This window comes from Lissotriton vulgaris, chromosome 5, assembly GCF_964263255.1.
Source record: "Lissotriton vulgaris chromosome 5, aLisVul1.2, whole genome shotgun sequence".
In the NCBI taxonomy this organism is placed as follows: Eukaryota; Metazoa; Chordata; class Amphibia; order Caudata; family Salamandridae; genus Lissotriton; species Lissotriton vulgaris.
Window position 1 is genome coordinate 1,767,786,567 of NC_141693.1, and position 576,716 is coordinate 1,768,363,282.

The 576,716-nt window shown below is 46.1% G+C and overlaps 1 protein-coding gene and 1 non-coding gene across 2 annotated transcripts; both read right to left on the reverse strand.

Annotated features, from left to right (window-relative positions):
- Positions 1–19,867: 19,867 nt before the first annotated feature.
- On the reverse strand, positions 19,868–259,225 carry RND2 (Rho family GTPase 2). The gene is made up of 5 exons (XM_086924049.1): positions 258,921–259,225; positions 257,475–257,562; positions 152,276–152,385; positions 53,288–53,422; positions 19,868–24,428 (listed from the first exon to the last, which is right to left on the reverse strand). Exons 1-5 carry the CDS (start codon positions 259,059–259,061, stop codon positions 24,180–24,182), a joined length of 723 nt encoding a protein of 240 aa, XP_086780175.1. The 5' UTR covers positions 259,062–259,225; the 3' UTR covers positions 19,868–24,179.
- A 300,637-nt stretch (positions 259,226–559,862) lies between these two features.
- On the reverse strand, positions 559,863–559,934 carry TRNAA-CGC (transfer RNA alanine (anticodon CGC)). The gene has a single exon. It is a non-coding gene; the product is annotated as a tRNA-Ala (tRNA).
- Positions 559,935–576,716: the final 16,782 nt, after the last annotated feature.

The window sequence follows — 576,716 nt, forward strand, 5'->3', positions numbered from 1 at the left end:
ATAAGGAAAAAGAGAGGGCAAAATTTTTTACATTTTAAACTCTAGATTTAGGCCTGATTTTTGTATTCTTGTACTTTTGTATCTTAATATGCATTAAGTGGTTTGACTCAATCTAATTCAAGCAGAATAATGTTCCCAAAAATGTATTATAATGTTTTAATGAATTATTTTAGCATGAATTTTTAATAATTGCGTATTCGCGGGTATGGTAAATTGAGCATGCACTTGCACTTTAGAAGTACTTTATAAATATTATAAACGGATAAATAATTTTTAGAACTAAGATAAATTAAGAGCCTCAATTTGAATCAATATATTCCATTATATACATTGATGAGGATAGTTCTTAACCGCATAGTTCTTAACCGCATCGCTGCGGCGGCTTTTCCCACTGTGTGCGGCAATTTACGAAAAGCCGCGTTACATGACGAGCTCAGCTCGTCATCCGCACACGACTACCGTGGCTGATGACGAGCTGAGCTCGTCATCAGCAGCGAAGCAGTTAATGTACATATGAGTGGAAATCATGTGTTATGTTATGTTATTTAAGAAATACTTTGATGATTCTTTGAATCGAATAAAAATTTTGAATGAATGAATGAATGAATTCACTGAAAAAAACACAAGTTAAAGGGACGTTCTAATTAGTCTCAGATTTCACTCATACAAAACCATAGAAATTGAGCATTTATAGTTATCTGAGCTATCTATAACTTACACCCTCACAATGCACTGCTTATGACCTCATATATTACATCACTCATGACATGGTCAGTGACATTATTGATGACATCATTCCATAGGTGTTTCGTAAACGTTTCTGAAACTTAAAGATATATACTAAGCAACATCATGAGTTAATGTAATATTCTTTCTGCACTAGTAAGTAGACATACTATTTCTAACATATCTTATCTGAGTGGCTGTTGACTCTCTGTATTAGTGTATGAGTGGATGTCTGAATGGCTGTATGGGTGTGTGAGTGGATGTGTGAGTGGCTGTATGAATGTGTTACTGGTTATGTGAGGAGTTGTATATGTGAGTGAGTGGCTGTGTGAGTGGGTGTATGTTGGACAGGCCACATGAAGGGCTCGCTCCCTCCCCGCATGACAGGGCCCGGACACCGGCTCTCCCGGTGCTACCCACAAAAGCAACCCGCAAACCGTCCCCTACGGGACTCCTGCTCCCGGACATCTCTGTATCACGGGCCCGGGCCACCGTCAGCACCATTGCCCGGCCCAGCCGCCATCTTAGACACTGCACCACGAGGCCGCATGGCCTCAGCTCGACCCCAACCCTGGGCCTGGCCAGGCCCCGACATCCCGGCACCACCATCCACCCAGGAGGTGAACGGACCACTTGGCAGGTCAATGGGAGGAAGAAGTGTCGATGGCTCTCCCCCGCCAGGTGCCGATCGCCCCCAGCCTCCCCGGGCGCTGGCTCCACCCCCCTGCTGGGTGTCTGGACTCCCTCATCCCGGACCTCCCGACCTCCAAGTGCGAGGGTCCGGACATCAAAGGGGGGCCAGACCTATAACTGAGGCAGCCCCAGAGCAGGAAGGCAGTTGTATCCTGGAGTCGAGAGACACCTAGAAGAACTCATCCTTGACGGACTGCTGGCGCTGCCGCAGACCTGCCTTGTGAACTGTCGTCCTGCCCGCCGGCGCTGCCGCGGCCCTCTGCAAACTTCATCCTCGCCGGGACCTGCTGGCGCTGCCGCGGCCCGTTGTAACTACCATCTTCGTCGGGACCTGCTGGCGCTGCCGCGGACCGTTGCCACCTTCGATCTCCTCGGGACCTGCTGGCGCTGCCGCGGCCCGTCCTCCTAGAACGCCGAGCTCGAGGATTGTGAGCTACCCATCATCTCATCGCAACTGCCAGATTGGTAACAAGACTGTCCCGCTACCCCCTTTTTCCCATCCAAGAGACTAGAATCGAGGGGACCCCTGAGTCCAGACCTCCTTGTACCATTTTACCGTACTTCAAGATTGCTTATAAAGAACGTTAAACTTTATCTTTGTGTGGTGTCCATCTGTGGGGGGGGAAGTTACTTGTCTGTACGATCGCTGGAGACGGCTCTCCCCGGAGACCTCTCCCCTTGTCCTCGGCCGACCCTCCAGGTCCCGTCTAACAGTGTACTGGAGAGTGAATAGGTTTGTGAGTTACTGTACCGGTGACTTAGTGGCTAAGTGAGTGGCTGCATAGGTCTGTGAGTGGCTGTATGGGTGAAGGACTGGGTGTGTGAGTGAATAGCTGTTTGAGTGTGTATAGGTAAGGGATGGGTATGAATGGCTGTACTGGAGAGTAAATGTCTGTGTGAGTGGCTATAAGGGTGAGTGGGTGTGTGAGTGGTTGTATGTGTGAGTGGTTGTGTCAGTGGCTATATGGGTAAGTGCCTGGGTGTGTGAATAGGTGTATTGGTGAGTGAGTGGCAGTATGGGTGGCTTTATGAGAAACTGTGTGGGTGTGTGAGTACCTGTATGGGCAAGTGAGTTGTGTGAATTTCTGTATGGGTGATTGATTGGGTGTGTGAGAGGCTAAGAGGGTGTATGAGTGGGTGTATGTGTCTATGACTGGTTGTGTGAGTGGGTGCATGAGTGGCTGTAACAGTTAGTTAGTGGGTGTTAGTGGCAGTAAGAGTGAGTGGATGTATGAGTAGCTCTATGGACGAGTGATTGGTTGTGTGAGTACTGGTATGGGACTGCGAATGGTTATGTGAGGTGTTGTATGGGAGTGGATGTATGAGAGGTTCGAAGGGGGTGTGAGTAGTTCTGTGGATGATGTAATCAGTGATGTCACTGGCCACGTCATGACTGATGTAATATGTGAGGTCATTTAACAGCTCATTTAACTATAATTGCTGAATTTCGATTGTTTTGTACAAGTGAAATCTGGGCCTAACTATAGCATCCCTGTAACCTTCATTTTTTTCAGGGAATTTCAACTCGTTTCTATATTCTATTTCCTAACTATAACTTCCCTGCAACCGTTGGTTTTTCAGTGAATTTCTGAGGTTTTTTAATTGTATTACCTAACTGTAACCTGTAACCTTTGAGAGTGAGTGTGTAAGTGAGTGCATGAGTGTCAGTGGGTATTTGAGTGTATCACTGTCTCACTTGGTATGTGAGAGGGTGTGTGTGTCTAGGTCTGTGAGTGAGTGTGAGAGTGAGTGAGTTTGTGAATGCCTCCTTGTGTGTCAGTCTGTAAGTGAGTGTAGGAGTGTCTGAGTGGGTCTGTAAGTGGGTGTGTGAGTTTTTAGGTGCCTGAAAGTGTGTCTGTAAGTGGGTGTCTAAGTGAGCACATGAGTTTTTGAGTGGATCTGTGAGTGTGTGAGTCTCTGAGCAGGTCTGTGAGTGGGTGTGGGAGTCTCTGAGTGGAACTGTGAGTGGTTGTGAGTGTCTGTAAGTGGGTGTGTGAATGTTTAAGTGGGTCTGTGAGTGGGTGCGTGTGTCTAAGTGGGTGCATGAATGTCTCATTGGGTCTGTGGTTGACTGCATGCCTTTCTCAGTGGATCTTTGAGCGCATGAGTTTCTGACTAGTTATGTGAGTAGTTGCAACTCCACTTCAGCTACCCCACGCAACTCCTCTGGACTGACCACCACTGCATGCACTTCTCCTTCGATAAAACCACCGCTCATAAACCTACACCACGCCCTCTGCAAAGGAATTGGAACAGGGTCACAGAGGAGCATCTCAACTCCACCCGGAACCATGATTCCCCTCCCACAATGACCAACACCAACTCTGCAGCCAACAAACTACACAGATGGATCACCAACTGTGCAGACAAGCTCGCCCCCCCTTCATCATTCCGACAGACAGTGCCCCAGGATAGCCACATGGTTCACCACAGACCTTCAAGAATCTAAACGCACCTGTAGACATCTCGAGAAAGTATGGAGAAACAGCAAAACCCCGGAAGCTTGAACAACCTACAGAAACGCTGTGACAGAATATTTATTTATTTATTTATTGAATTTGTACAGCGCAACAGCTACCCGTAGGTTTCCCGGCGCTAGGGACCGCTAAAAATACTGGGGGACAAAACAAATAAATGTTAACAGAATTATTGATTAAATAACCATGTTTTAACTTCCTTCCGGAATTTGAGGATGTATTGCTCAGTGCGCAGATGACATGGGAGCGAGTTCAAAATCAAAGGAGCCAGACAGGAGAAGGAATGTCCGCCCATTCTTACACGTCTAACCCTGGGAACTTCAAAAAGATGCTGATTAGATGACCGAAGCATGCAAGATGGGCGGTATTGATGGACCAAAGCCTTTAAGTACTGAGGTGCATTGCCCGACTTGATCTTGTGCATATAGCACAGAGCTTTAAACTTCGCACGATTTTCAATCCGACGCCAGTGAAGATCACGTAGCGAGGCTGAGATCGGAGTTCTGTATGGAAGTTTATGGAGTAGACGGGCAGCAGAATTTTGTACAACCTGTAGCCTATGAAATACTTCCTTACGTGCCCCGGGAAATAATATATTACCATAGTCCAGCCTAGATGATATAAGGGCGTCAACTACAGTTTTCTGGCTGGGCAGAGGAAGCATCCATAGGATTTTTCGTAGCCACTTAAGAATCACAAAACAAGTGGAAGCTACTTTAACAGCTTGTTGCTTCATAGTCAGCTGGTCGTCAACAATGACACCCAGTTGCGGGCCGAATGCACGGGAATAGGAGGTAATCCCATTTTAGAGGGCCAATGTTGAGGGCCCCAGAGGGATTTGTCATTGCCAAAAAGAAGTAGTTCGTTTTACCCCCATTAAGCTTAAGTTTATTAGCATACATCCAATCGGCAATGCTCGTCAGTCCAGCACAGAGTCCAGAAATACCATGATTGGTTTTGGCCGAGAGTGAAAAAATAATCTGGGTGTCATTGGCGTAAGAATGCACCGTGAGCCCAGCTTGCTCGGCTATTCTAGCCAATGGACTCACATAAATGTTAAAAAGTAAAGGGCTGAGTATGGAGCCCTGAGGGTGTGTTACTGCTACAACGCATCTTTTACAACGTAATGCTGTTACAACGCAGCTATTACATCGCAAATGCCATTACAATGCATGCCATTACAACGCATGGCATTACATAGCAGATGCTATTACAACGCATACCATTACATCGTAAGTATTGGTAAGTATTTAATTTTTTTTTTAATTTTATTTAATATTTTATAATTGATTTAATTATTATTAATTATAAAAAAATATTTATTTCGTTTTTAAATATTATAAATTAAATATATTAATTTAAGTATTTTTTAAAATAAGTAAGAGTATAGGAGTATATGTTTTGGGGTACTGATGTATATGTTTTGGGGTTTTGGGGTATTTTTAGGTTTTAGGGCAGTGTTTGGCTTTTGGGCTACAGGGGTGTTTTTAGGTTTTAGGGCAGTGTTTGAGTTTTGGGGTACAGGGGTGTTTTTAGGTTTTAGGGCAGTGTTTGGGTTTTGGGGTACAGGGGTGTTTTTAGGTTTTAGGGCAGGGTTTGGGTTTTGGGGTACAGGGGTGTTTTTAGGTTTTAGGGCAGGGTTTGGGTTTTGGGGTACAGGGGTGTTTTTAGGTTTTAGGGCAGGGTTTGGGTTTTGGGGTACAGGGGTGTTTTTAGGTTTTAGGGCAGGGTTTGAGTTTTGGGGTACAGGGGTGTTTTTAGGTTTTAGGGCAGGGTTTGGGTTTTGGGGTACAGGGGTGTTTTTAGAGCAGGGTTTGGGTTTTGGGGTACAGGGGTGTTTTTAGGTTTTAGGGCAGGGTTTGAGTTTTGGGGTACAGGGGTGTTTTTTGGTTTTAGGGCAGGGTTTGAGTTTTGGGGTACAGGGGTGTTTTTAGGTTTTAGGGCAGGGTTTGGGTTTTGGGGTACAGGGGTGTTTTTAGGTTTTAGGGCAGGGTTTGGGTTTTGGGGTACAGGGGTGTTTTTAGGTTTTAGGGCAGGGTTTGGGTTTTGGGGTACAGGGGTGTTTTTAGGTTTTAGGGCAGGGTTTGGGTTTTGGGGTACAGGGGTGTTTTTAGGTTTTAGGGCAGGGTTTGAGTTTTGGGGTACAGGGGTGTTTTTAGGTTTTAGGGCAGGGTTTGAGTTTTGGGGTACAGGTGTGTTTTTAGGTTTTAGGGTAGTGTTTGGGTTTGGGGTACAGGGGTGTTTTTAGGTTTTAGGGTAGTGTTTGGGTTTTGGGGTACAGGGGTGTTTTTAGGTTTTAGAGCAGGGTTTGGGTTTTGGGGTACAGGGTTTTTTTTTAGGTTTTAGGGCAGGGTTTGGGTTTTGGGGTACAGGGGTGTTTTTAGGTTTTAGGGCAGGGGTTGGGTTTTGGGGTACAGGGGTGTTTTTATGTTTTAGGGTAGTGTTTGGTTTTGGGGTACAGGGGTATTACGACTTTATATAAATTAAATTAATTAAATTAATTTTATTTAATTTAATTACATTTATAACTATATTTACAATTATTAATTTAATTGTATTAATAAACGATTATAATTAAATTATATTATTTAAAAATGTTTAATTGATTAAATTCTTTTAATTATATTAAATATAATTATATTATGTATTATTTATAATTTAATTAAATTATAATTATCTTTATTGTAATTAATTACATTATATTATTTACTATTTATAATTTTTTTATATTTCATTAATTATATTATTTTAAATATATTAAATTAATATCAATTTTAATATTAATTAAATTACTATAATTAAATTAATTACTGTTTTAAAAATGTTATATTATTTTTATTTTTTTTAATTAATTTAATTAACTTTATTACATTTTTTTTTAAAAAAGATATACTTACCTATACTTACGATGTAATGCCATGCGTTGTGAAAGTATCTGCTATGTAATGCCATGCGTTGTAATGGCATGCATTGTAATGGTATTTGCGATGTAAAAATCGCGTTGTAACGGAACGCGTTGTAATACATCGCGTTGTACTGACACCAATCCAGCCCTGAGGGACTCCATACCGAGAAACATGGATTTTGGAGCTGGAGAATACCACCAACACATCTGATCCACCAAAAGGACCTTCATCCAGGACAAAATCCTCACCAGCAACTCGAAGGAGCTCTTCAGCATCATACAGGAATTCACCAAACACCCCAGTGAAGCCTCAGATGACACTCCTTCCAAGGAGCTCTGCAACAAAATTGGCTTTGACTTCCATCTCAAGATCAAATCCCTCTGCGAGAACTCAATGAACAGACTCCAGACACCAAAACCACACCTTCTTCCAGCAACGCCAATGAGCCTACTATCTCCACCTTGACCCCGGTCACCACTGAAGACACCGCCACGACCATGAAGAGCATTCACTTAAGTACCGCACATCTTCCATAGAGAAGCCATCTCCGCCATAGCACCCGAACATTGACACACCATCAACACTACCTTCAAATCCAGCACATTCCCTGATGATTGAAAACGCGCAGAAGTCATAACCCTCCTCAAGAACCCTTCGCAGAACCAATGGACCTCAAAAACGACAGACCCATACATCTCCTACCCTTCACGGCTAAAGTCACTGAGAAGATCATCAACATCCAGCTCATGAACTTCCTCAAAGCCAACTCCATCCTCAATGCTTCCCAATCTGGCTTCCGCAGCAATCACAGCACCGAGACCGCCCTCATCACCACCACAGATGACCTCCGCACCCTCCTAGACCAGGCCACGTGGCGGCCCTCATTTTACTAGAACTCTCTACAGCCTTCGACACCATCTCTCACCGAACTGTCACCACCAGATTCCATGATGCTGACATACAGGGAACTGCCCTCAACTGGAACCGCTCCTTCCTCACCAGCCGAACCGAAAGAATCAGGGCCGGACTGGAAACAAAAACCGGCCCTGACAAAGTGCTCAGTTGGCCCCCTCCCCCCGGGAGTTGGGGGTGCGGTCGAGCTCTTTGTCAGGGCTGGTTTTCGTACGAGTTTGTTACAGGGCAGATTATGCTGCAAAAACGGCCCTGTAACAAAAAAACGGCAGTCAGGGGCCCAAAACTGGCCCCCACCCGTGCGGCGCACCGGGGGATTGCCTGGTGCCCGCTACGGCCAGTCCGGCCCTGGAAAGAATCAGACTCCCACCTTTCCTATCCGAGCCCACCGAGATCAGCTGCGGAGTACCCAAGGATCATCGCTCAGCCCCATGCTCTTCAACATCTAAATGGCCCCTTTCGCCGCCATCGTCTGACAGCATGGACTCAGCATAGTATCCTACGCCAACGACACCCAGCTCATCCTCTCTCTCACAAAGGAACCCGACACCATCTAACTCAGCTTCCTGGAAAGAATGAAAGACATGGAGCCCTCTCTGCATGGGACAACACCTGGCACCTTTAGCAGGCACATTTTTGGGTAAAACAGACTGAAGAAGCTTGTCATTTTATTATATGGGCATTATTAGTGTAGATGGTAATATACATGAATTTGTTTGTTTTTTTAGAGGCCCCTGAAGAAGGGATGTATCCCGAAATGCATTGGTCTTTTTAATAAAGAAAACGTGACATGTGGCAACCATCGCTCCTGTGTTTTTGTGAACGTTTCAGCAAGGAAGTTGAATGAATAAAATGGATTGAAATAAGTGAAAAAAGGTGTAAAAAGAAAATTGAACGAAAAATGGAAAAAGAAAAGTAAAAGATTCATGGCATTTGATTGATTGGATTCATTCAGTCACATGGCTGTGCTGCCTGGATCATAAACTTGGTTCCTTTGTGTTTGGTTTTATTGCAGCGCAATTGGGCGGACCGCTTTACAGGCATGCACGCCCATACAGTTCTAAACAATGTTAAACTTTGGTGAAGTTTTGATGTAAACAGCGAATACATTGGTGTGCATCTTACAACCCTTTACTGTTCTTCACAACACCTGGTGGGCCATCATACTCAGCAACCTTCCCACACCCACAGACCACGCCCGCAACCTCAACATCATACTCAATTCCTCCCTCACCATGACCCAACAGATCAACGCTATCTCCTCCAAGTGCTTCAATACCCTCCGCACCCTCTGCAAGACATTCAAATGGATCCCCCCCTGAAGCCAGGAAGACCATCGCCCACGCACTCACCACCAGCCGACTGGACTACAGAAACTCCCTCTATGCCAGGATCAACAAATCCCTGCTCCAAAAACTCCAGACCATCCAGAACACTGCTGCCTTTCTCATCCTCTGCATCCCACGACATGACCACATCATCCAGCACCTACAAGACCTCCACTGGCTCCCTGTCAAGAAGAGAGTAACCTTCAAGCTACTCACTCACGCCTACAATTCCCTCCACAACACCTGACCCCAATACCTCAATGAAAGAATCTCCTTCCATGTACCCAAGAGAAGGCTCTGCTCCATCGCCCTCGCCCTCACCAAAACCCCTCGCATCCGCAGAGCCAGAGCGGGTGGAAGCGCCTACTCCTACATCACGGCAAGGACCTGTAACGAGCTCCCACTCAACATCAGACGTTCCCCCACTCTGCACACCTTCAAGAAGAGCCTCTAGACCAGGCTTTTTGGCTGAATCGGAGCTGCACGACCTCCCCCCAGCGCCTTGAGACCCTCACTTGTGAGTAGTGTGCTTCACAAATCCCTGATTGATAGCATGAGTCTAAGTGGGACTATGAGTTGGTGTGTGAGTCTCGGAGTGTGTGGGTGTCTGAATGCTCTGTTTTTTGCCCTCTTCTGCTCTGTTTTGTCTATCCTTCTCATTTTTCTACCCTCTATTTTGCCTTTTCTGGTTGGTTTTCTGCACAGTTTTGCCTTTTCTGCTAGTTTTTCTGCCTTTTGTTTTGCCTTGTCTGCTTGATTTTCTGCCCTCTGTTTTACATTTTCTGCTAGTTTTTCTGTGCTTTTTTTCCCCTTTTCCCCCTCTAAAATATGGGAGGGGGCTGCCCTAATTTCAATGGGGAAGGGAGGCCGTGTGGCCCCCTCCCTCGGCCTTAGGACCCCATCCCCAGGTAATGTTTTCCTAGATGCCTTTGAGCCTACCCAGGCCACACAGTGTGCATCTTGGTACTGTGGAGGAGCCTCAAGGTAACTGTGGTCCCTGCCAGCTGCCCACATCCTACAGGAGCCAGTATTGCTATTGCACACAGGGAGTTGCTTGAATTGCTGCTCCCTCTGTGCAACAGCAATAGTTCCATCTCTTTCCCTGTCTGCATGACTGCAGGCAGGAAAAGAGGTGAAACCACCACTTACAATAGCGGTAGCACTTTGACACCTGCCTGCTGAAAGAAGAAGGTCTGCTTTTGCTTGGCAGGAGCTGTCTGCTCCCGAAAAGCAGAAGCAAACAGCTGTCCAGGAGTGTGGGCACTCCGGGACACAGCAGGAGCCAGACCAGTGGTGGGTGGCAGTTCCCAGGGTCATTAATGACACTCAGAGGGGGTCACGCAGCCCCCCTCCTTTACTTTTCACCGGCCTGGGTAGGTGGTGGTCCACCCGCCCGGTCTATTTTTTTTTCTATAGATCCGGGGAGGTGGTGGTCCCCAGGCCTTGGCGGTCCAAGAGGCCCACCCATTATAGTTTTCATAAGGCCTGGGGAGGTCGTGGTCCCTGGGGCAAAGTAAGCCCTTGGAGAGGGGTCCCTTGTGCCCCACTCTCCATTTTTTATTAAATCGCTGTATACCCCCGGGCCTGGCCTGCTTGAATCCCTTTTCCAAAAAGCGCAGGAGCCCGAGCTTTTTTTGCTTCAAACTTTGCAAATTCACTGCAAAAATAATTTGTTTTAATGCTTTTTTGCCATAACCCCTTCTTTTTTTAATTTTTTTTGTTGGGGGGTGCTCGGCTGAAATCGAGTCTCAAGATGTCTTAACTTGTTGAAGTGTTGTCAAACAATCGAGTGCTGCAGATCTCTGCACAAGCGTGTTAATATTCGCGAAGGCTTTGCCATCATATATGTGCAAATATGGATTTCCTTTAATATCTAAAAATCTACTGAATGGATTTACACCAAATAAAAAAATACCACAATCTGCGTACCAAAAGCTAGCTTTCAGCCAAATGTAGTGCTCCCCTCCACATTCTAAAATTGCCTGGGCCTCAGGAAATGGAGTCTGTGGGCCTGCCCTTTGTTTTTTTTTTCATCTATAAAACAAGGGAGGGGTCCATGATTTTGAACCTGTGGACCCCATCCACTAGGGTCTGACCACAATTCTGGGTGTCCTGGTTCCACCCAGAGCACTTACTTTTTCCTGTTGGGAGCCCGAGGGGAACCTCAAAGGCCCCGTGGTCCCTGCTTGCTCTGCGTGGCCTGCGTTAGCCGGCATTGCCTTTGGAAAGAGAGAGCTGCTAACATGTAGCTCCCTCTGACCAAAAGCAATTCTGCTCAGCTTCTTACAAGCAAAAGCATTTTACATACTCTCGCTTGAAGAAGCGAAGCATATTACATGCTCTCAGTTGCATGGAGCAGTGTTTGCTATGGCTTGGTAAGATCGGTGCTCCCCAGCATTTTTTTAAATTAAAGACCCCGGGGCTGGTTGCATTTAATTGGAGGAGGTGGCAGTCCCTGGGGCTGCGGGGGGTCCATTGTCTTTCTCAATATTTAAAGCATCGGGGAAGTGGCGGTCCAAGGAACAGAGATGGATACACTGATTATCCTCAAGGATTGAATGACGATATACCTTGGAGTGGGCTGAGGGTATGACTTATCACTGCAAAATCCATTCCTCTGTTCACTTATGGGATATTGTGTAAACTCACTATCTACTTATTGAGACGAGGGAACATGACGTTATTCAAACCAGGCTGTCATGCCCTGCCCTCCATTAGTATACATCCTTTTGATATGATACACAAAGTGGGCAGCACTTTACAGGTAGAATCCAATGTTGCCTTGGAACGCTGAAATCACACATAATCAGACTCTCGATGCAGTAACCACCATGACTGCCTTATTGTTTAGAACCACTATTTGTGGCCTTTCATACAACCTCCCGAGAAGTATACCCTACGGGTAACGGGTAACATACACTTAGGTGCTTACGCATTGACCCTCCCATTTCTCAAAGTGATGTCACAAAACGCCACTCCATTAGGGCAGCCGAATCTCAGACACACCGAACAACCACTTTCTAAGATGGCCGCAAAATCTGTGAAACATTGAACAACCTCCTTCCAATATGGCCGTCTGATTGGTTAGCACTACACGCAGCAACCTTTCCAACACACACTCCCTGCCTCCTGGAAGCATGCGGTGGGACTAAATACGCTGCAGACTCACACCACTCTACCACCCTGGCCTGGTAGGAGTGGGTAGGTCTACAGACTTTGTGCTACTAGCACAAAAGTGAGTACTGCGATGTGATTTGAATGGCTGTGTGTTGAGTGCCTGCCTATCTGGATGAATGCAAATTTCTGCCACAGATTTACTTATTGGTCCCTCGACCACTGTGGGCTAATGAGGTATAGACATAGCTGGTATTTGACATTAGTGGTATTTATGGTACACTCCATCTGCTGTTATTCCCGATACCCTGCATTTGAATACACATGCTTTAGGCGATTATAATTATTGTGTCCAACTGGGTTCACGGCCGACACTTGTGGTACGCTGGCACCAATTTCTCCACGGCAGATCCAATCCTCTGCCAAACGCCCATTATTGCAATGCACATTTATTAAGCACAAGCCACTCAGGGCAACACTATCATTGCTAAAACAAGCCAGCACGCTGGATTCCATAAAACATGCCAACTCGATGTCATACTATTCTTGTAAGCAGTACTCTCCTGACCTACAGTAGAATCCTTTTGTGGTCAACTATTGTTAGCACTGTTTGTTTCGAACATTACACATACCTGATCCCCTACGACTCTGTATTCAGTACTTCCCACGGTAAGTTGACCCTCATTTTTATCCAGGCTATGGGTGGCGATTGATGAAGTCTGTATTCACATGATAGGTTAATTGACCTTACATGACAGGGAATTGGGAGGTCTCTACTAAATATGTGGTTACTAATTCCAAATGCATTTAATGCTACTTGTCCATTGGCTTCTCCCTCCCCCCTCCCTTGTTTATCCCAGTACATGAGGAATCCCTGGTGTTTATTACCTACCAGGTACTGTGATGCCTGTTTAGTCAATAGCTCTGGGTAAATCCGTCTGTTCTCTGTTACGTTTATGTGTGCCACAAGGGCTGAAGTTCACGTTAGTTCACCCTGTGCACTCACCGTGTGGCACCTTGGTTTTTACTGGTTTTTAACTGTTTGATGTTCACCACGATATTTTGAGAGTCAGCTTTTCACAGGTGATATATGAGAGAATTCACCTATTACAATTGAACTACATTTACCTATGTGTAGCATTCTCTCTCCGCAGGTAGTTCCAGTACTACCAGGTATCCAACTAGTTAGTCTTATGGTTGATGTGAGTGTGCAGCCACAACACCATCTTAGTTTTAGATGTAGATAGTATACCCCCTTTTTTTGGTCCTGACAAATCGCCCGCAGATTACGCATTTGGCGAGAAACATGTTGACCTACCACTTATAAGAGTGCTACAACCTGAGACATTACCTCAGCCTAGTGACTTATATCTTTTGTTTTTACTTAGGGTAGGAGACCCCTTGATTAAAGTTGTTGTTGCAGGTACTCCCAAACCTATTTTACATGCACTCCAAATACACATTCATCTACACACACGAGGCCCATCACCCCACTTCACCAAACAGCTGTTGGAAAAAGATCTCCGTTAAAGTGCCCCTACTATAGGGAGCCCATCAGGTATTGCACCGCTGACCCGATGAAGAGCAGCCCGAAGATGAAGCATGAAAACACGACTGGGTGTGTGAGGGTATTACAATCCAATAAAATGGATTCCCAACTTTGAACCACTCGGGTCAGGTTGGTTCATATTCCCTGTCTATGACTCATTTCAGAGGAACAGCATAATTCTTTTGTTTAATACTTTCCTTGGGCCTTTATGCTGGACCTGCCCAAAAGCCATTTGTCCCCCCTTTGAGTACTGGTCCAAGAGGAAGCCCATTTATAAAAAATATATGCCCCAGGGAGGTGGTGGTCCCTGGAGCAGCAGGGGGGCCGTACTGGCCTCCCCCGCATTCATTCTTAAAAGGAGGAGGTGATGGTCCCCCGGGCAGTGTTAAGCTCTAGAAGGGTGGGTCCTGAATCCCCTCCCCCCCCCCCCCCTCCTTATTAAAAATAATGTTCCCGGGACCTTGCCCACCCAAGGGCTGATAATGAATGATGCACTGGAGCCCGTGCTTCATTTTTTAGGGAGGGAAGGGTGGCCATATCCGCCCCACTTTTTTTAATGCTTTTTTTGGCCCTGGGAGTCCCTGTGGGACTTTCCAGAAGGCCTAGGGGGTCAGTGTTTCTACCCCGCCCCCTTTTCTGTTCAACTGAGTCCCAAGATGGTTGCAAACACTTCCTAGTTGAAGTGTTGGCAACCAATCAAATTTCAGTAGGGTTTCAGTAGGCTGTTGATCTTCCAGGTCATCCATATTTTTTCAACTTAAATATCTTTGAAACTACTTTACGGATTTACACCAAATCACAAAAACTACGCTAGCTGGATCAACATCTAGCCCTCTGCCAAATTTGGTGTAATTCCTTTCAGCGGTTCAGGCTGTAGTCGTGGCCTAAAAATGAAAAATCCCCATAGCGGAAACACGATTTGTGACCCCCTCCATGTACAGTATTACAGCTTTGAACTCATAAAATACCAACAAAGCCAACCTGAAGTGAACAAATGCAACCCCTGACATGTGTTTCTCTCTCATTATAGCTCTTCAGAGACCTCAGTTGCTGTTTTCCCAATTCAAAGCGGTAATACTTTCCCTGGAATGGCAATAGGTTTTTGTCATTTTACACCTCAGCATAGATGGCATTGTGCTAACCCTATGCTTCAAAACTTTGCTGTAGAAATGGGAAAATACGTTATCCCTTTCTATCTCTGTGTGGATGGCACTGTGCCAATCATATGCTTAAAGACTTATATAAGGTTGTCCTCAGTAAACGCTTAGGAGGACAAGTTCCTCAAGCACAAATCACCAATCCCTGAAGTGAAGTCCCTGGCTATGGAAAAATAGCAAAGTAGCAACTTGATTGCCTAGGAAGGACATATTGAAATACCAGGAGAGTTTTAACCAGTAACCGGGAACTTTTCATTCACAGATGAGACGGCATTGTGGTGTCCACTCCACAATCTCAAACCCATCTGCGAGGCAGCACTGATACTTTGCATTCATCGTCAGCCTTTCCTTACCAGAAGTAACCAAGTTGCAGTTTTGATTCGAGTACCTTGTCTGCATGTCTACTAGGACAAGAACAGCAAGTTCTGATCTGATTCCTGACATTTGTCAAAACTGACCATAACAAGAATGTCATTAACTCTGGTACAAACTATCCTCCCACTCCGACTATCCTTAACACTCCAAATGCCTCACTCTTTCATGAATAAACATGTCCATAATAACATACAACAACTTCGGCCTATTTTTGGAAAACTAGTCATTACAGTTGTTACAGCTCCTTGAATACCAGCATTGCATGGTTGGCGTGCCATCACCTTAATAGAGTTAACTTGGATCTTGAACAAATCCATTGAAGCTTTGAGATTTAATTGCATGCACTAATGTAGAATTTTCTAAACCCACAAGCTCTGTGCTGAACTGTGCATCACATTCAGCACCAAATATACCAATCTTAACACCAACACTTTCAGCAGGATCCCAATCCTTTTGTCACCCTCTGATGGCTGGATAATCTTTAGACCCATTCCACCATTGACCATTTTCCAAGCAGAGTGCCAAACATTGGCTTTACAGGCTCCTTTTAGAGAGGAGTATATCCTTCTCGTACAGCCAGGTAGACGGACAGTGATAAAGGTACCACACGTCATATTTGGTTCAGAGACAGCCTTGCAGTAATCATACTGCAAATGGACAATAGAACATACAACAATATCCAGTACATCATGCTCTGTCCTGTTCATAGCCTTAAGTCCATCCACATGTACATTGAAATATCCTTGCACACCATCAGGACCAGCTGTGGGGGCTCTAGAGAGTGTGGCTGGATGCCCACATGTCTTGGCTTTTCAAAACCTAATCTGCATGAATCTCACTATTCAAAGAATTGACTGCCCATTAAAATGAGCCTCTGGGGAGTCCCTTTTGTGAAAGCCTGCTTACTGTAATACTATGAAGCGGGACAAGCCAGACAGACAGCTGTACCAAGAACAGAAATGCAACAAGAACACTTAAGGCACTTTTAACCATTCAGGTAGCTGCTTGGTGCTGTCCAGGACAGATCCACCAAAATGACCATTGGCATGCTTTGTGAGCGTATACCTGCTGGGAGTTCTGACAGTGCAAGCCACTGCTGGGGAGTTCTTACAGTGCAAGCCACTGCTGGGGAGAGCCACCAACTTTGATACACTTACACTTTGGAAAGTGGACCTACAAAACAACAAAAAGGCACCAAACCCTATGTTTTCACAAACCAAAGTATTTTGATCGTTCTGTGTGCTGATTCCAAAATGCCCTCTGTCCAGAGGCACCACCCTTCACATAGGGTGAATAAAAAAATTGCCTTAAGTTCAGAATAGCACCGCTTATCAAATCAGTCCGAACAGTGAACAAAATCCCTTAATTATTTTCCTTATTGATGCGCTGAGTCCCGATATATACTTCAAAATATGTTTAATGTTCCTTTCAAAAAGTTTATGCAGATAGCCAGCCAACGCGTTTCGTTCTAAAAGTAGAACTTCCTCAGGGCAAAACGATTTGTATCAAGCGCAGTCAAATCCAAACGATTACTTCATATATATGTATCAAACTTCCATGATAAGGGTAATATACCGTTGTCGTAATTTCTCCATCTTGTGGTAGAAATATATTCCAAAATAAAGACTCCCTATTTATTATATTTACTTATTGCGACACAAGATATCTCACTCACTCTTAAAACATGAAAGAAGTGTTGCAAAATGCATACCTTGGTTCCTCTTTTTGTATTCCTGAAAGGAACCACAAGACCATAATTTTCCTTATTTAGTTCGAAGCACATGTATTCAAGTCCAAACGCAATAATTTCCAAGGTATTAGCCCTATCTGTTGGCGACGTATGCCGACACCACGAGATTCCACCAAATTCAAGGGAGCCTGCCACCGAAATGACCATCGGCATGCTTTGTGAGCGTATACCTGCTGGGAGTTCTGACAGTGCAAGCCACTGCTGGGGAGAGCACACCAGGGGACCCCCAATAACAGGCACATGGATATGGGCCTGTGATTCTCTTAGCTGTGACCTGTACCACCAGATTAACTTATCAAAACCTCTGCACTGACATCCCATCCAGGGTCGAGTACTAGAATCACATGCCTGGATCCTTGTTCATTCATCCCGCCACACCGATTAGCACAACTATGCAGCAGTTCATCCTCCTTTTCTACTGTATCAAGGTCATTAGCGGGTGTGAGAGTCTTCGGCTTACCCATCCGAAGCCCACATACCCTGCCTTAGAGCCACCAACTTTAGGCACACCATCCTGGAGCCCAGTTGGTCCGGTAACAACAGTCCTGATGAACAGATCTCATCACCAGCAGCACATGGGATATTTGCGATTTCATCAAGATGTTATGCCTTCTTTTACTAACTGTGAGCCTCTCCCATTTATAGCCGTGGAAGATTTATTTACTCCAGATTCAGGGATCTGTACCTGGCTCTCAGGAACCATCATGTTATTCTTTTTTCCTTCACTGAAATCAAAAAGCAACTTTTGTGTAGGGTGACCTTGCAAGGCGGATGAAGGGCCATCAATAGCTCTGGCAGTGGCCTATGAAACAACACCAGCTTATTGATTAGACATTGAGTCATTCCTGAGCATGATCACTCTGACAAACATTAACAGTCATAGGATAACATTAGCCCCAGAGCTTTGCGTGGGTGTCGGAAACCAGCTATTGAATAAAGACTGTATGGGTTCATAACTTAGGTTCAGTAGGAGCTGGAACCTTCCTGGTCTGGGCGCTAAATTTTAACTTTAGTACATTTCAAGTGCGGATTTAAAGACAAAAATTTCATTAGGTTTCACCTCTAACTGGAACATCTCTTATTAACTTTGGGCATACTTTGTACAATCCAATGTTTGGTGCCAACAACTGCACATTCTCCTTTAGTGGTAGGTCTTGAATCTGCAACATACAGCTACCACTGAAGGGTATTGGCATCTTAGAATCCAGCATGGGGCAAGCAGCAGGGGCAGCTGCTGCACAGCTAAAGTGAGGGAGCGGGGGGAATATATCATTTTTAAAAAGTACCTGTCGACTCAGGCTGACTCTGTGATCTTCTCTCAGCAGTCAGTGCGGCACAAGCTCCCCACCCAATCCTGGGGCTGCTCTCAATAGCATGAGAGCAACACCAGGATTGGTCTGAGCGGCCTAGTTTGCCGCTCAGACAATGCCTGGGAGTCTGGCCGGTTCCTCCAACCCGGGTGTGTAACACAGCCGGGTTGGAGAAACCTAAGTGCGCATGCCAGTTTGTCTAGAATAAGACGGCCGCCCACATAGAAATGCGCACTTTACAGTGGCACTACTCCCCCTGCCATGGTCCGGCCCCGCCCCGCCCTACACTGACATCAGGTTAGTAAATCAGCAGAAAATAAAATTATATTGTTTTATCATTTTATTTTTTGCTTACTGACTGACAAGTGGAGTGACGCTCTTTTGCCATTACAGAGGAGCCGCCCCTGGCGAGCATGGAACACGTGCTTTAGCACCTTTACAATGGTTGCGCACCAGGATTAGAGGGAAACACCGAATCCATCCATGCTGCATTATTGATGCTTATACATGAATGCATTGCACCAGGGCTTGTTGGGAACCTTTGAATCCAAGATCAAAGGCAGAATGGCAAATCGAGCACTCTGATGGAGAAGGCAAGCAACCACAGAGCTGACTCTTCACAAACAGAATCACTTTCGACTACCGGACCACATGACTCACTTAAAGAGCCGAAACTGAAAAGGGGGAGCTTTTTCCCAAACGAAAAAGATAACAATTGATCAACTTAATCGATAAAAATAAGATGTAATATAAAAAAGTTATCAAAAAGGTTACAAAGTTTACATTAAGCATCTACGCTGCAACGCTGGGATGCACCTTTTTACGTACCCATGGGCAGCAAAATGAAGAAAAAACTCCACATTTGCCAATAAAATGAATCCTTTTATTGCACCAGAGAATCAAGTCTTTTCTGTTGTGCAGCCTAACACAGCGGGAATATTTATATCAAGGCCACTGGTGCAGTGAGGAGGACTTGAGCCTGTGAATTTCCTGTTACTCTTCCTCATTGTTTTTAACAACGAGAAAAAGAGCCGACGGCCCTACCTTTTCCCCGCGCCACGCTCCGGTGTCGTTTACCTTTACTGACTAACGCCAAGGCTCATGAAGTCTTAACCAACTGGAAATTACTGGGCAGAGAACTCCTCACTCCATTACGGTTTCCATCATTACCGCGTACATACGTTCCAGACACTGTAATAAGAAAGTGGGAGCTGTTTTCACGTCTCATTTGCGAAGAGTGATACCAAGGCTGTTGCAAGGGCTCGAGATGACTCGGTGGGCTGGAGCTGTGCCTAGCATCCGAAAGAGGTGCTGGGAGATGCGGGGGGCGGGGGCAAAGGGGAGGCTGTTGATGGACGTGCACAGCATTCACAGAGCAGGCTCGCTGCATTATGATGCTCAGCGATTGATTTATGTACAGAACGAGGCTCAGATGGAAAGACGCAAAGCAGCACAATTAGCAGTGACATTGTTTTCTGTTACAACAAAACACAGATGCAGAACATATAGAAAATAATAACATTGGGAGAGGGTGGTTTCGTAGAAACATTAATGAAGCTCGCATCAGACATTTTTCATTAACATTATTTTATTTGGTTCCTGTAAACTCAGTCCAACAGGATTAGTGTATAGGAAACAGTTGACATTTCTCCCTTTAAGTGTAAATGTGACATAAGTCAAAGTTAAGATTGCAGTCAAAGGCATTAGAGATAGCATTAGAAGCAATGAACGGTTGCAGGTTTTCTTCCGAGTTGACCAAGCCCTGCTGGATGGATATGAAGAAAGCGATCAGACGATCCTGTGCATTCTGTCATAGATTTACTATGTAGACACATTTGGGGTTTTCTCTTTTCCAGACAGGAACCATGCAACACTGTTTGCAGCTTGAAAAAGTCTATAGTGTGGTGAAGGGAATGCTGGAAACATAGGCTGTCAGAGAAGGGGGCTCTTACAACAAGCATGGTGGGCTGTGCAGTAGGAAGGTTTCTGTTCTTCACAGCTATCGGACTGCTCAAGGATTAAAACGAAATTACAGAGCCAATTGATGTCATACAGCACCTGTTAATTAGAACGTTTCGGAACATTGAAGTGGAATGACCAGCCTTACTCAGGGCTCCAGTAGCAAGTTTCATGCTACGCAACGATGAGAAGATCATTTGCGTCCCGGAAGAGCCCCGGCGAAAATTATTAAGTGATAGTGATGTTTAAAGAAGAGCTCCTTTAAATGAACACCATACTATTCCAGCTCTGCGCCCTACAGCTGAGAAAGGATGTTGGAGTTGCGAACATTTTCAAAACATAAATGTGCAAAAGGTAATTAATTTGTCATTCTGTGGTAAAAAAAAACCTTTAAAGAAATTTGTGCATTGCAACATGGGCATCAGCTCACTTGCCACTTTTTAGCTTTCCAAACGTTGCTCGAGAAACATGTAACTTATTTTGCAATAAAAAGACGCAACAAAAAGAGAACAACCTTGGTAAAGTGCCAGATTAAAATAAAACAGGAAGATGCTTAACTTCTCACAAATTATAATCAATTACTTTTTCAACCAGGTCTGGTGTGGGGCCTTGTAGATAGGTTGTTAGCATGTGATGCTTTTTGCACGTAATTTATTATTTAACTCTCATTATGGAAGCCCTTTTGCCTGAGAGTACCGCAGCACTGACCAGAGTATGCAGAATGGAAACACTAGTGAAGGCAACAGTTAAAAATAACCAATAGATTTTAAGAGTCCAGATTTTGAGTGCTGAATGCATGCCTAAAATTGTACCCATTCGCTTCAAGGCAGATCCATGTGTAGAAACTTAATTCAATTAGACCCAGCATGTAAACTTTTAGGGCTAACTTTTATAGGGTTTGCAGAGAAGCAGTCTCTTATCTTTTGCTTGTTTTGCCAAGGTATTTTGAGTTTCTATTTTCTTCAGAAAGACTTTTCATGCTGTTATACTCCCACATTTGCAAATGAGTACAAATGAGGGTGTCACTGTGCGGTTTTCCATTAGAATGTATCCACCTTCCCCTCACCCTCATAGTACACCCAGAGCATGAAAAAAGAGGCACTTGAAGAGTGACCCAGAGATGAGCGTTATGAAGGCAAGCATTACATTTTGCTCCACTTTTAGTGCAAGTAAAAAATGTTAACAGCGAATGAGAAAACGGAAAATATGAAGACATTTCAGAGATAGGTAGAGCTGTCCTAGGTGGTTTTAGTGTTGCTGAGTAAGGCTGTATGCTTGCAAGAAATGAAAGTCAAACCAGAGGAAATTGATGCTGAACTAGACGTTTGGTATTAATGACACTATTGATGTTCTTGTTTTATTCTTGTGCAGTATCAAAACACCATTAAACACGAGTATCTATGCACCACTAGCATTAATTTTCACCAACCCTTTATCAAGAGATGTCACTTAAGATACAAGCATGGGTTATAGATATGTATATATTCAGAGTGACACTCTATTTCTACCTTTTTCAGTTCCAAGCAAAATGTCAAGATTATACAATGAGGCTTCTTCGAAACATTGAAGTTACAAGTTGGGTGCAAGAGGGGCAGAGATTATGCAGATAGTTTCCTTTATACTGCACACTTTAGTGATGATTTTGCATAATTTCTTTTTACCTGCAATCACACTGATATGATTTGTTTTATTCTCTAAATAAGGAGAGAGTGCCTAGGAGCTTTAAAGCATTGCATTACTGAGCACTAACCCAAGGTACAGACTTACCCAAAATCACAGTGTTTGTTGGGAGCCTAGCTAGGCCAGGGGTGTTGTTTCGCCCTTCTTAAAGGTCAGTGTGCGACATAAAATTATTAACAACAAGTAGAGTGATTTAGAAAGGGATGTACACGCTAAATTCAGCAATACGGGTATGCGAATAAAAGCGGTGTTTGGGCTATAGAGTGCTCTATCAAATAGCAGAAGAGGCTGAGATTACTCCTAATGCATTTTGCACTGAGAAACTGGTCTCTACTGATGGCTACTTTTTCCTGATTTATAAAATGCTGTGCGAAAGAGGCACTGGAATGAAACGGTGCATTTCAATTCAAGCATTGCTGCTAATCTAAGGACACTGAGTCTTCTCTACATCCCAGTCTTTCAAGCAACACTTGTCGGTTAAAACAATTGTTAACACCTACAGAGTCTAGTGTAGTCAGTGGATTGGATATTGCATTAGTAACTTCCCCCGTTTCCACACGTATCCTTTATCGCCTCAGCCCTGCTTGTTCAGTGCCAAATATCAAAGCATCCCTGCTCAAGGCACTAATCCTAAATCATCCATTCCGCGTCCAATGACACTCCATAACTAGGATATTTTGCTTTCAATCACACTTTCAGAGTTTTCACTGAATTGGTGTTTTGGTTTTAAACAAGTATGCATTTGTTGCGGACACACGCTTTTTAGCCTGCCAGTGTTCATATATGTGCCATGAGGAAGACCTCGAGTAATGATCCAGGTCTGTTCATTTAATCCACACACTAGGGAAGGCCCAGAGGTGAACAGTGATTTTCTGCTGTCAGTGGTGGGTTCTTTAGAAGTCCCTAATTCCACATAAGTCTGCTGTCGACTTTATAAAAGGTGGAATGGTCAGGAGGCCTCAAAACATGTCCCCTACTGTGATTACAGCAGTTTTCACTAGCAGCTGGGCGAGTGCATGAAACACTCTATCAGCCTTGGGGGTAATGTGTTCCTTGCTAAAATGTTAGTACCGGGCCATGTCCTCACAGACCCACGCTTGAGGGTTCCACATTGTGCTATAGGAGACCCAAACAGGTCTCACCAACATGACAATAGGGCTCCATCACGTCACATAGGGCTGTTTTGCTATTACAATGGTACTTTCAGACATCACACTATGGCGTGTGCGGCTCCGACAGCACAGTAGGGTTCTGTAATCAATTGTATTCTTTAGACTATTCTGGAAAGTGTAACTTTGTCACATTTACCAGCGCTTCTACAGTAGGATCTTTCACAAAACGTTGTGCTCCACTGAACATGATAAGAAACAGGAAATAGTCAGGTGTAGTGAAGCAGCTTTTAGGGGGGGGGGGGGGCTCAAACTCCAAATAGGAGTCCTTTTTTCCACCAACACAGGCATACAAGATAAACAGCACCCAGTCTAAAGCTTAGTTTACATTTCTGTTTAAAACACCATTTTCTCTGTGCAATAACATTTCTAATGTCGGAATTCTAGTCTAATGTTACATTTTTTTAATGTTGTGCATTGCAAATAGTTGCCTTTTCCGAATGTGTTAAGTGCCTGCTGTCAGCAAGTCCCTACCGAGGGGTGATTATTGGTGGGCGAGAGCCGACTGTATTAGGGTAGAGAATTTTTTTTAACTGTTACGTCACAATAGGGGCATGTGTTGCTGTCAAATTGGTCAGTTCCTAACATGACCCAATATTCAGACTCTGCGGGGGAGGAGGGTTGGATCACCAATTCTTGTCGCGGCTTTGTACTGATCGACCTTAACACCCTGGCTAGGTCGTGGATGTATGGCTGGATGAACAAGTAGATTAAAAGAGGCAAAGAAGCATCAGAGAACGTATATTTTAACAGAAAACACACACTCTTATTCTTGGAATCACCTATGCGCAGGCTTTCCAACACCAAAAAGCAATCTTCTGCTGAGCGACTCTTCTCCAAGAATTCCGCATAGCAAAAACCAGCCCCCGAACCCTCCGCAGGAAGGGGGTGGCATGCACCCCTACTTGCAGGCGGGGCGTTTTAAGGGTTTCCCCATCCCCGGCTTGAAAACAAAGCTTCGGGTACCACACACGGGCTCCAGCAACTATCAGCGTTGCCACCGCGTCATGGGGCCGGCTACTGTACAAAATGAACAATACAACACACATCGTTTCACAGTCGTTGGCCGCAGTTTCACATGATGGCGCAGCTCTTCGCCCGATCTTTTCTCATCTCTGTGTCATTCAACAAGTCCGTCCTCCCGGGCATCTGAGACACACGCTTAAGTCCTCTCTTTGAATTGCTGCGCTTTAGATTTTTATGTATCCGGTTCACGGAGGCCAACGTTGTCACGTGGAACACGTCGCGCACGCTGTTCTCTGACACCTTGGACGAACACTCTACGTAAGCCACCGCTCCCATCTGTCGAGCCAATGTGCTGCCCTGTGATGGTGGGAGAGAAAAGAGAAATTGTCAGTCATTTATTTTCAAAATTAAATTCGACAATAAACTAGCGCATACGAGGTGCAAGTTTGTTGCAATTATGCTACTATTTTAATGCTTTATGTGTTTCAAAATATTTTGGGAATGGAATTAATATACCTTTTCTAGAGTAAGGCTGTGCCCATGCCTCAAAGAGTGGGCAATCACCTTCCCCTGAGAAAAATACGGCAATTTGTTGTGTTAACAGTTTGAAAAGGCCTGGAGGTGATATTAAATTGGACTGCAAACAAAATCATATGAATGGATTTGTAACATGACTTTTCAGTCTTAGTTTAATTATAATTTATGGTCACGGTAACTGGAATTATACGATGTGAGGCGATTTACGCATAATTCTAGATTTGCCGCATTTGCCACATAATCCATCATCTGCAACGTTATCTGCAGTTTTAGCAACAAAACAAATTTGTTTCCAGCTCAAACGGTTCAAAAGTAAAAAATGTGACGACACGTATTGCACATAGTGGAAGCCTCTTTGCAAAGTTGGACTGGTCACATGTCTATTGCTTATTGCTATATATATGTTAAAGCTGGTGCTAATGAGTAGCCCACAGAGTGGTACCATGTTTAACAAGCATTGGTAAATGCATATGGGATAAATAATAAATTGAGGTGTGGGAGCAGTGTATGAGTGCAAGGAGAATTCTGGGCAAATCACTTAGCCTCCCCGTGCCTAACAAAAACGTTGTGTCCGTATTCAATGCAACTTGTGCTCATGTAAAGCACTCTCAAACCTTCGGGTTGAGTTTGCACAATATAATACAAAAACAAAACGTTGATAAGTGTCTGAGTGCAAGGTGAAGGTGTCTCAATGCATGGTGATTTTTGTGTGTGTCAGTGCAGAATGAGAACTGTGCAAGTGTACAGGGTCAGAGACGTTACCCTGTACAAGGTAAGAGGTTTGCGAGTATTGGGTGACCGGTATGTCAATAGTATAAATGCAGGATGAGTGGTTGGAGTTCAGGGTGAGAGGTGTGGGTGTGGGTGGTGGGTGAGAGGAATGTGAGTGATGGGTGAAAGGTATGCCAATGGTGAGTGTGTGCAGAGTCAGCACAGTGCGAGTGGTGGATGAGCAGTATTCGACTGCCTGGTCAATGTCAGGGTAACAGTGCAGAGTAAATGGTGGGTGAGTGTGCAGGGTGTGAAAGGTATTTAAGTGTTTTGCAAAGTTACAAAAAGAGGCAAAGCCATGTTGTGTCCTAATATACCAGAGACAGCTCCCTGGGCACAGCTCACTGACTGACTGACTGACTGAATTATTTATTAAGCGCACTATTGCCGAGGCGCCTTGGCGCTGGGGTGTGTGCAGATAGTGTAGATTGGCAGACCTAGATCTTTGCATAGAGCCAGGTTTTTAACGTTTTCCTGAATAGAGTCCTGTTTGGTTGTTGTCGCATATGTGTGGGGAGGGAGTTCCAAAGCTTAGCCGCTTGAAATGAAAAGCCTTTTCCTCCTCATCTAACTCCTCTTGTTTTTGGGAGACATAACAATCCTAAATTTGCAGACCTACAGGAGCGTGCTGGTACGTACCGAGGGTAGAGGGGGCTAAGATCTGCCGCTCCTCCTCCATACAGAGCTTTATGCAACAAGCTGTGGGCCTTGAAGAACACTCATCGTCGAACTGGGAGCCAATGTAGCTGCTTGATACCGCTGGACGTTGGATGATGTCTACGTAAGTCCAGCAATAGTCTAGCGGCCGCATTCTGTAGTGTCTGAAGCTTTAACAACTGTCTCACTCCCACTCCCAGATACAATGCATTGCAATAATCGACTCTTGACATATCCAAGGTTCCTACTACGGTTTTCCTCAGCGGGAAAGGAATGAAAGGAAGTATTTTTCGTAGGACTTTCATCATGTAGAAGCAAGCCGAGGTGACCTGATTGATTTGTGGGCCAAGCGTTAAGTCTTTATAAACCAGGAAACCCAAATTCCTGGCCTTGGACACTGGGACAGGGCAAGCACCAGCTTCGGGGGGCCACCATAGTTGGCTCCATACTGAGGATTTTTTACCAAACTCAACAACCCCAGTTGTTTCGGTGTTGAGTTTTAGAAAATTAGACTTCATCCAAGTCATCAGTACCGTGAGACAGTTGTGGAATCGTGCAGCTGTTATGTCCACATTTTGTGTGACCGACGCCACAAGCTGGGTGTCATCCGCGTACGACACTAGCATCAGACCATGGTCTTTTACTAATCTAGCTAGTGGTGTCACGTTCAGGTTGAACATAGTCGGGGACTAGGCTTATCCTTGAGGGACTCCACATGGGAGGTAGAACTCTTCTGACTGAAGACCCTCCCAGTGCATTAGTTGTACCCTGGAGGCCAGAAAGGCCGTAAGTAGAGTTAGAGATGTGTCCTTAATACCCACTGATTCCATCCGCCGCAGCAACACCGCATGGTTTACGGGGTCTAATGCAGCCGTTAAATCAAGTAGGACAAGAGCCGCCCTGCCTCCTCCGTCCACCACCTTACGGATCACTTCTGTTGCCATAATCAATGCTGACTCCGTTGAATGCAGAGATCTCATTAGGTTCATGGCACAGCTGGTATGTTCTACCACATGTGGCATCTGAGCAGGGACCGCCAGGCAGATCTGAAAGCAAGCCTTGATCACAAACTAGTTTGCGTTTTTACTGCACACATCTAGGATGCTGCAAAAACTGATGGCACATGCGCACACAAGATGCACGTCCCGTGGAACAGTTACAAAAGAACAATTCATGTGCACACAGGTAGCACGGCTCATGGCACCAGTAGCAAATGACTACGCATGCCCACACAAGAAGAATAGTTCATGGCACAGGTACCCGAGGAATGTAGCTGCTGCGTCGGTAGTATGCATACGTGCATGGAAGACACTTCTTGCTGCAATGCAGCAAAATTAGAAAGGCTTCGAACCAGTATGCACTCAAGCACAACTAATAATCACTCCTAGTGCAGTGTAGTCTCCCGATTTCTTATTAGTGTGACTGCTGCCTGACCCCAAGATGGCAGCAGTCTCACAATGGCCGAGATGGGGCTGTGTTGAGATGGTCGATGGTTGTCATTAAAGTGGTGAATGGGAGGAGGTTGAATTGGGAGCAACATGTGGGACAGAGAGAGAGAGCCATGCACTCAGCAGAAAGGAAAAAAACAAGCACAGAACAAGCGCTGTGCTGGCAAAAGCTTTACAAAACAACAGAAAATAGTATGCTACGGCCAATGGAAAGAGAGGAATAGTAAGTGACAAGAACCAATGAAAAGCAAGGGGGCAGGATGTTTGCCCCTTTTAAGATTTATATTGAATACAATAGATTTCACATGCACAGCGCAAGAGCTGTGCAGGCAAAACCTAAAAATGACTAAATAATAAAGTAATACTATCACAAAGTGTGCTGTATTATGCTGCATAATTTTCCTTTTATTGCTGCATAATTTAGTCAACCCTATTGCATAATTTTGTCCTCTTCTCTCGCATAATTCCAGTGACCCTAAATAAAGCTAACCAATGGAAAGCAATGGGTCGTTTCCAAGTCCCTGTATGTCTGGGTATGCCCACAATACGTCTCTCAACAGATATCGTATGCAAGGTCTGGTGGATGAGACCTAAAAAGGGCAGGGCTGGGTGAGATAAGAGAATGCAAAGAGTGTAGGACAGCTGTAAAGTGGGAAAGGAGAAGAGCCGTAGGAAGCGTGGTTCCCAAGTGGCCCCGTGCTATGTGTAACAGAGCCTGTAAACAACATATGGTAAGTTGCTTTGCACTACTTCTTTTAATAATGGCAGTATAAGCTCAGAAACCACAACATACAACATCTTGTTATATAAAAAGACCTGAAGTGACTGAAAGTGTCACACGTGCCAATGGTCCACTTAGCAGATAGGAGGCTTTTACATTAATGGAGAAGAGTGCAAGAAAGAGAGATAAAGAAAATAAAAATGACAAGAACAGATGTGTAGAAATGTGCAGGAAGTGGGGGGACAGTAATGTATGTCAAATTGTCCGGGAGCTGATGTATTGCAATGAGAAAGGATGCAATGGGAGGGTTGGGGGATGATTTGCTGGTCTCACAGTTGAATGTGTAAAAGGGAATGCAGTAGGAGCAGGCTAGTGTGGCAGCGTAGGGCGAGGCAGTCACACAATGATAAACATTTAGTGAGAGAAAAGAAAACCAGTAACTGAAAGTGAAATCACTAGTGTGAGGAGGCTGTAGACGTGGATAAAGTAGATGGGCTGCTAACACAGAATAGCCCTGGATGGTCCAAGAAAGGAGCCCTAGTGGGGGAGGAGGGATGGGGGTAGTGCAGTGAAGAAGGTGCCAGAGAGCGAGAAAGGTGCGGGACAGGGCGGAGTGACAAAGGTGCAGGGGAGCGAGAAGAACCCCGAAGTGGGAGGGGAAAAATTCATGGTGAGAAGGACGCAGGATTGGGAGGTGAATCCTCCACATGGGAGGAGCAGGAGGTCAGGCTAATCTTGGGGAGGAGTTAGCGCCTCAGTGGCAGACAGTGCAGGTCTGTACTACAGGTGGGGAAGGCAGAACCATGAAGGTTTTGAGGGCAGTATACAGGATGTCAGGTGCAGGGGTGGAGCCGGGCAGATGAACCCCAACTGGCTGAGCGGCTCTGAACTTGAATTGTCAGCTTCAGCCAGGACAGGGGTGCCAGCCAGGACTGTGCCACCTCGACTGAGGTCGGGGAGGAGCACGTCACCTTGGGCTGAGCCGCCGGCGGAAACACACGATTTTGGCTGCTAAGTAGAGGATAAACATCTGTTTACAAGTACCTGTGCGCTGCACGGAGTGCAGCTGTTTATATTAACCAGGAGGGCCCTGTCTGTCTGAGTAAAATTGTCTGGACTCATCCTGTGCATTAAATTGGTGCATGGGAGGAGGGAAAAGGGAGGAGCAACATGAGGGACAGAGAGAGCCATGCACTCAGCAGAAAGAAGAAAACAAGCACAGGGCAAATGTTGTGGAGGCAAACGTTTTTTTTTAAGCCACACAAAGCAGATGAATACTTTAATTGGGCCTTGGGACACTGTTAGGAGAAACACACAAGAAGAACAACTGGAAATAGTATGCTACAGCCAGAGAACAAGTAAATGTAAAGTACAGTAACCAATGAAAAGCAAGGGTTCTGGATGTAAGCCCCTTTCAAGATTTATATTAAATACAATAGATTTGATAAGCACAGGGGAAGCGCTGTGCAGGCGAAACTTAAAAATGTGAAAAACATGTTTTCTGTTGCTGTGAATTGGGGGGTGGAGAGGGTGTGTTCAATGATAGTTTAACAGTGGAAAACAGCAACCTGCGGGAGGGAGACATCTAACATACACTAAATGTGTGCAACCATGGGGAGATTAGGTAAAGTGAGGAGGACAGTAATTTTGTAAAATGCAGAGCCATAATTAGTAAGCAACGGAGAGAGGGTGCAATCAGGAAGGGACACAATTGCAAACTGTAAGAAGGCGGGGAGGCTGTCTTACAGTGACAAGTCAAGTGGCCACAACTGATGCAAGATTGCAACGAAAGGTCTCTTAACTAACTGAAACAGAGCACCAAACATCAAAATACCATTTTGCCTTAGGAGCCAAAAGTCCTTGTGCTGCCTAAACTAGAAGTAGAACTGAGAAAGTGACAGAAAACGAGACGGAGAATATAAGAGGAACCGAACAGAGCGGACAAACCAAAAAATTTGAAAGAGAAATAAAACTGTGTGAGCAGCTGCAAGGCTACAAGTGCTAGCATGCATGCAGCATGCAGTTATGTGTCTGTGGCCCAGTCACAAGTATGTTCCTCTGTTCCCAAACATCAAATGCCAACAAATATTTGTCGCATGATAATGTTCCTCATCAAAGAACTAGCTGTGTCAGGAAAGGGCCGTGGATGATACAGGACAGTAAATGACATTCAAAATCCTTCTCTAGTCAGCCTCTACCGTGTGTTGAAAACATTGCCTGACAGTTAGATATGCGCAAAAAGCTACAATTCGCAAAGGTGTGCCAGTGTTTTTGTTCTTTCCTGGGCTTCTGTTCCCACTTTGACCCTGTGTGTTTACCTTGAGGACTTGCTCAATAAAAATGTTTGAAGAGCGTCCGCTTTATTACCACAGAACATTGTGAAAGGTTTTGGGTAAAATATTGCATGAGTGGGCAGAGGTCGGAAACTGAAGTAATTCACCTGTGTATTAAGGAAACTGGGGTGGGTGGGAAGAATGGGATCTGTGCTACAGAAGATGGCCACAGGAGTAAGAAGAAGAGGGTTTACAGCTGCTTTGCAGAATATCTCTTACGGGAAAAGTCCAAGCAATGTCTGTGCTTCAGAAAAATGATTTTGCCGCTGGAGCACTCCCTGTTTTATTAACAGCTTATTTGGCGCGTTGCCTGTAATTTGGCACTCCCTAAGGATGCACCAGCCCTACACTCGCACAAATACTCGGACCTATCCCTTCCCACTGACAGCTACATGCACAATATGCACAGATGAATGAATACATTGCTTGGGAGAGGAGGCCGGGTCTCCTTTAGTAGGATACCAGCACGCCAGCATGGCCACATGATGAGTGACAACAACATACCATGGCATCTGCTTCTCTTTTCAAGAGGAGAGGTGCGTGTGTGTTCAGGTCTCTAGATTATTACTCAGTGATGGGAGTGCTACTTCTTGACAGATAAGTGTTTTAAAGCAACGATGTGGGAAGAGCACCCGGGAGGAGAAGAGATGGCACGCAGAGGAACTAATATGTAGTGCGAGATAAAAATCCCTTAATTCTCCCATGCTTGTAAAAATAAATGTGTCTAGGGTAATGTGACTCACGTTCAGGTAAAACGCTCCAAGCCCTTCCCGCTATATAAAACAAACTATGATGGAGGTCGGCAACTAGCGAGAGACAAGACATGTCGAAGGGTCTGCGTTTAAAATACATTATGGGATTAAGCAAATTTACATTTCCTTTAAATTCAGTTAATTTTGCTGGTTTCTATTTTAGCAAGTTTACATTGCACTGTTCTCAGACTATGATCCTCAAAATACTAGAAATGAAATAAATAATGGAACCATGCATCATCGCTGACACCCTTTCACCAGCCCTTAGACGTACTTATTTCTGGTCCACCGTGGCTGTTTCTCGCATTTACTTGAGCGCATCCCTGCAGGTCTCTGAGGCCAAACCACTGCTGGCAAAACACTCAATTCAGAGAGAAAATGTGCTGTATCAGCTGGAAAAACAAGCACAGCCCAATATGAATTTTCTTGGTAACGCGTAGGCGAAACCTATTGGCTTTGCCAATGCAAAAACAAACGTCCTAAAAAACGAAACCAGCGGACAGTCTGGAAAGGCAGACGTTCAGGAAAATTACACTAACTTTCTTTCAGTCCTGTTAAAAATGACACTAAATTGTTACATGCGCTGCAAGCCTTTCCCCCCTGTTCATTTCGCCTAGATCCAAGTGAAGGCTGTGAAGAAAGAGGGACCTTCTGTGTGCTGTGTTTACACACATTGTGAAACAATACGATGTTATATTATGCTACCAGAATTTGTGTAGGGACTAGTCCCATTTGTGTGGACTTGTAGTTCTTACGATGTCTGGACATCTTTCCTGCTCGGCTCTGAATACTGTATGTAAGAGATTTGACTGAAGTTTTAGGTTTAAATCTGTTTTATTGAAGCAGTATTAAATCAAGTCAAGAGCATACAGACTGAGAGAACATCTCTCTAAATACGTTATAAAGATACAACTTTTAAGATCTAGATACAAAATCCAAAATCAAAACAAACAACCAACACCCCTCCCATCCAACCATGCCCCCCTACACCTCCCCAACTTGTCCCAGTACCATCAGCTGTGTAAACTATAATGTCAGGGAAGCGGAATGTTCCTTTTTGAGTGATCTATGAACTAGGGTGTATCGTGTTCAGTCAAGATAAGTAGCCGCAGGTATTGGGGACAAGTCAACTCTCTAAATTCCTTGGTCAACAAGGCTATGAAGGGCTGCAGGATTGTTCAGAAAGTGTCCTCTTGTGATGTAAGTGATAGGGTGAGCTTCTCCATCCCCAATGTGTCTTACAAGCGTCTAAGCCATGTGAGATGGATCGGAGCAGGGAGAGAACCCCATGTGGTCAAGACGGTCTGGTGCGTAAGCCCCAGGGCAATACTGATCTGGCGGCCTCTACGGTAAGTGAGCGAGAAAGTGATTGGGTTAGGTAATCCAAGTATTGTGTACGAGGGGAATCTAGGGCGCTGGGTGGGTAATCTAGGGCACTGGGTAGAGAATGGGTATCGATGTCGTCTTAGACTGTAGACCAAAATGCTGCTAATACCGGGCACTCCCAAAGAAGGTGTTTTACCGTGCCTTTAGCCCCGCACTGTCACCAGCAGGTATCACTGCGGGCCTGGTTACCCTTGTTTAATTGTACCAGGGTTAAGTACCAATAGGTGGTGATTTGACCGCCTTTCGGTACTAGCCATGTTGTGAGTGGTTTGCCGTGCCCTGTGATAGATGTCGTGCCATGCCTTGAGGGTGAGCGAATGACCGAGCTCAGACTCCCAGCGTATTTGAGAGAGCGGTTTGTCACCGGTCTGAGGAGGCTGCAGGAGAATTTATTACTCTGAGATGAGGCACTTATCTGAATTTTTCCCCAAGAGCCATATCTCATATGGCGTCAGCGGCCTCTCCGCCCTCGGGCGAGTTGACTGATGTGTCACCCAATGCCTAATCTGGAGATATCTGAACCACTCTGCCTCGGGGATGGAATAGTCTGCTCTCAGGGTGGCAAAGGACACCGGCCCCTCATGATCAATGGCCTATCGGCCTACAGGGTGACTCCCGCCATACCTAAAAGGTGAATGCTGGGTTATCTGCGATTGGAGTCAGGGGAAGCGCAAGGAGGTCAATCTTCCCTTGTGGATACACCCGCCTCAGACTCAAAGCAAGGAACCTGTGATGGGAGAGATGTATAAGGTTGGGGCTCTGTGTGTTGGGGGCAGAAACTGGACTTTCTCCAATGACGTACTGGCCAGAGCTCTGTCCATGAACAGCCACCTCTTCTCGAATTCGGATCAGGCCCATTACACAAGGCAACGGACCTTGGCCGCCAGATAATATCTGATTAGGCAGGGGACCCCCAGTCCTCCTTCTGCTGGGGGAGCCAGCTACGCTCTTTGCTCATTCTTGGCCTACTACCCACCCAAACAAAGTGGCTCAGTGCCCCCCGGAGGGCCGCTATCGTACCAACTGGGGGAGACAGCAGTAATGCCTGAAAGAAGAGGACCCTGGGTAGGATAGTAATTTTAGTTGCTGCTACGCAGCCCAAGAGGGAGAGTGGATAGTGTTGCCATCTGTTGAGCTCAGATCGGACACGGGTCAGTAGCGCCCCATGGTTTAATGTATTGTTTGCTCCATTGTCCTACCAAGTTGGATGCCCAGATAGGGGACAGAGTCATCCCCCCATCAAAAAGGATACATACGCTTTAGCTCTTCAAGCCTAGAGGGGGAACTTTGAGTCCAAGAGCACAGGACTTGTGGAGATTCATACGAAACCCAGCTACAGCCCCAAACTTTTTCAGCTCAACCAGGAAGGGAGGAAGGGTCCTGACCGGGTCGTCCGGCATCACCATGACATTACCTGCATACAGACTGATGTGATGTTCTTCTCCCTCTAAGGGGATCCCTTTGATGAGGTTGTGGTTGCAAACCCGCTGTGCCAAGAGCTCAATGTAAAGAGCAAATAGAAGGGGGGAGAGCGGGCAGCGCTGCCTTGTACCCCTGAAAATAGATAAGTACTCTGAGCCCACCCCATTGGCCATCACGGACGCTCGAGGGGTCCGGTATCCGCTGAAGACCAAGGATCAAAATCGCTCTCCAAAACCAAAGTGTTCCATTATCGCTTTAAGAAAAGGCCAATGAACTCGATTAAAGGCCTTTTCTGCATTGACCGAAAATAGCATACTGGACACTTGCCATCGATGGGCCTTATCTATAATGTGTAGTAGCCTCTTAGTAATATCAGCACAAAGCCGCTGCAGGACGAATCCCAATTGATCAGGGTGAATAAGCCCCTGCATCAAGTGGTTCAGGCGCACCACAAGAATGCCCGTAAAAAGTTTTGAGTTTGCGTTGAGGAGTGATAAGGGGCGATAGCTAGCACAGCGTTTTGTATTTTTGACTGTCTTGGGGATAGCTGTGATAATTGCCTCTAACATGCAAGCCGGGAGAGAACCCAAGTCTGCTATTGAGTTGAAGAGTTGGGTGAGAATCGGAGCACATTCAACACAAAAAGCCTTGTAAAATCCGGCAAAGAAGCCATCTGGTCCCGGGGACTTCAAAGGTTTCTGCCTCGAGATGGCCGAGATAACCTGGTCCAGTCTGATAGGTTCGTCAAGAGAGGATGCCTGATAATCGTTTAGTTTGGTAATGGGGGCATACCAAAGGTATTCTGCTAGGTCCTCGGGAGGGGCAGATTGCCTCAAGTACAGCGTCACAAAGAACTCCCTAAACTGGTCCGCTTTAGAGGAGTCATCCGTCAGGTCTATCCCACTCTCGTTTTGAAGAGAGCAAACATTATAAGCCTGTTGTTGGGCTCGTAGTCACTCGGCCAAAAGTCTGCCGCTTTTATTGCCATTGAGATAATACAGGTGCTTAAGACGTACTAAGCCAAATTCTGCCCTGTCTTGATCCCATCCTGTTTTTGGCCTCCCTCAAAATGGTGCCACACCATGGGGGCCCGAGTTTGGTGATGAATTCCCACCAGCTCCCTGACCCTCTCCTGGAGCTCGGCCCTTTTGAGGTTCCTCTGTTTTTTGTTGCAGCCGAGACGATTATAAGCTCCCCCTGACCACAGCCCTTAATGGATCCCAGACCATCTGGAGGGGTACCTCCACGATGTAGTTGGCTTCTGAGTATTCAGTGATAACTTTCTTAATCATAGCCTTCACATCTGGTTACAGCAACAGGGTCTCTCTTAAGTGCCATTGCCGCCGGACCTGTTGCTGTAAGGGGGAGTGAATTGACTGAAGTTTTCAAAGTAAAACGCATCGATGTATTGAGCCAGGTAAAAAAGAAATAAACAAAAACACCCAGAATAAAAGCACAATCGATCAAAACTTTGATATTCTGGAAAGTGCTGACAGCTGAAACTATGCGAAGGATTACAAATATATATTTTTTCTCTGAGGAAGTGAATCTGCATGCCTAATTGCCCAAACTACATCCAAAACTCACGGCCTGGCAAAAAGTGTACATTTCCTATTCTTAATGCCATAGTGGTGTATTCGGTGAAGTTAGTTTTTATTCATGAAATATAGATTCCCTCAACATTAAAGTCATAGTTAGCATTCAACAAGAAGCTAAAAAAATTTATGAGCATATCACCTTGACTTTTGTAAAAATATGAGACTATCGACTGTAGCCAGTTTAACAAGAGATATATCGGCAAGCACCTCACTCAACACCCGGAAGAAACATTTCACTCACCAATCACAAATGTTTTGAGTACAGGCCTTAAGCCAACCTGGAATGATAAAGGATGGTATTGCTTTGACAGTGATCACCAAGATTTCAACAAAGTCTTATTTTGAAAAATACCTGACGCAATACAGTAAGTCACGAACACTGACTCACAAAGGAGAGAAGTTGCGACAGGGTTACAAAATCTGTTTCAGTTTACAGAATAGTTTGTTTAAGTGACAGCGCGAATGGGAATAATAACTCAGAAACTGCAGTTTTTAGTGTGAAAAACAAACTGGAAGTTACAGTGGAAAAACAGCAGGATATGGCAACAGTTAAAAAAATGGAGAGCGGATGCCTTATCTCACTTGAAAGGATGAAGTATTCACGATGGGAAAAATGGGAGAACAGGCGCACGATAAGGGAAGGTAGACTCTAGCCGGATGCCTCTGCCCACGAAAAATATATGTTTAACTGTAATAAGTCCGACCCCCGGCAGTTGTTGGTGCCGCCCCATCCCAGCCATGCCCTAAAAGAATGCTCCATTGCAAAGAGAAGAAGGGTGGAATTCAAAATGAGGCAAATGGACCCTTATACCAAATACGCTAACAATCAGTAATATGTAAGCGATGTCCCTTTTCCAACAAATGGGTATGATCCCACCAAACCCCGTCCAGGTGTCACAGCAACACTTTCAGTCGCTGCGTGCCACATTAAGATGAAAACACACCTGCCTTTGCCCAGTACCTTGCCTAAATGAGTGGCCCAGTGGATCGGGGTCCAGCCGTAGTAAGAGTTTGACGGCCAGGACGGCGGCGCCCTCGGGGAGGACAAATTGCACATGTGAATCCTGCCTTAACCTGCAAAGTTGAATCTGTGCAGGGTCTGTTTGTCACTGTCCTCAGAGGCCCAGCCACATTTGAGTAAAAACTGTGCGGTGACCCTTCGGCCTTGTGCAGCACTCTGCAAGCCTGGTCTTGTACCACTTTAGCCGTGTCCCTTATCTTACGTAGATAGGCATCCTGGAGTCACAATGTGGGTAACTATCTCCTGTAGCAACATAAACATCAGGCAAAGCCATAGAGATCCCTGTCCGACTGGGAAGCTGTAGGGGCTGAAGCACAGGATGGGCTGACGGTGAGCGCTGGCAATACAAGTGTCAGCCGTCCAAGATGATTAGAATCTGTGGAAAGAGCAGCACGAGAGGTCAAGCTGCTGCCCCTGGGGAAGAGGTCAGTGAGGAGTGGACAAGCAGGAGAGCCGACTTGGTTGCTCACAACTAAAAAAGAAGTTTGACAGAGAGTACTTGGTCCATGGGAAACTGATAAGAAGAACACATCGAGAAGAAGAGGAAATGATATGCTACAACCAATAGAAATGGACGAAAAGTAAGTGGCAAGCACAGGAATGAATGGAAAGCAAAGGCAGGACGTTAGCCCCTTTTCAGATTTATATTAAATACAATAGATTTCAGCAGGCTAAACCGAAAAATGATTAAATAATTAAGTAATATGATTTTAAAAGTACTGCATTAGAATGCATAACTTGTCATTTCTTGCCGCATAATTGACTCATCCCTGATGCTAATTTGGTCCTCTCCTGCCTCATAATTCTAGTGGCCCTGTTTATAGATCATTAACGCAACTATAGAACACATTTAATAGTTCTTCCTATTTAAATTTTCCAGTTCAAGTATGTACAGATAAATGCAAAAAAAAAACGGCTTTATACAATGTTGCTTATTTTTTACCGGCCAGGACATCAAAATACCAGTGTTGCCCGTACAAAACCGGTCAGCTAGCAACATATTGGAAATTAGAAAAAAGATATTAAAAGTATTTTCATTTCGAAAGTGTGTCGTATTAAATAATAATGTATTGTTAATATCCTTTTAGCCAATTTAGTGCCCACTCTCTCCCGTGTTTTTTACCGGCATGACCAGTATTTTTATGTCCTGGCCAGTACTAAAATTAGGAAAATCACCTAAAGCCGATATTCTTTCCTCTGATCAGTGCTTAAAGAGGTAAATATTAGAAAAAGTGAATTTAAAATGTTTTTACAGCTGGCTTAACCACATCGCTGCGATGGCTATTCCGCCGCAGCGCTAAGAGGGCGGGGCGGCCGCGCGGCGGCCTCTTGCTGGTGACAGAACCGCTCCGTCACCAGCCGCGGTTGGGCTGTGCTTGTGACGGAGCGGTTCCGTCATGGCCCCGCCCGCTCAATAGAACGCGCCGCGCAGGCACAGCGGCAGGGCCATGACAGAACCGCTCCGTCATCAGCACAGCCCAACTGCAGCTGATGACGGAGCGGTTCCGTCATCAGCATCGAACGGGTTAATAATCCCAGACTGATAATTACAGTAAACATAGACAGAAAGTCCATGTTAAAAATCATAATTACAAAAATGTTATATAATATTCTATTGAAGTACCTTTCCACACCTTTGTTTACTCATGAAAAGTGAACAAATATCTGGCATTCCCAATATTACTCCCCATTATGATATTTTATAGAATGCCATTTGCGATGTGGTGTTTCCACAAGATCCTGCTTGTTTTCGCCCAGTGTCTGACCCAGAGGTTGCAACTGCTTGATGGTGTAACACCACATCTTTTACTCCTATTAGAGCTGGTAACACCTGTCAAGGACTCCATTTGGACTACCAAGGGCACACAAAATGAGACCTCCAGCCCTTTTACCCGGCACCTCCCATCCAGGGATACAGTCAATATTTTTACCCTTTTCTGTCACTGTCCATTCTTTGTGGGACTTAAAAGCAAGTGTGAATTATTGAGAATTTGGAAGTTATATTTCCTTTTCATTTTCTCCTTTCATCTCCATTTTTTACTCTGGTGCATTTTCTATAAGTAGCGACTGCTACTTATAGAAAATGAGCCAATCCAGTTTTTTTTTTGCTGCTTTCTAGAATTCTACTGCCAAATCAGAAGACTGCATCAGAGCCAGTCCAGTTTTGCACCAACCCTTCCACATTATATTAAAATAACACTATCACCAGTTTTCAGTGGCATTTGTTCTACCTGGCCGGGCACAAAAATGAGTTTTGCACTTACTGACCATTACAATCCAATGGCTTGTAGGTAAAATGCCTGTGTTCATGTGTACTGGCATAATATATGCAATGCTTAAATGCATGTGTAAAAACTCCACTAGCATCAGGTATTGTTAAAGCCTTTCCGCGCGACCGTTCTCGAAGCTGGACACCCAATTACAGGCTTCTCAAAATCATAGCTTTCTCAGCATACCTGCGTCACCTTTGGCCGCCATTAAGAGCTCTGCAGCGAGGCTTAAAAACCACTCTTGCTTATCTGACAGTTGAACGCGCATTAAAACCAATACATTTCCCCTACGTTTGTGGACAAAGTGTAGCGCCGCCTGCTTGGACGAGCTTTCAGTGTTTTTGATTTTTACAGTTTTCTGGCCGCCCTATCCTGACCTTATTAATTTAAAAAGCTTATTGCTCCGCGGCAGAATATATTCAGCCGTCAACTGTGTGAACCCGAAGTATTTTACTGGCCTGTCAGGGCTACGAGAACCGCCACGGAGCTGGCGTGGGCGAGGGGAAAAACACCTTGTAGCGGGAGCTTATCGAAGACCGGGGGCGAAGGGTCAGGAAAACTGCAGAGGCAAGAAAAGCCGCCGAGAATTTGCATAGCTGTCTCAGAATAATTGCATCTGTTTCCTTTCTGCGTGCTTTTTAAATATTTGCAAAGAAACATAATATTCTACAACAGTGAGCAATACTAGGGACAAGTGCCTGGGACACACTATCTCCTATAAGAAGGGATTTTCTCTTCTTCTTTGAAGACAATACATTAAGATAGGTCCTTATCCAAGGGAGAGGGCCCAGTTGTGAACTGTCTTCCCGTCAACATCTGGCCAAAGTGCCATCTTTCTGACGCCGATTCTACTCCAAAAGGCACATGCGGGCTTTTGGTACAGTAAAGCAGAGAGCTACATATATTAACTAGGTTCGGAAGGACAGCACCATTCGAAGTTCTGCTACTCAAAAATGACGAATTTCAAAGACTAGCCTCTCAAATCCTGTATGTGGTCAAAAAGACCCACCTAGAAGCACTCTCGTCCTCCCAAATTAGATTACAAAAAACAAAGAGGCCATATGGCCAAGTGAAGCTCCAGAGAGGGCCCCGTCGTATGTGGTAGGTAACTTGAATAGTTCCTTTTTTGTTCACATGTAGGAACAGCCAAAAAACTGAGGACTCCCATCAACCACTACAAAAAAATCCTGACAGATTAAAGGGTATTGCGGACATTCTGGAGTTTACGTTTAGAGTATCACAGGGGCACAGTACAGTTGGAACTACTCCACCCAGTTATTTTTTTTAAAAACAAAAAAAATGCATAGCCCTAGCAACTTCACCACTAGCTCTAATAAAAACTGCACGAATCCAGCATCCTCCACAACCTCGACTTGCGCGAAAAAAGGAGGGCAAAGGGCAAAAGATTGAAATCAGTGGTGGTCATGATTTCCTGGTTACTTTAGAGGTACTTCTAAATGGAGGGCATCTATAGGTATTCTTGGTATTCTTCAGGAGGAGTCCTGGCTAGCAAGACTCAGTGTCAGGGTCATTTTATACGCAGGGGCATAAAGCAGGGCCCCGCCGAGCAAGAGGGCCGCCAGACCTTCCGGGTACCTCCATGTAGTCCAAGTGTTTTGAATATCTGTGAGCTATTCTGTGTGTGCGGGCGGGCAGGGGGTATCATCATTTTGTTTTATGCCACTGTGTTCAGGCTGAAATGCCCCAAGTCTGTTGCGTACGCACAGATGTGTGTCCTGTGCTTTCTGTAACAAAAGATCCACATTGCACCTTACTGCTAAAGTGCAAGAAATGGGGAAACTGGTCAAGGACTGCTTGTGTCCAAATTCAGAGGGAACAGTTCAGACTGTATGGTTCCTATTGGAGCAGGACCAACACCAATTTGCCTATAGCTGCTCCATATCTGGAGTGGCCTAGTGTGGAAAAAACACTGACTAGAATGTCTCTACAACGTTTGTTTTCTAGATACCCTAAGAGAGATGGGAATGGGGAGGTTTGGTTCACATTCTTGAATCCTGCTGGCACCAAGACTGGAACTGTGCCCCAAAGTCAGGGATTGGCCCCCTGTTTACCTGCTTCAGGTCCTCAAAAAGCAGAATGACTTCTGACTCAAAGAGGGAACTGTTGTTTAAAGATGACTAGACCCTGCACAACACCCAACTGGAGAAAGACCTGATGCCAAGACCTGATGTTAGGGGCTGCTGAACTGACCAGAAGAAGACTTCCTAGCAGTTGGAGAAATAGATTACCTGCTTGGTGTATCCAGTCTCTGTTTCATCACAGTTGGTTTCAAATTGCTCATAGATCCCAGTTCACAATGAACTGTTGTTTTTACAAGTAGCTGTATGTCCCTGTTTGCTCATAGACTGCATCCTTGGCAATGAACTACCAGAGACATGAAGGGAACTAGTGGGTCAGAGCATCCTGCTTGTCCCACCTCCGGTTTCTGAGAGTACTGGCTCTAAGGTTAGGGTGCAGGCCCAACATCTAAGTAAGGGGTAGGAGGCAGTTGCCACGTGCAATTGGAGGACCTAAGGGCCAGCGGATACCTGCTCTGATGTGGGAAGTGCTTCCCCACTGGAAGACCTGGACTGTCACCCCTGAGATGTTGGAGATGTGAGAGTGGAAGAACGGGTGTCTGCAACCTAAGGTTGAACCTCACCATCCCTTCCCCACTCTGACAGCCCTAGGAGGTTTCAGCCTCAAGGAAGCTCATTTGCCAGTGGCTTCGGAACAGGAGAATTTGTCCAAGGGAAGGGATGTCAGGTGTCTTCTGCAGCGCCTTCCCAGTCAACTTTCAGGTTCACTTGTGTGAGCCCTGAGGTGACAAGCGAGTAGGGAGTCTTTAGCCCTGTGCATAGGACACGTGCTTCGTCAGAGCTGGCTGAGCTGAGACACCAGTGACCTGTAGGTACACAGGATAGAAGAGAGGCCTTAACAAGACACTGAATGCGAGCATACACTTGTGAGAGGATGACCTATTACCTGCTGCAGTGAATTGACAGCTGTCAGCTCTTTCTGCATGTTAGTTACCTTGAGGGGGAAACTGACCCTAGGTTGGGGGCAGAGATCTGACATGGAAGGTAGAATGGGCACTTTACCATGTTGGCTGTGTTGGTACTGTTAACATACTGGTTGCATCCATGAGCAGACTAGGGTTTGCAGTCTCCTCGGTGGCGGTCTGCATGTGAGGAGAAGAGTTCCCCAAGGGCAGGGTTAGTTCTTAGGGCAGATGTTGACAGAGGGCTGTTAGTAGTACCAAGTTTAGAGGGGGTCTGACGGACATGTGCCACTGCAGAGGCAGCAAACTGGCTTTGTCCTTTTGCCAGAGCAGTTTACGAACCCCGACGAGGAGCATGGGCCTCAGCATCAAGGGCCTCATTGCATCTCAGCTCAATGCCCGGTGACTCGAGTGCTTCGGATGGCACTTGAATCTGCAAGCTTCAGCGACTGATGTTTCCATCAAGAATTAATCTGTTGGTAAAATAGGCTTTTCTTTCCTTTGTGATAATCTCAAGAGCAATATGCCAAGTCAGGCCTTCTGGAGCATCCCTGTTGTTGATTCCAACTCCTTCAACAAGTTGTTGTGAAGTCCAGCTATGCTAGAACTTTCTTGGGATGTGTTATTGGACTCTTTTTACCAACAGTCCATTTCTCCTCCCATGGGCAACCCTCATCTGCGGATAGTTGCAGGTTCCATCTTGTTGTTACCTTGGAGAATGTTTAGGCTAGATTGCCATCCTGTGCTTAGCATCAGCTGCACAATTCATCAGGGAGTCCTGGGCCCCTGGGAGCACAAAGCATCTTACATCAAAATGGAAGAATGGGGTTACCTGACTTTGAATAGAGCTTGCGAGCATTGCACCAGATATTTGTACCCTATATTTATTTCTCAGCATGCACAGTCAGCCAAAGCTTAATGATGAGGGAACACTCTTAGGGTCAATATTATACTTAACAACAACATGGAGGTGAGTATCCCCCATACTTATATGGGTGCAACTTTTATTTCAAGAGTTAGGTATTTGCTGAGTGACGTAACATGGCGTTTCAGCGCTGGGATGCTGTACACGACCATTTCTGCCACCTACATCAGACACGCTTATGATATAAAAGGAGGGGAGTGGGCTTTCATTAATGCAAACTTGCACAGCTACCTACTTCATAGCAGGAAGTCCCGCCTCCAGACCCGAATATTTTGCCGTAACTTACACAGTGACTTCCTGGTCTGTGTTGGGAGCATTGTTTAAGTTAAATAGATCTTCAGAAACCTAAAGCAAACCCAATAGGTAGAGTTTTGGTTGCATATTTGAAGTTTTCAATGAAACAAAATTGCAGATTTTTTACCACCGTTCATGGATTTTGTATTTGGAGTGGGCGAAAAATACCCCTGAAAGAAAGCTGAACAACTGGTGTTTAATTAGTCACAGAGCACATTTCAGTTATATGATTTGGCAAGGAAAGCCAAACGGAAGCAATGAATATTCTACCCGCGTTCAATGAGGTTTATCGTTTGACGGGACCATTATTATTTTAATAATCGTTTTAATACGCTCCGGAGACAGTCTCCAATACCGACTACCGCCGTAATAGTTCCATGATGGAGAAGCAGCAATTAAAACAGAAATCTACTTGCTAATTAGATGCAATCGAGCACAACGTGCCGAAATATTAAAATAGCTCCTCGCTGGTGAACGCGGCACCAGACGGTCGCGAGGTATACCGAGGCCAGCCGCGCGCCAGCAAACTTTATTTCTCCAGGGGGCGGTGTAACTTTTGACGGCTGGCTGTGCCTCGTGTCCGCTGATTTATGCTGCGTCTTTTAAGACTCCGAAATGCTGGAATTCTTCCGCTTTCAAACTGTAGATAGAGATTTAATAACGCAGCAGGTCAGAGAAAGTTCAGGATGTTCTGGTTTCAACTTCCTGCGCGGCAGACTAAACAGAACCACTCGTTGGGAGTCAGCAGACATGGCCGACCATATGGCCCTACATATTTGTATTGTAGAGCAGCATAAAACGGTGCGGCCTACAGAAGATCCTCAAAACAGGCAATAATCGTTCTCCAATTTAAATGCGTTTATTTCCAAGTTGCCCCTCTCCAATATTTTGCCCCACCACAGTCAACAGGCATATTCCAAACCTCTTCATATAAACACATTTGTGCATTGAGGGCCTGTGTTTGATACAGTTTTGTAAAATGCATGGGGTCCTTAAGGAACAAAGGCGAAAGTCTAAAAAGAAAATGTGCGCCGTTATCAAACGCAATCCGGTTTGTGCTCGCTCTGGATGAATCCCTTCTTGACTTTGCGTTGGCACAACCTCCATATACTTTGGAACTGGCCCTGATTTTAGGTTGTATGATGTTACAACGCATTCCGTTGCAACGCATGCCTTTTCCACGCATGCGTTACAACGCGAATGCCACTACCACAAATATGCTTTACCACGAAAATGCCTTTACCACGCATACCTTTACAACGTTTTTCGTTGTATAGCCATGCATGATAATGGGATTTTCATTGTAAATGCTTTTTTCGATCCCTGCCCCAATTCCTCATATGTTCCCTAAAATCATTAAAAGTTAGTATATTAAACAAAAAAACTCAGTTTTTCATGGACGGATTTCTCCTTCTTCAAAGTTAAGAGGTCCTTTTTCTATTTTTGTGAAAAGGCAGTACGTAGACTCACGTACATTATTACGTCGTTAGGGAGGCTTATTTCAGGAAGGACAAGAGGCACAGATGAGTGTCTTTAAAGTAAGAGTTTTCTTTCTTTTTTTAAACTCACATTTTTTTGGGTGGGTGGAAATCCCCCCCAACCCCCCCAGCCCCCTTTTTTAATTCTACCTTTACCGCACATTCCTTTACTACGTATTTCGAAGTAAAGGAATGTGTGGTAAAAGCTTTACGTGGTAACCACGCATGCGTTGTAAAGCATGCGTGGTTAAGTATAGCGTGGAAACGGCCGCATTGTAGTGGCTGTTTCCCCTGATTTTACCTTATCAGATACTGAGCACAAGCAAGAAAGTGGAAAACACAAAGTGAAAAGAAGGAGGAAGAAAAACAATGGAAAACCCAGCACCACAGGAGAAAATAGGGACGGGTAAAAGTGAGATTAAGGGCAGCACTGTCTGGTAGTGAATTCAAGGGGCCTGAATCACTGCTATGCATCCCTACTATTTGGTGTGCCCCTTTTTAATAGCACCAGTGGAGCTGAGCTTTGGGCACCAACACTCATTCTTTTACAAATTAAGCACTGTAATCTATACCAGAGGTGTAAAACCCAGATCTATGACTTTTGGCTCGATTTCAGGATCACCACATGAGATACATTTGTATTCAGTAAATCTAAGTGGAAAATATTATGCATGCAGTGGTTAACCAGACAATCTCTCATTGGTACATATTGGACCTCTCAGCTCATAAGTGGTCCTGTGAACCCCTGTAGATTCCTTTGCAACTCTGATTGCAGTCAGAATGCTTTAACTTTTGTTCTTTAGCAGTATTCCAGGTTATTAGCAAGCTAGATACTCTAGTTTTCAACAGAGCGAATAAAAAAAACCAATACTTTTCACCAGTGTCAAAGGACACGTAATGTTATGTGATGTCATCAGCGCCTATGGGCATTTGAGGTCACTTCTGCTGCTGGTGTTCGCGAGTGCGGCCTACGAGACTTGTTGTCCCCCATTCCTCTGTACTTACAGCAAGATCTAGGTCTTGATGGTCTTTCACTGACATTTTTTACTCTATGTGTAGGTATTTATATTGATGAACATTGATGAGAACAACAAACACTGCATTACATCAAAAAACTGTTTTCTTGAGAATTTGGATTATAACCAGGGCCGCTGGAATTATGCAGTAGGAGAGGACCAAATTAGAGAACAGAGGTGACTAAATTGTGTCTCGAGAAAAGGCAAATTATGTGGCATAATGCAGCATATTTGGTTATACTATCACTTCGTTATTTTGTAATTTTTACCCATTTTAACACTGTCTGGGCAAAGGTTTTACCTCAGGAAGCCTTTAAGACCCAGCAATAAATCACAAACAGGTAAACAGTCAACCAATACAAAGGACATTCTTCTGAACAACTAGTGTTGGCACATGTTTGGTAACGTTTGATCCATTTAAGCTAGAATCAGCACACTGTCTATTACCTTTTTAGCAACACCTCTGAGGGTCCAGCTCCACTGGAGTCATTTACATATCCACTCCTGTGCGGACACCAACCCTGATTAGAGACAGCCACAAACACTTCTTACTCCTAGACTTCCTGTGGCATTTGGCGCCACTCATTTTGAGTCCATTAAACATCCCTCCTCACAGGGACTCACTTTTAATTAGTTAACCTCCCCACATAGCCTCAGATATGCTAAGACTTTATCAGGCCACGGTATTTCGTTTTTTAACATTGCTACTCCTAAGCGTATGTCTTCGCAGAGGGACTCACTTTTAATTAGTCAGTCGACTGCTACGAGCATGGCATATCATTATAGCAAACGACAAATGCACAACAGGAAATAATCTTCTAATAATATTAGATCACTAGCTTACATTCCACATCCTGGACAACCAGTGCCGTTCTCAACACTAACCGAGATCTCATCCCTGTCATGCATCCTTACTAGGTGTGCTAGCATACTTCTTAAATATCACTCTAAGATGGCGCCCCCTTCTACAAGCTTCCTCCCCCCTCATCATGGCCGCCACTCACACTCCTACTGAAGCCAGTTGGCTAGCACTCCAGCTCCCGCGCCTCAACGCTGACACTCTTCGCTGCGCACCATTTCCAGGAATAACACCAGCAGGAACCGGGCTGGCTAGTTACCTTCCCGGAACCGGCAATACAGGTTAGGTCCTCCGCCGAGTGGGTGCGAGTTACTGTGAGTACTGACCACTTCATTGCAGCTACCAAGGTAAAAGACCCACCAACGCTTCAGATATTTAGCAGCAGACATCGCGCTGACTACGTTAATGTTCCCTAAGTTTTAGCGAACTAGCAACGTACCACTGGAGGGTGTGGGCTCCGGCCGTCCTACTTACTGAAAGACATGGCGCCGGGTTGTTGGGCTTTAGCGGATTGCTAGATCCCCTTTTTGGATCCCGTACCGCCCGGAACACGTCTGTGCGCCGACCTACAAACATCTAGACCGGGGTGTGCTGCCTTGGGACAGTATACAGTACGATCCACGGTTCACAGGTGTATTGCACCGCTAATGCTATTACTTATTTATTTATTTCTTTATTTAGTGTGTCTTGTATAGCGCACAGCTACCCCAACGGGGTGTCCCAGCGCTCCTGTGCGATCTTAAGCTGATTTAAATGTTTTTATAGATAGGGGGTTAGTAGAACAGGAAGGTTTTTAAGGCTTTCTGAAAGGGGAGTTCTTCCTGGATCATTCGGATGGAGATTGGGAGCTTATTCCAAAGGGCAGAGGCACATACTTGAAAGATTTTTCCGCCTGAGCGGGTTTTTTTGAACCTGGGAGTGGTGAGCAGGATTTTTGAAGAGGAGCGAATGGGCCTGGAAGTACTGTAGGGGGAGAGGCAGGCAGAGAGGTAGGCAGAGCCCTTGCCCCTAATTGCACGATGTGCCAGTACTAATGCTTTGAATTCTGCCCTTTGTTGTATTGACAGCCAATGTAGTCTACGGCGGTGGGGCGTGATGTGCTCACGTAGGGGAATGCCACTAACCAGCCGTACTGCAGCATTTTGGACTGTCTGGAGTCAGTGGCATAGTCCTGCAGACAGTCCAGTGTATAGGCCATTGTGTAGTCCAGGTGCGAGGTGATCAATGCCTGGACTATGGTCTTCCTCGTGTTGTTGGGTAGGAAATTTATGAATTTTCTCACCATCCTTATTTTGGCAAAGCATGCTGCAGAGACCGTATGGATTTGCTGTTGGAAAGATAGGTTGGAATCCCATCTAACCCCTAGATTTTTCACCGATTCTTTGGGCTGGGGAGGGGCACTCAAATCAAAAGGCCACCAGATGTTGGGATCCATAGGGGATGGCTGGTGAAAGAATAGTACCTCCGTTTTCCCGGCGTTAAGCCAGAGGAAATTATTGTCCATCCATTGGGCGATGGTACGCAGGCAGTTTTTTAGTGCGACAAAGGTGGAATCGGTGGTGCTATTGAACGTGAATAAGAGTTGAATATCATCTGCGTAGGAAGTGGCCTTTATTCCAGTTTGGGCGATGATTTCAGCAAGGTGTGAAAAATAAATGTTAAATAGGAGGGGACTCAATGAGGAGCCCTGGGTCCACCGCATCTCAGTCTGTTATTTGAATGCATTCATTAACTTGTGGTCCTTTTGCACTACCCTCCCAACGGAACCCCCCCACCCCCCACTCCCCACACCCCTCTCCTCTTTTTAGGACACATGCTGGATGAACGTGTCTACTTGATGCTGCCACCCGATGGGGCTAGTCTTGTATAAAACATAGGTGAGTGGCTGCATCTTAAACGTATTGTGACAAGCGTCCACCTGCCTGTTTTTCTGATGCTCTTCTGCCACATTACTGTTTTGGTTTTTAATGTGCCACATGCTCTGTAATTATACGCCATCACTGCACTGCATTGCTTGAACTATTCCATATCAAATTAGCATTACATTGTTTGGCAACATTTATGGATACTGCTGACATACTTGGCGATGAGACAATCCTATTAGGATTAGTCATGTTTTAAGTGACTGTTTTGTTTTTATTTTTGTGCTCTTCTATTCTTAGATTGACTACCGCACCTACGGACACCACACACCACTGGTGCCACCACACTGGTAATATCTAGGTTATTACACCTCATTATCAGCCATGCAGTGTAGATTTTAACTTTTATTTGTACGTCCTGAAGAATTGCCGCCTGATCCTCTAGGGGACAAGCTAGGCAAGAAACATGTTGACCTCATGACACACTGACCAGCTGCCTATAACATTACTATAGGCAGTCGCCATCACTCCTTTTAATCAGGGTGGGAGACAGGATTATTAAATTAGTTGCCCTTATCCTCCCTCTCCCTGTTTTAACTCACTTTTTAGACACCATTACAATACACTTCTACACTTTAGGGCCCCTTACACGCACTCACAATACAGCAAGAATAAAAGATCTCCACCAAAGAGCCCCCACTGAGGGTGCCCGTCCGGTATTGCAGCGTCGACCTGACAAGGAGCATGCCCAATGATGAAGCATGACACCCAGCGGGCTGGGTGTGTGAGGGCCCTAAATCCGAAAGGAGGAATTCCCCATCCTCCATCTTGGTAGCCAGTCACTTGCACTTATTTCCAAAGTCACTTGTAGCCTCTTTAGGAACTACATACTCCATTTTTTGTAACTTTTTTTTGTTGCAAATATGTCATACCCACAATTATGAGAAAATGCCACAGTTCCAAAATCTCATCATTCCTGTGGCTATGACTATACAACTGCATTGAATTTTTTATCCCATTTTCACAAGCCCTCAGGTGAAGCCTTCTTATTTTAACCCCTTCCGTGCTCCCGTTGGCTAACGGCAGACGGGAGCACTCCCTCCCTGGTGCTGCAAATGACCGTTGGCCGCCACAGGCCCACCCACCTTTTAGAACGCCTGCACCGCGGCGGAAGCGCCGCCGCGGTTAAGACGTTAGGAGAAAAAAAAAGTTAAACCAAAGCAGAGACAGCGAACACAATTTTGCCACTTGCAGATGACATTTAAACACCTTCTTCCGGTCTGGTGTGTTGGACACATTCAGACCTGAAGAGCGAAAGCCATTGACTTTGACTCAGTTGTCTTTTCCACCCGCCTCATCGGCCATTTTCTCAATTTAGACGCAAGATCAATCAAGTTCAAGCAATCATCTCTTGCAGGGAGAAGAAAGTAATTTTAACTCCTCGCTGCTTATCGCAGTCTTAGCCATGATTGGAATCGCTGCTCGGCCAGCGCTGAATATTCAACAGAGGATGCTGAATATATGAAGCACTTGCGCTAAGTGCAGCAGGTGGGTAATAAGCGGACAGGTATCAGATGCATTGGCCAGACAATCCAGTAGAATTGGCTCTTTAACTTGCTAGAGGAGCATGCTGGTGCGAACACACTGAACCTTCTTGCAAGCATGTAATAGTGCAAAGCGCATAATCATTCCGCTAGGCTTCCGGTAGCGGACAGAAAATTCAATTTTTCTTTTCTTTCTCCTTTTTTTCATGTGACAAAAATATATCAGACCAGAAAGCGACATCTCGCTGCCTTGACATTTCATCACCACTATTTCCGACAGTACAGGGCCTTCGGCTTTATAAGGTAAATGTAAAATTTTCCACATGACCTTTAAGAATATTCAACGTGTATGGGGCAGGGTTTGACTTTTATTGTGAAGGGATTAGGTGTCCCACATTTGGTGGTATGCATTCCTGCCTGCTGGGATTTAGTTTGTGTGCATAGACACGGGTTTACATTTTTTTAGCACACCAATGTTTCCATGTGAAACCTGTACTATCCTCGCCCTCCCTCAACACAGAGCATTTGGTTTCCTTCAGTCTTTTGTACCTTTTTTTATTTTTTATTAACTCATGGTGGAGATCATCTTTAATCAGTGGTTGATTGGTGTAGAAATGTGATATTCCAGTAGGGTTGGGAGAGAGTCTGTTACATCACTGGATCGCCTGGGGTTGTGGCTTGCTATGAGGAAGACCTGATATTTCTGAGGATCAGTCAGGGAATTCTACAACTTTCCCTACATACTATTTGCAGTAAACATAAATCTGCTCTGCCACCAGCTAAGAAGTCACTCAAAGGTGAAATTTCATCCAAAATATTCAGTTTTGTTACTTTATGTATGTGCCCAACGGAGTAACATAGGCAAATGAAATATGTTAGAGAACACAAAAGACAGGGAAAGAAGGGGAGGCGGTGGTTAAATGTATGCAGTTAAAATTGAAAAAAAGGATAGAAGTTACATTGGAAAAAAAGACTGGATAATTCTGGGTTTTGTGAAAAAAAAATGTTTTGTGGAACTTCTCTTGAAATCTAATAAGTTATCTCCATTTAAACGAGGAGGAATTATTGCATATTTTACATAGTGTGTCTTTAAATTAAACAAAGTTTTTAACACTCAAGTGTAAAAATACCTTGTGTTTCTTGTTTTTCCTCTTTCGTAGCTTTATATTGCGGATAGGATACTAAATTCCCTTAGAAACTTTAATTTCGATAAGAGAGGGACCAGAGTTCCAGAAAGTGCCCAGCACAACTTTCTGATGCATGGGATCAATGGTTCTGCATATGCAATGGTCCAGCGTTGCGAGGTCTTCGTGGCTGCCAACACTTCTGGTCAGAGCCTGTATTTTCTCGTTCTGCAGTAGCTTGACTCCAAAGAATCCCCTCAAGGACATTGAACAGCCGGAAAAAACAGGTTGACTTTGCTCTCAGTAAACAGGACTTCTGCTAAACTGCAATACTGTGCCAACTTCCTCCGTATTATTGTGCTACAGAAACATATTCCAATACCCGCTTGGAGGCTGTGGGGGGTTGAGTAGGCACTGTAGGAAGGTTTTAACAAATGGTGAATTATAAAGAAATGCAATGCAGCACAAATCTAAATTCCTAGGCGGTTCCAAACACACCGCTTTAAGCTGGGCCTGTACAGTAAGACTTTTGAGGACTACCCTTTGGTGCATCTGAGAGAATTTTGAAATACAGTGCCCAGTCTGGCGGAACTGTGAAACCAGAATCCTGGAACAGCGTCCCCAAATTTACCAAATGGCGTGATCTGGAGAAAAGTCACTTTACCTCCCTGTTACTCAGTTCATTTATTAGGAAAAATTAGGAAGAATCAAAAACGCTCTATAATAAACTAGAAGGGCTGTTTGACTATGTCATACACAGAGCTTACACTCAAGTGCAGATGCGTTTATATTGACCTTTCTACCTACTCTGACCAAAAAGTGAATTTGTGGACACTTAGCAGCCTACTCTGTGTAAGTGCTTAGGTCTGTCAAGTCGCCCACAACAGAAGTGTTTTCCTCTCATGTGTAAGGGCTAGGGTGGACAGAATAGTGATTTTTGTTTGTGAAACCCACTTAATTTTTGCAAAAGTTACACAAAATGGCATGCATTTTTTTAAATGTACTTGGCCAGTATCTCCATTAAAATCGAACGAGAGAGTATATATTGCATGCAAAAGCCAAACAAGATGTCTTCAGGATATTGGCTTGAGTAGAAAATGTCTCTCGATACATCATGTACTTGAACCAGCAAGTAAATACTATCCCCTAGATTCATCAAAGTCCCGTTTTGCGAGTCCTTAATAGCGTTTATTAAGGAATCGCTATTAAGGACTTGCAAAACGGGATTCATGTAGGAATCGCTAAATAAATTGCGATTCCTACACATTTCTTATTTGCAATTAGCAAATTGCTAATCGCAAATAAGGAATAACTCCCCATTCATTCCTATGGGCCTAATGCCCATAGGATTGATTGGGGAGTTATTCCTTATTTGCGATTAGCAATTTGCTAATCGCAAATAAGGATGCGATTTCAAGGGTGCTAGGGGTGTCCTGAAATGTAATCTACATTGGTGTTGCGCACACACATGTCCAAAGGACATGTGTGTGTGCAACATGCAACTTAGAAAAATGCATTTAAAAGCATTTTTCTGAGTTTGCTATTTACCACGAGGTTTAACCTCGTGGTAAATAGCGGCCCGAAATTGCGATTTCTCAATTTAAAAATGGTTAATGAATTGCATTTAAGGAATCTCAAATAGAGATTCCTTAAATGTAATTCCTCGCAATTTAGCGAATTCGCAATTACCGATTTTTGCATTTGGGATGATGAATCCCAAATTCAAAAATTGTGCTCGCAAAGGGCCAGATTCTCAGAAACTGGCCCTTTGCCAGCCGATTTTTCAATGATGAATCTACCTATAAGTGATATAGTACATACACATAATGGCAAAAATAATTGCAAAATCTATGTAACGCGAAATATAAGAAAATAGCCTTCATAATAAAAATGTTGACATGTCCTGAATCAAAGACATGAGAGACAACCATGATTCTTTGATGAACAAATGACGAGAACTTGATCATCACCACAATTAGTTTTAAACACAATACTAAACACTGAACGCTTGTAACCAAGAAGAGGGGTGTTTGATGACACAAACCACTAAAGAAAGACTTAAAGCCTCTTCAGGATGCTATTCTGCGCATCATTTCGTATGGAATATTCCAATAGCATGCCAGATCACACCGCATTGAACTTGAAGTCAACAGCACCAAACCACAGAGGGGATGTGTGGCAAGAGAAGAAGTCCCACCTGTTCGTGCGTGACTGGTATAAGTCTCTGTTTGGAGAGCTCCCGGAGAGTGCTGACGTCTGTCCTCATGTCTAGTTTACATCCAACCAGCACCACCTTTGCGTTGGGGCAGAACTCCTGCGTCTCGCCTTGCCACTGAAAGAAATAGAAGACAGACTGGTTAGTTTCATTTGGTCCTGCATCCTAAAGGTGCATGTAAACCACAGTCATGGTGGCAGCCACTGAATAGAATAGGAACGGACATTCTCCTAAAAGGAGTCTCAACATGGTCACTTTATGTTTACTAACTACCACATAGGAAAATTAACCTAACTTCAGCTCTATCTCTTGCATGTTAAATTCACTCCTACCACCAAGGCTGTAGCACTTCCTGTCACCAGGCATCTAGACAATGGGACACTCTCCCTCCAGCCAGAGTTTCAGTCCCTAGTTTGTAAATGAATAAGAGCTAGGGATCAAAGTTTTGTTTAAAAGCCTGTAGCCGGGGCTATCGAAGATCAAATGCCAACCCTGCATAGCCTTGATTCCACCTTTTACATCCACCTCCAGACACTCTCTGGCCCTTTATGTCACTCTTGGAGGCTGCTGATGTCTCCCTTTCGTATAATATACCATCTTTCTCCTCCTATCCTTGTGTGTGTTTTCACTCACTTGCCCTGGGTCAAAATCTGATGAGGAAAAATAAGTGCAGGTCTCTAAAATTCCATGAAAGAAAATTTGGGGAACTTGTCTCACCCTTAATTAGGAGTAGTCTTCAGCATATTTGTGTTCACTCTGCATCATCTCATATAAATAACAATTATTCGGTTTAGTGTGTTTTACGTAATATTTGTTTTTCTTAAACTTTACCTGGAAACTGTTATGCAAGATCTGTGAAACTGGATGTGTTGCATGTTTGTATGGGCTGCATAAGCAACTTTCATCGTGTGAAAAAAGCACTCAATAATAAATTCATGGAGGGAGGCTTTTGCGTGGCTTTTATGCAAGGGATAACCTGCATACATGTTTCACACAGTTGACTGCCCAAATGTAGATCACTTAATACCAAGTAATTTTAATGAAAATTATGAACATCACACCTGTAGATTAGTTCAACACCCTGTAACATTTCCAAAATGCAGCTAGAAGTCAATAATTCTTCTTGTTTAACAGACCAAGGGGGAGATTTACAAAATCTCCACGCAACGCAGCGCAGGCCGCAAAAGGCTGCGCTGCTTTGCATGACAGGGAGGAAGCAGGAGAGCGCCATCTTTTTAAATGTATGGCTCTCTCCTCCCCTTTCCCTTATGCTGGCGCTGATTTCAGCTGCCTAGCGCCATTCACACACCTTAGCGCCAGGGTGTGTGCATAAGTCTAGCATAGGTTTTATAAAGGAAGGATACCCTTTCTGTACAAAATATTATGCAAAGTCTTAAAAGGAAGGAGAAATGAAAGCATTTCTCCTTCCATCCTAGATGAAAACGGCGCAGATTTCTCACGCTAAATCCTACTGTTTTTAGTAAATTGGGTTTAGCGTGGGAAACCTTGGGGGCTTGAATGGGAACACACATGCACCACCCTTGATACGCCCGCATGGCGCTAAGTAATGCGAAGCAGCGTAATGCACTTCTTTAGCGCTGGAAAGTTAATTAAGCAAAGAACATTTTGCGTTGTTTTGGGTCACTTCTGTGACACAATCACAGTGCAAAATCTTATTAAATCTCCCCCTTAGTTTCCCTCTCCTTCCTCGAAACACTAAAGCTGCCAATGGTATGAAGAAATGCGCTGTAGGTTTACATTTATCGAGTTATGTCATCCTGTTTCACATCATTTCCCCCCTAGGAGAGCAGAACCTCTCAGGACTTGATGCCGGTTTAGCTACTTTTATCCATGATGTTTTTGTCAGAGCACTGTTTACACCACTCAGCACTGTAGTATCCCTAAACAGAGGTGCTGGAGCACAACGGTGGGTAAAGGCTTTGGGTGTACCAGTACCAGTAGGAGAGCCTCCCAAGGGAAGAGAGGCAGACACATGGACTTTGGAAGAGTTGCGGGGTTGAAAAGCAGAAAGGAGAGAGATGCATGGATTAAGAGAAAATATTCCACCATAGCAAAATGAAGAGAAAGTGCCCTGGGATTTAATCTCACACCATTGCATTATGGAAGTTGCAGTCTTCGTTTGCTTCAAATGAACCCCGAATAAAGTACCATATTAAACGTTTTTTACAAGGAACCCTCGTCTTGCAAGGATCCACGAGGTAAACCTTTTTGAAGGTGATGCCAAGGTCACCAATGGAAGCAGATGGAGAAAAGAGGGAAGAAGCACACAAATGGGAGACTGGATTAGGAGAAAAGTCGAGTTGATAGCTAGATGATCGTCTCAAGTGTATGTCCAGGAGGACTGGAACCGTGCTAGATGTTCAGGCTTTCCACAAACGATAACACAATATGTACAATGAATCTAAATGAAAATCGTTTACGTTGTTAGTGGTCATCCCGAAAATCTGGCATTGATGTGACCCTCCTGGATCTATGCTGGGCAGCCTTGAGACAGGATAACACAGTAGCCTCGTCTCTGAGTTCTGTCTCATTTGATCTGCAGTTTAAGACCCATCCGCAATCATTCATGCCGACTTCACTGTCACCATTCCAATTGCTTTATCCACAAGACAGATGAGAAGGAACTTTGCAAGCAGGTAGGTCGGGCAATGCAATGGATGTTGTATCTCAGAGGCACATTTCCGCACTGTAATCAGACGAGGGCATCTCCTGGGGACTACTGTACATTTTCTAGAATGGTGCTCGACTTGAATCCATGCAGCTTTTGCAAGCGCGATTACTGATAACGGACAGTTATTAGGAGAACAGCCCCAGGCCTGACCTGTCCTGCAGAATACCCCTCGTTCAAGTCTTACTTCATTTCCCTCTCTCCTTGCTTCTCAACTGCTGAAGGATCCCTTAACAAACAACCGCTTATAAGTCTGCGGTCTGCCATCATCAGTGGGCATGGTGTTGGGTAATTTTTATACCCACTGACTTTGAGACGTGGGATATAGAGCCGGAGAGAAAAAAAGTGTTGCACTCTTCATTTGCATGATCTTCAAAGTTACCCAAAAGTTTTGATATTGATGCATGAGCTAATGGGGCCTACGCAAATTACCACTCTAAAAAAAAAAACAGGCTTGAATGTCAGAATTTTGTTGGAAGTGGTGTCTATGTGCATGGTCAGAATCTTACAAAAGATAAACGTTTGTAGACTTATATAGTGCTGCTTATCACTCATGAGGGTATCCAGGTGCTGTTCAGGGGCATGGGGAGAATACGTGATTTGCCCAGAATCACAGGATGGTGCACCAATGCCGATACTCAAACCCTGATCCCGGGAACCTGAGTCGACAGGTCTGGTCGCTGCACCACATCCTGTCACCTTAGATATATTGGATGTGGTCTTTGGCTGATATGTCAGAGATTCAAGTTGTAATACTTTCCCACCCACTGCATTACATCATGCAATCCTCTCCAAAACAATCTATATCCTTGTGCACCAGGAAACATAAATAACATTGAAGTGCTTCGAAGCAGACTAACCTCTTCCACCGTAATTCCTATTTGCAAGAAATACTTTTATAAATAAGTATTTCCCAATCATTTTATTCTTCTCCCACTGCCTCATGGAGAGATGGATATTTTTTTACTGTCGTGTTCTTGCTTCGTGTAACAACCAGTGATCACTCTGCAGACATGCAGTGGTGCTGTGCTACAGAGGACTGATGGACTTACACCTCCTGCCCAATCCTGAGGAAGCGGGTACACAGAAATGAGTTTCATTTCAAAGTGCCACACAGGGCTTTGTTGTAAAACTATTTGCAGTTTACATCGACCACAAAGAAGCCTATATTTGAAGGCATTGTGCTTGAAATGCGTTTCTGAGCATTTGTTTAAGATCTGGATCAACTTGATCCCATTTCCTCTGTGTCCGTTCCAGGTCATGTTGTGTTTTCTAACAGTGGGGATCCACTTGGTAAACATGTGCATTAATTCCAAATTGGTCCTAGCTTTACTCTGCTGCCCCATCTGTGACTCCCAGGGCTGCCAGTGGAGACAGGTCACCTAACTGCTAGGGTCATGCTGAGTCCAAGTCACCCGATTCTTAGGTGACCTAATGGAAGCCTAAGGCCCACATGCATCATTGTAGGAATTTGCGATTCCTAAATTGCGAAAATTAAGGAATCGCAATTTAGGAATCGCAAATTGCTATGCATCAAAAAATCGCAAAAGTTTTTGCGATTTCCTAATTTTCCTTATTTGCGATTCCGTAATTGCGAATCGCAAATAAGGAATCGCTTTACATTGATTCCTATGGGCCTAGAGGCCCATAGGAATCAATGGGAAGGCATTCTCATTTTGCGAATTCGCAATTAAGGAATCGCAAAATGAGAATGCAATTTCAAGGGTGCAGGGGGGGGTCCAAAGGTCCAGAGGACCCCCCCTGCACCCCTGGAATGTCATGTAAGTACATTTTACTCACACACATGTCCCAAGGGCATGTGTGTGTGTAACATGTAAGTTTTAAAAATGCATTTTTTTGCATTTTTGAAACTTTTCGCAATTTTTTTCCCTTAAAAATTGCGAATTCGCAAAATAAAATTAATCATGCATAGCATTTGAGAAATCGCAAAAAATTGCGATTTCTTAAATTGCGAAACATGAAAAAAATAATAATAAAAAACACAGCAAAAGAATTCATCATCAAGTTAGTCCATCCAAATACACAATAATTTATCTAAAAACAGAATAAAAGCTATAAAAAGTGTAGAAAAAGGATCCAGGGCCAACGTACAATGAGCATCACAGAATTAATTTACCTATATATATATATATATATATATATATATATATATATATATATATATATATATATATATATATATATGTTACAAACACTTTTAGTTCTGGCTTAACTTGCGCGCACGAATTGCCCACATCCAGTGTAAGAATTTTGCGACAGCAATTACAGTGGGTTCAGAACAATCTGTTTTGAGTATCCTTAGTGCCTCTGCACCAGGGGTAATGCCCTTCAACAGGCAAATAGGCTTCAGCCAGGTGTGCCTAGGATATTTGTACACTGGACAGATAATCAAAATATGTGCTATACTTTCCAGCTGAGATGGGCAAAATGGACAACTTGTGCTGGTTTTGGCATGCCATTTGCCGGTGAATGAATTGACAGGAAGCATTCCCACCCAGAATTGGTGATACCGTTTCCTATTGCAGGGAAGTGTGATAAAATCCCAGTACCCTTCGTAAGCAATATCATGTTTTAGCTCCAGGAAGTCTCTTGTAAGGGATGGACTGGTACAGATCCTAAAGCTTTTCATAGAAACCATGGTCCAATATAACTCCTTGAAAACCTTTCTAGGCGGGAAAACATTAGCAGGGGGATTCTCCCACAGAGGGCTCAAGCCCATAGCGGTGTAGACTGCCTTGGCCTCTTTCATCCATGGAATTCTACTAGCGCTATCAGCATTTCTAACTTCGAGAAAAGCCTGAGCATACTGGGAGAGATCAGGGGTGACCCACAGTCTCCTCCAGTAAGCCACAGGTCTAAATCGTGCTACGTCCTCTATTCGTTGACATCCCAAATCGTAAAAGAGGGGCAATAGTGGCGTGGATGTTGAAATGCCAGTTATTCCCCTCACAAAACTTATTTTGGGAGCTCGTTAAGGCTGCTAAGTTACTGAACCCCAATAGTTCAGCCCCGTAAAGGACGGACGCGCTGATTTTAGTACTGTAAATTTTAAGCACTGGCGCGATCAGTTTTGAAGCTGAAAGGCGGAGTTCCTTTTTTAGGGCACCAGCTAGTTGTGCATGTTTAATAGCCAGCTGATTAGAGTGAGGTTTCCAGTCTAATTTAGAACCCAGTATTATACCAAGGTAGGAGAAGACTTGGGTCTGCTCCAGCGTAACACCATTCATAACCACCCTCCCTCTTACAGACTTATTCTTGTGCAGCAGCATAAACTTTATCTTATTCACAATTACTGATAAGACCATGATGCTTGCAGAACACCTCGAAACGCACAATAGCCTTCTGTAGGCCTTGCTGCATTTTAGAGATTAACAGGGTGTCATCTGCAAACATTAGCAGAGGGATCATCTTGCCATCGAGTTTGGGGGCATCAGTGGGATGGTTCTTAAAATACTGAATCACCCTGTTAATGTACAAGGAGAAGAGTGTTGGTGCTAGCACCCACCCTTGTCGAACCCCCTGGAGATGGGAAACCTATCTGTTACTTTCCCTTGCTGTCCCCACCGTCCTTGGGCAAAATTTGCGTCATGAAGTTTGATTAAAAAAGCCAGTGCGTCGAGTGGCATACCCTGTCCAGCAAAGGCGCTCCACATCTTGGCACTCGGCACTAAATCAAATGCCGACTTAAGGTCGACAAATGCACCATATAACGTGCCTCCTCTAAGGAATACCACCCACCAATAAATTAAAACAAATCTGAAAACCTGATTGATAATGCTCGTATCTGAGTGGAACCCAGCCTGAAGAGGAGACAAAATGTCCTGCTCCCCGATCCAGCCTTGGATTCTGCTCAGGACCAGCCTGATGATCACCTTCTGGATGCAGTTTATTAGGCTTAAGGGCCTGTAATTTCCCAGGTCTGTGCGATCCCCCTTCTTATAGATCGGGATGATCTCAGCACCCTTCGATGTGTCTGGTATGGGGGAGCCTTTTGCAATTGCGTTGGTGAGGGACTGAATATAAGTTACCCACACTCCCCTATCATGAACAGGTCAGAAGGTACACAGTCCAACCTGGGTGCTCTACCCTTTGGGACTGTGTTAAGCGCTATTACGACCTCCAACTTGGTGACATGTAGGGGTAGGATGTATTTGGGGATATTAGGGAGATCAGGACAAAGCTCTAAATCCTGAGCTGGGGGCGAACTGGATCGTAAATGCGATACCCACAGCTCTGGTGGTACATGATTAGATGGTTGTTCCCTAGGATTCCCCTTCCCCCCATTTGACCAAATCCCAAAATGCTACGATATTCCTGTTACTCCATCCAGTGCTGCTCATCCCATGCCCGTTTTGTGTCATGTTGCACTTTCTTATACGCCACCCTAGCGTTTTTAATCCTATCCCTGTTTTTGGTTCTTATAGCCCTAGCCAAGGCTTTGTAAGCATTCCTGCATGATTTCCCATACCATGTTTCCGCCCTGGAATTAGACCTATTCTTCAAATTTTGTACATTTATTATAAAAAAAAGCCCTTGAGCTTGTTAAAAAATTCAGTGTGGATGGGAATAACTTTAGACACCATATCCTGCAGCGTGACATATTTTTGAAGGTCAGCTGTAGCCTCAATGGCCAACTCACTCATCACAGCTAAATTATCCTCTTTAAGAAGGCAGTTCGACCATTTTACTCTCCTTGTGTCGTTGTTGAGGAAAGTGTCAATACCCGCTGGGCAAGCTTCTGAAGAATAACTTCCTAACAACTGAAAAGACAATACAAGCAGATTTTTGTCACTTTCCACACTTTCCAATACGACCATGTCCTTAATAGAGAACCAGTTTTCCTTGTTAAAAAGGATGTAGTCTTTGCGGCTACTACGCAATCCATTATTGAAAGTGGGAGCTCCCTGCTTATCGGACTCCGTTCGTCCATTCACAGCCCTTAGCCCCTGTTCCAGGATTAATACTTTAAGCTGCAATGCAGCTTCTGTCCACTTCTTAATTGGAGGTAGGGACAGTTGCGGAATGTCCCAAGAACAGTTTTCCTCCAGAGTGAGGTCTATGTCATTGCTATCAAGCGGTTCAAAGCAACAATTGAAATCTCCCGCTACTAAAATGTTCCCCTTCCCATTATAAAGGTCGAGATACGAGTCTAATAAGTCAATGGTATCCGAGGCTTTGCCCCCAGGCTTCCCCCTTGAGTAGATATTAAAGATGAAGAGGTCCTTACACTCCGGAGTTTGGATTTTAATTATTAACATGTCACCACTCTCTTAACCCAGGTGGTGAAACCCCCCATCGGTCTACCCCACAAACTGGGGGCAGCAGGCTTAAAGAAATTTAAGTAACCTTGTCTGTACTCTGGTTCGACTAGCCACGTTTCCTGAAATAGTATAACATAGTTTTTATCTATAAATGTGAGCCAGTCATGTGATATTAATTTAATTTAACCCTGTGATGTTCCATGAGACCAAAGACAATTGTGTACAGCCAACGCTTAGATTACTGCGTTGGTTATGCCTGCTTGCACCAGGGATTACACTGGGGACAACTTTGCCTAGCCCTGGACATACAACAGTCTTTGAGTCCTTATTTGTACTATTATCCACCCCTATGTGATCGATAGTTGATAACATTGTGCCCCTTGGCTCTGGTTATTCCTTATAACTTTTATTCTCACTAGGGCCCTGGGTTGTACTCACACCATATATTTTGCGGTCTGTTTTGGGAGGCAGTCAATCGTTTTCATCCAGTGTGCTAAGCACCTCAAATCTATTGGCCATCGAGACTGCACAATTGGTGGATCCTGGCCAGTTCCAGGTTGGCCTCGCCCTTGCTGCCCTGGGATGTGTATCAGATCAGTAGAAGTATCCCAGCGGGAGAACACTGATAGCCTCAGTACTAATCCGAAGGGGGGCTACCCGATCCAGGATACACCGAACCATGTTCGAGTACCTGAAGCTTAAGACTATACAGTCCCCATCTAAACCTTTTTGAGAATGGCCTACCCAAGCTACCCTCCTCACCATCTTAAACTCACTAAAGAGATGGTTCCCAAGCCCTGTCTTGATATTCAAAAAGCGGAGGGCCTTATTCTTAAGTGAGGACCAATGCTCCTCTTCTTGATGTTGTAGTTTCGGAACATTTGCTAAAATAATGGTGTGTGGGGTCGCCTCGGGTGGAAGATGTAAGGATGCTCCTACCAACGAAGCGCTTCCCAAGCCCTGGGGTCTCCCTACTGGGCCCTTTGGCACTTCCCTACCTGTTGATTCGTATAATGTAGGGGAATTCAGAGGGGTTACCATGGAAGATGAGGGGCAGGCCATGTTGGAACGTGGTGGTCTAGATAAAGTTCTCTTCTCTCTAACGGCTGAGTCTTCAACATGTCTGTTCCCAGGGTTAGCAGGTTGATCCTTAAATATGTGCTGCTCAATCTTTGGTCAATTGCTCCTAGTTTCACCATTACGGGGTTAATCAGGGCTAAAAGTTTTTTTTCCAACTTTTTTTGAGGTCAGACTGAAGCCTTGGGGAGTCATGATGACCTGTCACCAGTGCGGATGGATTTTATTTATTTATTAAGTTTTATATAGCGCAAACAAGATCTTCACAGGTATCAGAGCGCTTTACATAGACGGATACATGAGGGAGCAAAGTCAAACAGGTAAATCAGGCTTTACATAGAAGGGTGCATGGGGGAGCATATTCAAACAAGTAAATCAATAAATCACAGTATAAATAGTACAACTAAGTGACAAAGCCAATCATGTGAATGATAAAACAACTCATACAAATAAGTCAAGGGTCAAACATGTAATACAGATCAGTGCAGGGTGTTAATAGGGTTCGAGATAGTAGCTCAAGTGTATTTAGCCATGAGGATAGCTTTTACTTCTTTTTTTAAAGAGTGTAGTGGAGGAGATAATGCCCTTCAACAGGCAAATAGGCTTCAGCCAGGTGTGCCTAGGATATTTGTACACTGGACAGATAATCAAAATATGTGCTATACTTTCCAGCTGAGATGGGCAAAATGGACAACTTGTGCTGGTTTTGGCATGCCATTTGCCGGTGAATGAATTGACAGGAAGCATTCCCACCCAGAATTGGTGATACCGTTTCCTATTGCAGGGAAGTGTGATAAAATCCCAGTACCCTTCGTAAGCAATATCATGTTTTAGCTCCAGGAAGTCTCTTGTAAGGGATGGACTGGTACAGATCCTAAAGCTTTTCATAGAAACCATGGTCCAATATAACTCCTTGAAAACCTTTCTAGGCGGGAAAACATTAGCAGGGGGATTCTCCCACAGAGGGCTCAAGCCCATAGCGGTGTAGACTGCCTTGGCCTCTTTCATCCATGGAATTCTACTAGCGCTATCAGCATTTCTAACTTCGAGAAAAGCCTGAGCATACTGGGAGAGATCAGGGGTGACCCACAGTCTCCTCCAGTAAGCCACAGGTCTAAATCGTGCTACGTCCTCTATTCGTTGACATCCCAAATCGTAAAAGAGGGGCAATAGTGGCGTGGATGTTGAAATGCCAGTTATTCCCCTCACAAAACTTATTTTGGGAGCTCGTTAAGGCTGCTAAGTTACTGAACCCCAATAGTTCAGCCCCGTAAAGGACGGACGCGCTGATTTTAGTACTGTAAATTTTAAGCACTGGCGCGATCAGTTTTGAAGCTGAAAGGCGGAGTTCCTTTTTTAGGGCACCAGCTAGTTGTGCATGTTTAATAGCCAGCTGATTAGAGTGAGGTTTCCAGTCTAATTTAGAACCCAGTATTATACCAAGGTAGGAGAAGACTTGGGTCTGCTCCAGCGTAACACCATTCATAACCACCCTCCCTCTTACAGACTTATTCTTGTGCAGCAGCATAAACTTTATCTTATTCACAATTACTGATAAGACCATGATGCTTGCAGAACACCTCGAAACGCACAATAGCCTTCTGTAGGCCTTGCTGCATTTTAGAGATTAACAGGGTGTCATCTGCAAACATTAGCAGAGGGATCATCTTGCCATCGAGTTTGGGGGCATCAGTGGGATGGTTCTTAAAATACTGAATCACCCTGTTAATGTACAAGGAGAAGAGTGTTGGTGCTAGCACCCACCCTTGTCGAACCCCCTGGAGATGGGAAACCTATCTGTTACTTTCCCTTGCTGTCCCCACCGTCCTTGGGCAAAATTTGCGTCATGAAGTTTGATTAAAAAAGCCAGTGCGTCGAGTGGCATACCCTGTCCAGCAAAGGCGCTCCACATCTTGGCACTCGGCACTAAATCAAATGCCGACTTAAGGTCGACAAATGCACCATATAACGTGCCTCCTCTAAGGAATACCACCCACCAATAAATTAAAACAAATCTGAAAACCTGATTGATAATGCTCGTATCTGAGTGGAACCCAGCCTGAAGAGGAGACAAAATGTCCTGCTCCCCGATCCAGCCTTGGATTCTGCTCAGGACGAGCCTGATGATCACCTTCTGGATGCAGTTTATTAGGCTTAAGGGCCTGTAATTTCCCAGGTCTGTGCGATCCCCCTTCTTATAGATCGGGATGATCTCAGCACCCTTCGATGTGTCTGGTATGGGGGAGCCTTTTGCAATTGCGTTGGTGAGGGACTGAATATAAGTTACCCACACTCCCCTATCATGAACAGGTCAGAAGGTACACAGTCCAACCTGGGTGCTCTACCCTTTGGGACTGTGTTAAGCGCTATTACGACCTCCAACTTGGTGACATGTAGGGGTAGGATGTATTTGGGGATATTAGGGAGATCAGGACAAAGCTCTAAATCCTGAGCTGGGGGCGAACTGGATCGTAAATGCGATACCCACAGCTCTGGTGGTACATGATTAGATGGTTGTTCCCTAGGATTCCCCTTCCCCCCATTTGACCAAATCCCAGAATGCTACGATATTCCTGTTACTCCATCCAGTGCTGCTCATCCCATGCCCGTTTTGTGTCATGTTGCACTTTCTTATACGCCACCCTAGCGTTTTTAATCCTATCCCTGTTTTTGGTTCTTATAGCCCTAGCCAAGGCTTTGTAAGCATTCCTGCATGATTTCCCATACCATGTTTCCGCCCTGGAATTAGACCTATTCTTCAAATTTTGTACATTTATTATAAAAAAAAGCCCTTGAGCTTGTTAAAAAATTCAGTGTGGATGGGAATAACTTTAGACACCATATCCTGCAGCGTGACATATTTTTGAAGGTCAGCTGTAGCCTCAATGGCCAACTCACTCATCACAGCTAAATTATCCTCTTTAAGAAGGCAGTTCGACCATTTTACTCTCCTTGTGTCGTTGTTGAGGAAAGTGTCAATACCCGCTGGGCAAGCTTCTGAAGAATAACTTCCTAACAACTGAAAAGACAATACAAGCAGATTTTTGTCACTTTCCACACTTTCCAATACGACCATGTCCTTAATAGAGAACCAGTTTTCCTTGTTAAAAAGGATGTAGTCTATGCGGCTACTACGCAATCCATTATTGAAAGTGGAAGCTTCCTGCTTATCGGACTCCGTTCGTCCATTCACAGCCCTTAGCCCCTGTTCCAGGATTAATACTTTAAGCTGCAATGCAGCTTCTGTCCACTTCTTAATTGGAGGTAGGGACAGTTGCGGAATGTCCCAAGAACAGTTTTCCTCCAGAGTGAGGTCTATGTCATTGCTATCAAGCGGTTCAAAGCAACAATTGAAATCTCCCGCTACTAAAATGTTCCCCTTCCCATTATAAAGGTCGAGATACGAGTCTAATAAGTCAATGGTATCCGAGGCTTTGCCCCCAGGCTTCCCCCTTGAGTAGATATTAAAGATGAAGAGGTCCTTACACTCCGGAGTTTGGATTTTAATTATTAACATGTCACCACTCTCTTAACCCAGGTGGTGAAACCCCCCATCGGTCTACCCCACAAACTGGGGGCAGCAGGCTTAAAGAAATTTAAGTAACCTTGTCTGTACTCTGGTTCGACTAGCCACGTTTCCTGAAATAGTATAACATAGTTTTTATCTATAAATGTGAGCCAGTCATGTGATATTAATTTAATTTAACCCTGTGATGTTCCATGAGACCAAAGACAATTGTGTACAGCCAACGCTTAGATTACTGCGTTGGTTATGCCTGCTTGCACCAGGGATTACACTGGGGACAACTTTGCCTAGCCCTGGACATACAACAGCCTTTGAGTCCTTATTTGTACTATTATCCACCCCTATGTGATCGATAGTTGATAACATTGTGCCCCTTGGCTCTGGTTATTCCTTATAACTTTTATTCTCACTAGGGCCCTGGGTTGTACTCACACCATATATTTTGCGGTCTGTTTTGGGAGGCAGTCAATCGTTTTCATCCAGTGTGCTAAGCACCTCAAATCTATTGGCCATCGAGACTGCACAATTGGTGGATCCTGGCCAGTTCCAGGTTGGCCTCGCCCTTGCTGCCCTGGGATGTGTATCAGATCAGTAGAAGTATCCCAGCGGGAGAACACTGATAGCCTCAGTACTAATCCGAAGGGGGGCTACCCGATCCAGGATACACCGAACCATGTTCGAGTACCTGAAGCTTAAGACTATACAGTCCCCATCTAAACCTTTTTGAGAATGGCCTACCCAAGCTACCCTCCTCACCATCTTAAACTCACTAAAGAGATGGTTCCCAAGCCCTGTCTTGATATTCAAAAAGCGGAGGGCCTTATTCTTAAGTGAGGACCAATGCTCCTCTTCTTGATGTTGTAGTTTCGGAACATTTGCTAAAATAATGGTGTGTGGGGTCGCCTCGGGTGGAAGATGTAAGGATGCTCCTACCAACGAAGCGCTTCCCAAGCCCTGGGGTCTCCCTACTGGGCCCTTTGGCACTTCCCTACCTGTTGATTCGTATAATGTAGGGGAATTCAGAGGGGTTACCATGGAAGATGAGGGGCAGGCCATGTTGGAACGTGGTGGTCTAGATAAAGTTCTCTTCTCTCTAACGGCTGAGTCTTCAACATGTCTGTTCCCAGGGTTAGCAGGTTGATCCTTAAATATGTGCTGCTCAATCTTTGGTCAATTGCTCCTAGTTTCACCATTACGGGGTTAATCAGGGCTAAAAGTTTTTTTTCCAACTTTTTTTGAGGTCAGACTGAAGCCTTGGGGAGTCATGATGACCTGTCACCAGTGCGGATGGATTTTATTTATTTATTAAGTTTTATATAGCGCAAACAAGATCTTCACAGGTATCAGAGCGCTTTACATAGACGGGTACATGAGGGAGCAAAGTCAAACAGGTAAATCAGGCTTTACATAGAAGGGTGCATGGGGGAGCATATTCAAACAAGTAAATCAATAAATCACAGTATAAATAGTACAACTAAGTGACAAAGCCAATCATGTGAATGATAAAACAACTCATACAAATAAGTCAAGGGTCAAACATGTAATACAGATCAGTGCAGGGTGTTAATAGGGTTCGAGATAGTAGCTCAAGTGTATTTAGCCATGAGGATAGCTTTTACTTCTTTTTTTAAAGAGTGTAGTGGAGGAGATAAGCCTGGTTTCGGGAGGGAGTGAGTTCCAGATCCTAGGCGCCATTCCTGAGAAGGAGCGCTTGTATGTTTTTTCCTTCCGGAATCTTCGAGGTTTCAGCAGGAGATTGTTTGTATCGCTTACCTCGTCCCCCTTGGTGCTATCAAAATCAGTGGGTATAGCCGTAGGCCCTCTAGGCCCATGAGCTGCAATCCTATTCTTTGCCTGCTTTGAGATCTGGTGACTAGCCTTGGAGGCACTACGCACTTTCCTTTTCTTAGACTGATCGTTACCTTTAGGAGCTTGTGATGACCTTAGATACCTAGTGCGGATATTTGGAGGGGAAAATGGGGTTCGGCAAGACGAATTGTCCATTTGTGAAGATTGGGGGGTACCCTGCTGTGAGCTAGATATAATCCTTAGAGAGATTTGGGGGCTCCCAATTGGGTTCTGGCACTGGAACTTGCTTTGCAAGTGTATTGAGTGGGTCTAAGGAGAGACTCCGTACGGTGAGCTCAATCTCATGTATTAACACGGATTTGGCCCGCGTGAGGAAGGCATCTAGGATCTCCACCACTCCTACGCCCAGCCCCCCCTACATGTAGTTTTACTCATGGCCTCGGGTGAAAACTTGACCGAGATACAATTTAGGAAATTAACGGAGATAACACAACTAAATAACACAACTTGATCCTTCAACTTGGACTCTCCTTTCAGCACGAAGGAATGTAAGAAATACCCCCTTAAGTCCAAAGTCAGAGTCAATTGCACAGGCTTACTTCAAATCCAGGGAAGATGTTGAAGGGGTGGCCCAGCCCAGCCTCTTCCTGCCGCTGATGGGCGCGGATGGGCCCGCCCTTGGCCCGGGCATTCTGTGCGTGTCCCGTGCCGCGGGAGCTTGTAAGTGGTTTTAAAGTGCCGCCTGTCGCTTCAACTTTGAAGCGTTGGCGGGCGTCAGGCGACGGGAGAGGGACGATGGGAGTTGTAGTCCCCTCCCCTCCACCATATGGCTGCAAGGTCCAGGAGTTGTTGCAGCCCCCACCGGGACTGTTTGAAGACTGGGTGGCGGCAGAAGCTGCGATTGTAGCAGACCACCCCCCCCCCCGGGGTCTGTATAAGCAGGGCAAGTAAGTCCAAAATCACCTGGGATTTGCAGGCAATTTAGTCACTGCTGTAGACATTGCCTTATTGTTAAAAGAGTAAGAGTAGGGCCCCAATCTTGTGCTCACCAACTTCGGACGATGCTACTTAATGTCAGTGTAGACATGTGCCAAAGATGCATTGTCTTGATTCCACCTCCTGCCTCTGTAATCCACCACAAGACACTCCCTAACTATTTTAACTCATTCTTCCAAGTTCTTCTTCTTTCCTGCTTTCTCTCTTTGTTTCTGTTATTCTCTTCCTTCTTCTTTACATCTTATGTTTTTCTCTCTTTGCTCTGAAGGAAAGTCTGACGTGGACAAATAAGTGCCAGTCCCCAAAAATGAATGTTGGTAGGCCCCACTTGCAACCACCAGCTCAGATTCAGCACTGGCTCTAGATTTGCATTATTTTGTACAAATATTTGATCAATTGATGGTCTTCTTGGAGGGTTCTCCAGACTCCTCGCTTTATTATGAAATGCAGTGGAATGCTCTCCTTCTGTACTCCCTGTCTTTAAAACAAAAACTCTATGGGAGACCAAGCCCATTTCCTAAACTGGGACTTTGACAACACTGTGAAAGATTTAGCCAATATCAGAAACTGAACATGGAAAGTTCCTGGCCACTTTGATGTTCTATCCCTCCCTGCCCATATGTAAATAGGTTTAGGATAGGCAGAAACAAAGGAAAATTAAACACGGTCATCTCAAGGAGTTGGTCCAGCAGTGATGCCAGTTACAAACTTGACAGGTTTCCAGTTGTTCTATCTAGTTCCAAGGCCTTGGGCGAAGGATGGGCAGGCTGTTTAGCCATTAAACAACTTCTGCTGGATCTCTATCTTCTCATTAGAAATCATAAACGAACTATATTGTAATTTATAACTTCCTGTGGGTGGGCTCCAATCATGAGAACAGGTGGTTGGGAAAATTCCCACATTTTCTATAGTCACCTACTTTTCTTGTAGCAAGCACTGCGGTATTTATTTCATTTAAATTGGATGTGTTGTTTTTTGTATAGTGCTAGTATTGTTTGGCGATTACTTTCAAGGACTTGTTAAACAGGAAGTGGAGGAAGAAAATGGAGAAGAAATAATAATATTGCTGAAAAAAGTCAATTTGCAACATAGAAGTGCTGGTTCTTAAAAACTGTATGGTGCTTTCTGAAATCTGCCATGACATGAATAAAAGAATGAATGAATGACGTTTGTATAACACAAACAAACACCAGAAAGCGTCATGGGCCGCAGGGCCGTTTCTAGGTGTTTTGCCGCCCTAGGCGAGAAATGAAAAATGCCGCCCCCTCCCTTTTTCTACCATCACTCTCTCCCCCGTCATCCAGGCTAGAAGAATAAATGCATTAGATATAAAAGAACTTGTATGAAACATTAAACAATAAAGCACAGCAAACATGAAATAAGTAAATAAGCACTGTTCATGATATTTGAAGTGGTGTGGGATGTAATAAAATATCTACATGTCATGATAGCCTGCCCAGGCCTGAGCCTGCCTGGCCTGCTGCTGCTGCAACAAACAGACCTGCCCCACCCGCACCACCATCCAAACCTCACTCAGACACAGGCACCCGTCACCGTCACCTCACCGTCCCTCACAGTTCTGCTACCCACCCAGCTTTCAGTGTTTTGCGCGTTGCGCCAGTCCGGCCGTCACTGAGACCCCGAGGACGAGCTCGGAGTCGGAGATAATGATTATCACTCACTCACAGGCCGCCGCCTCATTATTTCAACATTTGCAAATAGCAGGCCTGAGTGAACAACATTATTATATGTTACATGTACAGTCAGTATTGCATGCAATGCATTATGCATCCGATCCATTCCATATTCCGAAATATATATTTATATTTATTTTCACAGACAGCGGCCTTCCCTGACTGCACTGACTCACCGCTGGTGTGGTGCACTGCTCAAGACTCAAGTCAGTCACGTACGTCTACTCCCCACGACCCACCACGGCAGGGCTGTGTTGATTGCAGGCTCGTGGTTCTGCCGGAGTCGGAGTGGAGACAGTAAATAAAGAGGGCCGGGAGACGGAGTCGGGACCGGACAACAAGACTGTCTGGCACTGGTATATTCACGGCCATCACACAGGGCATCAGCCAGGCAGCCACCAGAGCAGCCCTGCCGCCCACCAGGCCAGCTGACACAGTCCGTCCCCCGCGCGCGCCGAGATGGTAGCACCGTGGCACTGGTGCACCGGCGCGCCGTGCGTCACCGTCACTGGGCTGCCCTCCCTGGCTGAAGCACTGCTCCCGGATTGGCCACAAATGTTTCCCAGGGCCGTCATTGGTAGCGCTATCCAGCGCTACAAGATTGACGGCCCTGGGGACCCACGCTTACACTAGTGTTGCTCCACACGCAACTATTCTAGGGTTCTCGCCGCCCCCGCCACTACTCTAGGGTGTGCCGCGCTCGGCTCTAAACTGCGCTACATGATGTCACGACAAGACAACAACAAGCAATTACTAGCAAACAGCAGGTGCGCTTCGCAGAGCTTGCACAGTGCACACTCCACTGCATGATTTCCTGTTTCCTGTTGCCACATGATTTATTTATTTGCCAACACAATGCCGCCCTCACCATTTTGCCGCCCTAGGCGGCCGCCTAGTCCTGCCTAATGGCAGAAACGGCCCTGATGGGCCGAGAATTTAAATGTATAGTGAGCAAGACTTAGTAGCAAAGATGGGTCGTAAGTACTTTGAAAATGTTCATAGCTTTCAACTCAATGCATTTGTGTAGACAAAGCATCTTAAGGGAGGGCTGCTGCCAAAAAGGAACAGCCACCTTGCTGAGATTTTCTAAAGAGTGGTACATTAAAGAGAAACAGAGATCCTGAGATCTCTTATTGAGGGAAGAAGTGTATGAACAGCAGAGCGGCCAATCCCGTAAACAGCTATATGCACAAAGCAAAGTTCCTTGTATTGAATTGGACTTGAAAGAGACAACTAATAAAGAGGGCAATGGGTTTGAGTGTCCTAATTGAACTTTCTCGACACGATGAAAAGCCAGACTGCCAATTCTGTACACTTTGTAGTTCAATGATTGATAAAGCTGAGAGGCCTAGATAGCAGGCATTGGCAAAAACTATCTGAATTCAATGAGAGAATCTGCAGTGCAGGTTTCAGGATGGTCAGGGTATAAAAGGGAGGATTTTCTTTAAAATCAGCACCGGATGATAAAATGAAATGCAGCATGTCCCTGGGATAACAGGTTAAGTTCTTCACCTATTCAGAAGCCCGGGTTTTTAATCTTGTTGACTTGTGTTGGACCGTGGGTGGCCTGTACAAGTTACAGAACCGAGTCTTGGCGACACTGAGCTTGGGGAAGGTGAAATTCATCCACAAAGGGATGACAGACAGACATTCATGCGTTCCTGAGTTTCCCCTGCTGGTTTGTTGAATTCAACGACCTGGGAGCCATCCACATATAAAATCACGTGAAACCCAAAGGCTTTAAGGATTTTGACGAAAGGAAGGAGAAAGGTATTGATGAGGATAAGGGAGAAAGTAGAACCCTGAGGGGCTCTACCCCTGAGTGGGAGTGGCTCTGAATGGAAAGGAGGGAAAGTAAACGTTTTGAGTTCTCTCATAAAGAATGAACCACTGGCTTGCCACTTCCTACCGACACCTCTGCAGGTCGCTGTATCGGGATGAAGAGATCAACGGTATCAAATTCAGAGGAAAGATGCCAGCAAAATGAAGCAGACGTGAGTGTTTTTGTTGGGTCCCCTTATAAGTGCATTCAATACAGTCAACATATCCATCACCATCCCCAGGCCACTTCTAAAACCTATTTGACTACGAAAAGTCCAAGGTAAGGGTTCCTTGTTGGTCAAGTTGTGAAAGTGTAGATTCTGTCCTCTGAACCACTGTACACTAACAGAAGCAAAGAACTGCTTGGGAATCTGAAATTGAAGGCTACTATGGTGGTAAAGGAGAGGATATGTGGTTGGGTTCTCCGGTCCACTGTGCAAAACCTTGCGGACAAGTTTTTGCGATTTTGAAGTTGACCCTCTACTTCGCAATCCACAGCGAGCGGTATCTGTTGAGGCAAGGTGCAGCTGTTCTTAAGCCAAGTCACTCAACTCCAGGCATCCATTGTTTTTAGACCAAAGTGGTGCCCCCTTCAGTCACATCAGCTTGCCCAGAATGATATTTCAGCATAAATATTTTTTTTTAAAAAAGGAGTGAGGGGTGCACTTCTAAGGTTTTAGTTTATAATCTTTATTCATCATATCTCTAGTACAAAAAAAAATAGCCAATCCGTGTTTCGCGGAAATGTTCACTTCCTCCGGGCTGGACGGTTTTATATGAAAAGGGCACTTGTGTTATTACGAGGGGCGTCCTACTATCCTGTAGCATTATTAACCCCTTCACTGCGGCGGCTATTCCGCCGCAGTGCTAAGGGGGCGGGGCGGAAATGCGGCGGGTGCATGCTGGTGACGGAACCGCTCCGTCACCAGCGTCGGTTGCGCTGTGCTTATGACGGAGCGGTTCCGTCATGGCCCCGCCCGCTGAATATAATGCTCAGCGCAGGCGCGGATTTCGCCATGACGGAACCGCTACGTCATCAGCACAGCGCAACCGCGGCTGATGACGGAGCGGTTCCGTCATCAGCAGGGGAGAGGTTAAATTCCCTTTAAATTCGGAGCACTGTGCATTATCGGCTCGACTCATAACTGGCTCAGTGCAGACTTCCGAATCGAATGGATGTTTGACATAACACCGTGAGACCCTAAAGAAGTGAATACTTTTACGAAACACGTGTTGGCCAAGACATTTTAATACAAGTGAAAGGAATAATAAACATTATGAACTAAATCTGAGATGTGTGACCCTCAAGCAATCTGTTACTATATGCTCTTAAACCATATAGTATAGTTAAGGATGAGTAGTGAGCAAAGTTTTGAACTCTGAAGCTTTCGCATCTTCTTGGCAGATAGGCCCCATAGCTGTCATCCATGGGTGAAGGGTCACAGAAGTGAGGGCCGTTCCCTTATTAAACAGTGTATGTGGGTAAACATCTACTAATAATAGTTGTTGCAAAGAGGAGATGCCTGGGGAGTAATGCCCCTCTGATCCCTCTTCGTAACTCAAAGCTAGAAGGCGGGAAGGAAAGGGGAGGCAAAGCCTGGTTTAACAAATGTTGCATTTTCACAGCCTCTCCTCCCACAGACACACTACTCGACCACCTCAAGCACACCCCCAGCTTCCTTTCCCAGAAACGCCCACTTTCTCCGTGCCTTGGCGTCTCCCCAGTTCACAGTGAATAAAACTCCGATTTGGGCCCTCTAGAAGCAATGCGCAACTTGGCAGGAGGCAGACTCTGAAGGCGAGGTCTGCCGCGCGCGCGCTCGTGCACACTGCTTAAAGCGGCGAAGCCCACGGCTCCGGTGGTGTCTGGAACAGATGCGCGCCCGCCTTCCCGGGCGACCTGACAAGCGAACTGCTCATTTTATCTGAATAAAAAGTGTTTTACTTCAAGAAATAAAGCAGACAACGCGCAGTATTAGAAGGACTCTTTATCAGTCCGTGGGCGTCAACCAAGAGAAAATGGACACCTTTGTTTTCATACTTGGAATGTTCCTTTGGGGGATGTGGGGAGGAACAACGCGCCTCGCTCTGAATCAGCAGCTAAGTAGCTTCTGTCAGTCGCGTGCCAGGACGCGTCAGTCCGTAGTTTTTCACTGAATGTGGATATATGTCTCTGCACAAATAAATATAAGCCCAAATCAAAGCGCCTTGGATTTGTGAGCCAGCAACCAACCTCAAACAAAGCTTTATGCAAGTGTAAAATCTGCCTTTTATGGTTATTTAATCTGTAAAGAAAAGCAAAAAGAAACAACTAACAACCTTTTAGGTCTTAACCAAATATCATCTGTAAAAAATGGCGCGTTTGAGAATTTTTTTAGACCTCATTTATGCACTTAGTTCAACTATTTGAAGCACTGTAAGAGCTGCGATGCCCATGGATACTCTCTGCGTTACTAACAAGCCTTTTTATGCAGAGTAACAAAACGAAAGGAATTCCCACAACTGTCCAAAGAAGCTGCTTCTCCAGAAAATGCTGTTAACTCTTCTCCGGGACTATCCTTCCTGGCAGATGTAAAAGCCTCTACCAACTCTGCAAACCCCAAAGGCCCTTCTTAAAGACCTCAGTGGCTTCAACTTGAAGTGTGCAATCTACATCAAGCATAGCCCAAAACTGTTGGCCAACAGCAGCCGCCAAAACTTGCGCCCTTTGCTGGTTTGAAGTCACCACTGCTTACACTGGGCTCAATTCCCTAATGCATAAAGGGTGCAACCATCTGCTTGGACTCCACGCTTCTCAACTGAATGACACTCTTTCGCTAGCTAGACCTGAAGGTATTAGAGCACTCTACAACAGTAAATGTTCACAACAAAGATGACAAGTCTAGACAGAGCATCGGAGTCTGAGCGCTTTGAAACAGTGCATGTTCACAACATAGATAACAAGTATTGTAGACATTTATGCTGCACAATGTGAAAATAGCTGCCTCCAGATGCACAGTGTTACTGGCCGGAACTGCGACAGCTTGCTGCGGCTACCTCCAGGAGGGTGCCCAGTGAGAAGGAGAGCACACAAAAAATGACCCATGCACTTTTGGAAGTGTGAAATCAACTTTTTATGGTGTGTAGGTCCCACAGGTGTTATTGGAGGTGAAAACGTTTTTGATAAGCAAGGTAAGTTCTGTGCTCAATCTGTGCCATTGGTCATCATCAGCAGTCATTTTCAGCGATCAGGACTTCTTTTTCATCAAACTTTGAGCTCTTAGCAAGAAAGAAAAGGCAGAAAAAAATAGGAAGAGGAAGGGAACTAGACAGAGAAAGACCAAGCAAAAAAGAAAGGGAAAAGAGAAGGAAAAGGAGACAGAGAAAGGAAAGAAGTGACGATTGGAGAAAATATGAAAAAGACGCAGTGCTTAATTTGTGTTGGTGGTTTTCGGGGCTCGGCACTGGTACTTAATTGTTAACACCAGCACTTATGACAGTCTGCCACATGGTGGTGCTGTTTGAGTAATTTAGTGATGAGTGAAACAACAATTGTTCATTAATTCAATATACATTAAAAATGACTAATTCCTGCCTCCGAAGCCATTCTTGTAGCTTTGGGGTTTGGAATAGTCTGAATTGTCCCACTTGTAGGCATGAGATGGTTGGTAGTTGTCCCACTTGTAGGAATGTGATGGTTAATAGTTGTGTACATACTGTGACTGGCAGCGTTGGCAGGGGCAATGGGTGGTGAAATCTGCAGATGCCTCCTGACAAGGGACCTGGTACTTATTGTTTTTTTCAAATTAAGCACTGTACCAGAGTGAGATGAACAGACAGGAAGTGAAGAGAGGTGGAAGAAATTCATGAGGTGGAATCAAACCTTGGTATTCACCAACCCTGGCATTCGGCTCCGAAGAATACTTAGGGGCTCTACAGTTATATATTTTATGAAATGTTTACAAGCCAGTTGAGCCCACTGAATTCTGTGAAGCACTTTGGCTTGTCAGTGGGGCCAAAAGTATTCGCAGGTCGGGTGTCTCTTCCTAAAATGTATCTGATTTGTGAGTATCTGACAATTGTGCAATTAAAATAGACACATTTCCACATTACACCAGGTTACGTCCTTTTGCTGCTATACACTGGAGGCCCCTCCTTACATTAAGTAAGTGGCGGTTCCTCCTTGGGAGCACAGGAACACCGCCCACCACACCTCAACACTGTGGCGCAGAAAGCTGGAAAATAAAATGGTAATAAAACAATTTTATGGCCATTTTATTTACCAGCTTTCTGCGGAATGGAGAGGGGAGGACTGGGTCAGTGTGACATTGCTGCTGATAGGCAGCAGTGATGAGTGACCCCTTCAGTATAAATTGCGCATGCCGGTTTGGCCAGATACCTTGCTATGGCCAAACCGACATGCACAATTAAGCCTGCTGGCACAGCCTTTCAGTGCACTTCAGAGCGCTGAGGCAGCCAATCCAGACACTTCTCTCATACAGCATGAGAGCAGAGTGGATTGGATAAGGACCTGTGGGACGTTGCACTCGGAGGAGTCTGGAGCCGTGGACTGGAGAACATGAGGACGTGCTGCAGGCTAAGGTAACTGAAACTTATTTTTTCCATATTTAAATGTTTGTTTATTTGTATGTATGTTTTTGAATTCTATTTATATGAATTCTATTTATGTCGACCCACATTTTTTGTGGGCCATCAACTGCCACAGCACTACATCCGGACGTAAAGCAGTATGGGTGGTGGGAAGAGGGTTGCGACAATGCAACTCAGCTGGAAGTTAAACCCAGGAGGTTTTTCTACACTTTTCTCTGCATAAGTAACCAGCTGCGCTTGTCATCTCACTTTTGTGCAGCTCCCAGGCAAATCCTCTGTACATTCCACCACGAATATCAAGACAAGCACGCAATGGGCGTGAACCCAGAGCCGACGTGTACAGTTTGCACTTGGAATTTAAAAAGTCATGTAGCACCGCTGCCTCAGGTGGAGCTGAAAAAAGGCGAACATGAAACCCTCATGCTCAGGCTCGTAGGTGCCATTGGTGCAGCAAGTGCAGTAGCACCAGGGCACACTGAACTCTGATAATTGCTCTATTTTACTACCCAAACAGCAGTCGCGGGGGGGTCATTTTCATTGCTTGCATCAGGGCCCATGGAATCATTCCTACGCTCTGCGCTCACATTCCAGGGGTTCTAGCTTCGCTGAAATTCAAGGTTGCACGACTGATGGCGAATGCTGTAGTCCCACAGCGAATGTCATGCAGTCACAATTGTTTACATAACGCGTCCTCGCCTTCTACTAGTCAATTACCTTTTCACAGAATATACAAAAATATGTAGGTGTAGTTGTAAGTAAATCAAATGCAGGATTATGCGCAGATGTCATAATATACTTAAAGGTGCAGATGAAAGTACAAGCGGGTATATCTGCAGATATAAGAACATTTAGGTATAGGCCTAGCTGTAAGTACATGCAGCTATATGGCCAGGTGTATAACGGAATACCTTAGGCCTACGTCTCGAATGACCTTTCAGGAGCAGCATCCACTGACCTCAGCACCACTCTGTCCTCTGACCACCGAACAGAACCATAGTTAACAAGGGTGCAGCTGGTGCAGTGTCACCGGGGCAAGGGCTGTGAGGGGCGCTATGCACTCCAATAATGGATTTACTTTTTTACTTCCCAATAGTGGTTTGGGGACCCATGTTTGCATGCTTGCATCGGGGAGCCTGGCTTCACCCTGCATCTGACTGCATCTCACTTGTGGCACGGGCAATAACCAGAGCCACTGGAATTATGCGATTGTGCGGCTGCTGCGATTTTCACATAATGAGAGATGTGTCGCACTAGCCACATAATCCTTTATCTGATGCATATTCTGCAGATTTTAAACAAAAGAAAGTTTCTTTCTAGCTCAAACGGTTCAAAAGTTACAAAAAACGTGACAACACAAGTTGCCTCTTAGCGAAAGGAACTTTCCAAAGCTGGCCTGGTAAACTTTACGTTGCTTATTGATATATTTGGGTGCTAAACTGGTACCAATGAGGTGCAACCAATGCCCAGAGAATGTTACCAGGTATCAACATGCAAAATTATTAAGTAAAACTATTACAAAATGTGCCGCATTATGCAAAATAATTTGCTTTTTCTTGCTGCATAATTTACTCAAGCCTGTTACATAATTTGACCTTCTGTCGCATAATTCCAGTGGCCCTGCAAATAACCAACAAACCATTGTTACACTTGCTGAGCAGGGGAGACATGGACTCCATAGCAAGAGAAAACCAATATTTCTTCCTGTTTTAGAACCACAAAGATAACGAAACAGGAGCCATGAACAAACACCTCGCCTACCAGAGCGTACTGTAAGAAGCAAAGGTACCAAACTACACATTAACACAAGGACAATTAAACGCAAAACAGTATACTCAACTCATTAGAACTCTTCAATCAGAAGTTACTTTCCAATCAGGATACAGCACCATTAACAAGGTTCAAATCAGGTATTCACAGAGCTGGGCACATAGGTAAGGTAATTAGCATTAGTAATTCTACAGGCTCAGTGTTTTCCCCATAACTATGGATTTGCCGCATTTGCCATATAATCCAGCATCACCTTCATCATTTGCAGATTTCAAGCTCAATCAGATCAAAGTGTACTTAATAAAAGCACCGCACATGCAGCCATAGACTCCTTTCAAAAGGAACTGGTTACCTTTTAGTTGCAGTTTGCTGCATTGAGGTGTGAAACGGATACTAATGCGGTAAAACCTTTGCCATGACAGTATTGACACGGGTTAAAATACCAGGTTCAGACTGGGTAGAAATAGACCCAGGCAACAAAATAAAAGTGCCCCCACTAGTGAATCAAATGGCTAAAAATGTGGTCCATATTTCCAAATAGGGGCAGTTTTGTACTTGTAAAGACACACTCTTTAGGTGTTTTGCAAAAGAGCAGTGTCTGGGTGCATTTATGCTTGGTGTAGGCAATGTTTGTGGCAATAGATGGCAAATCAAGAGTAACAAAAAACGTCCCACCACAGCATAAAACAGGCCCACACACTGACCTAGAAGACAAGCCCATCAGGCACTGCCCGACTGCATTGTAGGCCAGTCCGAGACTGGGTAAAACGATGGACTAGTGAAATAATACTGCAAAAGAATGTGCGCCATTATTTTGATAACACGCCTTTGCTTCCAGAACAATTTAGTGAACCCTTCGACATATTTTGGCCCTCCATTTATTTATTTATTATTTTATTTTATTTTATTTTTTACACTTATATGGCGCGCAGCTACCCAAAAAGGGTTTCCTGGCGCCGACATCATCTCCTACGCGGATGACACTCAACTGATCCTATCACTCACCAAAAACCCTAACACCGCCAAAACCAACCTACATGAAGGAATGAAAGAAGTAGCCGAGTGGATGAAGCACAGCCGTCTGAAACTGAACTCAGACAAAACAGAAGTCCTTATCTTAGGTACCTCCCCCTCCGCATGGGACGACTCTTGGTGGCCAGAGGCCCCTGGAAAAGCACCCACCCCGACGGACCACGCACGGAACCTGGGCGTCATCCTGAACTCCTCACTCTCTATGAACAGACAAGTCAACGCCGTTTCATCATCTTGCTTCAACATTCTTCGCATGCTCAAAAAAACATTTCGCTGGATCCCCACCGACACCAGAAAAACGGTCACCCATGCTCTGGTTACCAGCCGCCTGGACTACGGAAACACCCTATACGCCGGTATCACCGCAAAACTCCAGAAAAAACTCCAACGCATCCAGAACCCATCAGCTAGACTCATACTAGACATCCCGCGTAAAGACCACATCTCTAGTCACCTGAAAAACCTCCACTGGCTCCCCGTCAATAAGAGGATTACTTTCCGCCTCCTAACCCACGCACACAAAGCACTCTACGAACTTGGACCCGAATGCCTCAACACACGACTTTCCTTCTACACCCCCTCCCGCCAGCTACGATCCTCCAACCAAGCCTTTGCTACCGTACCTCGCATCAATAAAACCACCATGGGGGGTAGATCCTTCTCCTACCTCGCAGCTAAAACCTGGAACTCACTCCCCACTCACCTTCGTCTCACTCAGAACCACCTAGCATTCAGAAAGCAACTTAAAACTTGGATATTCGACAAGTAACTCCCCACCCTTCTTCAAGCGCCTTGAGACCCTCCGGGTATGTAGCGCGCTATATAAATTCTTTGACTTGACTTGACTGAACAGGGGTATGGGATGAGCTTAGTCAGTAGGGTTATTTCTGGAAAAGCCAGGACTTTATGTTCTTCCTAAACCTGGCATAGTTTTCTTCTTTGCGAATGTGAGGGGGGAGTGTATTCCAGAGAGTGGGCCCTAGGACAGAGAAGGATCTCCCTCCCATTCTCGCCAGTCTGAACCTGGGAGCCACAAAATTTGCTGCTCCATTGTTGTATAATTCTAGTGTCCCTGCACACAGTCATTTAAACATCAAGGTAACAAGTGATCTCGTCATGTCCAAGCGACCTTCAGTCCAGACAGTCCAGCTAGCCCTCAAATTGTGAATTTCCGGAACGAAAATATCTTTCATCTCTGCTCGCCCAATTAAGTGAATGCTGCATTCCCAATTTCAATAAGATTCTTTGAACCCTGCTGCCCTAACAAATTGAATCGTTCAAGCAATGGGTATCTTTCAACCCTGCTCACCCAAAAAATAAGCAATCTTGCAAGAAAAATGATAATTTGAGTTAGAGTTTCAGTCCACCTATGTAAATAATGTCAAACAGGATGTTCTACATTACAACATGCTAGTCACACCTTACAACATGGCAGTCGCGCCTTACAACATGGCAGTCGTGCCTTACAACATGGTAGTTCCATATATCATGGGTGAATTTCAAACATACGCTTCTCTCCACAGCTTCAACGATATAAGAAAAAATCATAGGTAAAGGGTGAAATAGGAGAGTAGGGGTTGTAGGAAGTGTAGAGCCTACACCCAACAACCTAATGAGAAGGGATTCTTACAACGGTCAACTGAGATGGGCAGAATCCTACTTTGCTGTGTTGGTGTAGTGTTTGCAAAATGCAATAGCTCCAAATTGGACCGGTCAGCAGAGGCTGTCCCCCACCAGAGCCCTCAAAAGTGCTAACAATACAGAAAGAGCAAGCATTTGATGCATTTTCCAGGAGAGATTCATGGCTGTTCAAAGGAGGGGCTGCTCTTAGTGGAGCAACTTCATAGAGCCTTCCTGACAAGGAAAAGGTGATCTCTGCATCCCAGAGACTGGTTACCCTCTGCTCACTGCTGTCCTGGTATCCCTTCACAACCATTCCCACAAGACCGCGGGGCTCGTCTTTATTAAAGGAACACACACTGTTCAATGAAATTTGAGGCCATCAGAGGTGAACAGGGTTCAGAGGTCAGGACAACCGTTTTCAAGATGGTGGCCCAAGAGCTGTTGCTTGCTCAAACACAGCAGTTAACAAACCAACCAGCCAGTAAAACTATTATTATAGCCCCACTGGAATAAGAAGTGGAATTACATGCAGAGACAGTTTTGAGTGACAGGTGCCAGCTGCTTCCTACACAAGCGGGATTCAAAATCCTTCCAAGCGTATAAGGACTTTGATAATTTGTACGTCAGCCAGTGAAGCTGTTTCCGCTGCAGCGTCCGCTAATTCCTTTCAGAACGAGATGCACCTTACACTGCGCCATCGCTGACGAGGCACGCGCATTGACGACGCAGTTGAGTAGTGATGCATGCCGGCGTATTTTTTGCATTATTCAATGGATTTTAAATTGGAAGCAGCCTAGGGGTCTGCAGCTATTATCGTGTGCCCCAGACTAATCAAAAGAGACCTGCAAGGAAGCAGATTGAGGGCGCATCTATGCTGTTTCCGACCGCTCGGAGCTAAAGGTGGGAACCGACAAAGTGGATCAGCACACATTCCTTATCTGTGTAATTAGTAGTCAGCCCCTACTCACAGGTGACAGCATATTTATTGCTGATTATTTGTCTGCTTCGATGGGAAGTCCCTACCCCATCACCACCGCTGTTGAACATTCAACGCAGCTTGCAACATTGGCCTAAAACCATCTTGAATTTGGAACCATGTCTGATTATTGATGCCTAAGGGAGGGAAATTCAATCTACCTCCACATACAACCTTCTATAGCTCAGCAAATCCTGCCCAGTCTCCAGCTAAGTCTTTGCGGACACTTTTTGATTATTCCCTTCTGTCCCACGCCTTTGTAGGACTGGGATTTTGACAGCAAATCTCTCAAAAAGACTTATTGCTAACAAACATATAGTGGGCTTTAGATCCTCGCTTTTCAACCACTGACTTACTTCAAACTGGTGGGGTATTCATCTCTCACCAAATACTGTTTGCTGTTTAGATGTACCGTTTTGCCTCCCCTCATTTGTTTGAACTTTAATGCAAGAGTAATGATTGTACCACCATCGCATTCTCTGTCTTCTCCTGCTGGACCTCTCCTAGGTGTCTTGGTCTAATATGCCACTGCTGCATGCAATACCACATTAAACCCAGGCCTAAAGGCTTCGCTAATGCTTGTTCAATTCCGCTGTAGATTTTGCCCATCATGCATGCTGGAGGTGAAGTGCGTGGTAAATAATAATTACTTTTGATTCTTCCGGAGTTGTACCATCAAGTTCCAAGACAAATCAAATCCCAGTTTCCATCTTCAAGATACACATACATCCATTTTGCCGTCCCTCTATCATGACTTTCCAACACTAGTCAAGCATATGTCCTTCTGTCTCTTAAGATTGTGGATGCTGGCCATGGAACTCATCTGGAACTGCACCAGACAAATCAAATCCCATTTTTCACCCAAAGACGACATGAATCCATCCTGTCTATTTTTGGTGACTCTTCTACCCAAACCAAACATATGCCGTTCTGTCTCTTAAGATTGTTTTTGTAAACAGATTTTATTTATTACCTTCAGATGTAGGTAGATCTACAATCAGATTGTACAATGCACATAGGATTACATTTTTTAACACCTTGGCCATATGCTGTCTCTTAAGATTATTGATGCTTGCCATGGAACATCTTGGTATAGCTCACTCCTGGGTGGTATCTCACCTATTTTATACTGGTGGTGGCTCCTTATGTTTCTCTTCGGATTAAACTTCTTCATTGGCATCCCAATATTCCCTTGTGTCTCTGTACTGCCTAACTCAGACTGTTGTGACATTTTCTGCTAGTGTATGGCTTAGCCAAAAGACCCATCTCCTGTTTGATGGTCGCATTGCCCTTTCACCCGCCCTCCAAGCAGAAGATCCTTTCCGTCCCATCTTTTACTGTTCCCTGTGGTTTCTTCATCATAAACGATGTAGCGGCCATGCATAAGACGACAAACACCAGCACAAACGTTAGATGGTTTCAGAGTTGCTTATGTAGCATATCTTGAGGAGACACTTCTTAGTCATTTTGGATAACTGTCAGACCTCGAGATCCGAACCTGGACACTTGTATACCATTTGGTCCATGTTCCTTGGGGGCAGGAGATAACCTGTGGGTGTACTTGGGACCTCTAGGGAGCGTGTATGTCACAATATCATTGACAAACATATTGTCTGACATAAATAGCATGTCCTAATTAGCATTTACAAAAATATCTCGATGGGTGTAGATTTGCTATTATTAACCCCAATGGGGCGATAATATTCTAAACAATATTTTAGGACAGATTATTTCTGCCAGGCCACATTTTTGATATTCTGGCACCATAACCCAGGGGGAATATATATGTCTCTAGAGCTATCAAAAATTACCAGCTTTGGTCATTTTAAATGAAACTTTAAGACTGTTCTAATTTAATTTATCCAAAGGTCCATGGGTCAGCTAGCCAGTCTAACACTAGAGACAACCTTAGTTGTAATAAGTGCTAAATAAACATCAAGTCATGTAATTTAGAGCAAACTATCCAAAAAGCCAGAAGCAAGTAGAAAGAAACAAAAATTACAGAAATCAAGCTTACTTTCTCAGTCAACAGCTGTTTTCATCTCCATACCAACCACCCTTCCCTCAAGCACATTTCTTAAAACCTTTGCCAATATAGTGACAACGCTGAAACAGATCTAATCTCCCCAGAATGCTTTATGAGTCTTGGGAAGAATGTAGCATTTCAGGTTTGTGAATGCCTCCAACTCCAGCTTCTACTGGTTTTGAAATAGGTCTTGAAGTCAAACACAGCCACAGGACCATTTCAGAAGAGCACATTGGGCCTTAATCATGCTGCTGCGTGCTGGACACCTTGCGGCAAATAATTGAGCTCAACGGGCTATGGGAGCCAATCAATCCTGAGAAATGAAAGGGCCTCAAATAGTAAAAATACCATTTTCCAGTCAAAAGAGCAGAGTGAGAATGCCAAGATTCTACAAGGAAAGCCAATAGAGCAAATAGGCAGTGAAGATCAAAGAGGCCTAGCCTGTATCACGATGAGCGGGTTCAAAGGTACCAGATGTGGTCAGGCACCAAAGCCAATCAGTCAACATAACCAACAAGCGGATAGGCACAGTACCAGGGCACAGAGTCTGCCCTGTCGACATTTCATTTTGTTAATTAGTCGCATGCAGCAGCGTCATACACAAGCGGGTCTCATCCAGTGGTCTGCAGAACCTTATGGGTCGGTGAGGCTTATTCAGGGAAATCTGCAACCATTTATAAAATATCAGCAGATTAATAGATTGTATACCCTAAAAAGGAAAATAGAAAACTGAAACATTTAAAATGCTCTGTAAACGTGGAAAAATGTGAAATTGGAAGTTAAATATCAGTTTGTATCCTTAGCTTAGTTTGTTGCAGCAACGGAAGGACAGCAAACAAAATTTAGTATGGTGGTCTCAATTGAAGCACTGGGGAGCATTGAAAAAACAGAATGTATGTACTCGGCGCAAGAAACAGGCAATACAACAACTTAGGTTGTAGAATATTGCTTAATCTTTTTCAAATAGTGGCAAATTTTGAAAAAAATGCAAACTCATTTAATAATATGTTTATCAACTAAATAAAATACTTCAAAAATGTATATTTGTTTGCTGTGTGCTTGCTTCTTTATTTTTGTTCATTAATATGAACTTCAAATCATAGAAAGGCCTGAAGTGATTAAGTGGGGGGTCCACTGAAGTCAAATAGCTAAGAGCTGCTGCCATGCACCATATGCTTCTATGAATGAAGCCGCTAACACCACACAACAACAAAATAACGGGGACAAAACACTTTAGGAGTACAAATAAACTCCAACTAAAATACAGCAACCCCCTTAATCGACCCTGACATGGTCTGGGAAGAAAACCGATGCTATTGGAGGAAGCAAGGAGATGTGCATAGGGAGGGGCGTAACTGGACCCAAATTTCGGAGGGGGCTGACACTTCAAACTCTGGAGGCGAATCCAAATTCAGTTTCAGGTTTTAAATAGTTTGTGGGCGATCCCTTCATTTATTTTGCAGTTTTATATAGTGCAAACTCGTCCTGAATCCAGTTACATTACACAAGCGAACATTCATTTATGTATATATCTACATATATATATATATATATATATATATATATATATATATATATATATATATATATATATATATATATATATATATATATATATAACACCAATACCCACCAAAGATGGGTCTGACACATGCTTAGAGGCTTCAGTTAAAATGTATTGCTCTACAGGCTAAGATGACAAAGTCCTGTGAAATAAGGTGAAACGCTGGGCCGACGCGTTTCAGCCTGACGGCTTTCCTCAGTGCCCGCTTCACAATTACTGTTATTTCATACTGGGGCTTGTTTTTAAAAACTCAGGTGGTGTTTGCTCATTGGAACAAACACTCTGGCCCGCCCTCCACAACTTCCAGCCATGTCAGTTCTGCTTGTATCCATATTTTTTTTTCTTGAGGCAGGGAGAGATTAAGGGCCACATTTACCATTAATTCACGCAACACACCAAGCAACCTTGCCGTGTTGCGTGAAAAGGAGGGCAGGAATAGGAATGTGCCATATTTAACATTATACGGCACATTCCCACCCTTTTCTAGCACACTCTTGGCTGCCTAGAAACAATGCAGGCACCCTTGGGTGTCTGCGTTGCAGGCAGAATAGTTTTTCCTGCACAAAAACAATCCTTAGAGGCATTTTGCTCTGTGTGCTACAGAATGCTGCACATGTAGAAAGAGGAAAAAAATCAAGGAGATATCAACATATAATTCCTCGTCCTGATTTTGCCTCATTCCCAGGTCTACCACTAAAGCTAAATCTAGGAATGCATCAAAATACATGGGTGGATGCGTGGGAACACCCACTTTCCTCCCATGTATTCCCTTCCTGGGGCTGAGTAACGCTAGGCAGTGAATTGCCCTGCATTGCATTGCTCCATATTTACTGAGCCACGCAGGGCCATGCAATGTAGCCTTACGTGGGTTGGTAAATATTATTCAGGGTTTTGCGTTGCCCTTGCACACCCCTGCACGGCGCAAGGGTGACAAAACACATGATAAATGTGGGCCTAAGTGATTTGTCCAGAATCACAGGATGTCGAGCTGATGCGGAAACTCAAACCTGGTTCCTCATTTCCTAAGCTGGCAGCTCTGCCCTTAATGCCACATCCTCTCCTTACACACCCCTGCATGGTGCAAGGGTGACAAAACACATGATAAATGTGGGCCTAAGTGATTTGTCCAGAATCACAGGATGTCGAGCTGATGCGGAAACTCAAACCTGGTTCCTCATTTCCTAAGCTGGCAGCTCTGCCCTTAATGCCACATCCTCTCCTTAATATAGTTATTGTGCTAATGTCCATAGGGGTAAGGTTGTGGCCAATACATGGCAGATAGTGCAGTTTAAAGCACACTGGGCCCCAAACAAATATTACTAGAAAATTATGACTATCGTCGAAAAAATGTTGGCTGATCAAATGGTAAATGTTGTATTTTCCTACATTTTAAACAGGTTTAGCTAGTATAATGTGCTATTTCTGGTTCTAATTCTAGTTTCATCAGCAATTAGTGACAAATGATAACACTTAACACTTCCTAATCGGTCAACACATGCCCTGATTTCTCTTACTTTTCTGTATAGTAGTCCACTTTTGGCTCACTGTCCCCCGAAAACCTGCATTTTGCAGCTCTGCCGCCTTCAGTTTTCATGTGGGAATGCTCATGAGCAACATACCACAGATGGAGTAGCGAGGAGCAGGCAATGGCCCGATATTGTTCGGCAGACGGACTCAGCTACAGCCACTAGTCTCATCTGCAGGGGCTGGTGGCTCAGTGGACTAATGCATCCACTGCAGGGGCCTTTGTTCGAGCTCATGGTTACAGGTTCAAACCCCGGCGGGTCCACTCAGCCTTTTATCCATTTGAGGTCGATAAAATGTGTACCATTGAGTTGGGAACAATATACATCTGTTATTTCAGCGCAAAGATGCCCCGTTGCTGGGGCGAATGTGCGTTTTACAAACACACCTGTTATGTTATGTCTGTGTCCCCAATTACCAGTGAGGTGAATCCTGAATCACTGGTGCCAGTCAAGCCCAAGGATCCATGCAGTTCGACCACTGCCTCAGCTTGTGCAGAGTAGAGGATGGTCTGCCTTGCAACTGCAGTTTTCTCCTTCATTGTGATCACAATCTTGGCCTGTAAAGGGATTAGTGCATAGGTCTTCCACAGTTTGTCAGTGCTTCATCCCATGTCCACTCACTCTACTGATGCATCAGTGAAGAAGTGAGATGTCCTATTGTGCAGGATACTGGAGGTTTGATTAAGAGTAATTCTTAACTTCTAAATGTGATAGCCATGCAGAGTCATAAATGTGCAACGTGCAATGACGAAAAACGGTTTCAATCCCAGCTTCGCAGCTTGACCAAAACATGTTACCCTAGGCAATTCATTTTCTTCTCTACGTCTCTTTTTTCATAAGCATACCATCTGAGAGAACCTTGAAATAAATCAGTTCAGGATGCACACTGTACACATATTCCAATTGTATATTGCTTGGTAGGCAATAATTGTGTGCAATCTAGAACAGTAAAGCTGACTTTGCACTAGAGTAAATAATAAAATCATAGAAGGGGTGTTGTTGACTATCAAATCCAACGAAGGCCACTGAGTGGATTGAAGTAATCTAGTGTGGTTAAACGAAACAATCCATATGTCAACATTGTGTACCTCCGTTATAAATGTATGTATGTATTTGAGCTTATATAGCGCACAGCTACCCACAAAGGGTTTCCCGGCGCTTGCTTAGGGAACCCGTCCTGGTATTCCCCTGTGAGATAACCCCGGCAGGGTATCCACAAGGTGAAAGCCAGGCATCCCGCCACGAGGGGCCGTTGTGGAGATTAAGCAAGCTATTGCCCAGAGTCGCAGAGTGTGAACCCGTGAGTCGAGAAGGCACCGGAGCGAGAATTATCGAGTCCGTGGAATTTTTGAGCCCAAGACCCGCCGAGGCGGGGAATTGAACCCTGGTCCAGGGCCGATCTCAGCTTCCGGGTCTGCCGCCTCTAACCCCTGAGCCACACTTCTCCACTTAAACATAAACAGAGCTGATGATAGCAACACTAAAAGGCAGGGAGGGAGTAGTCAGGGTGAGGCGTAGATCAGCGCTGTTCTCCTGTCTGGCGCTACTCTGATGTGGAGGTTCATGGGACCTGTCATGGCCTCACTATCACACCCTTCTGGTGCTGGCTGCTAGTGAGGTGGGAGATTTTGGGTGTTGGCTGTAAGGCCTAGGCGTGGATGCCTCACACATTTTCGAAGGATGACGTTTCTTGTGCCGTAGTTTAGCAATTATAGGTGTGATTGGTGCTTCGGGTGGCAATGGTACCAGGATTCTGTGTATCAATTTAACTGACAACTTGGTAGGATATTGGTTACAACTGTTGTGCAATGCTACCCTTCCATAAACAGCTCAGTGCTTGAGTGCCCAGCCCATTCAGGGAGGCCACAATCTGATTGTTGCCCCTCATATTTCTTCTTTCTGGCTCTTTGGTACTGTATTTAAGGAAATGTGATTTGTTTTCTCAAAGTGATTTCTCAGGGCTCAAAAGTAAGGTTTCATCATTATCAGTTTTGTTTCAGCTACTAATTCTAAACTTGCCAGTTTCCTTTTATCCGCTCCAAGTTAACCCTATATCAAGCACTAGAGTGTCAATCTTTGCTTCTAGTGCTGCACAAGTATCCCTTGTTGCAGCAATATAGGGGTCAATCTATCAGCAGTGTCCACAGCTGCAGGACTCTGTAGCATTAATCTTCAATGTTACTGTGGTATGTGACTGGCTGTAATAATCTCCAGTAGAGAAGGCACTGGGTGGCTAGATCTGGGATTTTCCATCTTTTTTGAATCGCACTCTCAGGTTTCTGCTATTTAGCATTCATGGGGCCACGCCAATGCCCACTGTTCCTGTTTGTTAGGCTACCCAAACTCAAATACTGCTATGTCACTGTGTCCACCTGCTGCAGTAACATATGTGGCTATCATTTAGAAGCCTCAGAGTGTACTAGGTTTCACTACCATGCATCAGTGTAGTGATACAGCAGTCATGGGTACAATCTCAGAAATTCTCTTTGCAAGGTGATGACCAATCTACTCATAGTTGCAGGAAGAACGCCCCTTGCTCCTTTCCGAATCAGAGTCTCACAACAGATGAGGAGGTGTCTCAGTCAAGAGTCTAAAGTTTTCCTGTGGCCTCTCTCCACCGAGCCTCGTTCCTCCTCATGCTGGTTCTTCCATCTTATGTCCATCTCTTGTTTACCTTCTTCCTCGTCTACCTGTCTTCTCCCGCAGCTTTTCTTCTATAGGTGGTTCTGCTGCCTCTCACTTCTTTTCTTGTTTCAGGCTTGTTAGAAACTCTTCTATATCCACCTCATCCAGTCCCTTCGATGCTCCACTCTTTAACTGTCACCTCTCGTCTTCTGTCGCTGGTTCAGCCCATCGAACACTAGAGTTTGGCGAGCCACTGAAAGCTCGAGACAGACTCAAGCCTGGCTCTGGCTTAGTTCGCGGTTATGTCGGAACCTCAAGCCCATAGTTAGCCGAGCTTTCATGTGGCTTCTGCCAGTCTTCCTCTACCCAAGATGTGACTTCACAGTAGTCTCGTTGTTGGTTCAACATCCTGTAATTGTGGGTAAATCACTTAATCTCTTGGTGCCTATAATCAATGCATGGGCCCTTGTGTAATGTAACTGGTGCTTATGTAACGCAGTTCAAGACCTAAGGGTTGACTTTGCACTCTTTTTTTTAAACTGCAGAAAAATGCACTAAGGGGTGAAAACAAAACTTAAACATAAGGAAAGGCAAATAGATAGATAATTATTTACTGGCTGATTTGAGCCGTGAAACCAGATACCATGGATAAGTAGCGGTTTCCATACTCTCAGTGCAGTGCTATAATGTGCCCTATAATGCCAACGTTTCCACATGTTAAAGAAATGCACCTTTTCTGAACTTTGTTGATACTTTATCATATTTTACGTGGTGTTAGTTGTACGATTAGCAAATATTTTCAGGGCTCAGTGACAGGCTCCAAGATTTGAGCCAGACCCTTGTCTCAGCCCTGGCTTGGCCCTCCCGCTTATTTTTGTGGCTTCCTCACCTCTGTCATACACCCATCTCTCTCCTCTCGCTGTCCCTCTTTTGCTTGTTATAGCTGGTTCTTCTCCTCATGCACTTGTCTCTACCCTTGACTCTGTTCTCTCTCTCCCCAGCTTCTGCCTTTGTTTCAATGGTTCTGCTCCACAAACACCCAGTTTTTCCCCCATGATGTATTGTTCCATAGAAGAGCCACCGGGCCTATAGGTTGGTAAAGAAAAGGCCGACCAAAGAAACCCTTGCACCTCAAAGGCTGGTATTTTTTCCGACTTTGATTAAAAGGTTTCCACAGTAAATGCAAGCATAAATTGTGCTAAATTATTACCAAGCAATGTACATAATCCCTCAATGATTATTAAAGCTAACAGAGGCAGGATTAGGAAATAAAGATTTTTCCATAAATTCAAATACAAGCTCAGTGCATACTTTTATATGAAATTGGTGTTAACTGTATACATCTATTATCTCTCCACTTTAAATTCACCTGCCCCACCTTCAGTCTGCGCCAAGGAAGCAATGCCACCTTTAGATTAAACTTATTCTCTTTCTCTTTTTTTAGGTTTTGCCTCGCCGAAGATGCGCTCTGCGCATCTTTTCGGCGCAGGCGAAATCCTGTTGAGAACTGTAGGGTGGCTTTGTTCGGCCCTCGTCCTTGATTGGCTGGCTCCGTAAACGGAGCCTTGCCATTGGACGAGGGGCCTGTCCGTCAATGCCGGACCAGACACGGGGGCGTTCCCGACATTCTTTGGCTTTTGCCGACGTCACGGGACGCCGGGAACGCCCCCGTGTCTGGTCCGGCATTGCCGGCACTACTGCATCCTACCACTTTGCCCTCTTGCGCACTAATGAGGATTTATGGCGAGTCCACTAGTCCTTAGTATTGGGAAACCCTTTCCCCATTCTTTCAATCGCTGAAACCGCCGCCGTGGCTTCGACAGCGCGACCAGAGCCAGTGGGCTCGTCAGGAGGGCCGCGCTGCCATTGGGTGGCCCAGGGAGAGTTGCCGCGCAGCCATTGGCTGTTCCCCGGAAGCAGAGGTCCGGCCCGCCGCCTGGTTGTGGGCGGGGCCGGGAGGACGTGTTGTTCCGCTTCCCCCTGCCTGGGGGAAGCCTTTGCGGGAGTTGCCGGTCTCCCGTGCCCAGAGGGAGACCGGGGAAGAGGAGAGGTCGCGTCGCCGCTGCTGGGGGCTCCCGGCGCCCCGGAGGAGAAGTGGATCGGGAGCCTGGCGGCTCCACTCGGGAGGACGACGGCGGAAGGAGAAGGCGGTGCTTCATTATGAGGAGGAGACCCGCCGCCGAGCCGCCGCCCAGCAGAGAGGCCGCCGCCCGGAGGAGCCCGCCCAAGAGAGCCCGGTGAGTCTGAAGGGCTGGGGAGGGCTCCGTGCGGCTGCTGTTGGTCATGCCAGCGTGCATTGCGGATTTCCTGTTCTCGTGAAATAGGATACATCAAGATGGGGCTTAAGGTAAATGTAGGAAGTTATCCATTATTTAGCAGATATCATGAATTCCCTCAGTGACGCCTGCTCACCTGCGGCTCACGCGCTCCAGGAAGCGGTTGACGAGCTGCTCGTGCCGGCTGCAGATGTTGCGCTGGAAGGCGCTCTTCATGCAGTCCTCCACGTTGCACACCTTGACCCGGCTCGAGTGCCAGCGGATGTTCAGGTGCCTCAGAGCCGGCCCCAGCACGAAATTGTTCCTCTGCAGCTCCGCCGGGGAGTTGAAATTCAGCAGCGGCCACAGGGCAGGGTTCGAGAAGACGTCCAGGAGGTCCCGGCAGGTGCGCGCCAGGCTCCGCCGGCTGTCCTTGTCCAGGAAGGAGAACACGTGCAGGAGGCACTCCCGGTTCAGCTGAGTGACAAGCATGGCCCGGGAGAAGGGCCCGGAGCGGGGCCGGGCCGGGCCGAGAGAAGATGCCGGGACGAGGATGGGGCCGAGTCTCTCTCTCGAGACGGACCAGGCCTGGGTGTGAGGCGGGAATTATGAGGAGACCCGGCCTGTGGAGAACCCCCACGATGGGGAAGACCTATAATGAGATGGTTGTTGCATGATTCACATGCCACATACTCCGCCTGCTGGGCTCGTGCCCGGGAGCTCGGAGCGGGCTCGTGCCTCGGCTCTCCTGGTTCATATGTCGGCTCGTCCACCTCCTTGATGCGTCACTAGTTTGTGGCAAGCACTAGCTGGACTACAAATGGGGCGAGCCAAAACCGGGCCCACCCAGGCGCTACATTTCCACTTTTCTATTTTAGGCAGCCGGAAGGGATTACAGTTTTAATATCAAAAGTACTAGACGTATAAAGTTAAGCGCATAACATCTATAAAACATTTTGTCTGCAGCAGAGCTGAGCTTCAATGCATAATTTATGGCTGTCCTACTGATTGCAATTGCCGCTGATTGGGGTGCTGATCCGCTCACCCCATACTGCTTAGGTCGGAGTTCGGCAGTCTTATTAACATACGTGTAGTTCATGCCTTAACGTCCAAGGAAGGTTTCACATGTTATGCATCGATGGGCTCTGACTGAATACAAATGCAGTACTTAAACTGAGTAAACATAATGCACAAATGAAGGACATGAAATATGAACTCCAAGCAATGTCCTTTCACAATATGGGATGGAAGAGAAATGAATCTAGTCGCTGAAAAACAGTGTAACCCGAAACGCATTTGAAATCCCCACTTTAACACTTGACCGCGTTGTGTGATCCTAGGCAAATCGCTTCACTTTAATAAACTGAGACCACCTTAAATTCAATTATATGTAAAAACATTCTTTGTTAATTTTTTTTAAAATTATGGGCAAGAATATTGGCCACTCAGGTACTTTTGTCAGGACATTTAAAGGCAGGGAATTGAAACTGTTTTAAACCATTCCTATTGGATCATGGCCACACCAGGTACCCAGGATGGCCGAAGAGCACCTGACTATCGAGCGCTAACCGACCCAGCGCTAACGGGCTCAAGATCATGCCCACCCAGCACAGCTAGCCGGCCGGCCATGCCAGGTAAGAGCGCTACCAGGGGTCTGCATCATGTTGCTGATTTGTGTGTCTAGTGTGCATCTCGTTGTGTTGTGTCTGTATATGCTACCTCTAAATCGGATGGGTTGTCTGTGTGTGTTTTGTGCTGTTTTTTGTCTATGTCCTGTTTCCTACGTGTCACCAGGTGGTGTAATATATTGATGGTCCTGTATGTGGGTCTGTGGGGTGTGCTGTTTTTTGTGGTGTCTGTCTATGTTCTGCGAGTGTTGCACTGTCTGTGTGTTTGAGAGTCGTGTGGCCCTGTAAGTGTTGTGTATGCCTGTGCCCTGCTTGTGCTGTACGTGGGTTGTCTGAGAGACTCGTCTGTTCACGTGAGTTGTGGGTGTTTTACTCTTTAAAATATGATGCCTTTTTTATTTTATGTTGGTAGCTACTACTTTATACAGTATATTATTAAGCTATATGCCCGTGTGTGCTTGGGGATCTGCTAATTTGAGGAAAGTCTCTGTGTTGTAGGTGTATTTTGTGGTGAGAAGCTTTCAAATAGTCACTTGTTCACTGTGTATGCTGGACGTCATTGCGGGCTTTGTGGGTGTCCAGTCTTCCAGAACATGAATAAAACTACTGTGGCTTACACGCTTCCTTTTGCCTTGAGCTTTAAGCCGAGCGCGTCGAAATACATTATGTATTCGCTTTCCGTGGCCCTCAAAAGGTATGCTAGTCAAATTTAGACTGTAAGCACCACCCTCGTGCATCTTAATTTGTGTTTACTTGCTGGCTTTTTTTGGGCTTTAAAGGTTTTCTTTTTCAAACTGCTGGTGTTTTACCTGTATTTTTTTCAAACCTTTGTACCAGGCAAATTAAAAAAAAAAAATTACCCATACCCAAGTCATTCCATAGTGCGCTTCAAAGCGCTATGTGCACTCCAGTCTCATGGAAGTTGGCCCGTGGCACTTTCCGTTGCCCGAGCATTCTGGCAGTTACTTCTATTCTGACTTAATCGGTGTAGAAGTGCGCACACATGCATTTTGTTTTGCAGCAAATGCTACAAAAATCCCCAGCAACGTTCAGTTCTTCTGGGCTTCTGGGATCCTGAGCTGTGTGGCGGTTGTAAAGTAGACTGGGCCTCGCATCCAGGAGGCTGTAGTGATGAGGATAATGATTCCAGGGACTTGATGGTTGGGTAGGAGAGTGGAGAAGAGGAGGGAGGGAGAGAGACAGAGGATTGGAGAAGGAGAGAGCAGCGAGGTGGTAGGTGTTGTAGTCTGTGAGCTGTCGCAGATAATGGCTTGTAGTTGGTGGTTTCAAGCTGTATACAGACATCTCTCACAAAGCTCTTTCAAGGTTAAGTTTATATCAGGGAGGAGACGGAGCAGAGGCTGCTATAGAGAGAGGAGTTGAGTCTGGACTTGTCAGGGCGGACGTGTGTTACAAGACCATTTTTCTGGCATGGGAGATGGTGTGCCAAATGTGTGTCGGTCCGCTGCCCACACTGTGAAATACCCGCAAGCTCTTCTATATACAATGGCAAGTACCTGGAAACTGCGGCACAGATGGACAAAGGCTAGTAGCTCCTCTGTACACATGGCAAAATAACCGCAAACTCCGCTATATAGACTTATGCATACAAGCTAAGTTAGACATACAAACCTCTCCAAGCTCTGCTGCACATAACTGACCAATAACTAGAAGTTCCAGAAATCACTTGCCTCTGTTGCATATGGGGCCAAATTCACACAACCTTTGCTACATGAATGGGTAAATACCGGGGCCCCCACTATGTACAAACAAAAGTATGCTATAATGCACACGACAAATAACCACAAGCTATACTACAGACCCCAGAAACTGCTGCACTGACGGACAAATACATGCATCTCTACACGTACGGAAATGCTAAACATACAGTCAATACTTGCAAGGTCGCTGTGCACACAGATTTTCTGCCCTTCACCCCCACCCTGTGACTCCTAAGACTTTTTCCTTTATACGTGATTGTTTTTCCACCAACACAATGGATACATTGAACAACTCCTAGTGTCCTTGATTTAGGGGTGAATGAGCTTTGTCAAGAGAAGGTTAACTGCTTCTGCAGTACATGAATAACAAGCATTGGAAATGCAATAGGTCTCGGATTTATTTGAGTAAGAGCTAATGGCATTGTAAATTGCAATGTCTTTTAGCATTGTGTTATGGAGTGTATGCATGTGGTGTGTACTGGAATTATGTGGGTTGGATTGGAATTGTAGCAATCTGCGCTTTGATGAATATGTTTAAAAAGTTTTTTTTTTTTTTTGGTCCTTGTCTCTGACCCTGCCTCTACAGCGCTCTGAAGCGTAGTAACCGTACTCGTGGTCGCTTTGACTGCATATACAACAACAGTTTGGTTGTGTTTGTAGTAAAATTATATATTTCTGTCAAATGGCTTCAGATTTATTAGCAAAACAAAATTTTTCGGCCAATAAATAGCGATCATAAATATAGACGCACTTTCCCCGGTTTTGTAAAGCAAGTCCAAAATCAAACTCTCGAGCAGTAAAACTGATCAGGCGTTTACTTATTTCATCTACATTAAAAATAATGAGTGAGTCAGGCCTTGGGCCTGGAATTTTTCGCATGCCGGTTGCGCCAACCTCTTTTAAGTCGGCGCATTGACCCGCTGAGCTGCCTCGCTAGCCTGCAAGCCAGGAGGTTATTATGGGTCACCAGAGCTGCAATGCTGCATTGTTTTACGCCACATCAGCCTCTTGCGGAGGCTAGCGCAGCGTACGAAGGGGGTGTTGAACGGCTCCTGTCAGGATTGGGAGGTGGGGGCTGCGTCATGCGCGCGCAGTTTATTTTTCCGGGTATCTCGCGCTCTCCAGTGACGCCGAGATTGATGGATTGAATACAGACTGCGCAGAATGATAACTAATGCACACCAGAAGGGTCTGGTATCCTCTGTGGATGAGATCTAAAGCCCTGTGACTCGCATTAAATGTAGCATACTTCTGCTCTGTGTGGGGGGGGCTCTGTGTGGGTGTATGTGTGGAGGGCGCTGTGTGGTTGTGTGGGGGGGCGCTGTGTGTGTTTGTGGGGGGGCTCTCTGTGGGTGTTTGTGTGTGGCATTTGCGAGAGATTAAGCTATTGGCATTGTAAATGACAATGCCATTTATTTATGTTAAAAAAAACATAAATAAAAATAATGTCAAGAGCAATGCCAATAGCTCTAACTTTAACAAAGGCAAAACCATTGCATTGTAAATGCTTGTTCCTATTGTTCATTCCTGGACGGGAAGATCTGTCTTAAACCCACACCCACTGCCCATCTTCGAGCCCATCTCATCGCTGTTGTCATGCTGAGATGCAGCCATTAAGCCATGAAAGGGCTCTGAGGGGAAGCTTATACAAGAAAGAGAAAAACATACATGCAGAGGCTTGTTTTCTGTGTTTGTGAATGCCAGGGTTTTAGGACGGCCAGTGCAGTACCCTGGGTTACCGGCAGCCAGCCCCGGACCAGTCCCCGGCACATGACGGGGTGGGGTGAGCGGAAGTTAGGGGCTGAACCCCTCTCAGCCCAATGGCCGTTGTGCCGCTATACAAAGCAGCCTGATCTAAGGGAACAATATTTTCTGCTGCATTGAAAATTGTGGAACTGGGGTTCCTCCTTATCAAAAAAAATACCGCTAAGCAGAGAGAATCACTACACCGCCTCTCTATGGGTGGTTACGAGGGATTGAAAGGTGCTCCTTAGTAGATAGATAGATAGATAGATAGATAGATAGATAGATAGATAGATAGATAGATAGATAGATAGATAGATAGATAGATAGATAGATAGATAGATAGATAGATAGATGGATGGATGCCAGGCATTGAGATGACTAATAGATAGAAGACGGGCAAATAGATACCAGACAGATAGATAGATGACAGACAGACAGACAGACAGACAGACAGACAGACAGATGACAGGCAGATAAATAACAGACAGATAGATAGATAACAGATAGATAGAAGACCGGCAGATAGATAGACAGAAGACACAGATGACTAATAGATAAATAGAAGACAGATGACTAATAGATAAATAGATAGAAAGAAGACAGACACAGACAGACTAATAGATAGATAGACAGACAGAAGACAGGCCGACAGGTGGCTAATAGATAAATAGATAGACAGACGATAGGCCGACAGGTGACTAATAGATAAATAGATAGACAGACCGATGACAGTCCAACAGATGGACTAATAGATAGATAGATAGATAGATAGATAGATAGATAGATAGATCGATAGATAGATAGATCTTTCCAGGGGATGCCAGCGTACACATCACAAGAACTGGGGTGCATGGTTAGACTTTCGTATCGCAGTGAGATTGGCACTCTCCTGTGCAAATGTTCGTCTTTGCCTGGAATATTCTGTTTCATGAACATGATGTGTCTGTGTAATTATACGATCGCTAATGTAGTAATATCAGTCCTTGTCATGTCTCAAGGTATGAGCTTCAGATGTCTTTTGTTAAATATCAATAACATTTTATATCATCTGAATTTAGGTAGAGAATTTCACAGCTGTGCCCGTACCACTTTTAATGATCACCTTGAGATCAGCAATTTAGTGCAGACAGCCGAGTATAACAACCTGACACCAAGGGGTGTGTGAGGTTGTGAAGTCTGCAGAATTGCAATTTCACATCATTTTTTTTAATTCACAAGCTTCATGAAGTGTAAAGCCTCCAGCGGTTGTTTGATAGAAAGAGTTACTTTCCTCTTCAATGCTTGTTGCTTCCCCACTTGCGTCCTCTGTGTTGATTACCCCTTCCCCCTGTTGCTTCCGCCCCCTTCCAACCCCCTAGGTTGCTTCCAAGTACACCCACCTTGTGTTTCCTCAGTGTCCCCCTGCCACCTCCCATGGACCTCCCCCCTCCTACCTCCCATGGACCTCCCCCCTCCTGTTGCTTCCCACGGCTGGCCGGCCGTACTTTTTTTTTTCTATCGCCCTCGTGTGTTTACGCCTTCACTAATTGAGTCAATGGGCTCTGTTTACAGCAGCGCTGACGTCAGCTCAGAGGGGTTCAGCTGTAATCCCCTCGCCTTCTGAAGGCCCGCCCTCCTTTGCCCATCATTCCATCCGTGAGCAGGACTTCTTTGTATATGTATTTAAATTCCATACGTGTCACACCTATACATCTAATTACACTTCCTTATTGCCTCTTCTGTTTATCTACACCCCTCCCAGAGGCCGGACATTGTAAATAGTCTTTTTTTCTGACAAACGTTTACGTTTTTTGCAGCATGTTATTTTATTGACAGTTATTTCTTTTGCATAGCTCTGTCTTGTGAGTTACGTTACGCAATAGTAACCTACCTACTAATGACGGGATTTAGTTTCTGGGCATGCCTCCTTCCCATATCCCGCCCCTTCTCTTATGCTCCTTTCTGTGTTTCTTTGTGACACCTTTTATTTTCATTGCCACTTCAAATCTGCCACTGTGATTTGCCCCGCAAAAATTATGGAAATATAACCTCACTGTATGAGCTATGACTTTTTTGTGTAGATACGATTTCATCAAAAGAGGAAGAGAGTCTTATTGATTCTTGCTTCAAGGGTGCGTTTTAATTGTTTCTTTTATCTTATTTGAATTTGAATATAGCACATATATCTCTTTTAAATAGGTGTATGGGGTTGCTGGCCAATATGTCCCTGCTGTCTTTCAGTTTTAGGGGCTTGTGATCGGTACATTTTGCATAGGATGTTAGCTGAAAAACGAAAGAAGGATATTTGTTTACCATGGGCTAAGCATTTCGTAACCAGAGAACAAACCTTGCATCTGATGCATAATTTGCACGATAACTGTACATTAAGCTCGGGTGCTGGACACATTTTTTCAGCACCACCACAGCATCACTCAGCACCACCACATTAGCACTCAGCACCGCCACATTATCACTCAGCACTACCACAGCATCACTCAGCACCACCACAGCACCACTCAGCACCATAACAGCACCACTCAGCACCACCACAGCATCACTCAGCACCACAACAGCATCACTCAGCACCACAACAGCATCACTCAGCACCACAACAGCATCACTCAGCACCACCCAGCACCACCACAGCACCACTCAGAACCACCACAGCATCACTCAGCACCACCACAGCACCACTCAGCACGACCACAGCACCACTCAGCGCCACCACATAACCACCACAGCACCACTCAGCAGCACCACAGCACCACTCAGCACCACCACAGCATCACTCAGCAACACCACAGCATCACTCAGCAACACCACAGCATCACTCAGCACCACCCCAGCATCACTCAGTACCACTCAGCATCACCCCAGCATCACTCAGCACCACCACAGCATCACTCAGCACCACCACAGCATCACTCAGCGGAACCACAGCATCCCTCAGCGCAACAACAGCATCCCTCAGCGCAACAACAGCATCACTCAGCGCAACAACAGCATCACTCAGCACTACCAGAGCATCACTGGTTCAAATATGTTCTTTCAATGTTTCAAGCTGTTTTCAAGCTTTCAAGCTTTATTACAAATCACAAAAAGATGTTAATATTTCCCTTCTGTTCTTGGATTTTCGTCACAATAAAAAACACTGAACATAATCTTCACAAAAGTTATTTAAAAAATGTTTAAGCTATTGCCATTACTAATTAAATAAATTATTTAAGTATTAATTATTTAAAAAAATTAAAAGCCATTGTTATTTGTAATATCAATACATCTAAGTCACGTAAATACAAAACATGTTGCATTACAAATGCTATAGGTGTCACATTTGCAAAAGTTATAACTATTGGCATTGTAAATGACAAAGCTATTAATTTTGCTATTTTAAAAAACAACACATAAATAAAAAAAATGTCATTTATAAGACCAATAGCTCAAACTTTCCTAATGCGAGACCTATTGCATTTCCAAAGCTTGTTTCATAAGCATACCATTTGAGAGAACCTTGAAATAAATCAGTTCAGGATGCACACTGTACAAATATTCCAATTGTATATTGCTTGGTAGACAATTATTTTGTGCAATCTAGAACAGGAAAGGTTTATACGGAAGGCCCAAGACAGCTGAATTGCACTTGAGTCATTAATAAAATCATAGAAGGGGTGTTGTTGACTATCAAATCCAATGAAGGCCACTGAGAGGATTGAAGTAATCTAGTGTGGTTAAACGAAACAATCCATATGTCAAAATTGTGTACCTCCGTTATAAACAAAGCTGATGATAGCAACACTAAAAGGCAGGGAGGGAGTAGTCAGGATGAGGCGCAGATCAGAGCTGTTCTCCTGTCTGGCGCTACTCTGATGTGGAGATTCATGGGAACTGTCATGGCCTCACTATCACACCCTTCTGGTGCTGGCTGTTAGTGAGGTGGGAGATTCTTGGGTGTTGGTTGTAAGGCCTAGGCGTGGATGCCTAACACATTTTCGAAGGGTGACGTTTCTTGTGCCGTGGTTTAGCAATTATAGGTGTGATTGGTGCTTCGGGTGGCAATGGTACCAGGATTCTGTGTATCAATTCAACTGACAACTTGGTAGGATATTGGTTATAACTGTTGTGCAATGCTACCCTTCCAAAAACAGCTCAGTGCTTGGGTGCCCAACCCATCCAGGGAGGCCCACAATCTGATTGTTGCCCCTCATATTTCTTCTTTCTGGCTCTTTGGTACTGTATTTAAGGAAATGTGATTTTTTTTTTTCTCAAAGTGATTTCTCAGGGTTCAAAAGTAAGGTTTTATCATTATCAGTTTTGTTTCAGCTACTAATTCTAAACTTGCCAGTTTCCTCTTATCCGCTCCAAGTTAACCCTACATCAAGCACTAACGTGTCAATCTTATCTTCTAGTGCTGCACAAGTATCCCTTGTTGCAGCAATATAGGGGTCAATCTATCAGCAGTGTCCACAGCTGCAGGACTCTGTAGCATTAATCTTCAATGTTACTGTGGTATGGGACTGGCTGTAATAATCTCCAGTAGAGAAGGCACTGGGTGGCTAGATCTGGGATTTTCCTTCTTTTTCGAATCGCCATGTGTCTGATCTATGCAGATGTTCAGGAGTGATTTACCTCCTCCGGCCTCCTTTGGTGTCTGAATCGTGCTCTCAGGTTTCTGCTATTTAGCATTCATGGGGCCACGCCAATGCCCACTGTTCCTGTTTGTTAGGCTACCCAAACTCAAATACTGCTATGTCACTGTATCCACCTGCTGCAGTAACGTATGAGGCTATCATTTAGAAGCTTCATAATCAACAGGTAGGGAGGAGGATTTCTGGTCCATTCAGTTCCCCGTCTCAGTAATCAAATAATCATGTGAGAGAATGGACAAATGTGTCCAAATTCGTGCTATATGCCAGCCTCAACCCGAGGCAATCTCTGGTTTAGATAGTAGTGTCCAGAGACAAAGAGGCACCCCCAAAAAAAGAGGTAAAGAGAGTTGTGTCTAAAAACAAAATTCCACCACAATTTTTTTTTAATATAAAACGGTGAGATTTTGTGATTAAAAAGATGGTGGGCATAACTAAGGATCGAGTTAATGGATCTCTTTATGCCACATGGTTGATAAGGTCGACATGTTTCTGCTCCATTCCGCCCAGCCGGGTCTACGGAGCATTCGTCCGGACAGACAAGACAAACAACAAGTTAATTAATTACACAACTTGTGAAGTATTCATTAGTGTTAATTTTAACACTTAATTTCTAGCTTGGTCCGGGGGCAGAGCCAGCACAAGACGCGGAGACCGTTCCATATGCGGCTCGGACCAGAGAGTCCCAACGCCCCTGTTGAAGCGGGAAGTTTTCTATAACCAGGAAATCTGACCGGCCAAGAAGTTAATTTTGGGGGTGCCTCTCTGTCTCTTGACACTACTATCTAAACCAGAGGTTGCCTCGGGTTGAGGCTGGCATACAGCACGAATTTGGACACCCAATGATAATGCCTTAACGTGAATGTGGGGCAGAAGAAAGATATACACCGCACAATTAACATGGCGTTTATGAGGGCGATTCAATCTAACCTATGGTTATATAGTTACCAGTGTCCATTCTCTCACATGATTTATTTGATATCATTTAGAAGCCTCAGAGTGTACTAGGTTTCACTACCATGCACCAGTGTAGTGATACAGCAGTCATGGGTACAATTTCAGAACCTCACTTTCTTTGCAGCGATCTCTTTGCAAGGTGATGACCAATCTACTCATAGTTGCAGGAAGAACGACCCTTGCTACTTTCCAAATCAGAGTCTCACAACAGATGAGGAGGTGTCTCAGTCAAGAGTCTAAAGTTTTCCTGTGGCCTCTCTCCACCGAGCCTCGTTCCTCCTCATGCTGGTTCTTCCATCTTATGTCCATCTCTTGTTTACCTTCTTCCTCGTCTACCTGTCTTCTCCCGCAGCTTTTCTTCTATTGGTGGTTCTGCTGCCTCTCACTTCTTTTCTTGTTTCAGGCTTGTTAGAAACTCTTCTATATCCACCTCATCCAGTCCCTTCGATGCTCCACTCTTTAACTGTCACCTCTCGTCTTCTGTCGCTGGTTCAGCCCATCGAACACTAGAGTTTGGCGAGCCACTGAAAGCTCGAGACAGACTCAAGCCTGGCTCTGGCTTAGTTCGCGGTTATGTCGGAACCACAAGCCAATAGATAGCCGAGCTTTCATGTGGCTTCTGCCAGTCTTCCTCTACCCAAGATGTGACTTTACAGTAGTCTCGTTGTTGGTTCAACATCCTGTAATTGTGAGTAAATCACTTATTCTCTCTGTGCCTATAATCAATGCATGTGCACTTGTGTAATGTAACTGGCGCTTATGTAACGCAGCTCAAGACCTAAGGGTTGACTTTGCACTATTTTTTAAAAACTGCAGAAAAATGCACTAAGGGGTGAAAACAAAACTTAAACATAAGGAAAGGCAAATAGATAGATAATTATTTACTGGCTGATTTGAACCAAGTGAAACCAGAAACCATGGATAAGTGGCGGTTTCCATACTCTCAGTGCAGTGCTATAATGTGCCCTATAATGACAACGTTTCCACATGTTAAAGAAATGCACTTTTTCTGAACTTTGTGGATACTTTATCATATTTTACACTGTGTTAGTTGTACGATTAGCAAATATTTTCAGGGCTCAGTGACAGGCTCCAAGATTTGAGCCAGACCCTCGTCTCAGCTCTGGCTTGGCCCTCCCGCTTTTTTTTTTGGCTTCCTCGCCTCTGTCATACACCCATCTCTCTTCTCTCTCTGTCCCTCTATTGCTTGTTATAGCTGGTTCTTCTCCTCATACACGTGTCTCTACCCTTGACTCTTTTCTCTCTCTCCCCAGCTTCTGCCTTTGTTTCAATGGTTGTGCTCCACAAACATCCAGTTTTCCCCCCATGATGTTGTTCCATAGAAGAGCCACCGGGCCTGTAGGTTGGTAAAGAAAAGGCCGACCAAAGAAACCCTCGCACCTCAAAGGCTGGTATTTTTCCCGACTTTAAATAAAAGGTTTCCACAGTAAATGCAAGCATAAATTGTGCTAAATTATTACCAAGTAATGTACATAATCCCTCAATGATTATTAAAGCTAAAAGAGGCAGGATTAGGAAATAAAGATTTTTCCATAAATTCAAATTCAAATACAAGCTCAGTGCATATTTTTATATGAAATTGGTGTTAACTGTATACATCTATTATCTCTCCACTTTAAATTCACCTGCCCCACCTTCAGTCTGCGCCAAGGAAGCAATGCCACCTTTAGATTAAATTTATTCCCTTTCTCTTTTTTTCCTATTGTTCATTCCTGGACGGGGAGATCGGTCTTAAACTCACACCCACTGCCCATCTTCGAGCCCATCTCATCGCTGTTGTCATGCAGAGATGCAGCCATTAAGCCATGAAAGGGCTCTGGGGGAAGCTTCTACAAGAAAGAGAAAAACATAAATGCAGAGGCTTGTTTTCTGTGTTTGTGAATGCCAGGGCTTTAGGACGGCCAGTGCAGTACCCTGGGTTACCGGCAGCCAGCCCCGGACCAGTCCCCGGCACATGACGGGGTGGGGTGAGCGGAAGTTAGGGGCTGAACCCCTCTCAGCCCAATGGCCGTTGTGCCGCTATACAAAGCAGCCTGATCTAAGGGAACAATATTTTCTGCTGCATTGAAAATTGTGGAACTGGGGTTCCTCCTTATCAAAAAAAATACCGCTAAGCAGAGAGAATCACTACACCGCCTCTCTATGGGTGGTTACGAGGGATTGAAAGGTGCTCCTTAGTAGATAGATAGATAGATAGATAGATAGATAGATAGATAGATAGATAGATAGATAGATGACTTATAGATAAATAGATAGAAGACAGGCATTGAGATGACTAATAGATAGATAGAAGAAGGGCAAATAGATACCAGACAGATAGATAGATGACAGACAGACAGACAGACAGACAGATAAATAACAGACAGATAGATAGATAACAGATAGATAGAAGACCGGCAGATAGATAACAGACAGATAGATAGACAGAAGACACAGATGACTAATAGATAAATAGAAGACAGATGACTAATAGATAAATAGATAGAAAGAAGACAGACACAGACAGACTAATAGATAGTTAGATAGATAGAAGACAGACAGATGGCTAATAGATAGACAGACAGAAGACAGGCCGACAGATGACTAATAGATAAATAGATAGACAGACGATAGGCCGACAGGTGACTAATAGATAAATAGATAGACAGACGATAGGCCGACAGATGACTAATAGATAAATAGATAGACAGACGATAGGCCGACAGATGACTAATAGATGGACAGACAGATGACAGTCCAACAGATGGACTAATAGACAAATAGATAGATAGATAGATAGATAGATAGATAGATAGATAGATAGATAGATAGATAGATAGATAGATAGATAGATAGATAGATAGATAGATAGATAGATAGATAGATGCCAGCGTACACATCACAAGAACTGGGGTGCATGGTTAGACTTTCGTATCGCAGTGAGATTGGCAGCATGCTCTCCTGTGCAAATGTTCGTCTTTGCCTGGAATATTCTGTTTCATGAACATGATGTGTCTGTGTAATTATACGATCGCTAATGTAGTAATATCAGTCCTTGTCATGTCTCGAGGTATGAGCTTCAGATGTCTTTTGTTAAATATCAATAAAATTTTATATCATCTGAATTTAGGTAGAGAATTTCACAGCTGTGCCCTTACCACTTTTAATGATCACCTTGAGATCAGCAATTTAGTGCAGACAGCCGAGTATAACAACCTGACACCAAGGGGTGTGTGAAGTTGTGAAGTCTGCAGAATTGCAATTTCACATCATTTTTTTTAATTCACAAGCTTCATGAAGTGTAAAGCCTCCAGCAGTTGTTTGATAGAAAGAGCTGCTTTAGCGGCCCTTCGTGGCAACGGGGAACTGTTCACACTGCTCCTCCGGGCCGCCAGCAGCATCACGTGGGCTTCCGCTGCCGCGATCAGGGATTCAGGGTGGGGCTTTGGGCGATGGGGGTGGTTGTAGAACACGCCTGCAGTGAGGAGTCTGCTTAACCAGTCACAGCCCGTAAGAACGGTGGGGCCCGGTTGGGAGGAAGAGGTGGATCCAACAGACTACCACGAGGGAAAATTAAATACATAATTAATTTTCCCTCGTCGTCGTCTGTCGAAATCCCCCCCACCCAGCCCCACCTCTCTTACCTGCACGGGCCGTGGCTGTGGGCACCCCACGCCCCAAGACCTCTTCCACATATTCCCTCGCTACCACTCTCCAGCAGTGCCCCTCATCTCTCCATAGCCTCTCTCTAACATACATTTCATTTTTTATAGCCATACTCAGGGCTTTGAGTGAGATATAAAAACTGGGAGGGGTGAGGGGGGAGTCGTTCAAAGGGGCGTGGCCAGTGTCAATAAGGGTGTGGCTTAAAACACAAGTGGAAAATCTGTGTTTAGCATAATGTGTTTCTGCTTCTATCACTGCATCCAGATCTATAATACAATGAGTAACATTACACCTACAAGAAGCCAGGATTAATGGCTTTGTCAATGGCCTTGGTTAGTTGCTTAAGATAAGTAACAACTATGGCTTCCTTGTTTATAATATTGAAAATGCTTCAGTTCTGAAATAAATGATGAGACTGGGAAATAACTATAACGAGCCTCTTTGAAGTTACATCAAAGGCAGTGAAGGGTGGTACTGCTGCAGAGTTCAAATGCACTTTTTTCACCCTGAGAGTTAGGGAAAAGACGGAAAGCCCGATAGGGACCCATCTCAGCACCAACTTTTTAGCTGAGCACCTGCAGGACCCGGCACACTTATTGCCCTGGCTCAGAGTTCACTCACACTCAGTTCAGTGGTCTGCATTGCGCATGTTCTTTGCAGCAGGCCCATTAACCATCCACGCCTCTTTATGATAAGTCAAAACTGCCACTAAATAAAATACGATCTATGGCCAGTAGAAACATTAATCACCAGAGTTATCCTGGCATTTTAATTGTTGCCTAAAACTTCTGAAGGCACAAGGAAGATCATGTGCTTTTTAAACACAGCGCTCCCACCAAAGTAAACGCCAGGAGCGGGTCCACCGGTCGCACCACCCTAAAGCCAGCCTGCTCTGCAATTCGGGGCAAAGAGCACTCTGAACTGTAGTGGGGGAATAGAATTTAGCCTGCGCGCCAAAAGCCTCCACTCACCAGGCTGAGCCAGTGCTTAATTTGAGCCAGTGGTTACAGGTGGGCCTCACCGGCACTTAGTTATTGTTCATCATCAGATTTTGGATGAGAGCAAGAGAAAGAAAATCAGAAAAGGGTGGAAGAAAGAAGAGTAGAAAGACAGAAAAACAGTAACAGAGAGAACATAGGAATGAAAAACAATGTGCAAGAGTGAGATAAAGGAGCAGGGGGTGTTTGGTGGAGGATGAAAGAGCCATGAGGTGGAATCAAGACTAGGCAGACTTGGTATATTTGAGACATTTGGCAGCCCCAGTGGCAGGCTTCTGTTAAAAACTTCAGCCCAGCACTTATTCTGTTACAATTTAAACAATGCAGCAGGTTCCCTCCCATTAATGACCTGTGTTGATTTCATGCTGTGAGCTATTAGACTATGTTTTCTGTCAATTATTCCTGGAAACCGGGGTTCCCCCCACTGAGTTATTATTGGAACCCTAGGACTATGTAATTTCGATGATTTGAACCACAAGCCTAAACACAAAAATAAAGACTTAAGCATTCATCAAATAGACAAATGGATTATTTAATTTAATTAACAAACAAATATTAAAAACATATCATTTTAATGGGAAGGTTGGAGATTTTCTAAATTCAATTCTTGCTAGCCATCCTCCATACTGTAGTCTGTTTATTGCACTTGTACTGTTCCCATAAATCAATCTGAGGATACCAACTTAGTATTTAGCTTCCAAATTGAAATTCCTTTACATTTTACTTCCTTATTATTATACACGTTATTAATCTGTTAATATTATTTCATTGTCTAAGCAGTCACAGATCCCCTGAGTAGGCATCGCAGACCTCTCATGGGTCCCCAGACCACACATTAAGAATCGTTGTTCTAACCTACAGATAAATCATTAAAATACATTGGAAAATCCAACATTGCCACATTGATTCTGAAGCAGGCAAGCACCAGCTTGATCAGGTGTATTATACATTTTCCATTTGCAACTTAATAACATATGTGGTTCCACTGCGAGGGCTGAGTAAGCGGGTTGTTCTGCTGCCAGGAGTGAAGGCAGTGGGTGGTGGAGTAGGGGAGTGAGGGTGGATGAACCTTCTGTGTCAAAACATTCTTTGATTTTCTCTTCAGTACCAACAAACAAGGTATGTTGGGAAACAGTTGTGGGTGTAGCTGACAGATTTCATCATTAGCAGAGTAACAAAATATGGGTTTGTGATTTTTTTTATAGTACCTAAACCCTGGGAAATCCAGAAGAGACTGGAAGGCCAAGTCCACTGATACATCCAACAAGAAAACAAGAAAATCATGCTTAACAACAAAATGCACCATATCAGCACAGTTCAGGCCGCAGATGACCTGCTGATAAGCTTAGGCACTCCTAAAAGATGAGGCTTATCGCTTACAAGCTCATAATATCGCCTAATAGCTCTGAATCAAACATACTATCTAATTGTTAAACTTGGGTGGAAAAAAAAAATATATATATAAAAACATATATATATTCACATGTATATAAAATAAATAAATAAAAACAAATAAAAAAAAAAAAGGGGGGAAGAAAGGAGAAAAAAAAGGAAAATAAATAAATAAATAAATAAATAAATAAACTTAATTACCCCATTTCTCGTAAGTCAATCTTGACTTACGAGAAATGGGGTAATTAAGTTTATTTATTTATTTATTTATTTCCAGCAAATCGATGTAGCCTTCTAAACTCTAATTGAACACCTCTGGCGAGTTCTTATTTTCCAGAATAAATACAGCTCCGTAGAGCTAGGATTGGGTTAGGGGTACCAAACCCGGACGTGTTCCGGTGGATAATCAAGGGTTCCTCAAGGGAGGGTGGGTGAGATGGGTGAGGGGCACGGGGGGGGTGGGGTGGGGTAAAAGGACACAAAATGTTTCTCATCTCTGAGTTCTTAATCATCTCTATCATTGTTAAAAGATGGACGGCATGTAAATCTCGGACCTATATCACTGGCAGTAAGTTTGTAAGATTCTGCCTCAATAGATACACTAAATATGAGCGCAGTTAGGATACTCTCCTGGAATGTTAATGGCCTGCGCACCAAACCTAGATCTAATACAATACAACAATATCTTCGAGATTTTGATGCGCAGGTCATTATACTTCAGGAGACTCATTTGGTTGAGGCTGAGGTTCATGATTTGGTTAAGATAAACAACTGGATAGATTTAGCCGTTACTACAACGCAGACACTTAACATCAGAGGGGTTACTATTCTTTTTAAAAAAACAATAAACACTAGACTTTTAGAGCAGAAAACAGATCCTGCAGGCAGGTGGGCTATTGCAACAGTAGTGATAGGAGGCTCACGCCTTACGATAGTGGGATACTATGGGCCTAATAGAGATGACCCATCTGCCCTAGAATCACTATTTTATGAACTCCTACACTTTACAGAACCAGTTATAATAGCAGGAGATTTTAATATTGTACTCGATCCTTTACTAGATAAGACCAGTTCTAGTCGACAATATATTTTGTCGAAATCCAGAGACTTTTTACTTAAAACCATGTCACAATATGGCATTATAGACATATGGAGGGTCAGGTCTGGGCAGAAAAAAAGTTTTTCTTTTCGGAATTATAAATATCGTCATAGATCAAGGATAGACTTTTTCCTTATGAGTAGAGAGCTACTAAACTCAACAAAGAATGTTAGCTACTTGCCATCTCATCTTTCGGATCACTCGGCGGTACTTTTAGATCTTGAAGTACTTACTCATCCTCCAACCAGGTTATGGTCTATTGATAAGTCTTTTCTTACATCACCTGAAGATCTAGAGTATATAAGGGCAGAATCAAAAGAATTCTTCGTAAGAAATATAGGTTCTGCTAGCCCAAGTACTGTATGGGACACCTTTAAATGTTTCCTAAGGGGGATCATTAAAAATAAGACTACGTTCCGTAGGAGGCAATATACCAAGGAAGTAGCATCTATAGAGGCGAATTTATTAATGGCCCAAAATGAGCTAGATACTTCTGAATCGGAATCTGTAACATCAGTAAAACTAGAAGAAGTGTTGAAACTTAAGGGGCAATTAGCCTCAACACTCAATCAACGTGTACTACAAAAGGTGGGAAGCAAGTAAACTTGCCCACTTTGAATTTGGAGAAGGGGCAAGTAAATTGCTTGCGTGGAAGTCCAGGACCGACCGAACCCGTAATAATATAGGGGAGATAAAAACTAGTTCGGGTATTAAAACATCAGACGTAGAAATAAGGTCTGCCTTCAAAAACTTCTTTCAAAACATATATCAGGAAGATAATAATATCACTTCCGATAGTATAAAGGAGTGGCTGAGTAAGATCTCCTTGCCATCCTTCTCCTTAGAGCAAACGGCCTTTTTAGATCAGCCTATAACAGAAGAAGAAGTAGTGATGGCTATACATAACAGCAAAAATGGCAAGGGGGCCGGGCCAGATGGCTTGCCCGCAGAGATTTATAAACGTATTACGGAAGATATTTCTCCTTTCCTAACAATATTATTTAATCAAATTTTGTTGGAAGGAGATTTACCACCCATATCTTGGAATAATGCAGCTATCACACTTATCCTGAAACCAGGCAAGCCCTCCACCGATTGCGGCTCTTATCGCCCCATTTCAATACTTAATACTGATTACAAGGTTTTTACTTCCCTCTTGGCTAAGAGGTTAGGTCAGGTTGCTCCTTCAGTTCTGCATTCAAATCAAAAAGGCTTTGTCAGGGGTCGCCAGCTCTATGAGCTGACATACGATTTGATTGGAGTAATAGATATGGCTTCTAGCTCTTCATTACCCCTGGCAGTTCTCACGTTGGACGCGACCAAGGCCTTCGACAGGGTCAACTGGTTGTACTTGTCGGAGGCCTTGGGAAAGTTTGGAGTGGGTTGGTCCTTTCGCAGAGCAGTAGAGCTGTTATACCATAGACCATCAGCTTCTGTTATGGTAAATGGTGGTTTATCAGAACCTATTATAATAACCAGGGGAACTAGACAGGGTTGCCCCCTGTCACCCCTCCTTTTCGATCTCTACATTGAGCCGTTTGCTCAAAAATTCGAGATGAGAGTAGCATTATACCATTTAAATATAGAGATTGGGAAAATAAGGTGTCCCTATATGCGGACGATATCATGATAATTACAAAAGACATCAGCTCTGCATTTCCATCTGCCATAAAACTAGCACTGGAATTTGGTAAGATCTCCGGGTATGAAGTAAATGCCTCCAAGACCGAGGTCATGGAATGGAACAGTATAACAACAGGGCTTCCAGTGCAACTCTGTAGCAGTATGAGGTACTTGGGTATAAGAATTGTTAAAGACATAAACCTAATTGGTTCTACAAACTTTAACTTAGTTGCCAAGGAATGTAGGAAGTTAATGGGCTCTTGGAGTCATCTCCCTTTAACGCTTTTGGGTCGCTCAAATCTAGTGAAAATGACTATTTTACCTAAGTTAACTTTTATTTTTAATAGTATCCCCCTATTTTTTGAAACCTCACTAATAGCGAAGATGCAATCTGATATATCTTCTTTTATATGGAAGAAGAAAAGTGTAAGAATACCATGGAAGAAATTAAGGCGGCGCAGGGAGAAGGGGGGATTGGCAGGCCCGGACCTTCAGATCTATGTCTGGGCTTTTCAGATGTCGCATGCCCGAATGCTCTTAAACACTCTATCAGATCATGGCATAGGATTAATGTTTAAAGCATTACTACAGTACGAAGGGATAGGGCAGAAGGGGTTTCTTTTTAAGTTTGGAGACCCCAAATTTTTCAAAAAAATCAAATTGAAGGTGTTGTCAGGCCTAGCAAAAACCTGGTATAATCTCAGAGTTGCTACCAAAATAGGATATTACTCAAACCGTTCTCCCATATGGGACCTTCCTGCTTCTCTTGGTTGGGCTAACGATGTATTAACATATCCACTAAAAGATGCTAACATCTCAACCTGGGGTGACCTGTTTGTAGAAGGGGTTATGCTATCCTGGGAACATTTAGTAAGTAAAGTGGGCCCCAATCTTTCTAGACTGAAGTACTTACAAATTTCAAGCTGGGCACAAGCACTATCCTCTCGGACATCTCGCCGCATCCATTTGCCCATAGGTGGCAGCAGTCATTTGGAATCTTCTCTGTTAGATAAGACATCAGGACCAAAGGAGGTTTCTTTCTTCTATAATTTAATCTTGGAGGAAATAGACGGTGAATTCCATCTCCCGGATCAACTTTGGGGTTCCCTGTTGCCATCTGTTAATTTACATGAACTATGGATAACATCTTGCAATGTTCTCTGGGACTTAGTGAAACCGGCTTGGCTTCGTAGAAATCATCTTTTCACTATGCATAGGGCATATTATTCCCCACAAAGATTGTCTAAATTTACAAGAGCGGAGCCGGTTGCGTGTGCTCGATGTGGCCTAGTGGGGGCTTCAGACACACATATGTTCTATGAATGCCCACAGTTAACATCATATTGGCAATCAATAGGTAACAAATTAACATCTCTTACAGGCTCCACCGTTGTAATAGATCTCCGGTTGGTAATATTTGGAGTTATGGAGCAGAAACGCAGCCCTAATAATAACCTATTGTTTTATTCCATGTTGTTGGCCCGACGAGAAATATGCAAGCGGTGGAAAGAGGCTTCTCCCCCAACTTTCTATGACTGGTGCTCCTCAATGTTGCAAACATCAAAGATGGACATGTCCAGGTCTGGAATAACAAATAAAAGAGCATTTTGGCAGATATTAGTCCTATGAGTTTGAGCTGGGTTTTTTGTTGTTGTTTTTTTTCCCCCAGTTCCAATGATTACGAAGCCATGATACACTTCTTCTGCTAACACATCTTCGCTCTTTATTTAGCGATCAGGTGGCAAAAGCAATGGTGGTAACTGGCTATTGGTAAATATCTGTCTAACGCAAACATAATGGGGTTTTAAGGTGAATAGTTCAAATGACATTGCTGAGGGGTGCAGACGGAATTGCACATCGAACATGGCCCCTTCCAGCCTTTGGCTGAGGCAGCGTGTCAGTCATACTATGAGCCAGATTACCCTGTCCGAATATCTTGACAGATTAGTACCATGGTGGAGATGAGGAACAAAAAAAAAAAAAAAAGAAAGAAAATAAAAAAAAAAAGAAAGAAAATCATGCGCGTAGAAATGGTAAGATGTTCTTACGCAAATGCTCCTAATGCTGGAACATGCAATATCTTGGTTTTCATATGTTGAGTGAGTTTTAGACTCATTCCAAGTGTGAAGTTCATTCAGACCAAGGGGAGTCACAGGGCGAGCACTGGGTCACATGACAGGAAGTTTGCAAGTTGCTAGTCACACTATCGATGGCTAGACCGTGACCGTGCTGGGTACGATACTGTAAGTGATCCCGGAGAACACATCAAGAAAAGTCAAATATGACATTAGGCATAAATGTAAAAGTTGTAGAAGCAGCAGCAGGATCAGAGGGTAGGCAAATCAGTGTTATAAACATCTAAAAAAACATCTAACTGCTTGTTCGATTACTGAGTATTTGAAGTGAATTGAATACGTTTAATTGACCTTAACCTTGAGTGGATCACTTGCTCTGAGGTCAAGAAGAAAATACGTCCTCAACAACAAAAGACAAGAGTAAGTGACATCAAGAAATCTGTGAGCACACACACCACAACCAAAAAGGTCTAATAAACTCAGCATGTAGACACCGCCTGTACCAGCCATCTTTCTCATGGTTGTACCGCTAATGTCCAAGTGCAACGGATGGTCCTAATGCACATTCAGAAGGGTGTGAGATCAAGAACACTCAACGCTGTGAAGAGAGAGAAGCCAATAAGGCCCTAGAGGCTACAGGGAGGAAAGCTATTATGCAGAAATTAGAAGAACAAAAGACTCAAGGGTAGGTTTGTTTTTTTAGTGACTAAGGCAGTTTTAAAGCCCTATAGAACCTTACCTGTCGAAACAAAATAGTTAATCGCCCTTAAAATGACTCAATAGAGTTAAATGCTCACTAACTTCAGCTAGTGCTACATCCTTTTTTTTTTTACTTTTTTTCAAATAAAGGAGAAAATTCACATTGCAGTGCATATAGTCTCTTCGCAACCAAAACAAATCGTGCATGACAGTTTGTGGTACAATAGTGGACATGATTATCAACCAGTACAATGGCAACACTCAGCAGACACTGGTTCCCAACCCTACCCACCACCCCCTCCCGCGATCCCATTCCAAGCTGTACTGCTTAGGGCTGTCCATGTATTGCAATCGCTCTGAGCAGCTGTCTCACACCATGGTCAGCCCTGCTGTGCCACTGTGTGACCAGAACCTCCCCCTCAGCCCACTCCCTCCGGCACTATGCCGTTGTTTGTCTGTGCGTTGGAAGCCTACTTAGCTGCTTCTAGATGTGCCCTCAGCGGTCCCCATATGTCTTTGGGGTGTGATGTCGGTGGCATAAGACTGGCATATATCTCTCCGTTGGTGTTGCAATATGCCAGGCTGCCCAGCCAATCTTGTAGTTTGGGGGCCGACTTCCTGCCCCAGTGGATGGCCACTGGGCAGTAGCCCCAGGGATGCCAATCTCCTTACTTTCTTGGGAATCTGAACTGTATAACCCAAAAGGGCAATTTCGGGAAGGGGGACAAGTTAAATCCCAATTATTTTCCCTAGTGTGTTATGCACCGCTGCCCAGTAGGTCTGCAAACGAGGACAGGACCAAGCCAGATGCAGAAAGTCAGCATATGGGGAAGACCATTTTAAATAATTGTATGACTTAGTAGCATCAATCTTGTGGGCCATGGCGGGTGTAAAGTAGACACGGCGGAGAAATTTGAAATGTAGTAACTTATGGCGGCTGTTAAGCGAAATGTCCCTGATGGCCACACAACACTTCTCCCATTGCTCGTCTGAAATCGCCCCTCCTGTATCTGCTTCCCAGTCCCGTATAATCTTGGAGTAATCTACAGGGAGCACCTGGGCGCAGGTCTTGTACATTTTGGAAATTAGGCGTGCACCCCTTGTGCTCTCCAGGACCAAAGTACGTGGGGGGAATGAGTCCGGTTCAACCGGGTATGTGGGGAACACCGCACATAATGCGGATTTCATTCTGCTCATGATGAAGCGGGTCATACAGCTGCAGTCAGAGAACCTGTCGTCTTCGTCTATGGAGAAAATGTGACCCCAAGGCAACAGATCGCCCATCTTCACTATGTCTGGTGCTGCCAATGTACGCTGTACTATTCCTTCTCCAGTGAGTGGGAACCATCTTGTGTTGGGTAATGGTAGGGCGGAGGAGTATAGAAATGTGGCACCCGTACGCTTTCTCAGCTTGTCCCATGCCCAAGCAGTCATGGATACTGTCTGAATGTCACGCCTGTCCCGTGGGAAACCACCAGGCAGCACCTCACTCAATTTGTCCGGGCGAACAAATTGAGCCTCCGGCCTTAAAAACGGGAAACAGGCATCAGGGTAAAACCAAGCGTGCGCGTAGCAGCATTGCGCCACCAAGTAGTACTTGTAACACTTTTTATTTAAAGGACTTAGAAACTGAAGAATTGTATTATGATAAGCTTTTAAAACATCAAGTTATTATTAGTTAAAAATTGAAGTTAAGGCTAGCAACAAAGTGTCAATGATTTAAAATTAAGGGCAAGAAAGGTATCATTAGGAAGACTGGATGAAAGAATCACGCATACCTAAACCACACATGCCTTAGCAAAGCAGTCTAAACATAGACTGCGTCATTATCACACGTTCCTTCAGCACGCAAGCCATTACAACGACTTGCCTCTAGAAAGCGTTGGACTTTGGATTCGCATTATTTACTATTCTAACTTCAGTTTGTGTGTCAGTAGGGAAGGTGTTGGGCTTAAAATCCACCACCAGAACAACACTGCGTTCCCTAAAGCAAGTCGTTGTAGCGACTTGCATGCTAACGAAACGAGTGGCAATGACACAGTCGTTGTTCAGACTGCATTATAAAGGCACTGCGTGGTAAATGTTTCCCCATTAGGAAACCTCATTTTTTGTTTAAGAGGGGAGACTACCTAGTAAACCCCAGGGTTTATAAGGGGTTTTAGAGAGAATTGAGTATGTTTGGGCAGATGACAGACATTAACTCTGAAGCAGCCCTGGCTCCTACACATATTCTATGACTTTTCTTTGCTCTCAGTGCCACTACTTATATTTTCTCTTTCACACTTCGACCCCTTGATGGGTATGGTCATGGAAATATTTTAACAACCAAGAAAAGACAAGGTTTCAATGGGTATTGACAGTTCATTTTCTACTTTACCCTGAATTGTATCTCCTTAAAATTAGATTTAGCAGAAAAACCTATCATCTATCAGTACGTTCATCTGCTTTTTCCGTGTGTGCAGTCTGGCTGCATAACATAACTATCACAACCAGTGCAATGCAGCAGCTACAGGTAAGAGCGGTGGAGCATTTCGAGAGACGACCGCAAAGGAAAATTGAATAAATAATTAATTTTCCTTCGTGGTCATCTCTACAAATCCCACCCATCCAGCCTCACCGCCCTTATCTGCAGTGGCCGCGGCTGGTGCAATTGATGATCTTGCAAACAAGCTCACCTTCTCTCGTGGCTTTTGGTACACCCCTAGCCAGGACACCGTCAAACTGCAGACTGAGAAGTGTAAAAAGAAAAATCAAGATAGCAGGCCTTTTCCATCGCTGCACCTGAACACCATCCCTGTATCAATAAGGAGCATCCTAAAGATTCTCAAGTTTAGAAGAGTTTAAGGCACACCTCTTTAAGAAACACTACACCACAATACAGTAAAAATCCACTAACCAGCCACAGCTCCTATTACTCATTTACGTTATGCTTGCCTTTAGCCCTGCACCATGCTCAACTTTGGTCCCAGCTAGGTGTGTGCTATATAAATGGTACATAAGTATGGAACAAGCATAAATATAATGTTTAGAAGTAAAATGCATGTTTGCCCTTGGATTGGATGCCACTGAAGAACAGTTGATTATTGTTACCCAACGCAATGTTCTCAGTTTAAAGACCGCTGAGCTATTTTAATTGCATTTATATGGCACTTACTACCACTGATGAGGTGTCAAAGTACTTTTTGGGTGAGTAGCAGACTGCTCCGGAACCCAAAAAGCATTAGTGGTTACAAAGTGTAGAGAAATATGAAATTAATTTGAGTGGTGGACATGTCAGTCTGGTTTTTGGTTTTAAAAGGACAGTGGAGGGATAGTAGAGGAAAGGGTTTGCATTGATATAGCGCTTGCTACGCCTGATAAGATATTGAAGAGTAAACTCATACGAATTCAGACCTTTGACCCTGGGGTCAGAGAAGGATCCTTCTAGTGGAGTCCTTTAGTCCAGTGAACCATTAGACCTGGAACATGAATGTGTTGTGTTTGCTTGTATGTGTGCCTATTGTAGTACATGCAAGTTACATGCAGTTCTCATTCTAGTCTTTCTTAGTAGTGCTTACACTCTCTGTTCTATATTCTATGTTCCACTCTGCCTTCTCCTTGTAAGTTCCACTCTCTGGCAGTTGACCGGTTGTTGCTGCTGTGGGTGGTCTGCTCTTACGCTGTCTCTTCATCTAAATAAAGAAACCTACAAGAACCACCTACTGTCTCCGCATCGTATTTACCACAGCATTTTGGCGACGCTACTTTGGACCCTGAGTTCTTCCGCCACCTTCTGGACTCTCGATATGTGACAGTTATTAAAGAGCAGACCGTGTCGAGCTGAATCCCGCTCACGTCTCTACATACTGCTGGAGGGGACCTGACTTCGGACTTTCTACGGAACTGGCAAGTCTTTACCTGCTTCCGCCTCTGTTTTCCGTCATTTGTCCTCCTACCGTCTCTCTCCCAGTGGTCTCCTGCTCCTGCGGCGTCCCCCTTGACTCTGATGACGTCTTAGAACTCTCCGTGGGAGTCAGCGATTTCCTCTGTGACGCTTGCATGCGTCTCTCTCACTCTGCGTGACTCGTTCAACGCGCCGTCTCTTCCAGACAGCCAGCGCGTTTGTACGTCCACGTCATCACGCCGAGCGGCCATTTTGGATTGTCATGGCAACGGATTCAACTCCAGCAACGACGATGCGCTCGTCTTTTGCGCATTTGTAAAGCGAAGCTTCTTGACAAGTAAAACTTCGTTTTTATTCTTGTTTGTAGCGTTTCTCCTTGGGATAGCTTGCCTAATTTAACTATTTGTCTACATTTCCTGACATCTCCGTGTTCAGTTTTTGTGGTGTTTGACGATTTACAATCTTAACCTCACTCTGTGCTTTTCACCACAATTTTCAATATGTCTGAGCAAACACCGTTTCCATCTGGCTCTGTAGTTTTACCTCCCAGTTTTCTATCTTCACCTGGCCAGCCCAGCATATCGTGGGAAGACTGGTTTCCCATGTTTGAGAATTACCTTGATGCACTGGATGCTCAGGAATTCCCTGCCAAACGCAAAAAAGCACTTCTGCTGGGTTCTCTTGGTAAAGAAGGACAACGTGTGTTCAGGTTCTTGCCGCAAGTTCTTTTGGCTGGTGCACAAGCCCCGTTGGATGAGTATAAGGAGGCTGTGTCTCGCCTTGAAGTCAGGTATGCCAAGGAGGAAAACCTTGTCATGAACAGGTATAAATTTTACACCAAAAGTCAAAAAACTGGTGAGAGCATAGATGACTTTGTTTCTAGACTGCGCGAAATGTCAGTGAAATGCAAATTTGGCAACATGACTGATGAGCTGATCAGGGATCAGCTTATAGTACAGTGCAATAACAAAAAAAATTCAGGAACGTCTTTGGGCAGCGAAGAATCCCAATCTGCAAACAGCAATTGACTTGGCGAAGGTTGTTGAACAGTCCCAAGGGTGTATGAAAGAGTTAGAAAAAAGGGCAACTTCAAGTGACGTTGGTGAGGTGTCTTGTCATTCGTATATGTCCTCAAGTCAAGAGGATGATGACCGAGACGAAGTTGCACTTCTCAAACAGAGAAAGTTCTTCAACAAAAAGTCTGTTAATGTTAAGCCTAATAACACTGTTAAACCTTTCTCTTCTAGGCAATGTCTTAGATGTGGTAGTCTTGCACATGCTTCTGATTCGAAGTTTTGCTTCGCAGCCAAACAGGAATGCATGAAATGTGGTAAATTGGGACATTATGCTCGTGTTTGCAGAGGCAAAGCACGTCCTTCTGTTTCATATGTTAGTGATATTACAGTAGTTGAAGATGACACTGACAAAATTTTGGTAGTTGGTGATAACAGTGATCTTCAACATGAAGACCACAAACGTAGGAATAGGCCTAAGGCTCTCTTCATTATTGATGAAAAGGAAGTTTACTTGATGGTGGACACTGGTTCGCGATACACAATTATTCCCAATTCACTTTTTGTTGATTTGTGGGGTATGGGTCCTCTTTTTCCTACGGATATTTCCCCTGGTGGGTATCAGGGGGAACCTCTGAGCATTCTTGGGTATTTTGAGGCCGACATTGTGTTCTCTACCAGACAAATTTTTGGTAAGGTATATGTCTCAGAGTCTGGCCCCGCCATACTTGGATGGATACACCAATATGACCTTTGCATTGTCGTGAATCCCCGAGCTGATCCACAGGTCATGGTTGTGGAAGACTCTGATCTATCTTCTTTACTCTCTAGATTTAAAAATGTCTTTGGTGAGAGTTTGGGTCGGCTCAAGGGCTATTCACATAAAATTATAATCAAACCCAACTCTGTTCCCGTACAACACAAGGTAAGACGCATTCCTATCATCATTAGGGATGAAGTCAAGCGTCTCCTTGATGACATGTTGAGTTCTGGGGTTATTGAGCCTGTTGAGGCCTCCCCTTGGGTTTCGCCCATTGTCGTCACCAAGAAGTCTGACGGCAAGCTCCGTTTCTGTGTCGACCTCAGGTCTCTCAACCACTGTGTTGTTGCCGACACCTTCCCACTACCTAATATAGCTGAATTAGTTACCACTCTTAATGGCGCAAAGTTCTTCTCAAAGTTGGACCTCAGGAGTGCATACCATCAAATTGACCTTCACAAAGACTCCAAGTCCCTGACAGCCTTCATCACTCCCTGGGGTACCTTCCAATTTACTCGTCTGCCATTTGGTCTCAAGTCAGCAGCCAGCGTTTTTCAGCGCATGGTCTCGGGCATCTTCGAAGGTGTGCCCAAGGTAGTCTACTTTCAGGATGACATCCTGATTTATGGTCAAACTGAATCCCAGCACAATTTCACCCTTAGTGTTGTTCTTGAGAAGTTGTCTGATGCTGGTCTGACTTTACGGAAGGACAAATGTTTGTTTGGTGTGTGTGAAGTAGACTATCTGGGCTACACCATCACTTCCTCTGGTATTAAACCCAAAAGAAATCTATGTGAAGCTATTCGCTCTGCACCCTCACCCTCTGACAAAGACCAGCTTCGTTCCTTCTTAGGATTGATAGAGTATTACTCTAAGTTTGTACAAAATTTTTCTGACAAGACTGTGTCTATTAGATCTTTGCTTAAACGGGGTGTAAGTTTCATTTGGGGGTCTGAGCAAGAGAAATGTTTTGTGAACATCAAAAATGAAATTTGCAATGCTAAAATGTTATTCCCCTTTGATGTACGCAACAGATCTATCGTAACTGTTGATGCTAGTGCACATGGTCTGGGGGCTATGTTATCTCAATTGTGTGGGGGATCAGAAGTCACCATCGCCTTTGCCTCCAGGACCCTCACTGATACGGAAAAGAACTATTCCGTTATCGAAAGGGAGGCGTTGGCGGCCTCTTGGGCGGTTGAATATTTTCGTACTTATTTGTGGGGCATGAAGTTCACTCTGCGATCTGACCATAAGCCCCTGATCAAAGTTCTTTCACCTGGTGGGGCAGGTAAGGGTTCTGCCCGCCTTATGAAGCTTGCGGCCAGACTACAAGAGTTTCAGTATTCGGTAGAATACATCCCAGGTTGGAGGAATGTCCAAGCCGATTGTCTCTCGAGACTATCTATGGATTGGCGTTCTCCTCACAATTCAGTTGTTTCACTTGACTCAGATGACATAGCTGTGGCCTCGGTGGAGGATGCTGTTTTTGTAGGCGAGGGTATTTTCTCTCCCAGTGACTGGTCTAGAGAAATGTCTGCTGATGCCACTCTTCAGGAGGTCATAAAACTTATAAGATTGGGGCCTAGACGAGAGAGTGCTGTCCCTGTCGCTGTTCGGCCTTACGTTAAGGTTCTAGATGATCTTTCTATTGTTGGGGACATTATTTTTAAAGGTGAGAAATTTGTACCCCCCTTTGGGATAAGAACTAAGTTACAAAAAGGTTTGTCCAAGTTTAAGGGCCCATTTAAGGTCAAGAAGGTGCTTGACCATTGTGTCATTTTAAATAATGGCGAGTGCTGGAACTTCAGGAGAGTTGCCCTCTACAAGAGAGAAAAGGGTTCTTCCTCTGTGTTTCCTGTGCACTCTGATGTTTCTGCTTCTCCCACTTCTTGTTCTGATGATTCTGCCACTAGTGGATTTTTGTTGGCCAATGAATCTGATGTCTCCTTACCCTCTAATGGTGCGCCTCTTGCTTCTCATGTACAAGATGATGTCATTGTTTCTGGTGGGGGTGATGCACCTGCTCTGTTGCTTGGTCCTACCCTTGTTCCAAGTTCTTCTCTTTCTGCACGTCCTCTTAGGCCTCGGCGGCCTCCTACTTACCTACAGGATTTTGTTCGTTAAGTTTCATTTGTTTTTTTTTTTTTTTTTTTTTTGTTCTCAAACAACAGAAAGGAAGAAGATGTGTAGTACATGCAAGTTACATGCAGTTCTCATTCTAGTCTTTCTTAGTAGTGCTTACACTCTCTGTTCTATATTCTATGTTCCACTCTGCCTTCTCCTTGTAAGTTCCACTCTCTGGCAGTTGACCGGTTGTTGCTGCTGTGGGTGGTCTGCTCTTACGCTGTCTCTTCATCTAAATAAAGAAACCTACAAGAACCACCTACTGTCTCCGCATCGTATTTACCACACCTATGAGATGTGTGTGCACACACAAGTGAGCTTTTGAGTACTGTATGTGTGCAGTTGTGAATGCAATGGGTGGTGTTCTGTATACATGGGGGATGTAGGTGTTTGTGCATAGTTCCTGTCTTTCTGGTGGCCTGTGTACACAGCTCTCTTCAAGTATAATATTGTGGGTGGGCACTGGTAGCTGTATGTCTGTTACTCTGTCGTCAATCGGGGTGTGCAAAATGGAATAATTTGCTTTTGCATAATTACCTGAAATGTCTGAGATATTATGTGATATTATTCAAAAATCCAAACTGGCATTTGGCGTCCTATTTTAGCATGAAATGTTTCCATTTTGGACCTGAAGATTATTTTACACTACAAGAAAATAGAGGAAGATCCACAAGTACTACAAACAGTAGCCGACTGATTTCTGGTTAGTGATGTTCCTGGGTGCACACGCTATATTGTGCCACAAATAGCAAGTCATTATGTGATATGGCATAACAGCATAATTTGCAGAACGTACGTAAGGAATAATGAAAAATAACCGCATTTACACCAACATAATAGAAATGTCCCCCGTCTACTCATCATATATGCATGTATGTGTGATCTATATAAGTATCTAATACTCAAACCTACTGACTTTTTCCTTATTTGTTTTTCTTTTTTTAATAGGCTACGGTAGATGTCCTTGCAAAAGGAAGTATGAGGCCTACAATCTAAAAATTAAACAATTCAATTGGTCTGGCCTTGGGAAGTTTGGCATTTTTTGTAGATTTGTTTAACAAGTGGATGCAATAGAAATCAAAAGTGCTTTCCTTTTCAGGAGGCTGTGCATACACCAGGAAAAATGTAATCACTCACAGTGTAAGATAACCAATGAATGAAGTGGGGTGACCCACTGTTGTTTGCTGTAATAGGTTAAAGCAAAATGTGAATGACAGTTGAATAGACCAATAAATGAACATGGGCTGATCCAAAGCCTCTCTCTGTAGGTGTATATAAATGTAGTTTTATTAAGCATTTTTTGAAAACATGAGGCTGGCAAAGACCTAGAGCTTCTTTAGACCAGGCCTAATTGCCTTTTGGGAGCTCAAGGACACCCTGTTGTCCTTCCAGCAGGAGCAGGACAGCTGATGGAGGGAAGTGGTCCTTTCCATCAGAACAGCTGCTGGCAGGATTGATCATCCGCGGATATACACTACCCGGGGAGAGGGGAGGAGGTTCGGAGTTAATCTGATTTTTATAAAAATTAATGAAGCTGTGTACTTCATTACCGACTGCACTTAGCAAATGTGGATGAGAGCGTGCTGCTCCCCACGGCTGCTTCATCATAGATGCTCTAATAACAAAACACCACTTCAAACGCCAAAAGGAAGTTTTCCCAGATTACATTAATATGTCCTGCTGCCTGTGTATAGTTATAATTCATGGATTGCTGCACGTGCCCCACGGGCTGTGCTCCATCCTAGTAGGGAGGGAACACGGGTTCACCTTTCGGGCATGGAGTCAACTGTGGGGAGTCTTCCTGGGTAGGGCTGGCTGGAAGAAACTCTGTAAAATCCGATCAAAATATGTCACAGGAATCAACAGAATGTTAAATATCTGCTAATTCAAAAAACCATTATATTTAACAAAGCAGAATGCGTAAGAATCTGTGAACATCACCATTCCAGGAATCCTCAAACTGGTTCCATTGGGTAGTTGGGTTGCCATGGGTCCCTGTGCAAGCAAGGAAAATTGGTAGTTCCCTATTGGGGAGTGAAAGCACCCAAAAGCGGGGTACAGAGGGCGCCTCAAATCCCTGGCTTCAGTAACACTGCACCTGTTGCACCTACGCCACTGACTGGTCCCACTCATGTTGAATTGTGAAAAGGTTAACAATTGTTGTTTAGCAATACAGTACTGGGAGACGGAGGCAGGTATGGAGGAACTGCGAATGGAGGAAACCGCGGGTTCTAATATCAGCAGCTTCACTCGATCAAACTGTTTGAGGTAGGGACTGTCACTACATCTCATTGTACTGTTTCCCCATCTTCAAACACTTATGGTCGGTGGGGACGACATGTAGTCAGTTGAGTGGTCAAATTGTTGACCTTGGAATTGGGAGACCTTAGTTCTGATCTCATCCTCCGCATTTGATCAAAGACTTTGAGTGACTCTTGGCAGCTCATTTTATCTCCCTCATATAGCATATACATGTAGTGTAATAATGGTGATAAAAATAGGTATGGTGTGATGTCTAGTACTGTCCCGATAGATGCCTATTCCTCCACTCATCAAATAACATCCTTGTTTCTGTAATATTTTCTCAGCCCTATTTCACCCACTGTATCACGTCTACCACTGCATTCTATGTGCATCACATCAAATCTGAGAAGCTCATGGGACAGCAAAGCTATGCATTCTTAAGAGCTCCCCTGCTCCATGGAGCTAGATCTGTACAATGTCAATGTACCATAGAGCTGAGCCCTAAATCAGCATCGCAGGCATGAGCAAGATCGAAGTTTGCAACAAACTAGACATGTAAGAGCAGCAAAGTACAAAGGCTGTACCCTCCCAAGTAACACCACCAAGGGGCATATTTAAAAAGCCCCATTTGCCACCAGAGCGCCACTTTTTTAACAAGGAGAGATGGTGCCTGCGCTGGCACTAGGCAATTTTTTTTGCGCCAGAGCTAGAGGGAACACAGCGGTGCACCGTATTCTTCTGAATATGGAGCATCCGTGCCTGTAAAAAATGTCAGAGCAAAGTGTTGTCAAATTTGGCGTAGCTCTGCGCTCCCAAATTATTTGGTAAATATGCCCATAGATCTCCCCGGCAAGGATGAGAAACACATTCATAAGCACAACTGTTTTTCATTCCGTTTGATTATGCTCTATGCACAGGAGAATTTACACAGTTGTAGTAACAACAAAACACTTCATGCACAGGCCGCATCTTCAATCCATTCCTTTTGAACCAGGCACTACAATAATACAAAGCATGAGTACTCTATAATACACTTCTCTTTGCTCCACTACATTGCTAAAGGGCAGCAACATGTTACCTGAAAACAGCACAACTTTGTTTATGCCGATCAAGACCAAAACACTTCCTGCGCACACCACACTATAAACCCAGAGCCTTCTGACCAAGCACAAATTACGGTATAGTGAGCTATCTGCATGCCAATGTGCTTCAGTGCCTTATTATTAAGATGAGGCACTAGATAAATTCAAGTACAACATAACTGCCTCCTAATTAGTGAACCCCAGTACATGTTCCTTCCAGCTGGGGCTGGTGGCTCAGTGGACTACTTCCATGGTCACAGGTTCAAATCCCAGCGGGTCCACTCTGCCTTTCATCCATCTGAGGTTGATAAAATGAGTACCATTGAGTTGGGTAACAATAAACATCTGTTATTCAGCGCCAAGAAGCCTCTGGGTAAACGTGCGCAATACAAATGCACATGTTATGTTATACGTGAACTATCCAACACCCCATACTAAAATGCAATGTCGTGTAAGAGTTGTGAAATGTCATTATCCAAAATCCATTTGAAGTATCTTGAGTGACGATTGACCCCCCAGGACATGCCTCACGTTCACAAGCCATGCAGGATACCAGCGGGAGACTGGTTCAAGGAGAAATGGCCAATGGGAGGAAACTGTGCCACTGGGGCACGGGTTTCAGTAGAAAATACCTCGTGGGTGAGGATTATACACAATTTCAATCTGCATAATCCCTTGAAATGTTTTCAAAATTTGCATAGTGAAAAATATGTAAATTTCACAGGCTTTTGGTGGCCAAACAAAAATGTCGAACATGCCTAGAAATAACACCAGGAGTACTGGCCGTCTGCCAAGTACATGGCCCTGCCCAAATAACTAACACTGGTCTTTAAAGCCATCTGTTGAATTGCTCCAATGTATATTGCACAAAGCCTTGCCCCACCCCACCTGTCAATCAAAGCCTCCATAGCCCCGTCTGGCCATTTTGTGCTGTGTACAGAATCGGTGCTTGCAGACTGCTAGCCCGGTGCACTGGGACTCATTATCGGTGGATTGAAGAGCCTCCACTTTTAGATTTTTTTTCTTAGATTGTACATTTACCTAAAACTAGACAGTGCGATTAAACTCAGCGCGGCCCACGGCGCAGGCGCGGGGGCGCAGCTGGGCCTAACCCGAAGGCTCGGTAGCAGCCCATTGTCCTCGCGCCCTTCTGTGCTTTTCCACAGGACAAGCAATTTCCCGGGAGCCGATAGTAAAATATTTCGGGCTATTAAATAGCCATCTGCTGACTGGTAGCTATCCATCAGGAGGACCGAGAAAATATTAGCTGGAACGAGAAGTATTTTCGCCCCAGAGAACAAGCTGCAGCGTCCTGTTGCAATGGCGGAGGTCACGACGGCTGCACGGACTCACAAGGCCCGAGGAGTGATGGAGAAACGCTTTATATATATATAAAGATGGTGATTCATCGCTCGCCGCAGCGACTCGTGATGGATTGTTTATCCCTTCAAAAGGGGACATTGGGTGGATGCTTTCGCAGGCACGGCCAGGCAAAAAGGGCAGATTAACGCTGCTTGAAATGAGGGAGTGAGTGTGTGTGTCATTCGGTGACCAGGCTTGTAGCATCGTGTTCCAATGGCAGAGTTTCAATTAGAGGGGCCTTTTCAAAAAGACGCTTTGGACTTTGTACAAGAGCACTATTTTATCTAGGCGTCCCTGGCAGGGGCGTAATGCAGACCCTCCCTACAGTGCAAGGAGGGGGGAGCCCTTTAGGGGCCCATAAACCACTCTCAGGAGCCCAATTCTACCCAAGGCCAATTCATATTTGTGCAGTATTTGATACAAATGGGCCCCTCTTCCACATTCTGTAGTGGGCGTCATTTTACGTTCCGCCACTGGCCCACAGCCTTATGAATTGACCCCAAAGCATCAAAAATTGGAGTCAAATGGGAATATTCATATACATTTAGCACAAAATATACAAAAAAATGCACATTTACTAATGGGAATTGAGGTTTCAGGGCTGATTTACAAAGGTATGTAACAGTCCTCCTGCAGTACTACTTCCGGTACCCCAATGCTTTTGTAAATGTTCCCCATGGTGTTTGGTTCACACAGAGAGGCTTAGTTTTAGAAACAATTCTACTGTCGTTTTTTTTCTTTTTGCTAAATCTCCATAGATCCTTTTTTGGAATAAATTACTGAAGTACCCATCCTCCGTGAAGAGCTTCTCACATGTTGTAAAATGTGTTCATCTTTCCCGCTGAACGTACATTTAGGCGAGCCAGGGCAGGCCCAGGCATAGCTTGGTGCCCAATTGAAGAATGAATGAGCTGTGTCTCCCCGCTGTCCCTCATCCTTGTGAAGTTTCGGAACATGAAAATTAAAAAAAGAATAACCATACTTCAAAATTCACTGCTGTAACAGTAAAACTGCGAATGAAATCCGAAAAGGGCATTTTTATCCATCACTGACTTTGCATGCCTAAAAACTGTATTATATTGTATTATAATGTTTCAGACAGTGGCAGAAATCAACAAACCATACCAGAAAATCCATTTTAAAATTATGAAAAACGTAATAAAAAGCAACAACACTTTTAAAAAGCGTACAAAATGTAAAATTTACATTCTGAATCTGTTGGACCTAAAAACTGTCTGTGTTGTGATCTTTGTGCAGAACTGACAAAAATAAAATGATTAACATCCAGGATTCCATTAAAACAAAGAACAAGTACGTTCACTGTAAATAAATCCAACCCGCATCCCAGTTCTCACTTCTGTAAGCGAATGCTATAACGAAGGCACCTGCAAACCCAAATTTATCATGTCTCAAGGTTTGAACCCAGGTGGGAGAATTCAATGCACAAAGCGTTTCCACAAAATTGCCCCTTCATTTTATTTTTTATTAAAAAACAGGAAAATATTGTATTTTTATAACTTGAAATGACATTAGGAAACAAGCCCCTCCACGGGCAAAGGCCTTACCAACTTTCAGTGATATGTGATGCTTATCACTTAATTGGCACAAAAAGATGCCTTCAGAAACTATCAGGCTCACTGAAACTTTTTTTGTATTGATGTGGTACATTTTATTAAACGAAGTGAAGAATATTTCGAGCAGGCTGCAGTCAATGGAGCTTCCCAATGCCAGGCTGTAATCTTAGAGCACTAGCCAAGCTACCTCCCTACACCTTGTCTTCCGAAATAGTTAGGGAAGACCAATTATTTTAACTTGTATGTGGAGAACTTTCCTTTTTTTCCCTTTATGTTTGTGCTATGGAGAGCAATATATGCAAGTTAGGCTCTGTACTTCACTGGAGTGCTTCTCACCAATTCTTAAGAGTTTCTTTCCTAACTGAACCACACTGGGTTCACACAATCTTTTCCTGCAAAGGTGTATTGTGGAGTGTCTGATAGAGATATTATGTGATTTGTATACTTTAATATCAATGAAATGTTACTTACTCTGAACACAGTGTACCAGTGGCTGCCCATAATGTGCAGCAGTGGTATGTTGGGCACACACACACTCTCACACACTTACACCTTACACATACACACGCAGACACACCCCCATTCACAGCATGCGTGCACACACACACAAACATTCATACATACACACATGCATGTCTGCACCCAACATAAAAAAATAAAAGAATGTATCAGGCTGCAGCGGTGACGTTGGGTGGCAGGAGGGAAGCATCTATTGTTTCCTGGAGGCTTTGGGTAAGGAAGGGATGGAAGGAAAATCCAGCTGCCTCCTCTCGTCAATGAGAGGAGGACCTTCCTTACTTCGTCACAGAGTGGGATGGGGCCAGTGCGAGGTGCCAACCCCACTCCGACAGACACTCAGCCATGGGCACTTCAGGGCTTAAAACGGAACTACCTATGGCAGAGTCTATATGTGACACTCCCCTCCCCCCTGGTCATGAGGGGAAGGCTCACAGTAGACTGTGCCTGGCTGAGGAGGTCACACCTACCGGGATGTGAAATCTTATTAACCTCATCCCTTCTGATGACATCCTTCTCCTGTGCTGGGCCCTTATACAAATGGGTGTGGTCGTGACGGAACCATTCCGTCATCAGCACAGCCCAACCGTGACTGACGACGGAATGGTTCCGTCACAAGCATCGAAGGGGTTAAGCCTGGGAAATTTGGGCTCAGGCAGTCAGGTGCCTGAACATTTAGCACATATACAGGGCCCGACTACCTGATCCAGACATGAAGAATATCTGTCGGACTGATCTTTCCTCAGCCTGATAGACACTTTTCCTGCATCGAAAAAAGGTGGATGGGTGGGGCCCCACGCCCTTATCGACTGGCCGTGGTGTACTGATTCAACTTTCCAGAGATAGCTGGACTCAAAGCTCTGAAAACTAGACACAAGGGCATCTCTCCTGCAGCTGAATTTTAGACTCTGGAACTAGAAAACCTGAGCTGACTCCCAGCTTCAGCAGTCGGCCAAAATGTGTGATCACAGGCAAACAAAATTAAATCACTGCTCCGCATTTTGCTGAGCTGCAAAATAGGGAGCACACCAAGAGCAGTTTATGTATATGCTTCAACAAGGCAACGCACTAAACTGAAGCATAAGCGCCAAATCATTCACTGCTCTATTTAAAGTTAAACCTCATGCTCAGCTCCGGCCTGGCTCTCCATGATTTTGGTGACTTGCCCACCTCAATTAGGCACCGCCATGTTTTTAAGATGTGTCTTCTGGTTATAACGCGGAAGAGCAGTGTGGCCAATCGGTCTTCTGCAGTGCTGCCCTAGAAAGCCCTAACAAAATGATTGTCCAAAGTGGCCATGCGCCGAATGGGTCTGCAGGATTATTAACAAAAAAGTATCTAATCTTCAGAGGAAAAAAATCTAGGATTTTCAAGATCACAAATATACAGAACTTGAATATGATGACATAAAGTCTACATACCTGTTTCAAGAAGGGTAAATTAAAAACATTCAAATCTTCACATATCTAGCCCCTCCCTTACGTGCCAGTGTCTATCACATGGTCTGCTTGCTTTCATTTTCCAAAGCAGCCATTCCACATACTGACAGACGAACACATTTAGATTCAGTTATTTACCATGAATCATTCTCCGCTTCCCTGATCCGAAGCAATAACCTACCATTTCGCGGCCATAAAAGCACAGATGGTCGCGTTATGCATTTATGCCAGTTGCTCGCCTAAGTGGTCACATTCCACAATCGCAGATTGCCTCTGTATAAACTGCTTACCACCACTGCGCCTGTTGTGTTGATCCTGTTACTTGTTGTGTTATTGGCATTTGTATCGCACATTCTGTCTCTGGTATGGCCGTTCAGCGCTTCTGCCAGTGGGCGTTTGAACAGTTCGTCAACGAGCAAAAGGGCTATCAAGAATCGTTTATGCATCTTCAAGGATGGGAGACCTGCTGGCCTAAGGCAACTGGTTTTAGCATCTAGGCCCTGTAATTGTAGAGTTGTAGAGCGGGAGTAAGTCGGGAACACGCCCTCGATGTTGATTACACGATGCACAACTCTATGGTACTCCTATGTTGCACAGATGAGGTACCTGGGTATGAAACAGAAATAAGTTGTTGAAGTACCAGGTTGGAAGGGTCACCAGGGTAAATGTCCCAGCTGATGTGAAAGAAAAAAAAACCAAGCACGCTTAACCCATTTCCAGACAGATCAGGGCCTGCATAAGTCCTGGAGGCGCGGCGGCCCAACCAAGCCAGTCATAAGAGTGACTTTAAGTGCGCCCTACCAGCATTTCAAAGCCAAGGGCTGCTGGGAAACCACAATGTATCCATAGGAATTAAGTCGGATTCGAATATTGACCCCCCAGTGAACCCGGCGTGACTTGGATATCTATACAACTGACAGAGCTCAGACGACCAATAAAAAGTTACAAAGTTTAAGCGGATACTGTGCACAACCGCAACTGCTTTGGGATAAAACCCAGAAGAATTATAGGACAGCTCTTTCAAAGCCCCGCTCAATTGAAGACATTGTTTAAAACAGGGTTCATGGGCACTCCCAGAGAGCTCTCCGGAGAGGATCACTTTAGCAGAAGCACGTGACTCTGCAGGAATAGAATATATCTGTGGTTTTCAGCTGCTTGTGGTGGAATTGTTGCCCAACGCGACGTATGATTCATTCGTTGGCTATACAAAAGGATGGCGTGGCAGTAAATCCTCGCGCGCAGCACGTACAGTAGTCGGACACCCTTCTATCCGGCCTGCCATGCTTTATAGGGCCTACTTTGTCCAACCCAACACTGCACCATTGACTGGGTGGTCAAAGGGTCCTTTGTCCACTCAGCCAGGACCCTGCAATCTGGGCCCAAGTTTCAGGCTTGTCGTTGGCGACCAAGGCACAGAACAAGGGAGCTCTGACTGCAGTGCAGCAGTTGGCAAAGTCATTCAGGTCAAAAAGTCAGCTGGAACTGCAGTTGTGATTTTTGCTCAGGACACTGCTGTGCTGCTGTGGCTGCTCCACACTGTTTTTCTCCCTGCATAACTTTTTAAGAAAGTGTACATAGTCCTGTTTGCAAACTGCGACGTGCCCTGCCAGCAGCTAAAGGAAGGGCTATTGCAGGATGCGTGTAGTAGATTCATTTTTGACACTGGGTAATACTGCAGGAAACCTGAATCAACTTTGAATGTTATTGCACACAAAGCTATGATGTACTTGTGTAACCCTAAGTGGACTAGCCAAGTGAGGGCCCTGACAGTCCCTTGCATGATGGGGAGCTGCTGCTATTGGTGGATATGGTAATGGAGCACTGTCATTACTTGCCCTGCTTGCAGCAGCCCAGTAAGCCCACCAACATGCTCCTTTAACCTCGAAACCAGCCGGGTATTCCCACCGCCAAGCCCTGCATCCCCCCATCATGATAACTGCACCTAAGTGGTCATCACACATGACATGGAAACCTTTCCTACACTGGTTCAAATACAATATACTTCTAAGTACACAGGCCATACAATGTAGTGTCATATCCATCTGGATAATCAGTTCCACTTCCTACATAAAGTTAGCAACAGCTATCAAAATGCTACAGCACAATGCAATAGTTCAAGTAGAGGGAACAAATGCGGCCTCAGCACAGCTCTCTAGACTTAGAGGGATGGCTGAGGCAAGAGAGTCAAAATGATATAACCAGAACATTGCATGCATACAAGAGATGGGCATTCCAACAGATTAACAGGGAGAGCCAAGACAGGAACTGCTCACAAGATGCAAGCAAGAGAGCATGGACACCATCATTATGAACAGAACATGCAAATGGCTATCACACACCATTGGAAAAGAACAAAACTCCATCACAAAAACAGCTCTCCAGTGGAGTTCAGAAGGCAAGCAGGAGAGGCAGGCCAATGAACACCGGAAATGAACTGTGGAATCAGAAATGAAGGCTCTAAACCACAGCTGGGGCACCGTACAGAAACTTGACCAAGACAAACTGAAGTGGAGGTGCTTTGCTACTGCCATACGTCAGTCGCCGTAACGGGCACTAGTAGTAAGCCAGGGTTGAGTCAAGGATCTTACTTTGTTATAAGGGCCATAACACCAGTCGAGCCATAAACATATTTGGTGTATAAATTGGGCATTATACATCCTGTAAAAAAGTGATTGTGACTCTTCTGAAATCATAAAAATGTATTTAATTCGGAAGCTTTTCCCTTCAATAGATTAGATTATATAACCGCATTACATGAATGTAATACAAAGTTAAAGTTTCTAAATATGAATTTACGAACACTCATTCCCCCCTTTCCAAACACCACCCTTTCAACTATGCCATGAGAGACCTAAGAGGCAATTATGTTGCCATGAGTCCCATATATGTGGCCTACGTTGCTTTTATAGATGGAGTAAAATTACAGTCTATGAACCCGTATACAAAAGAAGTTTTTGTAGAGCGCGCATCCTGAACCAGTGTTTTTTGAGTTGCTCTCAAATGGGGTTATGAAAGTCAAGTATATACAGGGAAATAAGGTAACTGCCTAGGTTCGCACAGTTTTGCCAAGCGAGGAAGCCGAGATTGATCCTAGTTTTCAAGTAACGCCCTTTAGCCAATATATGAACAACTCCTCTCTAAAGTTTTACAAGAAAGGTTACTGCTTTTTGTTAATAATTTTGAGGAGCTGCATCAGTATATTATGGTAATTAAACACAAACATTACATTTTAAATCAGTTTGACACAATCCTTCTTTCTAGAAAAAATTACAAATTCAACTTAAGGGAAGTCAGGGTGTTCTACTTTAATGCTATGACCAACTTAACTAAGTGTCAGATTTGAGAACCTTTCAGAAAAGGTTCAATATCGGTTTGCACCTTTTGCACCAATTGCATGCATTACCAAAACAAATGGAGAGTAAACTGAGTTACAGGTATTCACAGCCACACAACGGAATTGAAGAGTTCGGTTGCAGAGACACTTTCACATGGGCTTTCTGCTTTTTTCCTTGCCCCCTTGAGGGCAGAAGTTCAGATGGGCTTATAGTTAAGACCCTGAGGAGTGCTGTGAAAGTGGTCAGAGAGGGACATACTTATAATTATATTTCAGATTGTCTACCCTAACAACAAACTGTCTGACAAACCATTGTGATAACATTCTCTCCAAGCACTTTCATGTCCCTCTACAGAATCTTCACCATCAGCCCATCTGCAATAGAACATCAGACATTGAAGGAAATACAATTCCACCTCAAAGAGAGACAATTATTACAACAAACCCTGAAGAAAAATACATGATTGGTTGAGTGCAGAGCAGAACTGAGTCACAGTCTGACTAATACAAATGTGCCCTAAGACCCATTTCCCAGCTCAATTAAAAATATACAATAATGAACAGGACCTCTCTCTTCAGAGGACTTGGAGATCACACAGGCAGGTCACGAACGACGTGTAGACATTCGCTGCAAAGGACACGACAAGCGCCAGCCAGCATCCACCCTCAGCGGAGGACGGGAATTAGTCCAAAGTGGAATTGAATGTTGAGGAACAATCTTAGCTAAATAATGTTCCACCTCGGCCATAAAAATTTGGAGACTAAAGAATCCAGCCTACATGTAATGTGCCGTGAAGGTTAAGGAGAAAGGATCGTCTTTGTGATTGAAGCCCATGAAGATACCTCAATCCTGACAGCCAATCAGCCTTACTTATTGGGTAATATAATACCTGGCTCGCTTCTGTAGCAGCCCAGCACGAAGGGACTTTTATTCCAATGGAGTAATTAAGGCTAGGCCTCATAATTCATGGGGTGATATCATTTCAGGAAGGTTTTGTGGCTCCTTCTACAGATTTCAGGCTCATGCTGTCGTGAACCTCTGCCTTTAGCGAAATTGAAACCTGCAAACTTCAGAAATGGGTTTCAATCCTGTCAAACCCTACACTCCCGAGTGACACTAAAGCTCCGTCTTTACAATCCAATGGCATTATTCCGACATTTTCACGTTTCCCGTTAAGGGTAGCTTGTGGTTCATAATTGTCATCAAGGTGTAAGTGTGTGCACCTCAAGTGGAAGCAATGTGTCCTTCTTTAAAAATTCTGTTCATAATATCAAATCAGTGAGTTAGTTTCCTGATTCTTTGACAATTGCTTTGTGTAGTAAGGCACTTTGAAAACCTAGTTTAAATGTCGTGTATAGTTGTCGTGTAGATGCGATTCCACTATTGTGAAAGTTGATCTGCACTTGATAGCTTATTCATCAATCTTATAAGGTTTTTACAAAGAGCGCAAATGGCTATAAAGTGTCCCTGCACTCCCTTACTGACAAAAGAGAGAAGTTAAGATCCAGTTTCGCGGGGTATAGCGACAAGCCAAGTTTTAAAGCCAACACTGTGCATAAGCACAGTTTCTTTATAAACAGCCACCTTTAGCCTCTGGTGCATACAAATGTGTTAAATGAATGTACGTGGTAAGGTTGAGAAAGTTCATTTACCAACGCCACATTTTGCATGGTATTATAAATGTGTGACACCTTTTGGGCACTGCGAGAGCTGCAGCTCATGTAAGATATGCTTCCAAATAACAAGAAGTTTGGAACAATGTGTACGGTTTGTGGTTTAGCAGACAGTCGTAGGCCTTTCCCCTAGAACTTTCCCCGAATGACTGTTTACCAAAAGCTGGTAGTGTTCATTTGACAAAATACAGTCTAAATATTAGTTTGGGAGCAATCTTAGTATTTGCGGATAAGAGGTCTGTAATCTACAAATTTTGAGATTTACCAAGGATCAGACAATTTGTTTAAGTAAGGATACCAGAGTTGCAGCTCTGGTCTTCTATTTGTAGATTTGTCATCTTTACCACTTCACCTCAGTTCCTCTCTGATGGTTGCTAAGTCTCACCTCCCAGTCTCTTCATGATGCACCTGAGGTCATCAGTGAATTACGGCAGGCAACGTGTCTTCTGTCGCCCTAGCCTGCGAAGGCTACCACTTCTAGAGATACATTTAAGAATTCGGTTTGAACTTGCTCTGAGTCTGCTCACTGTCAGCATCAATGCTAAATTCAACCCTAGCACACAATTCACACAAAGATGAGTTACTCAAGGTTGCATTCAATTTACTCATACATAATAACGTTGACTTTGTAATTTTTACACAGAAGCTATAATGGTTCCTTGCTAATTCTTGGAAGTGAGTTTCACAGGGAGGACTCCATGGTTGCCAGGACCAAGCCATCTTTAATGCTCCTCTTCCTGCTTGGCTCTGCTAGAGAAGTAGGTGGTGGTCCCAAATTGGCTAGAAGGACCCTGCAGACTGTACTTCGAGCATAAACCTGCTTATCACAATGATTCGCCAATGTGCGGTTTCATGCCATGCACCATCTTGCCAATGTGCTGTTCCATGCCACTTTCGATATCCTACAAGACCAGACACATAACAATAGGCAGGAGCTAGGTCATGAATTCACGAGCACTTGTGCTTATCATTCAGTACATTATATCTGTTGGACTCCCAAAAAAACCCAAAGAGAAACAAAATTAGGTGATGCCGTCTAAGTTGGAAAAGCAATGCATCAATGGAGGGATAGCTACCACTAGCAAGAGGGGCTTTGAGATATTTGCATCTATACATCGAAGGCTTTTATCACCACTACTCCATGCAGTGTCCTTAAATTGAACAAAAAGTCCCTTCTGATCCATAATAGTCTGCTATGCAGAATCAGGTCTTCATTGAGGGAGAGCGCCCTGGAGCAGTCATAGTTCTGAGAATAAGAGATCGCCTTCTTACCTAAAGTAATCACCGGATATAATAAAAGTGCTCCTCACCCTTCCCTCTCACCACCATCCCTACTCCCTGATATTATGTCAGGCCTCCATTTCTCCGTTCCTCGATGTGAACTATATGAATTCAAACAGCATTGATATCAGCATCTTTAGACGTCTAATATCTATGACAAATATCACACGAATTGCGGAAACTGCTCAACACTGATTTCGTCTATAGAGCTCTTTTCGTCCCTCGTGATTGGCCCATATAAATCCCACGTACATCGAGCCACCCGGATTTACTGGAATACCAGAAGTCCCAGGAAATGTGGAGGGCAGAAATAGCAGGGTTTAAGAGTTCTGTTATAGAAAGTTTTAAGAGCTATGGAAATTGAATTCACTCTGCCAATCTCTGCGTGTTTTGCCCAGCATTCCAGGCGAGCGTCCGCCATTTTCAGCAGGTGAAATTCCACGTAAATTAACACTGAGCAGTAGTGTTCCTGCTGAATCCATAAGGCTGATGCACTTGGTAGCTCTGGTTACCGGACTCACAGGAATTATCTGGTCAGTCAAAATAAGGGGCTAAGTAGGTTAGCCCACTAACCTCTATTTGTGAACCTATACATTATTATGATATAGTCTGGTTAATCAGCATCTGCATATACCAGGGTATGTGTTTCAGTAACTCAAGGGTGGCATGTAGCAGCTACAATGTGGAGTAGATCTGTGTCCTACCACCTTCCTACTGCTGTCGAGCAGAAGGACCTATGAATGCAGGAGAATCGACCCCTATGTGCCGCTTAAGGGAGACCCACCTGGCTGAGCCGCTAAGCCGCCAACTGCTCTGCACACAGACATGTATCAAGTGTAAGATGTCTTACAGACCCACAGGGAGCAGGTAACTCCATGCAGCCACTTTATTTGCTGGGAGTGTGTGCCAAGAAAGTGTGTGTGCTGAATTGCAGCCGTTCCAGAACACTAGCTTCTAATTAAGCACTATGTTTACACAGGGTGTGTACACAGCAGAGGTGCAATCCTTCCTGTGACAGAACGGAAGCCCTGCACCTGCTGCTAATCACTTTTTCCATAAAGAGATGAGATACTATTTTATTTCATGTTGTGCCTGAGGAGCTGCTGCAGCCTACAAACCTGAGAAGGAGAAGCGAGAGGCTTCCTGACCTCCCTCTCATCTGTTTATTGGGGAGTCTACAGTGTAAATTGAATCAGGCGGTGCTGCTAATCACAAAATTATTCTTTCTAATGATCATTGGAGGTTTGGCTTTCCAGGAAAAGCCTGCTGGAGCTTGAAGCGGTACAAATGATGTACGCGCCCCACATCCCAATCAACACCTTCCAATCTTTCTTTAGAACGCTACGCTCCACCAAAACTGCACTTCATCGCGTGTCAAGCTTCTTCATATCTATGCACAATAAATAAATACCATTCATTTACACTTATTCTTCTACCCACATTCGATGCTGTAAACCATGCTGATCACTATTCTAGGAGTAAATTACAAACAACTCACATGTGTTTCATCCAGGGCCGGACTGGCCGTAGCGGGCACCGGGCGTTTCCCCCGTGGGTCCGTTTTGGACCAGTGGGGGCTGTTTTATGTTCGTGGAGGCCGGTTTTGCAGCAATGATGAAGAAATCGTCACCCACTAACAAAAGCGCACACAGCAGCGTTGTTCCCGCCAGCATCCTCCAACATCCCCCCCACCCACCCCCAGGGCTAGCTGGACCCAATTGCCAGGGTCGGTTTACGATCCCAGTCCGGCCCTGGTTTCATCCCTTCTCTCTTACCAATGCTGGCCACCTTGATTTTTTGGCTTTCGGCTCCCCACCTGCCCCAGCGGGAGGTTGCAGGTGTATGGTGGTAGGAGGCGGGGGCAACTGAGAGGGGAGTGGGGCCGCCTAGAGTTTGCGTGTCTCTCCAAGCCCACGTACCCCTCTTGCAAGGCGGCAAAAGAAGAAAATGCAGCAAAGCAACCCTGCAAAGGTCCCACGCAAAAGCCATCCCTAGTGCAATAGGCACCTGCAGATCCCTGTAGTGCACAGAGCTAGCTTGTGCCCCGGGGCAGGTAGTTTTTCTGTCAATAAGGTCATCAATGAAGGAAGCAGGTGGGTATAAACGAGGATCAAATCTCAGGATCATAAACAAGGCACCCCACCAGCACTTTGAGGGTCTTCAGGGCACCAGATTAGGGAGTGGGCATTGCCACTCCCCACTATAAACACTCTACGCATACTGTCTGACCTGCAATCTCAACGAAGTCACCAAGGATATTACACACACCTTCTGCAAAAGACCATAACACGCCTATACAGCCTGTAAAAGGCCGTAAGTGCCACCAAAAGGGCAACATGTGATCTGGGTAGGTCAGGCGCAGGAACCTCTGGTACGGAAAAAGAAGTTGCCAGCTCTACTTACAGTAATAAGCAGCATGTCTAATGCTGCTCAGGAGTGCCAAGGTTTAATCTCTCCAATGGCTCGTATGTTTGAAAAATCCATAAAAGTGCCATTAAAACGTTACTTTTTAAAGATCCAGTCGGAGCAATTCTCTCAGCAACAATAGATATAGAGGCCCTTTCAACACCAATTTCCCCGACTATACGTCTTAACAGTCTGTCCCACAAGGCAACCCAGGAGATGGGGGCTCCCAAGGTGGGTGAGGGTGCTGAAGCCATACTCGAGAATGACAACAATAAAGAAATGTCCCGGGGCCTGGTAATCGACAAGGAGTTGCTCTCCTTCAGATCATGATCACCCCGCACGCCCCCGACTATTACTAACAAATGGAGCTCCATTACCAATTGAGGTTACTTAGGACCCCAGTGGTAACAGGCCTGAATGGATCAAAAAGTCAACCAGGAATTGATGTAAAAGATGAATCACAGCAAGAGCTTGTGGGTCACTGGAAGGACAACCTTCAAGCCTAAGCTCCATACAGGGCTGCCCTCAACCTGACCAAAACCCCGACTTGGATCAAAAACAACAAGAACAAACCATGGGGGAGTCACGGTTGTGCAGCCCAACAATATTAATATAATGGTCTGATAATACGGCCAGTGTCTGTGGAAGAACTCAAACAAGTGCCAAGCACCCACTAGTGGTGGTGGTGGGGAGGGACAAACCGAACTCTCACAACAGCCCAAATGGAACACCAGATCCCACCTGGAGCTTGGCAGAAATAGGGGCACAAACAAAGTCAGCTACAGAGAGTGAGATATCTGTAAATAAATAGTCTAAGGCTTCCAAACATAAGGGGTTCAATGCACCAACTGGGTCATGTGATGTATGGGACCTGCTTTTTAGGAACTTCACAGCTAACATTAGACGCTTTGTCCTATCAGTCAAACAAAATGGGCATGCAAGTAGACTTGTCAAACACCCTAGCAGTATTTATCTCTGGCATTGATTATAAACTGATAGATTTAAATAAGCTAATAGCTCGGACCCAACATTAAGCAGTTGCAACACACACAGCATGTTCTTGTGCCCAGTGATCAACAAACTTGCCACAATCTGAGTCATCCTGTGCACTTTAATCAAGATTTAAAAGATAATCTAGCCACCTCATGCTCTAAAAGGAACACAATACCCCTTGAGCAACTTAGCCGGCACTATTATGTTTACAATGCTAATACCAAGGCAGTAAGAGAACGGGAAAATTATTCTTCTACAATATTAAAGAAGGAGTCTTGAGGGTCGAATAAAACAGGAACAGCCCAAGGGTGAATCCCCACACTGACAGTCTGTAATCAGGCCAACATACCCTTCTGCGATGCAGAATGTAAACTTTGCACCAGTACACCCTGTAAATAGTTCAAATTCTACAGTCCACGAGGAGACATATAAATTGGCTGCCCAAATTCCACAGGAGAACATAATAACAAATAGAGGAAAAAAGCAACCTAAGGCCAGAAACAAAATAAAAAACAGTCCATAAGTCCTACCCTTCACAAGTACAAATCAATCTGTAATACAGACAATGGTGTTAGACCAATGCTCCGACAACATCTAATCTGGCCCTCGCAGAGATAATAACACCAAATGCACACCAGTTTCTTCAATAATAGCCTCAAGTGAGGCACCTCTACTTCACAGTGCACCTACAATCAGTGAACACAAAATATTGAAAACTACAGCAACAACCACGCTAGAAAAGATCCCCTTCAGCCTACCTCCCTAAAAAGAGAGACAGACCTCACACTGATAATACATGATGAACCCACCCCTCTGCACATGCAAGTAGTTTCCTGTCCCAAGAACACGAATGATGATGTATTCCTGGCCTACGACCAAAGCGCCTAGGATCCTTGGAACTATTAAATGTCAGTGCACCAAATACCAAGGCAGTGTAGTCCTAAATCTACCTCATGCCTCTTTAATCCACTACCAGATCCTCTCTGCCCCTTTCACTAACTCTAGAAGGTTCCTACTTTCTACCTTTCTGATGCTTTTCCCGTCTTTCTCGTCCTTCGTCTGTCCGATTTGTGAGTTTTTCCTTTTGCTCTCTGTCATGGTTGACTGGCCTACAGGGCAATCAGGCAGTGCCCAATGGGCTGGTCTGACAGATCAGTGTGTGGTCAATTTTTATAGCAGCTGTGAGCCAGTTTTATGGCCAGGTGGGCCGGTTTTTACTGTTGATTTCCCCGAAATTACCACTTTTTTTCAGCTATCTGCTTCGCTAATGAAGGCTACTTTTATTTCAGCGACTGTGCCTATTTTTTTGTCCCAGTCCGACCCTACTAAATGTCTGATAAGTGCCAGTCCCAAAAAAATGGGTTCTGGGGGCCCCCACTAGCAATCACAAGTTCAAATTAAACACTGCCCACTCCTCTGCCAGTAGGTGGTTCTCAAGGCTCAGTTCTGGGCCCTCTGCTTTTCCCCTTTTACACTACACCCAAAGTTGAGACCATCTCATCAATGAGATTATTTACTTAGCTGCGTGCCAATGACACGTTGCTTTCTCTATCCCAACATTCACCCCTGAGCTCCAATGCTATGTTTGCCACTGCCTTTTAGCCATTTATCCCTGGATGGATATCCATTCCGTATGCTGAACGCCTATAGGACATAAGTTATATACTTCCCTATATCTTCTGTCAGAAACCTTGATGAGTTATGTAACTTATCTATAATCCACATCCTCTTTCATACAGTCAAGACACAAGTTTGTGCATTTGTTCTGAGCAAGTTAGATTGCTGCAATGGCCACTAAATGGTCTTGCTCAATACTTATGTCTTCCATTGCAGAAGGTACTAGACTGTCTTGTAAGAACTCTTTTAAACCTTCATAAGCAGGCACTTATATCCTAATTTTTCTACATAAAGGCTGGCTATCTCCAAAAGAAAAAAATACAGGTCAACTTAGAACATTTATACTTTTAAAACTAGAATTAATTGCTTCCAACAGCAAGCTACCCATCTTGAGTGCTAACAGAATATATTATTATTGAGTCGTGCCAGAGTCCTGCCCGTCTGCGCTCGTCCGCGTCTCGGAGGCGGACGAGGCTGGACTCTGGCTGTCGGCGCTTGTCGCTTGCTTGCCTACAGGTTGCCTTTCGGTAGTTTGAGGATGTTGGTGTACAGTGCTGCTACCTTGTATGCCTTGCGCCCCTCTTACTCGGCCTGTCCGGTTCTTTTCCCTGGCGGCCGACGCTTAGGCAAAGGTTGCCCTGTGTGCAACTGGCACTCCACTGGAACATCTACCTGTGTTCTTCCTACCCCTCCCCAACATTGCCACTGCGCACTGCTTAACACCAGGTCCCTTCCTCGTCACACCTTAGATATTTGGGATCATCTTACGCAGTCCAAGATCTCTTGCTTATTTTTAACTGAGACTTGGTTGGGAGTGGGTTCGGAACCTGACATCGCCTGTGCCGTTCCGCCGAACTATACCATCTTAAGGAGGGATAGAACGGAGGGCAGAGGTGGCGGGGTGGCTCTGATAGTGGACAAGGCTTTTGTCTGTTCCTCCTTTGCGGTGGACAACATTGCCGGCTGTGAAGCCTTAGGTTTTACGCTCCACTTATCAGCGTCTCAGACCTGTACTGGCATTCTCCTCTACAGACCTCCTGGTCCTATTGGGTCCTTTTTTGAGGATCTGCAGTCGGCCCTTTCTGTACCATGCATGCGCTCTGCGCATTGCATGTTACTAGGCGACCTAAACCTTCATATGGATTGCCTTACTGACGCGGATGCCGACAAGCTTCGTGATATCACGGCGATGTTAGGGCTAGCCCCTTTTATCCACAGCCCCACTCATGTGAAAGGCCACACGTTGGATGTTATATTTTCTTCTAGGCCTATTGAGGCGTCCCCTCCACTTCCGGTCCTTTGGTCAGATCACTATTTGCTAAACTTTGCTCTTATTCTGGATTCTAAATCTAGCCAAAGGACTCTTAAGGCAGGGTCCCGGCAGTCCAGAGCTTTCCATCTTGTAACACCTGAAATGCTCTCTGATGCTCTTGGCCAATACCCGTGTCAATTGTCTGGGGTTTTGGAAGCCGATCTAATCTTGGTCCAGAATTGGATGCAGGCAAGATTTGAGGAGCTGGCCCCTTTGAGGGCTGCTAAAACAGCCCCCGATCTTAACTCTGCCCCTTGGTTTTCCTCCACCCTACGCATAATGCGGCAAGAATGTAAGAAGCTGGAAAGGAGCTGGCGGCGCAATTATGAGCCGGTGGAGAAAAAGAAATATAGAGACGCGATTAAGGCGTACTATAAACAGATTGCCTCAGCAAAAAAGACCTATCTTGAACACAGAATCGACAAAGCTGATAATATCAGCCGTGAACTCTTTATGATTGTTAAGGAGTTTGTGAGCCCAGCTGTAGCCACCTCTGTTCACTCGCATACAGAGGAATGGATCAAACAGTTGGCCGACTTTTTTGTGACTAAAATCCTTAAGATTCAGGCCACTTTTCCATCTGTGGATTCCCGTATGGCTGATGCTCTTTCAGACCCCGGTCGGGATGACTCTGGGCCCACATTAGCTGTTTTTCCTCAGCTGTCCTGCGAAACTTCGCTGGAGCTGCTATCCCGGCTGAAATCTGGCTCGCCACTGGACGCCTGTCCGGCGAAATGCCTGGGCAGGGTGGCCTCAGCGTTGAACAGCTTGCTGAACCCCCTGTTGAATCTCTCACTGAGCTCGGGGGTGGTCCCACGACAGTGGAAACATGCACTCATTCTGCCGTTGATTAAGAAGCCTCTATTAGACCCCCTGCAATGGGCTAACTATCGTCCGATCTCCCTCCTCCCTGCTTTGGCGAAGGTGTTGGAAAAACATGTGCAGCTTACTCTTTCCACCTTTATTGAAAACAACAATCTGCTGCATGACTCCCAGTCCGGCTTTCGTGCAAACTATAGCACGGAGACCGCTCTGGTAGAAGTCACGGACACCATCAGGGAGACACTCGATCATGGGGGACGGGCGATGTTGGTCATGTTGGACCTTTCGGCGGCGTTCGACACCGTCCCACACGCAGGCCTTCTCTCAAGACTCAGGGAGATTGGTCTGCGAGGGACGGTGCTGGACTGGTTTAAATCCTTTCTTGCCGACCGCCGACAGGTGATCTGGGTTCCGCCGTTCTCGGCCGAAATGCCTGCGCTGGAGGTGGGGGTGCCTCAAGGATCTATCTTGAGCCCCACCATTTTCAACATTTACATGGCCCCTCTAGCGGAGGTAGCGGAGGCGTTCGGGGCCCGGGTCATCTCATACGCTGATGACACCCAGCTTTTGTTCACCTGCAGGAAGGGAGAGGTCTTCAACGGCGGCAGAATTAAGGACTGTCTAAGCGCAGTCTTTGCGTGGTTTCAGCAGCACAGCCTGAAATGCAACTCAGACAAGTCTGAGCTGCTCTTCTTTGGCTGTGCACCAGACCCGGACTGGAAGTCGTGGTGGCCCCAGGACATGTTCCCCCCTGAGACTCCATCAGCTCAGGTAAAAAATCTCGGAGTGGTGTTTGACGACGATCTGTCTTTTCGTCCCCACATCCTGGGACTTGCAGGGAAATGCTTCAGCATCCTCAAGATGCTTAGAAAATTTCTACCCCTGCTTTCCTTGCAGTATCGCAGGAACATAGTTCAGGCGTTGGTGGGTTCACGCCTGGACTATGCAAATGCGCTTTTTGCAGGCCTACCTAAATATTTGCTATCTAGGTTGCAGGTCATTCAGAATTCGGCGGCCAGAGCCATCTATGGCCTGCCGAGGAGAGCAAGAGCCTCAGTGCTTTTAGCCAGGCTTCACTGGCTACCAATCGCGGAGAGAATTAAATTTAAACTCCTCACATTGGCGTTTAAAGCTCTCCATGCGATTGGTCCTCTCTACCTGAGGAAGCGAACTGCTTTCTACGTGCCACGGAGGTCTCTGCGGTCGGCGGACCTGGCCAAAATGGAGGTGCCTGTGGCCAAACGTGTGCGGATGGGAGGTCGCTCCTTCCAACACGTAACAGCTTGCCTGTGGAACGCACTCCCTCTTTCCCTCCGGAAAGCAAATAATCTTTTGACCTTCAGGAAGGAGCTGAAGACTCTGCTCTTCATTTAGTAACCTGCGTTCACTGCAGTCTGCGTACCTTTTGGTTTTTCTGTTTCTAGGGGCCTCTTTGCTAAAGCGCCGGGACACCCTTCGGGGTAGCCGTGCGCTCTAAAAGTGTGGCTAACATTAACATTAACATTATTTCTTGCATCCTTTGCTCAACTATTTTAAATCGTTGTTTCCTTCCGAAACGTGTTGATTCGTGATTCCACACATTGCAGCCACTCTGACAATACCTCTAAAATCGACTTCCAGTTCATACGCTCTATTCCTACTTACACAAGTGCAGTGCCTTGAAGACTCTCCTACGTATGCTTAATATGGGCACAACTAATGTTTACCAATTTGTACACTCTTATGCCATGTCTTTACCCACAACGCAAACATCTAGAGAATCGTGCATAATAAGGAGTGTAGGCCCTCAATTGTGAGTTGATTGATGGACAAAAGGCAAGCAAGACAATCGACACATATGCATTTTACGAATAAAAATAAATCTTATAACATATACAGTATATGGCCTTTTGTACTGCATAGCCTCTACTAATGATCACATCTAACCCAAAATGTAATCTACTGCAAGGAAAGGGGAGTAAATGCATGGAAAGGTTTCCTTGAGAACAAAGGACTAATACCAATAGCCAAATAACCAATGGAATAACCACTAGCCTTGGGTTCTGGATAGCAGATAGCATGCTACTCGAAGTGGAGCGCTGCAATGTCTCTTCAGAGGAAGTAAGCACTATATGTGTAATTAGAATACCAGTGTTCTGTCGCTAAATATTTTTTACAAAATGTTTCTTTCTTGTTTATTAAATAAAAATATGTATGTGGCCCTTATAGTGTTTATACAGGAATCGCTAGCCATGCTCTATTACTTACCGGTAATCTTCATTACTCCTGGTCCCGTTGTCCTCGGCCCATTCAGAAACTTATGGAGATAATCATCTTCCAGACAGAAAATAAAAACAAGAGGAATGCTGGGATATCCCTACTGCCCCTCCCCCCGGGAGTATAAAGGTAGGATCTACCCAGCAGCCCTCCTGTACAAACAAGCCCAGACAGGAAGGCCGGCCGCCCGGGAGGGAGGGAGGGGCGTATGAATGGGCCGAGGACAACGGGACCAGGAGTAATGAAGATTACCGGTAAGTAATAGAGCATTACCCCCAGGTCCCTTATGTCCTCGGCCCATTCAGAAACTTATGGAGAAATACCAAAGCAGAAAAACCCGGCCTTCCCAACCCAACAGAAGCCAACCCAGGAAACCACACCAAGGCAGCAACCGCAGAAGGAAAAAGGAAGAACCGGGGAAACCCCAGGCAGAGCCCCCGACAAGAGGGACCCCCACCAGACCAGCAGACACCCAACAAGAGCAAGGGTGCACAGCCAGACGACCAGACCGGCCACCACAGAGGCCAACCAGCCCACCGCAGGAACACCCGACAGTCAACCAGCGACAGGGAGAGCGCAGACACCCAAGCCACCACAGGCAAGGGGACAACAGCAGAAGAGAGGCCAAACAAAGAGAAAGGCCAAGAGCCACCAGGCCAAAAAGCCAGAAACGGGTAGAAGAAGACAACCCACGCCAGAACAGGCAGGAGACAAGCGGACCAGAGGAACCAAAGGCCCAACAAAGAAGAACAGCGGAAGCCCACCAGAACCCGACCCGGAAGGCAAGACCGAGCCCAAGGCCAGGGAAAGAGAGAAACCCCAGACACCAGGGAACGAAGAGCAAACCCCAGGAAGCCAAGCCACCAGGTCCCGCAAGACGAGGACACAAGGCAAAGGGAACCAGCACCTCCAGGAAACCCGAGCAGGAAGAACCAACAAGGGCAACCAACCAGGACAAAGAGACCCGGAAAAAGAGGAAAGGGAACCGAAGGAACCCCAGGAATCCCAAAACAGAACTCCAGCCAAAGCGGAGGAAACGGGAGCAGGAATCAACAGCCCGAAGAAGGCAAACCTGAACACCAAAGCAGGAGTGCAAACGGACGGGCCAAGGACCCGGAGGACCCAAGACAACAGCAAGGGAACCACGAAGGACACAACAACCACAGCCAAGCCAAGCCAAACCAGAAAAAGGCCAGGCAGAAAGACCCCAAACAGCCCAAGCAAAGGAACGGGGCAGGAACCCAGAGGCCAGAGAGACAGAGTCAAAACCACCCCAGAGGACCTCACAGGAGCAACCGCAGCCAGGGAGGAAAGCACAAGCAAACCACACCCCACAGCCCGGCAAGACCCAAGGCAGGGCAAGCACAGGGGACGAACCCCGCACGGCGAAAAACCGCAACCAAGGATACAGACAGGAAGCCAAAGTCGAAGCCAAAGCAACCCGCAGAACCAACCCAAAACACGGGAAGGACAAAGAGGTCAAAACCCCCACAGAGCACAGGCCCGAGAGCCAACAGCCCCGCCGAAGCCCCAACGAACCCCAGAAGAGGCAAGAAGGGAAAACAAGAAGGCAACAGCGTGACGGCCAGAAACAAGAACCAGACCGGAACACACCACACCCACAAGCAACCGGAACCCCACGACACAGGGACCAGACACCCCACAGGCAGACAGGGCACCCGCAAAGAAGTGCCAAGCCACCCACGAAACGCCCAGAAGAGACTCCACCAGGCAGCCCAGGACCGCAGAAAGAGCACAACCAGGCAACCCAGAGCAGGACGCACAAACAGAAGGCAGACCAGCCCAGAACAGGAGCCAACAGGGAGGAAGCCCAAGGCAACAGGCCACTACAGAAAGCCACGGCCGAAAGCCAAGCAGAAGCAAACGCAGGCCACAGCAACCAGCGCAGCGCGCCTCCCACACGGCCAAGCAACGGGGAGACGCGCAGAGCGACCCGGAAGAAACGGGGCGGCGGCGCCCCCGCCCCAAAGGGCCCAGAAACCGGAACACCGGCCAGGAGGAAGCCATGCCGCCCAGCAAGCCCGGCAGGCCGGGAGGCAGACCCAGCAGACATCCTGCGAGACAAAAAGCCACAGGCCCAGGAGAGGCAACAACAATGGCCACCCCGCACTACCACCAAAAGTAGAAGAGGCAGGGCAGAAAACCCAAGGAAGAAGCCAATCGCACCCCGCAGCTCCAGGCGGCCAGGCATAAAACAACCAGGCCAGACCAAGCTACCGAGCAGACAGCGGAGCGTGGGAACAACACACCAACCCCGAGAACAGGAGGCATGACAGGACCCGGCAGCCGCCAGGAGTCCCCAGGCAGTCAACACAGCAGACACAGGAGGGGATGCCAGGAAACAGCAGAACCCAGCAAAGGGAAGGCCACAGCACCCAAAGGACCAAGCAGACCCCCACCACGCACCATGCCCGACAACAGGCGCAGGCCGGGAGGAACAGAACAGCCGGACCCAAGGCAGCATAAGCCACCCAAGCAGAGGCAGAGGGAAGAGAGCACCCCAAAGAACCAACGGCACCCACGAGAGGAACCAGGCGCAGCCAAAGCAAAGGAGGGGTAGGACCAGGAACCCGGAAGGGAAGAACCAGGAACCCCAAGCAGGGCAGAGGCCACAACAGCCAGCCCGCAGAGGAGGCAAGACCACCGAGGAAGAACAGGACGGCAGGCCAACCTGAACGAGGGGAGCCCACAGGACCCACCGCGCAGAGGCCCAAGAAGCAGGAACAACGACCCACTACCAGACGGGGCAGAGAGCCGGAGCAGAAGGCAACCCAAACAGGCCGCCGAAGCAGAAAAAGAAGAGACACCGGCACCAGAGCACCAGAGGGCAAGGCGCAAACCAGCAGGCAGGGAAACCCCAACCACACAGGGAACCCACGAGCAAGCAAAGGCAGGAGCAGGAAAAAGAACCAGCCACCACAGAGGCGACCGGAACCCAAGCCAGAAACAGAAAGGGCGAAGAAGAGAACCAATGGAACAGACCCACGGAACGTCCACCACCGGAGAACCGGGGCCAGCCGAAGGCAGCGCGGACCCCCGAAACAGCAGCAGCAGGAAACCCCAAAAGGGAAGGCAGCACAGAGCCAACAAGCAAGCCCCGACACAAAACAGAGGCGCAAAACCGCCAGAGCGGAGGCCCACCAAACGCCGCACAGGGGACCCGAGGACCGACAGAGGGAAAAGTGTCCACCAACACAGCAAAAGGAAGCGCCAGCCAAGGCAATCCAGGAGGCGGACGAGCAGCAACCCGGCCGTGAGGAGCCCACAACAAGAAGAAAGGCACCAACACCCAGCCGCAGCGGAATAGCAACAAAGAGAACAAGGAAAGCACCCCGCACAGCTACTCACACAGACCCCCGCACAACAAGTGCACAGGAAGGCCAAAGGAAACCGCACACCCCGAAGGGAAGAGGACCACAGAGCCACCAGACCCAGAACAAAACAGGGGCCAAGGAACAGCCCAACCAGCCACCACGGCATGCAGCAGCGCACACACCCCTCCAGACCCGGTCCCAGGAAAGCACCCCAGAAACCGAGCCCCAAAGCCCAGCGCCGCACTCGGAAGCGCGGCGAGACAATAGGAGGCAAGAACCAAGGGGGGCAGCACCAAAGACTGCAGAGGCAGCCCACCGCCCAGAAACATAGGAGGAAGAGCGCCCCCGCCGAGACTAGAAACTGGACCACCCACCGCCATGTCGACCGTCCAAGCCGAAAGAGCAAGATAGGCAGAGTGACAGGGACAGAGCAGCCCCACCACTGCGGCAGGCAGCACACCCCCCCCCTCCCAGACCCAGGCCCAGGAGAGCAAGGGACAGAGCAGCGGCCCAGCCGACATCCAACATCAACAGCAGAGGCCAAAAACAAGCCTCCGTCGCACACCCCCTCCAAGAACAACCAAGAGGAGGCGAGCAGAAGGGGCGCAGGGCAGCAAGCAGTGAAGCGCCCACACACACAGGCAGCTCCGGGACCAGGGCCTGCAGCGAAGAGGACAGAACAAGAAGGCAATGAGACCAGCATAGGAAGTGGAACCAATGCCGAGGACCGAACTCGGGACACCAGCCCCAAAGACGGCAGCCATAGCAGTCACGCCACACGCTCCCGCACCCCATGGAACACTCCGGAAGAAGACATGCCGCAGCCGAGCACCCTCCGGGGGAGCAAGAGAAACGCAGCCCGACACCGAGCACCACGCTCCCAGGCATGCGACAGCAGCAGCAGCAGCCTCGAGATGCTGCAAGGAGGCAGAAGGGGCGGTCCGCGCCGGGAATCGACCTGCAACAAACAGAGATACACAGAACTCTGGCGTGGGTGCCCAACCTGTCGAGCAACCAAACATGCAAACAAAGCCACTGACAGAGGGAGAAATTCACCGCAAAGCGGGACTCACCCGGAGCGGGGGCCCGATCAGCATCAGCAAGGCCCCCACACACCAACAGCCGGATCCGGGATCTACCAGCAAGCGCAGCGCGTCTCCCACCCGGCCAGGCTCGGGGAGACGCGCACAGCGACCCGGAAGGAACCGGGAGGCGGCGCACCAGCCGCAAAGGGCCGGAAAACCGGAACCACGGCCGCGAAGAAGTAATACCCCCCAGCAAGCCCGGCAGGCCGGGGGGCAAACACATCAGGAAACACCACCCCTGCCCGCGAAGCCAGGCAGCCGGGCAGGAGGAGCCAGAAGAGCCTGCACGCCACCCAAGCCCAGCAGGAGCAGGTGCAGCCCAACATCACCAACAGCATCCAGCAACTCATTCTGTCGAAGACAGAAAAAAAGAACAGGAGGGCTGCTGGGTAGATCCTACCTTTATACTCCCGGGGGGAGGGGCAGTAGGGATATCCCAGCATTCCTCTTGTTTTTATTTTCTGTCTGGAAGATGATTATCTCCATAAGTTTCTGAATGGGCCGAGGACATAAGGGACCTGGGGGTAATATCTTCACTGTAATCACTATATAACTTAACTAGATTAAGGTTGTTGTCTCGTGGCTGCCTGTGTATACAGCTGGTGGTTTCTGGTGGGACCCACTGGCACTCATTTTTTGGAGACCAGCACTTATTTAACCTCAAACTTTTCCCGTGAGCCAGAGTGGTAAGTAAATTTAGTTTATTAGAGTTTATTAGTCAATTAAAACCATAAACAAAATCACACGGTTAAAAGTACATAACGAATAAAAAGTTAAATAGATAAAAAGCGGGTATGTTATACAATGAATACAACCTCAACTCTTCACGCTACATACCCTTTGCTTTCTTAACTTTCCTTCCTACAGTTTTTAATGGGGATACCAAACATTAATCTATGTTAGATAAAAAGTGACTAAACAGGAATCGTCTGTTACCTTGATGTCTAAAAAAGCAAGCTTTCCACACAGATAACTAAAAAGTCCCTTAAGTAAATAAATATATATAGTTAAAAATGCCTATAAGCGGTACTAAGAGAAGAATGAATACGGTGCCAAATAAACTGTGAGACCCACTATTAAAAACAATTTTGCAAGAATTCACATCATTAAAAATACAGAAATAGGTAAAGTAGTTATCTGAGTCTAACGGGAGACAGAACTACTAGTAAGCAGCCCTACCTTCACAGTTACTGGGCATGCTCGGTTAAGAAGATTGAAGGTTTCCAAGTTATTAAAATGACTTTCAGGAACCGCCTTCAGATTACACATCACATATCCTGCTAACTGATCATTTTCTTAAAACAGATCAATAACTGAGTCAGTCTAATGTTCAGCTTGGTGTTGATTGGGTCCATGGACTCCACCAGTGCATGCCTGCATGACCTAATTCCCCGTTCAAGGAACTCCTGCCTTAATAAAGCTCTTCTTCGAACCATTGAAAAAAAGAGTGAGAAATGCACACAAAGTGGAAAGACGGAGGCAGCGAAAAGTGTCAAAAAATTGCACAAAAGTAGAAATTGGGAACCTGAAAGAGTGCGATAAATGGGCAAGGAGTGTCTGGCAGTGGTTTTAAAAGGCTTGAGGTGGACGCAGACCTGCACACCGACATTTAATAGCACAGGCCAGAGCTTTGGGCACCGGCACTTATTCTCTTACAAATTAAGCACTGTAAAAACCCTTCAAGAATGCTCGACTCTGCACTGGTGATCACCCACCTCACAAGACCCAATGAGGACTAACCCACCTCTTACCTTTTTAAGCACGCTGTCGAGGGTCTCCGGACGGCTGACGTCAAAACAGATGAGCACGGCGTCGGAGTCGGGATAGGCCAGCGGGCGCACGTTGTCGTAGTACGCAGAGCCTGCAAGTGAACAGGAAGAGGAGAAAGACTCGTTAATGGACTGGTGGTAACAGCTGTTTCCCGCCACACTGCAAATTTATTGATTGCTTCATATCAGAGGGAAATGATGTCTGGGTCGTCAATTATTCATGGATCACATTTGGAAGCTGTCAGGTCAGGAAGACAAACCTTGTTGACTCAAACAGATAGCAGCTGTTTAATGAAGGGTGAATGTCAGACTTGGTGGCAGGGTTCGATGAAATGGTTTCATATGTTCGCATCTGCAGGCGCAGAAAAGGACATTGCGGCTTTTACTGCAGGGTCGGTTCTCTAAATATTTTTAGCAAGTGGTCTATAGCGTACAAATCCTGATACATAGAATGATTCTATTTGGTAGATGGCTTTTTAAAAAAAGGTCACAAAATGTGAAAATACAATATTTATAGTTGGTGGTTGAGCCGGTGAATTAATTGGGAGAGCCTAGCTATAGACAAGGCTTGGGTCTAAAGCTACAAAATATTTTTCATGCAATACTCCTCAAATTAAATAAATATATATATATATATATATATATATATATATATTTTCATTCAACATGCGGAAGCGTTTCAGTTTAGTACATTGGAATGTAATCCCTGCATTGAGAACATCCAGTGGCTGTTATTGTATGGTCACATGTAATACCCAGAGAATTTTGAAAATTGTGTCATCATCCACAGGATAGAATAAGATCGGCTAGGCACCACAATAGCCATTTGAAGGGGTTGCATAACAGGTCCTCACTCAGGACATATTAAGCAATGTACTTTGTGGCTGTTTGGGTGAGGACCTATACTTTCATAGTGATGGTGTGTACATTTGTCACCTCAGGCTAATAAGGTATTTGTACATGCATACATTGCTGGCCTTTGCATTGACCACATGATATGGGGAGGGGGGCGTGGGGATTTCATGGGCGGGTGGTCAACCATCCAAACCTGTGGTGGATAGGCCACAAAAATTGTTAGACACCTTAGCTTCACTTACCCAAAATCCAGCTGAACTCCGGATTCGGTTTTATATTTATCCAAAGTAGGAGCTGTGGTACTGCTGTGAATGAAGGTTTGGGTTGGGCGCTGCAGCGACTGTCCCTCCCCTCGTTGGTACATTTTGGCACTGCCCTGGAGAATTAGGAGGATGAAGCTTGCACCAGGCGGCCAAGGAATGTCCCAAGTTTCTTAGGCCCATCTCCCAAAGGGTGCTACAGAGAGATCCCTTTAATAGGGTTACCTCTGGCTTGGCGCTATTCTACAGGACTCAATTTGTAAGTGAGCCTGAGGCTCCCTCTGTACTAAGGGAGCTAGAGAGTTCGCCTTGTGGGAAAGTCTACTAGGAGTCCCAAGGATGACTTCAAAGAGCAGTAAGTCAATTGTCAAATTTGCTGGTGTTGGAATGGCCAGTTAAATGGTCAACTTGCGACTCTTGGAGTATGTGGTTTAGGTGGTCACTTGTCTAGATCCATGCAATACTTTTTGTAAATAAGTGTATAAACGTTTCTGTTGGCGCCACTGATTGAATATTTCTTGTTCTCTTTCTAATAAATATGGCCTCGTAAGTTACTCTCAAAACCAACATACGTTTTCAAGCTGACATGGGTGGGCTTGGGTCCCCTGCACACCTCAGAGGACCCACACCTAAGAATGTACTATTGTGCAGAAATGCCAGTATGTCTGTTTCTCTGAAGGTGCATTGATTCAGGGCTGGCACTTCCATATGGTGAGTAAGGCAAGAAAAGGGGCAAAAAATTGTCCTTTATTAGTGAGTGAGGACCGCTTTAGGAGCAAAATGACGTTTAACCAAGAGCACTATACATTGTTCTTCAGCCCCTTTAATACAGAAGTCATGCCATAGATAGGTGATAAGTTTAAAATCCGTAGGCATTATGTTGCATGCGAAATTACTACAGTTTGTTCTGAACACATTCAAATCATTTCAAATCTTTAGTCATGCATTTAAAGAACTTTTCTGACTTTCTTACCATCCGATCCAGAGAAAATAGCTTACGCGTGGAATTGAGGAGCCATGCAGTAAGCCCGTTCTCAACCACTGCTTAATGGGTATCATTTTCATATCCATAATTCTGAAGATTAAGACCTATTTTTTCATGTCACTAATGTTCAGAATGACAGATTTTGCCATACATACACAGGCATTTGGTCGGACATTTGCTTGCACTGCTATCGTCGCTTCCCAGAGTTTTCAACTTTGCATACATCCACCACTCTTGCAAACATTCCCTTCCTAGATAGATGTACATTGAAGGCAGAGAAGGATGACCAGGCCCATCCAGTTTTAAACGATCTCTGTGTGACATTATACATTTTCCTAGTTTCCAACTCTTTCTTGGAATACCGCCCGTGTTTGCAGTGTGTCTACAAAGTTTCATAAACAGAAAGACTCCACACACAAATGTTTCTAAAATGGTCCCCACGGTGGTGGAGAGCACTCAGTGTTCTTTTAATACCCCTCACACACCAAAAAGACCCTTGGTGTCATGCTTCATCATCGGGGTCTTCGCACCCCTCTTCGGCGTGCTACTAACCGACGGAATACGTGGGAGCACTTAGTTGATGACTATGTGTGCTGTGTGGAGGGGTTATGTCATTAAGTGAGTGGTGGGTTTGAAAGTGAGGATAATGAAAAAATGTAAAAGGGCCGGCTGGTGAAGTCTAATAAATTTTAATGGGCCTCCGTGCTGGCACTGTTAAAAGGGTGGTGTCAAGGTGTATATGTATGATAATGTACAACACCTCATAAGTGCGTCAACATGTTTCGATGCAGAGCATCTTCTTCAGGACGGGGTTGCACAATCCCCACCTTACTCACTTCTGGATGTCAAAAGACATGATTTATTAAACATAATTTGTTTAATTCGGCTTTCCGAGGCTAATGTGTGCCTAATATTTAATTTGTAGATATCTGCAATGTATACTTGCTACAAAACAAATTGTTAGCACCATGAGCCTCCGGAACGGTAGGGGTGTTATGCTACATAGCAACAAAAAGGAGGAGAATCCCTGTCGATATCGACGGAGCCACGGTCAGGGGCAGACAAGGACAGGGATTCTCCTCCTTTTTGTTGCTATTTAGCATGATCTAAATTGAATTTGACAAGAATGTTAAAGAAGTCTAACTAAATATATGTAATAACTTGGTATCAGTCTAAAACATAAATGACAATATTTCAAGATGGGCGCCAGATGTAAAATAACATGTAGTCCTACTTTTATGTTAATGGTGAAAGTCATTAGTATGTACGTATAGAATGTGCAAACGTAACTGACCCGTGACCAAGAGCTACGAGCTCCAAAACACGTTGTGGGTTTTTTGCTGCTTGAATAAAACAAACACGCTGGAAGGAATTGAGACGCTGCCCAGCCCGTCCCTTCTTTTATGCGACTCTTGTATTGTATGCAATAATAAAAATGGAAGATGCACTGGAGTCTTATGGTTGGCAGACGCTCAGTAAGCATAGAAGCCTCAGAAGAAGGGAAGAGTCCCGAAACGCGTCAGGCTCTGCTGACGTTGGGTGCTGTGTGCTTCTTGCCCAATTTGGAATGTGCTGATTTGGAGTGTGCCCCGCTCTTGTGGGTAACTGTGGACTTTGATGTAATTCCGGCCGACCCGGTCGGAGGGGCTGCACCGCCGCGGACTTTTAGCGGTTCCACTGCTGGTATGGTTATCGGCATGAGGATTAATCTGGCACAAATTTGAACTGGTGAGAACTCAAGCTACACACCCGTGAATTTTGGAATATTTTACTGTTTGTCTGCTTCCAGCCCACTGGGGTATAATGTTAAAGACTACCAGTCCAAGGATGCAATTGGCGTATATTAAGACTCACCTGAGCATGATTGTATGCAATAATAAAAATGGAAGATGCACTGGAGTCTTATGGTTGGCAGACGCTCAGTATGCAGAGTAGCCTCAGAAGAAGGGAAGAGTCCCGAAACGCGTCAGGCTCTGCTGACGTTGGGTGCTGTGTGCTTCTTGCCCAATTTGGAATGTGCTGATTTGGAGTGTGCCCCGCTCTTGTGGGTAACTGTGGACTTTGATATATATATATATACATATATAGTATTTTTTGTGGAGTTAGGTATAGAAAATGTATAGAAACACACTCTTCAATTGTAGATAGATAGATAGATAGATAGATAGATAGATAGATAGATAGATAGATAGATAGATAGATAGATAGATAGATAGATATTCAGTGCCTTTCTTGCTATTTATGTTTGCGCTCTGTTCAGCCATTGACCCACCAATTAACTATTTCTGAAAGGAGGATTTTAAATTATTCTTATGGGATTTTCTTCTATTGGTTTATGTTACGAATTAATCGATGAGTGCAGTAAGTTTCATGTGAATATATTGTCGGATACACCTTAAACCACGTGAGCCACGGTATACGGCGCATTTATCCTTTCACCAGATCCGCCTTTTAGACTGGCTACACTCGGATATTTCCAGCTCAAATAACCAAGATCTCAAACGCTGCCGCAAAAATGGGCGCTGCCAACTTCCAGTGACATCAACAAATGATCCACCAGACAAGAGCCAACAATATGTTTTTCCTCGGCTGCTATCTGGCAGCAGCAGCAGCTCTTGAGAGCAAGGAGAAAAGCCACCCATTAGCAATGTTTTTAACAAATCTGGTATACACAAGGGCAGACAGAAACGCTGAACATGTTCTGAACGGTTCTTGCACACAGCCTTTCATACTGGCAGATGGCCTGTGTCTGAGTGTTTCCAATGTTTGCAGCTAATGGAACTTAGGCATTGGGAGTAATGTCATCTGCCAAGATCACAGAATCTGATCAAGTAAAGAAGCCAGGATTAGAACGAAGTATTCCTAGTTCATCAGCGTTTAGCCTCACATCTACTGAACACCTCTTCCCAAGCAAATCCCAATGCAGGTCTCCCATGCCCAGCAGTGGTTAAAGGTAAAAGCAAGATTAGACAATTTCCTTCTGCACCAACCCCCCTCCCACTCCCCCCCAGCCCTATCAGGAAATGTTGGATTCCCGCTACAAGCATAAGAAGCTGTCCCTGTACCGCAGGGAACGGTATACAACCCTTACAACAAATCTTTTACCACGCACTACCAATACAACGCAGTCATTACAACGCATACCATTACAACGCATTGCGCCTGGGGGGCGCTCTAGGATAGGGAATAAGTTTAATTTACTATCCAACACCTTCCCTAGTGTCCACGGGGACTGGAGTTGGAATAGTAAATTAAACTATTCACTATCCAGCACCCCAAAGCGCTATGCGTTGTAATGGTATGCGTTGTAAAAACAGAGTTGTAATGGTATGCATGGTAAAAGTATGCGTTGTAACGTCATACATCCGCAGGGAACAAGATGACACTTTGCCTAAGGTAGAAACAACTTTGCATTGGCTCTACACAGAGTCTCATGTCATTTGCCGGTCCCTGGCATTGTGGTATGAGACACCGGTGAGGCAGCCAATGAAAAATCGAATTGAGTTCTTTCAGGGGCAACTCCTCCGGTGAGGCGGAGGAACGTCACCCCACTGCCTTTCAGCACTGATAAAAAGGAAAAATAAAAATGATAACTACGCAAGGTTATTATCATTTTATTTTTCCGTGCTGAGGCTGTTTTGCGAGGCAGGGCTGCTCGATGACCGGAGCCGGGGCACGCTTTGTAAGTGTCATGGATGTTTGGCCGGGCAAACATTCATGCAGGTTTTGCATGATTTCCACCCAGGCTACATTACAGCCTGGGTGGACAACATGCCCAGGCTCCCATTCCTTGTCTGAGCGCCAAGCCACAGCACTCAGACTGCTCACAACGCTGCATTGCAGCGTTGTGATTGGTTAAGGAGAGCCTGGATGTGCTTCCTGCTTCCTGGTAACAGAGAAGCCAGGAAAAGAGTATGGAGAGGAAGGAGGCAGCTGGCCAGTCGGCCGGCCGGCAGGCAAGTGATCTTATCTTTTTTTTTTTTACACCCTCCTCTCGCCCCACTACCGATATGCGGGAGTTGCTGCCACTGATTCATTTCTGGATAACTAAAGATAGACCTGTCATTTGCCAGAGGCATTTACTTTTCCCTAAAATATATAACTGCTCCTTTTAAGACTCACATCATTAAGGTAAAAGTCTTGGTTGAATTATTAGCGATGCTTATTCTGTGAAATAAATAAATATTTCTTTTTTTTATATTTTAAAAGGGCTGCAGCACAAAGTTTTCTTAGGACCCGATCACTAGTGCTGCCGAATAGCAGAGTTGCCGAATATCAAAACTGCCTGGCCCTTATTCCACGTCATACCTCTTTCTTCAACCACCCTACACTAGTGACTTTATCTCTTGCAGTTGTTTTTTATCCTGGCCTTCTCCCTTTGTTACTGTGTTCCTATTCTTCTCTTTTTTTCTTCTCATTTTCTGTCTCTTGCTCTATATCAAAGACTAATTACGTAAATTAAGTCCTCGCCCTCAAAATTAAATGCCGGTGCCCACCATCAGTGACCACTGGCTCAAATTAAGCACTAGGTATTTCCCCGAGTTACTGATGAATGCACCCTCCCCCCCCACACCCTCAGTTGAGTAACACCAGACACTCAGGATCTCGTATTAAAGCCTGGAAATCGTTACCAATGAAGCATAAGGAATTCTGAACAGCAGTCGACACCGACATATACAGCCATTAGAGAAATACACCCCCGCCTTATGGCTGAAAGAGGTCAGTCTGAAGCGTACATGCAAGGGGTCAACTGTAGCTGATTCAAGTTAGATGGAGGACTGCAAGACCATTCAATTCGGGTATAGGCAAATCAGATGTCTGAAGAATGAGATGTCAATCAAATGATGCCATGTGTAGGCTTATGAAGTAACTTTCTGGACCATCAAGGAAGCTCCTATCTCACAATCTCAATGTTATTCCCTCGACCAACCACATGATGTCTGGTACAATACAATGTTGTTATTTGCTGTACCAGCATTGTCGGTCACATGGTTCCAATTGAATTTTGGTCTTGATCAAAATGGCCTCCTTCAGGGTTGCGACATAAATGCACCTATAGAAGGTCATGTTGACCGGCAACATCTTTCAGGTATGTTTTAGGATCTCATGGATGCCTTTCAGGTTTTTAGTGTAACTAGGACCTTTTCAGACCTTTCCTTATGAGCAATATTGAAAGCAATATATATATTTTTTTTTTAGGATAAGGTTAGTGCAGCATAGTAACTAATAGTGGCATGAGGGGGGCTAACGCAGAGTTAAAATAGTACATGGGTGAATTTATTTTGTTTTAGAAAATGTGTGGACTTTAAAGAGCATATTGATGCTGAGAACCATTGACAAGGCAAGAGAGACACCAAAACAAAATTACAACGTGGTCCAACTTAGATCAACACAGCTGGATTCTGAGGTCTGCCAGAAGGAGGGATTATTCGGAAGGCAACAAATGTGTATTGGGGGCTCATTCCAGATAGTTGGCCCAATCCTCTGTGGTAACAGCCAGCTATGTAGGTCTAACGGGTTCTAGCATCTGAGAAAACCGGAGTTGGAACACAGCGTTCTAGCCATAAGGGGTCTGTAGAATCTGTCCTTGCTTCAAGATTGTTGGGGCCCGTAGTGGTTCCTATGTATTGTGCACTTGATGATGGAGCAAGCCCTAGAAGGGAGCTAAGGTAGCCATCGCCTAGCCTCAGAGACATGGATAAACCTCTTCGGTAATGATACTTTCCTGAAGTCATTTTCAATTTGCTAAAGTATGGAGGATAGTCTATGCATGATAGCATGCAAGCGGAAACACTGTGCATGTAGCTCTTTAGGCGAAAAAGGAAGAGCATTTGCAATCAAGTACAATGTATCAAAACAGACTGATGAAACAGATGATTTAAGACTAGTAGATTCTTGTCAAACACACTCAAAAACTTGACCTTGTTAATCGGTAGAGTTGGTGGCCAAAAGTGAGAAGACCCAAGAGCATCTGCCAGCACCCCTTGTTCTTACTCATCAGTAACAATTCTTTTTGGGTTGCCATTCCTCTGTAGGAAGTCCTTGCTCATACATTCTTGAATACTCAGACGGCACACCTAAAGGTCGTTGAGCGATCCTGCGGTGCCTTCTTCCAAATAAACAATAACTGGGTGTCCTCAGCATATGTCAAACCCGAACAGATTAACAGTTGGACATAAATGTTAAAGAGCAAGAGTGAGACAGCTGAGCCCTGAGGGACTCCACAATGCACCTTACAGCTTGAAGGAGTCCCCAATGCACCTTACAGCTCTGTGACCTTAACCGTTGAAGGAGTCCGCCAATGCACCTTACAGCTCTGTGACCTTAACCGTTGAAGGAGTCTGCCAATGCACCTTACAGCTCTGTGACCTTAACCATTGAAGGAGTCCGCCAATGCACCTTACAGCTCTGTGACCTTAACCGTTGAAGGAGTCCGCCAATGCACCTTACAGCTCTGTGACGTTAACCATTGAAGGAGTCCGCCAATGCACCTTACAGCTCTGTGACCTTAACCATTGAAGGAGTCCGCCAATGCACCTTACAGCTCTGTGACCTTAACCGTTGAAGGAGTCCGCCAATGCACCTTACAGCTCTGTGACCATAACCATTGAAGGAGTCCCCCAATGCACCTTACAGCTCTGTGACCTTAACCGTTGAAGGAGTCCGCCAATGCACCTTACAGCTCTGTAACCTTAACCATTGAAGGAGTCCCCCAATGCACCTTACAGCTCTGTGACCTTAACCGTTGAAGGAGTCCCCAATGCACCTTACAGCTCTGTGACCTTAACCGTTGAAGGAGTCTGCCACTGCACCTAACAGCTCTGTAACCTTAACCATTGAAGGAGTCCGCCAATGCACCTTACAGCTCTGTAACCTTAACCATTGAAGGAGTCCCCCAATGCACCTTACAGCTCTGTGACCTTAACCACAGAAGGAGTCCGCCAATGCACCTTACAGCTCTGTAACCTTAACCGTTGAAGGAGTCCGCCAAAGTATTGTATTGTATTGTATGTCGATTTGCAGAGCGCGGTTGATGCCCAGGGGCGTCCAAGCACTAAGAACCATCATCATATCGGGAGGGGTGGCTGGGGGGGTTTACTGAGGGTAGTTGAAGAGGAATGTTTTAAGCTGTTTCCTAAATAAGGAGAGGTTTGGGTTAGCTCTCAGATGGAGGGGAAGAGCGTTCCATAGCTTGGAGGAGTTATGAGCGAAGGTCCTACCGCCGGTTCTTGATTTCATTATTCTTGGTGTTGTAGCCATATACGTCTGGGTTGATCTGAGGTTCCTAGTAGGTTGGTAGTGCGAAACTAGGTTGAGGGTGATGAGGGGGCCCGTTTTCCAGAAGGACTGGTGGGCGATGCATAAGGCTTTGAATTGTATTCTTTGGCGGATAGGTAGCCAGTGCAGTTTAGTCAGCCCAGTTTTGGCTGATTGACGTCGAGGGATCTGAAGTAGTGTGCGGGCGGTGCAGTTCTGCACTATTTGTAGTCTTCGTAGCGTATATTCTGGGGCAGCGAGGTAAAGGGCGTTGTTAAAATCCAGTCGAGACTGGATAAGGCCCTGGATGGCAACCTGTTTTGCCTCCATCGGTAGGAGATGGAGGGCCTTCCTCAACAACCTAAGGAGGCCAAAACAGGTGGCTGCAAGCTTGGTGGCTTGGGTGCCAAAAGACAAAGATCTGTCCAGCCATACCCCAAGGCTCTTGATGTTGTCCTTGGGGGCTGGGGGGAGGCCCAGACAGGGCGGCCATAGAGTACTGAAGGAGGTAGGGTCAGCAGGGCCCAGGAGCATTAGCTCTGTTTTATCCCCGTTCATTTTGAGTGAGGAGGCGGACATCCAGCTCTTGACCTCCTCTAGGCATTTCTTGAGCCCTGCCCTAGTAGTCAGGTTGGCTTCCTGCGCTAATGAGACCACCAGCTGAGTGTCGTCAGCGTAGGATATGATTTTAACTCCAAACTGACGAACAACCTCAGCCAGGGGCCTCAAATAGATGTTAAAGAGCGCTGGGCTTAATGAGGAGCCCTGTGGAACTCCGCATCTTAATGGTCTGCTGGTCGATGATGATTCTCCATCAAAAACCCGGAAGGATCTGTCCTTCAAAAAGGAATCAAACCAGGACCATGCTTTGTTTTTTATGCCGATGTCCGACATACGGTTCAGCAGTATGTCGTGGCTAACTGTGTCGAAAGCCGCGCTTAAATCAAGGAGGATCACTGCCACTGATCCTCCTTGATCCAGGATGGTTCTGGATTCCTCGGTGACCATGAGGAGCGCGGTTTCGGTGCCATGTTTTGGTCTGAAGCCTGTTTGAGTGGGATCCAGTAGGTGGTGGTTTTCTAGATAGTTGACCAGCTGGCTGTTGATATGTTTCTCCAGGATTTTGCTCAGCCAGGGTAGTAGGGAGATTGGCCGATAGTTACTGAGGTCTGAGGGATCTAGGCTTGGCTTCTTTATTAAAGCTCGGACCATGGCTTGTTTCCATTTCGGCGGGACTAAGCCGGTAGTGATGGAAGAATTAAGGAGGTTCATTATGATGGGGAGGGTGATTTCGGAAGCTGACATAATGATGTCTGGCGGGGCTGGGTCGTCAGGAGACCCTGATTTGACTTTCCGTGCCATGGACTCCAGAGTCGTGAGATTGAAGGGGGTGAAACGGTCCAGTGTGGGAGGAGGCTGAGAGGAGGGTGGTGTCGGGTCCGAGTTGCTCAGGGTGGGGGGGGGGGGGTACTGGGCACGGGAGCTCCTTAACCATGACCTTAACCATTGAAGGAGTCCGCCAATGCACCTTACAGCTCTGTGACCTTAACCGTTGAAGGAGTCCCCCAATGCACCTTACAGCTCTGTGACCTTAACCATTGAAGGAGTCCCCCTATGCACCTTACAACTCTGTGGCCTTAACCGTTGAAGGAGTCCCTCAATGCACCTTACAGCTCTGTGACCTTAACCATTGAAGGAGTCCCCCAATGCACCTTACAGCTCTGTGACCTTAACCGTTGAAGGAGTCCCCAATGCACCTTACAGCTCTGTGACCTTAACCGTTGAAGGAGTCTGCCAATCCACCTTACAGCTCTGTGACCTTAACCGTTGAAGGAGTCCCCCAATGCACCTTACAGCTCTGTGACGTTAACCATTGAAGGAGTCCCCCAATGCACCTTACAGCTCTGTGGCATTAACCGTTGAAGGAGTCCCCCAATGCACCTTACAGCTCTGTGACCTTAACCATTGAAGGAGTCCCCCAATGCACCTTACAGCTCTGTGACCTTAACCGTTGAAGGAGTCCGCCAATGCACCTTACAGCTCTGTGACCTTAACCATTGAAGGAGTCCCTCAATGCACCTTACAGCTCTGTGGCCTTAACCCTTGAAGGAGTCCCCCAATGCACCTTACAGCTCTGTGACCTTAACCGTTGAAGGAGTCCGCCAATGCACCTTACAGCTCTGTGACCTTAACCATTGAAGGAGTCCCCCAATGCACCTTACAGCTCTGTGGTCTTAACCATTGAAGGAGTCCCCCAATGCACCTTACAGCTCTCTGACCTTAACCGTTGAAGGAGTCCCCCAATGCACCTTACAGCTCTGAGGCCTTAACCATTGAAGGAGTCCCCCAATGCACCTTACAGCTCTGTCCCCTTAACCATTGAAGGAGTCCCCCAATGCACCTTACAGCTCTGTGCCCTTAACCATTGAAGGAGTCCTCCAATGCACCTTACAGCGCTGTGGACTTAACCATTGAAGGAGTCCCTCAATGCACCTTACAGCTCTGTGGCCTTAACCCTTGAAGGAGTCCCCCAATGCACCTTACAGCTCTGTGACCTTAACCATTGAAGGAGTCCCCCCAATGCACCGTACAGCTCTGTGACCTTAACCATTGAAGGAGTCTGCCAATGCACCTTACAGCTCTGTGACCCTAACTATTAAAGGAGTCCCCCAATGCACCTTACAGCTCTGTGACCTTAACCATTGAAGGAGTCCCCCAATGCACCTTACAGCTCTGTGACCTTAACCGTTGAAGGAGTCCGCCAATGCACCTTACAGCTCTGTGACCTTAACCGTTGAAGGAGTCCGCCAATGCACCTTACAGCTCTATGACCTTAACCATTGAAGGAGATGGGACCCGAGTACGATCTGCTGATAACGAGACCAGCTAAGCAACCATGCCAGATTTTTTTATCTCCTCGAGCTAGTATTTGAGGATGGAACAGTTTACTTCATCCAATGTGGGGATAGGTCTTGCCCTCGTCAACAATGCTCTTTAGTGTATCCAGTGCCTCTTCCAGAGTGAAAGCCTGGGTGCCCAGGGTCGAAGGTGTTGGAGTCTTCAAGGTAAATGTATAGTTTAGGGAAAAATGTTATCCAGTATTTCTCTAGACGTTCATAAGAAGGATAGACCTACAACACTCTACGCTATAGAAGCTTTTTCGAACAAAGGAGTAGTTACTCCAGGTTTCCATAGGGCTTGTAAAGTGCCAGTAGTTACTGAGAGGAGTCGAAACGGTTACCCTCTCAGGAGTTGTGGGGGGAGTGAGATGTCCAGCGAGTAGTAACAGGTGAGGAGCAGTTTGCAACATTAAGTAGGCCAGAGAGTTTTTTGTGTTTTTTACAAATGTTCTCAATTTTATAAATGAAAAACGGCTGGTAATAATAATAATAATAATAATAATGTGATTTATAGAGCGCGAACAGCTACCTCACAAGGAGGTGTCCCGGCGCTGTAAGAACGTACCACAGAGGTCCAGGGGCAGGAGTGGGAGACCTAGCGAGGCTGGGAGAAGAGCCACGTCTTTAGCAGCTTCTTAAAGCAGGGTTCAGAAGGGGCCTGCTGGATTGCTTGAGGTAGGGAGTTCCATAGCGCAGAAACATTTGCTGAAAAGGTGCGACCACCAAGGCGTGCCTTTTTTGCTCGTGGTACAGCCAGCAGGATACGGTCATTAGACCGTAGTACACGATGTTGTGTATACCTAAGAAGGCGTTTTTTTAGGTAGAGTGGGCAGGAACCATGCAAAGATCTGAACGCGAGTGTCAGGGCTTTGAATTTTATCCGGTTGGCGACAGGGAGCCAATGCAGGGTTCGAAGATGCGGAGAGACCGACTGTTTGAATGGAATTTGCAGTAACAGCCTCGCAGCCGCATTTTGAACCACCTGCAGTTTATGGGTTAAGAATTTAGGGAGGCCCAGGTAAAGACCATTGGCGTAGTCCAGCCGTGAAGTGACAGTTGCATGGACTACCATTTTTCTGCAGCTCTCGGGAAGGAGTTTGAGAAATTTACGGAGGTTTCTTAATTTACTTAGGCAGCAGCCGGCCACTTGTTGGATATGGGAAGAGAAAGACATCTTATCATCCCATCTCACTCCAAGATTTTTTGCCGAATGACTGGGCAAGGGTGAGGGACCCATTTCCACCGGCCACCATAGCTCTGGGGCGGGGACAGGGCCTTTACCAAAGAAGATGACCTCGGTTTTGTTGGCGTTTAATTTTAGTTTGTTGGTATTCATCCAGTGTGCAATGTCCTGGAGACAGCCTTTAAAATTTGCAAAAGATTCCTGAGTCATTTCCGTGTAAGGGAATACCAACTGGGTGTCGTCGGCATATGAAATTGCCTTAACACCCCAGTTGGCAATGAGCGTGAAGAGGGGGGCCAAGTAGATATTGAATAAGAGGGGGCTGAGTGCCGAGCCCTGCGGGACTCCACAGTTGAGGATTTTTGGTGTGGAAGAGATCGTCCCGACGGCCACCTTCTGCGTTCTCTGAGATAGATAGGAATTAATCCAGCTCAGCGCGTGGTCTTGAATGCCTGTCTCTGCCAGTCGACTAAGTAATCTGGCATGGTCCACCGTGTCGAAGGCGGCCGATAGATCCAGGAGTACCAGCATAGCTGAACTTCCTGCATCCATCGACCACCTCACTGACTCGGCTACCTCTAAGAGCGCTGTTTCAGTGCTGAAACCGGGCCGGAAGCCAGACTGAGTTTCATGGAGAATGTTGCTGGTTTCCACAAATTTACTCAGTTGGCGTTGTATTACTTTTTCCAGCATTTTTCCCGGAGCGGCTAGGAGGGATATTGGGCGGAGGTTCGTCAGATCATCTGGATCCCCATTTGGTTTTTTTTTTAGGGGGAGGAGCGTGGCATGCTTCCAGGCGTCCGGGAAAATTCCCGATGTAATGGAAGAGTTCCAGATACTTTGGAGTATGGGCGCTACAGAGTCCGCTATGGTGCTCCAAAGTTTAGCCGGACAGGGGTCATCGGGTGAGCCGGATTTACAGCGGTTTAGCTCTTGCCTCACCTCGTTCAGAGGGACATGCGTGAACTGTGTGAGGATTTCTTTTGGCTCGCAATTGTACGCTGTGTCTTGTTTCTCAGTGTCTATAGCTGGACCAAAGCCCTCACAAAACTCTTAAAGAGGAAACTGTATTGTTACAACAGGACAGTTGTGTGAAAAACATGAGGGCCTTACAAAACAGCTCTTTTGTAGGCCTGCAACTGTTTCTTGTCGGTCTGAGCGCCTTCTCCAAATAGGATTTAAGCCATCTGCACTGAATACAATGTGTAGAGAGCGGCTCATTTTTAAGCTGAATTAAACTAGGGTTTGCCAGGCCGTTTATCGATGGATTCTTTCCACCTCAGAGTCCCCAGTGACGTTATTGACAACTCCATCTTCACTCTTTATCTATGATGTCACTCAGAACCTCACGATGGAAAACCGCCACATTGCTGACCCATGACCTTGTACAATTTTATATACTGTATTGCGTCTCCAACCATGTAGGAGAGTAGGGTCTGCAATCCTATGATCACCCAGATTTTTTGCTTTTGTTTCACTGGTTTACGACTTTCTCTGGCTGTGGGCCTGCCAATCAGACCCACAGCCTGGCTGTTCTCTTTCTAAATTACAGCATGTACCCTAGGTGCATCTACCAATTGGTACTGGGCCACCTTATCAGACCCTGTAACTCAGGGCATAGGTGTACCCAGGGCTGCCAGGGGCTGCAGCATGTATTATGCCACCCCTGGCTGGCCTCCTAAATTTGACACAACTGGCTGCATGACAGCTGGGGCAAAGTCGTGTAATCACCCTTTGCTGTAGGTGTAGTATACCTATACCTAACCCTAAAATGGACACACAGATTCCTATCAGTCACTCCTATGGCAGGCCTTGACAATCCTGAAGGCAGAGTGCTTGGAATCGTGTGAGATGGTGCTCTGGCATGAGCTGAGCCTGTCTGCAGCTTGCGGAACCAAGTCCTAATAGCTGTTCCGTGATATCGCATACCATATACTCTTAAGTGCATTATAATCCTCGCGGTTAAATGCTAACTTTGGTATTGCTTTATCAAAACATGTCGAGTAAGGTGTCATACGAATTGGAATACTAACCCCTCGCCAATTCTGGCGACGGGGTTAGCATTCCACCCTTCTAGAGGGACACGACATGTATGTAACTGTGAACCCCGGTTAAAGTTAACTGAAGCCTCAGCTCCACAAAATGGATGCTGCCACCACAGACACGAGTCTGACCCCCTGCAGCTGGGAGTCCTTCCAGCGAGGGGAGCCTGGACAAAGGGTTTCCTGTCAGGGGCGGTGCTAGCACCGTCCCAGACATGGTTTTGTGTATCCTGGGTAGGCAGGGCTTTACAGGAAGGTGACTGCTGAGTGGCACCCCGGTGCTCACTACGCATAGGCCAGTCTGAACCAGTTCCAGGGGCACACCAGCCCCTGGCCTGGGGAAGTCCGGCATGGGAGAGGGGTGTAACCACCCCCCTCCTAGTCCCACCCATAGGCAGGACCTAGTCACCGGGTCAGCCCCCTTTTTTAGTATAAAGATAGGAGCGGGCCCCCTGTTCAAATTAGATCATCTTTGGAATCAAGACACGACTTTCTTCGAAAGGACTTCAAGATTTCTTCACCAAGATTCTCCCTTGTGGCTAAGGAGTAGTCACCCTGCATCAAGCGGGCACCATCCTAAAGAACACTGCGGTCTGCTGCAAGTCCTTCTTCACGAATCCGACGACCCAGCTCGACGAGACCCGGCTTCCCTGGCACCTCTGACCTCTACTCACCTCTACAGCACAGCTGAGAACCGTGAGTGCGACGAGACCTCGAGGGACCGACGATCGCCAAGACTGCACGACATCTTTACTGCAAGCCCACCGTGTCCTCCACTGGTGAGTGCTTTGGGGTCCGAGAAGCCCCGACCCTGCGCAGCTCCAGCACCCAAGGTCAGCCTCCCTGCATCTCCACGATCTGCGTGGGGCCCTTCTGCTGTTTGCTGTGCACCGCGTTGTTTGGCTACTAGCCGGCTGGCTTGTGGCCTTCTGAACGACGCCCGACGACATCACTGCTGCTGGTCTGGTTGCTCCAGACTGGCCCTTGCTTCCTTCTTCAAGAGAGGCACCCCGGACCCTCCTGGTCCACTCCAGACGCCATTTTAGGTCCACCGCGTGGGCTTGAATTTGCCAAGGATTTGTTGCCCAATCCTGGGTCCAGCGACGCCGACAGCTTCTATCTTCGTGGGACAGCTCGATCCTCCATCCTGGTCGCCGACAACGCCTCCTGGTCCGTGAGATCTTCGAGTACAGCGTCACCCACTCACCTTGTCGAGGTGGCTACCATCCGGTGCCCTCCTGGTGCCCACTGACTACTGGCTAGTAGTCTCGAACTTGGTCCCCTCTGCTTTCAGGTGTCATCTATCTTCAAGATCCAGGCTTGGATCCAACTGAACTTTCTTCACTGGTCACCGGCCAGCATCTTTTCTTCCGGCTCCTGGTCCGTCTACGAGGATTCCCGACGTCTTTTCAGACCTATGCAGCTGCAGCCCCTGGGCTAGGTAACTTCGGCATTTCGGTGCCCCAGCATAGCCTCACTATCCAAGGGTCAGAATCTACTTTCGTTTTCTCCCTACCAGGTCGGGTTCGCCCGAGAACACTAACTTTGCAATTTCTAGCTACCATAGACTTTTGTCCGCATCTCGCGTGAGAGTGCACACACTGCACCCGAGTCCCCTAGGCCTCCTAGAAGTAATCTAACGATTCCCTAGTCAAGTCCTAGCGATTCCAAAAGCTATTAGTACTGTACTTACCTGCTAGTAATTTCACATTCCACTTTCAGAGTATATGGTTTTCCGTGCCCCTCGGGCATTTGTATATACTGTGCTAACTTAAGTATTTTTGTAAGAGTTTTGGTTTGTGCTTAGTACCCTGTCCTCATAAAGAGTACAGGGCTGTTGTGATACTTAATAAATAACTGTTTATTTTCATAACACTTGTGTGGTGTCCTTCCACTGGGTATTCAAGGGGTATATGTGTGGTAAACAGCTGGCTTAACACGCCCTCTCGAGTCTTTAGCCTTAGACTGCTCGTATCCACGCTACTAGGATAGCTGGTCTATAAGGTTGACTTACAACCAATCATCAATAAGGGTTGCTGGACTGATACATAGTGTTCACTAGAATAGTGAGCACTGCATATCAGGCCACCTTCTCACAAACCTCTCCGAAGAACTCCGTGTAGAACGTAACAAATGTATACATGTATGTAGTAATTTAGGGTAGTTCATACCATGGTCACAAAAGGGAATCCGAAAAACTGACAATTATTTTATATATGCTGCCTGCAGACACACTTCCGTCTTTAAAGTGCATTCGTTCCACGGCCCTGGTGTTTAAGAGCGAACAGTAATAATGACATTCAGACGCTCACGTCCAGCACATGCATTTTCTTACTATTCTCAGAACCAATTAATGCACTTACACGGGACACTGGAGCAGGTGGACTGCCTCTAGGCGCAGACTATCAAATTGCTCACATTATTATGAAGACACAGGTCTATAATAAGTTCAAGATACTCCTGGGAGTCAAACACATTTTTTAGAGAGTCGTTGACCTTCAGTCTATTTGATTAAAAAAATAAAGCAGGAGGAAAGCCAGCAATCAGAGGAATGCCATACACTGTTGGTCTGCTTCTGTGCTAGGATTTTTGGAGCTGCAGGGAAATGGTTATTTTGCTGTTTGGGTACCCGCTCTTCTCTAACACTAATACTAATTATTTAAGGGCCTTTGTTGCAACTGTTCTGTTGTCACTGTCTCTTTTGTGGTCATTTGTAGTGGCGAGGTAAGGTGCCTGTGTGGCCATTATGTAATATCAGCCGGGTTGTGGTGCAGTCACATATCGGCACAAAAATGTCTGGAGTTTTGCAGATGTACTGCCATATTAAGGACCTAATTTGCTCCTGGAAAGGGAAATGCACCTGGTTACTGTCGTAGACCCTGAAAAGCACATGCGGAGTTTAGAGTACTACTGCACACACTATTCCTTGAAAATTGTATTACAAACATCTGTAAAACAGCATTTGGTTCCCAGTGTGGTACTGCGTGCCTGGTCACATAGTGATAGATTAAAAATGCTAAGCAGTCACTTCACACTCAGTGTAACATCAGTCACTTCTGATAGCCTCTTGCTGGCTCATGTGCAAGCACAAACGTGGCACGAGCATTGGAGATGTAAAAAAAGAGGTGAAAAATGAGGTGATACTGACGGCTGCATCTGCTAGTGCCAAGCCCCCTCCTGGGCGGTAGAACCGCGGTGTGCTCTGGGAAGAGCTTCTGCTTTTCTTATCCGATGGTGTCAGCCAGGAGCAAGCAAAAGATTCAGTTCCCACGTTCCACTTCCACCCAGGACAAAGCCTAAATAGGAGAATTGTGTGACCCCTCATAGCAGGGTGCCCCTCCAGAAGACAGTCTTGTGATCCAGTCGAAGTGCCTTTCTTTCGAGTGGTGACCTTGCCACAAAGAAGGTCCCTCAGACTGCAGGGAGATGCTCCTCAGGCCTGCACAGAAGGTCTCCTTTTAGGATGCTTATACCAGCAGAAAGCTGGTAACCCAACAGAAGAACCCTGCCACCTAGTGAGAATCTGGATATCTGGATATGAAAGATCGCGGTAGTCCAGCACAGACCAGTGTAAATCCTTATGCCAGCAGAGACCTTGTATTCTGCAAAGAGATCCCTCATATCTTGTGTGCAGAAATGTTCTCTACATTTCAGAAGTGACGTAATTGTCTCTTAGGCAATCTCTGTACTCAGCGGGCGAACCCATGGCCTCATGGCTGGCATAGACCAGCAGAGCGCGAGAGACGGTACTCCCCATTATGAGACTCCTTATTCCAGCAGAAACCTTGGCGTGCAGAGGGGATCTCTATCCGCAAGAAGTGAAGCAGTGGTCTCCGGTAGGGATCTCTATAATCCAGAATAGCAACAATGACCTCCATCGATATGATCCCCAAATATAGGAAGCGTATCAGTGGTCTCTGGCAGCGTTTACTATAGGGAAGCAAAGTACCAGGTCTCCATAGTCCAGAATAGCAACAATGAACTCCGTGACATCTCCAAAGGCTTTCACTGAAATGACCTCCTGGCATAAGAAGGGATTCAATGGCCTTCGTTAGGGCTCTCCATAGTCTAACAGAGTGAACACGACCTACATAAAGGGGATTTACTTATATAATAATTGAATCAGTAGTCTCGGGTAGGGATTTCCTTAGTTCAGCCGAGCACCAATGGCTTTACATTAATATGATCTCCGTAGCGCAGAAGAGAATCACTGGTTTCTGGTCGGGATCTCCATTGCCCAGCAGAGCACCAATGTCCTCCATTGAGACAATCTACATAGATCAGAAGTGGACCAGTGTTCTTAGGCAGGGATCACCCAAGTGAAGCAAAGGTCCTGGATCTCCAGAGTCTAGAACAGCAACAATGTACTCCCTCACGTCTCCAATGGCTGCCTCTGAAACGATCTCCATACATAACAAGCGATTCAGTGGTCTACGCTGGGGATCTCCATGGTCCAACAGAGTGAAAATGACCTCCATTCTGGTGATCTCATTATAAAGGGAATCACTGGTCTGTGATAGGATCTCTATAGACCAGCAGAGGTACAATGACGGCCATTGAGATGACCTCTATATATCAGAAGAGAATCCGTGGTCTCCGGCAGTGATGTCCACAGGCCAGAGAGTAACAGAAATACATCCGTCTGAATATTTCTCAGCAAAAATGTTGAACTGCTTTACATTTTTATATCTCTGCACACTCACTTTCCAATCACTTAGGGCTAGGTTATCCTATTTGTAATTATTAATTCGTTACTGTGCAGACAATGTCAGAAAATATCCTGCTTCAAGGTGCCAGATTACAAACAATAATAACTACAACGTAAGATACATGAAATAACTTATAAAACAACATCCTATAAAATGAAATACAGTGCAAAGTACCAACAGTCAGATAATACAATACGGAACACCAGATGAGTGCAAAAAAAATTACTTTCCGGATTAACTTTGAAGTCTGAAAATATATTCAGATGGGGTAAATCAAAATGGAGTGGATTCTATAGCTGTGTGCTAGCCACACTGAGTCATTTTCCCCCTTCACTCTCTGTGAGCCATTTTGGAATCACAAACTTAGGGTGTAAGGATGAGCAGAATGTCCTGGGGTCCATCTAATTTACATACCAAAGAGAGCCTGCGGTTCAAGTTCCAGTTCACATTAAATTAGAGACAAAGCGCCTGATAGTTAGTGGGTTTAGATGCATGCCAGAACTTTTGTAGGAAAATATATTTTGTAGATATTTTGGGAGCAGTTCTTCCCACAGTACAATGCAAAATAACCCACGATTTTGTTATTCCAATCGCTTCTTTTTTTATACACATGCAGACTGCACCTCAAGGATTGCGCAATTACGTTTTCCAAACCCACTGTGGAAAGCATCTTTGAGATGCACCACATGACAAACTGCCTTCACTTAGAAGCCTGAAAAGTGGACCTTTTTCACAATATGCAGCTAAAATTACACAAAGTGGAAACATTCACTGGCCTGTATCCATCAAGAAAAGGAAATATGAGGTGTAAATTTGCATAACACAAATTTGCCATGAATATGAAAACAAAATCGTACCAGTCTAACTTCTCAGCACCCATATGGATCTCAAAAAAATGATTGTGTGGTCCATCATAAACTCCAGACCAGATTAGACATGTGCCATAAATCACGGGGGAATGACTCCAGAAAAGCCAAAACACAGGAACTACTTGGTATAGCACTGAAGCGGGCTGGTAATGTCTGTTACTTTGCTGCAACTCTAAAGTTCAGGCAAAAGACCAAAACACTTCCCACATAGCCCACACGAGGAAACACGCGCTCCACCGCCCTTGCACAAAAAAGGAGTAGCCGTTTACCCATCCATTTTAGGAAGCGCCTTGAAACCTAGTTCGGGGCCAGAAAGTGTTACATATGGGCTACATTATGGTACAACGCAACGACAAAGAAAAGCGAACTCCAAGAGTTGATTGTGAGTGTTTTTGGCATGAGACAAACTACCAGCTTAGTGATTTCATTCATACAAAGCTTCTGTTTTTACAGCGCTTGAAAGGTGTTCCTGAATTTCAAAGGCTTGGTTTAATTTCCTTCCTACCGAGATAACTTTTCGAGTGTATTTTTTTACGCAGGCGCACCCTGCTATTCTCCGCTCTGGCACAGTTTCAAATGCAAATTAAAAGAAGAGATTTAAAGTGTGGTTTCTTTGAGATCGAATCAGACAGCCTGGCCTGGGAGGCGCTGAGAGCCCCAGCTGCCAGCTTTCTTAGACTGTTTGCAACCCGGCGTGAACTTCCTGCCACTTTTGGCACTGAAATAATTAGCGGCAGCTGATTTTGGGGGTTTCGCCTGAAAATGCTGAGAACAGCACAAATCATCGGGCCTTTCCTAGTTCTCAGTTCTATCCACCAGCTTACAAATGAGGTTTGTGTTTGTGTGGGGGGGAGGGGCGCAAAGGGGAGCTTTGTGACCGACGTTCGCAGCAGAGACAGTGGTAGGGGGCATTTCAAATTAATTCAGACATGCAGAAGACGTGCAGAAACGTTATGTTTATGATTAATTGCACCTGCTGTCTCCTCGCAGCTTTTGCCAAGACTTGCAAGGTCTCTGAATGCACATGAATTGGATTAAACAAGTATTTTCAGAAGAAAATAACTATTGCTGATGCTAGCTTTCTACCTATAGAAAAAAAAATCAAGTGAGTTTTAAGATTTCTTTGAATTCTACAGTCTGTTATTTTTTTCGCTGGCCTTGGTCTAACCTTCTCCTGCTCTGCTAATAATTGCCATATTTCTGAAACAGATCCTTCGAAGTGAAGCACAGTTTGTGAAATGCAGTAAGTAGCCTCGAGACACCTCTCCCATGTTGGTTCATAGAGTCGAAAATTGGTTTTAAAACGATCTAGTCACTTAGTGACCCGTCCCCTAGATATTTAAGGCAGATCTTCACTTTTGAGTATTAGTACAGGAAGAAACTGAATGAGATCGCAATCAATCCATGTCCCATATTATATATGTGACCTATGGAATTATGCGGCAGCAGAGGACCAAATTATACTATGCAGCAGCGCCGATTAAATTATGCGGCAAGATAAGGCTAATTAGGTAAAGTTATGCAGGATATTCTGGTGCAGTATAACTTCACTATTGGTGGCTTCAATGCACAATAAGAGCCTCTAAAAGGTTTCACTGCAAGAGTGCCAGCCCAAATCAAGCATGCAGTGGCCAGCAACTAAAATATGCCAATTAATATTTGTAAAGGGCTTGTCACCGTGCGGCACCAAGTATGGCCATTTTTCCATAACTTTTGAAAAGTCTGAATTAGACCCAGCCATATGCAAATCGGTCTTGGGCCTGTGCCTTATGGGTACAGTCCAGCCCGAATTGCCAGGCCAGGTCCTCCCTGGACCGGAAACAAGCATCCTAGGACCTGTTTCAGGGTTTTACCCCTCTTCAGCCAGGCTAGCTTGAATCCAGTGGCACAGTGAGCCCGGGACCCACGTCTGGGCCTACCCGGCGCACTTAGGGCGAGAAAGCAAAAGACACACAAATGGTGGAAGGAATGCAGAACAAATCAAAACATTCACCACCAGGCAAGTAATCTTTGTTAAATCCATCATTCTTTTGCACAACATACCATCCCAATGTGATTGCCTATCCGGTAGGCAGACACATGGAAAACCAGCTGGTTTGTGGTTTGATGGAGGATCATATTGGATGATTCACCCAAGTTTCCGCCCATGCAGATCTTCTAAAAGGGCAGATATGCATGATCGTCCATCTCTTTGTGGAGCAGAGCCATGTCATTTTTCCATTCCTTTCCAAGGAGCCTGTTTTCTTCATATTTGAAATGCTCCAAACACCTGAGTTGCATCAAAAGTTGCTGCCATGGGAATGGTCAACTGGTGTAGGGGGCATCTTGTAAGGGAATATCAGCTGCGGTTCCAGGTCCCTTTGGTGGCTCAAATGGGAAACTCACTGATCAATCACAGCTTATTATAAGGCAAGCTGTACAAGTATTGGATGTCACTTTCTTACTTCCTCACTTGGAGCAAGTGAAAGCTCTCTGGGCTTGCCGTCAGTAAGCCAGGACTGTCCAACATTAGCCAACGAGGGGTTGATACACGGCTAACCTTCAAGATATCTATAGGAGATAGGTTCAAATACAATTCATCTAAATCTGAATCATATGCAAAGTCAGGGGTTACATTCAGGGCCACTGGAATTATGGGATTCTGCAGCCACAGCTTCTTGCCACACAATCCATTATCTGCTGCATAATCTGCAGATTTTAACAAAAAAGGTTTGCTCAAAACGATTAAAAATAAGGCGACACATGTTTGTGCACAGTGGAAGGCCCTTCATTTGTTAAACTGGGACTAATGAGGTGAAAGCTCCACCCAGACAGTATTAAAATGTGTAAAAATAACACAAAATAATAAATTAATACTATAAAAGAAAACAGTGCCACATTATGCCCCACAATTTGTTTTTTTTTTTGCTGCATACCTATGTCTAACCTGAAGCATAGTTGGGTGCTCCGCTGCTGCATAATTCCAGTGGCCCTGGTTATATTGAAAATCGGGCATGGATTTGGCACTCATATACCAACAGTATACCCTTCTCTAAACCCTACCTATGATGGTATCTCCATCAACACACTGTGTAACTAGGACCCTCATTCGGATTGCAGAGCAAATGTTGAGTTGGCGCCAAGACTTGTATATACTCAACTTAGTGCTACATTGGCACAAATTGCACATGCCATAGATTTTCTACCCAACAGATGCTCGATAGGTCAGACAAGTAGCAGATGTGCACTGCTTGCAGAACTGTGAATGGAAGAGAACATGTACGGTTAGCTTCTTCGCCCTCATTTCAGTTTTAAGTGCTTAAAGCGGAATTGGGTGCAAGCTGAGATGTTACAGAGATGTGCAAACTAGAGTATTTTTCCTTGCTAAATGTCATGAAAATGTTGTAAAACTATGCTGTACTTTTGTAGCCAAATGCGTGCGGTTTGCTAGAATCTTAAGTCCCTTCATTTACGCGGGTGCACACCTCGCATTAAAAGTCTCGCAAGATTTGGTGGGAGACTTGTCTTGTAAACCAATCTCCGTCTAGTATCGTGCGCAATTTCCTTACTTTTGGTGTAAATAAAGTTTTGTGTAAACGTGGAATGTGCATTTTTATTTATTTGATAGGTTAAAGGAAATGCGGGAATTTCGAAAAGGTTGCCTGTGGGATTGAAACTACCCAAGGCCTAGTTACTGTATCCTAGACAAGTGACATTTGCCAGGTGTGCCAATTGCGCCCAGTAGGCCACATAATTTGCTGGCCTATGGTAATCGGGCCAGAACGTCTGGCCCCTCGGGGTGCGCGTGCCTGGCCCCCAGGTCACCTCGGGGTGTGATTGCCTGGCCCTTCAGGGTGCGATTACCTGGCCCCTATGTCACCTCTGGGGGTGATTGCCTGGCCCCCACGGGGTGCGATTGTCTTGCACATCGGGTGCGATTGCCTACCCCCACTGGGTGCGATTGCCTGGCACATCGGGGTGCGATTGGCAGGCCTATGGGAGGGAGGGGGGGGCGATTGCCCTCCCATCGGGGGGTGCGATTGCCTGGCTTCTATGTCACCTCGGGATGTGATTGCCTGGCCCCCACGGGGTGCGATTGTCTGGCGCTCGTTCTAATCGCTGCTTGGCTCGCGCAGCAACATTACCTGCGCTGATGCTGGCAAAGACGTTGATTGATTGCGCAAATTAATTAAAAGGCCGTCCTTTCTTCACAGCCATGTTGGGTACGTCACACCTCTTCACTCTTGTCTGTTCCATCGGGTTGTCAGTGGCGGTCACAACTTGTTTGCAATGAAGGATGTTGGAACTAAGGGAGTGCAGTGGAGGCAAGCCCGGGCGCACCGCCACCCTGCGAGCGGCACCTCGTTTCTCGTTGTCCTCCAGCTTTCTATTCGCCTCACGTCCTCCCCGGCCGCAGGTGACCAGCCTTTTCAGGGCCGCTTTCAAAATTAGAACTCTTCGTCAACGGAATTGTATGCAAATTACCCTCATGAATATGCATTCCAGAGGGCCGGATAAAGTTAGCAGCATGAGATGAGCTCTCAGTCGCAAGATGAACTTCCACATACTGCCACAAGGGGGTGATTTTACTGAAGCGTTTTGAAGAGACCTTTCACCTAATCTGACATACACTCACTAAAGCCAGTGCCACTAGAATCATACAGCAGGGCAAGACCAAATTATGTGGCAGGGTTTACTAAACTATCTGGCAAAAAGGCAAATTATGCAGTAAAAGTTGGCACATTTTTTGATAGAATGACCTCATTATTTTAGTTTCCAGGTGTGTTAGTCTCTCCATGTAGCATGCACACCTGACCAAGCACCTACCCACCTCAGGCCACTGCGGGACACAAGGAACCCAGACACCGCTAGATTCAGTAGGAAACTGCCCAAAAGGAGTGATAACAGAAGACGGGCCTCTGCCATCCTTCCTCCCAGACCCTGACCCAGCATCCCCATCAACATCAGATCTACCAAACCGCGGTGCAGTTCAGAACTACCCACAGGGCACCCAGGCGCTAGACTCAAATCACAAAGACACATTTTCAGATATTTACCAAAAGAAAGCAGGATCGAAATGGTTCTGAGCTCCAGAGGCTGCCAGGTCCAGGCCTTTACGGTAAGAAACGCGAAGGCACGGCGGTAATCGAACGTGGGGGGCGTCACCAGCAGGGTGGGATGGGGGGTTACAAGGGTCCGCTGCTTGAAATGATTGCGTGTACAAAGAGTATCAATGGGTACCTCTTCAGAGAGCATCGCACCCACCAACATTCGCTCTATGCATCCTACCTTGTTGTACATGCTCATGAATTGCGTACAGGGGCACCAGCCCTTGTACACTATTGTGTTGTTTCCTAGCCAGTATTTTTTTGGGTGCACTTTTATATAACGCGGACTCGACTGAAGGAATTGGAGCCGTTTATAGGAGCACCAGTTAGATTATACACGAACACAGACATTTTCGGTATTCACAGGGAGATTAAGAAATGTGCGCAGACTCACAGGATTTTTAGATGACTCCAAGACTCGAACCTGCTTCCCCAGCTCCAAGGTCGGCAGCTCTGGGGTCGTTACGCCACACCGTCTGCCCTTTTGCACTATGTAAACACCTAGACGTATATGAACATTTTAAGTCGATGTACATAAAGACTACTTTTCCCAGAATCCATTGAGACGTCCAGTTAAAGCCTACAGCTAACTGGCAGTACCCCGTGTGGTTCTCCTTCACAAGCACGTGCCTGCAGGACAGGAGACATTCCGCCTCTTTGTAGCAGGCCTTTGTGCGGCGAAGGCGTTGTCTGTGCAGCGAGCGCCGCGGAGTTAGAAACATTCCAGTGTTGATTGTCAATAACGGCAACCTGACAATTAGCCGTAATTAGCAGCGAGTACAATAGGAATGAAAAAGCAGATCGCTGCAGCCAGGCCCATCTGTCTGGGCGCCTAATTACGGCCCCCTGCTAGGATTACAGCGCGCTTCCGGCTTTCCACTCGGGGGGCCTTATCCCAGGGGTCCTCTTTTACCATGGTATGTTCAAAACGTGCCCCTCCCCCCGCCATACTTCCCACCTCTCGCGAGCTTCTGCACCGCGCATCCTCCCAGCTACTGTGTTTGAAATAGGAATTGTGTACCAAGGAAACAATATATTTTTTGCTCCTTGCACCGTATTGAAGACAGCAGCGCAACGTGTTCTCCTGTGCAAACCGTGTATGTGTGTGTGTGTGTGTGTGTGTAATATATACATATAACGTAAATGCCTCATAAACAAAAGTCCTAAATAGGATATGCCGTATACCCTTCTCAAGAAAGTCACAATATGTCCTCCATTTGGAATGTGTAAAGATACAATGTGGTCCTGTAATTATATCGAAGGGGGTGGATATGTAAGGGGCCAAAGGTTGCACGATATGTACATATCAGAGCAGCCTTAGACAGTAGCAGACCATAAAACACATCATTTCAGCGCTATTTCTATTAGTTTTCAAGGCCACAATTCACAGGGGGGGCGTGACACCCTCAATCAGGAGTTTGTTAAAGCGCGACTACTCACCCGTAAGGGTCTCAAGGCGCTAGGGGTGGGGGGGAGGTTGGGGGGAGGTTGGGGGGTGCAGGTTCCATTCCATCAGGAGGGGGTCTGTCGAAGAGCCAGGTTTTGAGGTTTCTTGCGAAGATGGGGAGCGATGTTGTCTGTCTGAGGTGGAGCGGAAGGGCGTTCCATGCTTTGGCCGCGAGGAAGGAGAAGGAGCGGCCTCCCGATCTGGTCTTTCTGGTGCGGGGGACCACGGCGTAGGAAAGCTGGGCTGATCGTAGGGTCCTTTGGGGTGCGTGGAATTTGAGTCGGCTGTTCAGGTATGCTGGTCCGGTGCCGTGGAGGGCCATGTGTGCGTGGGTGAGCATCTTAAAGGTGATTCTCGACTCGACGGGGAGCCAGTGGAGTGTGCGCAGGTGCTGGGAGATGTGGTAGTGTTTTGGCAGGTTGAGGACCAGTCTTGCGGCGGCGTTCTGGATGTTCTGTAGCTTGCGGATGAGGATTTTGTTTATTCCGGCGTAGAGTGCGTTGCCGTAGTCGAGTCTGCTGGTGACCAGGGCGTGAGTGACTGTCTTTCGGTGTTCGAGGGGGATCCATTTGAAGGTCTTACGAAGGAGGCGGAGGGTGTGGAAGCAGGAAGATGAGACAGAGTTGATCTGGCGGTCCATTTTGAGCTCGGAGTCCAGGATGATTCCCAGGTTGCGTGCGTGGTCTGTGGGGGTTGGCGGGTTTCCGAGGGCGGTGGGCCACCAGGTGTCGCTCCAGGCGTCGGGGTTTGGGCCCATGATGAGTACTTCTGTTTTGTTGGTGTTTAGTTGAAGGCAGCTGTTTTTCATCCATTTGGCGACGGCTTCCATGCCTTCTCGAAAGTTGCGTCTGGCGGTGTTGGGCTCGTTGGATAGGGAGAGGATGAGCTGGGTGTCGTCTGCATATGACACGATGTTGAGTCCGTAGGTTCTGACGATGGGGGCAAGTGGAGCCATGTAGACGTTGAAGAGCGTCGGGCTGAGGGAGGAGCCCTGGGGGACTCCGCAGGTGATCGGTGTGGGGTCCGAGAGATAAGGGGGGGAGTCTGACCCGCTGCGTCCTGCCGGAGAGGAAGGAGCAGATCCAGTCGAGGGCCTTGTCCTGGATTCCTGCATTGTAGAGTCTGCGTATTAGGGTGCGGTGGGAGACTGTGTCGAACGCCGCTGATAGGTCGAGGAGGATGAGGGCTACTGTTTCTCCTTTGTCCAGTAAGGTGCAGATGTCGTCTGTTGCGGCGAGGAAGGCGGTTTCCGTACTGTGGTTTTTTCTGAAGCCGGAGCCTAAAGTGAAGGGGGTTAAAAGCAATAGGGATGTGACATGTGGACACAATTGACTTGGACTAAAGCATCGACAATGAGAGCTGAGACATCAGGCGGTGAATAGAAGGCGCCATGGCATGGGTACTCACAAACTTTCTGTCGGGGGCCAAAATTACAGTGTGGTTTGTGGCCGACAGCCGCACCGGTAGAGTTGGGGTCAGTTGGGGGCAGGGTCAGTGTCTGCTTTTTTGAGGAGCCCAACAACTGTTGTTTAATAATTAAATATACATTAAAATCACTAATACCTGCCACCCAAAGCTATACGAATAGGTTGGGTGACATGTATTTGTAATTTTAATGTATAATTGAGGAATCAGCCCACTGCTATACTTTAAAGGACTGTAAAAACGAAATCTAAATTTCAATAGCTTTTTAACTTGTCGAAGGTAGAACAGACAAATGTCTCATGAACGGAGGGTGGCTTCCCCTGCTCCCCAAGTTCCTCGGTTCATCTCCAGCGTGTGTCAAATGACAAAGGAAAATGTGTGACTATTGATACCGAAGGCTGCAGAAGCCAGAGAGTAAGATATGGGTAGTTCCAAAAGTCAAACCCAGAAAATATTTATTGGTATTAAAAGTCCCTTGGGCGCTTGCTTCTCCATGGCAGTAGATGCCATTCCACATATTCCCCTAGGTAGAGCCAAGGTAAATTAGAACCGGTGAAAACAAAACTGCTCATTTTATGCAAGTCCCATGAATCTCAGGGGCTAATAGACAAGCCTGGTATGGGCTGTGATAACCTTTGAGACGCACTCCTGAGGTTGTGGCCTTAGGGCCAGAGCTGCCGACTTTGAAGCCGGCGAACGTGGTTCGAGCCTGGGCTCGGCTCAACAATCTTTCATTCTGGGCAAATCACTTATCTCCCTGTGCCTACCAAAAAATGAATGTGTCCTTGTGTAACGTAGTTGGTGCTCATGTAAAGCGCTCCAATACCTTCGGGTCAAGTTCACACTATATAAATCTACAACAACAAAAAATACGGACTCTACTTAGCTCTAGCATTTCAGATATGAGCTTGACTTAAAAGTAACTTTTCTCAATCATTAGTGTCCTTTCATAGGTGAGCCTGACTTGAAACTGACTTGTCTCAAGCACTAGTGACCTTTCAGGGGTGAGCCTGACTTGAAACTGACGTGTCTCAAGCACTAGTGACCTTTCAGGGGTGAGCCTGACTTGAAACTGACGTGCCTCAAGCACTAGTGACCTTTCAGGGGTGAGCCTGACTTGAAACTGACGTGCCTCAAGCACTAGTGACCTTTCAGGGGTGAGCCTGACTTGAAACTGACGTGTCTCAAGCACTAGTGACCTTTCAGGGGTGAGCCTGACTTGAAACTGACGTGTCTCAAGCACTAGTGACCTTTCAGGGGTGAGCCTGACTTGAAACTGACGTGTCTCAAGCACTAGTGACCTTTCAGGGGTGAGCCTGACTTGAAACTGACGTGTCTCAAGCACTAGTGACCTTTCAGGGGTGAGCCTGACTTGAAACTGACGTGTCTCAAGCACTAGTGACCTTAACTCAGGTTTTATTTTATTTTATTTTATTTAATGCAATTTTATATAGAGCGAACATTACCCGAAGGTGTCATAGCGCTTTACATAAGAACCAGTTGCGATACATAAGGATTTAGGATTACATGCGTTACATAAAAGATACAAACAGAAAAAAATTGCAAATGTACAAGTTATAAAGTCAAACAAGGAAGAGATACAAAAAAAACATTGCAAATGTAAAGGTAGTAAAGTCATTCAAGGTAGGGCTACGAATGGATATACTCTAAGAGTCACATAGGAATGGTAGAGAGTACAAAGGTCTACTGCATATACTAGTGATTAGAGTTATCTCTATATACATAGGGAAGGGATACGAATGGATATACTCTAAGAGTCACATAGGAATGGTAGAGAGTACAAAGGTCTACTGCATATACTAGTGATTAGAGTTATCTCTATATACATAGGGAAGGGATACGAATGGATATACTGGTAGAGAGTACAAAGGTCTACTGCATATACTAGTGATTAGAGTTATCTCTATATACATAGGGAAGGGATACGAATGGATATACTCTAAGAGTCACATAGGAATGGTAGAGAGTACAAAGGTCTACTGCATATACTAGTGATTAGAGTTATCTCTATATACATAGGGAAGGGATACGAATGGATAAGCCTAGCATGTTACCTACTCAACTCTGGGCACCAGCTTCCATACAGAGGTTGTGCCAGGCGTCAGCGCCCTTTCAGAAGTGACCCTCGTGTTACTGTTTCTGCACCAACAATGGCAGCTTTCCAGAATCAGACATGCTACTTACTACTTACTGCCTTTGCTCCAGTGCAAGCAGCATATCAGAGGTGAGCCGGACAAGACACGCACTGCCACACCACTAGAGACTTTACATATGGGGGCTTGGTCTTCGAATGATTGTTGCCAACCCACCATTGTGGTCTTTCAGAGATGCTGCATTGCCACAGCCTGCAAGCCGTTCAGAGGCACATGCCTAGCGCCTTGAATAGAGAGGGGCACAAAGAATTGCACGGTAAGTAATCAAGGGAAGTGAGGAAGGATAGATGCCAACATGTGAATTTCTGGGTGTGGCAGATTTTCTTGCACCCACCAGCACGTGCTCGTGAGGCATCTATGCCCAGTAGTCCTCCGGGCGGACAAAGAACATGTTATGGCAACCCAGCCACCGCTCGCGCCGCATGCCAGACTGCAGCTCCTCGGCATCGGCACGTATACAGCTGGGTGGATTCATTAGCGCCGCCTCCTGGCGGGGGCCCGTCACCGCGCCAGAGGTGCCGGGGCGCTCCATCCCAAGCGCGCCCGCCGTGCCCCTTACAAAGAAGACATTAGCCTAATTACCTCGGCTGCAGCTGCTGCCGGTGAAGCCTCCCTTCTGTCTCGGCTCCTGACTGCATGGTTAATGAGCAAACCTGCGCGGAGCACCGGGGCACAGAAGATTCATGGCGGGTGCTCGCTTGCAATCGAGATGAGGTCTAATGCTGGGCTGCCTACTCGGGGACCAGGTCCTTGTCCCGGCTCCGGTTCGTGACAGCAAGCCCTGTGATTCTGGGTAAATCACTCGCGCCCTCCTTTCGGGCAAACATAAACCAGAGTCTTATGGCACAGTGGGCTAATGCATCTGCTGCAGGGAGCAGCGTTTAACCCCGTGGTTACAGATTGTGGCTGGTCCTTTCAACCTCAGATTCTCCTGAAGTCAACAAAATGATTACCGTGGTAGGTGGCAAACAAGTTTTATAGCGCCAAGAAACGCCACACATGCACATTTTGAGAGTAGTGCTTAATTTGTAAAACAGTAAGGGCCGGTGTCCAAATCGCTGACAATCAGACCTGGGCTGGCACTATTAAATGTTGGCACGCTGAATACTAAGGCTGTGTAGTCTTAAATCCACCTCATGCCGCTTTAATCTACTAACTGATATTTCCTGCACCTTTATTTCACTCGTGCAGGTTCATGCTTTCTCCTTTTGTCGTGTTTTTTCCTGTCTTTCTCTTCCTCCATTATTCCATTGTGTGCGTTCTCTCTGTTGCGCTCGGGAAATGTCTGATGCAGAAAAATATAGGTGCTGGTGGGCGCCACTGGTAACCACTTCAGTGCTTAATTTGAGCCTGTGTTTTCCAGTGCTCGAAAACAGCACTTAATTGTCAACACGGGCGCTTATGATGATCTGCCACATGGTGTTTTGTCAATTCAATATACCTTTAAAATGACTACTACCCGCCCCAAGCAACTCTTATAGCTTTGGGGGGCTGCAAGAGTCTGAAATGCCACACTTGTAGGAGTGTAATAGTTAGTAGTTGTGTTGGTACTATCATCGCCAGTGCTGGCGGGGGCAATGGGTGGTGCGAGCTGCAGTGGCCTCCTGACAAGGGCCCTGGCACTTATTTTTTCACAAATTAAGCCCTGCCACCGGCTCAAATGAAGCACTGGGCCAGAGTCCTCTGTGAGGGGTGCGTTTGACTTGAAAGGACTTCTTACTGCTCCAGCAACGAGTTTCTGTTCAGGGAAGAACCGTGGTGGTGATGATCCAACGCCCGATCATGAATCACTATGAGAGCGGTTGTAGTGGGATGAGTGGCATTCTGCACCGTGAGAAGAAAGTAAGCAACATGATCATGCCGCTGATCAACTGAATACTATGCGTCAATAGTTACACAGGACAGAGTTTTCATGTACTGGATTACAGACCCGCCAGAAGGCGGTGGGTGGGGCAGGGCTCACACTGCATCAGTTATTTATAAACTTTAAAGCAAGTCTGCTCCATTTATCAATAACACGGAATTTAATGCGTCTAATACCAGTAGATGGCGCCAGATGCGGCGAGTTTGTTACTTCGGTCCTACTGGTTTTAATCAAGCACTTAATATATGCAGCACCCAAGTTATATGTAAATTGTCCAACAACATCCACTCTGATGGGCCGTTATACAGAGATTAAATTGTCCAGGTTCTGGGACGTGCCTCGGAAAGTGAGGCGACTGAGGGGCTCCTGTGCAGGTACTGACTATCTTAGAAAACATATTTGCTACTGAGAAGTGCCGGTACCCTCCCATTAAAAGTACTGCATCACCTGTGCTGAGAAGTGCAGGTACTCTGCCATTAAAAGTACTGCATCACCTATGCTGAGAAGTGCAGGTACTCTCGTACTGCATCACCTGTGCTGAGAAGTGCAGGTACTCTCCCATTAAAAGTACTGCATCATCCGTGCTGAGAAGTGCAGGTACCCTCCCATTAAAAGTACTGCATCATCCGTGCTGAGAAGTGCAGTGTAGTAAATAAGGTGGAGACCACAGATGTAGCAATAAGGGTTTATTGCAGAGAAGCAGAAAGAAGCAACCTCAACACAAGCTGGCCAGGCACAAACTGTCACCAACTAGAACACTAGAAGGAGGCAGAGCCATGTACATTCTGGAATGAGTGACACAGGTAAGAACTATAGTAGATCATGGAAATGGAAGAAAGATAAATATACAACACATCTCCTCTCGTAGAATAAAACAAAAGAGGTGAAAGGAAACTTAACGCAAAAAGGTAAGCATGTCATGGAAAGGAAACTTAACACAAGACTAAAAGAGAACTCCTGAAGTAAAGAATAAAAGTTGAAAACGTCATGGAATCAATAAGCATTGAAAGTCAAGTCAAGTCAAGTCATAACATTTATATAGCGCACTACATACCCAGAGGGTTTCAAGGCGCTTAGGAAGGGGGGTGGATTATTTGTCAAATATCCACGTTTTAAGCTGCTTTCTGAACGCTAGGTGATTCTGGGTGAGGCGAAGGTAGGCGGGAAGTGAGTTCCATGTTTTGGCAGCCAGGTATGAGAAGGATCTGCCTCCCATGGTGGTTTTGTTGATGCGAGGTACAGTGGCGAAGGCTTGGCTGGAAGAGCGAAGTTGGCGGGAGGGGGTGTAGAAGGATAGTCGAGAGTTGAGGCAATCTGGTCCGATGTCGTAGAGTGATTTGTGTGCGTGGGTGAGGAGTCGGAAAGTGATCCTCTTATTGACGGGTAGCCAGTGGAGGTCTTTAAGGTGACCAGAGATGTGTTCGTTGCGTGGGATGTCTAATATGAGCCTGGCTGAGGCGTTTTGGATTCGTTGTAGTTTCTTCTGGAGTTTAGCGGTGGTACCAGCGTAGAGGGTGTTTCCGTAGTCCAGTCGGCTCGTGACTAGAGCGTGGGTGACTGTTTTCCTTGTTTCGGAGGGGATCCAGCGAAAAGTTTTTCTGAGCATGCGAAGAATGTTAAAGCAGGAAGAGGATACGGCGCTGACTTGTCTGTTCATTGAGAGTGAAGAGTCCAGGATGACGCCAAGGTTCCGTGCGTGGTCTGTCGGGATGGGTGCATTTCCGAGGGCTTCCGGCCACCAGGAGTCGTCCCAGGCAGAGGGGGATTTACCTAAGATGAGGACTTCTGTTTTGTCTGAGTTCAGTTTCAGACGGCTTTGTTTCATCCAATCGGCGACTTCTTTCATTCCTTCGTGTAGGTTAGTTTTAGCGGTACTGGGGTCATTGGTGAGAGAAAGGATCAGTTGAGTGTCATCCGCGTAGGAGATGATGTTGAGGTTGTGTTGGCGGGCGATGGTCGCGAGGGGGCTCATGTATACGTTGAAGAGGGTGGGACTGAGTGATGATCCTTGTGGTACGCCGCAGATGATTTCAGAGGCCTCGGACTTGAATGGTGGGAGGCGGACTCTTTGGGTTCTTCCGGTAAGGAACGAGGTGATCCATTCCAGTGCCTTTCCTTGGATTCCGATGTTTCTGAGGCGTTGTAAAAGGGTGCTGTGGCAGACTGTGTCGAAGGCTGCAGAGAGGTCGAGGAGGATGAGGGCGACTGTGTCTCCATTGTCCAGTAGAGTTCGAATGTCGTCTGTTGCTGCGATGAGGGCGGTCTCAGTGCTGTGTTTGGCTCGGAAGCCAGATTGTGAAGGGTCGAGTGATTTGTTGGCTTCGAGGAAGGCGGCGAGCTGGTTGTTGACAGCTTTCTCGATGACTTTGGCCGGGAATGGAAGAAGCGAGATGGGGCGGTAGTTTTTGAGTTCGGTGGGGTCTGCTGTTGGTTTTTTCAGAAGGGCGGTGAGTTCAGCGTGTTTCCAATCTTCTGGGAAGGTAGCGGAGTTGAAGGAGCAGTTGATGACGTCTCGGAGGTGCGGTGCTATGACGGAGTCTGCTTTGTTGAAGATGTGGTGAGGACATGGGTCTGTGGGGGATCCTGAGTGGATGGAATTCATCAGGCGGATGGTGTCCTCAGTGGAGATAGGGTTCCAGGCGTTAAGGGTGTTAACAGGGGGAGGGTGGTCAGCTGATGGTAGGGTGGGTTGGCTTCCGGGTTGGTTGTCGAAGCTGTTGTGGATGTCAGCAATCTTGTTGTGGAAAAAAGAGGCTAGGGAATCGCAGAGGGTTTGAGAGGGGGTGATGTCGTTGGAGTTGGCCGAGGGGTTGGAAAATTCCTTGACGATGTTGAAAAGTTCCTTGCTGTTGTGGGCGTTGTTGTCAAGTCGATCTTTGAATGCTGTTTTCTTGGCTTTTCGGATCAGTTGGTGGTGAGTACGGATGGCGCTTTTGAAGGCGACCTTGTTGCTGGTGGATGGGTCTTTTTTCCAGGCCTTTTCAAGGGAGCGGCACAGTTTCTTGGATTTCTTGAGGTCGTCGTTGAACCATGAGGCCTTTTTGATGCCAAGTTTGTGTTGACGTTTTTTCAGAGGTGCTAACGTGTCGGCAGTGTTGGATAACCAAAGGGTGAGGTTGGAGGCGGCTTCGTTGGCGTTAGAAGAGAGGGCTGGGGAGGATTGAAGGAGTGATGTGGAGATCTGCTCTGTGGTGATTTTGTTCCAGTTTCTTTGTAGAGTTGGTTGGAGGTGGATGATGGGTTTCGGCTTGTTGTAGGTGAAGTGAACGCAGCTGTGGTCAGTCCAGAGGAGATCCGTAGTGTGGCTGAAGGAGACATGATTGCTGGAGGTGAAGATGGGGTCGAGAGTGTGACCTGCGATGTGGGTGGGGGAAGTGACCAGTTGTTTAAGTCCGAGGTTGGCGAGGTTGTCTAAGAGGGTGGCGGTGTTGCGGTCATTGATCTTTTCAAGGTGGAAGTTGAGGTCTCCCAGAAGCATGTAGTCTTTGGAGGGGAGTGCGTGTGGAGTGACGAAGTCCGTGATGTCTTCACTGAATTTTGCGCGGGGTCCTGGTGGTCTGTAGAGGAGGGTGCCTCTGAGTGTGGTCTTGGGGTCGATGTGGATCTGGAAGTGAAGGTGTTCGGAGTTAGCGAGGTTGGTGTCGGAGCTGGTTGAGATGCGGATGGATTTCTTATGGACGATAGCGATTCCACCTCCTGTGTGGTCGGTGCTCTGAAAAGCCTAATCGCAACAGAAGTCATTCAAATAGGCAGGAGGTCGGTGGCACCTTTGAGGTCTAGTTGCAGGCAAAGAGGAACTTGGATTGGAATCAGGGATGGCAATAGGATTGGGAACAGACACAACGGGATCAGGGGCATCCCCCCCACCATCACCCCTAGCCAAGACATTCACAGGAGCAGGAACCACATGAGAAGGAGCAGAGCCATGTACATTCTGGAATGAGTGACACAGGTAAGAACTATAGTAGATCATGGAAATGGAAGAAAGATAAATATACAACATGCAGGTACTCTCGTACTGCATCACCTGTGCTGAGAAGTGCAGGTACTCTCCCATTAAAAGTACTGCATCATCCGTGCTGAGAAGTGCAGGTACTCTCCCATTAAAAGTACTGCATCACCTGTGCTGAGAAGTGAAGATACTCTCCCATTAAAAGTACTGCATCATCCGTGCTGAGAAGTGCAGGTACTCTCGTACTGCATCATCCGTGCTGAGAAGTGCAGGGACTCTCCCATTAGAAGTACTGCTACATCCGTGCTGAGAAGTGCAGGTACTCTTCCATTAAAAGTACTGCATCCATGCTGAAAAGTGCAGGTACTCTCCCATTGAAAGTACTGGATCATCCGTGCTGATAAGTGCAGGTACTCTCCCATTAAAAATACTGCATTCGTGCTGAGAAGTGCAGGTACTCTCCCATTAAAAGTACTGCATCATCCGTGCTGAGAAGTGCAGGTACTCTCGTACTGCATCATTCATGCTGAGAAGTGCAGGGACTCTCCCATTAAAAGTACTGCATCATCCGTGCTGAGAAGTGCAGGTACTCTCCCATTAAAAGTACTGCATCATCCGTGCTGAGAAGTGCAGGGACTCTCCCACTAAAAGTACTGCATCATCCGTGCTGAGAAGTGCAGGGACTCTCCCATTAAAAGAACTGCATCATCCTTGCTGAGAAGTGCAGGTACTCTCCCATTAAAAGTACTGAATCATCCGTGCTGAGAAGTGCAGGTACTCTCCCATTAAAAGTACTGAATCATCCGTGCTGAGAAGTGCAGGTACTCTCCCATTAAAAGTACTGAATCATCCGTGCTGAGAAGTGCAGGTACTCTCCCATTAAAAGTACTACATCCGTGCTGAGAAGTGCAGGTACTCTCCCATTAAAAGAACTGCATCATCCTTGCTGAGAAGTGCAGGTACTCTCCCATTAAAAGTACTGAATCATCCGTGCTGAGAAGTGCAGGTACTCTCCCATTAAAAGTACTACATCCGTGCTGAGAAGTGCAGGTACTCTCCCATTAAAAGAACTGCATCATCCTTGCTGAGAAGTGCAGGTACTCTCCCATTAAAAGTACTGAATCATCCGTGCTGAGAAGTGCAGGTACTCTCCCATTAAAAGTACTACATCTGTGCTGAGAAGTGCAGGTACTCTCCCATTAAAAGTACTACATCTGTGCTGAGAAGTGCAGGTACTTTCCCATTAAAAGTTCTGCATCATCCGTGCTGAGAAGTGCAGGGACTCTCCCATTAAAAGTACTGCATCATCCGTGCTGAGAAGTGCAGGGACTCTCCCATTAAAAGAACTGCATCATCCTTGCTGAGAAGTGCAGGTACTCTCCCATTAAAAGTACTGAATCATCCGTGCTGAGAAGTGCAGGTACTCTCCCATTAAAAGTACTGAATCATCCGTGCTGAGAAGTGCAGGCACTCTCCCATTAAAAGTACTACATCCGTGCTGAGAAGTGCAGGTACTCTCCCATTAAAAGAACTGCATCATCCTTGCTGAGAAGTGCAGGTACTCTCCCATTAAAAGTACTGAATCATCCGTGCTGAGAAGTGCAGGTACTCTCCCATTAAAAGTACTACATCTGTGCTGAGAAGTGCAGGTACTCTCCCATTAAAAGTACTACATCTGTGCTGAGAAGTGCAGGTACTTTCCCATTAAAAGTTCTGCATCATCCGTGCTGAGAAGTGCAGGCACTCTCCCTTTCAAATTAAAGAAGTGCATGAGCTCAGTCCCGGAGAGTCCCTGTCCAATCAAAGCACCGGTTCCAGGGCGAATAACAAGCATTGTAAAAGTTCGTGAACCTCACCCCCTTCCCTTGGAAGCCTACAGCCTGCTATACGCAGTGCAAGTTTGATTTGGAACTTTCTTTTGTCTCCTTTCTCCACCTGTTTTTTAAAGTTTTTTTTTTTAATGTGCTTTAAGGGAAAACAAGTAAAAGCTTTTTCAAAGCTTTGAGGCTCACATGTCTACAATCTGTGCTGTTTGCACATAACGATCTCTTTCAGCGCGGCCTCCTTCATGAACGGCGGGGTGACAGATCCCCGGTGGGAGGCAGCCTTCCTGCGACCTGCGCGCCACTGCTCGGGGCTGGCTGAGCTGAACACACCGCCACGGGCACGGGCGAGGCTACACGCTAATATGCAAACCACAAATCCTCCCAGTGCGGCCAGCCAGCAAACCACTCTGCGGCAATGTCAAGCAACACGCCAAGCCACTGCGTCACCGGCACACGGTTGTGCAAGCGGCGGTGATTCACGCGAAGATTGTATTCAACCAGCAACGCCTGGGCTCCCACTTGTTGGTGTTCACGTAGTTAAGAAAAGTTCCTTCTCCTACATCAAAGCACAGTCCCCCCCTGCATTCACCTTACACAAGCAAGAGGAGTGCTTTTTTTACTTTCTGCAATCCCTGTATATACGGGATATGCATGCACTGTAAGAATGCCAAAATGTGCTGATCTGTTCTAGTATCTACACAAATAACATTTTAAATAACATTTTTAATAGCCTTAAAATATTTAAAAGTGTGGACTCTGCAATCAATGATGCAGAACAGATTTACTGCCACATTTTCCATTTTCTTTGTGGAAGAGTTTTCATAAAATAAATGTATACATTGAGGCTCACATTTGGCACCAAGGATGCATCACTTTTTTTGGCAGAACCCAGACGAAAAATCTAATTTATTAAATTTCATAATGAGCTGAAATGTACTCATTTTTTTTTTTGAGACCAACGGTCCCATATTTTATTTAATTTCACAAGTAATAAGCCAATAGATCATACAATGTCATATAAACTTCAATCATTACCCAGTCAGTAACTTTTTCGACATGTTGGTCACATATATGTGAAAATAAACAGTAGCCAGAGAATATGCATTAGTCCGCAATTATCAGTACCAGGAGAAATCATGGGTTGCAGTGCCTGCAGTGTCATCACTGCAGAAGGACCAAGGTGGTCATGATAGTCAACAATGTTCATCCTAGACTGCGTTCCCTGGTTGGCACGAATGAAGTCAAAAATAGGTATCACATCCCATTTCGCCATATAATGCACTGGGCTATAGTCTTGTGATCGTGGCAATATTCAATAAACATTGTAGGAAGAGCAAACGGGGCGGGAAGATTAACATCATCGTGAGCACAGCAGAAACAAGCTAACCGCCCATCATGAGAAACAATAGGGAATTAAAGAAAATAGGAGAGAAAACACTTCAACAACAATCGGACTAGTGCTAGCATGTACAGTAGTGTATCAGTGACCCTAACGGCGTATGTGACGCCATATGTGGACTGTGCGGGGGGCGGGAGTGGTCGTGGATTGAGAGTTGCTGCGGCCAGAAGGCGGTGATGAGCTGAAATGTACTCATGATAGGCCTGCGAAACATATGTGTGAAGTGTTAAGATCTGATGTCACTTCCTGTGAGGTCATGGGTTGTGATGTCACTTCCAGTGAAGCCGCGCCATGATGTCGTGCTGTGATTTCATGCACCATGAATGCCACTTGCATACTGCCTAACTTGGCTAGTCTCCCCACTTCTTTTTATAGAACTTGTGCCCTGGTAGTGGGAGCGTGAAGGTCAGTGTTTTGTTCAGACGGTCTTCCATGCCCTGGTTTGCCTCCTGGATGGCTTCACATCGCAAGTGGAATTTACACCAAATTACACTCAAGTCCGAAATGGTAACATTCGGAGCATAGTTGCGCACACAGACGGTCAAAAGACCATCCTAAAAGCTTTCTGAAAGTTCCAGTTTTCATGTGAACCTTCACAAAACTGTCATAATATTGGCGATATATATATACACAGCCTATATACATATATATGTGTATGTATGTATAGATATATGGATTACATGGAAATATCTTAGCAACTTTGCGCCACCATAATGAAAACGGGTGCTTTAGTAAGACATCTATGATAGCCTTTCAGTTGCGTCATCCTTGTCGGATGCCATGTGCAAGCTCAGCGGTGGTGATGGGAAATCTTCTGGAATAGAGAATTCATTGGAAACAGATCCCAAGTTCAGCTATTGTTACAACACTAACAAAAGGGTTTTAAAACCTGTACTCTGCGGATAGTGCGCATTTATCATGAATGACAGGTTTTCAGTCTATGGAAATCTTACACAGATAAAGTAAATGTTATGTTCCTACATGCTGTGTAGGGATACTGGTGATACAAGCCATTCAAACTGTGCCATTGTAGTTCACAATTAAATACCCTTAAAGTCAGTGACAGCAAAACCTGATTTCTACAGCTCTTAGAAAAGCCAGATGTGCAGTAACAAGGGTATGTTTGTGTGTATATCATTACAAAATAATATTTATATATAAAGGAAAACTTTATATATAAACAAAACAAGAGTGATGTCATGACAATCTTTTGATGGCATTTACAGGGCCATTTTACCCCAATCAACTCCATGAATATTCTTCAGTGATCCTCCCAACTCAGCAGAAACCTTCTCATTCTTCAGGGCGGAGGAGTGACGGTGCTCCTGCTCTTTGCCCAGCTCAGAAGACCACAAAAATGGCCATCCTCCCCCTCCGACCAACGAAGGAGGCGGTGGAAGCCATCAGGGAAAGCAGCAGTAGCCATTATGTCTTCCCATCCTGCTCTCCCCATGCAGAAGAAACAACCTGAACTGCCCTGGGTTCCCTCGCACAGTAGGGGCTAACAGTCGCCATCTCACTACCTCTCATCTTGCTCTCCCCTCCACATGACAATGTGGTGAAAGCCATCCCGGCCCTTCCCATCCAGACCTCACCCATATGACTCAGCCCAGCACAGGCACGTACAGTGGAAGCCACTATACTCTCACCGTCGCACTCCACTCACCATCCCCTGCCTAGGACAGCCTGCTAAAAGACAGAATCATCTATTGTTCCCATGGCAGTGCAGTGGACAGCATCCTTCTCTAGCCTTTCCAACTACACCCTAGCAGCAGAGCGCAAAGGTAGCCATCTTATCCTTACTAGCTTTACTTTCTACCCCCACAGTAGAAGCCACTCTACTTTCACCCGTCCCTGCCTTGACTTTCTAGTACCGAGCAGAGGAAGCCATCTTACTCTCTCGCCCATTCTTATCTCCACTGCCCATGAAACATGAACATTGAAGGCCATCCGATTCTCACTCATCCCAATTCCCACTGCCCTGAGCAGCGCAGTAGAAGACCCTGTCCTTCAAATACACGCCGGTGGTACATGCTGTACCTGCTTTGAGGCAAGGGTTGGCCTTTACCTCTGCCTGCTGACATGCTAGCATTGACTATTGGGAACCTCTGACCCAAAGAAAATGGCTACCAGTTATTAGTGATTCTAAGACACAGGCCTTGATACTGGGACAAGCTACCTGCCAGAAAGGATACTCTTCACTTCAGTGACCCCACTCTGAGGTCAAAGGATCTTGACAATTCAGTCTTCCAAGACAAGACCCCCTTCCCCTTCCTGTAATCATCCTATCCTCTTCGCTAATTGCCTTTGGGGCAGATGACTCCAACAGCCAGAGTTTCCAGGGCACCCGCTCTCTCAGCTTCGTCAGCCACAATCATCCTTTTCATGTGAAATTGATGCTAAATCATTTTAGGATTTAGATGACATATTAAGCATTTGCAGCTCTTTTCTGTAATTTGGTGGCTCTTAAAAGAACCATCAAGGGGCAACCTTCCGTAATGAATGACTGTCTTCATAGGTGTGCAGCACTGTGAATATAATCAGATGATTGAATGTAATCAGACACGTATATTTTGGAATAGTTCACAATATTAAGCATATATGACAAAATCTACTCTATTCACAGAATATCACCAAAGCAGTCATTAAATTGTTAAATGTGCATTAGGACCCAGTAGCTAATCCTCACTGCTCTTTCGAGTATCTGCTGTATGTGAGATAGATTCATCAGGATTAACTCAATGAAAGTGAATAATTAACAATCATCTTCCAGCTGACAGATGGCGATCATAACGTGTATTTGTAAAGCAAATGGTCACCCAGAAGGATATCTTGCCGCTGAATAACAGATGTTTATTGTTACCCAAGTCAAATGTACTCAATGTATCGACTTCAGAAGGATGAAAGACTGACTGGACCTGCAGGGATTTTAACCAGTAACCATAAGTTTGAACACAGATCCCTACAGTGGGCACATTAGTCCACTAAACCAACAGTCCCGACAGTCCCAAACACATGCAAGGCTAATGTATATTGGACGTGGCTTTAGAGTTTTATCAGAGACAGATGAGGGCATGGCAACATGAGACTACAGAGGTAATAGTGGGTATTTCTAGATCTTAAAAAAACATAAAGGGGCTGGTCTCTTTGCACCTAAACATAGGTGGCAAAATTATAGCAATTGTTTTACACTCATGATATTAACCTCACCAGGATAAAGGCCTGAGTAGACTGAGGTTTCGACCCGTGACCTTCAGGATAAAGAAAAAGTCTCTGCCTTAAGCCATCAGTATGTTAAAGAAGCATTTTCAATGCAATAGGTCTCGCATTTACGAGAGTTTGAGCTATGGGCAATACAATAGCTTAAACTCTCGCAAATGTGAGACCTATTGCATTGCAAATAATTTGTTGTTTACTAGCGCCCATGCGGCGCCTTCACATTTAGGACGGCAGCGCCCCTTTCTTTAGACAAGCCGCAACTAGTGAAAGGGGCATGGCCGACATTAAAGTGAAACCGCGGCATGCGGCGCCTTGACAAAAAAATGCATATTTTTGTCAAGTTGACAAACAGATTTTTTTTGTGTAAAAATGCCTATGCCGCACTTTTATTTTAATAGTGTCTGTGCGCACTTCTTTAGACACACTTGTCTCAAGAAAAGGGCGTGGCCTCCATAAAAGGAAAGCGCTGCATGGGCGCTAGTTGAACAAAACATTTTTTTTTAAAGTAAGTGTTTCCGCGATACTTAAATTGGACCACCATTAGTAAGAAAAAGAAAGAAACGCAGCCACTATAGGTAAAGCGGAAGCCAATAATAAGTAAAATAAAAGCAGGCGGCGTGCTGCAACCTAGTAGCTGGAATAGGAGCAAATCATTATACAAAATAGTGCTCACAGACAAGATAAAGCAGACCGTGTAATAAAACAAGTAAACGGTCCAGTCGTTATGGGAGGTAACAAATGCAGACAAGGCGGGACCAAGGAGGGACTAACAAGCCTAATATTGACTGGGAAGTCAGAATTTATGAAGGACAATGACACAAGCCAATTAAAAATATGGGCGGAGAGTGGGCGGGGCTTCAAAGCCATACTCCACTACTGCATGCCTCGCAGCAGCGATTGTGCTGCCCTGGCTCGACCTAAAAAGAGAAGGTAGGTGTTGGCAAGATAACTGACCTCAACTTATTAGTTTTGGTGGCTGTAGTTGGCCCTCTGCCCAACGTTGCCGTGGTCAGACAAATTATCTGTGATCATGGCGATGGTTGCCACCATATTTAGTCAGGCACGTTTTCTGAACTGAAAGCAGACCTCTGTATTGCCCACCCCTCCCCTGCAGACCTCTGTATTGCCCACCCCTCCCCTGCAGTCAGCATTAAGCCATGATTCATGCTGGTCAGCTCTCCACAGCACTGTAATTGAACCTCTATTGCTTGCACTGGACTTTTATGCCACCCCCATTGGACAAGTGGAATTCAGTTCCTAGTTAAAATTGCCCAGGCCACTCACAACTTGTGTTTTTGAACCATGATCTAGGATTCTGCGATCCTCGACTAAGATCGCGGGCAGGGTTTAGTTGGATACAAGAGTGATGTCTTAGAAAGGTTTGGCATTTCTTGCTAATTTCCGCTAATGTCCAAAGAGTTAACACCAGTTAACAATGTCTGCAGAGGGCATTAATTGCTGATACTTTCCCTCCCGTAATTTAGAGGCCCGGGGAAAAAGCAAGTAGGCATAAAGAGTTGAAGGGCAATTAACAGCTGTTAACATCGGATATCATGTAGGCAATCAAAAGCTACTGGCACCCACCCCCCGAATCTTACCCAACTCGACCATATAGACAAATTGCCCCGGTCTGCTGCATACACCTGATCCACCCACTGAGCTTAGGATGGAGGCAAATAACAGTAGTTAGTGCCAGCCGTCTGATTGGCTGAATGTAGGACTGTGCTACCAATGAGATTAGGAGACGCTCTGCCTCGACTGTGTAAACTACCCCCACAGCTCTAGTTGCTCTTCTGAATTTCAAGTAACCAAAGCACTTTCTAGAAGGGGCTCCCTCTGCTAAGCCCCGCGGTTCCTGGGGGAGTCAGAAGGGGGCCTGGTTTCAAGGGGGGTTTGTTTTGCATTAGTTACTTCCGAGTGTGCCAAAGGCTGTTATTGTTGTGTTTGCCCACAACGGACACAGACCCTCGCTTCAGCCGAGCCTGCAGCTGCAGGACAATTGTCCATTTGTCGGCTTTGTTGTTCCTGTCCACGAGAACCCGCTTTTCATAATGGCAGGAACGTCAACAAAAATAACTATTTTGAAAAAAAGGCGAGACAAAACAATTCAGGCGACACAAAGAGCCCGGTTGTTCGGGGGAGGCAGGTGGTGGGTCGGGCAGGTGGTCGCAGCGGGGTCCCTTCCTGCGGAGACGTCTGGCTGCTCCCAGATCACTCGAAGATTTCTGTCACTGACTGACTGATTTCTGTCTGTACATCCTGCCCTCACAAACAAACACTGGCGCTGCTCACGGAGGGGCCTCATGTGGCACTTGGTGGACTAGTCATATGGACCTGCTCGGTTTAGGACGCTGATTGGCCATCGGAGGGATGCCGAGATCTCCCGACAGGAAAGTCGCTAGTGTTGGGGGCCAAGTCAGTCACCTGTCAGACAGGGCCGAGCTGGGGCAACATCAGTTGCTTGCCACCTACGATCCTACACGCGACTGGCTCCGTGCCCCACGTCGGCTGGATTTGAAAAATATCCGCCTACCTGGAATTCGGATTTGTCAGGCAGCACAGGTGCCTCTAAAGGCCGGCAGGGCTGGGGAGGCGGATGCCTGAAGCTTCTGTTGTTGATTCAAGGAATAAGATCGCCAGCTGCATTCAAGGCAGTGGCTGGTCGGTCTCTGCAGTAGGTGCTTAACCCACTGTGCTACAGCACTATGAAAAGGGGAGTGAATGTGCCACTGCATGCTGGGGACTGGGCCCTGGCTGTGCCTGGGACACGGAGAGGCAGCAGCTGCAGTCCAAGGCCTACACGGGGAGCTGGGGCTCTGTTACTTATTTAAAAGCCCGGCTGGCAGGGTTAAAAGGAAATGGAGCAGGCCTGGTGCGGGGATAGAAAGAAAGCAGGCCTGGTGCGGGGATAGAAAGAAAGCACGTGCAGCGCGGGAGCTGAAGCTGTCAGGAGACCAGTAAAGTAAAGGTGAAGGGATAGAAGAAACCAGAACAGAACACGTGTGGGTGTAGAAAGAAACAGCTGCAGAAGATGAGCAAACGAGGGAAAGAAACCCGTACTGGACACGAGCAGGGTGTATTAGGAAACCAGCCAGGAACAGGCACGGCTATAAAAGGAAACATATGGAATATGTGCACAAGGGGGAGGAAACCAGCACTGGACAGGAGCAGGTACGGAAGCCGGGACACGTGCAATACAGAAGCAGGGGCAGGTGCAGTAAGGGAGCTCGAACAGGTGCAGGGCAGAAGGGAGGCAATGCATTTAAAGGGCAAAGCCTAAAGGAAACCCGAAGAGGACGGGTGCACATGACAGGAAGGGAACCAGAGCACAAGTGCAGCACCAGGCCAGGAAGGAATCCAGGACAGAACAGGGTTGGGGGGGGTGGAAAGAACTGGCAGACAGCAGGTGCAAACAGAGGGGCAAATGGCATACTTGGGGGTCAGTGAAAGCTAATGAACTTCGACTTGAATCCAGGGTGTTGGAAAGCCACTGCCCAGAACCACACTACGGGGCTGGTATGACACACGATGACTTCGCGCCTGATGCTATGCACAAGACAAATATTGACCTTGTCCGCTGCTAAGAATTAAAAAGGCGTTATCACCAAGATAACTCACAACCAGTTGGTTGTCTGTCTTCGTGATTAGGCCTCATACTCCAAATCCGGTTATGCATAAGGTCTTCCCCACGGAGGGCCACGTGCGCAGACATACAAAGTTTAACATCCCTATATATGCGGCCTAGCTGCCTCCGGCTCCATTATAAAAAGATCAGGCTAGTTAACACCGCGAAGTTTGGAGCGCGAGCCGCGCATACCACTAATCCAGCTCCGCGAGCCTTCTCCTTTGTAGGATGATCGGTCCTATTGAGTGCAGAACATTTCTGCAGCTGCTGGTATCATAGCAACGCTCGCAATGTAATGTTTCAAACTGCCCTTTGTGGACGCAAGCGCTCATGAATAGCATCATGGCATTCAGCCTTCACAGGGGCGACAGGTCAATTCTGTGGAACAAGGGAGAGGTCTGGAGTGCTCCCCACCATCAGTCATTTCTCCATTGTTTTCTTTAGTTTTGTTACTCGCCGGTGGACCTACCCATTCAAGATGGGTATGTCCATCGTTAGTCCATCCAGGTCGTTACCAAGATGTGCCCATGGGATAAATTTACATACAATGGATCATGATGGGAATCATTTACATAGTTAATGCTATCAGGAAACTCTGGCCCTATTGGACCGATGTTCGACACCCTCACAGTAAACATTTTAAGAGAAGGGGTCAATGTTATTCTTGGATTACAAGTTATGAGATAGGACTTAAAAAGGCAGATTTGAATATGGTAACCATAAGAAGTGCTGTCAAGAGGTCCAGGAGGTAAATGCAAAAATAGGGGTCTCTGTTCCTAGAAAGGGAACAGGGACCCCTATTTTTGCATTTATCTCTACTCAACAAGCACATGCACTGGACCATCCCAAGCTCCTAGTCTCCTCCCCTCATTATTTTGATAGAAGAGATCCAGAAGACCTTTGTTCTTAACCCAGGTTTCCTTGATTGCTTGATTTTGCTGTTCACCCTATGTGGGAAGGGTATGCCCAGACGTGGGTCCCGTGCTCACTATGCCACTGGAGTCAAGCTATCCTGGCTGAAGACGGCTGATAGCCAGAAACCGGTCCTAGGATGCTTGATTCCGGTCCAGGGAAGACATGGCTTGGCAGTTCAGTCTGGACTGTTCCCATGAGGCACAGGGTCAAGACTGATTTGCATATGGCCATGTCTGAACTGGGGGGGCTTGCTGAGCAAAATAACGATGGATTAAACCCAGATCTGTGACTAAGGGTGAATGCCCCCAGTCATTTGCCATTGTGCAACATTCCGTCCATCATCTTGTGTGTTTTCCTTGATTGACCAGACTGTGTGTTACTAGGCAAAATAGTTTACCCCTCCGTGAAGTTAACTGGTAAATAACACCTATCACCCAACAATGGGGATGAACTGTCGGATCACCGATAGTTGCTCTATACATAAAGGCACATTTCAATTCAATAGTTGTATCATGGAGACTTCTGTCAAAGATGCATATATAGCCTAGTCGTTCCATTCTCGCGTCATTTCTTAAAGACTGACCTCCATTTTCAGTCTCTCAGCCCGCCTCCAGTGTGCGCTTGATTTCATCTCTTGGACTGAAACCCTATAACTGGTTTTACAAAGTCAAAAGAAGAGGCTCCATATTATAATGGGTTACCACCACAAATCACCTGAGCTGTACTCAATTAGGCTAAGCCACAGAAGATGCGGTCTTTGGCACCGCATGCAATAGTCACTGCCCTGCTAGTGCAATCAATCTATTCCAACACCGTGTAAAGGAAGCACTCAGCACCAACGCCTAAACAACAGTGCAACCTTCACCAGGGCCTGTGGCCAACTTGTGAACAGAGAAATAGGAGTGTTTCCAACAAGCTGCTGCCTCTGGGGATAGAACAGAGGCAGTCTGATGTAAAGATAGAAAACAAGGATTGGAAGACAATTGATCTGGCGTTGGCTGCCAGCCTTTTGACTTTGTTAATGCTTGTTTTGACATGGTTTTTGTAAAATATTACTACAGAGAGAGCTGCCAAGCCCTCACCAATCAACAAAAAAAATTGACTGAAAGCGAAATTAAATTTTAGTCTCAAAAAGCCTTCATTGCCACAACCTCCGTCACCGAAGGGAACAACTTAGCATGGAAATGCACTGTTTGTGAAAGAGCAGAAACCAGTCACTCACAGTGAAGTTATCCATGTTATCCAATGACAGCGGTAGACCCATTGCCCCAAGCAAAATATGGTGGTGACTTGAAGAAAACTGTGAATGAAGCAATAATAGACTAATGGATCAAGAGAGATGGCTGAAAGCCCCAACTAGTAAGTATATTATATATATGGAATCTAAATAAAAGCAAATGGTCTTGGTAACGCCACACCCATTATGTCTGAAGAAATTAATGGACTTCAAGGCAATAAGAACAAAATGTACCCTTCGACTAAGAAGTTTAGACACAGAAATGAAACAGATTCCAATAAAAATCAATAAAAACGTGTATTCGGACTGTTAATATGATAAAGGAAATGTGATTAAGAAGCTCAACATTTGACTTGGGATCATGGGTGCCTGGGTCCAAATGCTGGCACTGGATGGGGCATTTAAATAGAGTCAATCTGGGCCAGTAATTTAATATTCATTCAATTAAAATTGTGACCATGTGTAAAAAGCAATGGTTAATATACAAAATAGAATGGCACTCTTCAGGTCAATTGTAATATTTCATAAATAATGAACGCACATCTCCCAGCAACACTCTTTAATGTACAGTTGTTCCTTGCCCTACATCTATGTTTATGCTATAGACTTTAAAGAGCAGTATCAGGGAATGGAGTGTGTATGCAGGCGGCTCTTTCTCAAGAGTGCCACCCCACCGGCTGCAGGCGCATCGGGCACACAAATAAATAAAATGGCATGGCAATGCCAATTTATTGCCATGCAATTCTATTTTGCGCCAACACGAGTGAGGGGAGGGGACGGGGCTGCCCCTGCCGTGCGCATGACAGGTTGACCGGCTGGCTTGCTATGGCCAGCCCGACATGCGCTGTGTAGACCCAGCAATCTCATGGCTGTGAATCCTTAATATTAGGTATTGTCATTGCTACTACACTAAAAGATTAGAGCAACAGAATTCTGCTGTGAAACCGATTGGATTTGCCAATGCTTTTTCTTGCCAAAGACAGCATCATCGATGTGCACACATCTATGGCTACCATCATAGAAAGCGCCTGTAAAGCCAAACAAAATACATTAAATGATGGTCATGGTTGCTGCAAATGCATCTACTGTGCCCGTCTTTGAATGAATTTTGTTTTATTTGAGAAATTCTGTACAAAGACGGCTTCTGTGAATGCGCACAAATGCATGGCAATCCCCTTTTAATAAGATGTGTTAAATAAAACAAATCTTATTCACAGATGGCCACTGTAATGCATGTATGGGCAGCCGGCTAGGAATGGTCACTTAACCATTTTAAGATGGCTACTAGCTGAAAGCTTAGCAAATGCTAAAATCCAAAATAAATGTTAAAAATAAACCAGCAGACTGGGTAGTAGAAATGTGGACGAGAAAGGAGTGGGAACATGGGCAGTGTGGGAGATCTTGAAGAGGAATGTGTCCCTCCTGTGGACTGAAAACAAGCTAGGTCTAATATAAGTGGAAGGATGCATCAGCCAATCAAAATACTGTGAGACCGAATGCTCCTGGGTGGCATGCACACAAGAATAAAGGAAAAGCCATTTAATCAAGGACAGGAAAGTGAGCTTGACAACAAAGCTATCCAATCACGCAGAAGGGCTGACCTAAAGACCTCTCTAATAATATGACATATACAGTGGTGTAACAAAACATGGGTGGACCCCTGCCAGATATGCTGAAGGGGGCCCTCACACTGACATCAGTAGAGTCTGAGGGGGCCCTCTCCAGTATAGGTAAGCCTGGGGGCCCCCCGCTCCACAGGTGCTGCGGGGGCCTTTGTTACGCCCCTGGACATATATTGAAAAAAGTAGACCATGCCAACAGACAGATAAATCTGTCCGTAACCAAGACCTAAAAGAAGATTTCTGCAAAAGGACCCCTCTCATTCATGTGAGCACGGCTTAGAATACACATTTTGGTTTAATTAATAGTTGCATCGGAAAGAATGTCAATGCAAGTCAATGGAAGATATGATTTTAATAACGCCATAGGTTTCAGGCAGGATCTTCTCTGGGATTCTACAGAGCATTAGGCAGAAACAAGATTAATAGTTGCCTTTTTCCACATTTGCCCACCCCTGCACTGCAATGCCCAGGCACTGTGATGTTACAAGGTGGAGAGAAGCGTGGGGATTGTGTCCGCACAGATAAGGGTGCCATGTAGCTCCAGATGTTGCGTGCTTGGCCTTGCGCGGCAGCATCCTTAATCCGCTCAGTCTCGTCACGGAGCGGCATCACTCGCTTGGGCGATTGAAACAGCGTTTGGGCGGGTAAGGGAAGAACTTGGGTTGATGCCATTGGCAGGTCATTACCCAAAAAAAGCAATTTCACGCTATTTTAGCGCCACACTACTTAGTAAAACATTCGATGTGGGTGGTTTACGGGCATCGTTCGGTGGATTGGGCAGGGTACGAAGACAGGTGCGGCTCCATATGTTTTTTGTGATAAAGCATTACAAAATGATAGATTTTCTTGGCCAGGTGCCAGGTAAATTCAGTAAACTAACATTTTAGGAAGGGCCCCCTATGAAGCCAGCATTTTCCCATCACTTGGCCAGTCACAACCTTCCCCACGCTGCAACTGTGGGCATGTGTGCACCCATGCAAGAGATCATGTAAGACATATTCATCCACATAACATCATAACAACATGCCAGACAGCAACTAAGCATTTTTGGGAAGTCCTTCAGCCACACACAACTGTTACATTCTATAATCCATCAAATAATTTAAATTATTAAAACGCATATATTGTAAACAGCAACAAAACACCACAGAGATTGCAGCGAATAAATCTAACAAGATGCTGGTCTATTGTGGACTCAATTCTTGAAGTCAAGGCAAGAATGTACCAGACCTCTATGCGCTGCAAGACCATACTAATGGCTAAATTCATTGCTGCTAAATAAATCCATCTAATATAACATAACATATGCCTAACATGTTTTTTCGATTGCTTGGCAACGATGCTCTGATTGGCTTATTGGTAGGGCCTTTCCTGGAAGTAGGCTACAGGCAAATTAAAGATGCATTGGAACATGCAAACACCACTCCCATAGAACTCGTACCTACCAAAACCAAACTTTGTAAACATGAAAAGCGAATGGTCCACTTGTAATACGATGTATGAATACAGATTTAGAAGCAAGTACATTAAATACCCTTTTATTTCCTATGTCAAAGGCCAGTTTCACAGGATTTCACTCAATGACCACCTTGAGAGAAAGTAATTTGCCTAGTCTTAAACAATGGTGTCAACAGTGGTGCCGAGCAGGAACCCTTCGAGTACAGAGTTTTACAGCCCAGTTTCTCCATATGCACTAGGTACACCCCCACCCCATGTGTGGTTGACGATGGTCTGGCTCTGGGCTTGCTGCTCACCCATCTCGTAGCAGGCTGACATACTGGTCCAGTGCACATATATGGAAAAATGCAACTGTGCAGCCTCAGCTTTATGCTTTGCAGTTATGCATTTACCACATGCACAACCCTCGGTTTCACAATTTACAGAGTTCAACTAAAATGTGTTTTACCTCAAACAGAATGAAAGTTACTGAACAAAAGTTTGCCACTCTATGCGAGGTAGACTCGTTCTACTGGTGCAGTGGTCACCTTTGAGTTGCCCATTGCTTGTTTTAGTATTGGATTAATACCTAAATAAGGTTAAACTTCTGCTCGGGTTATTAATGGTCAATTTGATAACATGGGCAATGGCCTCTGTCAGCTGTATGAAGGAAAACATCCTAATAATTAAATGTACTTCAGTCATGGGAGAACTAATGACTGTTCTGTGTCATAACAATATTTTGCTTTATAAGTATAAAGTGATATTACACAGGAGACAAAGTTCTCAAAACAGCAGCAATGTCAAGAGGACTGAAGTCATAGTTTACAGATTAGGCCATATTCCCAGAGTCATTAGGTCAGGTAGGAATTTATAAAGGAATTAACTCTTTTCAGCCTTTTCAGGGTTCACTCCTAAGATTTGGAAATGTAAAACTTTATAAATAAATAGAGTATAGAAAAATCCCGAACAAAAATATATTTCTGTTGAAAGTCTAAAGACTGCAATGTATCAGTGCCTTCTAGCGAGACATAATTTGGCCATTTAACTTGTACCTCCACAGCTGCATAATTCCAAACTATAACTTCATAAACCATCATCAAATACCAGTATTCGTACTTCCTCCAGACTGACAGTGGGTCACATACACGCCTAGGTGAAATTTCCATTATGCTGCTGTAATCTATCATTATATAAGTCATTTCATGTTACACTTGTTACATGAAACTCCAGAAATTATGCTATTATGGCAAGTCGTGTAATTAAATGTGTTTTGCAGCAAAAATATAGCATGAGTGCAGAAAACAATGCAAATGACCAGAAAAGAAGCAGCTACTGTTTGTGGCGCTTTTGTTTTTTTGCACTATTGTTTAGAGTGAAATGCATTCTCATGCCTAATGCTGGCTTTGTATTGCGTATAATTATATGTCATTTTTTTAAAATTCCAAATGATTACACAGAAGCAAGTTAAGTGAATTTCACAAACCCCTAGTCATATCGGCAAGGGTATATATATATATATATATATATATATATATATATATATATATATATATATATTGAGATCCATGGGAGCCACTGAAGCACATCTATTGACACAAGCCTTTGACGACACACACTTGACATTCAAAGACAGTGACCTTATTGGAGAAAAGCTAGGATTTAAGCTGCTCCCGCTGCAAAATTCCACATTTTCATCTTTCATAAAGTGCTTTAAAGTATCCTCTTGGCTATTTCTTCACTATATAAAACAATAAATATACATCCTCAAAAAAAGGTCCTTGGCATTTCAGTTGTTTAATGATGGCGAAACCCCTCGGATGTGCATAGTGCGGCAATATGGATGGCCTCTACATTTCTCATGATCATTAAATTGCACGTTGTCCCTCAAACCTTTCACTGAGGACTATTTTCTAATCCACAATAACCTTTTAAAAAACTTCAAAATCCTATGCATTTTCACTTGCAAATCCTTTTTTCAACACCAGTCCAAGCAATTGGTAAGAACAGCCCCTGTTGCCACCCCAAGTTTGCTGGTGCGACGAGTTCTGGGTGCATGGAGACGGGGCTGAAGGAGTCTATGGCAGCAAACATCTCTCTATCTGCAGCAACCAAATAAAAAAAAGTAAGGGAGGGAAACTCTACTTAAAAAAAGCAAGACACTGGAAGCCCAATCTGACAAAATAAAATTGATGAAATTAAATAAGAAAAACTTAATTGGTGTGAATGTTAGGCATCAATAAATGTAATAATATCCCATTTCCTAAAGAGATGTCTTTCCAATAATCTAAACCTCCTTGGGAAGTTCAGTGTGGCACATATGATCAAGTCAAGAACAAGAATGATGGTGTGTGAGAGATGGAGGAGTTCCAGTGAGAGCAAGGAGGAAGATACGCAGGAAGATAAATGAACAGACTGAAAAGCAAACATAAAAAGAAAATGGCTAAGGAGTAACCTGGAAGACATGGCGTGGAGAAAAGGCCGTGGGAGGATTTGTAGAAAAGATCCAGTAAATTTAACAGGATTCATTGTAGAATACGGACCGGATCCCGTTTGTTGAAAACCATGGTGAGGACAATAAGGCACCAGAGAGGATTAATTCATGGAACTTTAGTTTAAAAAAACAGCAGTGAGCTCCTCAACAAAATAAAGTACAGTTTTCATGAATATTAAAAAGGTGAAAATAGTTGTTACTAGTGTTGAAAATAAAGGCAACTCTGAAAGCCACCAACAGGGACTTCTCAACCATTTGCAACTGGACTGGAACACCGATAGGCTCAAAGAAGAATAAGTAAAGGACCACGGGGGTGGTGGAGCCTAGAGGAAGAAGTGGAAAAGTCAAGAATCCTGGCCTTGAGTGGGCTCAATATTAAACAAAGCCTAACATTAAAAAAATAAAGATTTGTTAAGATATGGGAAGAGCTCCCCTTGAAGAGAAGTGGAAGTAGCAAGAGATGCATAAAGTTTTACATCCTCGTCAAAGAGATATCAGGAGTAAAAACAAGATACACAGATATGTAGAAGAGATGGTCCAACTTTGCCCTGCCATCTGGAAAACAATGGATTCTACTGAGTGCCGGCTCCATCTTTACCCCCCCAGGCCACTATCTGCTATAGCCACTTTTAGATGATGAGAGATTCAAATGATAGAATGTCGATGGGAGAAGATACCTCAAGACACTTCTGAGTTATGGGCAGAGCGACAGATGATTGGCAGATACTCAAATAATAAACTGAGGGGTTGGTAGAAAGCTCTGTTGTGAATGGCTCTTGACATGAGGGCTACATGACGCTATAAATAATAATCTTTTGAAGTTCATACAGACAATGAGAGAGGAAGCATGTTCTTTAATATTTACGTCTTTTCTTCTCTCCTCAGTTAATATCAGCCAAGCCTGAGCCACCAGCAGGTCCCAGAGGGGGGTCGCTGTCATCTTTTCTTACCCCTACCATGATGCTGATGTCGGGTGAGGGATAGAAGCAAGATGTCTTTCAAATGCAGAGCAGGACATTTTGCAATGGCAGAAAACTCTCGATAGACCAATGAAAATGTCCTTTCTCATAAGGATCTAACCTGCGACGTAAAGAAGAATCCTAACCCTTAGCTAACGTGACAACAAGACTAATGTAGAGCTGCCATGTTATCATAAGAGACATGGGCTTTCCTCGTGTATGACTGCGGGCCAGCCTGTGACTGACAAAGCCTCACTACCTGGTGGGCTGGAGCTTCTCATTCAGTGAGTGAATTTGCTTTCAAGAAGAACTTCCACATACATGCGCACTATATTAAAGATTAGGGGTACACATAATTTTTGTCAGCAAAGTTTAGCAATGTTCATGTTCCCCGTTCAAAGTTTTTCTGAGTGTTGTAAGTGGATTTTGACTAAATTGAGAGATAAATTTCACTCGAATCAAACCTGGCTAAGTTGGAAAATGTATGCAGACTTTTCCTCTGCAAAATGAACGTTTTCAGAGTTTTTATGTATACCATGGCAAATGATGATACATTTTGTTCTCACAGTTTACCTTTTGCGGCATAAATCAATGGAAAAGACTCTGGGCCTGATTCCGACTTTGGTGGTGTGGGAGAGGGCCGCCACACCAGCGCCCTGCTCCCACGCCGGCAAAGTCGGCCGATGCCCTCCCGCCAGATTACAAGCCATTTTGTGGTCTGGCAGGCGGGCGGCACAGTGGTCCTGCGGAGATGCAGTTCAGAGGCTCACATGCAGGGCCGGACTAGCCGTAGTGGGCACTGGGCATTTTCCCAGTGGGCCGTAAAGGTGACGGCCCGTTTTGGGCCTGTGGGGAACGTTTTTGGTACAGGTGGCTGGTTATGCTGTAGTGCTGATATGTCGACCCCCTGTACCGAAAGCAGCAATGTTTCCCACCAGACCTGCCATCTCCCCGGGTGGCCGGTCAGACTTAATTGCCAGTGCAGGTTTACGTTTCCAGTCCGGCCCTGTTCACATGTGACCCTTTGAACTACAGCGCTGAGTGAGAACCAAAGCAGATTCCTGCATGGCATGGACATTGACGTCCATGCTGTGCAGAAACATGTGTGCATGCAAACAGGGGGCACACCATGTGCTTCCCTGCATTCACTCCCAAGCACAGGGGCACCAGAGGGCCCTGTATGGCCCCCTAACTTTCCTGATCACCTGACTTTTCATGGCGGGCTCACCGCCATGAAAAGTGTGGCGGTCAGGAAAGTCTTAATATGCTTGTCAGTGCAGCAGCGGCATCGCCAGCATGTAGCTGCCCCAGACCGCTGCACCAATGGCAAGGATCACGGATCCCTGGGCAGTTGCGGCAGTCCGACCGCCAAAGTTGTAAAATGGCGGTTGGACCGCCGGTGCGGTGGTAATACCATGCCACCGCGGTTTGGTGGTGCTATGGACCGCCAAACTCGTAATTAGGCCCTTAGTATTAACTCAAGTGTCAAGAAAATGTAAAACGTTACAACTTCATGAAGTTACAAAGACTTTCCCAGAAGTCTACACAGGTGAGAAACAAAAAATTCTTCCAACCTCACATGCATCAACGTCAGACCATTCATTGCTGGAGTTTCCCTCCAAGCCAAGTCCAAGAATATATTTTCTCTGCTCACAGATTGATCCCTACTCCCAGAAATGTGGTTTTGTGACAAAGTGACTGACTTTGAAGTTTGAGGACCTGGGCTCTAATCCGATCTTTGACACTTAACCAAGATATTGTGACTTTGGACAAAACACTTAATCTACCTGGGAACTGTAAAATGTGTATTCAAAAACAACTATGTGAGGATTGTCCCTAAAATATGTTTCATTCCACATGACCCACCTGCCCCTTGTTTACATCCTTCATTTTATAATATGCTTTCAACTGCATCCCACACTCAATACTGACCTACACACAGCACTTCATGCCCCATGTCAGTTGTGTACAATGTAGGTCCAGGAGGCTGGATCCATAACAGATTATCCTACCCAGTATGTAAATGATTTCTCTATAGGTTATTTGCATGCAAATGTATCTTAGTTGAAAAGGTATTGCACAGATCTGGAACTTCACTGGTTTCCCTTGTTTAATCCTGTTGGAATCACTCTGCTTTCTATAAAATACTCCTTTTCGCCTTTGAGTAAACTGAGCACTGTGCCAATACCTATACGAAAGATGTAACATTGTCACACACAAGGCGAGAGAACCTATTTCAATCTTTGAAATATTTCCTTCTGCTGTGTTCCTGGAGTTTTTTTCACCAGAGATGTGGTCTGCAATATTTCATGTACAGCAGATTTCTGGTTAAAAACTAGGAGTCTTTGCAATGTGCTCCAGAAGTGAGTGTTAAATTAAAGTTACTTTTTGTACTATTTACACAAACAGCACAAAATCAGGAGATGGAATGGAACTTTCAAAAAGGTAGAAAAAAATATATATAGCTCGGCTTTTTCATTCAGTCTAACTGTGGCTCACGTTTTGGGAAAACATTTTTGTGGGCAGCTGTGCGGCAAGCAACTCAAAATGAAGGCGGAGTGTTATGTAAAAAAAATAAAGAGATAACGAAATCACCTGCCGGTTCCCAGGGTTGCATATCCTGGGCCCTCCACCTGTCTGAGAAAGGGGTGAGTCATCTGCTGGGCAAACGAGGATCCTTGTCAGAACATGTCTGGATAAGGACCCCGAGTGGCAGGTGTGGTCTGTTCGCCTTGAGGCAAGTGCAAAGCCTTGCTTTTGCCGTTTGCCTGCCAGGATAGGAGGTTACTACCAGCAACCGTCAAGTTCTTAAAAACCAGTTTGACGTCAAAAGTCCATTCTAATTCATACCTATAGAAGCAGAGGTCAAAGGCCAAGTGAGTGGTGCCACGCCATCCCCCTTCACGTAAACCGATGCACGGCAGGCGCAATGAGGTCATAGGTAAGCTCGTTGCGCAATCGCCCCGAGGCTGGGCAAGTCGAAAAATAAATGTGAGACGCGAAAATTAGAGCGGGAACATGCATCAACATTATTTCTTCTTAGGTAGGGAATCTGGAGCATAAGCATTCCTGGCCCCTTATCTATAGGGATTTGAATTTACTAATATTGCCAGTATATTAGGGGGTGGGGCTGAAATTTTCGAAATACAGTGCAAAAGGATGCTGAGTTTTGTCACAGGTATTAAAACTACTCCCAGTTATATATCAAAACAAATGAACCATAATTAATGTATAAGAAAAACACAAGAGGCTGGGAGCTTGTACTGGATGATACAGATGTTGAACTATCTGGGCTAGCCCTGTCCAAGCCCTGAAAAATAAACTGGGCAACCTATGTTTCACTTTAGAAGGTGGCATAATTTAATACCCACATTCACAAGTACATGTAGAGTGGCCTCGGCGTCCAGATTTGAAGCCTGCACTATGGACTGCTTGACAGTGTGGTTTAGTAGAAGACTTTTCTGAGATCAAGCCATGTGTTGCAGTAACTAGCATTTATCTGCTAGCCACCTTTTCCCGTACTTTCTGGTGGAATTCCCTGGTAGAGGTGTTGATAATGAGGCATTCAGTCACATGATCTCCCGCTTCTCAGAAACAGAAAAGAGATCCAAGGATAGCGGTTTTCGAATCAAAGCATCTCACGGAGTTGGAATAGAAACACATTTAGCTCTGAGATCTTCAGTGAAGAATCGTGATCTTTGAAGACATGCATCTGATCCCACAAAAACATTTGCTCCTGGCAACCTAAGAATGTTTCCAACGGTGCCCCCTTTCGGTCTTTGCATTACAAGAATCGCAGACCTTTCTGTGAAGAGATCATTATACTACTTCCTGAGAGGTTTGGCCAATCAATTGAAGGTCCATGCCTCTGGAACCAGCTTCCACTATAATTGGATCAATTTCAAGACATGACTTTTGATGGGTTGTGTGAATATTTGCTCAAAAGCGTATGAACCTACCCTACAAGTTCTACCCACTTTCTCAATAGGGAATATGAATCAATTCCCTTCTACCATTAAACCTCCCTGTGCTCCTTTTCCTTTATTCTCTAACATGCATTTGGCATTTCAGCTATTGTTGGCAGTGCTCATGAATTCACCACAACTCATGCTGGTATGTAGGCCTGTTTTGGGATCCACCGTCTTCCAGAACCCCACAAATGCGCTCAGTTTCTGCTTTTCTGTCATAGATATTCAAACAATCACCACCTGGTTCAATTTGCTCCTTTTACCTGCTACCCAATGTTGTGTCTCAGGCAGCAGCGAAATATATTTTTTTATTTACTCTTGTGTTATTAAGCATACATTCAGCACAATCGGGCTCCAGAGCCTTCTACAATATGTGTAATCAGAACATCCAGAGTGCACTATAGCATGAGAATACGGCCTTCTATACAATAAGATTAAAGTGTCACAGACCAGCTGGAAAGCATGAACTCAATTTATCAGAGAGGCTCTAAGACTGTCTGCATGAGTAGCTAACATGGCTGACTTGCTTAGTATTGCTTACACCTTACAGCACAAATCTGTGCTTTTATATAACAAGCTTAAATGAAACATTATAAAAGTATTTGCCCTTTCATGTTTGACATGGGAGCTTGATTGAAAGGGAGCCAGAGTATTTTTTTTATTTCATCCTACTTTATAAAGCACACACTAGTGCATTGACCTGCAGCAACAGCGTCAACTCATGCTTTCAAAATAGCATGCTGTCTGCATTTGCACAAAAATGTAGCCAATGAGTGAGTGTTAAAATCTGTCTAGCACATTAAACTTAGTGATAGGTTTTGCAGCACTGTGAATATAATCAGATGATTGAATGTATTCAGACATTTATATTTTGTGTCATCTAAACCCTAAAACGATTTAGCATTGATTTCCCATGAAAAGGATGATTGTGGCTGACGAAGCTGAGAGAGCGGGTGCCCTGGAAACCCTGGCTGTTGGAGTCATCTACCCCAAAGGGAATTAGCGAAGAGGAGAGAATGATCACAGGGTGGGGTGAATTGTCAAGATCCTTTGACCTCAAAGTGGGGTCACTGAAGTGAAGAGTATCCTTTCTGGCAGGAAGCTTGTCCCAGTAGCAAGGCCTGTGTCTTAGAATCACTAATAACTGGTAGCCATTTTCTTTGGGTCAGAGGTTTCCAATAGTTAATGCTAGCATGTCAGCAGGCAGAGGAAAAGATCAATCCTGGCCTCAAAGCAGGTACAGCATGTACCACTGACGTGTATTTGAAGGGCATGGTCTTCTACTGCGCTGCTCAGGGCAGTGGGGATTGAGATGAGTGAGAATCGGATGGCCTTCAATGTTCATGTTTCGTGGGCAGTGTAGATAAGAATGGGCGAGAGTGTAAGATGGCTTCCTCTGCTCGGTACTAGAAAGTCAAGGCAGGGACGGGTGAAAGATGGGTGGCTTCTGCTGTGGCGGTAGAAAGTAAAGCTAGTAAGGATAAGATGGCTACCTTTGCGCTCTCCTGGTGGGGTGTGTTTGGATCGGCTAAAGCTGGAAGCCGTCCACTGCACTACCATGGGAACGGGACGTGATGCTGTCTTTTAGCAGGCTGTCCTAGGCAGGGGATAGTGAGTGGAGTGCGACAGTAAGAGTATGGTGGCTACCACTGCACATGCCTGTGCTGGGCTGAGTCATATGGGTGAGGGCTGGATGGGAGGGGCCGGGATGCCTTTCACCACATTGTCATGTGGAGAGGAGCGCAAGATGAGAGGTAGTAAGATCGCGACTGTTAGCCCCTACTGTGTGAGGGAACCCAGGGCAGTTCAGATTGTTTCTTCTGCATGGGGGAGAGCAGGATGGGAAGACATAATGGCTACTGCTGCTCTCCCTGATGGCTTCCACCGCCTCCTTCGTTGGTCGGAGGGGGAAGGATAGCTATTGTTGCGGTCTTCTGAGCTGGGCAAAGAGCAGGAGAACCATCACTCCTCCACCCTGATGAATGAGAAGGTTTCTGCTGAGTTGGGAGGATCACTGAAGAATATTCATGGAGTTGATAGGGATAATATGGCCTTGTAAATGCCATCAAAAGATTGTCATGACATCATTCTTGTTTTATTTATATATAAAGTTTTATTTTATATATAAATATTATTTTTTAATGATATACACACAAACATACCCTTGTTACTGCACATCTGACTTTTCCAAGAGCTGTAGAAATCAGGTTTTGCTGTCACTGACTTTAAGGGTATTTAATTGTGAACTACAATGGCACAGTTTTAATGGCTTGTATCACCAGTATCCCTACACAGCATGTAGGAACATAACATTTACTTTATCTGTGTAAGATTTCCATAGACTGAAAACCTGTCATTCATAATAGAGGCGCACCATCCGCGAATTACAGGTTTTAAAACTCTTCTGTTAGTGTTGTAACAATAGCTGAACTTGGGATCTGTTTCCGATGAATTCTCTATTCCAGAAGATTTCCCATTACCACCGCTGAGCTTGCACATGGCATCCGACAAGGATGACAGAACTGAAAGGCTAACATAGATTGTATGTACTCCACTTATCTCTCTATGCTGCATCGCATAGCCCATTCCTACTCGTGCCCTCAGGTTATATTGAGCTGTTGTGTTTGTACTAGTTGATTCAATGCCCATTAGATTCCCCATGTTAGACTAATGTTCTGATTTGTTACCCTTGCCTCAAATTGTAAAGCGCTCTGATATCCTTCGGGATCAAGTTCGCGCTATATAAAACTTTATAAATAAAATAAATAAAATCATTTGATACCAGGTCAAGGCCAGTCATGGCTTTTTGACCTGTAGCACTCCGCTTTCTGGGGAGCGAAATGTCTCACCATGCTAGTGCTGTTGACTTAAGTCGGAATAGCCTGAATGTGGCCAACTATAACAAACGCTCTGTTCAACAACAAAAAAGTAAGTTCAATTAAATCAATTTGGGTCAATGGATCACAAAGTACCAACTAAAGTTAAGAATCTAAAATGTCCTTGCACACTAACTCAGAAAGCCTGCTTCACTTTGTTTACACCGGTCTAAATTTAGTTTGCATAGTTTTATTCTGAACCTCCTTCCATCTTGTTTTTCCGAATCCTCGTGACAACCGCTCTGAGCGGTCAGACAGTCCTCTTTCTTCGCTTTCTGAGTCACAAAGGCTGGCGGCTGGGGCCACAGCCCGCGCCCACGGTATTTGCATGAGAACGGAGCAGATTGTTACATAACAGCTCCGCTTTTGTCCCTAGCCTTGGCCCGTAGAAGGAGCGGTGAAGAGGTGAAGGAAAAAGCTGGACTGAAAACCTGAACACAGTGTAAGAGGCAGGCATGGCTGCCGCGTCAAAGACTCTTGGTAAACAAACGCTGCTGCCCCTGTTCCCATGGAGAGCCCTGGGAAAATCTAGCGTTTCTCAAAGGCGACACGTCAGTTTTTCAGCAAGCTACATTTTTCGGCTCTGAATTTCAGTATTTTTGTCCAGCACAGTTGGTTAGGGGCAGTCCCTGTGCAGAGAGACATTGCATCAAACATACATATTCTCCCTATTTGAATTTTGTTTGCGAATTCTTTTTCGTGTTTTCTCTAACATGGACCTTTCAACCACCACATGCCTTTCAACCACTTTAGGACGCTTTGGAACACAGAAAGTGGAGATTGGTGGAAGTGAAGATCTGTACATGAAGGAGGTGGAAAATCCAGGTGCCACTTATACATTGTATCTGCTGGATTAATCTGGCAGTATATTGTTTGGGGTATATAATACACTCCTCTGGAGAAAATGGCAGTGGATTCCAGTAGCAACTTGAAACTAGTGATTGGTGGCTAATGGTTTATATTGGTTTCAGATGGAATTCTATTTAACCAATAGAATTTACTCCTGTTCCTCCTGCTGGACACAGTCCAATGTCCACAAATCCGTATGCTGCAATTGGATACAGTAAAAACCATTAGCAACGGGTAAAGTGCAACCAGAGTGCAAACTCTTTCCTCTTATATCCCCCCCATTAACCTTTTCAATCCAACTAACAGACTCACATACCCAGCGCTCAAATTTCACTATACTAATCCACCACTAATATTTTTTGGGTTCCGGAGTAGCGTGCTACTCGCCGAAAAGCGATTCAACGTCTCTTCAGGGGTAGTAAGTGCTATATAATTACAATTATTGAATTGTATTTTATGAAGGTTGCATTTGAGCTATCTCACCAGAATTAAACAGGGTGCATAGGAGCTAATTTGGCTGTGGTGTAGAGGAGGGTGAGCTTACAAATGAAAAGGTAGACCCCAGCTAGAGACGAGCCAAAGGTGTGGCTCGGATCCTAGAGCCCGTTCACAAGTCGAGCCCTGATAATGTTTGGTATGTATGTATGTAAAATAGGACAACACCTTTAAATATGAACCATTAATAACATAACACGTGTATGTTTAAAGTGGAAATTCACCCGTCAGTATCTAGGCACTGAATAACAGATGTTTATTGTTACCAAACTCAGTGGTACTCTTTTTATCAACCTCAGATGAATGAAAGGCTGAGTGGACCCACCTGGATTTGAACCTTGTACCATGAAGTCGAACACAGGCCCCTGCAGTAGACAAATTAGTTCACTGAGCCACCAGACCCGATGAACTAAGAAGCAAGACAGTTGCCATGTAAACCCTGTACAGGGCCCAGATTATTGAAGAGCAAAATTATAGTCTACTAAATCAAACACAAAATATTTTGTACAACTGGTATTCAAACCACACATAATTGAAAGTGCTTTATTAAGCGATAATGAAGTAAAAGGTGTTTAGGTGAAATTTAATATTTGGGTAAGATCACACAATTTAAGCGATAACCGGCAATTTACCCTGGTTTTCCTTTGTACAAATCAGCCTCTAAACGGGTGTCTATTTGTATTTTTATTTTTTAGGTAAATGTTTCATCACTTTCTGCAGCTTTTATATAGCACACACTCGACCCGAAGGTATTGGAGCACCTTACGTGGGCACTGGTTACATAAACCAGGTCACATTCATGTTTTTAAAGGAATGGGGTTATTCCGTGATTGCCCAGAATCACAGTATGCTGAGCCAATGCCGGAACTCGAACCTGGTTCAATAGTTCCAAAGTCAGCAGCTCTGTAACGCCACATTCTGGGTAGAGGTAGGGAGGCAGGCAGAAGCCACTTAAAAGCTTGGCTCTTAGGGGCTCGAGGTTTCAACAGGACCTTGAGCTGAGCCGGAGCCAGGATTCAGAACTGAGCCTTGCTTGAGCTATCAGTGGCTCGCCCACCTCTACTGTGCTGGGTGAGGGTGTGGTGGTACAGCGTGTGAGAGCTGTGTGCTTTAAAATTGGAAATAAATGTATAGCTATTCAAACTAAACGCTTTGCGTAAACAGCTCAACGCATAAATAGAGTTCATTGGGGTCTATCTGGTATTTTATATTTTTTCGACAACAGTTTTTGCTTTTATGGAGGGAAGAACTTTCTAACGATATGGATTTTATTTTTGTCTGCCGTAGTGTGGTCATAAGCTTTGTCCTCGTGGATGGACACTTTTCTCTTAATGTAGTCACTGTTCCTTTATGTTTATGAAGAATTAAGTGGGAATGACCAGGCGGTTAAATATCTCACATGAATACTGGGGAAAAACTTTTTGTTTCAGCAACAAATGTGGCGTTTGGTGGAAACACAAGTGGCCATATTATCAAGACAGGGCGATACATTATCGCTAAAGCGGGGATAATGTGCTTGATAATATGCCCTTGTGAATTCCCATAGAAGCCCAGGTTAACACCAGAACCTGGGCTTCTAGGGAAATTCACAAGGGCATATTATCAAGCACATTATCGCCGCTTTTGCGGCAGTTTCCTGCCGATAAAAGCGGCGATAATGTATCGCCCTTTCTTGATAATATGGCCCCAGGTTCACAGGCACAGATGATTGAGCACTCTCTTTCTGTAACCTGGTCGGTCATTCAGGAAATGGTAGAAAGTTCAGCCATGACTACAATGAACAGGTTAAGACTTTAGTTGAAATGATTGAGGGCCACATCCATTGTGCAGTGTGAGATGTGCAAGAGATGTCTATTGTGGTCATACTCCACATATGCACGTCGTTGGTGGTCCCTCTTCAGCTATTAGGCAAAGATAGTCCACCTTCCGGTATACCCGCAGATGAACTGTTCCACAGTGAGCCTGGTGTTTATTGATAAATGTCATAACAAGGAGGTGCGGCTCGTACAGGTAAAAACGGTGTGGCTGGAGGGGGCTTTTGGGGAGGGAGGAGTCTGAAGACGATGGGATAGGGAAACCACTTACCTTGCGCTTTCCGCATCGCCAACTCAGTGATGCGGCAAGTGCAAGGTAAGTGGTTTTATTTATTTCTTTTATTTTCCCTATCCCGTCATATGTCGACTTCCCCCCTTCCCCACCACTCTTACCTGTACCAGCCGTGCCGGATAACAAGAGGAACCGTTTATCTAGTACCCTCTAAAAACAAAATGGTCTTAATGAAATTTAAATACCAGGTTTCATTGTGACGAGTCAGCAGTACACTTTTGATAACCAAGCAGGATCCAGTACAGACAGTCAGAGAATTTTAACCAAGCTAGGTTGTTCTCTATAGCGGATGCTGAATGCACCATGCTATGCTGGATAGACAAGGGCTCTTCTCTGTCTTGCCAATGAAGGAAGTTCTACATTACCACTTTACAGGAACATTTGACACCCCTGCAGACCATAATTTGCACTCAAAATTTCTGTAAACAGAAGCCACACAGTAGTGAGAATGATCCACAGTTCTATCCCGGGAAATGGCCCCTGTGGCCGTATGGCCATGCGCAGTACTGATGAAAGAGAGGGTCTTTTGTTGTTAAGGCGGCAGCCGAGTGGGGCTCACATTCAGACGTGTCCTTTCAGTAGTCAGGCTATTTCAGTAAGATCTTTTCACCAAGGGTAAATAAACCCACTGCAAGGAACACCTGGCAGATGTTTTCACCCTAAGGGAATAAGTAAAACAATCCAAGATGGCTGGCGCGGCAGTTGCACCTGTCCATGTGATAAGTGTCAAGATGGCTTGCCTGCAGTTCTTTTGCCAGAATGCCGAATGGGCAAAATGAGGCAGCATCTGCAGGGGACCTTATGAATAAATCCCTTGTTCAATAGCTCAAATCCAGGTGATGGGGAGGGAGGGTTGCACAGCCATGCACAGGAATTTGCCCTACCATGTTCTAAATGCCATTCTGTAAAACCAATATGCACAGTGGCCATTTCACTGAAAACACTAAGAAACTGCAGTGCTAGCATTGTAATAACAAAATCGCACGTGCAGCTATTTTATTAGCGAGATCATCCACTTAGAAGGATGCAATACTTATCTTTTACAAATCATTGTTTAAAGGATAAAAAGAATTGACCTAGGACTACTGCTTTCAGAATGTATTAACTATAGAACAAACAGGGCTGGACCCCTTACTGACATGGAGTCACTCAGCAGTATAATTAACTGTATGCTTCTTGGCGGGCACTGGGGGCTTCTGACTCAACACATGCCTGGCTCTGCAACGCTGTTTCAGCAACGGTGAATCACATATCTCACGATTAGTACAGCCATATGAAGGCTTAGTCAGGAAACTGGAAATACTAGTCCTGATTGGTTTAAGACGGTGAAACTCAATTGGCTCCCGGTTACGTCATGCCGCGGATCGAGTCGAGGCAAAGCGGACTTGTGGTTATTGCAAAACCAAGCCCGGTGGAGGGAACAGCAGATAAGCCGCAGGTGGCCAGAGTTACGAGGGTGTTGACACGACTTCTCCGTGAGCAACTGTCCCTTACAACAAAGACACAAAAGAAGGCAGTCATTTGGCCGGTGACAGATGGAGGCCTCCGTACAGTAAATGATTTTCAGGCACGGACAGTGCTTAATTTGTGCCGGTGCTTTCCGGTGCTTAGCACCGGCACATAATTATCAGGGCCGGGTCTATGCATCTGGAACTTAAGTCACATCTTGAGGTTTTATAAAATGTACCTTATTGTACTCGCAGCGTGTTTTTCGCGCCTCACAAGTAACTGACGGCAGTTAACAGTGTTGCTGGCGGCTGGGAGACTTCTTAGTCACTTAGCCTGCCCTGAGGCTGAGTCCAAGATAAGATTTAAATAAATTAATAATAATAAATAATATGTTGAACAAGGCGGCGCGGGCGCGGCCACGGCCCTTTGTTCAAATTCAGTCAGTTTGCACTGTTTCCACTTGCAGGTGGGCGGGCAGGCAGGACACACACACTGACACTGATTGATTTGGTTGTGATGGGGCCGGGGGTAGGGGCTGGAAGCTGGCTGTTTCCGTTGTAGCGTGCGTGCGCAGATTTTCTCTAGATTACCATGACCCAACATTACCACCGCAGATCACCACGAGTCATTGTTGCCTTTGAAGTCAGCCAGAGCGAGTCCCGACCGAAGATGACATTGAGGGCAGGACAGCCTGTGCTATGCAGGCATCGATCAGCCAGCAGTACATTATTGTTTGGTGGTAGCAAGCACCAGACCGCCTAATCACTGGTAATCATCACTCAGTTATTAAAGGCAGTGCCGGCCGGCCCACCACGAGAGAGAGTAACGGTAAGAAGTTAAGGAGTAAACTAACTCACTTAGTACTAGTACTACTAGTAGGCGTAGCCAACTAAGCTAACTAACTAGCAATGCCATTGCAATTCCTATAATATGCTGTTCCTGGCGGGCCCAAACCAACGCTGTTTTTTGGGGGGGAGCGTGGTGGCGTGACGGTCCAGTTGTCCGATCACGGGCGAGGTGGGAGGCAGGCAGGCAGCTTGCCTCCGGCGGCTCTATTAGATATAATTCATACAGATACGATTAATAGGATGTGATTCAGATAAGTCAGTGTAATACCGCCCTTAGCTGTACACTGACTTCATCCCAGCGCCGCAGTACTGGTGTTTAAGTTAAAAGCCCCTGGCAGGCTCACTGGTTTGTCCAAACATGGCGCGCAGACACGCACGAATTAGGTTCCCACAGTTTGGTTTCACTTTCTCATGTATGGGTCTCACGGTCAACCCCGGGCGTTGACTGAAGGATAGGCAAGCAGAGGCATCCCCTCTAACTTCCATCAGGGTTCAAAACAAACAATTATGTTTAGTATGCGTCTGCATAGAGTTACTAAAATCAAACCATGAACTGTAAAATAACGTTCCGTCCGAATTTCTGAGGCGTCACATCACACACACCTTCACTGGAATAATCAACTTGAGCGCATCCAAAAGAATTTTATTAAATAATAGTTTGCCCTCACTTGCGACTCGCTCAAATGCTTGGCGGTATCCTGATTCCTGGCAGTCCTCCTGAGTCCTGGCCGGACATGTTCTAGAGTCGACAGATTCTAGGCTTTAAAGTTGAAATCTTGTGCAAGGACAGTGCACGCACCAGCAGTCCGCCCCCCATCTTTGTGAAAGCACTTCTTGCAAAAAGTTTGCAAGCATGCGATTGACTGAGCATGGTTTAAATGCAGCACAGACACAGTACTGGTGCATTGTGAGTACACAGCAGGCGAAAGCCCTCCGTGCCTATGGATCTTTGCAGTGGAGCTCATACTAGAGAATACAAGTTTAGCAATGTTAGCATGCATATTTTAGTAATAATTAACGAAAACTGATCTTATGAACAGGTTTTTTAAACAATTGGACAAATGATATACGTCAGTACACGAAGGCAGGTACTTCAAAATGTGAAACTGGCGAAAATAAAATATATACAGAGAAAGTAATACATTTAATAAACGTGTAATGAAAATAGACTTAGAAAGGCTTGACGGGTGTCGAGTCTTTGTGAGTTTTTAAGTGGGCCTCCCATGATGATTTGCTACGAACACTTATTTTGTGTTAAATGTCCATTTTCAAGAATATCCCACTGGATTACCAACGATCCCATTAAATGATCTAATAAGAAAGTTAGGGAGTTTCTAGTGCACAGGGGCCACATCCTTGGCACCTTGGACCGTTTTGAAAAATACAATTCAAAAGAGCAAATGCTCTCTTTTGAGAGTTTTCTAGTCTGTTAGTAGGGAATAGAAATAGCTTCTATTGACAAGCTGCCTGCAGGCCATACTCCAGCCCATGCTCACTTCTCGCCTACAGACCGCAGTTCCACAGTGTCGGCAGAGGCCAACTTGCAATAATGGGGCCAAATTACATCAATATGAGGCAGCAATGGAAATTTTGCAGCCTAATTTGCAACAATTAAAAAGTGCATTTAAAGACATTTTCAACAACCGACTGCAACAAAAGTAAATATCCCCGTGGCCGATCTTTAGAAATGCAAATCCTCAATTGCCTATCACCCATGCACATTAATGCAATCTACCTCTAGCCTGTGCCTATGAATGATTTAATAACTGAATGGAAAGCCTTCGGATGGTAAATAATGTTTTATTATCTGTATAACAAAGATCAGGTTTCCTTTCCAAAATGGTGTTTTCCCCCACATCATAAGTTCACAGGCACCAGCATCCTGGACCAGTGCCATGCCATCCAGTACAGGTGCCATCATCCTGTCTCGCTTCTCTGGCAGTCCTGGCTGGAATTCCCACTTTCGGGGATGGCACAGACAGGAAATTAGAACCTCTAACTGTGGGTAATGCGTGACGGCCATGGCTCGATTGCCTGACATTTGAGCAGTTGAGAGCTTTAGTATAAATCCAAATATTCAGGTTCTTATATTAAAAGATCAGTGAGAGGCCTATAGACCGACCGATTGAGGTTCCTGCTTGCACTGCCTTGGAAGACTTTTAGCTCCAGCCTCCTTGATTATCATGAAAAGCAGGATGTTAAATAAACTGGTTGCCTTTTTTTCTACCAGTAAGTACGTAGTTGCACACCTAATGAATGAGCCCATAATCTTAAATGCTCTTGAAGTGTGCAGCATGCCATGGTTTGTGCTTGTAAATTTGTAGTGTAATTGTGCCGTGCCTTAGTATGTATTAAAGATTATGAGCAAAATCAAGTGACCGGAGTAGGTCAGCATCAGCCGCCCTCGCAGTGTCCTCCATTAATTTAATTTGAACTTCGAAGCAATCCATATCGCGCGGTTCGGGCATCACCTAAGCATTTGATTTAAAGAGGCAGTCCGTCCGGTAGAATCTTCGTGCCACTGGCTTTCTTGAGTAGTTCATGCAGATTTATTTTTCCTAAAAATTGCTTGCTTTTATTTATGGCGGAGGCCGGCAGAGCTGCAGTATGTGCCTACTAAGGAAATACCTGGGGCTTAATAATGTTTATTTATGCCTTTACTTTCTTCACTTCCTTATTACAACCAGCCCCAGAAGCATGGTAGCAAGAGGGAGGTGAGGTGAAGAATAACTTTGAAGAGGGTAGGGCGAAAGGGTGGGCAGCAGAGAGAGACAGAAGTAAAGAGAGGTGAGCCGTGAGGTCAGATACCAAGAGAGAGAGATGACGGAGCAAGAGATGGGTGAAGAGAGAAGGAAAGATATATAGAAAGACAGGGTGTTGAGGGAGAAATAGGTAGAGAGAAAGTAAAGACAATTATTGTTAGAGGTAGACAGAGGGTGTGGGGGTTAGAGAGAAAAATAGAAGCGAGTAAGAGAGACAAAAAATACTGAGGACTCTGCTGCATTACGCTCCCAAACAGGGTGTTACATGTCTGTGATTGTTCAACAACTTTGAGAGATGTTTGCAATTTTTAGGACAACAAGGTTGTGGTGAAAATGTGCTCTATTTTGCCGCATAGAAAAAATATTTCTCTAGTGTGGCCCGCAGCAAAACTCTAGTCCAAATTATCTATAATACTTTAGGCCTTGGATTCCTACTCCAGAATGTCATTACATTGAAGTTTATTTTTCAAATGTGTAAATTTACTGTGTTAAATAAGTCTGCACAGGTGCTCACGCCCGAACATAGATGTAAAGTTATCCCTCACTGATACACACCTAATAGTAGCTACAACACACAGCTGTTGCAGGAAGCTCAACAAAGAATCTCTGCCAGCACTGCATCTCTGGGATAGGCTCAGGTAATGGGATAGCTTGCAGTTTCACTCATCTTACCATTAAACACAGGCCTGGCCTACATGCTGCCTTCAAAGTTCCCTGGAGGCCTTGCTTAACCCAAGGCACGTGTCTGCTTTTACTATATGGGTAAGTGAGGTTTCCCCATTTCGAGGGAGGGCAGCTGAGCTCACCTCGCCAATCCATTCCTGAGATTGCCTGAAGTTAAAGTGCCAAGCCCCAGAGGTACCAAAGTAAACAAACTGAATGTGACTGCATGAGTACGGTCCCTACACAACCTGCCTTGCTCACAGGACTAACTTTGCTTCATTTCTGTTTCATAGAGCTAGGCTATTCCTACATGCATATCATCAACAAATAACAACTGGCAATGTCTTGTAGCTACTCACCTGTCCAAAGCATCAGCCGATATGCTGGCATTTCACCACAGTACTGGATAGAGCAGGAATTTGAGACACTTGGAGTTGGTGAGTTTAGGATTGTGGAAAGATTTGGTTCATACAGTTCACCAACACCACAACAAGCAGTGGGCTTCAAAATGCTCCACTGCAACATACCTAACCACACCCTCACCACCTCCGTCGGAATGGACAAGGCTCATTTGCTATGTTTGTCTTTAGTGTGATGTTTAGATTTTTCACAATCTTATGATTTCTTCAGTGACGTAACATTGAGGGCAGCACCAACACTCTGAAAATTGTTCCAGTGCCACAGGCTTGGGTGCCTTTCTTTGACATTTTCATGCTTTCTGGCATGGGTGCTTATGTGTGACATTTCCATGGTTTATGGCCTGGAATGGATGCTTATGTGTTACGCACACATTTCCATGGTTTATCGCATTGGGCTTATGTGTGACATTTCTATGCATTCTGGCCTGGGCTCCCTTTCTGAAATTCAGATCAGGTATTACACTTGACTTTTAGCAGTGCCAGTTGAAGATGTGGGTGGAGCTAATATAGTAAGTGGGTGGAGCCAGTAAATGGGAGTGGGTGGAGCCAGAAAAAAGTAGGTGTGGCCTCCGAGAAACATTTCAGCACCTGCACTTCATATTTTACAAATTAAGCACTGGGCACGGATAGCACCTGACAAAAACCTGCTGGGCTTCTGGGCGCGCCTGTGCCTGGCAGTACCTGTTTCGACGTAAAACAGAATCTCAAACAAGAGAGGCCTTGCAGCCGAGCACGTTGCTGACTGTGTAGGGCACTGCGACTTAACAGCTTGACACAGAGATAAGAGATTTTGGCTTCCAGGTCACAGGCTCACCTCTGACCACGAGCAGCAGGGGTCAAAGTTCGTTCTCGTTTGACCGCATGTTCCTTGGTGTGTATCTGAATTGTGTTGACGGCCTCCGTTGATTTCACAACGGGCTGATTGAATCCAAGAGTAAAGCAGGTGGTAGGAAACAAGTGAAGATGGGAGACGTCGTGCTTAATTGGTGCTAATGGACTTCTTGGTTGTCACTCTCACTGGTCTGAAAACAGAACTATCACCCCATCCCCCCCCCCTCCCAACTCCACAGCTGTCAACTAAAAGGAAGCCAAGGGCGCACTTTCTGCCAGCCCACTTTTTAAATTACAGCAAGTTTAAATGTTGTCATTATTATAACTATGGGCCTACAAGCCCCAGCATGCTTTGTGCTAGTGGCAAAAAAGCCCTCTCATAACAAGTGTGAAATGCAGGGGAGACTGATAAGGTTGGCCACAACTCACGCGCCAGGGCTTTAAATCAAGCACCTTTCACAAGTTGTGAAACTGCAAACATTCAGACTTTAAGTGGGGCGGTTTTAAAAAAGGGTGACACTCAAGAGTGAGTTTGATATTGTAGGCGACTCTCAAAGAAGTGAAGAGTTAGGTGACTGCCAGGTCAGAGCTGGAGACAGGACTCACAAGAGTTGGAACAAGTGGGAAATGGATTGGCTGGGGTTCGTGCAGGTAACAGTGGTGGGGCTGCTTAGGGGCGGGGGGGGGTGGGAGGGCGGGGGGGGGGGAATTTCGAGGGACAGAGGGAAAATGAAATATTATATTTCAGAAAAATAACTCCGGCCTGGTGACTAAGGGCCAGATGTATCAAGAATCCGTTTTGCGAATCCTAAATAGCGAATTTTTGCGAATCGCTATTTAGAATTCGCAAAACGGTATGTATGTACAAAATCGCAAATTTTTTGCGATTCCTTATAATTCTTTATTTGCGAATTCGCATTTTGCGAATTGGCAAATAAAGAATAATTTCCAATGCATTCCTATGGGCCAGGAGGCCCATAGGAATGAAAGTGCTATAATTCTCAAATTGCGAATTCGCAATTTGCTAATCGCAATTTGAGAATTATTTCAAGGGTGCAGGGGTGTCTCAAAGACACCCTACTGCACCCCTGAAATCTACATGTGTGTGCATTTGGCACACAGTGTGTCACATGCCACCCTCACAAATGCCAAATAGGGCATTTTTAACAGAAATCGCAAATTACCACCAAGTACAAGTTGATGGTAATTTGCGATTCCTTAACTTAAAATCGCAATTTAAAAATGTGTCATACATATCATTTAAGGAATCGCAAAATTTGCTTCAATGTTATGGCAAAATAAGGAATCGCAAATAATTGCGATTCCTTAAATTGCGATTTTTTCATACATCGGAAAAAATGCAAAACGGCTGTTTGCGAGTCGCAAAAGCCTTGACACATCTGGCCCTTAATATGGGCACTTATTTTGAGCAGCATTTTGGGGTGCGTTAGATAAGAGCTAGTGAATACTAAAGTAACATGAACTACTTTTATGTTTCTAAGCACTTTAATTATATGTATCACTATTTTGAATCTCACATGGGCTCTATTCATTAGAGCAGGATGAAAGAAAAGGGCAACCCACTGTAAGTAAATCCGGCTTGTGCACAGATCTCTGCAGCCGGCAAATTGAGTTATTTTAACATCTCTGTAGGAACGAAGCACACAAAGCAATAGTATTCTACACATTACAGATACTGTGTTCAACAAGGAGGGCCGGATTCATGATTTTCAGGATATCCATCTAAGATACATTTACAAACAATGAATTTAAATTATACCATCTTACACAGCAGTGCTTTCGTGGGAATCTGCCATGAATCTGGGCCTAAAGCTGTGCTGTCACCACGGTACTTGTTAAACAAATGAATTAGCTGTTTTACAGGCGAAAAACTTGTAAAGTATGTACAGCTTCCTTGATGACGATTTACAGCCAAGCTAAGTTAATTAACCTATGGACCCTTCCATTTAAGGGAACCCATTTGTCCATTAGTGGCCAGGAGTCTGCTCTATAGCCACTGCCCTGATGAATAGTTTGTGATCCAACTTGATGTTAATATGCATTTCAGAAAGCGTCGGTGTGTAGCTTTGTTCACAACGCAGGGTCCTTAAGATAACTCCGATTGTCCACTTAGAAGCTACATTTCCTGTGAGAGGCTGCATGCAGAGTTTGGGCTGAGTTGAAGGGTTTGCATTCCTTGCCACAAGCCGCCGTTCAGATGCAGCGAGGATTATTTCTAGCAAATTCTCCGCCTTTTGCAAACACAAAGTGCTACTGGCTATTATGCAAAATATAATTATTCAGTTAATTTTCTCATGAAATTTGTATCCATTGACCTACACACAAAGTCCTCTTGAGGCACTGTCCTGCCTGGAACCTGGGGTTTGTGGTGTAGTGGTTCCACCCTTCCTCCTGAGCATGAGTGCCCACTCACATGTAGAGAGGTGGTTTGGATCTGAAGACTATTCATGTTTCCAAGGTTTACTTAAAGCTTTTTTTTAAAAAAGGAAGTGAAGTTTCACAGAATGTGCCTCAAAAGAGTTATCCTTTTGTAGTGTCTAGTGTCCTTCTGACACATTAGCTTCAAACAGTGCAGGGTGACCGGGTGTGTAGCATGACATAGAACAGTCTGTGTAGCACACATACTTACACAAAAGTACACTAATATCCCCTCCTAAACTAACAACACCCACTGTAGGAAACCAGAATGGCCTTACAGTTTGCATTGCCCTATCTTTTTAGAGCAAGCCCAAGGCCTATGTTGTGGGTGGACCCAGACAGTAATTGACAGATCAATTATAAAAAAGAAATGAATGGCGTAGAATATCCGCAGAGCGATTCAGAGCCGGAGGAATGGATTCAGGCATTTACATCCATCACTTCTGTGGTGTGCAAGTGAGTTACCTTGAGAGGCTCAAGTGGGCCTCGGTATCAGTCCTGAGTTTGTCCTTTCAAAGGGACCATATTAGACCTCACTGAGAAGCAGAGCAAAGGGTTGTGGACATTTTTTGATCACACTGGTTAAGTCTTGCGTAAATACAGAGTTGTGTCCTAAGTTGGGGGACTGATCTGGTCTTCATAAGTTTATAGTACAACCTGGTGTCTTTTTTTTTTCCTTTGTTGCTAAACTGACAATATTTCAACACAATCACTAGAAAGTGACAAAAGGTATAAGACATTTTTTCGAAAGTTAACTTTGAGCCAGTTTTCATTGCAGGTTTGGAACTTAATAGCATTTGCACATTTTTTCTTCTTCTTACAACAAGTTAGGAGGCGCAGAGAGTCCTGATTATCACACAAAAACCCATATGCAAAAAACTCGGCAAAGTATGGGATTTGCAACTTTGTACACCCCTAGACCCATCAGGCTGCAATGCTTTTGGGGGCCGCTTGTATTCCTCTTCAGAAAGCATGCCGATTACTAGTTTAGGCAGCTATGTCCATTTAAGGATGGGGCCAAGATTGCTGAGCCTGTTGACTGTCTCCAATGCCACAAAATGTAAAACAATGGAATGGAATGCATCCCCTATAGTCCCGACCGCTTCCAATTGATTCAAGTGTTTCCATCCATCAGTTTTGTGCGGTCTTAAGAAAATTCTTGTGGATGCCAGCATTTTGTTTTATCCCGAACCAACTTTCCGGTTGGACAAATCCATTGACGACTGTGCAAGTGAACAACAACTTGAGTAAAGAAATGCTTCTTTTCTTCCAATTTCACATTCCTAAGAGTCCAGCCAGCTGCTCATAGTACATTCCACTGGGAGAATGCGGCATGTAGGAGGACGCAGGGCCTATTGTCTTGCACCAGAGCGCAAGGGGCATCCCTTGTCTCCCACATGCTATTACTTTGGTGGAATAGTATGTAAAGAGACAAACTAGAAAAGAAATTGAAAGAGATCAAATCCTATTCTGATCTGATTTCCCTAGTTTGGGGCATTCTCTGGGGACTCTCTCGTCATTTTAATTCGCAGGAATGCTGTAGGGGCGCTATTTGCACCTCAGAAGCCCAGGTTTGTGAGTCTGCATCAAAGAAAATGGCCTCTTGCCCTTTGTACAACTCAGCCGTATGGTAAAGCCTCGACAGACACACCGGGAAAGGTTATTCATTTTATTAAACCAATCTTTACTCCCATCTCTATCTAAACACTGACTGACCTTAAATAAGGCTCGGCTGACATTTAATTTACACAAGAAGTGGATGAGAGAGTGGTGGCGGCGGCTGAACACTAAAAAACTGCTTCCACTAGCTCTTACCACAATTTCATACACAAACTAGCTTCTACAGCTGGGTCAGTTATAATATTGATCATTTATACAGCTAACAACCCCATGACTTGGATCTTCGTGCATACAAATGAGGCCCTTATAACCGTATGTTTCTGAACTGGAATTGCAGGTTTTGTAGTAATGGCCGCAGACCTTTAAGTGTCTACGGGCACATTTCACCACGAAAAACCTAAGAGAATGTTTTTAAGGTAAAAAAGGCAGAATGAGGCAAATATGTGTAACTGGGAGCATAAACCACAATATTGCGTCTTGTACCTCATGATGATCCACAGAACTCATATGGGGTGGGTGCGGCCTTCACTAATCAGCAGTGTTTAGCGGTGGACTTTTACCACCAACAATAATGGAGCACTAAGGAGGGATGGTTCACACCGGACCTGTGCCCAATGACTTGCTGGGAAAACATGGATTCCTTCACTCCCTGCAAATTCAGGAGATGTCTGGCAGATGTTAGGAATTTCCTGCACACCTATGAACTTTTCTATAGGTTGTTCACAGAGAAGAATCCTGCACGTAAAAGCATCTGAGAGGATGGAGCAAAGAGGGACAACGGATTAGGGCCTACAGGGGGATAGGTACAGACGCAAGTTGTGAAGCAGAAAGCTACCCACTCCTAGTTATACAGATACTCTTGAAAATTCTCATTGCCTAGGGGTGTGCAATTTTTGTAAAACCTTCACGTTGATGCTTTTCATTTAGCCCATTTCAGATGGAAAATTCTGAACATTTCAGCGAAATTATCTGGTGAAGTGGAAACCTGCATGCAGGCAAAAATAAACCAGCAAACTTTGCAAAGCAGAAATCATTAACTTTGCAAAGCTTTTTTGGAAAAAATTTACATACCCCAATCTATGACAAGGTATGACAAGGTATAAAGCAGTTGTGTGCTTAGGGGCACAAACACATACAGGGGGAGATTTCGAAGCTGGGGAACTGGGTACGAGTCTCAACAGGGAGCCTCCACATCCTGTGATTCTGGGCAATTCACTTAATCGCCACTGGAATCAAGCCATCCTGGCTGATGACGGCTGATAGCCAGAAACCGGTCCTAGGGTGCTTGATTCCGGTCCAGGGAAGACATGGCTTGGCAGTTCGGGCTGGACTGTTCCCATTGGGCACAGGGTCAAGACTGATTTGCATATGGCCATATCTCAACTGGGGTGGCGTGGTGAGAAAAATAACGATGGATTAAACCCAGATCTGTGACTGGGGGTGAATGGTTTGCCAATGTGCAACATTCCGTCCATCATCTTATGTGTTTTATAATTCACTAAATCTCCCCATGCCTAACAAAAATGGATGTGTCCGTCTGTAATGCAACTTGTGCTCATGTAAAGCGAACTGATACCTTCCGGTTTAGTTCGCTCTATATAAAAAAACAAAAAACTTTTGCCCAATTAGCAGGGGTGTGCAAATGTTTTCCCTAGTGAAATCCCCACAATTTACGCAAATACCACACTCACTACCACACAGCACAACGTTTTCCACATGAGGGTTTTCAGCAGAAAATCTGAACAGCGACACCCATGTTTAGTTGTTGCAAGAAAAGAAAAAATATCAACATCCACCCAGATCCAAAGATGCAAAACAAAAAAGTTTTACATTGTTCTAGATCAACAGCACTTCCACTCTCGGTGCCAACTACCACTCCTGATAAAACATTATCATATGTGTCAAAACCTATGCCAGGGCGTAGATGTAAACACTCCACAAACTACGAGTAGGCCAAAAGAGGACGACATGCGAGTCAGCCAGTGCAAACGCGTCATGCAGCACACCTTTCAGAGGCAGGCATGGCAGGCTTGTAATCGGCCTCCCTCACACATATAGTGGACGCCACACACCTTCCTCAAAGGTCCCGGGCCTTTAATCGCCCTCATTATTAATACACATCCCACTTAACCTCTACATCCATTGGTAGTGCAGGAAGTACGTCTGAAAAACATTTTTCTTGTCCATGAAACCCGATCACCGTTCTCATGCAGGTCTCAAAGAGCATTCGTGTCACATAATCGATAAAGTCGCTTTAATAATTCAGTTGGCAGATTGTTCGGCGCCCTCCTGACCCGACCTGCACAAGGTCACACAGATAGGTCACAAAGAAAGGCCGTGCCGGGCCTTGAGCCTCACTAGAGGTCATGCGGGGTGATCATTTCCCAGTCAGTGGGAAGCTCCGGAGGGGTCTGGGAGCAGTCCACAGTCCACAGTCCTGACGGCGGAGGGGGGCACTGAGGACGGAGCACAGTGCCTTGTGCCTTCTCACACATTCTGGGAAACGATAGTGGGAAGAAACGCCCCTGGAGGTCACTGCGCGCTCTGAAGTACGCACAGCCACGCAGCTGCCATAAACGTATGTACGTAAAAGTAAGCCGGAGAATGCCCAGGGGACGTAACTTGGCCAGTAATGTTGGGGGCTTGAGATTCGGATTTTCCAACACTCACATACATAAACATAATACAACACGCTGGGTGCAAGAGAGGGGCTAAAGGGGCAGTGGAAAGGGAGACGAATGGGTATTGGGACAGGTACAAAGTGAAAGAAAAAACAATATTGTGCAAAATAACCAACATTATTGAAGACTTTTGGAACAGAGTGGGAGAGTCCTTGTATTGAACAATTCCCAGTGAAATCCGACAACCTCCCTACCACCCCCCACTGAAAGCACCTGGACCCAACTATTTACCACAAAATGGAGTTGCTGGGGGGAGGGGTGTGCCACTAACACCGCCTCAAAGCTAAGCTCCTGAATGCCCTCAATCCGGAATTTAAAGCACAACATTTAGATAACAACTAACTGGTCGATGCCCTTAGGGGTGCTTGATTGTCGTACTTTAAGACATGTATAATTACAGTCATCACTTCAAAATACTTCCCAAATAAGCGACCCAGATCTGAGCAGTGGCATAATGCAAAATGACCACCGCCCCTGAGTCGCCCTTACCTCACAGCTATCCACTGCCCTTGGGCTGAATAGGAGCCCCCAGAACGATGATGGGCCCTGAAGAGTTGGGGCCTCCGCGCAGAGACATGAGCTCAAAACTCCTATCATAATAAATTAATTGACTAAAAACCAGAACTAGCAGATAACTCCATGTATCCAGGGAAACCATGTTCCGGCCCTGATCCTCTAACAACCTAATGTCTTCTGAGAAGTTTAGGGCTCCCGGTTTTATGGTATTTATATTTTTGTCACTTCCGTCTATATTTATCCATATTTATTTTTAGCTAATTTTACCTGTATTTATCCATAGCTATTTTAGATTTTGTGAAAAAAAGAGGCTGAAATGTGTATATTTTTGCATGTATTTAACCATTTAATGTGCATTTGTGCCTGAACGCCTAACAGGTTTCATGATTTATACACTTTCAGATGGTAGAATATGCACTTGTAAGAAAATATGTGCATTTTAATATCAAGGTTCTGCAAATCTACTGCTGTTTAAGGTTCTTTGCTAAAATCCCTATATTTTTGTAATCCTCTTGCCTGTCAATCTGCAAAGCTATTGGCCTGGCAGTCATGACTGACGGCATTTAGAATCTCTTAAAAACAACTCAATTTCCGTTTTTATCCACATTTAAAAATAAATACAGACAGGAAAATAAATGTTTTTTGTAGGTATTGATCTGTGAAAATCAGTTAAAACAGAGAACAGGGAGCCTTAGTTATATTGTTTTTTAACAATTGAACCAACACACCTGAAAACAATGTCTTGTAACAGGAAAGTCCTGGGCTGGCAATAATAGCTTTTAATTTTTGCAGGTCCACGGCAGGTCTTTGCATGATTAGCTGCTCCAGTCAATGTTTTTTCTGTGCATTCTGGGACTTGTATTCCTACAGGTATAAGTGTCTAAAGAAGATTACACCTCCCAGAATGCATACAAAAAAGTTGGGATGGAGCAGTGAGTCGCAAATGGACTGGGGGAACTTGGCGGGACAAAGGCGTGAGACATCTGGTAACCTTGTAGGCGATTATGATTGTATGACCCCTTACAATATATGAATTGGTTTTGGCAGTGCATCAAACTACACGATCTTGCTTTATTACCAATGTGGGAGCTCCATTGTTTCCCAGTTCTATGCATGAGTGGCTCATCCAGGCCAGGATTTATATTTGCATTCCGGTGCAAGTAGTTCTTTTTATTTCATTATAAATTGAGAACTACAAGTAACAGAATTCAAAGAAACCCATACGCTTAAGAAATGGGAGTTATCTTGAAGTAACTCATTTACGCTGAAGGCCCTCTTGCTAGGAGAACGTTTTAATTTCAGTCAGGCACCGGTAGTTTTTTCAATCTACGTCCAAAATATATTTATTCTACAAAGGCAGGTGTGCAACGACATTTAATTAAGTGGAAAGACATGAATTGCAATCACTTTTATCTCACTCTTGAATCCTGGAATTAACAGATGCATTCCTCCCTCTCTGTAGTAATTAGGTCGAAGAACAAACAGAGATTGGTTTCGTGGTGTGACATTTCAATTAGAATGGCCTGAGCTGTTAAGAAATTATTTGCTGGGGAGGGAGGGGGGGGGTGCCGGGAGAGAGGAGCAGGTGGGTGCTACGGGGGGGGCCCTCAGTGTGTCTGGCATGGCTGCTGCATTGTAAGAAGGAGAGGGGACGTATGGGTTGCTTACTGCTAGAAACAAGATGTCTGCTCCCATGACGAGGATGATCGCTTTCTGGTTATGAGTAGGGGCGTGGTGCAGGCCTCTGCGGTGCAAGGGGGCCTTCAGGAGGACCCCACTCTGCCCTTGACCAATGAATATCTGTGAGATTTGGGAGACTCCGGGGTTCAGCTTCTGACTCTGGAGGGGGCGGGTTTACTTTCTAGTGAGAGTGAGTATTTCTACTAGGAACTAAGCAGGTGGGCTAAGTTTTAGGATTATGTCTTCTCAGGCATGCATTTGTGAAAACCAAGCACCCCATGAAGGAGGAAATAGGGAATTAAAGAACAAGAGATATTACCACAAGATTTATGCTGGAAAGCTCAGTCATACCCTGTTCATCTCCATTTTTGCATTCGCCAAAATGATCACTTCCATTCCAGGGAGAATGGTTTCAAACAGACACCCTCATTTAAAGCATGACGTTGCTAGATGCCAAGAAATCCCTGCACCCCATCATACGTGCTTTTTCTTTTTTTATTCTGGAACTTGTAGTTTGGTTTACTCCACCTCAGAACATTGGAATGTTAGGAGCTCCATTGAAAACATTGGAGTTCTCCGGGTTTCTAATGGCCGGTAGGAGCCAGGAGCTTCAACATTCAAATGTTGCTGTCAACAAAGGTCTCAGGATAGAAATGCCCTCTTACTCCATGTGATCTTTGTTTTATGTGTTAGAACATTCTGCCCTCTGGAGGTGGAATACTCTATAAGCATTATAGGCCTCCATAGCTGGGCTATACCGGCATTAAAGTTCCCGCTTCCTTGTTAAAGGCCCTCGCCGCTGGAGTGGGCTTGTAATGGCCGGTATAGCCCTCTATGACGGGCAATAATAAAAACAGGACTACAAGTCGCAGATTTCAAAGTTTAAAAAAAACTGGAATGGAGCAGCATATCATGCATGGGCCTAGGTAACTTGCCAGCTATGCAAATAGTCTGCATCACTGTTAATGAATCATACCTTGGGGGCTGATCAAACCCAGATCTGTTGACTGGGTGTGAGTATTTGATTGGTTCAGATGCTCCGTCCATCACCACCCTCTTTTGTACCGCTTTGTTCGCCATAAGTTGGCAGGGTATGCTCAGACGTGAGTCCCTTGCTCACATTGCCACTGGATTCAAGCAAGCCGGGCTGAAGACAGCTGAAATGCCAGAAACCGGTCCTCGGAAGGTTGTTTCTGGTCCAGGGAAGGCATGGCTTGGCAGTTCGGGCTGGACTGTTCCCATGAGGCACAGGGTCAGACTGATTTGCATATGGCCATGTCTGAACTGGGGTGGCAGAGTGGGCTAAAGAACGGTGATGGATCAAACCCAGATCTGTTGACTGAGTGGGAGTGTTTGATTGATTCAGATGCTCCGTCCAACACCACCCCTGTCATACCTTGGGGGCCTCCACCTCCATCTCAGCACTGAACAGCTCTCTAGCCAATATGTGCTCTACAAATAAAATAACTTACATCAATGACATGATTTATCACCCCTGTATTTTTGACTGTGTGGTGCATGCTGGTACTTGAAGTTTCCCTTTTCACCCTATAAGCGGTGTCTGATTGTAAAGTGATTCAAAGAGAGTGGAGAGTCAAAGGAGCCATGGTAAAGATAAGGGGTGGAGAGGAGGCATGGGTAGATATGAAAAAAGAAGATATGTTTGAAGTGGTGCTCTTTGCACACTTGCTGCCGAGTACCCATAGTGTGTCATTGTTTCACTGTTGGATTTTATTTACACATGCTATCACACTCATTCATTTTGATTGCACAGTTTATTCAGTTTTGCTTTGTACGTTGATGTTACTCTGGGAAAGGCCATGCTAGTGTCTAATGTGCTTAGGAAGTTTACAATTATAAAATACTGGGTTAACATGAGAACTAGGAGTATCTAAATACGGTTATGTGAACACACGCGGATTAGGGAGGGGCAAAAGATTTTGCCAGCGAGGTATTGCAATCGGGGCACAACAGGGCAGTTTTCGCTCTTTGTGAAGTTTTCTGGTTTATCTTTATCTTCAAAGAGACGTTTTATCAGCACCGTAAGACCTTTCTCACCGCATGGAGATAATGCCTAGCTCTAACCCTACCCAGCAAAATCTGGAAAGCCTACTTCTCTCCACAAGTTTACATTTTGCAAAGCTTTTCCATGCACAATGACATTGCAAAATATATCAAAGATAGAACCATTTTGACGGTATTCAATGAGGGTATATGCTAAAGAAATTGTCAAAAATCATGATTTTCATGTGGAAATTGAAAAGCAAAATATGCCTGTTTCTCAAAGTTTCCGCTATGGATCTGTGAAAAAATATTTACATACATGTTTGTTACTGTGTGCCTGTGATTAACAGAGATGACAAACCGTCAGTCGCCTGAAGGCAGTGGCGGCCATGGTTCATAGTAACAATCTTTCCCTCTGACCCCTTTAATGCTGTTCCCAATGTAGGCAATGGTGGCCAGAAAGACCCCTTCTTGCTTTGAAATTGAAGCCAAGTGATTTGGGGAAATCTTAATCGCAAAGTGGTGTTTTTGAGCTCTTCTTTTTCTTTTAAACTGTGACTTTGATGTTCTTTAATCTTCTAGAGCAATGGTATCCATCATGCGTCTAGGATGGCCAGATCCATGCCAGGCCACTGATCTGGTTTTAGTTTCATTTAGGTATAGTTGATGAGAATGTGTCTTTTATGGCCATCTTGAAAATATGGTAACTCAAAAAAAGGTGTTGAATGTGCACCCCGTTATAACAAAAAATGTGTGTTTAATTTTTTAACTGGTCTAAGCGATCAGGGTGCTACACCCTAGCAATTATTGCCTGGATAATTCTGAACTAACAACCGAAGGGGCGAAGTCCCAAAGGTGACTTGGACGGGGTGTTCACCACTACAATGAAATACTTTGTTACACTATCAGCAGTTTAATTACACGTGTTAATGACATGATCAAACTAAAAAATATTTATTCTAAATGACTCATTAGTCAACACTTCATGATAACAAGTATCTTAAATCAGCATGAAGTTAGGGCTTCTTCACGACAAAGTCAATAATATTCAACAAATAATGTCAGTCCACTTGAGGTGATGGATTCCGAATGCATTTTGGGACTCTATGTCCCTTCATCAGGGGGCTGGACTGTTTATGTTCAAAAGCAAGCTTCCACCTAACTTCGATAATAAACAATGTTCAAGCCGCTCCAAGTGCGTGAGATATTCCAAGAACGACCATGGATTCTGTATAAATCCCGAGAGTTAAGGGTATACGAAGGCGGTTAATAACCGCATCCTGAAACGCGTTCAAGCGGGTATTTCTGCTCAGTGGAGGAACAACATGTAGCGATGATAACGCTGGAAATGCGCGTCTCCAGAGTTCTCATCGCTGCATGTTTGGCTTCGTCATAAAGATGCCCTAACTTTATGCTGTTCGAGTAACCAAATGCTTCATTGTAGTGGGGCACACCCTGTCCAAGTCACGTTTGGGACTTGGCCCCTTCGGTCATCTTGAAAATATGGCATGGATATGGAGCAACGTTTGACAGCTCTGTGTATAATAATGCTAGGATAACAAGGCCTCCTGGGTATTCTGGGACAGTCCTGGGTTTCCCACATCGGTCCTGGCAAATTTCAGTAAATTCTGAACACATCCCAGTGTTCAGAGAGGATTTACTGAGCACAAGGACAAGGATGTCAATGTTCAAGTGTTGCAGTGCAGAATTAGTTAACAGCCCAGAGCAGGAAGCAATCTAGTGAACATAGATGATACTGTTGCAAATGTTGCATTTAATTCCATTTACCGCCTCATTGTCTATGCTGTATAAAGTGGTGAGCGCAATCAAGTGAATTATTCTGGGCCCCATCGACCGGTGCACATCTGCAGTCCTACTTCTATGTAGATGCACTGTCCTGATTTTTGGTTTTCGAAATCTGGTCATCTTAAATAAGGTACCTTGAAGCAGCCGCGTCACATGCAGACCCCATAAATATCATAATCGGGAAACATGTCCATGGTATGAGGCCAAACCCTGTAGCCTGCATCCTCCAGGTCTAACTAGCCAGCATCAGCCGGCGGCCACGTGACACGCGTAGTAAACAGAGAAGGGAACGCGTGGGCACCTTTGTCACTCATCGAGCGTGCAATTCTTGGTCACACTCGACTGCGCAGTGCATCTGGAGGGATTACCTGAAGCTTTGTGACAAGGGCCTCCGCCGGCGTGCTGAAGTGCGTGGGATTACACGCGCTGGTGGGAGGGCGTGAGAGGAATTCCTCCATCAAGGCTGGCGTGTGTAAATATGCCGAACGCTGGGCTCGCCCAGCACGACAGACTGAAGCCGGGACGTGCAGCTTCAGAACGGCGTCCGAAGGATTCGCCTCTCTGTTTAGTGGCAAGTACCTCACAGGGCACGGCTTTCACCTTCGACGCGCAGGTGCCCCCTGAGGCTGTAGCGCCACTGACGGGCCTCTCACCGTTCGAGGCGTCATTACCAACTAAGAGTGCAGGAGGGTCGCGCAGTTGACCTCACTGATGACTAAAAGCTGCCTTTGTCCAGTGAGGGCCTGACAGGGAAATGGGGCAGAGTGGACACTGCGCATTCTCCAGTGACGCGTAAACCAAGCAGGCACAACATCTCTGTTTTTAGAGGGAAGGGTATGATGGTCATGGGAGGAGGGGGGCCATGGGCCTCACATATAACTCGGTTAGGTGGACCACTGCAAGTCATTGCCCCCCCCCCCCCCCCCCCCCCCCATGTTATGCATTCATACAACGACCCACACCATTTTGTGGGCATGCACTGATGACAAGATGGCTCAGTGAGTTAAGCATACAATGATAACTGCTCGTGGTATGTTCTGTGCATTTGTATAGGGCTTGAATAACAGATCTATGGTCTTATAGCACTTTCAAAATCTAGGGGCTCTCTGTGGTTTTGGGGCGCTAATTGGCCAGAGTCAAACAGCATGTTGACCGTGAATTTGGTTCTGTTTGTACTGTATGCAGGAGAGTCATATGGATCAGGCCGGCAAGGTGAGAATAACATAACATGTGGATTCGTAACATACACCGCTTCTTGGTATGTTACAAATTGTTGGCGTTGAAATAAAATATGTTTTATTGTTACCCAATTCAGTCATATCCAGAATAGATTCCTGGAGTGGACGCATTAGTCCACTGAGCCACTGCCCCAGTTTATAGAGAATAAACCACGTAATTATTTAGTGATGGATTGTACTGGGCAGTGGCCGGCTGGACCCCATAATGGATTTGGTTAGCGCCTAGGGTGTGTGCACGGACGTGCAAGTCTAAGCACACAGCCTGCTCTTTCGTTCCACTTCATGTTTCGAGGCATTTTCACTCATTATGCCAGTGTGATACATTCACATTTTTCCGGTAGGTGACAAGTTCAAATCACAGCCAGGCCAACTAGGCCTTTCATCCTCCCAGTGTTTTAGAAATTCAGTACTTTATTAGGCAATAGTAGCACCTTTTTCTACAACATGGACAGTAAAACTGAGCTCTTAGACACTATAAATAAAAAAATATTCCTCATTATTATCTCCTACTCTGCCCTATGCTCATCACAGGTGGCATTTCCTACTATTTGGTGATGATTCGCTTCTCAGTGTGTAGCACATGTAGCCTGCTGCTGCCAGTTCCAGTCTTTGAAGCTAGCTGATCGTGAGTTGAATCCTGGCTTCCCTTTACCCAAACGGTATGATTCTGGACAAATCATATTTCCTTCTGTGCCTCGTATACTTTGCAAAGTTTGCGAGCGCCAAGAAAGGACACCGTTGGCATTGTGTGTGGTACCTAAGAAGACGTACTTAATCAGCGATTGACGGGAAGAACCGATTCTTGCAGCACTGTGGAGAGGTGGCAGGGACAATGGACGCTTCTTTAAGGATAACCGTGAGATTATGTGTGCGGGGCGCCCCTCAGATAGTGCGCGCGGTATCCCAGCTCCCAGGGCCCCCGTGCCGCCTGGTGACGCATGGACCGGCCCTGGACAGGCCCGAAGGCTCGGATTTCACCCTCGTGTCAGCGCTGCGAGGCTCCCCCAGTCCACCCGCTATAAATAGCCAAGTGTTTTCTTAAGGCAGATTGTCAATGGAGCCGGGGCTCTGAGAACTCGGCGGAGGGGTCAGAGCTCACCCGGCCCCATTCAGCCCCTTAATCTCATCAACATTCCTCGGTAGTGCCCAGAAGAGGGTGGGAGGGAGTGGGGCAATCCCAGCCCCTCGGTTCCCACAGTGTCACTGTCAACACGAGCGGCCGCACCGAGGCAGAGCGGGGGGGGCTGGGACGTGCACAGCCCGGGGTGCCCACCGAAGAGGAACACGCTTTGTGGCGCAGGGGGGTAAAATTCCATCAAATTATTGTTGTTGCTCGGAAAACACAAAGAGGGGAATTCTGCAACAGGTCAGTGGCTGCGAATAGACGTTAATGTCGTGCCGGAGGCAGACACGTGACCGACCCTGGCCTGTCCCTACTGGCTTTTTAGAGGTACTGGCATGTCTCGAAATTTCGGACTCCCTTTTAGAGACCAGACACCATCTATTTAGTGACTTCGGGCAGCTCCACTCCATTCACAGGTTTCCTGGCCTAACGCAATTGAGATGACCAAAGACTGCAAGTTCCAGAATGCAATGGGCTGTAATTCACACCCGGGGGATACACTGGGTCTCCACTACACATCACCCATGCTTCCGTCAACATATAGACTAGTGTGGTATTAAACATTTTTATAGTGCATTACATAAAAGTGTAGTGGCATATGGCTCTAAAGTTACAGGTGTTTAATATCTATTTGCATAAACTATCATTATATTTGGAGTCAATTCCTTTATATATTCCTACCTGAACTAATGACTGAGAATATGGCCTAATCTGTAAACAATGACTTCAGTGAACATTTCTTGAAAAGAAGGGAATCTCGCGAGAGAAGCAGTAAATCTCGGAAGACCATCATTCTCTGCCCTGGCAGAGGAAAAGCGAAGCAGGTGCACAAGCTCAAAGGCGGCAGGGGCGAAGGGCAGGCCTCTGCATCCCTGCGGGGCAGTCCACAACCGCGCATGAGGACCCCATACCTTAAAGAGGGCCCCGTTTTGTCGAAGGCCAATGAATATGTGTGATATACGGGAGCTTCCAGGGTCCCTCATACATGTTTTCGATCGAGACACATGCTGGCTTGAAAAGGGGAACAGCTGATGACTCCGTTCTCATTAGTGCCTCATTCACGCGCTTCGAGTCCTCTACCCTTACGGAAAACTGATGGGAGAAGATGTCCTTCGTATGCCACTGCACAGACCTGTGACGTGGCTTGATACACTATGCCTCTTGGTTCTATACTGCAATCAGTGTGAACCATGTACACTTGATCAACCGACTTGCAATCTGTGAGGGTACTCATGGGCACTCTGATTCAGACTTTTTAATCGAATATTCATTGGAGATATAATCTAGGTACCTAGATATCATCTACGTTTCTGGGCCAATACCCTGCCTGTAGCGGATCGTATCATAGCCCTGAAGAAGCCCGCAAGGGTGAAACGTGTTGGCTGTCATGGCTTTTATGTGTAAAACAAACTAATAAAATAATTCATCACAGCACCTAGAGAACAGGCATTTTTTTCTGTCATTGTTTCTTTTCAGTGCTTCTGGGATTGAACCCTCAAAATGTTGTTTTTTACAATAAAGCCTCTCACCCTGTGTGTATATACCTTATGGAAAGCACTCGTCCGGCCACTTCTTTCTTTCTATGGCACAAAGTTCTTTTGTGACGTGTTTTTTTTTATGATGTACTGTTGAGGGAATGCAGCTCAATTGTACTCCCTTTTCACCATCCAAAAATTAAAAGGACGATAGCCTCTTTGCTAGGCTTCCTTTTAGCCTTTCACCTGCAGGTGGGGTCAGCCCTCATGCCCTGGGCGGTAACAAAGGCTGACCAGGCAGGGCGGATGCTCTCAATCCAAAGGCTACTTCCGAGCTTCCAAGTCTAGTTGTGCCTTTTTTTCGTAAATTGACTATTTTCCCCGTCTTGTAAAAACCCGAAATTACAAAACAGGTGTCCAATTAGACATTTCAACAGCTCACAAATGCCGCCCGAAGGAGTTTTATAAAGTGCTACCGCTCCCAAACCCCCTGAGTCGACCTGTGCGTTTTTTCAGCATAGGTGCCGAGTAAACAGAGGGTTTATTTCTGGCATATTTTAAACTCGTAAGCAAAGTGTGATGCAGGTAACCATGACAACGGTTGAAGCCGCCGGTTCGGTGAGGTACTGATGCAGAGATGCAGGAAATTAGGTAGGCTCTGTGCTTCAGTGTAAGCGTAATGGCTCTGTACTTCAGGCAACTTAAGGAGCCAGTACACGTGGGGGCCTGTAGTGGGTATTCCAGAGAGTGATCAGATCAAAGCCAGGGCTGGAGACGCTGTAAACAATATGACGTTGACGTGGGCAAATGATGTGCCTAGGACCTCACAGTTTAGCTGGGTGGGATTAGAACCTGGTGTCTGGAGACAAGAGCACACGTTGGGAGCACGCTACAGGAATTCAAGGTACATTTTTTTATATGACACCACGTCCCCATGGATGAAATATTACAGCATTGGGCTTTCAAACCATTGTTTTCAAGTTAGATAATTAAACAGAAGTAAACCAGAACTACATCTTCCACAATGCATTAGGTTAGGTATTGAAAACCCAACACTAAGTGATAGAAGTCACCTGGTAACCTTAGTCAAAGGAGCCTTTGAATCCACAAACACGAGTTTACAAAATGAGCACAGGACATGACCAGGCACATTCAATTCTGGCTACTGCAGTGTCTTATTAGGAACTCTGTCTCGTTTGATTATATTAGCCTGACAATAAAAGCCTAACTCAAAGTTGGGCACAGGCTCAGTGTGGTAAACCAGGACATAAAACAGAAGAGTGAAGTGAAGGGTGCATGCATTCCAAATGTTAATCTGCACATTTTCATAAACAACCTAGGAAATTCTGGGAAATGTAGTCCTAGTTCAAATGAATGGAACAATTTCAAATCAATGGAACAATTTGAAGCAACCTACTATAATAACAATTTGAAGCAACCTACTATAATAATGGTTTCTAGAATCAAAAAACGACTGTAGAAGGGAGCGCCGATGGATAGAGTGTCACAAAGTCAAAATGACTAGCCATGATTTTACAGGACTACTTGTGTGTGCCACTGCCCGCTTTTTCTTTTAGTCCTGGCACTCACAACTCCGCAGCGGCCATCTTGGTCCATCAGGCTTAGTGTAGCTGTTGGGTTACATTTTTCAGTCCTTCACTTTTCTTATACGAATTAGCCACACGTGGTGCTGGACTTACTCAGCAGCTTAGCTGGTGTATATTTAAAACTGTTTTGGGTCTTTTTGGTGTGTAGTTACTTTAGAAGTACAGTTTGTGAAAAGCAATGTGCTTAAACTTTCATGGTGCGTGTCTGTTTTAGCAACCCCCCCCCCCCTAAAAAAGCACTCTTTACTTCTCCCCAACTTAGTAGTAGTAAGTATTGCATATTTTCCTATCACTGCCTCAAGTTCCACCCACGTTTACTACCAGGTAGAAAGGAGTGACTGAGGCAGAGGCTTGTGAACCACATTTTGTAGTACATTAGTAGTACGATTGTAGCACTAGTAAATGTTCAGCAAAGCACAGTTTCTTGAATAGGCCCTCAATTAATGCGATTGGACCAGAGACATAACTAGCATTACTGCGACAGGTGCAGTGGCACCGAGGGCATGTGATGCAAGGTGCCCACTGCACACAGATTGAGGTTTCCTTTTACTACCCACCCAGAGCACAGGTGAATACCCCTTCCTTGCTTGCACCAGGGCCTGTGAACCTTTGCCAATCCACTGTAAATGACTCTCTGATGCTAGCCAGGAACAAGACGCAATTGATGCTGGACATATGGGAGGCTCAGTGCATACTTAAAGTTCCACTTGTATCAGCCAGCTGTGAATCAGTGGGCCATATTAGATTATCGGACTCAATTATTCAGTTGATGCAAGTCAGGTGCAAGACTGAATTTATACTTAAGGATCTACTGATGTCCGCCAGCAGTGAGACTCTGATAATATGTAAAGGGCCAATAGATTGTTGCCAGGTATGAGACTGGATACATCAGGGCCCATGGATGCTAGCCCAGCGTGAGACTCGATACATCAGGCCCAGTGATGCCAGCCAGGATTGAGAAACCATGTATACATCAGGCGGCCCAATGGTACGAGCCGCGAGTGAGATTCCTTCCAAGTGGGAAGACTCAATTCTCAGACCAGTCAATAAAAACACTTTGCAAAGTTCTATGGGGCCTTTAAACCACTGATGAGATACATGCATTGGTCAGGAGACTACTGGTGCTAACCAGGACCACATTGCAATTATGGTCTACGAGACTAGAGTGACAAGCTACGAGCGGGACTCCCTAAAGTGGCCGTGCCTGCTGCACTGTTCTATCAGACTGCCTAGCAACGCCTGTGGGCGGAGCTTTGCGTTTGGGCATGTGATGCACATTTGCTTTTCCTAACCTTGGACATGTTCCTATCTCCTCTACCATCAAATCCTGTTTGCAAAATACTGCAACAGGCCAGTTTAATGTTTCACTGCTTTTGAAACGCTAAAAGCCTTTTTAAACAAACACCAGTGAAATGCTTTGTAGCAATGTCTTGATTACTTTTTTCCCCGAGGCTTTACAATGCTTTTTTCAAGATGTATACAGAAGAAATGTTACATTTTAGAGCGGCCCTACACAGCCCAGAAGAAAGTCAGCACCAAAGAGAAACATGTGAAAATGAAGGTTATCTACCTCCCTGCGGATGTCCACGAAAACAGAACATGAGATTTCCCCCTCAAACAAGACAAAGTTAAACCGAGACATTTCCAATGTAGAATTTATTTTGGAGAAAAAAGTAACAAAAATTAATTTTTCATGACATTTTGATGGATGTGGAGCATAGGACTGGGCCGTGCATGACATGGGTGACACGGCAACCTTGCCGTCAGGCTGCCACTAGGCTACCCCGACTCTTCCGGCTGGCACTGGACTTATTCCAGCCTAGTAGGAGGGTTCTCTCCTTGCTCCATGTCAGCCGGATATCCGTTTTCTAGTCGTGGTCCATCATAAAACAATCTGCTGTTCTCCGGGAGTGCTTCTCTTGGTTCAATTCAATTGAGCCAGGTGGACGAACACACCCGATAACAAGGATTTATATTTTTATAAAAAGACCCAGAAAGATATCTTGAACACCAAGTCATCTGCCAAACCTACTGGCCATTCAGAGTGGGCTATTGGAAATCAGAACATCTTCCAGTAACAGACTGGATAGTTAATGTGTAGTGCTTTCAGGGTAGGACATGGACACGAGGCGACAGGACATCGACAGAGCATGCTCTCAGGACAGAATATGAGACAATCAGGACATATGACCCGAGGAGCAGCACGGCCGGATTGGCCACTTATTCCATCAGCCATTTCCCTGGGGGGCTGCAGCTATTGGAGGACTGTTTTTGAAGGTCGTTGCCTCTCCTTCCAGGTCCCTGGGGTTTATGACAGAAGGCACAGTGGGGGCAGGGAATGGAAAGCAAGATATGAGGGAAATATAGGAAAGAAAGAGAAAGAAAAGAAAGAGAAAAGGGGAGTGGGTGGGGCTGGGTTGAACCATTTAGAAGGGGCCGGTTTGAATACTTTTGCAAGGACTGATTTGCTGCCCGGTCCAGCCATGCCAAGACAAACGGTGTAAAGAGCTCCGTGAAATAAACCTAGATTGTGAAGATATTGTGCATATGTCCTACGCCGCTGAGTACTGCCTAAGCGATTCACTTTGATACCTATGGTACCTGGCAGGACAGACGAACAATAGGTAACAGGAGTTCAGTAGATCTCTCTGTAAGGATTAGAGTGGCGATACAAAATGAGGTGACAAGTCAGTGGAAATTGACAAGCATGGCTATTGTATTTGTCAACACTGTCTCGTCAGATATCTGGTTTGAAAGGGTTTGCTCCACTCATTGATTAGCTGTAGCCCTCTAATCCCCCTTCACGCCTCCTCTATTCAGGCTGCATTTTTTAGAAATATTTTCTCTTGGTACCCCGGGTTTCTGTGCTGGCTACAACGTTTTGGGATTTCTTGCACCACTGCTTGTAAAGATCTATTTATTTATTTTATTTTTGCGATTTGTACAGCGCGCAACTACCCGGAGGTGTCTCGGCGCTTTAAGATCAAAAACTACACGAACAGGGGCATCTATTATGCAAACAGCCACGTCTTAAGTTGTTTCCTGAAGCTGAGTAGCGTGGGGCAAGTCTTAATGCCCAGGGGGAGTGAGTTCCACAGTCTGGCTGTGGCCACTACGAAGCCTCTGTCACCCCAGTTGACCTTTTTTTTACGCGGGACGTTTAGGAGGTGGGCTGAGGATGAGCGGAGAATTCTTGGTACCTCTAAAGGTCTGAAAGCTAGTTTGAGGAACTGAGGACCAGTATTGTTAATGGCGTGTTGTGAACCTGACAGTGGGTCATACTTCAGAGAACTCGTCTACTTGTCTAACTATTAGTATGCCTTCTACAGGAGGATGTAAACCCAAGTACCAATTCCAGACAGCATCACTTGCATTCCATTTCATAAGCAAAGCAGGTGGACGAGCGCGGCGAGTCCAGACCGCAGCAAATGCCTCAAGACCTGTGGACACCAACTTGCTCGTAATATAATTATCAACTGACATCACGCATCAGCTCCAGGCAGCAATTACATTCACGTCCAGTCGAGAGCATTATCTCAAATGGATCGCGCCAGTAACGACATGCATTATAACGGCGTTGCTTGGGTCAGCTTGCATACCCTTTCAGAGCCTCTAACAGCTCCGGCAACCATCTAATTGCCAGGAAAAATCAATAGGGAGTCTTCTGAGCTTAAGTAGCTTTACAAATCTCTGGAGGGCAAGAAAGTAACTGTGCTCGGGTCTTCCGGTTCAACTGAGCATGGAGCAACAATTATAGGTGATGGACTTGTCTTGCTTCATCACTGTCCATTGTTCTTCTACTTTTTAACTGTGTCTAGCTCGATCCAGAATGGCCACATCCATGCCAAATTTTCAAGAAAATCACTGAGGATGCGAATGAGCTCCATTTTGATTCCCTCTTTGCAAATTCATCCTGATCACTGATTTGGATCACGCCCTGCTGGACCACGTCGGACACCTCTGAACTAAGTCCCCTAGCTTTACACTGGATTGGTATTTCTGTAGATTGAGAGTGGACTCTGTGGCTCAGAGTTTCATTTCTGTGTGCTCGACTGCTAGTAGGGCTTTCTAAGATCAAAACACCTTGGGTGGGGGGCTGCTTCACTAAGACATTTGGAAAATTATGAGTGGAGATCTCCAACCAGAAGTAATTTTCTAACTTTCAGGAATTCACAAAAGTTCCCAGGAAAATGCCTGGAAGATGCACCAGACATATACGTTTTCTGGCATACTTCCCAGAGGGTTACACGATATTCCCAGCCAGATCCAACAGACCTATGCGGAGATTTCCACAGTGCAAAACTTGACACAAGGGGCATAGGGTGCCCATCAGAAAAGCATCTTTTTTTCTGTATGGGGTAATACACAACCTTCAAATCTGGGGGTGATATACTACCCTTCCCAGACTGGAAGCCCTTTGCTGGAGCAGATTGCTAAACCCTTCACTGGTGGAAAGGGAATGGATCGGAACTTGGAAATGCCCACAAATGTACATGTTTGAGGTTGTTCCCAGAATTCCAAAGGATACCACTCACTGGAATGGCTACTTCCTCACCTCTGGAGGGTGATTCAGGACTCTGCACTTGTAGCGCAGATTAAAGCACCCATAAATGGGTTTCCGCCTGCCAAGAATCCCTTTATAAATTTGCGGCATGCGTAGAAAGGTACATTCAGTTGTAAACGTACCTTTATACAGGAAAACGTCAGTCCACCTCCAGCCAGCTCCTAGTAAGCTGCTCCCTTTCTTTGGACAAAGACTGGAATTCTGCCATCTTCCTTTTTATGGCTACAAAGAATAACCTTCCCTTTAGAAGTCCCCTTTCTAAGAGGGCAGCAGGTAGCAGAAGATGCAGAGGGATGAATGCCACCGTGCATCAATGGCTCTCATCCTGCTCCGCTGGAGCAATTAGCTAGCCCTGAACCTGCAGTCCTACCTCCCATCAGGACAGGATAAAAAGAGGGTCCTTTTGAGTCGGCATCAAGAACAAAATCCAAGTGCCACTTGAAATGCATTCAGAAGAATGGATTTTTTTTTATAACAGAAAAATGGAAAAAAGAATATGCACAAAAATATAAACACCCCATGGTGTCAAGTCTGAGATCTGACCTCAGTAAAGAGGGGCCGTTGGGAGGCATATTTTAAAGGTTTGATTTCTTACTTTAATATTGCTTTTTTGAAAGCTCGGTGAACACATAAAAAACAGAATGCATCCCCAAACGCCTGGAGCTTAAAGCAATGCCTTGCACAGCAGTATTTCACAGAGAAGGCACAGTGCAGCAGAAGGAGGTTTTTGAAGCTTACTGGTGACCTCTACGTGTACAACAAAAAACAGAACGAGGAAATGTGTTTTTTTGTGACAGAGAGCTGGAGCTGAAGAGAATGAACGGAAAGCCAAATGTATGGATCTGGCAGGCAAAACAGAGGCAGACTTCAATGTGCATTTTCTCCCCAGAGGCAGGAGGCATGTGATAAAACAGGCCCTTGTTCTTGAATATGCTAAAGCACTGACTTCTGGGAATTCCTTGCATCTGTTGCCACTGTTTTAACATTCATTAGAGCAAAAAAAGCTTCCACCTTCTGCACCAGTACAATTCAGATAATGCATGTTTACTCGCAATCACCCAGCACGCGTTCATGGATGACACATCTTTGCAACCTCATTTCTTTCAGGGTTCAGGGTTATTGACGATCTATCTTAGAAACCTCATTTCTTTCAGGGTACACTTTCATTGAAGACATATCTTTGCAACCTTGTTTCTTTCAGGGTACACTTTCATTGAAGACATATCTTTGCAACCTTGTTTCTTTAAGGGTACAGGTTCATTGACGACACATCTTTGCAACCTCATTTCGTTCAGGGTACACTGAAGACATATCTTTGCAACCTCATTTCGTTCAGGGTACACTGAAGACATATCTTTGCAACCTCATTTCTTTCAGGGTACACTTTCATTGAAGACATAGCTTAGAAACCTAATTTCTTTCAGGGTGCAATTTCATTCACAACATATCTTTGCAACCTCGTTTCTCTCAGGGTGCACGTTTATTGACGACCTATCTTGGCAACCAAAGTTCTTTCAAGGTACACTTTCAGTGACGACATATCTTTGCAACCTCATTTCTTTCAGGGTGCACGTTCATTGACGATCTATCTTGGCAACCTTGTTTCCTTCAGGTACACGTTCACTAACAACATATCTGTGCAACCTACTTTCTTTCAGAGTACACAGTCATTGTAGACACATCTAGCACCCTTTCGTTTATGAATGAATCCACCAAAACACATGCAATGTGACTCATCTTCTTGCATCAGGATGAAAATCATTCTAACAAGATATGCATTAGTCTGCAATTCTTCTCTGAGCGTCATCTATCAACATTTGGTTAAAAATGCACATTAATTGACACCATCTCTTACTACTTTATGTTTGCAGAGACATTTATCATGGCAAGCTTGCATGAACGATATGACAGCCAAAGGATGAACTCGCAATGCCACAGAGAGAAAGCAGATAAGGGAAAGAAATGTCTTTCAAAAACAAGGGCTCCTAGCCCTGGGACCACTTAATAGTAATCCCCAAAGCAAGTGGGAGGTAGCTAATTTGGATAACAAACCTGAAAATGCAAATTTACCCAGCTAATTAGAGAGTTCCAATCTTTGAGGATGACAGGCGCCAAAGGGACCTAGCAGTTTGGGGGGAGGGAAGGGGGAGCGGGGGTCTGTTGGAGGCCTTGTAGAATCATTTACATAATTTTACAAAGTCTTTAGACAGCCCTTTGACCCCTAAACCTCCAGCATCCAACGGTTACAGTTTGCAGTCTGGCTGCACCAGATTCTTTTGTTTTTGCTTGTTACACACTACAAGCTGAACTCTCTTCAAAATAAAATACAGGGCTGGATCTGTTAATGGGAATTTGAGGTGCTCACGCATACTGTGGGTTTATCAGACCACCAGCGACTTGTGTGTTCTTGTCCCGCCCCATCAACCATGAACAACTCATGGGTGGCCACACACAAAACTGGTACATGGGTTGGAAAAGCATCGATTGGAACAGTCACCCGCCTACCTGACCTCACCCACAACCACCTAGCTGAGGACAATAGATCCAACTGGTTGCTAAGAAAGCTTAGGGTCACCAAATCCTGCTACTTGATTAGATCTTGGCCATAATATTTTGTTGTAAGCGTTCTTATCCAAGTGGCAGTGGAAGGATTTTGTATTTGTTAGCAATGTTACTTAAACAGTCTTCATTATGTCTTAAAGACATAGTCTGTCCCATTTCTGCAGTGAATTTTCAAGACAGCTGACTTACGGTCCTTATAATTATCAACGTCCAAAGGGGTAGCAGTAGTGTTCTTTGGGCGGCACTGGTCAGAAATCCCGATCAATTAGTCCTCATGCGCCCACTCCTAGAGTTCTGACTGCTCACAAAACTCAATTTATGGCAAATTATTTTCATTAGTAGGAGAGCAACAATGTATCCTTGTTCCCATTGATCATTTCAGATTCAAGTTTTGCTTGAACTGTAATCACTCTTTTGGTTCTAATTTATATAGTTCAAAATCCTTTCATTTCTTATTCTCAATCAATCACCTAATGTTGATATTTTTCATATAAAGTTCTTTTTATTAAACATCCAATTTTACAACATCACTGTAACAGGCCCAGCCAACGCGTTTCATCCCTTATAGGGACTTCATCAGGACAATTTCATCTATTTTACTTCACAAAATTTCAATTTCTTTATCTATTATTCTTGTTTAACTGTTCTCACTTTAAAAAAAAAGCCATTCAGTAGTTCCTCGATTCGATTGGAATCTAAAGAGTGATTACAACTACAAGCAAAATTTGAATCTGAAATGTTCAATGGGAACAAGGATACATTGTTGCCCTCCTGCTAATGAATGAAAATAATTTCCTTATAATTTTCCATTGATGAACACATGGGATTACGTCTAATAAATAAATAAAAACATTAATGCATAAATGCACGAACTCGCTGAACACTAAGTAATCCCAGGGTGAGAAGCTTCAAATGGTATCACTAGTGCACACTGATGCAATCGCCGTTTCCAGCAGCAATTTCCCTCTGCATTGTCAACTAAAATCTGCTAACATTAAGGCGCGTTCACGGCCACAACAAATTCCAATGCCTCAAAAAGGTGGCAAAGAATCTCAGTGGGTCAAATAACTGCTGGTGATATCCCTCTGTATTCAGCAGATTCCAGGCTTAAACCAAGGCAGAAAGCACTATAAACTAATCTAGACTGCTAAAGAAAGTACAAACAAGACCTTGATGAGCCCCAAGGGCAACCAAGGGCAAAGTGTGCAGTCTGGCTTCTAGTGAATAGGATCACCCATCGGCTGCAGCAAATGTATTCACAATAGCGAGTTCAAATGAGCACTGTCCAGAAATACAGGAGTTCCTGCACACGTGACCCCTCCAGACTCACTCTATTAAACAAGGGGGTTCACACCACCAACACGTGTTTCTACTGACAAAGTTTCCACTGTCGCTAACAGCACGTGAGGTGGTGGGAACTAGGGCGCCATGCCTATGCTAGCAAATTCGAAACTACAAGTCACAGAATTCAAAGCGCTAGGCCTAAAAGCTGGGACTGGCTAAAGGTGACACATGCGAGGCTGCGGCCGTTTGCGTGTATAGTTTAGGAAGAACATGACGAACAGGACTGTCACTTGACAACTGATCGCGGCCAGCCACTGCATACACCAGAATGCAAAGTGAAACCCAGGGCTGGGTGAGGGGATGCTCGAGACCCCTGCTTCCCAACACTCTTTCGCGCAGGGGTTTCACACACCTTCCTGCTCCTGGTAGGACTGGCTGGGTGGAAACTCACATGATACAATATTGAAGAGTGTTGCTTTGAATAGACACTCGATAGGCCTGACACCAGATCCCTGGCAGCCAGGGAGGGGGCCTGCCTCGTGGCATCAGCTTCGGCACAGGAATGCAGTCAAGCATTTGCTACACTGCTCTATAAGGAAGCGAGATGGATGGCAGAGAGGCCGGCAGGGCTGGGCCAGAGGGTCCAGCCAAGGTGCCGCTGAGAGCGGTTAGGGATGTCAGGGCAGTGGATGGGCGTCGAGTCACCAAAATGCCAGCAGGGACCACTTCCCACATGACACCATAGAATTAACCCCTTGCCCCACCCGTAGCCCATCAAACACTTCAACGACAGTAAGCAGATGGGGAAGACAGGCACACGTCAGAGAACTACATCTGAACAGTGGTGTAGCTTTGGCCCCCACAGCACAGAGGGGCCCGACCCTGGGTGGGGGAGGGCTTTTCAGCCAAAGGCTAAGGAAAACAGGGGGCTCAGGGGGCCCTGTATCCAAGATACAGGGCACTCAGGGATCAGATCCTGAGCGCGGGGGGGGGGGGGGGGGGAAGGGGGGGGGGGTATCATGTGGTGCTGGGCCACTGCATCTGGAAGACTGGTAGGGCTGGGGCGGATAAATGCAAGCAGCCTGTTCAGGGTGCCAACCGTCTGTCACGTATCTCTGAAAGACTCTGGGATTGTGGTGGTGGTGGGAAAGGGGAGGGAGAAGAGAGGGGGAGATTGGGGCATATTCAATCTCATCACAGGCTCTGTCTGGCCATTTCCCACGCTGGGTGTGATTTAGAGTTGCATGGCGATGGCAGAGGAAGCACCGCTTGTGACGTCAACTTCATAATTAATATTTCTTCAGAAAATAGAGGGTTTTTCATTACCACCCATGCCTAAATCAGGCCCCTGATCTGGAATGTCCCCGTGCCCCTCTAGCCCTCCTCTGTCGCACCGTGTGCCCCTCGGCAGCGGGCGGCCTGATGCCTCCGCCGCCAGCTCTCCCGCCACAATCCGGGCCCAGAGCTACACAGGAAGCTGCGGCGGCACCGACTGCTCTGTTAAAATATCCGCTTGCCCGGTTCGAGGATTATAATTAAAAATAACCACTGCCTGCGCGCGCAGGGCGGCCTTTGTTCTGAGCCGTCGCTTTGTGTGGCACATTCCTCTGAGAGGAGAGGTCCCACCCCGGGCTCAGGCAGGAATGACAGAAAACAAGTTTGCTCATCCTCTCAGAGAACATGTCTGAGGCGCTGCTCGTGTGAACCAGGAACGGATTACCAGGGGACTGCGTCACCGCCTGCGCAGCCAGCCCAGATTTGCATTTCTAGCACCCCACACTTGCAATGCAGAACGTTCATTTTCAAAGCACTAACTACAACTCCCAGAAAGCAATATATGTTTCCATATGCGTTCAGGAGTCAGAACAACGTATCCTCAGCTGAATCAGTCGTTCAGACCCAGCGTTAGAGAAGGTGCTGTACTGGCCTTTCACACGACACACAACAGTAAAGTGAACGGCCTCTAGGCGCTCTGAATAACAAGTGTTCTAACTTCACAGCGATAGACCTAGATAGAATGAACGCCTCAGCCAGGCCTGCTGGGATACGAGCTACAGTGTGACCAGTGTGTTAGAAACACGGGTTACTGCAGCATGTGCGCAGCCCACTGAGCTAACGTAATTGCGTGTGCTCCCAGGGAACCCCTGTTTCAACCAAATCCCATAAGCGCCCTTTATTTCTGTTGCAACAGCACAGAGCATGCACCTATCTTTCTTTCTTCCCTATTTTCCCTCTGTCTCTCTCCCCATCACAACATCTCACTCGCGGAGAAGCATCATTGCTGTGTGAGGTCGGAATTCTTGCACAGTCCCTGCCTATGCTGCATCCGTCGGCCAATCCCCAGGACACGGAGTATTCATGTATGTAGTGTGTGCAGGTTTCTTCCAGAGCCGGCAGCCTAGGCAGCGTCTGTGCTCTCAACGCCAGAGCTGCGTTCAGAGTCAGGCACAACTCGCAGCCCTCGATACATAATGCATAAGCCTGTAAGCGCCCGGCACGTTTGCAGCACTGAAAATGCAGCAATAAATATCCCTTCGGTTTGTGGAATAAACGGCGTCGAAACCTCCCTCGCCCTGTGCCGGTCCCGGTTTTAAGCACGCGCCTCTTTGCTAGGGGTGTAAACATTATTGTACATAATGCGGGTTTTGATATTGCGTCATTATATCTTACAGCGACAATATCAGGTGGCACGGTAACCTGGCACACGGTCCTACCTATTAACGACCCTGGAAGTTTAAACGGCAGAGGACCTCGTCTCTCTTCCTCGCCTGCGCTGTTTGTAGATCACACCCAGCAGGTGCAAAACCCACTCAGCTATTATAGCAAACGGCGCTGCGCCGCGTCTCCTTCTGGCAGGCCTGCTGAGAAGCGCCAGTGCTGTTCGACTGAGTATGCCTGAACCCTCCTGAGACGCAAGAGTGCGGTTAGACTGAGTATGCGTGAACCCTGCTGAGAAAAGCTAGGTAATGAGACACTTTCCTATGCATATGTCCTGATGAGAAGTGCAGTTACTACCCTTGTAAAGGCGCAGCAGCCCTGCTGAGAAGTATCAGTACCAGAGAATAAAATGAACCAGCCCTGAGAAGAGCCATTACTTTCTGGTTTAATGCACAGCAGCCATGCAGTGACAGTGGTATTGCCAATTTAAAGGCACAGAAGCCCCGCCGAGAAGTGCCAGTACCATAACATTAGATGAACCGTCATGCAAAGTGCCATCATTTTCAGGTAAAACGTATATGAGCGTTGCTACGGACTGCCAGTACAGACCCAAAGCCTCAGTATGAAAGCCCCAAGAAGTGCATGTAATGCCTCACTTAAATTATAGCATCCAAGAAGAGTAGTAGTGATACTGTGCCTTTATAAGTACAAGCCTTTCAGAGCAGTTCCGGTACTCCCCCGTCAGAAATAGAGCAGCCTTGGTGAAGTGCTTGTATTATATCGAGAAATGGCAAACTCTCCCATTAAAAGCAAGCAGCCACGCTGAGAAAAGCTAGCACCTGTCCCACTGATGAGTGTGATATCCCGGGTGAGAAATGCCAGAACTGTCCAATTTAAAATACTTCCTCGTCGCAGAGAAGCGCCTCCTCTGCCAACAACACAACTAAGAAGTGCCGACACTCGTCCCTGAAACCGAAGTGCAGTGTCATCTTCAAGGGATCACAACTGAAGAATCTACTTCCTTTTTTTAATTTTTTTTAACAGAAAAACCAAAGTACAAAGTTAACATCACTTTTGACCAGAAGCCGCCCGTGTCCTTCATTTACGGGCTAACGTCTTCCTTGTTTTAACTCCAAACTTCACTCACGGTGCAAGCATGAGTGGGGGAAGGGGGAAGCAGGCTGCCTTGCACATTCAATAGCAGATGTTATTATGCCTGCTGGTCCACAGACAGGCACCATCCAGAACACAGCTTGCAGATACAGGCACCGGTCCAGCGCCCAGGTAACCGGAGCAGCAGTGCCCGCTTCTCAGGCCTCCATCTGCAGGCCTCCTCCACTTTAGTATTTTTGACCCTTGTCCGTCATTGCCGTCCTCATTGGAACCCATCAGTGCTGTGCCTGTGCCGGGAGAGCCAGGCCCTGCTCAAGTGTCCAAGGTCAAACCATGACTGCTATGACTACAAGTCCCACAATGCAAAGCGAAGACAGTCCAGGAGGAGGTACTCAACAAGTATTTAGGTAACCAGACAGCTTTCTTAGACGACACTCCTGCTGCTGACTCATGACAATAAATCCATGTCCCCGACCCCTCACACACGTCATCAGACACGCCCCGGCCCCAATAACACAAGAACCCTGTAATTCAGCAGTTAAAGTTCGACCAGAAACATCTTCAACACACAGGTAGCATTGCCCCCTTCCCTGGGGCAGCCAGGTACTGGAGGGGGTCCGGCCGGGGGGGGGGGGGGGGGGGCGACTTCGCACGCTATAACGTGATTGGTTAGCCTAACATGACTGACGTAACGCACACGTCCCTGCACGCATGGCGCTGCTGTGTGGAAACCAGGACAGGCTGAAAGTCAGTGACACGCTGACATCTGAGCATCTGGGAGAGCAGCCCCGGGGAGGAGGTGGGTCAGAGGGTACGACCTCTGCCCCCCAGAGCACACAGTGGGTGCCGATGCAAACATGCGTCAGTGGAGATGCTGTAAAGCGTGACACAGGCCGACAGGTTGGGCTTTCAGGCTGAGTGCAGACATAAGGTCCCAACACCCATAGTGATGATGGCGAAAAGCAATGTCTGGCTGGAGGAGTCACTTGTAATGGGGCCACTTTATAGCTACCAGGAGCATAACTTTCCAAGGTCCCTACAGGGGACAAGGGGGTGGACACAACAACCATGGGACCATGGATCACGCTCTAACGACATGTCCTGTTAATAATGCATGTAACTGAAGAGTGGAGTGGAGAGAAAGTTGGGCCTGGGCAGAGACCAAATGCCCTTTCCGCTAAAAAAAAAAAAATATATATATATATATATCTCCACATACACACGAGGGATAAGTGCCCTCACTCCCTCCCGGCATTGTGTTAAACACCCAGGCCACCACCTGCATGTGACCTCTTGGGGTGAAATGTTCCCCATTCGACACTTCTGTGTGTACAACTCCCTGAGCTTAGCGTTCACGTGTACACACGTCTTCTGCATTCCATTGTTTGTGGGTACAACTCCCAGGGCCACCGATGAACCCGTGCACACAAGGGCCTACAGCAGCTGCCTTTCTACATTCCAGTGTCTGTGTTTATCCTCCGGGGTCCCACGTCACTTCATGCATGTGCACACAGGCGGGCAGAACGCTTCTCTCTAGTCTGTGTCAAACCGGGAGCCTCGGATCGGTTTAACCCCCTTCTATCCGAGTGATGTACTTTGGAGAGGTATAGAAGGGAACAAAATAATAAAAAAAAGTGTCTCCCAGGCTGTCATGATACAATTATAAACGGAGTATTGGTTCGGGGAGTCATCCCTATTTCTGTCGGGGTTCGTTTGGGGTCACGCTGGGTACACGCACACACCGGAAGTTACTGGCGCCTTCGCCTGAGTCTAATGCTGCGCCATGGCCTGACGCTCTCTTACCTGACGTGTCCCACATGTTCAGCTCTATCCGCTGCTTCTCAATCTCGAAGCTCGCTGTGTAGTTCTCAAAGACCGTGGGCACGTAGTTCTGAAAGACAGATGTGACAGCAGCTGCGAGTTAGCACCACCAAGCAGAGAGGGCCGACACTTATTAGCTACAGTTTTGTTAAACACTGAGCAGGTTGAAGTAGAGACGCCTTTAATAGATTTCAATAGTAGCGCTTACTGTGGAAGGGTCAGATTGAAGCGCTGAAAACGATACATGCCAATGTGATTCCACTTTAGTGACACTCCGTTTATCCAAGTGCCATTATAATCCCATTGATCATCCATCTGATTATGAAAGTGCCAATATAACCCCACTTTAGCTGCACTCAGTTTATCGACGTCGGAAGGATGAAGCGCAATAGGGGCCCAAGGTGGATTGGAGACTTTGAGAACTGCAAGTTGCACACGGTCTCCACAGCAGGTTAATTTACCCTCTAACTTATCGCGCCAGACCAATGTTTGAGCGATGCTTTGAAGCGCTGCCCGTATTGTTATGCAATATACGGATATAACTCTCAGCGTCACAGACCAGACAAAGACAGAGGGCCGCCTGAAAGGGAAGTTACGGCGCTGCACCATCTGTGTGGGCCCAATAAACCCTTTCTCCCTTGTAAGGTGGCCCACACCCTCTCATTACACAGAAAACCCAACTCTCACTCTCCCCCAGCTTCTGAACGTGCTCGGTGCCTAAAGGCGATTCAGTTCGCACAGTGTGCGCTATAGTATGCACAATAAACGCCCCTGTACTCGAGTGGCGGAAGACCACCAAACGTCACTCCCCTATGCATCTGTGGGTGACAAGGAGAGGGCTGTTTGACTTGTCCGCTGGTGTTCACGCATGCAGAAAAAAGTCGTTTAACTTTTTACGGTAGCAAGTCACTAATGTAAGCATGTATATTTGAGTGAATCCAGACATTCAGTGTAGACCATACATTATCCATGCACGTACTGCTTCGCCCACAAAGGGCTCCGAAACAGCTGCTAGCTGCATGTATCAATATGTCAAAGAAAGACATCTGGAAGCCACGCAAAGCCCCCTTGTTTATAACACTCAGCTCCAGGACAGTCCGTTTCTAGCGGCCGCATTTACTGCCTTGTACTAAAAACGAACTGCCCAGGAACATACACTTTTAAATAAATAGGTGAGCCGGGAGTGTGAGGAACGCCTCGTGATTCCACGGTGGGGCAGTTAGGCGCTACATCATATCGAGTGACACCTGTGCGCGTGTTCGGACGAGAGGGGGCGGTCACTGCGCTCCCACATTTTGCAGCCCGGCGAGTTTCAACACTCTAGTGCCCCGATAGCAGGCAGAGCCTAGAAGTGACTCCGTTCGCATTGTGCGCTGTATAAACTCCCACAACAAGACCTAGGCTGGCCACCACCACCCTGGTACTGACCTCGGGGTAGCAGTCCTTGGCGAAGACGTGCAGCAGGGCTGTTTTCCCGCACTGGGTGTCTCCCACCACCACGATCTTGCAGCGGGCTATCTGGCTCTCCATGGTCTTCCCGGGCGGCTGCTTGCGGTGCCCTGCCTTCATTGGCAGCCCCTGGGTTCGCTGAAGATGGTGCCCCGTGAGTCCGCTGCTGCAGCACCCCCCCAGTCCACACGCCGCCCTGCCTGCCTGCCTGCCCACACACTGGTGCTGCCCGCCGGCCTCAGATCTCCAGCATTGTGCGGCTCCCAGTGCCAGGCACTTTTCATCAAACCAGACAATCAGGTAGCCCCGCCCACACGTCCCCCACGCCAACGGGTAACAAGGCTGGGAGGTGTATTTGCATAGAGGGCGGGGCGAGGGTTAGGAGCCGGATTCTCGCCGGGCAAGCTTAGAGAGCCGAGTGCCTGTGTGGGAAGCAGTTGCTCCTGGCAGTGTGTCCTGCTGGTGGTGGCGTGGCATTGCTGCTTAGGTTATTGGTTTGGGGCAGTTTGCTTGTGCTCTTGGCTTTCTTGCGTGCTGCTGGTATACTTCTGCTGCTAGTGTTGCTGCAGTCGCTCCTATTGACACTGTAAACACGTTTTTGCTGCTAGCCTGCTAGTGCTAGTTTTGGTGCTGCTGCTGCGGAGGGTTAGGATGAGCTTCTCTTGCACCTGGCAATTCTGCTGCTGGCTCTGCTGCCGTTGATGTTGCTGCAGGTAGTGCTGCTGGGTGGGTTGTCTCTGGTGGCTACCGTGGCTGGGTGCTGCTGCTTCTGCTTGGGTGGCTGGAGCTTGTGATGATGGCTTTGCTGCTCCCAGCAGTAGCGCTGCTGCTAGCACTACGCTGTGCTGCTGTTTGTAATGCTGCTGCCAGTGCAAGATCCAGTGCTGTCTTTGGCAATGAGGTGCTGCTGCTTCTGGTGATGACATACACTTGCTTCTGCCAGTCGAGCTGCTGCTGGTAGGGATGCTGCTGATAGTGATGCTGCTGTTTTTGAGCTTGGTTTGTAGGAGATGCTCCGAAAGTGGTCGTGCATCTTATGGTGGGGTGTTCTAAAGGTGTTGGGGACCTTGCTCCTTTTGTGGTGGTGGTACTGCTGATTGTATTGTTTGTTGTACTCACATTACTGCTGTTGCTGGTAGATGCAGCGCTGCTGATGTGGGTGGTGCAGAGATGATGCTGGTAATGCTAGAGAAGGTGCTGCAACAAAGAAAAACCAAAGAGCGCTACCTGACAGTGATGCCAAATTACTCCATACCCCTCCCCCCCCCAAATTGCCTGTTTTCAGTGCATGGCGAGTGACCCTGCTGGCAAAATGCTGTTTTCACTGAAGTTTTGAAAGTGCATGCACCGATCCGAGGTACTGCTTGGGCTGTTGTTGCTGTGTTAGGTTATGTAGTAATCCCAGGAGACGGTTGTGGTTGAAGAGAGAAAGTTTAATACAGAGAAACAGCTTGTACAGCCACAATCTGCAGGAGACAGGCTAAAACTGCCCAACTCCCACATATAGAATACAGAACCAAGATAGAACCAAAACAATTCTTAAAGGGGCAACACTACACGAGGCAATGCGCCTAATTGGAGGCTTTGTTCCTTGTTCTTTTTCTTACAACAGTGCTGCTTCGAATACTGCTGGTGGTGCTGTGAGTTCTGGTGTGGGTGGTTTTGTTGTTAGTGACGCTACGCCTTGTTCTGCTTGTGGTGGCAGATCTGCTGTTGCTGTTCTTGGCAGCAGACTGCTGCTGCTGGTAGTGCTATCACAGGTGCTGCAAATGGTGTGCTTTTTTTGAAAGTCCTTGTTAGCGAGGCTTTGCGTCGTCTGACACCAGTTCCGAGACGCTGTGCTGAGAGGCTTCGCCTCGTCTGGTGTCTGTTCCTGAAGCTGTCAGCTGTGCGGCGATCCCTTGTGGGGTTTCGCGCTGCTTCACATCTGATTTGGCAGAAACGCAGCTGCAGAATCCACCTCTGAGGTCCAGAACGTGGAGTAGGCACCTCAGGCAAGGGTAGACTCACAGGAGGCAGAGTCTGGTAGCACCAGCGTAGCAGAACATTTTTGTGTCACTGGGACTTCAAAAACAGGAGGCAAGCTAACAACCCTTGGAGATCACTTGAAGGGAAGGCAGAGTCCAGCTCACCTTCCAGCAGAGTCCGAGAGCAGCAGGCCACAGGGCAACAAGCAGAAACGCAGTCCATCTAGAAAAACAGTCCAGTTGAGTCCTTTGCTCAGCACAGCAGTTCTTCTGACAGAGATTCAGTGTAAGTCTAGAAATGTCTGATTTGATGGGGCCAGAAACCCGACACTTATACCTAAAGGGGCCTTTGATGTGAAGGAAACTTCAAAAAGTGGTTTTGAAGTGCCACAAATATCCCTTTCAATCCCAGGCCTCACTCCAGACTGCCAGTGGGGGGTTATCAGTCCTTTGTATGAGGTCAGGTCACTACCCTTTGAGGGGTAAGGATGAGCCCCTTCCTCCCATGTGCCAGGCAGCCCCATCAGAATGCAGATGGGTGCTAAATCCCACCCAGTCCTTTCCTCTGTCTGTGGCTGTCTAGAATGAATGCCCTAAGTCATCTGTCACCTAGCCCAGATCTGTATTAGAGACAGGCTGTAAAGCACACAGAGCAGTTGAAGCAGACAAATGTCCAGTTTCTAAAAGTGGCATTTCTAAAATAGTAAGGTCAAATCCAACCTTACCAGTAAAGAGGATTTATCCTTACCATTCCAAAGAAAGGAAACATGAAAAAGCTACTCCCTTCTTAGGAATTACAGCTTAAAGGTATTTGAAGGAAATCTCAATTCTAGATTATGAGAGGAGTAGGCCTCACAGCAGAGAAAAACAAATGTAGTTTTTGTCGCTACCAGGATATGTAAAACACCCAAGTAAAAATGTCCTGCCTTTTACTTACATAACACCCTGCTCTTTGGATTACCAAGGGCATACCCTAGGGGGGATTTATTTGTAATAAAATGGGAGTTTAAGGCTTGGCAAATAGTTGTAAATGCCAAGTCGAAGTGACAGTAACCTGCACACACACACACTGCAGTGGCAGGGCTGAGACATATGTGTGTGGCACAATCCGTGCTGCAGGCCCACTAGTACCATTTAATTTACAGGCCCTGAGCGCATGGAGTGCACTTTACTAGGGCATTATAAGCAAATTAAATATGCCAATTGGGTATGAGCCAACGTTACAATGTTCAGAGGAGAGAGCACAAGCATTTTACTACTGCTTAGCAGTTGTAAAGTGCACAGAGTTTCAAAGCCAGCAAATACAAGTACAGGAAAATAAAGGGAGGCAGGAAAAAATTTGGGTGAAGACCACCCTGAGGCTGTCAGGTCTAATAGTCATAATGCTGGTGCCGCTGCAGGCTCTCATAGTGTTGTGCTGCGAGTGGTAGACTGGCACATTCTCTTGTCTATTTGTGCAGTGGTGTAGCTGCTTTTACTGGTGGTGGTGCTCCTTGTTCGCCTTCTTGCAGAGGTGCTACTGTTGCTGGTTGTGGTACTGGTGCTGTTACTAATGCTGATGGAAGCTGTGTGATGGTGCTGTGCATGGTGCTTCTGGCGCTACTTTTGATGGTAATACCCGTAATGTAACTTCTGGCTGTGGTGCTGGTGCTGCTGCTTGTCAATGATAGTGTCTCTTCTGGCGCTATAACTCATAATGTCTGTGTTTTTGGCACTGCTGGTGAAGCTAATACTGGTGAGACTGCCATTGGTGGTGCTGCTTGTGGCAGATGCTGTTGTGGATGCTAATGTTGCTACTGATGGTAGTGGTTCTGCTGAATTTGTGATGTTGGCGGTACTCGTGAGGTGGTGTTGCTACTGTGCTTCAGTTTCTGACGGTACTGTTGCTGTGGCTAGTGATGCAGCTTCGACTGGTGATGCTGGGGGTACTAATACTTGTTATCCTGCTGCGGCTGGCAGTGCTGCTGCTGTGAGTGGTTCTTTTGCTATTGGTACTACTTCTGCCTATCGCATTACCATTGTTGCCAGTGATGCTTCTGCTAAAGTTCTCTTACTGATAGCTGCACTGCTGCACTTGTGATGCTTTTGGTATTCATGCTGCTGCTGCTGCTAGTGTTGATGGCTGTTACTAATGATGCTGCTTCTACTGGCATTACTGCTCATGGCAGTGGTGCTGCTGGTGCTGCTATTACTTGTGATGTAGTGGCTGTTATATATTTATGTTGCTGATGACACTGCTGTTGTTGCTAGTGATGCTGCTTCTACTGGCATTGCTGCTGATGGCAGTGGTGTTTCTGGTGCTGGTAATTTTCATGATGCTTCTGCTGTTGCTAGTAGTACTGTTGCTGATGGCACTGCTGCTGCTACTAATGATGCTGCTTCTACAAGCATTGCCGCTGATGGCAGTGGCGCTGCTATTACTTGTGATGTTGCAGGGGTTGATACTGATGCTGTTGCTGATGACACTGCTGTTGTTGCTGGTGATGCTGTTTCTACTGGCATTGTTGCTGATGGTTGTGGCGTTGCTGGTGCTACTAATACTCTTGACGCTGATGTAGATGGTTTTGCCTCTGTTGCAGACAGTATTGCAGCTGCTATTAATGAAGCTGGTTCTATTGGTGTTGCTTATGATAGCAGTGTAGCTGCTGGTGCTACTAATACTCATGATGATGCAACTGCCGGTCTGGCTGATGTTGCTAGTAGTAATGTTGCTGCTGGTGGTATTACTGCTGTTGCTAGTAGTACTGTTGCTGACAGTGGCACAGCTGATGTTACTAATGATGCTACTTCTACTGGTGTTGCTGCTGATGGCAGTGGTGCTACTAATACTTGTGACGCTGATGCAATGGTTTCACTGCTGTTGCTAGTAGTAATGTTGCTGATGGCCCTGCTGCTGTTACTAATTATGCTACTTCTATTGGTGTTGCTGCTTTGAGAAAGTTCCCTCTTTCTGCATGGTATGCCCCCACTTTTTGCTGAATTGCTGATGTTCTTTGACTGAGTGTGCCCTGGTTTCCTGCAAATCAGGTACCCAGGGCCTATGTTCCTTCCCTAAAATTGCATTGAAGCCTAAACCCAATTGGCATTCCTGGCCACAGGTAGGCCCCTTGTAAATGGTACCACAGGTACCCAGGGCACTGTGACCAGGGAAGGCCCCTAAGGGCTGCAACACTTATTGTGCCACCCTTAGAGGCCCTGCACCTTTTCACCCACACACTGCCTGTGCAGGCTGCGTGTCTTGGTGCAGAACAAAAGTGAAGAGTCGATATGGCACACATCCCTGTGCTCCATGCCTACAACCCACTGCCCTGGCCTAGATCAGCCAACCCTCCAGCTGGGTGCACTATGCCAGTGGTGATGGTACAGGTGCATGAGCCCTGTACCCCTACAATGCCCAAGTCCATTCTTAGGCATTGTAAGTTCAGTGCTGTCATTAAGAGTATATGGGGCTGGGAGTTTGTCATTACAAACTCCACAACACCTTAATGGCTACACTGAAAACTGGGAAGTTTTGTATCAAACTTCTCAGCACATTGAACCCACACTGATGCCAATGTGGGATTTAATGTAAAATGCACGACAGAGGGCATCTTAGAGATACCCCCTGAAACTCGACCAACTTCTAGTGTCACGACTGAGTGACTGCTTAGGCTGCCATCAACAGACATGTTTCTGGACCCCTGGGTCGAGAGCCTGCTCCTCTCAGGGGCCTGAAACAATGCACATCCTGTGACGAGGTGCTAAGCCTTCTCTCCCAGGATGGGCAGGGTTCACGAAAGGGAAGCTTCAAAGGCATGCCGCCTTTGTGAGCTTCCCCAGACCACTTGCTGCTTTCAGCAACTGGTCCCCACTGGTTGTGCCCCCCACTTAGGGAGGGAGAACCTGCGGGGAAAAAAATGAGGGAGAGAGATGCGCCTGCTTCTGCCAACTCCATCCCTCAGGTGGGGGAGGCGAGGTGAAGCACAACTCCGAGTCCTCGCCATCTTGAGGATGGGGGATACTACCGACCAGGGACGGGCTCGTGCCACCATACCCCTGGAGGGTGGCACAATAAGGGGTGTACCCACCCCAGGGAAGGGACCCATTGGTTCCTGCTGTCTGCCTACCTGTAACACCCCTAAATCTAGTATTTAGGGGGCACCCTGAACCTTGCTTCCTCAGATCCAGAAATGACAAAAAAGAAGATAGGAAGAAGGACCAAAGAACCGTGCAGAGCTAACAAGAGGACGATGCCCACTGACTTGTCCCCAGCCCTATCGGCCTGTCTCTCATTGAACCTGCTCCTGCGAAAACCCGATGTGTCCTGCAGCCAGCAACCTCAAAAACCCCAGAGGACCTACCTGACTTCACTTTCAAAGACTGCTTCTCCCGTGAACACCGGATTTGTTCAACTGCAACCTCTGGCTATAGCCGGACCACGCAAATCCAGCCCACTCTGCACACCCCGAACCCGGCCCGAGCTAGAGTGGAAAAACATGACAAGGAGGTCTCCCCAGCAATTGTGATCCAGAGATCCCAGACCAGCCTCAAGACCCCAGCCGACGCCTGCAGCCTCAATCAAGAGGATCCCCTCTACCGCATCCAAGAGCGGGTAAGACTTTCAGATGCCAAAAGGCACCCCAGCACCCAACGCCCCATGGCCTTGTGTGCCCCAACCAACGGTGCCTAGCCAACCCAAGGCACCCCAACTTACCCCTCAAAATGGTGGTCACACCCAGAAGATCTGTGTCCCCCAGCCTGCAGCGTTTCTTTCGACCAGAGTCTCTCCATAGAAAACAGGTAGCCCGGCACCAAAACCACTCTCTGCAACCGGCCGTCCCAGTGCAGCAGCGGGTGCACCTTTTGGTCTGAGCTGCAACCCCAATTGCCCTGAGCTAAACTATAGGAGCTTTGCTCCAACAGCCGTCGGGCCTGCTTGCTAGCAGCCACCAACCGGAGACTCCCTATCCTCCATAGGATAACATTGGGCCTCAACACTCTGCCCCCGGCCGCCCTAGTGCAGCTGAGTGTGTAACAAGAGGGCAACACTGACCCTGGGGGACCCCTGAGTCTAACCCCAGAACCTTAACTCCCACATTTGATAACTTACCTTTGACCTGATAACCTGTTTTTCCTTTATAGGATAACATTGACACATTTTCTCCCAAAAAATGTCTGTGTGGAGTTTTGAAATCCGAGAATATTCTTTAAAAATTGCACGAATAACCAAAACGCATTTACTTACTTGTTTGCAGGAAATGTCCCAGTGCTGAATCTAGGTATCCAGCACTGAGTTAGAAAAGTAACGTAAAAAGTAACTTACCTGTAATTTACTGAAAAAGCCTATTCATTTCAAAGTACTGTATTTGCTAAGTATTGCAACCTACTGCATCCCCTGTAAATCAAAGTATAATTCCTATTGCATTTTCAAACTGTTCCACATTCAGCAACTTATTACTGTAATGTCTTTAATGCTTAGCTGTGCCAGGCTTGCTTGGTTCTAAAAAAAATCAACAGTATATTTTTTTATACAAAAACAATTGGCCTAGAATTCAGTTCTTGAGTGTGTGAATTCATTTGTGATTGAGGGTATGCATCAAATACTTAACACTGTCCTCTGATACTGCCTTGCTGCTCGATCACTCTACCACAAATAGGGAGTACGGTTCTATCTAACATTAATCTCTGCCTACCTCTGGGGCCACATGGACTCCATACACACTATACCTCCCTTTGGTGTAGTGTATATATAGAGCCAGTTTCCTACAGCTGCTGATGGCAGTTTAGTTGCTGGTGCTACCAAAACTCATGATGCTGCAACTGGTGGTCTTGCTGCTGTTGCAAGTATTACTGTTGCTGCAGGTGGAGTGGCTGATTTTGCTAGTATTACTGTTGCTGACAGCACTGCTGCTGTTGCCAATGATGCTGCTTCTATTGACGTTTCTGCTGAGGCAGTTTAGCTGCTGGTGCTAACAATACTCGTGAGGCTGCAACCAGTGGTCTTGCTGCTGTTGATAGTATTATTGTTGCTGCTGGTGGTCTTGCTGCCATTACTATTAGTTCTGTTGCTTACGCCACTGCTGCTGTCACTAATGCTGCTCCGTCTATTGGCGTTCCTGCTGATGTCGGTAGTTCTGCTGGTGCTACTAAAACTTGTGATGGCGTTGGTTTTGCTGCTGTTGCTAGTGGTGCTGTTGCAGACATTTGTACTGTTACTAATGATGCTTCTTCTATTGGGGTTGCTGCTAATGGAAGTTTAGCTGCTGGTGCTAACAATATTTGTGATGCTGCAACTGGTGCTCTTGCTGCTGTTGCAAGTATTACTGTTGCTCGTGGTGGTGTTGCTGCTGTTGCTGACGGCACTGCTGCTGCTACTAATGATGCTCCTTCTATTGGCGTTGCTGCTGATGTCAGAAGTGCTGCTGGTGCTACTCAAACTCGTGATGGCGTTGGTGTTGCTGCTGTTGCTAGTGGTGCAGTTACGGACATTCCTGCAGTTACTAATGATGCTGCTTCTAATGAGGTTGCTGCTAATGGCAGTTTAGCTGCTGGTGCTAACAATATTTGTGATGCTGCAACCGGTGGTCTTGCTACTGTTGCTAGTATTACTGTTGCTCGTGGTGGTGTTGCTGCTGTTGCTATTTGTTCTGCTGTTGACTCACTGCTGCGGTTACTAATGAGGCTCCTTCTATTGGCGTTGCTGCTGATGTCAGTCGTGCTGCTGGTACTAACAATAGTCGTGATGCCGGTGGTTTTGCTGCTGTTGCTAGTGGTGCTGTTGCGGACATCGCAGCTGTTACTAATGATGCTGCTTCTCTTGGCGTTACTGCTAATGGCAGTTTAGCTGCTGGTGCTAACAATATTTGTGATGCTGCAACTGGTGCTCTTGCTGCTGTTGCAAGTATTACTGTTGCTCGTGGTGGTGTTGCTGCTGTTGCTGATGGCACTGCTGCTGCTACTAATGATGCTCCTTCTATTGGTGTTGCTGCTGATGTCAGAATTGCTGCTGGTGCTACTCAAACTCGTGATGGCGTTGGTTTTGCTGCTGTTGCTAGTGGTGCTGTTGCAGACATTTGTACTGTTACTAATGATGCTTCTTCTATTGGGGTTGCTGCTAATGGAAGTTTAGCTGCTGGTGCTAACAATATTTGTGATGCTGCAACTGGTGCTCTTGCTGCTGTTGCAAGTATTACTGTTGCTCGTGGTGGTGTTGCTGCTGTTGCTGACGGCACTGCTGCTGCTACTAATGATGCTCCTTCTATTGGCGTTGCTGCTGATGTCAGAAGTGCTGCTGGTGCTACTCAAACTCGTGATGGCGTTGGTGTTGCTGCTGTTGCTAGTGGTGCTGTTGCAGACATTTGTACTGTTACTAATGATGCTTCTTCTATGGGGTTGCTGCTAATGGAAGTTTAGCTGCTGGTGCTAACAATATTTGTGATGCTGCAACCGGTGGTCTTGCTACTGTTGCTAGTATTATTGTTGCTCGTGGTGGTGTTGCTGCTGTTGCTATTAGTTCTGCTGCTGACTCACTGCTGCTGTTATTAATGATGCTCCTTCTATTGGCGTTGCTGCTGATGTCAGTCGTGCTGCTGGTGCTAACAATACTCGTGATGCCGGTGGTTTTGCTGCTGTTGCTAGTCGCTGTTGCTGTTGCGGACATCTCTGCTGTTACTAATGATGTTGTTTCTATTGGCGTTGCTGCTAAGGGCAGTTTAGCTGCTGGTGCTAACAATATTTGTGATGCTGCAACTGGTGCTCTTGCTGCAGTTGCAAGTATTACTGTTGCTGGTCACCTTCCTCGAGACGAACGGATCCCTCGACCCATCGCAGTCCGGTTTCCGTGCCAACCACAGCACCGAGACCGCCCTCATCGCCGCCACCGACGACATCCGAGCCCTGATGGGCAACGGGGAAACGGCGGCCCTCATCCTCCTAGACCTCTCCGCGGCTTTCGACACGGTCTGCCACCGCACCCTAGTGCAGCGCCTCAGCAACGTCGGAATCCAGGAGAAGGCGCTGGAATGGATCGTCTCCTTTCTCGACGGAAGAACACAAAGAGTCCGCCTACCACCGTACAAGTCAGAGGCCACCAAAGTCATCTGCGGCGTCCCTCAAGGATCATCACTGAGCCCGACTCTCTTCAACGTCTACATGAGCCCCCTCGCGGCCATCGCACGACAACACAACCTCAACATAATCTCCTACGCCGACGACACCCAGCTGATCCTCTCCCTGACCAACGACCCCGCCGCCGCCAGAGCCAACCTGCACGAAGGGATGAGAGAGGTAGCCGAGTGGATGACGACGAGCCGCCTGAAGCTGAACACAGATAAGACGGAGGTCCTCATCCTGGGCTCCTCGCCCTCCGCCTGGGACGACTCCTGGTGGCCCCCCGCCCTGGGCACCGCACCCAAACCGTCGGACCACGCACGCAACCTGGGTTTCATCTTGGACTCCTCCCTCTCCATGACCAGGCAAGTCAACGCTGTCTCCTCGTCATGCTTCAACATCCTGCGCATGCTGCGGAAGATCTTCCGGTGGATCCCCACAGAGACCAGGAAGACCGTCACCCAGGCCCTCGTCACCAGCCGACTGGACTACGGCAACGCACTCTACGCCGGAACCACCGCCAAGATCCAGAAGAGGCTCCAGCGCATCCAGAACGCCTCAGCCAGACTCATCCTCGACATCCCACGACACAGCCACATCTCCGGACACCTAAGAGACCTGCACTGGCTCCCGGTCAACAAGAGAATCACCTTCCGCCTCCTTACCCACGCACACAAAGCTCTCCATGACCAAGGCCCGAGCTACCTCAACAACCGAATCAAATTCTACGCTCCCAAACGCCACCTCCGATCCGCCAGCCACGCCCTCGCCGCCGTCCCACGCATCCGCAGAGCCACTACAGGAGGAAGATCCTTCTCCTACCTGGCCGCCAAGACCTGGAACTCCCTCCCGTCCGACCTGCGCCTGACCCAAGACCACCTCTCCTTCAGGAAGAAGCTCAAGACCTGGCTGTTCGAGCAGTAGCGGCACCCCCCCCCCCCCCCCCCCCCAGCGCCTCGAGACCCTACGGGTAGGTAGCGCGCTCTATAAATGTCTTTGATTGATTGATTGCTCGTGATGGTGTTGCTGCTGACGGCATTGCTGCTGCTACTAATGATGCTCCTATTGGCGTTGCTGCTGATGTCAGTTGTGCTGCTGGTGCTACTAATAATACTCCTGAAGCTAGTGGTTTTGCTGCTGCTGCTGCTGCTGCTGGTGCTGCTGCGGACGGCGCTGCTGCTAGGGAGATGCCCTTGTATGTTCTAAGGTGAGCATAGAAGCTCAGCAGAGCTGACACCTAGGATCGGAACGTGACAGAAAACAGGCCAATCCAGCGAAATAAAAGTGACCTCCCCCCACATTATCGAACCGGACAGCTTAAAAAAGGGGCCACATTTGCAAGTTTTGAGCTTGTAAAGACACGCTCAATAGGTGTTTTTAGGGTGTGGAAGACTGCATGCATTTTCGTTTGCTGTAGGCTAATCCTCTGGTAATAACCGTAAAAACCGGCCCACAAGGCCATAAAACGCCCCACACACTGACCTGCCTAGCGGGCGCTTCCTGATTGACCCACGGGCGAGTCCGCCTTACCCACCCCTCAGGACAGTACTGGCGCATCTGCATCTCAGCCCTGATGCCATGACTGAATATTGCAGTCCCAGCTCCGATGCATTACAACTAGGAAACTTCCCAGCCGGCTCTTCAGCATTCGGATGCTGCTGGCTGGGGCGAGAGCGCGCGCACTTCAATGCTCCCCGCTTGCAGCGTCCCATTGTCCAGACTTCCATAGCTCCACGAGGCAGTTCCGGTGGCAGGCGCGTTAAAAGGCCTGCAGTAACCGAACGAATGACGCTGGGCTACATAAATAACCTCTTCCCTCGCGGTAGAAAAATGAAGAGTGAGCGTGTTTTTTCATGTGTATAATTAACAGGCAGCGGCTATCTCCACCATGCAGACAGTGGGGCACCCATCCTTCGGTGATTGGAATTCGTTTCATTATTGCTTGGTTGAAATTGTAATTTTAGTGTTTCGAGGTGATTTTGTGTGAAATGTGTTGTGCCATTCAAGTACGCTCACATACCTACACTATTCACATGCTCAAGTCATTTTCGCTCACATTCCCAGCCATTCCTCTCGAGTCACTCTCACGCACACTTTCATGCCACTCACTCACTCACTCACTCACTCACTCACTCACTCACTCACTTCCTCTCTTCCTTGGTTGCTTACTCACTCACATGCACACTCATGCTCACCCAGTCAGTCTTATTCTTAGAGACTTACTTGCATCCTGATTCAGTCACACAGATGCTCAGTTGGTCCTACCTATGCATTGCTCTCTCACGCTCGCTCATTCATTCACATTCTCAGCCACTCACTCACTGTCACACACTCAGCAACTCTTTTATGCCCACATGCATTCTCTCTCACTTGGCCACACACTGGTGTCCATCTGGTAGTGCCCTCTCCCACTGCATACAATCAAGGATATTTAGTGCAATGTTGCACAAGTGGAAGGAACACATTACAGAATATTTGAATGCGGGGAGCTTCAATAAGGACAGTGAGGTGGTGGAGGGCCAGGAATGTCTGGGATGAACCCCCTGATATAGCTTTCCAAATCTGGCCTGCCTGTTTCTCTCTGTTTCATTCAGAACATTCCTCGCACCATGGTAAGAATGGTCCGACAGCGGTATAGCTGTTCTGCCACTTGTTATACTGGCCATTAAAGGCCCGGTCCCTTGTTATATGCTCTACCTGTGGCTGAGGTCTATGACTCTGGAGTTTAATAACCAGCGTATTCCCTAGCAGAGACCTGTATTAAATCCATATTTGTGGGTTTTAACAATATTTGAAGCTTTTTGCAGTTACTTTCACCCTTCTCAGGGTTGTTTCTTTCGAAGGGAGCTGGAAAGGTGTTTGTGAGGTGTACCAGTGCCAGACCTGTTTTCGGCATTCCTCAACACAAACGCACCTCCCAACACCTACGGAACCTACACTGGCTCCCCGTTGAGAAGAAAATCATTTTCAAGATATACAACCACGCCTACCTACCAATGCCCCCACAACAACAGACCCCAATACCTCAACAAGAGAATCTCCTTCTGCATACCCAAGAGAAACCTCTGATCTGCCGACCTCGCCCTTGCCGAAATCCCACGCACCCGCAGAGCCAGAACAGGTGGACAAACCTTCTCCTACATCGCAGCCAAGACCTGGGATGAGCTCCCACTAAATATCAGATGCACCTCCTCCCTGAAAATCTTCAGGAAGGCGCCCAAGACCTGGCTTTCCGACTGATAGGGTGCGGCTCACCCCCCACAACCCCACCCCGCCCCAGCGCCTTGAGACCCTTCCGGGTGAGTAGCGCGCTTTACAAAACATCCTCTGATTCTGGGCAAATCACCTAATCTCCCTGTGCCTAACAAAAAATGAATGTGTGTAACATAATTGGTGCTATGTAAAGCGCTCTGATACCCGTTTCGGATCAAGATCGCGCTATATAAAACTTTGCAAAAAAAAATGCTTCTGCATTTGTAGTGTCTTCTGGAAGAAACTTGTCCCGAGGGGGCAAAGATCAGCGGATATAGAGGAACACAAGTAATGTTTTACCAAGAACTGCTTAGAAAGTGCACTAGACTAGGCCACAGACTAGTACAATGCTAGAGATAGCTTAGCTTTGTTAGGGAAAGTCCAGAACCAAGACTCCATATGCCTGTCGGCATGAGAAAGCTTTGTTTGGGATAGCGTCTGTCTGTGCTCCATATGTCTGGCTGGGAAAAATCCTTTACAACGCAAGTTTTACCACGCAGTGCCTTTACATCGCAACTTTTACAACGCAAACCATTACAACGCATTGCGCTGGGGGGCGCTCTGGGATAGGGAATAGATTTAATTTACTATCCAACACCTTCCCTACTATCCACGGGGACTGGAGTTGGAATAGTAAATTAAACTATTCACTACCCAGCACCCTTCAACACTATGCGTTGTAAAGGCATGCGTTGTAAAACTTGCGATGTAAAAGCATGCGTGGTAAAAGCATGCGTTGTAATGTCATACATCCGCCTGGCTTTGTCTTAAGTGGTCTATAATCTGTTCTCCAGGTGGCTGCAGGCACCTGGAGACAGCCATGTTTATGGTGGACTAGAATCTGTGCTGCATATTAATGAAATGAAAATATTTTGCTATTTTGTTTGTGCCTCGTTCTCGTGTTAAGTTAGTATTCGCGGCACCATTTTATGTTTAGCCGCCTTTTTGAATCATGTCGTTAGCTACGTATTCCTGACTTGAGAAGCAGGCTGTGGAAATTTTAGCTTCTCCAAGGTTAGGCCTTGCTCTGCTAATGAATACACTGTTCTTATTAATGCATTCCTTTTCCCTTAGATAGTGGTTTTCTCCCACTAGCCTAGCGATAGACCCCAACAGAACAACACTGGCTTAAAGAGGATGGGTGTGGGGGGCGTGGCCAAGCAGCCTGGCCGACAGGACGTGAGCTCCACCAGTTCCCGTCCCGAGGACCCAGTTATCCTTCAAATAGATCCTGCCTGGGCTGTTTTTCCCTGGATTTACGAGCCTGAAGTTTCCCTCATACTAGAGGAACCCCCGAGCTGGAGGGGCGGCTCGCGGAACCCTCGCAAACTGCACCGGAGATCCTGCGGGCGCTCTGAGGGCTCCGGAGTGAACTACATGAGGCCGAGGTCTGGGCCTACACCGGAGCATCGCAGTGGAGGCGGCCCGTCCATACGCGGCTTCCAGCTAACCCAGAGTCAGGCCCGGCCTCGGCGGAGCCTGCTCTCATCAGGGGCTGCGTCTGGCGAGCGTTGGTGTGCGGCTGGGTGTCACCGGGTGGCCTCGGCGATCTGGAGGGCCTTACTCCTGAGAAGAGGAATCGCAGTGCCCACCCCTCCCCCTGATGCTATATCGGAGCACGCCTCCCGCTGGGAGAGCGCCCCTGCGGTGAGCTACCATCTACTCTCTGGGGCCCTGGGGGGCTGAGGAGCGGCCTGAGATGGACCGTGGTGCCGCACATTGGGGGACATGCGCGATTGGATCGGCGCCCTTCCCCCACAGAGCCGCCATCTTGCCCTGATGCTGTGGCGCTTGTCTCCCCGCGCCGCGGCAGCAGACCAGCTGGAGGCCCGCTGGCCCACACCGCAGTGTCATCGGGCGCTCCCTATGGAAGGGCGCCCCTGGAGTCTGAGGGGTCGTGCTGCTGCTTCTTGGGGGTGAGTGACGACGTTCCGGGTGCCCCAATTGGCGAGGGCCTTGCCACCTACATCGGCCGGATTGCCTGAGCTCCCACCGCCTGATCCGGCGGGTGGGTTGTACGCCGCTGAACGCTCTTTCATTGGACACTAGTTCGAGTCCTGGACTCCTGCGTCTGCAGTCACAACTATACTGAGAGGAGTGGACCACCCCTCCGCCCTTGCTTGACCCAACTGACCCTCTGATTTGTCTAGACGTCTCCCAGGTTGCAGTTGCCTGAAACTACCTGGAGCAAAGCCATATCGCCTGCCATTCCCATCTTCAGGGCGTCCTTGCACTGCATACCTGGCCAGTGGTGACTGGGGGGAACCCTCTGCGACACATTGAGAAGGTGCGTGACTTACTCTTCCCGATGGCGACCCGCAAGGATAGGACCTCGAAGTCTTCCCAGCCTAACACCATTGTACAGTATACTACTCCGCGCCTGCCCTCACAGAGGATTACGCGGCAGACGGGTCCGGAAGACGGGGGGGGGGGATGGTCCAGCAGAGCCGTCCCGAGCAGAGATCTTAAAGGCTATACAGGGATCCCATTCTGCCCTGGGGAGGCAGATAGAGACTGTATCAATAGATGTCAATCTGCTGCGAACTGATCTCCGAAAGGTGGCGGACAAAGTCTCGGACGCTGAGGGTAATATCGCTCAATTGCAGGGGGAGGTGGCCTCCTTGCAGAAGTCCGTCGCACACCTTACAGCCACTACACGAGCACTGGAGAGAAGGGCTGAGGACGCGGAGGGTATGGCCCATCGAAGCAACATCAGGGTCCTGGGAGTGCCGGAACGGCTGGAGGCGGGAAATGCTGAGCGCTTCCTAGAGACCTGGATCCGCACCCAGCTGTGCCCGAACGGCCTGTCCAGTGTTTTCGTCATCGAGCGGGCGCATAGGGCCCTGGTCCCCCCTCCGCGCCCAGGTGAACCCCCTTGAGCTCTAATCGCAAAGATCCTGAACTATAAAGCTCGGGATTGTATCCTGAAGGCTGCAAGGGAAGCGGAGTCCCTCACAATAGAGAACAGCCGAGTGTCCATCTATCCTGATTATACCAAACAAGTACAGGAGCAGCGGAAGTTCTACCTGGGAGTCAAGCAAAAACTCCGGGAAATGAAGATCCAATACATGCTCTTATACCCGGCCAAGCTCAAGGTGCTCTCACAAGGCCGTGCACACTTCTTTGAATCCCCGGCGGAGGTGTGGGAGTGGCTGGAAATAAGGGGGGACGACCGGCCCCCGGTGAACGCAGCGGTCCCCGTGAGTCGTGGGGGACCCGTCCCCAGCGGCGACGTTGGGGCAGTGGGAGGCGCCGATCTGGATCACGGGGTTCCGTGGAGCCTCGAGTTACAGTAGGAGCTGATGGTGTTCTCCGCATGAGATCGTCGTCGACGGGAGCCGCTCCGGAGTCCCCCGGGGCATCCGCCCCTGGGGAGGTTTTGGTCCCGGATACCCTGCAAGACCCTATGCCGGGTACGGACTCTACGGCTCCGGTGATCCAGGAAACTGGCCTCTCCGAGACACAGCTGGAGTAGGCTCCAATTTGAGGTACTGTATTGTTAATGGTTTGATGTCCTCCGCTTTGGGGGGCCTTCTGTTGGATTATTGCTGGCCCACTGATATCCCTAACTTGTACTAGGAGTCCTTGGATGGCTGGGTGGAACGGAGGACTTGCATCCCATTGGACAGAGGTATGAAGTGTGGGGTCCACATTTCCTGGACGGATGACCGTCCAGACCTGAGACTGATACCAGCAGACATGCCTAGTGACTGTCCTGGAAAGCTGGGTACCTTGGGGAGCTGGGAGGGGAGGGTGGGTGGAACTGGTTTGGTTGTGTGTGTTGAGTGGGTTGAATGGGGTGGCTGTGTACGTCCTGGCACTGGCAGGGGAAGGGCGGGGTAGCATTTCTGGTTGTTGCTGTCCTCTTGCTTGTGGGTGGGGGTGGGGGGAATGTTTCTGAATGGGTTCTAAGTTTGAGGGGTTTTGGAGGGTGGGGTGGGGTGAGTGCAGAAAATGTTATTGGCATTAAATGTATTGTGATTCAGGTTTCTATGTGGCTGGCTGGGTGGGCTGGTCCTTCCGGTCTAGCTGGTGTTTGGGCCCGGAGGTGGCAGGTCGTAATGTATGCATCCTATGGCCCGGTTGGGCGCAATCATCGACCATGGGTTTTAAATTCTTAACTTGGAACGTGCGCGGTTTGGGTACTTGCACCAAGAGACACAGGGTTCTTTCCTTCCTTAAGCGACATGGGCTCTCTGTCGCATGCCTTCAGGAGACCCATTTAGATGAGGAGGGAGCTCAGCGGCTATCCAAGAAATGGAGAGGCCAGATGTTCCACTCCTCCTTCTCCACATATGCCAGGGGGGTCCTTATCTGGGTGGCACCTGGGATTCCCTGTGTTGTTCAATATGTTGAAGCAGACGTTGAAGGCAGGTACCTGCTGTTGCGGATCAGGCTGGATGACAGGGAATTCTTACTCTTGAACTCCTATGCACCGAATTTCGATGACCCGAACATTTTCTCCCGCCTTCAGGATCTCCACCGGGACCAATGTGGGTTTATCCCTGGCCGTAATACGGCGATGAACTTGCGGCGCCTGAATCATATCCTCCACGAGGTATGTGGGAGAGAGGGTTCTCATGTACTGGTGTCAATCGACCTGGCTAAGGCTTTTGACACGGTTACCTGGGGGTATCTACTGGAGATGCTCCAGAGGACGGGGTTCGGGCCGGTGTTCTGTAATTGGATTCGAGTGCTCTATGGGGCACCCCGAGCTAGGGTTCGGCTTGGGTCGGCCCGCTCTGAGGAATGGTCCCTGGGGAGGGGCACTCATCAGGGGTGCCCCCTCTCCCTGCTCCTGTTTGCTCTAGCAATAGAACCCTTGGTGGTTTCCGTTCGCGCCGAGTTGGAGCAGTGGGGCATCAAGATGGGCGATACCGTAAACGTGATCTCCCTCTATGCCGATGATGCTTTATTCTATTTGACGTCCCCCAGCGACTCGCTTCCCGCATTGATGCAGATTATGGACCGCTTTGGCGCGGCCTTTGGATTGCGTATCAACCTTGGTAAATCTTTGATTTTCCAGCTGGCGGGCTGTGCTGCCGACCCGGGCGCAGATCCCCCGTGTCTAGGGCTGAGATGGGAGCGTGAGGCGTTCCGCTATCTCAGCATTCAGGTGGCCTCGACCGACGAGCACCTGCTGGCTCGCAACGCCGACCGAGTGCTCCGGACTCTTCACCAGTCTGTGTCCTTCTGGAACATGCTTCCTCTCTTCCTTATGGGACGATTGGCGGTCGCCAAGATGGTGATGCTCCCCATGATGTTGTATATTGTGCAAAATACCCTCTGTCCGCTTCCCTCTCGAATATTTCGCACGCTCGATTCGCTCCTCACATCTCTGCTCTGGGCAGGCGGGCGTAGCAGAGTTGCTCTGCGCACGGTGGTCCGGAGTTGGGAGGAGGGAGGCCTGGAGGCCCCGAGGTTTGACCTCTATTATTACGCGGCACAGCTCCTCCCAGCCGCACGGTGGTTCGTTGATGAGGATAACTGGAGCTGCAACTACTGATGGGCAGAGCAAACGAGAAGGCTCTGAGAGAGGGTTTAATGCAGGGAAGGGGAGCGGATGAGGTCTTGCCCTATGTAGTACGACACACAGCGGGAATTTGGCAGCGATTTGTTGAGAAGGAATTGAGACGGGCCCCCTTCTATAGGTAGCTGTTGGTGTGGATTTTAGCCCCGGTGCTCCGGATGGAGGAGAATGTGTCCTACCGGGAATGGCGGAACGGCAGATGTGAGACCTTGGCGGACCTTTATCCAGATGACTCATTTGTGTCCTTTGAACACGCCACGGAGTCCTTTGAATTGAGCCGGGGGCAGTACCTGCACTACAGAAGGCTCCAGGAAGTAACTAGAACAACGTGGCCTCAGTTCCCGGAGGCACCTCCGCTGACTCACACCCTCGACATCCTCTTATCGTGTGGTTGAGGAAGGAGGCTGGTCTCCCTATTGTACTCAGCCATGCGACGGGATTAGACCCCACCGACCGCGCCGTCCTGGGCGGCCGGGGAGGCAGACTTAGGGAGGGCTCTGGAGCCGGGACAACGCAAGCAAATTGGGATCCTGACCCGAAAAGTCTTGTGTAATGCACGGTTCAAGCTGATACACTTTAACTTTGTCCACCGCACTTACATGAACCCGGTCTCTCTGAATCACATTTCTGCAGATAGGCGACACAACTGCCCTAGGTGTGGGGCGGAGAGAGCGGGATTCTTCCATCTAGCCTGGGAGTGCCCGCAGGTCGGTACCTTTTGGAGGGAGGTGGTGGACCATATTGGTCGTGCTACAAAACTCAGGATTACTCTGGATCCGCTCCATTGCCTCTTGGCCCTGGCACCCAAGCCCAAAAAGAGGAACCTGTCCTACAAGTTTTTACAATTATTACGGGTGTTGGCAAGGCGGCGCGTGGCTATAACTTGGATGGGGCAGAGGGCTCCCGAAATATCCCTCTGGCTGCGGGATGCTAGAGAGTGGTCCCTGGCTGAGGAGACGCATATGCAGCGCACTCGCCTTGATGGTAAACTTCAGGATGACCTGCTCGCCTGGAGGTTGGTGTGTATAGAGGGGTTGACGGATGATGATTCAGATGCCACCAGTGCCGAGTTGTTCACTCCCAGGGGGTTTTGTTCCGAGAGTGACGGGGAGGGAGACCGGTTGGAGGGCCATGGTCCGGGGTAGTGCCCTGCTAGACGCACGCTAATGTACCCTGTTGTATATAGCTGTGATTTGCTTTGATTCCCGAAGGTCTACTTCTAGATGTGATGTCTGCACCTTTTCGGGCCTTACATGGATAGCCTGACTTCTTCACGTACTTTATCACTGATGCCACGCACTGGGGGTTTGTTCCTTGTTCTATGTTCAAACTGTGTTTTATTGAAAAGTGTAGCTATCCAGAGGGATAGGAATGGGATTGCATGAAGGACATGGGAGAGAGTGTATATATATAAAAATCAGCGGATACAATGATGTATACATATTGTTCATGTACGGCTATGCTCTGAACCTACGCCGCCCAACCTCCGGGATGTGGACCCATATGGCTGTGTTTTACCCTGAGCATTGCATGTAGATAATCTTTCCCTCGATCGGTCTGAGAGGCTATGAGGACCTGTGCCTTCTATGTTTTTGCAATAAAAATATTTTTTTTTTTAAAAAGAGGATGGGTGTGGAGGTCGGGGCCATCGTCGGGTCAGACAGGCGGACCAGGGATACCTGCATGAGAGAGTCTTGAACTTTCAGCTGCCCCATCTGGCTGGCTGGTCGGTGCCTTGCCCAGCGGTCATCCCGACTGGGGACCGGAACGGTGAAACCTTGGATCTGGTCGTTTGGTCTGAAGAGTCGGCAGTGGAGAATACATTTGTTTCTCCTGTGTGTGCCAGGTGAGTTTGTTTAGGTTCTTTGTGGATATGGTACCATTTCGGTTTGTCTTTGGTATGGTCTGAGGACCAATTTTGGTTTGCATTTGGTATGGTCTGTGTACCGATTTGTATACAAAGTGTTTGCGGACACTTTGCCAGGCAACCTAACGAATTAGGCTTACTTTTGAAAATGCCTGTGTTCAGTCGTTTTTTGGTTTCTTGTTGTCATTGTTGTTCTGCTGATGCTTGATTGGAAGAAAGTCAGCCAGCACCTCCGGAGGCACTCCGAATTTTGATATGATTGTAAAACATGGCCTTGGCCCTATTATGTTTAGTACCTTTGTTAGAATTGAAAAGCTCTTGCCTCATATTGCTTGCCTCAGCTGAAAACTGCCTCCATGCATCTTTCCTCGAGTTTCTCCAAGGCTGAGTTCAGCTGCACTAATGAATGTACTCTCTGTTGCGGTATACCGTTGCTGTTAGGCTCATTCCCACCTTCTAGAATGGCGAGCATGGGCAAAGTAACCTTGGAGCAGAGATAACTTGTACCCGGTGCCTCTTTTGTTTGCTAGTGCCTGGACTGGAATTTTCCAGCATGGGCATGTACTTAGGGATTTGGAAATGTATAATATCCTATGTTCTGTTGGGGAGAGTCAGTCCCTTGGCAGCTATCTCGTGAGGCTGGTCAGACTGGGCTCCGCTGCAGCGCAATACTAATAAATAACTTGGGTTTATATTCTCTACCGGCTCTTCATTTGTTTGGAAGGCCGAGAGGTGGTCACAAGTGACCCGGGTGACCCTATTCAGGTCACTTCCTTCAGTTGGTGCACGAACAGGGACTCAATCGAGCTGACCCATCCTTGCCCGCGGATGGGTGGGGAGGACGGGGCCATGTCGGGTCGGAGGGGCGGATCAGGGATCCCTGCACGATAGAGCCTAGCACTCGCATCTGCCCCGCCTGTCTGATTGAGCATTGCCTTACCCAGTGGTCTTACTGGTTGGGGTCCTGAAAGGCAAAACCCTTGGAACTGACCTTTTGGTCCAAAGAGTCGGCAGTAGAGAATAAACGTACTCGATTTGTGTGTGGACACTCTGCCAGGAAACATGATGGATTTGGCTTATTTTTGAAAATGCATGGGATTCGGCTGGCTTTCGGTTTTGTGGTATCGATTTTGACTTATCTCTTTGGTACAGTCTGAGGACTCACTTTTGGTTTTCTTCGCTTGATACGGTCTGAGGACCGACCTTTTTGGAAGATATTTGCGAGCTATTCGTGTGGCGCAAATAGCAAACTTGTCCGCTATTAGGATGCCCTGCTTGAGCAAGTTGTGTTGTTTAGGGTACTGTTGTTGTTCTGCTGAGGCTCGGTTAGAGGAAAGGCAACCTGCGCCTCTGGAGGGCACCCTGAACTTTGATATGTATGTCAAGCATGGCCTTAGCCCTATTATGTTTAGTACACTATGACACAAATATATTAGGGACAATGGCGAGTTGCAGTGGCCGGTAACCGGTAACTTTGATGAACAAAAATTGAATTTCTTGCAAGATAAATTATTAGCAAAACAAAGTAGGCAGTCGATGTTTGATTATCTTCAGGTAGGGCAAATGGAAGCTAGGCAAAGGCGAATGAAAGCAGTGAAAGCGGCCCGAAGAGGAAAGATGCAGACAGTGACTCAGAAAGCAGCAGCATGTGATAGAGAGAAGATGGAAAAATATATAGAGTGTGCTGATAGAAAGTTTAGGTTGCAAAGAGACAAATCCTATGTTGCTTGAGAGGAAGGCGATGCATTAGTAGAAGAGCTGTTAGACGCCCGACCTCTACCTCCGTATGCCCCGCAGAGGATATACCCTGTTGTCCCGATGCCCCAGTCTTCTGGCCCTCATGCTTCCACCTTTGGTTCTTCTGTTCTTGATCTGGCTGCCTCGGCTACAGCACCTCCTGCTTTCCCTAGCCTCACATGCCACGACTGCGATGACTGCAAGCCTCCCTGCTACGCCTATAGTTTCCGCTTCTACTCTTTCTCCATCCTTCTCACCCTCGACACAGCCATTAATAACTTTAGTGCATGCCCCTTCATCTATTGGGTCTTCCTCGAACATATCTTCCCCAACATTGCTGAGTATTGGGACGCCGGTGCGTGGACTGGATGAGGGAGACTGGGTGACTGCACAGGAGCGAATGGGGCGAGTGCTGATTCGATCTGATGTGGGAGATGTAGAGAAAAAGACCCAGTGAGCTCAGAATCCGATTTACAGCGTGGAGGATGTGTGGAGTGTGTTGAAGGAGCATGAGCCGTTTGTACTACAGCATGCCCTCAAATATATGTCGGCTACATTAATAGGGTTGTGGGAGCAGTGTTTTAAAGGTGTTGCACCTCAGATAATACATGACATCCGGGACTGTGTGTATCCTGCTAACATGGCCCCTAATGATGTTTTCAGTAAAATTGTAACAGTGATTGGTTATTGAGGTAGGTTACATCAGAAGAGCCTGACAACAAAGTCCTAGTGTCCGATGAGAGAAGTGCATCCTATTTTTCACCCTGAAATACCGGAGTTGCTTGATCAGCATGATGCTGTTGTCAGGCAGCGAGTAGAGGCTCGTTTTCAAGAACAATGGGTTTATACTCCTTGGAAAAGAAGTGAGGTTTTGTCTCTTAAGAATAAGTTACCCGACCCTAGAAAAAATCCAGCTTTATATTATAAAGAATTAACAGAGGCTGCGTCGTCGACGGTGATGACGTTAGCTGACACTGAGATGATTTTCGGTTTATAGACGCCCGTTGATATTTGGCGGCAGGTGCATACGCAGGGCCATGTTGTGGAGTTGGGTGGGACTTGGGGTGAGATCAGAGCATGGGATAAAGAGAGGAAGCCTGATGAGAAGCCTAAGGCTGAGAAACTAGCTTTGCCAGGTCAAATTATCACCTACATGCTCTCTCTAATTCCACCTAGAAGGGTAAATTGGGACAAATTAACTGCATGTCGCCAGAAGACAGATGAGAGTGTGTATTATTTTTTTACTAGGTTTGAAGGTGTGTTTTTGGACTTCAGTGGACAGGACCTGTCAATGGAGGGAGGTGTCCGACTGTTCATTAACAGATTTGTTATGACCCTGCTTCCTGAGATTGTAACTCGGTTACAGGTTTCGGAGAGCTTTTGGACTACCTCCTCCCCATCAGTGATATTAAGTATGGCACAGTATTATGAGCATAGAGAGAACGAAGAGGAGAAGGTGGAGAAGAAAAAGAAGGAGTTGAAGACAAAGGTGTTGATGCAAGAAGTACTGGGACCCCCTTCGTAAAGATTATTTTGACAAGGCCAGGGAGAAGAGGGGAAAAAAACAACAAGCCACAGAAAAAAACCCTTACAACCTACATAGTATTACTTTCTATTTCACAACAGATTCTGAGCTAGTAAACCGAACAAACAATGACATATTAAAACATGATCATTTCGACTTTTTTATTTATTTTTACTATGTCTTGATTAATTACTTTAGTTCATTTATCATCTTTATAAAAAATACATATTCATATTACATACAAAAAAGTTTTCTACAGTCATAATTTATTCATACCCAGGCAGAGAACTACCCACATATACCACTCACACACACACACTCACACATATATATATATATATATATATATATATATATATATATATATATATATATATATATATATATATATATTCATTCAATGAAAAAACCATAGGTTTTAGCCCATATATAGTTAGGGATTAGCATTTACAAAACCTTGAAAATTCACTGAAAAAACCATAGGTTATAGACCATATATAGTTAGGGATTAGCATTTTCAAAACCTTATTTTACTCGCATAAAACCATTGAAATTCGCATATATAGTTAGTTGCGCTAACTATATATCGCGCACCCGCAATCCACTGCTGATGATGTCACATATTACATCATTCATGACATGGTCAGTGACATCACTGATGGCATCACTGATGACATCTCAAATGACATCACTGATGACATCACTGATGACATCTCAAATGGCATCATTGATGACATCTTAAATGACATCACTGATGACATCACTGATGACATCTCATTTGACATTACTGATCACATCACTGATGACATCATTCATGTGATTATACGATGAACCTCTTCAGACTCTGATATAACCTTAGATACACTCAGTGTAAACAGACACTCACAGACTGTCACTCATCCATGGAGTTACTCACACACCTAGTCAGTCATGCAAAGAATCAATCACACCTCCATTTCCTCAACTATACAGTTATACACATCTTACTTATTCAAACATATACTAACACATATTTACTCCCTTATACAATCCCTGATACAAGTTCACAATGATCCATACAGCCACTCACACATTCACTGGCTCTTATGCACAGTTATTTATATATGTCAACTCTCACATGTACTGTGTTTTACATATGTACTTACTTTGACATGTAGCACTGAGATATCCATTCACTCACCAATACACTCATGCACACAGTCAACTGCCCATACAGCTGTTTCCACATGCACTTTTGAACCCATACATCTAGTGAATCAACTGCTCACACATCTATGCACAGAGTCATACACCTCCCAGCCACCCCCACACACACTCAGTCTCCCATACAAATACTTGGGCAACCAATCAATAACCCATATAGTTACTCATATAGCTACTGATCAACACATGCAGCAGTTTACAGAACAACAGACATAATGATGCACAAATTAAGACAGTTTAGTCACTAACCCATGCACTCAGTGAGACACATTTAATCACTCACTTATACAGTCAGTCATGCACCTACTAAATCCTTCATCCAGACACTTATACATCCACTCATTCTTCAATATGTAATACATATTTTAACTTTACAGAAACATACAGTCACTGGATAATGTCATCAGTGATGTCATCAGTGATGTCATTTGAGATGTCATCAGTGATGTCATCAGTGATGTCACTGACCATGTCATGAATGATGTAATATGTGACATCATCAGCACTGGATTGCGGGTGCGCGATATATAGTTAGCGCAACTAACTATATATGCGAATTTCAATGGTTTTATGCGAGTAAAATAAGGTTTTGTAAATGCTAATCCCTAACTATATATGGTCTATAACCTATGGTTTTTTTCAGTGAATTTTCAAGGTTTTGTAAATGCTAATCCCTAACTATATATGGGCTAAAACCTATGGTTTTTTCATTGAATTTCAATGGTTTTTTAATAGCAAATATCAAAAGCTGTCAAATGTCAAGTACGTGATAGGTAAAAACATTTTCGTGTTTATGCACACTGATGTGCTTTGAACGCTGCCCCCCCTCTTTTCTCTTAGAAGTACTCTCTCTTTGCAGATAGTGAAGGGTAGTTAACGCAGGCCTTTGCCCCCGTTGTAATCCGTCGTGCCTGCTTGTCTCTCCATTTGATTGATTGTTATCCAAGCATTTACTATTTTAGAATTTATTCTCTTTGGTTCATTCTATATTTACTAACAAGCACAAAGCCGCAATACTCTGTTTAGTCTTTGCAGATAGTGAAAAATCGTGTAAAAAAAAAAAAAAATAATCGAGCAAAATCAGTAGGCCACTAATGGGATCTCTTTTTGACCTCGCTAAAATAGAAACATTAGGAACAACCCTTCATGAGAAATACGAAACTAGTGAGATGAACTGAGCTCCACACAATGATGGCTGCAAGACAGCTGGGCTCCGCCACCCACCCCGCCCAAAATAACGATAAACTCTATGCAAATATTATAAATATATACAACACACCAGCAAAGTAACAGGGTAAAACATTTTATTAAATAACTATTTACATAACTATTTTATACTTTTTGTTGCCTGATCCGGCTAGCTCAATCGATCGAGCATGAAATTCATGCACTCTGATAGCAAGCGTTGCTGCTGATGCTATGCAAACAAAAACTGGTTTTCAGTTTGTACATTCTTCAAGATTTTTCATCCAAGGCTGGTTGAGAGTTTGTAGAACGATGGCTTCAGATTTTCAACATACGGTGTGGTGGCGCGGACTGGGAGGGTGCGCTTGACTTCTGCCCCCTCCCCAAGTCGTGTTGCCCTGGCGTGGCCTAAGATCGCCCCCGACATAGGCGGCCGGCTCCCGGGGTCCGGCGGAACTTTTTGCCTTTTGATGACTCTTCCATTCTGGTCCTTATCCCACAATCCGTTTGATCTGAAGACACGCTGTAGTGGGGCGCCCCTTTACCGTTTCAGTTGCCATTCCGCCCGCTTTTGCTACACTGTGCCTCTTCCGCAATTCAGCTGTTTACCGCCCGCTCTTGCGACTACAGCGTCTCGCTCACCATGTAGTTGAGTTGCTCCCGCTCTTGCGATGCAGCTATAGGCGGCTGCCACAGGACTCTCAAAATGGCGGCCGCCTCTTCAGATTTGGGCGTGGTCCACTAAAATGGCCATGGGACACCTTGGAACTCGGACGCTTGTCTGCTAGGGCTTGGGCCCCATTCTCGAAAGCGTCCACTGAGTTGAAGATTCTACAAAAGTCTTGGGGGCCCCCGACTCCCGCAGGCTTCTGGTGGGGAGCGGCTGCCATGATTGCTCGTGGAATGGCCCCGACTGAGATACGAGATGGTGGTGCTCTCATGCTAACGCCAGCTTCAGTCTGAAACATCCAGAAACACTGTAAATTACCAATTCGATCAGTTCCGGTAGCGCCCCAACGTGACCCGGTAGGGAAGAACTTTCCCTCCCCTCTTTGACTGATGGTTCTTGTTGCCTGTCCCTTCTGTTGTCATTTAACAGAACTTTTTAGACTGCTGAAAGGGGTTGTGTTCCGACAGCTTGTTGGTGGAGACATTTTGACTATATTCTGGACGTACGTTGTCGCGTAATGCGTTATATGGCACGCTGCGTTAGCGGACCCGGAAGTACTCCAGTGCGCGAAGCGCAGCTTCCCGGAAGGGATCCAGGGCGCGGCGCGCAGCGCGTAACGTAAGCATAACAGGTCATGTGACTTGTTAATAAAACTTTTCATTGGTTCATTTTACTTTTGTTATTCTAATAATGAAAGGCTTGGTCATATGACCTAAAAATTACGCTTTTTATTGCTTTCGAACATTATTTTTTCTTAAACATATATGTTATAATGTTCCAGGCTAATGCATTTTCCCGGAAAATTTACAACTGTCCTGCAAGTAAAATATATTCCTTTTTCTAGAAAAAGGGCGTTTCTTCGTCCCATGACGGAGCCGTTGAGCAAAAGATGCTCGGCCTGCTGTCTTAGTCGCCGATACGCCTGAATATCAGATTCTTATCGATCACTTTATGTTGCAGGAGTAAAAAACACAACAGCCCTTGACCATTTATCTTTACTGCGTTCCTGCGTATTATACCTTTTATCCGTCATGTAATTGGACTGCTTTATTTCACTTGCCTTTTACTGATTCGAAAACAGTGACTAAAATTTAAAACGTTACCAATGTAAATACTACTACCATGTTTTGTTTTAAAAACCTTTATTGTTATCCCCCCCCTCTTTTTTATCTTTAACCACAGGCGTACAAGCTGTGTTCCCAAGCCGGATGGTGCCTACTGAAGAGACATAACTGCTTTGATGTATCTACTGTATTGTACGCATTGATTGTGGGGCTCCTGTGGTTTTTCTTTTTCTTGTCCTGTTCTTTCCTTCCTTACCCTGCTTCAATAAAATACTTTAAACCTAAAAACCTTTATTGTGAAAATGTCAGTATACAAATACGGGCCTATAACCACGTGGGCCGGCCACGGAGCAAACTGGAATCGTATATGATGAGAAGACATTTACACTGTAGAGGAACGCAACCAGCGGGCCATTAGGTTGCAAGAACTAAGGTGTCTAACAGTTGCGGAATCGGTGGACGTACATTTTGTAATTAAAATACGACAGGGCCACTTACAATAAAATTATCTAGATATACATTTGCGGGCAAGTACCATGGGTGACGTTAATTCGAACCTTCAATAGTACAGTAATCAATAACACATCAGAACTTAATATCAATAGGGATGTCGAAATATTCAATCAATTCTCGTTCCCGCCCGCCATGTGCTTCAAAACTGCATACGTATCTCGTGATATCAAGGTTGTGCAACCAGTACACAACAAGGAGTTACGAGTCCCATTTATACCGGCGCCATTTTGGGCGAGGCCGGGCAGGTCCAGGATATAGTCAAAATGTCTCCACCAACCAGCGGTCGGACCAGAACCCCTTTCGGCAGTCAAAAAAGGTTCAGTTAAATGACAACAGAAGAGATAGGCAACAAGAACCAACAGTCAAAAGAGGGGAGGGCAAGATCTAAAGCCATTGTTCTACAAACTCTCAAGCAGACTTGAATGGAAAAATCCTGAAGAATGTACAAACTGAAAACCATTTTTTGTCTGTATAGCATCACCAGCAACGCTTGAGTCAGCTTTGTGTGAAGCCGCCATTTTGATTCAATCAATAGCGTCCCCCTGCACACATTCAGGGACCTGGTCGTGTCTAAAGGTCAAACGGATTGTGGGACAAGATGCAGAAAGGAAAAGGAAAAAAGTTCCGCCGGACCATGGGAGCCGGCCGCCTATGTCATGGGCGATCTTTGGCCACACCAGGGCAATAGTGAAGCTGCAGCAGGTGCAAATAAGCTTCAGACAGTGTTACAAGCGCTGCTCAGAACTCTCAACTATGACACCACCTCCGTGCCATCCGGATCTTGGCGCCTTGTGCTGGTTCCGACCTATTCACACATCGGTCCGCTACTGACACCACCTCATAGGCCAACGGGACACCCCACGCCGACTTTCGGCGTAGCATTGTAGGATGGCCACACCAGTGCGGCAACTTGCTAGACACCACCTCGGTGCCATCCAGATCTCGGCGCGTTGTGCTTCCTTCGGCCTACTGTAGCCGCAAGTGCGGACGCAACTCAGCTGGATAGCGAGTGAAACACCAAGGGGCGCCCCACTGCAGCCGAGGAGCCTCCATCTTGGGGGCGACGCACAGCATCACATTGCTTTCACAAACAGCCCCCACTGACTGACGCGACCTCACAGGCCAACGGGGCGCCCCACGCTGACTTTCGGCGCAGCATTGTAGGATGGCCACACCAGTGCGGCAACTTGCTGGACACCACCTCGGTGCCATCTGGATCTTGGCGCGTTGTGCTGCCTTCGGCCTACTGTAGCAGCAAGTGCGGGCGCAACTCTGCTGGACGGCGAGTGAAACGGTAAGGGGCGCCGCACTGCACATCAGGTGCCTCCACCTGGGGAGGCGAGAGAGGCCAGTTTGCGCCACCTCCCCCACCCCCCCCCAGGCACCCCACGCCGACTTTCGGCGCAGCATTGCAGGTTGGCCACACCAGTGCAACTTGCTGGACACCACCTCGGTGCCATCCGGATCTCGGCGCGTTGTGCTGCCTTCGGCCTATTCGCACATCGGTCCGCTACTGACGCCGCCTCAGGTGCCAACGGATTTTCTACGCTTTTTATAGCAGCGCGTAACGTAAGCATAACAGGTCATGTGACTTCTTTATAAAACTTTTCATTGGTTCATTTTACTTTTGGTTTCCTAATGATGGAAGGCTTGATCATATGACCTAAAAATAACACTTTTCATTGGATTAAAACATTTTTTTTTCCCAAACGATGAAAGCTCCACCTTGTTTCTAGATGTTTCAGACTGAAGCTGGCGTCAGCCTGAGAGCACCACCATCTCGTGGCTCCATCTTGGTCATTCCGCGAGCAATCATGGCAGCCGCTCCCCACCGGAAGCCTGCAGGAGTCGGGAGCCCCCAAGACTTTTGTAAAATCTTCAAGGCTCAGGGGACGTCCGAGTTCCAAGGTGTCCCAGGGCCATTTTAGTGGACCAGGCCCAAATCCGAAGAGCCGTCCGCCATTTTAAGAGTCCTGTGGCAGCCGCCTATCGCTGCACCGCAAGAGTGGGCGCAACTCAACTACATGGTGAGCGAGACGCTGTAGCCGCAAGAGCGGGCGATAAACAGCTGAATGGAGGATGAGGCACAGTGTAGCAAAAGCGGGCGGAATGGCAACTGAAACGGTAAAGGGGCGCCCCAGTACAGCAGACGAGCCTCCACCTGGGGAGACCCGTTCACGCCACCTCCCCCCCCCCCCCCGGGGCGCCCCACGCCGTTTTTCGGAGCAGCATTGTAGGATGCCAAAACCAGTGCGACAACTTACTGGACATCACCTAGGTGCCATCCACATCTCAGTGCGTTCTGCTGCCTTGGGACTATTCGCACAACAGACCGCTACTGACGAGGCCTCCCCGCGCACCCCCCGGGACGACCCACGCCGTTTTTCGGAGCTGCATTGTAGGATACCAAAAACCAGTGCGGCACCCAGGTAACATCACCTGGGTGCCGTCCAGAACTCAGCACCTTGTGCTGCCTTGGGACTATTCGCACAAAACACAGCTACTGACCATTGTTGCTTCTTTTTTCAAAAAAATGTTTAAATGTATTTACTGTTTTTGTTGCGTTCTATATATTTATAAGTTATTAAAGTGTTATAATCCTACTACTTTGTTGGAGTGCTATATATTTTTAATGTGACACATAATTGTAAAAACTTTGATGTACAAAGAGGCATCCCTGGAATCTTCCGCTTCAGGCTCGGTTCCACACACCCTCACAGTGAGAATCCCCTCCCCAAGCACAATACAGGATGGTTATCAGATAGTAGGAACGCGTGTGGTGTGACGGATCTCATCGGGTGGGGGCCTTGATCTACTGTAACTCCTTTGAAGAGGGGTGATTCTCTACAGCTGGGGCCATAAACTACATCTGCAGGGCTAGGTGATAGCCTGGGACCGGCCTGGACAATCGGACACAGAGGAAGAGGAGTATCAGACGGTGCGGTAGTGAATAGGGTGAAAGGGTGGTGTCGGGCGGGCACAGGGTGTGATTCTCAGGGAAGAGCAGCGCACATGGGAGGAGGTTTCTGGCCCATGCATGAGAGAGAGAGCGGGGGTGACCAGTGCGTGGGGGAGATGCTTGCGAGGGTGGGGAGCCATGCTGAGGATCGGCGGCGTGCAGAGAGTGGGTCTGGTCAAGGCATCTAAAATGGCTGCCGTGCTCAACAAAAGTGTGGCATTGCAAAAAAGACAAGATGGCGCAGACAATGTTTATCAATAAGGATTAATTTATAACAATTATTTTTAACAAAATATTTACTCGCAGTGACAAAATGGCGGTCAACAGTTCCTGATTTCCATCGAATCGAACGTTAACAGACGTCACGCAGCAAAAAAAAAAAACGCTCACGCACAGCAGCTGGAAGACATGTATCAACATATATGAGCCTCCTCAGCCACCCTCAGAAAACAAAAGGGGTCAGGATACGTCTCCCGTACCCCCTTATACCTAGTAATTTAATGAAATCGAAACACAAAATGGCGAATTCACGTTTCGCTACCAGTTTGCGACCCGGTTCGCGAACCGAGAAGCGCTTCTACCGCGAAAAATCAAATTTTTATTATTTGCCCCACGGGACCCTTTAATAACCCCAACATCATTCTTTGGGGGTCAAGAGGGGTCTACCTAGCCCCCTTTCATTAAATTCTCCCTTCGTTTTTCTCCTCCTCTTGTCTCTCGATCCTACCGACAGACAAGATGGCGGCCGCACCGGACTGTTTAGAATGTTGACAGACACCGGAGAGCCAATCAGCTTCGCTACGCAAAGCTCCGTTACGCGAAAAGTACGCGATCTGGAGCGCTATCTGGGACTCTGTCACAGATATATCTGTTTTTTAAACGTTCATTTCTCAAAATCCACTGGAGCACATATATTGAGACCCAGCAAAGGCACATCGGGCTAACAGTCCCTATAATTTTGCCAAGTTTCGTGCAAATCCATTCAGCCGTTAGTTTGCGACCCGGTTCGCGAACCGAGAAGCGCTTCTACCGTGAAAAATCACATTTTTTTTATTTTCCCCACGGGACCCTTTAATAACCCCAACATCATTCCTAGGGGGTCAAGAGGGGTCTACCTTGCCCCCTTTCATTAAATTCCCCCTTCTTTTTTCACCTCTTCTTGTCTCTCGATCCTACCGAGAGACAAGATGGCGGCCGCACCGGACTGTTTAGAATGTTGACAGACACCGGAGAGCCAATCAGCATCGCTTCGCAAAGCTCCGTGACGCGAAAAGTACGCGATCTGGAGCGCTATCTGGGACGCTGTCACGGATATATAAATTTTTTAAAACGTTAATTTCTCAAAATCCACTGGAGCACATATATTGAGACCCAGCAAAGGCACATCGGGCTAACAGTCCCTACAATTTTGCCAAGTTTCGTGCAAATCCATTCAGCTGTTCGAGCTAAAAGTGAGGCCAAACGCCCTATGAAAATTAACATGGGAAAAACGTGTTTTGGGACCCCCCTTTTTTCTCGCCCCCCCCTTGACGAAACCCCCCCAAATTTTCAAGGGCTGCTCAGAAACAAAATGTGCCATTTTCCTGAAAATTTCAGCCGATTCCGTCCACAAACGCCAAAGTTATTAGACATAGAATTTTCAAAAGTCCCATAGGAAAAAAATCCTAACTATATATACCTACTGGCTATCGCCAGTAGGTAATATATATATATATATATATATATATATATATATATATATATATATATATATATATATATATATATATATAGATATATATACGTACACACCTGGGAAACCTACTGTCGCACCCTCAGATTTCTTAGGCAATTGGAGGTACTTCCATCAGGAAAATCTTCTCTGAATAGCATCACTGTATCCACACACAGCCAAAGAACCAGGACTTTAGCTCCTTCTACAACTTTGTTTTGATACTTTAACAAGCGACGTGTATTTCCTCAAAGGTAGCGTGGCTCTGTACTCCGCAGACCACGGTCTCAAAACTAACTTTAGCTCCTTCTACAACTTAGTTTTGAGACCGTGGTCTGTGGAGTACGGAGCCACGTTACCGTGGAGGAAATACAACTGTCGATTGTTAAAGTATCAAAACTAAGTTGTAGAAGGAGCTAAAGTTCTGGTTCTTTGGCTGTGTGTGGATACAGTGACGCTATTCAGAGAAGATTTTCCTGATGGAAGTACCTCCATTTACCTAAGAAATCTGAAGGTACGTCAGTGTGTTTCCCAGGTGCCAAATTTATATCAAAGGAACAGTAGAAAAAGAAACATAATCCTTGTTGGAACCGGGCAGACCTCTCGAACGTTTACAGAGTGTTGAGGCATTCCAACCTTTGAGTGATGAGCTTTGTGCTCTGTGTAATATAATCCATTACAGCCTTCCCAGGGTGTTGAGAACTCTTGGTGTGATAATCTGTGGGTCCTGATGAAGGTGGCCTTAGTTTCTTCTTATGCCACCGAAACATGTTGACCGTGTCCTTTTTCAAACCTACTTATTAGCAGTAGCCCAATATAGGCCCATTGAGACTATAACCAGCTAAACACACAATTTGGGATAATCCTGTGGAGTTTTGGATGTGTTATGAATGGAATGTATATATGTGTGTGAGTGGTATGTGTGGGTTGTTCTCTACCTGGGTATGAATACATTATGACTGTAGAAAACATTTTTGTATATAATATGAATATGTATTTTTTATAAAGATGATACATGAACTAAAGTAATGAATCAAGACATAGTAAAAAAAAAAAATCGAAAAATTCATTTTGTAATATGTCATTGTTTGTTCGGTTTACTAGCCCAGAATGAAATGTGTTGTGAAATAGAAAGTAATACTATCTAAGTCGTGAGGGAGTTTTTTCTGTAACAAAGGTGTTAATGCCGCAGGTATCTCGAGGGACCGGGAGAGGCCGTGGCATCAGTCCGGCCTGACAGCTGCCCCGCACTAGCAAAAATGCAGCGCCATTGGAGCTGAACCAGTGTGCATAATGTAAGGAGGAGGGACACTGGCACAGTGAGTGCCTGACGTTGTTGCAAAAGGTTGCGGCCCCTAGAGGACGGGGTTATCTTGGACAGGGTCATGGAGCAGGGGGTCATGAAGGAGGCCAGGAAAATAAGGAACAGCAGGGTCGCTATGATCGGAACTATTTCTATGACGCTCGGGTGCCAACAGTCCTTTTATGACGACTATGGTTTGGATGAAGTGACGGGGTTGACTCATGGTTAGGACAGCCAGGGACCCGGAGAGTGACCAGTTCAGATACCTACAGATCAGCTCAGTCCTTATGTTACTGCTGACTTACAGGGCCCAGCTAAGCAATTTTTGGTGGATACAGGTGCAATTAATAGCTCTGTTTCTCATTCACTGGTCCCCGGGGCAGCCCTGTCTGGCCAAAATAATGTTTCAGTAGGTTTTTCAGGTGTACCGGATGTGAGCCCCATTTTCAAGCCAATTGCCTTGACTATTGGTCCCTTTACTGTAGCCTTGTATTGATGTCCAGTTGTGGAGAAAATTTGATGGGTCTGAATTTGTTAAAAAGGTTGCACGCGACCATTTCTTGTTCTCCGGATGGTGTCTATATGACAGTATCGCCCACTGGAGTGAGTACGAAGCAGTGTTTGTCCAAAGATGAACGCCTTCCCGCTGAGTTTAAAGATGTGCCAACTACTTTGTGGGCTACCGGCCATACTGATGTATGACTGTTACGGATACCTCCAGTCTCTATTAAGGTCAAGGACAATGCTGTCCTGTCTTGTATTCCCCAGTACAAAATACTGCAAGCAAGGGAGCTAGCTCTCATACAGATTATACAGGATTTGACCAAGTCCAGGTTTGTTGAAGAGACGACTGCGAATGTGTGAAATAGCCCTATTATTCCTATTCTTAAGAGGGCACCTTCCGGTTCCTCTGACGATCATCCTGATGTCTATCATTTTGTGACCGATCTGCGTGAGGTTAACAAAATAGTGGTCCCTCAGTTCCCAGTGGTCCCCGACATCACTGTCCTTCTGACGATGATTTCTTCCACTGCCAAATTCTTTTCTGTGATTGATTTAAAGAATACTTTCTTTAGCATTCCCATTCATCCTAATACCAGGCACCTCTTTGGATTGTCCCTGGCTGGCGGAAGCTTTAGTTTCTGTGGCGCTCCTCAGGGCTATACTGAAAGCCCTAGCATATATAGTCAAGCCTGAAAAGGTCAATTGGGTTCCCTTACACTTCCCTCAGGTAATGTTACTGCAGTACGTGGACGATCTCCTGATCGCTTCTGACACTGAAGTAGTGAAGGACCGGGTTTTAGAACCAAGCGGCGTCAGTGAGAACGCCCGATGCCTTCGAGTTCCCCTGCTTTGGCAAACAGAGACACGGGATACTTCTTGATGATTGGCTGCAACCAGGATCAGAGATCTACGAAGCACACACGGGTGGTTTCGCGCACAAATTCAATGAGCGGAGCATGGTCTTTTATGCCAAAAATCAAGCCTCAGGCAACATTCAAAATTAGCATTGGGTTCATACAAACTGACCAATGACAGTGTGACAATTTAAAAGTAGCGTATGACGACAATCCCACTTTCCGTTGTCCGGCCCACCAGAAATGACCAAGCACATTCCATTATCCTGCTCAGTCAGGCCAGACAAACCCATCATAAAACCCTCAACCCAAATCAGTGATTATGTTGTAAAGGAAGGAACAGAAACAGATTGGAAGCAAGATAGAAAGGTGGGAGCAGTGTACTATAAACTCGGGCATGTCCTACCCTTTGATCTTTATCTGACCAGCTACTTAACAAGGAACTGGCTCAGCGAGGTCAGCCTCGGACAAGGAGTCAGTTCGGCCAGGTCATTCAGAAGTCAGCTAAGGCATACGTGTCTCAAGGACTCGTTCGGCCGCAGTCATCGGCCTATGTGAGGGCAACCATACAAAATGGCTGCCGTACACAAAATGGAACCCGAAGGTTCAAACGGAATCCCCGAATAAGTAGTGTTCTCATAGATCAATTCATACGAAAACACTCGTACACGCTACACTCGCCATTTGGGGTCTGCTGACACCAAAATCGTCTATTTCCGACGACCTTTATTGAACAGGTTCGGAACCACCGAACCAGACCCACAAACTCACGGAACTACAGACCTTCCTTTTGCCCTTACATAGGCAACAGACCCAAACCCATGTCAATCTGAATCCGGATCTATATTCATCAGATCATCAATGTGTTGCTGTAGCATCATCCTATTACTTAGTACCTCTCACTGGACAGGTCTCTTTGCACACGCAGTAGCACAGAGGCCACAAATAGCAGGAGCACACTGTACACAGAGACAGAACAGGAAAAGGATAGCTAAGACCATCCCAATGACCATCAAAATCTTCCAACCCCAAGTGGATATCAATCCCCATAACCATCCCATCAACGACCAATCTCCTTTGTCCAAATGGACAGAATCGGAGATCTTATGTAGCTTGGAAATGGCCTGGAAGACTGACGGAGCGTTGTCTGGAATGAAAACGCAGCAGCTTGATTGAATCAGTTTACAAACCCCACCTCGATCTGCTAGTATGACATCAAGGGCAACTCTATTTTGGAGTGTCATAAGTCTATCCGACTGGAGCTCAGCAGTCAAGTTACTAAGGGCACCAGCAGTTACGACTATGGTGGACTCAACCACTCTCGTCAACTGGCGAATATTCATGCTATTAGTCATCGGTCCCCAGAACGGCAGAAAACCCTTAAAGAAATCTCCCAACTCTTGCCCTGCAGTGTCTTCTTGGCTAAAGACACCTCTAGCAACTCTCGTCTTATGGTAATCTGCCGCAGCTGTAAAAGTGGGAGGCAACAGGAAAGAAACAAAACATGTGCCCGAAAAATCAGGGGGCAACCATGTATATGCTTTGTCGTAGCAAACAAAGTAAGTACCCTTAGCAGCTAAAAATGCTGGGGAAGACTGAGACGTAAATACGTAGGTATCAGTACAAACGCTCTTCCCTAACTGAGCTCTCGGATTCCTGCCATTACCCTGCAGACAATAGCGACCCTGATGGGCACTATCCAAATCGGTGGAGAACTTTTCGCTCGCTGGTTAACACTCAGACTAACTCCATATCCAGTAATATCCCAACCACTATTTGGTTGCTTCTCATCTATCGGAATAGTTTCAACCGCATTAGTCCCGTTAACCATGTTACTATGCCTCTTGCAACAGCACTATTCTTCGGGTTGTCCTTCGGTGAACGTAGGGAATAACACTATGGGTATAAATAAACATCGTTCTGTAAGCCCAAATCGAACCATTCAAACTAAAAGGCAAAACTAAATACAGAATACCCTTATCAGTCGTATGGGGCATTAGACCACAGATCCAACAGTTTGTCGTGTTCATCACTAACTGGTGTTGGTGCAAAAGTTGAATAAAGGAATTATTGGCAAATTCCAATCGTCTAACTACCTCATGTTCAGGCAAAGGGTGAAAAGAATGAGAAGAAATAGTAGGTCGAGGTGTAGGTTGCAGAGTGTGAACAAACGTTACTTTAAAAGAGAATGTCACATAACCAATTATGAATGTCATCAAACTCAATAGCAAAAATACACACGGTATTAGAAAACGTTTCTTTGAGATTAATTTACATATCTTCTTTCTAAAAATCATTGTCCGTGCAGGTCTCTCCAACTCGAAGAAATCCATCCTAAACTAAATATGCTGCTCGCGATGGTAGGGTGTTCTATGGTAAGGAATACCTCTGTCAACCCAGGGCAACTCCCTTAGGCCAACCAGAACCCTCGACCTAGTGTCTCAGGCTTGCACTCCAAAGACTTTCGGCAACCGCGACCCTACAGCTGAACCCGGATGGCGGTTCGAAAAACAAAAATGAGTAGATCCTCGGTGGAGAGTTAACCTGCAAACAAAAAAATCATAAAAAAACGTTATTTGTGTTTTTATTTGTCCATGACTCTCGGTCGCAAATTATAGCGGCTTCTTCCAGGCAATTTTTGATCTTTAAACAACATATCAGGCTCAGTAGTGGCTGACTAGTTCAGAAACGGTCGCTCCCTGTGTCCTGCTCCTGCGAGGTATCGTTTGCATTTAGCTCATCAGCTGCTTTGTATTTGTGCTCTGCCTTTTCTAGCGCCTAGGCTCTCTGCATAGCGCTGCAGCGCGAGTGCCATTGCGACGCTACTGAGACATTTGAGTAGCTCCTGGGGGACTATTTGCGCGGTGCTTCTGGATCTGGGCATTGCAGCGCTCTGGGGGCATTGTAGTCACGGCGCTTTGATCTGGAACCCTGATTCGAGGAGCGCGATTGTGCAACTAGCCTAGTCAATTTCCTGAGCCCCAGCCTACCTCCAGTTTCGTTTTTCCCTACGCTGACGCCATATTACGCTTGTTGTTGTTGGTGCCTCAGAGCCTGGCCCCCACAGCCCGCCCCGCCTCCCTGCTGACCCTCCCTCCCACGAAGTACATTGCCTGCTCTGACCCCGCCTGCGCTGTGACCGTCCTGACTAGTTCAGAAACGGTCGCTCCCTGTGTCCTGCTCCTGCGAGGTATCGTTTGCATTTAGCTCATCAGCTGCTTTGTATTTGTGCTCTGCCTTTTCTAGCGCCTAGGCTCTCTGCATAGCGCTGCAGCGCGAGTGCCATTGCGACGCTACTGAGACATTTGAATAGCTCCTGGGGGACTATTTGCGCGGTGCTTCTGGATCTGGGCATTGCAGCGCTCTGGGGGCATTGTAGTCACGGCGCTTTGATCTGGAACCCTGATTCGAGGAGCGCGATTGTGCAACTAGCCTAGTCAATTTCCTGAGCCCCAGCCTACCTCCAGTTTCGTTTTTCCCTACGCTGACGCCATATTACGCTTGTTGTTGTTGGTGCCTCAGAGCCTGGCCCCCACAGCCCGCCCCGCCTCCCTGCTGACCCTCCCTCGCCCCCTCCCCCTCCTCCATATATGACATATGCATTCTCGCGCAGCGATAACGCGCAGCGATCGCGCTCCTTGCGCGCCGAAGGTGCGCCAAAGGTAAGCCCGTCTACGCCCGTCCACGCCTGGACCGCGCCCAGCGCCAGTCCCCCTGCCCCTCGCGCTGCCCAGCCCCCCCGCGTTACCTACGATGCCGCCACCCTCCTAGCCCTTAACCCCGGTCGCGCCCCCAACTGCGTCCAAGCCGCTCCTGGACGCACCCATGGACCGTTCTCCTGCCTCTCCTGCAAATTTAGCGGCACCGACAACATCTCCGCTGCGACCACAACACAGATTACCGACCCCAACCACCTAGAATGCATCCTTCTCAACACCCGCTCGGTCCACAGGCACGCCATTGACCTTTGGAACCTACTAGACACCATCTCTCCTGACGTCGCCTTCCTAACGGAAACATGGATGAACGCTTCCTCCGCCCCTGACATCGCCATCGCTATCCCTGATGACTATAAGATCACACGCAAGGACCGCACAGACCATACAGGAGGAGGAATCGCTATCGTCCATAAGAAATCATTCCGCATCTCAACCAGCTCTGACGCCAACCTCGCTAACTCCGAACACCTTCACTTCCAGATCCACATCGACCCCAAAACCACACTCCGAGGCACTCTCCTCTACAGACCACCAGGACCCCGCGCAAAATTCAGTGAAGACATCACGGACTTCATCACCCCACACGCGCTCCCCTCCAAAGACTACATCCTTCTGGGAGACCTCAACTTCCACCTTGAAAAGATCAACGACCGCAACACCGCCACCCTCTTGGACAACCTCGCCAACCTCGGACTTAAACAACTGGTCACTTCCCCCACCCACATCGCAGGTCACACACTCGACCCCATCTTCACCTCCAGCAACCATGTCTCCTTCAGTCACACTACGGATCTCCTCTGGACTGACCACAGCTGCGTTCACTTCACCTACAACAAGCCGAAACCCAGCATCCACCTCCAACCAACTCTACAAAGAAACTGGAACAAAATCACCACGGAGCAGATCTCCACATCGCTCCTTCAAACCTCCCCAGCCCTCTCTTCTAACGCCAACGAAGCCGCCTCCAACCTCACCCTCTGGCTATCCAACACCGCCGACACTTTAGCACCACTGAAAAAACGTCAACACAAACTTGGCATCAAGAAGGCCTCATGGTTCAACGATGACCTCAAGAATTCCAAGAAACTGTGCCGCTCCCTTGAAAAGGCCTGGAAAAAAGACCCATCCACCAACACCAAGGACGCCTTCAAAAGCGCCATCCGTACTCACCACCAACTGATCCGAAAAGCCAAGAAAACAGCATTCAAGGATCGACTTGACAACAACGCCCACAACAGCAAGGAACTTTTCAACATCGTCAAGGAATTTTCCAACCCCTCGGCCAACTCCAACGACATCACCCCCTCTCAAACCCTCTGCGATTCCCTAGCCTCTTTTTTCCACAACAAGATTGCTGACATCCACAACAGCTTTGACAACCAACCCGGAAGCCAACCCACCCTACCATCAGCTGACCATCTTCCCCTCGTTAACACCCTTAACGCCTGGAACCCAATCTTCACTGAGGACACCATCCGCCTGATGAATTCCATCCACTCTGGATCCCCCACAGACCCATGCCCTCACCACATCTTCAACAAAGCAGACTCCATCATAGCTCCGCACCTCCGAGACGTCATCAACTGCTCCTTCAACTCCGCTACCTTCCCAGAAGACTGGAAACACGCTGAACTCACCGCCCTTCTGAAAAAACCAACAGCAGACCCCACCGAACTCAAAAACTACCGCCCCATCTCGCTTCTTCCATTCCCGGCCAAAGTCATCGAGAAAGCTGTCAACAACCAGCTCGCCGCCTTCCTCGAAGCCAACAAATCACTCGACCCATCACAATCTGGCTTCCGAGCCAAACACAGCACTGAGACCGCCCTCATCGCAGCAACAGACGACATTCGAACTCTACTGGACAATGGAGACACAGTCGCCCTCATCCTCCTCGACCTCTCTGCAGCCTTCGACACAGTCTGCCACAGCACCCTTTTACAACGCCTCAGAAACATCGGAATCCAAGGAAAGGCACTGGAATGGATCACCTCGTTCCTCACCGGAAGAACACAGAGAGTCCGCCTCCCACCATTCAAGTCCGAGGCCTCTGAAATCATCTGCGGCGTACCACAAGGATCCTCACTCAGTCCCACCCTCTTCAACGTATACATGAGCCCCCTCGCGGCCATCGCCCGCCAACACAACCTCAACATCATCTCTTACGCGGATGACACTCAACTGATCCTTTCTCTCACCAATGACCCCAGCACCGCCAAAACTAACCTACACGAAGGAATGAAAGAAGTTGCCGAATGGATGAAACAAAGCCGTCTAAAACTAAACTCAGACAAAACAGAAGTCCTCATCTTAGGTAAATCTCCCTCTGCATGGGACGACTCCTGGTGGCCGGAAGCCCTCGGAAATGCACCCATCCCGACAGACCACGCACGGAACCTTGGCATCATCCTGGATTCTTCACTCTCTATGAACAGACAAGTCAGCGCCGTATCCTCTTCCTGCTTTAACATTCTTCGCATGCTCAGAAAAACATTTCGCTGGATCCCCACCGAAACAAGGAAAACAGTCACCCATGCCCTGGTCACGAGCCGACTGGACTACGGAAACACCCTCTACGCAGGTACCACCGCTAAACTCCAGAAGAAACTACAACGAATCCAAAACGCCTCAGCCAGGCTCATATTAGACATCCCACGCAACGAACACATCTCTGGTCACCTTAAAGACCTCCACTGGCTACCCGTCAATAAGAGGATTACTTTCCGTCTGCTTACCCACGCACACAAATCACTCTACGACATCGGACCAGATTGCCTCAACTCTCGACTGTCCTTCTACACCCCCTCCCGCCAACTTCGCTCTTCCAGCCAAGCCCTCGCCACTGTACCTCGCATCAACAAGACCACCATGGGAGGCAGATCCTTTTCATACCTGGCTGCCAGAACATGGAACTCACTCCCCGCTTACCTTCGCCTCACCCAGAATCACCTAGCGTTCAGAAAACAGCTTAAAACGTGGATTTTTGACAAATAATCCTCCTCCCCTTCCTAAGCGCCTTGAAACCCTCTGGGTATGTAGTGCGCTATATAAATTTTATGACTTGACTTGACTTGACTCGATTCGAAGGAGGCACAGCTTCTTGTAAAAGATCGTCACTTTGTCTCTCAGAGTTCGTACCAATCAGAGGAGCATCGCTGAATGGCAAAAATCGTGGAACAGTTTCTGTTTCAGAGTCTGGAAGTCCTTCCTGGACCCACTTATCGTACGGTAAGGGCAAAGGTGCTTGCTTACAGTGTACACTGTGTATCCAGGTTTTCTTGCCTTGTACTCGAACTGCAGATCAAGTAGACTGGAGTACTTGAAAGGGTCCTGTCCAACGGGGCTGATCGTTCTTGTTCCGCTGGAACTTTTTGATAAAGACCCACGAACCAGGTTCAAAAGCGTGGCCTGGATCTTCTGAAGCTTGTGGTAGGCTCTCATGCACCTGTTGGTGTAAGACATGCAATTTAGTCGTCAGTTCGCGCAAATAGTCAAGCAACACAGGGTACTCAATCTCACTAAATCTAGTTGGCCTTGGCACACTCCAAATATTAGCTGGGCGACCAAAGACAACTTCGTAAGGACTCAGACCCATTCTCGAATGCACAGTCATTCTTGTGGACAAGAGCGCTAAAGGCAAAGCATCTGGCCACTGTAGACCAGTGCTCGCTTGGTTTTTGGCTAACTTAAGTTTTAAGGTGCCATTATAGCACTCGACTAAACCAGCTGATTGGGGGTGATTTGCAGCGTGGAACTTCTGCCGGATACCTAGCCCCGCACACACTCTCTTCATGACTTGACCCACATATTCCCTCCCATTGTCACTCCAGATAATTCTCGGCATTCCAAACCTTGGGAAAAACTCTTTTATCAGAACTTTCGCTGTGGACAAGACAGTATTGTCCTTAAGGTGATAAGCTTCAACCCATCTAGAAAAGGAGCAAACAACCACTAAAACATATTTCAAGTTGTTGCATCTATCCATATGGATAAAATCTAGCTGCAAAGCCTCGAACGGATACGTAGGAGGAGCAAAATGACCAGCTGGTGTTGGAGTTCCCTTACCATGATTATACATCAAGCACACCATACAGTTTTTAACCAAATTCTCTGCACATTTTGGAATTCCCGCATTCTGCCAAACCGGAGCCAACAACTTACAAATCCCTTTCACGCTGATATGTGCCATTCCATGAACCATTGTAACAACCGGAAGCACATACGCGTTAGGCAACAACCATCTTGATGTTCAGACAAATCAGTCCAATAACCGTTCGAATCCAATCTACCCTTGCTTTCTCTCCATTCATCCAACTCTTTCTCTGTAGCTTCAGCTTGAATGGATTTCACACTCTCAATCGTATCTTCACACATACTCTTCTCTGGAACCCATCTCGCCGGACCCTCAACATACATTCTACTCATCACATTTCTCGCAGTTTCTTTTGCAACTTCATCTGCAAACGCATTTCCGCGATCAACATCATCCGTAACTTTCTTATGGGCACTACATTTCACAATCGCTACTTGTAATGGCAAAGTAAGTGATTCAAGAAGTTCATTCACCAACTGTCCATGCTGGATCTTCGTCCCATGCGAAGTCAAGAACCCACGTTCACGTCACAAACGTCCAAAGCTATGAGCCACGCCAAAGGCATATTGGCTATCAGTATACACATTCACTCATTTACCTTTCGCCAACACACATGCTCTCGTTAATGCAATCAGTTCTGCTGCTTGTGCTGAATTATGTGGAATACGTGCAGCTTCAACAATCGTATGCAAAGTCGTAACAGCATATGCCGCAGTTGTATCACCATTCGGCAACTTAAAGCACGAACCATCAACCCACAAAGTACCATCACACTCTGGAAGAGGAGTGTCCCTAAGGTCTACTCTCCCTTTCGTTTCTTCTTCAGTTCTCAGGAAACAGTCATGCTGTTCTCCACTATTATCTGTCTCAACTGAAATTGGCAACAACGTGGCTGGATTCAACGTGTTGCATCGTTTAATGTGCACATGACTCGCTAACAATGTCAACTCGTAACCCAACAACCGAGCACTAGTTAAATGCTGTGTCTTCGTACGGTTCAACAAGGTATCCACTGCATGTGGAACCATTACCACTAACGTGTTGTCCATAACTAAACCAGCAGACTGTCGAATTGAAACAGCCGCTGCCGCTGTGACTCTCAAGCAACTCGGCAACGCTCTAGCTACTGGATCTAAAGTCGACAAAATGTACGCACATGGGCGTTGCTTATCGCCAAACTGCTGAGTCAAGACTGACAATGGACATCCCTCTCTCTCGTGGACATACAATGTGAAAGATTTACTGTAGTCGGGAGTACCCACGACAGGAGCCGAATACAACGCATTAAGTAATTCAGAAAAGCTCTTTTGACATTCGTCAGTCCAAGGAATCGGATTCGGAGTATCCTTAACAGTAAGAGCTATCAAAGGCTTCGCTAACAAAGAAAAATTAGGAATCCACTGTCTACGGTTCGACGTAATACCCAAAAACGCACGTACTTCTCTCTGTGTCGTAGGCATACTCATTTTCGCAATAGCTTGAATTCTTTCTGGGGTCAATTTCCTTCCCTCCTTCGATAAGAGGTGACCTAAGTAGGTTACTTCTTGTCAACAATAATGCAATTTGGAGAGAGAAACTTTGTGATGACAATCAGACAAGTGGCGTAGCAATGACAAAGTGGCTTCCCTACAAATCTCTTCAGTATCAGTGGCCACTAGCAAATCATCAACGTACTGAATAAGGGCTGCACCATCAGATAAAACAGATCAAGTTGTGTTTTCAAAGCTTGACTATAGATCGATGGACTCTTGCAAATAGCCTTGAGGAGCGCGCTTAAAGCGGAAACTTCGTCCTCCTAAAGAGAATCCAAAGATATCCCTACTCTCTATGGGAATCGGGATGCTGAAGAAAGCATTCTTCAAGTCGATCACCGAAAACCATGTGGCTGTAGTCGGAATCAGAGTTAACAAGGCAGTGATATCAGGCACAACAGGAAATTGTGGAACAACAATCTTGTTCACTTCACGAAGATCGATGACAAACCTATATAAAGGAGGCTGTGAAGAATCAGTTCTCTTCAGAACAGGCAAAACGGGACTATTGTACACATTACCTCTTGTTTCCTCAATTACACCCGTGTCGATCAAATCATAAGTAATCGCTAAAAGTGCATGCTCACCATCACTCGAGATTCGATATTGTGGAATGCGCGGTAACTTAGCATTCGCCTTTAGTGTCACAACATATGGGAGAATTTCCAGTAGGCCTACATTATTCGGACCAGTAGCCCACAATGAATCTGGTAAAGAAGACAATTCAGATGGAAGACTATCTTTTGATATATACATCGGAGAGATCACTCTCTCACCCAAAGTAAGATGAACTCCTGACGGAGAACAATACAGTGTCGCATACAATCTCTTCAATAAATCCAATCCCAACAGATTCTCATTACAACCTGTAGTCAAAAGAAGGGGTGCTTCGATCTTACACGGTCCAACAGAAAGAGACAATGGAGCAGAAATCGGATTCGTAACGGGGGCGCCAGAAAAACCTACAGACACATTATCAAAGCCAGACAAAGGTGCGCCAGGGAGTTTAGAGTGCATAATAGAACTCTTTGTAGCACCAGTATCTAGCAGAAAAGGTTCTGACACACCTGATGCAATCACCTCAACATAGGGTCCACTCTGATCTACTGGAACTGAAACAACTCCCTCTCTTTGTCCATGGCTGTCCTAACAATCATTACCATTTACTTCATCACCTTCAACATAGTAATCATCCATATAGTACTGTGCTGTCCTAGACGAACCTTGCTGCTGATCAAAACTATTCATCGAGTTCTGCGGAGGCAAAGGACGAACGTTCTGTCCGCGACCTCTACCTCTAGGCACTTGTTGAGCACCTCAACCTCGTACACTAGAAGCACCATTCGTGCGCTGTAACAAAACCGGACAACTATTCTTGAAATGACCCTCTTCTTTGCAATACGCACACTGGTTAGGCCCATACTGGAAACGCTGTTGAGAAGACTCGTTTCTTTGTGAGTTTCTCGAATATTGCTGAGGTTGCTGATAATCACGCTGACTATTAGTACGGGTTGGATAAGCTTGTTGTAGAAGAACTTTAGTCTTCAATTCCTTAGTCTTCTTATCCGCTTTCTCTAACTCATCTTTGCGCCTATTTTCACAATACTGGGCCGTAGCTAAAATCTGTGCTGGCGTGGAAACAGCCCAAGCACTCTCGGAATCCTTCAACTTAGTGCACAACTCGGAAAGCAAATTATGCACGAATTTGTCAACAAACAATCTCTGGCACCCTCGGTAGCCATATCCTGACCACTATGATCTACAAAAGTTTCTTCAAAACGCGTGAAGAAATCAGACACAGTCTTGTCTTTCTTCTGCTTACATGCAGACAACTTGTCCCAATTAACACGCACTTCTGGCATCAAAGTCTTCATGAAATTAATAATCCTACCTGGGAGTTGAGCAATTATATCTTCAGGCTTAGCACCTCCAACTTGTCTAACATTCGCAGCAACAATGTTAACCCATGTATCACCCAATTCATTATCATGGTCCGTATGTCGAATCACATTCCAGATAGGCTGTGGAATAACATTGCCAAACAACATGTCTATGTCTGCTAATTTCATGATGCACGAACCCACAGTTTGAGTGAGCTCTTTATAATATCCCGCCGGATTTTTGCGCGGATCAGGTAAAGTCTGCTTAATCGCTAACACTTCAACACGCTTCCAAGGAACATGCACCCATACTCGCTGAAAATGCGCAGGCGCAGCTACAATACCCAACCCAGCATCGGCCGGAACTGCTTCTTTCCACACCGGAGGAACCTCACGCATCAGATATGGACGCGCTTTTCTCCAAACTGACGAATCAGGCTCAAACAATCGCTCAGAAGGAGCATTATTATGAAACGACAACAACGTCGACACCGCTCTCTCAATGTCGAGAAGACTCACAATCGTCCCTTTTGCAAACTCGGAACGCACTCGATATAATTCTTCAGGCGCTTTACCCACTTCGTCCATCCACTGTTCATGGAGGAACACACACATCATTTCAAAAATGTATTGTTGCTTTGGTGCTTTCCATTGTCGGAAAACATCCATAATACCTCCAAGATCATACTGGGAAGTGTACGTAACCCATCTACGTGCCATGTGATCCAAAACTACACCCCCATCTGTGCCAGGCAATTGACTACGTGATTGTCTATCCTCATGCACTGGAGACGTACCCAATTGTCCCAACAAAGGAGTCAGAAAACCAGAAAAAGCAGCAGTCATTCGCTGCCTAGTAGAAGGAGAAGATGGAAGAATAAGGGAAGACGGAACAATAGTAGAAGAATCCAGAGTCGGAACAGAAGGAGTATTAGAAACAGGCGTAGGAGTAGCAGACAAAGGGGAAGGCAAAGTTGGCGGCCCCTGAGGAGGCTGCGCCAAAGGAACAGTAGCCAACGGAAGAGGAGCTGGCTGTGGAGGAATTACGGGCGGCACAACAATCGGATGTTGCACAGCCACAACTGGTGGCGGTGGTGCCGTAGCACTCTGTGCATAAGGGGGTGGCGTACTCAATAGATGCGACATCAAAGGATCTTTCGCAAGATCTTTCTTTTCTTCCTGCTCTTTAGGCGGCCAAACTGGGTAGCATCTATCTACCGCTAACTTCTTCGCCTTAAGCATCTATTCGCTCTCTCGCTCTTCCTCATTATCACTAAACGCAACAGTAGCTTGTACCATTGACATACCTCGCTCTCGTTTACTCTTCTTCGCTAATTTAATTTCTTTCTGTTTGGCTTCTTTGCGCCATATGCAGAAAGAGTCAAACATTGCCGGCCAGGCTTTCTTCTTGAACAGCTTCGCTTCGAGATTATCTAAAATCTCACTTTCAAAACTACCGTAACGGGGCCACTGTAGGACACCGTCTTTTCTCTTATTCTTTACCCAGATCTCATTATAACTAATAAGACCTACACCATGCTTTACGTATAATTCATTTGTAGGAGTTCCAATTGGAGGAACCGGACACGAATCCTCTAACCGGGAATCTTTAGAACAACCACAACCAAATATCCTTCCAAGTCTGCTAAGACCAGGCATCTTGCTCACTAGTCTAGCTTCAAACTACAAGGGAAATCTCAAAACGATAGTCTCGCGAATACACGAGTCCCGTGGCTTTGGGGCCTGCAGGTACCAAATCAAAGCGATCCACTAAAGGGATACTAAAAACAAACTAAGGACTAGGAAATGCTCCACTCATACTTAACTGAAATGTCGATGGCGTCACCAGAAGACCCGTCAATCGTCTCGCTCTACAAACGTCTAAGGCTCCAAGACAGGGCGACAGTCAGGGCAGCAGTCCTTCGTAGCCGTCGGAAAGCGGGAAACCTCGCAGGAAAGACTTTCGGACCACGCCGACATAAAGGGGTCGATGAAGTGGTTGTCCTTCCTCCAGAATTTTCACACGAAGCTCCTCACAATCTTCGGGCTTGGACCGTTACCGCTGAAGTCGCCCCACCGGGGGGGCCCACTGACGGACCGGGTTTTAGAACCCAGCGGCGTCAGGGAGAACGCCCGATGCCTTCGAGTTCCCCTGCCTTGGCAAACAGAGACACGGGATACTTCTTGATGACGTCAAAGACCAAAGTTTATTGGCTGCAACCAGGAACAGAGATCTACGAAGCACACATGGGTGGTTCGCTAGAGACTGCAAAAATTTAATGAGCAGAGCATGGTCTTTTATGCCAAAAATCAAGCCTCAGGCAACATTCAAAATTAGCATTGGGTTCATACAAACTGACCAATGACAGTGTGACAATTTAAAAGTAGCGTATGACGACAATCCCACTTTCCGTTGTCCGGACCACCAGAAATGACCAAGCACATTCCATTATCCTGCTCAGTCAGGCTGGACAAACCCATCATGAAACCCTCAACCCAAATCAGTAATTATGTTGTAAAGGAAGGAACAGAAACAGATTGGAAGCAAGATAGAAAGGTGGGAGCAGTGTACTATAAACTCGGGCATGTCCTACCCTTTGATCTTTATCTGACCAGCTGCTTAACAAGGAACTGGCTCAGCGAGGTCAGCCTCGGGCAAGGATTCAGTTCGGCCAGGTCATTCAGAAGTCAGCTAAGGCATACGTGTCTCAAGGACTCGTTCGGCCGCAGTCATCGGCCTATGTGAGGGCAACCATACAAAATGGCTGCCGTACACAAAATGGAACCCGAAGGTTCAAACGGATTCCCCGAATACGTAGTGTTCTCATAGATCGATTCATGTGAAAACACTCGTACACGCTGCACTCGCCATTTGCGGTCTGCTGACACCAAAATCAGCTATTTCCGACGACCTTTATTGAACGGGTTCGGAACCACCGAACCAGACCCACAAACTCACGGAACTACAGTAGTTTGCAAAGATCAAATTATTGCTACACTTGGCGGCACATGGACATAAACTATCCCTTTCAAAGTTTCAATATTGTCGACAAGAGGTCACCTATTTAGGTCACCTACTGTTGAAGGAGGGAAGGAGACTAACACCTGAACGCATTAGTGCTATTGTTAAAATGCCTATCCCTAAACTCAGCTGGATGTGCAAGCTTTAAAAGGCATTACTTCGTATTGACGCCACTGGATTTCTAACTTTTCTTTACTAACAAAACTGCTGCTGCAGCTAACCACTAAAGATGTGCATGAAGCTTTACCCTGGACTCCGAATATCAACAAGCTTTTGAGCAATTAAAGGTTGTGCTTCGCTCTATGCCTGTGCGTGGTACGCCTGACTACCAGAAGCTGTTCATGTTGTATGTACACAAGATATTTGGTTCTGCGCTCTCTGTCCTGACACACGCCTTTGAAGGTAAGCAGAGGCTGTGTGCTTACTTTTCTGCTCTGCTCATGAGAACCATCCTGAGTTGTCTAAGAGTGGTTGCAGCTGTGGCTATCTCTATCAACAATCGGCAGGGCTCGTCCTTGATACCGATCTCACAGTTATGGTACCTCATGCTGTGGATACCCTTTTGAACAGAACAAAGACGCAGTACCTTACCAGTGCACGTCTGATTGGCTATCAGCTGACCCTATTTGCACCACATGTCACCATCAAAAGATGTGCGACCCTGAACACAGTCATGTTACTACCCCTCCCTTCTGAAAATAAGGAAATAGAAGTTCATGATTGTGTTTTTCGGACTGAAGAGGAGACGAAGGGACGGGTAGACCTGACTGATGTTCCCCTATCTGAACCCCAAGGGGAGCTATATGTTGATGGCTCTTGTTTCAAATTACCATACGGCACAAGAACTGTGGCATATGCAATCACTTCCTTATACACAGTAGTCGAGACATCACTAGTTCCCTATTAGTCGGTCCAAGCTGCAGAGTAAGTTGCCCTTCTTCGAGCTTGTGAGTTGAGTGAGCGACTGACGGTCAATGTTTATACTGACAGTCAGTACACCTTTGGAGTTGCCCACAATTGTGGGTAGCTCTGGATGGAGAGAGGATTCCTGACTTCACTCGGTTTAAAGATCCGGAATGGTTAATTGATACACAGGCTTTTGTCAGCTCCGACACTTCCCAAGAAGTTAGCAATAGCGACGTGCAGCGCCCACAAGGCAATTACTGATGATGTGGGAAGGGAAAATGCATTTGCAGAACTAACAGCTGAGATTGCTCAAAAATGAAAAGATGTTTGTGGCAGATCCTGCTAGATGGGTACCTGAAGTTACTATGTTTGAGGACACACTGAATAGTGTCAAGGAAATACAGCGTGAGGCAACGATTGAGGAGCTAGCAGTATGGCAGGAAAGCACAGCACATTTAGAAGAAAATGAGTGCTGGTCGGATAAGTCAGAAAAGCAAAATTGGATGTTACTGGATGCCTATGTTCTCCTTGTAGTCACTATGGCACACGGGCCAGCTCACATTAGTGCCAAGGGCATATGCAAACTGTTAGACCCCTTGTGGCAGAATGCTAATATCCCAAAAAGAACTGCTCATTTGGTTAAATATTGTATCATATGCATGATGTACAATCCTGGGAACGACACTCCTACACCCCCTGGCAATTCCGCTCCCCCTTCTTTCCCTTTTGAAGTCCTTCATATGGACTATATCGAGATGGAGCGGGTTAACAATTTGAAATATGTGTTGGTGGTTGTCTGTGCAGTCAGTAAATGGGTTGAGGCTTATCCCACAACAGAGAATACAGCTTTGGCGACTGGAAAAGCCCTCCCGAAGGAGTTCTTTCCCCGATTCAGTTTGCCTCATTTGATTTGTAGTGACAACAGCAGTCACTTCAATTGAAAAGTCATCCAGTAGGTGTGTGATGGGTTACACATTCGACAGAAGTTTCACGCTGCACACCATCCCCAGTCAGCTGGTTCGGGTGAGAAGTACAATGGTACTCTCAAACTGAAACTGGCAAAAATTCAGGAAAGCACACAATTGAAATGGCCAGATGCTCTACCGTTAGCCCTTCTGTCAACCAGGGCTACAGCTCATACCAGGACAGGATTGTCACCATCTGAGGTTGTGTTTGGCCGCCCAGCAAATGTTTGGGGCGTCCCACGCCCGAAGCACTTTTCTGACCTTAATCATCCTTTTTTAGTGGATTTTCTTTATGAATTGACAAAACATGTGTGTTCTATTCATCAACAGACACGAGAAGCTTTGCCACTGCAAACGGAGGGGCCCGGGCATACCATCCGACCTGGCGACTTTGAATTTGTGCAGCCTTGGAGCCCTGGTGTAAGGGGGCTCTGCGGGTACTTCTTGCCACCAGGAGTGCTGTAAAAGTGACCGATCGGAAGAACTGGAATCATACAAATCATTGCTGCAAGGTGCTGTTGTCTCTCCCCATGACAAGGTGGGTCATCGATGGCATAGGTGACCACGAGAAGGTGAAAATGCTACGCTTCAACCCCAGTCTCTTGGCCCCTCTGAATTTGATCCCTTGTTCACTGACTGCACTGTGCCCGGAGTAGCTAGGTACAATTTGCGCCCCAGACGGAGGGACAGTGCACCAACGGAAAAGTCAGATTGGTGGGGTTGGACTGCATGGAAGAAGAATAGGGTCTATGTACCCTGTCCGTGGTACCAATGCTAGCTTAAGGAAAGGGAGATTGGTGCATTGTCCAAGACATTGAACGGGATAATAGAGGGTGTCTTCTCGAAAAGAGGGGTGCCCTATCCTGGACTACGTGGGATCTCTACAACGGGCCGCGATCACACTGCCCCACTGCTGTGCTCAGTAGCACCTCCTTAGATGAACAATAGGATTCTCCCTGCGGCTCTGAAGGACGTTGAAAACTCTTTGCCCATTGTCTTGTTTCCTTGTCACCAACCCCATTGCATTGCATTTTCTTTTCCTTTTGACAACTATGTTTCCCTTTGGCCGCGCAATTGTTGAGGAGGAACAGCCTTTTCAAGCACCAAGCTTAGATGAGAATGGGGTTGGTTGGCCCGGTTGGTCGAGAAAGAGTAAAATGGATTTTATGCTAATTGGACAATGCCGAGTTGCAGTGGCCGTTGATGGGCTCTTTGGATGAACAAAAAATTGGGTTCAAGAAGTAGGCAGTCTATGTTTGATTCCCTCAGAACATGGCAAAAAGAGGCTAAACAGCGTTGATGAAAGCAGAGGAAGAGGCCCGGAAGGGAAGAATGTAAACATTGACTCAGAAGCAGGAGATAGGAATTGAACGTGAAGATAGGAGGTTTCGACTGAATATTGATAAATCTTATGCAGCCCGAGAAGAAAATGATGCTCTTATGGAAGAATTGCTAGATGCTTGACCCCCACCTCCGTATGCCCCGCAGAGGGTGTATCCCACTCTTCCCCCACAAGCCCAGCTACCCGGTTCTTTTGTCTCTGCTGTTGCTTCTTCTGATACTGTTGCTCAGACTGCCTTGGCCACAGCACCTCCTGTCCTTTCTTTGTCTTCGCCGTCTGTGGCAACTACGACTGTTAGCACTCCTGCAACACCTATTTCTTTTGGAATATCTTTCGCCAGCTCTTAAATCCACGACCCAGCAAGCATTGACATTAATGCCAACTACCTCTATTATCACTCCCAATGCGTTCCTCCATTCCCCGATATTACAAAGTGATGGGACACCTGTATGCAGCCCTGAGGATAGAGACAGGATGAAATTTAAGGAACGCCTGAGATGAACGTTGGTGCCATCTGATATGGGAGAGGCAAAGAAAAAGGTGTAGTTAATCAGGCTGCGCAGTGGGTCAGAAACCCAATTTATGGTGTGAAGGATGTGTGGAGTGTGTATGTATTGTATTGCGATCTATATAGCGCACGTATCACCCGAAGGCATCAAGGCGCTTGCCTTGGGAACCCGTTCTGGCTTTTCCCTGTGAGATAACCCCTACTGGGCATCCCCAAAGTGAAAACCAGGCATCCCGCAGGGGGTGGGCCGCCGTAGTGGAGATTAAGCAACTATTGCCCAGAGTTGCAACGTGGGACCCCATGATTAGAATAGGCACCGAGGCGAGAATTATCGAGTCCGTGGACTTTTTTGGGCTCAGGACCCTGCTGCGTCTGGAATTGAACCCTGGTCCCGGGCCAGACCTCTGCATCAGGGTCTGCCGCTCTAATCAGTGAGCCACACTCCTCCACTGTGATGAAAGATCATGAGCTTTTTGTACAACGGCTACTTTGATTGGACTTTGGGAGCTGTGTTTCAATGATGCAGCACTGCAGATTTTCTATGATATTAGGATCATCTATACGTTGCTGATATGGCGCCTGGTCAAGTTTTAGGTAATATTACAACATTGGTTGCATTTCGGAGTAGGCTGCTTGAGAAGAGCCCAACACCAGTATCTCAGTTTCCTATGAGGGAGGTCCACCCCATATATCACCCTGAAATATCACAGCTACGGGATCAGCACAATGTTGTTACTAGACCTGGGGTAGCGGCCCGTTTCCAGGAACAGTGGGTTTATACTCCATAGAAAAAGAGTGAGGTCCTGTCCCTTAAAACTCAGTTACCTGACCCGAGGAATAATCCCTACTGCATATTATGAAAAATTGACTGAGGCAACCTCTTCAACGCCCAGAAAGGTTGATTGGGACAAGCTATCGGCTTGTCCTAAGAAGATAGATGATAGTGTGTCTGATTTTTTTCACTTGTTTTGAAGGTGTGTTTCTAGACTATAGTGGACAATATTTATCGATTGAAGGTGGCGTTCGATTGTTAGTCAATAGATTTGTTTCAAACTTGCTTCCTGAGGTTGAAACCAGATTACAGGCTTCCGAGAGCACCTAGTCCACCTCTTCTCCTTCTGTTATCTTGAATAAGGAGAAGGCTGAAAAGAAGCACAATGAATTGAAGATAAAAGTGCTGTTGCAGCAGACTTCTCGAGGGAATGGTAGAGGATGTGGTGGTATGGCCCGACAGCTTTTCCGTACTAGCTGGAGTGGTGTGGCTCACTGGTTAGAGGCGGCAGACCCGGAAGCAGAGAACGGCCCGGGACCAGGGTTCAATTCCCGATGCGGCAGGGTCGTGGACCAGGGTCAGCGGACACGATAATTCACGCCTCGGTGCCTACTCTAACCAGAGACCACACTCGGCAACTCTGGGCATTAGCTTGCCTCATCTCTACAACGGCCCCCCACATTCGCCGGGGATGCCTGGTTTCACCTTGGAGATACCCAGTAGGGAGCATCTCACAAGGATAGCCAGGACGGGTTCCCCAGCGGTCTACAGCGCCACGACGCCTCAGGGCAGCAGTGCGCTTTACAAGACCACATACATTACTACGCCTGTAGGGCTGAATCAGTCTACATATTGTAAGGAGATGGGGCACTGGTGCAGCGAGTGTCCTGTGCTTTTACAGAAGGTGGCGGTCCCTAGAGGGTCCCTAGAGGGCGGGGGTCTCGTGCATGGGGTCGTGAAGATGGTCACCAGGACAGGACTCAGAACACTGTGGCATCTTTGGGTCATACTGATTAAACTTCTTTGATGACCCTCGGGGCAAACAGTATTATCATGATGACTAGGATACAGATGAGGTGACCTAGATACCTTACAGCTAGAACTGCTGGGGACAGGGTTAGGGACCAGTTTTGAAAACCTGTAGACCAGTGAGGCCCGTATGTTAATGCGGATGTGCATGGTTCAGCTAAGAAGTTTTTTGTGGATACAGGTGCTACAAACCGCTCTACTTCTCGTTCCTTGGTCCCCGGGCAGCTCTGTTTAGCCATAAAGCCTCTTGCGTTGACTATTACTCCTTTCACTGTGGATTGATTATTCTTGTTGATGTTCAATTGTGGTGAGAATTTGATGGGTTTGGACTTGTTGAAGAAATTGTATGCTACGATTTACTGCCCCCCAGCCGGCGTCTATATGACAATGGCTACCGATGCAGTGTGTGCTAAGCAGTGTCTGTCCAAAGAAGTGCCATTCCTGCTGAATGTAAAGAAATGCCACCCACACTGTGGGCAACAGGCGACACAGATGTGGGTTTGTTGCAGATATCCCCTGTTTCGATTCGTGTCAAGGAAGGTGCTGTTTTACCCCTGTTTTGTTCTGCAGGCAGGTGAGCAAGATTTGATACAAATTGTGCAAGACTTGATTGAGAAAGGAGAGGTAGATGAGACGACTGCTAATGTTTGTAACAGCCCTATTCTTCCCATCCTCAAACGGACACTTTTGGGTCCATCTGAGTATCAAGAGGATGTTTATTGGTATGTGATTGACTTGCGTGAAGTTAACAAAATAGTGATTCCCCAGTTTCCGGTGGTCCTTGACATTATGACTTTCTTGATGATGATTTCTTCTTCTGCTAAATTCTTTGCTATCATTGACTTGAAAAATGCACTCTTAAATATTCCCATTCATTCTGAAAGCAGATATCTGTTTGGGTTCACCCTTGCCGGTAGAAGCTTAGAATTATGTTGTGCTCCTCAGGGCTAAACAGAGAATCCAAGTATCTATAGTCAGGCATTGAAAGGGCAGTTGAATTCCTTGTCGCTTCCTGTAGGTAATATATTGCTTCAATATGTTGATGACTTGCTCATCGCCTCGGATACAGAACAGGGTTCCAGATAGTACAGTTAAATTGCTGCTTAATTTAGCTCAACATGGCCATAAGTATCCCTTTCTAAATTTAAGTACTGTCAACAAGAGGTCCCCTAATGTCAAAGGAGGGTAGGAGACTGACCCCTGAGCGCATCAGTACCATTGTTAAAATGTCTCTCCCGCAAACTCAAAAAGATGTGCGTGCTTTTATAGGTATCACTTCCTATTGCAGGCAGTGGATACCTGGCTATTCTTCTTCTTATTAAGCCCCTGCTTGCACTAACTCTAAAAGATGTGCATGAGCCCCTGCTTTGGACGCCAGAGTGTCAGCAGTCTTTTGAGCAATTAAAAACTGTGCTTTTCTCGGCTCCAGTGCTTGGTACCCTTAACTACGCTCAATGCTTCTTATTGTACGTCCATGAGATGAGTGGTTGTACGCTTTCTGTTAATGAGGGATGTTGGATTGCTAAGTTAGGAAAGCAAATATGGATGTTGTCAGATGCATATGTTCTTCCTTCTTCCTGTAGTGACAATGGCCCATGGCCTGGCTCATATCAGTGCAAAGGTTATTTGCAAGTTGTTAGACCCGTATGGCAAAGTGAAAACATCTCAGAGACAGCTACACATGTAGTGAAATACTGCATCGTGTGCATGATGCAAAATCCAGGCAAGGGTACCCCTACACCACCTGATTATTTTGCACCTCCCACTTACCCTTTTGAGGTCCTTCAAATGGACTTCATAGAGATGGACAGGGACAATAATTTAAAGTAGGTTTTGGTGGTTGTCTGCGTTCAGTAAATTGGTTGAGGCCTACCCCACTAAGGAAAATACAGCTATTGCGACTACAATTATACTCCTGAAGGAGTCCTTTCCTCACTTCCTCGCTTGCCCTGTTTGATCTGGAGTGATAACGGAACTTATTTAAATGCCAAGGTTCTATAATTAGTTTAGACAGAAGTTTGATGCTGCGATCCACCCCCAGTCAGCGTGTTTGGTTGAGAAGTATAGCGGTAGTCTCTAACTGAAATCGCCAAAGATTCAGGAGACCACCGGGTTGCAGTGGCCAGATGCTTTACCACTAGCTGTTTTGTCCACAGGAACAGCACATTCTAGGACAGGATTGTCACCCTATGAGGTCGTGAGCGGACGCCCAGCAAATGTCTGGGGGCGTCCAGCGCTCGCATAGGTTCTCAGAGATTGAGTACCCTTTGTTGACCGATTACTTGTGTCAGTTAACTGAAAATTTGCATTCTATTCACCAACAGATTCGAGAATGTCTTCTGCCCATACCAGAGGGGCCCGGTCATAACATCAGCCTAGGGACTGGGTGTTGCATCGAAATTTTCAGCGTAAGTACAGCTTGGAGCCCCATTTAAAGGGGCCCGAGCAAGTGCTCCTCGCTAGCAGGACAGCTGTTAAAGTCGCTGGCCGAAAGAATTGGATTCATTCCAGTCACTACCGCAGAGTACCCTTCCCCTTTCTCTATGGCCCTTGGGTGAAGGAGGGTATTGGGGATGCTGAGGGAGAAAAGATACCTCAGTTCATCCCCTTTAGTGACGCGCAGCTTATATGGACCCAAACAGATGCTGAGAACGACAATGTACTAAATGCAGCAGTCCCCTGAAATCTGCGCAATACAAGAGCCCCTCTTCATTGACCCCTCTGTGCCTGGAGTCACTAGGTACAATTTGCGTCCTCGGTTGAAGCACGGTGCACCAAAGGAGAAGTCAGATTAGTTAGGGTTGGACTGTGCAAGTCAGGGTGTACTTAGTCATAGTATCAATGGTGTTAGTTTAGGGTGAGGCGAGATTGGGGCATTTTTCAGACATTTGACAGGATAGATCAAACCTTGGAGGGGGTGCATTATCCTGTGCAACATGGGATTCCTCGAGAGCTAGGACTGAGCAGCTCCACCGCCGGTGCTCAAGAGCGCCAACTTCGATGACCAATAGGAGCCTTCACTATGGCTTACGGTGCCAGTAGATGTCCATGTTGGTGTTATAGAACCTATACTGCCTATCATACATTTGTAGATAGCTTAATTTGATGTATGGAATCTATGCTCCATATAGCTTGATACTCCGGGAGATAGCTTTGTTTGTGGTCTATAATCTCTACTCCCTATGGCTGCTTACATCTAGAACCACCTTTGTTTGGGTAGATTATAATCTATGCTCCATATGGATTCATGCTCCCGGACACAACTTTGTTTTAGGTATAGATTATTGTCTCCATGTGGCTGCATGCACACAGAAAAAGTTCTACTTGAGGGAATCTGGAAATCGGAATATTTAAGCCTAAAAGTAGCTCTGTACAAGAGTGGTTCTGAAGACAGATGTATGTGAGGAGTTTGGTACCTCAGTTACAAAGACTGTTTAAAATCTACTGTGAGGCCTTTCGTTTCAATGCTACGCATTACCTTCTAGGCCATTTGTTACAAGTTATGCAGAATAGATTGGGCTGGTTTCCCCACCTGGTAAGGATCAATACCCCGGGGTGGGGTATTTACCAGATGTGGTCATTATCTCATATTCTGAGTTGAGGAAAAGTTTTTAACACACCACATTATATATGTTTTGCCTTTTTTCCAAGAATTTTCACCCTGATAAAAATTGGCAGGTTTGTCCTGAGAAAATCTATCAGAGAAAAGCTGTTAGGGTGTGATACTTGTCACAAATTTGTAATTCCAACTCAGTGCAAACTCTTGTTTGATCAAGAATTGGAATTCACCCCATAACTTGTAATGAGAGTCAGGGGTAATTTCATATACCAGTGTGTACCAGGGCGACAATGCTACTGCAATCCAATTGACTCACTACAGAAAGTGGATGATTTTATAGACTCAGAACACAACATAACGTAATAAATAACACTTAATTACTTGAATACGCAGTTAGTGCTTTAATTGATTAAAAAAATAACTTTAATAACAGCTCAGTAAAATAGTTCCTATAGGAAATGTGCACTTTCTGCAAGGGCACCCCAGATTTTTCCCCTTTGCTGGACCATATGCTTTTGCTGGCTGTAGAATTCTGTGCACTTTAGTCCTTCCTGCTAACCAGTGATAAATTGCCAGTGCTTACTCGCCTTTGATCATAATTACACTGGCATATTTAACTTACCTATAAGTCCCTATATATAGTACAAAGGGTTTCCCAGGCCTGTAAGTTAAATGTCACTCGTTAGCTGCGGCACCCATTGTGCCATCCACTACAGTGACACTGCAAACATGACTGCAGGTCTACCATTTGCAGCCTAGCTGATGCAGTTCTAAACTGCAAATTCGACCTGTTCAATATTAACCCCTTTTGCCAAGTCAAAACCTTCCTTTTAAATATTTATAAGTCCTCTATTACCCTATTACCCTTATTACTGATAGGACAGAGGGCATAGTATTTAAAAGTACTATATGTAGGAATGTAATGTTAAACATGTCTTTACAGTGAACAATCCTCAACATCTATTTTGACTTTAGCAAACATGGTTGTTCCATAGAAAAAGGCTGGGTTACATTATTGCATTTAATAATGCTATTTTGGATAAGACTCAGCTAGAAAATACTTGAATAATAATTTCTAACAGTTACTAAACAATCCAATACTATGATGAAGTTGAATATTTGATAAATATTAAGGAAAAGGTACTTTTGAAATATTACCTTTTCTCTGCCTAAAGCAGCTGGGGGCACCTTTTCGCTTGCTGTCCCTCTTCTACCAGCCAGTAATTAGAATTTCAATAGTTGTAGATGGGTGTGAAATGCACAGGAAGCAAACAATATGCTGACCTGAACGAGCAGACTTTACCACTTAGAACCTGACTGAATATGCAGGGTAGGACTGTGAGTATAGTTTTTGACATTACAGTATTAAATCCCTCTTGAACGTTAAATCCTTCATGGCAGTTTTGCCGAGGTTTTGCATATAACACTTGGGGTACACCTCAAAAGCTAAAAATAGCATGCCAAAACAATTCCTGTGTATCCACTGTATTTGGAACCCCTGCTTTGTTCTATCAGACTTCTATGTCTGCATTTTTATTTGGGTGCAGTGACAGACCCAAACCTCGATTTTAGGTTTAGATTTGGGACGTCACTAGGATTACCATAGTACACTCTCCACACACACACATGCAGTACTCAGAGCCCAGGTTTAGGGTGATCGCATACTTCTGCCAACTTGAAAATGCACAAAGTGGGTAGGTTGGCTCTGGGAACATTTACCCCATTGGTTAGGTTGCGCCCAGGAGTCATTTCCACGCACTACCTTGTGCCAGACGTCAATGCGGCATTTCCATTCGCCCATTTTAAAACACTCCTAGATCTGCCCAGAGAGACTGGATCTGCTCTTTTGTGTACCCAGGACAGAGAACTGATCTTAATGGTATTAAGGCTGACGTCCTGGTAAAGCTACAGGGACACAACAAGCTACAAGAAGTCTTTTCCTGCGTTAGACCAGCTGACCAGAAGCAACTTAACTTGAACACTACCCTGCTGTTTGACTTATGACTTTGAGTCTCTAAATGTCTCCCCTGAGTTCCTGGGGGATTTGGAAGTGTACTCCTGTGGTGAATTGGTACCTAAAGGACTAAAGGCACAAGGCAACATTTTTGACATGGACAAACCTGATTGGTGTATCTGACCCATGCTGCATCACAATTAGCGTCAAATTACACTAGGTACAGGACTACTGATACCATTGACTATAATTGGCAGTTTATACTTCTTGGTGCTATTCCTGCTTAAAACTTTAAAAAATTCACATCTCTGATTCCCCTTACTGAATATTGTCATTTTGGAGTCATTTTCTTTACTAAATATTAGACTTCATTTTTCTAATTCATTTTGGGATTTTTATTGTTTTGCATTTCTACTTTATTACTGTTTTGGTACTGCCTGAATCCTTTAGACATGGCCTCTAAATTAAGCCTGTCTGGTCTGTGCCATAGCTACCAGGGGGTTGAGCAAAGGTTCATTTAGTGACTTTGAGGGTTCACCATGTCAATAGCTGTAAATATTCCTTAACCCCTCCCACGCTCATGACGAGCTCAGCTCATCATGAGCCACGGTTCTCCTGTGCTCATGACAAGCTGAGCTCGTCATGACCATTAGAACGCTCGCACGCTGGGCAAATTCCTCTGCTGTGCGAGCGTTCTTATTAAAAGGGTGTGGTCATGACCAGCTCAGCTCGTCATGAGCACATGACCACCGTGGCTCATGACGAGCTGAGCTCGTCATGAGCACCGGGGCACTGTGCGCGTCCCCCCTCCCCCCAGCACAGCAGGGGAATGACCCAAGCAGCCAAGGGGTTAAGGTGGGTAGTCACCCACCCCAAAAAATAATCCAATTTCTTACAGTACCATTCAAAATAGGATGCACACTAAAAACAAAAACTCCTAGCAGCTTCTGGGCAGAGATCTGGCTTTAGATGTTTTTGTAGGGGCCTTGCATTAGGCACTAGAATTTAGTTTAACACTGAGCCCTAAGGCCAATGTTTTTAATCTTGCTTTTTTTTGGAACCATTTGTGTCCCTTGTAAAAAAAATGGGGTATTCGACTGGATTTTGGTTAGGATACAGACACCCAGCATCTAGTGTGATCCTACTCACTGTGGTACCGAAAACTAAAATAAAAATACGTCACCCCTTAAGATAGTCAAGAGTCCCTAGATTAAATTGGGGAGGGAGATACCAAGACATGCCATAGGACAAAAATTCACCACCTAATCAACAAGGTACCAACTTACACGATAACTCCTGGGTGTCCCTGGGTGACATAGCAACCAGTGGCTTGGGTCCAGTTAGGGTGCACTAATCAGTGGCTGTAGTCCAAATTCAATGAAGGACACAACTGGGCTCTTTGTTGGATACACTTATCCACTAATCTCCCTTAAGTGCCATGGCAGGTGAGGAGCATTTGTCTCAGTTTCCACCAGTTGTCGTTGAGATGTTACTTGGTTGGGATACTTATAGGACCAAGACGCCCACGGCAGTCACTGGTAGCAGCCACAAGTGGTAATGGACATATTAATTCCAGGTCCTGTATGTTATTCCCCATCACAGACATAGAAATTCTAGATGGCTAAGACTGGGGTGGAGACACCAGTCCGACACAGTGTCTCTGGGCAGGTGTTTCTGCCTTCAGTTACCGGTCAGCTCATAATCGCCACCAAGTCGCTTATTTTGATGGTCTTAAGACTGATTTTATAACCTGGGAGAGCTACTCCGAGAGGATAGAGGGGGCATTGTCAACTATCCAGATCTCTGAAATGAATAACCAGTCCAGTCTCTGATCAGAGAGTAGGACCCAAACTGGTCTTGGAGGTAGATCTGGAATTGAGGTGGATACGATTTAGATGATTAGAAAAGAGTAAGAGGTGGAGGGTTGGGCATTAAGGTGCTAAATGGAGGGATCACTCACAGAATATCGGAAACAAAAATATTGTGTGAACAGAATATCGTGTCAAAAACATGGAGAACCAAAATATCAAGAAGGTAAGTGCAAATAGGTAAGTATAGATTGATTATTCGTAACTCCACATCTACGTACCTTGAAGATATATACATCTACACTACTATAATAAAGGAGAAACTTGCAGGCTTTGAAGCAAGTAAACGCGGGAACCACTGTGCCAATCTACACACCCAATACACTGTAGAAATCGGCAGGGTGTGTAGATGGTTATAGGCTATATAAACTTTAAAAAAACACCTTATTTGAAAAAATGAATTAAAAAAAAAAAGTAGTCCCCCCAAAGTAGCACCGGCCGCGACAAGCGTGCTCACGTCGAGGAGCGGCATCAGAGGACCGGCGGACATGGCGCGGGGGAGGAGCGGTCACGTGAGCTGCAGCGGACAGGCCAGCGGCGGTGAGAGACCAGCGGAGAGGCAGACATGGGGCAGGGGAGGAGCGGCGGCGGACAGGTGGTGAGAAGCAGAGCGTCGAGGACCTGTACTCAGGAGCGGAGAATGAGGTAAGCAGGCGGGTGTCGGCCCAGGCGGGGGACGGGGACTAACACCTCCAGCCGAGGGTCAGGCCAGGCGGCAGGCGGGGGACCGGGCGGGGGCACGGGCTGCTGGGTAATGTCAGGGCAGGCGGGGGTGGGGGGAAGCCTGAAAGCACTCGGACAAGGTAGGGGCGGGTTCTAGTATATATATATATGTGTGATAAAGGGCTTTTCACGCCTGAAACGCGTCATCTTTGACAAACTTGGCTAAAGAAATAAAACGGATCATCTTGCCAACTATTTGTGGTCTGTTCTTCTGCTTCGCTGGCTTTCCTGGCCGGAGGTGGTTCGAGGATCTGGTAATTTATATATATATATATATATATATATATATATATATATATATATATACATATATCTCAAAGCTCCAAGGTTCCCACATGTTGGAGACGCACTCTGACATCCACTGCACCAACCTACATGAGGTAAAAGCCGGATTGGCGGGCGGATCCAGACCCACTTAAAAATATGAGCCCTCCAATGGGCGACTCGAATGAGTCCACGTTGGTTTCTGGGTCTTATGGTGTGTGCTTCAGTTATGTGCCGCTATCTGAGATGTTTCAAGCCACCACTTGCACATCCGGCTTGTCAATCCTCCATGGATGCCTCCACATTGAGACTCCGTGATTCGGAGCTCCATGGCCCCAAATTTCCGGGTGGTGCATCTCCCGCGGCTAGGAGGCCACGTATAAATCAAAGCTCGAAGGTTCCCACCTGTTGGAGACGCACACTGACATCCACTGCACGAACCTTCATGAGGTAAAAGCCGGATTGGTGGGCGGATCCAGTTTACAGCATGCCTGTCGATTCACGCCGGATGCGTTTCGTGCTCATTGCACTCTTCAGGGGCGAGATAGTCACTGGTGGGAACCTTGGAGCTTTGATATATATGTATATATATATATATATATATATATATATATATATATATATATACATTAGTGTCAAGGTACATATATGTGGAGTTATTTGTAGTAAAACGTTGCTTACCTATAGAAACGCACCTTCACAATATTCTTGTCCTCGATATTCTTGACACAATATGTTGGCCACATGATATTTTGTTTAAACACTAAACAGGAATATAAAGATGGTACGTGACCAATTCTTCAAACAATGTATAAATTAGTTAATATCGCCATATACAGAAGGGCATTGATAACTAATTTATACATTTTTTTGAAGAATTGGGCACAGACCATCTTTATATTCCTGTATTGCACCCAGGTCCGGTTGACTTATTGAGTTACCCTGCTATTCATAACGACTAAACACTAAAGAGTCTAGAGAAAACAAAGTTTAGGATTGGCAGGAGGAATTTATCTGGATTAAGAGAGGCCTAGGGAGACCACCTCACTCCAGGATATTAGGGACACTCTCTCCAGTCTTGAAAATTTCACTTAGTAATCATTGATTTCAGGTGAGTTAATCTAATCAGTTCACTTAAAGCAAAACAAGACCCCAACACCCAGATTGCACCAGGCTATCACACAAACGTGCAGGACTGGAAACAATGTCATTATGACCTGGAGGGAAGTGGCCAGAAATAGTGTAGAAGAGGGGAAGAACTGGTTGTTTGTCAGGTAGGTTAATCAGTGTGTGAGATGGACGGGGCCAGATTTAAGTGATGGGCAAGAGTTGGCACTCGTTAGAGATGTACGTTGATGATGAGGCTGGGAGAGAGGGGTAAAAAGCGCAGGTTTACTGAATTTGAAATAGTAGAGAGGCGCCGGTGAGAGGGTAGGATACTTACCTCACAATGTTGATCGATTAGGAGACAATGAGGACGTCAGGAAGGGGGGCGCAAGGCAAGACCAGGTAAAGAAGCATGGGGCCTGGATTACATATTTTGGAACACTCCCATCGTGGTGACTCTCCTAAGCTTTGCTCCAAGTCGTTGGAAATCTGACCTGAAATATTTTAGAATTTTTTTTAAATGTAAGGCTCATAGGTCCATGTGAATATACACACACTTTATCTACAACTGCACCAATGATTTTTGTTTTAATTTTTTATGGTTAGTATTTATGCATTGCTCACTTGACCACACATGCTACGCCTGCACTTAGGGTCCGGGTTACTGACATTACCAGAACTTGAATTATTCCTGCTCTGTGCCCCTATGAGCTTTTCAACCCAGAATATGAAATAACATGACCTGGTTTTGCTGGGTCAAAAACACACGCAGATTCCCATTCTGGGCCAAACTACCCTTTTCCTCTTCCGGAGGAGGTGCTAAATGGGAGTGGAAGGATGTCTGTGGATTTGGGGGCCCAGGGAGGGCATCCTGGACAGGGATGCTGGTGACATAAAGGCCGGAGCCTTCAGTAGCCCTTTCCCCCTGCCACAGGAGAGGGTCCGGTGGATGCCAGGCTTCATCTGTGCCCAAAATACCTGCCCACATGACCCCTCCCACTTTATTTCATCCGCTGACATTTGTTTCTGGGTAAGGTTCATCCTGATGATTTTGCATCGGATACCCACAGGTGTGGAAACACTAGGGAACTGGTGATGAGCAGAGCGGTACCAACCCAGCATTACTGTTCTTTTCAAACTGTAATCCAAGAAGGGGCAGCGTGTTATGACACATTGGTGCCCATGCGCATGCGCAAGGGTTGGCCCAAGGGGCCTGCAGGAAGCGGAACTCCCTATCCCCACACCCTTCAGCCTACCAGCCGTAAGCGCCCGCTGGATTGTGATGAGGGACCACTTTCCCCCCAGGCGTCCCCCTCAAACAATGGGATACTTACTAAGAGACGTAAAATTTGACCTAGCAATCATGACCTTGCTGCAGACCAAGGATAATCTGACATAACGTAGAATAATAAAAGCAAACATTGACATCACAGTGTAAAGTAATATAACGAAATGGCATTACTTAGTAACTGAAAGAACATTACAAACCCGGGACCCGTTCTGCCTACTTTGCCCCGGAAGAGCTTTAACCGCTCCCAGGTCATGCCTATGGCGGTGAGCGGGAGGCGGGTGCCGCGCGCGCCATCAAGGGCTGGCCCGCACCCACCTTTGCAGAAATCCCGGGACTGGCACAATTGCCATATTGTCTGTGTGACAGAGTTCCTGGTTGCACCTTAGTATGTGGCCTGGTATTGCCGAGTCCCCACCCATGGGTTGATTTGTTGACCCCCCCAACACTCCTCTTCAGACAGGGATCCCGTGATGCTTGTTTGCAGGGTCCTTCACGGATTACGCATTCTCTTGACCCTGAGCTTTGACAGACCGAATCAGGCGATGTTGAAGGAGTGGGGAGAAAGTAATTTAACCGCCTCAATGAACCTTGTGCACATTCTAATAAAGTACGCAGCAATTGACCGCACTGTAATTTTGGAGTTAATTGATAAAATCATTGCGGACATAGAGAGCAAAGATGATGCTGGTTCCCCTGAAACTAAAAAAATGTTGGGCGCAATGAATGATTGCCTTAATAAACATGAATAAAAAAAAAATAGGAAGGCACACACATTTGCCAGAGATCCAGCGGACTATCTGAATGGACACATTTTCACTTTTGCCCGCAAGTATAGCACTAGCAAGAGACAGGAATTCAGTAAAAAGGTATCAAGCGGTGTGCCACATAAATCAAAGGCAGCACATATGAGATCAATTGAAAATGAAAATGAAGATAGTGCAAGCACTGATACTGTTTCTTTGCCTAGTGATTCCAGTTATGAATTCGACGGCAATAGACAACCAGCTCCGATAACACTTAACTTAGAGCAAGAAATTGATTTTTTAGTGGAGGAGAGGTTGCAGACTTTGAGACCAAGGCAAAAGAAGCAAGAAGAAAAAGAAAAAACAAGCGTAGAATAGAAAGGAAACGCAAATGCAGACAAAAATCAGCAAAAGAAAAAGAAAAAAAGCACTTGGAAGAGGAGGTGAAAACAATTGATAACAGTATCATAAATCTATCCACAATAGTGCTATCCAAGGCTGAAGAACAGTTATTATCTCTAGGTTTAAGTTACTGTCAGGGCCAGGGTTTCAATTATGCCAACACACGTATTGATGTTTTCTGTTTTATTAGAAAATTGAAACTACAAAAATTCTTTACCCTTAAAACAGTAAAAGAAAGCTTGGATACAAGAAAGGCAAATGATACTGAAATAAGTGCACAATTTCTGGAATCTGCTGATGTACCTAATCTTTTAAGGATGCATTATTTAAATGCCGCAACATTGTCTAAACCATTCGGACCGGATGCTGATCTGGCTACACAAGTGCGCCTCCAAAAAATCAACATGACTCAGAAAGGAGCAGGATTGAGTCCGTACAAAATTAAATCTAGTTTTTTTCCTTTGATGCCAAAGGACGCAGTTGATATATTTCATGACTGTGTGATAAATGATATTAAACATCTATATCAACATACTAAAAGCAAAAAGAGTAAGAAAGTTCATTAAAAAAAATTGGAATATGCAAACCTGATGAAGACACTTTGCAACAACAATGAGATTGTAATAAAAAAACTCTGATAAGGGAGGTAATTTGGTCCAAAAAGGACTACATCAATGAGGCCAATAGACAATTGGGTGACAAAGAATGTTACGAGAAAACGACTCACAAAGAGAATTCTAAAGCGATGGACGTCCTGTTCAAACAACTATCACTGTGGCGCAGGGAAGGTTTAATTTCTAATGATGAATTTAAGTTCATGAATAATGAGTTTCCAGTCCTCCCTGTGCTATATCTAATACCGAAGATTCACAAGAAAATAAGGCAAGTTCCCGGGAGGCCTATCATATCTGCCATTAAGAGTGCCGGGGAACAAGTGAGTCGGTATATAGACTTTTTCTTGCAAGATCTTGTTCAAGATTTACCAAGTTATGTAAAAAATACAAGTGATTTTTTAACCAAAGTTTATGATTTATGCTGGAGTGACAACATGTTATTAATAACACTCGATGTTGAATCACTGTATACTAGTATTAATCATACACAGGGAATGTTGGCTATTGAATACTTTTTGGCAAAAAGATCAGTTGAATTCTATGAACATAACAAAGCAATAATCAAACTTATTGAGTGGTGTCTACATAACAACTTCTTCCTTTTTGGAAAGGAGTTGTATAAACAATTGAGAGGCGTGGCAATGGGTTCTTGTTTCTCCCCCAGCTACGCGTGTCTTCACATTGGCTGGAGGGAGGAACAAGTCCTTAAAAAAAAAGCATAGGATATGGTATCAAGAAAAAATTATTTGTTATCTCCGCTATATTGATGATATTTTTATTTTATGGCAGGAAGATGAATTGGAAGCCCATGTTTTTGTGGAGGAGATAAACCAAAATGATCTCAACCTTAAATGTACTTCCCACATTGATAAAACCTGTGCGGAATTTCTTGATGTGAAAGTCTATATTAAAAATGAGAAGATTGAGACTACATTACATAGGAAATCCACGGCTGGAAATGCCAATCTCCATGCCACAAGTCTACACCCCGAGCATTTAATTGCCAGCATCCCTTACGGAGAGATTTTAAGACTAAAGCGTATATGTAGTACTGAGAGAGACTTTGAAGGTTGTCTTAATGAAATGATGGCACGGCTAAGAGCCCGGGGGTATTCTGATGGATTATTGCAAGAAGCAATCAAGAAGGCAGAATTAAATCTAGAGAAAAACTTTTTGAGATCAAAGATCCTATCAATGTGACCCCTGCAATAGAAAATGCCACGAGAGAAGAGTTGGTGAAAAAGAACTGCCCTAGACTAATAACATCTTTTAGTAATGAGGATAAGAATATTCAAGCCATTGTTAAGAAAAATTGGCTGATTCTCTTAACTGCCAATCTACTTGGATCTAGATTATCTAGTAGCCCTACTGTAACTTTTAGAAGAGCTAACAACATGGGGAGGATACTAGATAAAACCAGCCCAGAAACGATCTCTAACAATATGTGGCTAATGCCTGCTAAAGGGTTCCGTAAATGTTCCAGTTGCCGAGCCTGCAAGTTTGGAATTAATACCACTCATTTTTTAACCCCGTTCAGTCTACAGAATGCGGCAATCTCTGGGAGCTATGATTGTAAAACAGAGTATGCTGTGCATGTCCTGACGTGCACCTGTGGATTGAACTACATTGGGAGTACTAAGCTACAGGTGCACGTCAGGATTTTGCAGCATCTCCGGGCAATTCTTCATTCTGACCCAGCCTACCCCGTTGCACGCCACTTTAAGAGATGTCATAATAACGATGTGGCGTGCCTTAAATATTTTGCGGTGGGGGTTATCCCCAAACCTCATAGGGGAGGCAAACCCTATGAGCGACAATTGCATCAACTTGAGACTAAAATGATATTAGAGTTTGATAGCAAGTGGCCAAACAGGTTAAACAATACAGAAGAATTGCACAATTTTCTGTAATTTTATTTCATTGTGTTAGCTCACAGATTCTTAGTCAGTTTGAGATGTTCTAACAATAACTGTTTTTTGATTGATATAAGTAATGCTGTTCACTGAATTGCTGGTAGTGATGGATTGAGTGTGATTCTCAACATAGGTTCCCTAATTCCATGATAAATGATTAATAATGATATGGAGAATATACATTAATGAATTTTGTTTTGACAAATTTCTTTCTATATAGTTGTAAAAATATAAATTATGTAAATAATCAAATTAGAACCTTTTTTTTACTACATATTTAATCTCCTCTTTGTATCAATTTTACCGTAAATTATAACGTTTTAAAACACTATTTATATTTTTAGCAATGTTTTATCCTGGATATTAGGATTCATTGTTGTTGAATATATGATCAATAGATGTTATTTATCAGACGGTTTGCACTTTATAATAATTATTGTTCACAGATATTTTGCACAGTTCTTTGCACAGTAAATCAATGTCTAGCTGAAAATTGCACTTAATATGACAAATACACAAATTTGTTAGACTTGGTAAATTAAGACGTGTTATTGGATCTTTGGTTTGTAGATAGCTTGAGGTAATGTAGTTAACACTGTATTTATACAGGAAACATTGATATTATGTATGGTTATATTATTATTTATATTTGGATTTATACATTTTAATCATATGTCTTGTCGTTTTTTTAATGCCTTAAGTTATCATATGTATTTATACAGTAATTCCAGATATTGCAAACTTTGTTGCCCCACATTAATATATTTACAAATATATGTATTAAATGTCTGTATTTATACAGCAATAACTGATATGTATAAATATTAGTGTCAAGGTACATATATGTGGAGTTATATGTAGTAAAACATTGCTTACCTAATGAAACGTACCTTCACAATATTCTTATCCTCGATATTCTTGACACAATATGTTGGCAACATGATATTTTGTTTAAACACTAAACAGAGTCTAGAGAAAACAAGGTTTAGGATTGGCAGAAGGGATTTATCTGGATGAGGAGAGGCCTAGGGAGACCACCTGACTCCAGGATATTATGAACAGTCTCTCCAGTTTTGAAAATTTCACTTAGAAATCATTTATTTCAGGTGAGTTAATCTAATCAGTTCACTTAAAAGCAAAACAAGACCGCAACACCCAGATTGCACCAGGCTATCACACAAACGTGCAGGACTGAAAACAATGTCATAATGACCTGGAGGGAAGTGGCCAGGAATAGTGTAGAAGAGGGGAAGGACTGGTTGTTTGTCAGGTAGGTTAATCAGAGTGTGAGATGGACGGGGCCAGATTTAAGTGATGGGCAAGAGTTGGCACTCGATAGAGATGTACATTGATGATGAGGCTGGGAGAGAGGGGTAAAAAGCGCAAGTTTACTGAATTTGAAATAGTAGAGAGGCGCGGGTGAGAGGGTGGGATACTTACCTCACAATGGTAATTGATTAGGAGACAATGAGAACGTCAGGAAGGGGGCGCAAGGAAAGACCAGGTAAAGAAGCATGGGGCGTGGATTACATGTTTTGGAACACTCCCATTGTTGTGACTCTCCTAAGCTTTGCTCCAAGTTGTTGGAAATCTGACCTGGAATATTTTTTAAACATTTTTTTATTGTTAGGCTCATAGGTCCATGTGAATACACACACACTTTACCTACAACTGCACCAATGATTTCTGTTTTAATTTTTTTATTGTTAGTATTTATGCATTGCTCACTTGACCACACATGCTACGCCTGCACTTAGGGTCCGGGTTACTGACATTACCAGAACTTGAATTATTCCTGCTTCGTCCCCCTATTAGCTTTTCATCCCAGAATATGAAATAACATGACCTGGTTTTGCCGGGCCAAAAACACACGCAGATTCCCATTCCGGGCTAAACCACCCTTTTCCTCTTCCCGGAGGAGGTGCTAAATGGGAGTGGAAGGATGTCTGTGGATTTGGGGGCCCAGGGAGGGCATCCTGGACAGGGATGCTGGTGACATAAAGGCCGGAGCCTTCAGTAGCCCTTTCCCCCTGCCACAGGAGAGGGTCCGGTGGATGCCAGGCTTCATCTGTGCCCAAAATACCTGCCCACATGACCCCTCCCACTTTATTTCATCCGCTGACATTTGTTTCGGGGTAAGGTTCATCCTGATGATTCTGCATCGGATACCCACAGGTGTGGAAACACTAGGGAACTGGTGATGAGCAGAGTGGAGGAGACAAAGCGTCTACACGGCGGTAGCACGAAAGCTTAATGCTAAGTGAAGGCGAGAACTCACATTTGGAGTACCCCTGCATCCTTCTCAACCCCGGGGCGGCTGGTATGAGCAACTAGGCTGACTCTGGCCTACACAGAACGAGTGTCCAAAAGTGGAGTGGCGGCATATAAGTGCAGCCCTGATGAAACTGCTTAAATTGATATGGCAGTGGAACATGTCGGCACTGGCAATAGGTAATGGTATGCATGAATAGCTACCAGCCTTTTTATTATTACAGCATATGATCACTTTCCTATAAATAAAGTTGGTCAAGGGAACTCTATGCTCTGTTTTATGCACTTGTTTATGTTATATGTTTGTCACTAGCAGATGCTTTCCACTGTTTGTCACACATTTTTGGCTGTTTGTTTTGGACACTTTCTTTCTTTCTTTCTACTTTCTTTGAGAATCAAGTGACTACCAATGATGAGACAGGGGCTTGTCTGGAAATTACATACCAGTTACCCCGTTGGTGGTGTTTCCGTGAGGTGTCATTTGTTTCTCACACATTTTTTCTAAGCAGAATTCAGTCCAACACTGGTGGTGTGGACCTCTGACATTGACCTAGATAGGTCATAGTACTTGTTGTTCTGTGTTTCTGTCAAGGAGAATAGGCTGCCTTTTTATTGTTAATTTGGGCGGAGTACAGTGCATTGTCCCCTCATAAATTGTAGAGGACAGGAATAGGTAACAGTACATATTGACTGTCCTTGATTTAGTCACTGATATGCTTTGACATCTGTGGACTGGGTCTTTTGTTGTAAGACTAGGATGAGCAGAGTGGTACCAACCCAGCATTACCGTTCTTTTCAAAATGTAATCCAAGAAGGGGCAGCTGATGGCTTTTGTAATTCTTTTGGCGATTCTTTGGGAGGCCGCTCCGGTTCAAGGATTTTTGTAGTGCCAGCTAAAATGTTTTTTTTCCATTAAAGTGAAGAGGACTCCTCTCGAGTTAAGCACTTGGAATCCTGGGATGCTGATTCCCCCCAAGTCCTAAACCACTTCCCTGCGCTCTCCATGGATGGACTCAACCGGCTTTTAGATAGAACGAAATCAGCCTCTCCTTTGGACCCTGCTCCTTTGAAAGTACTAAAGGACTGTAGAGACATCATTCTTCCTCCTATGTTGGAAATAATGAATGGAGCTATGGAGCAGGGTACTTTCCCTATGGTATGGAAGAAGGCGATTGTAAAACCTCTTCTTAAAAAGCCAACCTGGACCCTGGGCTCCTGAAGAACTTCAGACCAATATCTCTTCTGCCGGCCCCTGCTAAGATGTTGGAAGCCCACCTGAACTGTCATCTTTCCAACTTCCTGGATGCCTCGGGGTTCTTGGATGGGTCCCAACATGGCTTCAGAAAGCTCCACAGCACGGAGTCTGCTCTGAATAAGGTCGCAGAGAACATCCGCCGGAATGTAGATCTGGGCCAAACCACCGTGCTAGTACTGCTGGACCTTACAGCAGCTTTCGACACCCTGTCTCCCTTTACTTTAACATCTAGGCTAAGGGAGGCAGGGGTAACAGGACCGGCCCTTAGTCTCCTGAACTCTTTCTTACAGCAGAGAGAGCAGCGTGTGATGCTTGGAGATTTCCTCTCCCCTGCTAAGTCTTTGCAATGTGGGGTGCCACAGGGGTCGGCATTGAGTCCGACCCTGTTTAATATCTACGTGGCCCCCCTTGCAAGACTAGTAAGATCTCAGGGGATGGAGGTAGTGTCGTACGCCGACGACACGCAGATTATGGTGTCCCTGACCCACTCTGTGAGTGTCACCGCGTTCAACTTTAGGTCCTGCATGCAACTTGTTGCAGACTGGATGATACTCAACTCCCTAAAGTTGAACGGTGACAAAACAGAGGTCCTGGTCTTTGGCAAAGACCAGGGCATGTGGTCAGGCGAGTGGTGGCCTCCATCCTTAGGTACCTGCCCCACTCCCACACAATCTGCCAGGAATCTAGGCGTCATCTTTGACACCCGGCTCTCCATGGAACTTCAGGTTAACAGGACTGTGGCCACATGTTGGGGTGTCATCAGGACTCTTAAAAGAATCCTTCACTATCTTTCCCCACAGGCACGTAAGCAGGTTGTGATTGCCCTTGTTGGTTCAAGGCTCGATTATTGTAACTCACTTTATGCTGGGGCCAACAAGGGCCTTTTGCAGCGCCTACAGGTGGTGCAGAATGCGGCGGCGCGATTTGTTCTGGCCCTGCCTTGGTTGTCCTCTGCGACCATGGCGAGGAAGAGTCTTCATTGGCTCCCTATCACCTCCAGAGTATCTTTTAAACTCCTCTGCCTCACTTACAGTGCCCTCAAGTCTGGCCCTGCCGATGCTCTTGGATCCCTGCTTACTCGGTATGTTCCGAGTAGATGTTTACGCTCTCTTGAGCTAAACCAACTGGTAGTCCCGCGCTCTAGGAAGGTTAGATGGGGGAGTAAGGCTTTTTCCATCTTGGCACCCCAATTATGGAACACACTTCCCCTGGAGATCAAATCACAGCCCTCATTGGATCTCTTTAGGAAAGCTATTAAAACCTGGTGTTTCATTAAGGCCTATCAGTAAGCTCCTGTTATCTGTTGCCTTCAGCTAGTTTTTGAGTTAGGCACCTTGACGCCCATTGGGCTAAGTTGCACATGAATAAATTCCACTTCATTCATTCATTCATTAACGGAGTGACCTTGCGCAGGAGGCCTATTTACCCATCAGATTCCTTTCCCCGGGCACCCCCTATACCCTTCCATACTACCTCCCAGGGTGTGATGTTATGAGACATTGGTGTCCATGCATCTGAGCAGGGGTTGGCCCAAGGGGCCTGCCGAACTTTCTACCCCTGCACCCTTCAACCTACCGGCCGTAAGCACCCCCTGGAGTGTGATGAGGGGCCACTGTCCCCCCCAGGCGTCCCCCTTAAACAATGGGATGCCTACTAAGAGATGTAAAATTTGACCTAGCAATCATGACCTTACTGCAGACCAAGGATACTCACACATAACATAGAATATGACAAGCAAAAATTGACATCACAGTGTAAAGTAATATAACGAAATGGCATTATTTAGTAACTGAAAGAACATTACAAACTTCAACCTGCAAAACAAACCGTTAACATACACCTGTATATAAATACTTCCTAACACCTTGCTGACTCAGGGCATGGTGAGTGGGGAAAAAAAAACTGGTCTTCCTGCAGTCCTCTGGAATGTGGGGGCGGCAAGGTGCTGGCTCTGGAGCGGAGCGGCGAGAAAGAGACTTTGACGTCGCTCTGCAGCTCTTTTTAAAGAGCTTTTCCCCACTGAAACTGGATAAAACAGGTCCTGGCAAGACCCGGGACCCGTTTTGCCTACTTTCCTCCGGAAGAGCTTTAACCGCTCCCAGTGCATGTCCATTTCGGCCAATGGCTGCAAACGGGAGGCGGGTGCGGAACGCTCCATCAAGCGCTGGCCCCGCCCCCACCTTTGAAGAAGTCCGGGGACTGGCACAATCGCCATATTGGCTGTGTGAGAGAGTTTCTGGTGGCACCTTAGTATGTGGCCTGGTATTGCCGAGTCCCCACCCATGGGTTGGTTTGTTGACCCCCCCAACACTCCCCTTCAGAGAGGAATCCCAGGATGGTTGTTTGCAAACCTCCCCCCCCCCCCCACATCCCCGAGGCACCGGTAATAAATCATCCAACACAGAACTTGGATTACTGGTCATATAACCCCGGCCGTATTCTATTAAAATTAATAAATCATATTTAAAAATTCTTAACCAATTTTATATATGCAGAAAACTTAAATATATTCAATAACATTTCAAATACACATATTTACACATCTTTTATGGCTAACTTTAACATGAGTCTAAGACATAGCCATATCTAACCTAAAACTGGAATATGTACACTTTGTTTTCTGCGTATACCGGATGAACCTAAGTGCAAGGTCATGACTGTTCCCAACTACTTGCCAGGTTCCCCTTTAGCGGAGTTACCTTGCGCAGGAGGCCCGTTTACCCATCAGATTTCTTTCCGCGGTCAACCCCTACGCCCTTCCATACTACCTTCCAGGGACTGATGTTATTACACATTGGCGCCCATGCACATACACAAGGGTTGGTCCAAGCGGCCTGCCGGAAGCGGAACTACCTACTCCCGCACCCTTCAGCTTACCGGCTGTAAGCGCCCGCTGGAGTGTGATGAGGGACCACTGTCCCCCCAGGTGTCCCCCTTAAACAATGGGATGCCTACTAAGAGATGTAAAATTTGACCTAGCAATCATGACCTTACCACCACAGGTCAGTATAGTTGACTGACTATCTGCCCCCATCCGCTGCTGACCCAAAAATCATGCCGTGTTTGCTACCCCTAATATTTAGGCTAGCACATTCTCCATGAAAAAATCATTGGTGCACCCCGTCCTGCAGAAGAACCCCCCCCACCCCCCGGATGGAACCATGTGCAATCGTCTGCAATTTAGGAGTCCTGAAAAGCTTATCTATCCAGTTATTAATCCTCTTCACGGAGTGATTCAAAGCCTAAACAGACTCACCCCCGCCATTGGAACCTCAGGATCATGTGTTACCATACCAATATTGCCTGTGGGCACTGCTTGGCCAACCATCCTACTTCTGTGATTATTGCCTCTGATAGAGCGCGCAGTTCACCCGGGTCACCGAGGTTACCAATCTCTTACACGCACTGGGCCCTGGCGTGCATATAATACAACAATGACATTTTTGGGTGAACCGGGTGTGATTTCCTTTTCTCCTCCTGCACGCTTCTATGAGCAATTAAGGTTTGGCTTCACACCTCTGCTTACCATGTACCCGACTTACCACAGGCACATTACTTATGACAGATCTGGAGCTATCAGGGAATAGTAGACAGGGGACCTAGGAAAAATACTCTTTATAAATCAGAACATACTTATCCACAATTTCTGTAAAATGACCACAGACACCTGATGATGTTAAAGGTTTTATATAGAAGTTCAAAGAAAATATGCCAAGGCAATAAGCGATATGCAGAGTAACACGTCAATCATTAAGATCAAAACCACTAGGTAACTAGGAATTAAAGCTAGGACCATTTGAGTATATGGGAAGACTAAAGGTAGGAATTTAGACCAGAACTAGTCACTGCAACTTTAAACTAGGACATAGGATATGAATGGGACCTAAAACATGTACTTAACCTAAGTTCTTTAGACTATTCTTGCTAAGTTCACCGCAAACGTACTAAAGGAAAGGGAAAAATTGGAACATACTAATAAATTCGATAGTTCAACAATGTTCTAAAGGAAGGGAGAGATGTGGAACAAGTCTAATAAGCAATTGCAGATATGATTGGCATTTCATGAAACAATATCACAGGCAAGACTGCTTTATTTAAGAAAGGAGAGTAAAGGAATGAGACTGAGAGAGAAGAGAGAGAACTATGGGGAAAACGCAAACCCACAGCTTATATTTACCTAGATAGGAGTGAGGACTAACCCTGGCCACGGGTCAGTTTGGAAAGACGGGGACAAGGACCCTCAAGGATTTGGAATACCAGAATGCGAGCAGGTACAGCTCAAGGACAGTTCAGGACAGGATACCCCTCAGGTTCTGGGTCAAGACTGGGCCTCCCAGGGTACGACCAACACCTACAGCTTCGGACAGCAACGCCTGCGTTACCCCTCTCCTGCAAGTAATCCGCCAGCAACCCCGATTGGGTTTTCGAATTTCCCCAGCAAAGTTCTTCGCCAGCACTTAGGATTATTTCCACCCCTTAGGAGTTTGTGGAAAGTATGGACAGAGTGCTCCGCAGCACTCTCAGATTGAGCACCTATAGAGTTCGTAGGGTCAGTGACAGGTCTGCTACTCGGACAAGTCGGACAATTTTTCCATGGAAAACCGGGTCAGTTATACTGTTTTGGGGTCCCTCAGACCACCCACTATTGTTGCAAGTGACAGTTTCCCACATTATGATTGGTCAAGAGAGGTGGTGCGGTCATTACCACCTCCTAGAATTCAACTTTCCCATCCTAAATATTAAAATTTTCCTACCCGCCCCTTGGGTTCACGTTCCCATGCATAAGAATACAGCAGTACAGTAGAGTTCATAATAGGTAGCAACAGAATTGCTTCTTCCAAGGTGAGATTTGGTCTTCCCAGAGAGTTTCTCAGGCGCATTGTGCTTCAGGAGCCAGCTGGCTTGTTTCAGCTTCTGCGTAGTAGAGTTTCTCCCTGGTCACATGTCGGAGCCCAGCAGAGCCTCAAGTATGGCTCCGCTCCCGAATTTCCCAGCCCCAGAGACGCGGTACATGAAAAGTAAGCGAGAACAAATTAAAATCACATATAAAATGATCACACTGTATACCATGATAAAACTCTAAACATCCCTTACTTTATAATAACTATAGCATTACAGTTTAGTGCGAAAAGACAGATAGGCTGAAGCAGCTGTAGCAAGCACGGAGCGTGGTAAAAGACAAGCGGCCATGTTTGCAACAGTGCGCATGTGCAATAGATTCCCTCCAGAATGCGAGTGCGTCACATCACATGGGTATGACCGACGCATGCGCAGACTGAATTTCAGCGAAGCAGCCGTTTCTTTAGTGCAAGCTTTGTTAGTATGTGAAAGACATATAAGCAAGCATCCTAGGGACACCCGCGTGTTTGGGAAGACGCTTAATAAATGACGAACAAGCTGGATTAATATGATTATACATTAGGCGAGGTTCTTGAGTGTGAGCAAGGCGCTTTACGTGCGAATCCTAGCTCCATCAATCCCCTCTTTGATGATATTTACTATCATCACCACATAAAGGAAACAGATGCCAACTTTTTTTTCATTCATCCACATCACTCATTTGTATTTCAACAAACTTATTGTTGATTTTTCTTTCAGCTTCTCTATGAGAGTGGTGATTTTTCACCTTTTTGTAGATCTCATTCTTCAATTCTTCTAATTCTAGTTCATCAATATTTCTCTTCACCCCCCTCTTATTCACTTGATACTTCTTTTTGCATTTCTGGCATTTGCAGCAGATGAAGATGATCAATACAACCACGCCTATTACAACTATTGGCATCAGTATTTTCCACAAAATATTTCTACCTAGGTTAGAAAACCAACTACCTATAGAGGAGAGACCTCCAGTCAGTCTCGTCCAGGCACTGTCAACCTCCAATGGTTTGAGTTCTTTTTCCAAATTAGTTATGTTCTTCACATATTGCTTTAATTCGATACTTTTATCAGGAATGTAAGTGCAACAATGTTGCGCTTTCAGCATTCTACAGACTCCGCCCTCTTTTGCTAATAGGGTGTCAAGAGCAAGGCGGTTTTGCAAAACCATTGATCTGATCGCAACCATCTCAGTATTGACCAGCAGGAATCCAGCAGCAGTGTCCGTTGATAACCGGTCCACTACTGTAGACAATTTGCAGATTCTACGAGTGTTCAGAACTACCCCCATTCCAGGTATCAGTGCACTAAAAATTTCACCTATAATTTCACCTACACTCTCACGTTTACTACGCACTAAGCCATTAGTCTCTTCATCGCTTCCAGCTGCATTATTCACATGGTATATTTTCGGGAAAACAATGCCAAAGTAGCAGCTTCCATACCAGTGGTCCGGTAATTTGAAATAAGCCTTGTTCCCACATATATAATATATTCCGGGAAACACAGGTTCTGACCCATTTTTGAAACCCCAACCTCCAATTACCTTATAATTATGTTCACACTCGCTGGAACCAATGAATACATTGTTATAGTACTCTGTCTTTTCCCTATGGATACAAAGTTTCCCTTTTCGTTCAAAATCCAACAACAAGGCAGGATTAGCTTCGCCTTGCGAGGTGTTATCCATGTGCTCAGCCCACCTAGGGACTCTATCCTTTTCGTCATTTGCCTTCTTCTGAAACTTTTCTCTCCTTCTGTCTGCCATCTTTATGAACATCTTTTCCTGCTCTTGCAGAGAACAGGTCAGATTAGCTTGTCTTGCTTCGTCTAAATCTATGTTGCCTATAGTCAGAAAATATTCTCCCATATAACGGGTCACCTCACTCCTAACATGCACAAGGTTCAGGTGTCCTCTAATGGGAAGTTCAGAAAATACTACGTCAGCATTTGAATAATAGTACTGCAAAGTGCTCCTATAAAACAAGCTAGCTAATATACTACAGGAAATTCCATAGGTTAAGGGTAGATGGTGATATGTCACGCCTTCAGCCACTGAGGTTGGTAGCTTCATGCAGACATAACAGTCCTCTATTTCCATAGCTTCTACGTAATGCACTAACAAGTTAGCAAAAACATTTAAATGCGTCCTGTTTCTCATTTTGTGAAAGTGTAGTCCATCCTCATCTGATGCTTCTAAATTAGGTCGTGTGTGTGTCAGACTCACTTGTTTGTCACGTCTTTCTAAGCTTCGTGGTGTTTCTACAGTCTGTACAGCCCCTACGTCTACTGCTTCTGGTTCAGTAGGGGACAAGTTAGGATTTTTACTTATCATAAAAGGTAAGAAAATTGTTAGTCCTATCCACATCACTATCAGCATAGCTATACTACATAAGCATATTTTACAACAGGTTTTGCAACACCCAAATCTGGACCTTCCAGAGACATTTGAATCAGACATTTTAGCTTACAGGTGGCTTTTGCTACCCCTCTTCGTTTCTTTGTACCAGAGGCTCACTTCGAGGCTCTCTCAAGGAGGGTCTTCGTCAGAACTCCGATCAGTGATGGACTCTTCGTCACTTTTGCCACTGTGGTGGGGCTCATCAATTTCCTCCAACACAAAGTAAGTCCATTCAGGGCTCCGATACAGTCGATTCTGCTTCTTTACTCTGTCGCTCTTTCTTAGCGACTTGCCTCGGGCTGCCTTTCTTTCACTTTCAGCCCTTTTTCGGTCTTTCAGTTTTTCTTCGACTGTCTTTAGTCTGAGCCTCAGTCTTTTGACGTATCGGGGTGCACTTCTGCCTCCGTGCCTCCCAGTAGTTGAGGAAACTTGGCCTTCCTCATGCACTCTGTTTACTTTTTGTTGTGGCACTTCTGTTTCCCTACCTGTCTGACTAGTTCCAGGTCTTTCATCTATTTCTTCAGCCTGGTCCCTGATCTGATCCTGTTCAGGTTCAAATCGTACTTGCTTTTTATTTCCGGTTGATTTTATTTCGGTTGCCTGAACACGTTGGTCTATTTCTATCTGTTCCTGTTCATGCTCTTCGATTTCTTCATTTTCTTCTGCATGAACGTCAGCTCTAATTATTATCTGTCCCTCTCCAGACTCCGGAGTTTCAGGAGGAGTCTCGATGTTTTGATCTGACCCTACTTGGCCTATTTCCTGATCAGGTGTGATGTGATTCTCGTTGACCTGACCTTCTTCTTCTATTTCTAGCTCACCTGGACTATCCCACTCACTGTCTAAGTAGGAATATTTTCTGGTTCGTATTGGATCATGAACCTGGTCGTCGGCGGGGAACCACTCAACGTCTCGACTTGTGCTGGGCAGTTCGATGTCAGCTAGCTCCGGACTCTCCTCCTCGGAAGCCTCTTCAGCTGTGCTGCCTTCAGCTCCAGTCGCGTTTTCTCCAGTTACCCGCTTCGTGTGACTGGCGTGGATCCACTTCGGTACACCAGCACACTTTACAGCAGTTGTAGTGACGAGGATCACTTGTCTTGGCTTTCCCCACCTCGGTTTCAGGCAACTGCTCCGGGTGTGTTTCTTTAACGCCACCCAATCTCCTGGTTGCAGTTTATGTGCTGGAGTCTTTGGCCATTCGTCAGCTGTCTCTCCAATCTGCTGAGAGAGAGAACGCACTTGGTTACCCAGCTGCTTGCAGTATTCTAATACCATATCATCAGAAATGCTTAGCAGTTTGTGTCCGGGTACCCATGCCTGCCGCATCACTCTTCCCATTAACACTTCATGGGGGCTCAGGCCAGTTTTTCGGTTCGGGATACTTCTCAAACTCATCAGCACAAGGGGTAAAGCCTCTATCCAGTTCATCTTTATGGAATCACACATTTTGGCCAATCTGGATTTCAGGGTGCCATTTATTTGCTCCACTACCCCAGAAGCCTCTGGACGGTAGTCACAATGCAGTCTTTGCTTCATTTTGAATGCTTTACAGAGTTCCTCTAGGACATCGTTGGCAAAATGCCCACCTTGGTCGGTTTCGATTGTCTCAGGAATTCCGTCCCTAGGTATCAACTCCCTGAGCAATAATTTGGCTGTAGTTAGGGCATCATTTTTCTTTGCGGGATAGGCCTCCACCCACCGGGAGAATAGGCAAACTATGACTAAGATGTATCTATACCCTTGACACCTAGGCATTGTTATAAAGTCTGCCTGTATTCTGACAAAGGGACCTACTGCCTTTCCAATAGTACTCTGTTCTACTACAGTCCTTTTTCCTGCATTGAATTGCTGACACACTAGGCACCTCTGGCAAAGCCTTTCCGCCTGGTTCCTGAATTTTGAATTACAGAACACCTTGTCAAACACCCGACACATTGCGTCCCTTCCCATATGTGTTGGTTCATGTATCATTCTGATCATGGGGTCTATCAAGCTATCAGGCAGTACAGGCACCCCAGTCGAGTTTACCACCACACCATCATCTCTTAATTTGCATCCATCTGCTGCCCACCTGCCTTTTTCTTGCCTGTCTGTTGCCTGTTGCAAATCCTTTAATTCTTCCCACGTTGACACATTCTCAAACAACATAAGTTGGCAGCTGGTTCCACCCCACAACGCAATTTGGAGGGACATTTGGTATCGGGCGCAAAATTGGGCAATTTGGTCAGCGTACCTATTACCGGCGGTCACATCATCATTTCCAGATTTGTGAGCCGCGCACTTGACCACAGCCAATTCTTTGGGCAATTGGATAGCTTCCAGTAAGTTATGCACCACTTTTCCATTTCGGATAGGGGTGCCTGAGGAAGTCATGAATTCTCTTTGCAACCACAATTGGCCGAAGTCATGAACAACCCCGTAACAGTACTGGCTGTCGGTGTAAACAGTTATTCTTTTGTTCTTACCCCTCTTACATGCTCTTGTTAGCGCAATGAGCTCTGCCACTTGTGCAGATTTCACTTCGCATAGGTAAGATGCTTCTATGGTCTCCGTCAATGTGACCACAGCATATGCAGCACACAGTCTTCCACTTTCATGTCTTAAACACGAGCCATCTACAAAGACGGTAAGATCTCCATCAAGTAATGCTATCTCACGGATGTCAGGACGGGGCTTAGTACTGAACTCAGTTAAATCGATGCAATTATGTTCCCCTCCCTCTTCAATTTCTACATCCAGAGGAACAGGTAACAGGGTCGCAGGGTTTAGGACATTGCACCGGGAAATGGTTACATTTTCAGCACCAATCAAAATTCTCTCATACTTAGTCAGCCGACTAGGTGTGAGGTACTGGGTCTTAGTTCTAGTCAGTAGGATTACAACAGAATGAGGAACATATACAGTGACGTGATGTCCCATGACAATGTTCTCACTCTGTTCCAGACTGACGCAGGTAGCAGCCACTGCTTTCAGGCAACCAGGTAATCCAGCAGCCACCGGATCTAGGGTGGCCGAAAAATAGGCCACCGGTCGTCTAACTAATCCGTGCTCCTGGGTCAGGACTGAAAGAGCACAATTCTTTCTTGTGTCACAGAATAGCTCAAAGGACTTAGTGTAATCAGGCATACCCAATGCAGGAGCGGTACATAGACAGTTTCTCAAAGTTACCCAAGCGTTCATGCTTTCACTGTCCCAACTGACGGGGTCTTCTACTCCTTTCTTGGTCATTTTTATCAGGGGTTTTGCTAGAGCTGCAAATCCTACAATCCATTGTCTGCAGTAACCCACAACTCCTAGGAACATTCTCACCTCTTTCTGAGTTCTGGGCAGTTCCATTGCTTTAATTATTTTGATTCTTTCCGTAGTAACTTTCCTGATTCCTTTTTCTATCTGGTGCCCCAGATACTTCACTGAGTTCTTACAAAATTGTAACTTGTCAGGCGACACTTTATGTCCTCCTTTTCCTAGGTGATTCAGCAAGGCAATTGTGTCGGTGACACAGTGCGTCTGGGTTTTAGATGCCACCAATAGGTCATCTATGTACTGCACCAAAACAGACTCTCTCGGCAGCACTAGGGTTTCAAGGCACTTCTTTAGTATCTGGTTGAAAATCGATGGACTTTCGGTGTACCCCTGGGGGACACGATTCCAGACATAGATATGACTGTCAAATTCAAAACTAAAAAGGAATTTGCTTTCTGGATGCAATGGGATGGAAAAGAATGCATGGCACAGGTCAATGACAGTGAACCATTCTGCATTCCAGGGAATCTGATATAGTATCACTGCAGGGTTGGGCACAACAGGACAGCAAGGCACAACAATTTGGTTTACCTTGCGCAAATCTTGCACCACCCGGTATTTTCCACTAGGCTTTTTGATCCCAATGATAGGTGAATTACAGGGACTGCTCATCACTTCCTCTATTATTTCTGCTTCGAGCAGCCTGGTAATCTCAGTTGCTACTCCTGCTTTCACTTCTGCACTCATTTTGTACTGTCTCGTTTTGGGGTATACAGCATTCGTTTTTATTGTTATTTTAACTGGGTCCACATTTGCCATTAAGCCTACATCCTTTCCTGTGAAATCCCACACTTCTGGTACTACTCTTAACTGGAGCTCTTCAGGTAAATCCTCAACTGTTAAAGGTTTAATATCAGAATCTTGTCTGACCAACATCAGTTTGTACAGACCATCTTCATCGGGGGTCTGACTTTCGACGCCTTTTGGTGTGCAATAAATGGTGCAGTTCATCTTACACAACAAATCACGTCCTAACAGGTTCACAGGACTGGAATCACAGACCACAAATCTGTGCATCTCTTTGAAATTTCCTATAGAAACTTCCATTGGTTCAGTTACTGGAGTACTTATTATTTGATTGGAGACACCCACTACTTGGATCGCTTCTCCCGAGAGGGGTAGGTTAGGAACATCCACTGTTCTTACGGTGGATCTGGTAGCACCAGTGTCCAACAGAAAGGTGACGTCTTTTCCTTCAACCTTTCCTTCAATGTATGGTCCAGTCTGGTCTACCGGTAAGGAGGCGCCAAGCACTCACTCCTCGTCCTCCCCTCTCAGGCCCCGTCAATATTGATCTTCACAGAGGAAGGTATCATTTAACAAATACTGTGGAATGACTGCATCTCTTTCATTCTCGACTTCCCATACTTCCGCCCTCTCATTCTGCTGACCCTGATTCTTAAAGTTTTGTCTAGGAGCGCGAGGTACTGGAGGTAATTTTACCTGTTGCTGGTTCTTTCTTGTCCCCTCTTTCTGCACCTGTGGATTTAAACCATTTACAGGGGCATTACCGGCCTGCAGGTGTGGACACTCGTCTCTCCAATGCCCTATCTGGCCGCACCCATGGCAAGGAAACTTCTTCATAGCCTCTTCCCGACTCATTTTAGCTCGGGGCTTCCCTCCTCCCCCAGCAGTGGCAGTCTGAGCATTATTATTGGAATTTAATTTACTTAACTGTTTTTCCTGCTGTTCAGCCAATTTCACCTGTGCCCACATTACCTTTTCCTTGAGAGCCTTCTTTTTATTTTCAATTTCATCTTCGCAATATTTTGCGTATTTCAAGACATCATCTATAGGTTTTCCCTGCCAACTAATTTTATTATCTCGAATCCATTGTGACATTTCAGGTCTTAATCCTAGCACAAATCTGTAACTGAAATGGGTCATGTCTTTCATGTCTACATTATTGATACCACTGTAAGTTTTGAATACTTGCAGTAACCTTTCATAAAAGGAATGGACAGTTTCATCGCGTTCTTGGGTGGTTCTATCTATTTTGGTCCAATCTGTTTCCTTTGCGGGCACCTTTTTCTTGAGGTAGAGTATGACTTGTTCATACTTCCTCATTACTTCAGGCGAGGGAGCTCCTGTTTTCTCGTCTCTTGCATATTCCTCACTGGGCCAATCAATTTCAATTTTGCAATCGGTCCACAAATCTACTGGAACCACAATGTCGAAAAACCCATCCAGGTCTTTCAAAAGACATTTCTGAACCTTTACGAATCGCTCGACCTGTCTGTACCAGTCGACTGGTTTCTCCCGTAATTTCGGGAAGTCATTAGTAAATGACACAATATCCTGTCGGGACCAAGGGACATGGACATATCTTCCCCCCGGGACCTCCCTCATGGGACACAATTTTTCTGCGGGAGTTACTTCTTTCAGTACATATTCTGAAACTTGTGATTTCGCCCTACTGTCTTCCTTTTTCTTTGCCCACCGGGTTCTCCACTTTCCTACATCCCCCCATTTCTGTAAGAGTTTCAGTAATTCTTTTATTTGGATCTGTTTTCCCATTACATTTAAGCTTTCCAAGTCTTTGTCAGAAAAATCTACTCTATAGGGTTTCTGAAGAATTTTGGAGCGACTGATATCTATCCCCATTTCTGTGGCAGTGTCCAATAACCTTTCATGGAGCAACCTAGCGTTTCGGGTAAGGTTTTTACTGATGAACAGTAACTCTTCTTCACTGAAAGAGTTCAGGCGTTCTACTCCCACATTTCCAGCCATCATTTCTTCTATTTCTATTCTCAATTTATATATTTCTAATGCTTTGGGTTGGGGAGTGGTCTCTTTCTCCAGCTCTTTGGTCCATCTGTCTAATTCTTCTGGGGATACTACTGTGGCACTCCTAACCCCCGACGTACTCCCAATCAGAACCTCTTTTGCCTTATTCTGACTTCTGGATCCTGACATGCTAGTTCTGTTTTCCCTGATGGGCATATCCATCAGAACCACTGATTCACATTCACTTTCTTGATCATCATCTATGAGCATTTCTTTTCTCGGGAGTGGAATGCTAGGAGTTGGCATAATTGGGGTGATAACAGGAGGACGAGGACTAGCCAGGTCATCCCTATACAGTGGAATAGCAGGACCAATAGTTACTGGAATAGTCAGGGAATCAGGATGGGGATGTATCTGGGCTATGGTTCGAACTAAATCATCTCGGTGTCTAGCCAGGGCTTCTTTCTCCTTTTCTCGTAAAGCCTTTTCTGCGGAATTGTCATGCAATACCTGAGGTACCAAGGGAGGATAAATACTTGGAGCAGTCGGAGTGACCAACCGAGGTGGACCTTCTCCGAACGGCTGATAATTTGGGACCGTAGATTTTGGTCTGCAAAACCCATCCCCATTACTGGTTTTACTGTCTGTACCCGTTCCATCTGTATCACTATCCCTCCGACATCTGGGATATTTCGAAAATGGGTTTGGAGAATGCACAGGCTCTGATTCTGCAACATAGGGAGGTGGATTTTTCATTAACAAATCTTCTAGGTGCTCATCCTCAGAGTCCCCCACGGGCATTAAATGATGGGTCTTTTCTTTACTTTTTCCTTTCCCCTCTTCTACCACCCCCATCATTGGAAACAATCCTTCTGTCATCATGTTTTGCCTCCACTGTTTCATTTTCTGCTCTTTGGTTTGCGCTTGAACCCTCGGGTACCATTTACTTATTCCCTTGTCCATCCGGGGTCTATCTCTTTCTAGAGCCTCAATCTCCCATTCTTCCAGGGCTTCGTACTGGGTCAACCTAGGTCTAGGGTGTAATTCATTCATGCGGGTCCTCAAGTTAAACAGAATCCGACCATTAAATGTACCTTCAACAGGGAATGCTAGGACTCCGTCATCTGCAGTATACTTTGCCCAGTTTTCTAACCATACACAGGTATAGTACCCTTTATCAAACATCATGAAAGAGGCAGGAGTATTTGGCGGGGGAATGAGCACGCCTTCCCTCGTTCTAATGGGCTTGTCAGTTTTGAAAAAATTCTTTATTTTTTCCTTTTTATTCCATACATCATGTGCGGTCTACAATCTGCTCCTTATGAAATCCTAGATACTTTGGATTCGGTATAAAATCTGGATACCACATACAACTTTCCAGACTCGCTTCTAACTCGGCCTGATTAATTTTGTTTACCTTTGTGCTTCCAATGCTAGCGCGACTTTTATTTCGTAGTACCCAATCAACTCAGAGAATACAAAAAATCCTTAACCAATGGGTGCGCGGCCTTTTCGCAAGACAGAGTCTCACGCTTCGGCACTCACCCCTCCTTCACAAATTCAGCTTCACTACACACCCGCTGTCTTGACCAATACCAGCGCGGCACGGAGTGACGTCAGGGCAGTCTTCCGACCGACTCCCTCCTTCACAAGGTAACGGAAACTTTTTACTTTCCCTAAAGTGCGAATGCAAATCTTAGTCAACAACACGCAACGTTTGCCACTATGTCTGAGTGTTCTAAAGAGATAAAAGAATTTTCTTTCGCTGCTAGTAAACCACTTCTATCTACTTTTCATTCACTCGAGGTAGACTTCTTTGCCTAACCTTTCACATACGTAAAATAGAACCTGTTATTCCCCTGACTTATCCACTTCTTCCTGGGATATATACTAAGTCAGGCTTTCACCAGCGGACTAATTTACTTACCATTCAAGCCTCGGAGACCCTACTACTCCTTCCGTATGCGACCCTTACTAGGTGATATCGCAATGAAAGTTTTATAAAGGACTCGTAGCTATCATTTACTCAGATGCAAACAAAGGTCCTAATTAGTGCTTCCAGTTATTCCTAACCCTGCACTAATGTCTCAAACCAGTGACTTCAACAGCTAACCGGATTCTGCTCACCGTTAGCTAAATACTTCCCCGGGGATTCGGACTACACTGAACACTTACAAACAATTCTTTTGTTAATATAGCATACACACTAATAGCAGCAATGCAACATTCATATACATAGACATATATATCCTTAAAACATTTCAAAATCTTTAAGTCAATAATAAAAAAATTCAGCAGCATAGAAATTTCAGCAGCACATTTTATTTTCACGGTTTATTTATCAGCTATCCTGTCTACCTAATCTAACTAGTCCAAACCATCCTCTGCTACCAGAAAATTACTGATAGAGCGCGCAGTTCACCCGGGTCACCGAGGTTACCAATCTCTTACACGCACTGGGCCCTGGCGTGCATATAATACAACAATGACATTTTTGGGTGAACCGGGTGTGATTTCCTTTTCTCCTCCTGCACGCTTCTATGAGCAATTAAGGTTTGGCTTCACACCTCTGCTTACCATGTACCCGACTTACCACAGGCACATTACTTATGACAGATCTGGAGCTATCAGGGAATAGTAGACAGGGGACCTAGGAAAAATACTCTTTATAAATCAGAACATACTTATCCACAATTTCTGTAAAATGACCACAGACACCTGATGATGTTAAAGGTTTTATATAGAAGTTCAAAGAAAATATGCCAAGGCAATAAGCGATATGCAGAGTAACACGTCAATCATTAAGATCAAAACCACTAGGTAACTAGGAATTAAAGCTAGGACCATTTGAGTATATGGGAAGACTAAAGGTAGGAATTTAGACCAGAACTAGTCACTGCAACTTTATACTAGGACATAGGATATGAATGGGACCTAAAACATGTACTTAACCTAAGTTCTTTAGACTATTCTTGCTAAGTTCACCGCAATCGTACTAAAGGAAAGGGAAAAATTGGAACATACTAATAAATTCGATAGTTCAACAATGTTCTAAAGGAAGGGAGAGATGTGGAACAAGTCTAATAAGCAATTGCAGATATGATTGGCATTTCATGAAACAATATCACAGGCAAGACTGCTTTATTTAAGAAAGGAGAGTAAAGGAATGAGACTGAGAGAGAAGAGAGAGAACTATGGGGAAAACGCAAACCCACAGCTTATATTTACCTAGATAGGAGTGAGGACTAACCCTGGCCACGGGTCAGTTTGGAAAGACGGGGACAAGGACCCTCAAGGATTTGGAATACCAGAATGCGAGCAGGTACAGCTCAAGGACAGTTCAGGACAGGATACCCCTCAGGTTCTGGGTCAAGACTGGCCCTCCCAGGGTACGACCAACACCTACAGCTTCGGACAGCAACGCCTGCGTTACCCCTCTCCTGCAAGTAATCCGCCAGCAACCCCGATTGGGTTTTCGAATTTCCCCAGCAAAGTGCTTCGCCAGCACTTAGGATTATTTCCACCCCTTAGGAGTTTGTGGAAAGTATGGACAGAGTGCTCCGCAGCACTCTCAGATTGAGCACCTATAGAGTTCGTAGGGTCAGTGACAGGTCTGCTACTCGGACAAGTCGGACAATTTTTCCATGGAAAACCGGGTCAGTTATACTGTTTTGGGGTCCCTCAGACCACCCACTATTGTTGCAAGTGACAGTTTCCCACATTATGATTGGTCAAGAGAGGTGGTGCGGTCATTACCACCTCCTAGAATTCAACTTTCCCATCCTAAATATTAAAATGTTCCTACCCGCCCCTTGGGTTCACGTTCCCATGCATAAGAATACAGCAGTACAGTAGAGTTCATAATAGGTAGCAACAGAATTGCTTCTTCCAAGGTGAGATTTGGTCTTCCCAGAGAGTTTCTCAGGCGCATTGTGCTTCAGGAGCCAGCTGGCTTGTTTCAGCTTCTGCGCAGTAGAGTTTCTCCCTGGTCACATGTCGGAGCCCAGCAGAGCCTCAAGTATGGCTCCGCTCCCGAATTTCCCAGCCCCAGAGACGCGGTACATGAAAAGTAAGCGAGAACAAATTAAAATCACATATAAAATGATCACACTGTATACCATGATAAAATTCTAAACATCCCTTACTTTATAATTACTATAGCATTACAGTTTAGTGCGAAAAGACAGATAGGCTGAAGCAGCTGTAGCAAGCACGGAGCGTGGTAAAAGACAAGCGGCCATGTTTGCAACAGTGCGCATGTGCAATAGATTCCCTCCAGAATGCGAGTGCGTCACATCACATGGGTATGACCGACGCATGCGCAGACTGAATTTCAGCGAAGCAGCCGTTTCTTTAGTGCAAGCTTCGTTAGTATGTGAAAGACATATAAGCAAGCATCCTAGGGACACCCGCGTGTTTGAGAAGACGCTTAATAAATGACGAACAAGCTGGATTAATATGATTATACCTTAGGCGAGGTTCTTGAATGTGAGCAAGGCGCTTTACGTGCGAATCCTAGCTCCATCACCTCCACCACTCCTTTCTTACCCATGTGTACCAGGTCATTACCTCTCAGGTGTATTATTACCGCAGCGGGAGTCGCTGGGGACCTAAGGAGCAAAGCATCCATCACATTATGGAACTGACACAATCGCAATTTCCCTTGACTGTGTAATGACACCTTAAATCCCGCCTGTCCGTGAAATTTCCTGCGAAAAAATACAGTTTTAACCTGCTTACACATGAATGGCCTATGATCCAGACTTCTCTGTGGCCTTGCCCCCAAGGCGTGGGCGGGGCTCAATTGACCGGCAGACCACGGCTAGCTCCCCTCCTGCGGGACAGGACGTGGAAACTGCAAAGAAGTGAAACAAGACCAAACATTAGCAATGATGATACTTAGAGTAAATGCAGCCGTACATATCACTTGTAGCAGTCGGAAGACCTACACTCTATTCTTTGAACATCCTGTCCCTTCACCTCCCGAGCCGTGGCTTCAGTAGCTGGCCCAATCCTGAAAGAATGGGTACCAAATTTGGATGAATCCAGGCTTGCCTCCCCCAGTGCCAATGTCAAGATCCTCCCAAACTGAAACCTTGTGTGGGGAGTCCCATCCTGGTGGATTAAAAATGGCCCCCCTGAGCCCTGTGGCCTGCAGGCCATGTAGACCTCCAAGTTGCCCACCGGACAGCAAAAGCTCCTCAGAACTTTGTGCAAGATAACGTGATCCCCCTCCCCACCTGATCCATTTTTGATCTGGGGATTGATAGGGATACTGACCCTGCCTGTAGGTGGACATGAGCAAATTGCATCCCACCCTGCCAATCGTTTTAATTACGTCCCACCAATTCCCTGTAGTGAATGAAATGATGGATAGTCAGGTAGATTCTTGAAGCTCTTTATTTCAAGTAAGATGTACAGGAGGAAAACCCCACCAGGAACAGGATGGTCACTGCTCAGCCTGTTGCGTGCTTATCTAGGTTCCTGATCGATACTGTGACCTTATGCCCCTATTCGGCTATAAAGCCCTTTATTCCCTATATTGGCATAACCGTTCAAGTGCGATTTTCTGTAAAGTCATCTCTGGCCTCACACAAACAGAGCCACATTCCAGCATGACTCTCTGCTACTTCCTTTGCGACCAATTAGTGCAATGACAGAGCAGCAGTCACTATCTGATATTCCTAGATAACACTCCGAGTTCTTCAACAAGATAAAAACTTAGCAAACCTGGAAATCCCCGCTTGCTATGTTTTGATTAGTAATGGAACTCTAATGAGCAACTGATAACTATCACTTCCTAGTGACATCTTTAATTGACATCTTATGTCCAGCAAACTTGCGTCAAACCCGGCACCTGTCAGGTATAAATATTACCAACGTTGCCTTAAGCAATGTGAGCTGTAAGCAATGAGCGAGAGCTACTGTTGCTGATGCCAGCTGCCTGCATGACCCCGTGTTGGTAAAAACTAGCACTCTGTCGCTGCAGCCTGCTATCCTGTGGTGGTGAAGCTACTGATTACCATTATCGCCGCTACAGCGCGACCTATGGTGCAGTACGCTTGAGGAGCCGTGCAGCCGTCCTCTGCGAAGACATCCAGCCGATTCCAGCTGCCCGCGGACGCTGTCACCCCTCCTTCCTCGACGCGCTGAGAGAAGCCGCTGCCTTTCTCGTGCAGAGAAATCCAGCCCCGGCGCTTCCGGTTTACCCTCGCAGGTGACTGGGATATCGAGAGAGACCCCTGAAGGAGATACCAATCCTCCATCATTCTATTCAGAGGTATGGTGTTGACTAAACCCTTAGACGAGAATTCTTGAAACAAACCTTGGCAAAACCAACTTAACTTAAGCTACTTACTTACTCCCCTTCTCACGTGTTAGGCTTAGGTCAGGCACACTGGGGTAGGCTTAGTTAGAAGCACCAGTTGAGTATGTTAGCCTAATGTATATATGACTGTATATATGTTTTATTACTTTTAAACCATTGTATGGCTAAGAAACCATATCAATGCTTTTACAGTTCTATTTCGCTATTCTTATCTTACTGTACGTACTTTTTATAATAACAGTTATTGCAATTGTGGCAATACATTTCTCTTGTACGAGAAGAAAGACTGTTCAATAAATGTTAACCTTTATTGATAAACGCCCGTCTCTCTATTCTCTACATACTGTGAAAGTAAACTGCACTAGACTGACTGAGTGAAATCTAGGTCTATTGTTTCACACGACCCTAGAGATTGACTCTTGATCTGAGGAGCAAAGTTGTCATGTTGCACGGTTGTTGGAAAACTGAATCCCTTCTTGTCTGTGCCAGGGAAGCTGATCACTTCCTATGCAGAGAAGAAAGTTTCCAGTGACCTCTGAGCTAGTTGGTAACACAACCTAATTAAGTTTAGCATAGTCAGTGGAGGCCTGGAATATAAGCAGTTCCACGTCGATACTACTGTTTATGTTATTCCAATGCGCAGGGCCTAGTGGGAAACTAGGAACTACACTACATGGCGCCTAACGTTTGGTAAGGCGATAAACTAACGCAAGACTTGTAGAGTAACTCAGTCGTGCATATTTCACACCCCTTTCTCCCGTAAATACTCCAATAGACGTCTGGAGTGGGTGAAAGGTTAAAATCCGCCCGACCTTAGTAGGAAGAGATTCCTATGTAAAGCTCTGGTTTATTCAACGTTGAAGGATACAGTGTTCCAAAATATTGTGCACCTAATCTTTGTCTCCTTGGAGACCTACTCTGCAAACCTTGCATTTTTACAATGCCAGAGAACAACGGCACCACTGGGGCCGCAGCAGATGCGACTCAGCAAGGTCCCGAATACACAGACCCGAATGCTATTATCATCCCGGTCCAGTTAAGAAGATCTATAACTTTAAAACTTATAGAACACGGATGACACCTCAAGGTGGTACAGTAATTTTCGTGATAGAGGCTCACGAGTATCGGCAGACAGAGGTATTCTATTCATGGATAAACTTTCCAGCGGTAAACGCTATAACACAAGAGTTTCACTATTACAAAATAGAGGAACCTCCGGGAGAGTACGCTCCTTTCGAGGAGATTGAAATCCCACTTAAATTTCAAGAGCACCTGCTCTGGTTTAATGGCGCCCTAAAACACAATGATCACATAACCAGGCTCGGTAGACCAGGAGCCACGTGGCCGGTTCTAGCCAGCTACACACCACATCCTGACATTGTAAAAATGTCTAGAGAAGAGCTGTTAGTACAGCTAAACACATTAATAAAAATACATAGGCAATTAGTCCAATATGTAATACGGACTGCAACAGTCCAGCCAGCTGTTAATACACCACAGCTGACCCCTCATCAGGGGAACACAAATAAAATTACACCACAGAACATACAGTCATGTCTTGGTAAAACACCCGTAAAACGGGAACAAATTCCTTTCTGGTTAGCCCAGAAAATCACTCAAATAGAGGCAGTATTTCCTGATACTACCCCTATTGAGAAACACAGAATCTTGACCATCTGCCTTCCTATGGGAATCGCACCACACGTGGAGGACTGTGACACTTGGGGTACAGTCTTTGCTTCCATTTATACAAAAACACACGGTTTTCCTTCTATGGCGGTAATACCAGAAGTGCTAAAACAGATTCAAAATGAATTCGGTCCAGAGCCCGCTTTAAATCTAGGTATGAAATTACTGAAAGATTTCAAGCAGGTCACGGCTATATTATTAGCCAACATTAAAGGAGAAGCAGCATCTGTGGCGATTCGCCAGAAGTTGAGGGAAACAGATATAAAAGATCCTGTTGAGCTTGCAAAAATCATAGAAAAATGCTATGAAGAATTAGGTAGAGACAGCTTGGGTGGGAAACCAGTAAAACCCCAACTGCTCGAAAGTCCGGAAAAATTATTTATTAAAAATAATTTAAACACTCCTAAAAAAAGCTGGGATGGAAATAAACAATCCACTCCCAAGGAAAAAGTCTTCCAGACTAGAGGAAGGTCTCCTCGACGGAGGGAAAGAACTCCGACTCGAGAACGCCAGTCTCCCCAACGGGAGCCCTCTGAGAAAAGATATAACCTTAGAAATAGGGATAATCTGAAAAAACCTGATAGATATCAAAGTATTGATACACGTCCCTCTCGATCTCTTCCACAGAATTCGGAAAGAAGAGGACGGTCAGACCCAGGAGAGCACACCAAGTCCAAAGACAAGGAACCTGCTCAGAGTAAAAAATCTCAATTTCCTAAAAAGAAGGTAGCCAGTATTAGAGTAATCAACCATGCCGAGAATACTGAGGACACAGTTGAAAAACGGGGAGTGGGCATTGACAATGTTGGACAGTGCAGCAGAAATCAGTATAGCGCGCAAGAACTTGATGAGCCATCTGGAGACAGTGGACACGAATGAATACATTCAGGTTGAAACTGCCGACGCCAGACTTAGCGAGCCCCATAAAATATACGAAATAACATTGCGTATGGAGGGTGATAAGACTAGGAAAATTAAGGGTCTATTTTGGGATAAGCTCTCAAAAGGCTATGATATTCTGTTAGCTGAAAAAGATTGGCCCCCGGAGTTTGTCAGGGAGTGCCCTCGTGGCGAAGAAGTGATTATGCCTGCCTTCTCGAATCACACTCCGATTCATAAAAAATACACATATGCAAGGAAATGGGCAGTAGCCCAGGCACCTGCATTATAAAAAAATCATGTAGGATGGGATGAGGATTCACCGCCTCACAAAATCCAACTAAATAGTGAACCAACTGCCCAACGGCAGTATCCCATAAAGCAAGAAGCTAAAAAACAGGTCAGGGAGATCTTAGATCAACTTGAGTACCAGGGGGTGATTGAAACATGCACCTCTCAAATGAACAATCCTTTGTTTCCTGTCTCCAAGCCAGACAATTCATATCGTCTAGTTTTGGACTACAGACATCTTAATACATGTTGCAAAACTTTTGCAGTACAAAACTCGCATAGTGCAGCCCTAATGAATAACATAGTTAGGAAAAAATATAAAACGACATTAGACATATCTAATGGTTTCTTTTGTCAAAACATTGCACCAGAAAGCAGATATCTGACCGCTTTCTCCGCATTTGGGTCGCAGAAAAAATTCTGTCGACTCCCACAGGGGTTCAAGAACAGCCCAGGACTATTCTCAGCTAGGGTAACAGAGTTACTACAAATCTATGATGATGAAGCATTGTCTTACGTAGATGATATTTATCTCACAGACGACGACTTGGATACTCACTTGAAGAGAGTGAACACCATTATACTTGGGTTCGCAGCAGAGGGTTACAAATTCAACTTTAAAAAGTCCCGAATTGCCCATCTGACAGTACTATTTTTAGGGTACGAATTATCAAGTGAAGGGAAAAGCCTAGCGGACAACTTCTTAGAGAAGTGCGCTGTACTCCAAGCTCCAAAAACGCTGAAGAATCTACAATCAATACTAGGTTTTCTGAATTTCGGAAGAACTTACATTCTAAATTACGCAGAGAGGGTTAAACCTCTCTACGAACTAATAAAACCTGATTTAAAACAAATCAATTGGACTCAAAAACACACAGAAATTTTGAGATCACTGCAAACAGACATGTTAGCAAAAACAAAATTAGATACACGTGACAACACGATCGATCTTGTAATCCGAGTCATCCCAGGAAGATGCGGATTCACGTACCTAACCTCTAATGAGGGAGAAAAGGTACCTATTTCAATTAAATCTCACCTGTACACACAAGCAGAAAAAACATTCAGTCACACAGAAAGAACTGTGAACGCAGTGCAAATCGCATTAGCAAATGAAAGAGAACTAGCACACGGCAAAAGGATTAACATCCTCACAGCGGAATCCGCCTTCGAGGCGCTATTCAGCCCAGTAAACCTGCCTACAGTGTCACTGGATCCGAAACGGATACAGTGTATAGATTCTCTAGGAGCGGAAGACGTGAAATACTATTTCGCCCCGCAATTTGAAGAACTGAATGATTTAGAATATGAAGAAGAATATCCTCTGCCAATCGAAATCCTGCCTCTCCCACAATACGCCTGTATAATCTATACAGATAGCTTTGTACAGCATTTTAATGTAGAGAGTAAATCCTACAATGCAGCATGTGCGATCATTAAAGGTCGTTGGCTGTGCGGTAAATTCAGACCGAAAGTAACAAAAACTGAATCTGTAAGAAACTGTTCGGTTCAGAGAACTGAAATCAGATCTTTAAAGATGGCGCTTGAAAATGCAGAACGCGAATTCCCCACACTTATAGTGTGCGATTCTCATTTTTGCGTCAATTCTTACAACAATAAACTGCAGAGTTGGATCGAAAACGACTACAAAGATGACACAGGTGCCACAATAAAGCATAAAATGCTTTGGGAACAAGTAGCTCTTTTACACAAAGAACTACAAAAGACTCACGTGATTCACGCACAGAGTCTTCGACGTGATGGCGTTCACGTTGCAGGGAATTCATTGGCTAAAACAGCCACCGCGGAAGCAACTAACCCGGCTTCCGTAGCCACAAAAAGCGTACAGATAAATACATAGACGGGGAAACCATGCTGGCAGTAAAAACGACCGTAAAAGGCGACTGTGCAGCACTACCCGTAAACTATCCACTCAATTATGCATACATAATCGATGCAAACTCCGTTCCTTTTGCTCGAATCCCTGGAGTGGGGGATAGAGTAATTCCAAACATGAACAGGAGAATATTCTTAATAGCAGACGCACACATGGGTTTGGGTCTAAGGCACAGAGAGATCAAGGAATCACTGACTGAATTACAATCAGTATTCTGGTGGCCGGGAATGAGTGTAGAACACCAAATATATGCAAACAACTGTGAAAACTGTAATAGGGATCGCAGTAGCGAACCTTGCTACCGGCTACCAGTCAGAAAGAGCGTAACGCTGTCTGCACCCCAACCTGCGTCCTATTAATTAGTTAAGACGAAAAGCACTTTTTAAAAATGAGTCCTCCAGCGCTCGGCTGACGCCTAGAACTGTTATAAAAGATTTGCGAGTCTTTATCGGCACATACGCAATTACCACGTTCCATTCTGACCAGGGTCCTGCTTTCAGCTCTCGAGCCTATAAGGAGGCCATGGCCGGCATGGGAATTGGGTTGCGGTATTCTTGTCCGTCGCACAAGTGTGGTAGAAAGGAAAAAACCGGGACATAAAGCAATCTATAACAGCGAAGGTATTAGGTTCAGGCGCTGGGTGGGCCAAACATTTAATAAGTGTCCAGACTAGTCTTAACAACATGCCAAGAAATTCTCTAAAAGGTTTCAGCCCATACGAACTATTGTTCGGAATTAGAATGAACGTTCAGGACCTCGATAGTCAGATGTCAGTGGTACAAGAAGAAACAAAGCACTTTGATGTAAAAGATCGTTTGGCTGTTTTACAGGAACTGAATGAAACAAGAAAATCATTAAGCAACATAAAGTTAAAGCAACAGCCAAGTACCACTGACGAGGCACCACCCGCAACAGCCCCAGCAAGGCCTGTCTGGATTCCAAAGATTGGGGATCTAGTCAGAGAAAAGATCGCGGTTAAGAAGGAATTTGGGCCTTCTTACAGAAAAGCAGTACCTGTCTTGGCAGTCACCGGAACAAGATCAGTTGTGCTACCGCCCCTTGCTGGTAAAAAGGAGAACAGAGTCGTGTCCATCGATCTGGTAAAACCACAAGCATGTGGCCTATAATCAACAGTAGGCCCAGTGGACTCCCAAGAAACAACAGAATACCCAAACTTGCAACAATCCAAGAGGTTCAAACTGAAAGACTCATCACATTCGATCAGCCTGCAGTGCACAATGAAGGACTATGCAATAATGCCATGGAACTCGTGCCTCTTGAAACACAGATTGAAACAGTTCGTCAAGAAACAACACCAGTCTACAATGATGTGGCATCAGAAAGTGCTACCGAGAGACAGATTGAAAGAACAATCCCATCAATTGACAGAACTGCCTCTGGTTATTTCATCAACTTCGACAACTTCTCTGAAGATTTAAACGACCCCGAAGTGATGCCAGAAACAAAAAAGTATTCTAAAGAAAATACAACAGGACTCCTTCAACAAATCAAAGAATTATATCTGGATTCACCGTTGATTGAGCATTGGATAATTTCAGGGGTATTCATACTCCTACTCTGCCTAATTTTAGTTTTAATTTTAGGAAAGTTCATTACAATTGAATGGACACAGCAAGTCAGAACATCAACCTAGTCCTGAAACCACACAGATCATCCCACGTGAAGAAAAGAGAACTGTCAACAGTAAATGTCACAGCAATTCCAATACCTGGTGGGGTAGTATGGGAGAAAACAGACTATGAGATCTATGGTCCGGTCGAAATCCTGAAGTATCCTCATCAACTAAAGGTTTCCTTAAGTGACTTTGTGACACCTAGTACATTCTCTGATGATTGGGACTTTAACAGTATTAATGACATGATGTCTGATTTAGTAATGTCAGCTAGATTCACAGATCATGATTATTTACAAGGTTCATCTAGTTATGAGCAGTTATTCTGTTACACCCACTATGGGGATCATTATTTGCATAAATCTGCACAGCCTAGAAATGTTTTTATGTATAATCAATGGGAACATTGTTCTACACCACCTAAAAGCAGTTCTAAAGCATTTTTTGAGAAATTCAAATATTTTTCAGGGTTTAATACAAGTGATGCAGAAACGTTTTATTATAAACTGTTAGATAAAACAGGAATGAAAACAATGCTGACAAATTCTAAATTGATATATTCAGAAGCAGTTTATGACAAAATGATGACATTTGGTTTTGATTATTGGAAAAATAATATTGAAACGAAAACAATTTGGGGTACAAAAGATTGGCAGGTGCAAGGCACAGAAGCACTATTTAGAACCTGCATGATACCAGAACAAATGTTATTTTTAAATGACACAGTACACCAAACATCTTGTCTTGGCCTAGCTAAGATCAAAGAACTTAAAACACCGTCTATACCAAAGCCAATAGCTGAGAATACAACCACAGATATTGAATTAGACGTGTCACAAATTTTACATTTCAACAGAACACATCCTGATTGGAAAAAATGGTTAATCTGGCCTACAGACACAAATAGCTGTCAAGATAGGTTCCTGAATAACACACAGGGTTTAAAAATGACCAGATTAGACCCTAGATACTCCCAGAGACAACATCCAGGGATTATAACAACATACAGTGTAGGGAAACTCTGCCTAGAATGGCTAACTACATCCACACTGGCTGAAATTAAGCAACACTTGTCTTTACTAATAGATGGTGCTGATTTGCGCGATTTCATTCTTGGACCACGCAAACAGCGTCAAAAGCGTTTCATAGCGACCAGCATCTATGCTGCTTACAACGAGGCTTGGAAAGTAAAGCAAATTGAAACTGCTGAAAAGATACGAGAAATTGATCGTATTAATTTGGAGAAATCACTTTCTGTGGTAGACAATGGGTTAATGACTCTGTCTTCCAGAATATATTCTTTGGACAATATTGTATCCTCTGCCTTTGATGTGATAGACAGAGATTTGCTAATGTTACAACATGGCCAGTCTCAATTGCGCTCTATTATAGAACTAGGCTGGACGCTGCAAAATCTTCGTTCAGGCTATGTGCCTTGGCGTTTAATAAACACAACGTCATTATTTTCCAGTTTTAACCTTACTGATAAACAGATCAGTTTGGCACAGAAAGGAGCAGACTATACAATCCTGAGCATCGAAAGACTCGAGAGATTACCATTGACAATGTCAGAGAGTCCTGTCATTGAATGGATAATACACGGGATTATCACAATTCCGATAACAACTTTCCGATTTAAAAAGTGCCTTGAATACATACCTGCTGGCCAATATGAACAATTGGGTAAAGGATATTTAAAATCCGAATGGAAATTACCATACACTCATTCTTGCTATAGTGACAGCGACAAAAATGTATTTCTTAGTGGTGACAACTGTAAACACTCACTAAGCGGTATACTTTTGTGTCAGGGTATTAATTTACACGGAGCATGTGATGGAAATTCAAACAACCTTTCATGCCACCAGCTAGTCACACCTGCAACTCAGATAGAGCCCTTCTTTATGCAACTTTCGAACAGGAGTTACATTCTTAGAACGGATCACAGGTGCTGTGGCCTCGCGCCAGGGACAAGTTATCTAGTACAAGTAACATCCACGGTCAAATGCTGTATGCAAGCATTGTTTCCGAGCGGGCCTCCAGACATAGTGACTCCCCTCTGGCCTCGTCTGAATCTCTATTCTATACGAATTGATACATTAAGCAAAATGAAATCTGTGCTTTTACAGACAACAGTGCCTATAACGTCATCTAAAGAGACGTATGATCTTCTAGTCGCAAGGACGGCTACTGAGGTCCATGACCTTTTATCAACAAATTGCCCCGTGCATTTCGTAGAAATGTGCAGTCAACTCCTTAACATGTCTAGTGCAACAAGCATCCCAGGCATATTTAAGACAGTCTTTACGGGACTGCTAACACCCTTCCAGGCAATTTTGGGAATCTTTCCTAATTTTGTACACTCCATTTTTGGCGGTATACCACTATTTTTGGGACTCGTTGCAGGGATTCTATTTTTGACCATCCTGCTACGTTATGGCAAGCCTCGGCTCAGACATAGCTCCCATGGGAATGGAAGAGACAACCCTAGCAATGCGCTACCGGGACAGGATAACTAACGTCCTCGGATTGGCCAGGCTGAGAGATCTAAACATGACCTGGTTCCTTTCATTCAGACCGATATGGCAAAATTGCATTTTACCTGTGCTACGGTGTATGCTTTGCGGCGATGAATGCGTGTTGGACATCTGTCTTTCACTTCCATCAGCAGTACCAATGGACGTCGATACTTTGCTCAGTCCAATAACGGCTCACGCATTGTGTTGTCCCCAGCGGCTACCAATCCTGATGACGGCATTTGTGGAGACTCCTGTACTACAGCCAAGTGGTAACAGTGGAGCGAGTGACAAAAGCAACATCATCCAGGTACAACGTGCTGTGAGCATTGCTGGTCCTGCCTTCGATGACAGCAATCATTCTCACACCTGCCAAGTTACAGCGCTATCTAATTTGGTTGAACTATCACCTGATTTTGTAGACCAATTCTTTGCGAGCCTGTCTGATACGATGTTCTCACCCACAGAGAAACAATAACTTTGAGAAGCTTTTCCGACACACAGCGTTCCCATGAACTCTGAATTCGGCCTTCAGTTTGATCAACAAAAACTGCCAAGAGCTTTGGAAATCTATTTTTCCCCGTTCAAGCAATAATTCTTTGAATTGGACAATTTTTCAAATATTGACCTTTTTTGGCACGAACAATTCTTTGCTTAACGTAAAAACTATTCTTAGAGAACAGAAGCTTCACACTTCTATTTCTAAACACATCTAGAGACATAACAACATAACACCAGCCTCTAGCACACATGTTATTACAATGCATTTTTATGTGATGATTTATCTCGCATTTCTTCTGTCAGAGATACTTCATGTGTAATTCCTTATGCATTATCGTTCATTAATTTCATATGCAATACCTTTTGAATGATTACTATGCTTTAAAAACGTACAGTACCTAAATTCCATGTATTACAAGTACGCCTATTTCGAATGCATTTATGTATTTTGGGGTGGGCAATGTTACACATGCATCTAATTGCTTAGTTTTAGTAATTTTGATGGACATTACCCGTGGAGTGGGTGTTGCGTGCTTATCTAGGTTCCTGATCGATACTGTGACCTTATGCCCCTATTCGGCTATAAAGCCCTTTATTCCCTATATTGGCATAACCGTTCAAGTGCGATTTTCTGTAAAGTCATCTCTGGCCTCACACGAACAGAGCCACATTCCAGCATGACTCTCTGCTACTTCCTTTGCGACCAATTAGTGCAATGACAGAGCAGCAGTCACTATCTGATATTCCTAGATAACACTCCGAGTTCTTCAACAAGATAAAAACTTAGCAAACCTGGAAATCCCCGCTTGCTATGTTTTGATTAGTAATGGAACTCTAATGAGCAACTGATAACTATCACTTCCTAGTGACATCTTTAATTGACGTCTTATGTCCAGCAAACTTGCGTCAAACCCGGCACCTGTCAGGTATAAATATTACCAACGTTGCCTTAAGCAATGTGAGCTGTAAGCAATGAGCGAGAGCTACTGTTGCTGATGCCAGCTGCCTGCATGACCCCGTGTTGGTAAAAACTAGCACTCTGTCGCTGCAGCCTGCTATCCTGTGGTGGTGAAGCTACTGATTACCATTATCGCCGCTACAGCGCGACCTATGGTGCAGTACGCTTGAGGAGCCGTGCAGCCGTCCTCTGCGAAGACATCCAGCCGATTCCAGCTGCCCGCGGACGCTGTCACCCCTCCTTCCTCGACGCGCTGAGAGAAGCCGCTGCCTTTCTCGTGCAGAGAAATCCAGCCCCGGCGCTTCCGGTTTACCCTCGCAGGTGACTGGGATATCGAGAGAGACCCCTGAAGGAGATACCAATCCTCCATCATTCTATTCAGAGGTATGGTGTTGACTAAACCCTTAGACGAGAATTCTTGAAACAAACCTTGGCAAAACCAACTTAACTTAAGCTACTTACTTACTCCCCTTCTCACGTGTTAGGCTTAGGTCAGGCACACTGGGGTAGGCTTAGTTAGAAGCACCAGTTGAGTATGTTAGCCTAATGTATATATGACTGTATATATGTTTTATTACTTTTAAACCATTGTATGGCTAAGAAACCATATCAATGCTTTTACAGTTCTATTTCGCTATTCTTATCTTACTGTACGTACTTTTTATAATAACAGTTATTGCAATTGTGGCAATACATTTCTCTTGTACGAGAAGAAAGACTGTTCAATAAATGTTAACCTTTATTGATAAACGCCCGTCTCTCTATTCTCTACATACTGTGAAAGTAAACTGCAGTAGACTGACTGAGTGAAATCTATGTCTATTGTTTCACACGACCCTAGAGATTGACTCTTGATCTGAGGAGCAAAGTTGTCATGTTGCACGGTTGTTGGAAAACTGAATCCCTTCTTGTCTGTGCCAGGGAAGCTGATCACTTCCTATGCAGAGAAGAAAGTTTCCAGTGACCTCTGAGCTAGTTGGTAACACAACCTAATTAAGTTTAGCATAGTCAGTGGAGGCCTGGAATATAAGCAGTTCCACGTCGATACTACTGTTTATGTTATTCCAATGCGCAGGGCCTAGTGGGAAACTAGGAACTACACTACAAGCCCTCTCTCATCAACTGTCATTCCACATCCACACCAGGCACACTAACATTCCATTCACTCTGTCATCCAGCATTCAACATTCCACACAGACATCACATACATACTGGCTGAGCAGCAGACAAGGAGATAACATAAGGCACAACATACCCCAACTTTGAAAGCGCCATAAAAGGAAAGGGAAAAGGCAGACCTGAACAGTTGAACCTCACTGGTGGATCTACATACTTTCCCCAATGCCCCCATGAGGGCTGAGAGCACCTCAATGCTAATCGGATGTCTAATGTCCCACTGGGCACTTTGCAGGCACCCTTTGAACCAAGAATGAGCCCGTGGGATCCCTATGCCCCAGCATCTTTGCTAAAAAGGCTATTGCTGTCATGTGGCACTTTGCACATGCCACAGAATGCCCACTGTCCCTCAATTCCCTTTTGAATGATTTGACGGACGCTGGCTCATGACATGCCCTTTCTCAGCCCTCCCCCAGAAATGCACAGTATGCGGTAACGGCCTCCTCATAGGCCTGCCTTGTCCTGGGTGCTAGGCCAGCTGCCACAAGGTCTGGTGGGCTGGGGCACCAAGCTGACACAGATGCTCTGGAAAAGGGGTGGGACAGTCTGCCGCTTCCGGGTGGTAGGGCTTGAAAACCTGCATCATGAAACGAGACAATGTGTTAGCCACGTGGTTGAGTATTCCTGGGACATTTCTAGCCCTAAACATCACATTTGATCTCATACATTGCAGCACAATTTCTTTAAGCAAGCGAAGCATCATCTTATACTTGGCAGACTGCTGATTGAGGGAAACATCCTTTACAGCGCAACTTTTACCACGCAGTGCCTTTACGACGCAACTTTTACAACGCAAACCATTGCAACGCATTGCGCTGGGGGGCGCTCTGGGATAGGGAAAAGGTTTAATTTACAATCCAACACCTTCCCTACTATCCACGGGGACTGGAGTTGGAATAGTAAATTAAACTATTCACTATCCAGCACCCCAAAGCACTATGCGTTGTAAAGGCATGCATTGTAAAAACTGCGTTGTAAAGGCATGCGTGGTAAAAGCATGCGTTGTAAAGTCATACATCTGCTGATTGATATATTCCACCACCGCTGTATTGTCTGACCAGAAAACGAAAGACTGACTGCAAAACTGGTGTGGCCAAATGGTCAAGGCCACCAAAATGGGGTAGAGTTCCAGAAATTAAAAGCTATTTGTTACACCGGCGTCCACCCACCACGTGGGCCAATGTTGTGCCGCCCATTGCGAACCCAGAATGGAACCAAAATCCTCACTCCCTGCCACTTCTGTCATGAGGCCAAATTCTGGACTGGACCTGGCCAGGCTGCCCATAGTACTGAGCCATTGAGATTGCGCAGGAATGCCATCCAAATCTGGATATCCTGCTTAACCTCGCTGGACAAATGAGTGTGGTGATGTTTTTCTTTCAGCCCTGACATTGTCTGTGGGATGGAACATGAAAAGGGGCAGGCCATAGGGTTTACTCTTAAAGCAAAGTTCAGCATACCCACTGCCTTCTGTAGTTGATGCAAAGTGACCTTTTCTTTGTGCAGACAGTCTGCTAATGCTAGCGTGAAACCTGTTACCTTACTTAATGGCAAGAGTGACACGCCTTCAACAGTATCCAACTCTAAGCCCAGGAACTCAATTTGTGTGGCCGGCCCAACTGTCTTTCCTTGTGCCAGGGGGACCCCAAAATCCCTCATGAGTGAGCAGAATGCTTCTGAAGTCCTGCCACACTCCTGTAACTGTGGCGCTCCCAAAAACAAGAAATCATCCAAGCAGTGCAATACCCAGTGGTGCCCTGTCACCTGCCTGAAAACCACTCCAGAAAAGAGCTGAATTTCTCAAAATAAGAGCAAGAGACCGAGCACCCCATTGGCATGCACTTGTCCATGTAGGACTTCCTTCTAACTGGAACCCCAAAAGATGGAAATCCTGTGGATGGACTGGTAGTAAACGGAAGGCAAATTCTATGTCAGATTTTGCTAGCAAAGTGCCTTGGCCAAGCGACTGCAGCATTACAATATCCTGATCCAATGATGCGAATTTCACGGAGCACAAAGCCCCATCAATAGCATCATTTAGTGATTGACACCTGGGAGCAGACAAATTATGCATGAATCGGAACTCCCCTGGTTCCTTTTAAGGTACTACACCCAGAGGTGAGCAGACAAAATCATCAACAGGGATTGAGTCAAAAGGACCCGCCAGCCTCCCCAAACGCAGTTCCTTCCTCTCTTTATCTATGGCCACGGGCATGTTCTCCCTCACTGACTGCTGATTGCGGCAGTAAGGAACCCCACAATAGCCAGGGGCAGGAATCCTGAAACTATCCATGAATCCCTCCAACAACAACTGGGCTGTGCTTGGGCAGCAGTATTTATTTAACCAGGGAATCAAAGCCATTGTGCTTACGGGTGAGTGTGCCTTAGTAAGTGATCCTCATTCCTGTTTTTTCCTCCCTTGTCCTTTTATTTCTTGAAACACTTGGATTCTGGGTAGGAGGATAAACCACAGAAAGAGCAGGCATGCCTCTATTTACATAACCCATTGGACCTTGTGCATGTCCGCTTGTTGAAATCCCAACACGCTCCCTTCTTGCTACCCCCTCCCCCACTATGGGATGTACCTGACCGAAAGGACTGCCCTTTTGGTGTGTCCTGGCTCGTGCTTTTCATGTGCCACAACCACAGAATTACATCCATTTGATTCCATGTTAGGGCCGGGTCAGAGGCCTTCACCCTCTTACATGTCTTCTCATATTCCTTCCAACACATTCCCCCGTACTCCTCACGTGCACATGTGATCCTATCCTGATAGCACACCAATTCAGACCCGAGCCAAGGGAATTTCTCCACCCTTATCTCATGGAAGTTTGAAAATGCCTTTATCCAGTTAAGTAAGGTTTCATCAATCTTTTTCCTAGTGGGCCAAATTTTCGCCTCCTCCCTCTCATCCGTGCCCACTAACAAAGAAAACATGTTCACATATTCTAAAAGTAAGCGAACAACGGTAAGGGTAACTCAGTAAGTACTGGGAGAAAATCAACACAATAATTGCACCACACAATAAAAGATCTGAGCGCTCTTCTTCCAGGGGTCTACCGTTGAGGCCACACAAGATCCAAACATATGAAGATTAATGGAAGGAGCATCGTGTTCACAGAAAGTCTTAAGTCCAGTATAGTAGTCCAAAGTTTTATTATACGAAAATTGACCCAACATCAGATACATTTCCAACAGAACAAGTGTCCAATCAAATGTATATTCAGAAACACAATTCCATCCGAATCAATGCTTCTTGATCCACAAGAAAATAACAAGTTAGAACAGCCTGCGCGTTTCGTCCAGTGTGGACATCATCAGGGCTGTAAAATAATGAAATCAAACAAAATCAGAAAACCCATTAAGTGGTACATAACTGAACTGTGCGGGGTAGGATACGGAAGGTCCTCTTGAGCCAGAATCGATACTACACCTACCCGCCAGGGTCGCACCGGTGCAGTTCAGACACTACTTGGTTATCTCTTTCTATCTCCAGATTAAAGATAATGCTATGGGCCAGATGTAGGTCGGTCGGTAACGGCCGAAAATCGGTATTTTCGGCCGTTACCGACCGGTATTTCAGAAATGGTATGTAGGGGCATTATTTTACAGAATCTGTAAATGTACCGAATCAGTAAATTTACAGATTCTGTAAAATACCAAATCGGTATTTTTACCGATTCTGTAAATCTCAGATGTAGGTGGGACTCTTCTGAGTCCCAAAGGCCCTACAAATTCGGTATTTTAACACCCAATCCAATTGGGTGTTAAAATACCGAATTCAGGTGTGCATGCACTTGTGTGCATGCACACCTAGCCATGTGACAGACAGACATGCCCTTAGGGCATGTCTATGTGCCACATGGCGCACATGTCTATTTTTGGGGTGCCAGAGGGTGTCAAAGTGACAACCCCTGCACCCTTGCAAAAGTCGGTATTTACCGATTCGGTAATTACCGAATCAGTATTTCCCATTCATTCCTATGGGCTTCACAGCCCATAGGAATTAAAAAAGGGAATACCGATTCGGTAATTACCGAATTGGTAAATACCGAATTCTAACGATTCGGTATTTCCACATCTGGAAATACCTACATCTCCCCCCTTCATATTTACCGACTCTGAAATACTGAATCGGTAAAATTCGGTATTTCAGAGTCAGTAAATATGATTTACCTACATCTGGCCCTAAGTGTTCAGTTCCTTGAGGCACTAGATCAGTGCACTGTGGTAAATATATCCAAGATAGGATATGCTTGTTTCATAATGATTGGTGGAGGGAGTGTTTGGGGAAGACGATGCTTTAATGCAGAAGTTAAAATGAAATCTAGAGCACCCACATTTGCTTGTTGCAGTGAGACCAGTGTTTAATCTGAGCCGGTGATTTCCAGTGCTCAGCACGGGCACTTAATCATCAACACCGGTGCTACTAGCACAAACTCAATCCAATTGGAACGCTTTTCATGAGCACCAGTTAAGGACAGACTCCTTTTCTGTAGGCACAGGAGTTTAAGTGATTTGCCCGAATGTTGAGACGACACCAAGACTCGAACCTGATTCCCCAGTTTCGAAGTTGGCAGCTCTGGCCATTATGCCACACCATCTCCCCATTCATGGTTAGTGGTTAGCTCTGTTATAGGCAGCGCTAATAGGAGAAATGGGCTGGTGCAAGCTGCCTCCTGACGATATCCGCTTTTTTTTTTTTTTTACAAATTAACCACATCCAAGTCATGATTGTCGTACATTCTTGAATTTATTCATCCACCCACTCCTCACCAAACTATTCATTCATTCATCCATGTAGCCATAGCTCCATACATCCAGTCAATGATTGGACATGGTTCTATACTAAAAAATGTGTTGTAAAGTGCATCATATTTGTAATTTTTTTCACGCTTGTCTTAGGAGGTAGAACCCACCCCTCAACCCCATTTCCAGCGGTCAGGCTTACTCGCTACTGCAGTACAGTATGGGGACTGGTCTGACAACATATGTCAGGACTGTTTTTGGCCCCTCTCGCGCCCTGTCGCCAGCAGGCAGCTCAGGCGCGCGCCATTGTGTATTGTGTTTTGTTCCCATATGCTGCATCTGTTCCATCCTCCATTAAATTGCTTACCCTGCATTTACCGGGGTTTGTGAGCGCTGAAGCCTGGAATTATTCCTCACTGCAGACCCCGAAGAAACTCTCCAATGTTCTCAAATGCCATTATCTCTTTCGGTTATTAGAATGAAACGGCGACGAGGGCTTTACAAAGGCATACTTAAACAATCTCATTTATTCCGGCCTCCAATCTATATTCATGCCCTTTTCATCATTTCTATTGTGTTCTGCGCTCCGAGCACTTCAGTGAATCGTGCGGTCACGTGCCCCGGTGCTGCGAGGACACCCTGCTTCCATTAATTCTAGCCTACACTTCACAATTCACAAGCGAAGTGAGTTCTTTTTTATTGAAATGTGATTTTAAGTGTCCCGGATTCTGTAGTGTCACCGATTACTGCTGCCCGTGCGGGTGCCCGAACCCTTCTGTACTTTGCTCTCAGCATAAGAATGGCTCTGCTCTTCACAGGGCGAGCGTGACTAAATTGGAGGCAAAATGGCCTAGGGTCTGATTACAAGTGCTGAGGACCCACAGTAGCAGCGGTCTGCCACTGTCCGCTTAGGACCGCCAACCCCGTGGTGCGACTGTCTGCCAGATTAGGTGTTAAATCCTGGTCTGGCGGGTGGTGTTGCGGCGGTCTGACTGCAGCCGGCTACAAGCCTCTTAGAAGAGCCTATAATGCAGACCACCGCAGTCAGACCGCCAACTGCACCCTCTTGCACGGTGTGGCATGTATGCTACAGCGGGTAGGAAGTTGGGGTGAAAATACAGGGGGGCACTACATGTGCGCCCCCACATGCACCCCTGACCTAAATCTGGCAGGGGGTATCCTTTTCATAACAGGATTACCACCATAAAAAGGGTGAAGAAAATGCAACTCATTAAAGACTCGGCCGCATATCACAGCCATTTGCTATAAATCCAACATTCATTCATTCATTCATTCATTCATTCATTCATTCATTCATTCATTCATTTATTTGCAGACCGCTGGCCCAGCTTGATCCTGGATCCTTGATGAGGGCAGTGCTGATGGTCTTGTGGAGGTCCGTCTGCCGAAGTCGTAATACTGTGGGCGGTCCTGCAGTGTGGCGGTGGTCGGACCGCCACCACGGGTTTGGCGGTCCTAGGGAGAGCCAAACTCATAATCAGGCACTTACAGTTAAGTGCTCCTGGTTGTGGTCTGGTGTGATCTGTGGGTCAATATATTAGTTTTGAATCTCGGTGGGGCCAATGTCACTTTTCATCCTTACAATGTGAGAATCCTGAGTACCAATGAAATGGGTAAATATAACACTTATTTTTTAACTAAGACCTCACTATGAGTGGCCCGGTAAATTGCTGCTTCTGCACAAGAACCTGTCGTAATTTCCACCTCCCAGAGTTACATTTCTGCAGTAATTTAACGTGTAAGAAATGCTCAGTAAACTCTGGGGCACGTGAATTGCGGTGCTACTGCACTAAAATCTGCACATTATTCCCCATTTGAATGGAGGAAACTGGTGATAAAACATATTCATTCTCCCCAAAAAGTAACTGCAGCTTTGGCATTTATCAGAGTAGATAAAGTAAGCCCACCCGGGCCACTCATACTGTGTGCTTGGAAGTGCCAAACATTAGTATTCAGTGCTTTGTAATAAAAACTAGTTCTTATTATGTGATAGGCCCCTGGTCAGCTCTTAAAGGAGGTCCTCTGCACTTGTAGCAAGTCAGTTTTAGGGGTCAGGGCCAGGGTTAGGGAGTTTGTGCTACTGGATTAGAAGTAGATGGATATTCAAGAAGGTGCCATCTAGCAATAGATCCATAACAAGCCAATAAGATTCAATGATTTTAATAGCATTTCACTGGAGTTCATCTAGATCCCTATTCAATGGTACCTACCAGAAGTACATCTAGCACCAGATCCAATGCAATCTCAGAAGTTCCTCTACAAATAGATCCGCACCCATCACTTCAGAAATTAATTTACAATTAGGTTTAGTTTAATCCCAGATGACCCTCATCTAGAGGTAAATCCACTGCCATCCCCTCAGAAGTTGATTTAAATTTCATTTGAAGTTATCCCAGAAGACGCTCATTTCGATGTAGATCTACTGTCACCCCTTCAGAAGTTGATTCCGAAGCAGATTCAAGGTAATCCCAGAAGACATTTTAGTAAAACTCCATTCATTGCCATCTCATCAGCAGACCATCCAGAACTATTCCATTGTAAATTAAAATTTCATAGCATTAGCTTCAATGCCGCCCCACCAGAAGTCCATCTAGAACTCAATTCATTGCCATCCAATCACAATTTCATCTAGAATTAGATTCAGGCTCATCGAAGAATAAATTAATCTAATCTAGACATTGATCCACTGGTACTCTATCCCAAGCTGATCTAAAAATAGATTCAGGGTCAGATAAGAAGAAGTTTGTCTAGTGCTATCCCATCAAAAGTTCACCTTGAGCTACATCAGGGCCAGGTCAGCAGAAGCCAATCAAAAAGTGACTTCATTAATGTCTCAGGAAGTTTATGAAATCTACAAGAAATTTCACAACATCCAGGACTAGATTCAATGCCATTCTTGCACAAAATCCTTTGCCTCTAAATTAATCCCAGCAATAGTTAAGTTAGAAGTTAACACAAATATTCACATAGAATTCCTTCAATGATACCTTATAGGTTTTAAGGTTTTAAAAATCTTGTCACTCTACCTGAACTGAACTCCACACAGAGATCACATCTAAAGAAGAATATGGCTCTTTACTATGCATGCAATAGATCCCATGCCATTACAACGCCGTTGGTACAACCACCGTGTTGTTACATTGCGAAGCATTACATAGCAAGTCATTACAATGACTTGCTGTAGGGGGCGCGCTGAACTTAGGAATAGTATTATTTACTATTCCTACTCCAGTTTGTGCCCCCTATCGCAAGTCGTTGTAACAACTAGCGATGGAATGGTTCGTGATGTTACAACGCGGTTTTGTAACGACCGCATGATAATGGCATGGGATCTAAACGCTTTCCCGAAAGAATATCTGACCCTACCAACCTTATTACATTTCAACGACACCATCAAACCATCATCCATCAACGTCTATCCCTTCTGCGACTATCTTCCATAAAGTACCCCCCTCACCTGTGTTGTACCAGAGATCATGATTTCTCCTTCTCTTTTCATACATTCTTTTTGGTACCAATTTTGTACCTCTGTTTAATACTTTTATGCCTGGTAGATTTTAGTGCTGAGTTCAACATCTTTTTCATGGAGCTGACCTTTTGGATAAGTAGTCATTTCTTTTTACTGCTGTTCTATTGTGTTGCTGGAACACAATGTGCCACTGTTGCCAGAAAAGTGACCACTATTATCCCAGTTCTAACTAAGTTAAAAATAAAAGTTTTTAGTGCAAATGTCAGATGACAACATCGAACCTTTGTTCGAATTGTTCTTTTTATCGAGATCTTTTGAATTATTGGTCTCTCTGAAAACGAGGGGTAATCCGGAAATTCTGGCACTGCTGGAAAATGAAATGTCATCTTCAATGAAAGAGAAGCCGATTAATGACGTAAAAGTGAACAACTACTTTTTTTTGAACCAGATGAACGTCAGCGGTTGCGAATCCATTCAGTGACCTAAAATGTTTCAAGGCCGCAAATAAGTCTTTATAATTCAGGAAGATTCCAGGATTAATCTCCTTCTGATCCCGACCTTAAGTTTTTATACATTTGCCATCACCAGAATATGAACACCACCTGCCCTGAATCTTGACAAGTTCCTGTGGGCACCCCATAGCCTGATATATTGGTGGTTCCATCTTGGCTCACCACTCTACCCACATACGTCACTCTGCCAGTATAAGGACGATTTGCTCCCGCCTTCTAAGATATCTCTGTACCACCCCAATAAGAGTGGCCTTTCCTGCCGCCCATATGGTTCAGGGGGAGGAGAGTGTTCTGCTGTTAAGAACAAAATGGATCAAAATAAGCAGGAAGTTCCGCAAGCGGGGTCAACAAGGGGCCAGGTTTTGAGACGCCAAAGAGGGCGTTGGGTCACATCTATCAGTTCAAAGTGGCCTATGATGGGTGAGTGGTCAAAAATGCCTCGCAGGTAGATTGTGACTCCAGTCATCTGGAGGAGATCCGTGGCGGGGAGTAGGAGCAAAACTATAAAGGAATGGTTCCCATATGAGACTGAGGTGTAGGTATATTCCCAGTTTATGGGGTGCCACAGGGGCGCAACTCGGTCTTAATTCGGGGGGGGGGGCTAACATGGCAGATGAGGGGCGTGGCTAATGTAAATCAATGGGGCGGAGCTAAAATGGCATATAATCAGGATCGGTTAATGCTCAGGTCAAGCTGAGAAAAAAATGTGGTGAATTCTGCATTTGAAACTGGACAACAATTAAAGCACACATTTTTGTTAGCTTGATGCATTGCCCCCCAAAACCCATACTCACCCTGAATCTTAAAATTACCCCTGGCACACCAAAACACATACCCATGCTGAACCCTAAAATTAACCCCCTCACACCCTAAAACCCATACCCGCCCTGAAATCTATAATTACCCCTGGCACCCCAAAACCCATACCCATCCTATCCCTAAAATGATCCCTCCCCGGCACCCCAAAACCCATACCCACCCCACACCCTAAAATTACCCCCTGGCACCCCAAAACCCAATACCACCCTGAACCCTAAAATCACCCCCCGGAGCCCCAAAACCCATACCCGCCCTGAACCTTAAATTACCCCTGGCACCCCAGAAACCATACCCATGCTGAACAATAAATTCCCCCTTGCCCCCCAAAACCCAAACCCACCCTGAACCTTAAAATTACCCCAGGCACCCCAAAACCCATACCGATACCCATGCTGAACCATAAATTCCCATCTGGCACCCCATAACCCATACCCACCATGAACCCTAAAATAGCCCCCTGACATCCCAAACCCACACCTGCCCTAAACCCTAAAATTACCCCTGGCACTATAAAACACAAACCCACGCTGAACCCTAAAATTAATCCCATGGCACCCCAAAACCCACACCTACCCTGTACCTTAAAATTACCCCTGGCACCCCAAACCCCATACCCATGCTGAACCATAAATTCCCCCCCGGCACCCCATAACCCATACCCACCCTGAACCATAAATTCCCCGCTGGCACCCCATAACCCATACCCACCCTGAACCATAAAATTGCCCCCTGACACCCCAAAACCCACACGTGCCCTGAACCCTAAAATTACCCCTGGCACACCAAAACACATACCCACACTGAACCCTAAAATATCCCCTGGCACCCCAAAACCCATACCTACCCTGAACCCTAAAATTGCCCCCTGGAATCCCAAAACCCATACCCGCTGAGAACCCTAAAATTACCCCCTGGCACCCCAATCCGTAACCCACCCTGAACCATAAAATTACTCACTGGCACCCTAAAACCCACACCCACCCTGAACTCTAAAATTACCCACTAGCACCCCAAAAAAATAAACACTACAAACTTACACTACATTTGCATATTTGGAGGGGACTGTCCTCTTTGACGTTTCTATGTATGTAAGTCAAGAACAACATTCACAGTAACCTAGATATGCAGGCAGTAGGTAATGCTGTGCTGAAAAATGCATTAAAGTTACTGGAACTTAAACAAAAAACTGCTGCCTGCTCTTCTGATACTATACTGTGGAGTCTGGCTGATCAGCAGCACTGTGTCCTGGCATCCAGCCCCTTCCGAAGGTCTCACTGTGTAGATCAATGTGGGTCAAATGCACAGACAGCAGGGGGAAAGGGATGGCCAGTGCAGGTGAAGCTTTTCCTTTGTAAATTAATTCCTGCTGGCGTCATAGGGTTTGCTGTCTGTGCACTTGTATGGAATACACATCTATACAAGTGCACAGACAGCACACCCTGGGCTAAGATGCCAGCAGAAATTCCTTTACAAAGGAACAGCATCACCTTAACTGGCCATGCCTTCCCCCTGCTGTGCACATCTTCACACCCCATGCTCACAACCCATCAAGTGCTTAGGTGAAATCCCTGCCTTCAGGCAAGGGTTTCACCTCTGCGCCACTCTAAAGGAAACACAAGAGGCCAGGGCAGGGGGGTTCACTCGCTGAAACTGTTCAGAGGCTGTCTGTCTGGCTCGGGCTGCTGGGCCTCTCAGAAAGCATTTAAAGAATCACATTCTCGGATCGGATGCGCAGCCTTCTTGCACCATTTCAGTGCGTGTAATCTTAGCCCGGGCAGAGGAGGCGAGGGGGGGGGGATGCTGAAGCCCGGTGAGCCCAATGGGTGTTGCGCGCCTGGGGTGCCAGGTTTTCCAGGCATCGCATAGCTCCAGGGATTTCATCCTAGTCTGGAGCTCTTTGGCCCAGGACAGTGGGCCTACATGGGGCAGACCGAGAAGCCAAGGTCAGGGATGGGGGAGGCAATAAAGTTCACCCCCCCCGATTATTGTAATTCCAAGCAAGGACAGTGTTCTTTATTGCCGTCAATGCCGGGGAAGAGGACTGGGGTATATACCTGCGCTCAAGAAGTTGTAGCTATGGCCCTCAAAGGGGCCCTCTATGCCCAGAAATCAGCCCTGTGCATCTCCAAGAGTAAAGGTCACCATCAACAGTAGTGATTTATTGAAAAAAAGCGCCATGCCCCAGACCCCAGTGCCAACCTAGAGTGGTGTACCCAGTCATACCCACAGTGCTGCAAAAGAGCTCAGTGTGTGCCCAGCAGGTGGGTCTCTTGCAACACCAACACAGCAGGCATACGTATTTGGCATGGCACAGGACAGCCGCCCAATTAATGCAGCCTAAAAGGCTGCTGCCATTCCACACCATCATCTTAAAATGCACCATTAGAGGGGATGCTGATCAAGCTGCAGATCAACAACAAATGGCAAATTGAGACTGGAAAATGTGAGGAGGACCCAACTCGTGGATGTGTGTCAGATTCAGTAGAAAGGAGGATGGAAGTGTGTGTCACTATGCACGGCAATGAAGGACGAACAAAAATGAAAACTCAACTAAAAACTAAACACAACTGAACTACCCTCCCTCCCAACCGCCCCCACCCCACACTTCCCCAATGAAGCATCTGGCGCCCGCACCCTCCAAAAACATAAACCATCAAAACCAAACAGGCGAAGTCTCAGCGTGGGTACTCCTCTGGTGCGGGGTTTTGTGGGGCACGTATGTAAGTTCAGTTTTGAGGTGGTCCAGGCTTGCACAATACTGGTACATAGCACGGGCATGGCCTGCACTCCATTTCGAGGCTTCAAGTTGGGAGTGCGGATAAAAAGTCAGTCCTTTGTTGGTGGTCGAGACCCAGATCACATGCCTCTTGGGGTCTAGGGGAATGATTGTTTGCTGTGGGGCTGTAGTCCATCGCGACCTGGTGCGAGGGGTTCGGTGGAGTCAGGGTGGTGGAACGCCCTTTACCGGAATCTGGTGGCAGAGGTTTAACACTGTGGTGGCCCAGTCCCAGGCTTCCTTCGGAGTCTATAAGAAAAGAGTTTCAGAGCCAAACATCACCTTGAGCTTGGCAGCAACTATGAGCATGTATTGTATCTTCAGGGCTCAAAGTTTCTGCTTGACCTCCTTAAAAGACTTCAGTCGGAGCTGAACTGCCATGGTGAAGTCAGGAAAGATCATGATGTCTGATTCAAAAGTCAGGGCACAAGCTTGGAGGACTGCTCGTAGAATTGTGTCTCCGTCTCTATAGTTCAAAACACGAGCTATTAGAGAGTGGGGAGTGGCTCCCGGAAGGGGACACTGAGCCAGAGAGTGGAGCGTCCTTTCAATAGTAAACCCTGGTGATAACTGTCCCTTTTGTACCGAGGATTCCAACCAGATCGCCAGGAAAGACTCCAGGTGAGAGGTTTCAGTGTTCTCAGGAACACCGTTGAGACACAGGTTATTCCAACTAGATCTAATTTTTGCATCTTCTGCGCGGTTCTTAAGGGTAGTGTTAGCAAAGAGAAGTATAGAAACTGTTCACTTTAGGGTAGTGACCTCATCTTCCAGGGCAGAGTACTGGCCTTCTGCCTCCGATTCTCTATAGACCACATCACACAAGTCTTGGTGGATAAGCAACATGTCAATCTGCACTTCTCCTATTGTAGGCTCGACTGCCTCACTCAAGGATTAGGTTGTCTGTAAAATGGTCCCCAAGTAGCCAGCTTGAAGCTGCTGTTGTAATTGCGATCCTTCCGTTGGCACATCACCCCCGGTGGAGATCTGCACCGTGTATCTATCCATTTTAACCTGATCATGTGCGCTTGCTCCTTTACCTTTCCCATGCCAAAGGACAACATGCGCATGTTGTTAAAGGAAGGGGGGAGAAAGCCAGTGTGAAGTAAACATATCTGTTTATTTTTTGGGCCGCAGTCAACAGACACAGTCAATGGTATGGAAAAGGAGGGTTTCAGCCCACTTGCCTCACTGTCACTGGTACCATATAGGTATTGCAGAGGTGAGAAGAAGAGACAGCACAAACAGCTGGACCGTCCGACTGTCACAACCCCCTGCCGCCAAGCTCAAGAGAGGAAATTAGTCCATTCATATGTCTCCAGGCAAGAGCCAGGCCACTCAACCCCACAGCGCACCAGGCTGCAAAGCATTCATGGGCCCATGAAACAGCCCCAAACAAGATCCAGGGGGGTCATGTGGCCGCGCCAGCGGTGGAGCAGGCATCTGGGGTTTGTGATTGTGTCTTACCACAAACGGGATGATCTCCTCATGGAAGCTGTCATCGAGCCAAGCACTTGGTCACATCAGATCGTGTTTATCTGGGCTGCCGTGTCTTTGGCTGGAAGGACCCATAGACAGCACCACACTCACCGAAATCACCGCCACAATGCCGTCAGGAGCATCCAACCAGACCGCGGCTGGGCGTCACTCGGGAGCAGTCAATATGCCCAACAGGCCATTCCCAGCAAGGCCCTCCACCACCACCTGGTCGGGCAGCTGAGCGTCAGCACTGGCATCGGGCTGCCGGGCCAGCCACAGCATCTCAATGCCGCAGCAGTCTCAGCCCGCGTGCCTCACAACCAGCGCCTTGCTGGTTGTCGTTGCCGCTGTAACCTCACTAACCTCAACTGGTCAGACCTGGATGGGCTACCAGGTTAGGATTGGCAGGGACTTCCGGTCATGCAGACTGGCGGCCGTGATCTCGGTACTAGGTAGGGTAGCAGTTAAGGCCCTTCAACAGCATGCCACGGATGACGGTGGAAATCAGCCCTCCATGCCCTCAGAAAAGTTACGGATGAAAGAGGAGTCCCAGAGTATTAGAGAAACGCGTACCCCATCTTGGCCTCATTGGCCCCGCCCCCATACAGTCAGATGTTTATCAGAAATTGGGTATGGTGTCATCCCATCAGCGGTTTAATCAAAAGTAGATATATGCTGTCATCTCATCTGACGTTTATGAAAAATTAGATAAACTATCATCCCAACAGTAGTATATCTGAAACTAGGGGGGGTATTTACTAGATAATGATGCAGCGTGGTGCTGCAAGCCATCTTGCTGCACCAACCTGCATCATTAGGAAAGTGCAGGGATGAGTTTTATTTACAACAATATGACGCATCCCTGTGCTGTCCTCTGCACTGGCGCACAATAAATTGCCTGGCGCTAATGCAGGCACCCTTGCACTATGGTGCAAGGATGCCTGCGTTGCAGGGATTATTGTTTTTGTGCAGGAAGTGACAACTTCCTGCACAAAAACAATAATTGATGGTGTTTTCCTTCTTCTATGCGTGCTGTAAAATGCCAAACGAGGAAAAATAAAGGTATTTCTTATCATTGCTCCGCTTTTATGCCTCTCCTGAGAGGCGTTAGAACCTGACACATTTCCAGGTTTACAAAACCTTGTAAATCTGGGAATGCATCAGAATCCATGGGTGTTACGTGGAAACACTTGCAGCAACACCCATGGAATGCCCCTTTTCACGCAGAGTAATGCACGAAAGGAGCCATATTTACAAGGCTATGGAAAGTCATGCAGGGTGGCTTTGCGTGGCCTTGCAAATATTGGCCTGCATACTGTCCCACCACCAGAGCGTAAAAAAATAGTGTCACTCCAGTGGTGCGAGGGGCTTGTAAATATTCCCCTGAATATGGGGTCATCTACTAGATAGGCTATTCTTCCATGCGCAGTTTATCCAAAACGAAATACGCATTATCCAATCAAACATTTATTTGGAACTCCATTCACTGATAGCCCATCAGCAGTTCTTTCGTCAGTGGAATATAATCTATCATGCCTGAATTCTAGCAAGACCAGTGTTTACTGCCACTGGGTCAGAGATTCGCTGATACCTGGCTATGGTGATGTCTCAGTAGAAAGTTAATAACTTCAGTATTTGCTTCTATCAGCCATCTAGATCACTTAGGTCAGCTTCGCTGGCCTTGGCCGCCGTTCCTGGAATTCGGCGAGTCCGTATCGGAGGCCGTTCTTTTAGATGCCTAGCGCCACAATTGTGGAATTCCTTGCCGGTCACTCTGAGAAAGACTGCCACCCTTGAGGTTCCGTGATTCTGAACCTGTTCAATAAAGGTCGTCGTATCTAGACGATTTTAGTATCAGCGGACCGCAAATGACGAGTGCGGTAAGTACGAGTGTTTTCGTCATAATCGATCTATGGAAACACTATGTATTCAGGGATTTTGTTCGAACCTTCGGGTTCCATTTTGTGTACGGCAGCCATTTTGTGGTTGCCCTCACATAGGCCGATGACTACGGCCGAACAAGTGTTTGGGACACGTACACCTTTAGCTGACTTTTGTGTGACCTGAACGAGCTGACTCCCTTGCCCGAGGCTGACCTCGTTGAGCCAGCTCCTTGTTAGGAAGCTGGTCAGATAGAGATCAAAGAGCAGGACATTGCTGAGTTTATGGTACATGCACACACCCTTCTATCTTGCTTCTCATCTGTTTCTATTCCTTCCTTTATGGCTTAATCACTGATTTGGGTTGAGGTCTTTTATTATAGGTTCGTCCGGCCTGTCCGAGCAGGAATGTTGGATTTCGCCTAGTCATTTCTGGTGGGCTGGACAACGGAAAGTGGGTTTGTCGTCATGCGATATGTTTGAAATGTCATTATCTGATTGGTCCGTTTGTATGTAACTGATGCTAGCCAGGAATGTGATTTTTTGGATAAAAGACGATGCTCCGCTCTATGAATTTGTGCAGTCTCTAGCGAACCACCCGTGTTGTGCTTCCTAGACCTCTGTTCCTGGTTGCAGCCAATAAACTTGGTCTTTTACATCACCAAGAAGTATCCTGTGTCTCTGTATTCTAAGACAGGTGAACCCGAAGACATCGGGCATTTCCCCTGGCGCCGCTGGGTTCTAAAACCCGGTTCTTCACCCTGCTAGCTTTTAGGAAAGACCTGAAGCCCTGGCTTTTCGTTCAGGTTTGAAGCGCCGGGACGCTCCTCGGAGTAGCTGAGCACTATACAAAACATACAATAACATAACATAACATATAACATCCGTGATTCATCATGCTCCAGAGTGGACACCACTTAAATGTAAGCTGATGAAGTAATGGATATGTTATCCTTTCGGTAAAAATTGATTATGACTTAAGTTGACTTCCGGAACAGTAAAAGATGATGAGATATAGCATGGTAGCTTGTTAATAGTGACATTTATGTACATTTTCTCATAAATATACGAAAATAATGTTAGTCATTTGGTTAACAATAAAACCAAACCTGTTTCAGATCCATCCGCCCCTTTAAATTGATCACACATTGATTTAAAAAAGGCTAAATCGATAGGCAGTTGTCTGAATTTCCCAACAGCCCCTATAACAAACTTTGAAAAGCACATATCGAGGACGACCACTATATTGTCAGAAAATAAGAGGTATAGAAAAGCCTATGGACATCTTAATATTCGTTGCCAACCTCAAAAGGACTATGCATTCTGAACCATCTATGGGATGGAGAAGTGTGAATTTGACATAAAACAGAGTAACATAAAGTAAAATAACACGTGTTATTAGTAAGGGTGTGAATATTGCAAAGGTTTATTTATGTATTTATTTAGCAACTTTCACTACTATGGAAAACTTGACAACTTTGCACAATTTGCAAAATTTAGCTTTTGACAAATCGATGTCTAAATGTTCACTTTTATGACAATTTATTTCACATATATTCTTCTTTGCTGCTTACAAAATTGATCAGCATAGAACATCTGTTGAAATGACATTGTTCATAGCAAACCTCTGCAAAAGATAAGCAAACGTGCATAGAAATGTTCTGCAAAAAGTAAACTTGGAAAGAAAAATATTACACAGATTTTCCAACTTGGCTGGGTTACAGTAGCTTGAAAATGTCCTTGCTGCAGGGTGAAAATCGCTAACTGGAAAAAATTGTTCATGGCCCCTGGCCAAAAAGGAGACGTTAAGCAGAAACATGGCAAACTTTGATGTGGGCAGAAATCGCGAACTTCTTAAAAAAACTGCCAGCAAAAAATAAATACCCACACACTTATTGATAACATATCATCTGTAACATAAATACTGATGTATACTTTCTCTAAGACATTGTTTGATTCTCATGAAGTTGCTGAGCTCCACCCACTGGTTCTGATGACAGATTAGGGTGCTGTGGTTTATCTACTATTTATCTATACTACTATTATAAAGGAAGAACTTTGAACCTTTGAGGCGGGTAAACTCGGGAACCACAGCGCCAATCCACACACCCGATACATCGTTGAAATTGTCAGGGTGTACAGATGGACATAGGCTATATAAATTAAAAAAATATACGTTATTTAAAAAATTTACGAGAAAAAAAAAGTAGTCCCATGGAAGTAGCGCCGGCCGCGACGTCAGGCTGACATCAGTGCTGTGCCTCTGCTGTGCCTCTGTGCCGTAATTATTAATGACGTGTTGTTGGTTCCTGCAGAGACCATGAACTCTGTTTGAATGTATGCAGTACTCATGGCGCAAGAAGAAATGTGTAGGACACGTTAATGATTTGTAGATCCAGTCTCAAAGTTTCAAAATGCTTTATTCGGTTTGTACAGGTACAACCATATAGCAACATTCATGAATACAATTGAAGTCACTTTTATAAAAGATTAAAGAATGATGAAACTTGCTAAAACAATTACATTAATTCAGCCAATCAAGTTAAAAACCTGAAAAATAGAAAATAATCACTAAATGTAGCGTCAATTTAAACGTTTAGTGCAAGGCATGCCAAGTGGGATAGTACTAAACAAGAGGCCTATGCTGGACGTAAAGTGCAGTAATATGTGCAAATATGCAAAAATTGGACATAGTATTTAACAGCAATTTAGCAAATTAGTGCAAAGCATATCACATTAATATACCGTAGAATAATCACTTATATGTAACAGCCGTTTTAAACGTTTGATGCAGAGCATGCAAATAAGATGGTACTAGACAAGAGGCCTATGCTGGGCATAAAGTGCAATAGTATGTGCAAAATATGCAAAAATTGAACGTTGTATTTAGCAGCAATTTTAAAAATCTAGTGCAAAACATGCCGAGTGAGGTAGTACAAGTCAAAGAGAGGCCTGAACTGGGCTTAAAGTGCAGTAGTATGTGCAAAAATATGCAAGGATAACTAAAGTGCAATGTCTATAATATCTCTAACGTATTTTAGCAGCAATTATGTACAAGTCGAAGAGAGGCCTGAACTGGGCATAAAGTGCAATAGTATGTGCAAAAATATGCGAGGATAACTAAAGTGCAATGTCTATAAAATCTCTTACATATTTTAGCAGCAATTATGTACAAGAAGTTTAAAAAAGTCCAGAGAGGTACAGAACCAAGGGAACAATCGATACCCGGGTCTAAAAACATAATAATAACCAAAGTTCATGTATAAGAGAAATGCAAAAGGTTTGGCAGTAGCTCACAGTTGGTCAATAGGTGTCTTTTCCAACGGAGATCATATAATGATTGATTTCCTGTGCCCGATACATTTAAGAACATAGGTGGCTACACGGTAACACACATTAGGGGACGACAGGTCAAACAACAGTTGCATTGCAGCTCTTATATCACACGTACTATATTCTAAAAATAGTTGCTTTAGGTAAAACTTTCTAAAACCAGTATAAAAGTTACAAAGTAGTAAAAAGTGGCAGATACTCTGTTTCGATTTCCCATCGCATGGGCACGGGCAAGACCCCGGCTTCTTTACAGTAGGGAAGGCCACCAGATGGTGGACTATACCCAGCCTCAGGCGTGCCAGAACGAAGCGATGGGAGTTAATACTGACAAATGTAAGGTATGATGGGAATCCTGTGCTTAAATTATATTCCAGGTACAATTTAAAAGTACTTTGTGTGGCATACCCCTTCATTCTAATCCCTTTTGCATGATCCATGTAGGTGGATTTAAGGTCACGCTTCGTTAAAACTGATTCTGTTTGAGTGTCTTTAAAAATATCTTGACCAAAAGGGAATTATACCAGTGAAAAATGTGTTTTAACCAAGGGATTTTTAAGTGCTGGTCCAATTTAATGCAGTCTAAAATTATTTCCTGGGTAAACTTGGTTTCATCTTTAGCCCAAATGGATCGCCAGAGGGAGAGGGGGCGTAGTGCAATCAAGTCTGTGGCATGGTGTATGCCCAGCTCCCTATGAGTGATTTCGTTGGAGGCTGAAGCAGGAAGACATAATAAGCGTTTAAGGTACTTATTTTCTTCCTGCTGAATGGAGAGGGCGATCTGCGAGTTATATCCCCATATCCCTGCTCCGTATAGAGCAGAGGACATGCACCTGGAATTATAAATAGAAATCATCTCCCTTATTCTACGCCCCCCTAATTTGGAAGCGAATCTGAAGATGCAATTTGTATTTCTAATCATCTTCATGCCTATACAGGATTGCTCGTTTACCCATCTCCCATCCCCTGAGAAAGTAATGCCTAAGTAACAGAAGTGTTGCACAGACTCAAGTTTATCCCCATCAAGGAAGAATGACTTACTTTTCTTTAGTTTCTTCCCACAGGTCATAGTCATAGTCTTGCCCTTATTAATTTTAAGCTTTCTGCCTTTAATAAAAACATTAAATTTGTCGATTAGCTTTTGGAGCCCGTTCGCGGTCCTGGAAATCAGGACCGCGTCGTCCGCGTATAAGAGGACGGGTATTTGTTTACCATTTATCATAGGGGCATCAGCAAAAGACTCTTGTAGGGACTGATCGACCTGGTTTATAAAAAGGGAGAACAGTAAGGGTGCGAGAACACACCCTTGCCTAATCCCTCTGCCTATTTTAAAAAAGGGGGTGCATTCTCCGTTTGGTCCGAATCTAACTTTACTTGATAAGCTGCTATACATTCTGGCCAGCAAATGAATGATTTCGGGGGGTGCGCCCATAGCAAGTAATGTTGGCCAGAGCAGTGAGTGTTCCACTAGATCGAACGCTGAGCTTAGATCGGCAAAGCACATGAACAAATTCCCTTCCTTTGCTTTTGTGTACTTGCCGATGATAAGCTCAAGGTTCACACACTGCTCCATGGTTCCTATGCCCCTACGGAACCCGTACTGGATTGGTGACAGGACATTATTGTCCTCAACCCAGGACTCTAATCTTCCCAGAAGCACGCGACTCAGTATTTTTAGTGACGAGTCCAGAAGGGAAATTGGGCGATAATTACGTGCTTCAGCCCTTGAACCTTTTTTAAAAAGTGGCACCAAAATAGATTGACCCCATGAGGTAGGTAGTTCGTCCTCAATAGCAGCATTGAAATAGCGTGTTAAAATAGGGGCCCATAAATCAATCTTGGATTTAAAAAAGTCCACAGGGACCCCATCTGGGCCCGGGGCTTTCCCCCCCTTGCTTTTCTCTATAGCATCCCGCACCTCATTTAAAGATACTGAAAACAATAATTTCTCCCATTTAAAATTGATTGGCATTACGGTTAGAACATTAGGATCTGGGGCCAAAGTACAATCAAAGGAACAATCAGAGTTAAAAATCCCAGTGAAGTGTATAATCCAGTCTTGACAGCTGACATGCAAAGTAAGTTCGGGAATGTTGTCGTTCTTTAAGAACGGGCTGTTTACAGTGTCCCAGAAGAGTTTATGGTCTTTTGTTTCCGCAGCCTGATCTAATTTAGCCCATGCCTCGTCCTGTAGTTCTCTCTTCCGGGTGGCTAGTGCGATTTTGTAATTGTGACGCTCTTCCCTTATCTTACAGGGGTCTCTCGGTTTGGCATCTAGCGAAATTTTTAGCCTTTTTAGTGACTGGGCACAATTATCATCAAACCACACTGTCTTAACTTTTCTTGGCTCCCGTGATTTGCGTGTCAGTGATTTCTCGACGGTTTGTGTAATGATTAGAAATTTAGACAGCAAAGTTCCTGGGCATGGTGTTGGGGATAGACAGTACTCCACTTCTCCATAGCAGTTAGTAATTACATTGGTGACAATTTTAGCAGGGTCAACTTTTGTCCATTTCACCCTCATCCCGTTTGGCCTTCCTACGGAGATGTTCTGAATAGGTTGGCCATAGGAGTTCCTTTTTGACCCCCAGCCCAGTAATTCGACAGATACACTGTTGTGGTCACTGACCGTTTGTTCAATTACCCAAACATTTATATATGTTGCAGAGCTGGATACGATGATGTGGTCTATAAAGTATTGGCTATTCCTTCCATGGAATGTTGGACATCTGACATTGTTTACATTCGTATTACATTCAAGAAGTTCCAGATCATATTTGGCCAGTAGGTTATTCAAGGCACTGCCTAGGATGTTGTGCGGAAAATGATTAAAAACACATGTAGTTTCCCTTCCTGAGTATTCCTCCCTATGGCCACAAGCCCCCTTAAGTGCATAAGTGCACGTTTTAATGTTAAAATCTCCGGCCCACAAGATTACAGCTGGTTTAGAGGAGCTTAATAACATTGCATCAATGGCCTGCTCGATATCAGAGATGAACAACCCCTGTCTATGGCCGGCGATGTTGTTGTAGAAATTCACTATTATTAAGTCTTTATGTCCATTATGGGCCACGCGCAAGACGGAAGCATAATCTCCCAAAACTGCATGGTTACTAACCCAGAACTCGGTCAATGTTGTGGATAGCAGGGTCACTAACCCCCCCTTGGCTCGGCCAGCCTGCGAAGCCACAGCCAGCACGTTGAAGGAGGTATATCCCTCGACATATACTTCAGCTCTGTCCCAGGTTTCTTGTAGGCATATGATGTCGTAGCCTTGTTTAAGAAAGTCATCCCATGTGGGTGTATTTACCTTAGAAGCTAGGCCCGCTATGTTCCACGTGATAACCCTCAATGAACTTTCCCTGGATACATGAGGTGGAATAATTTCTGTTGTGGCTGTCGGTGGTATTTGGTCGCCTAGGTGGTTTACAACAGTACAGGTGCTGTTAACTATTGTAGACAGGTCGTTAGGGCTGATTATAGGGTTCTCTATGGGAGGTTCATTTGCAGGAGGGATTTCAACCGGGCAGATGCAAGTGGTGTTGACTGTTGAACTTAGAGCAGAAGTGTCTATATGGGATTCACTTTCTCCAACAAGTGTATCCGGGAGTCAGTCGTTTTCATCAAGGGAGTTGAACACCTGGAATCTGTTTGATGTTGGAACAGCGAATTGATCAAAGATGTTATTTCCAGACCCGATTGTATTGTGGTAATTGACATAGTTGGGGTTATGCATTCTGTACAACTCCATAGGTGGTTGTGGGACATGCTGATTGCTAAAGACATGAGTGGTCGAAGGGTACGAAGGATAACCGGCTAATTGTACAGGTGCCTGCTGTGCAGGTGGGTAAGGTGTGTTAGTTGCTCTAGGATGTTTAAAATTCTGCACCGGAGTCTTAAACCCCACCAGATTTCTATAAAAGTAATCCAAAGGAAACAGGGTTGTGTTGTAGTCATTGTCAGAAGGGATGGGCGCGTTCAGGATGGAATCTCGTGCCCATTCAGTGGTTTTGTAATTAATAATTACGCAGTCCCCGTTTATTTCCTTTTTGCTAGGGCCCACCCACCCTACCCTTTGAGTTGAAATGATCTGGCCTGCACCACTTAAGGGGAAACCACAATTATGGACAAGCCAGTGTAAAATTTTGTTTTTAAGGGTTTCGCTGTTTTGGAATTGGGAGGGTTTGAGTTTTGGTACGTTGGCAAGGATTGCTACCAAAGGCCTGCTTTCTGGTGGGAGATTGATCACGGCGGGGATAATATTATTATAGTAGCTACGCGCCGGTGGGATCCTGCTTACTGGGGTATAGTCTTTAGGCACCTCCCCATTTACTCTGTGAGAGGTGGATGAAGATGGGCCGTTGTTGACGTTACTTTGTAAATTTGTAGTTTTACCGGTAGGTGCTGGGGGATTCGTATTTATCACTGGTGGAGCCTGTGGTTTTGATACGGTATGGACAGTCGTATTGGCCTTATTCACGGTCGGTACATTTGGGATGGGTTGGGTAGTTTGTGGGCCTAGGTGTTCAAGGATGTCTAATTTGGCTAGGCCCAGTTTTTCCAGATTTTCCACCTTTTTACCTATTTGCTCAAGTTTGTCGTTTAGGGGAGCAGTGAGGAGCTTCATAGCATCCATGATTTGGACCAGTATAGACTCCATATTAACTGCAGGTCCTGGATTTGGCACCGGTTGTACACTTCCATTAGATTGATCTATGGGGGGTGTTGGTAAAATGATCTTCTTTCTTTTGCCCTTTTGTTTCATACATCCCCTAAGAGGAGCCTGTAGTTTCCTAATATGAGTGCGTCTGGTTCTACGATGGGCAGTGCCCTGGTTGGTTGTACTATTGTCGCTGCTATTGTTGGCTAGATCTATTGTATGCATAGTATCTGCGTTGTCGCAGGTAATCAATGATGCGCTAGGCGCAATACTAGGGCCCAGTTCCTCGGGTGGTGTAGCATTGATCTGTAGATTAGGGGTTAGGAACAGACGACTGTCCCTATCTTGGAATATTGTGGGGGGTGTGGGAAGGTCTTCTGTGGGTGGGGGCACAGTTCCAGGAAGGCCTGTGTAAGATTGCATCAGAATGGAGTCGTTTGATAATGCTGTCATGTTAATGTTATATACAGTGCTGTCAACAGGTTGTGGTGTGCGGTGAATTAGACAAGCGCTAGGTGGTAGAGACAGTCGTCTCTCAGTGTTTTCGATGGCATTTGCTACCACTACGATTGTCTGTTGAAGCATGCGATCAATAGCAGTTAGCGTTGGTAACGGAGTTTTAGTTTGGGCGGTGGTCCTTGCAACAGAACGTGTGTTAATAGGCGTTTTTTTTACCATGTTCTTAGTGGTGGGTTTGGACGCAGTTGGAGCCATTTGCAGTATGTATTAAATCACAAAACGTAGTACCTTGGTGGTCACTGCGAAAATGGCCAGGGGGTAGTGCCCAGCCCAGTCTCCTCAGGCCTCTGAGGGCCACAGAGGGCCCGCCCTTTGCCCGGGCACGGCCCCGCGCGCGGTCCCGCGACGCGGGAAGGCCGGCCCCTTAAGCAGCGCCTCCGGGCGCCAAGCCTCTACGCGACTTCCGCTCGCGTCGCGGAGGCTGCTGGGAGTTGAAGTCTCTACTCCCCCTGCTCAGCTGCAGGCCCGGTGGTGGAGGGCTGCAGCGGGGGAAGGAGACAGCAGGCAGCAGGCGCGGTGGTGGAGGCACTGGGTCCCCGTTCTGTGAGGCAGAGGAGTCACCTGGGTCCCTGGACGCTATCAGGCAGGCTGGTGGATGGTCCGACGAGCAGGTAGGCTGTAGTGCTGTGACCGACACCCGCTCCCCAGCAAGGCCGGCCCCTTAAGCAGCGCCTCCGGGCGCCAAGCCTCTACGCGACTTCCGCTCGCGTCGCGGAGGCTGCTGGGAGTTGAAGTCTCTACTCCCCCTGCTCAGCTGCAGGCCCGGTGGTGGAGGGCTGCAGCGGGGGGAGGAGACAGCAGGCAGCAGGCGCGGTGGTGGAGGCACTGGGTCCCCGTTCTGTGAGGCAGAGGAGTCACCTGGGTCCCTGGACGCTATCAGGCAGGCTGGTGGATGGTCCGACGAGCAGGTAGGCTGTAGTGCTGTGACCGACACCCGCTCCCCAGCAAGGCCGGCCCCTTAAGCAGCGCCTCCGGGCGCCAAGCCTCTACGCGACTTCCGCTCGCGTCGCGGAGGCTGCTGGGAGTTGAAGTCTCTACTCCCCCTGCTCAGCTGCAGGCCCGGTGGTGGAGGGCTGCAGCGGGGGGAGGAGACAGCAGGCAGCAGGCGCGGTGGTGGAGGCACTGGGTCCCCGTTCTGTGAGGCAGAGGAGTCACCTGGGTCCCTGGACGCTATCAGGCAGGCTGGTGGATGGTCCGACGAGCAGGTAGGCTGTAGTGCTGTGACCGACACCCCAGTCATCTAACCACTCATTGCTCACACTACAAGTATGGTAGTAGAGCACATGAGTTTTGCTTCTAGGAAAAGACGTGCTTCGCTGTTCTTTTTCCAAAACTCGGGTAAGATTTGTAGCTAGGCCTCCCTCTGAACACCTCTTTTCGCGTTTTTGGGGGGTCTGAGGAGAGTCTACCTGTGCAAGTGTTTATAATCATGGTCACTGCGCTCGTGCTATTTTCGTGTCGTTTGCTACATTTGCCACATTATCCATCAACTGCTGCATAATCTGAAGATTTTAAGAAAAAGAATGTTTTGATTGTAGCTCACACCGATCAACAGTGACTAAAAGTGTGGTTACAAGTTGCAGTGCAATGGAAGGCCCCTCACAAAGTTTGACTGGTCACCTTTCTCTTGAATATTGCTATATCAGGGTGTTAAACTTTTATTAATGAAGTAAAACCGACGCGCAGACAGTGTCAAGAATTGTAATAACAAAGTAATACTATCACAAAATGCGATGCATTATTATTATTTTTTTTTTTTTAAATATATTTTTATTGCAGGAATTAGCCAATTGTTACATACTTGACCAGCATTATAAATCAAACAAAGTCAGTGAAATGTAACCCTCCGTCCCCCAGCAATATGTACACAGCCATTCAGCCCATAGCCCAATGGTTGGGCGGCATAATTCAAGGGGGGCTCAACAGGAAGTTGAAGCTGGTCCGGATGATCCATCATCCGTCATCTGCTTTTCTAAACAAGCCCACAAAACCAAAAGAAAACCCCTCCCCCAAAACACTATAAACCGAATTAACCCCCGCCCCACCCCGCCATCAGTGCACGGCAACAACCGCAGTAGGATTGGTGAGAGGACCCATGAGGAGAGTAACAGATCTAAAAGGTGTAATCGCCTATCGGGACTCGGGGCGAGCTGCTTCCTCACTTTCGGAGTCGCTGGGGGCGCAATAATCCCTTAGGGCCTGTACCAATGTCTCCCATTCCAGCGCTGCCTCCTGCGCCTTCTCGTTATGCTGTCTCCTAGCTAACTGATATCTCAGCGTGCTTTCTCCCGCTGCCCATTTCAAGAGTTCGCTGTGCCATCGGCCTCCCGTCAGACCGACCCGTGCCTTCCAGTTCCTGGTCACCTCTCGTTTTGCAAGGAGAAGCCCCAAATCAATGAATTTGCTAGTAATTTTGTTTTTGGGGGTATGTGGAAACCAGTGGAGGAGTCCCACTGCCGCATCAACCAATAATGACCTCCCTGTTACCTCCTCCAGGGTCTTCCCCACTTCCGTCCAGTATAAGGACAATCCCGGGCAGGACCACAACATGTGGAGGAGGTCTGCCTCCGGCGCCTGGCACCTGGTGAAGTCCGCAGTGTCCGTAGCCAAATACTGTTTGATTTTCGCCGGGGTCAGATATGCCCTGTGAAGTATATAGTAATGGACCAGTTGAAATCGGGCGTGACGCGTGCCCTTCCAGGCTCGTCGCATGAGTTGGGACCAGGTCGTCTCTGGGATCTCCTTACCTATGTCCTCCTCCCAACGGGTTCTCAAAGTGGTGAGGGGGGCCAGCCCCTCATTGATTAGTCTGCTGTAGAGGCAAGTGACCGCCTTTACCGTACCCGCAGACATCATGACGTATTGGCACACCGGAGATGTAGGGGGTTCCTCTTGCCCGTGCTTCCAGTGTGCCTGGATCGCTCGGACCAGGGCCGAGTGCAACAGAAAGTCACCGCGAGGAACCTCGAAGCGGTCAATGAGCTCCTGAAAGGGCAAAAGCGCCCTGTCCTCATAGAGGTCCCCTACCAATTGTAGGCCCGCGTCTTCCCAGTCCGCTAACCGCGACCAATCACCGCCATGGGGCAGAGCCGTCAGCCTGCCCAAAGGTATTTACGGGCGCATACGGTATTCGCAGTTGGCCCCGGGCATGGACCCGGTTCCAGCACAGGCGAATGGTCTTCTCCTCCATCGATAAGTCCTGTAAAGCCAGCCGCTGTCGCAGCGCTATGAAGGAGAGAACATGTCTGGCCATCCCCGTGCCCCTCCTGTCCTCCGGGCCCCGGAATTCCCTGGCTATCTCCTGGGTGAGGGTCTGTAGTTGCGCCGCTAGGTAGTATTTTTCGAAGTCCGGTACCGCAAGCCCACCCTCATCTTTCGGTCTCATCAGGGTCTTGAGGGCCACTCTTCGGCGGCCCGAGCCCCAGAGGAATCCGACTATCATCGATCGTAAGAGTCTAAATGTGGCCGGCGGGACCCAGATCGGTAGCGTTCGGAAATAATACAGCAACCGGGGGAGCGCCACCATTTTAAGCAAAGCAATCCGCCCCGCCACCGAGAGCGGTAGCGTCGCCCAGAAATCCATATTACCCCGTAGCGCTCGGGTGCTGCGAGCAATATTCCCATCTAGGAGGTCAGCTGGTTCATGGTAAACGTACACCCCCAGGTATTTAAAGCAGTCAGGTTCCCATCTAATCTCTCCACCGACAACAGGGCTAGGCGTGCCTCTGCGAACCGGGAAGAGACAGGTCTTAGCCCAGTTCACTCGAAGGCCCGAGACCTCCCCAAACGCCGTGAGCGCCGTCGCAGCCCCCTGCAGGGCAGTAACCGGGTCCTCAAGGAAGAGCAACAGGTCATCGGCGTAGAGCGAGATGTAATGTGGGCCCGAGGGTGTCCGCAGGCCATTATAATGGGTTCCCGATCGGAGTAGCAGAGCCAGTGGCTCCACCGCCAACGCAAAGAGAAGCAGGGATAACGAACAACCCTGTCTCGTGCCCCTCTCCACCGGGTATTGTGAGGAAACCAGCGGGCCTGCCCGAACCCTGGCCGATGCCGAGGCGTATAGGACCGTTGTCCATCTGATGAAACCCTCGCCGAGGCCGAATCGCAGTAACACCGTGCGCAGGTAGTCCCATTCGAGGCTGTCAAAGGCCTTCTCTAAGTCCACCGATAGGACCACCGGGCACGGGGCGTCCACGAGCGGTTCTCCCAACAAGCGGAACAACCTACGGATGTTCATGGTCGTGTTTCGCTTGGGGATGAATCCAGCCTGGTCTTCGTGTACCAGAGAGCCCATGTGACCCAGCAGCCTTGAAGCCAAGATGCTGCTCAGTATTTTATAGTCGACCGTTAGCATTGATAAAGGACGGTAGGACGCCGGATCGGACGAGTCCCTTCCCGGCTTGAGAAGGGGCACCACTAAGGCCTCGCACATCGAGCCGGGGAGCCGACCAAGTCTCTTCGCCTCTCTGTATACTATCAATAACCTTGGTGCTAGGAGGTCAACATAAGCTGCATAAAATTCAATAGGAAGGCCGTCTAGGCCCGGGGTCTTATTCCTCGCCATCTTTTTAATGGCACTGCGGATCTCCCCCAGTTCAATGTCTGACCCCAGGGTTTTCGCCACGTCAGGCTCCACCATCGGGAGCTCCAGGGGTCGTAGATAATCATCAAGCAAATCAGGGTCTCTGGCAGAGCGACTGCGATACAAGCGTTCGTAGTAGCGTAGGTAGCAGCTCAGGATCTCAGGCTGAGTGTGCACTTCGGTCCCGTCTGCCATGCGCATGGACGTCGTCAGTGAGGTCTGGCGCGTGGGGTTAGCCAGCCATGCTAGCAGTGCGCTCGACCTATCCCCCTCTGCAAGGGACCTAACCGTATAGGCCTTGTAGTCGAAACAGCGCAGCCGTTCAACCTCCGCCGCCACTGCTTCCTTCGCCTCTACCGTGCTCTCCTGGAGTTCAGGATGCCCGGGGCGGCGGAGCTCCAACTCACGAAGCTTCCGGTCCGCAGTAGCTAAGTCGTCAAGGATAACCCGTCTTATGCCTACTTTTTTAGAGATGCAATAACCCCTCACCACCACCTTAAAAGCATCCCATTCTAGCGACCTTGAGCTCGCAGTGCCCCTGTTGGAAGCGAAATATTCCGAGATCTTATCTCCTAGGTCCGTTTTGAAGACACTGTCCTCAAGGATCTCGGGACGTAACTTCCAGGTGGGCACCGCAGGCACCCCAGGAAGCCAGCGAAGGTCCAGCAGGAGGGGGTTATGATCTGAGATGGTCCTGGTTAAATACTCAGACCGGACCGCCGCTGAAACCAGTTCAGCCGAGCCAAGAATTCCGTCTAGTCTAACGTGTAGCTCGTGCAGTCTCGAGAAGTAGGAATAATCTCTCGCGGCAGGGTGCTGCGCCCTCCAAATATCCGTCAGACCCCAGTGCATCTGCCAGTCCCCACGACCTTTAGCCACACGGCGAACCGGAGAGTCAGGGAGAGGCGGATGCGATCGATCAGTCTCCACATCCACTACTGAGTTGAAATCTCCACCGAGCAAGAGGGGCCCGGAGAAGAAGTGGGCCAACGAGCCCGATAACCTGGAAAAGAAGGCAACTTGGTCCATATTGGGTGCGTAAACACAGCAAACGTTCAGGTCCCTCCCCCCCAGAGTGCCCGAAATGGCCACATAGCGCCCCTCCGGGTCCACCACCGATTTCGTGACCTGGAAGGGAACCCCAGCTCTAATCCAAATCAGTGCCCCCCTGGCATACGCGGAGTACGACGTGCAAAAGACCTGCCCTCTCCACCTACGCTGCAGCGCCGCCCCTTCCGCCTTGTTCAGATGGGTCTCCTGCAACAGCGCCATTTGTACCCCTCTCTGCACTAAATAAGCGTGTACTTTGTGACGTCTAGACATGGTGTGAAGCCCCCGCACATTCCAAGTAATACATTTCACATTAGCAACATCAGCCATTGTCCCATATTGTTCGTGCAAAGTCTCCCCATCCGGGTCCCAGCAAAGAAAGAACAACAAGCAACCCAGCACTGATGGCGGCCATTTTCCCCAACCAAAACTCAACAACCCCAACTCGATCAAATCCCTTACCCACCCTCCCCAGAACAGGACCCAAATAGCACCATCTAGTTCCCATCCAAACCATATCCTCAAAAAAACCCCTGTCCCCGACTAATCCTCCGGTCGCCACCGTAGGAAGGCCTTAAGGGCCAAGTGCGGGCTGGGCGTTGGCAGTGGGCCCTCGATACTCTGGCTACTAGGACTAAAGCTAGCCCAAAACAGTACTGGTAACCCTCAGGGCACGAGCATGGCACCCCACCCCCACCTCCCCGGGAATCATGATCAATCGTCGGTACCCGCCACCCCCACTCCGGGCCCCCACCCAAACGATTGCAGCTCACCCCGTCAACCCTGTCCATCCAGAAGGTCCTCAACCGATTTCGGTGTAATCACCGGCGTGTGGACGCTATCAGTCACCGACTCCTCCGAGTCCGTTGGTTCCCCCTCGTCACCAGGGTCCGCTTCCTCTTCGATGGTGCCGTCCCGTGAGCCAGACAACGCTGATAACACCTCCAACACTCCCTTCCGCTCCGTCGATGTCTCCGCAGTTGAGGGTCCTCCCGATCGGCCACGGCGACTCCGAATTCTCTTGGATCGCCGTCGCTGTCCCGGCTCCACCACTAGCTGAGATGAAGAGCCAAAGCCATCCTTCCCGGCTCTATAAAGTTCAAGCCAGTTACAGACCTCCTCCGGGGTATCAAAGAATTGAGTTTTGTCATCGACAATTATGCGGAGCCGCGCGGGAAATAGGAGCGAGTATTGGATGCCCTCGCTTCGGAGCTCGCGTTTGACTGCCAAGAATGAGAACCGCCTGCGTTGGGTCTCATAGGTGTAGTCCGGGAAGATGTTCACCTGGCTGTTCTCCACCTTGAATGGGCCATTATGTCTGGCGGCATTAAGGATGAGGTCTCTGTCCCGAAAGTGCAATAACCGTGCTACCACCGGTCGCGGGGCACGGCCCTGTTGCGGCGGCCTCGCTGGAACTCTATGTGCTCGCTCCAGGGTGTAGAAAGAGGATAGACCCTCCGGAGCCACTGTGTCTCGGAGCCAGGCTTCTAAGTAGGCCACCATGTCACCATCCTCAATCTTCTCCGGCAGGCCCACCACTCGAATGTTGTTGCGCCTGTTACGGCCTTCCGCATCTTCCGCTCGTTGCTCCAGAGCAGTAATCCGGGATAGGGCATCCTTCATTGTCGCGGCCAGGGTGCGCTGCGCTGGCTCCAAAGTTTTCACCGAGCCTTCTACTTCCTTGACCCTATCCGAAAGTTTGCCATGATCCGCTCTAAGGAGGCCCAGACTCGTCGCCACCTGGGCAATGTCCTGCTGGAGGGCCGAGCGTGTGGTCGCAATCGCATCCAAGACACGGTCAAATTGTTGTTGCAGTGGTGCGCCACCAGAACTCTCCAGATCTTTACGTTCCTCTTTGTCCGGGGTCTCTGAATCTGATGCGGCTGGGGTAGTCCCCTTGGCTCCCCTTGGTTTCCCCATGTCGCAGGAATCACGCTGTGTGGAACGAGCCAGAGGCGCCACCAAGTGCGGGCTTCGGCTATGTCTCTCCCGGTTATTGGTCTTCGGGTCGGGGGTCGGCGATCTCCGTCTCCAGGGCCTGTTGGACCTCCACAGCTTCGGCCCGCGCCGCCACCAAGTCGTCGGAGGGCACTGAGGAGGAGGCGGAGACAGTTGGCGCCAGGTCGGGCAGGCCCGCCTGGCTGATGAGGACCCGGAGCGAGGGCCACCAACACCACCGGAGACTTTGTGGCGCCTAGGGGCAGTGCCTCCCATGGGAGTGGGTCGATCGGGGAAATGCAGCCAGGTGCGGTCCAGGGGGGCAGTACCGCAGGCAGGGCCTCCAGGCGTCCGTGTGCCGAGGTCCACTATAGTGAGGGCATCCGACCCTCCAGGCGCGTTCCCTGTTGCCTGAGTCCAATCAGATCTGTACCCAGCCCCTCATATCGCAGGGAAGCGAAAAGGTGGAGGGTACGCTGTGGCTAGCGATGTTCCTCCAGTTCAATGGTCCCATCCAAGGGGACAATGAGGTCCGGGCGCCATGTTGGGTCGCACTCCGCGGATCCACAAACTTCGATTTTCCGTCGGGTCACCTCATGTATGGGCTGCACCGAAGTCCCCGGCAGGTCCCAGTCGATCCGATCAACAGTTTGCAGGGGTTAGGGTGCCCCACGGCCTCCGATTTACAGGATAATTCCGGGCACAGTCCCGGAGCCGAGCTCTCAGGCGACCACCGCCATCGGCGCCCAAGCCACGCCCCAAAATGCGATGCATTATGCTGCATAGTTTGCCTTTTCTTGCCATCAAATGAAGTCAACTCTGAGGCATGATCGTCCCCGCCACATAGTTCAATTTACCCAGATTATAATTAACTTGTTCTGCCCTGGGCCTAATGAATTAGTACCCCTCAGGCAGCTGTGCGCATGTTTAAATGTATGAACATTTATGTCCCACTTGCTCCCGTACATTTTGATTTCCAGCAGCAATCGGGGCGAAGAAAACATTTTCATGGTCAAAATTCACTCTCCAGGTGTACACTATAGCACTGTGTGATCTTCATAAGGCCCGTCTGTAGCAGCAGAGGTGTTACCGCTCTTTCCTGTCACTTTTCTGTGTGTGGGGGTTATACTGCAAACCACAGACTCTAACATGCAGTCACAGCTGTTGCTCGCCCCCTGCTGCAACTGAGCAGGAAGGACTAATCTTCTCAGACCACTGAGCAGTAATGGGAGATTAGCCCACAACACAATTACACTGAGAGGAAAGCCAGTGGCGTAGTGCAAAATGATTGCCCCCCCCCCCTACAGAATGTGATATGGTACATCCGAGTCTCCCATATCGATATCGAGATCGTCATTAGTCTTTGGGCTGCATGGGGCCACCCATTGAAGAATTTTGGGCACACTGGTAGTGACAGTCGCTCATTCCCAAAGCATTATTATATATGGCACTGAGTTGAGGGCCCTTGGAGAATCTGCTCAAACCCTTACAGGAGATTATGGAAGAGAAAATAATGCCAACTTATTTTTATTTAGCTATCCATACCATAATTTTGTCATTTTAAAGTGCTGTTATCAATGAGTTCTTCTTTTCACAGATTTGATGGTTCTCAGTTGACTGTCCTCGGAAGGATGGAAGGTTGTGTTGGCCTTGGTAGGATTCAAACTTATGGCCTGTAGTCTGGAACAGGCATTAGCAGTGATTATTTAACTAATAGAGACACATTTCCTACTAAATGAGGTTGAAAACAGAGGAAGGGGAAGCAAGATTTCAAAGAATACTGGCGTGGAAATCTATATCTATACTACTATTATAAAGGAAGAACTTTGAACCTTTGAGGCGGGTAAACTCGGGAACCACAGCGCCAATCCACACACCCGATACATCGTTGAAATTGTCAGGGTGTGCAGATGGACATAGGCTATATAAATTAAAAAAATATACCTTATTTAAAAAATGTACGAGAAAAAAAAAGTAGTCCCATGGAGGTAGCGCCTGCCGCGACGTGCGTGCTGACATCAGGAGCGTGGGGAGGAGCGATGTCCAGGAGTGCGAGGAGGAGTGGCGGACATGAGCGCGGGGAGGAGCGGCGGACAGGCGGGGTGGAGCGGTGAGGAGCGGCAAACATGCTGGGAGGAGCGGAGAGGAGCGGCGGACAGGCGGGGAGGAGAGGGGAGGAGCGGCGAGGAGCGGCGGGGAGCGGCGGACCAGTGAACTCAGGAGCGCGGGGAGGTGCGGCATATGAGGTAAGGTCCGGGGGACCCACGGACAATGTCGGAGCATGCGGGGGCCCTGAAGCCAAGGTCGGGATGGGCTGCTACTCCGGGGGACCCAAGGACAATGTCGGGGCATGCCGGGGCCGGGGCGGGTGGGGGCCCTGAAGCCTGATTGCTCCCAGACAATGTCGGGACGGGCTGCTAGTTTATTTATAAAGTGAAACCAAAGTAATTACTGCAGATGAGAGACATTTTCAAGATTTCTGTCCTCTATATTGACCAATTATAAATAGCGCATGCCGGCTTGGATACGTTCAGCGAACATGTAGTGGCACAAATCAAAAAGTTGACACACACATGCAATAGAACGAGGAAAAAATATTCAAATCAAGAAAGAAAATATAATCAATTGATTGTTAAACTGCATAAGGAAGATTCGATAATTCGACTTCAAATAAGGGTGGAAACATCGTCCAATGGCCATTATCGGACTATTTAAAGGAAGCATATGGCCAATTGAACAATACCCAATGTTATAGAAAGAGTACTCCACTGAAATATAAGGCAACACAGGACACACTGTTCAAAAATCTGTTAGCGTGGAAAGATTTGGGTCTCCTGAGTGGGGATGAATACAAATTCATCAAAAATCAAATCAAATCAAATCAAGACATTTATAGAGCGCACTACCTACCCATAGGGTCTCGAGGCGCTTGGGGGGGGAGGGGGTGCCGCTACTGCTCGAACAGCCAGGTCTTGAGCTTCTTCCTGAAGGAGAGGTGGTCTTGGGTCAGGCGCAGGTCGGCCGGGAGGGAGTTCCAGGTCTTGGCGGCCAGGTAGGAGAAGGACCTTCCTCCTGAGGTGGCTCTGCGGATGCGTGGGACGGCGGCGAGGGCGTGGCTGGCGGATCGGAGGTGGCGTTTGGGAGCGTAGAAGTTGATGCGGTTGTTGAGGTAGCTCGGTCCTTGGTCGTGGAGAGCTTTGTGTGCGTGGGTAAGGAGACGGAAGGTGATTCTCTTGTTGCCCGGGAGCCGGTGCAGGTCTCTTAGGTGTCCGGAGATGTGGCTGTGTCGTGGGATGTCGAGGATGAGTCTGGCTGAGGCGTTCTGGATACGCTGGAGTCTCTTCTGGATCTTGGCGGTGGTTCCGGCGTAGAGTGCGTTGCCGTAGTCCAGTCGGCTGGTGACGAGGGCCTGGGTGACGGTCTTCCTGGTCTCTGTGGGGATCCACCAGAAGATCTTCCGAAGCATGCGCAGGATGTTGAAGCACGACGAGGAGACGGCGTTGACTTGCCTGGTCATGGAGAGGGAGGAGTCCAGGATGAAGCCCAGGTTGCGTGCGTGGTCCGTCGGTTTGGGTGCGGTGCCCAGGGCGGGGGGCCACCAGGAGTCGTCCCAGGCAGAGGGCGAGGAGCCCAGGATGAGGACTTCCGTCTTGTCCGAGTTCAGCTTCAGGCGGCTCGACGTCATCCACTCGGCTACCTCTCTCATCCCTTCGTGCAGGTTGGCTCTGGCGGCGGCGGGGTCGTTGGTCAGGGATCAGATCAGCTGGGTGTCGTCGGCGTAGGAGATTATGTTGAGGTTGTGTTGGTGTGCGATGGCCGCGAGGGGGCTCATGTAGACGTTGAAGAGAGTCGGGCTCAGTGAGGATCCTTGAGGGACGCCGCAGATGACTTCGGTGGCCTCTGACTTGTACGGTGGTAGGCGGACTCTTTGAGTTCTTCCGTCGAGAAAGGAGACGATCCATTCCAGCGCCTTCTCCTGGATTCCGACGTTGCTGAGGCGCTGCACTAAGGTGTGGTGGCAGACCGTGTCGAAAGCCGCGGAGAGGTCTAGGAGGATGAGGGCCGCTGTTTCCCCGTTGTCCATCAGGGCTCGGATGTCGTCAGTGGCGGCGATGAGGGCGGTCTTGGTGCTGTGGTTGGCACGGAATCCGGACTGCGATGGGTCGAGGGATCCATTCATCTCGAGGAAGGTGGCCAGCTGTTTGTTGACGGTCTTCTCGATGACTTTGGCTGGAAACGGGAGTAGAGAGATGGGGCGGTAATTCTTGAGTTCGGTGGGGTCTGCTGTAGGTTTCTTCAGTAGGGCGCTGAGTTCGGCGTGCTTCCAGCTCTCGGGGAAGGTGGCGGTGTCGAATGAGGTGTTGATGATGTCCCGCAAATGGGGTGCGATGACAGCGTCGGCTTTGTTGAAGACGTGGTGAGGGCAGGGGTCGGTCGGAGATCCGGAGTGGACGGAGTTCATCGTGTGGACGGTGTCTTCGGTGTTGACCGGGGTCCAGGCGCGGAGGGTGGTGGTGGGTGGTGTTGCTGTGGTCGTGGCGTGCGTCGGTTGAGTGCTGAAGCTGTTGTGTATGTCCGCGATCTTGTTGTGAAAGTAGGAGGTGAGGGAGTTGCAGAGGTCTTGCGAAGGGGTGATGTCGTTGTTTCCGGCGTTGGGGTTGGAGAGCTCTTTCACGATGTTGAAGAGTTCCTTGCAGTTGTGTGCGTTGTTGTCCAGTCGGTTCTTGAAAGCCGTTTTCTTGGCGATGCGGATCAGTTGGTGGTGTTTCCGGGTGGCGAGCTTGAGGGTGGTCCTGTTGTCCGGCGTGGGTTCCTTTCTCCAGGCTTTCTCGAGGGCTCGGCAGTTGTTCTTGGAGCTCTTGAGTTCGTCGGTGAACCATGGGGCTTTCTTGCTGCCGGGTCTGCTGGGTGGGGTCCTCAGTGGGGCGAGTTCGTCCGTGCATTTGTTGATCCACTTTGTGAGGTTGTCGGCGGCCTGGCTGGGGTTCGCTGAGCTGGCCGGAGGGTGCTGGCTCAGGGAGGCGGCGAGCTGGTTGGCTGTGATCTTGTTCCAGCTTCTTCGGGCAACCTGTTGCTGGTGGTGGTGGGTCGTCGTTCTTCTGAAGGTGAAGTGGATGCATCTGTGATCCGTCCAGTGGAGTTCTGTGGCGTGGCTGAAGGTGATGTCTTTGCTGGATGAACACCCACTGGCACCGTATATTTATTTTATACTCAAGGTCCATAAGAATTGAACTACACCACTGGATAGACCCATTATTGCAGCATGTGAAGGGCCTCTGGAAAACCTTTCAAAATATATTGACTATTTTTTACAGACACATATGATGAAATTGGAGTCCTATGTCCAAGATACTGGTGACTTTCTTGGCAAAATTAAGAACATTATATGGAGCTCTGATTTATTATTGGTCATAATGGATGTGAGCTCTCTTTATACATGTATAAAGCATAGAGACGGGTACCGGGCAGCTGAATATTTTCTTAGCATTAGACCAATGGAATTTGCACATCATCCGAAAATGCTGCTAGATATGCTGTCCTTTTGTCTAGAAAATAATTATTTTCTTTTTAATGGCCAATTTTATCAGCAGGTGCAGGGTGTAGCTATGGGGGCCAGTTACTCCCCCAGTTACGCTTGCCTGTTTATGGGCTGGTGGGAGAAACTGGTCCTCAGGCGCAAGTTTGAATACAACTGCACCCACAACAAAGTGTCCTGGATGCGTTTTATCGATGACCTTTTTATTGTTTGGCGTGGTACAGAAGAGAGTGTGTTGAAATTTATAGATGAAACCAATGTAAATAATTTAACTTAAATTTTACATCTAATATCAGTAAACACTTGGTGACATTTTTAGATGTGCAGGTTTTTATAAAAAAACAACATCTTAACAATTACCCTTTGTAGAAAACTAATGGCGGGCATTACATTACTCCACGCAACAAGTGCTCATCCCCCACACTTGATAAAAAGTATACCGTATGGGGAGATGCTTCGCATCAGACGTATATGTAGTGACCCCATTGATGCGAAGGAAAAGCAGCTGGAGAGCCTTGCCAGATTCCTAGATAGAGGTTACAGCTTTAGAGTGGTAGATGCCGCGATGAAGAAATCGCAAGTGAAGCCGAGAGAGGAACTCCTTGAATACAAATCTAAAATCACACAGCTAACTAACTATAACTCGCGCCCCCGCAATGCACTGCTGATGACATCACATATTACATCATTCATGACATGGCCAGTGACATCACTGATGACATTATCCAGTGAATGTGTGTTTCTATACTGTTTAAACATGTATTATATATATATGCCAAGGTGTATTGAAGAATGAGTGGGTGTATAAGTGTCTGGATGGAGGATTTAGCAGGTGTGTGACTGACTGTTTAAGTGAGTGATTACATATGTCTTACTGAATGCACGGATTAGTGACTGATATATACATTCACAGTTGGTGTGTAAGCGGTTGCATGGGTTGGTTAGTAGCTAAATGAGGATCTATATGGGTTATTGATTGGTTGTCCTAGTTTCTGTATGGGTGCCTGGGTGTGTGTGTGTCTGTGCATAGATGTTTGAGTGGTTGATTCACTGTGTGTATGGGTTCAAGGGTGCATGTGGCAACAGTTGTATGAGTGTGAGTGTGTGTGTGGTGCGTTGGTGAGAGAATGGATGTCTCAATGTTACATATATAAAAGGCAAGGTATGTGAAAGATGAAGTATATAAATGACTATACATGAGAGTCAGTGATTGCGAGAGTGACTGCATGGATGAGTGTGTACTTGTATCAGTGATTGTAGAAAAGAGTAAGTATGCATTTGTTTCTGTTTGAATAACTGATGTGGTGTGTGTATAACTATATAGGTCAGTAAATGGAAGTGTGATTGATTCTTTGCATGACTGACTGGGTGTGTGAGTAACTGGCTGAGTGGTGTTGTGTGAGTATCTATATAGATGTATGAGTGCCTATTATAGTATTGTATTGATGAGTGACTACATTTATGAGTGAATCTATGGGTGAATGAGTGGATGTGTATGTAGACTTGGGAATCAGCGAGTGTGTATGTAGAAAATGGTATAGTGGGTGTATCAAAGGTTATATTAGAGTGTGAGGAGGTACATCAGATTTTCACATGGATGATGCCATCAGTGATGTCATTTGAGATGTCATCAGTGATGTCACTGACCATGTCATGAATGACATAATATGTGACGTCATCAGCAGTGCACTGCGGGGGTGCGAGTTATAGTTACCTGAACTAACTATAACAGGGGAATTTCTCTGGTTTTGCACTGGTGAAATGTCCAACTAACTATAACGAATATAGTGAAATATATATATATATATATATATATATATATATATATATATATATATATATATATATATATATATATATATATATATATATATATATATATATATATATATATATATATATATATATATATATATGTATTTATATATATATATATATTAGTATATATACATGAAGAATTGTCATCTCATCTGGGGGAGTAGATTTCATCAGTCCACCCATAGAATTGTATTTCATAGGTACCAATTTCGACTATGAACTTGAAGCTGTATGTGTATTCGACATGGTATTCCTTTAGGTACATTTAGGTGTTGACCTGGATTGATGTTTTGTTGATCTGTTCTGTTTCTATTTATTTGCTTTTGCTACATTATCTATAACCATTTTGGTTTTGCCGTACATTCACTATTTATGAATTTAGGCATATGAAGTTCTTGAAGTCATTTATCTTCACGTATAGGAGCTCCACTTGGATAGAAATTCTTCTTGCTGCATATGCTCTTGATTATGATGTCAGGTTTTGTGATTGTTGCTTGTGTCTTTTTTTTATTTATTTATTTAATCAATTGTTCAGAATGCATAGAGTCTCCGCATTTGGGCACTAGATGCATAGGAGTGAGGGTCCTCCTTGGTTCAATTGTTGAATCATTAGCTTATTTGCCCATCCAGGGCTTGATGGCTACATGAGTATATTTTTTCTGTGATTTTCTGGGGGGTTAAGGAAATAGCACGTGAACTTTCAGCGTATTTGTACTTTGGCCATATATACTGTTTTGGAGATGCGCAGGACATTTGTGTTTCGTTACATTTATTATGCTCTGTCTGATTGAATAGCCCATCTAGGGCGTAATCATGATGTTTCAGTTTAGTCATTGACTATGATATTCAGACACTCCAATATGGCGCTCATGCTCCTTTCCCTTCCCCTATGGCATGTCCTATGTTGATTTCTATGACCCTGATACCTTAAATGTCGACGCCTCTGCCGGTTCGGTAAACTTAGAGAAAGGTTCCGACCGAAACGCGTCAGTTTGCTGTGATAAAATACATTTTTGAAAACGTACCTCCGTGAGTGCTTCCTTTCTTCCTGCGGGAGATTTCGCTTTTGGGAGGTGGAGCAGAATTGGATTTGCGAGTGCACCCTCGCAACGGAGGCACCCGCCTGGGAGTGCGGCGCTTTGGTGCTTCTTGAGGTGCAATATATATATATATATATATATATATATTCAATGAAAAAACCATTGGTTTTAGGCCATATATAGTTAGGGATTTGCATTTACAAAACCTTATTTTACTCGCATAAAACCATTGAAATTCCATATATAGTTATAAGCGCTAACTATATATCGCGCACCCGCAATCCACTGCTGATGATGTCACATATTACATCATTCATGACATGGTTAGTGACATCACTGATGACATCACTGATGACATCTCAAATGACATCACTGATGACATCACTGATGACAACATGCAGTGACTGTATGTTTCTGTAAAGTTAAAATATCTCTTACATATTGAAGAATGAGTGGATATATAAGTGTCTGGATGAAGGATTTAGTAGGTGCATGACTGACTGTATGAGTGAGTGATTAAATGTGTCTCACTGAGTGCATGGGTTAGTGACTAAACTGTCTTAATTTGTGCATCATTATGTCTGTTGTTCTGTAAACTGTTGCATGTGTTGATAAGTAGCTATATGAGTAACTATATGGGTTATTGATTGGTTGCCCAAGTATTTGTATGGGATACTGAGTGTGTGTGTAGGTGGCTGGGAGGTGTATGACTCTGTGCATAGATGTGTGAGCAGTTGATTCACTAGATGTATGGTTTCAAAAGTGCATGTGGAAACAGCTGTATGGGCGGTTGACTGTGTGCATGAGTGCATTGGAGAGTGAATGGATATCTCAGTGCTACATGTCAAAGTAAGTACATATGTAAAACACAGTACATGTGAGAGTTGACATATATAAATAACTGTGCATAAGAGCCAGTGAATGTGTGAGTGGCTGTATGGATCATTGTGAACTTGTATCAGGGATTGTATAATAGAGTAAATATGTGTTAGTATATGTTTGAATAAGTAAATTTTGTATAACTGTATAGTTGAGGAAATGGAGGTGTGATTGATTCTTTGCATGACTGACTAGGTGTGTGAGTAACTCCATGGATGAGTGACAGTCTGTGAGTGTCTGTTTACACTGATTGTATCTAAGGTTATATTAGAGTCTGAAGAGGTTCATCGTATTATCACATGAATGATATCATCAGTGATGTTATCAGTCATGTCAAATGAGATGTTTTCAGTGATGTCATCAGTGATGTCATTTGAGATGTCATCAGTGATGTCATCAGTGATGTCACTAACCATGTCATGAATGATGTAATATGTGACATCATCAGCAGTGGATTGCGGGTGCGCGATATATAGTTAGCGCTTATAACTATATATGGAATTTCAATGGTTTTATGCGAGTAAAATAAGGTTTTGTAAATGCAAATCCCTAACTATATATGGCCTAAAACCAATGGTTTTTTCATTGAATTTTCAAGGTTTTGTAAATGCAAATTCCTAACTATATATCCACTATAACCTATGGTTTTTTCTGTGAATTTCATTGGTTTTTTAATAGCAAATATGAAAAGCTTTAAAATGTCAAGTACGTGATAGATAAAAACATTTTCGTATTTATGCACGCTGATGTGCTTTGAACGCTGCACCCCCCCCTCCCCTCTTTTGTCTTAGTAGTACTCTCTCTTTGCAGATAGTGAACGGTAGTTAACGCAAGCCTTTGCCCCCGTTGTAATCCGTCGTGCCTGCTTGTCTCTCCATTTGATTGATTGTTGTCCAAGCATTTACTGTTTTAGAATTGGTTCTCTTTGGATCATTCTCTATTTACAAACAAGCACAAAGTCGCAATACTCTGTTTAGTCTTTGCAGATAGTGAAAAATCGTGTAAAAAAAATAAAAGTAATCGAGCAAAATCAGTAGGCCACTAATTGGATCTCTTTTTGACCTCGCTAAAATAGAAATATTAGGAACAACCCTTCATGAGAAATACGAAAATAGTGAGATGAACTGAGCTCCACACCATGAGGGCTGCAAGACAGCTCGGCTCCATCACCCATCCCGCACAAAATAACGACAAACCCTATGCAAATATTAAAAATATAGACAACACACCAGCAAAGAAACAGGGTAAAACATTTTATTAAAAAACTATTTACATAACGTTGGTTTATAAGATGATATCAGTAGTGGACCGATGTGTGAATAGATCAAAAGCAGCACAAGGCTCCAAGATCCGGATGGCAAGCTCCTGGATGTTGGGTGCCATAGTTTAGAGTTCTGAATTTGAGCCTTTTTCAATGCCTGTGCTTTGTTGAATCAAAATGGCGGCTTGACACAAAGCTGACTCAAGCGTTGCTACTGATGCTATGCAGACCAAAACTGGTTTTCAGTTTGTAAATTTTTCTAGATTTTTCAATCCAAGTTTGGTTGACTTTGTAGAACGATGGCTTCAAATTTTCAACATACGGTGTGGTGGCGCTGACTGGGAGGGGGCGCTTCGCTCCTGCCCCCTCCCCAAGTAAGATTTTCATACGTGAAAGTACGTTAATGGTTTTGGTCCCTGAGATGCTTCGATGTCACTGCCATTCTCAAATAGCATAAGTTCTGGATGTTGGGTGCCATAGTTAAGAGTTCTGAGCAGTGCTTGTTATACTGTCTGAAGCTTATTTCCACCTACTGCAGCTTCACTATTCTCAAAGTAAGTGAGTGTCGTTTGTGGACCTGACTGCATTAGAAAACAATGTGATATGTTAGCTTCCTAAACAGCTTGACGGAGGCCCCTGAGGGGCGGTGTGATGGCCATGGACTCGGAGAAGACGCTTGGCTCCGACACCCTCCCCAAGTCTTATAGCACTGGTGTAGCCTGAGATCGCCCCCGACATAGGCGGCCGGCTCCCGGGTTCCGGCGGAACTTTTTGCCTTTTGATGACTCTTCAATTCTGGACCTTGTCCCACAATCCGTTTGACCTGAAGACAAGCTGTAGTGGGGCGCCCCTTTACCGTTTTAGTTGCCATTCCGCCCGCTTTTGCTACACTGTGCCTCTTCCGCCATTCAGCTGTTTACCGCCCGCTCTTGCGACTACAGCGTCTCGCTCATCATGTAGTTGAGTTGCTCCCGCTCTTGCGGTGCAGCGATAGGCGGCTGCCACAGGACTCTCAAAATGGCGGCCGGCTCTTCGGTTTTGGGCCTGGTCCACTAAAATGGCCCTGGGACACCTTGGAACTCGGACGCTTCCCTGATAGGGCTTGGGTCCCATTCTCGAAAAGCGTCCCCTCAGCCGTGAAGATTCTACAAAAGTCTTGGGGGCCTCCGACTCCCGCAGGCTTCTGGTGGGGAGCGGCTGCCATGATTGCTCGTGGAATGGCCACGACGGAGCTACGAGATGGTAGTGGTCTCATGCTGACGCCAGCTTTAGTCTGAAACATCCAGAAACACTGTAGACTACCAATTCGATCAGTTCCGGTAGCGCCCCAACATGACCCGGAAGAGAAGAACTTGCCCTCCCCTCTTTGACTGATGGTTCTTGTTGCCTGTCCCCTCTGTTGTCATTTAACAGAACTTTTTGGACTGCTGAAAGGGGTTGTGTTCTGAACGCTGGTTGGTGGAGACATTTTGACTATATTCTTGACCTACGTTGTCGCGTAATGCGTTATATGACACGCCGCGTTAGCGCACCCGGAAGTGATCCGAGGCGCGGCGCGCAGCGCGTAACGTAAGCATAACAGGTCATGTGACTTGTTAATAAAACTTTTCATTGGTTCATTTTACTTTTGTTAATTTAATGATGAAAAGCTTGGTCATAGGACCTAAAAATTACGCTTTTTATTGTTTTCGAACAATATTTTTTTTTCAAACATATGTTATAATATTCCAGGCTAATGTACTTTCCCGGAAAATTTACAACTGTCTTGCAAGTAAAATATATTCCTTTTTCGAGAAAAAGGGCGTTTCTTCCTTCCATGACGGAACCGTTGAGTAAAAGAGATTCGGCCTGCTGTCTTAGTCGCCGATACGCCTGATTATCAGATTCTTATCGATCACTTTATGTTGCAGACATGAAAAACACAACTGCCCTTGACCATTTATCTTTACTGCGTTCCTACATATTATACCTTTTATCCGTCATGTAATTGGACTGCTTTATTTCACTTGCCTTTTACTGATTCGAAAACAGTGACTAAAAGTAAAAACTTTACCAATGTAAATACTACTACCGTGTTTTGTTTTAATAACCTTTATTGTGAAAATGTCAGTATACAAATACGGGCCTATAACCACGTGGGCCGGCCACGGAGCAAACTGAAATCGTATATGATGAGGAGACATTTACACTGTAGAGGAACGTAACGAGCGGGCCATTAGGTTGCAAGAACTAAGGTGTCTAACAGTTGCGGAATCGGTGGACATACATTTTGTAATTAAAATAGGACAGGGCCACTTACAATAACATTTTCTAGATATACATTTGCGGGCAAGGAGTTACGAGTCCCATTTATACCGGCGCCATTTTGGGCGAGGCCGGGCAGGTCCAAGATATAGTCAAAATGTCTCCACCAACCATCGGCCAGACCAGAACCCCTTTCGGCCCTTTATGCTACAAGATGGTGTCTTCCATTCAGAAAATATTGTTGGCAGCATTTTGAAAGGAAACAGAAACAGCCGTTCTCCTAGTGAGTTTCACATTGTTACATTTAGGAAGAATGTTGAAGAGTAGTATGTGGAAAATCTGAAGCCATTTTTCTACAAACTCTCAATCAGACTTGGATGGAAAAAAAAAACCTGAAGAATGTACAAACTGAAAACCAATTTTTGTCTGTATAGCATCAACAGTAACGCTTGAGTCAGCTTTGTGTCAAGCCGCCATTTTCATTCACTCAATAGCGTCCCCCTACACACATTCAGGGACCTGGTCGTGTCTTCAGATGAAACGGATTGTAGGAAAAGAAGCAGAAAGGAAAAGGAAAAAAGTTCCGCTGGACACCACCTTGGGCAATAGTGAAGCTGCAAAAGGTGCAAATAAGCTTCAGACAGTCTTCAACTTACTCTGATTCTTATAATAAACTTCAGATAGTCTTACAAGCACTGCTCAGAACTCTCAACTGAGGCACTCAACATCCAGGACTTGCCATTCGGATCTTGGCGCCTTGTGCTGGTTCCGACCTATTCACACATCGGTCCACTACTGACATCACCTCATAAGCCAACGGGGCACCCCATGCCGACTTTCGGCGCAGCATTGTAGGATGGCCACACCAGTGCGGCAACTTGCTGGACACAACATCGGGGCCATCCAGATCTCGGCGCGTTCGACACACTGTACCGCAACAGTGACCGCAACTCAGCTGGACACGCCGTCTTTCGGCGCAGCATTGTAGGATGGCCACACCAGTGCGGCAATTTGCTGGACACCACCTCGGTGCCATCCGGATCTCGGCGCGTTCGAGTCACTGTACCGCAACAGTGACCGCAATTCAGCTGGACACGCCGTCTTTCGGCGCAGCATTGTAGGATGGCCACACCAGTGCGGCAATTTGCTGGACACCACCTCGGTGCCATCCGGATCTCGGCGCGTTCGAGTCACTGTACCGCAACAGTGACCGCAACTCAGCTGGACACGCCGTCTTTCGGCGCAGCATTGTAGGATGGCCACACCAGTGCGGCAATTTGCTGGACACCACCTCGGTGCCATCCGGATCTCGGCGCGTTGTGCTGCCTTCGGCCTATTCGCACATTGGTCCGCTACTGACGCCGCCTCACGTGCCAACGGATTTTCTACGCTTTTTGTAGCCCTATGCCGCATAACAGGTCATGTGACTTGTTTATAAAACTTTTCATTGGTTCATTTTACTTTTGGTTTCCTAAAGATGGAAGGCTTGGTCATATGACCTAAAAATAACACTTTTCATTGGTTTAGAACATTTTTTTTTCCCAAACGATGAAAGCCCCACCTTGTTTCTGGATCATTCAGACTGAAGCTGGCGTCAGCATGAGAGCACCACCATCTCGTGGCTCCGTCGTGGTCATTCCGCGAGCAATCATGGCAGCCGCTCCCCACAGGAAGCCTGCGGGAGTCGGGGGCCCCCAAGACTTTTGTAGAATCTTCACGGCTGAGGGGACGCTTTTCGAGAATGGAGCCCAAGCCCTAGCAGGCAAGCGTCCGAGTTCCAAGGTGTCCCAGGGCCATTTCAGTGGACCAGGCCCAAAACCGAGGAGCCGTCCGCCATTTTAAGAGCCATGTGGCAGCCGCCTATCGCTGCACTGCAAGAGTGGAAGCAACTCAACAACATGGTGAGCGAGACGCTGTAGCCGCAAGAGCGAGCGCAACTCAGCTAGATGGCCGCCACCTGGGGAGGCCCGTTCACGCCGCCTCCCCCACCCCCGGGCCGCCGCACGCCAATTTTCGGAGCAGCATTGTAGGATACCAAAACCAGTGCGGCAGTTTACTGGACATCACCTGGGTGCCTGTCGTACATGTTGTGTCAGCCATGTGACACTGGACACAGTCCCATCAACATCTCAACGCGTTCTGCTGCCTTGGGACTATTCGCACAACAGACCGCTACTGACGAGGCCTCCCCCCGCACCACCCGGGACGCCCCACGCTGTTTTTCTGTGCTGCATTGTAGGATCCCAAAACCAGTGCGGCACCCAGGCGACATCACCTGGGTGCCGTCCAGAACTCTGCACGTTGTGCTGCCTTGGGACTATTCGCACAAAAGACAGCTTCTAACCAATGTTGCTTTTTGTGTTGAAAAATGTTTAAATGTTTTTAGTTTTTGTTCCGTTCGTTATAGTTAATAGTTAATAAAGTTTTATAATCTTACTTTGTTGGAGTGTTATCTATTTTTTAAAAAACGGGTGAATGGGGCCTTGAATCGGGTTATTGTCATGTGTGGGCTTTGGAAGTGTGCTGCTGCAGGATCGGACATTTCAAACTCAAATGCACGTTCTTTTTCTTACCTTTCCGAAGCATGGAGTGCAATAGCAGGCAGAGAAAGGGTGATGCACGTGTTGAACACTACCTGACCTGGCAAGTTGCTGGCAGTGCCCCCCCCCCCCGCCCGCTCCTGAAAGAGGACACACACACACCGCCGCCCCGAGTACTTCACAAATCTTTAAAAGACCATGCGCTTGTTCATGAGGCTTAAATGGTTTATCACCTCTTCTAGAACCCCTGCATCGACCCTCTGACGTTTCCTGGAAAAATTACCATGTAACACAATACCAAGCCCTGTCAGCTGAAACCCCCAAGGAATCGTGGGGCATATTATCAAGGGGGTTTATCTCCGCTTTTTTGGCTTTAAAAGCCAAGAAAGCGGAGATAAAAATATCTCCCTATTACCAAGCTGTCGCTAACACCAGTTAGTGACAGCTAAAAGGAGATAGCGACCATCTTGGGCCCCGCTTTGCATGTCAGTGATACTTATCACTAATGACATGCAAAGTGGCGTGCCAAGATGTTAGCGACTGGAAACAGTCCCTAACATCGCTATCTTCTATTACCAACTTTTGGAGATATTCGCGCTAAGCGCGAATATCTCCAAAATCTAACACCTGCCCTGAGCAGTTCTTAGCCATGTTATCCAATGGGAGGTGGATAACATGGCTAAGAGCATTTGCTCGATAATACATGAATATCGCTGACTTTTCTGCGATAATAGCAAGGTTTATCTGCGATAAAAATCGCCGATGTGCGGCGATAATTTTTGTCTCTAAACAAGTTAGAGACAAAAATTATCGCTAGTTGTTCGTAATATGCCCCCGGGTTTTTGCTTGCAGAAATCGGGAGGCGGGAGACTAGCACTGAAATCAGTAGTCACACGCCTGAATCGGGAGGGTTGGCATGTCTGAATTCTCTACAGCTGGGGCCATAAACTACATCCGCAGGGGTAGGTGATAGCCTAGGTCCGGCCTGGACAATCGGACACAGAGGAAGAGGAGTGTCAGAGGGTGCGGTAGTGAATAGGGTGAAAGAGAGGTGTCGGGAGGGCACAGGGTGTGATTCTCAGAGAAGAGCAGCGCAGATGGGGGGAAGTATATGGCCCATGCATGAGAGAGAGAGCGGGGATGACCAGTGCGTGGGGGAGATGCTTGCGAGGGTGGGGAGCCATGCTGAGGATCGGCGGCGTGCAGAGAGTGGGCCTGGTCAAGGCATCTAAAATGGCTGCCGTGCACGACAAAATTGTGGCATTGGACAAAAAGGCAAGATGGCGCAGACAATGTTTTTCAATAAGGATTCATTTATAACAAAATATTTACTCGCAGTGACAAAATGGTGGTCAACACTTCCTGATTTCCATCGAATCGAACGTTAACAAACGTCACGCAGCAAAAAAAAAAAAAAAAAAAAAAAAGCTCACGCACAGAGCAGTTTTTAACCATGTTATCCAATGGAAGGTGGATAACACGGCTAAGAGCATTTGCTGGATAATGCATGAATATCGCTGACTTTTCAACGATATTCATGCATTGTGGCCGATGTGCGGCGATAATTTTTGTCTCTAAACAATTAAAACGAAGCACAAAATGGCGAATTCCCGTTTCGCTACCAGTTTGCGGCCCAGTTCGCGGCCCGTGAAGCGCTTCTACCGTGAAAAATCATTTTTTTTTTCTTTTCCCCACGGGACCCTTTAATAACCCCAACAACATTCCTAGGGGGTCAAGAGGGGGATACCTTGCCCCCTTTCATTAAATTCCCCTTTCGTTTTTCACCTCTTCTTCTCTCTCGATCCTACCGAGAGACAAGATGGCGGCCGCTCCGGACTGTCACGCAGCAAAAAAAAAAAAAGCTCACGCACAGCCGCTGGAAGAGATGTATCAACATATATCAGCCTCCTCAGCCACCCTCAGGAAACATAGGGGATTAGGATACGTCTCCCGCACCCCCTTATACCTAATAATTTAATTAACGAAGCACAAAATGGCGAATTCCCGTTTCGCTACCAGTTTGCGGCCCAGTTCGCGGCCCGTGAAGCGCTTCTACCGTGAAAAATCTTTTTTTTTTTCTTTTCCCCACGGGACCCTTTAATAACCCCAACAACATTCCTAGGGGGTCAAGAGGGGGATACCTTGCCCCCTTTCATTAAATTCCCCTTTCGTTTTTCACCTCTTCTTCTCTCTCGATCCTACCGAGAGACAAGATGGCGGCCGCTCCGGACTGTTTAGAATGTTGACAGACACCGGAGAGCCAATCAGCTTTCTGCGCGCAAAGTTCCGAAACGCGAAAAGTAAGCGAACCGGATCGCTGCCCGGAGCGCTGTTACAGATATATATCTTGATTTAAACGTTAATTTCTCAAAATCCACTGAAGCACATATATTGAGACCTAGCAAAGGCACATCGGGCTAACAGTCCCTACAATTTTGCCAAGTTTCGTGCAAATCCATTCAGCCGTTCGAGCTAAAAGTGAGTCCAACCGCCCTATGGAAAACTCAATGTAAAAAACGCGTTTTGGGACCCCCCTTTTTTCTCAGCCCCCCCTTGACGAAACCCCACCAAATTTTCAGGGGCTGCTCAGAAACAAAATGTGCCATTTTCCTGAAAATTTCAGCCGATTCCGTCCACAAACGCCAAAGTTATTAGACATAGAATTTTCAGAAATCCCATAGGGAATTAATCCTAACTATATATACCTACTGGCGAACGCCAGTAGGTAATATATATATATATATATATATATATATATATATATATATATATATATATATATATATATATATATGTATATTTACATATATATATATATTTTTTTTTATAGATAGATAGATAGACAGATAGATAGATAGATTTAGATAGATATACTGCTTAATCTGTCCCAGAGGCTACAGCTGTGGGCACTGACACTCATGTTCTGGGTCTCTGAAGTATATTTTATTACTAGGAAAAGAAAGACAGGATGTTGTAGTGTCCTGCTGGACATGTTCTAGTGTCTCTGTAGGTACTAGTTTTACCAGGCACTCCTTTGAGGGCAGGCCACATACACCCCACACCCATCCACCACAAGCGTCACGAGTGACGTGGGCCTGTTAATAAAAGGGCCAGAGAGCACGTGGCCAGTTAAGTAAGCATAGCCACTGTGTCTGCGTTACTTATTACTAAGTATGTAGGCCTAGAACCAACAGTTTTACAAAGGCGATAAGGGGTCTGACCCCACATCATGCCTCAACTGCTGTGAAGGAGGAGGGGACATCTCCATAGGCACTGCAAACTGCCGCCTGCCCGGGGAAGTGGTCATGTCACCCCTGGAAGAGGGAGACTGTCCCTGCATGAGCGGGAGGAAACTGCCACCCTCAAGCACCTCCCGCACCTGCTACCTACAAGGCATGCCCCTGCACCCGCCACCTGCCATGAGCCAGCACATAGATGGGCCCAAAGAGAGGAATGCGCCAAGATAAAATGTGAAGTGCCGCAGCCAGCACAGGGTGCCCCCAACGTGCTTCATCAACACAGAGTGCCCCCTATCACTGGCAGCATTCATGGGAAGATAGGGCCTGAAGGCTAAAGACGGGCTTGCAAGACTGCTCTTGTAGAGGAAGAGTGACGGGCTGCTGACAAAAGGAAAACAGACGATAATAAGAAAGCTTTACACCCATCACACAGTGGCCTATTGAAAGGCAAGCCAGCTGCCTACGGAGGTCCAGTCCGCTGGCGAGACTACCGAAGATCAGCCTGCGGCTGCCTCCAGGGCGAAGTGCCACCCCCTGTAATCAAAAGACCCCACTTGCAACACATAGTGCGCACTTTCACTGACCAGCAGCTAGAGGAAGGAGATCTCCAGTGTCAAGTCAAGTCAAGTCAAGTTAGAATTTGTATAGCGCACTACTCACCCAGAGGGTCTCAAGGCGCTTGAGGGAGGGGGGGGGAAGCGTTACTTATCGAATATCCAAGTTTTGAGTTGTTTTCTGAAGGAGAGGTGGTTCCGTGTAAGGCGGAGGTGGGTGGGGAGAGAGTTCCAGGTCTTGGCCGCTAAGTAGGAGAAGGATATTTCTCCCATGGTGGATCTTTGGATGCGTGGAATCGCGGCAAGGGCTTGATTGGACGATCGTAGTTGGCGGGTGGGGGTGTAGAAGGTCAGGCGCGTGTTGAGGTATTTGGGTCCTAGGTCGTAGAGGGCTTTGTGTGCGTGGGTGAGGAGACGGAACGTTATTCTCTTGTTGACGGGGAGCCAGTGGAGGTCTTTCAGGTGACCGGATATGTGAGCTTGGCGGGGGATGTCTAGGATAAGTCTGGCTGAGGCGTTCTGAATGCGTTGGAGTTTGTACTGTAATTTGGCTGTTGTTCCGGCGTAAAGGGTGTTTCCGTAATCCAGTCGGCTTGTGACAAGTGCTTGGGTGACCGTCTTTCTTGTTTCGGTGGGGATCCAGCTGAAGATTTTTTTGAGCATATGTAGGATGTTAAAGCATGATGATGAGATGGCATTGACTTGTCTGGTCATCGAGAGGGAGGAGTCCATGATGAAGCCCAGGTTACATGCGTGGTCCGTTGGTTTGGTCGCGATGCCCAGGGCCGGTGGCCACCATGAGTCGTCCCAAGCTGAGGGGGATGATCCTAAGATGAGGACTTCCGTTTTGTCTGAATTCAGTTTTAAACGGCTGTTCTTCATCCACTCTGCTACTTCTTGCATCCCTTCGTGTAGGTTGGTTTTGGCGGTGTTTGGGTCTTTGGTGAGGGAGAGGATCAGCTGGATGTCATCTGCGTAGGAGATGATGTTGAGGTTGTGTTGGCGTGCGATGGATGCAAGGGGACTCATGTATACATTGAAGAGGGTGGGACTGAGTGAAGATCCTTGTGGTACGCCGCAGATGACTTCAGTGGCCTCTGATCTGAAAGGGGGGAGGCGGACTTTCTGAGTTCTTCCGGCGAGGAACGAGATGAACCAGTCCAGTGCTTTTCCTTGTATCCCAACGTTGCTGAGGCGTTGTATCAGGGTGCTATGGCAGACTGTGTCGAAGGCTGCGGAGAGGTCCAGTAGGATGAGGGCAGCTGTTTCTCCGTTGTCAAGTAGTGTTCGAATGTCGTCTGTGGCTGTGATGAGGGCGGTCTCGGTGCTGTGTTTGGCTCGGAAGCCGGACTGTGATGGGTCGAGGGAGCCGTTAGATTCTAGGAAGGTGGCGAGCTGATTGTTGACGGTTTTCTCAATTACTTTGGCAGGGAATGGGAGGAGCGAAATGGGGCGGTAGTTCTTAAGTTCGGTGGGGTCTGCTGTGGGTTTCTTCAGGAGAGCGCTGAGTTCGGCATGTTTCCAGCTATCCGGGAAGGTAGCAGTGTTGAGGGAGCAGTTGATGACATCTCGGAGATGGGGTGCGATGATGGAGTCTGCTTTGTTGAAGATGTGGTGGGGACATGGGTCGGTTGGCGATCCGGAGTGGATGGTGTTCATCAAGCGGATGGTTTCTTCAGTGCTGATTGGGTTCCAGGCGCAAAGGATGTCGGAGGGGGGCTTTGGTTTGGAGGTGAAGGGGGTGACTGGTCGCCAAAGCTGTTATGTATGTATGTATGACCGCCACTGACTAAAGGGAATGCTGCATTATAGTCCTAAGTTGTCCCGCGCAATGAGTATGGTATGCCTGCACGACTGGTATGGCCCACGAGTTCAGGAAGATAGGCGTGGCTCCCGCCGTCCTCTAGAAGCTGCAGTGGCCTGTAAGAAGTGGCTGCAGTACCACTTAGTGACAGTGGCCGTGCTACCTGTACTGTGCCCAGCGAGGCCTGTAAGTAAGCCCCAGGAAAGAACGGCGGACACTCACAGTCATTGGCATTTCCTCATGTCTCCAAATCTGGTGTTATCTGTGATAACATGATGGCCACCTGCTTACTGTTGCAGGAAGGAAGAAAAGAGACTGTTCCAGTACTGGCAAACACCTGCCTACCGCCTTCTGTCCCGGCTGTAGTGAACCACCCGGCTCATACTAAACAATGTAATCACTTCAACTCCCTTCGCCCGGCGCGGGCCGGGAGTATATAATAAACGTGAGGTCAGCGCTTGTGGCTGACGGCACAGACAGACCGACACTGGTGTGTGGAGGTATCTTATATTGTGTCCGAGTAGTTGTAGGCCCCACATACCCTTAGAACACGTATATGCCCCAGGTCAGCCCCATTAACCTCACTATTTACACTGGCGATGATGCGGAGGACATCGCGATGTGCTATCGCAAAGCAGGCTCGGCGTTGACAGCAGCTGCATCCGTAGCCGTGACTTGGGTGGTGCGGTAGATGGCGCGAGGCGAGGAGGTGGTGTGGTGCACTCGAAGAGTGTCAGTCTGGTGGTGCGCGTTTCGGCACACTAGCATTGAGGAGCATGGCCTCGTGTGGCGCGAGTCGCGCTGGGGAGGCAGCCCAGTGAGCGAGTGCGCAGCCGCGCACATGCCCTGAAGACTGGAGTCGGCACAGGCCCTCACTTAGGCCGCAGCTGGAGGGAGCAGTGAATGTGCACTAGGTGCGCTGAGCATTTCCGCAGCCCTGTGAACGGTGGAAAAGAGGCAGTTGAAGGGTGCTGCCCTAGAGATCACAGGGCGCACAGTCGGCCACCGCTGGAGGCTGGACAGACATGCGAGGCAGTCAGGCCAGGAGACTCCCGGTACAGACTTTGCACTTAGAGAGGCAGCTGCAGCAGGCTGAAGCCTACAGTATAAAGAAAAAAAAGGAAACATAACAGAAAGAAGAATCAAACATTACAGCATCGCAGCAAAGGTGGGTCTATACACGTGCACACCAGAAAGAGTGCAGCACCAACCTATCGGGGGTGAACACAGGAAAGGGTGAACGGAGCAACCTCACTAGGGGAAGTGGTGGAGCCAGGAGCACCGTTCTTAACAGTACAGCGGGTCACAGGGCACACGAGGATGTCGGTGCAGGCAGAGGGTGTTGATCAAGGACATGGCGATACTGGCTCACGCACATCCCTGAGTGCTCTACCACTGTTTGGCCAACTGGCTGGCCCGGCGACGGCAGCACCGCGATGGCGCAAATGGATTGGACAGCTAGAGAATTACTTTATTGCAGTGCGCGAAACTGATGGTGCAGTCCAACAATCTACCACGTTGCACATGGGAGTGGATGAGTTGTATGAGCTGTTCCTGGATTTACCAGACACTGGAGACAGAAATGATTATGACAAAGCGGTACGTGCTCTAGATCACTATTTAGACCCACAGGTCAACCCTCACTTCGTACATTTTACATTGAGGCAAGCAAAGCAAAAAGAAGAGGAATCTGTAGACATGTTTTTCACGCGCCTAAGTAAATTAGGGAGTTCCTGCACTGGAATTTGCAAGCAACTCGAAATCAGGGCACAACTGATCCAAGGGTGCATGTCTTCGGATCTACGTAAACTGATTTTGCGTCAGCCAGGCATCTCAATAGATGACATCTTAGTGCTGGGGAGATCCCATGAGCTAGCGGATGCCAGAGCGGGGGAGATGGAGTCAGCACAGGCGAAGAGATCAGCTAGGCATCACGCGTCACTTCCAGGCATTGTCAAAAAAGAGTGGGTCGAGGTCATAAGGATAGGAGTAGGCTGAGGAAGAGGAGGCACGGGTGGACGAGCAAGCGGCAAAAGGCTGTAATAACTTCTCAACACGACCGCACGAATCTTCAACAATGGAGGAGACACCCCCATTCCACTACAGGGAATGATAGAAGTGAAGGTTACTGTTAGACCTGACATCATTGGCTTGAGTCTCTCCTCCATTTTTTCTGTTTGCCTCCACTGTTTACGATGTGTTTGCTGATGTAATGCTTTGGGCACTGTGCCACTGCTGATCAGTGCCACAGTGCAAGTGCTCCCTATGTTAAATTACTGTATTGATTGAATTCCATGTTTGGCTTATTTGGTTTACTATCAGTCCCTAGTCTAGTGCACCAGGAGTGCCGGGGCTTGTAAATACAAATGCCGCTCGTGGGCTTGCAGCACATGTTGTGCCACCCACAAGAGCGGCCTAGTAAAAATATGTCTGAGGGTCTGCCATTGCCAGACCCACGTGCAGTCTAGTACTGTCACGCTGACTGCGCAAGTACACCTACTTGCCAGTCCCTAAACCTTCCCTTAACTTCATGTTAGTCACCCCTATGGTAGGCCCACGGGCAGGGTGCGTTGTAAGCATAAGGTAGGACAAGCCTGACAAGGTTGGCATGTCCTAATAGTGAATTACAGCCATATTCGTTTTTCACTATTGTAAGGTAACCTGCTCTCCATTAGTTAGAATGAGCTGCCTGGGTTATTAATGCTATAATCCTAGCTGGCTCGGGGAGCATGGTGCAATGTCGAGTTTGGTATCCCTGAACTCGGGGTTTAATCACGCATCCAGTTGTGTGGATGGTTTTTGGACTCTGGGTTTGAAAATAGCACTTTTAGAAAGTGGCTATTTTCTTGTCTAACTATTTCTGGTTTCTGCTGGTTTGGTGTGTGTGTGACAGGAGCTGGGTGGCTCCAGAGATCTGCTGAGTCAGTGTGGGATGAGTGGGACATTTGCATTGAGAGTAGGGGGAGAGTAGCTTCTGATAGCCTGCCCTGCCTGATACAATGCTGGCTCCACCTCCTGCCAAGCGACTGATGGCTCTGTGCCTGCCAGGGACGATCCTGGCCCCACCTCCTGCCGGGAGGCTGATAGCTCTGCTCCTGCCAGTGACAATACTGGCTCCACCTCCTACTGGGCGACTGAGGACTCTGCCCTGCTCAGTGAATAGGCCAGGTGCCTCTGCCCGGCTACACCCACAACAGACCCAGGATGTTGGGAAATTCCCCTGCATGGACAAAGGGATCAAAGCCAAAAAGGGGTATAAGAGAAGGACCCCTGAACCAAGAATTTAGATCACTTCTGACAAGGAACCCTGAAACCAAGGACAAGAAGCCTACTGATCCAAGGACTTGCCTACCCCTTCTGCTAGTGTGCTGTTTGCTGGGGGGAATCCTGCATGTGCTTCTTTATTTTTGCCAAGGAACCAGGAGAGAGGAACTGTGTGTGTACTCTCAAACTTTGCTAAGAAAATCTCCAAGGACTGGAAGAGTGCCAGTCTCCTGTTGAAGTCACAGGGCTAGAGGACTTCATCATTTGCTAAAAGTGCTTGTTGCTGGAACTTGTGAATCCAGCACCTCTGAAAGAAACCAGCAATCTCGACGCCGACGGACGCCGCCGAATCCAGCTCGACATCGTGAGTAACGGCTCCAGTGTCCCGCTTCCTCAACGCCGGCCGCCGGGCCCGATCGACGCCAGCACAACGCCAGTGAGTAGCGAGTTCGGCTCCAGCTCCAGGTGACTTCGTGTCTGCACCGCTGCTGATCGCATCGAAGCCGAGCCCTCTCGACGCCGTGAGCGCTGCTCACTCTTGCAACATCATCATCGACATCGACGACAACGCCGTATCCTGCTTTGCCTCGTGAGCGCTGCTCCTGCCTGACATCTGTCGACGCCGCTGCAGGTCGCCCCGACTCCGAGGCCAGATCGACGCCGGAGACGCGACGCCGGACATCTCGACGCCGCTGATCATCGTGTGCTTCACTTTTCCAAGGTACTGTGTTGTTGGGGTCTGCTCGACTCCGGGCTCGACATAGCGCTCCTCGCGGTCGACGCCGAACCCTTTGGATTAACTTTGCCTCGACGTCGTGTGACTCCCGTGTGGGTTACATTGTTGCCAAGAACTGTGTTTTAAAGAAGAAGAGTTGCTTTTGATACTAAAGACTTTTGTGCTACGAAGAAACTACATTGGAACTATTATTTTCCCTTCCAAGAGTATTTATTAAGACTGTGGTATATTTTTGTCGTTATTTGGTCTTGTGCTAAGCCTTATATAAAAATACCTATTTTTATAATACTACTGTGTCGTGTCCATTTGTAGTGTATTCACTTCATTACTGTATGTGGTCATAAATGCTTAACGCATTGCCTCTGAGATAAGCCTGTCTGCTTTGCCAAGCTACCAAGGGGGTGAGCAGGGGTTATCTAAGTGTGTGATCCCCTTGCCCTGACTAGAAAAGGTGTGTCCCTATTTGTCAGAAGTGTATACCTCTGCCAACTAGAGACAGCCGGTTCTAACAGTTACCCATGGGGACACGTCGGCAGTCACACGATTCCACATGACATGGGACAGTGCTGGGACTCTGCTGGGCTACCACTCGATGGAGGATCTGGGCATAGTAATGTTTACGAAACAAAATCAGCAGTCACACGCTGAAAATATCATGGCAGAATTCCCAGATCTGTTCAGAGGTCTGGGCTGTCTAAAAGGTGTTCAAGTGAAACTCCACATTGCCAAAACAATTTAACCAGTAGCACTACGACACCGAAGAGTGCCTTTTCATCTGCGACCCCTGGTGGAGGCCGAACTGGACCGCCTGGAACAAGTAGGAGTGATTGAAAAGATATCAGGCCCCACTCCATGGGTATCACCGTTGGTGAATGCACTGAAACCAAAGCAGCCAGGAGCTATCAATACGCCCTTCAAATTAAATGCGCCCTTCTGAAAGGGGCGACTGTGTCATATTTAAAACCTGGAAATTTGATTGACAGAGTTATTAGTCGATGCCAGCCCGGTGAGACTGGGAGCAGTCCTATTGCAGCAGGATGGGAGTGAGGGGTGGAAGCCAATTGCATATGCCAGCTGAGCCCTCACAGCTGTGGAAACACGGTATGCCCAGGTGGGCCTGTCAACACTTCGATATTTATCTCTGTGGACATACGTTTAAGGTGATTACTGACCCTAAACCACTAGTCCCGCTGTTCAGAGGTACATCAGGACACGCATAATGGAGTGAGCAATCCAGTGGACTATTGTCACGGCATCCCATGGCTCTCAGCCGTGACATCCATAAGAAGGTAGAAAAGGGGATGGTGATGGAGAGCATCTGAATCAATCAAACACTCACACCCAGTCAAAAGATCTGGGTTTAATCCATCACCATTCTTTAGCCCACTCTGCCACCCCAGTTCAGACATGGCTATATGCAAATCAGTCTGACCCTGTGCCTCATGGGAACAGTCCAGCCCGAACTGCCAAGCCATGTCTTCCCTGGACCGGAAACAAGCTTCCGAGGACTGGTTTTTAGGTCTCGCCTTTACCATTCAAGTCGGCAAAATCCTCTTCAAACCACGGGCTTTCAGCCACGGTTTTCTTTAAGTTCACGTGAATCACGTGATTAAACATGCACGCGCATCAGCAGCATTTCTCCGGCAGGCTCGCAAAAGGCTCTCCTCCCTCCCCACATCAAAGGCATCAATCACTCTCCCACAGGCTTCCCCAGTGCTGCCCCGCCCCCTGCTTCACAGCCAGGCCATCTGTTCCCTGCCAGACCTCTCACACCTCCGTCACAGCATGCCTGTGTACTTCAAAGGCTTATCACTTCACACGGCCGGCCGCAGGCCGTGCAACCAGAGCACTTCAGTTGGTGTGCTGCCCCCCTCCCAGCACTGCCTTGTTACTCTCGGCAGCCGTGAGTCCCTAAACACTTTTTATATTTAATTATTAGCAGCAGCATTTCTCCTGCGCCAGGCCACATCAAAGGCTCTGTGCCACTTTCACCCACACAGCAACACTTACAGACACGCAACGCCACTCACACCCACGCAAGCCCACTATCATCCATGCAACACCACACTCACCCACGCAACGCCACTCACTCACTCACGCAAAGCCACTCACACCCACGCAGTGCCACTTTCACCCACACAGCACCACTTTCAGACACGCAACGCCACTCACACCCACGCAAGCCCACTATCACCCACGCAATGCCACACTCACCCAAGCAACGCCACTCACCCAAGCAACACCACTCACACACGCAACACAACTCACCCACGCAACCCCACTCATCCACGCAACGCCACTCATCCACGCAACGCCACTCATCCACGCAACGCCACTCATCCACGCAATGCCACTCATCCACGCAATGCCACTCATCCACGCAACACCACTCATCCACGCAACGCCACTCACACACGCAACGCCACTCACCCACGCAACCCCTCTCACCCACGCAACGCCACTCACCCACGCAACGCCACTCAACCACGCAACGCCACTCACCCACGCAATGCCACTCACCCACGCAACGCCACTCACACATGCAACGCCACTCACACATGCAACGCCACTCACCCACGCAACGCCACTCGCCCACGCAACGCCACTCACCCACGCAACGCCACTCACACACGCAACGCCACTCACACACGCAATGCCACTCACCCACGCAACGCCACTCACCCATGCAACGCCACTCACACACGCAACGCCACTCACACCCACGCATTGCCGCTCACAGCACCACTTTTACCCACACAGCACCACTTTCAGACACACAACACCACTCCCACCCACGCAAGCCCACTCTCACACACGCAACGCCACGCCACTCTCACCCATGCAATGCCACTCACACATGCAACGCCACTCACACATGCAACGCCACTCACACACGCAACGCCACTCACACACGCAAATCCACTCACACCCACACAGTGCCACTTTTACCCACACAGCACCACTTTCAGACACACAACACCACTCACACCCACGCAAGCCCACTCTCACACACGCAACGCCACTCTCACCCATGCAATGCCACTCACCCAGGCAACGCAACTCACACAGGCAACGCCACTCACCCACGCAACGCCACTCACCCACGCAACAACACTCACACATGCAACGCCACTCACCCACGCAACGCAACTCACTCAAAGCCACTCACACACACGCAGTGCCACTTTCACCCACACTGTGCAGTACACAATAGGTCTCGCAGTAGGAAAGTTGGAGCTATTGGTTTTGTAAATGACAAAGCCCTTTATGTTTTTAAAATGAAAACAAAAATAAAAGGCATTGTTATAGGCAATTGTAATAGCTCCAACTTTCCTACTGCGAGACCTATTGGCAACGCCAGTGCTTGTTAATAAAGTTTTGGAGGAATGTAGTGTCCTGCTGGACATGTTCTAGTGTCTCAGCAAGACTAGTTATACCAGCCACTCTTTCGAGGGCTGGCCGCACACACACTCCACACCCATCCACCACAGGCATCAAGAGTCACATAGGCCTGCTAATAAAAGGGTTGGAGTGCATGGCATGTAAGTATCACTACTGTGCCTGCGTCAGTTATTACTAAGTATGTGGGCCTAGAGCCCACGATTTTACAGATGTCAACAGTGACAAAGGACGAGAGAGCACAGGTGACGAACAGCGAGATAAAGAGACATGGCACGTGGGGTGGTGGTCGACGGAGCAGGTGGAGTCAAGAGAGGGTTGCTATTCAGAAACCCTGGCATTCAGGAGCTCGTGGGCGGACGCGTAGGAAAAACTTTGGCCCCCTACACTAATTTATTTATTTGACAGATTAGGCAGTGAATACATAAAGTTTTGGCACCCCGGCTACACGGAAGTACTGCATGGTTTGTTAATCATTGCATCATGTTGGGGTGACACCTGGATGTCCTTGTGCTTTACGATTCTTTGCTCCTGCAGTGTGGCTGTAAAAGAGCTTCCCTTCCCTTTGCTTCGCAGCTCCAACTTCTCTCGCCTTTTTATCAGCACAAAAATATCAAATGGCATGAAAACAGCACGGGCACATCCACATTCGAAGTGGACTTTGATCTCACTCAGAAACCTCTCCAGGATGCAGATAAAAGATCATTGGTGGCAGGAAAGACATTTAATTACATTCCCTCATTTTCGACAAACACCTTAGGGGAAGGGAAGGAATATTCATTCAAGTAACTCAACAATGCTGACCTGCAAGCCTTCTGGATACAGGGGCAAGGCTAGCATTAGTATGGCAGGAGCAGTGGCACCAGGGCCTAGTGGTAGGAGGCCAATTATAATGGTCTTCCATAAATCAACCAAGTGCAGGGAGTCCATTTTCTTTGTTTACATTAAGACTTAATTTGAGCCAGTGGTTGAAGGTGGAGCCCACCCCAGTAGTGGCTGTTACCAGATGTGGGTGGTGAGGCAGGGTGAGCAGGGGAGAGGGGGTAAATGGAACCCCCCCCTAAAAGCACTTACCTGGGTACGGCCGGGTACAGCCGACCACCGCCTCTCCTCCATCCTCTTCATCTTCTTCCTGTCTTGAGTGCCGGCATCAGGAATCACCCAGGCTCCCCAGCTTCCTTAAGCCAATCACAACATTGTTGTCACCATGACAGCAGCGTGGTATTGGTCTGAGCGTCATGGGTTGGCGCTCAGACGGGGACTGGGAGCCTGTGCCTGTTCTCCACCCAGGATGTGCAAGACAGCTAATGGAGAAACCTGCTCTGGCTAGCTCCGCCCCGCATAAAACTGAGCCACTGCAGTAGGAAAAAATAATATGCTAATAACTTTGCGTTATTATCATTTTATTTTTCCTTTTGAACTACTCAGAGAGCAGTGGGGCGAAGCTCCTCCGTCTTAGTGGAGGAGCCAACACTGGCCCACTGGCACTCTTTTTTAGGTCCATCAATTATTTTACATCAACAGCCTTTGACCCGGAACAAGAGGGACAGGCAAAAAAGGGTGGAAGAGGAAGAAGAAATGGACAGAAAAACAGAGAGGAAGAGAGGGAGGAGGGATGAAAAATTACCTGCAAGACTGAGATAAAGAGCCGGGAGAGTATGGTAGCGGAATTAAGACAAGACAATCTTGGTATTTGGAAATCCTGACAAGCTTCTGAGAAAAACTTTGGAACCTGGAACTTATTCTTTTTGAAATTAAGAACTGCCTAGGAGCCCTTGCTACATGACTGCTGGGAATGTGGCATATGGTAGCGCAAGGACACCAGCCTAGGGCAGATGTGGCGGTAGGGGAGGGTTGTGAAAGATACAGTACAGAAGGAGGCGGGACCTTAGGATCTTACGTCCGAACTACTGTACCTCCTTTCTAGCTTCATCATTCAGTGTGTACATTTAGTCCTCGCAGTATTCTGCTTTTTTGCCCCCACCTCTTATTCTCCAAAACATCACACTAAGGGCCATATGCATGAACACATTTTCCCATAGACACAGAATAGGCAAAACCCTTTGATGCATCTGGCCCTAAGCCCCATGTCCACTGATCTTTTAGCCTCACCATTTCATTAAAGGTTGCTTTAAACTATTATGCAGTGTCACTTCCTGTGAGGTCAAGGGGGATATGATGTCACTTCTGGTACCTATAAGATGGCGGGGGAATGAGGCACGAGGTAGTCTGGACAGGAGGACACTGCTACAGAATCGTGCTGTGAATGAAAGGAGCATCAAGACAGCTCCAAGAAGATCGGAGTTTTATTTTGTGAGTCGCCAATTTTAAAATGTATTCATTTGCTCCAAAAACCTCACATTATGTAAAGGAAGACTCTTGAATCTAATGTTTGCACCTCGTTCTCGGCGAGATGGTTATAAATCAAGAGCTGACTTGTGACCAGCCCAGCCCCAGACATATTTTGAACTAGAAAGGAATTGAAACTAATTTTAAACCACCACCTGGCCAGGCTGGTAATAGGACGCACATAAAAAAATGCCCCAGAGACCTTTAAACCGGTGGTTCCTGTTCTGAGGCGCTCAGCGTTGGTCTCTGCTCTATGGTCCTCCATCCCTTAAAGGTCAACCAACACTGGACTGACTGCATTCTGATCTCCTTAGGCCACCGCCCCAACACTCCCTGTCATCTACCCGACAGCAGCAGTGGAAGAGGAGGAATTCGTGTTATGTATGTCTAGTGCTTAATGATGGACACGAGGGTGGATCGAAAATAGCATTTGAAAGTTTTTAAATACTGCAAACAATCAAGGAAGCTTCCAAAAAAAGGCTCAACGTGTTCTAATGAAAGTCTTATGGGGCCCAGGGTGAAAACAGAGAATGGCAAATCTTAAAATCAATTTACATTTGGCACACAAAGTTTTGCAAGTTCCACTAAGGCCGTCGTCCACACTGGACAGATATGAACGTATCTACTCCACAGCATGTGAGCGGTTTGTTTTTGAGAATTTTAGAAGAAAGCATCTCTTTTTACCCAGAAAATTGCGAAATGAGAGACAGCGCTGCCAAACCAGGATCCACTGGGTCTTTGACGACAAACATGGCGAGTGTAGACACAGTGCAGATCTGAGCCTATCAACGCTTCCGTGCCATCCTGACCAGACACGGGGTCCCATTATCAGTGGCTTTGTCCCTTCTCTGACGCTGGCTCTGAAATCATTGACTACTAGAGGCCAATCCAGATTGCCCAGGTGCCCGCTCTTCCCATTCTAGAGGGCTGCTTCTCTGCAACCTTTGTCATTGTGTTCACCAATCTGGCAACTGATGAAAAAGCCCCTGAATTTATAATCAGTTGGTTGGCACTTTTTTTTAAGGACAGATAATTGCTATGCAGCAGGCAAGGGTTTTCAATGAAGATTGTTTTAAAAAAAAGTTTAGAAGACCGTTGAATAGCGCAAAAGATTTTGTGAGGCTACTTCCTCTCATAGCATAGCCAGTAGTGTGACGTCACCAGCTCTTCCCCTTTGACTTTAAAACAATAACATCACTATTACATACACTATTACATACATATATATTATAAATATTTATAAAATACATTACAGTTTTTGGATAGCACAGAGTAACACTGACGGGAAGACGGTGTTAAATATAATGACTCTGGAGCCAGATTCACACAAAACACTATTTGCACACTTATATGAAACCTTGTTGCACAAACATACCCATGGGAACAATCCCATCCAGCGCCACAGATTATGGAATGCTTGGATTTTGAATTTGACAATGAAGTTTCATAACACAGAATTTGTATCAGTATAATAAAATTTCCTAGAAGAAATCAACTAATAGGGTAGGTTTGTGGGCATTTCTTGCTGGCTTTGCCTGCAAAATTTGGAAAACAACAAAAACAAAGAAGAAGTTTCTGGATATTATACCCTTTCTGTAAGCAGCTTCACATGCTGAAATATGTTCGGAGATTTACGCCTAGCAAGGGCAATAGTAACTCTGGGGCATATTATCAAGGGGGTTTATCTCCGCTTTTTTGGCTTTAAAAGCCAAGAAAGCGGAGATAAAATTATCTCCCTATTACCTAGCTGTCGCTAACACCAGTTAGGGACAGCTAGTAGGAGATAGCGACCATCTTGGGCCCCACTTTGCATGTCAGTGATATTTATGACTAATGACATGCAAAGTGGGCGTGCCAAGATGTTAGCGACTGAAAACAGTCGCTAACATCGCTATCTCCTATTACCAACTTTTGGAGATATTCGAGCTAAGCGCGAATATCTCCAAAAGCTAACACCTGCCCTGAGCAGTTCTTAGCCATTTTATCCAATGGGAGGTGGATAACATGGCTAAGAGCATTAGCTCGGTAATGCATGAATATCGCTGACTTTTCAGCGATATTCATGCATTGCGGCGATTTTTATCGCATTTGTGGTAAACCTTGGTAATACCAAGGTTTATTTGCAGTAAAAATCGCCGCGGCTCAGTGGTAAATTTTTGTCTCTAACCAAGCAATAGCGATAATTATCGCTATTGGTTGGTAATATGCCCCTCTGTTTTTTTGGATGGCACAGCAGAAGAATCCATCCTAAAAATTATTGTGTTGTAACAGAAAAGCTTATCCCACAGGACTTTTTAAAAAATGTTTTAACAGTTCAAATGGACCTTAATATAAAAAGTATTCATGTGCAAATTTACACAGGTTCATTTGTCTATGGAGTCTGACACGGGTGCCTATTGCCAGGTAAATGTATATGTGTGCTAACAAGCTGGCAATGACAAGTGCTGTAGCATACATCAACAGACAGTTAATTGCATGGTACTGTGTCAGGTGTATGTTCAAAATTCGGTCATACAGTGCCTTATTCTAAGGTAATGTGTAAAAGTGTTACCAAAATACTGGTAGGCTGTGCTCGATAATAGTGCTAAAAAAAAAAACAACAATGAACTAGTTCAGTACTCCTGGGAGCCACTCTTGAGCTCACGCTTAAGAGCAGAATAGTACAGTGCTTAATTTAAGCTAGTGGTTTCTGGTGCTTGGCACTGCTGCTTGTGACAGCTGCCACAAGGTGTAGCTATCTGGCTAATTTGGAGATGCCACAACAACAGGCAATTATTCATTCAATATACATAAAAAATTACTATTACTATTACCTTCCGCCCACGTCATCTTTATAGATTTGACACCAAAGCTGACCCTGTGGGAGCGCTGCTTCCGTTTACCTGATTGTTGCCAGCGACCTTTCCGGCCACTCTGCCACCACGCCTCGCGGCTCCCGCTCCGCGGGCGCCGCTCGAAGGCCTGAGACACTTGAGGGGGATCCAGCCCCGGCTCCAGGACGTGCTTTGAGCACCAACGAAACCCAAGGGTAAATACAGAGGGACTTTCAGCAGCGAGGCGGGACTGCGAGGACCAGCGTGCCCAGCGGCGCTGATTGGCCGCAGCTGGTCCTCTTCCCGCCCCCTCCACCTGCATAAACACTGATAAGCAGTCATCGGAAACGCGCAAGCGGGACGCGCACGGGGCAAACACCGGGGCGAAGACCGGGCAAAGAGCGGGCCGTTTGAGGCCGTTCGAGGACGGCAGATGACAGCCCTGGCCCACCCCCCTTATTGCTCCTAACCTGCTTGTTATTGTATCATTGTGCTGAGACAGGTTAGCTTAAACTGAAGCTCCCTAGCTAGTAAGTCGAGTGACGACCCTGATCTCATCGTAAGCACCATGAGTACTAGGATGACACGTAGCAAAGCCTCCAAAAGTGGTTCACAAATCTGTGGCCCTATGGACGACTTCATCACCCGCACAAATATATATAGCCATCGATGAAGAAATATCTAAACTTCAAACCCGGGTATCCCTTGAATTGGTAGCTGCACGTAGGCTGTCCGAGGTAATTGCCCTCTCGAAAAAATCATCCCTAGGACATATAGCCTCTGCTGTCACTCCAGCACGCCCTGCCCGCCCAAATAGTATTACCACTCAGGTTGATTTACACCAGCCCCCGATTACTTCCACCCTCACTCCGCCCTTAGAACAATCACGCATTACAGAAGATCTAAGTTTCGCTGCACCTTCTCACGCTCAGACCCCCACCCTTAATCCCCTTCCCCAAGTATTCCCAACTACTTCCCGTGTTAGTGGTGCACAACCCAAAAGAAAACGCCAATCACGCTCAGCCTATTCTCGTAAAAAGGCAAAGGTGGCAGTCTCCCACCAGCTTACAATGACCAACGCTGAGGCATGTAATGCTTTACCTGAGGGTTCCTCGAGCACACAGGCAGTATGCCAAAGTATGGGAGAGGGTCCAGCCAACATCACCCCAGAAGACGAGGGGGCCCAGGTACAAGACCAGGGAAGGAATGATAAGGAATTTATAGATCAAGTCTGGGAAACATTAAAAAAACTTCTTTCACCACTGGACTTAAGATTGTCTAGGATAGAAAACAATCTACTCGAGATGGAGAAGAGCATTATTGCTCTGGCCACTCTTGCCCTGAGAAGTCTCGAAAACCAGGGCTTGTCCTTATCTGACCCACATTCGCCAGCCCCTGTTTCGCAAGCTGAGCAGCACCCCCCACCAGTACCTGTTGCTGTAAGGCCTGTTCCTAAGCCGAGGACTGTGGCTGTGGATCAAGTTTCCATAACCGCTAAACCTCAGGCTACCAAACTGCAGATTCCCACACGGAACCCTAAGCCTGAAAAAGTAAATCCAAACCTGGTAGCATCCGCCAGACCCCATCCTGCCGAAACCTAGGGTCTTCGTCCAAAAGAAAATTTTAGAGGAGGCTATATAGACCTTCCACCAGAGGCCAATGACTACGTGGTCGTGTTGACAGGCGTCCCTGTGATCGGCACTGACCAACACGAAAACCACTGGTCTTTGAAAAATAAAACTATGCACTGGCTTAACGTCAACAGACCGATTCCCAATGGCAAAAGAAGCCGAGTAATGATGGTCCGTAGAATACCCTGGGTGGGCCCAACCAAGAAATCCAAGCAAGGGGACTGTGTAGTTGTAACTTTTGAAGACCCACATACGGCGCACCATATCTGTTCCTGGCCAACTAGTGAAGATTCTCTAGTCATACCAAGGCCGCTATCCTATTTTTATCCCCCACGCCAAGTGCATACCCAAGCGGATAACTGGTCCTTGGTGCAGCACCACCCATGGAACACCCATCCCACGAGGCAAAAGAATACTCTTTTACACTGGAATGGCCTTTCAACCTACAAGAGATTTGGAGGCCTGGAGGAGGTCGATTGACTTTCTATGTTCCCAGCATGTCCACAACTAGAAAAAGCATCGTCTCCACATGTTACAGACATAGTTGGAAATCCAACCAACGGCCCTCCAACTAGCCAAGCCGGGCTTCTGACTCTCTTGCCCCGGGCCATGGAACCGATCAAAATGGCTATCTTAGATTGCAAAAGAGTGGAAACGAGGCCAGACAGCCCCTGTCCGATCCCCCCTCCTCCTGTACATTCTAATCCAATGGAGATCGTCCTGCCTGATAGAGTTGCCTCCCCAGGCGATTCTTCACTGAGGGTCTTAAGCTGGAATGTGGCTGGCCTTGCACGTAACTTTGATAACCCGGAATGGAACACCTTCCTGGCACCCTATGACATTTGTTTGCTACAGGAAACATGGTGCCAGGAACCTAGACATAGAGTGGGGTTTTCGACCTTCTATGTTCCGGCTGTATGTCACCAAGGTTCTAAAGGACGCCCATCCGGTGGTCTTCTTATCTGGATCAACATAGCACTAGACCTCAGTGTTTCTCAAAGGACCACCGAAACACCTGACCTTCAATGGCTAACAGTGCACTACAAAGGGAGAAGGAAACTAGAACTATTTAATCTCTACTTAAGGGGCAACAGGAACGGAGGATCTCTAAACTCTTTAGGCTTAAGTAACTACCTGTCTGCCTGTGACGCCGACTCTCTCGTCCTGCTGGCAGGTGATTTTAATTGCTGTTTTGAGCCTTTAGCCAAAGAAGATATTCTGGATACCAACGATGAGGATAACAGGAGGGGCATCCCTATCTTGAACCTCGAACCGATCCCTAAATGGACACAAAAGGCGATCGATATAAATGCTCTTTGCATGGAGTATAACTTGAGAGCAACGAATGGGCGTTCTAAATCAGATCCCATGGGTGCCCATACATACAATAGGACGGGCCACTCATCCAGAATTGACTTTGTTATGCTCAACTATAACCTCTGGCCATATCATCAAGACATGGAGGTTATAGAGACCTGTGACAGCGACCACAACCCTCTCGCTTTAACCATTTCTGTCCCCTGGCAAACTGGGTCTCAAGAAACTACCAATCAGTTATGGAAAGCTTCACATGAGATTCTTCCCTCAAACTGTGGCAGACGTCTTAAATGGGCAAGAGTCTCAGCGGATGAGGCTAGGATGTCACAAGCTGAAACCATCTTACTAGAGGCTGAATCTAGGCTTGATAGCACCAATAGCGATAGCAAGATGTTTTTATCGTTATTTACGGAGACTGTAACGGCACTAAGTGGGCTGTTCATCATTCGCAAACCCAGCTCCAGAACTGCTTCAAAGGGGGCCCTGAGAACAAGTGAAAAGTGGTTCACAGCCAAGTGTCGACTTGCTAAGGGTGATCTTGTTGCTGCAGTAAAAGGAAAAGACCAAGCTACCATCAGGTCTGCAAGGAAACTTTATAGGAAAACTGTGACTGAGGCCAAGCGGACATATGATTTCAACTTTTGGCGTGACCTAACGGAGGCGAGCACAAGGAAAGATGCTAAGGGGTTCTGGGACTTGCTAAGATCAAGAGACAAGCCCATTGATCAACAACTGACTTGTAATATCCCTGGTGTTGCCTGGTTTGCCCACTTTTCGAAATTGTATTCGGCTCAGACAGGGCCTCTGCAACCGGACCCGCTCCCAAGGCTCAGTTCCACAGATCTCCCGCCAAATGAAGTCCTATTTACCACCTTGGAAGTAGAGAAGGCAATCAGGTGTACTGTTTCTAACAAAGCGGCAGGACCTGACGGGATCCCGGGCGACCTGATAAAAAATAATCCCCCATTTTGGAGCAGATTAATTGCTGCTCTTCTTAATGAGGTTATGTTGGGGGGGTCTTTCCCTGACTCTTGGAGGGGCGCTGAAGTAGTCCCCATTTTTAAGAAGGGTAGCAGGGAAGACCCAGCCAATTACCGCCCCATCAGTTTGCTGGATTCAACGCAAAAGGTAGCGGGAAAAGTGGTATTGGGCAGGATTCTGGAGTGGGTGGATGAAAATCAGATATTATCTGATTTCCAAGCGGGTTTTAGATCAGGGACAGGCACCGTCGAGCAGACATTCCGCCTTTTAATGCTCTATTGGAAGGTAGTGGTGCTAGGAGGGGGCAGTTTATACTTAGTCTTCATAGACTTAAAAACAGCCTTCGACCTGGTTCCAAGAGCATTATTGTGGAAGGTCCTCGACGAGTTAGGTCTACCTCCCTATTTGTTGGCCTTGCTGATAAAATTCCATGAAAACAACTTTGCCCAAATCAGATGGGGTGCCCAGGGAGAAAAAACCCAGTGTATTCCAGTAGACAGGGGCATCCGCCAGGGGTGTGTGCTTGCCCCCACTCTGTTTTCGCTTTACGTCAATGGAGTGGTGGAGCACCTTCTTCAACATCCTGCAGATGCACCATCCCTGGCTGGAAGGAAAATCCCGACGCTCCTGTTTGCGGACGACACCCTCCTGATTTCGAAATCACCTGCAGGCATACAGTCACTACTTTCCAGCTTCAAGGCCTTCTGTGACACCAAGGGACTGGCCATAAATATTGCCAAGACCAAATTTCTTGTCCTCAACCCCCCTAAGAAATCTGTTAAACCCCCCAGTCTAGACTCTGTCACATTAGAACGGGTCAAAGAATTTGACTATCTAGGCATACGTCTTTGTGATAGTATGAGCTGGAAGGCCCATCACCAAAAAGTGTTTCTAACCCATAAGAGGGTTGTTGGTGCTTTACTCAAAGAGCAGCGTGCTTCCTCCATAAAACCTATTGGGGCACTTCTTGATATTTATAGGGGTAGGGTTGTGAGTGCAGCACTGTATGGCGCAGAACTTTGGGGTACCCAGAGAGTGGATACTTTGGCCCACCTAGAAAATAAATTTCATAAAGATCTGATGAGGTTACCCCAGAGCACCCCCACAATCCCCCTCTTGCTTGACGCAGGTACTCGTCCAATCTGCGAGCAAGCTAAATTACGCGCCTTACTACTATGGTCGAGAATTTGGAACGTCCCCGAACTCCACAGCTATGCAGACGCCCTAAAAGATGTACTGTCCTTACCTGGCTGGCATAAGATCGCCTGGCTCAGAGAGGTTAAGAGGGCACTGTACAAGCTCGGTCTAGGAGCTGCGTGGGAAAATAAAACAGCACCCCCTAAACAAGAACTGAAGAAGGCTTACTGGTCTTGGGTGGATAACGAGAGACTTGGTAAATCAAATCACCCAAGATCTGTTGCCAACTTCTTGATGGTTAAAGATATCCCCTCCAGAGAACCATATTTGGACTTGATTCACAGTTCACATGATAGAGCATTATATTTTAAATTCAGGGTTGGGGTTTTACCTTTATGTCAGTTTACCTCTACCTGGAAACCACCACTGCAAACTGTACCCTATTGCCCATTCTGCGAGCTAAAAATTGAATCTGTTGCACACTTTCTATTTGAGTGTCGAGTCTATATGGCCCCTAGACGGAGGTGGTTGAAGCCTCTTTGTAGGAGCCTGGGAACTCGCTCACATCTGGAAGCTATAAGAATACTGCTCTCAGATACAAGACCCCTTTTTGCCATTTGTTTGGCTAAATTCCTAGGCTGGGCTTGGCGCATAAGATCTGCCAAACAACTGACGATACAGTAAAGTGTCCCTTTTTATTTTTCATAAATTTTAAGATTACCTCATGTAAATATGAAATGTTTTTAAGGGTAATATGAATTGTAAATTGCTTTGTTTCGACCATTGTTTTTATGCTGCCATAGAACAGGGGCCTGGGCCTTAAAGGAACGCCCCCCTGCTCTACACCTGCGCACCCAGGGACTGCAAGACAGATGCAGGTTCGCAGAGTGCAAAGCTCGCGAAGGAGCATATGAAGTGCACAGCCCATGTAGAATATGGGGACCCTAGTCGTGTAGACTCTTATGCAAGGTGCAGAGAGTTTTAAACGGACCCCTCTGTTTGATTGGCAGCCAATGAAGAAGACAAATAAGATTAGTAGTGTGGCAGTACTTGGGTAGGGCAAAAAGAATGTGTTCTGTGCCCACTGTAGTCTTTAATGACTGTTTTATTCATGCCAAGATGAAGAAAATTACAATAATCTATCCGCGATTGGACTACAGAATGAACAATCAGTTGGCAAGTAGGGGCATCAAAGAATCCCCAGAATGGGTTTTAGGCCCCGTAGAAGGCCAAAACATGTACCAGCCACCTTCTTGGTGTGAAGCTCAAGTGAAAGGGCATTATCGATCAAAACCCCCAAATCCTTCACTGTGGATTTCGGGTGAGGCCGTGTAACCAGAGCCACGGGCCATGATTTGGAGTTCCATTTATAGGTATCTCGGCCTACAAGGAACACCTCTGTCTTGGCTGAATTAAGTTGAAGATAATTGTCTGCCATCCAGTCTGAGATGGCTAGAACATCGTCACGGAATTTCAGTTGGTCCTGTGCAGGGTTGTTAGAAAAAGTAAATACTAATTGGGTATCATCAGCATAGGATACCAAGTTTATGTTCCGTGCTTTGGCCAAAAGCGCTAGTGAGCGGACATATACGTTGAATAACATGGGACTCAAGGCTAAGCCTTGAGGCACACCACAGCTAACGGGGTGAACACTAGACAAATAAGGTCAGCCATGGACCTGAAATGAGCCCTCGGATTAAAGAGAAGCAAACCAGGCCAAAGCCCCTCCTGAGACCTCCTCTATCCTCTCGCCTTTGAAGAAGGATCCTATGGGAGACCGTGTCAAAGGCCGCACTAAGGTCGAGTAAAAATAAAGCTGAAGTGTGACCCTCGTCTAGCGTGGCCCACAACTGCTCTTTGACTGCCAGAAGTGCTGATTTTGTACTGTGTTTGGATTGAAACCCGTTTGTGAACTGTCTAAAATGTTGTTGTCTTCCAAATATTTGGTCAAAATGATGTTCACATGGGACTCCATAATCTTTGCCAAATATCGGAGCAAAGAGATTGTCCGAAAGTTCTCTGGTAGAGACACGTCGGTGTGTGCTTTTTCAACAGTGGAACGACCTTAGCATGCTTCCATGTCTTAGGGATCACTGCCGACCGAAGCGATCTATTGATGAGTTCCTTGCCCTCAATCATCAGACAGTCGTAAAATTTCCTGAAGATATCCGGTTTTATGGGGTCGTCAGGAGAGCCTGATTTAACCTTTAGAGCCAGGACGTCCAAGTCTTTAAGAGACATAGGTGGAAGGTTTTGCAGGGAGCAAGGGAAGACTGTAGGGTTGGAGGTCATCAAAGATTCGGAGGTATTCTGCCTCATGTCGTGTGTGCTGTAAACGCATTCAACCTTGCTGATAAAATACCTCGCCAGTGACTCACATTGAGTGTTAGAGGATATGGTATTGTTACTACCTGTTGGGGATTTTAACATATCTTTAATAATAGAAAAACTAGTTTTAGATGGATTCGAGCTCGAAACAATCGAGTTGGCATAGAACGAGGCTTTGGTCTTTTGCATTAATTTAGGGTAGGCATTTTTTGCCTCCCTATAGGTATTTTTTGCAGTGGCATCATATGTGCGCCTCCAACCTAGTTCCAGGATTAAAAAAAAATTCTTGTCCGCTCATTATGTGGTAAATAAAAAACTAGTTATTTACGCAGTTCGGAATTTCTATAATTACCCAAGAAAATGGTAATGCATAAAATGAGGAGCAGAGTCCGTGGTTTTCAAGTTGAAAGGGTTTTATTCCAGAACTCGAGTTAAGGGAGAGCTCCTTCACCAAGCGGGTTCAGGAGTAGTCTACTTTGCTTGAAACATAACAGCACTTATATACAGTATGAGTACAATCAAAAAGAAGGAGTTTCCCTTAGACTTGATTCAATCATTTCATGATGTAATCATACAGAAGACATAGCATACTTGTTCTTGTTTAAAGAATAACCTGAATAGCATTTACACATAGACAAACATATTGCATCGGGGCGATTGTGGTGACAAGTTACAGAGTTGCTAGTATCTGAGGACAGAGAATCGAGGCATTGTTACAGGGTCATTTCTGTCGGAAAGGTAAAGAGGACGAGGCATTGTGCGTTCTTTACTTCGTACACAAGGGCGGTGATGTCTCACAATGGTATGTGTGTGTAGCTCGGAAAAGGAAGAATGGGCTGTAGTAAACTATTCTTCTTCGTGACTGTGTCGTGTGCTTGATTAGGTTTTCCCTTGGTTGGTAACCCAATCCGTGGCTGTCCTCGCAAACTAGGAAATCATTGATGAGCAAGAGCTGTTTGTTCGGTGACAGAGTTAGGGAGGGGGGGGGGGTTCCGAGTCACCCATCCGACTGACTCCGTTCTTGTCTATAGGAAAATATCGAACGGAACGGAAACCCGTAGTTTACATGGTAGCTGGACATTATTCTTTGCATGTGTCAGCTTTATGAGAAAGAGAGCAGGCAAGAGGGGGTACAACGGAATTTGTGCTTGAAGTAGGAGGATCGGCTTGCCTGGTCGATGTCAGGGTGGATAGGGTGCATGATGGGACACCAGGGGAAAAGGGAGCTTTTTTAGTCAAATTCCACATTTATACCAAGCGTGCGTTTATGTGCACTTAGCACCAGTCAGTTTCTACAGGATGCACTGGTCGAGCGAGTTGTTGATCCAGCCCCTGAAGGATGTGTCGGCTGTCTCCAGGCCAATCTGGGCGGGATGAGTTTAGACTAGAAACAACGAGTAGACTTGTCCAATTTGTGCCAAGGACTTTTTAGGGATAGCTGACAAGGGAACCTGAAAGGAGCGCCAACAATATTGAAATGCATGGAGATAAGAGAGTGGTCTGTCCATGTCAAAGGGAGGGGTGCGTTGGCTGTCAAGGTGTGAAGATTCAAGAATATTGGGTCCAGTAAATAACCTGCCAGGTGTGATGGCCCCTCCACTAACTGAGTCGGTTGACAGGCATCCAAGTCACCCAGGAATTAGAAATCTCCTGGGAATCCTGGTGCGCCAGATGCAAATTAAGATCACCTATAATGTTCAAATTCGCTGACTCTAAGACAAGAGTGGATACAGTATGGACCAGAGCTCTTGAAAAGCCCTCGCTGGACCTGCTGGGCGGTAAATAAGAAGCCAAGTAAAAGTAACATTATGTGATATAGTGATTTAAAACAGAGCGCTTTCACATTCCACAAGAGTATATGGGGAAAATATACAGTGAAAAGTGCATCTAAATATAACCGCTAGGCCGCCCCCTCCCACAAGGCCTATTCTGTGTAAACAGCTTGTAGCCTGCAGGAAGAGCCAGGGAGGGAATCGTTACTGAATCAGCGGTTAACCAGGTTTCCGTCAGGAATAGTATGTCTGGAGATGAGTCCTGGAGAGATTAAATATCTCAGCCCGATGTTTTACAGGTGACCTACAATTAAGGCTATAAATATTGATGTAAGTAGAGCCTGAAACCTTATGTGGGAACTTAGCACCCAGCCTAATTGTTGAGTGACGCTAGTAGTTGTGTTGTTACTATCGTTGGCAGTGTGGCAGGGGCAATGGTAGAGGAAAGCTACAGTGGCCTCCTGACGAGAGCCCTGGCACTTATTTTTTAACAAATTAAGCACTGGGATAGTATCAAGGAGTTCCAGAGTCTCTGGGTTGCTCTAGAGAAGTCAGTGTGCACATTGCTTCACCTGTGTTCTATGTGTCTTACTTCCCCATGAGTGTAATGCTCCATTAAATATCTCAGTCACTTGGAGACACCATTTGGGAGCTTAGAATGAACAGGGACAGTCCATGATCCTGGTGGTGTATCCAGTAGACACATAGGACTAACCTGTGACTCAACTTGAAATTTCTTAAACTAAAGTACATTTCAAATAAAGAGCCTTCCTGTTTGTAGAGCAGAGTCCACACTGCTTACTTTGTACAAGGAACCTCACTACACAGGAGACGAGGATGCGGTGAGTGAAGTCTGAAAGCCACTGTTGTGATATTCACAAAATGCCCCTTAGATGCTCAGTGAAAGTTGAAAGACACCAGTGTGTATTCATGATATGCCTGTTTGGGATGAGTGAAGTTTGAACAATGCTTGCTTCTGTGTTTCAGGTAGCTTTGTGCCCAGTTGGGCAATTGTTTAGTGGTGTTATCTTGATACACATCGTGTCAGTTGATACAATTCTGGCTTCCAGTTAGTTCTTGAGTTTGTAGTCTTCCCTGGGTGTTCCACGTTGGCTCCAGAATATTGTCCACTTTTTTGTGCATTCTTACCTAGTCTAGGGTCTTATCATTTCTTGCTTCTAAATTAGGAACATGTGTTGCATCTTTCCTCCACTTTGTCTTTTGTGTCCTATACCTGCCATGAATGTGATAGTGTGCACAATGATGTGTCGCGTCTAGTGTCGGTCTGGCAGACACCAGTTGGGAGCTGAGGCTAAGCAGGGAAGAGCCATACTTCTGATAGGTTATCCTGTTTGAGGTCTTGTAATGATAGTTGCATTTTGCTTATGGAAGAGCGGTCGCCAGTTGACGTAGCATGCTGTTCATAACCGGCAGTCTATAGGAGCAGGGCAGTTTATCTCTACCCGAATGTGCTGAATGAAGAGTAGAGGTGCTCTGTAAACATCTGCACTCTTGGTTTGTGATCTTCTGCCACAGCTTTAATGGAATACTGATGCTTAAGGGCAAGCGTCAATGATCTTCTACTTTTTATGAATGGTGGGAATGGGAGTTTGGGATGGGAGATACTGTAAGGATAAGTTTCCAGCCCTGGAGGTGGAATGGTGTCGGAATTGATCTGAAGGTGATTGGTAGTACCTGGGATTTGACTGTTCCTAACATAACATGTGTATTTGTAAAGTGCACATTCAACCGTAGGCATCTTGGCGCTAAATAACAGATGGTCATTGTTACCCAACTCAATGGTACTCATTTTATTGACCACAGATGGATGAAAGGCTAAGTGTACCCGCTGGGATTTGAACCTGTGATCATGAGGTCGAACACTGGCCCCTGCAGTGGACGCATTAGTCCACTGAGCCACCAGACCTAGACTTGTGAAACAACCCAAGAGTCATCCTAGAGACCAGAAATAACACAAACATGGCAATCCTTGAGTAATCTAAAGGGAAGGCATGACTGGAGCTCCTCCCAGTACTGTGCCAAGTTAAAACGTGATGTTCAGCTTAGTGGGAACTGAGATGGAGGGATGGATTAGCCAACTGAGTCAACACCAGGATAGGGGACATAGATCATCCAACAACTTCATGGATAAAAACATTGTTACATTTCACGAAAGTAAAGAATGTGGGGGCTCATCTTCTCACCACGTTGTCGTACAAAAAAGCAAGTCACTTGCAAGAAATGCCCCCATAAAACGCCATGCTTTTCACTTAGCCCACAAAAGCCACACATTAATGTCTCCAACTTTTTAGATGGAAAAGATTGTGCTCAGATCAAGGCAAACATTGCATCCACTGAGCCTTTATCCATATCAGGCAAAAATTGAGCAAATCCAATTTGTGGATTCAAGCAGAGAAGGGAAGTTGAAAGGCTGTGTAACTCTTGACCAATATGCTGAGCTCTGCAATTACTTCTGAAAATACAGTTTGCACGGTTTCATCCAAAAAACGATGTATTTCGGAGTCAGCAGATTAAAATTGTTTATTTATGCTACAATGATGATTAATGGATGGAGCAGCAAGGTAAAAAAAATACATTAAAGATTTAAAAAAGAAAATGTTGAATAATTACCGAAAAATGACACTTTCTTTGACCCTTGGCGCCTAGTTGCAAGTGCTGACAAGGCATTACAGAAAACCTTCAAATTCTGTTTATTTTGCAACAGAGAAACAAGAGCAAAATGAACCCCAGCCTGATAAAATGTCCGTCCTGCCTCTGCTTCCAGCGAGGGAGGATGCGATAAAGCAAATATTGACATATTTTTCAATCATGGGCTGAGAGCCATGCAAGGCTGTTGTTCGCTTACAAAAATGTACTTTGTGCCATAAAGACTGCAGCCTTTGACTTGCCTCCGCGGCGCGGCGGAAGTCAGGCCGGCCAGCTCAGAGCTGGGTACGCGGCTGTCGCCAGTTCACAAGTTCAAAAGCAAGAGCAGAAGAAAGAGTGGATCCAGTGTGAATCAAAAAGTGAATCCTCCATCTTTATTTGACGACCATGCTGGGTGGGCGTGGCCCATGTCTTCACTCAGGCTGTATTCTTTGTGATTGCCTGCAACTATTTGGATAACTCATTTGGTGGCCCAGGTATATTGTGTTGTCAGTGTCACCAAAAGTGAGATGGAAGCTTGGCACTCTGTTTGGAGTCTGATGATAATAGCAAGCTGCGACTTTATCTTAGTGCTTTTAGCTTGGACCAGATGACATGTTGGGTAGTGAAAGGGCTCGGTCATGATGTGTCATGAAGATATTCACTAGGGGGCAGATGTATTATGAATTCGTTTTGAGATTCTGAAATTGCAATATTTTGCGATTCGCAGTTGCAGAATCGCAAAACAGGATTTATGAAAAAAATCGCAATTTATTTGCCATTTCTTAAATATCGCAAAAAATTCTCAGAATCCCTTTGCGATTTCTTAAATTGTGAAATTCGCAAATTAAGAAATCGCAAAAACGGGAATCTGCAATGCAGGAGCAGGTTGATGACATCACAACCAGGAAGAGGGAGTGATCACCTGCACCTGCTTGCCTGAGCCACACCCAGTGGCAGTTAGGAGAGTGTTTGGAGACTGAACAGGTCTGCTAGCTCTGCAATGGTGTCCCAGAGCACAGAGGAGGTAATGGAGTGTGAAAAGAGGAAAAGAAAACATACGTTTTCAGAAAAGGAGCAGGAAGTATTAATAGAGAAGATGGTGTGCAGCCATGAACTGCTTTTTGGAAAAAAAGCTTTGAAAGTTCCTGAATCTAGAAAGAGGAAGATCTGGCTGGATATACAACAGAAGGTGAATGCTGTGGGAATCACCACACGTACCATCGAAGAATTAAAGAAAAGATGGTACGATGCATGCCAGAGATCCTAGGAAAGGGTGGCTGAAAGGTTAAAGGAGGCAAACAAGACTGGAGGTGGTACTTCTGCTGCAGGGCAACCAACACCACATGAAGAACTAGTGGAGGCCACTCTCCTGCCTGAGAGTGTCAGTGGAGTGGCACAAATTGACAGCTCTGACCCTCCTTCAAGTGATCAAGGTAAGAAGCATGTGATAAAGTTAAAGTTTGCTAGGTGATGCAATCACACAGTTTAGATAGATGTACATTGTACAAAGAAGTTTGAAGTCCAGGTACACTGCATAACACACATATAAATGCATCATGGGGGTTGTAGTCTTACCAAGGATAGTTTGTATTTGGTAGCAATGAAACACAGGCCCACATTGTGGCTTTGTTTGTAGTCAAAATGAGAGTGTCAGGATTGATAGAATTTCAAAACAGAAAGCTTTATTTCTTCCTAGATGCAGAACAAAACACAAACTCATATTTCTTACTCTACATCCACAGCACAATCAAGGGCACCAAGGGACCTGGCAGATGGAGATGAATCACAAGTCCATGTTGCATCTGGGACAGAAGCTGAAAGTAGTGAGGAACGTGTGTCCACACCAATTGTGCGCAGGAAGCGCAGACATGTGCCCCCTCTACCTCCTTTGGAGGATGATATGGACATTCATGGGGATGGAAGAGACCATGGCCAAGACACAGTGGTCCCCGGTGAGAGCCAAGGCCAACAGCAAACCCAAAGAAGAACACGAGCATACAGTGCAGAAAGATCCAGGAGTAGCAGTGTTCATGTTGAGACACCCACGGTATTTGCTGGTCTGGAGCAGGACATGCTTGATGTGCAGCGCCTGCAACATAAGGCACTGCGTTCAATCAATAGACAGCTCACAAAATTAAACAACAATCAGCAAAACATGGGTGAGGGCATGATGTCGATGGCAGCTGCAATTGACAGTTTATGTACAACACTGGAGCGCACAGAGACATCTAGGAACAGGGCTGCTCATCGAGCTCATGGGCGAATGCATAGGAACACAAAGGCTATTAACCGCCTCTGTACAGTGACATCAAACTTCACTAGGCGCAGCATCACCATGCAGAGGGAGATGAGTCAATGTACTGAAAACATTACAAGAGGCCTAGATCAAGTGACAAGTGCTGTTGAAATCTTACAAACAGCCAACTCTGGTACCAGCACCCTAATGGCTTCTCCAGAGAGTGAGGACACCTCTAGCAGGAGTAGTAACAATCCGACGCCAACACCCCAAGTCACTCAGCGCAGGAGTGGCAGACATGGAGCTGCTAATAAACCTAAAATGGAGAGCAGAGAATCTGAACACCGCCCTGCTCCTAGCCGCCACCGTAGAAAGTAAAGTTCTACATTGCAGTACTTTTTCCTATGTTGATTAGACCTATGTCTGTTTTTTAACTTTTTGGAACAGTGCCATGACTGTGCTGTAACATGTCATGGGTTATTACACAAATAACTTGTGTGAAGTGTGATTAAAACCAGCACTTTCAAAACTCAGATATGTTGTGAGACTACTTTTCTTACCTATGTTATCTCAGACCGTCTCTGCCGTCCAGCCGCTGCTCCTACTCCTGCTGTTGCCCTGCCAGGGGGAGGTATGCAATCATCATCAGATGGGTCTGAGCCACTCACTTCAATGTCTGTGCCTTTGTTACATTGCCATGTTATGTAGCATTGGCAAGCTTGTTACAATCGTGCAACTTGTTTCAGGCCTGTACTGCAATGCCCCGCCACTTTTGTGTGTGCACCGGAAACAGCTTTTTTAAATGCCAAAGGTGCGTTCAATGACGCTGCGCATTGACCGATGTGCTCTGTTGTATCTTCTCTCACTTGTATTTGATGGATTTAAATATGGCGTTAGGATGAAGTCGCGCACTGCGTAGGCACTGTCACCTGCATGGAAGGAGAGTAAGAGTAAGTATATGTTCCACTGACAATTTACTAATGTATGGAAGGATGGATGTGTGAGATATATTTACCGAGCAGGTATTCCTCTCCAAACTTTCCAGCACTCAGACGTCCATGAGTCCCGCTATGTCGGATAATTAAGGAGTCATGTGAGCTGCCTGGGTATTTAGCCACAATATCATTGATTAGGCACTTGGCATTGCACACAATCTGGATGTTCAGGGAATTGTAGCTTTTCCTATTCCTGAAGACATATTCTGTAGCTGCTGGTGGTGTGATGGCAATATGGGTGCCATCAATGCAGCCAATCACATGGCGAAAGCGTGCAATTTGGTAAAAATCAGGTTTTGTTTCTTGCAGTGCCTGTTGGGTGTTTGGAAAGTAGATGTGATGTTCAGCATTGCATCCAAAAAGACATGGAAAAAGCGCGAAAGAGCACTCTGAGACACCCCACCAACCTCTGCTATGACGCTTTGAAAAGACCCTGAAGCCAGAAGATGCAGTGAGCACAATACCTGCACATGGGTAGGAATTGATTGCGTCCTGCTTGTTGGGTGCTTCAAAAAAGGTTTCAGTTCATCTATGAGGTCCAAGATGGTGTGAGGGTGCAGCCTGTACTTATCATAGATGTCCTCTTCAGTCTGCTGAACCAGCGTGATGCGCAGTCTGAATATTCGCTCCTGTCTCTGTCTCCTCTGTGCAAGGGTATGGATACGCAGCCTCCTGGCTATCAGGTATAGTCCTGCCATTTTGGAACTTTCAAATGCATTGTGGGTTCTTTTTTATACTTTCAACCTGGTTACCACCTGCAAGCACTTGGTGTTAATTGCGAATTCCACGAATTCGCAATTTGCGAATTTTTCATACATGTCAATGCGATTTCTTAATTTGCAATTTCTGGTTTGCAAATTTCGCAAACAAGAAAACTCGCAAAATTAGAAATTGCAAATGTATTCGCAGAAAAGATGTTCTTGCAACGAAAGGAATCGCAATTTTTGCGATTCCTTATATTGCGATGCAAATTCTTTCATACATGCCATTTCTCAATTTTTTACTCGCAAACGGGGTTTTTTTGCGATTCGCAGCGTTTGCGACTAAAAAATTGGTTGATACATCTGCCCTTAGGTCTTTCATAGGCTGAATGGTGCTTGTGATGTCGATTTTTGTACCGATGAATCAGAATCGTCATTCAGTGACCCAAGCAAATCCCAATAGTGATAATCAAAAGGTTAACAGCATTAGGTACAATGGTGGACTCTCCGACATGGCATCGGTCATAGATTCCATGGGCAGTTTAAGGACATGGCACCAGTCAGAGATTCAATGGGCAGTCTAAGGTCGCAGGAACAGGATATGTTGATGGTGTTTTTAGAAAAAAGGATTAGCATGTTTTTAATGACTTTGCTGGTTTTTGTAGTCTGTAAGAGATTGTGAAAATGGCTTTCTAACGTGGATGTGGCTTGCAGCGCACCGTTTTCAATCCATTGTTTAGAATAATTAGTGCAGGGACCTTGGCTCAGGCAGGGCACAAGTCCTAAAAAAATTAATTGGGGGCTGCTCCAAGTTAGGTGTTGTCACAGGAAGTGACATCACAACAGGAAGTGATGTCAGAAAAGGTAGTCCCCTTTTATTACAGGGGGACCCGCTACACTTGGGGAGCCATTTTAACACACTGTGGAATGTAGCGTCATTCTCTGTGTGTTTTTGGGAGCGATTCTGTGAAAATCTCTATGAATCGACTCGGCAAGGTTACACAGTGATGGGGGCAGGTTCAATTCAACTACAATTCAGCTCTCCCAAAATCTACAGTACATTCACCAGATCAGGCCCTGGCCATTGGCCACAGTTCACTATTTCCTCAGGGGCCTTCTTGTAGCCTAGTACACCCGCTGTCACCATGTGCCCCCTGGCAGCTGCCATGCTCCTTCCCAGTGTAATTCATGACCCACCATACTTAGTGATAAAAGTATACGCACCTCCGAGAGGGGAATCTTGAAAGCCTCGGAAATCTTTCCATACAGCTCCTTCGCGTTGGTAAAGCCCTCAATGCGGTTAGCTTTTGGGCAGGGGGGACAGCGTCCACCCGGTAAAATAAGTGGGGGGATTCCGTCCACCCGCGTGGTACCCCGACTCGAGCTCTGGGCTGAGGCAACATTCATTCATGGGTCAGGTGGGCTATGATCCTAGGTCACAGGCCAAGACACTGTTGTCAAGGCAGCATTTGTCTCTTCTAGGGTGGCCGGTCTGAAAGCAGCATGTATTGATACATATGGACACTCGTATAGATCTAGGCTTACACAGGTAAGATGGATTATGGATTTGGGTTTCAGAATACAGTTGAAGGGGCGCAGTTGAAGGCAGTGCTGGTCGGAATGCCCAGCAGAATTTCGCTGCTGGCTCACGCAGTTCAAGTTGCACCTAAAATGTTGGGCCAAGAATTGAAATCCACCACCGCCATGAGTTGGGAGAAACTGAGGGAGTTGGTTGTTCCTCGATTTACCAGCTTGAGCTTACTACATGCAAGGCAAGAGAGGCTCAGGAGGGGAGCTGGTAATGAATTTTGGTACGAGCTCGTACCTACAGGTTAGACATTAAAATTCAGTTTTCTGGGCTTTTAATCCACGTAAGTTAACCTAGTGATAGAAGGAACACACGTTCAAAGAGCAGTCACTTCATTCAATCAATTTTGAGGTTTTCCACTTATGCAGCCGGTTTGGGGTGAATTGACACCTTGTGCTGCTGAGGTGGACCATCAGACGTGGGCATGCTGTCCATTAAGGTGGTGTGGTTCAGGGATTTTTCATTGCATTGCATGGGTGTTCCTGTGGTGAAATGAACCCAGAAGTCAAGAAAATGGGTGTTATTTGTGTGGCACATGTTAGCTAGGTGTTAGAAATGGGTGTTCTCGTTGGCTAGGGTCTGCACCTAAGCCAGGCAGAACTCACCACTCTAGTCAGGGTAAGAGAGTTACACACCCTAGATAACCCCTGCTCATCCCCTTGGTAGCTTTGCAGAGCAGTCAGGCTTATCCCAGAGGCAATGTGTAAAACGCTTGTGCAACACTCACACCAGTGACACACTGCAAACACAACAAAAGAGACTCCACACCAGGTTATATAAAAATCTCACTTATATTGTCTGTAAACACATTAGACCACAATAACATAAATCACAATCAGTTTGCCAACTATGAAATTGTCATAATCATAACAGTTAGAGCATTGGAGTAAATACTTTTGGGTTGCATATGTCATAACCAATCCCACTGTAAAAAATAGGCAGATCCTAAAAATTATACTTGCTATCCTGTTTTCAACAGGAGTAAACCAACATTTATCCCAAAATTAGAACTTCTACTGCAGTGGAGAGGATGCAAGCATTGCCATATTCACATTCCCATAGCCCCCCCCCTCAATAAAATCCTAGTGTACAGCATTCCCGCGCTCCTATTATGTGGTGAGGGTTAACAGATACTCACTGTGCCAGGATGTAGGTTGTCGGGCCACTTGCCCGCTTGTGGCAGTGAGCAATTTAGAGGTGAGGAAAAAGGGGCAGAGCTGGACCTCAGCTGAGGATGCTTGCCATCCTCTAATTGCGGACAAGAAGAACCAAAGCCCCCCCAGTGATATCAACGAGGGGCGGGTGGACTCACTCCGTCCCGCTTCGGTCCCTGATCGGGAGTCGGGACCAACCAATGACTCACAGTGCGGCATCCCCGGCTGCAAGAGGTGGGAGGTATGAGGATGATTTTATCTTCCACAGGAGCTGACAAACGTCAGCCCAGTGCAGCTGTGAGGCTCCTGCTGCCCTTCCCTCTGGAAGCGTCCTCGCTCTACTCTGCACCCAGGCTTCTACTGCAGAGACGCCAGAGCACTCAGCACTGCGTTTCACTCCGGATGGGGCAACAATGTATGGTGTTTCCACTTTCAGGCGTTTGCTGGGACCACAGCAGCTGCTGTGCTGGTTGCGTGAGCAACGATGAAGATTCCTTCATGCTAGCTCCAGTGACGAGAGGCCGCGCCTTTGTTTCCAAACTCTATCCCAACCCTAGGGCCTCACAACAAGGCACAGAGTGGCAGTGCCCTGGGTTTTGCATGCTGCGGTTGGTGGGGGAAGAGCCAGCCTAGCAAGTTGGCAAGAAAGTGGTTTTTAGTAACTAAAGCCCAGGGAAACTTCCAATACTTAAAGCACCAGGAAGTTCCAAATAAGTAGAGCGCCAGGAACTACCAAATAAGTAAAAGCTTTCCTAAGTCTTACAAAACAGGAGGCAGGCACACACAAGCCCTTGGAGAGTCAAAGTCAAAGATAGCTTTATTCGATTTTTGTTTAAAATCATAAAAGCACATTACAAAAGATAAAAAACAATAAAAGGCAGTTCATAGATTCACAGATAAAAACAGTTCATAGATTCACAGCAGGTAAAAACAATATCATTTACAGTATTTTAAAAAAAGGTATTATAACATAGAGGATCTGCACCTAATGATACTCTTTAAGAACAGGGAGACTGCATAAATAGTCATTTCATCTTGTAACAATTGTATCTTGATAAAAGCGGGCCTACATTGTCTCAGTCCCCAGACTTTTAACAAAGGTAATACAAATCTTTTCCTACTATGCGAATACAATTTACAGAATAAAATACAGTGTATAGATGATTGCAAGGAAGAATCATCACAAGGACATGGCATTAAATTATTTGCCCAATCATTAATGGTTGAAAGGTGTCCCTGTTCTCATGCGGGCTAGCAGCATTCTGCTATAGCTAGAGTAATTCGATGACAGATGTAGCTGTGTGCCCGGGCCATATAATAGGTATTGATGTTGAATGACAGACACCTTCTTCCTCTCTATCTGCCGGCGTTGTTCTTCCAAATGCTCAAGACAAACGTCCTTAAGGGCTTGTTTGGAGATGGAAGATAGAGTGGAGGGGACGTTGTAAAACTCAGGGTGGCCTATGTCTGTGAAAAATGCTTTTACATAGCCAAGCCAATGGATATGTTGTGCCCCCTGCTGTTTGACACAATCCTGAATGATGGCCCGGTTAAACTCAGTTTCGGGTGTTGTCCACACTTTATTCCATAACAGGACTGGGAAACCTTGATTAAATCTGTTATGTCGACCAAGGCAAGCTCTTTGTGACATACATAGCTAGAAGTGGATTTAGTGATATCTCAGAAAGGCATTTTCACACGTTTGAATTTCTGAGGAATCTGCAACACCCCAGAAACCTGCCCCGTAAGTGGCGGTCAATACACACTTAGCCTTATAGATGTCCAACAGGACGCGTATCGGCCTGCCCCCCAGTCTATTTGCAAAATGTTTCAGGGCTCCTATAGTGCGAATAAAAGCTAGCTTTCTTGCGGCTACCGCTGTGGACCATGAACCTTTTTTGTTAAAAACTATCCCTAGATAGGAAAAGGTATTAGTGAGTACTATCCTTGACTGATTTAAGAAGGTGTTACACAGTAGATTCTTTTTAGAGGAGCAGCACATGGTCAGGGTATTCCCTACATTTATTTTTAAGCCTCTTTCGTCCATGTATCCTGCGAAGTTATTCAGCGCCTTTTGGAGGCTTACTTGGGTCCTTGCCATTAGGACTGCGTCGTCCGCATATAGTAATATTGGCATTGCTATGCCATCTATTTTAGGGTAATCCAAGTCCTTATCAATTAAAAAGGCTGCCACACTGTTTATATACAGATTGAATAGAAAGGGTGCCAGGATGCAGGCCTGGCGCACACCCTTCATGATTGGGAATTTGTTAGTGCATTCTCCGTTTTTACCAAAGCGGACCTTTGCCCCTGCCCCTCTATAAAGTTCTTTAATAAAGTTAAGTATGTTGGGGTCAATGCCTAGATCTTTTAAGGTGTCCCACAGCACTTTGTGACTTAGGCAATCGAACGCTGAGCTAAGATCAACAAAGGTCATAAATAGGTTACCCTTCTTTGCCACTATGTACTTGGCCGTGATTATGGTCAGATTAAGTCCTTGCTCCACTGCTCGAAAGTGGTTTTTAGTAACTAAAGCCCAGGGAAACTTCCAATACTTGAAGCACCAAGAAGTTCCAAATAAGTAGAGCGCCAGGAACTACCAAATAAGTAAAAGCTTTTCTAAGTCTTACAAAACAGGAGGCAGGCACACACAAGCCCTTGGAGAGTCTTCACAAGCAGGATACCACAGCAGGGCAACAAGAGTCAGTCTTTTTCCTCTGCCACAGACAGAAACAGCAACTGCAGGCCAACTCACCCCTCCCGCTGAAAAGGTAGCACTCCTCCACAGATCTCTCACTCTTCTTCTTGGCAGGGTCCTCTTGTTTCCAGTAGAACCAGTTCTGGCCTCCTTGGTCCAGCTTGACCCCAGGGGGTGGAGACAGCATTGTGCAAAGGAGACACAGCCTATTTTGCTTCTAGTGAAAACTCCTCCCACCACTCTAAATGCAGAAAGCTGTATTCAGCCTAGCGATGAGTCGCCCAGGCAAGACTGGACACACCTCAACCCCCCTTGTGACTGTCTAGTGTGAATGCACATCCCAAACCCCTGTCACTCCTACGACCAGACTGTGAACACAAAAACAGGTAGAGGTACATAGAATGGTGAAGCAAAAAAAATGCCCACTTTATAAAACTGTAAACAGTATACAACATTAGATGGTTGTGAAATTCAAATACATCTTTACTTATACACTAGGAACATCATACTTAATAAACATGGCCTCAAAATTATTTCAGTAGTGTTTGAAAAACTTTTCACACATTTTTAAACAATTAGTGCGATGCAGGAAAAGAGAATTCACATTCAATTCAATGGATATACAGTGGGTGATTTGTGGAAAAAACTTTATACAAAGTGTTTTCAAAAAAGCGCTACAACGAATAACATTTGGACTCAAATGAATACATAGACTTGCTAAAAATCAGTCTTCAATATTCCTAAATTTATGAGACCAGAGCACTCTATTCGCAGGGAACGCTCGTGGTGCTAGGATATATTGAGGCTCTATATGTAACTAATATGGGCGTTTGCAAATAGTTACTTTTGGAAAAACAAATGTTAAACATCAATATTGGTACTCGTTGAAATGGTATCCCCCATTGATACTGGTTGTCTATGCATTTCGAACCCAAGATGTCTATTACAGGTTCTCTTCAGGACAAAGGTTTGGTGACTTCTGGAAGGGTAAAGGGGAAAACTTTTTAACTCAGTGATCAGCAATCTCCTATTTCTTTAATCTAACAGAATTGTCATAAGTTTACCTTGAAGGCACGAAAATTGTCAAGGACTCGGCTAGAGGTACGTCTTAGTTGTAGTTCTATGAAAGAATGATCATTCGAATGCCTCGGGTTTCACTTGTTGGTACTGTAAGAATTAAACATGAATCCACATGAATACAACAACTTTCACTTGAATGGACAGATTATAAACAAGTCTTAGCAATTAATGTACCTTGAATTATCTATGATTGAACGCTTATTCTAAGTGTAGAGGAGGAAATAGTGATTTACTGTATAATTTCGTGATTTTTAAGTTTGACAATGATTTAGGCGCCCAGTCTGATTTCTTTCTGAAAGAAATAGAGCAAACTTATTTATTTTGAGTTTATTCAAGTGCGATTTACGGCACATGGAACAACTTGCAAATAATACTTCGATTCCAGCTGGCTGTTTAAGCAAGGTATTGGTGTTAGAGGCACCTTGTTACTTTAACTATCTTGAAACAGTGTAACACGTTCTCTTGCGCCTTCTTTGGCGTGTAGGTGAGCTGTTCGTTCTGTGCGGTACATTGTTTCCCGAACGTGCACAAGTTGGACCTATTTTGTAAGTTGTTGACCTAAGCACATTTAGTCATTACATTATGCTCATGCTACTAAAACTCGTCCTGCCGGCACGCTCTATTGTATACTGTTATATAACATGGAATTGGTGCAACAAACGTGTTTGCACTTACTTGGAGCTAGTTTTAGCCCGATCTACTACACGCCGTCCTTCTGAAAAGGCTCAGGATGGTGTTCTGTTCTTCAGATCTTTTGCTTAAAAAAAGGGGGCATTTCCCTAGGGGGCCAGACCTGCCCCGGGTTTCTGGGATATGTAATGTGGTGGAAACACTAAGCCAGGGGTACTCATAGTACGGCCGGCGGGCCACCAGCAGCCCGGCAAGCCTTCCCTGGCGGCCCGCAGACCTTGGAGACATCCTACCAGTGTTATTAAGAAAAATGTAAGAGTGTCCTGTGTCCGCAAACACTGCCGGTTGCAGCAGCGCTCTATGGGGCCGGGCGATTCCAGCGAAGGTCAGAGTAGAGCTGCAGGGGCTCTAAGAAGGGGCTAAAGAACAACAAATCCTCATTAACAAGTAAGTGGTCTTTTAAGGACCTGTTAAGTACTCGGGTGCGGTGGGAAGCTGTCTCAGCCCTGGCTGACACACACGCACGCCAGGCGAGGTGGCAGAGGGTGGGCGAGGGGGGGAGAGAGGCAGACAGGTGGGAGGGAGACAGAGAGTTACAGAGTGTTTTCCTCCAGTATTTCTGTAAACTATCGGGTTTTTTTTTCTAACTCGGGGCTCCACTTCTACGCATTTTAATTACTGATTGTGTGAAGAAGGCAGGGTTAGAATGTAGGAAGTAGCCTATTAAGTAACAGTGACGTCTGTGTTTGTGCAGTCCTGGAAGCGTGGCCACAAAACTGTCACACAGAAGCAGGAATTATAAGTAGCTTGTGAAGTGGGGTGTTTTAAAGGTGTCGGTAGCAGCTAAGGAAGACACACATCTAGATTTAAATAAACATGAAAAAGCAGCAGCAGTCTCCTCGTGAGGCCCAAAATCATGTGAGGCACTTGAATGATAGAGTGCTCTTTCCCTGGAGGAGCCCGAGACCCTCACATGATGAACTGCGCCGAGAACATATGAAGAGGGGGAGGGATCTGAGGTGAAGACAGCCACAGAGGAGAGCCGGAGAGACCACCCCCATTGGAGGGAGCGAGGTTCTCATCACAACCTTAATGGTGAATACAAGTGGGGGGGGAGAGGGGGCGGTCTGCTGAACCCCTCCCTAGAAAAGCTCCGGAAAGAAATTTTCCCTTGGAGGGGTGGTTTCATCTTCCGAAGACCCTCACAGGAAGGGCAACAGCGAGAAAGAACTATGTCCTGGATGGGAAGGGATTCTCGACAGCAAGAGACATTTCGCGGGAGAGTGAAGGCATCTGAGGGTGGGGAGATGTGAAAAAGCATCCGGCTAACACCTCACCGTGCCGGGAAGTGGAGTGATGGAAAGGGAGTGAGGGAGTGAGGGAAGGGGAGTGAGGCAGTGAGGGAAGGGGAGTGATGGAAGTATGGAATTTGACTAAAAAACTCCCTTTTCTGCCTGGTGTCCCATCATGCACCCTATCCACCCTAACATCGACCAGGCAAGCCGATTCTCCTACTTCAAGCGCAAATCCTGTTATACCCCCCTCTTGTCTGCTCTTTTTCTTATAATACTAGCACATGCAAAGAATAATGACCAGCTACCATGTAGCCTACGGGATTCCGTCCTGTTCGATATTTTCCTTTAGACCAGAACGGAGTCAGTCAGATGGTTGACTCGAAACCCCCCCCCTAACTCTGTCACCAAACGAGCAGCTCTCGCCCGTCAATGATCTCCCAGTTTGCGAAGACAGCCATGGGTTGGGTTAACAACCAAGGGAAAACCTAATCAAGCACACGAGACAGCCACGAAGAAGAATAGTTTACTACAGCCCAGTCTCCTTCTTCCCAGCTGCACACACATACCATTGTGAGACATCACCGCCCTTGTGTAAGAAGTAAATAACGCACATTGCCTCGTCCTCTTTACCTTTCCGACAGAAATGACCCTGTAACAATGCCTCGATTCTCTGTCCCCAGACACTAGTAACTCTGTAACTTGTCACCACAATTACCCCGATGCAATATGTTTGTCTATGTGTAAATGCTATTCAGGTTATTCTTTAAACGAGAACAAGCATGCTATGTCTTCCGTATGATTACATCATGAATGATTGAATCAAGTCTAAGGGAACTCCTTCTTCGGATTATGCTTGTAATGTATATAATTGCTGTCATGCTTCAAGTAAATCAGACTACTCCTGAACCCGCTTGGTGAAGGAGCTCTCCCTTAACTCGAGTTCTGGAATAAAACCCTTTCAACTCGAAGACCACAAACTCTGCTCCTCATTTTATGCATTACCATTTTCTTGGGTAATTATAGAAATTCCGAATGGCGTAAATAATTCGTTTTTTATTTACCACATTAATTGGAGCCTGAACAGGAACGCTCCCTCTTCCCTATGCGCCGGCGATGTAAGTGGGTCCTTGTCCCTTCCATACTTTCGACGGACTTCAAGTGCACGACAGCGGGGTGTTCCCGCTAACTCCCTCGAGACGAGGAGGAGGCAGACTGCGACCGATCATCCACACGAGGCGGTGAAGAAGATAGCGGAGCGTCCCAACCCAGAGCTCGACCAGTGAGAGCGCCGAGTCCGAGGTCTTTGGAGTCCCGAATTCCTGCGCAAGCGTCAAGAGTCCAATGACCAGGTCTTCAAGTTTTGCTTCTCGGTGAGTACCACTGGGATAGTATAAAGACCGGTTCCATTTTTGGAAAACGGTAAAGACGAGTCTCATTCGTGAGACCCGGTAGGTTGCACTATAAGCTAGTGTATAAAGTGTTTGTTTTGTTTTTGTATATTCCAAGTCTTTTTAAAACCGTAATTTGTTGAGTTTAAGAATGCCTCTGTTTTCCAAATTATGTACAATAGGCACCAAAAGGAATCTGTTAGAGAAACCAGTTAAAGTCCCGGCTAGAGATACACCTGGATATTTCATGTATAACAAACATGGATTGAGTGCCATATTATTTTTAGACCTTTGGGTAGACTATACCGAGAAATTAGAAATGGCGTATAAGTGGCCTGCCACAGGTACATGGGATATAGAATGCAGTATGAGAGTGGAGGAAGAGTTATGGAAAAGAAAGGCGAGGCCCTCACAGACAGAAGCCATTGAGTTATGGCGTAAGGAAGCACATAGGAGGGCCCAGAAAGAACTAGGGAAAGTCGAGAAAAGTAAGAGAATGTCGGAGCAGGCTAAAGAAAAGCAATTACAGGAAGAAGGCGAGAAGGTTCTAGCTGAACAGGCAGAGAGAGAGAAGCGCCCACGTTACTGGCATTTATCCCGTTTTATCAGAGAAAATTGTAGAAGAACATCCCAAATCCCCAGTGAAAATAATTCCCACTGCTCCCGACAATTTTCTCCCTGCCTATCTGTCCGAACCACCCCCGCTTATGTTAACATGCCTAGAACACGCCCGTCTACACTTGCTCCTGAACTAGTAGCCGGCGGTTCAACCTCTGATTTAGGAGTGTCCGGGAACGGGGCTGAGGATAAAGACGATGTCCCGCCTCTTGAGTGTCCTTACGACCCCGAACCCGGTAGTGGCCCAATGACCACGATATCAGAAAGATTATGACAAGCCCTGGGTCAACTCCAAAAGGTCCCTGATATAACGAAGCATTTGGATAGAGTTTACGAATTCATACGGACAGGTGAAGGTCCGGGTACTCTGGTCCAGGTCATGAAAAACAGAAAAGTTCCCATCAGAGGACTGCTCCTGCGGTTCTTCATAAATTGCCTGATCCGGGAACTAGACCCGGGTAATGGAAGCGTAGACTCTGAGTTAATAGACCTCAGTGATCAGATACACAGAGGAGCACACGATCTGGGACATCAGATCGACAAAATAACTAAAAGACTGATTAAGAAAATTGTCACTATTCACTCTGAGAAGGTCACACAGGAGGATGACTCAGAGGAAGATGAGGGTCCGACGCTAGACAGAATGAATTTCCTGGGTGTAGCACGACATTGTCCTGGCTCCAAGTGGCGAACCCCACGAGTGTCGCAGAAATTTAAAAGATTAGATCCTTCTTCGGAAGATCTTTTTCAGTCCACAGAAAAAGCCCTAGATGAATCGATGGACAATGAGCCTCCCCTTACCCAACAAGAAAAAGAATTGGCCCGGTCTACCACCCATTGGATATCACAGCACCGGGTATACGGCCCAGATATAGTAGCGCAAATGTTTCTGGCTCTTCCCCGAGCAGAACAATGACTAGCAGGTATTTATATGATCCAACACCTGGCTACCTTATACGAGAATAACTTCCACCGACCAGATAAGCTATACAAATTGTTACAAGAAGTAGTGACAGATAGATGGAGGTCTCGGGGACCGGAATTGATCAACACCATTCTGGATCTGCGCCTCCGTTTCCTCCAACTTACCTTAGCCTCATCAGATCATGAACCTTACAGTATAGGCCAATATCCTTTACGAGAAGTCCACCCCATACCCCAGCCAGATGGTACACTGCAACGAATACATGTGTATACTCCCCTAACCAAGTTAGAGATATTGGAAATGAAAAAAATGCTGCCCTCCCACGAAAAAGATCCTGGAGGATTCATAGGGAGTTGAAAGATATCCTCTAAATGGGTAGTTTTACATATCCAGATATAATAATACTCCTCAAGGTAATTCTACCTACCGGCATATTTGACAAATTGAAGGAAAAGGACTGGGAGGTGGGTGGTAAAAAGAGTACGTGGGCTGCCCTAGAACAAGAAGAGACAGACAGAAAACCAGGTGAAGGTCTAGGGGAATGCGTAAAAGAGCTGCCCAGTCTCCTCATACAGGTCTTGCGTCTGTTATTGACAACGAAAAAGGAAGATTGGGATGCCATTTCTGCCTGTAAACAAAAGCCAGACGAGGATACGGGTGATTACTACACCAGATTAGAGAAATGTTTCTCTATAAATAGCGGACTCGCACATAGTAGCGAGGCATATCCTCATCTTTTTGTGTCCAAATTGGTGGACAACACCTTACACCCCATCAGAAATAGAGTGTTGAAAATTGAGAGTACCTGGCAAGCAAATAGTCCTTCACAAATGTTGCAGATGTTACAGTACCACCACAACAGAATAAGGGAAGAACAGGAACAGGAAAAGAAAAGGGTAAAAGACACAAAAATGAAGGTACTGGTTGCACAGACGGCACCAGTAAATATGGGGCCCAAAGGTAATGTGGGGGCAAATAAAGGTACTTGCAACTACTGCAAGCAGCAGGGCCATTTAGTGAGGGAATGTCCAGTTCTGAAACATAACATAGCGACAGGAAAGACGAAAGAACGCCCTCACACTCCTAGACCAGGTAACACTCAGCAGCCTCAAACCATTACACCGCCACAGGTTCAGACGCCCGCTACTGCTGCCACACAGATGTACCAGTACGCACAATCAGATTACCCCGAGTTTGAACCATGTGCATGAGACAGCCTTGAGAGAGAAAGTGACTTGCCCCTTATCCCAGTTCCAGTGGATCAGAAAGGTCCATATGTACACGCTCACTTACTGGGACAAGACAGAAAATTCCTCATAGACACGGGGGCAAGTAGGACTACCATAAGTCATAAGGAAGTCCCAGAGGTTCCTCTCTCTGGCTCACATAATATATCTCTGGGTTTTTCAGGAAAACCGATCATAAACAAAGTATCTGAACAAGTCTCTTTAGGAGTAGGCCCTCTGACACGTACTACTGATTTGGTCCTTACAGAAACGTGCCCAGAGAATTTACTAGGAATCAAGACACTCAAAGAACTAGGAGCAGTAATATGCTGTTCACCGGAAGGAGTAAAATTGTTCCTACGAGATTTCAAAGGACATTTCACAGTCAAAGAATTCGACCCCAGACTAAATGACATCCCACAACATTTGTGGGCAAAAAGCTCGACTGATGTCGGATACATGGACATCACCCCACATCAAGTCACGCTCAAGGAGGGTGTAGTCCTACCTCGTATACGACAATATAAGATTCCACCCGAGGCTGAACAAGCCTTACTAAAAATAATCCAAGAACTCATAGAACATGGAGTGGTGATAGAGACTGATTCAAATGTTTGCAATTCTCCAGTTCTTCCAGTCCTCAAAAGGACTGACCCTCAGGCACCCCCGGTCTACCGACTGGTGGTTGATCTCCGAGAACTGAACAAATGTGTGATCCCACAATATCCAGTGGTCCCAGATATTTCCTCACTATTGACTGCCATAGATCCCGAAGCTGAATTTTTCACAGTCATTGACTTGAAGAATGCGTTTTTCAGCATCCCTATACACCCCGACAGTCAATATCTTTTTGGATTCAGTTTAAAGGGACGAAGTTTCAGGTTCACTAGAGCTCCTCAAGGCTATACAGAAAGTCCAAGCATCTACAGCCAAGCACTAAAAAGACAACTTGACAGTATCAATATGCCTATCAACACAGCATTGATACAGTATGTAGATGACATCCTCATCACAGCAAGGACAGAACCTGACTGTGAAAAAGCATCTCTCACAGTTCTACATTTCCTGACAGACAAAGGTCACAAGGTGTCTCCCTCAAAATTACAGTTCTGCGCACAGCAAGTGGCTTACTTAGGACATTTGCTGTCCAAAGAGGGTAGGCAACTGACACAAGAACGAATCCAACTGATTGCGACAATTTCTCAGCCAAAGTCACAGAAAGAAGTCTGTGCATTCATTGGTCTCACTTCATATTGCAGACAATGGATCCCTCAGTATGTCCACATAGTCAAGCCACTCATACAGTTAACCACAGTGGAAGCAGCCACTCATACAACTCTCCCTTGGACATCAGAACACTCCCGAGCATTTGAAGCTCTGAAACTAGCTCTGTGTCAAGCACCAGTTTTGGCCACCCCGAACTACAGCAAGCATTTTACCCTGTTCATGACAGAACGTGACGGAACAGCACTATCCGTCCTCACACAAGACCAAGCAGGAAGAAATAGACCTTGTGCTTACTTTTCTAGCACATTGGTCCCCGTAGCACAAGCTTTGCCTGCATGTCTGAAATCCGTTGCGGCTACAGCTCTGGCCATAAGACAAAGCGATTCAATAGTGTTATGACATCCCCTGATAGTACAAGTGCCACATGCCGTGGAAGTCCTCCTGAACAGAACACAGACACAACACCTGACTGCAGCAAGACTGACAGGATACGAACTAACGCTCTTTCAGCCACACATAGAGATCAGACGATGCAACGTATTGAATCCCGCTACCCTTTTGCCCTCAAGCTCAGATGACACGACACAACATGGCTGTGTGGAGATGAGCGATGTAGTGACAAAACCAAGACAGGACCTAACAGATGTTGCACTCCCAGATCCTGATATAACACTTTATGTGGATGGGTCATGCATGAGGACAAGTGCTGGAGAGTTAGTGGCAGCCTATGCAGTAACGACGGACTGTAAAGTTATAAAGACCCAAAGAATTGACATCCTGTCAGCCCAAGCAGCAGAGCTCATCGCTCTGACACAGGCCTGCATATGGGCAAAACAATTGAAAGTGAACATCTATACCGATTCCAAATACGCATTCGGTGTAGTTCACAATTTCTGAGTGTTATGGCGAGAAAGAGGTTTCCTTACCTCACATGGGGCCAAAATACAGCATGGCCCCCTGATTCAAGCCCTACTAAATGCCATACACCTACCTACAGCCATAGCTATTCTGAAGTGCAAAGCACATACCAAAGCTACAGACACCATATCTAAAGGAAATGACTTAGCAGACCAGACTGCTAAACTGACAGCTCAGAATCCAGTGAATACATCAGACTCTCAGTTACCCACACAGACTGCCACTATGATAGTGAGGGACCCCTTGAAAGATGTGCTAGACATACAGACACATGCCACCACAGATGAAATAAAGAAATGGACTGAACAAGGAGGGGTCCAGACTGATCAGGGTTGGATGACCAAAGACCGAACAGTATGGTTTCTCCCTGATTCCATGGTGCAAGTCATAATTGACACGGTCCATAGCCCTGCTCACCTAGGCGAGAAAGGTATGCTGGATAGTTTACGGAATATCTGGTTTAACAAACACCTAAGAGCTGCAGCCAAACAAAAAGTAAAAACTTGTATGATATGTTGCCAATTTAATCCTGGTAAAGGAGTACCAGTAGAACAGGGTGGATTCCAGCCTCCTGATCATCCTTTCGAAGTCCTCCAAATGGATTATATTCAGATGGACAGATGCAGAGGGTACAAATATGTACTAGTGGTAGTGTGTACACTGACACGATGGACTGAAGCATACCCCGTCCCAGACTATAGTGCCCAGATAACCGCTAAACAACTAGTGAGAGAATTCTTCCCCGGGTATGGGTTACCGAGAGTCGTCTATTCAGACAATGGACAGCCCTTCTCCTCCAAACTAATGGAGGCTGTTTCTCTACTATTGGGATATTCCTGGAGATTTCATTGTGTCTGACACCCTCAAGCAGCCGGCCTAGTCGAGCGGCACAACCAGACTTTGAAAACAAAACTAGCCAAAGTATGTGCAGAAAAAGGGATCGACTGGGTCACTGCCCTCCTGGTCGCTCTCTTTTACATGCGGATGGTGGCACATTCCCGGACGGGACTGTCCCCTTTTGAAATAACATTCGGGAGACCTCCTAACATCTGGGGTGTCCCTTCTCCTAGAAAACTGACTGACATTGATTCTAATATGTTGACAGATTACCTGGCTTCCTTGATGTCTGCACTCCAATCTTGTCGTTCACAGGTTACAGCAGCATTTCCAGACCACACCACGCCTGGAGAACATACCATCAGGCCCGGCGACTGGATCCTAGTGCGGAACTTCGATCGTACCAGCCCCCTGGAGAAGAGGTGGACAGTTCCCAAACTAGTCCTCCTGACCACAAGGACGGCCGTCAAAGTAGAAGGACGCAAAGGGTGGCTCCACGCTAGCCACTGTCGGACATTTTTTGGACCTACACCTACAGACACTGTACCCTGTTCAACGGCTATAAACGCCCCGGAGATATTTTCACCACTTCCAGAACTCACTCCTCAACAGGAATACCAATCGCGGCTGCGATCTCACCAAAAAACAGACTAAAAACATTACACCTGATCGTAATGCACCGGTGGCTAATTAAGCCCAGGAACAAGCTCTTGGTGAAGCGGCTGCTGGGAGACGTTTTGATCTCGTGTCCAGAGACATTTTGATATTAAATCCATAAACATTATGAGGAGAAATGACGCGGTGCGCCAATGGAAAAAGACTAATTATATAAAATTACTGCATAGCAGGTTCTCGATCTTTCTATTTACAATGTTACTTGTTTGCTGTGTAGCAGCCTGTCTGGGATGGATCTTATGTACAGTTTTCCCTCCGCATTCTTCCACACTTGTAAAGAATACCACTATGCATTCCCATGTTGATCTTCCCCCACACCTCGAGGACAGAAGGAAGGAATTTATAAATAATACATTCATTTCCACCCTCCATAAACACCAACTCATAGTCAACAGGACAAACTGTTGGGTTTGTGGCTTGATGCCACATTCCGTACATAAGGGAATGCCCTTTTTCTCCCTCCCGTTTGGTTATTCAGGGTCTGCCTATGCTTTAGCCATGATATTCTCTGCCTCAGTCAGAAACATTCCCCGACCAAATTGAAAATCGAGAGTAATTGGAACGAAGAGAAGACTAAAATAGTAAGGGTTGTTTCCAAAATGGTGGATCTCACTGTGACCTGGGGGAGGGCTGAAGACCATGAAAACATTAGTTACTCTCAGTTCCATGACATTGCTTCCTTCAGGGAAATGTTTTCCGTCGACCAAAGACGGACAGATCAAGGAGGTTGGGTAGTACCGCAAAACAGCCGGTTTTGCATAAGGGGGAAAGGAAAAGGGGAAGTAATGGGGAACAGCGAGTGTGATAGGACATACACACTGCCCGCTCCCGATTTTCCGACCATAGTAACTGCCCCAAACACCTATTTCATTTGTGGACCCCATGCGCGCACTTGGTTGCCTCAAGGCTGGTCTGGAAAATGCTACATCGCATTCCTTTTACCACCGACGTACACAGCCCCTGCCAATTACCACCTAATTGACCCTCTGACCCAAGTGAGAAGACAACGAAGGGGGGTCATAGATGCGGAAGATACTGCAGGACAAGAAGCTGGAGACTTCTTTAAAGGTTTTCTCCCTTTCTGGGGACCTATGGCAAATAGTCGCCACATCCGGCAACTAACTCGTGTAGATGAAACAGTTGGCGCCTTAAATAACATTACAGCTGAAGTAGCTGCAGATAGACTCATTACACTGCAGCACTGTATAGTTTTAGATGTCCTGTTAGCTGACCGTGGTGGTGTGTGTAAGGTAATAGGGTCCAGTTGTTGTGTATTTATTCCAGACAATGCCCCATCAGTTAATTCTGCTATATCCCGCCTCCATGTACTATCCGATAAATTGGATATGGACACTGGCACATGGTCCCTGACCGGTTGGTTGTGGGACCTCCTGTCCACCTAGGGGTGGAAGGCACTAACAGTCCTGGGCCTCGTTTTTGCCACTATCTTCACCTGTTGCCTCTGTGTCCAGTGTGGCCCCGCCCTTTGCGGACTGTGTGCCATTTCCTGTACTCCTCGTCCACGAAACAGAAGAAAGAGAAATGAAATGATCATGTTACAGGAACAAGTATACGACCTGATGAATATAGAAATTGATTAAGAATTTCTGTAATAGGGTTTCTATGGGACAAGGAGGGAATGTGGAATTTGACTAAAAAACTCCCTTTTCCGCCTGGTGTCCCATCATGCACCCTATCCACCCTAACATCGACCAGGCAAGCCGATTCTCCTACTTCAAGCGCAAATCCTGTTATACCCCCCTCTTGCCTGCTCTTTTTCTTATAATACCAGCACATGCAAAGAATAATGACCAGCTACCATGTAGCCTATGGGATTCCGTCCCGTTCGATATTTTCTTTTAGACCAGAACGGAGTCAGTCAGATGGTTGACTCGAAACCCCCCCCTCCCTAACTCTGTCACCAAACGAGCAGCTCTCGTCCGTCAATGATCTCCCAGTTTGCGAGGACAGCCATGGGTTGGGTTAACAACCAAGGGAAAAACTAATCAAGCACACGAGACAGCCACGAAGAAGAATAGTTTACTACAGCCCAGTCTCCTTCTTCCCAGCTGCACACACATACCATTGTGAGACATGTCAAGTCAAGTCAAGTCAAAGAATTTATATAGCGCGCTACATACCCGGAGGGTCTCAAGGCGCTTGAAGAAGGGTGGGGAGTTACTTGTCGAATATCCAAGTTTTAAGTTGCTTTCTGAATGCTAGGTGGTTCTTAGTGAGACGAAGGTGAGTGGGGAGTGAGTTCCAGGTTTTAGCTGCGAGGTAGGAGAAGGATCTACCTCCCATGGTGGTTTTATTGATGCGAGGTACGGTAGCAAAGGCTTGGTTGGAGGATCGTAGCTGGCGGGAGGGGGTGTAGAAGGAAAGTCGTGTGTTGAGGCATTCGGGTCCAAGTTCGTAGAGTGCTTTGTGTGCGTGGGTTAGGAGGCGGAAAGTAATCCTCTTATTGACGGGGAGCCAGTGGAGGTTTTTCAGGTGGTTAGAGATGTGGTCTTTACGCGGGATGTCTGGTATGATTCTAGCTGATGCGTTCTGGATGCGTTGGAGTTTTTTCTGGAGTTTTGCGGTGATACCGGCGTATAGGGTGTTTCCGTAGTCCAGGCGGCTGGTAACCAGAGCATGGGTGACCATTTTTCTGGTGTCGGTGGGGATCCAGCGAAATGTTTTTTTGAGCATGCGAAGAATGTTGAAGCAAGATGATGAGACGGCATTGACTTGTCTGTTCATAGAGAGTGAGGAGTCCAGGATGACGCCCAGGTTCCGTGCGTGGTCCGTCGGGATGGGTGCTTTTCCAAGGGCCTCTGGCCACCAAGAGTCGTCCCATGCGGAGGGGGAGGTACCTAAGATGAGGACTTCTGTTTTGTCTGAGTTCAGTTTCAGACGGCTGTGCTTCATCCACTCGGCTACTTCTTTCATTCCTTCATGTAAGTTGGTTTTGGCGGTGTTAGGGTCTTTGGTGAGTGATAAGATCAGTTGAGTGTCATCCGCGTAGGAGATGATGTTGAGGTTGTGTTGGCGATCGATGGCCGCGAGGGGGCTCATGTATACGTTGAAGAGGGGTGGGACTGAGTGAGGACCCTTGGGGTACGCCGCAGATGACTTCAGTGGCCTCTGACTTGAATGGTGTGAGGCGGACTCTCTGGGTTCTTCGGTGAGGAACGAGGTGATCCATTCCTGTGCTTTTCCTTGGATTCCGATGTTATTGAGGCGCTGTAGAAGGGTGCTATGGCAGACTGTGTCGAAGGCCGCGGAGAGGTCGAGAAGGATAAGGGCGACTGTGTCTCCATTGTCCAGTAGAGTTCGAATGTCGTCTGTTGCAGCGATGAGGGCGGTTTCGGTGCTGTATTTGGCTCGGAAGCCGGACTGTGAGGAGTCGAGGGATTTGTTGGTTTCGAGGAAGGCGGCAAGCTGGTTGTTGACGCCTTTCTCGATGACTTTGGCCGGGAATGGAAGGAGTGAGATGGGGCGGTAGTTTTTGAGTTCGGTGGGGTCAGCTGTGGGTTTTTTCAGAAGGGCGCTGAGTTCGGCGTGTTTCCAGCTATCCTGGAAGGATGCGGAGTTGAGGGAGCAGTTGATGACGTCTCGGAGGTGTGGTGCTATGATGGAGTTTGCTTTGTTGAAGATGTGGTGAGGGCACGGGTCAGTTGGGGATCCTGAGTGGATGGAGTTCATCAGGTGGATGGTGTCCTCAGTGGAGATTGAGTTCCAGTCATTAAGGATGTTCAAGGGGGGTGAAGGTCCTGCAGAAGGTTGGGTGGGTTGGTCTCCGGGTCGGTTGTCGAAGCTGTTGTGGATGTCTGCCGCCCTTGTGTAAGAAGTAAAGAACGCACAATGCCTCGTCCTCTTTACCTTTCTGACAGAAATGACCCTGTAACAATGCCTCGATTCTCTGTCCCCAGACACTAGTAACTCTGTAACTTGTCACCACAATCACCCCGATGCAATATGTTTGTCTATGTGTAAATGCTATTCAGGTTATTCTTTACGAAAACAAGCATGCTATGTCTTCCGTATGATTACATCATGAATGATTGAATCAAGTCTAAGGGAACTCCTTCTTCTGATTATGCTTGTAATGTATATAAGTGTTGTCATGCTTCAAGTAAATCAGACTACTCCTGAACCCGCTTGGTGAAGGAGCTCTCCCTTAACTCGAGTTCTGGAATAAAACCCTTTCAACTCGAAGACCACGGACTCTCCTCCTCATTTTATGCATTACCATTTTCTTGGGTAATTATAGAAATTCCGAATGGCGTAAATAATTTGTTTTTTATTTACCACAGAAGGGGAGTGATGGAAGGGGAGTGAGGGAAGGGGAGTGAGGGAGGGAGTGAGGGGAGGGGAGTGAGGGAATGAGGGAAGGGGAGTGATGGAAGGGGAGTGAGGGAAGGGCAGTGAGGGAAGGGTAGTGATGGAAGGAGAGTGAGGGAAGGGGAGTGAGGGAAGGGGAGTGAGGGAAGGGGAGTGAGGGAGTGAGGGAAGGGGAGTGAGGCAGGGAGTGAGGGAGTGAGGGAAGGGGAGTGATGGAAGGGGAGTGAGGGAAGGGGAGTGAGGGAGGGAGTGAGGGAATGGGAGTGAGGGAAGGGGAGTGAAGGAGGGAGGGAATGAGGGAAGGGGAGTGAGGGAAGGGGGAGGCAGGGAGTGAGGGAAGGGGAGTGAGGGAAGGGGCGTGAGGGAGTGAGGGAAGGGGAGTGAGGGAGGGAGTGAGGGAAGAGGAGTGAGGAAGGGAGAGGGGGATGAGGGGGAAGGGGAGTGAGGGGGAAGGGGAGTGAGGGTGAGGGAGGGAAGGGATGAAAGGAGAGGGAAGGGAGAGGGAGGGAGAAGGTAGGAGAGTGAGGGAGAGGGAAGGAGAGAGAAGGAGATAGGGAGAGGGAGTGAGACAGTCAGAGTGAGGGAGAGATAGGGAGAGAGAGGGAGTGAGAGGGAGCCAGACAGTCAGAGTGAGTGAGAAAGAGGGAGACAGGGAGGGAGAGAAGGGGAGAGAGAGAGAGAGGGATGGAGCGAGGGAGGCAGAGAGAGAGAGAGATATAGAGGGAGGGAGACAGAGAGAGGGAGAGAGAGAGAGATATGTGTATGCTGGGTCTGGTGGCTCAGTGGACGAAGGCGTCCGCTGCAGGGACCTGTGTTCAACCTCACGGTCACAGTTTTTTTGTTGCTCTAGCCCCGCCCCCTCCCCCACTGACCCGCCCCCACCGGTGCGGCCCTCGGACACAAACCACACTGTAAATTTGGCCCCCCGAGAGAAAGTTTGTGAGTACCCATGCTATAAGCTGTTTTCATGCTTCATTTCACCAGGTGGAGCATCAACGTCTTGGTTTGTGTTGTTAACCAGTGGTGCTGTTAGTGTGTTTGTTTTTATGCGTGATTTATGCTGAATGAGTCGTTGTCTTACTTCTTGGTTCATCTTACCAATGTAGATCTTTTGACATGGGCCAACTATGGCATAAACCACGTTTTTTGGTTTTACAATTTGAAACTTCTTTGTGCATCCAGGAAATCTTTCCATCAGAAAAGGAGCATCCTTCTAGCGTCTGACTGCAGACACTGCAGGTTCCACATTCGTAGTGGCCTTGATTTGGCTTCATGTTCCACACTGCAAGCAAATCACTGCGCTTTTTTGACTTAGAATTGCTCAAACTATTTGGGATCCAACACTTGGATATTTCCTCATTACGAACATTGGCACATCAAAGCTGCATTTTGAATTATTTATCAGGTGCAAGGTGTCCCATATAATTTTCTTAAAGTGTGTAGTGTGGGGGCAAACATTGATACACATACCAGTTTCCTACTGGGTTCCTTTTGTTTTTTGACAAGCAGAGTCTCCCCGGGGTGAACCAAGCTCTTTTCATTGAGTTCTTCAAAAGCTTTTGTGGATACCCTCTTTGTTTGAGTTTTTGTTGCAACACTTCTGCATGCAGGATATAATCCTCTTTTCTCGTGCAGTTCCTGCATATGCGGTGGAATTGACCATAGGACAAATTGTCACGTAAATTTCTCAGGTGGAAACTCTTGAAATGTAAGGATTTATTTTTATCAGTTGGCTTGCGGCACAAAGTTGTGTAGAGTGTGTTATTGCTTGCCCGCACTTGGACATCCAGGAAAGTGATTGGTAACTTGTTTTTAGACATGCTAAATTGGATGTCAGGGCACCTATTGTTTAGCCAGTTGTGAAACATATCAAGTTGTTTTCCGGTACACTTTCACAGGCACCATACATCATCAATATATCTAAGCCATTGAGTTCCATGGTCTAAATGAGGATTGTTGTAAGTGATGTATTTCTCTTCAAACTGTGCCATGTATAATACAGCCATTTCCGGCGCCAAGGGACACTCCATGGCAGTCCCTTTGGTTTGAATATAGAACTGATTTTCAAACATAAAAAAGTTTGTTTTCAGTGTCAATTCTGCTAGTTTTAGTAAGAATGAAGTAGGACCTCTGTGGTCTTAGGCGAGCCTCAAGGTAAATCTCCATTGCTTCTAGCCCATCGTTATGGGAAAATTGGGTATAGAGTGAGACAACATCAAACGTAACGAGTCAATGGTCTTCCATCTTGCATTGGTGCCCTTCAATTTTATTAATAAAGTCCATGGTATCTCTCAGGTATGATAGTACTTCCTGGAGAAATGGTTTGAGAAATATGTCTACGTATTGTGCAATCGGCTCCAGGGCCGGATCACATCTGGACACAGTCGGACGGCAAGGTGGGTTTTGGGGGTCTTTGTGGAGTTTGGGCTGGACGTATATTGCAGGGATCCTTGGATTTGTTTTAACCAAGTAGGCAAAGTCCTTTGGACCAAAAATATCATTATCAAAGCCTTCCTGCAAAACCTGGTGAATGTCTCCCTGGACTTCTTTTGTGGGGTTGTATGATATACGATGATACCAGTTCTTGTTATCAAAGTGCTTGTTTGCCTCTGCGATGAACTGTCTCTAGACATGACAACGACTGCACCTCCCTTGTGTGCTTCCTTGATAACAGCAGATTGGTCGTTTCCCAATTCCTGTATCGCTCTTTGTTGCTCTCGGGTGATGTTACTTTCCACCAGTGCGTGGAATTCATATACGATGCTCAGCAGTCGCAGGTGCACAGAGTTTGGCACAGGGCTCGTCTGTGTGTTGGAATTCGGCCATTTTGCTGCTAGCCTCTTTCATGTGTAATTGTATACCTTTGTACCGCGCTCAGTCACACCCTCGCTCCTGTAGGTTTGAATTACCCTGAGATGAAAAACAAGGAAATGGAAGTTACAACAGATTAGTCTCCTTGGAACAGATGGCCTGGTGCAGGTGTGACCTAAACGCATGGAATCTGACTCCAGGTTAAAGTGAACACTTGAGCACTGAACGGCTGGATCTGAAGGCGGCAAGAATGGAATCTGCTGCTGGTGCGCTGACAGCGTCTCTTAACTCCTCCGCAATGAGGAAATCGCCTTCTAGAAAAGTGACAAAACCTCGCAGCCAGGCTGACAAGTTCTCATTAGAGCGCAGGTACTCACCGAAGCTCAGAGCAAAAGCAAACATCAAACTAGCAAACTGTCTGGGGCAGTGGCGGCTGCCAGATATGGGGACTGGCAGGTAAACTGCAGCTGGGTATAGACACACAATAACAAACTAGGGCGCATATACGGACACTAAGTCACAAACACACAAATGGACATGCACACCCACACACAGGCGCACACAAACACAATAGTGAAGCAAGTTGCGTGCACACACGCACACACACACGTGCATGCACCCATAGAGACTGGCAAACGCGCAGAGAGGGGTTAGAACACAGATTAATCCATTGGAACAAATCTGGACTTGCATGCACAAGCAAGGTAAACGGAGTCACGCGAGCCCTGGTGAGCATTCGCAGGCACACGCAGGAATATACACAGATACAGAGAAAGTAGTGGTCGAAGTGGAGAAAAAAAAAGTAGGGGAACTGTGGGTGGAGAATCAGGGGGCGGGAATAACCAAAGATTGAATCAGTGGGCGGAGTCGGGTGTGTTGCTAGAAATAGCAAAACATACCAATTTTTAGTACGTTTAGCATTTCACTGACCAGTTACAGCTTATAACGTTATTTAATTAAAACAATGGATAAACATGTTTATTTGAGGTTTAATTCAGGAAAAAGCAAACACTCATAGGGAATACAGGTTTATGTAAAGCATGTGAAATATAAGCAGGAAAAACATGTTACCTTAACGCTTTTACTCGCATTGTTCATAAATCAATGATTATTTTTTGTCTCAAACATTGAGGTCATGAATACAGGGCTCCTCCTGTACACATGTGTTAAGCAGGGCTCAGAAGAGAAAGGGACTCTTCAGGAGAATCTAGACTCACGGAAACCAACAAAGGCTCATTCATATTCATGTCAGCCAGCTAGCTGCTCAATCATAATATAGCAAAAAGACCAACTGGTGGACAGAATGCAGAACAATATCATACATTCACCCCAGTACAGAGATCTGAGCCTAAATCCATTGTTTCTTTGCTCACCATGCAATTCCAGTTTGGACCCAGCCATATGCAAATCAGTCTTGATCCTGCACCCAATGGGAACAGTCCAGCCCGAACTGCAAGGCCAGGTCCTCCCTGGACTGGAAACAAGCATCCTAGGACCGGTTTCGGGCTTTCGGCCCTCATCAGCCAGAATAGCTTGATTACAGTGGCATGGAGAGCACAGGACTCATGTCTGAGCATACCTGTCCCACTCGGGCAGTGGCGTCACTAGGGTTGGTGTCACCCAGTTTGGTGACTCATGGTGTCACCCCCTCACGACTAGTGAGAGATGATGAGGGGCACTGTTGGAGGGTAGTGGTGAGAGAATCTGTGAAGGAAGTCCGTCATTGGGGGCACCAAAAAAGATTGTGGCACCATCAGTACTAAAGCTGGCCCTGTAATAACCTCAACCTTTTCTGATCTGGAGGAGTGATTGTGACCTTAATAGGAGGGGAATGCTTGCACTTCGACATCGCCCATTACAAGGCCTACACCTGTCTCACTCTTAGAGCCTGGGATAGAGGGGAAATCCCAGCACTCCCTGAGCGTCTATGACTGGTTCCACAGAGTCTTTGTCTGACAATGCGTCAGGTGTAACTTGATGTAGTCACTGTGAATCCCAGCTAGGCAGTGCTTGCACTATCTTGGCTGTAAAGTGCCTGCACTTCTGAAGACATCTTCTGCATCAATCATCTGGGTTTGGGTACTTGACACGTGTATGTCGTCCCTTTAGATGAGCTCGGGATAGTGAGGAGTACTCTGCGAACACCCTGGCAGCGGATTTTATGGCAAAAGACAGAGCTGTGAACTCTATGTTCTCATATATCATGAGGCGTGACACCTTGAAACCCAGTCCCACTAATATTATATACATGTATATTCTGGTCTGCAAGAAAAAAAACAAGCCCCTGTAAACAAACTTTTTTTTTCTCCATGGGCGCAAATCTATTTTTACTGTTGAGGCACCCCTTGTGCTCACCCCGGCGACTTGGGGAGATGTTCCTTTCACTTTACAACCGTGAACGTGGATTTACTTAAACCCCTAACAGGCGTAAATACCTACAATTTTCCTAGTCCGGAAGAGGATCAGAAAATATTTGTGAATACCCACATTTAGGGATTCTCTGTGTGAGTAAATAAATACAGCTGTACCTGCGGGCCCAATCTTCCTGAGTTGTATAAGTGGTTTTGCACTCTGGAATAGCTATGATGAAGCATGTCACAGTGGGGCAACCATGGTGAGTGAGGGGACACCAAGAAAAAGAGAACTTCTCTTTTTCTATCACTATATCCACCATTCCAACCCCAATGAATGTTGTGAATGGGACTATAGTTAGTAGCTAGGCTCTTGATTTCTGTTCCCCAGAGATCTTTTGTGACTAAAGTGTTTTCATCCTTGACACACAACTCCTGTCCTAGATTTCCAATACTATGACTCCTATGGAAATGTAACGTCGGAGTAACGTGTGTGCTTTAAATGGGAGGTACTGTCCGGTATGCAGTGCTCTTTATTTGAAAGAGCACCTGCACTTCTCAGCACTGCTGCAATACATAGAATGGGAGAGTGCAGGCACTTTCTGAACATCAAACAGGTACTCTGAAGAGTCTAAAGCATCATGCTGCACTACAATGAATTTTATGGTTGTTTAATCACGTGCACATATGTGGTGTCATATTGCAGAGAGTCTAACGGTGTCACCCCATGAGGATGGTGTCACCCAGTGCGGTCCGCACCCGCCTAGTGACGCCACTGCACTCGGGGTGACAAATGCAAAAAGAACAATTGATGGACAGAATGCAGAACAATGTCATACATTCACCCCAGTTCAGAGATCTGGGCTTAAATCCATTGTTTTTTGCTCACCACCTCTCCTGCTCCGTCACCTCTCCAGCTCCGTCACCTCTCCTGCCCAGTCACCTCTCCTCCCCGTCACCTCTCCTGCCCCATCAAGTCACCTGCCCTTCACTTATCCTGCCCGGTCACTTCTCCTGCCCAGTCACTTCTCCTCTCCTGCCCGGTCACTTCACCTGCCCGGCCACTTCACCTGCCCGGTCACTTCTCCTGCCCGGTCAACTCTCCTGCCCTGTTGCATCTCCTTCCCCGTCACTTCTCCTTCCCCGTCACTTCTCTTGTCCCGTCACTTCTCCTGTCCCGTCACTTTTCCTGTCCCGTCACTTTTCCTGTCCCGTCACTTCTCCTGTTCCGTCACTTCTCCTGTCCTATCACTTTTCCTGCATTGTCACTTCTGCCCCATTCATTGCTCCTGCCCCGTTCACTGCTCCTGCCCCGTTCACTGCTCCTGCCTCGTTCACTGCTCCTGCCCAGTTCACCGCTCCTGCATCGTTCACTGCTCCTGCCTAATCACCGCTCCTGCCCCATTACTTCTACTGCTTCGTCACTTCTCCTGCCCCGTCACCTCTCCTTCCCCATCACCTCTCCTGCCCCGTCACCTCTCCTGCCATCACATCTCCTGCCCATCACATCACCTGCCTGTCATGTCACCTGCCGTCACTTCTTGTGCCCGGTCACCTCTCCTGCCCTGTTGCCTCTCCTTCCATGTCACCTCTCCTGCCCTGTCGCCTCTCCTGCCCCATCACTTCTCCTGCCCAGGCACTGCTCCTGCTCCATCACTGCTCCTGCCCCGTTCACTGCTCCTGCCCCGTTCACTGCTCCTGCCTCGTTCACTGCTCCTGCCCTGTTCACCACTCCTGCATCATTCACTGCTCCTGCCGAATCACCGCTCCTGCTCCATTACTTCTACTGCTTCGTCACTTCTCCTGCCCCGTCACCTCTCCTGCCCCATCACCTCTCCTGCCCATCACCTCTCCTGCCCATCACATCTCCTGCCCATCACATCACCTGCCTGTCATGTCACCTGCCCGTCACTTCTTGTGACCGGTCACCTCTCCTGCCCTGTTGCCTCTCCTTCCACGTCACCTCTCCTGCCCTGTTGCCTCTCCTGCCCCATCACTTCTCCTGCCACAGCACTTCTACTGCCCCAGCACTGCTCCTGCCCCGTCACTGCTCCTGCCCCGTTCACTGCTCCTGCCCCATTCACTGCTCCTGCCCCGTTCACTGCTTCTGCCCTTTTCACTGCTCTTGTCCTGTTCACTGCTCCTGCCTCGTTCACCGCTCCTGTCCTTTCACCGCTCGTGTCTTTTCACCGCTCCCGCCCGGTTACCGCTCTAGCTCATGTCCCGTCACCTCTCCTGCCCCGTCACCTCTCCTGCCCATCACCTCCCCTGCCCCATTACCTCTCCTGCCCGTCACCTCTCCTACCCCTTCAATTCTCGTGCCCCGTCACTTCTCCTGCCCGTCACTTCTCCTGCCCAGTTACCTCTTCTGCCCAGTCACCTCACCTTTCCAGTTGCCTCTCCTGCCCCGTCACTGCTCCTGGCCTGTCACTTTTCCTGCCTCGTCACATTTCCTACCCAGTCACTTTTCCTGCCCTGTCACCGCTCCTGCCCGTTCACTGCTCCTGCCCGTTCACTGCTCCTGCCCGTTCACTGCTCCTGCCCGGTCAGCACTCCTGCCTGATCACCGCTCCAGCCCCATCACTTCTCCTGCCCCATCACTTCTCCTGTCCCATCACTTCTCCTGCCCCGTTCACTGCTCTTATCCGTTCACTGCCCCTATCCGTACACTTCTCCTGCCTATTACCGCTCCTGCCCATGCCTAATCACCGCTCCTGCCCCTTCACTTCTCCTGCCCCGTCACTTCTCCTGCCCCTACATCTCTCCTTTCCTGTCACCTCTCCTGTCCCGTCACTGCTCCTGACACGTCAACTCTCCTACCCGGTTGCTTCTCCTATCCGTTACTTCTCCTACCTGTCACTTCTCCTGCCCGGTCCCCTCTCCTGCCCTAGTACCTCTCCTTTCCTGTCGCCTCTTCTGTCCGGTCACTGCTCCCACTGCTCCTGCCCAGTTCAATCCGTGTACAACATTGACAAATTACACAAGGTGTCAAGTTTCCCACAGTACTCTGTCTGGGGAAAGCTCCTCTGTAATCACCAGGCCCGGAATGGCCTTAGCGGGCACCGGGCATTTCCCGGTTAGGCTGCTAGGGTGGGGGCCGTTTTTGGGCCCCTGGGAGGCTGATTTTGTTACTGAGGGTCGGCAATATCGGCCCCTGTAACAAAATCGGCCAAAACCGAAATGGAACTGGAAATATTATCTGTGACCTGATACTGGTACTTTGTGAATTTCGCCGAAATGAAATGAAAAATTTATGTATGAAACTGTTTTAATGTAAAGTGCTGTTATACCTATTATGTTAAGTTTGCACTATATAAAACTATAAAAATAAATGCATAGTAAATAAATAAACAAATATAACACAGGGATGGGGTTGACAGTGATAAGGACTAATATCAAAAGAGAGGTAATCCTATTGATTTGCAAATGACTGATGATGAGAAAATCAAGAAATGTCCCTCAACTCCAGACAATAAGGACCGCTGAACACAAGTGGCAATGGGTGGTAGCAAGAAGTCTGTAGTAAAGTGCAGGCAGGTACAAAGCATTACGACATTAGTGCAATGAAGCTTTTTGTTATAGGTCTGGGTAAAACTGGTCTCTGAAATATGACCACTAATTCTTATTTGTGAGTTCACTAGGCAGAAGACAGATTTCTTGCCCAAAACAGAAAGCATGAATGCTCAAGCTGCTGGGCTGCACTCCCCCTCACCCCAGGGTGAACATTTTTGCCAGGGCCGGTTTCTGTACCCAGTCCGGCCCTCATAATCACCAACTCCAATCTCACTGGGACTTGATATGCTAAAGGCAGAGGGCGGGCGCATTGTCATTCGAAAGGGGATAATCAGCCTCAATCAGAATGACAATGGGCCTGCCCTCGGTCTGTGTGAGCTGGGGGGGCTGCTGCAGCCTCTGGAGTTAAACAGAGAAGTGCGAGCAGCCCCTGGAATCTGAATGAAAAAAGTAGGACTATTCTTGCCATCCCGGGCTGTTCTTTTGAAAGTAAGAAGTAGGGGAACGGACTGAAATAATTTTTAGAAGGAGAGGCACGCTGTGCCCTTCCGTTCCCGCCCACCTCTACAACTGAGAGAAAGACATACGCACAAATAAATATAAACAAAGACGGACTCAAACACAAAAACGTAAACACACAGATATAGGAACACACACAAACTCATGCACAGATATACACACTCGGAAATACATGAGCTATGTGGAAACAAACTATATAAACTATCTATCACTTACCTGGTGAGGTACTGGGTTTTCTCGGAACCAATACTAATACAAAAACCCAGCGGTGTCAGGGCAACACCCAAAGACCCCGGATTACCCTGTCTTGGCAAACAGAGACACAGGATACTTCTTGATGATGTCAAAGACCAAAGTTTAATGGTTGCAACCAGGGACAGAGGTCTACGAAGTACACACGGGTAGTTCGAAAGAGACTGCACCACCTCAATGAACGAAACTCTGTCTTTTATGCCGAAAATTACGCTTCTGGCAACATCACAATTTACATTCGGTGCATACAAAACTAACCAATGAACAAGTAGCATTTAAAAAAGTAACGAATCACGACAGTCAAAGTTAATCCCACTTTCTGTTGTCCAGCCCACCAAAACGATTGAGCATATGTTAGTTTCCTGTTCGATCAGGCCGGACAAACCCATCATAAAACCTTCAACCCAGATCGATGATCGTGTCGTAAAGGAAAGGCAGAAACAGATGGAAAGGAGATAGAGGAGTGGAAACGGTGGGCCATAAAGTCGGACCACGTCCTGTTCTTTGATCTTTATCAGTGCAGCTGCTAACCAAGGAACTGGCTCAGCAGGATTCGCCCCAGGCGAGGAGTCAGTTCGGCCAGGTCAACCAAAAGTCAGCTAAGGCGTACGTGTCAAGGACTCGTTCGGCCACAGTCATAGGGCCTATGTTAGGGCAACCATACAAGATGGCTGCCACATTACAAAATAGAACCCGAGGGTTCAAACTAAATCTTCAAATACGAAGTGTTCTCCTATATCGATTCATATGAAAACACTCAGACACGCTACACTCGTCGTTTGCGGTCTGTAGAGACCAAAATCCTCCATTTCTGACGATTTTAATAAATCGGGTTTCAGCACTATCGAACCCAATTCAGAATCACGGAACCACAGACCCTCCTTTTGCCCTATCATAGGCAATAAACCCAATCAATCAATCAAAGCATTTATATAGCGCACTACTCACCCAGAGGGTCTCAAGGCGCTAGGGGAGGGGGGTCCGCTACTGCTCGAACTGTGGTAAATAGCTAATTACTGTCCTAATTTCTATGCAGGTAAGTACTTCATAAAAATAACTCAATCGGAAAGAAAGACGCAGAGTCCGTGGTGCTAGAGTTCTTAGGGGTTTTATTCCTCAAAACGGAATGGTTTAGGTACCGGATATCGGGTTCCTGCCACCACAGGGGTGCAGGAAGGGATAGAGCATACTTTATTGACATTACATTTCTTTTATACTTAATATACACAATAGAAGTCAATGCAGAAGGCGTAACAGCTGAGAGAAACGAGATAAAGATACACACGTGTTAGCAATACGTAATCAGAAGGCGTGAACTAAGGCGTGCACAGAGGTGTGTTCTGGAAACGTCACGTGAGTGTGTCACAAGTGGGTGGCTCTATGACAGAATCTTGCAGTGTCAGCAGGAATCTAAGGTCTGGATGCGCGCGCAGCTGAATGACGTGCGACTGACGTGAAACTGGAGGGTGCAGGGGACTTGACATTTACACTAGAGGAAAGAGACAGAAGTCTGGCATGTCAGATCAAATCGTTCTTATATCATATCTGATATCTGATGTTTGGGGACAATATTATCTGGAATGAAAGGTCTCTTGGGCAGAGGCTATCCTATACTGACTATGAGTGCGTGTATATGCGCCTAAGTGTCTGTGGGTAGAGCGAGGGGCCATGGGCCTACCATGGTAACGAAGACATGAATTACTTGCATGGAGACAGAGAGGCCGGGCCCTTTGCTCTGCAGCTGGGGGATTGTTGATCTATTCTGCTGGACTGGAATGTGTTTTCGGGAAGCTAAGCTTGGCTATACTGATAAGGTGAAGGTAAAATACTGTCTTTGGCAGGCAAGCAGGCCGAGCCAGGCTCCGCTCGCCTCGCAGAGAGTAGGACAGAGTTCATGAAGGGGGGGCATCCCACGTTGCAGTTTCAGGAGGCAGAGATGACTTTTAAAAGAGGCTTGATGGCAGAAAACAGGGCCTAGCTCACGCAGAGCCAGAAATACAGAAAGTGCACCATACAAAGACGGTGGCAAGGCATACTTAGGAACTGAATATCCGACCCATTCATGGTGGATCTGGAGGAGGACATGTTAACGTTGAACGCAAATGTATTTGCGTCTTCATAGCTGGCACAGGAGGGAAGTTACATGCACTTTAATCTCGTACATGGAGACGGTGGGGGACACGTTAGGGAACATTTCTTGACCATAAAATTTATATTTCCTCATTCCCTCCTTGTTCCCTACGGACCCTTCATGATACATCAATCTTCATTAATCCATTTATCTGTGTAGTTAACATCATCTGCTCATCCTGTTTCAAACGGGATTTGGGACGTTGACTTGAATGGGGAGTACAGGATGTGGCGCACAAGCCGCAAATCGCTGGCCCACATTGTAAACATAGACAGCAACTGAATACTATAAGCAGTATTGGTTCAAGGAATGACAGTATTTTCCATCCCCAAGCTGAAATAGTGGTCCAGAGCCAACCGGACCAAGTCCAAGTGCCTGGATTCTGATGTAACTGACTAGCTATCTTATGGAGACGGGTAATAGCCTTATATACGGACGGAGCATTATCAGGAATGAAAACACAACAAGCTGACCCGAGGACCTTACAGGCTCCTCCGCGATCGGCGAGTATGACGTCAATAACAAGACGATTTTGAAGAACGACAAGTCTCATAGCAGACTGTTCCTCAGTCAAGTTACCTAGGGCAGAAGTAGTCTCTCTCACTACTGCTTCGAGAGTTCTGGTCAAGTGACGGATAGACTTACTATTAAAAACGGCTCCTAGATAGGGAAAGAGACCTTTATTGAAATCTGTGTACTTTTCCCATGCTGTTTCAGTATAGTCGACAATTGGGAGATCTCTCTTGGGTCTGTGAATTAGACGAGAATTTCTATGATAATCAGGTGGAGCTAGAAAAACAGGTGGTAGTAAGAATGCAATGTAACAGGTACCATCCCAATCTAGTGGCAAACGTATGTATGCTGTCTGACCACATATAAAATAGGAATGACGTGTAGCTTTGAATGTGGACTTGCCCTTATCACTAAATTCGACCACAGTAGTACATTTACTATGACCCAGGTGTACGGAACCACTCTTTCTGACACATAATTCACCTTTGACTGGTAGTACTGACATAGTGGGCAAGTCTGGCTTGGTTTCGGATTCAACATTCAAAATCATGAGGTTAAGTGTAAAATTTCCTAGTCCATATACTTCCTTTTCTAGATCAGTCCCTGTCCTTTTGGGAAGGCCCTCCTTGTCAGGATAACATGCTTCATGCAGAACTACGTTCAGGTTTCCCCATACCCAGTTGCCTTGGTAGAATACAGAATCGGAATATAAGGAATTAATTAAACTGAACCATGCGCCACATGATCCATTGTGTGTGAACGGGTACGGAAAAAGAGGCAGAACTCCCTTGTAATTCTGATAGGGAGGGAGTCGGCCACATATCCAACAATTGGTAGCATTGCTGATCTGCTGGGAATGGTGTAACATACGGATGAATGTATTGTTGCGCAGCGCAATTCTGTATGACAATTCTTGAGGGGGTAACTCGCTAAAAGAATGCTCGGCAGTGTTATTAGAAGAAGAATGTGCACGTGTAGCAATAGGAAAGTAAATATGTAAGATTACACTTGTGACAATAATCATGAGACTTAAGGAAAACATAATCCATAATGTAATAATACAGTAACTTTTGAGCGATTTGCAATATCGTTGCTTCTTGATCTGTTTCTCTCTATCTCTCTCTCTATTGGGGTCTAGGGGATACATGTCAGAAACTATTTAACCGATTCACCTAGGGGAGGACTTAAACAATTAAACTGTCTGACTTGCTAGACCGCAATTTTAATCGATATTCTTCTTGCGGAGTTTTCTCTCTCAAAGGTAGTTTAGTGTCATTAGAGTTTAGGCAGTCCTTGGAGGGGGTGGACGAGTCAGTCTTTGGCACTACTAGTTCATTGCATTTCGTGATGTGACTCGTATGTATCCACCCCTTTCGGCCTTCCACCTTGATGGCGGTCCTCGTTGTTAGAAGGACGAGCTTCGGCTCCTGCCAGCGGGGCTCCAGCGGGCTCCTCCTGTCGAAGTTACGGATCAAGACTGTATCACCAGGGCGGACATCGTGTGGCTTTACATCAGTGTTGTCGGGAAAGGCTGCGGCAACCTGTGAACGACATGATTGGAGTGCAGACATCAAGGAGGCAAGGTAATCTGTCAGCATATTACAATCGACATCGGTTATTTTCTTAGGCATGGGCGTCCCCCACATATTCGGTGGTCGGCCAAAGACCACTTCATACGGGGCTAGCCCTGATCTCGAGTGTGGGACCATCCTCATGTAGAACAATGCAACTGGCAGGGCGACTATCCAGTCGACCCCTTTCTCTTTACATATCTTTGCAAGTCGTGTTTTTAGTGTCTGATTGTGCCTCTCTACAAGGCCAGCGGCCTCGGGATGTCGGACGCAATGGAACTTCCACTGGTATCCTAGCAGGAGTGAAACCGGCTTCATAAGCTCGGATGAGAATGGCTGTCCGTTATCTGAGTACACGATACGAGGCAAGCCGTACCGTGGGAAGAATTCTCGAACCAGCTGCTTGGCAGTGGTCGGGGCAGTGTAATCTGAGACTGGGTATGCTTCTGTCCAACGGGAAAGTGCACAAACAACTACGAGGACGTACTTGAATCCTCGACAACGTTCCATCTGGATATAATCCATCTGGAGGACTTCAAAAGGGTGATCAGGAGGATGAAATCCACCTTGCTCTACAGGGACGCTTTTACCTGGATTGAACTGACAACAGATCATGCAAGTACGCACTTTCTGTTTTGCTGCTGCTCGTAAATGTTTGTTGTACCAGAGATTCTGTAAACTGTCTAACATGGCCTTTTCTCCCAGGTGCGCTGGACTATGTGCTGTATTTATTATGACTTGAACCATAGAGTCGGGGAGAAACCATATAGATTTTCCCTTCGTCATCCATCCCTGATCTGTCTGGACCCCTCCTTGTTCGATCCATTTCTTGATTTCGTCTGGAGTCGCATGTGTCTGAATGTCGATTACATCTAGTGAGGGATCCCTGACTGTCATACAATGTGTCGGTACTATTGTCTTTGTCACATCAGTTGTCTGCGTGTGAGTTAATGCTGTATGCTTTGCTGTTTGGTCTACCAGGTCGTTACCCTGGGAAATAGAATCTGTAACTTTAGTATGTGCTTTACACTTCATGATGGATATGCCTGAAGGCAAATGTATTGCTTCTAGTAGTGCTTGAATGAGCGGACCATGTTGGATCTTGGCACCGTGAGAGGTCAAGAAACCTCGTTCTTGCCATAACACTCCGAAGTCGTGTACGACTCCGAAGGCATAACGTGAATCTGTGTATATGTTAACATTTCTGTTCTTTGCTAGTATACAGGCTCGGGTCAGAGCGATAAGCTCTGCTGCTTGAGCAGACAGTGTGTCGATACGATGTGTTTCTTTGATTTCAGTTTCAGTGGTCACGGCATACGCGGCCACTAATTCTCCTGTACTTGTTCTCATACATGAACCGTCCACATAAAGTGTCAGGTCTGGATTTTTCAAGGGAACGTCAGTTAAGTCTCGTCGGGGCTTTGTTACTGCATTAATGATCTCTATACAATCATGCGGGGCTGAATCTGGCATAACCGAAGGTAACAGTGTTGCAGGATTGAGAATGTTACAGCGTCTGATTTCTATGTGTGGCTGGAATAGCGTCAATTCATAACCTGTCAATCGTGCTATAGTCAAGTGTTGTGTCTGGGTTCGGTTTAGAAGGACTTCTACAGAATGTGGAACTTGTACTGTCAATTGGTGTCCTAACACTATTGAATCGCTTTGTCTGATTGCTAGGGCTGTCGCTGCGACTGACTTTAAGCACGTAGGGAGTGCCTGGGCTACTGGATCTAATGTACTTGAAAAATAAGCGCAAGGCTTATGTGAACCTGCTTGATCTTGCGTGAGAACAGACAATGCTGTACCATCACGTTCTGTAACAAAAAGTGTAAAAGGTTTGCTGTAACATGGTGTCGCTAAAACTGGTGCTTTACATAAAGCTTTCTTTAATGCCTCAAAAGCCTGTGTATGTTCCTGAGTCCAAGGGAGGGCAGTCGAAGTCGCTGCCTCCTGTGTTGTTAACTGTATCAGTGGTTTAGCTAGAAATGCATACTGAGGAATCCATTGTCTGCAGTACGAGGTGAGGCCTATAAAGGCCCGCACTTCCTTTTGTGTCTGGGGTTGTGGCATATTTACAATTAACTGGATGCGGTCAGGTGTGAGCTGTCTCCCCACTTTGGACAGCAAGTGCCCAAGGTACACCACTTGCTGAACACAGAATTGCAGCTTCGAAGGAGACACCTTGTGTCCCTTGTCAGCCAGAAAATGTAAAACTGTCAGTGATGCTTGTTCACATTCGGGTTCACTTCGTGCGGTGATCAGCAGATCATCGACGTATTTTCAGTGCTTGGCTATAGATGCTGGGGCTTTCTGTGAATCCTTGAGGTGCGCGTGAAAATTTGAAACTTCGTCCATTTAAACTGAATCCGAAGAGATATTGGCTCTCTGGATCAATGGGTACACTGAAGAAGGCGTTCTTGAGGTCAATTACAGTAAAGAACGTCGCTTCTGAATCAATAGCAGTCAATAAGGATGAGATGTCGGGAACCACAGGATACTGCGGTACAATGCATTTATTCAGCTCTCGTAAATCAATCACCAGCCGATATACAGGCGGTGCATTGGGATCAGTACGTTTAAGAATCGGAATGATAGGAGAATTACAGATATTGGAGTCGGTTTCTACGACCACTCCTTGGGCAATGAGCTCTTCAATGATTTCCAGTAAAGCCACTACAGCATCAGGTGGTAATTTGTATTGTCGAATTCGGGGTAAAACAACTCCTGGTTTGAGTGTAACACGGTATGGTGTAATGTGCATACAACCTACATCGGTTGGGCCTTGTGCCCACAGGTGCTTCGGTACATTTTTCAATCTGACATCAAAATCTCGTAATACATAGTGACCCTTAAAGTCACGAAGAAAGAGTCTAACTCCCTCCGGAGAACAACATATCACTGCTCCTAGAGCCTTCAATGTCTTGATACCTAACAAGTTTTCTGGACATGATTTCGTGAGTAACAGGTCTGTAACACGTGATAATGGACCTACTGCTAGGGGGACAGGTTCTGATACTTCATTTACAATAGGCTGTCCTGAAAAACCAAGGGAAACATTCTGTGAGCCTGAGAGGGGTGCCCCTGGAACTTCATTGTGACTGATTGTGGTGCGACTTGCCCCTGTGTCAATCAAAAACTTTCTGTCTTTTCCTAATACTTGACTATGTACGTAAGGACCCTCTTGATCTATAGGAATCTCAATAAGAGGCAAGCCAACCTCCCTCTCTAGGCTGTTTCATGTATATCGCTGGTAGTCGGGGTAATCAGATTGGGCATACTGGTACATCTGTTGTGAGACTTGCTGTGTCGCGGCAATAGGCTGTGGCTGTGATACTGCTACGGTCTGTACTGTATGTGGTGGAGCATGCGTAGGCTGTGCATTCTGTGAGGTCTGCTGCTGGACCTGGTCTTGTCTAGGCTGACGCGGTCTTTCTTTAGTTTTACCTGTTGCTATATTGTGTTTCAGGACTGCACATTCGTGTACGTAGTGGCCTGGCTGTTTACAATAATTGCATGTCCCTTTAACGGGAACGGCTGAATTACTTGTCTGGGTCGCACCCTTTTTCTGACCGTCGGCTGGAACCGACTGAGCTACTAGCATTTTCATTTTCGTATCTTTCATACGTCTCTGTTCATGATCTTGTTCTTCCTTAATTCTGTTCTGGTGATATTGTAACATTTGTAACATCTGGGATGGCGTATTTGCTTGCCATGTACTTTCAACTTTATATACACGATTCTTAACTGCTGTCAGGGAATTCTCGACTAACTTTGTTACAAAAAGGTGTGGGTATGACTCGCTACCTGGTTTCAGGCCACTATTAATAATGAAACATTTCTCGAATCTTGAATAGAAGTCACTAGTATCTTCATCGTGTTTCTGTTTACAGGCTGAGATCGCGTCCCAGTCTTCCTTTTTAGTTGTCAATAATCTTGGCAAAACTTGTACTATTAAACCTGGTAATGCTTTAGCTTTCTCCCCAAGGCCTAGCCCTGGAGTACAAATTTTTTCCTCGTCTTCTATTTCAGTCCAAATTATCTTTTTCTTTTCCACCTCCCATTCTTTTTCTTTGAGTTTCTCATAGATGCCAGTAGGCAACAGTACTTTTAATAATTTCATAATATCCGTATATGTGTAGTCTCCCATTAATAACATATCCTTAAGTTCTCGGTGAAAACCTGCAGGGTCTTTATCGTGACAGGGTACTAGTTTCTTCATTTCTAACAATTCTAACTTTGTCAAAGGTGTGTACACATACACGCGTTTCAGAGTATTATCGGTACCCATAACTGGATGTACTTCTCGTAAAGGATTCTGTCTGTCTAAATGTTCCAGATGAAACATTTTTCTTTCTGGGGGCGGAGCTGAAACATGTTGAGGGCCTAAGAAAGCGTTATATCTGTGTCGTTGCTCTAGAATTATTTGAATCAACTTGGTACTTAGACCTCTCCATCTATTCATAAGTAGTGCTTCTAGTGTATCGGGTAAGGGACCTGGGTCCGAATGTTCGTTTCTGTATAACGTGAGAAGATGCTGAATCATGTATACACCCGCTAATTTCTGCTCGTCTGGGGAAAGGTTCAGAAATGTCTGTGCTACTGTATCATCATTGTATATGCTACGATTGTCAGCCCATAGTACTGCTGACCGGGCTAGTTCCTGTTCATCCATAGAATTGAGTACATGGTACCCCATTCGGTCTTGAAGTCTTTTATCGGTATCTTGAAACAGATGTTCAGGAGAACTCGTTTTCATGCCAGAGAGAAAAACTCTCTTGCTTTCTGGACGAATGCCTTTCCTAAGGTAATTTCCCTTACCTACGTACGCTATTATTTCTTTAGGTTGTTGTTCGGATTCTTCTGGTTGGTCCTCCTCCTCGGAGGAATCAAGCCTACCGTTATCTGCTTCCTCTTCTTGTTTCCTTCTTTCGTGTATCTCTATTACTTCTTTCCTGATCTTTTTATACATACTTGCTATACAATTCTGTTTATCGTGTTTTCCCTCGGCTATGTTCTGGCCCCATTTGTTCAGTGCGTCTATCTCGTCCTTATCTACACCAGGCCTGTCTCGTTCTCTGATCAAACAATTTATGAAGAAGCGCAATATGCAACCTTGAGTGTCAACTTTCTGATGAGCCAGGGCCTCTTTAATACTGTCGGGATCTTCCCCAGTCTGGACAAAATGATATATTCTGTCTAGGTATTCAACCATTCCTGGAAATAACATTAAGTAATCTGTGACTTTTCGTAAGCGTAGAGATGCTAATAACATTCTATCGTCTTTACCAGGTACTGGATCGTATCTGCAAACTGGAAGGGGTTTGTTAAGCATGTCGAAATTTGAGGTTCGGGGTGTACGGTTCTTTAATATGTCCCTTATGTTTAACCTATTTTGCGGTGGCGGGGTCTGGTGACCTCCTGTCGCACCTCCAGAGGCGGATGCTTGAGTATGACTTGTCTGTGGGGACTGTGGAAGTAACTGAACTGGTGTTTTTCCAGGGTCAGGTCCAAACGGATTCAGAGTATTTATCTTGGGTTTAGGAAGTGGTGGAGGAACAGGTGGAACAGGAATCCGGGCGGGTGAACTCTGTTGTGGTAAGGGCGGGACATTGTCTTGGGGTGGGTTGCCACTACCGTCACCGTCAGTAGGCGGTGCGTGGGCACGTGGATTTGTATAGGCGGGAGCTACATCGTTTAGATAGGAAGAAAGGAATATGTCTTTTGTGGTCTTGTGTGTTACTTTAGTTGGAACCAATGGTGGCGGCAGGTCTTTCGGTATTTCTGAAGTGGCTTCAGGCGAACCCTCGGTCACTAAGTACATGCCTTTTACAAGGTTATTTCGCATGCGGTCTACTTGTTCTGCCTTTACTCGGATCCCTTCAGCAACTAATTCGTTTTCTCGGACTTTATCCGACTCTTCTCTATGTCTGTCTTCTCTTCGGAGTGCTTTTTCGGCACGTTTATGTGATTCTTTACGCCACAATTCTATGGCATCTTTCTGGGATTGTCTGGCTTTCTTTTTCCATAGCGCTTCCTCTATTCTCATGATGCACTCGGCATCCCATGTTCCTGTAACGGGCCACCTGTGTTTCTCTTCTAAGTGCTTTGTATAATCGGCCCATAAATCTAGGTACAGTATGGCATCTAAGCCATGTTTATGGTACATAAAGTTTCCGGGAGTGTCCCTAGGGGGAATAGGAATTTCTTCCTCTAGCATCCCTTTCCTAGTTCCTATCTGTCCTAACTTATTGAAAAACGGCATCTTGTTACTTAGTGCTGAATACTCGGTACTTGTCACTTACTTTTGGACACAGCTAGTTACACAAAAACACAGTAATGTACATCAAACAGTCACTCATACCACGACATTAATCACATGAAACTTTTTAACACATATAATCTACCCTTAATTCTAGATATGCTGCTAAACAGCACAGATACACTGCCAAGGACAGTGCAGAAACTTTTTATACTGGATGTACTGCTAAACAGCACAGATACACTGTCTAAAACAGTGCAGACCGCGTTTGTGTACCCAAACCCGTCTTTACCGGATACATAATAATGCACCCGTCTAGATGCGTCCCCAGCAACGGTACTCACCGGGAAGCACGGAAACAGAAGGCCTCGGAAAACTCGACTGGACTGGACCGGACTGGACTCGACTCGACTCGACGCGTGAACACCTCGGAACTGGTGGGCCTCTTGACACCTCGGACCTTGCTTCTTTCGGCTAGGCTCTGGTCGGGATCCTCCGCACTCCTCACCGCCTCGTCTGGGTGCTGATCGCAGTCTCCGTCACCTCCGTTGGCCCGAGGGAGATACAGGAAATCCTGCGGGTATGCGTAACTTGTCCTTCGGACTGTGGCAGGGGGCCAAGGCTGCAACGCACCTACCGGCGCATAAGGTGGGGGAGGGGTCCCTATTCGGGCGCCAAATTAATGTGGTAAATAGCTAATTACCGTCCTAATTTCTATGCAGGTAAGTACTTAATAAAAATAACTCAATCGGAAAGAAAGACGCAGAGTCCGTGGTGCTAGAGTTCTTAGGGGTTTTATTCCTCAAAAAGGAATGGTTTAGGTACCGGATATCGGGTTCCTGCCACCACAGGGGTGCAGGAAGGGATAGAGCATACTTTATTGACATTACATTTCTTTTATACTTAATATACACAATAGAAGTCAATGCAGAAGGCGTAACAGCTGAGAGAAACGAGATAAAGATACACACGTGTTAGCAATACGTAATCAGAAGGCGTGAACTAAGGCGTGCACAAAGGTGTGTTCTGGAAACGTCACGTGAGTGTGTCACAAGTGGGTGGCTCTATGACAGAATCTTGCAGTGTCAGCAGGAATCTAAGGTCTGGATGCGCGCGCAGCTGCATGACGTGCGACTGACGTGAAACTGGAGGGTGCAGGGGACTTGACATTTACACTAGAGGAAAGAGACAGAAGTCTGGCATGTCAGATCAACTCGTTCTTATATCATATCTGATATCTGATGTTTGGGGACAATATTATCTGGAATGAAAGGTCTCTTGGGCAGAGGCTATCCTATACTGACTATGAGTGCGTGTATATGCGCCTAAGTGTCTGTGGGTAGAGCGAGGGGCCATGGGCCTACCATGGTAACGAAGACATGAATTACTTGCATGGAGACAGAGAGGCCGGGCCCTTTGCTCTGCAGCTGGGGGATTGTTGATCTATTCTGCTGGACTGGAATGTGTTTTCGGGAAGCTAAGCTTGGCTATACTGATAAGGTGAAGGTAAAATACTGTCTTTGGCAGGCAAGCAGGCCGAGCCAGGCTCCGCTCGCCTCGCAGAGAGTAGGACAGAGTTCATGAAGGGGGGGCATCCCACGTTGCAGTTTCAGGAGGCAGAGATGACTTTTAAAAGAGGCTTGATGGCAGAAAACAGGGCCTAGCTCACGCAGAGCCAGAAATACAGAAAGTGCACCATACAAAGACGGTGGCAAGGCATACTTAGGAACTGAATATCCGACCCATTCATGGTGGATCTGGAGGAGGACATGTTAACGTTGAACGCAAATGTATTTGCGTCTTCATAGCTGGCACAGGAGGGAAGTTACATGCACTTTAATCTCGTACATGGAGACGGTGGGGTACACGTTAGGGAACATTTCTTGACCATAAAATTTATATTTCCTCAGAACAGCCAGGTCTTGAGTTGCTTCCTGAAGGCGAGGTGGTCCTGGGTCAGGCGGAGGTGGGTTGGGAGGGAGTTCCATGTCTTGGCGGCAAGGTAGGAGAAGGACCGTCCACCTGTGGTGGCTCTTCGGATGTGGGGGACGGTGGCGAGGGCATGGCCGGTCGATCGAAGCTGGCGTTTGGGAGCGTAGAAGTTGAGGCGGCTGTTGAGGTATCCTGGTCCTTGGTTGTGTAGGGCTTTGTGTGCGTGGGTGAGGAGTCGGAAGGTGATTCTCTTGGTGACCGGGAGCCAGTGCAGGTCTCTCAGGTGTCCGGAGATGTGGCTGCGGCGGGGGATGTCCAGGATGAGTCGTGCTGAGGCGTTCTGGATCCGCTGAAGTCTTTTCTGGAGTTTGGCGGTGGTTCCGGCGTTGAGGGAGTTGCCGTAGTCCAGACGGCTGGTGACGAGGGCCTGGGTGACCGTCTTCCTGGTCTCAGTGGGGATCCACCGGAAGATCTTTCGTAGCATGCGCAGGATGTTGAAGCACGACGAGGAGACGGCGTTGACTTGTCTGGTCATGGAGAGGGTGGAGTCTGGGATGAAGCCCAGGTTGCGTGCGTGGTCTGTTGGTTTGGGTGCGCTGCCTAGGGCGGGGGGCCACCAGGAGTCGTCCCAGGCGGAGGGTGAGGATCCCAGGATGAGGCGGCTGTTCTTCATCCATTCGGCTACCTCTTTCATCCCTTCGTGGAGGTTGGCTCTGGCGGTGGCGGGGTCGTTGGTGAGGGAGAGAATCAGCTGGGTGTCGTCGGCGTAGGAGATGATGTTGAGGTTGTGCTGGTGTGCGATGTCTGCGAGGGGGCTCATGTACACGTTGAAGAGGGTTGGGCTGAGCGAGGAGCCTTGAGGAACGCCGCAGATGACTTCGGTGGCTTCAGATCTGAACGGGGGGAGGCGGACTCTCTGTGTCCTACCGGCGAGGAAGGAGATGATCCACTCCAGTGCCTTCTCCTGGATTCCGACGTTGCTGAGTCGCTGCACTAGTGTACGGTGGCAGACAGTGTCGAAGGCCGCGGAGAGGTCTAGGAGGATGAGGGCCGCTGTTTCTCCGTTGTCTAGCAAAGCTCGGATGTCATCGGTGGCTGCGATCAGGGCGGTCTCGGTGCTGTGGTTGGCCCGGAAGCCAGACTGCGAGAGGTCGAGGGATCCGTTCGTCTCGAGGAAGGAAGCCAGCTGCTTGTTGACGGTCTTCTCGATGACTTTTGCAGGAAACGGGAGCAGCGAGATGGGGCGGTAGTTCTTGAGGTCGGTGGGGTCGGCTGATGGCTTCTTTAGTAGAGTGCTGAGTTCGGCGTGCTTCCAGCTCTCCGGGAAGGTAGCGGTGTCGAAGGAGGTGTTGATGATGTCCCGCAGGTGGGGTGCGATGACAGCGTCGGCCTTGTTGAAGACGTGGTGAGGGCAGGGGTCGGTAGGAGATCCGGAGTGGATGGAGTTCATTGTGCGGATGGTGTCTTCGGTGCTGATCGGGGTCCAGGCGCGGAGGGTGGTGGGGGGGGGTGGTGGTTCGGTCGTGGCGTGCGTCGGTTGAGTGCTGAAGCTGTTGTGTATGTCCGCGATCTTGTTGTGGAAGTAGGAGGCGAGGGAGTTGCAGAGGTCTTGCGAAGGGGTGATGTCGTTGTTTCCGGCGTTGGGGTTGGAGAGCTCTTTGACGATGTTGAAGAGTTCCTTGCTGTTGTGTGCGTTTTTGTCCAGTCGTTCCTTGAATGTGGTTTTCTTGGTGGCGTGGATGAGTTGGTGGTGTTTTCGGGTGGCGAGCTTGAGGGCAGTCATGTTGTCCGGTGTTGGGTCTCTGCGCCAGGTTCTCTCGAGGGCTCAGCAGTTCTTCTTGGAGCTCTTGAGTTCGTCGGTGAACCATGGGGCTTTCTTGCTACCGGGTCTGCTAGGCGGGTTCTTCAGAGGGGCGAGGTCGTCTGCGCAGTCGCTGATCCACTTCGTGAGGTTGGTGGCCGCTTGGTTGGGGTTTGTTGCGCTGGTGGGTGGGTTCTTGCTCAGGGCGGTAGCGAGCTGGTCGGCTGTGATCTTGTTCCAGCTTCTGCGTGCAACCTGTTGCTGGTGGTGGTGGTGGGTCGTGGTCCTTCTGAAGCTGAAGTGGACGCAGCTGAGGTCCGTCCATTGGAGTCCGGTGGCGTGGCTGAAGGCGATGTCCTTCCTGGATGAGAAGACGGGGTCGAGTGTGTGTCCGGCGTAGTGGGTGGGGGTGGTGACCAGCTGCTTGAGTCCAAGGTTGGCGAGGTTCCCAGCAGGGTGGTGGTGTTGCGGTCGTTGTTGTTCTCCAGGTGGAAGTTGAGGTCCCTGAGGAGGATGTAGTCAGCGGAGGGGAGGGCGTGCGGGCTGATGAAGTCGGCGATGTCTTCGCTGAATTGTGTGCGTGGTCCCGGGGGTCTGTAGATGAGGGTGCCTCTGAGGGTGGTCTTGGGGTTGATGTGGACCTGGAAGTGCAGGTGCTCGGCGGGTGCGAGGGTGTCGTCGGTGTTGGTCGTGATGCGGATGGTGTTCCTGTGGATGATGGCAATGCCTCCTCCGGTGTTGATGCGGTCCCTTCGGACGATCTTGTAGCCGTCTGGAATGGCTATGGCGATGTCGGGCGCTGAAGAGGCGTTCATCCAGGTTTCCGTGAGGAAGGCGACGTCTGGGGCTGTGGTGTCGAGCAGGTTCCAGAGCTCGACGGCGTGTCTGTGGACGGAGCGGGTGTTGAGCAGGATGCATTTCAGGTGGCTGCTGCTGTTGCTCGTCTTGGTCTTGGTTGGTGCTGGAGTAGTGCAGGTCCGGATGCAGGTGAACTTGCAGGAGTTGCAGCAGAAGGGTCCGTGGGTGCGTCTCGGGGTGGCTCGGTAGCATCCTGGGATTCGGCCGGCGTTGAGTGCGCTGAGGGTGGCGGCGTCGTACGTCCGGCGGGTGGGCTGGGGTCTGCGGGGGCCAGGGGTCCTGGCGCTGGGCGCGGTCCAGGCGCGGACGGGCGTAGACGGGCTTACCTTTGGCGCACCTTCGGCGCTCAGTCGGTGCTCCCGCTGCGCGCGTCCGCTGCGCGGTCGCTCTGGGGGCGTCATAAGAAGGGAGCCGGGAGGGAGGGTCCACTGGGAGGTGGGGAGCGCGGGGGCCAATCGGCAGGTGGGGGGGGCGGGGTCGCGGCAGGTACCGGCGGGAAAACCTATGCGGGCTTGGCGGGCGGCCCTGCGGCGGCTGGGGCGCCGGGGATCCGAGGTCGGGCGGCCCTGCGGCGGCTGGGGCTCCGGATCGGCGTCAGGCAGGCAGCAGGTAAGGAGGCAGGCAGAGCAGGCGGGGAGCGTGGGGGAAACCAGGCCGTGGAGGGCGCAGTGGTCGCTCCTGAGCCGAGGTCAGGGTCCCCTTAAGAAGGGAGCCGGGAGGGAGGGTCCGCTGGGAGGCGGGGAGCGCAGGGGCCAATCGGCAGGTGAGGGGGCGGGGTCGCGGCAGGTACCGGCGGGAAAACCTATGCGGGCTTGGCGGGCGGCCCTGCGGCGGCTGGGGCTCCGGATCGGCGTCAGGCAGGCAGCGGGTAAGGAGACAGGCAGAGCCGGCGGGGAGCGTGGGGGCAACCAAGCCGTGGAGGGCGCAGTGGTCGCCCAGACTCAATTTAATTTGAATCCGGATCTATATTCATCAGGTCATCGATATGCTTTTGTAGCATCATCTTATTACTATGAATCTCTCTCCGGACAGGCTTCCGTACGCACAAAGTAGCACAAAAGCCACAAATAGCCGGAGCACACTGTACACTGAGATAGAAGTCTCAGTGCAAACGCTCTTCCCTAACTGAGCTCTCGGATTCTTACCGTTGCCCTGTAAACAATAGCAACCCTTATGGGGCACTATCCAGATCGGTAGAGGACTTTTCGCTCGCTGGTTAATACTCAGACTTACTCCGTATCCATTTACGCTCCAACCACTATATGGTTGTCTCTCATCTTTCGGAATAGTCTCTACTGCATTAGTCCCTTGAATCATGTCGACTATGCCTCTAGCTATAGGACTATTCTTCGGATTATCTCTCGGTTAACGTAAAGGGTCAACACTATGGGCATATATGAACATGGTTCTGTAAGCTCGAATCGAACCATTTAAACTGAAGGGCAGAACCAAATAAGGAATTCCTTTATCGGCTGTATGAGGCATCAAACCACAAATCCAGCAGTTCGTTGTATTAATCACTAACTGGTGCTGATGTAAAAGCTGTATGAAGGAATTATTAGCGAACTCCTTACGTCTGACTACCTCATATTCAGGCAAAGGGTAGAAAGAATGAGAGGAAATAGTAGGTGAAGGTGTAGATTGCACAGTGGAATTAAACGTAACTTTAAAAGCAAATGCTACATAACCAATTATGAGGATTACAAAACTCAGTAGTAAAAGTATGCACGGAATCAAAAAACATTTCTTCGACATTATTTTGTAAATGCGTTCTCTAAAAGTCAGTGTCTGCACAGGTCTCTCCAACTCAAAGAAATCCATCCTAAACTAAAGTTGCTGCCTGCAGTGGTTGGTTGATTCTGCTTGAGAGGGCCTCCGCTGAACCCAGGAAGATTGCCTCGGACCAACAGAACCCAAGACCTAGTGTCTCAGGCTTGCACTCCCAAGACTGGTAGCAACCGCGACCCTAGCAGCAAGAACCGGATGGCAGTTCAGAAAAACAAAAATACGTAGATCCTTGGCGGAGAGTTAACCTGCAAACATTAAAAAAATCAACTTTATTAAGATTTATTTGTCCTTAGTTCTCGTTCTCAAATTATATCTGTCTCTTCCAGGTACTTCTTGATCAGTAAACAACAGCTGTGGGTCGGTAGTGTCCAACCGCTTCGCAGGAGGTATTGCTGCTTGCAAAAGCCGATCACTCTCCAGTTCTGAATTAGTCCCAATCAGGCGAGCATCACTAAACGTAACAAATTTCGGGACAGTCTCAGTTTCTGAATCCGCAAGACCATCTTGGACCCACTTATCATACGGTAAAGGAAAGGGTGCCTTCTTCGTGTGGCACCCGTGGATCCAGGGTTTCTTTCCACGAACTCGCACCGCAGATCTCGTTGACAAGAGGACTTGGTAAGATCCAGTCCAGCGGGGCTGTTCGTTCTTGGTGCGTTGAAAATTCCTCCCGAAAATCCAGGACCCAGGACCAATGATGTGACCTGGATCTTTGGCAGCTTGTGGAAGAGAGTCGTGCACCTGTTGGCGTAAAACACTCATTTTAGTTGTCATTTCACGCAAGTAATCAAGCAAAACAGGATACTCAAGGTCACTAAACTTCGTTGGTCTTGGTACGCCCCAAATATTCGCCAGGCGACCAAACACAACCTCATACGGACTCAAACCCATTCGCGAGTGCACAGTCATTCGGGTGGACAAAAGTGCTAATGGCAAAGCATCTGGCCATTGTAAACCAGTGCTCTCTTGAATTTTGGCCAATTTTAACTTCAAAGTGCCATTATAGCACTCGACTAAACCAGCTATTGGGGATGATTTGCAGCGTGGAATTTCTGCCTAATCCCGACACCATCACACACTTTCCTCATCACTTGACCCACAAACTCACTTTCGTTATCACTCCAAATGATTCTCGGCAATCCAAATCTAGGGAAAAATTATTTTATCAAAACTTTGGCAGTGGACAAATCAGTGTTGTCCTTAAGGGGGTATGCTTCTACCCATCTAGAAAAAGAACAAACAACTACCAACACATACTTCAAGTTGTTGCATCTTTCCATATGGATAAAATCTAGCTGCAAAGCCTCAAACGGATACGTAGGAGGAGCAAAATGACCAGCTGGTGTTGGAGTTCCCTTGCCAGGATTATGCATCAAACACACCATACAATTTTTAACTAAGTTCTCTGCACATCTAGGTATTCCCACATTCTGCCAAACCGGAGCCAACAGCTTACAAATCCCTTTCACACTAATGTTTGCCAATCCATGTGCCATTGTAACAACTGGAAGCACATACGCATTTGGCAGCAACCATCTTTGATGTTCGGACAAATCAGTCCAACACCATTCGAATCCAACCTACCCTTACTCTCTCTCCATTCATCCAACTCTTTCTCAGTGGCCTCACTCTGAATAATTTTCACGCTCTCAATAGTGTCTTCACACATGCCTTTCTCCGGAACCCATCTAGCTGGACCCACGACATACATTCGACTCGTTACATTCCTAGCAGTTTCTTTCGCAACCTCATCCGCAAACGCATTACCACGACCAACATCATCTGTGATCTTTCTATGGGCACTGCATTTCACAATCGCTATCTGCAAAGGCAACGTAAGAGATTCAAGAAGTTCAGTCACCAGTTGCCCATGCTGGATTTTCGTCCCATGCGATGTCAAAAACCCACGTTCACGCCACAATCGTCCAAAGCTATGGGCCACTCCAAACGCATACTGGCTATCAGTATATACATTCACTCTTTTCCCTTTCGACAACACACATGCTCTTGTAAGTGCTATCAATTGTGCCGCTTGAGCAGAATTGTATGGTATGCGGGCAGCTTCGACAACTGTATGTAAAGTCGTCACGGCATATGCTGCAGTAGTATCACCATTTGGTAATTTAAAACACGAGCCGTCAACCCACAAGGCATCATTACAATCAGGGAGAGGAATATCCTTCAGATCTATCCTCCCTTTCGTCTCTTCTTCAGTTCTCAAGAAACAATTGTGTTGCTCTTCGCTATCATCGTCTGTCTCAAGCCAAATCGGCAACAATGTAGCCGGATTTAGGGTATTGCACCTCTTGATGTGCACATGGCTTGCTAACAACGTAAGCTCATACCCTGACAACCGAGCACTAGTCAAGTGCTGTGTCTTCGTCCGATTCAACAAGGTATCCACTGCATGTGGAACCATAACCACTAGCGTATTATCCATAACCAAACCAGCAGATTGTCGAATCGAAACAGCCGCTGCTGCAGTTGCTCTCAAGCAACTCGGCAACGCTCTAGCTACAGGATCTAAAGTTGACGAAAAGTACGCACATGGGCGTTGCTTCCTGCCAAATTGTTAAGTCAAAACCGACAATGCATATCCCTCTCTCTCATGGACATACAATGTGAAGGGCTTACTGTAGTCGGCAGTACCCAACACAGGAGCCGAACACAACACATCACGTAATTCAGAAAAACTCTTTTGACATTCGTCAGTCCAAGGAATTGGATTTGGAGTATCCTTAACCGTAAGGGCTATCAAAGGTTTCGCTAAAAGGGAAAAATTTGGGATCCACTGTCTGCAGTACGACGTGATACCCAAACACGCACGTACTTCTCTCTGTGTCACAGGGACACTCATTTTCGCAATGGTCTGGATTCTTTCTGGGGTCAGTTTCCTTCCCTCCTTCGATAAGAGGTGACCTAGGTAGGTAACTTCTTGGCGACAAAATTGCAGTTTAGAAGAGAGACTTTGTGATGGCATTCAGACAAATGAGACAACAAGGACACGGTGGCATCCTTACATATGTCTTCGGTATCGGCAGCGACCAACAAATCATCAACATACTGGATAAGGGCCGCACCATCAGGTAAGGCCAACAAGTCAAGGTGCGTCTTCAGAGCTTGACTGTAAATTGATGGACTCTCGCAATAACCTTGAGGAGCGCGCTTAAAGCGGAAACTTCGTCCTCCTAAAGAGAATCCAAAGATATCTCTACTCTCTATGGCAATCGGGATGCTGAAGAAAGCATTTTTCAAGTCGATCACCGAAAACCAAGTGGCAGAAGCTGGAATCAGTGTCAGTAATGCAGTAATGTCGGGTACAACAGGGAATTGCAGAACAACGATTTTGTTCACTTCACGAAGATCAATAACAAACCTATATACAGGAGGCTGTGAAGAATCAGTTCTCTTCAGAACAGGCAAAACCGGACTTTTGCACACATTACCTCGAGTCTCTTCAATAACATCTTTGTCAATCAAATCATAAATGATCGCTAAAAGCGCTTGTTCACCATCACTTGAAATACGATATTGCGGAATGCGTGGTAACTGAGCATTCGCCTTCAACGTCACAACATATGGAGGAATGTCTAACAGGCCCACATCATTTGGACCCGTAGCCCACAATGAATCTGGTAAAGAAGACAACTCAGATGGAAGACAATCTTTTGAAACATATATCGGAGAAATCACATTCTCACCCAACGTAAGATGTACTCCTGACGGAGAACAGTACAAAGTTGCATACAATCTTTTCAACAAATCAAGGCCTAGTAAGTTCTCATTACAACCCGTTGTCAAAAGAAGGGGTGCTTCAAGTCTACGAGGACCAACAGAAATAGGCAATGGAACGGAAATCGGATTCATAACGGGGGCGCCAGAAAAACCTATAGAAACATTGTTGAAGCCAGACAAAGGTGCGCCAGGGAGTTTCAAATGCATAATAGAACTCTTCGTAGCACCAGTGTCCAGCAGAAAAGGCTCTGACACACCTGATGCAATCACTTCCACATAAGGTCCACTCTGATCTACCAGAACTGAAACAACTCCCTCTCTTTGTCCATGGCTGTCCTAATAATCATTACCTTGCTCTCCATCGCCTTCAACATAGTACTGTGTAGATCTACCGGAAGAAGTCTGTTGTTGATCAAAACTGTTCATTGAATTTTGCGGAGGCAAAGGGCGCGAGTTCTGTCCGCGACCTCTACCTCTAGGCGCTTGTTGAGCACCTCTGCCTCTAATACCAGGAGCACTATTTGCACGTTGCAGCAGAACGGGACAACTATTCTTGTAATGACCCTCTTCTCTGCAATATGCACACTGATTAGGCCCATACGGAATACGCTGTTGAGGAGTCTCATTTCTTTGCGAGTTCCTTGAATACTGTTGAGGCTGCTAATAGTCACGCTGATTACTAACACGGGGTGGATAAGCTTGTTGTAGAAGAACTTTAGCCTTCAATTCCTTAGTCTTCTTATCCGCTTTCTCTAACTCATCCTTACGCCTATTCTCGTAGTACTGAGCCGTAGCAAGAATCTGCGCTGAAGTAGAAACGGGCCAAGAACTCTCTGAATCTTTCTACTTAGTACACAACTCAGGAAGAAGATTGTACACAAATTTATCAATAAACAATCTCTGGCCACCTTCTGTAGCCATATCCTGACCACTATGATCTACAAACGTTTCCTCAAAACGCGAGAAAAAGTCTGAAACAGACTCTTCTTTCTTCTGCTTACAGGCTGACAGTTTATCCCAATTAACACGGACTTCAGGCATTAAAGTCTTCATAAAGGTAATAATCCTACCAGGAAGTTCAGTAATAACATCTTCAGGCTTAGCACCTCCAACTTGTCTATCATTTGCTGCAGCGAGATTCACCCACGAATCGCCCAATTCATTATCATGATCTGTATGACGAATGACATTCCAAATGGGCTGTGGAACAACGTTCCCAAAAAGCATATCTATGTCCGCCAAATTTATGACGCACAAACTCACGGTTTGCGCAAGTTCTTTATAATACCCTGCAGGGTTCTTTCGCGGATCTGGTAAGGTCTGCTTAAGCGCTAGAACTTCTTCACGTTTCCATGGTACATGTACCCACACACGCTGGAAGTGCGCATCAATCGGTGGAACAGCAGCAGGGTCAGCAGGTCTCCATACTGGAGGAATCTCTCGCATCGGATATTGACGCGCTTTTCTCCTAACTGACTAATCTGGCTCAAACAACTGTTCAACAGGAACGTCGCTACGCAGCAACAGTAACTTTGAAACCGCTTTCTCAACATCGGGTAGACTCACAACCGTTCCTCTGGCAAACTCCGAACGCAATCGGGACAATTCTACAGGAACTCTACCCACTTCATCCATCCATTGGTCATGGAGGAATGCACACATAAGTTTGAAAACATAACGCTGCTTTGGTGCTTCCCATTGTCGGAAAACATCCATAATACCTTCCAGATCATACTGGGACTAATACGTCACCCATCTACGTGTCATATGGTCTAGAACCACTCGCTCATCTGTATCGGGCAATTGACTACGCAATTGTCTACGCTCATTCATAGGAGACATACCCATTTGTCCCAAAATAGGAGTTAGGAAATTTGAAAAGACAGCAGTCATCCGCTGTCTAGGAGAAGGAACAGTCGGAAGGACAAGAGAAGACGAAGCAGTAGTAGCGGGATCCATAGTCGGAACAGACATAGAAACAGCAGTAGTAGAAGAAGGCAAAGTGGGCAACCCTTGAGAAGGCTGCGCATTAGGAGCAACAACCAATGGAGGAGCTGGCTGTGGAGAAATAACAAGAGGCAAAGCATTAGGAGCTTGCACGGCCACAATAGGCGGTGGTGGTGCTGTAGCACTCTGCATATAAGGTGGTGGCGAATTTAACAAATGCGACATCAAAGGGTCTTTCACAAGATCCTTTTCGTCTTTCTGCTCTTTAGCTGGTAAGACTGGGTAGCATCTGTCTACCGCTAACTTCCTCACTCTAAGCATCTGCTCACTATCTTTTTCTTCTTCATCATTTTTGTATGCAACGGCGGCTTGCAACATTGACATACCCTTTCTATTCTTCTTCGCTAACTTAATTTCTTTCTGTTTGGCTTCCTTGCGCCATATGCGGAAAGAGTCAAATATCGCCGGCCGGGCTTTCTTCTTGAACAACTTCACTTCGAGATTATCTAAGACTTCTGTCTCAAAACTACCATAACGGGGCCACTGTAGGACACCGTCGTTCTTCGTGTATCTGATCCAAACCTCATTATAGCTAATAAGACCTACTCCATGCTTCACGTACAACTCGTATGTAGGAGTTCCGATCGGAGGAACCGGACACGAATCCTCTAACCGGGAATCCCTCATAGTGCCACAACTAAACAAATTCCTAAGACTGCTAAAACCAGGCATCTTGCTCACTAGTCTAGCTTCAAACAACAAGGGTAATCTAAAATCGATAAGCTCGTGAATACACAAATCACTTGGCTTTGGGGCCTGCAGGTACCAAATAAAAGCTATCCACTACAGGATACAAAACCAAACTAAGAACTAAGAACTAGGAGACGCTCCCTTAATACTTAACTGAATTGTCGATGGCGCCACCAGAAGACCCGTCAATTGTCTTGCTCTACAAACGTCTAAGGCTCCAAAACAGGGCGACAGTCAGGGCAGCAGTCCTTCGTAGCCGTCGGGACGCGGGAAGCCTCGCAGCAAAGACCTTCAGAACCACGTCGACATACAGGGGTCGCTGAAGTGGCTGGCCAACCTCCGGAATTTTCACACGACGCTCCTCACGAACCTCTGGCTTGGACCGGTACCGCTGAAGTCGCCCCACGTGGGCGCCAAATGAGGTACTGGGTTTTCTCCGAACCAATAATAATACAAAAACCCAGCGGTGTCAGGGCAACACCCAAAGACCCCGGATTCCCCTGTCTTGGCAAACAGAGACACGGGATACTTCTCGATGACGTCAAAGACCAAAGTTTAATGGTTGCAACAAGGGACAGAGGTCTACGAAGTACACACGGGTAGTTCGAAAGAGACTGCATCACCTCAATGAACGAAACTCGGTCTTTTATGCCGAAAATTACGCTTCTGGCAACATCACAATTTACATTCGGTGCATACAAAACTAACCAATGAACAAGTAGCATTTCAAAAAGTAACGAATCACGACAGTCAAAGTTAATCCCACTTTCTGTTGTCCAGCCCACCAAAACGATTGAGCATATGTTAGTTTCCTGTTCGATCAGGCCGGACAAACCCATCATAAAACCTTCAACCCAGATCGATGATCGTGTCGTAAAGGAAAGGCAGAAACAGATGGAAAGGAGATAGAGGAATGGGAACGGTGGGCCATAAAGTCGGACCACGTCCTGTTCTTTGATCTTTATCAGTGCAGCTGCTAACCAAGGAACTGGCTCAGCAGGATTCGCCCCAGGCGAGGAGTCAGTTCGGCCAGGTCAACCAAAAGTCAGCTAAAGTGTACGTGTCAAGGACTCGTTCGGCCACAGTCATAGGGCCTATGTTAGGGCAACCATACAAGATGGCTGCCACATTACAAAATGGAACCCGAGGGTTCAAACTAAATCCTCAAATACGAAGTGTTCTCCTATATCGATTCATATGAAAACACTCAGACACGCTACACTCGTCGTTTGCGGTCCGTAGAGACCAAAATCGTCCATTTCCGACGATCTTTATAAATCTGGTTTCAGCACTATCGAACCCAATTCGGAATCACGGAACCACACTGGCTCGCACGTCCTTGCCCCTCCCGATTTTCTTCTCTACTCCAGCATGGGCCCAACCAACTGCCTTAACCAATCCTGGCGCTGCTTTCATGCTGTGAGAGCAGCGCCAGGATTGGATGGAGCGTGCTGGCTGGACATTCCTTTAGGCCCTGTAGGCCTGTGCTTGGTCTCCACCTAGCTGTCTAAGACCTAGCTGTCTCCACCTAGCTGACTAAGACAGCTAGGTGGAGAGGTTCAAAGTACGGATATCACTTTGGCCGGTGCAAGACAGACGGCCAAAGTGACATGCGCACTTTCAAGCATCCAGACAGCCATTTGGCAGCAGAGGACATGCCCCACATATATATCTGGGTTTGGGCTGATGCAGTGCGGTGAGTGCGGACGTCGGAAAACTAAAATGACAATGAAATCTTTCCATTGCCATTTAATTTTTGCTGCAAGGCTTGCAGTGGGCGGGAGACGCTCCCTTGTCCAAGTGAAGAAATGGTCGGTGGGTGGGGGAGGGTCGTATGAATGAGAATAGTGTCTCCCAGCACCTTATCATGAAGAAATCATGGGTTCCTGCTTTTAGGAGGAACATTAAATCTTCCACAGGTTCCACTTGTGAAGTCGACCTATTGTGTTTGTAAATCACATATGTCCCTGCATCATATTTTTGGAGTTGAAACTTTTCAGTGTTTAAAATTATTGTTACTATTTTACCAATATAAACTCTAGAACAAGGTCCTGTCCTGGACCATGCTACAGAAAAGAAACAGATTTCTGCATAAAGTTATATTTTTCTACAACTGCTGTAGAGTAGGTTTCCATCTCTGGATCATGCTACAGTTCAGAAAAGATATTTGTAAATTAGCTCCTGTTTTGTCAGTTCAAGCTGTAGAGCAGGGGCCTTCCCTGGACCATGCTACAGATAACAAACAGATTCTTGCCACGCGAGCAGTAGACCATCACACTGTCCTATCTACATGAAGGTGTTTGTGGTAACTTTTGAGTACATGCAAAAGTAGCGGAAATGTACATGTAAATATAGTCATGAATTCATCCTCGATGGTCCAGGTTGATGAAATCTATGTAGCAAGCTCTATTTAGGGCTGCACGTCAGCACCAAGTTGTCAGCTCGCGAGAAATACTGGATTACAGCGTCAAGTTACTGAAGGGATTCTGGGGGAATCAGTTGTCACCTTACAGAGGGAACTTGGATCCCTAATAATGAAGAATGTCCTTTTGGGGATTCAGAATGATCAACAGTCCTTGACAGAAGATATAGTTATTGCAAGATGGGCACCTTTAAGTCCAACAATGAGTTTGAGCTTCAGAAGAAGAACCTCCTGCACCAGGGTGGTCAATGTCATGCAGAGGTCAAACAAGGGCAATAGTCTGCATCTTTCCTTGGTCAACAATTTGGCCTGTGAACCATTCCTGCTGTGCAGTCCAGCCAACATGCCATATCCACAAGATAGATTTACATAAAATGATATACATGGAACACATATATGTAGCCAGTTGTTACTATGAGAATCTGCCATTTCTCCAATCTTCTTTGAGTTGCTGTGTCTAGATTTTGTGGCTAGATGGTATGGCGTTGGAGACAGGGTAATGATGTGTGGACGGGTGTTTGTAGACCAGATTGTGCAGACTTTGGTGATGAATTGGATGATGAAAAGTAGTGTCATCAGTACAGGATGAGAATTAAGCTCGGGCAAAATTTCAATCACAATGACGCAATCTCACCTAATGTCCAGCTTTATGACTGTTACAGGAAATGCCTTCGATTACACCCTTGCCCCACATTATGCAGTTGAAACTTTGTAGGATAAAATCCCTATCACATGAGGAACGCAAACATATCGAACGTGAGCATCAGTTAGTGGCCTTCCGTGCAATCTGCACGTTATTTTAAGCCTGGAGCCAAAAATGAGTATAAAGGAGCATTTCACGCTAAAACATATTGCAAAGTACAGAAGCCAGCATCTCACACAATAACCTGTAATTTTGTGTCTTTTTTGGGGTATTTCATGCACTTTCCACAAGAGAAATTCTACGAGTTTTGCCCTTTACTAAAGATGATCTTTAAGTCTATACTGTCCCCCAATAAGCCACTCATTGGGTGAAACACTACTTGCCCAACACTCCTGTCCCTTCCTCAAATGAGATCACTCATCAAGCTTATCCTGTGTGTTTCCCTTCAGCTCCACTGCCGTTGACAATTATCGCACAGCGCTCCTTACTTGTATGTCTTTTCCCCCCTAGCATTTACCTTGGAGATTAGTAGTAGCTTGGCCTGATGCTGAGTCGACCTGCTCCAGGGCACTTGTGGCCTGGGGTGCTAAGTGCAGAAATGAACTATTACGGTGCATGTGTCATTGCATACCTCTGCACCGCGCGCTGACACACCCTCGCTCCTGGAGGTTCACATCGCAGTACTGTGAATTTTTGTTTTAGGCATTGTTGCTTGTAAGCAAGCGTTATGTATTATGTGTACATTTAAGAAAATATTTGCATTGTGCACGGATCCAAACACAATACAGGTGGGTAGCATGGATATGGGTATTGGGAGCAAGCCAGTGGCCATGACCTGCACCCAGTTCAGTAGGTATTTGAAATAGGCATAATGTATTGTTAATAGTAAAACTCTGCAAGCTGGTATCCTCAAGCTATGTCCCATGTGTACTGTGAGCATGCATATTAGACATAGCAAGGTTTTTGGACATGACCTGCACACTCAGTATCTGTAGGGCACCATAGGCCACGTATAGAGTAAATCAGGGTATACTGCTCGACACTGACTACTCAGGCTCTCGATTGGGGTCTAGTGGTAGTGACTGAGAGCATTTGCTCATAGGAGCAAGTGCCCTCATCCACCCAAATTTGGCATGCTTCATCATTGGACTTGCTCCCAGTTGGGTTGGCGCTGCAATGCCCAATAGGCCCAGCTAGAGGACACTTTACAGGAGATATTTTAATCGCCAAAGAGGGACTGGAAAGTGAGTGAGTTCCAGCCGGTGTGTGAGAAGATTGAAGAAAATAAGTGAAAATCAACTATAGACCTGGTGAAGCTATCACTTTTATAGAAATCTAGGCATACGTCGAATTAAGAACAGTGTGAGAGACAGTGGACACATTGATCCAAGTATCTCAAGGGAAGAACTGATACAGCGGTATAATAAATGTTACAAAATCAAGTGAATTCACACTGATCTTAGTTATTGGCCAACGTTTCATGCTGAATATGTCATGGGCTGATCAAGTGGCATTTTTTCAGGACCTATACAGTTGCATACCTAAAGCACTTCAATACTGCTGCTAAGGTCCTGAGCGCTGGCATAATAACACCCGTCTATTTCCTGCCCTCTATTACCCAAGCCTAGAAGTCGTGGCCATTGTAGGTTTAGCAACAGGAGTGGCAAATTCGGATCCTCCCATTTGTTTTAAATACTGACAGTTTTCCGAAGGGCTTCTACATTTGTGAGAATATTTTCAGCTTCCTTATTGTTTAACTGATTTCTAATTCAGTTGTTTCCTGTAGTCAGAACTGGACTGAAGCCAGTTGAACCTGAATAAAACACCCAATACATATCCGATTCAGTGGGTATGTAAGGAAACACTGTTACGCAATATTCATTATATTTTATCTGAAAAAGAGAGGTAAATTTTCTCCACAATAAGGGTATTATGGTGGAGCAAATGCCATCAGTTGCTTCTCCTCCAAGTTTAGGCCTTGCTCTGAAAATAGATATTTTCCATTTCCACCCATTCCTAAATCAGGCCTTTCACCAATCAGCAAATGATTCTGCAGCTTGGAACTTATGCAATTATCCTCCTCTCCAACCAATGAGCGTCAATTCTAAATGACTAAATCTCCTGTTAATATTATATCCACTGCCCCATTACACTGGCAGGTCAGGGCCTCCCAATAACGAACATCCATCCTAAGTGCTGCCACAACGCCATCTTGCAGTGTTTGTTTGTTATTCTTGCATAAAGAGACTCCATGATTGAGGCTCATTTGTTGGCATCAGAGCAATTGTCCACCACCTTGTTGCACAAGCTGATCCTGAAGATGTCAACAATGGGAAATGTACTATGTGTGAGCAGCCATCAGGCATTTCCACCATAGAGAAAGCAACAGAGATTCTTGGGGCAGTGTGACAACAAACTAGAATTGGCAGTGTTCTTGCTTTTAGGGACTCCAATGGCCCTCACACATTTCTAGCTATTTTGCAACCATTTATCATATGCCTACATCCTGCCTGCAGTTCCTCCCTCTTTCTTTTATCCCCAACTCGTGTCCCTTAGATCTTTTATTGGAATATTTTGCTGATGAGATTCTTATGTCTTTTCCATTTGACCTATCATTTTCAATAAATTGAATTTCAAGTATCAATGCTCTTCCCACTCTTCTGAAGAGAAGACTTTGGAATAACTCAGCCAAACTCTGGAATTCTCTCCCCCTTGTTCTGAGGAAAGAACCCAACCTCCTGGCCTTCCAGAAACAGCTGAAGACCTGACTCTTACCCTGAGCTCCCTCCCTCTGCTTTTCTCAGTCCTGCTGCAGTGCTGGGATGGCCCTGGGTAGCCATGCGCTATACAAAAGCCTATTCCATTCCATTCCATTCCATTCAATTCCATTCCAAGAGAAGCCTTGTGCTCAGCCCAGCTTCCAATAATTAAATGTGTTATGTTTATGTTGAGGTATTTATATAGTGCGCTGTCGCTCCAAGGAGCATCCTGGTGCTGCGACTTCATTACTGGTAAATTGATAAGTTTTAACTGATTGTAGATGTTTTTGTATACAGGGGGATCAGACAAGTGATTTGCAAACTGATTCGGCTAGGCCATAGATCCATGTTTTAAGAGATTTTTTAAAGGTCTGTTCTGATGTAATTGTGCGAAGATGGGCGGGCAGTTTGTTCCATGCTTTAGCTCCTAAAACTGCCAAAGATTTTCCTCCCTTTGTGGCAAGTCTGAACTTGGGGAGAGTCATCAAATTGGCAGTAGCTGACCTGAGTTCTCTAGTGGGGTGGTATCTGTGGAACTTGTTGGACAGATATTGTGGACCAGGCTTGTGAAAAGCTCTAAAGGTGATCACAAGGATTTTGAAATGGCCTGGCAAAGTACTATTCTGCTGGCTATTGTTCTAGATTGATCAGATAAATATATGAACCTGACATATAGTTTGGGAACTGGTTGAAAGAGGCTGTGAAAGGAATGTTACCGGATGACTACAAGTCATCAGGGACACGTTCCAGTTCTTGGCTTTCCTTTTTCAAACCCATGTTTTCTGGAGTGTTAGTCTCACTGGCTTTGTTGAAGTGGTGAACTAAGCATACAAATTCTACGGCGTCATCTGGCAACCTTACCTTAATCCCTCCCAGGCTTTACGTTTCAGAAGACGAGAACAATCCCTCAGTCTCCTCTGCTTTTCTCACTATTGCTTCTCGGTAGCCATCAAAATATCCAGGATCCCAGAAATAGTATTGTCTATGTTATTTCATAGGCGTTCACACCTGTCTAGTGGGATTGAAAAGACTGTGGATTCCAAGATGATGCCCGCTGGACAATAAATTTGTTCTGTAAGTTCCGAGATCCCAGATTTCTCTTTTCAGTGTCACTTCTGAAAGTATACCACATAATTGCCCTTTTATTACAAATCTCTGAGGTTGACACTTCTCTTTTCTCCTTCTTTTCCCCACATCTTAATATTTGTAGGTAATTGCCAGAGCTCCATGATCTGCAGCTAGAGCTACAAGGCATGCCCTGTTTCCCCTAAAGAGCAGGATGGAACACTTGGTATTTTTTATTCTGTACCCTGGTAGGAACAGAGGTCATCCAAACTCAGCTGAGATGACCTCAAGAAGGAATTCTATTACAGGAGAAGTAAACTATAGCCCAAGAGACCTGTGGGATTATGTGGCATAAAGAGAGAGAAGGCGACACAACCTTAGTGCTTGAATGACAGTGAAGAGCTCCTTTTATGAGAGAGCTGGCACATGTATTGCATCTGGAATGACCCTCGCCTGATGTGTGAACGCAGGACTTGTTGCAATCGATGCAAGACGTGTTCCGAATAGAGCTGTTTCATGTTTATGAGCCTGTTCACTTTGAATTCTTGTGCACATGTTGTTCTGCTTCACTTAAACACCTAAATAAAAACAGCAAGGCCGAGACGAGAGTGAGTTTAAGCTGAAAGCCGAGGGCACACAGGAGCAGAGTGACTCAGAATCCCCACAGCTGCAGTGAGTGCATTCAGGGACAGGCGAGGGATGGAGACCAGCCGAGGCAAGATGTTCAATCCAGCCTCATGGTACCAGGGGGGGAGCCTGACCAACTCTAGAGGGCTGGGGAGGAGGTCAGTTCCTTCATCAAAGAATAGCTCTTAGAAATATGGGTCCAAATGGAGCATTTACCAGTGAAAAGTTTAAAATACTTCATGCGCTTACTGGCAGTGAGGATGACACTCACTGTTCAGCCACCAAACCAGCCCCTACTTCGCAGCACACTGAGAAATGCCACCAAGTTCTTGACAAATCTACAGAGATCACTAATGTGAGATGTTCTAACATTTTGTTTTAAAAAAAAAGATCTATTGTACACGTCAGATACTTGTGACGTTTCATCCAACCATGCCTTTTGTTTCAAAGTCCACATCTAGAAGTCTGTTTTTCTAAGCAGAGCAACATTATTGTGGCTTTTTAAACAAGTCTGTGGTAAGAATGAAGGAGTGATTTAACTGGACTTCATCCACTCCTCGCCCTCAACAGAAACTTTGTGACAGAGTTGCACGGTTTAAGGGTGACAGAACTACCGCATCCAAAATTGCTGCTTCCAGCCAGAAATGGGACCCCTGCACCATTCAACTGCGAATTTCTGTCCTTGGAATGAGGAATAACCAGGTAGACCTGGAATTAAGGGGTCCTTTTCTGAATAACTTGCCCTCATTTGAAGGAAATTCTGCTCCCATTGCTACCTGTAGCAGGCAGGTGGTGACTGAGAGCAGGGGAGTTGGTGCGGGCCCTGGGCAGTGAGTCTGAAGTGGATCTTGGGCCTGGCTAGGCATTAAGCTGAGTGTTGGGGCACTGTATTGCTGAAGGGGGTTGGTAGGACCTGGCCTGGACCTGTATATGATTTTACCTGCTGTGTTTAGACACCTGACAATTCCTGGTTTGCGACAGTTAAGCACAGCTGAGGCAGAGCATAATCCCACATGGGAGAGGATGTGGCACAGCGGCCAGAGCTACCAACTTGGGAGCAGGGATCTGGGTTTGAGTATTGGAGCAATAGCCTGTGATTCTGGGCAATTCACTTAATCTCCCCGTGCCCATGGACAGCGCCTGGATACCCCCGTGGGTGATAAACCATGCTATATAAATCTACAAACAAACTAATTTACGTGGGAATATCACTCCACTAGACTTGCAAACAAGCGCCACTTCTGTGGCTCAATCCTGTGAAGCTAAAGGAGAGGTGGTTATTGTTTTTCGCATTCGTCAATTGCCTTTTGCAGTGATGTACAAGCTCTGTGGCTAGGAGGGCTAGGGTCTACATCATTTAATGCATGCAGTTTGACTAACTGTAAGCTATTTGGAAGCCAGGAGTGTGCACTGCCCACCTGTACTATGTGGTGACAAGCAAATGCCATTCTGGATGCAGTCTCTGCATAATTTCAATTCTGCAAAATTGCACTGACAGTCTCTGCACCTCTGCAAATATAAGGGGCCTGATTTCAAGTAGAGGTGCTATGTATTGCAATTGTAAATATTGATACCACAGGAATCGTTATTTTTTAGGTGCGATAAATAGCACCTACTATAAGTTTCTGGTGAATAACATGCAGATGTTGTTGCTTAACGCACTAAAACCCGCATGATAAGGGAATTACCTATAGTTTTCTGCTGTTTCATTTCGGCAGGTTTGACTTTACAAAATGTAACGAAGGTTGAGGTATTTAACCATCCGATAATAATTGGATGCGTTGAAAAACACCTAACTCTTAATTCAATTTTTAAATTGAGATGCGTTCAATAACACTCAACTGGTAATTCCAACCTGTGTGCACAGAGAGGTTTACTCACGGGTCAGAATAAATAGCTCAACTTGTAATCAGGGCCAAGGTGTTGGAAGGCTGTCTGATCTTAAGGTTAGTACTACGTCCATTGCGTAAGAATAGTTGTCAATTTAGGAAAACACTAGTCCTAGGTTGTATCAACATTTTCATCATGAATTAGATCAAGAAGATTTAAGTCAAGGCCACATTCAAGGTCACTCTCTAGTTCATGCTTAAGATCAAGATTACCATGGCCCAATTGCAACGATGGCACTGGTGCAAGTGGACTTTTGCAGTGATGTTTGCACCAACATTTGATCAAACTGGCCAGTGAAAATGCTGTTCTGCTCTAGAGTGACCACCTCCCTCTCACTCCAGGTTATTCTGGACACTATTTCCTGGGCTTCTGTGTGAGAGGCTAATGTTTCTGGGATTGAGGTCTTGTTTTGCTTCCATTTAAATAATTTGGATAACACCCTTGAAGTTGATGAGTTGTAGGTAAAAAGTTCAGGCTGCAGACAGTGTCTATGATGAACTGGAGTGAGGTGGCTTCCTTATACTCTACTAGTATGACACAGGACACCTTATTCTGTACTAGGATGTCACAGGGTGCAGTATTCTGTACTGGTATGTCACAAGATAACATATTCTCCACTAGTGTGTCACAGGACACCCTATTCTGCACTAGTATGTCACAGGACACCCTATTCTGCACTAGGATGTCACAGGTCGCCCTATTCTGCACAAGTATGTCACACAACAACATTTTCTCCACTAATGTGTCACACGACACCCTATTCTGCACTAATATGTCAACTAACGGCCTATTCTGCACTAGTATGTCATAGGACTCCATATTCTGTAATAGTTTGTCATGGGACACCCTACTCTTAAAAAAACAAATAGCCCAGCAGACTTATTTAACAGGTCAAACAATTTTCAGAATTATAATACAGTTGTTGTTATAAAAAACGCTTTGCAACCGCCAACACATTTCGTCCACACACATTCTTCTTCAGGGCTACAAAAGTACATAAAAAAACACTTATTTACAATACTAAATACAAACATTTAAAATTCACAATGATAAAGTACATCAAACATCAACTTCATTGTTCTTTAAATAAAAGAGCGCTTTTCATATATAGATCTGTGTTTTCGGAAGCTTCGTGATAAAATTTGTTTTAATGACGCGACCCGTTTGAAGTAGTATTCTATTTTGGTCGCAGTATCACTCACATTATTTTATTTTTTTATTTGTGGATAATGTCAGTCAGTCAGTCAATTCCTTTATTTCGATAAATTAATATCATATAAAGACAAGAAAACACAGTCATAAAAAATACACAGTCAATTACAATAAATACACAGTTAATTACAAATTTCTAAAAATAAAACGAAATTTTTCTTAAAAATCATTTCATACAATAAATGTTTAAAAAATATGTATCTTAATTATATCTCACATTTAAATTTTTTTTCTAAAAACCACATTTATGTAAAAGTTCCATAGAGTCGGCCTGTCTCATATGAACATGTTTATGAACATGGGGACTACTCTTCACAGATATTTAAGAGCGGTAAAAGTATAGCATTCTTTTTCCTAATTCGGTTGGCTGCAATCAAAAAGCTAGCAACATGAAACATTATTTTAGGTGTACAGAGTTGCTTTAGGTACACAAGTGCAGGCCTGACCTGTACAAATCCTGCTTCTCTGAGAATTGGTAATAAATATTTCCTCCTGCAGTCATTAAAATGTTCACAGAACATCAGAAAATGTAGGGTGTTTTGGGTGGAAAAGTTATCACATGAGCAAGGATCTGCCTGTTCCGGACTGCACCATTGATGATAAACGCCCAGGGTAAAGTGAATTAGATTCAACCGAAAATTGGGTCAAGAGAAACCGGTGATAAGGAATGTTAACTATGGTCAGGTATGATTCGAGGCCTGTGCAGGTAACCAATGCATAGTTCTCTCTTACCCTGGGTTTCTTCATCTCTAATTCCTCCCGCTCTAGGGATAAGAGGTGCAGGAGGGCTTTTTTGTTAAGGCAATGTCTTTATTGGTTATTGTTTCCGGGGAGGTAAATAAACCAATACACCCTATTTTCTGGAACCCAGCTCTTATGTACGCCAGCCATGAAATTTTATGTACTTTGTCCAGTGTCTGGTAGTCTATGATTATTGAATGGTTTAAGGGGATCTCGTCGTTTAGCCATATTCTCAACCAATAAATCAAGGGTGCAATTTTAATCCGATCGGATATATACCCGATTCCCAATTCTGTGTGAGTTGAGAAAGTAGGGGTTGAAGAGGAACTGATAGTACACTTCTTAGAAACTTATTCTCTACTTGTTGTATTTTCTCTACGGCGGTGTAGCCCCATATTTCACACCCGTAAGTTTCAACCGACAAACACTTGGATTCATACACCTTTAAAATTGCCTTAATTGGTTTAGCTCCCAGCTTTTTACTAAACCCCATGAGGCCTGAAACTGTCCTCGTGAATGCCACTGAACGACTGTGATTTTGTGCACGCCAAGTGGCCTTCTGGTCGAAAACCACCCCCAAATAGGGAAATGTGGAGACCCTACAGACCATTTCTCCATTACAGAAGAAGCTTTTCGCGTTGGTCCTTAAGTTACTTCTTCCTGTAATCAGAACCTGATGGATAATGTTTTTTGTTTACAGGCAATTTTGACCTGTTAAATAAGTGTGCTGGGCTATTTGTTTTTGTATTTATTTGGGCAAGCGAGTGGGATAACTATTGGCTTACCAATCAGAGGTATTGTGCCTCATGCCCTTTTTCACCTTATAAATATAGACAATCAGGGATGTCAAGTCTGGTGCGGGAACCCATGCTTAGATCCCCAAAAAATTGTTGCTAAAATGACACCCTATTCTTCACTAGTATGTCACAGGACACCCTATTCTGCACTAGTATGTCACGGGATGCCCTATTCTGCACTAGAATGTCACAGGACATAATATTGTGCATTAGTATGTCACAGGACACCATATTCTGCACTAGTATGTTACAGGACACCTTATTATGCAATATTATGCCATAGCAAATGCAGTTCTCTGATTGATAGGCATGCAAATGTCAGTACAAAATTATAAAGGGACCATTGCCAATGTAATATGGAAATGCTGATGCAAAAGTGTACTGGCATGTAAACAATTTTTCCGGTTAGGAAGCATCGCCATTAGTGTGAGTGGCATCCTGTTATTGCCTCCACCCAGCAGGTGACCTGTGATCGCACTGGGCGATTCCTTGTTCTTAAGGTCAGTCTTACATTGATCAATTACAATGTTTCTGTAGTTTTAAAATTATCAAATTTCTTGGGATGGTTTTATGAACTTGAAATCCACCAAACCTCGCTTGAGTAAAGTTTCTCTGTAGTTATGAAGTATGAGTCCTACATTCTTCACTAAAGGATGCTCTTTTGTTTTAAAAGCATCGATAACTTTTTGAAATGGAGATCAGATCAACATCTGTGATGTCATGTGCTCAGTTGTCGTGAAGCCAAGAAGTGATTACACGAGTCCCTAAACCTGAGTTCTGTCCAACTTTCTGAATGCAAGGATTGTGTGTAATTTAGTGAGTCCATTTCCTGTTGGATGACTCCTACTGTCTCTGCATTTATTAGGTGAGGTTCCTGCTCAGTTATTTCATGAGCTATTGGTCTCAAACTATATGTGTTAATTAAGGCTCCTTGGGTGCTGAACAGTCATTGGATGACTCGTTAAAGCTCTGGTCTGCAGTTCGTCCATGGCGTAAGGTTTCTTAGCAGCTCAAGATGCATAGCACCAGTTGGGAGATTTGCACAACCCGACGTCAGCCCTGCATTCATTAAATATGCTTCCGCAGTAGTTCGGACTCTAGAGTCGTTGGCTCTGTGACCTTGAGGCTCTTGAGATCTGTCCTGCCTCCATTATGGCAGGCTTCTCCTCAGTTGAGGAAGTGTCAAGTCTTGAAGATGACTCCTTAAGCTTGAGGTTGGTCCTACTACTAACTATACCATACACTTTCTTGGCAGTTCTCAGAGCTGTAAGTTTATTGGACAATATCCTGAACCTGGAGTGTGTTTTACATCCATTATGTTGGATGTTTCAGCTGTTGAGGAAACATAAAGTCTATTAAATACCTCCTTACACTCTCTGCTCTGGCCATTAGGTAAGGCTTCACAGTAATTCTGGATGCAGAGGTTCGTTGGCTGGCGCCCTGTACGTGAGGTTGGCCTAATTCCATTACCTAAGGTTTCTTAGTTGCTAAGGAAGCCGACGTCCTACCGGGTGACAGCCAACCCCGCTGTCATCAGCCATCTTCTGGGCCATCAGTCTGCAGCCTTCTTGATCCTGCCCTGAAAGGAGTGACTCACACCTTTTGTTTGCAGATGTTTGAGTTGTGCCCTGGACTGCCCGTGCAAGCAGCTCATTTGTGCTGCCTCATTGTACCTATTGCAGGAAGCAGCTTTTAACTTTTGGAGTCCTGTGCCCAGTGTGGGTTTTGTGATCTGCAAACACAACCGCTTTTGTCACCTCTTGAATGGGTGCCACCCAGTTCCTTTTCCAACGTCCGCCACTTCAGAGAAAAGCTACACAATCAATCAACTCAACAAGGCTGGCATCCACTGGCGATTCGGATCAAGCAGGTATTAAGATTTCTCTCACTCATTGGGGCTTCATTGACGTTTCCACCCAAGACCAAAATGATTATATGGAGCTTCTGCAGGAGCCTATGATCACCTCACTTATTTCTTGTTGGTTATTGAACAATTGCTGCCAGGGGCATAGCTTGTGGGTGGGGGTGCAGGGTGTTTGGGATGTTACACCACCCTAATAAATGCATTTTGAAATTAAATGAAATGAAAATTGGTATTTATGAAGAGCGCAGCTACTCATGTAGAGTGTACCAGCAAAAATCACAACCATTAAGAGATCGGGCCCTGCCTGCCAATATGCTATTGCTGGAACAACCAGGGTTTTAGTTGTCTCCTAAAAAGTGTCAAGTCGCTTTTTCCAATAAATAGTTGGGTGTAGGTGCTATAAGTTGGGTATTGTGAAATGTCAGTCGGATTTCAGCAGGAATTTTTACATACACGCAGACAAAAATGCACACACAATCTCTCTCTATTTTGAAAGTCCTCAGAATTATAGGTTATTTTATAAAATAGTGTGTTTTTTCTCTTAGTACGCCTACAAATCCGCATTCCTCTCCCTTTCTACTGACCCTTAGGACCCCCTCATGCACCTGGCTTGTCACATAATATTTATTTAAACATTGTATGCCAGCCTGATTGTCGGAAAATCGGAAACTCATCCCCATCATCCCCAATCTTACGGGCCAATCTAAGCCCCTGATGGCCTCATGTAATAAAATTCACTTACAGACAAGGGGTCAAATACTTTGAGGCAGAGTGCAAAGTCTTGTGTCAACCATTGTTTCGACAATCCACCATATTAGCTATGGAAGGCATGTTCCTAAAAAGAAAAAGCAATGTAGTATCCTGTTAAACAGAAGTACTGAACCACAACTGGAAGGGCTGCTCTAATAAACGTAGGTAGCTCATAATTTTAGTGCCTGCTGCAGAGAGCTGTCTGAAGCCTGCTGTTCAAGGTCCTATCCCCGTTAGTGCTGACTCAGGTTTTCATCCTTCCAAGATCTATGATTAACATAGAGTTTGGCCCATTGTTTTGTTATTTGCTATGTTATTTGAGTCACAATACATTTCTTATCTCTCCTCACTTTCAGGCCTATCTGGGAACAAGGCTTATAGCACTTGATACATAAGTACCAAGAAAGAATCAAGTTTATGGTTTGAGCTAATAAAGCATCAGTCCAAACATTATATACTTAAATGTCATTTTTTGGTATCATGCCACTGAAGGATCAGCAGAGAAAATACACCTTACCACCCTTGCGGCTGTATAAGAGTTCTACGCTTATGAGAGAGATAACATAGTTGTCACAAGTTGATGGATAATTTAATCACAAAAGGGTGTTTGCTGAGGCCCTTAGACTTCAAGGCAAAGTTTTGCATCTATGCCTCCTTCTTTAGGTGGCAGGTAAAGATTCCCCCTTTATGTGCAATGTTTGCTTGGGATCCACTGCCAACATAGATTCTCCTCAATATCCAAATTATTGGGATCCACAGCCAATATAGATTCTTCGCACTCTCCAAATTATTGGAATATACAGCCAACATAGGTTCTCAATCTCCAAATTATTGGGATCTACCTCCAACATAGATTCTCCTCAATCTCCACATTTTTGGGGTCTACAGCTAACAGATTATTCTCCAGCTCCAAATTATTGGAACCACAGCCAACACACATTTTTCCTAATCTCCAAATTATTGGGATCTTCAGCCAACATAGATTCTTCTCAATCTCCAAATTATTGGGATCTTCAGCCATAATGGATTCTCCTCAATTTCCAAATTATTGGGATCCAAAGCCAACAAAGATTCTTCTAAATCTCTAAATTACACAGACCACCCCTAACCCTCATGTATAGGTTGCTTCCGTTCTCTAAACCTTGCCCTTACCACTCATACTAAAGACCTCTTTTGGGAACTTTTTACTTGAAGATTCTGCCCAGAAGTACTTATTCACAATTTTACAATTACGCATTTATAATTTTGAATGTAAGGTATATTCCTTTCCACCTTTCTCATGCAGGCCACATTGATTTAGAGAAGGGCCTCACCTATTAGGACCATTAACCTTATGAAACCTTACATATCCAGAAATACTCATGTCTGGTAAAAAAATTATTTACAAAATGATTAAACTTCGCCTCTATCTTCTGGAAATATAAGCAAAAGTTGCCAATGCTTCTTGTGTATTGTTTAACTCCTCCCATGCTCGTGACGGAACCGTTCCGTCACGAGCCTCGGGTGAGCTGTGCTGGTGACGGAACAGTTCCATCACAAGTACAGCCCACCCGAGGCTCGTGACGGAGCGGTTCCGTCATGAGCACGGGAGCGTCGCGCCGCCCACCCTCCCCCTTAGCACTGCGGCGGAATAGCCGCAGTGAAGGGGTCAATGAAGAATATTCTAGGCTTTTGTTTTTTGTTAAAAATAAATGCCGCATATTCCTTGTACAACACTTTAATTATGATTTCTAAAACTCCTTAATATTTTTTACAACTTTTTACATGAATAAATATGACCACTTTTGTAACCTAACCTGGATATATATAATTGTTTCCTATATACTTGTTTGCTTAAAAAAGGTCATTTGAAAAAAAAAAAATCCATGCTTTCCCTTAAAACTTTAATTCTAGTTTAAACATTTTGCTTCAGTTGCAGTACACTTTTGTGTGACCATATGAATATGCAAAGGGTTTTTTAGAGTCCAGGGACGGGTAGTCTTTAAGGGCTGTGGGTTTTTGGGATCAGAAATGGGTGGAATTTAGGGTTGGTGAAGGGTTTTGAGGGTTCATGGATGAGCGGAAGTTAGGGGTTGTAAGGGTTTTTTAGGGTAAAGGGATGGGTGGGTTATATGGGTAATGAATGATTTTTAGAATTCAGGATTGGGTGGAGCTTTGGGTGGTGAGGGGTTTCAAGAGTATAGAAATGGGCGGAGTTTAGATGTAGAAAGGGGTTTAGAGCTCTTACACCTTTGCACTCTATAGCTAACGCACCTTCGGCTACTGTATTTTAATTATTTTTGTATTTTACCATGTTTCTTTACTGTGTTTTAAAAAAATTAACTTGTGCTTTTTAACAAATTTGAATTTGGTACCTTTTTTATTTGGCGGCTGTACTCTCCGCTTGACTTAATTTCTCGCCTGGGGCTCCCACTTCCTGGTTGTGCCAAACAAGAGACGCCATTTTGTTCAGTGCGTGCTCTAGGGCATTTTAGAGGAAGCATGAGCGTCTTTCGCTTTGAGCTCATTGCACCTTTACATGCTACAGCTAACACACCTTCGGCAGCTGTATTTTGATTATTTTTGTATTTTACTGTGTTTCTTTACTGTTTTTTAGAAAACAAAACTTGTGCTTTTTAACAAATTTGAAATTGGTACCTTTGTTTATTTGGCGACTGTACGATCCGCTTGACTTAATTTCTCCCCTGGGGCTCCCACTTCTTGGTTGTGCCAGACTAGAGACGCCATTTTGTTCAGTCCGTGCTCTAGTGCTTTTTAGAGGGTGGTATATTTAAAAATTCGTGCTACACAAGCATCTTTTGCCTAGAGCTCATTGCACATTTGCACTCTATAGCTAATGCACCTTCGGCAGCTGTATTTTAATTATTTTTGTATTTTACTGTGTTTTTTTTCCTGTGTTTTAAAAAAACAAAACTTATACTTTTGAACAAATTTGAATTTGGTACCTTTGTTTATTTGGCGGCTGTGTGCTCCGCTTGACTTCATATCCCCCCTGGGGATCCCACTTCCTGGTTGTGCCAGACTAGAGACGCCATTTTGTTCAGTGCGTGCTCTAGTGCTTTTTAGAGGGTGGGGGGTTAAAAAAATGCACGCAACACAAGCGTCTTTCGCCTACAGATCATTGCACCTTTGCACTCTATAGCTAACGCACCTTTGGCTGCTGTATTTTAATTATTTTTGTATTTTACCATGTTTCTTTATTTACTGTGTTTAAAAAAAAACTTGTGCTTTTTAACACATTTTAAACCTTTGTTTATTTGGTGACTGTACACCCCGCTTGACTTCATTTCTCCCCTGGGGCTCCCACTTCCTGGTTGTGCCATTTTGTTCAGTGCGTGCTCTAGTGCTTTTTAGAAGGGGGGTTAAAAATGCGAGCTGCATGAGCGCGCAGCAGATGCGTGCAGTGGGCGGGTCGTTGGCGCGCCGAAGCTCCAGGCGCCAGTCGCTATGCTAGTGTACCGGTTCATACCAGTGTTGAAATGAATGATGGTCCTGAGCTGCTGCCCCTCAACCTTAATAATTGTGGGGAATGTATGAAATGGGATGCTGCAGTCAACAACAATTACACCTGTGATAAGTGTAAGCTTGAATTTCCCCTGCTTCCCCTCGCCTCTATTGGTGAGTTGGAGGGTAGGAATGTGTTACGTGATATTAAGGCTGTGCTTATCAATGCCCGCTCCATTCCTAAGTATTATCAGGATATTTTTGACCTGCTTATTGATGAGTCTTTGGACTTGCTTTTTGTATCTGAAAACCTGGTTTAGCCCTTCCTCTAATCCAGTTGTGGAAATGGCTATCCCTAATGGGCTTAAGATATTTAGAGCCAACTGCAAAGTGAGGTGGGGCGGGGGTGTTGCGTTGAGTGTGAGGGAAGAGTGGGAATGTCAGTGCAGTGAACTCACTGATTCCTCTGACATTTAAGCCTCAATTGTTGCATCAAAATTTCCCCTCACTACTGCTTGGGTGGGATATTGATTTATCGTCCCCCTAGACCTAACACCGATGGGAGTGACACACATGATTTTCTAGCTGTGATACAATCATCATCACTCCAACAATATGTGTCTGACCCGACTCATTGTGGTGGTCACACGGTAGATGTAATTTGCACTAGTTTGCCTTTGCTTCTGTCTCCCCCTCTACCAGTCACTTGGTCTGACCATCATCTGATTCCTATTTCCTAGCAGATTTCCAAAGGTTTTCCTTCTCTCAGGCCTCGCTTCAATGGCCGGGGAAGGGCACCCCCTGAAATATAGCCTGTCCGCCTTTGCTCCCTACTGATTTTGTTCCTGCCCTTGCCCATTTTAATAGCAAGATTGAGAAGGTCGTGATCGATCTAACTCCACAATCCAGACCTACACACCATAATACCCCACTGTCCAAACCATGGTTCTCCCCCCAGCTCAAAACTCTGAAGCAGCATTGTAAAAGGTTGGAAATAAAATAGAGACAAGATTATGGTTCTGAGGCCAAGACCAAATTGAAAATGGCCCATAAGGCCTACTATGCCGCCATTAGATTGGCCAAGCAGACCTATTATGCTGATTATATTGCTCAGTCTAGTAATAATGTTGAAGAGTTGTTTAGCGTTGTAAAAAGCTTTACTTCTCCCAATGCAATGAACGTGGCCCATACTCTTTCTCCCAAATTGTGTGATGAGCGCTCCAATGTTTTTACCATTAGGGTCAGGGCATTGCAATTGCCTTTTCATTACTCTGATTGCCAGCCTTTTCAGCTGTCCCCTGATTACTTATCTGGCTCTACTACCTGTGTTACTTTTTCTGCATTTCAACCTGTATCTTTGTTGGACTCCCTGGCTGCTTTATCTTTCCTTAAATTGGGCTCCCCCCATGATCATTGCCCTGCGAAACTCATGGCTACAGCTGCTGCTGTTTATCAACCCATTTTTGAATCAGTTGATTAATACATCACTCTCACTTGCTTTCATTCCCACTGACTGGAAACCGGCTTTGCTTGTCCCTCTCATTAAAAAACCTACTCTGGAACCCCATCTTCCTCCCAGTTATCGGCCCATCTCTCTGCTTCCTGCCATTACCAAAGTTTGCGAAAAAATGGTCAACAAACAGCTTACCGCCTTCATTGAACGGCAGGGCCTTCTCCATCCTGCCCAACCAGGATTCAGGGCCACACACAGTACTGAGTCTGCCTTAGTAGAAGTGGCGGAGGCCATTCGTGAGGTTGGGGCAGGACCGTCTTGGTCCTGCTGTACCTCTAAGCCGCTTATGATACTGTCCCCTACTCACTTCTCCTTTCCCGTCTACAGAAGTTGGTCATCATCGGTACTGCTTAGGAGTGGATAAAATCATTTTTGGAAAATAGAACTCTACACGTTTGGATCCCCACTTTTGTGCCTTAATCTCAAGCTTTGCTGACAGTGGATCCTCAGGGGTCTATCTTGAGTCCCCTGCTATTCAATCTCTATATGACCCCTCTTATTCAGTTGGCTGAGGACCTTGGTGCCAAAGTGGTTGCTTACGCTGATAATACACAACTTTTGTTTACCTGGAAGAAACCCAAAGCCGCCACATCTCATGTCAAGGCTTGCCTGTGTGCAGTATTTAGCTGGCTTGTGTCGGCTCCGTTAAAATGTAACACAGACAAAACAGAGATAATTTTTCTTCGGGGAGTTTCCCCCATTGTTTTGGCATAATTTCTGGCCGACTGAATCCCCCTGTCCTTCTCCTTCTGGCCATCCTGTGAAAAATCTTGGCATCTGGTTTGATGAGAAACTCAGTTTTGGTAACCAGATTGGCAAACTCACTGGCACTTGCTTTGGTATTTTAAAACTCCTCTGCAGATTCTTGCCACTGCTTTCACTCTCTGCTAAAGAAACGGATATCAGTGCATTGGTCACTTCTCGTATTGATTATGCAAATGCGCTTCACGTCGGTCTTCCGTGCTACCTTCTGGACAAATTGCAGGTTGTTCAGAATGCTGCTGCCAGTCTCCTACTGGATCTTATTAAGCGCTCCAGTGTTAGGCAACACTTGCGTAACTTACACAGGCTGCCAGTTAAAGCTAGGATAATATTCAAGGATGTGACCATTGCTCATGCTGCACTTTACGAGAATGGCCCAGCCTATCTCAGGAAACGTTTTCAGTTTTATACCCTCGGCAGGCTTCTTTGATCCTCGAACATGTTCCTAGAGTCTATTCCCAGGTTTCGTCTGAAACGTAAGGAGGGTAGCTCATTGGCCTTTCTTGCCACAACATACTGGAATTCCCTACCTCTGGATTTGCGTCATCTTAAGAATCCTTCTCAGTTTAGGAAAAAACTTAAAACTTTCCTTTTCAATTAACCTATTTCTAGTTCTCCTACGCTTTGGTCTCCTATGACTCTTGGGCTCACGCTGGGACACTCTATGGAGTAGCTGTGCGTGCTACAAATCCTTTTAACATTAACATTAACATTTAAAGGTTAAGGGTCACTTATGGGTGGGTCTTGGGTAGGCCTGGGCGAAGCACTACGCTACGCTCGCGGAGTTTGCGACATTTGCGCAACTTCGCACTACGCGAGCTGCACGTAGCACAGTGCGAACACGCGTAGTGCAGCGTAGCGTAGTGCAGCGCTTATTTTTTGCTTGTTCGCGGTCCTGAACGTCATGCTCTCGACCGTGAGCAAGCAAAATGACATCCCAGCGAGATTCTCAACGCGGGGAGGTAAGGTTTCTCATTGTGAGTGGTTGCGCATGCTCGCGACCGCTCTCAATGAGAAACTACCAGTTCGCGTTGAGAAAGCTGCAGCTCGAGTAATAATCTACTCGAGCAGCAGAAAACTACAGCTCGCACTGTGCAAGATGCCGTTTTCAATGATTGCACAGTGCTGGATGCTTGTCCGCACTGTGCAATCATTGAAAACACATCTTGCACAGTGCGAACATGCTACTACGCAGCTCGCGTAGTGCTACGTGAAGTTCGCGTAGTGCGAAGTGCACTACGCGTAGCTTCGCGTAGCGCTACTTCGCGAACTACGCCCACCCTTAGTCTTGGGCAGAAAGAGTTTTAGAGTTCAGAAAAGGATGGAGTTTAAGGTATTGAGGGTTTTAAGGGTTCTGGGGTGGATAGATTTTAGTTGTACAAAGGGGATTTTAGGGTTCAAGTATGGGTGGAGTTAAGAGGTGGTAAGGGAGTTTCAGGGGTCAAGGATGAGTGGTGTTTAGGGGTGTTGAGAATTGTTTTAGGTTTTATAGATGGGTGGAGTTTAGGGGTAGTGAGGGGTTTTTAGGTTCAGGGATCAGTGGAGTTTAAGAATATCAAGGATATTTAAGGTCCAGGGATGGGTGGAGTTTATGGGTCAGGGATGAGCAGAGTTTAGACATGGTGAGGGGGGTTTATGATTCAGGGATGGGTGGAGTTTAGTGGCAGAAAAAGCTTCTAAGTTTGGGTATGGGTGGAGTTTAGGGGCCAAACATGGATGTTGGTTAGGTGTCGTGGTGGTTTTAAGGGGGTGGGGATAGACGATGTTTACGGGTTTTGAGGTGGTCAAGGATGGATGAAGGTTAGTGGTGGTGACTGGTCATCAAATTAAAAAGATCCAAAGTAATTGTTTGAGAATATCATCATATGAATCCTAAATAATGCTCCAAAAATAAATACCTCCGACAAAAATGTTTCTCAAAGTTAGACATGCAGTCATTGCATTTACACTTAATGAAAAAAGTATGCAAAAACCAATTTCAGAAAAAAAGACATTCTAAGAATTGTTTTCTATGTACTGCTAAATGCTATTCATCTTGAAAATTTACCACTAAACAGTTTAGGTGACCTGGATTCTCAGTAATGGTATTCCATGAAATAGTTTTTTCTATGAAATCACATGCAATACAATAATATGGGGGATGGGTATATCTTCAAAACAGTGTGTTGAGGGTAGTACCAATAATCAAGATGCTTGTCCTTGCTTTGAGGCTGATGTTCAATGCTCAAGACCCCTAATGCAATGTGCTCTCTTTCTTATTTTCAAGACTGTACTTCGAACAGCTCACTCTGCTTACTTTTGAAATCTTGATCTACCATCCTGCAGACCCCGTTCCTCAGCTCCTGTATTTTCAGCAACAGGTTGTTTGTTATATTGCAGACATTGTACTAATGGTGTTTGAAAGGGTAAGACCATTCAATAATTTGTTTTCGAAATTTCTGATAATTTATTAAGCTGTTTTAAGCTCTGAAATAAAAATCTACAGAAATACATTCGAGAGAGTGAAAAAATAGCACTTTGACTTTTTGCGATTAGTTTTTAGAATTAAACATAATTATGTAAAAGCAATTCAGAGATCATTTTTTTTTATTTTCCAGAATACCCCAAACAAATTGACATTTATGTTGAAGAAAAATAACTGCCCTAATGTAATTTTCCAAAGAGGTGTAATGGGGCAAAAATATTAAATTTGAATTAAATGTAAATATATGAACAAGTGTTATAAGAGTTGATGGAAAGCAAATTCCCCAACTCTTCTAGGATGGTTATTCTTTCTGCTCACCGGAACTCTTACATTGGGACTAGCTTCTAATATTTGTAACTGGTTTGAAGGACCAATTCCTGCTTTTATAGACCGGTAGCTCCAAAGACAGGCAGGCCTGGCTATAAAGCACTCCACCAACAAGTGTACATCACTACTTGGTCCCAAAGATCTGATGGTGGTTATGTTAAGCATAACTGTAGAGCACACTATCACCCCACCGAGAGGGTATCCTAACGTTAGCAGATGTGAGTCTAGGCAAACATAGGGCCTAGTGGGACAACTTCAAACTCAGGTCTTTTCAATTCAAGAAGTGAGGAGGAGGCTCTTATGTGTAGCAGAAGGTAGTTCAGCTTTGAGGTGATACTCAGTAAGAACCTTCCTATCTTTCATGATATGTTCTCTAATTGCCCTATTTCTTCCATGGCTCCTCCCCAAAAATGAGTGCTCCTGAACTTAAAATAATTAGGATGCAAGTATCTGACCCATTTTGAATGGAACTAGCAGTTTCGGTGAAAGTCAGATTCTATGCATTTTTTTAAATAAAGGCCATAAAAATATTGACTCCAGAATATCAACCACTATGGTTAATATTCTTACCCATACATCTGTATGCTTCCAGGATATATATATATATCATCAAGGTACGTTGATGTAGTCATATATATCATCAAGATATATAGATGAGGCTTTAAGAATAGCAATGATTTATTTGCCTATTTATACACTCTCCTTGATGATAGAGTGATAAGCAATATTCTGGAGTTGGTATTTTTGCAGGTCAATTTTTTGTACCTTTATATTGTGATGTACAACTGGTCCTCTCCTGATTGACTTGGGAATTGGATCTCACCTAGGTGTTATTTTAAATGGGATGCAATGAAGCATATACGGCAACATTTCCCACTGACATTTATCTAAAAAGCTATTGGTTTTGCAAGCACTACCAAATAACACCTTGTGAAATATTCCAACATTACCGGACACATTTTCATTCACTCCTATCTTTACCACATCATTCTCATTCACCTTGATTCTGATCTCATTGATGCCTGAGTAAGCCATTCACCTGGTTGAAAGGCAATGCTCTTGGGCTGTGGGTGGAAAGAAGGAACCCTGTATTGCAGAAGAGAGGACGTTTCAACCAGGCGAGCGATGGTAGGAGCTTGGAAGAGCAAGAAGGCAACACAAGAGATAGGATCCCAAATCTAACTCAAATAAGAGCCCAGGTATGAAGCCTTCTGTTATCTGTCCAGGATTTGAAACATCACTATAATCGAGGTCGGTCAAGAAACTGCTCCCCTAGATTTCAGAAAGTAACTCGAGACCTTGCTCTTCACACATCTGGTCATGAGGTAATCTCACAGGTATGGACCTGAAGGAGAAGGCTCCATAACTTCTGTCCCCTCCCTGAAGTTTCTTCCATTCCTCCTTTCTTTCCAACATTAGCCACCCTCCATTTCGCCAGCAGCTTCACATCTCATTGTAGTGATCAAGGGGGTCACCAACCTCCGAAACTCTGTCCCGATATATTCATCTAGGCCCATATACACACTCATATAGGGTGGTTATCGCCGCTTGGGGTCACATTTTATAAATGCTTTAATTTATGATCAGTTACCTATTTTGTCTAACTAATCTTTTCACTGATCAGAAAAGCCCTTTCCTTTTGGACCTATTTAGTTGGAATTAGTTGATGGTAAAATGACATAGGTTTATTTATCTTCTATTTTATTAAATAACCACACACTCGGGAACTGTTTAAATGATGTATCCAGTTAAAATCATAAGAGCTAATCAAATTACAGTACAAACTCCATCTCTCTGAGGACGTAGGAACAGTTTACTCAATGTTTAGTAATCTATTTCAATGAGATTATCACAACAACAGTACCTCAGGAAAAAAGAAAGAGAGAGAGCAGGACATTGACACAATACACAGAAGTATATTTACCTAGGATGGTGTGAAATCAGACCCCTCTGGCCAAGAGATTAATGGGTCCCCTGGGAAAGATCAGGTGACAGAGACTTCAGGACAGGATTTAGGACAGGATAGATAACCTCTTCTGGATTCAACGCCTGCGTCGCACCCCTCTCTGACACTAAATTTCTCCTCGATTCTTCCACAATCTTCTTCAAATTATATTACCTCCTCAAATCTTCCACTTACTACTTCTGATTATTTGGCTACAAATTCTAAGTTTGCTTCTCCAAATATTTGATCAGCATTCAGACAGCATCCCGGTCTCTCAGAGTTTTGTTTTGCCTCGACTGCTCTGTTCTAACTAAACTACCGCAGTTATACCTTTCTAATGGCTTGTACCACCACTAAATGTTTCAACTTCATGAAACTCCTACTTTTGATTGGACAAGCTAAGGAGATGATCATCACATCATGCTAAGTTTTAATAATTTTCTTCAGTTCATTGTTTTATGTTCCCACCCATTAATTTGTTTTCTTAAGCTTCATTTCCCACCCGTATTCACAATTTTTTATCAACAACAATGTATACATTTTACAGTTGTTGATTGAGTTCTCAGGATGTCCAGCGGGTTCCCAGGACATGTACCAAAAACGGTCTTGGGCGGGTTTCAAGATTTGACATCATTGTGGCTGGCTTGTCATCATTGCGCCTGCATGAGGAGTCACGTGCAGTGTAGACTTTAGCATCGTTCATAGGCCCAAATACGAACTAACAGAGAGGTCAAAAGAAAACTTATTAATTTCTAAATAAAATGATTTCACTCATTACCACCTATCTCTACTCTAATCCCTTTTACTTATAAAGACTCTCCCCGCATTAGCATTTAGTATAAAGCTCATTTAAATTTCAGCAGAGCAGATGCTTAACATGTGAGTTTCGAAGCGGTCATTTGCGCAGAAGCAGAATTTTCTCTCTAAGCGTAAAGACGTCATTCTGCGTAGATGCAGTTGACGCATGCGCAATACAGTTTTCCGCGATTAGCAGCCATTTTAAGTTCCACTTGGGTTACTTATTAGTAAAACACATATGCAAGCTTCGTCTAGCTAAAAAATATGTAATGTAGTGCATATTAGTATCACATTACATTATTAACACAACGTTACAGTTTATATGAGAGGATTGCATCCGAGCATGTCTCTTTTATATAAGTCCTTGCTCCATCAGTAGCACCATTTCAATTATCACTATTCGCCCGTCATTGCTCAGAGCTGAGCTTTAGATATATAAATCGCTCATGCTTACATATGTACATTGGTTTGAAGAGCGATAAAAGTCCAGGAAGGAGGCCAAGAGGCATGGCACTGGTCTGAAAGGTAATAATGCACTCACAGTGTAACCAGAACACTAATGACTAAGTTGAATACATTTGGTTACCACACATATAGTGGAAAGTGTCTGCTACTAAAGCCACTTTCCTGAGGGTGCTGATGAAGGCACTATAAACTTGTAATGCAAGCAATCTCTCCCCAGTGTAGCGCTGGCACTGGCTGAGAGGATGCCTTGATTGTATCGCAGAAAGGGCCTGTTTTGTTGCAAGGTGGTCTCTAACAACCAGATGCTACCCACGGTTTTCACTCCTCCTAGGTTTTGAATGGAGACCTAACCATACAGGAGGCTTAGATCCTTCATCATTTTCTCTGAACAGGGTGATTTTGTCTTCCAGAGAAACCATTCTGTGGACAAGAACCTCTCACGAGTTCATACCTTAATGCAGGAGACCAAGATCATAACAAAATGAATGGGTGGGGATGGAAGAAGCTTCCAGACAAGAAGGGTAGCCTTTACCCTGAGTATCTGGAAACTGACCTACCATTTAAAGATTTCCAGAGATAAAGAGGAAAGAGGGAACACAGAAGGGCACCCTCGACCCACAAATTGACTACAAGGAATAGGCTCCATTGCTACATACATGTATTTATATGTCCAATTGTGTGATTAGCTCAAGGAGATAAATCTTACCAGTTTAGCATATTAAAGTAATATTTACTTTCTTCATGAGTATGCACGTGGTTGTTTCTCCACTGTTGGGTTGGGGTATTGAGTGCTATGAATTTCATTACAAGACCGGAGGCTACATTATGCTATAACTTTTATTGCTGCAGAGACATGCGGCCCTTTAAAGTGTAAAAAATACAACATAAGTAAAAACATTCCAAAAAGCATAATAAAGCGCCATGTGTACCTACTACCTTCCTCTTTTATTCGCTGCTCACTGGACAGTAAAGTAAACTTCTTCCTTTTTCCAATACTGGGATGTCTTTAGAAGCTTTTTCATATGACTAACCTCGTTTTTTTCACAGATTGGATTGAAGGGTAAGTAAGCCTACCGATGTAGGCTACACCTTAATACCAATATCGTCTAACAGATAAGTTAACTCCTGTTGAACGATACCCTTCCAAGTTATGGTTGGGTGTTTCTTTCCCCTTCTTTCTTTCAAATACACTTATGCGCTTCCCAAAACGAAAATGGAACGTAGTTCCTACCGTCCCACATTAATCAACAAGGAGGTTTAACTCACCTTGTGGGCCCGAAATCTGCTGTCTCACTTTCGAAGGCACACACGTTCCCCCTTCCGGGTCCTTTGTGCCTACTCTGAGACCCGCAAACGAAAAAGACATTCCTAACGTCACGGGTCTCTCCTCCAACGGGACCCGCTAAGCCTAAATTAGGCCCTCTGAAAGGGCCTGCTCAGACTCGCGCTGTGCGTCTCCATGGCAATGTACAACGCAGAGCCAACACCAATGGATGTCAGCTGTTCAATTGAGCCTCGGCAAGACCGGTTTTCTCTTTTAAAGGAGTTTAAGGTCCAAGGGAATATCTAAACCAGCATTAAGGATAAAAAAAGGAGATATGTCACAAAACGACACAGAGCCTAATAGTGAGTTCCCCCTCACAGAGAGCTCACTTGTGAATATCTCTGAAGTCCTCCTTAAAGGAGGCAGTGGAAGCAGCACTTACCAAAAGGAAAAGAGATATTCCTAAGGAAGAAACAGCAGTTTCTTCTGGGGAGGAGGACCTACTACCTAAAACCGGCGGTAAGGTCTTAAAAAATTCAAAACACCTTGAGCCTCATGGTAGTCTACGCGCTACAAGTAACCAAGTTTTATCCATTGGTAGCCTGTGCGCTACAGACGAACCAGGTGCCACGTGCGGCACAAAGAGAATGAGTGATCTTCATGGCGCAAAGAGTGCAGGTGTCCTTCGCGGCACACAGAGACCATGTGTCCTTTGCGACACAAGAGATATTACCTCTATCGATGATAACGACTACTTGTCCCCAATTGACATTGAAGATGAGGCTGATGAGTATATTTTCGATCCTTCAGAAAAACTTGATGATGACCTCCTTGACAAGGATTTAGGGCAACCTAACAACTCTGACTCCATTAAGGACCCATCAGGGATGGAGATGTTTAACCCCTCCAAAATCACCCATCCTAGAGGCCCTCATTGGTGGCCCTTGGACCATGTAGCCCAATTTTTTACGGTTTGGACCAGGAAACGTCTTGAGAGTCATTCATGAAATTTGATGCTTTCCGAATGCCCTAGACCTTTCTTGGACAATAAAGCAGGCATGACTCCCAAACTAGATCCAGAGTTACTGACCTTCCTGTTTAAAACAGGAAGAGATCCTTGTAAGGGTTTGGAACGCTACCTCAAGCAGTGTCAAGATAAGTTTCTGGACACACTAGGCCCTCGTGCTAGAATTCGAGGCCTTGCAGAGGAATCCTCCATGAATGGCACCCCTGTTAATACCGAGCTCTTATGAGGATGGAGTAAACGTGCTCTTTGCCTCCTCAGAAATGCCAATGCAAGCCTTACCTCTGAAAGGCGAAGAGCCATTCTAATGCGGATGAACCCCAAGTTAGGGGACCTGGCCAGTAAAGACATTCAGGGAGACCCGAATGGGCTACTCTTCAAGGAAACCTTTATTAAATCGCTCTGCAAATATGTCTCCACTTTCTCCGCATTCAGTAAGGCCCAAACCAACATGAGACGAATGTTCGGGGGTAGAGTTTTTGGAAGGGCTGACAGGGCAGTACCGACTGCCAGCCATGGATACAATAGGTCCTGCTTCTATCAACATAACCAACGCGGGTATGGAAGATACGTCCGCAGAAACAATACCTTCTTCCCTCAGAGGGGCCGCAACAGTCGCACCTGAGGCGGAGGCAACTGAGGCATATTCCAAGGACAAGGACATCAAGGTAAAGAACCATTCTCCTTGTTCTTCCCTCCCAAAGGTAGGGGGAAGACTCTCTCTTTTCAGACAAAATTGGTCGTCAATAACTAACAATGCTTGGGTACTAGAAACCGTAAAAGGTTTCAGAATAGACTTTACTATGACTCCTTATCAGACCTTTCAACCCAGAGAACTTACCCTGGACCACGAACAATACGCTCTTGTGGACGCAGAGGGAAGTCAAATGCTAGCCAAAGGGGCGATTTACATTGTCTCAAAGACTGGCCCCGAGTTTGTGAGTACAATTTTTCTTGTGAAGAAAAAAGAAAAGGGTTGGCGCCCCGTAATAAATCTAAAGGATATGAACACCTTCTTGTGTACAGACACTTCAAGATGGAAGGTATCCATCTTCTGATGGACATCCTCCAAGTGAAAGTTGGCTCATAAACCTAGACCTCAAGGACGCATATTTCACAATCCCTATGGATCCAGAATCTCAGAAATACCTAAGGTTTGTATGGAGAGGTGTAACCTACCAATTTCATTGTCTCCCCTCCGGCCTCTCTTCAGCACCTTGGTGTTTCACCAAGATCCTGAAACAAGTAGTGGCCTCTCTGAGGAGAAGAGGAGTTTGACTGATTATCTACCTGACAACATTTTACTGATGTCTCAAAGCCAGGAAGAACTGCTAATTCACGTGAAATGGACCGTAGACCTTCTAGAGAGTTTATGTTTTATCATCAACATAGAGAAATCTGTTATTATGACTCCTTTGCAAAACCTAGAGTTTCTAGGTTTCCAGGTAGACACATCCTCGGCCCAGTTGCAACTCCCCTTGAAGGAATTATCAAAGGTAAAGAAGGAAGTTTCTTATGTTTTATCCAAAGACACAGTGAGCTTGAGGGAACTAGCAATGGTAGTAGGGCTCTTAGCCTCATCCATTCAAGCAATTTCACCAGGGCCCCTTCAATACAGGGCCTAACAGAGACTAAAATCTTCAGGCCTGGAGAAAGGTCTTTCGTACTCAGACTTGCAGAGTTCCCCTGCGCAAGTCTGATTACGAGACTTCTGGGGTGGATCCTCTGAGTACGAGACTTCTGGGGTGGATCCTCCAACCCAGACTATTTACTGGCCATAGCACCACAGGAAGAGTGTGCCCCGAATGTGGATAAACCTATACCTGCTTCTAACATCACTGTTCTGACCCATCTCGAAATTGTAGCAGAAGACAGTGGCGTCACTAGGGGGGTGCGGACCGCACCGGGTGACACCCTCAAATGGGGTGACACCATCCACCTGGTTGCGCTGTGTATGTAACACAGCTCAGTCTGCGGCCGCTGGCACGAGCTTAATGATTCCGGGGACCCAGTCACGTAGCAAGGACTGAACATACGCACGCACGCGTCCACGACAGCCGTGAGGCTTTATGGCAGTAATATCTCGAGCTAAGGGAAGGTAGCGGACTGCTCTTCTGTTACAGACAGAAAATATTTTAATGTTTAGGTCTTCAAGGGTTACAGCGATAGTGACCCGTAAGGGGCTGAACAAACCAGACAAGGTGAGTGTTGTTTTAAAGATGTGGGCACGGATCCATGACACGCCTGCCCTGCTTATGCGACATGTTTAAATAAAGTTTCAAATGAATTCAAACTATGTTGAGGGCTTTTCTGCCCACTCGGCGTGTATGAATAAAGTTTACATTGTATTCAAAATACAGAACAGGTGAGTATACACTTCTGAGTTTTAGCGCGTACAAAGGGAGCCTGATAGCAACACACGGTTTCACCCTCTGAAAGTTAGAAGCGGGAACAGGCGTCCGGTTCTCAGTAAACACTTGCAGTGAGTTTGGAAACTTTGAAGAAACCAGTGTCGGGTGAAGAATGTTAATTGAAAATATGAGCCTTTAGGGAGGAATGAGGTTACTGTTTGCTGTGCCAGGAAGTACTACGTCCGAGTGAATCTAATAGTTTTGTAAATTTTATTAAGAAACCATGATCACGTTTAATAGCTAACAATAGAGAAGTATGCTGGACAAATACATGGGCTTTTTATCGAGTATTACATGAATTCATTATAGATTGCGCTCATAGGGACAGTGAATATGTTCAATTAAAAGCCTGTCCTTTATTTTGAATTATTAGGAAAAGACCCTCCAATAGTATTTTCCACGTTTTTGTCTCATGAGTGGTTCAAAAACAAAGCCACCATCCACATTATACATATGTGGGACGTGCAGGCAGAGGGAGAGATGGTGCAGGTGGAGGGCAGATGGTGCCGGCTGAGGGGGAGATGGTGCAGGCGGAGGGGAGATGGTGCAGGCGGAGGGGAGATGGTGCAGGCAGGGGGTGAGATGGTGCAGGCAGAGGGGAGATGGTGCAGGCGGAGGGGAGATGGTGCAGGCTGGAGGGGAGATGGTGCAGGGTGAGGGGGAGATGGTGCAGGCTGAGGGAGAGATGGTGCAGGCAGGGGTGAGATGGTGCAGACGGAGGGTGAGATGGTGCAGACGGAGGGTGAGATGGTGCAGGCAGAGGGTGAGACGGTGCAGGCAGAGGGTGAGACGGTGCAGGCAGAGAGGGAGATGGCGCAGGCAGAGAGGGAGATGACGCAGGCAGAGGGTGAGATGGTGCAGGCAGAGGGGGAGCTGGTGCAGGCAGAGGGGAGCTGGTGCAGGCAGAGGGAGAGATGGTGCAGGCAGAGGGAGAGATGGTGCAGGCGGAGGGGAGATAGTGTGGACAAAGGGAGAGATGGTGCAAGCAGAGGGAGAGATGGTGCAGGAAAAGGGAGAGCTGGTGCAGGCAGAGGGGAGATGGTGTGGACACAGGGAGGGATGGTGCAACCAGAGGGGAGATGATGCAGGCAGAGGGGAGATGGTGCAGGCAGAGGGTGAGACGGTGTAGGCTGAGGGAAAGATGGTGCAGGCAGGGGGTGAATGGTGCAGGCGGAGGGGAGATGGTGCAGGCAGAGGGGAGATGGTGCAGACTGAGGGGGAGATGGTGCAGGCTGAGGGAGATGGTGCAGGCTGAGGGAGAGATGGTGCAGGCAGGGGTGAAATGGTGCAGACGGAGGGTGAGATGGTGCAGGCAGAGGGAGAGATGGTGCAGGCAGAGGGGAGATAGTGTGGACAAAGGGAGAGATGGTGCAAGCAGAGGGAGAGATGGTGCAGGAAAAGGGAGAGCTGGTGCAGGCAGAGGGGAGATGGTGTGGACACAGGGAGGGATGGTGCAACCAGAGGGGAGATGATGCAGGCAGAGGGGAGATGGTGCAGGCAGAGGGTGAGACGGTGTAGGCTGAGGGAAAGATGGTGCAGGCAGGGGGTGAATGGTGCAGGCGGAGGGGAGATGGTGCAGGCGGAGGGGAGATGGTGCAGGCTGAGGGGGAGATGGTGCAGGCTGAGGGAGATGGTGCAGGCTGAGGGAGAGATGGTGCAGGCAGGGGTGAAATGGTGCAGACGGAGGGTGAGATGGTGCAGGCAGAGGGTGAGACGGTGCAGGCAGAGAGGGAGATGGCGCAGGCAGAGGGTGAGATGGTGCAGGCAGAGGGCGAGATGGTGCAGAGAGGGAGCTAGTGCAGGCAGAGGGGAGCTGGTGCAGGCAGAGGGGAGATGGTGCAGGCAGAGGGGAGATGGTGCAGGCAGAGGGTGAGACGGTGTAGGCTGAGGGAAAGATGGTACGGGCAGGGGGTGAATGGTGCAGGCGGAGGGGAGATGGTGCGGACAGAGGGAGAGATGGTGCAGGCAGAGGGTGAGTTGGTCCATCCGGTAAGTTGTGAGGGGGTGACACCATGAGTTACCCGCACCGGGTGACACCAAACCTAGTGACGCCACTGGCAGAAGAGACTGCCTTGTAGAGTTTGACAAAGGAAATCAGTAGTTGGCTTTCCTTACTAGGTCTAAAAGCAATAATTTTCTGTTCATACACCTTCATACAACTTACCACACATAGGGGTCGATTTGGATGGCGGACCAACAAAGTCCGTCCGCCACTCCCGAGGTGGAGGGACCGTCCGCAGGGGCAGAAGTGGTTCCTCCATTGGAATTAGGATGTGACCGCCACCCTGGCGGTCACATCTTCTATATGTAACATTATGGCAGGTGCTGCTTTAAGCAGCACCCGCCACAAAGTGAAAAATGCATGTTATACTTTGACATGCAAAACGTGGCGGGCACCGCGTGGTGCCTGCCACCTTGTGCATGCCAAAGCAGGGGGGTACCATAGGTATCCCCCCATATGCACCCCCCAACACCCTGGGGGCCCGCAAGGGGCCCCCAGAAGCAAAGGTCCACATGCTTTTCCACGGCGGAAAAGCCGCCACAGAAAAGCATGTTTCCGCACCCATCCTAATGTGGCTGGTGGTTTCTTGCAGACACCACCACCATATTGCGGTCCACACCCCGCGGATCAGCGGCGGACGGACTAGCAGTCCGCTGCTCATCCCACCGCCATCATAATCTGGCGGTGGGTGTTTTCTATGCCGCAGCGGTGAATCCGCTTCCTCCGGGCTGGCGGTGGCTTCCACCTGCCCAAAGGATGCGGATTCACCGTTATCGTAATCGGCCCCATAGTTTGGGACAATCTAAAAAATAAGGGTTGAAAATGTTCTCAGACATGGTCTTGGTCCTTTTCCATATTTTGAACAACACTCCATCTGGGGAATAACTCCTGTTACATAGCTCTAACACCTTAACATCAGACATTCTTCTAAAAGATATTAGGCATAGTAGTGTAGCTAGCTTAATGGATAACTGTTTCCTCATAAAGAAACAGTTATCTGGCCAGGAAGAAAAAAGTTTGAAGATAAGGTTTACGTTCCATAAAGAATTATATTTGGACTTAGGGGGTTGTTTAAGTCTTATTCCCTTCATCACTCTACATATAAGGGATCAGTACCAACAGAAAAGTAATTTCACAAACAATGTCCTGCAGAAATTGCTGATCTGTAACAATTTACAGTTCTATAACATAGCCCTTAATTAAAAAGGGCCGCTAAGTAGTTTGCTACTTTTACTAAAGGTGCATCCACGGGATCCATATGCCATTCCAAGCACCAGCGACACCATTTTTTCCATGCACTGGTGTATCTTCTCCTTGTTCCCGGAGCCTAAAACTCATCCAGTAGGCTTTTAGCCTCTCCTGAAAGGCCTGAGTATCTTCTTGAACCCCAAAAATCTTCCAGGCAAGAAGATTCATGTTTCCTTCTAAGAGAAGAGGGTGGACCTCTCCTTCCAGGCACTGAAGGAGATCTAAACTCCCTGGGATAAGGTGTGGTACTTCTATCACTAATTCCATCACACTTGGAAACCATATTGGAGAGTTCCAAAAGGGAGTAATGAGAACAATGCAACAACGCTCCATTCATACTTTCAAGAGAACTCTCTGGATTAGTGCGAAAGGAGGGAAGGCGTAGCAACTCAGTATGTTCCAAGGTTGGAGAAGAGCGTCCACTGCAGATGCTAGAGGGTCTGGTCTCCAACTGAAGTACTGAGCTATCTGGAAGGTCAGTTTGCTGGCAAAAAGATCTATCTCGAAGGGGCCCCATAGGTCTTGAATTCTCTGGAAGACTAGATGATTCAGTTTCCAATCGCTTGAGTCTCTTAGGAACCTTGAATTCCAATCTGCTCTTGTGTTTAGATGGCCCGAGATTAATTCTGCTCTCAATGTTATTTTCTGACTCCAGCCGAAGTACCAAATCTTCCTGGCTAAATCGGCCAGAATCACTGACTTTGTTCCTCCCAGTCAAGTCAAGTCAATAAATTTATATAGCGCGCTACATACCCAGAGGGTCTCAAGGCGCTTGAAGAGGGGTGGGGAATTACTTGTCAAATATCCACGTTTTAAGTTGCTTTCTGAATGCTAGGTGGTTCTGAGTAAGGCGAAGGTGAGTGGGAAGTGAGTTCCAGGTTTTAGCTGCCAGGTAGGAGAAGGATCTACCTCCCATGGTGGTTTTGTTGATGCGAGGTACAGTGGCAAGGGCTTGGTTGGAGGATCAAAGCTGGCGGGAGGGGGTGTAGAAGGACAGTCGTGTGTTGAGGCATTCGGGTCCGATTTCGTAGAGTGCTTTGTGTGCGTGGGTTAGGAGCCGGAAAGTAATCCTCTTATTGACGGGGAGCCAGTGGAGGTTTTTCAGGTGACCAGAGATGTGTTCTTTACGCGGGATGTCTAATATGAGCCTGGCTGAAGCGTTCTGGATGCGTTGGAGTTTTTTCTGGAGTTTTGCGGTGGTACCGGCGTAAAGGGTGTTTCCGTAGTCCAGTCGGCTCGTGACTAGAGCGTGGGTGACTGTTTTTCTAGTTTCGGTGGGGATCCAGCGAAATGTTTTTTTGAGCATGCGAAGAATGTTGAAGCAAGATGAAGAAACGGCGTTGACTTGTCTGTTCATCGAGAGAGAGGAATCCAGGATGACGCCCAGGTTCCGTGCGTGGTCCATCGGGATGGGTGGTTTTCCAAGGGCCTCTGGCCACCAAGAGTCATCCCAGGCGGAGGGGGAGGTGCCTAGGATGAGGACTTCTGTTTTGTCTGAGTTCAGTTTCAGACGGCTGTGCTTCATCCATTCGGCTACTTCTTTCATTCCTTCATGCAGGTTGGTTTTGGCAGTGTTAGGGTCTCTGGTGAGTGATAGGATCAGTTGAGTGTCGTCGGCGTAGGAGATGATGTTGAGGTTGTGTTGGCGCGCGATGACCGCGAGGGGGCTCATGTATACGTTGAAGAGGGTGGGGCTGAGTGAAGATCCTTGTGGTACGCCGCAGATGACTTCCGTGGCCTCTGACTTGAATGGTGGAAGGCGGACTCTCTGGGTTCTTCCGGTGAGGAATGAGGTGATCCATTCCAGTGCTTTTCCTTGGATTCCGACGTTTCTGAGGCGTTGTAAAAGGGTGCTATGACAGACCATGTCGAAGGCTGCGGAGAGGTCGAGGAGGATGAGGGCGACTGTGTCTCCGTTGTCCAGTAGAGTTCGAATGTCGTCTGTTGCTGCGATGAGGGCGGTTTCAGTGCTGTGCTTGGCTCGGAAGCCGGATTGTGAGGAGTCGAGGGAATTGTTGGTTTCGAGGAATGCGGCGAGCTGGTTGTTGACCACTTTCTCGATGACTTTGGCCGGGAATGGAAGGAGTGAGATAGGGCAGTAGTTTTTGAGTTCGGTGGGGTCAGCTGTGGGTTTCTTCAGGAGGGCGCTGAGTTCGGCATGTTTCCAGCTTTCCGGGAAGGTGGCGGAGTTGAGGGAGCAGTTGATGACGTCTCGGAGGTGCGGTGCTATAATGGAGTCTGCTTTGTTAAAGATGTGGTGAGGGCATGGGTCTGTGGGGGATCCTGAGTGGATAGAGTTCATCAGATGGATGGTGTCTTCAGTGGAGATTGGCTTCCAGTCGTTGAGGATGTTCAGGGGGTGTGGGGGTCCTGCAGAAGGTTGGGTGGGTTGGTCTTTGGGTCGGTTGTCGAAGCTGTTGTGGATGTCTGCAATTTTGTTGTGGAAGAATGAGGCTAGGGAGTCGCAGAGGGCTTGAGAGGGGGTGATGTCGCTGGAGTTGGCTGAGGGGTTGGTAAATTCCCTGACGATGTTGAATAATTCCTTGCTGTTGTGGGCGTTGTTATCTAGTCGATCCTTGAGAGCGCCTTTCTTGGCATTCCGGATTAGTTGGTGGTGTATGCGGGTGGCGTTTTTGAAGGCGTCCTTGGTGCTGGTGGTTGGGTCTTTTTTCCAGGCCTTCTCAAGGGAGCGACAGAGTTTCTTGGATTTCTTAAGATCATCGTTGAACCAGGAGGCCTTCTTGCTGCCTAGTTTGATTTGTCGTTTTTTCAGTGGTGCTAGGATGTTGGCGCTGTTGGATAACCATTTAGTACTACACTGTTTTTCAGAGCTGACTTGAAGCTCATAAAGGCGTTCAAGCTCGCCAGCATCTCCAAACAATTTTATGTGTAAAGTGTAAACTGAGTTCCTCGTGGAACTATTTCTCCCTGTTTCTATCTTTCCTAATCTGGCACCCCAGCCTAAGTTGCTCGCATCGGATTCCAGAATGTGAACCTGGAGTATTTCCGAATATTGTTTTCCCACTCCAACTGCCTAGGTTGTTCTGCCACCATTGGCGGTCCTCTCGAGCCTCCGGAAACAGAGGAACGTTCTTTCGTAACAGATTTGCACAGGAGCAGAACAATGCTAATTCCCAACACCCCTCCGGGAACTAAGAGCTCTACAGATGATAAATACTTAAGTGCAGTTGCGTCCCTAGGAGGGAAAGGGGATGGGGAGTAAGAAGAGGCAGCCAGAACAGTGGTTCTTCTCCAAGAAGATTTCTTATTTCTTCTGTTTAACTTTTAAATTAAAAAAAACCTTCTTGTGATGATTGGAACTGCAAGGAAATATCAACAGAACATGTATTATCCTACTCTAACTATATTTGCTAACATTCTAATATTATTCTTATTTAATGATTACATACCCAATCTGCCTTATGGCTAATGCTCCTCTTCTATGTTGTATAATTGTATAACAATTATGTTCTTCTTGTCAACAGCTAAACTTCTGTATAGCTAATCATTCAATACATTTTAAACATTGTCTTAGCAAGTTAATTTGTTATCTTATCCGTCTGGATGAAGTGCTTGCGTGTCTGAATGATTTAATGAAAAAGGAACTGAAAAAGACTATTCTGTCAGGTAATAGATCTTTAGATGATCCCCAATCAGGATCCTTGTTTTCTTCTTCTCATCAATTTCCTTGCTTGTTTAGCTCAACACAGATTATACAGGTAAGTATTAATATATTGTCTTTCTTAACTTCTTTTTTCTTTTTCTTTTCTATAAATGCTCTTTTTCAATGAATTCTCTAATTCCTCAGTCTCTGCTCAAGTACAAGAATTTCTCTCTCACACTACAACTAAGGCTTCAGAGAATATTTGGTTTGAGAGGAGTTCAGGATTTTGAGACCATGCTCACTCTACAATTTCTTCCGAGATGCGGAATGCTATTTAATAGTTAGCCGATTGGTTAACCGGGTCTGTGAGGAGAGCTAATGACAGACTCACTAAGGAGACACTGCGCTCTCTATGAACTGAACGCTCCAAAAGGATGCTGATCTAATATAAATCTGCTTCTTCCTAACTATATTTTCGGAGCGCGACTGACAGACTCCATGTGAGAGACGCTACTCTCTCGCTCTAAAAGGCATGGGCAGTAGCAGAATAATACTCTAGAACGAAAGTTGGTCTACTGACTGGAATCATACCAAAGAGGCTAAATGAAGAAACCAGACACTCCAACCTTAACTAACTAAAACGTAGGAGAACTGCTGCTTCCTCATGAATTCAGTCAGGTGAAGCGTAAATTTGTTAGTCAGCACATGCTTCACATTCCATTTGTGTTTGAGAGGAAACAACTTGTGCGCTGCAGGAGAGAATGAGCTGGTAGACATCTTGAGTTTCCATCGCTGCCACCTCAATCTCCAATCATTACTCCTAACAGGGGTTTGCCACTTTCTTTTCATTTTGCCAGGAGAGATGCTGGCTGGTGTAGAGGGATTTGCAGGAAACCTCCTAAGGTTCTGGACACTTGGGGCCCCAAAAATCCCTCTGATGACAATGGGGAGAGATTAGGAGTGGGCAATAAATTTTGAGTTTTGGCTTCTGCACGTTATGCATATAAAGCAGATGTCTGACCACATTGAAGTTTTTGCTCGCGCGAGTGAGATTTGGTGTCCCCTACCACAATTTTGAGTTGCTAGGAGGGCACCCGGCGAGATTTCCCAAACGTGGACAGTCGTAGGCGGTTACGACCGTTAATAGTCAACTCGAGAACCAGCGCCATCGGACACGCCGCGTGGTGAGCTACACACTGATTTGTTTGTGCTGAATGAGCTCCTGGCTCTAAAAATCAGTGCAGGCAGTCGTTCCTAATTCCACCCATTCACAGAACTCAGCTGAATCTAACGGAGTTTTGATGCAACTCAGCGGAATTCAGTGGATTGAAACTCCATGAGTACCACCCATCCCAAGCTAGAGATTCAAAGTCAGAGGTAGAAATAGGTCTATTTTAACCGAAATAAAGATTAATGAAAGGAAAAAAAATGAAATAGGTCTAGAATTAGAGAGGATTAGTTAGAGAGCAGAATGCACATATACTTAAAAAGAGAGAAAGTTCACTTTCCCAGGAGTTCCACTTAGAAAGTGGACCCCCGAGAAATTGCCCAATTTGCCCTTGCCTTAGTACGTCTCTGCATTTGTGTATGCTACGCAGTGCCCTGGAAGTCTTAGAACTGGTACGCTCCTCGAAAGGAATCGCAGTAAGGAAAAAGAACCGAGGACAGGTCACATGTATGATGGTTGCCTATCGTTGCTAATGCTAATGTGACTGTGATGGTCGCCCTGTTAGTGTGTGCCTAGTTACTCCTCTCAGTTGGCTCTCGTCCAGGCTTCTAGGTCGCATCTTGTTCTGCAGTGCCTCTGCGCTCTACAAGTGTGGAGTGTCATTACTGCTACAAAATGTGTCACAGGTGGCAAATTCTTTAGGTTTTCAGCAGCACATCTGGCACATATTAATCCCTTAAATGCGCCGAAAGTTCTGCACTAGTGCGGAAGGTTCTATTGAGTGGGCGGGGCCGCGACAGCCAACGGACGTGCGCAGCACTACAAAGGTAGTGCATGCGACGGCCGTTGGCCGTCAGAAGCTGCCATGAAGTTAAAAAATATGAGGCCGATCTAAGGCCTTAATTAGTGATGGTCAACATGTTTCATTGCCAGTGGATTAAGGCAGATTCTCCGGGTCCAGGGGACAGCATAAAGATGTGTCTTCCAATGTTTCTGTCGTCAGTCCTGCACTCACCCCAGCACACCGCATAACAGTGACTTTGGACTTCTACTCAGTTTGAGGCCACCTAACTGGTCGGTGGGGAGTCTTACTCAGTGTTAAACACAATTCTTCTGCAGGAAGGACAATTTTTCAGTTCAAGGTAAAGTTTATTGAAAATTTTTAGCAGTCATATAGACAAGTCAATGAAATAAAAACAAGAAATGATACAAAAAATAAAATACATAATAATGAGAATCAAAAGTAGATAAGGGATAACAATTCGTAAAATGTGAATACAGAAAATACCAGCTAAGAAATACAAATTAATGCGATATTTTTAAATACATTAATAAACAACAGGGCAATAATGCAAGTAATATGAAAAAGAAGAAAGATAATACAATAAGAGGAACTCAAGGAGGTTTAGCAACTTCTTGTTGAAAGGGAGATTTAGGCAAAGAACGAAGAGCACATGAATCAAAAAAAAATGAAGTGACCGGAGGAAGGACAGTTTTAGCGCTGTCACAGGGAGGCGCCTGTCTGAGCGGTCACACGGCGAGCCTCAAAGTGCTGTCACATGGAGGAACCTGGTCGAGCTTGCAAACTGTTGTCACATGGGTGAAACTAAGGCTCCTGCGTGTAACAGCTCGGCCAGTCTCCTCAATGTGACAGCGTTCTGGGGCTCCTGCGTGTGACAGCTCGCATGTCTCCTCAATGTGACAGCGCTCTGGGACTCCTGCGTGTGACAGCTCGGCCAAAGTGCTGACATATGGAAGAGCCTGGTCGCGCTGTCACATGGACTTGCCTCACAGCGCTGTCACAAGGATGAGGTGAAAGTGTGCTGTCACATAGGGGAGGCTGGCCGAGCTGTCACATCGAGGAACCCAAACACCTGCTCTCTTGCAGAGCTTGTCTGTGAAGCCCCACAAAGCCTGATTAAGCAGCAGTGCCTGTCAGTCTGGGAGTCTGAAAGTGCCTGTCAGTCCGGGAGTCTGAAAGTGCCTGCCAGTCCGGGAGTCTGAAAGTGCCTGCCTACGGACAGTTCAGACAGTCTTGGAGATATTTGGAGTCTGACCTTGTCTACCCAACGAGGCCCAACCTTAACAGTGCCTGCCCAGGGAGCAGCATGTGATGTCCTGCCCCTCGAGGAGGCAAAGCCTGCCTGTCTGCAGCCTCATGAGCCTAAAAGTGCCTGTCTATAGGAGAGATTGGCAGTGCCTGCTCAAAGTAGCGCTGGCAAGGCTTAACATTCGGAGCTTGGCAGTGCCTGCACGCTGAGGTGTCTGACTTAACCTGTCCTGTGATAGGCCCGGGTTTACCTGCAAACTGAGGAGCCTAGCAACACCTGCCGCTTGTGGGGTCTGGCGGTGTCTACCCCCTGAAGCGTCTGTCGGTGCACGCGGCTGTCATTAGCAGGCTGGCATTGGCTGGCCATTTACAGCGCCGGCAGCAGCCAGCATCGCTGCTGCGTTCTGTTTGCACTGCAGGCTTCAATTATAGGCGGCTGTGTTAAGCTCTGAATGAAGCTCGTCTGTGACTGACGGCAAAATAAATACAATCGAGGTCTGCCTTTCAGAACGGGATCCGTGCGACAGAGCAAGAGACTCGTGCGCCCTAATCTGCGCGCTCGTCCTGCCATCTACTGGCTTGAGTTAGAAGTACAAGTCCACGTCGTTTAAGGAAAACGTCTTTTTCTTTGTTAAATTACTGATGAATGAATGCCACCATTCCAGACGAGTGCTTAATTTGTGAAAAAATAAGGGCCAGGGCCATCGTTTCTCGCAGCCAAGGAATGGAATACCCTTCCTATAAATATCAGACAGGAAAAAAATGAAACATTCTTTAGGAAACATCTAAAAACATATCTTTTCACCACTTAAACTGTCTGATGCTCTGCTCCATACAAGCAACACTCTTCTCCATAGCGCGGGGACACGTCGAGAGACGTCACCAGGCGCTTTATAAGCTCCTATAATAATAATAATCGTCAGGAGGCCACCGCAGCTTGCACCACACATTGCTCCTGTCAGCGCTGCCATCACAGTACCTACACAACTCCCAACCGTCACATTACTACAAATGTGACATGTCAGACTGCTCAAAGACCGACCACAAAGCTTTAAGAATGGATTGTGCGGCAAGTAACGGTCAATCTTTTGATGATCAGTTTGATTACAATGTTGGTTGAATATATTATATAAAAAATTGTACAAAGTGTAAAGTGATGGACATTAGGGAAATTTGTTTTAACCTGTAAAATAATGTATATATTGTGTATAATAATTGATTGTATATATATATGTGTTATTTGTAGCCCTAAAGAAGTCCGTGGAGGAAGAAACGCTTGGCTACAGTGTTTTTATGAAGATTGAATAAAGAATGAACTTCAAAACTACGTTATTGATTCTGCTATCAAAACATTTACGACTGTGCATAATAATTATGGTTACTGTTGAATAATTGAAAAGAGAAATTTGTGTGCTGGACCAAATTGTGTTTAAATTGAAAGTAAGGACAGTTCTTGTTCTAGGAGATTTAGGGGATATTGAGTCTCCGGTCCGTGGCACCAACAAAACTAAAAGTGATACTGAGGATAGGTGCAATTGTGCTGAGACCCCATTCCCCAGTTCTTTTGTCTATAAGTATTCACAGTTTTTATGTGTCCTATGCTTATCTCTAAATCACACAAACAGCGCCACCATGTGGAAGCTGTCACAGCTGCTGGTGTTGACAATGAAGTGCCGGTGCCAACCACCGGAAACCACCGGCTCAAGTTAAGCACTGCTCCTGACCCTTCAAATTTTTAACAGAGTATGGGACCAAAGCATAGGGATATAAAATGATTTTATCAGTGCCCTACATTGTTCTAAAGTGGGGAAGTCATGACTAGAACCCACCTCTGCTAATATGTCAGCAACATGCGCATGAGCCATGTGGATGTGGTATGGGACAGTGCCACCAAGGCCGTTCTGATCTGTTTTTGGTCGCTGTTTTTAGTGCTGAAGGTGCAGCAGCGATACCGTACTGAAAGTAACCAGCTAATACCACTGGAATACTATGGCTCAATGCCTTACATTTGGACTGAGTTGCTTAAAAGCCCTTTTGTGGAAGAACACCCCTACACACAACCCTATGCAATGTGGGGTTGGTTTGAACATTTTTGCCAGCTCTGATTTTGTTTCCTAGTCTTGCCCTGGGTGCCATAAGCTAATCAAGAAAGCAGATGTGAAAACCAGGAGAACAGTGACTTCTCAGGGAAAGATACACTACAGGTGAAGCAGGAGTGCGTTGAGCCTGGTCAATGTTACAGTTGAGACAGCATCTGGTGTACTGTCTTAATCTTGGTTATTGGATATATATGCAGTTAAAGGTGCAGAAACCTACATGGAATACTGTAGGGAATCCTGATTTGTTATCTTTTTACATTCATTGATGTAACACAGACTTTGCTATGAGCTTCAAGGGGCTTCAATTGTGACTTGTCCCTGAACTTCCAACAGCCCTTTACAAACACCCACCTTTCTGTAATTACCCCTTGTATCTCTCCAGGTCTCTCTGCTGGTCTCCAGACAGCAGTGCTTAATTTGAGCCAGTGGTTTCCATGCACAGCACCAGCACTTAATCATCTACACTGGCGCTTATAGCCAAAGGTTTCATGAGCACCAGCTGACACATTCATTTTTGGTAGGCATGGGGAAATTAAGTGATTGCCCAGAATCACAGGATGCTGAGCCTACACCGCAACTCAAACCTGGTTCCCCAGCTCCAAAGTCAGCAGCGCTGACCATTATACCTCATCCTCCCCCCACTTGTAGGGTTTCATGGTTAGTAGTTAGTTCTGTTATAGCTGGCGCTAATACGAGCAATGGGCTGGTGCAAGCTGCATCCTGGCGAGAGTCCCTGCACTTATTTTTTCACATGCATTTTAGAGGGTACATTGAGCAAGGCATGGCCTGGGTGTGGTCCAAAATCAAAGACTGAGGAGGCAAAGTCAGGCAGAAAGGGGAGCAGAGCCAATAAATAAATGCCACTCAGTGGTAAATATGATAAGAGGTGGATAGAATATCCCACAACATTTCATAGAATTCCATTTTAAACAGCTTTCAGCAAAAGTGGTGCTGCTCTTGACAGAACTCAACATTCAGCGGTCATTTTGTTGAAACGCCATTTTGAGCCATAGTTTCTGCTCCCAATATCGGACCTCTCTACCAGTAAGCCAGACAGTCGAGAGGAGGCATTGTAGCCTAAGCACCCAGGACCTACACAGGGTAGGGTACCAACAGGGAAAAGTGTGCTTCCTTAGAGCAAAGAAGATGGTGGAGCACACTTTTCCACCAGCCAACAGAGCTTTGACCTGTGGTGTAAAAAATCTTCTCAGTGCATGTTCAACACAGCACATCAGGTAAGATAATATATCTAGAGAATTCCCGTTTACCCCTTAAGGGTCTTTTGGTTCCATTGATAGATAATGGATGTTTATTTTTATCTAAGTCCAATGGTACTCATTTTATCGACCGTGGAAGGATATAAGGCTGATGGGCCCTATTGAGATTCAATCCTTGACCATGGGGGAAAAACACAGATTGGTGCAGTGAATGCATTAGTCCATTGGCAGTCAAACTCAGAAGAGTCCTCCTTGCCTCTACTTGATCCCTTTGTCTCGGCTAGTATTCACACCCTCTTATCTCCCCAGATATCAGGGCCCAGATTTGCCAATATCGGCGCAAAGCAGCAACGCAACTTGCTGTGCTGCATCAAATGGAGAGGTCAGGAATGCACCATATTTACCAAATTAGGGCACATTCCTGTTTTCTCACTGCGCTGGTCCACTGTGTGCTGCCTAGCGCCAACCCAGGCATCCTTGAGCCATGGCGCAAGGGTGCCTGCATTGCAGGCAGGATTGTTTTTGTGCAGCAAGGGAGGTCTTCCTGTTAAAAAAAAAAGACTTTGAGACTTTTTCCTATTTCTAAGTTGGCTGAAGAATGTAGCACATGTTGAAGAGGAAAAACGAGGAGAAATAAAGACATTTCTCCTTGTTGCACCTCTATCGGCAAGGCGTACAATTGTGATGCATTCCCAGGTATACACAGGATATATACAGGATTAAGTTTTAAGCACCCACCAGGAATCTTCGCTCTCAATCAACAGCAAGAGCGACAACTACTCGAGTTAAAAGAGCCAGGATGGGAGGGCGGGCCTTCTCCCATCTGGCCGCAACCAGATGGAACGATCTGCCCATGCATCTTAGACTCACGGACTGACACATGACCTTCAGAAAAAAATTAAAAACATTTATTTTCCCTAAACCCGACTAACTCTGTATGACTTATGTTCTAGCCCACCATTTACTGCAGAAATCATAGCGCCGTGATATCCTATCTAGGATGAATGTTTGCGCTTTAGAAGCAACTTAACATAACATAACTTGTCTTGGTAAATCTGGGAATGCACCAGAATACATGGGTGGAGGCGTGGGAACACCCATCTATGTGTCGCCTTCGTGGCGCAGAGTGACGCAAGGCAACGAGTTGCGCTGCCTTGATTTATCAAGCCATGCAATGAGGCCTTCCGTGGGTCAGTAAATCTGACCTAAGTGTTGCATTGCGCTTGGGTTACCCTGCGTGATGCAAAGGCAACACAATCCATTGGCAAATCTGTGCCAAGATCTCTTGTTCTCTTCGCTATGCTCATGCTGATGAGGAGGCTCTTCTTGTAATCAATGTTACAATGGCTTCGAGAACTGGATTGATCCATTCATGTAGTTCCAAGGAAATGGCGCCTGTGTCCCACTCAAGTTTCGGAGCCCCTCTGCTTCAGTGTTCATTCCGGAAGTGTGTCACACTTCCGGAACGAACACTGAAGCAGAGGGGCTCCGATACTTGAGTTGGTACACTATCCCTTAATCGGCCCTGTATAGCGACACGGCTACATTTGAAGTCCTTCTTTTATCCTCTGAAACTGAGAGTTTGACAGTATACAAAGGGATCGCAAAACAACACTTGACCTTCTAATAAAAACAAGTGGGACACAGGCGCCATTTCCTTGGAACTACATGAATGGATCAATCCAGTTCTCGAAGCCATTGTAACATTGAGACACGACACCAAGCCCTGAAGAAGCCCGTGTTTGGGCGAAACGCGTAGGATGTGGATTTTGGCTGTGGATTTTATGATACAATAAAAGCATTTGAAAATCACGTCACCGTTTGGAAAACCCTTACTCCTGTCATCTGTGTTGATTCATATGTATGGCATTTAAAGTCACAAATAAGTACAGATACACTTTGCCTCTCCACTGCTATGTTGAATAAATTTACATGTTAAGACCATTTCAGGTGGCTGGTCTTAGGAGGTGGGCAAGAGTGGAAATTATAGCGCGCAATTGTTATCTGTTAGTTAGTGCAGCAATAGTGCCTGCCACCCCTTCTGTGTTGCGAACATTTAAAAGCAATTGTCCCTTCCATGGCAAAACCTCTGTCTGTATACTGTCTTTTGAAGAATTGTCTGGCATCCTTGGCTTTGAAACCTTATAATTAGGTCAAGACTCTTTTTTCTATTCTTGTAAATTTTCCTTGCTGTCTGCTAATGGCTCCGTGAACCTGAGCAATTAATGCTTCTGTGGCTCAGCTGGCTTTCTATGAACACTTGAAAACTAAAGCAAGCCCATCCATTAAAAAAAATACATCACCAGATGTGAATCGCTTTCAGTAATTATCATTTCATTATGAATGAGGATTTTCAAGAACCCTTATTAAAAAGATAGTATCTAATCTGTTGAAAAATGCGAGCTTGATTAATGATCGTCTAGTTAGGTCTGCAGTGGCGGTCAGTGATCCCTGAAAGTTGTGAGGTTCACCTCATTGTTCTCAAAATTTGCCTTGGGTTCCCCTTATGTGCTAAGAATTATCCCCTGTGTTCCAATGCCAGAATATTGTCATGGGTACCCCCTTATGCCAACAATTATATACACTATTTCAGTACAAGAATTTTGCCACTGATACCGCCCTTATACCATAGGTGACCCATTTCTCAAAAATTACCCCCAGTTTGTCAGAGACAGCATTTTCCCATGGCTCACTTCACTCAACAAGACCTCCCTCCACCGATGTGCCATGCTTGCCTAGTATTACCTTGAGTGTTCTGGCATCATCATTTTGCCATAGGTGTCCCCTGTATGGCAAGAATGACAACCAGTGTGTCAGGGTCTACTTTTTTAAATGGGTATCTTGACATATGCTAAAAAATACCTTCTATATGCCAGCAACAGTAAGCCATCTTGGCTGGCCCCATAAAACCAAGAATGTTCTTGAGTGTGCAATAGGCAGCAGCGACTCACCAGCATAAAACATGCTCATTTACACTCACTCTCTTTCATTCTTTCACTCTAATTCACACTAACTCATTCTGAGTCATATTCACTACCACTCACTGTCACTCACATACAAATGTACCCATACACTCAAACTCACTGATTCTCACTTTCACACTCACAAATACACTTACACACATACACACATTTTCACAATCAACGACCTTCACTCACAACTACTGGTGTACCAGGGCTCTGGTTTGAACCACTGAGGTGCAGGGGCTGTGCTTTATTAAATAGGTTTAATTAGCTCCTCAACCCTCTGGACCTTGGTCCAACTGCACCTGCTGCACCATTTATAGCAAAAACAACAGTTCATGGACAGAATGCAGAACAATGTCATACATTCACCCCAGTACGGAGATCTGGGCCTAAATCCATCGTTTTTTTGCTCACCATGCCATTCCAGTTTGAACCTAGCCATATGCAAATCAGTCTTGACCCTGTGCCCCATGGGAACAGTCCAGCCCGAACTGCCAAGCCAGGTCCGCCCTGGACTGGAAACAAGCATCCAAGAACCGGTTTAGGGCTTTCAGCCCTCATCAGCCTGGATAGCTTGATTCCAGTGGCATGGAGAGCACGAGACTCACGTCTGAGCATACCCGTCCCATTCGGGGTGACAAATGCAAAAACAATTGATGGACAGAATGCAGAACAATGTCATACATTCACCCCAGTACAGAGATCTGCACCATTTATAGCAGCATCTCTGACTAGGTCCCTCTCCATCTCACAATCTACCCTCACTTACCCATTCTAACTCACACTGCTTTACTCACTGTCTTGCTTTGACTTATTCATATTCACTCTCCCACTCACTCATCAATTCTCATACACTTTCACTCTCATTGATGCTCTCAAACACTGTAACCTACCACACGCACTCTTACAAACATACCTTTACTCACATAGGCACAGAGAAGCAACACTGTATTGTTTTTACTTATTTTTCTGCCTTTGCTGGAAACTCGAAGGCTCCATGGCAGCAGTAAAGCAGGAATTGGCTAAAAATGCTGTAGGTTAGTTCGGACTCTAACCATTGAGAACTCAGAGCCTTTTCTTTTATCCTCTTCAAATTTTTGGTAGGCCTGGTTTTGCCAAAGTCTTTGGATGGGGAACTCAACAACGCTTTATTGTGAATAGGGAGTATATAGTACATTTGTTTGGTTTCGATATGGAGGCCTTATAGAACCTTAAACATCCAGCCCAGCACCTTTATGTAGGTTTCTTGGATTAGAAACTCTCTTCTTGAGGCAGAAGAGTCAAACCAGAGGTTGGCTGGCAAGCAGCACAAGTCCCCTGCTTCACAGATCAGACCTTCATTTTTAAAAAACTGTGAATAGCAAGGCACTTGTAATATCTAGCCCAGGCGTAGATTAAAAATAAGCCGAGTAGTGAGCCAGCTCCATCCATACACCATTAGTGTACATGTATTTGTGTGTTTTTATGAGACAGGGAGCGCAATAGCGGATGTGTGCCACTGCAATTGCTTGCAAGCACGTAAGTTGTAGGCATGAGTGATATGGGTTTCCGGATACAAAATGGCCGCTCAGGCAAATGAAAGGCACTTAGGTTAAACTATGTAATTTATTGTTATATGGGCACATGAAGGTTTTGACGTGGCAACTTGGCGACCTGTATCACATGACGTTGAATAGTATATACTAGGCCCTGACAGAATTTCAACTACGCTGGAGTAATCGGAGTAATTTTGGTAATTCCGCATTACTCTTTTGAAGCAGAATTACCAATATTACTCCAGTCCGTGTAATTAAGAGTAATTTGGGGGAAATAATTCTACCACAAGAGCACATTTAGTAAGCCCGAGTGGCCACTCGCTCTCGTTATTTGTGTTCTACTGCATTTAGCACTATTTCTTAGTGCAATGCATGCTCGCGTCCATTTTGGAAGAAAATAGTGATAAATACTGGGAGTAAATTGTAGGAAAATCCTAACCCAGGAGCACAATTAGCGCTATTTCTTAGGGCAAAATACATTCTCACTGCCATTTTGAACGCGAGGTGGCATTTTGCACTCGGAAAAAAAAGAATTCATGTTTTTTTGGAATCCTATCCCAAAAAGAAAATTTTGCAAGCATGAGCAGCAGTTCGCATTCACTGTTCGTGTTCTGTTGCATTTATCGCTACTTCTTGTCACAAAATGCATTTTTGCGTCCATTTTGGATGCGAGGGGCAGTTTTGCTTCAACAAATAGATCTAAAGGCAGAATTACTCTTCATGCTTAATCATGCAGAATCTCACAAAATTCTTAGGTAATTCTGCTTGTTTACGCAATACTGAATTACGAGATTTACACCCACCCTAGTATAAACTGGGCACGTGGACAGAAAGTAGCTTTTACTGGCATGGGGAAACTGGGGTCATCACATCACTGACTAGCATATGATGGTAATAGTCAGCACATGGTGACTTTGGCTGACCTGTGATGGGCTACAATAGCACACAGTAGCATTGACTGTGAGTTAACTGCCCAGTGCAGGACTGAAAGCAAAGGACGAGGCAGAAGTGTAGACTACATTACTGCTAACCGTCTTATGCTTACTGTAGGGTTGCATACAGAACTTCAATCTATGTAAATAACTCTATAGGAAACATCTTTAAACATGCACCAAATATCTATAAAAATATGTACAAACCCATGGATACTGATTTATTAGAAATTCATATTTATTATTCAAAAAGTTTTTTTTAGATGTATCAAGAGAGAGACCATATGTATATATATGTACACACATCAATCAATTAATGATAACATGTATCATAAATCAGTCTCATATTGGCACAAAAGTTCATTTTATCAATACAGAGCCAATAATACTATATTACATTTGAATTCTCAAGTAAAGAGTTGATTGTATATTGTACAATTAGACATGAAATATTTTTAAGATTATATTTAATTTTTTGTACTATCTGTCTGTATGAGTTCCTTTTTTCTTTTTTGTTTCTAGGATGTTTACTTGGACATTCGTATGTAATATAGTATTATTGGCTCTGTATTGATAAAATGAACTTTTGTGCCAATATGAGACTGATTTATGATGATACATGTTATCATTAAATGATTGATGTGTGTACATATTTATATACATATGATCTCCCTCTTGATACATCTCAAAAAACGTTTTGAAAAATAAATATGAAATTCTAATAAATCAGTATCCATGGGTTTGTACATATTTTTATAGATATTTGGCCCACGTTTAAAGATGTTTCCTATAGAGTTATTTACATATCTTCTTATAACCCTGATATAGGAAACATTATTAGGTGTACCTTTTTTGTTACAAATTGATTTACAGAACTTAAATCTCCAGCACAACCAATTTACCACAGTTTTTATTTTTATGTATCGTTTGAGTTTTATATAGCGCTAGGTGGACCCAAGGGTATCAGAGCACTTTCGCCAAATAAGTGCTTGAACACCTCATCAGGGTTAGCAAGCGCTATATAAATGCAAACCTCTTTCCCTCTTCTATCCCTCCACTATCCTCCTCAATCCAAATAACTAACTAGCATATCCACCGCTCAATTTACTTTCATATTTCCCTATACTAATTCACCACTAATCCTTTATGGGTTCCGAAGTAGCGTGCTACTCACCGACAAAGCGCGTTGATGCCTGGTCAGGGGTAGTAAGCGCTATATAAATGCAATTACAATACAAGTTAAAGGAATACGTTAATACATTTACAAGAGGTACAAGAAGGAACCACTGTCCCCAGCAGTTAAGCATTTAGCATAGCCAGGAATGCTAATTTACTCATGTATTCGCTCTGTAGTTCACTTCTCCCAATACACGTAATGATTCAAAAATACAGAGGCGCTGTTTTCATTCTCTTCACGTTTGCAACGAACCTCAGTGTTTTTCCACTGTTCGCTTGTGACATGTATCGATCTCTGTTGGAAATTGCAGGTGGCCATTTTCATTAGCAAAGTTCTGGACAGTTTCTGATGTGTGCGCGCTCTGCCAGGCTGAGCTGCAGAGATTCTACAAGATGGCCGACATCTATTGTTCACTGACATCCGGGCTGTCAAGCTCCAAATGCAGCAGAGCAGAGAGAGACATTGGCTCTTAAAAAAGTGAGGATTAGATTGTGCTGGCAACGCTCCTGCCCCATTTATCAACTCACAGATGAGACCAATTTGTTATCTCATTGAATTGCAGTAATCTTTCAGGAGTTGTTGTTGGCAAAGAACAGGTGGAAGATCGGAAGATTGTTTGAAATAAAGGACAACTATATTTCAGAATGTGTGTGTGTGTGCGTCTGTGCGTGTACGTGTGTGTGCGCGCCCACCCAATAGAAAGCTGTCATTTTCTTTTGCACACAGATAGGAAGCCATTTTTTCTGATAAATAAAATGCACTCTTGATTTGTTTGATTCAAGCTATACAAATGCCACATACATTGAGCAGGACAGCAACAGCCATTCAAGGGTCTCAAAGGCACCTATGCCAGCGCCCAGACCGAGTCTGATTGGCTCAGAACTTGAACTCCTACGCCTTGAGTTAGAGGTGGGCAGGAATGAAACATTAACCACCAAAAATGGCAGATGTCGCACCCGCCCACCTCATTGTTTCCTATGAAGGTGATATTTCCAAAACCAGAGCCTCTGTTGGTTCTGCATTGAAAACACCAGTGGGCGGAAGTGACACAGCCGGATATGGCATTGAATCAGGTGCCATTTTAGGCGCACAACTTAAGGGCAATATTGTTATTCAAACCAAGGTAAGCTTTGCATAGAAAGCTCTTAAAATGTCTATGACTTGAAGGGAGAAAAGTCTGAGCACACCAGGAGTTACTAATTTAGCTATTATAAATGTACCTACCTGGGTGTATATTCACAGAACCCTCATTCTTGGTGCCAGTTCCACCATGCCAGACCTGCCTGATGGAATTGCTGTCACAGAGATTCTTCCCCCAGTCATCTCTCCCATGCCAGTATCTGCGCTGGGGACCACAAAACCTTTGACACCCCAAAAAGTTACCTCAATAGAATGGCAACAATTTGATGATTCGGAGACGGCGTTAAACCTCAACTTCGAAAGGCAACGTGTCCCTGTGTTAAGGCATCTCCCAACACATCCAATCTTCAGAAATACAGTTAATTAAGTAAAAGGCCCACATAGTAACAGAGTTCTAGATCAGCGGATAGTGAAAAAGGGTTTTATTACAAACATTCAAAATAAGCGCTAGAGTAAATGCCATAACGCCTCTTAGGACACAGACTATCACAGAGAATTCCAAAAACGAGAATTATTCTATTTGCCAAGTGGATAGGAAAACGGACAGCATCCCAAGCAGCATCTACGTCTTTGGGAAAGTCTTCTGGCTCACCCCGAAATCGAGGGTTATTATACATTATTTTCGCATATGAAATTAACAGAACTGCAAAATCACTCAGGCATGAACAAAAGATTCATTTCTTCAGCAAATCAGAGCACAACATAATGCAACATCATATTGCTTTAGCATCTCGGCACTAATGCAATACATGAAAATTAATTCTGCTCATTCAATGCTAATCTCATCTGGAGATGGTAGAATAAAATAGTTATGTGCTCACCAGCGTGTAACTCAGCACACATCAGTATAAACACTGACAATGGAATAAACAGATAATATTTTGCCTGTGTCCTGCAGAAGCAGCAAGGAGTGAGATAGGCAGGAGAGAGTTAGAAGACACTGAGGAATCCATTTTGGATAAAATGGCTGACAAGTCCAAATTGAAGTCTGTTTAACAGTGGTCAGTAAAACACATTTCTGAATGTCATAGAAAACTCAGTTTAAAGAAATTTGCACTGCATTAGAATGCAAGTGTAAAACTACACTTTGAAAGTTGTTAGTAATGTACAAAAACACAAATGTATAAAAAATTCTAACGCCAACAGGAGCCACTTTGATGAAAAGCACATTGCTTCTAGTGTGGGGTAACCCTACATAGGGTGTACCGTTCTGCACCAGTGAGAGATGCCATCAGCAGATTGGCTGTCCACCTACCAATACCCAAATAATCTGCTGAACATTGGCATTTTAGTGCTCATGCATATCAAGCTACATATCGGTTTCAAAATAGAATTGACACCACTTCCTAGCAGCAGCGAGAAAATGTTGATTGTTACAAGTTGTAATAATTTGATAAAGCTACTTTTAATCTTTTATAGTTTTCTACTCTACTGCTTTCCACATAATGCCGTTTTTTAGGAATTTCAAAACTTTTTTATTGTTGCATTCAAACTGTTTGATGTCACATGTTCTAGTGTGTGCTGTTTGAATAGTGCTTGTAACTTCTAACACCAGACTTCAAGATGTGAAGCCATACTTTTGGGCAGGTTACCAAGGGGCACAAGGAGCTCAGTGAACTAAAAAACTGCTTCACCACCTGGTTGTAACTTAAGATCATCTTTGGCATCATGAGCGCAACAAAGACCCTTGCAGTCCCCGCGGCGCAGGGGAGCCTCAACATTATAGTGGCCCCCAGGCCCTTCAAAGAATACCCACTCTGCCCAAGGCCAATGAATATCTGTGAGATATAGGAGACTCAGGGCCCCAGTTCACATTCTGCAGGAGGGCCCCATCACTTTACGCTGTGCCACTGCTTGCCATTGGATGGGACTACGCTTGTAGTCAAATGTATAGTCAGTCACAAGCTTTGCGTCCATAGTAGCATGCACAGGTTTGTGTGCTCATAAGCATATTCAAAATGTGTGTCCTTAGAGTCATACAAAGCTTGGTGTCTTTAGAAGCATGTTGGAGCTAGTGTTCTCTAATGCATACTCAGGCTTTGTCCCTCTGGCGCCCTAAGAAGCGCACACAAGGCTGCGTCCTTAGAGACAAGCTCACGGTTGGTACTCTTAAATGCACACTCGTTAGTTTTCTTGTAGTAACACCCAGGGTTGTTATCCTTAGATGCACACTCAAATATGGTATCCTTAGTGGGAAGCTTATTTTAGTGTGTCTTTTGAAGCACGTTATGACCTACTGTGCTTAGGGTCCTGCTCAATTTTTGTGTCAACAGAGTAATGATCGGGTTTGTTGTGTGTAGATACCTTCTCAAGCGTGCACTGCTTAGATACAGGCGTAGGGCTGGTGTGCTTAAGTGAACACTAAAGTATGTGTCCTTAGATTCAAGCTCACACTTTATGCCCATTGAAGAAAGATTGCGCGTTGTGTTCTTAGATTCAAGCTAAAATGTGTGTGCCTAGAGTTTCGCCCAAAGTTGGTGTGCTTAGGGGCGCTCATGAATAGTATCCCTAGAGGCAGCCTGTGTTTCCATATACTCAGATTAATGGTCTGGCTTTACACCTTCAGAGGCACGTGCACTGCAAGTGTGGTGGCCTTAGATACCTTAGATGCTAGCTCATTTCATTTTTAAGGGAATGTTGAAATGCTGTGTCTTACCCTTCTTGAGATGCTACTCATGCTGTGCACCCATACATTTAGGGTCGAATTCTGTGCTTTGAGCCAAGTTCAAGTTTAGAGTTTCGCTGGAGTTTGTTGCTAGTCTAATAGCTCAGTGGGCTAGGGCACCTACAGCAAGCATCTGTGTTTGAAATCATGGCCACAGATTCGAGTCGAGGCTGGTCCATTCAGCTTTTCATCCTCCTGAGGTTGGTGAAGAAAGCATCATTGTTTTAGAAAACAGACCTTCGGGCTCATGAAACCCCCTGGGGTGTACCTGTACTTTACAAATGCTCACGGTATGTAGATAAAGCTGGCTCAGACCTGGCGTGCTTTGAGGCGATGGAGATCAGAAAATAGCGACCTTAGTTCTACAAATCGGTTATTTTATTTTGAAAACTCAGAACGTTCCCAATGCTTTGATTCTGTGAGTAGTGTTCCAGCTTTCAAATCAGGTGGCATGGCTCGGCGTAGCTGCAGAAGACACAGAGGCCGACTGCTCTGCCTCAACGAATACACATTTGCATCAGCTCTGCTTGGCATACTTTACCCCTCACCTCCTCTCTCTCTCTGTCTCACCCCAAGCTCTCCTTCCTGCCACACTCATAATTAGCAGGAAAGGGAAACGGATCATGAACGTTGACATCGCATAAATCATACTCATGAAAACCCCTCCGGGGAAGCGAAATCTGGAGCCATCTATCAGACTTTCTTTGGCTAATGTTCCAAGTTTTGTGCAAGAGAGGGTGGACGTTGTTTACCTCGGGCAGCTATTCTTAAACGTTGAGCCAGGGACCCCTGGGGTCTGTAAAGCCTACTCAGGGGGTCCACGAGGGTTTAGTAAAATGAATTAATATTAGCAGATTAATAAAGTATATGTAAAATTGCCATTTTTGAAATGCTCTCAAAAAGTGAAATTGGAGGTTAAAATTGAAGTTGGCATCCTGCGCCGCTTGATTTGAGGGAACAGCGCAACCACAGCAAACAGTAGTATGGATGACTGGCAGCGTCAATCGAAGCACTAGCAGGGGATATACCAACAAAACGAGAGGAGGATGCACTAGGAGCAAAAAACAGCATTGGCAAAGCCAGTTAGGTTGGCGTTCGCTTCCAGGCCTCTGGCAATACTGCCTTTTGTTTTGTCATGGATTTTGCAAAACTTTATTGTTTTGGAATACGACGGGCCCTGGTCAATCCAAAACAAAAATAATAATAATTTGGTCAACACAAAAAACGTTTTTTGATCTAAAAAACACACACTTTACTATACCATACCATAGTACTCCCTGGCACTGAAAGGAACTACTTTGTGTGTCGATGCTGTAACTCGTAGTAAAATCAGCCAGTGAAGAAGTGGACTTACACATTGCCGCTTAATACATGCTGGAGTGGGTGGAAGAAAAATGTGAATGGCACCAACCACAGATTAATGTAGGTAGTCTGGCTGAATCCCCTATACGTTACTATGTTACACTTATCATTTTAGTAAAAGCAAAAGGTCTTGGCTAGCACACATCTAAAAATGTCAATCATTCTAGCATTGGCTTCAAGACTCTTGCCTCTAAGAAAGAATGACAAAAGGAAGGAAAGAAAGAAAGAAACATAGAAAGAAGACATGAACAGAAAAATAAGTAAGAATGGAAAGGAAGGAGTCAAGAAAGAACGCAGAAAGAAGGAAAGAAAAAAGAAAGAAAATTCAAGAAAGAAAGATGGCAAGATAAAAGGAAAGAAAAAAGAAAAAGGAAGAAAGAAAAAAGAAGGAAAGAAAGTGAGAAGAGAGAAATAAACAAGGAACGAGAAAGAAGGAAAGAAAGAAGAAAGGAAGGAAGGAAAGAAAGAAATAAAGTAGAGAATTAAAAAGAGGATTACTTAATACTGAAAAGTTTCAAATGGACACAACCTGGTATACTGTGTAATAGCAGCAGCCAGAAAAGCAAAACACTTCAAAAGGAATTTACAAGAGCATTGGCAGAGGATTGAATCTATTAAAGACTGAATGTGCAGCAGAAGATGCCTGCTATCACACTAGGCTTACTAAACTAATTTTGAAGTAAAAACAAAAACACTGGCACTGAAGGGAACTAGCTTGTGTGTGGATGTGCTCCTTGTGAGAGAGCAAAATGCAGTCACTCAAAGTGAAGTTAACCAGTGGCTTAAGTAGGCTGACCTGTTGCCCCATGCTTTATGCTTTAGCAGGTGGAAGCAAAATGCGAATGACACAACAGAACAATGGACGAAGAGAGGTGGCTGGAAGCAGCTTTATGTAAGTATATTATACATATGTTAGTAAAATCAGCAGGTCTTGGCTAACGCGAGGCTTAAAAAGCCTTTGATATGCTAGTGTCTATCATATTGGCTTGAGATGACACCAAATCCTAAAAGCTCTAAATAGTTTTACTTTTTGTATATTTTTCTGAATTAAATAATGTTTCATTATTTGTGAATTAATTTGTTTGATGTATACTTGTTTCAGTATTTCTGTTTATTTGTTGAGGTTCAAATGATATAAATTGCTTAAGGCAGAGGATCCCCTGCTTCCAATAGCGAGACATTGTCAAGAAGTTCAGTACCGCTGACCAAGGTCAATCGTACTATGCAAATTTAAAACATTTGCCTAGCTCAATTGCGGCAAAAACATTACCAAGGCAGGACCACAAGACTTAAGTTTCTGTTACTCTCCTGAAATTCAACATTCAAATTTCTGACCCCAGTGTCCTGAATTTTCGTTTCACCTAACATTACAACCTGTACATGTAAAAGGGCAGTGACAGCGAGGGCCAAAACCACTCTCTGTGAATGGTTCATTGGTCAAACCTGCTTGTATAAGGTTGCTTCCTGTCTGGCGTGACACAGTGAGCAAAAAGATGGACATGAGTGCAGCCCATATGACTGTCATTGATTAAGGCTTTTGCATACATTTCACCCATCATTGTATTTTGTTTTAATCATGGTTGGACTGGCCAGAAGGGAAATCAGACCATGTCTGACAGGTTGGTAAGAGAGGTCAGTGTTTGAGCCGGTACTTTGGTTGCTTGTGAGCCTGTTTTACTGTTTGGTTGGCTGGTTTCTACTGTTGATTTCCTTGATATTAAAACAAGCAATGCGTGAAGCAAGCACACATCCATGCAGTCTGCCATACCTTTTAACACACTTATACAGCAGTTCCAGTTTAAAACTGCCATCATTTGGAAACATGGGTCACTTTTTTAGTTATTTAAGTCTTTAATGTGAGGCTACTTTTATTTTGGTGCCCAGGCCTAATTACTGTCTCAGTTCGACCCTGGTTTAATTTGGGCTCTTGCTTCAATTTAGGCTGGTCAGAAGTTTTGTAAGGCCAAAAAGTAAATTGTGTCCCTGGATGATTCTTCTGTGTTGGCCAGGTGCAAGAAGCGGCAGACGTTTCTATATATCAACAAAAACAAAGAAAGGAAAAAACATGGCACTGGTCGTCATTTTGTGGGTGGCCATACAAGCTACTTCATAATTATAAAGAGGGCAGGCTTGCTTGCAACAACAAAATATAAAGTTGTGTGAGGGCTGGGGTACAATGCCCCAGTAGTCAGATCTACCAGGAAAAGACTAGAGTTTAGATTGTATGAACTAGTTCTCCAAGGATCCATACACAGTCACATAATTGTCTGGGAGGAGGAGCTGGTTACCCTCTGGACCCTGGTGGGTACTTGGTCTCAATGCAGAGCTTGGCCAGATATAAACAATTCTACAGTAATCTGTAGCTGTAACTGAGAAAAACTCTATAAAGTTATCTATTCAATCCAGTCATAATATTGTGGTCTAGTGGGTTAGCTGTCGGATTTAGGAGCGAGTTCTAAAACAGGCTTCCTGAAAACGTGTACATTTCTATTTGATGTACAAAATCGTGTTTCATCTCCAACACTCCTGATCTGCTTGACTGCTATGTTTCCAGCAAAAATTAGCACTTTCCTTAAAGTTTCAGTGAAAGCCAACCAATTACCACAGGGGCGGCTCCTCCGTTCGAGCGGCGGAGCTTTGCCCCACTGAAATGCCCTCAGAGAGACAAATAAAATGGTAATCAAGTCAATTCATAACCATTTTATTTTTCTTCATCATGTCTAGAATAAAACCTCAGTATGGGGCCGGGCTGCTGCTGAATGACAGCAACAGAGAGAGCAGGGCACTCTCACTTTAAAGTGTGCATGTCTTTCTGGACGGCCGTCTTGCGGCGGTCAGCTACACATGCATACTTTAAACCTCTCTAACCGACAGCTGGGTTAGAGAAAACCAAAGTCTTCAGTGCGCTGTGTAGCACCGAGTGAGGCCGCTCCGACCAATCCTAGCACTGCTCTCAGGCTAGTGCAAGCAGCGCTAGGATTGGTGAAAGGAGTTTGGAGCCTGCCTCAAGAAGAGAAGGCCATTGAGGAGAAGGAGGACGTTGCGTGGCACTCGCAGCTAAGTCATTTTAATGTAATTTCTTGTTTTTAATGCCCCACCTGCCCTACCACCCTCGGGTCATGCCAGCTGCCACTGATTTACCACTGTCTAATGCGGTAAAAACCAACTGCATCAGCTCTGGAACTGTTTTTAAGGCACCTGTCAGTCCACAACTGTTGCAGTGGCCGTGGTATTAGCACTTTTAGTGATCCCTTTACACGATACTGTCAAAAGTCTGCTCCGCCCACCTGGCCAGCCATTGGGCAGCCAGCCCACCAAACTTCAAAGGAGTTAACATGCCAATCTGGACGCTTCACCTTAATGTGGCAGGAGAAGGAGCAGCCTACTCGCTCCAAAAGACGAAGGAATTGGTTTCTGAAGCTTCACTTCCTGTCATTTCAGCACTCCCCCGAACCCTGTTATTTTGCTGTCACACAGCTGTGCTCGTAAGCACCTGCTTTGATTTTTTTCCCCTTGGTTTCCATTCTATGTGTATTTTGTCAACAACTTAAGTGCACTGCTTGTGGAATGATGAAGCCTGATCTGTCATCACATCTGATGCTAAGTGGATTTTACAGGAGAGCGATGGCGTTTGATAAATGCTTAGAGTGCAGAAACAGCCAGATATTCAAGAACTGCGCTTAAAACAACAGTGAAAACAAGCGAGCAGCCATGTGAAGGAATGATATAGGGGTCTCGATGACGCACTGGAATGGAGAGCACCTTTGAACCTGACTGAATTTTGAATTTAGTTACTCGAATGCGCAGTGGTGGTGGACTTTACTGCAACACAGCACAGTGGTGAAGTGAAAAGTGCTTTATAAAAGACAAGGAACCCTCAGGAGGGAGAGTGAGGCACCGCAGTATTCAGGCTGAGCCATAATATTAGAGGGGTCCCTGCAGTGGCGGCTGGTGACATTTGAAAGTGGTGAGGCGTAAATGCTGGGCATGAATTTTGTTGAGAACGCAGTGAGCAAGCTTAATGGACAAACGCAGGGTCCAGGTTGGGTCCTTCTCCCGAGAAAAAATGTAAAAAGATTGTCAGGAGCTTCTCAGCTGCTGCTCATATGCAGTGCTGAGAGCTCCGCTTAGCTTGTGACTGCCAACCTCCACCTCCCTAGAGTACAGCTAAGGCGGTATCAGTGTCCAACCCAGGGGTAGTAAGCGCTATATACATGTTACAGCTGCTTGTATGGTCTCCAAAGAGGGATTTATGCCAGGCGCGCAACACCCATTGGACTCACCGGGCTTCAGCGCCCCCCTCCCCCCCCTGGTATGTGGCAGCCCGGGATGAGACAGATCCCGGGCACACACAGAGCCGCACCAGAACGTTTCACAGGTCTTTAAAATACCATTTGAATGTTAATTAGGCCTTGCAGTTGTTTCACCCCTTCTAAGAGCCCCTGCAGCTCCAGTCTGCCTACTGATTAAAGGTTCACCCCCCCCCCGAAATGTTTTCTTAGCCCCCCGAAATTTGCTTCTAGTTGCACCTCTGATTTATGCTAGTAACCCACACCCTCTATCTCTCTCTCTTTCTCTTTTTCATAAAAGGTTCCCAGCCACTCGCTCTCTTAGGCATCCATCCATCCTTCTGCCTGCTTACGCAATCACTCATTGATCCAGTCACTAACCTACCTAGCCACTCACTGACAACTCAATCCCCTACTACCATACTCACCCATTACCCCCAGGTCCCTCCGTCCTCGACACCTTCATACTTACAAGTGGAGATGATCATCTCCCGACAGAAAAAAAAACCAAGAGGAATGCTGGGATACTAATACTGCCCCTCCCCCGGGAGTACATAAGCAGAACTTACCCAGCAGACCTCCTGTTCTTTTTTCTGTCTGTCGACAGACTGTTTGGTTTGCTGGTGCTGCTCCTGCTGGGCTTGAGTGGTGGTGCTTCTCTTCTCCCCCTGCCCTGCTGCTTGGCTGTGTGGGCGCGGGGTTCCCTGGACTGCCTCCTGGCCTGCCGGGCTTGCTTGGAGTCAGTCTCTGTTTGGTGCCGGTGTTGTTTGTGGAGATCCCGGCTTTGCTGTGTGCTGCCTGCACCTACCGGCCCTTTGTGGCTGGTGCTGGAGTTCCCGGTTGCTTCCGGGTCGCGGGCTCGGCTTCCCGAGCCTGGCCGGGGTGCCGTGCCTCGCTGGTTGGGCTCCGGCTGAATTCCAGGCTGAAGGTGGTGTGGGGGCCTTGTTCCTGGGGTTGGCCCCTGCTGGGGTAAGTCCCGTTTTCGGGTTCTTTTCCTTTCCTGCCTGACGCACTTGGAGCGTTTGTCCTCCTGGTGCCTTTTGTCTGTTTTCTTCCTTCCTTGTTTTCGTAGGAGCCTTCTGGAGTACGGCAGAGACGCGGTGCGGGGACGCCTGGGGATGCCGGGGATTGAACCCGGGGCCTCATGCATGCGTTGCATGCGCTCTGCCACTGAGCTACTTCCCCTCTGGCCTCTTTTCCTGCCTGGAGTTGTTCCCTGCATGGTGGTTGTGTCGCATGCTGAGGGCGCTTGACTCCTGCTGGCTTCTGGTATGCCGGTGGGTCGGGGGCCTTGTTCTTGGGGTTGGCCCCCGCTCTGGTAAGTCCCCGCTTGCGGGGTTTTTCTTTCTCACCGCTTGTTTCCATGGGCCCTTCAGCTGTTTTCCTGTTTGGGGTTTGAGGCTGTTTTTTGCTTTTTCCCCTGTGTTTGATGTTCCCCAGCTTCTGCCTGTCCTTCTGCTGCTGCTGCGGGTTCTGGCTGCCTCTGTGATCCTTCCCTGCTGCGGGCCCCTCCCTGCTGCATTTCCCGAGCTGCCTCGATGCCGGGCCGGCGCTGTCCTGCTGTGGATGCTGCGGGTTCCCCTGCCTTGGCTGGGTGCCCTCGGTTCTGCCCTGCTGCTGCGGTGCTTGCCCCGGACCGTGCCGCGGTGGTGAGTGCGTGCCTCCCCTGGGGGTACGTCTCGTGGTACTGTCTGCCCTTGCTGGTGTGTATTTGCTTCTTTCTGGAGGGTTGCTGTGGAGTCTCAAGGCTGGCAGGTGTTTCAGCCATCTGGGATTGTACTATGTGTCAGAAAGGTCCGACTTTAGGTGGAGAGGCCATTGTATTTGATCTTTGTCATATGGTCTGAAATAGCAGTGTATTTCTATATTGACTCCTGTCTGAACCACAATATTGAAATCCATGATGTTGATTTCGGTGGCATGTGGAGGTTCGAGGTTTTCACATGAGAAGTGCGTGTCCGTCCCTCCATATGCCTTTTGTCCTTTGCGCATGTTGTGACATCTTGCGAATTGGTTCTTGGTGTGATTGCCGTTTTGTTGGGTGTCACTTTACGTCTCTTTTCTGCTCCGCTTTGTCCTTCGTGGTGTTCGTTTTCTTTACTTCAGGGTAGGCCCCCTGCTCCTTCCTGGGCATGGTTGTGCTGTTGGTGGATGCTTCTGGGTTGGTTCTGCTGGACGATCGCCCGCTCGCACGTGGCTGGAGCCCTCGCTGTCGCTTGTCGTCCCTTTGGCCCTGACCTTTCCGCGCTTGGCCGGTTGGGTTTCATGGGGTTGGCGTCCCTGGGATGCCGTTCTTTTGACGGGCTGCTGAGGGGTTTTGTGGCTGTGGGTCTCGGGCAATGGTGTGCCGTGTTCCCTTCCCTGCCCCTCGCCTGTCTGTTGGTGTTCTGGGTTGTCTTTGGCTGCTCGTGCACCAGCTCCCTTCTCTGGGTCTGTGTGTTTTTTTTTCCATGTGCTAGTGCAGGCCTTGTTGTGCTGTTGGTCTCCGCTCTGGCTGTTTCGCCCCCATTCCTTCTTTGTGGGCTGGTCCTGGTTGTGGGGGCTGGCTATCCTTCTGGCTTTGACGTGTTCCGGCGTCTTGGTCGCCTGGGGGTGCCGTGGTTTGTGCGGGGTCCTCCTCCTTGGGGTGCATGCGTTCAGCGCTATGCTTCGTCCCCTCTTCTTTTTTGAATGGTCTTCCTGCTGCCTCCGGTGCCCGCGCTGCTTGCTTCCTATGGGTGCTCAGAGGCGGGTGCTTCTGTGTCCTCTGTTGCCCGCCCCGCGGGGTGCGTGGGTGTCTGGTGGGTGCTGGTTGTTCTTGCCCTCTGCTGCTCGTCTGTTTGGGGGTGGCTTTTTTGGCGTCCTTCTCTGTGTGTGGCTTTTTCTCCGCGGCGGGCTGGCTGTGGTGGCCTTGCTCCGGTGGGGTGCCCTGGTTCTTTCGCCTCCGCTTTCCGACTTCTGTCGGGGCTTTTGGCCTGCACCTGGTTCATGTCCTTGGATGCTTGCCGGTGTCATGCCAGGGGCTCTCTGGGGTGCTTTGTCCCCTCTGCCAGCGCTTGGGTGGCTTGTGCTGCCTTGGGTTGGGCTGTTCTGTTCCACCCTGCCTGCGCCTGTTTTCCTCTGTTCCCTGCGGTTTGCTGGGTCTGGCCTGGTTGGTGGCTGCTTGGGCACCCGTCTGGGTCTTCCTGGTGCTGTGGGCTTCCCTTTGCTCCGGCCTGGGGCTTTGGGTGTTTGTCCCGGGGCCTTCTGTGTTCCTGGCCTGGTTGCCTGTGCTCTGGCCCTCCCCGTGCTTTCCTTTGGTTTGCTTCTGGGGTTTTCTGACCGCCCCCCCTGTTTCTGTTGTTGGTGCCTGTCTGGGTTGTTCCTGTATGCCGCCGTACCCTGTTGTGCCACCTGTTCTCCGGTGTGGTGTTCTGTTCCGGTGCTCCGCTGTTTGTTCTGTGGGTTTGCCTGGTCGGGCCAGGTTGGTGCCTGCCTGGCCTCCTGGGGCTTCTGGGTGCTGTTGGCTTCTTGGTCCTTCTGCTCGTGGGGGTGTTTGCTCCCTGGGTTGTTCTGATCTTGTCTGGTTCCCTTGGTGGGTGCCTGGCTGAGGTTTTGGCTGGGGCTTGCCGCTCCTGCTTGTTGGGCTCCTTTTTGGGCTCTGCTTCCTTGCTGGTTTCCCTTTGGGTCCTGGCGGGGTGTTCTGAGTTGTGGTCACTTCCTGGTGGTTCCTTCTGGGCCTTCTCCTGCTGTTGGTTCTCTTCCCGTGCTTGTTTTCCCGGTGTTGTGGGCCTGTGTGGGGTTCTGTGGCTTCGGTTGCTGCCAGCTTATTGCTGGTTGTGTGTGGTTTCGGGCTGTGCCTCCTGGGTTTTGGGCTGTGCTGACCCTTTTTGGCCTGCTCTGGGGGTTTGTTGCCGGCCTTTCCTGGTTCTTTCCTGGTTCTGTGGTCCTGGCTCGCTCCTTCCTCCCTTGCTTCCCGGGCTTTGTTCCCGGTGTGGGTCTGTCTGGTTGCCCCTCCCTCTCTGGTTTGGGTGCTGTTCTGTGGTTCTCGTACCTATGCGGGTCCCTCCCTCCTGGCTGCAGAGCCCACAGCTGAAGCTGCTCTCGACGCGTGACTCACCTGCATTGTTGACTCTAGATTGGTATTGTAGCTCCGCTTTAGGAATTGCGCGCTGAGCAATATTACCTATTCAGTTTACAGCGATTTCTAACTGTGTATTGTTGTCTGTGTTAACGCTCTGTGGCCGCAGCATTATTCAACTGTTAGCGCTATCACCTGGTGCCCTTAGAGAGCGCGCTGCTGATTCTGGCTGTGCTTTAAATGATTGCTGGTATTGTTTCCTAAGTTTCGTTTTGAGGCTCCACCACCATCTTGTGTGTTGTGCTTTCCCCTGACACGCCTCCCCGAGACCGCCTCCCAGCTGACCCTCCCACGCTCCGCCCCCCTCCACTCCCCATTTATGTCAGATGTCCCAACGCGCAGCGTCCACGCGCTACGGCCGCGCCGAAGGTTCGCCAAAGGTAAGCCCGTCTACGCCCGTCCACGCCTGGACCGCGCCCATCGCCAGACCCCCTGGTTCCCGTAATTCCCAGCCCTCTCGCATTACTTACGATGCCACCACCCTCTTAGCCCTAAACCCCGGCCGTTCCCTCAACTGCGTCCAAGCCGCTCCTGGACACACCCATGGACCCTTCTCTTGCAACTCCTGCAAGTTCGACGGCACCAAAACCAACTCCTCATCCACCAACACCAAACAGAGACTGAACTCCAACCACCTAAAATGCATCCTGCTCAACACCCGCTCGGTCCACAGACACGCCATCGACCTCTGGAATCTACTAGACACCATCTCACCGGACGTCGCCTTCCTAACAGAAACTTGGATGAATGCCTCTTCAGCCCCAGACATCACCATTGCTATCCCGGAAGGATACAAGATCATCCGTAAGGACCGCATCAAGCATACTGGAGGAGGCATCGCTATCGTCCACAAGAACTCCATCCGCATCTCAACCAGTTCAGACGTCAACCTGGCCAGCGCCGAACACCTCCACTTCCAGATCCACACCGACCCCAAGACCACACTCAGGGGCACCCTCCTCTACCGGCCTCCAGGACCCAGGGCACAATTCAGTGACGACATCACTGACTTTATCACCCCACACGCCCTCCCCTCCGAGGACTACATTCTATTGGGAGACCTCAATTTTCACCTGGAAAAGAGCAACAACAACAACACCACCACCCTTCTAGACAATCTTGCCAACCTCGGACTCAAACAACTTGTTAATACCCCCACACACCACGCAGGACACACTCTCGACCCTATCTTCACCTCCAGCAAACATATTTCCTTCAGTCACACCACAGCTCTCCAATGGACGGGCCACAGCTGTGTTCACTTTGTCTACAAAAAGACCACAACCCACAACCATCCTCAACCTTCCCTGCGAAGAAACTGGAACAAAATCACCATCGACCAGATCTCCACATCGCTTCTTCAAAACCCCCCTGCCCACTCATCAAACCCCAACCAAGCAGCCACTAACCTCACTCAATGGCTAAGCAACACCGCCGACAACCTAGCACCTTTGAAAAAACGTCAAATCAAACCAGGCAGTAAAAACGCCCCCTGGATCAACGAGGATCTTAAGAAATCCATGAAACTTTGTCGCTCCCTTGAGAGAGCCTGGAAAAAGACCCAAACACCAACACCAGGGACGCCTTCAAAAACGCCACCACAATACATCACCAATTAATCCGGACTGCCAAGAAAACCGCTTTCAAAGACCGACTAGACAAAAACGCCCACAACAGCAAGGAACTATTCAACATCGTTAAAGAGTTTACCAACCCCACTGCCAACTCCAACGACATCACCCCCTCTCAAACCCTCTGCGACTCCCTAGCTTCGTTCTTCCACGACAAAATTGCAGACATCCACAACAGCTTTGACAACGAACCCGAAACCAACCCACACAACCCACTGCCGTACCTTCACCCCCCTTGAACATCCTTAATGACTGGAACCCAATCTCCACTGAGGACACCATCCGCCTGATGAACTCCATCCCCCACAGACCCTTGCCCTCACCACATCTTCAACAAAGCAGACTCCATCATAGCACCACACCTCCGAGACGTCATCAACTGCTCCCTCAACTCCGGCACCTTCCCAGAAAGCTGGAAACACGCCGAACTCAGCGCCCTTCTGAAAAAACCCACAGCTGACCCCACCGAACTCAAAAACTACCGCCCCATCTCGCTCCTTCCATTCCCGGCCAAAGTCATCGAGAAAGCTGTCAACAACCAGCTCGCCGCCTTCCTCGAAGCCAACAAATCCCTCGACTCCTCACAGTCCGGCTTCCGAGCCAAACACAGTACTGAGACCGCACTCATCGCAGCAACAGACGACATCCGTACTCTACTGGACAATGGAGACACAGTCGCCCTAATCCTCCTCGACCTCTCCGCAGCCTTCGACACAGTCTGTCATAACACCCTGTTACAACGACTCAGAAACATCGGAATCCAAGGAAAAGCACTGGAATGGATCACCTCATTCCTTGACGGAAGAACTCAGAGAGTACGCCTCCCTCCATTCAAGTCAGAGGCCACAGAAGTCATCTGCGGCGTACCACAAGGATCTTCACTCAGCCCCACCCTCTTCAACGTTTACATGAGCCCCCTCGCGACCATCGCTCGCCAACACAACCTCAACATCATCTCCTACGCTGATGACACTCAACTGATCCTCTCACTCACCAAAGACCCAAACATCGCCAAAAACAACCTACATGAAGGAATGAAAGAGGTAGCCGAATGGATGAAGAATAGCCGTCTGAAACTGAATTCAGACAAAACAGAAGTCCTTATCTTAGGTACCTCCCCCTCCGCCTGGGACGACTCTTGGTGGCCAGAGGCCCTTGGAAAAGCACCCATCCCGAAGGATCACGCACGGAACCTAGGCGTCATCCTGGATTCCTCACTCTCGATGACCAGACAAGTCAGCGCCGTCTCTTCATCTTGCTTCAACATTCTCCGCATGCTCAAAAAAACATTTCGCTGGATCCCCACCGAAACTAGAAAAACGGTCACCCACGCATTGGTCACAAGCCGCCTGGACTACGGAAACACCCTTTACGCCGGCACCACCGCAAAACTTCAGAAAAAACTCCAACGCATCCAGAACGCATCAGCCAGACTCATATTAGACATCCCGCGTAAAGAACACATTTCTGGTCACCTGAAAAACCTTCACTGGCTCCCCGTCAATAAGAGGATAACTTTCCGCCTCCTCACCCACGCACACAAAGCTCTTTACGAACTTGGACCCGATTGCCTCAATACACGTCTTTCCTTCTACACCCCCCCCGCCAGCTGCGCTCTTCCAACCAAGCCCTCGCTGCTGTTCCCCGCGTCAACAAAACCACCATGGGAGGTAGATCATTCTCCTACCTAGCGGCCAAAACCTGGAACTCACTTCCCATGCACCTTCGACTCACTCAAAACCACCTAGCATTCCGAAAGCAACTTAAAACCTGGATATTCGAGAAGTAATTCCCCACCCCTCTTCAAGCGCCTTGAGACCCTCTGGGTATGTAGCGCGCTATATAAATTTACTGACTTGACTTGACTTGACTCTGTGGTTTCCTGCTGCTTGGTCCTCTGCTCTCCTTCGGGGTTTGCTTGGGCCTGCTGTTCCCCCTGCGTGGTTGGGTTGCTTGGCTCTGGTCCTTACTTCCCGGTTCTGTTGGAGTTTGTTGGCCTCTTTTTTGTGGTTTGCTTGGCTCCTCTCCGGCGTTGCTGGGTTGGGGCCTTGTGGTTCTGGTCTGGGTGCTGTGCTCCCTGGGCTTTCTTTTCCCCGCTGCTCCTGCCCTTGCTGCTTGTCTGGCCTGGGTGTGGGGTTCCTGTGCGGTCCTGTGTCATATGGGCGCCTTCTTTGTGCTGCCCTCTGTGCCTCGATGGGTGGCTGCGGGGGTTTCCCAGTTGCTCTGTGCTCCCCTTCTGCCTTGTGTTCCATCCCTTTGGGGTTGGGGTGTTCTGGGCTTGTGGTCGATTTCTCTGTTTCTTTGTTGCTGGTTTCCGGTCTTGTTGGCCTCTCCTTGTTTGGTGGGCTTTCGGCTGGGTTCTGGGGTTCTTCCCCTTACCTGTCTTTTGGGTTGGGTTCTCGGTCCTGTTCGGCTCCTGGGTGCTTGTTGCTTCCTGGGCCTCCTCGGCCGGGTTTCCTCCTCGGGTCTCTTGGGCTGGAGTCCTTTCTTTTTGGGAGTTTGGCCGAGTTTCTGGCCTGTGCTTCTCCTTCCTTTTTGGGCTGGGTGCTTGTGCCTGCGCTCTGTTGGCCGTTTCTTCTTTGGCTTTCTTCCGGGTTGTCTCGTCTTCCTGGTGGGTCTGCCTGGCCCTGTGTGCCTTCCTGCTGGTTCTGGCCTGGGCGGTCTTCTCCGGTGGGTTGTTTTGGCTGGTCTTGGTGTCCTAGTTCGGGTCCCAGTTGCCGGTTTTTCGGGTTGGCGGCCTCCTTAGATCCCTGGCCGTTTTTTCTTTCTCTCCGGTCCTTGTCCCTGCTGTCCTGTTCTGAGTTGCGGGCCGACTGTTTTCCTGCGGTCTTCCTTTCCTCCTTCTCGGTGCTCCCTTGGGTGGCTGCTTTTGTTGTGGTTTCCTGGGTGTGCTTGTGCGTGCGGAAGGCCGGGTTTTATGCTTTGGTATTCTCCACTTGTAAGTATGAAGGTGTCAAGGACGGAAGGACCTGGGGGTAATGTCCTATTACTTACCGGTAATCTTCATTACTCAGGGTCCCGTAGTCCTCGACACCTTCATACGCCCCTCCCTCCCTCCCGGGCGGCCGGCCTTCCTGTCTGGGCTTGTTAGTACAGGAGGTCTGCTGGGTAAGTACTGCTTATGTACTCCCGGGGGAGGGGCAGTATTAGTATCCCAGCATTCCTCTTGTTTTTTTTTTCTGTCGGCAGATGATCATCTCCACATGTAAGTATGAAGGTGTCGAGGACTACGGGACCCGGAGTAATGAAGATTACCGGTAAGTAATGTTATGTTATGTTATGTTATGTTATTTATATTTCTATAGCGCGCAGCTGCCCCAGCAAAGGGGCGTCCTGGCGCTTTATAGGCGCTGAATAGGACATTCACTGACTCAGTCACTCGATTGAAGACAAATGTGCACGTTCACTCTCTCATTCATTCACTCATAACTCAAGTAGTCAATCTCCCGCCTAAAGAGTAACAGTTGATCAGGCACACTTGTTACTCATTCAGTCACTCTTTGATGTGTGGATGCCAATAACAAGCAATATCTCTGTTGGATGTAGACACACATATTAGGTAAAACTGACGTTTCTAAATGCGGCATCAATACACAATGTTTGAGTCTTTTCTTGTTCCAGATCCATACAGACAACAAAATTACTTGAAAATAACATCTTATAGGTTGCTCGGTTTAGAATTACAAAGGGGGCCAGATACTTTATGAGAGCTGGAGTCATTAAAAGTAATCTGGCGTTCACGAGAGTAACTTCAGCTGCACACTTGCCTCTATAATTAGCTGGGTGTCATTAAATGTCCATAAGTGGCCACTATAAGTATCACATGCATATTCCCTTTTATAGCTGTGATCTTTTCAGCTCTGCGCCTAGACATCAGTCGGATGCACTGCGGGATCTCAGCGCACAGCGCCTCGGATTCATGGCGCTGAGCTGGCTGACTCTGAATTGCTGTTGATTCCTCCTGTGAGAATGGTGGGCTGTGCTGTCGTTATTGAAGCTCCGGCACTGCAGCAGGGATGGATTCACTTCACCTGTGTTTACCTTGCAGACATCAAGGTGAAGCCTTGAGTACATCAAACAAATAGGAAAAGAAGCAAATGGTGCCACTGGGCCGAGAAGGCTACGAGGACACAGCACTTTGTAGACTAATTATACACAGGCCTCTTTGTGGGATAGCCACACATTAAATACCAAGCAAACCAAATTGCTCTTTATTAATACCCATAAAACTGGTCATTGCTTTGCCATCTATGGTCATTGTAAGTTGTAATTTTCACGCTGCTCTCTCGGACGAATGCCAATAGTATGTATGTGCGTGTGTCCACTTTTCATCCCCGCTGCAATCAGGTGTTATTAACGCCAAGGGGCTGCTCACAGGAACGCAACGCCTTAAACGGTAACAATTTACAGATTCAAGATGGCGGCCATCGCCAACTTTGTGCTGTACAGATGAGGATCTGACACCAGGGTGCTTTCTGGTTCAAAGATCATTGGGCGAAACGTGTTGGCAACTAAGGCACACCAAGGAGAAAAATGAAAGATGGTAACAGGAGCACTTGATAAGATGCGCCATAATAACGCATTTTAATAACACATTATTTTTAAGGTAGTGCTGAATACCAAACGTCTTACCATTCTAGGTAGTGCAAACCGCAGGTGTTATTGCTGCCTCAATTATGTGGCTCAGTGTAATGATGGATGCAGTCAGTTGAGAGTTTTCATTCTACCGTAAGATCCATGGCTGACAGTCGATCAGGCCTGGGGGTTACATGGTGTCAGTCACTGCAGCAGTGCATAGGACACAGTGACACTGGAAGGTTCTCCCCAACCCTCATTGTGACTTCGTGTTAGCACCTAGAACTATGCAGGGCATGATAGCAGAGCGAGGTATGCACAGCCCAGGCCGCTGTTCAAGGGATTTGCGTGAGTTGTACATACTTTGGACTTTGATTGTTCTAAGCCCCCGTGCCCATGTAGCACATGTAGCGAGCACCATAACAATGGTGGAAGCTTGGTCCCTTACACCCTCTGGCAATAGTCACATCATGGCAACAGGACCCCCCACACCACAACATAAGCATGCATCCCGCAAATAACATACTGGACACCAGTGTTAGATTGGGAAGAAACTGCTGCAGGTTTATTTCATACAACGTTATGTAATCATAGTGGGTTATCTTACGGGCGATCCAAGGGCAGGCCGCATTCTCACCACCTGCCCGCCTGATGAGCCAGGCAGCACTGTGGCAAACCACCATATGCTGCCCCTTATTGTAAAGATTATACTCACACTCCTTGCGGGGCGTAGCTAGGCAAACCCCCGGTTGCACAGGCCCACAACCGCCCGAAGGACTAATGGGGCGCCGACACGTGTTACCGGAACCTCCCATGAGGCCCCAGGTCTTAGGCTCTGGAACCCCTATGTGCCCGCTGAGGTACAGTGCTGCACCTCTCTGCTTCCCGATCGCCCTGTAACTCCGCCTGCAACAAAAAATAAAACATTAAAACGTTCAAACTGTCCCCCTCAAGCTGACACACAGGGTGAGAGGTCGGGAGGGAAAATGTGTGTCCCCGCTGGCGAGGTCACCGCGACGCGTCCGGTGTGGCAAAGAGGCAAAGAAGATGGCGAGGGGGGCTTAAGTACGACTCGCCCAGCCTGCCGCACCGGACGTGACCACACAGCTCCTCCTCGCTCCCCTCGGGACTCCTCCTGCCCTGGGGAGGAGAGGGTGCTAGAGAGAGGTGGGGGGAAGCCCTCTGTGTCTAGGGGGCCGCCCTCCTGATGGCCACTGTGTGGCCTCGGGCAGCCGCATAGTCACATCATGGCAGCAGGACCCCCCACCCCACAACATAAGCATGCATCCAGCAAATAACACACTAGACACCAGTGTTAGATTGGGAAGAAACTGCTGCAGGTTTATTACATACAACGTTATGTAATCATAGTGGGTTATCTTACAGGAGATCCAAGGGCAGGCCGCATTCTCGCCACCTGCCCGCCTGATGAGCCAGGCAGCACCGTGGCGAACCACCATGTGCTGCCCCTTAAGGTAAAGATTATACTCACACCCCTTGCGGGGCGTATCCAGGCAAACCTCCAGTTGCACAGGCCCACAACCGCCCGAAGGACTAATGGGGCGCCGACACGTGTTCCAGGAACCTCCCATGAGGCCTCAGGTCTTAGGCTCTACAGTGCTGCACCTCTCTGCTTGTGGATTGCCCTGTAACTCCGCCACAGCACGGCTGGCGGCAACCATCGCCATCCGGGCCCCTCCTCCCATCGTACCGCAACCGTGAGACGTGTGGGCTGCAGGCAGACCCGATTCACTGAGCCCGCAAGGCACAGCAGACGCGCTGCCACCATGGTACCGCGCCGCAGCATGTACACCCCTAAATGTCCTGCAACAAGTCACTGGAAGCACATCACTCGCCTTCCAAAATTTGGTGCTCGAGTGGCATCCAGGAACACAGCCCAACGTGCTTTATCCTCCACCTTCGAGGCACACAAGGAGAGCCACGAGGGCGACAATGCACCGACACTTTGCCGACCTGCCACAAGGCGAATTCCATAACACAACGGGATGCACATGTCTGCATTAATGGAGGCGACAATACCCTGATTAAGCCACACTGCCGAAGGTCAGAACAGCAGTCTAGTATAGCAGACCCGGGAACGTCCCCTCCCCGAGCCATCTCAAAAGTCAAAACAAGTTCCAACCCTCAACGGTTTCACATGAATGCCCACCCAACTCAATCCTCGCGGGCCACACAAGTGGCCCCACATGCCCCGCACACAATCAGGCCTATCATCAGAGCACCTCCCGGGATGCCGGGCACCGTCTGCACCCTGGAAGGGATGAGCAACAATCTGCATTACACTTTCCAAAGCCTCCCAGTGGGACCCGAACCAGCGCACACGCAAACCAAACGCGGGCCCATACACGCGGCCTGCATACCCCCGAAGATACCGAGGCTGTGCACCGAGGAACCTACCGGGGTGCCGGGCAGGGGCGATACACAAGCGCCCAAGATATTGGCCTCTGTACCCTTGCTGTCCCCCCGCCATGGATACGTCAACACACACCCATCCACCCGACTCAACCGCATAGAAAGCAAGCCGGCGGATGGCGGAAAACTCAGCAAACCGACGCCAGACAGGGGAACAAAGAGGGGTCTCGACGGCGTGTCCCCCACGAGACAGCGCCAGAGGGCTCGCGGACATCCCGAGCCCCAACCCCTGCCCCGCGCGACCAGTGCAACCAGACTACCACCCGCAGGCACCGACGGAGAAGGGGAGAGACCCATGGCTACAGTGCCCAGACACACACTCACCGGACAAACCCGACGCCAGACCAGGTACGACGTGTCACCGGGACGAGCCAACGGCATCAGGGCAGCGAAGGACAAAATGTGTGTCCCCGCTGGCGAGGTCACCACGACGCGTCCGGTGTGGCAAAGAGGCAGAGAAGATGGCGAGGGGGGCTTAAGTACCCCTCGCCCTGCCTGCCGCACTAGACGTGACCACACAGCTCCTCCTCGCTCCCCTCGGGGCTCCTCCTGCCCGCGGGAGGAGAGGATGCTAGAGAGAGGCGGGGGAAGCCCTCTGTGTCTAGGGGGCTGCCCTCCTGATTGCCACTGCGTGGCCTCTAGCAGCCGCAGAGTACTTGCAGCAGCGGCTCCTGCCGATATGAAGGGGGGGGCAGCGAGGGTGAGAGCAAGAAAAAAAAGAAAAAAGTGCACTTACCACCCACAAAGTTCCTCAAGAGATAACTAGCTGACATCCTCAAGCACACCTCAGCCTGTGAGGGATGCGGACAAATTATTAAAAAGCGTTAATCTGCAGCAGTTGCTGCAGGTGCTTAAAACATCTTATTTTTTACTAAACTCACCTCGATCCCAATAGTTGACAATATTTTCTTTAAATTAGACTCACCTACCTCCCACTTGATATGTATCCTCATGTTTAGACCCCCGGGTCACATGCAGCAATTTCCCCAACTATTAGCTGATTCTATCTCCTCATTAGCCATTGACTGCACAAAAATTCCTTGGAGATCATAATTATTGGGCGAATGAGAATACTGGTGGCCAAACTTCCATAGATCTAAGTAGTCTTAACTTCAACTAAATGTTTTTGAACCTACACATATCAAAGTCCACACATTAGAATAGGTTTGGTCAACTAATCTAACCATATCCAATCTCACTGTCTCCCTTTGTGTACGGTCAGACCACCTTCTAATTGAGTTTATTCTAAATGACCAGACTCGTCTGAAACCCCCACATGTCCAGGTACTTTTGCCAGAAATTGGAATCGTACAAATCTCAAAACTTTCTGTGACTCACTAGCACTCTCCCTGCCCACTGCTACTGACAGCCTGGTTGAATACGAGGAGGCAATATCAGACTGGCTAACAGTAGCCAGCAACATTTATGCCTCTCTTGGTAAAACCAAACAAATTTGATTCCATGAAGGGCCTAAATGGGATGCAGAACAGCTAAAGACAGCCAAACATGAACTCAGCTAGGCAGAACGAAAATGGCGGAACCTTTGCCTGCCCGAAAACAAGGACATTTTTGTCCAGCGTTTAAAAACCTACAAAAAATGTATCTTGTAGGTTAAATCAACCTTTTTTTTCAAATAAAATTCTAAATTCTGGAAATAAAGCAAAAGATATCTTTGCAATTGTTACAGAACTATCCAGCCCAGACAGATTAACCTTACCTGTCGTCCCTACCCAAAATTCATATGATGCTCTGAACTCATTTTTCAATGATAAAATATACGTATTAAAAGTTAGCCTTCCCCCAGCTCATTAGCTAATGTGACCCCCTCTGAAGACAGAACTCCCATTACACTCTCGGCTTTTCCCGTCACCAGTAAGGATGGTCTCATGTATCTGATAGCCAAAGTTAAATCAGGATCCCCGAAAGACACTTGTCCCCCTCGGGAAACTAAAAATCATACTTTCACTCCTCCCTGGCTCAGCTATTTCTCTACTCAACCTATCCCTACACCAAGGCAATGTCCCACACTCTTTTAAGGAGGCTCTGGTAATCCCACTCCTAAACAAGCCTTTGCAATGCAATAGGTCTCGCATTAATTAAGTTTGAGCTATTGGCATTGCTAAATATTGCAACACCAATTGCAACAAAAGTCTACAAATTGTAGGCCAAAAAAAGTGTATTTATTTTTGTAGCAATGGTGGCATGCTGCGCTTTAGATGAATATGTTTAAAAGTAAAGTGTGCCATACTGCGATTGCTACAATAGTTAATTGTGGATGCGTTAACAATTGATGTGTGCACTGATAGCTGGTGGTGTGTGCCTGTAGAAATTGCGCACTGATGGCGGGTGGTGTGTGTGCCTGGTGGAAGCGTGCACTGACGACTGGTGGTGTGTGTGTGCCTGGTGAAAGTGTGCACTGATGGCTGGTGGTGTGTTTGTGCCTGGTGAAAGCGTGCACTGACGGCTGGTGATGTGTGTGTGTGCCTGGTGAAAGGGTGCACTGACATCTGGTGGTGTGTGCCTGGTGGCAGCGTGCACTGATGGCGTTTGTGCCCGGTGAAAGCATGCACTGACGGCTGGTGGTGTTTGTGCCCGGAAAAGGCGTGCACTGACGACTGCTGGTGTTTGTGTCTGGTGAAAGTGTGCACTGACGGTGTGGTTGTGTGTGTGGTTATGTGTGTGGTTGTGTGTGTGGTTGTGTGTGTGGTTGTATGTGTGGTTGTATGTGTGGTTGTGTGTGTGGTTGTGTGTCTGTGTGGGTGTGTGTGTGTTGTTGTGTGTGTGTGTGGTATTGTGTGTGTGTGGTTATGTGTGTGGTTGTGTGTATGGTTGTGTGTGTGTGTGGTTGTGTGTGTGGTTGTGTGTGTGTGTGGTTGTGTGTGTGGTTGTGGTTGTGTGCGGTTGTGGGTGTGTGGTTGTGGGTGTGGTTGTGTGTGTGGTTATGTGTGTGGTTATGTGTGTGGTTATGTGTGTGGTTGTGTGTGTGGTTGTATGTGTGGTTGTGTGTGTGGTTGTGTGTCTGTGTGGTTGTGTGTGTGTTGTGGTTGTGTGTGGGTGTGGTTGTGTGTATCGTTGTGTGTGTGGTTGTGTGTGTGTGTGGTTGTGTGTGTGGTTGTGGTTGTGTGTGCGGTTGTGGGTGTGTGGTTGTGGGTGTGGTTGTGTGTGTGGTTATGTGTGTGGTTATGTGTGTGGTTATGTGTGTGGTTGTGTGTGTGGTTGTATGTGTGGTTGTGTGTGTGGTTGTGTGTCTGTGTGGTTGTGTGTGTGTTGTGGTTGTGTGTGGGTGTGGTTGTGTGTATCGTTGTGTGTGTGCTTGTGTGTGTGGTTTTCTGTGTCTGTGTGGTTGTGTGTGTGTGGTTGTGTGTCTGTGTGGTTGTGTGTGTGTGGTTTTGTGTGTGGTTGTGTGTGTGGTTGTGTGTGGTTGTGTGTGTGTGTGGTTGTGTGTGTGGTTGTGGTTGTGTGTGCGGTTGTGGGTGTGTGGTTGTGTGTGTGGTTGTGTGTGTTGTGTGCTTGTGTGTGTCGTTGTGTGTGTGTGTGTGTGTGTGCTTGTGTGTGTGCTTGTGGTTGGGTGTGTGTGGTTGGGTGAGGTTGTGTGTGTGTGGTTGTGTGAGTGGTTGTGTGTGGTTGTGTGAGTGATTGTGTGCATGTGTGTAGTTGTGTGTGTGTGTGGTTGTGTGTGTGGTTGTGTGTGTGGTTGGTTGTGTGTTTATGTGTGTGTGGTTGTGTTTGTGTAGTTGTGTGTGCGGTTGTGTGTGTGGTTGTGTGTGTGGTTGTGTGTGGTTGTGTGCATGTGGTTGTGGTTGTGTGTGTGTAGTTGTGTGTGTGGTTGTGTTTGTGTGTGTGTGGTTGTGTGTGTTGTGGTTGTGTGTGTTGTGGTTGTGTGTGGGTGTGGTTGTGTGTGTCGTTGTGTGTGTGCTTGTGTGTGTGGTTTTGTGTGTGTGTTTGGTTGTGTGTGTGCGGTTGTGTGTGGTTGTGTATGTGTGTGTGGTTGAGTGTCTGGTGTGTGTGGTTGCGTGTTTGTGTGGTTGCGTGTGTGTGGTTGGGTGTGTGTGGTTGGGTGTGTTTGTGTGTGTGTGGTTGTGTGTGTGTGGTTGGGTGTGGTTGTGTATTTGTGTGTGGTTCTGTGTGTGTGGTTTGTGTGTGGTTGTGTGTGTGGTTTTGTGGTTGTGTGTACGGTAGTGTGTGTGGTTGTGGTGTTTGTGGTTGTGGTGTGTGTGTGGTTGTGTTTGTGGTTGTGTGTGTGGTTGTGTGTGTGGTTGTGTGTGTGTGGTTGTGTGGTTTTGTGTGTGGTTGTGTGTGTGGTTGTGTGTGTGGTTGTGCGTGTGGTAGTGTGTGTGGTTGTGGTGTGTGTGGTTGTGGTGTGTGTGTGGTTGTTTGTGTGGTTGTTTGTGTAGGTGTGTGTGTGGTTGTGTGTGTGGGGGGGTTGTGTGTGTGGTTGTGTGTATGTTTGTGTGTGTGGTTGTGTGTGTGGGGTGTGTGTGTAGTAGTGTGTGTGTGTGGGTGTGTGTGTGCGGTTGTGTATGTGTGTGGTTGTTTGTGTGGTTGTTTGTGTAGTTGTGTGTGTGGTTGTGTGTGTGTGTGGGGTTGTGTGTGTGGTTGTGTGTGCGGTTGTGTATGTGTGTGTGTTTGTGTGTGTTGTGGTTGTGTGTGTTGTGGGTGTGTGTTTGTGTTGTGTTTGTGCTCAATAATGGGCCAGGCTGAGGAGGGGTAGTACATTGGCAATTACTTATGAAGTCAAACTTTGTGAGGCCTAGATCAGCAAAGGAAGACATAGAAAGCTCAGATTTCACAGTTCTCTGCCATTTCTGCTCAAGGGTTCAACAGTGAGATTTTGTGGTTGTGTGTGGTTCTGTGTGTGGTTGTGTGTGTGGTGTGTGTGGTTAGGTGTTTTTGTGTGTGTGTGGTTGGGTGTGTTTTTGTGGGTGTGTGTGGTTGGGTGTGGTTGTGTAGTTGTGTGTAGTTTTGTGTGTGTGTGGTTTTTGTGTGTGGTTTGTGTTTGGTTGTGTGTGTGGTTTTGTGGTTGTATGTATGGTAGTGTGTGTGGTTGTGGTGTTTGTGGTTGTGTGTGTGGTTTTGTGTGTGGTTGTGTGTGTGGTTTGTGTGTGGTTGTGTGTGTGGTTGTGTTGTTGTGCGTGTGGTAGTGTGTGTAGTTGTGGTGTGTGTGTGGTTGTGTTTGTGGTTGTGTGTGTGGTTGTTTGAGGGTGGTTGTGTGGTTGTGTGTGGTTGTTT

Coding starts and splice junctions, on each gene's coding strand:
- RND2 (XM_086924049.1), bottom strand. CDS start 259,061: ATGAAGGCAGGGCACCGCAAGCAGCCGCCCGGGAAGACCATGGAGAGC. Junction 257,563..258,920: donor CCAAGGACTGCTACCCCGAG/GTCAGTACCAGG, acceptor TCTGTCTTTCAG/AACTACGTGCCCACGGTCTT. Junction 24,429..53,287: donor TACCAGTCACGCACGAACAG/GTGGGACTTCTT, acceptor CCACCATCACAG/GGCAGCACATTGGCTCGACA.